Source organism: Mustela putorius, unplaced genomic scaffold (assembly GCF_011764305.1).
Source record: "Mustela putorius furo isolate JIRA1106 unplaced genomic scaffold, ASM1176430v1.1 tig00003854_pilon_pilon_pilon, whole genome shotgun sequence".
NCBI lineage: Eukaryota > Metazoa > Chordata > Mammalia > Carnivora > Mustelidae > Mustela > Mustela putorius.
The window spans coordinates 7160337-7686629 of NW_025422006.1; the positions used below are offsets into that span (position 1 = coordinate 7160337).

The 526293-nt window shown below is 44.9% G+C and overlaps 4 protein-coding genes, 3 long non-coding RNA genes, 1 other non-coding gene and 2 pseudogenes across 16 annotated transcripts; 6 read left to right on the top strand and 4 right to left on the bottom strand.

The window, feature by feature from the left end:
• Positions 1–29897: 29897 nt before the first annotated feature.
• On the top strand, positions 29898–34266 carry PABIR1 (PP2A Aalpha (PPP2R1A) and B55A (PPP2R2A) interacting phosphatase regulator 1). Its single transcript, XM_013044158.2, has one exon. It carries the CDS (start codon positions 30732–30734, stop codon positions 31593–31595), a length of 864 nt encoding a protein of 287 aa, XP_012899612.2. The 5' UTR covers positions 29898–30731; the 3' UTR covers positions 31596–34266.
• Positions 34267–85972: 51706 nt separating this feature from the next.
• PIP5K1B (phosphatidylinositol-4-phosphate 5-kinase type 1 beta) lies at positions 85973–243417 on the top strand. 2 transcript variants are annotated; one of them, XM_045065071.1, is made up of 13 exons: positions 85973–86118; positions 113484–113614; positions 126574–126691; positions 135815–135967; positions 140154–140453; positions 160001–160212; positions 161731–161814; positions 161940–161988; positions 164578–164662; positions 170472–170627; positions 175565–175709; positions 219821–219938; positions 223772–223884. In XM_045065071.1, exons 1-13 carry the CDS (start codon positions 86026–86028, stop codon positions 223775–223777), a joined length of 1650 nt encoding a protein of 549 aa, XP_044921006.1. In that variant the 5' UTR covers positions 85973–86025; the 3' UTR covers positions 223778–223884. The 2 variants fall into 2 exon arrangements, with proteins under 2 accessions (XP_044921006.1, XP_004769302.1); XM_004769245.3 differs by lacking the exon at positions 223772–223884 and adding an exon at positions 242687–243417 and having other exon boundaries at positions 85975–86118.
• Positions 136099–140114, top strand: LOC106007482 (annotated as a pseudogene).
• Positions 216517–314396, bottom strand: LOC123387524. Of its 2 annotated transcripts, XR_006601967.1 has the most exons (7): positions 311396–314396; positions 301338–301577; positions 230388–230483; positions 224291–224516; positions 223882–223959; positions 217952–219384; positions 216517–217421 (listed from the first exon to the last, which is right to left on the bottom strand). It is a non-coding gene; the product is annotated as an uncharacterized LOC123387524 (long non-coding RNA). The 2 variants fall into 2 exon arrangements; XR_006601968.1 differs by lacking the exons at positions 301338–301577; positions 311396–314396 and adding an exon at positions 281144–281300.
• Positions 263638–263740, bottom strand: LOC123387546. Its single transcript, XR_006601989.1, has one exon. It is a non-coding gene; the product is annotated as a U6 spliceosomal RNA (small nuclear RNA).
• Positions 300647–319166, top strand: FXN (frataxin). The gene is made up of 5 exons (XM_045065072.1): positions 300647–300869; positions 306540–306637; positions 309428–309548; positions 315852–315949; positions 318580–319166. Exons 1-5 carry the CDS (start codon positions 300702–300704, stop codon positions 318728–318730), a joined length of 636 nt encoding a protein of 211 aa, XP_044921007.1. The 5' UTR covers positions 300647–300701; the 3' UTR covers positions 318731–319166.
• A 42395-nt stretch (positions 319167–361561) lies between these two features.
• TJP2 (tight junction protein 2) lies at positions 361562–483107 on the top strand. 7 transcript variants are annotated; one of them, XM_045065069.1, is made up of 24 exons: positions 361581–361670; positions 387543–387663; positions 447560–447613; positions 450711–450835; positions 452199–452301; positions 453602–454235; positions 458160–458263; positions 459144–459297; positions 460580–460688; positions 460789–460922; positions 462422–462488; positions 463274–463424; positions 468608–468716; positions 469917–470127; positions 470822–471009; positions 471662–471757; positions 472273–472352; positions 472743–472953; positions 475252–475352; positions 476548–476760; positions 477944–478054; positions 479258–479587; positions 480676–480761; positions 482126–483107. In XM_045065069.1, the coding sequence occupies exons 3-24, from the start codon at positions 447569–447571 to the stop codon at positions 482289–482291; spliced, it is 3528 nt and encodes a 1175-aa protein (XP_044921004.1). In that variant the 5' UTR covers positions 361581–361670; positions 387543–387663; positions 447560–447568; the 3' UTR covers positions 482292–483107. The 7 variants fall into 7 exon arrangements, with proteins under 7 accessions (XP_044921005.1, XP_044921004.1, XP_044921002.1 ...); XM_045065067.1 differs by lacking the exon at positions 361581–361670 and adding an exon at positions 392992–393047; XM_045065070.1 differs by lacking the exon at positions 387543–387663 and having other exon boundaries at positions 361562–361670.
• On the bottom strand, positions 397583–398483 carry LOC101690518 (annotated as a pseudogene).
• On the top strand, positions 403016–404388 carry LOC123387526. The gene is made up of 3 exons (XR_006601970.1): positions 403016–403057; positions 404076–404113; positions 404356–404388. It is a non-coding gene; the product is annotated as an uncharacterized LOC123387526 (long non-coding RNA).
• Positions 435379–485540, bottom strand: LOC123387525. The gene is made up of 3 exons (XR_006601969.1): positions 485462–485540; positions 454904–455004; positions 435379–435478 (listed from the first exon to the last, which is right to left on the bottom strand). It is a non-coding gene; the product is annotated as an uncharacterized LOC123387525 (long non-coding RNA).
• Positions 485541–526293: the final 40753 nt, after the last annotated feature.

Here is a 526293-nt window from a genome sequence, read left to right on the forward strand (position 1 = left end):
TTATCCCAGCTGCCGTGGGAATTCTTCATGGGACTGGTTCGGGGATGATTATGAGCAGTGCAGTCCTGGGGAAGGAGCATGTGCACCACGTCAGGGCACTGCTCCTTACGTCAAACAGGCAATCTTTTTAATTCTGACTCTCCACGTATATCGTGGATGATTTGGGGCAAGTTGCTGAACGTCTCCAAGCCTCACCCTCCTCATGACCTTCGTGAGAATTAAATGAAATTACACATCAAAAGCATTTAGACTTGTGTCTAGAGCGTCGTAAATCCTCAGAAAAGGCTGGTGGTTAGATTTTCCAATTAGTATGTAGAAAAATTCTGAGGTTATATGTACATATTTATGGTAATTGTAATTGTCTTTTTCAGATACATGCAAACATTGCTCTGACGAGCTCTGCCTGCAGAAGGCGAGTCACACAGAGGGCCCGTGAGCCGGCCTCTTGCGAGCTGGGAGTACTCTGTGCAAACTTTCATAAACGCAGATTGAAGTAGAGGCGGTGTCTAATTTGGGTAATAAAAGTCCAGCTATTTAAAAAAAGTGATGAATTAGCTATTCTCGATGGTCCCATTGATTGACTTTTGTGGGTAATAGTATGGCTCTTCAACAGCCTGGTAGACGCTGAGCTGGGCTTTTATTGGATGATGGAGTAGAACGAGTTGCCCAGTGATGCTGAATGACTGCAGACGGTCCTCGGGAGTCAAAGACTTGATTGGGAAATGGTGGGAGCCAGGAACAGAACATCTCTGGGAGGCCCTGCTGCCCCGCCAGGAGAAAGCCCTGGAGCCCACGGAGGTGGCGATCTCACCACACTGTCACGGTGGCGAGTGCCATGGAATCACTCACTTGAAAATGGTTGGTTTGATGTTATGTGAATTTTACTTTCTTCTTTTCTCTAAAAATGAATTTCCAGGGGCACCTGGGGGTGCTGAATCAGTTGAGCATCCAACTCCTGATTTCTATGCAGGTCCTGATCTTGGGGTATGGGATTGAGCCCTGAGTGGGTCTTTGTGCCCAGTGCAGAGTCTGCTTGAGATTCTCTCTCCCTTTCCCTCTGCCTCCTCCCCACTCATATGCACACTGTCTCTCTAAATAACTAAATACATGAAATTATTAAAAATGAACATAAAATTTCTGACGGTGCCAGAGCTAAAACCCAGATCTCCCGTCTCCTTCTCTACTCTTCAAGACCATTACTGAAGAATAAGGCAGTCTTGGGGCACCTGGGTGGCTCAGTTGGTTGAGCATCTGACTCTTGGTTTCAGCTCAGGTCATGATCTCATGGGCTGTGGGATCAAGTCCTGCATCAGGCTCTGCGCTCAGCTGGGAGTCTGCTTGAGGATTCTTCCCCACTATCCCTCTAGTGCGTGCTCCCTTGCTCTGCTCTTTCTCAGAATGAATCAATGAATGAATGAATCCATAGGTCAGTCCATATGGAATAACTTCTCTCTAACTTTACAAGTGTATTAAGAGTTGAATGTGTCCGAGAGCCAACACTTGGTGCCTGGTGGCTTGTTAATAAAATTCAGTCCTTCTGTATTGGTTACATAGGCAGAAGCCAGAGCTGTATCCCCACAGTATCCATCATAGTATCTTGCCCATGGTAGCTGCCCAATAAATGGGGCTTGAATGGATTGTATGCTGTTTCCTGTGTTGCCATAACTTGAGGATGTAATAGGTCAGTGGAAGTGAATTTGAACTGCGCCATATTAGCGATCTTGAAGTTCACTGTGCTCTGAGTTGAGTGACCTGGGCCCAGAGAGTTGTGTCACTCATACAGGTAGTGGCAAGGCAGAGGTGTTGTGTCTTCCCTGCCCCACCCAGTTTTATCGGGACGCAGTTGACCTACAGCCGCCTGTAATTGTAAAGTAGGCAGCATCATTATTTAACTTATGTATATCATGCAGTGATGACAGCAAGAAGTTTCATTAGTATCTGTTGGATACAGCAAAAGAAAAAGAATTGGTGTTTTCCTTGTGATAAGAACCCTTAGTAAATACTGTCTTAACAACTTTCCAGGGTACCATATGCCTGTGTGAGCTACAGTCATCCCATGACACATTACCTCCCCAGTTCCTGTTTATCTGATCACTGAGAGTGTGTGCCTTCTGACCACCTGCATCCAGTTCTGCATCCCCCAAAGCCGACCTCTGGCAAAGACAAGTCTGGCCTCTTTTTCTATGATTTTGTTTGTTTGTTTCTTTCTTTCTAGATTCCACATATAAATGAGATCATATAGTATAGGACTTCTTTCACTTAGCATAATGCCTCAAAGTCCACCTTTGTTGTCTTAAATGGAAGAATTTTTTCCTTTTTATGGTAGAGTCGCACTCTGTGTGTGTGTGTACGTGGGTATGTATGTGGGTGTGTCTGGTGTGTGCATGTGTCGGTGTGTACATGTGTGTGTCTGTGTGTACATGTATGTGTGTGTCTCTGTGTGTACATGTGTCTGTGTGTACGTGTGTCTGTGTACATGTATGTTTCTGTGTCTCTGTGTGTACATGTGTGTCTGTACATGTATGTGTCTGTGTCTCCATATGTATCTGTGTGTACATGTATGCGTCTGTGTGTGTGTGTGTGTGTGTGTGTGTACACCACATCTTCTTTGTCCACTGATTCGCTGGTGGAAACTTAGGTTGTTTCCACACTTGGCTGTCGTAGATAATGTTGGGAACATGTGGGTGCAGCTGTCTCTTGGACGTACGGTGTTATCTCCTTCAGGTGTATTCCCAGAAGTGGAATTGCTGAATCTTGCTGTAGTGCTTTCTCATTTTTTGAAGAACCCCCATGCTGTTTTCCCCAGCGGCGCACCCATTTGCAATCCCACCCATAGTGCACAGGGTTCCCTCTGTTCCCGGGGTGCAGTTTTCTAACTTCATATTTTGTGAAAACATCTGTAGGTAGTTCATTCCCCCGTAGCCATTGGAATATGATTTGGTCTCCTTTTTGTTCTACTTTCTTTCCTCTCTCTCAAGAATCTGACAACCCGATTCTGTGGAAAATCCTGTTTCTAGAAATATAAGACCCATGTTCCATTCCTTCTCTTGCTACCACGTAACTAATGTGTGTTTCAGCCAGTTCTTCTCGGAGTTTCTGCTAGTGCACCTGTCAAGGGGGAGAAGTCGTGCTTCCCCGCTACCGGGGCCAGGGACTGGACTAGGTGTCCTTCTGCGGTTCCTTTTGATGCCACCTGCCCACTTAGTGATTAGCTGGTTGGTCGGGTTTGAGCTGAAGAAACATGTTGACGGGGGTGGGGGGCGGAACTGCAGGTTCTTTATATAAATCCTAATTTTATACCTCATACTGTTTTCTTGGCAGTAGTTGGAAAAGAATGTGGAAGGAAGGAATATGGCCATGGAAGAGGAGGGAAAGGGTGTTAACTGGAATTCGGAGAAGAATTCTACTGTCACTTTAAGTTCAGTATAACAGGAACGCCTGGGTGGCTCAGTCCGTTAAGCATCTGCCTTTGGCTCAGGTCATGATCCTGGGGTCCTGGGGTCGGGTCCCACATCGGGCTCCTTGCTCAGCAGGGAGCCTGCTTCTCCCTCTCTCTCTGCCTGCCTTTCTGCCTACTTGCGATCTCTCTCTCTGTGTCAAATAGATAAATAAAATCTTTTTTAAAAAAGGTCAGTATAACAAAGTATGATGGGTTGAGTCTAGAAAGTTTGAAAGGGCCATTGTAGGAAGCAGGATCTTCAGCATAAGGGAACATAAAAATGGGGACAGCAGCTGTGTCCAAAATAAACAAGGTAGGTTTTTGGTTTGTTTTATTTTGTTTCGGTGAAAACAAAGGGGAAAGAAAACAAATTTTAAAAAAACAGAAACTACCCAGGCAGAGCAGGCAGCGGGAGAAAGTGTGGGCACTAAAGACTCCCTAAAAATAAAATCCAGTGCCTGAGAGTGATGGCTAAGGTAATGCTACGAGAGGCTTCCGGTCTGCCGTTTCCGGTTCTTCTCTTCATGAAGTCTTCTCCCGGGAAAATCTCCTGTAATCTGCTTTGCCTAAAAATTACAAACTTAGTAGTAGAAAAGGAATACATCACTCATGCAGAAAATTTAGAACATGTGCATCATAAAAGAAGGTGAAATCTCTCCACCTCACAACTCATAATAATTTTAACAGTTTTCGTAGGGATCCTTTAGTGTTCCCTGTGTGCATTTACTTGCACATCTTCTTAAAGAATCATAAGGGACGTACTGCTTTACAATCTACTTCTTAAAAACAAGATGGGTGTGTGACTCCCAATCTCCGGGTCATGAGTTCAGCCCCCCCACTTTGGGTGTAGAGTTTACTTAAAAAATATCTATATTTATATTTATATAGAACATATAGCATAAAAATATACAATATGTATGATACATAATAAATAAAATATAAAATATATGAAATGTATAAAAATATATAAATATTTATAAAATGCATGTTTTTAAAAACTTGAGATGGCATGTACATATTTTCTGTCACTAGTTTTCTCTAACGTTTTTAATGATTGCATTTTAAAAAAGATTTTATTTATTGGACAGAGAGATCCCAAGTAGTCAGAAAGGCAGGCAGAGAGAGAGAGGGGGAAGCAGGCTCCCCTCCACGCTAAGCAGAGAGCCTCATGCGGGACTCGATCCCAGGACCCTGAGATCATGACCTGAGCTGAAGATAGAGGCTTAACCCACTGAGCCACCAAGGTGCCCCTAATGATTGCATTTTTAGTGGGCATAGCATAATGTGTATGGATTATTAGTGCTGGAAATGTGTTTTAATCATTAAGTGTAATAAATACTATAAATAAGCTTTAAACATCTCTAGTCATTTCCATGGGATAAATTCCTTAAAATGTGATTACGGGATCAGTGCGGGTTACAAAATGATAGTGGTTTTTTTTTTTTTAAGATTTTATTTATTTGACAGAGAGAGATCACAAGCAGGCAGAGAGGCAGGCAGAGAGAGAGAGAGGAGGAAGCAGGCTCCCTGCTGAGCAGAGAGCCCGATGCGGGCCTCGATCCCAGGACCCTGAGATCATGACCTGAGCCGAAGGCAGCAGCTTAACCCACTGAGCCACCCAGGCGCCCATGATAGTGTTTTTTAAATGCACATGGCCACATTTTTCTCTGGCAAACTAGTATCTATCTAGATTTAGACCGGCAGTGGGACTGACCAATTCCCTCCTTGTTTTAAAACACTTGTTGTATTCACTTTTTAAAAATCTTGGACACATTGATATTTAAAAGCACTGACTCCTGTTTTAATGTGCATATGTTTGACTTTAGGTACATTTGAATATTTTTGGCCATTTGTGTCATTTCTTCATAAATTGTCTCATGTCGCTTGCCTATTTCTAAAAGCAAAATTTTAAGTTAATGGATACCAACTCTTTTTTGGTTAAGGTTGTAAGACCCCTTTCTGCCGTACGTTGCAAGTATTTTCTTCAATTTGCCTGCCTTTTGGTTTTGTGTTTAGTAGATTTTCTCAAAGATTGACATTTTATGCTCTCAAATTGAATAACACTTTTCTGTAGAGGTTTGGCCTCTGTCATGCGTCGGTCTCTTGCACCCCATTATTACATAAATATTACTTTAATTTTCTTCTAGTGCTTTGGTGGCTTCATTCTTAAATTCTCCTGCATCTGAAATTTATTTTGGGGTCAGATGAGAGACGGGGATCCAACTTCATCTTTTCCAAAATGAATAGCCAGTTAACCAACCTGATTTAATCATTCATCTTTCTTGTGTTGATTTGAAATGTTGTGTGAATTACATGTGGAGTTCTAGACCGTCCTTCAACAGTTTGCTGCTAGGAACCGAATGCGTTTCAGTTCCCGTCGCTGTTCAGTTCCGCACACTTGGGTGACATATCTGGTCGTGTAGTCTCTAGTTATTCATCCTCTTCCCCCCAGATTTGTTGACTGTTTTTGGCAATTCTTCTAAAGGAAATTTAGAGTAATTTTATCAAGTCCTAGAGAAAATGTCCAAGGAGGTAGTAATGGTAACGGAACTACTTTTGGAATTTACTGGGGGGAGACTGTAATCTTCACGATTAGACTTTCACAGTACGTAGGATCGCACAAGATTTCGTTTCTTGGAGTCTCGTTTGTGTCCCACACTAATGTTTCATGGGTTTCCTTGGTTGGCTCTCTGTCCCTCTCTTTAAATGTATTCCTGTTCATTGGCTAACTTTTTTTTTTTTTTAAATGTGGATTTGGCCCCCATTATATTTCTAGGTGGTCATTTCCACAAATTAAGGACACTATTAATTGTTATGCTTTGGCTCTGATTTGGTTTTTTTTTTTTTTTTTGATGATTCCACTGGATTTGATGAAGTGGGCTGATTATTATATTTCCAAATAGTGTTCATTACATCTTCTATTTCCCATTATTTATAATTCTGTACTGCTTTGGCAGACACTTGTAGAAAAATATTCAAATAACTGAAGTGATCGGAAGCATCCTTATCCAGTTTCTGACTTCAAAGGGAATGTCACTAGTGTTTTGCCATCACACATGATTTGTGGTTTTCTTCCTACAGTACCTTGGCAAATCCAGTCTCTTTCTTCTCCAAATAAGGTATAGTTGATAATAAGTTATTGGTGTGTGGCCTTCTTGACGTCCAACAGTTCCACTCTGGAAACAGTAACTGTATTTGCCTGGAGTTCTGTGACTAAAAGGTGACGGATAAGTTTTATAAATAAATACCTTTTCTTTTAGGTCCTAGGTGATTTGTACTTGTACTCTATGCACCGCCGAACTCTTAAATATCTGTAAAAGAAAAAATTTGGAGGGGCGCCTGGGTGGCTTAGTGGGTTAAAGCCTCTGCCTTCGGCTCAGGTTATGATCCTGGGGTCCTGGAATGGAGCCCCGCTTCAGGCTCTCTGCTCAGCAGGGAGCCTGCTTCCTCCTCTCTCTCTCTGCCTCTCTGCCTACTTCTGATCTCTGCCTGTCAAATAAATAATTTTTTTTAAAAAAAGAAACAATTTGGAATATATCATACTCAAATTAGAAGGGTGGGTAGAAATTCATGTAATGTAAGGCCTTAACTTTTTTTATGCAGTATTATTAAGACCTTAGAAGCACAGTGTCATTCAGCTGGTTACGTTTTGCTCCTACTTCAAAGAACACATTTTAGTTTTTATTGTGTCTGTCTTTGGAGACTGCTTTCCTTTTTTTTTTTTTAATTAAATTTTATTTTATTTTTATATTTTTATTGTGTTATGTTAGTCGCCATAAAATACATCATTAGTTTTTGACGCAGTGTCCTAAAGAATCTGTATTTGGCTTTCATACTGCTCCTACTTTTTGGGTTAGTAGTGGCGCTTTTGAAGGCACATTTGTGAGTCTATTTCTGGGTGATGACATCATGAGCAGTTCACGGAACGTACCGTACGCTGCTGTCCAAGGGACATGCGAATGCAGAATGCTTTCACGTACCTTAGTAACAGGGGCCCTTTTTACTTGTTAACTCTCTACCCTCAACCACCACCAAGAAAAAGGGAAAATTAGCTTGTATAGGTAATTCACGTTTCTCCCTGCAAAACTTGGAAAATACTGCAGAGCGTAAGGAATCTAATCCTACTGCGAGAGAGAACCCATGTTGGCGTTTACCGTAGTTCTTCCTTCGTCTGTGTAATTGCCATCATCCTGTCAATACAGGCGCTTTCATCTCAACATTGTAATCGTGTGTGTTTCCTTGCTGTGGGGGGTTTAAACAGGAGAACAGGGCGGTTGGGCTGTGGAGATCTGGGGTGAGAGCTGATCCGTGCAGGCTTAGAGACGGCCAGGGTCGTGAGGACGAGTCCCGGGGGTTGACCTCCGCCCAGTCCACCACCGTCCTGAAACACTGACTGACCCAGGTGACCTCAGAGAGCCTGAAAAACAAAGCTGAGATTATCCCGCAGGACCTCTGGGAGGCTTAGGGTCCCGCAAACCAAACACTCCTTTGCCCTGAGCCGCGGTACAGATTTCACATTGACGTCTTCGATCAGGTGTGACACTCCTGGGGTGTTACCTGCATAGACTTGCTCCCATCCCGCACAAGAAGAGCGGAAGGAGGAAGGTGGCATAAATTGTCTGACTCCTAAGGCCAAATTCCAGGGATTTTTTTTTTTAAGGGCCTTTGGCTGCATGATATTTTACATAAATATTTTTGAAGAACCCTGTTTGACAGATCAGCATATCTCCTGCTGTGGTATAATATTAGTTCTAAAAACTTATAGCTGATCCATTACCAAAGCCAAAATAAAAAAAAGGGGGGGTTGGTGGGAGAGCTTGAAATAGAAATTTAATGCAAAGATTTGTGAATTGCTGGTATTCTCATTTTTGCCAGCATGACACATTTGTGGAAGAAATAGATTTTCTAAAAATGTGTAGTGGCTGCTCCGTGGTCTGTGGATTCATCGGTAGTTTACAGTTGTTCTGCAAGGTCGTCTGTAAATTAAGAGCCAACCAACAAACGGGAAGTTTTAGGAAGAGTGATTTTGTAACGTTGTTTTGTTCCAGTCCTCCTGGCATTCCAGTTGATTAAAAATAAAATTAGAAAACGAATTTTCTTTCATCTTGGACCTTTTTACAAAGTTTGGAGATTCTGATCATGTGTACGTACCGTCTTCTGCCACATGTTCCCTCTATAATTTCTTCTTGACATCAAGTAAATATCTTACATTTTTGCCTGTGTTTCCATTTTCTGGAATTTCAGGTTAAAATGCACATGGGTCCCAGTCTATTTCTTTAGAATAGCACTGTCGGCTAGAAATACAGTGAGAGGCGCTTGTTACTTTAAATTTTATAGTAGTTGCATTTCACCTAATATATCAAAATATTAGTTCAATAGTCACACGAAACCTTAGTGATACATTTTATATTTTTTCTTCACACTCAATCCTCTAAATCTAGATTTTCATTGAAAATACTGGGTCTTTATTTAGATTTCATAAGTTTGCAGTTGAAAAAGTAGACTCAGATTTCCAGGTTGTTCCAAACATACATAAAAGTTCCCCTGTAACAGAAGCGAGCCGGGTTTTAAAAAATGTTTAAAATGAAATAAAATTAAAAATTCACCTCCATTCTATATATATGTTTCAGGTGCCATTTTAGTTTTGTGCATAGCTTGTCATCCTAGTTATTAGTAGCCTAGGGGATTGGAGGAGAATTGGCTTGAGAAAGGACTCTTGTTGGCCCTGTGATAACTGGCCATGTGACCTAGAGTATAATACTGTTGGCCTGGAAGTCTTCATTTATAAATTAGTTATAGGGAATGGACCATATGTTCTTTGCTGAGGTCCCTTTGATGCATATAAAATATTATGAATCTTGGATGCAGGAAGCCTCAAAATGCCACACCAATTTGAATGTATTTCAGACCATTTCTGTAAAATAAATAATGGTTAAATGTTACAGTTCATGATACATAGAGGGTAGGAAAGGGAATAGTCACATCATGTATGACGGTCCATGGGAGCTCTTGGCTCTCCTTTGGGGGATTAGATGTTCACATGCTGTAGAAATTATAGAATTAATTTATCTCTTTTCTCCTGAAATGGCCTTTATTTGCTTCCTGTGGCTGATTACCAAATTCCCCTAGATTTAGTGGCTTGAAAGAACACAAATTTATCTTTATAGTTCCAGAGGTCAGAAGCCCAAATTTGATCTCAGGAGGTTCAAATGAATGTGTCAACAGGACTGCCTTTCTCTGTGGAGGCTCTGCTCGGAATCTGTTGTCTTGCCTATTTGAGATTTGGGAGGCGGGTAGCATTCCCTGGCTGAGGGCCTCTTGCCATCTTCAAAGCCAGCAAGGGCTCGTGGAGTCTTTCTCACATCCTGTCATTCAGAATGAGCTTTTCTGCCTCCCTCTTGCATTTGAAGGACCCTGTGATTACACGGGGCCCAGCAGAGAATCCTGTTTTAAGGTCAGCGGATGAAGAACCTTAATTTCACCTGCATCCTTAATCTCCTCCTCCCATGGTCGCAGGTTCTGGGGATTAGAACGTGACCATCTCAGGTTCTGGGGATTAGGACGTGACCATCTCGGGGGCCTGGGGGACTGTATTTCTGCATAGCACATTGCGGTTCTCTGATGTTTCATAGTTTTTGCTAGTGGTTTGGGAGCGAGTCCGTTTTGCTCTTCTTCTCCCTTTACCTTCTCCAAGACAGGGAGTTGTCAGTCAACAGAAGGCAGGAATCCAGGAATTCAGGCTCAGTAGTGACCTCGGATGACTGCTCTCCAGGGAAACCCACCTTAATCTCCCGCTATTGGTTAAAGCTGATTAGTTGTGGAAGGTTCTCTTACCTAGGACCATGTTCCCATCCATGGAATGACAGAGAGGCTGTGTCCCTGTGAAGAAAATAGGGATGTATTACCTGTTTATTTCCCCTTCTTTACCTGTCAACAAAGTACCATGAATGTTTGCCAGAGTTCTGTGTGTGTGTGTGTGTGTGTGTTTCTCTCTGCCGAGCAGGTGGTTGAAAGTTGGGAATGTCATTCTTCTGAATACAGAATCATAATATCCTTGAGAACATGCTCATTAAAATAGAAAAAAATATTGGACTATATTAATTTGCATTTCAGTCCACTCTTTTGGATAGATCTTTCTATCTGCCTCTCACTGTAATTATTCTGGCGAAAATGCTACGTGCATTTTCAGATTAATTATGCTGTTATCAAAGGCTCAGAGGAAGATCTCAATTCACCATTAACACTTGGAAAAAATGGACGAGAAGCTGATACAGAGAAGAGAAGGCGAGGTTTTTGAGTTTCCTAGTACTGGGTGACAAAACTAGCACTTATCTTCAGGTTGACAGCGTTATTTACCCTTTACCTTCTGGAACGTGGGTTAGTAGGGTGATAATCCCATTGGGACATCTCAGTGGTGAAGCCTCATTTCACATCTATTATATTTGTCTCCACCACCTGCTCAGAAATGTTGGTGCGTACATCCTCTGTGCCTTATTTTTTGGGAGGTAGGGGATTACTGTTCTTGAAGCTGCCACACTCTACCACTGCAGGAGTCACCATTTGTGCCACTCTGTTGTCTCTCTGAATGGCGCCCCCTGGAGTTGTGCGTTGAAAGACTCTGGGGCCTTATGTGATGACCTTGACATTGCCCATGAGAGAGCCCATAGCCTGTTGGGGAACAGCTTTACACGGAGACTCTTAGTTTTCCCATTACATGTATGTGGACACCTGTATGGGCCCCAGAAGAGAGAGAGAGCTGGTAACTTTTCCTAGAAAAGTTAGGGTGTCTGGAAAGGTTTCCCAGAGGAGGCCTGCCCCAGCTGAGTCTTGAAGAATAAAAATGAGGTGGTCCGACAAGAAAAAGCCAGATGGTGTCTGGGCAAATACTTCAGTATGACTGCAGTGTGAGATTCCTGTGGGAACATGATGAGGCCAAGCGCTGAACCTTCCTGTGCCTTTAGTTAGTTCATCATTTAGTAAAACAAAGAAGACGACATTAGCCACCTTTTGGGTTTGGGGGAGTTTTAAATGAAATACTGTAAGTAAAATGCTTACTAGGAAGGGGCTGCCGTGGGAGAAACACTTAACGAATGTCAGCTCTTACGGATGAAGATGATCACCGTCCTATCGCATGAGGTTAAAAAAGTAGGCAAAGTCTGCAGCGCTCAGGAATTTCAACACTGTAGTGCTGGCGTGGGGAAATTACTGAAGGTTTAAAAAAAAAACATGATTCACAGCTTTGTAGATTCATAAACTCAGTGTCATCATTCTGTAAGGCTAATTGGACGCTGGTGAATTGATTCATACCGCTCAGAATCCTCAGACGTGATCAAAAAGGCCACCTTCGCGGTGTACGTGCGGAATGGAAAACACTCGGCGTGCTGGGATAAGTGTGTCAATGAAGTGGTGTATTTTCTCCCCATGAGTTGGTAAACTTGCTTGAGCTCCTGTGTTAACACCAAATGGTCTGTAAGTGAGGCTGAGGGTCAGAACAGAGGCACACGAATGCTCCAAGGGCAGGTTTCTACAGATGAGGCCAGCTGCAGTGGATCTGCCTTGCTCATGAGCTATGGGTCCGTCAGACAGATGAGGATTCTCAGAGCATTCGGTTCAGGGTACCGTCTTCTCCGGGGATGCTGGAGACAATGATTGGCACCTCTTTCTCCTTTTGTGCCTACCCCCCCCCCCCCGTTTTTTGGACATACTCATCCCCCTACTTTTTTTTTTTTTCTTCTTTTTTTAGCCTTTGTTTCAGTTTACTTTAAGACATGTCCTGGTTTTCCAGTTTATCTTGAGTCTCTTAAAGGCTGGCTGCACTTGGATGAGATTTTGGGGTTTACTTAATCTCAACAATAAATAGTCTACATAGTGGTCATCTTTTCACTTTAAGCAGGAATCCAATGGTGGGTTATTTCTGGAACTGTGTGCTCACTCGAGCCCCTGATTCATGGAGGGTGAATCCGCAGTGCCGTTCGTGGTGCAGAATGGCCTTTCCATTTCTTTGTGTCATTGTCATTCCCTAATCCGCTGTCCTGGTTGTCTCTTCCACTAAACTGTGGGATCCGTTATATTTAGGGCCCTGAGATATAATGGAGGAGTTGGTAGGATAATGGTGGTGTCTTCAAGTGATAGTACTTGTGTCATAATAAACACTCTTTTATCAAAGTACTGTTGTAGGACTTTGGAATTTTCGGATCTTTTACTGAATGCTTGAGGAATATCAAAACACTTATTTTACTGGTTTTCCGTACTATCATTTAAAGCTATAGTGTTACTTGATATATTCTACCAAGCCTTGATGGGCAAGGTCAGGCCGATTAAGCAATCCTTCATCAACACAGAAAGCAATAATGTTAGGACAGCATGATTCTAGCTGCACCTGATGAAGTAAATCTCTTCTTGCCTCACCTTTATTATGAGATCCCTTCATCTTAAGTACCCACGCATCCAGAAACAGGGACCTTATGTTTCCAACTGTAATTATGTTGATTTCCTTAATGGTAGTCATTAAAAACATGGAAGCATTTTACACATGAGTGGGCATTTTTGAATAAAACCAGGGATTTTTCAAAAAGTGGAGAAAGCCCGTGTAAATTCGCTGCCTTATGGGAAATGTGTTCTGAATATTGTTCTTAAACACTGAAACAAAAATGCTTTGATGGAATGCTACAGTCGCTGCTCATTATCTTGAATTCACTTGCAGGTCATTTGTTTTTAACTGTTAAAAAAAAAAGTGAATGTTCTTGCTCCAAAGGAAATTTTTGCTCCAAAGGAAATCAGTCACAATTGTTCATAATGGGTGCTTATTTAAAACTGAAAGCTCTGAAAAAAACAAAAATGGAAGCTCTGAGAAAGACTGCACTCGACATTTTTAATGTTTCAGACATTACAGATGTTGACATTTTGATGAAACAGAACTTTCCTTCGAGTATTATTTTAGTGGTCTGTTCCGTGGAGCTGATAGGGATGAAAACCATATTATAATGAAATGTTTATTAAAATACATATACCGTACTGAGAAGTTGGGTGTGGCCTGTGCTACCCTGAATTCTGTGCTCTAGAAAGGCATGATATAATAATGTTTGGGTACATTTTTATGTTAATACGACATGGAAAAAAATGGGATAAACCAAAAGCAAAAATGGAATGGAAAATGCAAAAATGGAATAAACCAAAAGCAAAAATCCAGCAGTGGTACCAGAGCTGTTCGTATAAATGCAAGGCATGTTTTTCTTCTTATTTTTTTTAATTCTCCAGTGAAGTAGGACCTACGATTTTAAGAAATGAATACAATTAACTATGGCTGTTTTGCTTATAGATAGGTACGAGATCATGTAAAGCTATTTCTTAAGTTACCGCGAAGGGCCAAGAAAGCACATGAAAGAAAATGTCCAATGGGTTAATTTTTTTAAATGAAAAAAAAAATAGTGCTATATTTTGTTACCTAAGTCTGAGTTTGAGAAGAACGTTAATACCAAGATTAGAGTGGATTTGGGGAGAGCAAGCACTCCCGACTGCGTTGGGAATGTTGATTGATGTCCCTTTCTTCAAGGGTGGTGTGTTGGTTAGAAGCCTTGAAGTACGTATCTTCCCATCCAGCTTTTCCACCTCTGGGAATTTAGCCTAAGGAAATAATTGAACAATGGGGCAAGAAAAAAATAAATATGCACTGCTATTCATTGTAGCATTGTTTATAAAAGCAAAAATTGCAAACTTCTCCAATTTCTATCAGTAGATGATGAAAGTATGGTTCTTTTATCCATGGATTGCCTTAGAGTTCTATGGAATGATGCTGTGCAGGAAAAGACAGCATAAGATGATAAGTAAGTTACCAGCTAGAGTGTATAATATGGTCTCACTGTGGTTAAAGGAGAAAAGTGTTCATTAGACTTGGTGGGTGCATCAGACAAAATTAACCGAAGCTGTTGCTGGATAATGGATTGCAGGAAATCTTGACTCTGTTCTTGGTGCATTTTTTTTTTTCTTTGCTTATTTCTACGTAAGAAATAGACTTTTTTTTTTGTTAACAAGTAAAGCATTGTTTTAAAATATATCTTTGACTAGCACTTCTGTATGTATAATTGGATATGCATATAAAGATGTTAAATAACGTTCAACACAGTACTGTTAACAGCTTAAAAAGATTTAACCTGGGGTACCTGGATGGTTCAGTCAGTTAATCGTTTGCCACCGGCTGCAGTCATTATCCTGGGGTCCTGGGGTCCTGGGGTCCTGCCCCACATTGGGCTCGCTGCTCAGCGGGGAGTCTGCTTCTTCCCTTCCCTCTGCTCCTCTCTCTCTGCCCCCTCCCCTGCCCCTGTCTCTTGCTTGTGCGTGCTCTCTCTCTCTCTCTCTCTCAAGTAAATAAAATCTAAAATAATAATAATAATAAAAAAAATAGAATAAAAATACAAAAGACAAAAATTTAACCGATCTACCTATCCCCTATTATCAGGAGTTTAAGTAGGGAAGGCAGGGTATAGTGATGCTTTGTAGCCATTGAGGTTGAAGATGTAATCTGTACCTACGGATACAGAAAAGATAATCGTATCATACACCAAAGAAAAAGCAGGCTGATAGGCGTTGTGGGTATGTGGGAAGGTAGGTGTGTAGACAGATTAGTTTCGAGTGTTTTACAGGATAGTCTCATTAGTGATTATTTCTGGGTGATGGGATTATGGGTGACTTTCACCTTTTTCTGATCTTAATGTTTTCAAATTTGTACAATGAACAAATATGTCTTTGATTACTAGAAAAAGTAAAAATCCAGAAAATTGGAGACAGACAAGGAGAAATTATCAAAAAATACAGTGAGGTCCTGTGTCAGATTCAATGGAGATACACGAAGTGGGTGGTATTTCTAGGAAAATTTGCTTTATCAAAGTGGCTCCCAGCAGAGAGATCCTAAGTCAATAACCTTGTCAGAAATGAAAAACTCATCAAAAAGCGCTCTCTGAATTTGGAGCGCAAGCCCCAGATGTCCTCAGTGAATTCTTTGCACATTCAAGGCTGTTACTCACGAGGGTGAAATTACAACTTACTCAAAGGGCCTTTAACTGGGACGTTTGGTATAAACCAGAACTCTCTGATGTGGACCTGGAAAGATGTTCACATGACAATTTCAGCGTTTTCTAGCATATCACAAAAGTCAAACTTCCAAGGTGAAGGCACAAAAATGAGCTTTATACCAGGACTTCATGAAGGTAGTGTGTGTGCCTGTGTGCACTCATGTACATCGGTCTTGCTTATGAATGTTGATGTAAAACCCTCCAATAAAATACCACCAATAGAATTTGGCAGTGGATCAAATACCATGAGCAGGTGGGGTACATCCCAGGAATGTGACCTCAACTCCATATTAGATCGAAAAAGGAGAATCTTTGTGGTCATCTTTTTTTTTTTTTTTTAAAGATTTTATTTATTCATCAGAGAGAGAGAGGGAGAGAGAGCGAGCACAGGCAGACAGAGTGGCAGGCAGAGGCAGAGGGAGAAGCAGGCTCCCTGCGGAGCAAGGAGCCCGATGTGGGACTCGATCCCAGGACGCTGGGATCATGACCTGAGCCGAAGGCAGCTGCTTAACCAACTGAGCCACCCAGGCGTCCCTCTTTGTGGTCATCTTAATCAGTGCCAAAAATGCTTTGCTAGAATTCGACATCCGGTGATAAATGGATTGTGGCAGTGGCTGCGTGACTATACACATTTGTCAAAACCCCTTGAACTGTAGTCTTTCAAAGGGTGAATTTTATTTCACGTCAATTTTGCCAAACTTTTTAGAAGATTAAATAAAATCAGTCTGTGGTAACAACAGCAACAAAAGGAATACATATTCCTGATTAAAAAGAAAAAAATTGGGGGTACCTGGGTGGCTCAGTGGGTTAAGCCTCTGCCTTTGGCTCAGGTCACGATCTCAGGGTCGTGGGATCAAGCCCTACACTGGGGCTCTCTGCTTGGCAGGGAGCCTGTTTCTCCCTCTGACTCTGCCTGCCTCTCTGCCTACTTGTGATCTCTCTTTGTCAAATAAATAAAATCTTTAAAAAAAAATTAAGTTGGCATAAGTAGAATAAGTTAGAATTCGTTACTTTTATTGCTTTATTTTAAATCCACAGTCCTGTGCCAAACCAGCGCCATACTTTGTGAAACCCAAGAAGCATTCCCATTTAAATCAAATGCGTGGTAAGAATGCTCACTTTCGCTGAAATTATAAACCTGTCTAGAAAGTACCAGCCAGAAGATAAGAAAAAAAGTAGATCCATAAACACTGGAGTGGAAGTTTGAAGCCTGTTATTTGGCAGTATTTGAAGTGCATACCCGGGGAGGAGAAAATCACCAGAATGGTGATGAACAACAGGAGAAGTCAGTCGCTGTGTGGCCAGTTCTGACTGGTCCTGGCGGGGAGAGCAATGGGGGAAAAAAAGACGCCTACAGCAGGTGCCTGGGTGGCTCAGTGGGTTAAGGCCTCTGCCTTCGGCTCAGGTCATGGTCCCAGGGTCCTGGGATCGAGTCCCGAGTCAGGCTCTCTGCTCAGCGGGAGGCCTGCTTCCTCCTCTCTCTCTCTCTCTCTCCCCCTTTGCCTGCCCCTCCCCCTGCTTGAGATCTCCGTCTGTGAAATAAATAAAATCTTGAAAAAAAAAAAAAAGACACATACATCACCAACTAGGACAGGTATCACGGTATCGCCCACCATCATTCCTAGGCAGTGTCTCACACCTGGCCCCTGCCAAGCGTTCTTCTACATGACTTTTGTCCTCTCCTAGAGAGCATGTGGCCAGAGAAGGGTTGAGTATTAAAAAAAAAAAAAAAATGATAAAGGATGTTATGAGACGAGAAGAACAACAGTCTTGGGTCATAATGGCCAAGCCTGTGCCTGGCTTTATACCTTTTGATCGGTATTAGTGTTAGCGTTTAATTTTTTTTTAATCAATGTTAAGCAAAAGTGTTCTCTGCAATTTTTTAAAAAATTACACATCTATCCAGTGTGAAAGTGTACATGTTTAGAAATCTGGATTGTCGACCTTTTGAATAATGAGAGGCTCGAGCACCGATTACCACCCTTCTCTCCAAGAGCAGCATTGGTGGGAGCTGAGCATGGCTGCTTGTCCTATTTAGATGCCTGAGGGCTCTCTGGTCTGCTAAGTGCAATGCTGTTTATCTTGGTGATACCTCTCCGTCTGTCTGCCCTTAGAAGCATTCAGTTAGGTCTCCCAGTGTTGGTAATAAACTCAAGAGAGGTAACGGGGCCAGCTAGGTTCTTAGTGGTGAAGCAGTGTCTGTAGGAGTCGACGGGTCACTGTGTTAGGAAAAGTGATGCAAGAAGCAATTGAACAAATTGTAAAATATTTGCTTCATTAAATACACAGCTTGTTCATACCCAAGAACACATCCCTGATTTCCCCATCATAGTTTTAAAATTGAAAAAATGTTATTTTTTTAAAAATACCGGCTGGAGGGTTCATATTGGCGGGGAACTGGCCACGGGCCACCTCTTCTGCAACATTCTGCCTTGCGGGTTCTGGAATACGTGCGGAATCCCTTTGGGGCCAGGGTGACCTTTCTCTTCTTTGACACATCATTAAGGTGAATTGAGCCTTTAGATTTCATACATCCCTAAAGCAAATTAAATAGGGAAAATGGACCAGGCTTTCACCACCATTTACATATGCGGTGGGGCTTTTTCCAGCTTATATTCTGTTTCTGGTGGCCAGATCAGCTAAGTATTCTCAAAGCAACACCATTAATTGCCTTTTACCTCCATTTTTTTCTGACGTAAAGTGGAAGTTCTTGTGTTGTCAGTCATGGAGAGGGTGAAAAGTGTGGCTCTCTGAAACCGTAGCTCTTCTTTGTGAAGAAGAATATAATTTCCCCAGATCTGACTGATCTGAAGCTAAAGGTTATTTAATCGACTTTAAATAAATACTTATAACCTATTCTTGGCACCCTCAGCTCATCTCCTCATCCACTTGAGGGCTTTGCCTCTCAAGTTTGTTTTTTTTTTTTTAATACCATCTACATTTTTCTTAACCATCTTAACCATTTCTTAACCATTCTTAACAACTCTTTTCTCTGGAGAGGAAAAAAAAAAAGTTTCAGAAAGTCCCGTACTTAAGAACCTTCCCGTGACCCGCGGTTGGTGACATTTTATTGCTTGTTTTCCTCTCAGTCTACACGAAAGCACCAGGCACCCAGTCAGAACTTGAAAAACGTTCTCTCGATCTGATTCAGTGAAGTTTTCCAAAGCTTAGTCTGTGTGGTTGCCCCCCCTACACACACACACAACCCGCTTGTTAGCAGCTCCCCTGGGGCCCAGCTCCTCCCATCTGCCTCTTTTCTGCACTCCCTTTCTTCTCTCTACCTGTGTCCTCTTTCCAAGGTCACCAGGTGTCACCCAGACACGAGAAACTCCCCCACATCCTTAAATTCTTGAGCGTTTCTGCCACATGTGACAGGTGTCAGATGTCCCATGGGTACCAAGCAGCGCTCGTGGGGTGTGAACTCTTTATTTTTGCCTCTCCGTGTAAATTTATTCGATGGAGAAAGGTCTGCTCTTCGGAGTGTAAAACTCAGGAACTTTCTGCTCACTCTTAGGCAGTAAAATGTCCTCCTGTCGCTTTAAGTCACTGTCTTTAGTTGGCATGTCAGATGTTGGGTGCCTTGCCAGTAGAGGTCAGCTGCCCCCCTCGCTGGGTGAGGTCTGCTGCCTGCGGTGTGAGCTGGGCTCCTGACAGGGTGCGGTTCTCTCTTCCCCTGCCTTTGGCCATCTCACTGAGGTTCTGAGCTCTCTGGGTCAAAACAGGGAGAGGAAGGAATCCAGGTAATAGAAAAACAAAAATTCTCAAAGCTCTTCCTAATCCACGGGTCCTATTTTAAGATGGCTTCTCTGGCTTCTCATGCTCCAAGTTAAGCAAGTTAAACCAGACTCTCTTCATAGACAGTCTGTTCTTCCTCCCAGCTGGAAGCAATCTCCTCATCCTCAAAACTACTCTCACTTGAGTAAGTACTTCTGAGCAGGACAGGTGCTCTCTTCCTCCTCCCCCAGTAGTTTCCAACCTCTGGAGCGCCTTGGATTCACTTGGGGGGGGGGGGTGATTTTCTTTTTCTTTTTCTTTCTTTTTTTTTTTTTTTTTAATGAAAATTACACTACCCTGCCCCAGGCCCTATTGAAAAGGATTGTCTGGACTGGGACTCTGTTGCGTTTGTTTTCAAAATTCCACGGACGATTCTGATGCTCCCTGAAGGCTGAGAATGGAAGATCTAGCCTATATGATAGTTAATAACTTGCAGCTTCCCTCTTTCCTGGACCCTCACCTCCCCTGGGGTCTTGTTCATCTCTGTCATACTCTCTACGGAACCTTCATCATACCAGACTCAGAGGAAGTATTTTGTGGCACAAGGAAATGTGAAATCTCGGGGTTCTGGCCGAGAAGCTTCGTTAGCAATGTTGGTTCCGTCTTCAGATCGAACCGCAGACAGTTCTAGCGCTCAGTCAGTACTGGGTGAGTTGCTCGCTGCGTGGTTGGTGCCCAAGAAAGAGAAGTGAGACCACAGTCTAGTTAAGTAAGATGTCCTGGTTATGGCTCCAGGACCTCTTTTGAGAAGTCTCATTCGTGTCTGGCTGTGATCTAAGAGCTTCACGCATGCAATCTGGACATTCCCAAGAATCAGTTGACAGAGTGACTCTGATTCTTACTTTTTCAGTAAGAAAGCAGAAGCTCAAGGGGGTAAGTAACTTGATCCCTAAGGTCACACATTTGTAAGTTACAGTCACGATGTAAATGCAGGTTTTCTGACTTCAGAGCCCCCGTTCTTCAGAACTACGTTATAGCACTTTTGGCTCAAAGGGAGTAAAGCTTTAGAGAAATCTGGGGAGATATTAGGGTTAGCTGCCTCTGTCCTCTCTTCAGTGTGCCTTTCTCTCTGTAGTCTGCTTGTCTGTCCTGTGGCCCTGCTGGGAACATCAGTGGCAGAATTTGAGCAAGAGTTTGGGGGACTGTAAGTACCTTGACAAGATAGTTTCAGAAAATCCACTCTGGCGATGTTGATGCAAACTGGGTAAGATTGGAGCCATCCTAACTGACCAAGACTCACTAGTGTTAAGATGGTAGTCCTGGAGTGGGAGATGGGACCCTGTGCTTTAGTAACAAGGGTAGAAAGGCACCAGATGTTGAAGAAGTACTGGGATGAGAGAGACAGGAAGGAGAGGAGAGATCTAAATGATGTTGAGCTTTGACTTGGTTGTCTGGGAGGAGGTTGTGTCATTCATTCTCAGGTCTAGGGGATCTGGGGCAGGGAAAAGTGAGTTTGTTCACCGATAAGTCTGAAGGTCCTATAGAACCTCAAGTGGCAATGCCTCGTAGATGGCTGCAGATTCCAGGCTCAAGATGGGTCAGCTGTGTCAAGGAATAGAAATGTGAGTGATGTCAGCACATCAGGTGTAGTTAAAACCAGGGAAGTGGATGCCGTTGCTGAGAGGAGGAGTTGGAAGTGAGAGGGGAACCTATGGAGCAAATATCACAAGCAGTCTGTACAGATTTTTTAAAAAGTTTTTTTTTATTTATTTGACAAACAGAAATCACAAGTAGGCAGAGAGGCAGGCACAGAGAGAGGGGGAGGCAGGCTCCCGCTGAGCAGAGAGCCTGATGCAGGGCTTGATCCCCGGACCCTGAGATCATGACCTGCGCTGAAGGCAGAGGCTTTAACCTACTGAGCCACCCAGGCACCCCAGTCTGTACAGATTTAATAAAGCATCCTTCTTCTGTCCCAGTGCCTTTTTGAACTCAAAGAAATCATTGGTTCTCTTTGAACCTCAGTGGACTGGCTGGTCAAGTTTAGTGTGTGTCATTGCCCCCCCCCCACAAAGATTTATTTAGTTACTTGAGAGAGACAGAAGGTGCGGAGGGGCAGGGAGAGAGACAGAATCTCAAGCAGACTCCACATTCAGTGCAGAGCATGACTTGGGCTTGATCTCACAATCCTGAGATCAGGAGTTGAGCCAAAATTAAAGCTAGACCCACCCAGGTGCCTCTAATGTGGGTCATTACTAAAGCTTCCTTCTGATCATTCTGCGATTATAACCCTTTACATTGGGTGTCATGACTCTCTTGGGACAAAAGGGCATTGATTATCTGCCTGATTTCGTAACCTCACTGGTATCTGTAAGCTCATGTAGTTATATGGAACCCTCATCTGACCTTCAGATAAACGGAATTATTACCCTGTACATATCCGGTCCACTGACATTGGAAGATACCCTGGAGCACCATGAATGTGGCAGGTATGAGGAATCCAGTGTATTTCTTGAGGAGCAGTAGGTGAGATGATGAAGAGCTCACCTCTGGGCTCCAGGTCCTCTACCACTTACCTGTTTATGTCGCTGCAGGAAAATTAACTTCTCTAAAACCTCTGTAAGATGAGGATCATGAACTAGACTTGGTGCGGGGACTGAACAAGTTTATACACGCACAGTACTTACAAGTTTTGTAAGTATCTGGCACACATGTCTTAACATAAGTCTCTATTATCTGATGACAGAAATAATGAAAACTGGTGGAAAGCATCTTGATTGTAAAGGTAGAAGAAGTCTATCCTAGGCTTTTGGTTTTCAAGAGGAGAGGGAAAAAGAAAAATCTGTACTATTTCCTAATGAGTAGGAACTTTCTGAAGGCTAAATTCCATGAGTGGTAAAAATAGACTTCGTACTAACAAATGGAACTTTTCTTACATTTGGATTAGAAATTCAGTGTGGTGCATAAACAATGAATTCTGTTACACTGAAAAGAAATTAAAAAAAAAAAAAAGAAATTAGCCAGTGTAATCTGAGAGGAATTAAGGCACCCCCATTCTTAGTACATGTTCTTTTTTGTTGCATTTGCTTGTCCTATTTAGTTTGAGGGACAGCGGGTAAAAAGAGGAGAAAAAATAATGAACTGCCCTCTTGATTAGTATTAAACCTTGCTGTCTTCAAGTGTCAGAGAGGGTAAGGAACTCTTGGCTGTGCAGTGGCCACCCTCTGAAGCCCAAAAAAAAAAGGGTCCCTTAAGCATGTTTCTTACCAGTCTTTAGGTCCAGCTTCCAACTTCCTTGGAACATTTGTCCTGTTCCTCAAAACATTCCTCCGGGTGTCTGCTACCTGGAGGAAAAAACACATCTTACGGAATGGGGACCATTGAAGCTTCTTGAATGTTTCTCCAGTCTGTTCCCCTTTACTCTGCTTGTTTTGTCTGAAAGAGGCTATGTTCCACTTGTTTGTCAGGCATAGGCCAATATGTGTCCCTGGGCAGCTTATTAGATACCAGAGAAGGGCCGTAGCATGGCAGCAGTAATTCAAAACAGGGTTTAAAATGAATAAATAAGAATAAGCCTCTGGGATTAGTCCCAATTGAAAAGTTCAGCACGACCAGGGAGGGTAGCTCCTGTCTTTGGGGATTAACAAATGGCTTGCTGTTGGGAATAGCATTCACTGATCCAGCCACATTTTTACTTACCAATGGCCTTTCTACCCCTGTGTGGTCCATCTCTTCTCAGATTTCAGTAAAATTCTTAGAAAGGAAGTCTGTTCTTGTTTTTCTTTGTCAGGAACTGTGACCCACATGTGAACCTTTCATTCATACTTTTTTAAACCCCAAAACATGTTTGTCTCTAAAGAGTACTATGGTCTCAGGGAAGAAGATGAGAGAATTTTCTTCCACAGAATCAAACTAAAAGCAAGAAAACAAGGATGCCCTCTGGTGAGAGGGGTGGAAAAGTGGGGAAGATCATTTTCTGATCATGGCACTGAGGATTTTTTTTCTTTCTTTCTTTTTTTAAAGAGAGAGTGCAAATGGGAGAGGGAGAAGCAGGCTCCCCACTGAGCAGGGAGCCGGATGTGGGACTTGATCCCAGGACCCTGGGATTGTGACTTGAGCCAAAAGCAGATGCCTAACTGACTGAACCACCTAGGCATTCCAGCACAGAGGATCTTAATACAGAGAAACCTGTTTGTACAGGACATTCTAGTGTTTATAAGGCTTAGTATGACATCAGGCCATTTGATCCTCATAAAGAGGTTGTGTCCCCTCTTCATAAATGAGATAAGCCCACAGAGGTTGACAGGCTTGTCCTAGGTCACAGAGCAAGAAGTATGATGGTCTGACTCGGGTTCGATTCCACTTTTTTCTTTCTTTCTTTTTCTTTTTTCTTTTATTTTTTATTTTTTATTCTTTATTTTTTTTGCTATGGTCCTGCTGTGTACTCGTGTCTTGAGCCCTAATAGAGGCTTCTGAGACATCCAACTAGAAGGCCCACATATCAGTCCAACTAGATTTGTAGCCTTCACATGTTTTAAAGTTAACTTTATCCATTATCCATAAAGCCATGAGTTAGTGTTTCCTTCTTGCCAGGTGGATCAGTCCTGCTAGGGAAAGATGGCAAGCCAGCAGAGAGAAGCATGTAGCCACAAACGGGATATCAGTGATCACCTTGGTTTGTGGCCTACGAGAAGTTTGATGCCAAAGTGAAGGCACCACAAAGTCAACGTGGCTCCGTGCAAGTGGGCTGATGGCTTTCAGCGGTCATGAAAAATGAGCAGTGAGAGGGGTCACGAGTTCCAGAGTAAACTTCTCTGATTTTCTAATCCTTGCTGTTGCTTTGAAGTTTTAAGAGTTAGAAGAAGGATCCTTGAGGGTAAAAAACCTCAGAGAGGATCTATAATGTAGCGGGCTTGCAGCAGTTGGAGAGTGAATGGTTGGTAAGTTTATGATATCATCTTGTTTTTCTTTGATCAGGATAACTACATTAGTTCCTTGTGGCCAAAATCGTGTCCTTAGGCATAGTTCTCGTTCTTTCTGTACCTGGCAACAGCCCCCGCTGAGTTCCTTGACTCCATTTACTTTAACGGTTCGATCTCATGCATGATGCCGGGAGAACATTGTGGAGCCAACGCTGACTGAACACATACAAAGTTGAGAAAATCGAAGGTTATGAAATGGGCTTCCTTAACTCCTTCATGCCTTCTTAGAAATAACGGACTTGGAGGACGCTTTGGGAATAGGATCAAGGAGAGCTGGTGGTTCTGTTGGTGACCTGTAACCAGCCTCAGACAAGTATCTGGAGATTACATGAGGTAGCTGGAGTCTGTTGGTGTTTACGGCCCCAGTGAAATGTCACTTGAGGAGTGTGTGTGTGTGTGTGTGTGTGTGTGTGTGTGTGTGTGTGTATTTCTGTGTCCATTCTCTGGGCTGGCAAGGGCAGCTGGCTGTTCTTCGACTCATACTGTTGTATGTCAGATTTGGAAGATGACCATTCCAGTTTAGGCTCATGATTCGTGTTTAAACAAAACAACTGCCTTTCTATGAAATATTCTTTTTTTAAAAGATTTTATTTATTTACCTGACAGAGATTCCAAGTAGAGAGGCAGAGAGAGAGAGAGAGAAGGGGAAGCAGGCTCCCTGCTGAGCAGAGAACCCAATGTGGGGCTCAATCCCAGGACCCTGAGATCATGACCTCAGCCGAAGGCAGAGGCTTACCCACTGAGCCACTCAGGCGTCCCTCTATGAAATATTCTTACTCTCTTCTGTCTTCTATTTATATTTCAAGTTCCTGTTCTCTTTTTCTGTATCAATAACATTTTGAAGTCTAATTCCTTCTACAATGCGGTGTGTACTTTTCAAGTATTTAGTTGAATGAATTTTCACATGTGTGTTTTCCTGTGTAACCAGCCCCCAGATTAGGACATGGAACACTTCCTGTGCCCCTGCCATCAGTTGTCCCAATGGTAACAGGGATTTTGGCTTCTACTACCCTAGAGTGATTGAGGATGTTCTTGAACTTCATGAAAATGAAGTCACAGATGATCTAACTCTTGTGTTTGATTTCTTTCTTGCAACATTATCCTGTAACTCATTCATGTTGTTGAAAAAAAATTCCATAGTATTATTTACTGTTTATGGACATGTGGGTTGTTCCCAATTAGGGCCTATTACAGATAATAATGCAAGGAGCATTCTTGGACATGTCTTTAAGGACACAGAAGTAGGTGTTTGTCTTGGGTCTGTACCCAGGAGTGGAATTGCTGAACCAGAGAGCATACATATATTTTCTTCTGCTAGGTACCACCAGACGTTTTTCCTTAAGCAGTTGAACTAGTCAATGCTAAGTTCCCATACTATGAAAGTCCAGTTTTCTTCTTCCATATTTTTATTTTAGATCGGTGTTGCTGGTTGTGGTGGGATGTTGAGCTATTTGTCAGTCCATTAAGAGTGTAAATACACACACGTTTGTATTTCACATTCATATGGGTGGATTCAGAGGTGGGTGTTTGCCTTGCCATATGCTTGGAAGGTTTTTGTTTTTGTTTTGACAGGCAGAGATCACAAGTAGGCAGAGGCAGGTAGAGAGAGAGGAAGGGAAGCAGGCTCCCCACTGAGCAGAGAGCCCTATACGGGGCTCGATCCCAGGACCTTGGGATCATGACCTGAGCCAAAGGCAGAGGCTTTAACCCACTGAGCCACCCAGGCGCCTCTGCTTGGGACTTTAATAGTGAAAAACTGCCCCTAGGAATTAAAAGGGAACTATCTGTTAGCTTAATAAAATGTAATATTAATCACAATAAAGCTTAACTATTGAATAGAAATCTGCTTTTATGACTCAGGAGTGAGCACGAATATCAGCTGTCTAAGTGTGGTATTTAATTCCTGCCCAGAGTGAAGCCAGAAGGATGAATTGACTCAGGGACAATCTCCTGAATCCTGCCTCTGGCATTATTCATTTGCAACAGGCTGAATTGCGATTTATGGCTGCTGTTTTCTCTCATTTATCCTTTATTCCTCTGAGAGGAAGCAGTAACTTAAATACATTAAACACTGCTTAGAATCCTCAGCACTGAGCATTTTAATTCTATCAAGAGTGTATCCGCATATGATTGAAAAGGAGTGGAAACTTAGGGCTTTGGTTTCCTCGTTGACATAACGGTTAGGTCAGGTGATTGACAAGCGTGGTCTGGAGGGCACTTTAATAGTAATCTTGATACATCTTGATAAAAGACAAGGAATCGTCAAAGTGAAAAGTATGTAGAATCAGTGTAGAAAAGCCTGTTACAGCTGGATTTTCCAATGACAGTTTTCTTGTGTCTGGACGAAGCTGTGCTAGTCTGTTCAGTCATCGATTACTCATTTGCACGGTGGCACAGTTGCTTCCGGAGTCCTGTGGCCTGGGCCCTGGTCTGGACGCTAGACACACAGCAGGAAACAAAGCAAAGGCCTTGTTCTTGTGGCGCCGACCTTCTTGAGGATAAGAGGCAAGAAAACGATACATACGTATGGGTCATTTGGCGCTCTAGAGCAGAATAAAGACGGTGTAAGGGGCATGGGAATGAGTGTAGGCCTGGTGTTGGGAACTACTGTTGCTTTTTATAAGGGAAGGCTGGGGAAAGCCTCTCAGTCGGTGACATTTGCATAGAGACCTGACGGGATGGAGCACGTGGACGTCCACCGGAAGAAGAGTAAGCCAGGTAGAGGGGGGAGCATGCCTCGTGGGCCGAAGGGCAGGAAGGGGCCTCTTCCCAGTCGGAGGGAAGACAGAGAGAGGGGCAGTATCTGGAGGTGGGGTCAGAGGGACAGCAGGGACCCAGGTCAGATAGGGCTGTACAGACCGTGACAATGACATTGACTTTCTGAGTGGGAATCCGCTGAGAGGATTCAAGTCTTTCCTTCCAGGAATACCTTGAAGACTGGTTGGAGAACTGACCCACAGACAGAGGCAGAAACAGGGAAATGAGTGAAGATTGCTCATAGGTATTAGGCAAGAACCAAAGGGCGCGGATGTTTGATTTTGTGGACTTAGCACTATCTCTGTGTTTGATTAGTAAAGATAATAGTTGTACCTCTCCAGCCGTGGATGAACAGTGTTGGCACATTTGAGCCACATTAGTAATAATTCAATAATACGCAAATCAGCAATATGCTGTGACTATTAAAATTTCTGAATTTAATGCTTTTTTCTGTTTCTCTAATATTTCCTTCTGAAAGCTCTTCTTTCCTCTCTCCTCTTTTTACTTAATTGCCATTCTTTGAGCCACTCCTGTTTGAACTTGTCATTTGTGACGGCCCTCTCTCCATCCTCCGGAGACACAGGGAGTCAGGTACTGTCGATAGCTTCTTGTCTCTCAAATCCGTCTCCTTTTTCTGCCCTTCCCAACTTGAGCTTAGACCTTGCTTTCGTCTCCCAGTTAGCGATAGATTCTCCTCTAATCCGTGGGAAAGGCTGCAAAAATAATGCAGGTTTTGAAGTGAGACCTTGATTCAGATCAGTTCAGCTCTTTGTTCTCCCACGTCGTGGGTAGGGCCTTTTGCAAAATGTTAAGGGAGAGGGAGAGAGAGTCTTAAGCGCACAGGGCTCAGTCTCACAACTCAGATCATGACCTGGGCCCAAAGCAAGAGTTGGATGCTTCACCAACTGTGCCAGCAAGGCGCCCCTCACCTTTTGCGGTTTTTGAACCTCCGTTGTCCCCTTGCAGAATGAGCATAACAATAACTAATTTATAGGATTGTAGTGAGGACTCAGTAGGATGATGGAGTGTTTAAAGTACCTGGAAGGTCATAGTTGATTATGACCTTGATTATTTCCCCTTCTGTTCGCCCACTTTCACTCCATCCTTGAGCTGCCTGGCAGGTCCTAAAGTGTAGCTCTCCTGGTGTCATTCGTCTTGGCAGAAACCTTCCACTGTTTCCTGTTGCCTCACATGTTAAGTACAGGCCCTTTTGCCTGGTGTTCAGAGCCCAGATTTTCTCACTCCAACTTCCATTTCCAAGTTTTTCCCCATTACTTTTCTTCTCCAAGCACATCATGTATCAGCAAATACGCTATTGTATTATCATGCCATCACTTCTGTATGAAAATCTTGTCGCTCTGTAAAAATTCTGTGCATCGAATCGTGTCTCAAGTTCTGTTGCCTTCACAAAGCTAACACTCTGGACGTGGCTTCTCCCAGTTCTAAAACATCATTGCCCTTGGAAGAAGCAATATGGTACCCAGGTTCTGGACCCAGAAAGCCCAGATTCTGCTCTTTACTCTTATCCTGGTAACATTGCTTCATATCTGCATCTCCATTTCCTCTGCATGATGAGGACAGTACCTCCCTGATAGGGTTGTTGTGAGGACTTAAGTAAGGTTACTACATGTGAAGCACTTTGGATACTGTCTGACATTTGGAAAGCTTAAATCAGTTTCTATGTAATTACAGGCATTGAAAAATCAACATTATAGCATTAGGACCTGTATTTTACAGGGAATTCATATGAAAAGCTACTTTGAGGTACAGTGGAAAAAGAGGCATAGACTGGGAACCAAGAGACCTGAATTCTAATACAGGTCCCCACTACTAAACAAAGTGTGTGACATGTCACTTAGGCTCTCTGGACCTTACATTCTTCAGCTGCAAAAGGAGAAAGACGAACAAAAATCACGATGCTTTCTTTCAGTTCAGACAGCCACCTGGATATCTCATAGCCACCTACAACTCACCTTGCCCAACAGAACTCCTTTAATTTCCACTTTTTGAAATCCACTCCTCCCCCTCTCTCTGTAAATGATGATACCATCTACGTAGTGTTAAGAAACCTAGGGGTTGCCTTTGAATTGTCTGTTCCTTTCAATATCTGAATGGAATCCATCTGCCTATCCTCTTGGTTCTACTTCCAGAACATCTGATTCCATCCACTTCTCCCTGTCACTGCTGCTACAGCCCTCGCCCAGTCATCCGCCTCTACTGTAGCTGTGGGTTCTGGATCTGCCCCTTTGCTTACACTCTTGCCGGCTTTCAGCCTAATTCCCACCGAGCCAAAGCGATATTTAAAACCTAAACCAGATAATATCACTTTCCTGCTTTAAACTCCCTAGTGGCTGTTCATTGTACTTAGGATGAGATCCAAACTCTTCTGTGTCCTCACACCACTCTCCCCCTTATGCTTCAGCTGCCCTTTTTTCTTCTCATGCCAACTCACCAACCTCATGCCTGCCTAGGGCTTTCTTAGCAGGTGCTATTTTCTGTGCTTAGAATAGTCATCCCCCAGATGTCAACATGACTTGTTGCTTCTTGTGGTTAGATCTCAGCTCTGATGCCCCCTCCCTTGTATCAGTAGTGCTCTATCACACCATCCTGTTTTTTCCTAAGGTTTGCCACTATGTGAAAATAGCTTATTTATCTCTTTCCCTTCAGTAGAAATTAAATGCTCTCCTATTAGGGCCTCTTTCGTGGCAGTGCTTAGTACATAGGGAAAACAAAACAAAACAAAACAAAAAACCTTGACTGAATACATGAATAAACAGAAACCCATTTTAATGAGATATCAAAGTTTGTATTAATTACATGAGCTAAATATTGTCTTTATTTTTAAAGCGTGAAGCCCTATTGCTTCCCTCCCTTTATACTGAGGGAAGATGATTGAGCACATATGCTTGTCCTAGAAATAGGAATCTAAATAAAATAATAGCAATAGCGGGACAGGTTGGTTTTCCCCCTGATCTAAATCGTTCTCAGATTTACCGGTGTCTCCTCTCCCACACTAACCCCAAAGTGCAGGTTACCATCCCCTCTGGCCTAGGAGACTGCCTCCCCTCTGGTCTTTGCCCTGTAGGTTCTAATCTCCCACCCCTCTGTGCCCCGGACGGACGGCAGCCCGTGCTCGCTGCCGTGCTCGTGCACTCAGGCTTGCAACCCTTCGGAGTTTTCATTGTTCTCAGGATAAAGGCCAGAACAGCCCGGGACCTCACTCCGCGCGGCAGGCCCCTCTCCCTCCCTCACCTCCTGGTTCCCGCCTGCCCCCGCAGGGGTGGCCCTAGCTTCCCGCTTCCTGGACGGTTCACTCTCCTGCACCCATTTTGTCTCCCTCCTGATCTCAGCGGATGGTCCCTTCCTCAGGGAAGCCCTCCCTGGTTAGGCCAAGCTCTCCTCCCCTTCATACAGCCCCGTATCACCGTCGGCCTTTCAGGGTCACTTTTTACAAGTGCTTACTCCGCGGTAACCTTATTAACATGCCTGGCCGCGAGCTCGTAGCTCGGTAACTAATTGCGGAAGAATTGGACTGGGTAGCGGCCCAACCACTCCTTGCCCCTCCCCCTAGGGCTGCGGGGCGACTATTACGCATTAAGCAGGCGCCGCGGAGAGGGAGATCTCACCGCGCCTGCGCGAAGGGGCACGCATGCGCAGAAGGACGAGCCTGCTGACAGATTGGCGGCGGCGGCGGCGGCGGTGGCCCTGGCCCTGGACTGCGGGGAATGGGAGTCCTAGGTCTCTGAGCGCCGCCCCCGCCTCCCTGCCCCCGACATGGCTCAGGAGAAGATGGAGCTAGACCTGGAGTTGCCTCCGGGTACTGGCGGGAGCCCGGCGGAGGGCGGCGGCAGTGGCGCCGGCGGGGGCCTCAGGAGGTCTAACAGCGCCCCCCTGATCCACGGCCTCAGTGACACTTCGCCGGTGTTCCAGGCCGAGGCGCCGAGCACCAGGCGGAACAGCACAACGTTCCAGAACCGCCACGGCCTGCTCCTGCCGGCCTCCCCCGTCCGCATGCACAGCAGCCGCTTGCACCAGATCAAGCAGGAGGAAGGCATGGACTTGATCAACCGAGAGACCGTCCACGAGCGCGAGGTGCAGAACGCAATGCAGATAAGCCACTCCTGGGAGGAAAGTTTCAGCCTGAGTGACAACGACGTGGAGAAGTCCGCCTCCCCGAAGCGCATCGATTTCATTCCGGTGTCCCCAGCGCCGTCGCCCACCCGGGGGATCGGGAAGCAGTGTTTTTCACCCTCCTTGCAAAGTTTTGTGAGTAGCAACGGATTGCCTCCGAGCCCCATTCCCAGCCCAACGACTCGATTTACTACCCGGAGAAGCCAGAGTCCCATCAATTGCATTAGACCAAGTGTTCTTGGACCATTGAAAAGAAAATGTGAAATGGAAACTGAGTATCAGCCAAAGAGATTTTTCCAGGGCATCACCAACATGCTTTCTTCTGACGTTGCACAGCTGTCAGATCCTGGCGTGTGTGTATCGTCCGATACCCTCGACGGAAACAGCAGCAGTGCGGGATCGTCGTGTAACTCACCAGCGAAAGTCAGCACTACCACCGACTCTCCTGTGTCGCCTGCCCAAGCGGCCTCTCCATTTATTCCAGTAGATGAACTTTCATCTAAGTGATTCACCCACCCATCCTGAGACTCGGTTTTTTTGTTCGTTTGTTTTCTGTTTTGTTTTTGTTTTGCAACGGAGAGGAAAAAAAAAAAAATCAAGTCGGAGCAAGCACTGAACTTTGTCGATTAATTTGAGGCTATTTCCTATTTGACCCTCTTCCTTTTTTTTGGAATTTCCTGAAATGTTGTTACTCTATAGAACTTCTATGTCAGGTTCCTGCAGATGCCCTTGAATTCAGTGTAGTAATATTTTCAGACGTTTTCCAATAAGTGTGTTGAAGCATACGTCTTTATGCTGCTAATATGTTTAAATACATATGTTATCCCTTGATTTTTTAAAATAATTGAGAGCTCTATTTATTTATGGGATTATTAAGTTCTGATGCAAATATAAATGTTGAATTAATCAGCATAGTAAACTGATGTTTTAAAATTCCATATTTCATGCCCACACTAATTTTTAATGTTATTTTTCAGTGATTGCTAATTTCTATTTGACGAAGACCTTAGCTATTTACAGCGATTTTTTAAAAATATGTTAGTCATAACATATCGATCTAGTGGTTGTCTGTTTTATCCAGGAATCCTTGGATATTTAATTTTCTGGGTTCACAAGTGGCTGGGAGGGGGAAATGATAAAAGAACAAAATATGAAAGTTTGCAACAAATCTTTTTAAATTAACTGTATAAACTAAACACTGAAACGCATTTTCTAATGAAATTTTAATATTAATTCTAATAAGTTGTCCAAATAGAACTCCAGGAAAGTTTAAGAAAAACATTTTTTAAACCAGAAAGTGCATTCTCTTGGGTATAATCCTGAAGGAAAATGGGACAGTGCCTTGCAGTCTTGGCCCATTCTACATAGGCTGAGACCAGGTTCTTTGTACCACTGCAAACTTGAAAGTTTCTCAAATGCAGAAAATGTGGGAAGCCCTGTTGGACTTCATCAGAGCACCCCGGCAGATAAGTCTCTCAATCACTGATATGCTTTAAAATATCCAGTTGTGCCTCAGTGAAAAATCCTTGCCAACAAGGAGCCAAAGCAGCTTTTGGCTGCTTTTCTGCTCTGCCCATCTGTCACCTTCCTGGTTTTCCCTGGCTCAGGAAGGAAGCAGCTGTTTCCTTGCCAACAGGTCCTTCCTCTCCAGCTCCCATCAAACTAGGGCACCATCGGTTAGACAGAGGTATGGTGTGACTTGGATTTCTGACAGTGTGCAACAACAGAACGGTGGAATTGTTGCAGGAACCTGTGTAGTTAAAGCCAGAGCTGGAGTTGACTGCCTTGGGGATTGCTAATTGATGAAGGGTCAGTGACTTGCAAGAGAAAATCAGTGGAGAGTCACATAGGTAGATCATTATTTAACTTAGATTTTATTAAAGGTAGAATTGTAAAATGTTCTTTTCTTTGCCTTTTACAACTAAGACAAAATACAGAAATATTTAATATCAAATGTTTTTATATCATGCTTCCTATATCTTCCTTTGTTAGATAGATAGAATGGCAGACAAAAGGGGAAGGGGAGGAAGTAAAAGAGAGACCAAGATAAAAAAGCTCCAGCTTTCTAAGTTACTGCTTATAGAGATTTTAACAATTATGTGGAATTTTTACAACTGAGAATAAATGGAACTGGTCAGCTTTTGAAAGTTGCCTTAAGAATTCAATGAAATTATATCGAGGGTAAGATTGTGTCCGTAGGCTGAAAATTCTCTGTTCTGGGTAGTAGTTCACGTACTCCAGTCCTGACCTTGTTCCTCCAGTTCAAACCTGTATAGCCAGCTTCCTGGTGGGTACCTTGACCTGCTTCCGGAGGTGCTTTAACCTCAGCATCTCCAAAACAAAATTCAGTATCATTGAACCTGTTCTTGAATTACCTAAATTGATGTCCTCACTAGCTGATTTTCTAAACTGGAAACCATGGGAAGTGTCTTTGACTTTTCCCTTTACTCTATCACATCCAGTGTAATCGCTAAGTCCTGCCTCCTGAAGTGAATCTGAGACCTCTCCCCTTCTCTGTTCTTTGCCTCTGATTAAACTTGGGTTCCAGCCCAAGTGATCTCGCCCATTTTCCCACCTCCCTTCTGGCTCAGTCTTCACTCTGCCTCTAAAGTGATCTTCCTGAAATAGAAACTTGATTGGTTTTTCACCCTCCTGCTTGAAAACTTTATGTGCTTCCCCATTTCCCACAGCGTAGGGAATGCTTTCCGTAACCTGGCATATAATAAGGTCCTTCATTCATTCACTGGGCGTACTGTAAAACAGCTTTACAACTCTGCTCATCCTGTCTGAGCACACATCCTTCCTTCTTACTCTGCGAACACTAGACTCCTTGATCTTCTTGAAATACGCCGTGTACTTTCATGTGTTTGTGCCTTTGGATGGATTGTTCTTCCCCCAAAAATGCCATTCCTGTCCTTTTCAGCCAGGCAAATGCTTTGTTTCTTTTTTATTGCATGTTAATTTAACTATGAAAGAATGTATACCTGCTGATTATAAAAGTATTTAAACAATGCAGATATCTATATAGTAAAAACTAAAGTCTGCCTTTTACTATGTAAAATTCATCTGCCCTTCCCATTGGTAATTTCTGTTAATTCAGTATATATTGTACAAGTTATTTTGCTCCTCATTTCCGTGTATATATGTATATAAATTTGGGAAGCCAACATGTCCTTGACATCTCTCTTCCTTTTCTTTCCCGTATCTTCCCTAAGTCTTAGTGATTTTCTCTTCCGGAATCTACCCCCCCCCCCCAATTTTCATCTCTGTGGCCACCCTACCCCCAGGCTACCACTCATTTCCCTCAGAGACTTCCAAAGTAGCCTAATTCCCACTCATCCCTTTCACGCGCCCCTCTCACACGCTCTTGTCAGGTGTCCATTCATTCTCCATACAGCAACTAAAGTAATCCTTTTAAAATTACATGCCTGATCCTTCCATCGTCCAGCTTAAGGCTTCTTTGCTTCCCGTTATGTTTATGGTATACCAAAATGTACTAATTCTGGCCCAGGGAGCCTGGGGGGATCTGACACTTGCCCCTCCTTCCCCCTTGCTTTCTTACTGAATATATCATCTCTCCCATTTTAGGTCCTGTGGCCAGATCCTTTTCTCGGAAGGTATAGGGAAATCTTTATTTCTGTAAGCTTATTTTTCTGTATGGGTGGTAAATTTTAAATCAGATGAGGCTCTCAGAGTTTATATAGACCATTTACATTGTATTATTGTTTGTAACTTTAGTCATTACTTTCAAGGGCTTAACTCATGTGGGACCTATCCTTCAAAACCAGTCTTAGTACTGCTAAGCTATGAACTTGGTGCTGGAAGTCCCCAAGCACATCAACATTTAGCTAAAGTACAGCCTGTCATGTATAACAAATCGCTGTGGTCTATTTTCCTTTATTGTGTTCGTTAAAAACACAATGAAAACGGGAAAGAAAAAAAAAGATGGTCACCAAATCTATGGGTGCTGGATGTCAGAACCTTTGAGCATACTTAAAAGATTGATTGTAACCAAGAATAATCTGTATCGAGATGCCTTCCAGTGACTCAGATTTATCATGTTAGGTCAGCTGGTTGCACACCTACACCGAGAGACGGACCACTCTTAGATATTTGGCAGTAAGATGGAGAAAGTGTCAAGTTTTCTGAGGGAATCAAGACTAAGAAAAAATTTTTTTTCTTAAGACTGTGTATATAGAGCATGAGAAAAAGTCTGAAAATCCAAGAGAGAGGTGGGAAATGGGAATAACTTCCGAAACAACAAACCAAGGAAGGTGTTGTAACCTGTATTTCCTGGGTAGCATCTGCAAATAGAAGAAAGGGTCACCCTGAGAAAGGAGGTTTGGAGGCATTTTTTTTTTCCCCCTCTGAAAGCAGAAAGGAGAGGGGAAGAGGCTTGAACAAAGATACCAGTACATGTTGAATTGATTTGCTTTGGCAGGAGCTTGTGGTTGTGGAGGAAGGGATAAGAAAAGAGGAAAGGATTTGTATCCGATTGCTTCTATTTTCTAATTACCCAGTAGTCTAGGGTGTTTGAGGGTGGGTGGGAGTAGATTTAGAAGCTTGAGCAAAAGAAAGATTTAATGTTGCCTTTTGAAAATCTGTAAAGCAGTGACTCAGGATTGAGAGGAAGCTTGACTAGGCCCCGTTTGTGGAGTTGGATGGCAGATGCAAAAGAAGTAGATTGGATTGACCTAGGTTTAAGCATTGGTTAAGTAGACGTAGGTTGAGTCCAGTGTGTGAAGCAATTAAAGATTCTGCTGAAAGTGTAGCTGAGTTACTGACCAAGGCCTTGAGGGTGTTAAGAGAAGTCAGCAGTGGGTGATGGACGAAACGCCTTTACTCAAGGCCTTATGATCAGCCGTGACAAAGTATACAGAGAATTGGATCTCAGGCAGAACTCCTGCTTCAGTTTTGCCCATCTTTTTTGTGGCTTATTTCGTTTCATTAGAGAATTAATCTTTTTTTTTTTTTAAGATTTTATTTATTTATTTATTTGACAGAGATCACAAGTAGGCAGGCAGAGAGAGAGGAGGAAGCAGGCTCCCTGCTGAGCAGAGAGCCTGATGCAGGGCTCAATCCCAGGACTCTGAGATCATGATCTGAGCCAAAGGCAGAGGCTTTAACCCATGGAGCCACCCAGGCGCCCTTAGAGAATCAATCTTAAATCAGCAAGCTGTGAGTCCCACTTATGTGATAGAAAAAATTATATCAGATTGCTCACTGTAGCCAAGACAATTCTTTATGCCTTCCTTAACTTGCCATCCAAGTAAAAAATTTTCTTAAAAGTTGAAATGACCTTTCTGTAAAAAGAAATTGCATGTAAGGTACTTGCTATTGTCAGACACTCTTCTAGGTACTAAACAAATTTCTTTCATTTACTTTTTATCACTACCATCTGAGATAAATGCCATTTTTCTCATTTTGCAAATGAGACAGACAGAGGGGCTAAATAAATAGCTTGCTCAGGTTTCTGAAGTCAGGGGTAGGCAGCGGATCGTGGTGGTTAGGAACACGGGCTTCAAGCCGAGTGGTGGAGAGGATGAGATGGTCAGTAAAGTCCAGCCGTGCTGGGCAGTTTCCATAGAAGGGTCAGCCGTCCTCATCACCATGGCTGTGGTCCTGATAGTCATCTAGCAGGGACTGGTTAAGGAAGCTTCTGATCATCCCTGGCAGGCAAAAGCTCCTGTGTTCACACTCAGTGACAGTACGCTGTCCACCCTTCAGGGCAACCTGTCCTTTTATGAGGTCATTGTTTTCCATGTTGAAGAGTCTCTCTTGCAGACGACACGTTCCTTTGTAACTTTCGCAACTGAGGTCAAAGCTGTCTCTCTGGAAGATGCAGAACAAATCTTATCTCTCTCTCAGGTGATAGTTCTTCCTTCACAGATCGGATCCTCTGTAATTACCTTCTCTTGCTTCTGGATTTGAGAAATCGGGAGCAGTTTCTCAGTGTGTTCCCCTGTGAAATCGGGCTGCCATCCTTTACAGCCAGAATTTTCCCAAGATTGTGATCCCCTCAAGACTGTCTGCCTGCCCCAGTGAGAAAGCCAAAAATGGCCTGATAACATGAGCCATCACCAGTGACAATAATTAACAATAATTGGCACTAATATTTATTAAACACTAAATTGAGCCTCTAGATACTATTTCCAGTGCTTTGTATGAATGACTTCATATAATTCTCCTAACAGCCCTGTGGGGTAGGTGCTGTGATTTAACATGAGAAGACCAAGTGCGTTTTCTCAAGTCTCCATTACGTTTTGTTTCCTTTTGGATTTAGGTCTTTTTGTGTTTGTTTGTTTGTTTTCTTTTTCTCATTTGAGATAAAGTCTCTTTTCCAGCTTGTTCTTGCTGCCACTTACATGTTGAATCAAATAATATATTTATTTAGAACGGTGGTTTTAGACATTTTAGATACTACTTTCATATTTGATATTTGATATTAGAGGAAGCTCTTGGGAGGATTTTCTTTATTAATAGGTAAAATCAAATTGGTATAGAAAAAATTATGGTTTACATATTTTCAAACTGACTTGCTGTTTGATATAAGAAATCTAAAAGCACAAATTTTAGATTCTTTTCCTTTAAAAAAAAAACACATAAATTTGCCTTGTTATATTTGAGTTAAACAGTGTCCTTGGTTGTCTTCAGATTGTCCATTCCTAGGGAAACACAGGCAAGATCATTTTGACCCTTTCCCCCAACACACAAAAAAAGCCCTGTAAGTTTAAAATGTATCATTTTTCTTTTCCTTTTTTTAAAAATTGAAGTGTAATTACTGTACAGCGTTGTAGCAGTTTCAGGAGTACAATATAATGATTCACCAATTCTGTGCATTACTCAGTGCTCGTCAAATAAGTGCACTCATTAATTCCCCATCGCCTCGTTCACCCCTCCCCCCTCTGTATGTAAGAGCCTGTTACTTTGTTTCTTTGTGTGTTTTGTTCCTTAAATTCCACATAGGAGTGGAACCCTGCAGTATTTTTCTGTCTGGCTTGTTTCACTTAGTGTTACACCTCTACGTTCATCCTTCTCATTGCAGATGCTGTAGCTGTCGGTACCACGACTTTCTTTTCTGTTCTTCTACTGGTGGACACTTGGATTGTTTCTATTTATCTTGGTTTCTGTAAACAGTGCTGGAATAAACACAGGGGTACATATATCCTTTCAAGTTAGTGTTTTCGGTTTCTTTGGGTCAATACCCAGTGGTAGAATTCCTGGATTATAACTAATTTTAAGTTTGAGGAACCTCCATACTGTTTTCCACAGTGACTGCACCAGTTTGCATTCCCACCAGCCGTGCATGAGGGTTCATCTTTCTCCACCTCCTGGCCAACACTATTATCTTGTCTTTTTGATCCTAGCTGTTCTGACAGGTGTAAAGTGATACCTCATCATGGTTCTGTTTTCCAGTTTCCTGTTGATGAGTGATGTTGAACATCTTTTCATTTGTCGGTTGGCCATTTTTCTGCTTTGGAGAAATGTCTGTTCAGGTCCTCTGCCTATTTTTATTTATTTATTTATTTAAAATTTTTTTTTAAAGATTTTATTTCTTTATTTGACGGAGATCACAAGTAGGCAGAGAGGCAGGCAGAGAGAGAGGGGAAACAGGCTCCCTGCTGAGCAGAGAGCCGGATGTGGGGCTCAGTCCCAGGACCCTAAGATCATGACCTGAGCCGAAGGCAGACGGTATAACCCACTGAGCCACCCAGGTGCCCCATGTTCAGGTCCTCTGCCCATTTTTAAATCAGATTATATGTTATTTGGGTGTTGGATTATTTATATTTTATTTTATATATAATATATATATAAGTAAACATATATAATATAATAGATATAATTTAATATAATTATAATTTATAATATAACCAATATAATTTAATATAATATAATTTATTATATGTTTATATATAAATTTTATATGTATAAGTTGTATTAATATGTATAAATTTATATATAAATTTATATATAAACATAAAATAAATTATATATTAAATTATATAAAAATTATATATAATTATATGTAATTAAATTATAATTATAATAGTATATTTATATAATATATATGAATTATTTATTTTATATATTTTTGATATTAACCCCTTATCAGCTATATCATTTGCAAACCAAAAAAGACACCACAGGCAGTAAACTCTTCGACATCAACCGTGGAAACATTTTTCTCTAAAATTTGTCTCCTTAGGCAAGGGAAACTAAAGCAAACATAAACTCTCTGGACTATACCAAATGAAAAGCTTTTGCACCCCCAAAGAAAACCATCAACAAAATGACAACCTACCGAATGGGGAAAAATGTATCTTTTTTTTAGAGGCAAAAGATCAGCAGGATTTAAACAAGGATCCAAAACGTTTTATTGCCTAATAACAACCTTGCCTTCTTTTTCTACAAGAACTCTCCCCAGAGGGCAGAGATTTAAATGCGGAACAATTGAGCAATCTCTGAGAAACTATTATTTTTTTACCTTTACCTCTGAGAAAAATCACTTCACTGTTGAATGAAAGGACCCAAAAAGGAAAGCTTCCCTTTGAGTACATTTTCAAATTTGTGCTCAGACTTCAGGTTTCACAGTGTCATGTTCCTCCATTAGACATTTTGAAACAAAGCATCAAAAGGCACAATTTGTTCCAAAGGGTTAGTTATCATTTTAGAAGTTCAACAGATACTGAAAAATCACTTCAAAGAGAACTTGTAGCTCTATCGCTTGTGGAAATAATTTTATAACGTGGAGAGTTTAAACAGATAACATCCAGTACTCAAGTTCTATGTATGTATGGCACACACATGCCTGTGTTCACACACATGTTCACGCACGCAGTCACACACACGCCCGACCTACTTTATGAGCCTTGATCTGTGTGCTTGGAGCCGTATTTAGCTTCCTTCCCATTTCAGCTTTCCTCTCCTTTTCCCCCTTCTAATTCCAAGTGCTACCCTGAAACAGAAAAGGGTATAGTTCTGGGATCCCGCTGTGCCTGAAATCTGTTTCTCTTTTTTGAACTTCTGGAGTAAGTATTTAGGGAGACGTGAAATTCACTCATTGACAGACTCTTGGCCAGTAGGGCTGAAACTGGCAAACAGAGAACCTATTGCGCTTACTGTCCTACGAAAGCTTCGTTTTCTGTCGACGCCAGAGGTGGCTCTGGTTCTTTTCCAGTCACCTACAGTGGGTCTTCCAAGCCAAACCAACATCTAGGGCTTGGCTAGCAAGGCATGTTGTGAAAGAGGACAATTGAGAAAGATCTTTTGTGCCCTTGAAAAGCAGAGTGGTTGGTTGAGGTAACCATGCCTGTGATTCAGGGACTCCCTCCCCCCTTGCTTGAAGGAGAAAAATCAGTTTTACTGTTGGAGTAGCCAGGGGATTGCTGGAGCTCTGGATTGCCAAGGAGCCATTGATGTTGGGATCTTCTGAAAAGAAAACTCTGAGATGTTCCGAAGGGCATGGCAGTGGGCAGGTGATGGGTGGACTGGTTATTTCTTTTGGCATGGGAGCCCTCTCTCGGGCCCTCGTGAGCCCTTGTGGACTCAAGAGTGACATTGAGGTTGGTTTTCTTTGTGGAGCTTTTTTACTATCTGTGTTCCACTTCTTGTGGGATTTGGAGTTGAATCGGGATGTGCGTACGGCATCTTTCTTTCAATGTCCTCTTCTTAAGAGTCTTCTGAAAACACAGTAAAAGAGAATAATGATGATGATCCTTGTCACATTACCTTGGATCAGAAATTACAATTCTTGGAGCTCTTTATCATACCAATTTATACTAGGTTTCCAACTCTGAATCAAAATTCCGTACCTGTCTGTAGAGTTTTTCTCAGGGCCCCCTCTTAACCACGCTGCTTCCTACCAGATATTTCTAAAATACAAACCTGAAATGCGACATGAATAACTACCCTTCCACTTCAGGGTTAAATCAGATGATGCAGCATGAGTGAGAGAGGACCTCCCCGCCTTTGCGCATCCCCTGAATCCCAAGACTGAACCGCTTGGGGTTCCCCAGCACTGCCTGCTCCCATCTGCTGTCTGTGTTGCGGTCAGCTGTGTCCTCTGCTGAAAATGCTCTTCCCTCCTCTGGTCTCTACCCACCTTCTTTCATTAACTCCTTCAAAACTTAGTCCAAGGAGCGCCTGGGTGGCTCAGTGGGTTAAGCCTCTGCCTTTGGCTCAGGTCATGATCTCAGAGTCCTGGGATCCAGCCCTGCATCAGGCTCTCTGCTTAGGGGGGAGCCTGCTTCCACCTCCCTCTCTCTCTCTCTGCCTGCCTCTCTGCCTACTTGTAATCTCTGTCTGTCAAATAAATAAATTTAAAAATCTTAAAAAAAAAAAAAAAAACTTAGTCCAAGAGCTACTAACGTGTTCTGGAAAGCCTTTCCTGATGGCTCCTGCCTCTCTGGCCCTGGTCCGTTGATGGCTTTCTTCTGTCAAGTTCGTTAACAGGCCACCTTGTATTTGTATGGTTTCTTGTCTCTTCACCGTGTGCCTAAGCCTAGCCTCAGCCTTTCCCTTCCGTCGCTGCTACCTGTGCGGGGCACCTTGTAATTGCTGGAGCTGACCGTGAATGGATGATTCATAGATGGATAAATGGTTGAACAATTGGCTCAGGATATTTTTAAGAGGAAGGAATCCAGTCCCATGGCTGAGCTCCTTATAGTTCGTTGAGAGACTAGAAATTCACTTTTTGAGCCGTTTTGACTTGAGCATCTATGTGCTTCATTCCGGCTCGTCTCTTAGGGTATAACAGTGGATAAAACAAAGCCCTTGTAGAGCACACGTTCTGCATACATTCTAACAGGGTGCAGGGAGCGGTGTCCATAGACATAGGGAATAATTACACAGCACGGAGAGTGAGGAGTGGGAAGGAGCTCAGGGGTGGCTGGAGCAGAATTACTGAAGGGAAAGATAGTCGGAGTTGCGGAGAGAAGTGGGCAGGAGGAGGAGGGGTTGCTCACGTGCCATGGGAGGACGTTGGCTTTGACTATGAGAGACGGAGAGGCATTGCAGGACTTCGAGGATAGAAGTGGCCTGATTGTCATAAGTTTTAGAAGGAACACTCTTGGGGCACCTGGGTGGCTCCATTGGGTGAGCTTCTGCCTTCGGCTTAGGTCATGATCCAAGGGTCCTGGGATTGGGTCCCACATTGGCCTCCCTGCTCAGCGGCGAGCAAATAAATGAACAATGTCATGAATGGTTGAATGGGTGGTTGGGTGGATAGAAGGAACACTGTTGCAGTGTCGACAGTAGACTTTGAAGGGCCGGTGTAGAAGCAGCAAGGGGACCCGTCAGGAGGCTTTCCAGCAATCCAGGTAAGAGATGGTGGTGGTTTGGTTGCAGGGGGTGGCAGTGGAGGTGGGGAGATGTGGTTAAATTCTGTATATTGAAGGTAGAGCCAACAGTGTGAAGAGGGCCCTGAGAGAGAGAAAAGGATAATTCCAAGGTTTTGGGGTCCAAGCACCTGGCCCAGTGGAGCCGCCACCACCTGAGATGTGGAAGTCTAGCGTTGCAGTCAGATTTTTTTCATTTATTTTTTTTTATTTTTAATTTTTTTGGCCGAGGTTGTAGAGGTGGTGGGCATTCGTGCCTCTGTTTTTGGATGTTAGGTAAATGATCCTAATTAGGTATTCAAGTGCAGATGTCAGGGGAGCAGTTAGATTTGGGAGTCTGGAGTTCGGGAAAGGGGCTGGGCTGGAAATACACACTTGGGGAGTCATCTGTCAATGACTGTGGACCGTATGTAAAATCCAGAGAACACTCAAAATCACTAGGAGCCATGGGAACGTGCACCAAGAACAGGAGAGAGTAGGAAGTGAACGTCACATTAAGAGGTCAGGGAGAGGACACAGAGAAGGAGCAAGGCCGGAGGTAGGAAACAGAGAGAGTGTGTCCCAGACACTGTGTGAAAGGAGGTGGAGTGATCGGGTGTGTCCATTGTGGCGGATCTGACAAGCAAGAAGGGGACTGATCACTGAGCGCCAGTGTAGTAAGGGACGGGCCACCTTGGTGAGAGTCCTTGCTCTGGAGAGGTGGGCTGGAAACCCAGCCGGAGTAGTAGGAGTGGAATTGGAGTCCGCCACATGGCTGAAGAAAGACGGTGGGTTCTTTCAGATCCTTGAGGATAAAGCAGAGCCAAGGTCCTCCTCCCTCCCGGTCTTATTGGTAAATTGTTTAAGCACTTCCCAAGAAATGTCTCTGTCCATATATATGATTATGGTCTGGGGAAAAAAACAAGGCAAATAAAATGTTCTGTTCTGTTCTTTCTTTCTTTCTTTCTTTCTTCTTTGTTTTTTTTTTTTTTTTTTGCATTATTTTGAAGGGGAAAAGTCTATAAATAAATGTTTCTCCTCCAAACATGAGTAAATTACTAAAAGCTTACTGATTCACTTCCTTCATGAATTTGTCTGATTCATTTTATTCCCTTGCCATCTATTTCTGATGGCTTTTTTCCACTTATAAATTGAAATTTAGTTCCACACCCGTGACACAATTACTTCTGTACATTTGGCCCAGTTTCTTAACCCAGAGACATTTTCCTCTTCAGTGAGTGCTGTGGATTTTATTTTTTTAAGTAGTTCATTGTCCTCCTAGATTTTATTTAGGGACCAATTATTTTTTCATATTCCTTTTCAAAATTCTTGCCGAACAGTGGGAGAGGAGAGTGCCAGCAATAATAGGGAAGAAAGAATGCCTTCTTCCCGTTGAAATGCTCAGATTTCATTCTAATTATAAAATATTGTCAAGTTCCTGCTTGTGGGTTGGGCAGCCTGTCCCAGTCCTTTCCAGACAAGGACGCAGGGACATCCAAGCCAGATTTGTACCCAGGAGAGAACCTTGCCTGCTCTGGGATCTGCTCTCTCCTGATTCGGCATTTTTGTCTTTCAAGACTCGGATCTTGTCCTGCTCATTCCATGGAAACTCCTCCGCTGCTCCTGGCTCTAGGTAGTGTGGGTTTCCTCTGAATCACGGTACTGCCTACTGCCTATAGCCCTTCCTTTGTGGTTGGTGGTGTGTGTTTGGGGGCGGGGAAAGTTGGGGGTGTCGTAACCCTAATGGTTAAAAAGCCCAGCCTCCCGCAGACTGGTAGAACTGCATTCCAGATCTAGCCTTTCCACTTCCCAGCTTTGTGATTTTAGGCCAATGAGTTAATCTTGGCGTGTCTTGGTCTTTTCACCTGTTAAATGGGCATAGCTCCTACCTGGAAAGGAGTAAGGATTAGAGGGCACAAGGCGCGTCAGTGTATTTGCCAGGAAACTGGTAACTCGAGTCATTGGAAATCTGAAGAATGTATGTGATCTATGAAATTATCACCTGTCTTTATGGCACATTTCCGGGATGAGAGGGACACAGGCTTAGGTAGCCTTCCTAATAACAATTCTTAGCTATCGAAAACTCAGTGTTTATTACTGATGATAGCTGGCGTTTGGGAAACGGAGCAGGGGTGCTCATGGAAATTGATTCACATGTCATCATGTATTTCGTTGTTGCACATCAGTGAGTGCTTTAGGCTTTAGAAAACCTTTTAGACTGAAACTCTTACAACGCACTAAGGAAGTGATGTTACAGATTTCATGGTGTATGAAGTCAGTAGGTTTTCCTTTTAGTTTTCCTCATGAGGCTCATGAAAATTGCGGAGTTTCTCCCTCTTTTTGACGTTTCACAGCCCAGAATACAGAAATCTGCTTTAACGTTCACACAGCCTACAAAATCCATATAATTAGGAGAGGAGCTTAGAGGACTTTTAAGTAAGCTTTCTGAAGCCATGTATTTTAATAATATGAAGAAAGATGAAAGGGGGTCGCCAAATAGACACATGACGCACACACACTTTGTAGTGATAAAGCAAGATAGGTTCATTTTAGAAACTTTAGAAAACCCCAACAGGCAAAAAAAAAAAAAAAAAAAAAAAAAAACACTGAGGTGCAATGGCTTATACTCCCATATATTGTTCCAGGCTTTTTCTGTGATTGAATACGCATATATAATTTTCACCTGAAAATGGCATCATACTCTGTAGTCTGTTCTGTCACTGCTGTTTCTCGTGTAATATACAGTGAATGTTTTAAATATACTTCTGCATCATTTTACCCTCTGTGGCTGGACCATGCTCTAGTTAACCAACTATTTTTGGCTCTTTAGAATGTTTCCAGATTTTTCTCAATTACGGTATATTGATGTACATCTGAACAGCTTTTGAAATTTAAAGACCTCGGCGTTTGCTTGGACTTGCCAGTATAAAAGAGCCGACATGTTCATTTCCATGAAACTTTGTTCACTTTTAAAACATTCTTTTCCAAGTCGGTTTCAAGTGTTTTAGTTCATGGTCACCTTTGGAGTGCCTGTGGTGTGACTGGGGAAAAAAGACATGTAGTTCTCTGAAAATAATGTATATTTCAGAGTTTTGTTTTCTGTGAATCTGCAACAGCCTTTTCCTCATTGGATCCAAACTAGAGAGTCATGACAGTGCCATCAAAATGTTGCTGTGAGGTTTTTATCTCCTAAACTAGAGGGATCTGCAACCCAGTAGATGGGTTGTTACTCCGTCATTTCGATGGAAGAAAGGCTGAAATGGAAGGGACAGAGGGCGGATGAAGAAGGAGACCAGAGTTAGATAAGGATCTGCCCCCATAGACCCAAGGTCCCCACTGTTTCCACCTTTCAAAGCTCGGGCAACTTGAGATCCCAGTCTTCTGAGTTACTCACGATAGCACATCGTACCTCCAGCTCCCCCACTGAAACGTCTCCAAAATCTTGACTTTACAACTAGCAGAGTTCTGTTTCATGCACCTGGAGATAACAAAAATCCTTTATGATGTCATGTTTGTCAGTATTAGGGTTATAAAATAGGTTCGCCAAACTTGTAAGTCTTAGGAAAGGACTTATAGAGATGACTTGGGCGTTCATTTTGCAATGAATGTCTCACGATTACCTACAGTGTAGTTGATGCTGCGCTGGGGGCTGGTGTTACAGAGAGAGGTGAGTCCTTATGCTGCTCTTGGTAGGATCTGCACGGGAACAAATAAAAACCTGATGGTGCTTTGTAGTGCTTTCTTACCATGTATAATAGACATATTTCCAGGGTGGTACAGGAATCCAGAAGGGAATAACAAAGCTGTTTCTAAAGGAAGCAATTCCTCAGTGGGTGGATAAGTGAACAGGCGTAACAGGAGACAAGGGGAATGTGCAAAGGGTCGTGCAACTGCAGAAGACAGTGTAGATTCTAGGAATTTCCAGCAAATAAGAATTGCAATCCTCATTTAAAACAATTCTTGAGTGAATTTTTAACATTTCCTTTACCAGTTTAATATTTTCTTATTTTTCTGTATCTGGTTTTTTTTTTTTTTTTAAACCCTGGTTGTTAATTTCTCTTTTCTGTTCTGCAAAATTATTAAATCATTTGTTCCTAAAAAAGTTAATGAAATAGACATGGCTTAACCATGTGTTCTTCCATCTCAGTGACATACTTCTTTATCCTGCCTGGGATGGAATAGCTTAGATTTATGGCTGCAGATTCACAAAGAGATAGAAAGATAGACTAGACAAAGAATATGTAGTTTAAATTACTTGCTAAGTTTTTTTGTGCTCCTTGTAATATTCCAAAATATGATCAAGATCACTGTGCACATCTGTTGGTCTCAGTGTTGGAAAAGCCTTTGGGCTGCATATTATGAGATTTGAAACAAAGTGCATTCATAGTGGAAATGAACAAGAGGTTTAGACCAAATAGATATGTTGTAAGAAAGCCATTATGGTCTTATTTAAATATTTTCCACATTAAAGCAGGCTTGGAGGACTGCTGTCTTACTGCCATAATTTTTTTAACGAATGAGTTTACATCCATGATAAATTTTGTTTAATTCTCCTTAGAGTTCCCCATAAAGGATCTTTTGGAGTCCAGATTTGAATTAAACTTCCTCCAAGTGTAGTGAGTCCTTTATTAATTTTGAGCTTGTTTTATAAACAGGTTTTTTTTTTTTTTTAAGTTCAAGAAGCCTAAGTAACAAAAGTCTGGAGAGTGGTTAAGTGTGTTGAATTTCTAATATGGTTGTAATATTGTTCACTGGGTGAGTATCTCTTGCACGCCTGCTAAGAGCCAGACCTTGAACTTTCATTAATAGTTTTATCTCTAGGTTCTAATAGATACAGCAACTCCCTGGCTTCACGGAGTTTATATTATTGGGAGGAAAAATAGACACCCCACCCCCCAGAGAGAGACATATGCAGATAATGAAATCATTTCCAAGTACAATAAAGGTTGGGAAGGAACTGCACTGGTGGCTGAGAATTTCAGTGGCGTAGAGAAGCACCTGCTTGGGATAGGGGAGGCATTATAAGGCAAGGTAGGCAGCAACTCTTACAAGGTCTTACAGGCCAAGGCGAGGAGTTTGAATTTTCTTCCAAATGCAGTGAGAAAAGCATTAGAGGATTTTATACAAGAGACTGATCTGAATGGATTTTCTTGTATGATCCTTCTTGCCTTGCAGAGAAGGCAGGCAGGGAGACCAGAAGGAGGCTGTTGTATGAGTCTGGTGAAAGTGCTGGTATCGGGGCTGATGGACAGCACTGGGGATGGAGAGAAGAGGTGGTTCTTCTTTTTCTTTAAATATTTTTTTTATGTATTTTACACAGAGAGAAAGATCGCAAGCAGGCAGAGAAAGAGGGGAAGCAGGCTTCCCTCAGAGCAGGGAGCCTGATGCAGGACTCGATCCCAGAACACTGAGATCATGACCTGAGCCGAAGGCAGATGCTTAACCCACTGAGCCACCCAGGTGCCCAGGAGAGGTGGTTCTGAGAAACCAGCAGGACTTGGAGGTGGGCAGGGGGCAGGGAAGCAAGAGAGAAATCCAGGGTGACTCGTGTGAAAAAGGGGCGTTGAACGAGATGGGGATGTCAGAAGGGGCACGAGTGGAGTGTTTCAGTTCTGTTCCGAGCAAGTTACGTCTAACATGCTTTTAGGAAACCCAAAGGGAGCTGTCTGTTGGATATGTCCATCCAAAGCTAAGGAAGGGTCTGGGCTCTAGCTAAAATTATATTGGAGATGACCACACTGCCCATCAGTAGGTTGGCTTTAGTACATTTTAAAGAAGCATTTGGAGTATGACTGATACTACTGAAACTCTGTCTGTAGCACACATTCCCTGGTCATCCCCTGTGTATCCCCTATTCATCCTCTGTTCCTTGATGACTCCGTGTAGGGCACACGCCGGTTGTGAAAATGAATAAAGTCTAACCTTGGTGACTCTTCTATTATTCCTAATGCCTTTGCTGGGCACACAGGTCTTCCCTGCAGAACTTTCCAGATTCATGCTGGTATCCATAGATACGGCACCCTGACACGTAACTCGTCATTTCCGGGAAGTGCCATCTTGTGCTGCCCCCATGCCTTTGCAGATCCTGCTCCTTTGTCTTGGAACACATGCCAACTCTTTCACACCTTGCCGTCCACACACCATCTTTACAGAACAACTCTGTACTGTAGGTCCCCAGGCTCTGTGCCCCTTCCGTACACTCCTCTGAGCCCCGGTACCTATGCTGCATGAGCACAGATGACACTGTTTTGTGACATTCCCAGCGGAACCTGGGTCTCATTGGTAGTACTGCTCTTTTTTTTTTCCCCCCAAAGATTTTGTTTATTTATTTGACAGACAGAGATCACAAGTAGGCAGAGAGAGAGAGAGAGAGAGAGAGAGAAAGAGAAGCAGCCTCCCCGCCAAGCAGAGAGCCCGATGCAGGGCTCGATCCCAGGTCCCTGGGACCATGACCTGAGCCGAAGCAGAGGCTTTAACCCACTGAGCCATCCAGTGCCCTGGTAGTGCTGCTCTTGAACCCGACAAGGGCAATCTTCGCTGGGACACCCAACCTAGGTCTCGTACTTGGCTTCTCTCCAGCCCTTAACTGGCTGTGCCCCTTCTTCACAGGACAGCAAGTCAGGCAAGCTCAGGGGATGTGCCCAGGAGCAGCGCATGTGCTCCTTTCTCTACCATGCTCCAGGGATCGAGGACCCCACATTCTAGAATTCTCTGCGCTGGTGAGGCCGAGTCTGCTGTGAGGACCTCTTTCCCAGGTCCCTGCTGCTGTGAGGGAGCCCCGCCCCAGTCTCCACCCTGGGGTCTGAAGGGTGCGGAGCACCGTACACAGTGTTTTCCACCCGTGAGCTCTTAGGCCCTGAGAGGCGTGGGGCGGGGCTGCCGTGGAGAAGAGAAGGTGGCCGGCCAGGGGTCTGGTGAGCCCTTTCTGGCCCAGAACGACGAGGAGCCTGAGAGTTCTAAATCCAAAGCCCTGACTTTCCATGTCAGGTTCTGGGAGGACTTGAAAACAGTGGTGCTGGTTGGGGCGGAAGTACCTGTGGGCAGCCGGTGCCCAGTTGAGGCTGGTGAGTGAGGAGGACCCTCCCGGCATACTGGCTGTGGGCCCAGACCCTGAGCGTGTCAGGTTGGTCTGTCCTTAGGCTGCCTGTGTTTGACACTGAGCCCAGCCCCTCCCCCAGACCCTGGCACACGGGTCTGGCACATGCATCTGTGTGTTTCTGAAGGAGTGATCTAGTCCTCCGTGCCTTCTGTGGCCTCATGAGGAATCAGGGTAGCCTGAGCCTCCTGGAACCCACTGGGCACCACAGCTTCTGTGTACTGGTCGAACTGGCCTTCAAGACCCCTCCGGCTCAGCTGTCTGTGGGTGCAGCCCGTATCAAGAAGGGGATTCTGCACACACTACGTGGGGTTCTACACACACTCAGAGTGAACAAAAGCTGCTGTGCAGCCCATACCAGCTGGTGAAAGAGGTCTTTTTTTTTCTTTGCAGGGCTGAGTCTGCCCAGAGGAGATGTTCCCATTTTTGACAGAGAGGTGGGCTTTTGCTAGGTCAGAAGGGGTGCTTTTTTGTCATTTCCACAAAGGGCCTGTCCTAAGCTTCCCAGGGTCATGGCAGGGTAAAAAATGTGGCTCCTTCGGGCCCCAGCTTTTCATGACTTAAGTTCTCAAGATCCTGAAGCTGTAAGTGTTCCATGTCACAGAGTGTTTGAGTGATTGTCTCTGTGCCTGTGGCTCCTCTCCCCTCCCCCCACCCAGCCCCATACAGGAAACTGTGATCCAAGTCACAGGTGCTCGTGCCTGTCCCCAGCACTCGCAGGCCTGTCTCCATGCTGCTCCCACAGATAGAGGGGTCCCTGGGTAGGCTCAGCCATCCTTTTCTCCAGCTCCCTCTGCCTGCCTTCCAATAGGATGAATTAACATCGTGTTTGGGAGTGGGAAGGTGGGGTGGGGGGCAGAGTGCTTTCTGTGAGCCAAGTCATGACCCTGTCTGTGTGTTTTGATGACTCCCCCACCACCGCCACGTAGAGCTCTCCAAAGGGAAACAGCAGGCCCAGGCAGGAGGGAGCCCGGGATTCCAAAGATGCTTGGCTGTATTAACACTAGGGAACGGGCACATAGTTTTCCTGCGGGGTTGCTACTAATCACAACATTGCCCCATCCTTCCTGGATTTCTTTGGGTTGGGCTGGACATCGGGTTGAGCCTGTTCCTTGATCCTGAAAAAAGAGGGTATGTTTCGTTTTGAGACACCAGCACAGCGGTGAGCTCTGAGACATCCTGCCACGTGTGTGAGATTTGAGATCTCCTCAAACTGAAGATTTGGAATCCGCACCCCCCCCCCCCCCGCCCCGCCGCTACTTTCAAAATCATAGGAATTGAAATAGTTTAGTAATAAGATTGAGAGTCGCTCCTGTGAACTGAATGCCCCACCTGACAAGAAGTCTTTGCCAGAGTGGACAGAGGAACCAAAATCTTGAATGATGTCTTCCCTTAAATTACGGTTGCTTGGCACACCGCGGTCCCAGAGACGTACCCAGGTGAGGTTTGCAGACAAAGGGCACCTGCCGCCAGGAGATGCCCTGTCTCCGCTTGAAGTCTCCCCTGTTCAGAGCAGTTGCGACACCGGGGGGCGGGGGTGGTCTTCGTGTTTTGTCCTGTGACTGCTGCTGTATTGAATTCCGATGGGATGAATGATGTCTGCCCCACCACAGTGAAACGGGTGTTCCAGCCCCCTTCCGCCTCGCATGCATTTCTAGAAGCAGCAAGGTGGTGGAGAGCAAAGTCCGCCTGTGGGCATCCCAAAAAACAGCTTAGAGGAGGAGCTCCGAAGGGTGAACCCTGGGCCTCTCTGGGTGGGGGAGGCTGCTGGCCGCTTTTACGTTCTTTGTGTTTCTGTGTTTCATGGACCTCAGACAGCAAGAAAAGGGAGGAAGGAAAGAAGGAATAAGGAAAGATACCTCTGGGAGGTTTCTGGGATGCGAAATTGATCCCTGTCCTTGTTTTTTATCATCTCATGTCATCATTCTAAAAAAACTCAACATTGATTTAACATCCCAGTGGCCAAAGGGGAGGAAGAAGACATTTATGAAGCATCGACGTCATGGGTAAGGACGGATAATAAAACACCATGTCAGCCCTCCGGCTGCTTCTCTATGAAGCATAGTGGACAGACTCACGGACACATTCATCCAACTTCCAGGTTCGAGGTCTGTGTACGTGCCGCGCACCGTGCTGGGTTTTGTGATCTGCACGTAAAGACGAGGAGGTTGTTCCCCGGCAAAGCGTTGACCTTGTAGCGGAAGGAAAAGAAAATGAAGCTGATGATGGCAGTTTGGTCAGCAAGTGTCCCCATAGGGGCAGGCTCAGGTCGCCCTTGGGGCTCAGAGGAGAAGCAGTGAACTCTGATTTGGGAGGGCTAGGCGGGCTTGTGGAGGGAAGTGGAACCCGGGTTATATCTCGAGGCCAACGAGTGCCTGGCGGGTCAGGCACCACCGTCAATGCCACAGCAGGTGGCGGGCCACCAGAAGTCATCCCACGTGGCTGCAGCCCTTGTGGGGCGGCAGTGGGGAGGAAGGTGTTAGAGACCCAGTCAGGAGAGGTCCCAGGCCATCCTGAAGACTTTTGAGTTCTGCCCTGAAGCAGCAGGAAATCCACCGCTGCATTTTATTTTATTTTATAGATTTTATTTATTTATTTGACAGAGATCACGAGTAGGCAGAGAGGCAGGCAGAGAGAGAGGAGGAAGCAGGCTCCCTGCTGAGCAGAGAGCCCGATGCGGGACTCGACCCCAGGACCTTGGGATCATGACCTGAGCCAAAGGCAGAGGCTGTACCCCACTGAGCCACCCAGGCGCCCCCACTGCTGCATTTTAAAGAGGGAGCGTGGCTTAGGCAGGTTTGCATCACAGAAAGGTTCCTGTAGCCCCAGCAAGGCCGCTCACGAGGCTGAGGCCATGATCTGTGCAAGAAACCGTGATGTCCCAGTGAAGATGGTAGCAGGGAAGATGCCAGGAAAGGGTCCGAACCGAAGACGACCATTGAGGCGATTGGAGAGCTTGACGGATGGACTGGGGGGGGTATTGAGGAGGAGTGAGGAAGGCCCCTGGATTTGGGGCTTGGACCACCAGGTGGAAGACGGGAGCCTTCTCTGAAGGCGGTGGAATAGGAGGCCTGGAAGTTGGAGCTTATAGCATTGATAGAGCCTGTAAGATGCTGCAGGGACCCCGAAAGCCACCGAACACAAAGACCGATCTAGAGCTCCAGAAGGAGAGCTGAGACCCAGCACTGTTTGGAAGTCATCACAGGTGGGTTGCATTTGAAGCCGCTGGGCATGGAAGAAATGATTCAGAAGGCATGAGAAGAAGAAATTCAAAACACCACATGGAACATCAGTCATTAGGAGGGAGCCTGCCAAAGAGAGACGCAATCGGATGGGTAGGGGAACCTGGAAAAAAGAACCTGCTCATGCTCTCCCCCAGGTCTGCTGTCATGGACAAAAGGTCATAGAGCAAATGACAGGTGGCACAAAGGCCCACGCAGACTGTGTTTGCCTCTTTAACAGGTGTCCCAGGACATCACCGTCCACCAACCTCTCGTTTCCAGAATATCTGGGAATACAGGTTTCTCTTGTTTCTCGAACTGGGCACATTGCCTCCCCAAACAGGATCCAGGTTGTGTGAGTAAGGAACATCAGGAAAGGGGATTTGGGGCAAGCCCATGGTCGTGTTGGCCATGCCGGGGAGCCGAGGGAAGACGGTCCCTCAGTGAAGAAGGACTGGTCGTCTGTCACTTGCCCAGACACGTCCGAGCCCACGGTGTAGCTCAAGGGCTTTTCCCAGGTCAGCGCTTTGGGGAAGTACAGAAAGATCATGAAAGAAACCACAAGGGCAAAACCACGTGTGGCGTGGACGTGGGCAGGAGCGGGGATTGCTGTGCTTCTCGAAGTGACGGCGGGGAGCGTGCCCATGTCTCTGGAGGGTTTGACCTTGAGTGTAAGGGAAGTGAGACAAGGTTGCCCCCCGAGGGAGCCGCAGGGGCAGGACATGGAGGGTCTCAGGAGAGAACAGACCTGCTCTTGTTCCCAAGGTGAAGAGCCAGAGAGAGAGAGAGAGACAATCCAGGTAAAAGGCTAACTGGGGATGACGGGGGAGGTGCTCCAGGCAGGGGTGTGCTGGAAGGAATACAGACACCTTAGCTGTGCTCGGGACAGAAGGCTGGGAGTCGGTGTCGCAGATGGGGATGGCAGCCAGCGAAGGGACCATTCATCCCTCTGGGAGGCAGGAGATGAGCTGCAGAGATGACGGGGAGGGGCGGAAGGAGATAAATGAAGTCTTAAAATAGGTGGTATGTAGTCCCAGAGTGGTTAAGAGCCATGCGCGCTCCCATCCTGGCTCTGCACTCGCTTACTGCGTGAGCTTGGGTAAGTTACGTAACGTCTCTGTGCCTTGGTTTTCTCCTCTGTAAAAAAACGGGGAAACCTATGAGGTGTTGGGAGAATCGCATGTGTTAATTCCTGCAGTCCTTACAGGTGTGCCTGGCATAGGAGGTGCTCCACGGGTGAGGAGGGCGCTGCCCGGGAGGCACTGTGTGCTTCTAGAATGGAAGGAATCAGGAAGTCCTCAGAGACGGGAGACCCTTGACTGATACCCGGGTTCACGGAGAGGCCCTTTCAGGGCGAGCAAACCCTGTGGGCTCTGCAGGGGTGCGGTCTGCGGTCTCTTGAGACTTGAGAGTGCCACGTGAGGTGCAGGGAGCCGTGCACACGTACGCGTGTGTGTGTGTGTGTGTGTGTGTGTGTGTGTGTCTAGGCTCTCTCCGCCCCAAGGGAGGGAGACAGGCAGGCAGAACAGCGGCCTGAGCTGGGTGGGTGCCCAGACTCTGCAGGACCCTGAGTGGCCTGGGTCACCTCCGCGGCCACAGGAAGTTCGGAAGCAGAGCAGTGACGGGATCTTCTCCGTCTGCAGTGCCCGTCCCAGTGAGGGCAGCTGATGGCGATGACGGTGACCTTATACCTCTGGAGTATTATGCTCTGGGCCGGGGTCCCTGAAAGGGCTTTACAGATTGGTCCGTCCTCACCCCTGCCCGGGCAGAAAAGGCCCTATTGTTTCCCCATCGCTCAGATGAGGGAACTGAGGCCCACAGATGAAGTGACTCAGGGAGACCGCACAGCTGGTGAAGCCGGACAGTGTGACTCAGAGCCCGTTCCCGTGACCACCACGCTGTCACCATCTGTCCCAACAGCATGTGGCTCAGAGGAGAGGGTGACAGGTGGAGGGTGGGCCCATGACCTCAGCTAAGCCTGTGACAGACTACCGAGGGTACTTTTCTTTTCTTTCTTTCTCTCTCTCTTTTTTTTTTTTTGTTTCTGTCTTCTTCAGATTAGAAGTGAATAGTGGACGCATTAGGTAGATGGCTGGGGCCTTCCAGAACCCAGTGGCTAACTGGGGATTACGACAGGATTCACAGGGCGGGACGACCATCAGGCACTTGGACTCTGTCTGTCTGTCTCCCTGGAAACGCAGGGCCTTGTCTGTGTGTCTTTCTGCAGTCTGGTGAAATTGCGTGTTCTGAATTCCACTCATCCGTGACTTGGGCTGGCACCGTCCTAGGCCTGACCTGATGAGGCCAAGGCCAACACCGGCTTGATTGTGCAGCTGGGGTGGGGGTGGCGAGGGACACACCAGGGAGGAGCAGAGGGGCTGCTGCTCTTAGAAGTCGCACTAGTGGCGTGACCTTCCCTAGGAAGTGAAGCTTGAAACCTCAGTCGTGTCGGACGGCCCCCTGCCCTGCTCCCCCCCGACCCAGCCGGTAGCCGGGTTCTGGCGACGTTTTCCACGCCAGCACCACACGGGGCGCCTTCTGCTCAGTCTCTGGCTCCACTGGAATATTCTAGATCCCCATCACCGGGACCCCTGCAGCAGTGGCTGGATGCATGCCTTCAGTCTGGCCCTCCCTCCCCGCTGCTCTTGTCTCCTCTTCATAACACTCTTAAAAAGTCTTCATGGCCCCTTACTCAGAAGCCTTCAGCAGATACCCCCCAATTTGTGATAGTCATGGTTGGCTCCCAGGGCAGTTCAGCCCGGGGCTGCTTGCTGTCTCCACCTTGATTCCCCTCTGTTCGGTCAGTCTTCCTCCATCACCAGCAGTCCCCTTCCACACCCCTGCCTCGACCCCTTACCTGGACCTCTGTCCCCTCCCTGTCCTCTGAACACTGCCTATTACCCTCGATTCTCCGGCTAAGCGGTTGGTCCATTGAAAGCAGCTCTCAGCCCATTGTGTCTTCAGCACAACCGGGCACATAGCAAACACTTGGGAAATTTAATATCTACTGATTAATAGCCGATTTATGACCTCTTGGCCTTGGGTTTTTTTTCCCCTTTTTAATTCTTCATTGCATTTTTTAGAACATTCCAGATGAGCCCTCTGACTGTGATAATTGAATACTTGTTAGAAGCAAAGCCAAGGAAAAGGAATTAACTCCTAATCCTGTTAAAGACTTTCTCATTATGCTGTGGGCTTGTGTTTTGGCTTCTCTCTTAAGCGCCTTGACAACGGGGACCATCATATTCATTATGTGTTCCCCCAATGTGCCTTATGGACAGGATTTCCAGAACCGGTGTCAGAGTAGATGAGTATCGTTCCGGACAAGGAGCACGTCAGACGTTGGTCATCTCATTACTCATGTTTTCCCTGTCTCTCTCCATTTCTATCTGTGCCTCGTCGGAAGCTGCCCATATTACTTACTGCTGGTTGAGTTCATTAAGCCTGGAACTGCAGAATATTTTGGGACAGAATTTTTCTTCTACTGGGCGTCTTTCTGCCCTTACCATCTTTCCTGTGCTCAGCCACAGTCCCCCCTACGTACTTTTAGGTTATTTCAGCTTTCAGACTCTGCCCCCCAACACACAGAGCACTCAGCCCATACTCCCCCCACTGACCCCCCACTCCCCCCTGCTACACCCCCCACCCCCACACCCGCCCCCACTCCACGAGCACCTGGTTCAGAGGAAGTTCTCTGGGGGTAAGCCACCAGCTGTCCTTTGCACTTGGGGCACTCAGGAGATCTGTTACTTAGGCTTTCTCAGTAGATGAAATGGATCCAGAAACACTTTGCAAACCGCTACAGGAGCAAAATCAAATAGTTTTCCATTCTTTCCTTCTGAAGCCAAACATTTTCTACCCCTCTTAGCTGGCTTTACATTTGCATATGGTTTACACAGTTGTTACAATTGTAACAATTGAATTATTATTGTAACAATTGAATTATTCCTGGCATGTGGTCTTTGGGGGGGGGTGGTGAATAGTTGCGAAATAAAATGTGGACAGAAATCATGATCTGGTGGTAAATTAAAAAAAAAAGAAAAGAAAATTTACAAAGTGGTAAGAATACAGTATTGTGCAGTCGGCCTTGTACCAAATGTCCAGCCAAAAAAGTGGGGAAGAAGAAAGTTAAGCATTAGAGCGAGGCAAAAAGTCCAGCTGTGTGATCTCTTTAGTGATTGTCCCAGATGTCCCTGGGACAAGGCCAGAAAGCAACAGCGTCGGTCGGTCTTCACAGGTTCTTTCCCCATGTGCCAAACAGAAGCCCAGATGTTGTGATTCCTGACTCTCCCAACACAACCACCAAACACACCCACATGTCCCATGTCCTCAGGTATCGAACTCAAAGACAGGGGCAGGAGGGGGCTGTGCAGTACTGGAGTTTTCCTGAAATTCTGTGAATTGCGCTGGTCTGGGAACCACACGCCCCTCAAGGTGGCTTTCATGGGCTGCTTTCTTCTGTATCTGGGGTACCGGGAAGATGGTTTGGAAAGGCCTATGCATCCTTGTAGCACAACCTTTGTTGGAAACAAATTATGAGGGGTTCATTTTATGCTGAGCCTTCTGTCTTCTCTGTTCCTTCATTTTGTGAGATCTGTTCTCAATCCGAGATTGGGCGAATGTGTTTCCTGAGAGACTCCACGAGCCCCACAGTGTGTCTTGGTTGGCCTCCATTTTGATTCCTAGTGAGCCGGCGCCATCACTGGGAATAGGTTTCGGCTGTGGCTTGGTCATAGAAGCGTTAGACACACGAAACGAAACCTCGCTTAAATGATGTTCATCAAAAAGCATGGGGGGACTTCATGGTGAGTCCGGGAGCACCACGGTTCTGTTCGTCCAGCATTAGGCCCCACAGCTGTGCAACTCCCTGTGTCCAAACACAAGGGTGTGTGGGTGATCTCCCTGCCTTGCACACCCGTCTCACAGGCAGCCTGGCTGCATTTCTTCAACAGCTTCTGCAAATATTCTATAAAGAAATACATCTGGCCCTGGGATTTCCTAATATAACAAGTCCTTTCTGGTCTAAAAAATCTAGGCATTTCTACTGGGGAAACTGCATCAGGGATTTTCAGTTTGGCGCATTTTTGTTGCTTGTGGTTAGGCCTTGGAGAATTTTCCGTCCCATTCTGATTTGTGCTGCTTGGTTGTTACTCTTGTTACTCATTGCCAAAGCCACATTCCAGAATAGGAGGCCACTTAGTGCCCCGGAAGGATGACAATATTCTTAACTCCCCAACAGATCTATTTACAAGGCTGACATTTTCCTAAGAATGGCTTTTGAGGGTTTCATGAGTATATATACATTTGCACCGGTGTGTTTTTTATTCAGGCGAAGGATTGATCAGGGACTTATAAGCATTAGGTAGGATGAGCGATCTGGAAATCTGTTCGTAAACCTTGAAGTAATATCCTTACCTTTGGGCTGCTTCTGGGTAAATTCCTTTAAAAAAAGATGCAAATTCAGCATCTCATGCACACCCACGAAAGTATGTTCAGTATGCTCCTTCCTGCCGTTGGGTCTCTCTCTAAGCAAGCTCCCGTGCAACCTGGCATTTTTCCTCCCTCTCTGCTTCTCAACCTTGTGTCCCCTGAAAGCTAAGTCCATTTTTCCGTATTCTGCAGAAATGGAGTTTCCCAGGCTCCATAAAGGCTGACTCAGGCAGTTCCTCCTCCAAGAACCCAGAGGAGGACACATACCACGTTGCACTGTAGCTGTCCCTATGTCTGTGTCTCCTACGGATGTGACTTCTTTGAAGGTTATGATCTTTGTCTTCATGGCTCCAAGGCTAAGTTCACTGCCTGACATGTCACGTTCAGTGAATGAACGAACGAATTGAGTGGAATGAATGATAAAAGATTGCATGACTTAATTTGCTGGCAGATAACGGAAGTGAACTCAGAAGAACGTAATTTAAACCCAGAGGATGAACATCAGCGAGCAGGCATGACCAAGGCCCCAAATATTTTTTAATCGCTTTCCCTCTTGGGAAATGTTCTAGGCTGTGATACCGTACGTAGCCTGAATGGCAAGAAAGCATTTGAATGTGGCTATCTTGCGGGAGATCAATTCGCATAAGACAGGTTGAACTCGTAATGAGCAAATAATTAATGAGTCTCCTCATTCCAAGGAGGATCTGAGATGAGGCTCTGTCAAGAAATGGCAGTGGCACCAATTCATGGGTAGTATCTCATGGGGTCGGCAGAATTCATGGCAGAAGAGAAAAGATGGGTGCCCAAGGTCCCCGGGAGTGGACGGCAGACATGGGCATAAACCCTAAACCCTCTTCGGAGGCTGGTTTAGTGCTCTGCCCATTTGTCCTGGTGGCTTTGCTCCATTTGTGTTTAATGAAGTGTCTTTTTTTATGAGAAGACCAGTAAGGACTTGTGGGTAGTGCCCCTCACCTCTTGCTTCTCTCTGTTGGTTGGCTTATTTAGTTGGGTAACTGGGTGATTAGTTGTTTTGCCCCCCCCCATTTGGCCCTGCGTAGTGAGTAGACTCGCTCTGTGGCAGATTAAAAATATGGACTTCCGTATTTTTGGCCCTCGCTGGAAAATTGGAGGTTCATAGGGTCACTGCAGACTCCACTATGGGCTCCCAGGTGTCACAGATCTAAAACTTGTAGTAACTGTGGAGTTCTCAAAAGCTCCCCCTACCTAACCTTGTGAACTCAGAAACGCCCTCTAGGTTGAGACTCACTAATGGAGAACAGAGCTTACAGAAAATAATTGTGAAATAAATACCGCTGCATTTGCAAATGGAAAAGTGAAGTGCACGGGTCAGTAGACGGTCCTGTGATTGTCACATAGCGAGGAGAGAGAGCGTGCGGTTGTAGAGAGAACTGACTTGAAGTCACTCAGCTCCAGACCGCGTCTCAGCTCTGCCACCTCTTGACTTGAGAGCCCCATTTTCTGAGGTCACTGTCTCACCCCTACACTTAAGGAGCCACAGTGGATCCCGGCTCCTCTGTAAGCTCTTTGCAGATCCCCAGAGCCGTATAACTGGATCACGGGGCCACCATCCCCCATGGGATGCATTTCCAGGCTCCTTGCATCGGATGGTTTCCAGAGGGCTGGTCATGGGAGCCATAGACAGGGACTGGCAGGTACAGGGGGTAAGGGAGAATGCAAGGTGTCTTCCCCCCTCTCTCTGCCTTGTGGGGTGTCTCCATCAGTGACTCTGTCTTCTGCATGCCTCCAAACATACCTTCCCTTCTGTGGTTCCAGCTTCTGCCAGTCAACCTTCATCACGATGTTCTGGTCCCAACAGAGAACCTCCTGCATTTGAGGTTTGTTAACCCTCCTTTCTGGTGGGATGCCTCTAGCCTTTAAGGCAGTTAACGGCTTCCTGCTGATGTGAGTTTCTGCATTTCATTGCCATGTTTGCTTAGCTTTTCAGCTCACCTGTCACATGTGTAACTAAGTCCATGTATTACCTTCCTTTCTCTCTCTTTTTAGTTTATTTTAGAGTGAGAGAGGCAAAGAGAGTGCCAGCTGGAAGGGTAGAGGGAGAGAGAGAATCTCAAGCAGACTCTGATTATGAGATCATGACCTGAGCCGAAACCAAGAGTCGGATACTTAACTGACTGAGCCACCCAGCTGTGCCCAAGCTCCTACTCTCTAACATACCCAGAATGGTTTCCATTTTTGCCACTGGACCCTGACAACTCTTATGAAGTCATAGAACATCTTTATTGCCTTCACTAGTCAGGGTGGCTGAGATCAACCCAAGCCTCTGAAGCTGAAAATACTGATTCCCCAGACCCACCCCACGGAGGTAGTGATTTAGTTGTGGTGGTGTGTGGACCAAGAATCTGGATTTCCAGAAAGCTCCCTGGGTGGTTGTGCCACCTAGCACTGGGATAGGGACCAACAGAGCCAGGCAGAGGTGGAGGGGCTGGGAGTGGAGGGTCACTGGGTCACGCCCCCACGGAGGGCTTCTCTTCTACAGATCAGGCTCGCAGCAGGAGAGCCTGCCTTGGCAGAATTAGAAACGCCAACCTCCCATGGGTGTCACAGGACAGTCAACTATGTGTGTCCACAATTGGAGGATGCTAAGGGATTATTTGCAGTGTTAAATGAGATCACGTATGCGACCGCTTCTCACACATAGGTGTTGCTCAACAAATGATCATGTCTCTCCTTCCCTCAAATTAAGTGAAAGCACATAGGTGCAGAAGGCTGTGAAATTATGTAAATTATTCCTGAAGCTAAAAGAATCTAGATACTAGATATCAGAAAGGATAGATAAGAATTTAATAGTAAAAAAAAAAATCTCGTTGCTTGGTGTGTATCATGGTTATCTGAGCTGTTGTCTCAACATTCTAACCATAGGACACTGGAGGTTGGCTCTCTTGACTGTCAGAGATAATTTAAGAAAATAAGTTCTAACTGGGAGCCTGGATCAGATTGCATGTTAACACATTCCCTAAGGAGACCTGAGTCTTCTGATTATGCCCTTACTTGGCCACTGGAATTACTGCATACCAGGATCATACCAGAGACCATAACTTTGAGCGCTTTACTGTCCAGTTCTTATCAAAAGGTTGGTTATGAGAAATAATTTTCATGGAGGATTGCCTGAAGGGTATGCAGTCCATTCGTTCCTCATTTAGATAGCCTAAATATTATTTATGGTTTAAGTCAAGTCATTGGCCCTCGATGTAATGTCTTCTTGTCAGTTTCTCTTTACTTGGCCGGATTAGTGAAAAAAGATACATCTATCCTTACGAAATTTTTGCACTCTGTGTTAAAAGAGGGAACTCTCAATTTAAGAAAACAGTTCCATTTACAGTTACACCAAAAGCAATAAAATACATTGGCATAAACTTAACCAAAGAGGTGAAAGACCTGCATTCCAAAAACTATAAAACACTGATGAGAAAATATGAAGGTGGCACAGACACATGGAGACCTGTTCCATGCTCATGGCTTGGAGGAATCCATATTGTCAACGTGTCCGTACTATCCAAGCCGTCTGCAGATTTAATGCAATCCCTATCAAAATACCAGCAACATTTTTCACAGAATAGAACAAATCCTGAAGTTTGTGTGGAACCGCGTAAGACCCCAAACAGCCAAAGCAGTCTTCAGAAAGAAGAACGTAGCTGGAGGTGTCACAATCCCAGATTTCCAGATCGACTACAAAGCTGCAGTAATCAAAACGGTATGGCCCTGGCGGGCCATAGATCAATGGAACAGAGCAGAAAGCCTAGAAGTCAACCTTCACTTATGTGGTCAGTTGATTTACAACAGAGGAGACGAGAATATGCAAGGGGGAAAAGACAGTCTCTTCAACAAATGGTGTTGGGAAAACCGGACGGCCCCATGCAAAAAAATGAAACTGGACCGCTTCCTTACAGCGTATGCAAAAATACACCCAAAGTGGGTTAAAGACCTCAATGTGAGACCTGAAACCATAAAACCTCTACCAGGTAGTGATCCATAGAAACATTTTTCTGGACCTGTGTCTTGAGACAAGGGGAACAAAAGAAAAATTAAACCATTGGGAATACACCAAAATCAAAAGCTTTTGCACCTTTTGCAAGGGAGATCATCAACAATACAAAAAGGCAACCTACTGAATGGGAGAAGATATTTGCCAGAGATACATACAGTCAAAGGTTAATAGCCAAAATATATAAAGAACTTATACAGCTCAACACACATAGAACCCCAATATCCAATTTAATAATGGGCAGAGCATCTGAATAGACATTTTTCCAAAAGAGACGTACAGATGACCAACAGACACACGGAAAGATGCTTAACATCACTCTCTTGGTCAGAGAAATGCAAATCAAAAAACCACAATGAGGCATCACTTCACACCTGTCTGAATGGCTAGAATCCAAAATGCAAGAAATAACAAATGCTGGCAAAGATGTGGAGAAGATGTTCCATTGGTGGGAATGCTAGCTGGTTGCAGACCCTGTGGAAAACAGTACGGAGGTTTCTCAAAAAATTAAAAACAGAATTACCATATGATTCAGTCATCCTGCTATTGGATATTTACCCACAGAAAACAAAAACACTAATTTGAAAAGATATACGCACCCCATTGTCTGTTGGAGCACTGTTTACGATACAGAATCAACCCAAGTGTCCACTGGTAAATAGTGGATCAAGAAGATGTGGTGTATTTATACAATGGATTCTTACTCAGCCTTAAAGTGAGGAGATTCTTCCATCTGCAACAATATGGATGGGTCTAGAGGGTATCATACTAAGCAAAATATGTCAGAGAAAGATAAATGCCTAGTAATTCCAGTCATGGGTGGAATTTAAGAAACAAAACCAGTGGACACACGCATACACAAAGAAACAGACCCCCCCCCCAAATAGACTCCTAATACAGAAACCAAACTGGTGGCTCCCAGAGGGGAAGTGGATGGGGGGTGGGAGAAGTAGTTAAAGGGGTTAAGGGTCTACTTACCTTGATGAGGGAAGAAATATAATGAAGCGTTAAGTTATACTGAAAACCTGAAACTATTACAACAAACACGGTGTTAATTATGTTTCCATTAAAAAGAGAGAAAGAGGAAACTCTCATAGGTGTTTCTAGGCGAGGAAACCAGTACGTTACCAAAGCTGGGGTGTCAGACTAGCGTGAAACGACTCCCCTGTGAGCCAGGAGGCAGGAGCACAGCAGTGCTGTATCTATAGGAAACTGAAGGAAAAGGACCGAGCTAAGAAGCCAGTAACCAGCCAAGATCTATATGAGATCTAGTCATATAGAAGGCCCAAAGAAAAACCTATCTGGATATGGAGTGACTCAAAGTGGGCCATCAGGGTGTCACTGCTGAGGAAAGTAGGAAGTGTCCCAACCAAATGAAGTTGAGTCAGAAAGAGGTGTGTCCCGGTAGGGCAAGATGGAGAGCCAGAGAAACCAGGATGAGCTAGGAACCTTGTAATGATCGAATCTAAAGAAATGATGAGAATGTGACATGAACTGTAACTTCTCCCTGAGGACTCCTTCCAACAGAAGAGCCCTGTGAATTAAGGGGAGGTATTTCATAGTTAAAAGTGAAACAGTGAGAAAGTAAAAATATTTTAAAGTACCTCCTGTGGATGGGGAAGAGAGGAGAGGTCGTGGGCTGGTTTCTCTGGAAACAGGCCATGAAACAGAGTTTCGGGTGTAAGATACTTAGTAGAGGTCCACACCTGTGTTGAATTGAATTGTGTCCCGCAAAGAAAAAATATGTATGTTAAAGTCCTAACCCCTGGTACCTGCGAATGTGGCCTTGGACATGGAGCCTTTACCAATGTCACCAATTTCAGATGAGGTCACGAGGCTGGGCCCTCATGCAATGTGACTGACATCCTCATAAGGAGAGGAAGATGCTATGTGGAGACAGAGACACATGGGGAGAACACAGTCTGACGACCGGACCCATGCAGCCACAGCCATGGGACATGGAGGTTCAATGGTCACCGCCAGAAGCAGGGAAGGATTTTACCCAAAGAGGGAGCGTGGCCCTACTGGCAACCTTCACTTTGGACTTCCAGCTTCCAGAACTGTGAGAGAATTTCTGCCGTGTTGAAGCACACCGGTGGAGACATGTAGAGTCTGTGGAAGGAGAAGGGGAGGGAGCGCGGCTGGGCAAGCAGAGGGAGAAGTCAGGCTCCTGGGAAGGACTCAGGAAGCCTGTCCAGCTTGGCCGGGAGCTGCCTCATCATTCTGTCACGGGATGTGGGCTACCCCACAGAGGCCATCGCCCCGGGAAGGTGGCTCTCCACAGAGGCAGACTGACGGAGTTGAGAGGAAAGCATAGATTTTCTTAATGATTTAAAAATAGAATGATAACAAAGCAGATAGACATGGAATAAAATGTTTTTATTACTAGGAGGAAAAAAATGGTATTATGATTTGGTTCATCCAGCAAAGAAGAAATGGGTGAAAATAAATGTTACAGTAAATTGTAGTTACTAGTTAACAAACAAGATAGCAGCAAACCGAATGTAATTATAACACAGTAGGGGAGCCTGGGTGGCTCAGTTGGTTAAGCATCTGCCTTCAGCTCAGGTCATGATCAGGTCGTGGGATCGAGCCCCGCATCAGGTTCTCTGCTCGGCAGGGAGCCTGCTTCTCCCTTTCCCTCTGCCCCTCTTCTTGCTCCTGTGCTCGGTTTCTCTCTCTTTCTCAAATAAATACAATCTTTTAAAAAAATCATAACACAATAGATGTGAATTTGTTGGAATCCCCTTTCAAATGACAGTCTTAAATTGGCAAAAACAAAATGAAAACCTGATTTTAAGTTATTTGTAAGGAACACAGATAAAGCAAAATGACAACTAAAACAGTTAAATGGACAAGGATATGCATTATTTGCAAATACCAAGTATATGCAGATAAAAGGAAAACAGAGGGGCGCCTGGGTGGGTCCCTTGGTTAAGCATCTGCCTTTGGCTCAGGTCATGATCCCAGGGTCCTGGGACTGAGTCCCACATTGGGCTCCCAGCTCAGCAGGGAGCCTGCTTCTCCCTTTGCCAGTTGCTTTTCCTGCTTGTGCTCTTTCTCTTTTTCTCTCTGGCAAATAAATAAAATCTTAAAAAATGGAAAACAGAAGTGGTGTATGTCAACCACAATGGAACCCAAAAGTGAAATTATTAAATTACAAGTAAAGAAAAGATACTTCTAAAAACAAAGAATACATTTCACAAGGACACTGTTAGACATACGTTATACACTGGCCAGCATTGTTATGGAAATGTTAAGACAAAAAACCAGAAAGAAATGTAGGAGAATATGATAGAATTCTAGTCATATTATCATAAGCCAAGCAGGAATAAACACCCTTACCCACATGTCTTTGAAGTTCTAGTACTTGTATTTCTCTGGGAAAGAATCTTAGAATTTGAGCCAAACTTGGTAAGTACATTAACAGTTGAAGGACCGTTGTTACAGTCCTTTCTATTAAAAGGCTAAAGCGTCATTCCAGTGGTGTAGGAAACGTATCTGCTTATTATCCTATTTATCAGCCTTGGATGTCCACCATCTTTGAAACGTTTGCCAACCTGATGGGCAGATAATAGCATCTCAGTCATTTTAATTCCTGTTCCCTTACCGCTAATGGGGCTTATCCTTTTCACAGGCTTATTGATGATATATATTTCCAGTTCATGTCCTCTGCTTATTTTTATACTATGTGGTTTGTCTTGTTTCTTTAGAATCTTTTATAATCAATTTGTATCATCTTCTGTCGTTTGAGCTGCAAACTATTGTTCATTTTTTTGGCTCTATTTATGGCATCTTGTCATGTAGACATTTTTAATTTTTATAGGGTCAAATTTGCTCATTGTTCCTTTAGCGGTTATGGATTTACTGTCTTATTTAGTAGGACAGCCAGCCTGAAATTACATGTGTATTCCCCTGTATTTTCTTCTAATACCTTTCTGGCTCCATTTTTAGCATTAGGTCCTCTCTTTATTTCAGCTTCAACTGGCTGCATTGTATTATCCCTGTAGGCAGCTCTGATGGGTTTGGGGAGCGGGGGTAGAGAGGTGAATAAGTAATAACCAGGAATTTCTGTTTTAACAGGAACTTGGGAAGGAAAACCGTTTCAACAATGAATAGGTCCCCCATCATGACTGACTACAGATGACTTGCCATTTTATTTACAAAGGTAAGGAAACACAGTCTACATTTGTAATTATTCCAATTGACTCACTGTTGAGCTCTTGCCCCTTTTATTTTATATTTATTTACAAATAATCTAAATTCTAGTTCATGACCTTTAACTTTGACATTATCAAATTTAAAACAGATGACAAGCAAATAGAAACATAGGAAATTTTGTGAATGTCAGCTTGCCTCGGGGGGCAAACCAGAACCCAGGAGATGTGGTTTCTGCTGTTGAGTACTACGTGCGGTTCAGGTTTTGAACAGCATTAGTGTTTTCCTTATTGTCAAATGTAGAGCGTTCACTGCAGAATCCTTGGAGAACATGGCAAAATATAAAAACGAAAACCCAAGACATTTATAACCTCATCATCCGCAGATAATCACCCGTTGTTCTGTGAATTTCTTTTCCTCCTGCCTTGCATACACATAGAGAAATGTATATAATTGTATATAATCTTTCTAAAACATAGTTCTCTCAGCTCCTGTAGTTATACATGATGTACCTTGACTGGTACGGGGATACAGTGATTCTAAGAACAAACAGTAATTACCACGGTGTCCCTTTCAAATGGCCGTTTGCAGTTTACTAGAACATTCCCTGGCGTCTCGTTTGCCTCCCCTGCACAGCCGTCCCGGTGATAGGTCCACAGGACCCTAGTGAAACATCAGCCTAGGAAACACAATTCAGGCAACATTTCCTGGTGTCCCTTTATCATTATTAGCATTATTGTCTATTTTGTGCTGCTTCAAGGGAATTGTTTTTTAAAGAATGGTAGTTTGCCTGTTTCTCTCCTCCTTTTCCCTGCTGCCTATTCAGGGATGCCCTACGGAGTAAAGAAAACAAAAAAGAGAGAGAGAGAGAGAGACCATCTCATCCTAAGTCCTGCATTCCTGCCAGTGAGCCGCCCCCTCACTAAGGTGGTTTTTCCAAGCACGGTTCAGAGTTGCTGTTGAAGTTTTTTGGTTTTCGAAGCTTCCAAGTCTTAAAGTGAAAGCCTGACACGGCATTCATTAGGGAAATCTCCATTCTGTTGCATCTATGCCACAGTTGGTTAAAGAAAAGCCAACTCTTACTATCCTTGGTACCTACTACGTTGGAGACATAAGCATACCCTAGTAGAGAAATGGGCTAGAGCTTCATAGCTCTAGCTATGTATCTAGCTCTTGTATCTCTTCACAAGATACAAAGAACCAAAGAAACATGACAAAGATGTCTGTCCTTACCATGAATCATACAAACGCAAAATAAAATTGTATTTTTGCCCAGAGTGGGCCAAGTGTTTTCTGTGATTTTAAGTGAAAACACTTGTGGCTGATAGAGATCTAAAGTAGGTGTATTTTACCCAGTAGACATTATTATAAGATTCTCTGGCGGCTGTTTTAGACTTGCTGTTAGAAATGTAAGAACACAGAATATAGTTTTATTCATAAAAGAAAAGCAGGAAGCATCCTGTGTGCCCACTAATAAGTACCAAAATGTGATGCATTTTCATGATAGAATTATTTAGATGTTAGACATTTTTTCTAATTAATATTTAGTGATGCAGAAAAATGTTTATAACAAAGTGGAGAGGGCAAGTACAAGTTTGCATATAATGGCTGATCCCAGTTTTGTTAAAAAATAAAACACACATTTGAAAAAGATCAAATGGTAGAAGAGCCACGTATTAACAATTACTCTTTGTGGGTAGCTGGATTTGTTTTACTTAGGGAAGAAAAAATTTTTTTTAATTTAAACATTACTTTTAAATTTTAAAGTGACTGAAAAATAATGAACAGTCATACATTTATTAAAAAGGGAGGGAAGGGGCCGCCTGGGTGGCTCAGTGGCTTAAACCTCTACCTGTGGCTCAGGTCGTGATCTCAGGGTCCTGGGATGGAGCCCTGCATTGGGCTCTCTGCTCAGCGGGGAGCCTGCTTCCTCCTCTCTCTGTCTCTGCTGCCTCTCTGCCTACTTGTGATCTCTGTCTGTCAAATAAATAAATAAAATCTTAAAAAAAAAAAGGGGGGGTGGGGAGGGAGGAAGGAAAAAAGTAAGAGTAAGGAGAGTTCAGAGGAAATAGGGGCAGGGAAGTGCCATATAAGTTGTAGTTTAAAATAGGACCATCAGGCTAAGCATCAGATAGAAGTTGACCTTTGAGCCAAGACCTGAAGGAGATAAGCAGGTGTCTGGCTAGGGAGGATTGTTTAGGCAGTGGGAATAGCTCAGGCAGAATGCCTTAATTTAGCTGCATTCTGGTGTCTTTGAGAAACAGCAGAGTGTCTGAAGGACAGGCAAGGGGGTGAGCTCAGAGGTGCTGAGGCCAGAAGAGGAATAGGAAGAGGATTGGAAAATCATGCCGGGCCACGTCAACCACTGTAAGACTTTGGCTTTGACTTTGGGTGTCAAGGGAAACCACTGTGGGGTCTTAAGGGCAAAGTGGCATGATCTGATTAGGTTTAATGATAGACTACTCTAGCAGAGAGTAGATTATCAGAGGGCAAGCCCCGTTGGGAGGCCATGAAGGATATCTCACACATAACAAGATGGTGGCCCTGCCCAGGAACGCACAGCAGGAGTGGTGACAGGTGACTGGATTCTGGACATCTTTCAATGGCTGTGCTGACCTGTTGACTATGGTGTACGAGAAGGAAGACTTGGGGCACCTGGATGGCTCAGATGATTAAGCATCTGCCTTCAGTTCAGGTCATGATTTCCGGGTCCTGGGATCAAACTCCATGTTGAGCTCCCATCTTGGCAGGGAGTCTGCTTCTCCCTCTCCCTCTGCCTCTCCTCCTGCTTGTGCTCTCTCTCTCTCTCTGTCTCTCTCTAAAATGAATGAATAAAATCTTAAACAAACAAACAAAAAACAGAGAGAGATAGAGAAAGAAGACTCTGGTATTTGGGACCTGAGAAGCAAGATGTTGGAGATGCCATTAAGTGAGATGGGGAAGGTCCAAGAGTGAAGGAAGTTTGGAAAAGAACATCAGGAATAGGGTTTTAGAATTGCAAAATTTGAGGTGTCTGTTATGTTAGCTCTCCAAGTAAAGATACCAAGAAGACCATTGGTTATGCAAGTCTGGAGCTCAGAAGAGAGATCTGGGTGGTAATTGGGAATTCCAGAGAGGGTATGGATAGAGACGAGAACCAAGAAGTCAGTCTTAGACACTCCAACATTAGGAGGAACCATCTGAAGAGACTGTGAAGTGATCAAGGAGGTACAGGGAGGGTGTGGGTAAGAAACAAGGGACTATTGGGCTCTAGAAGCCACATGAAGGAAATCAGTCAGGGAAGGGGGAGTGATCATCTTTATCAATAATCTGATAGGTCAGGCACAATAGGGGTATAGAATTAGCCATTGGATTTGGCAACACGGAAGTCATTGGTGATTTCGAAGGGGTAGGTTTTCAGGGTAGCAGTGAGAGCAAACCGCCGATTAAAGAGCATTAAAGAGAGAATATGTGAAGTGGAATCAGGGCTTGAGAGGAATAAGGAAATGAGGGGGAAGTGGAATCAATAAAAGGTGGAAGAATTTTTTAAGGGGCAAGAAACGGTGGAACCCTGATGGGAATGAAGTAGAGTGAAAGATTGAAGCTGACACGAGAAAAGTGAGATCTGTAGGAGTGATGCCCTTAGACGAGTGACAGGCTCTGCGCAGTTCAGACAAGCTTTCATGCTTTAGGGTTAACTTCTGCTATGTTCGTTGCCAGTATTTCCACCTGTTGCTTGCCTTTTAATTTGTTCACAATCTAGTTTGACATCTAGAAGTTGAGAATTGTGAGTAGGCAAATCAATTACGTTTTTTATTTCTTTGATAACTTTTATGGTTATCCAGATCTTGGCCTATTCAGGGATCTGTTATCAGATAAATACCTATATATTCTTTTTTTAAAGATTTATTTAGTTTGCAGAGAGAAAGAGAGTGAACAGGGAGGGGGCAGAGGGAGAGGGAGAGAGAGCATCCTCAAGCAGACTCCACACCAAGCACAGAGCCCGACACAGGGCTCAAGCCCAGGACCCTGAAATCGTGGCCTAAGCTGAAATGAAGAGTCCGGTACTTAACCAACTGAGCCACCCAGGCACCCCATTTACCTAGATACTCTTAAAGTAATGGTGTAATTGGAGCTTTTGCAGAGGCACAGTCAGGTTTGGTTTTTCATACTGAACCTGTTATTACTAGACCCTTCAGATTTTATAATTCCACTAATACAGTATTCAAACCTCACCAAAATATAAGAAACTAGAAGATCAGTTATTTTTAAAATATATTAAGCAGATAAAGTGTGGGAAGCTATAGCAGGTAGAACCTGTCTGTACTATAATGGACAGATTATAACTCAGCTAGTTATATGGACACAAATGGAAATGTTAATTTAGCTAAGAGAATGCTTTGATGGGCAGGGAGTAATGGGTCTGGTGAGGTTTACATGTTCCATTCTTTAATTTTCTTCGATGGCTCTTAGTCCTGTCAAGCTCATGGCAGTCATTGAGTTCCAGTGCAGGGAAATGGCTGGCAAATTCTTTTTTTTTATTTTTAAAGATCACATGTGTTCACAGTGGGGGTGGGGCAGAGGGAGAGGGAGAGAATCTTAAGCAGACTCTGTGACCAGCTCCAAGCCCAGCGTGGGGCTTGTTCTCAGGAGCCCGAGGTTCATGACCTGAGCCAAGGTCAAGAGTCAGATGCTTAACTAGTGGAGCCACCCAGGCACACCAAAATGGCTAGCAAATTCTTAGATTTACACACACCATAACTATTAAAATCCCAAGATTTAAAATGTTTTTCTGCAACCCAAGTGTTCATCAGTAGCTGAATGGATAAGGTAGATGTGGTATACACGTAAGCACGCGCGCACGCACACACACACACACATACACACACACTCTTACTTGGCCGTAAGAAAGGATGAGATGTTGCCATTCGTGACACCACGGCTGGACCTAGAGGGCATTATGCAAAGTGAAATCAGTCAGTCAGAGAAAGACAAGCTCCGAATGACTTCCCCCTCGATGGAGAATAAAAAACAGATGAATAAAGAAAAGCAGAAGCCAACCCATGAATGCAGAGAAGAAGCTGCTGCTTGCCAGAGGGGAAGGGCTGGGGGTGTGGTGGGTAAAGTGGGTGAAGGGGAGCGGGAGACACGGGCTTCCGGTGACGGGGTAAGTCTCGGTGTAGAGGGCACAGCATGAGGAATAAAGTCAGCAGTGCTGGGACAGTGTTTGTTTGTTTGTTTAAGATTTTATTTATTTATTTGACAGAGAGAAATCACAAGTAGGCAGAAAGGCAGGCAGAGAGAGAGAGAGGAGGAAGCAGGCTCCCTGCTGAGCAGAGAGCCCAATGTGGGACTCGATCCCAGGACCCTGAGATCATGACCTTAGCTGAAGGCAGTGGCTTAACCCACTGAGCCACCCAGGCGCCCTGGGACAGTGTTCTTTGGTGACAGCTGGTAGCTGCACTGGCAGTGAACACAGCAGAACCTACAGACTTGTCAAATCACAGTGCTGCACCCCTAAAACTAATGTAACATTGTGTCGATGATACTTCAGTTAAAAAAATTCTCTTCTTAAAGAAGTTGAAACAAAATAACATGTGCTTCAAAGTCTTACAAGAAACTCGGAAGTTACCTGTCCTCGGTGTAATGAACGAGCTTTGTGCACCTTAAGATGATACCCTTGGGGCACCTGAGTGCTCAGTCAGTTGAGCCTCTAACTCTTGGTTTCCACTCAGGTCATGATCTCGGGGTTATGGGACTGAGCCTCACATGGGGCTCCACCAGAGCCTGCTTGAGAGTCTGCCTTTCCCTGTGCTCCTTTTGCTTGTGCTCTCTCGCTCTCTTTCTCAAAAACAAACAAACATAAAAACCTTAAAGACCCTTAAAGGTCATGGTTCCCTGATTATGTAGTTATCCTTGTTTGCAGTATATGTAACTGGCTTTAAAAATTCAGGTGAATTCATAGTCAAGTGCAAAAACCTTAGCATTAAGAGGGGAAAGGAACGTGTCTGAAAATCTGATACATCCCAACAGGAAAAAAATATTTGCTATAAAACACTGGAAGAAATCACAAAGGTAATCAATAGTGTCGAGTATGAAAAATGTAGAACTATGCTGTGTCATCTTTATGAAAGACAGCAGCGTGGAAAACATGAATAAGGTGGTTGCAGACTGATTAGTTACCTCGAGACATAAAAATCAGTAAGAAAAGCACTAGTAATAGTAACATAATAGGTAAAACTCAGTAACTAAAACACGAAGAGCCCTATAGATAAATGGAAATAGTAATAGAAAACTCAGAAGAAACAGGAGCTCAAAAAAGACATGCCGGCCATGTTAGTTACCGCCAGTAATTTTTAGAAGTGCACATTAGTACCAAGAGATACTTTCATTCACTTATGAAATTAGCAAAGATGATTAAAATAATACGGCTGAACATGAAATGAAATGAGCTCCCAGTCACTGATAATAGTATGAATGGGTATATTCTTGAGAAGAAAATTGTTTCTTGGAAAGAATATGTTTTTCTAATGACCTTATAATTCTAGAAATCTAAGAAAACGCTGACACTAGACAAAAAAAGCACAAAATAATAACTGTTGTATCATTTGTAGAAGCAAATCCCTTGTGCCACCTCCCCATCCTTTAATATTAGCATTATTTTTTAAAATTTAAATCAATTAGCCAACATAGTATACATCATTAGTTTCAGATGTAGTGTTCTGTACTAACATTAGCATTATTAACTGACTTATTAATACATAGTTGTGTTCACACAATGGTTTCTCTTGCAACTAGAAAAAAAATCAGTATTCTTAACAATGAGATGCTGATAATCAAGTGATAGAAGGCACATTATATCGATGTTCATTGACAACTACAGGGTTGAGATGGGATCCTAATACTTTTAGTAGAGTAGTGCATGGAACAAAAGGTGGAAATAAATTTGCCCAAATGTGAAGCGTGGAGTTACCCAAGGACAGTAGAATTGAGTACTTCTTTTGTTATGATTTATATTTTTTGGTACTTTCCAAATGCTAAAGGAAGCATCTTTAATTAGAAGAAAGTTCATTGTTGGGGCACCTGGATGGCTCAGTGGGTTAAAGCCTCTGCCTTCAGCTCAGGTCATGATCCCAGGGTCCTGGGATCGAGCCCCGCTTCGGGCTCTCTGCTCAGCAGAGAGCCTGCTTCCTCCTCTCTCTCTGCCTGCCTCTCCACGTACTTGTGATCTCTGCCTGTCAAATAAATAAATAAAATCTTTAAAGTTGGAAAAGAGAAGGAGGATTCTAAAAAAAAAAAAAAAGAAGAAAGTTCGTTGTTGATTTTTTTTTTAAAAGACTTTATAGGAAGAAACTTGTACCCATGATGTGGGCTGAGACTTCCATCCCGCCTTTATGAGAGCACATGGGAGCCAGTACAGTGTACAACCAAAATGACTTAGAGGTAAAGATTTCTTTCAGAAAGATTGAGGGACACAGATTTTTTTTTTTTTTTATTCTGAGAAATCTCTTCATTTCTTGGAAACAGCAGCAAAAGACAGAAAAACATAATGAACCAAGCTGGATTCTCCACTTAACAATATTCTTAGCCAGTGGTAGTGCAGGGTAGAGTTGGAAATTCACAGGGGTCCATTTTGCTCTTACAGATGTCGTCTGCTGCTGAAAATGGAGATGCCGCACCCGGAAAACAGAATGAAGAAAAAACTTATAAAAAAGTGAGTGACAGTTTTGTTTTCTTTCTTCCGCTCAGAGAGAGGGAACACTTTCATTGCCTGGAATGTTAATCTCTCCTAGGCCTTCTCTCCCTGTAAAGCGTTGCGTGTAAGTTACTGCCTTAGTTTCTTGTTGCTCTCCAAAACTACTATACTTTCCATGGTTCCGATGACACAGATGCAGCATCCTGTAGTCCCGAGGCTGACACGGGTCTTGGGCTGGGATCCGGGTGTCTACAGGGCTGCAGTCATTCCTGGAGGTTCTAGGAGACAGTCTGTTTCCTTGCCTTCTCCAGCTTCTCCAGACTGCCTGCATTGCCTATCTCAGGATTCCCTTCCAGTTCCAAAGCCTGCAGAGACCAGCTGAATATTTTACAGGCTGTATGGCTCTGATGCTTTGAAGGATGCCTGTGATAACCTGGAGCCCTTCTAGATAATCCAGAAGCATCCCTTAGTTTTTAAAATCAGCTGGTTAGCAACCTTGATTTCTTTGGCAGCTTGAACTCCGCCTCGCCATATAACATTTTGTGGCTTGTAATGATTACGACAGGGACATCTTTGCGGGGGTGGGGGGCATGTTTCTGCTTATTGTAGTTACTGTCCTATAAAAAATTGACAGGAGGGAGTTATTCGAAAACTCTTCTTATTCCTAAGAAGAAGGCCCTTATGTGGACAGTGTGTTCTGTCCGGTGTGTGAATCATTTTTTCTAAGATTTTATTTTTTGGAGAGAGCTCTCACGCAGGGGGAGGGGCATCAGCAGAGGGAGAAGCAGGCTCCGTACTGAGCGGGGAGTCCCGTGTGGGGCTTGATTCAAGACCCTGGGATCATGACCTGAACTGAAGGCAGATGCTTAATGAACTTAGCCACCCAGGCATACCCCCTTACAAGAATCTTCTCATAGACTTGCTACTTCCCTCCAAAATTTTACACATTTTTCCCTTTTTATTTTGGAAGAAAAAAAAAATGGATCGTGAAATTCTGTCCCATCCTTTTCTAAGCCTCTCACATTCTGTATCTTATTTATTTATTTGATAGAGAGAGAGATCACAAGGAGGCAGCGAGGCAGGCGGGGGGTGGGGGGAAGCAGGCTCCCCACTGAGCAGAGAGCCTGATGCAGGGCTTGATCCCAGGACCCTGGGACCATGACCTGAGCCAAAGGCAGAGGCTTTAACCCACTGAGCCACCCAGGTGCCCCTCAGATTCTGTATCTTAAGCCCATTTCACAAAAATCCCCTACCAGCCTTTCCCCAGGGTATCTCACCTTGTCGCTCTTTGACTTTGGTAACTTCCTCGCTCCTGGCAAGGAGGCGTATGTGCAGACGCATTACAGGGGCGTCTGCCTTCTCAGGCACCCCTGCTCCTGCTTTTAAATGGACTGTGCATTTTATTTCTAAAAGTCCTTGCCCTCCTTCCGTCTTGGGAGTAGGAGGTTTGTGTATCGAAGGGTGGTTCTCTATCTTAACTTTCCCGTTTGCATTTTACTCCTTCGTGGATAGCAAGACCTGTTGATCCAGTTTACGTCAAATTAACTACATTTTCTATTATGAGAGAGTCCTTAAATTAGTCACAGATAAAGAGAATTCTCACATTTAATGAATTTTGATTTAAGGGCACCAGGAGCATTCTTGTGGGTCAGACACAGTGGAGAAGTAGGGACTGAGTATTATCAGTGGTGGGCTTGTACCTGGTCAGACTAACGTTTCCAGCAAAAGGCGGTTTTGCTTCCTTCTCCTTGTCTCAACCAGCATGGTGCCCGAGTTGACCATGTGTAGCTTCATATTTTTGACCCATGACCTTCGTGAAGACGTGAGGTTTGTGCTGGGCCAATATGCAAATGACAGACAACCGGGAAGGTAACTAATAGACTAGCCGAGTGTCCTCAAGGCCACCTTGGATTTCATTAAGAATTGTCCCTTATGCAAATACTTGAAGTTGCCTTGCTTTCCCAGTCCAGGAGGCCTGACGAGGGATACACCTTTTTCATGAGAAGCTTTGATGACCCATTGGGTTTTTGCCTCTGACTGAAGGGAGTCCTTGTGGACGACCTCCTGACCTTGTGTACTGGACAGGGGAGGGGTATCAAAGGAGTTTATATGACCTTACAGTTGAGTGGGAGGGACAAGACATGAAAACAACTTTAGAACCCCGTAGTCTGTAATAAAGGGTTCAAAGGAGCAGAGATCACTGTGGGTTAAAGTTAACAAGGAGGCTTGGGCTTCCTCTGCCGAGCCCCAGTTTCTCTGGACCATGGCCAGCCGCACTCAGCATCACGAGGACCGGGATTTCCACACGTTTGTAGGGAACACTCAGGGCTCCCGGGACAGCGCGCTCCTCTGAGTCTTGATTATCTGCGCGTGATTGCGGAAGCTGGCTACTTTCTGTTCTTTCCGCTGACCGTTTCCCTAATCCACGATCCGTTCTCAATAGCCGAAGGAGAATCGCTAAAATCAGTGGGCGAGGCTCCTGTCTTGAGCTCACAGCCGAAATAAGAACTTCGACTTGACCTGCTTCCAGCAAGCCTGGTGCCCGTGAAGGCGGGCGCTGAGGGCCGCGTGGCTGTGTTTACAAAGTGTACTATTTCCGTCCTTAGCTCATTTATGGAGTGTCTCCCAACAGGGTTGTCAACGCAAGTGCCTGCAGAGGCCTCGCAGGGGACAGGAGGGGACGACCCCAGGGAAGGGGGTCAGCAGGAGAGTACGTCTTTCTTAAATGGGCCGGTGGCCCTCGGCGCCATCCAGTAGAGCCAAGCATGAGTGCTCGCCCAGACTGTCTAGTTTCTCAGTCTGAGAAACTAGAATGTGCACTCTGATGGGGCATCTCCCGAGGTTTAAAGGTTGGCAACTGGTTCAGACTTTTTCAGACGTACACTCTGTGTAAAGCAGCACACGGCCCGTCACGTCTGACCTTCCCACGAGGGCCAGTCTGCAGCCTCGCCACTGTTGGAGGAAAGGCGTGAGGTAGGAAGAGCGGAAGATGCCAAAGCAAGGCCCGTGGGACCTGGTCCCTGCCCTCTATGACCATAGGGGTGGTTTAAGGTAAAAAAGACCCACATGAAAAAATTACAGAATGACTCAAATTGGTATTAAGTGCCAAAGCAAGTGGCATTTCGCATAATCCGCTAGCAAGTGCTGACGAGCCCAAAGCTCATTACAGTCTTCTGGGGAAAAGGCCTTTTCTTGAACTCATTCATTAGCCAGAGGATTTTGCTGGGATACGAATTTTATGGATGCCTCGTTGCTTTCTGGCTCGGCGGAAAATCCCACTCCTTCGGGGACTGCGCATTGATTGGTTCTGGGGGTGGGGAATCCGATGACACAGGCACAGAGGCCAGACTGAGCGCGCTTTGTTGGAGGAAGTGGAGAGCCTGGTCTGGACAAAGCTAAGAGTTGGTGTTTAGGGGAAATACAGGAGATTTGGGGGGTGTGGGCTGGCTCTAAGGGACAGGCAGCCTTGAGGGCTAGTTTGAGGGGCGTGGGTTTTGTGCTCTCGGCCAGCGCTGTAGGTTAGAACTTTCTGCAGTGATGGACATGTCCTGACACCTGCCCTAATACATTAGGAACATGCCTGCCTGTGGCTCTTGAGCTTTGGAATCTGTGTCTGGTTTGTCTGAGGAATGAATTTTTAATTTTAGTTCAATTTCAAGATGGATAAGCACATGCGGCCAATGGCTGCCATGTTGGACAGGCAGTTCCAGGCCGTAAAGAACCACAACGTTGGTTGGGAGATTAGTGATGTGGAGAAATAATAGTACAAATCACAATGAAGGCTGACCCGAAAGTTTCCAGAGTAACTACGACTCTGGAAATATACGACTACTGATAGAGCTACACAAATTTGAGGAAGACCTTTTTAAAAAAAATTTTTTTATAAGGTGAGAAATTTCAAAGGTCCCAGAAGGCAGGCCATCACTTCACCTTAAGAATGTCCTAAACTCAGGGAAAATACTGATGCTGGAGAAGGGAGGTTTCTCTGTTTTGTATGTAAAGAAATTGCCCACCCCTCCCCCACTCTTCCAAAACAAAGAGATGTCAGAGTGATTCACTGACTTATCCCAGGTCACCTTGTGGTTCTCTGTCAGGGAGATGATTGAACTCTCTGGCCATGGGATGTCCCAGTTGTGGGACTTGTTCATTAGCATTGGTCATAGTTTCCCCATCGGCTGGGCATGGACTGACCCGCGCATTTGTTACTGCCGCCATTTGCATTTCTTCCTCTCTTAAAGTTCCACTCAAGGTGGGCATTCCAGGCCTCTTGCCCTCCCTCTTCCACTTCTCCTTCCATCCTGGGCCTGCCCACTGGAGCACCCCCACCCCGTGGAGATTCGGTTTGATGACCGCTTCACGCTGCCTTGGATAGAGAGGCTGCCTGCCATTGGCCCCAACACCCCAACCATCCGTCTCTCTACCTGATTTCCACATGACCAGCACACTTGATGGCAGCCCTCAGAATGGCAGACTAGGATCCAGTGTCTTTGACCAAGGTTCCCTAGTTTTTTCCTGAGTTCATTTAATTTTAGTGTCCCAGCCAGTTTCCCTATCAGTGGAAGTAGACAGTGATGGAGTAAGAGGGAATAATGCCAGCCCCCGACCACATTACAAGGAAAGATGACTTTTATGACTTTGTAAACACAAGTATGGTAATGACTCAGAGATACTTTGATCTAAGAAGAAGCATTTATTTAAATACAAACTCTTTTATGAAATATGTCTGGGAACACACACAAACACTGGTAACATTGGCTGCCTCCAGGGAGAATTGGGTGGTGCGAATCTTGAATTGGGAAACACTTGTCTGTATATACCTGTATTTATGTCTAATCTTGAACCATGTGAATGTCTCACCTATTCAAAAATTGAATAGGTAACATTTTAAGATAGGAGTGGGAGCTGACCTGTGTCCCCTCCCCTGACTGCTTGCGCTCTCCTTCAGTCTAGAGAGCTGTCACTTCCATAAAACAAGATCATTTCTTTGTGCCCTGGTAGAGCTCCATTCTGTAATCTAGAAGGTTTTCCTGTGCACTGAGCAGCAATTCTCATCTGTAGCAACCGCAGTGGTCTCTAGGAAGAGTGATTCTTTGGCTCTGCCTTGTTCTTCCTAGTCACCTTAATCTCAAACACCCTAACCCCGTGGTTTTCGACCAGTGCCACTTTTGCCCCCCAGGGAGCAACTGGTGATGTTGGAGACATTTCTGATTGTCACAGTTGGAGGTCTGGTGCTGCCAGCATCTAGGAGGTGGAGCCCAGCCATCCTGTAAGACACAGGACAGTGCCCGCAACAGAGAAAGACTGAAATGTTAGTAGCAGCAGGGCTGGAACATCTGGCCCAAACCAAACTAGCCTTTTTTTTTTTTTTTTTAATATATATATTTTTTAAAATTTTTATTTTTTATAAACATATAATATATTTTTATCCCCAGGGGTACAGGTCTGTGAATTGCCAGGTTTACACACTTCACAGCACTCACCATAGCACATACCCTCCCCAATGTCCATAACCCCACCCCCCTTCTCCCAATCCCCCTCCCCCCAGCAACCCTCAGTTTGTTGAGATTTTGTGAGATTAAGAGTCACTTATGGTTTCCAAACTATCCTTTTAAGAAGACGGGGGATGTGAGTCTCATTCTTCGAGATCTTGGTTGTATAACCTTAGGCATCCTCTCTAATTGATCTGAATCTCCATTTTTCTCATTGCTGACATGTCAAGAATACATACCCGGACTGCCTCCCTGTGCAGGAAGGATTGGATACATCCTGGAAAAAGTAGAATTACCAGCGTGTGTGTGAAATCACTCTCCTCCTTAGCAAAAGCGAGATCCCTTGGCCTCAGATTTCCAGTCAGATTACGTCTGTTAGTACTGAGCAAGGCAGGCACGTGTGACTGTCTCCCCCAGGGCTGGACTCATGAGGAACTGGGTCAGCTGGCATCCTGGTTGCTGGCTCATGAGGAGTTGGGTCGGTTGGCCTCCTGGTGCTGCCTCCAGCCTTGGCCCGAGCATGGGAGAGCAGAGCGTGGGTCCTGGGACAGGACTCTGTGGCCTTACGTATAGCAGGGGTTCAGAATAAGAGAAGGATGAGCTCTTGATGGTGGGATACCATTATGTTTTTTAAGTTCAGCAGCAAGCAGATGAGCTACATCATTTTCAGAGAAGGGGCATTTTTTCAGTTTGGAAAAACTGAAATTCCTTCAGGTTGGAAGCTTGTAGCATCATCTACCATTACTGTCCACCTGCCTGCACAAATCTTCCCTCCAAACCCTTAGCTTCTGTCTGCCGTGGCCTGTGATTCTGTGTTTTTCCTCACCAAGTCTGAAAGCAAGTGATTACCGATCTGCCTCCATGACTTCCAGCCCATACGTTTCAGGTCACTAAGCAGAAACAGGCGGCAGCTTCTAATAGGAGAAGACAAACCATCCTACCAAGGTGTTCCCTTACCAGGTTCATTTCTAAGTGACCTATTTTGACCTTCACATTGGAGGGAATGTCTATGTGGTAAGCCACCCAGGTTTGCTACATATCTGCATTCTGATTCACTGTGGCATTTCCATTTTTTTTGGTCCCTGTTTCCAGTAAACATTGAATTGGTGTCCCCAGAACACCCCAAAACACCCTGCTGCATAGCTTTCTTCAGGGCAACAGCGACTCCATTGTTGTGGTTGGTGTTCATGGCCGGTGGCTAGTCTGGGGTGTTCAGTGTTTCTGTAGCCCGCTGGGCCATCTGAGCTGGAGCTCCTGCTCTCGAGGTACAATGTAGCTTTGGATTTCAGATTAAAAGGCTTAATAGGGTGCCTGGGTGGCTCAGTGGGTTAAGCCGCTGCCTTCGGCTCAGGTCATGATCTCAGGGTCCTGGGATCGAGTCCCACATCGGGCTCTCTGCTCAGCAGGGGCCTGCTTCCTCCTCTCTCTCTGCCTGCCTCTCTGCCTACTTGTGATCTCTCTCTGTCAAATAAATAAATAAAATCTTTAAAAAAAAATAAAAATAAAAAATAAAAGGCTTAATATACCCAGGTGATCTCCATGCTTCCCTGCACAGCTTGGGGGTTCTGATCTGGCCAGCAGGTCTCTTGTCCCAAGGCCCATGGGTTGTCCTTTTTTTTTTTTTTTTTTTTTTAAGATTTTATTTGTAAGTAATCTCTACACCCAACAGTGGTCTCGAACTCACATCCCTGAGATCAAGAGTCACATGCTTTCCTACCTGAGCCAGCAGAGTGCCCCTCACTTTTGCATTTTAATTGCCACCACCAGCCCATTTCCCTTGCCTGGACACTTAACAGAGATTTTTGAAGGTGTCTCTTAGAACTTGCTTGAGAACACAGAAATGAGGCTTTCTAGAATTCTTGATTGTGGATCCCAAAAAGAAGACCAGGAACATCAGTTAGGTTCTGGTCTTCTGTCTAGTTCACAAGCACTAATAGGATGTATGCCATGAGCTTATTCATAATTTTTGCTGTTTTAAGAAGTTAGAATCATTGGTTGCTTGGAGAATCTTACATTTCGAATTCCATTGAGTTTATTCTAGCCAGAAACCTAATTCAGCAACGAAAGGCATAGTTATTATCAATCAGAAGCAATTTTAAAAGCTTTGTTAATAATAAGAGCAACATTTTTCAAGGGCTTAGCATATGCCAGACCTCTCTCTGAGCACTTAAGAATTATAACTCACTTCATCTTCTGACAACCTGTTGCTAATGTATAGATGAAAAACTGATGCACAGAGAAGTTCAGTGACCTGCTGTAGGCCCCCAAGTAAGTAGAAGTAGGCTGGAATGTGAACCCCGACTTTCTCTCTCCAGGATGTGTCAGACCCAAACCACTGCAGTGTTCTCCAAAGCTTGTTCTGCCTGTGACATTAAAATGGAACAGTTTAATGCGGGGGCTCGTGATACAGATGAAACCAGCCGCCTTTGGAATGGGTGGCTGCATCATTTTCAGATGTGTTTATCCTGATTCAGTGGTTCCAAAGCCCCCTTGCCTTGTCTGAAGTGTGTTTCTCCTCTGAATATAGAATCTGAGCTGTAGCCTCAAAAGAACTTTCTCTGGAAAGTACATATTAATTTTGAAATAAAAAAAAAACCAATCTGATCCCTGCCTGGGGCACTGTGTGGAAACAAAACAAAACGACAAAGTAATGATTCCAAAAAACCAGTCTTGAGCCCAGAACTCAAAGTTGTGATCCAGTTTGGAGAGGGCGATAGATTCGAAGTAGTCCTATCAGAAGAAGAACACGTTTCAGACCTGACTGTTGTGCAGATGGTCACAGGAGCGGCAATAACTCAGTAATAATCTGCTCAGTAGCACGAAAGATCTGTTCAAGAAGGCATTGGGTTGGAGGGTGAATCCTTGGAAAGTTATTTTCCTGGACGGGAGTCAAGTTTCCCCAGATGGTACACCTGTATTTTCTGGCAAGTTCGCTGTGTGCGGATCCTGTGTCTCTGGCTTCTATTAGACCTCAGAAGGCAGAGAAAACAGTGTAGCCCTCGGCAGAGACGCTGTCCCTGAGACATTCAGCCTGTCATTAAGGAGAGAGGCAGGAGAAGGTGGTTGTAGTCTCTGAGGACTGTAACATTAAGATTCTTGCTCCTTCTTTATCTTTTTCTGCCTAACCCACAATACGCACGTATATCCAGACACCCGGAGACACCAATCAGGTTCAGTGAAAAGGATCATTTTTAACTATTCACAAGGCCTAACTGTGCTTTTTTTTCCCCCTCAATGAAGAGAGCGTCACCTGTTCTTGTTTCTATGGGAATGCCTTTTACTCATCCAACATGCGCTGCTCTCTACGGCACATGCTCGATCGGGGAGAACTGGGTTGCTGAGCACCGCGCTGACGTACAGTCTGTCCGGGTGACGTCTGATTCCCCTGAGCTACTTTTTCATACTGTGACTTTGTTATTTTTTAAGGATGGTGGTTAGTGCCTGGGAGAGAAGACATACATCTGACAGTCTGTCCATGCATTCATTCATTTATGCAGCTGACAAATACTTACTCAGCTTGGCACCGTGCTGGACCTTGGGGGTAAGACAGAAGCCAACACAGACAGAGTCCCTGCCCTAATAATGCTTTCATTGTTGTGGCTGAGACAAGCCAGAAGACGTAAACATAATAAAATAATTACTAACGTTTGAAGTGCTATGAGATAAATCCACCCATATATGGTAAATGAATTATGGCAGGGGAAGCGAGGATACCCAGTGGGGAAGTGACAGCGTCTGCGGGGTCCGGTGCTGGGGGAACTGGACAGTGGCATGCGAAAGAATGAAACCAGACCACGGGCTTACACCATACACAGGAATTAACTTAAAATGAATTGCACACTTAAATTAAAGTAAGGCTGCAGGCCATAAAACCCCTCGAATAAAATACAGACAGTAAGCTTCTTGACATTGGTCCGGGTGATAATTTTTGGAACCTGACTCCAAAAGGAAGGGCAGCATAAGCAAAAATAAACAGATGGAACTATGCCAAACTAGAAGCTAGCTTCTGCGCAGTGGAGGAGACCATCAACGAAGTGAGAAGACTCTCTACTGAATGGAGGAAGGTATTTACTAGTATACAGCCAATAAGGGGTTAATATCAAAAATATGTATAAAGAACCCGTACAACTCAATAACAGTAAAACCGAACAGTTTGATTTCGGAATAGGCACAGGATCTGAATATTTTTCCGAAGAAGGAGTACGATGGCCAATGAGATGAAAAAATGTCTAGTGTCAGTCATTGTCAGGAAAACGCAGATCGGATCCACCCCTCACACCGGCTGGAACGGCTCTCACGGAAAAGAGAAGAAATCACTGTTGTTGGTGAGGATGTGGAGAAAAGGAAGCCCTCTTGCCCTTACATTCTTGGTGGGAATGTAAGTTGGTGCAGCCGCTGTGGAAAACAGTATGAAAATTATTTAAAAAATTGAAAAATAGAACTACCGTATGATCTAGCTCCTGGGTATTTACCTGAAGAAAGCAAAAATACTTATTCAAAAAAGTATAGGTACTCCCGTGTTCATTGCCGTGATATTTACAGTAGCCAAGATAATGGAAACAACCTAAGTGTCCATTGGTAGATGAATGGTTAAAAAAAGATGTGAGACAGACAGACACACACACACACACACACACAATGGAATACTACTCATCCATAAAAAAGAATGAAATCCTGCCATTTGTGACAACATGGATGGACCTCAAGGATATTATGCTAAGTGCAATAAGTCAGACAAAAACAAATAGTGTATGATTTCACTTATACATGGAATCTAAAAACAGACATAAAACAGACCTCATAGACTGGTGGTTGCCAAAGGGGAGAGGTGTAGGGAGTGGTCAAAGTGGGTGAAGGGGAATTGAGAAGACAGACTTGCAGTGATAAGTCACAGGGATGTAATGTACAGCGTGGTGATTATGACTATATTTTTTCTGCATGTACCATATATCTATTACTAACTACATTGTACTGCATACTTGAAAGTTGCTAAGAGTACATCTTGACAGTCACCATCAAGAGGAAAAATGTTTGGAAGTGTATGGTGACTGATGGTAGACATACTGTGGTCACTTTGCAATTATACACAAATAACAAGTCATTATGTCATCATCTGAAATGAATATAGCGTTGTATGTCAATTCTACTTCAAATTAAAAATGCTATGAAGAATGCATGCAAGGGCAGGGGTGCTCCCTTTTAGATAAAGTATTTCGGGGAGCCTTTTTAAGGAGGCGATGTGGAGCGGGGATCACAAGTGGTGAGAAGGAGCCGGCCAACAGAAGAGTAGACCTAAGAATGTTCTTAGCAGAGAAAACAGCATTTGCCAAGTCCTGAAAGCAGGAAGGAGCTTTGTGGTTCGAGGAATTGAAGGAGAGGCCAGTGTGATAGCGGGTCCTGGAGTAAGAGCAGTGGCTCTCCACGGAGCCCCATCCTATGTCCCAGGGAAAGTAAGACAGGGCTGTCACAGCTTAGGGGGGTGTAGGAGCGAGTGCTATTGGCCTGTAGTGGATTAGAGCCCAGGAATGCACAGGCCAGGCCCCTGCAACAGGCCAGGCCCCCACAACAAAGAACTCTCTAGCCCCCACGTGTTCCATGCTAAACCGAGAAGTCCTGAGTCAGAGAAACTGGTGGTGGCCTGAGCTACGAGGGGTATATGGGCCCGACCAGCTATGTTTGCGGCCAGGAGTGAAGGCCCGACCAGAATGTTGGGTGATCGCCAGAACCCCACTCCAGCGCCTGCGTGGATGTTGTGGCCATCTGTCAAGGTGGCGGAGAGGAGTGGTAGGAGGAGAGGTTTGGGAAGGAACATCAGGTCTTTCTGGTTCGGACAGGTCGGTTTGGAGATATTTGAGCCGTTGAAGGGGAGACTCTGGTGAGTAGTGAGGACGGCGGATTTGGAACTCAGGGGAGGGGGCAGGGTTCCACTCCTATCTGCTGAGCTGCAGGTTGCCATGGATTGGTGAGGCAGGTGGAGGAGAAGCCCCAGGACTGGAAAACAGTCACGTTTTGACACTACGTCCCAAGAGCCTCCCTCATGGAGTTCCATGCCTAAAATAAACAAAGCTGGCCAGTTCTTCCCCTTACAGTCTTCTACGAGCCTTCCGCTAGTACAGAGAAAGTCCGTACTCCACAGCACGACACGCGAGTCCATAAAGGGTATGTCCCCCATGGGCTTGTCTTGTCGCATCTCCTGCCATGCAGCTCACACCCAACCCCAGCCGCATGGAACGTGTCCATCCCTGTTCCTCTCTGCCCACACCGATCCCTCTAGAAGGTCCTCATTCCGGAAACCGCTCTGTCATTGCACTTCCCCACACTCCTGGGCACCGCGGGTGACACCTTCCCAGGCCCCCGCTCCTCACCCTGCCCTTGACCTCTGTTATATCATGGGTGACTTTGTTTTGTAATAATTGTTTGCAGCTATAACTTGCCCGCTGCACCTCGAGTAACTAGAGAGCAGGGGCCTTCCCCATCCACTTGACATCCGTAGGGTCCCACACCGGGCCTGGCACAAAACGTTCAAGAGATGTATCACTTTTTTCTTCTTAATTCTAAAATTGTCATAGACGTCCCAGAGAGAGATGTTCTTGAGCCCACCGTTGCAGATCTGCAGTTAGAGGTGAGGTGGTGCTGGAAGGAAGAGGGACCGGGGGACGGAGGGGAGGGCAAAAGGGGCCGGACTTTGTGCTTTGGCCCATCGGACCGGAGAGAGAACACTTAGAAAGAGCGCAGTTCAGTTCTTTTGGCTTTTTCTGTTTCACAGATGTAGCGATTATCTGTATTGTGGGTTACCGTGTGGCTCTTTGAAAGTTGGCTGTAAATTTTTTTGGCATCCTGAAGCCCCTTGGTCAGTAGTCTGCAGACTGCTTACAGTCAGCCACTCGGGAAAGAGCTTCAGCAGGAATTTTTATTTTATTTTGTTATTTTTTCAGTGTTCCAAGATTCATTGTTGTCTTTTTAATTAATTAATTTATTTTCAGCATAACAGTATTCATTATTTTTGCACCACACCCAGTGCTCCATGTAATCCGTGCCCTCTATAATACCCACCACCTGGTACCCCAACCTCCCACCCCCCTCCCCGCCCCTTCAAACCCCTCAGATTGTTTTTCAGAGTCCATAGTCTCTCATGGTTCACCTCCCCTTCCAATTTCCCCCAACTCCCTTCTCCTCTCTAACTCCCCTTGTCCTCCATGATATTTGTTATGCTCCACAAATAAGTGAAACCATATGATAATTGACTCTCTCTGCTTGACTTATTTCACTCAGCATCATCTCCTCCAGTCCCGTCCATGTTGCTACAAAAGTTGGGTTATTCATCCTTTCTGATGGAGGCATCATACTCCATAGTGTATATGGACCACATCTTCCTTATCCATTTGTCCGCTGAAGGGCATCTTGCTTCTTTCCACAGTTTGGCGACCGTTTATGCACCACACTCAGCAGGAATCTTAAAAGGCAGTCTCTTCCCGACTTCTATCACTTAAAGGCTTCTAGATGTTTCCCCAGTTAAAGGCTGCTCCTAGGTGAGTGCCAGTTACTGCCAGGGAGAAGCAGGATTTGGGAGCGGTTGGCAGCCCATTTCTCTAACACACTAGCATCCTGAACATCTTTTTCTGTGTACCAGGAAAGACACGGGACCGATGACTTTTCAGGTTTGCTGTTTCCCAGGGAATGGGAGGGAGGGGTGGCCTAGCCGTTTTCAGAGCAGCTACAGCCTCCACGAAATAGACCGAAGGCAGACAGTGGTGATGAGAGGCCGGTACTCACGCTCTTTCCCTCATCCCTCACTAAGGCTGGGCTGAGAAGGGGGAGCCTGGCCGGGGTGCTCAGCCTCCTGCAGGACAGGTCACGTCTGCGCATGGCCATCCCACAGTATGGATTTAATCGTAAATCTGACGATGGGTGAGAAGGGGCTCGGACGATGGTAGTCACCTGTGCACATATTAAGTCGGTACCATTGTTGCTAGATCCCTGGTCACCCCCGGTGGAACTTAAGCCCCATGAGAGCAACCAGAGGGAACTCAGTTCTTAGCAAAGGAACAGATTTTATTTCACCTTCTCTATAACGTGACATGGCTCACATTCGGAATTCCAAATGGCCCGGGGCCCTGTTCTCTGTGGACGTTGGGCATTGAGGTGGTGGTTCTTTTGAAAGAGCAGTGGAATTCTGTGGCAAAAGGAAACCTAACTTTTGTTCATTAAAGACACCTTTCATAAAGAAAAAGAAAGAAAAGGTGTCCTATGTCCAGAAAAGAAAACGGTTTTCTTTGCTTTCCATCATATTAAATAAAAATTAAAAGGCCTGTACTGTAGCTTTCCCGTCTCTCAGTGTCTGATTTAGTTTTAGGAAACTGATTTAGGCTTCAGCAGTCCCTTTCTCTTCATCTTTCTTTGCCTTGACGTGCTCTGGCTGCTCTTCCCAGGCCAGGGGAATTCTCCTGGGGGAAATGAAATGTTCTTTCCGAGGACATGGGGTGCAGCAGAGTGGGGCAAGCCCGTGTCACCAAAGACAGCAGGACGGGGAAGATGGGGGTAGGCAGGGCATGGCCAACTTGGTGTTGCCTGTGTCTTAAAGAAACTCATGGAAAAAAACCAAAGCAGTATGAACAGCAGCATAGTTATCCCCCAAGACTTTTTTTTATTTTTAACTTAATTATGATAAACTCAGAGACAAATCTCTTCCACCACTCTGTCCCCTAATGTTCGAGGGAACATTTCATTTGGATATAACTGTAACAGTGTAAATTTGGGGTGTCTTAAAGTGGTAAGTACAAAAGGGATTTTTGAAGACAGAATCAGAGGATGCCGTCTGTGATTCTGCTCAGAGGATTTGGTGAACAAAATCCTGTTTTCCAAGGAAGTATTCCCTGTAATACAAACATTAAGCTCCTATTTCCTTCTGGAACTTGGGGTATGCCAGGTTGACCTGCTTTGATGCTGATCTCCACACTTTGTCTTCTTACATTTATTGTTAAGCACGTTTTGTTAGCCTATTGGATCCTTCCATTGACACATAATACTGATGATTTTTTCATTTGGATTTTTTCAGATTATAGAAGCCCTGCGTACTTTTAGATGCATTTACCAGTGGGTGGAAAGAAGCTATCTAGTATGATAGAGATCTTGATTGACCTAGCCAGGGAATAGGGTGTCGTGCCAGGAGGCCGGTGGCTACACAGAGCAGTAGTAGATGTGACATATCAGTGGGGCAGCCCTTGGCGCTCACTGTCTCTTGGTGCACGAGGCCAAGTCTGGCTGAATCTGGGGTACTAGGCCACAACCTTGTACCCATAAGGGCTCGATCCTCATGAAGGGAGAATTTAAAGTGACAGTCTCCTCTTGAATAGGAAAGTTTTAACCATCCATGCCCTTCCTGCTCATGGACCCAAGCTCACCCTCCCCAAAGTCACCTGGACTGGAGATCACTGGGCACCCAGGGGCCCAGGTCAGCATCTTTGGCCCCAGAATGTCTGTTTGGTCACATGTTCTCACTCAGAGAAACCTGGGTACCTACACATGTTAGGCAACACAGCTATAGCCCTGAATACACGGGATTGGCCCGTGACCTCACACAATCATGTTGTACAGGGTCTGGACATTTTAGCACTGTTACTGAATTACTTTTCAAAAAGTTATCTCAGTTTCCACTGCCTTCAGCTGATTTAGGAAAGTGCCTGTTTTCCCAGGTTCGGACACTGAGCACTCTTCAATTTAAAAATCTCTGTTAGGGACGCCGGGGTGGCTCAGTTGGTTGCATGACTGCCTTTGGCTCAGGTCGTGATCCTGGAGTCCTGGGATCGAGCTCCCAGCTCCATGGGGAGTCTGCTTTTCCCTCTGAGCTTCTCCTTGCTCATGCTCTCTCTCACTGTCTCTCTCTCAAATAAATAAATAAAATCCTTTTTTTAATAAATAAATAAATAGATAGATAGATAAATAAATAAAATGAAAATCTCTGTTAGCTAGCTAGATGAAAGTGCCTTAATTTGCAGTGATTTTTATCTTGGTAAGTCTATTTTTTTTCCAAATAATTTTTATTCCTTAGGTACCTTTCTTTGGGAGTTAACTTCTATTTATAAGAGCTACTTGCATATTAAGGGGTCGCATTTTTATTGCAAATGTTTTTCTGGTTTTAAATTAGTTTTTAAATTTTGCTTACTCTTTGTTTGACTCCAGCTTTTATGAAATCAGATTTATAAATATTTCTCTAAAGACTTTTGTCTTCACCCTCATTTTTAAATTTTATGCTATGAATGGGGTCCCTGGGTGGCTCAGGCAGTTAAGCGTCTGCCTTCGGCTCAGGTCATGATCCCAGGGTCCTGGGATCAAGCCCTGCATCAGGCTCTCTGCTCAGTGGGGAGTCTGCTTCTCCCTCTCTCTCTGTGTGTGTCAAATAAAATATTTTTAAAAAATTGTAATCTTCGTAATATTAAGACTTCCCAAAGAATTCTTAATTTTCAGAACATTCCCAATGATATGTTCACATCGATTCCTCTAATTAAGTTTTGGGATTATAAGATCATTGCTTTTAAAAGGTTGCTGTTGTGACCTTTGTTGAAATTGGTTTAAATTAATGAATTTAGAGAGAAGTAGCATCCTTAAGTCTTAAGTCTTCCCTTCCCAAAGTTAAATATCTGTATTTTTATTGTCTTTTATGCTCCTCAGTAAATTATCTTCTTCTAAGACTCTGTACCTCCTTTTTGTTAAGTATATTCTTAAGTAATTTATGTGGCATTTTCTTTTGGTTCTTATTGTTGTGGGGTTTTGTTTTGTTTTGTTTTGTTTTCTCATACAAAAAGGATTTTTTTTCTCCATTACATTTTTTTAGCTGGGAATGTGTAAGTTCTTGATTTGTGTGTCTCATCTTTTAAACTGTCCCCCTAGGTCCGTGTTTGATTCTAGGGTATGATAAGTAGCAATCATATTGTCTCTAAATTGCAACTTTTCTCCTTCTAACCAATATTTTGTACTTAGTTCTCCTGCCTTATTTTGTTAGTGTGATCTTCCATTATAGTATCAAAGAATCTCCGTGGTAAAGGACAACCTTGGCTCGTTCATGATTTTAAAAGACAAATGGCTCTTGTGTCCCGGGCCTGCATTCCATGGCCCACGTGGTCATTAAAAGGTATTAAAGGTATTAAAATAAAAATTCCTTGGCCACAGACATCTGGAAGGTGTCATTCTCTTGTTCCCCAGAGTAAAATGCTGTCCTTTAGCTCAAGAACTGTTTTCCATACTCAGAAAGCTTCTTTCTAACTCTGGTTTTACCAGAAGTTTTAAAAAATCTTAATTGGGTCTTGGCTTCTGTGTATAATCGATTTAAGCAGAGCATGGAAAGGCAGTCTCACTGGAAACATAGTTAGCTTTTGAGATATTCCAAGTACTTGAAAGTAGTAAAACTTTGTTTCTATCAAATATTATTTAATTTGGATTTGGTGTCAGTCCAGATGGATGGCATAATTATAGTATTTGCTTATAATTGGAGGGGGGCAGCTTTTAGAATTTCTTCCTACAGGCCTGCCAGCCTTCCCCCCCCCCCCATACCAGAGTAATCTCTGTGGAAATTATCCCGGTTAATGCTTTTCACAAGCTGTTTTGGGGTAGGTAAGTATGACCTTTGCCTTAAACACAAATGAACAACAACAACAACAAAATGTGGCCCAAACCATTTCTGGATGGGTCCCAGCAGAACATCTTATTTACAAATAGATTCATCCCTTTGGGGCTAGTGGGGCAAAGAGTGAAAGGGTTGAGCTGCTTTGTATGGACAGGACTGAAAAGCATTTAGGTGTTGTTTTCAATGTACCTCACCAAGCTAAAAATCACGGTGTCAAAAGGGCTGTGTTCGTTTCTGGAAGCTCTGGGGTGGGGGATCCATTTCCTTGCCTGAGAGCCAGTTGCCACTCCTTGGCTCGTGGCCCGTTTCTCAAGCTCAAAGCCAGCAGGGGGCGGTTAGAGAACCCTCCCGTTTGCCTCTTTGTTCTCACGTGGAAGGACCCATGCCACTACCTTGGGCCTCTCCGCATAACCCGGGACCATCTCCCCATCTCAAATTCAGCTGGTTAGCAACCTTAATTGCACCTGCGACCTTGTCATAGTTGGCCTTCTAAGGCAACATACTCATTTAGGTTTCATAGGTTCTAGGGATTAGGGTATGAACATATTTGGAGACCATTGTTCTGTCCACTGTTTTTTTTTTTAAAGATTTTTTATTTATTTATCAGAGAGAGAGAGAGCAAGCGAGCACAGGCAGACAGAAAGGCAGAGGCAGAGGGAGAAGCAGGCTCCCTGCCGAGCAAGGAGCCCGATGTGGGACTCGATCCCAGGACGCTGGGATCCGACCTGAGCCGAAGGCAGCTGCTTAACCAACTGAGCCACCCAGGCATCCCATGTCCACTATGGTTTAATTTAACCAGTGTCCACCCCCGTGCACTTAGAGCACTTTGTCTATCCCTCTAGAGCATCCTGTCTGTCTGAGATGCTCAGACACTGATTGAACTCCTGAGGCGTGGAGACCGTCTCGTGGCTGGACTTCCTTCTCGTCCTTCTCCTCTCTTTCCCTCCCTGGTCTGTTTCACCCCTGCTTTGAATCCGTAAGCGTGACCATCACACCTCCAGGACCTGCATCTCCCTGTAATAAACCTACACAGAAAAGAGATTATTTTACAAGGTGGAAGCATGCAACCAGGCTTCAGGGGCTGTCCCATGTGCTGGGAAAGCAGGTACGGCTCATGCTTCTACTACAATATGAACCCAGTTTTTAAAATCCAGTTCTGAGCTCACTGCTGGAGATTCTGTCCTTTGGCTGGATTATTAGGCATCTCCCACAGGACCGTTGGCCGTGTTGTGTCTTTGGTGTTTACAGAAGCAGGTCATGTTCATGAAGCATGTCCAGGAGATGGAAATGATAGATGGAAAGTCTCTACATGGGGCAGAGAGTCGAGTGATCTCTAGGTTGGGATCAAGGGCTCAAAATAGGCCGGTGACTTCATACGCACCACAGGACCGGTAATTTTCCGGCACACAGTTTGGATAAACTTGAACGGATCTTTCCCATATTTCTTTGAAAATGGCACATGAGCGATTCTCAGGGATTTCGTCCTGGGCAGGAGATCGGAGTCAGATCCTCCCCTCCGAGGACAGGATCCCTCCTTTTTTCTTGAAAGTCGGTTAAGCGTTTTCGCAGCCGCTGTTGAATTGAGAACCGTCCCCATCACTCACGGTGGAAATAGCAGAAACGATTAATTTAGAAAAGAGAAGGATTGTGGGGTGGGTGGAAGTGACATTTGTCTACATTATATTCTTAGAAGCTTAGCCTGTGAGAGTTGGAAATGCCTCTGAGAAAACTGTTCATTAACATATAAGGAAATAGAAGCGCAAATACTTGCATCGGCGGCCAAGCGCGTGCTGAGCGCGACAAGTGGAGTTGGAGCCCCGCCTGCAGGGATCTGGGTCCTCAGCCCTTGTCTGTGCGCTGCACTCTTCTGTGGCGCCTTGGACAGCTGTGCAAGGTGGCCAGACCAAGCCACCTGCCCCCAGAGATGCCCTTTGTGTCAGTTTCCACTTGGGCATTTCTCAGGCGCAGGGGACTAAAGCACACAACTGTGTGGTCGGCCCCTGAGAACCAGAATGTCATCTGCTGTGTAGCCCCTGGGTTTGTGAGGATGTGGGCATGGCCACGTGGAAGGCAGAGAGCGTGGACAGGCGTGTGTGTACACACGCGACACCAGCTGCCTTTCTGAGGACCAGGATCAGGACGAGGGTGAACAGGGTACATCTTCCTGTCCTGGTTCTCCATCATCACTTTTTTTTTAATTGTTGTTTTTTCATTTTACTTATTTTAGAGAGAGAGAGAGAGACTCGGGGGGGGGGGTGTGGAACAGAGGGAGAGGGACAAGCGGAGTCCGTGCTCAGTGCGGAGCCTGATGCAGGGCTCGGTCTCAGGACCCTGAGATCGTGACCTGAGCCGAAATAAAGAGTCAGTCGCGTAACCGCCTGAGCCACCCAAACACCACTTGTTTTTTCATTTTTAAATCACTTCCGTACTAGTGTTTTGCACTTGTCTTGATGAAACAAAATGTGAGTGAAAACTGTGAAGTTTTAAGGCACAGTTCTTGATCAACCTAAAACACAGAGCATCCCAAGGACATGAATAGCATATCTGCAGCAACACACATTCACCGTACATAAGGGTGATTTATGTTGGTGCATATGATGAGGGTTTTGTACTTCGATGAAGTTGGGGTTTCCAACCAGGGCTAATGTGGCTCCCAGCCCCACCCTCTCAGCATTTAGGGAGCAGGCAGTATGGACATACTTGTGATTACCTATTTGGAAAAAGTGATGCTAGTGGTATTTGGTGGGTGGAGGCCATCGATGCTGCTAAACATCCTACAAGGCCCAGGACAGCCTCCCATGTACACAGCAAAGACTTATCCAGTCTCAGATGTCCGTGGTGGGGCACCTGGGGAGCCTTGGTGAAGCCATCCGACTTCGGCTCAGGTCATGATCTGAGGGTCCTGGGATCGACCCCCTCATGGGGCTCCATGCTCAGTGGGGAGCCTGCTTCTCCCTCTCCCTCTGCCCCTCCCACCCCACTTGTGCTCTCTTGGTTTTGTGTCAAATAAATAAATAAAATCCTTAAATAAATGAAATGTCAGTTGGTGCCAAGGTTGAGAAACCATGGCCTAAGGGAGTCTATGACTTATCTGTTACTTGGCTAGGGAGTTGATTAATTTAGAAACTGCTCAGCTTGTGGAGTAAACTTCTCAGAAGAGTATGTGGCCTGGGGACACTTCCGTAGTCCACTGGGCTAAGGGCATCAGTTGGCCCCACAGGTGCAGAATTGCCCCGTCTCTCAAGCTTCTGTTCTCAGTGATGGGAATTTAAAAAACCAGCTTCCCTCTACCTTTGGCATGTGTGGATTCTGTGGTTGAGGATTCGGGGGTTTTGTTTCTCTTTGGGGTCATGCTAGAGTTTGCATAACCAAACACAGAATTACAGGAGACGCTTATGAATGTCAAGACAAAGCTGGACCAAAACAGCCCCATTCAGGGAACCCAGTGGTGGGTGAGGAAGTGGGCCCCAGTGTGGCCATATCGTGGCAAAGGCCCTTATGGCCACAAATACTTGAAAATGAAGAGGGGCCAGGGTGGGAAGAGATGGCTAGGGGCTGCTAGATCCCTGCCAGTGTACTGCGTTCTACTCACAGAGTCAGCGTAGTGAGAATGATTAGCATTTCCTTGTTCCTTTTTCAATCTATAAAAGAAAATTTCCATATTGTTTGGGGTTTTTCCCTATTGTCAGGTGGTTAAATTCCAAACAAATTAAATCATGGGAGAGAGACAAAGGTATTTCCAATAAATGCATATGTTGTGGGCCTGACGGCAGATGGTTTCCCTCCCCTGAAAATAACACCCCCTTCTCCGAGGAAACCTGTAAGCCTGAGCAGCTGTGGGGCGGGGCACCAGGACTGCACCTGCCTGTCCGTCCGGTGGCCCTAGTCTGTGGTGGTTGATGGAAGAGACTGGACTGCTTTCACTCACTTCAGGTCACCGTGAGACAGTGCCCTCTGGGAAAGGCTATTCGTTTACCCAGACAGACTGGAGAAATTTCCCACAAGCCATACACTGTACCACGTACGTCTGTTTCACAAGCCAGGCTTTTTCTAATCAACCCTCCAGTGGCCTAAAGCCAAGTGCTATCGGATACCAGTGCTGGGACCACTAGGTATTTACCCTAAAGATACAAAGCGTGATCCAAGGGGTCACCTGCCCCCCGGTGTTCACAGCAGCAGTGACCACCGTAGCCAAACTGTGGAGAGAGCCAGGCTGTCCATTGACAGACGAATGGATGAAGAAGATATGGTCCATGTATACAATGGAATAGCCCTCAGCCATCAGAAGGAGTGAATACCCACCACTTACACTGATGTGGATGGAACTGGAGGGTACTATGCTGAGCGACATAAGTCAGACAAAGACAATTATCATAGAGTTTACTCATTTGGAATATAAAAACAGCACAGAGGATCATAGGGGAAGGGAGGGAAAACTAAAGGGGAAGAAATCAGAGAAGGAGAAACACCATGAAAGACTCGTAACTATAGGAAACAAACAGTTGCTGGAGGGAAGATGGGTCGGGGGACGGGGTAACTGGGTGACGGGCGTTAAGGAGGCACGTGATGTGATGAGCACGGGGTGTCATATGCAGCTGATGAATTACTAACCACTGCATCTGAAACTAATGTTGTACTATGTGTCGGCCGATCGAATTTAGGAGAAAACAAAACCAAAGATACTGGTGCTGGGAGAGAGGTGAAGTGGTGGTGCCCAGGGACAGACCCTGTCGTAGTAGTCCTGAAAGAACAGAGGCTAGAGGTGTGGATCGGAACAGAGGCAGAGAAAAGGCCTTTTTTGTACAGGGACTCATGGAACCATGGAACTTGTAAGAGAACACACTACAGACATCTCTAGAAATTTGCTTACAGGTACCCTGAAAGTTGGCTGCTGCAGGGCCTCTAGAGGGGTACCCATCAGCTCAGAGGTGATCCCTCCAAAGCCTCATAGAATCTCAGTGTTGGGATGGTCTGTACCCATCCACTGTCTTCTGCTCAGTCGTTCAGGCAATACCAAGTTAAGTACGGAGCAAGGCAGGCAGTTCGTTGGTAGACACGATGATGTCACCGGAGAGTGTGGGGTAAGGGCAGCAGGACCCACCCCAGTTTCCTCTAACTGTTATTAGGAAGGGGGAAGGAAGCACCCTTCCATTGAGCAATGGCCTGTGAGTCAGGCACTTCCACTTGTCCTGTCCGGGCTGGTCAGTTACCAGTGGGGGCCATCACGGGCGCATGCCGGGCTGGGCCACCGGAAGACTCGTGTGTTGGCGTCAAGTCTAGAGGTTGGAAGAAAGTGGCTAAGAATAGTCCCATCCTCTGACAGTCCGGAAAGGGGTTGGAGGCTGGTGGTGAGCTCTGATGGGAAGAATCCTCAACTAGGTACTTGTCAGTGGATATCTCTGACACCAGCGCTTTTGACCACAGATAACATCAGAATCAGCTTCATCGGGTTCTCCCAAAGTTCAAGAGAAACGGACGACGCAGACATAAGCAGGCCTCTGGTTGCTACCCAGCTGGCGTGTCTGGAAATTGCACGTGGGTGAATCAAAGGTTGCTTCCGCTTGCTTTCCTTGTGAGAAATGATGGTTCACATTTCTCCGTATCAGTCTTACTCTCAGAGTTGTAATCCAAAGCAGGCAAAACGCAGTTACTTTTGCGTGTGCTTTTTCATGGAGCCACTGTAACTGGGAAAAAAACAAAAACAAAAACAGTGATCATGTTGGAATGAAATAGGTTAAACTTCACCACGCAAGTGACTTCTGCTTGGTGACCATGTATACGGGAAGATAGCTTAGAAAGTCTGACTTAACAGAATTTTACACGTGGAAGAAATCTTGGCAATCATCTAGTCAAATGCCTTCATTTGGAGGAGAGGGGACGGAGACCCGGAGATGCCATGGAGCTTTCTCGAAGTAGCTTCCTCACAGCCCCTTGACAGCAGAAGGGACCCCAGACTTAGATTTTTCTGCCTCCTTCCTGATGCCAGATGTCTGTCTGTGTTTGCCAAATACCACGGCAGGCCTGAGGAAATCAGGGCAAGAGTCGTTGTCTTCGAATGTTTTTTCAGGTCCTTTTCTACCGTTCGTCAGAAAGCTGGTTGGTGGCAGAGCTAAGCGCTCCAGTTAAGTGTCTTTTCACCGGTGTCCGGCCAGGTCCCCTGTCCCGCAGCCCCAGCCTCCAGCACTAGTGGCGAGAGGAGGGAGGGAGCCCCAGGCCGTGAGATGGTGGGACAGTGAAGCTGGGAGAAGCTTGTCCGGGCTCCAGAGCTGCAGTGAATGCAGAAGCAGGCGAGGCCTCCGGCAGGGCCCCCCAGGGCTGCTGGGGGAGGTCCTGCCGGCACTGCCCCGCCCCCCGCAAACCCATCACTTCACCTCGGGGACCTGCAACTCCCTGGCCAGGGACTCTTCTGTCCCCATTTAGAGCTGGATGTCCAGCTGGGTTCTGAGAGTGCTTCTATCCCAAAGACCTAAGGAGCTTTCCTGGCAGAAGGGCCGATGCAGAGAAAGCACAGTGATCTGAAAGGCCATTGTGAAGAGGTGCAGGCAAGGGGAGAACAGCCGTCGGGTGTAGGGTGGGGGGGCCGCAGGCACGTGCGAGACTCCCGCGCACCTCACGTGGCTGGGGTTTCTGGGGTGGTTTTCCCGATACTCAGGGTTCTAAGGTGCAGGGTTTTAGAAACCACATTCCATGGTTCCGAGAGAGCGTGGAGAGAGGAAATCACCTCTTGAGGTCCTCCTGGGTGTTGAAGCACAGAGGCTATGTGGGCAAGGAGTGTTTAATCCAGACTTGAAAGTGAACATCGTATTTAAAATGATTCCCTAATTTCAATGCTTTAACCTGGTAATGGAGATTCTTGAAAAATACGTAAATAGCCTCTGATGCCTCAGTCCGTAGGATACTTTTAGTGTAGAGTCTTCCTGCGAAAAATAATATAGGATTTACCTTTCAGATGTATAATCTTTCCGAACTTTATTCTTCTGTAAAATGGAGGTAATGGTGTTAAGGTGAGAAATCAGTGCCACAGATAACTTGACCTGGCACATAATAAGCTCTTTAAACAGTTACCGCCGAATTTAAGGCAGTATTACAGAACTGTAGCTCACTGAAGAAATTACCGTATTAGAAGCGTTAAATACTAAAAACCAATCTTTCAGTATTAAGGAAAGACCTCAATTCCAAATTGTAAAACCCCTTCAGATAAATACTGGCATTCACATTTCAGATCTTTTTGTTTCAAATTCTCTTGATTTTCTATGGCTTTCCAGAAATAAGGGCGGAACTACTGAGCCAGTAGTAATAATACGGTTAATAACTACCGTGATGAGCATTTCATAGACGTTCATTGTGAAAAGAGGGATGGCTTCACTTGCCACTCGGAGGGGACAGCTTGAGGATAGGAATTTAGAGAGAGATTCCTCCCCCCACTTTTTTTAAATCCTTTTACCAGCATCCGTCACCACGTTCTAGCCTGCGAGACGCGTTTAGGGCCTGCATGGAGAAAAGCAGTTGAAGATTGGCAAACAACACGTCGCTAGCAAATGATGCTTTTCATTGTCTGTCTGGAGAAATCACTGTAGTTTTGGGTTGTAAAATGACTTCCGTTGTCCGCAGGGTTCTGTCACATGTATCCATCACAGCCTTCCCCTTTCTCCCTTCCATATCTTAGATCCCTGAGCTTTGCCTGTTACATAAATAGTATTTATTCCAATACAAATATATATGCATGTATGTATCTGTCTTTCATAGATGTTGTTGATTCCTCTGACACGTGTAGGATCTATGTTCTGTGTAGATTATGCTGTCATCTGTTATAGGATAGACGGGAGATGTGTGTACTTACAAAATTCCCCCTGGCCCATGTACAGAGTTTATCTTGAAAGTTAAACTACAAAGAAGAAAAACCAAAGTGAGGGACCCTCGAAGGGAGAAAGCAAGCTAGTTTTCTTTCTTTTAGGCCTGCTTCTGTATCATTAGTCATTTCCCACATTTTATCTATTTTTTTTTCAAAGATTAAAAAACTTCGCTATTTTAAAAAGTGAAGGGACTCTTACAAATCTTAACACACATGGGGAAAATAAATAAATAAATGCAGGGATCCCTGCCCCCGTAAGAAGTTTCATTTCTGGCTTTGTTTCTTCTTACGGGGGCAAATGGGTAGCAGTCAAGCCTTCCTGTGTTACGACGTCAAAGAATGCACGTCGGAATTAATTAACCGCAGAATAGTAACCAAGGGTTCTGCCCACACTGTCAGAGCCAGGCACTGGGTTATTTCTCCTCCTCAGCTAAATACAATCTTCTTTCGATAACTGCAGAGGCCGCCGGGTGGAGGGAAGAGGAACGTTTGGCGAGGTCTTGGGGTAGGTCATGAAAGAGAGATAAGATCTTATTTGCGGCCTGGGTTTGCGGAAGTACAGTGAGTTCTCCTACAAGCCTTTAGCTTCCTTGAAGGAGTTGTAAGTAGCCCTCCCCCCAATCCTTAAAATAGCAACAACAGCTGTGTGTGTGTGTGCGCACGCGTGCGCGTGCCTGTCTGTCTGTCCATCTGTCTTCTTACACAGCAAGAGCTTTGGGAGGACAGGAGGCCAGGGGCAGGGCTAGGGGTAGTGGCTTCTCAAATAGGTGGGAATAATGTAAGTCCAGCAAGGATGGCTAAGAGAGCGACAGCACTGAAGGGTGTCCTTTGGTGGGTCCTCTGGTGGGGAGGGCTTGGTTGCCTGTGCTGCACCTATTGTAGCTAAAGCCAGTAGACCAGCCTAAATGCTCATGCCTTTTGTAAAGATTCCAAAATGGCGACATTGTACTGAAACCCTTCCACTCTGGCCCCACCTAGGATGCCTCTCAGCTTACTGCCAAGCTACATGTTTCTGTGCACCTGACCTGGCGGGGTTCTCTAAAAGTATCTGCCGGGGACTCTCTAGGTGTGAGGCTTGGCCCTGACCCACTTCCACACCTTCCAAACCCATGGTTTGCCGGTCATTGGAGAACGCAAAGGAATAGAAGTTGGCTTGGTTTGGGCTGCGAATAGTCCCACGAAGCCAAGTGAATTCTGTGGTAGTTAGACCAGCCACAGAATTTAAGCGGGGCCTGTGCTAAATCAACTGGCAGAGTTGGCGTCTGTGTATTGCTGTGTCCAGTGATGACATTGGCTATGACAGTTGTGAACATGGACTTGCCTGTAAGGGCCAGCTTTGTCACTTCCTCACTGTGATGGCCCTTCTTTTCACTATATCTGTATCTTCAGGGTAAATACCCAGTAGTGCAATTGCAGGGTCATAGGGAAGCTCTATTTTTAATTTCTTAAGGAATCTCCACACTATTTTCCAAAGAGGCTGCACCAGCTTACATTCCCACCAACAGTGTAAGAGGGTTCCCCTTTCTCCACATCCTCTCCAACACATGTTGTTTACTGTCTTGTTAATTTTGACCATTCTAACTGGTGTCAGGTGGTATCTCAATGTGGTTTTGATTCGAATCTCCCTGATGGCTGATGATGATGGACATTTTTTCATGTGTCTGTCAGCCATTTGTATGTCTTCTTTGGAGAAGTGTCTTTTCATGTCTTCTGCCCATTTTTTGACATGATTATCTGTTTTTTTGGGTGTTGAGTTTGAGGAGTTCTTTATAGATCTTGGATATCAGCCCTTCGTAGTGTCATTTGCGAATATCTTCTCCCATTCCGTGGGTTGCCTCTTTGTTTTGTTGACTGTTTCCTTTGCTGTGCAGATCTTGATGAAGTCCCAAAAGTTCATTTTTGCTTTTGTTTCCCTGGCCTTTGGAGACAAGTCTTGAAAGAAGTTGCTGTGGCTGATGTCGAAGGGGTTACTGCTTATGTTCTCCTCTAGGATTTTGAATGTCTGTGCTGCCCAGAGCAATCTATACTTTCAATGCCATCCCAATCAAAATCTCTTTTTTTCTAAAGAGCAAAATGCAGAAAAGACATGTATTACCAAGCTATACATTGGAGGTGGCAGGTGGGGTGTGGTGGGAGGAGCTGACCCATCACATTTTGGGGCATCTGCTGACTTCTCTGTGCTCCTCCTCTTTCTGTCATCCTGGACCTGGTTTCTGAGCTCCTCCGCAGGTGCTCCCTGTCGTGGACCACCTTTGACCACAGGTAGAAGAAGCCATCTTCAGAGTTACCCTTCACCTTGTAGTTCTGTAATCTCCTCTCGCAGGACCCAGGCAGAGTGCCCACCACCTGCACACCCATATCCCGATGATCTGGGCAAGGTTTTTGGCCATGGTTGGCCCCTCGGCCTCGGGGTCGCAGGCTCCCTGTTTTACTTTCTGTAGTTGTTATTTGACTTGTTCTCAATGGGCATGGGTTACAGTTTCTTTTTAATTCAGCAGTGCTATGTAGACATTTCTCTTTCACTTTGAGACCTTTTGGAGTCTGTATCACTTTTCAGGTAAAGAATATTTGCTCCTGAGTTCACAGGCACTGGGAACGCAAGTTCAATGATGGACCAAAGCAAGAACTGTGGTAACTGTAGCTTCCAGTATGGCGAAGTGTGTTTCACACACGCGTAGCAATAGAGGGTGATTGACTTGCTCTGCGAAGTCATCAGGGGTCCCGGTTTCTGTCTTGTTTTGCTGTCGTCCTCAACCTTCAGCTTCTAGATGGGATCCAGGAGGGCTCCTTCATCTCCAGCCATCACATCCCCAGCCTCTTAACCCCATGACCTGGGAGCTGGACCCATCATTTCCTCGCATAGCACAGGGACCTTAAATTGGTCACGTGACTATACTTAGCTGCAAGAGAAGCAGGCAAAGTACCCAGCTAAAGTGTCTATTAATGTGTCATAGGGTTTCTTAACATCAGGCACTGTTGATGTTTGGGGATGGATGATTCTTTGTTGATGGGGCTTTGCTGTGCATTGTAGGATATTAGCAGCATCCCTGGCTTCTGTCCAAAAGATGTCAGTGGCCCTCCCCAGTTATAACCGCCAAAGTTGTCTCTGGACAATGACAGATGTCCTGTAAAGGACAAAATCAACCCTCATTGAGAATAGCTGCTCAGTAAGAAGGGCAGATAGGTACTGCAGACAATTAATGTCACCCTCCATTAGCTCTGTGTTGTTTCCCCCAAAGCAGGGCTGGGCACCGATGTAGCATTTCACCTTTAAAATCAACAGCTCCCTCACAGGAATCAGAATCCTCTAAGACCGGGTGGAACTTGGTTTCTGTTGGTTCCAGGCAGGTGAGAAATGAATCCCTTTTTATTTCTAGCTTTTGAGTCAAAACCTGTATTTGTATCAAATAAATATATCTTTAAAAATTCGTTTATTTATTTATTTTAGAGAGAGCACAAAAGCAGGGGAGGCGCAGAGGAAGAGAAAAAGCGGTTTCCCTGCTGAGCACGGAGCCTAACACGGGGCTCGATCTCACGACCCTCAGGTCACCATCTCAGCTGAAATCGGGCGCTGGCTGCTTAACCAACTGAGCCACCCAGGCACCCCAATAATATTTTTATTCGAATTTACAAACAAATGAAACTTTCTTCCATAGTATGTATATATGTTAAGGTCATGCTCCTGGGTCACACTGACGATGAATATCTCAGTGTCCACTGTAATGTTTTGGAAGGATTACTTCGGCAGCATTCATAATGCTATTCTCTGCTAAATCAGAAATTTCATCTGCAGTTGGTGGCGTATCTCTTTAAGGGCAATTAAGTGCTTGTAATTTACCACTGCTGAATACCTTAAGAGTACACTATTTTTCTGTTGATGAGAAGTGTTTGCTTAATATGCTTTTCCATTCCAACAAGAGAATGCTTCACTGCCAACCATATAAATAAGGTAGAGATCATTTGAAAGAAACCATGGAACATGAAACACCTTGCCTTTTCCATCACATTTCGAGAATCAAACCTTCCTCCCACCCCATGGATACACAAGGATTCTGTTAAAAGGCTGCTTAGTAATAATAGAAAATTAAATACAAAATGAATCTGCCTTGGGCATCTGACAAGGTTGCTTAGTGCCCACTATGTCAAAATGACCTTGTTAAGAGGTCATTTTACCACCTGGAAGGTCTGTGTAGGCACAGGGGAGGACGTGATTATTCTTAGTCAATATCTCCAGTGTTCTTATTCTCAAAAATGTAGAAGGCTGCAGAAATTATATCAGAAAAGTGGTTTCCAACAGGAAAAGTAACAGAATACCGCAAAAGTCATTTATAAAACCACACCTACTGGGAGAAGGGAGTCACCGTGTCTAGCTGCCATGTAAACAGAGACTGCACGGAGAGAACAGTGGTTAGAAGGTGCACTGTGAGGGGAGCCTGGGTGGCTTCGTGGGTTTAGGCCTCTGTCTTCAGCTCAGATCATGATCCTGGGGTCCTGGGATGGAGCCCCACATCGGGCTCTCTGCTTAGCGGGGAGCCCGCTTCCTCCTCTCTCTCTCTCTCTGCCTGCCTCTCCGCCTACTTGTGATCTCTTTCAAATAAATAAAATCTTTAAAACAAAAAAAAAAAGGAGAAGAAGGTGCACTGTGAAACAGAGGACCTTTGATTCTGGGAGTCCCTAGAAGGGTCCTAGACCTGCCCTAAATTTCCTCCTAGGTCAGGGGAAGATCTAGCCCCAGAATAAATTTAGAGAGACAATGGGAGACAAAAATAAAGTTGATTTTGATTACGTTTCATGAGAGTGTAGCAGTTACATAGGTTTCTAGCAGTGAGACCTTGACCTGAACAAAATGAGATTTAAAGAATGAGCAGATCCCAACCATGAATGTATGTGTGTATATATGTAGATATTTAAAATCATCCCTTTAAATGTATTTATAAACACAGTAACAGTATCTTGATTGAAGGACATTTCTTTTCCTACATGTAACAGAAAACTTAGAAAATTCAAGAAAAATAAGGCTTAAAAGTACAAATCACCTAGCATTCCACCACCCAGAAATAATCATACTGTTCGATATATTTCCTTCCTGTCCTGTTTTCCTCTGGGGACGCATATGCAGTCATTGTCAAATTTCATTCTATGTATTTTGTACCTTGCCTTTTTAAGCTAACATTTTATTTTTCAAAGTTAAAAGCACCTTTTAAAAATATGGTTTAGAGGATGACATAATCTGACTGGAGTTTATCGATTAATTGTGTCAAGCGTTCAAGATCCGGACTTGGACTTACTTAGGAATCAGTGATACGAGAGACAAAAGAACAGAGACTTTAACCCACAGTTTTTGATGTCCCAGCAAGTTGTAACATTCCTATCAGCCACTTGGTTGGGATTTTTGTCACTCCTTCAAATTCTCTTTTCTCGGTTTCTCTAACGCCATGTTTTCCTGATTTTCTTCCCACGTCTGCGGTCACTCCTACGTCACCACCAGAGGTTCTGCTTCCTGTCTAGTCCCTAAATGTTTCACCAGGCTCAGGATCCTTCTAGAACTCATCTGGCTCCTTGGTTTTCAATAACCTTTATATGCCAGAAACACTCAGATTCCAATTTTCAGCCCAAACCTCTATTCTAAGCTCCGGACTTGTATCTTAACATCTCTGACTGGAGTCTTGTTGGCATCCCGGATGGAAGCCTTGAGCTTCCCCAAGAAAAATGTTCCATCTCAGCCTCCTCACGTCAGCCGAGCAACCTCTGTCCTCTCTGCTCTTGTAGAGAAACACCACGACTTGGCAGTACTTTGCTCACCCTGGTTTCTGGCTCCTGAGAAGTCCTAACTCCTCCTAACACCTCTCCCATTCATCTTGTCTATCTTTTCATCTCCGTGAACCAGGATAATAGTCCCCCAACTCCTTTCCCTCCGCTGGGCAGCTGGAACGATCCTTTTCAAATTAGGATGCTGTTTCCTTATCAAAACAGAGAAACCTTTAGCATGGCCTGTAGGTCCCAGATCTGGAGCCTCTAGTTCTGGCACCTTCCCTGCGGCCCACTGCGGTGTACGCCGATGGTCTGCTTTCGAGTCCCTGAATCCGTTCCCCGGACCTCCTCACGGGAGTCTCAGTCCCTTGAGGGCCAGGACTCTGGCCAGGCTACTCATGTGTCCCCCACATGTAGGAGAGCACCTGGCCCACGCGGGGCCCCCAGCCAGCCTGCGGACTGGACGTTCTCACCTTTCGGGTCTCTGCCCGTGTCCCGTTGCTTGGGGATAGGAAATTCTCAGACCTTTGTCAAGTGGAGGAACAGCATCTGACTGAATGGAGTTCTGAGGGAGCTTCTGTCTTTGCCTGTGGCATCTGCAGAGAAAATGCCAGAGTCAGGCTTGAAGTAACAGAGAATGATCTGCAGAATAACGGGGCCCTCACAGTCGGCTCCACCCTGATCCCTAGACCATGTACGTGGGTCGCTTACATGGAAATGGGACTTGGCGCGTACCATCCAGTTACCGATCTTTGGAGAGGGGAGACTCCCCTGGACTCCCTTTGCTGCTATGGCCGTAGGAAACGGACAGAAAGGGGATGGAGAGAGGGTTTGAGTGATCTGGAGGTGAGAGGTGGCCCCACTGCGTCTCAGAAGGCTTTGCGTTGCCCACCTACAGACTTCCCCATGTCTGTAGTCCAGGACCCGTGTCATGCTATCTGTCTTTCTTTTCCCTTAGTTATATCACCGGCACAAAGAAGAGTCTTAGGCCTCTGTCGTTGAGTATAGGTTCAGAGACAGCACTGGGGTGGGGGCGGGGTGGTACCCTGGACTTAGGGTCGGGGACAAGAATTGTTGGACAGGAATTGCCTCTTCTCACGATGAAGGGGTGTTATGGAACGGGGTGTTTATGGCTTAATGTAAGGCACCTTGTCGGTGAACATCTCTAATTCAGAATTAGACTCTAGATCTGTGTGTGGTTTTGGAAAAACAGACATTCTGAAAAAAAGAGAGTGTGTTGGACCCCTTCCTTGGGAAAAATGCACACAAGTAGAAAATGTCTTATGTGTTTGTTAGGGGTTCACAGACCTGGAAGGTCAGCTTGGTCAGAGGAGAGAGAGAGAGAGAGAGAGTGTGTGTGTGTGTGTGTCAGTGTTGGGGGTGGGGGTGGGGGTGGGAATCTCTTTTTATATCAGGATGCAGGAGGTCCGTGGAGGTCAGGAGGGAATATGCTATCAGACTGCTTCCGGGTCAAGCTAAAGGATTTGGACTCAACCCTGCAGTGAGGACACCAGGAACCCCATTAAGGATTTCAGGCAAGGTGGTGACACCATGAGATCTGTCCTTCGGATAAAAATCACTGTGGCCTCATCTCTGTTGGCTCTAATCCCATAATTAGTTCATCAGAATGCCTTGGAGGGAAAAATGCTGCGGACATGAAATGTTTTCATACTTCCTCTTCAAGCCGGTGACATCAGGTGGCCCATTAAGTGATCAGGTTTCTTAGACAATGTGCTGAAGAAAGCTATATCCTGTAGCCAGTGTCATTTCCTTTAAATCTTACTGTTGTCGCAATCGCTACTCCCCTGACTGTAGTTTTCCGTAGATGTTCACTTGTGCTGTTCCTGTCATCGTGATGCGCTCCTGGTGCCTGCACTTCCAGCTTCGGTCAGATCCGTCTCCAGCGGAGAAACTCAGGCACACGCAGCCATGTGCGGGGAGTGCTGACCCAGGGGCCTCGGAGGACACAGGGTCATTCCTGGCTCTTCCACACACCTGCCGAGACGTTTAGGTGCAGTGAATCTCCCCGAACTGCCGTGTCTTCATCTGTGAAACGAGCTTTATTTTTCTTAATGATTTTATTTATTTATTCCAGAGAGCGACAGGACAGGTGTGGGGGAGGAGCAGAGAGAGAGGGACAAGCAGATTCCCATCCTAGTGCGGAGCCCGACATGGGACTTGATCTCAGGACCCTGAGATTGTGAAATGAGCCAAAACCAAGAGTCGGATGCTTAGCCCACTGAGCCGCCAGGTGCCCCCATATAAAATGGGCTTTAGGGGCACCTGGGGGGCTCAGTGGGTTAAAGCCTCTGCCTTCAGCTCAGGTCATGATCCCAGGGTCCTGGGATCGAGCCCCACATCGGGCTTTCTGCTCAGCAGGAAGCTGCTTCCCCCTCTCTGCCCGTCTCTCTGCCCGTCTCTCTGCCTGCTTGTGATCTCTGTCTGTCAAATAAATAAAATCTTTTTTAAAAAATGGGCTTTATAAATAAACCCTCCCTACCTGCCTAACAATATTTGATGGCATAACAATTTGATCCTGCCTGTGAGGATCAAACACGATGATTAAGAGATAGTGCGTTGGAAAATAGAACCTATTACACAAACGCCAGCTCACGTTCATTTTTCCTCTTTGTATTACCCTTATCCGTGCTCTGGTTTGGGTTAGGAAAGAGGGGCTATGAAACTAGGTGTCGGCGGTTTGCTTTTTTGTGATGTTCTCTGGTTCTTTCTGAGAGGTTTTCCTAGTTTCCAGGCAACGTGTTGCTGCCATTTAGCCCATGCAAAGTCCTGGAATAAAAATAGCCTGTTTCACTGTGTTCTGAAATCTAGAACTGTATGTTTTGAAGGAGTCAGAGGTCCCCGTTGGAGCTGGAAGGGAAAGACGGTCACGTCCCAGTGCTTTTAGAACGTGCGCAAAGTCTTACTGAGAAGACAGGAGAGGCTGGGTGTCTGTGAAGCCGTCCACCTGTTACTAGTTCACTGGTCTCTTGGTGGCTGTCCCCACAGAAGGAAGAAGGGCTGTGGCTCAGACTGGGCAGGGAAAGAGCTCCTGCCAGCACTGTACACAGAAGGTCCTTCCTCAGCATTGCACTTTATTCATCCGCTAACCAGAGACACTCCAGCTAGCATTTTTGTTTCATAACTTGCCCAAGCGTGGCTGTGTCAGAAAACACGCCAACACCGCCTGTCACCATGCCTCATGTCCCCTGGGAGCACCTCATTAACAAGTGACATTAACCAGCCTTTATACTGGTTTACCAAGCAGTTTACAGCTTTGCCTCGGCTTCCTCTTGGCTGTGTAGGACTAGAAGCAAAATAAACTTGTTTTATCCCTATTCTATCAAAAGGAATGGCTCCCACCGAGCTACTTCCTTTGCTGAGGTCAGACAGCTAGACTTGAAAGGGAACTTCTGACTTGGATTCTAGGCTCATTTGGGGAAAAAAAAAAAAAAAAAAAAGCAGTTGCGGAAGCCACATGGGCTTCCTAGCGAGGATACACCACCCGCTAGCAATGTGACTGGGGCGAGTCACTTAACCTTGTTGTGCCCTAAATCCCCACCTGGAAGATGGATGTGATTGTTGGTACTTCTCTGGGTCCTTGAAAGGATTATAGGAGTTCAGAGATTTTGATGTCTTAGGCCACGGTGTAGTTAGTGGCTTCCAGGTGTGAGTCCTAATCCCACATCTTCTCTAGCTGTGTGACCTACTATAGGTTACTAAACCTTCCTGAGTCAGTAAAATAGAGATGGTTATAATACCTGCTTATAGGGTCCTTGTGAGAATAAAAGAGTTCAAGTAACCAAAAGCACTTAGAACAGTGTCTGCCACTCAGTTGAATACACTGTAAGTACATGCCGTGGGTACTGTAGCTTGTGAATGTGATGGTCGTCTATCTAGTGTGTGGCACAAAGAGTTGATCCAAAAAATATTAGCTTATTTTACAACTTGTAGTTTCTCCCATCTGAGCTCTTGAATTTTAAGGAGTCCGAAGGGAAGGCAATAGGATCACAAGTCTGTTTTGGGATTCAACATAAACGGACATCAACGGGGCCCTTTCCAAAATCTTATTCCTTCAGTAACTCAAAATTTAATCTTATGCCATAAGAGGAAGAGTTTTCCAGTGCTCCTTAGAGCAAGGGCAAATTCTTGAGCTTCACCCCAGATCTCTAGAATCAGAAGAGCCTGGAAATGTAACCCATCCGTCTGTTCTAGGTTTTGAATTTGGTTTGCAATGCCCACTGACTTTTTTTTTTTTCAAGACCATTTGTTTTAGAGTAGTTGTAGGTGAACAGAAACATTGAGAAGGTACAGAGGTTTTCTTTGTGCTCCCTGACCACCCCCAACATGCATAGCCTCCCCATTGTCACCATCCCCCACCACAGTGGGGCATTTGCTATGGTTGATGAACTTGCATTGACGCATCGTAGTTACCCAAAGTCCATGGTTTCCTTTATGGTTCACTTCTGATGCTGGGTGTTCTGTGGGGCTAGACCCATATATAATGACATGTAGCCATTGTTACAGTGTCATACAGAGTATTTTCCCTGTCCTGAAAACCCTCTGTGCTCTCTGTTTCTTTCCCCAACCCCTGGCAACCCTTCCCCCAACCCCTGGCAACTGGGGCTCTTTTTGGTTTCTGTGGTTTTGCCTTCCGTCTGTTGTAACAAGTATCCCAGAGATTCTCATGTTTTCTCAAGTTCGAAAATACCAGATGTAGACTCCTGCTGCTTTGGCCACCTTCTCTTGTTGGGGGTCGGGGAGGAGGGTAACGGACAGAGAATTGGGTACTCCATCTGTAGGACAGGTGTTCTAGCCCAGGGAGGGCTAGATGACTGAGTTAAGTAGAAACATAGGGATAAATCCTACCTGATCTTGGTGGATAATCTTTTTAATGTGCTGTTGGAGCCTATTAGCTAGGATCTTGTTGAGAATCTTGGCATCCGTGTTCATCATTTGGTCTGAAATTCTCCTTTTTGATGGGGTATTTGCCTGGTTTGGGGATCAGGGTGGCTTCATAGAAAGAGACTGGAAGTTTCCCTTCTGTTTATGTTTTTGAAATGGTTTCAAGAGAATAGGTATTATTTCTTCTTTGAAAGTTTGGTAGAATTCCCCAGGGAATCCGTCAGGTCCTGGGCTCTTGTTTTTTAGGAGGTATTTGATCACTCCTTCAATTCATTGCTAGATAATGGTCTATTCAGGTTGTCAGTTCCTTCCTGTTTCCGTCTTGGAAGTTTCCAGGAATGCATCCATTTCTTCTAGGTTACTTATTGGCATGTAACTGTTGGTAATAATTTCTGATGATTGTTTCTATTTCCTTGGTGTTAGTCGTGATTTCTCCCCTTTCATTCATAATTTTATTAATTTGGGTTCTCTCTCTTTTCTTTTGGATTAGTTTGGCCAATGGTTTATCGATCTTACTGATTCCGTCCAAGAACCAGCTTCTAGTTTTGTTGATGTGTTCTACTGTATCTCTAGTTTCTATCCCATCAGTCTCTGCTCTAATCTTGATTATTTACCTTCTTGTGCATGGGGTTGGCTTAATTTGTTGTTGATTTTTGCAGTTCTTTATGTTATAAAGAGCTGATGTATTTGGGATTTTTAAATTTTTTTTTTTTTAGTGAGACTTGGATGGCTATGTAATTCCCCCTTAGGACTGTCTTTGCCATATCACATAGGTTTTAGACTGATGTGTCTTCATTCTCATTGGTCTCTATGAATTGTTTAAGTTCTTCTTTGATTTCCTGGTTGATCCAAACAGCTAGGTGGTCATAGCTTCCAAGTATTTGAATTCCTTCCAAACTTTTTCTTGTGGTTGAGCTCCAGTTTCAAAGCATTGTGATCTGAGAATATGCAGGGAATAATCTCAATCTTTTGGTATCGTTTGAGCCCTGACTTGTGACCCAGGATATGGTCTATTCTGGAGAAAGTTCCATGTACGCTTGAGAAGAATGAGTATTCTGTTGTTTTAGGGTAGAATGTTCTGTATTTATCAGTGGGATCCCTCTGGACCAATGTGTCATTCAATGCTCTTGTTTCTTTATTGATTTTCTGCTTAGATGATCTGTCTGTTACTGAGAGTGGCATGTTAAGATCCCCTATAATTAATGTATTCATATCAATATGACTTTATTTTGATTGATATTTGGCTTATGTATTGGCTGCTCCCATATGGGGACATAAATATTTACAATTGTTAGATCTTCTTGGTGGATAGACCCTTTAAGAATGATGTAGTGTCCTTCTGTATCTCTGACTACAGTCTTTAGTTTAAAATCTAGTTTATCTAATATGAGAATTGCTACCCCAGCTTTTTTTTTGAGGCCTGTGGCATGAAGGATGCTTCTCCATCCCTTCGCTTTCAGTCTGGATGTATCTTTAGGTTCCAAATGTGTCTCTTGTAGACAGCATATGGACGGGTCCTGTCATTTTGTCCAATCTGCAACCCTGTGCCATTTTATGGGAGCATTTAGGCCATTCACATTGAGAGTGATTATTGAAAGATACATTTTTATTGACATCATGTTGCCTGTGAAGTCCTTGTTTCTATAGATTGTCTCTGTAAATTTCTGTTCTATGTCATTCTTGGGTTCTTTCTTCTTTTATAGAGCTCCCCTTAATATTCTTGTAGTGCCAGCTTGGTGGTGACATACTCTTTTAAACCTATCTGGTCTTGGAAGCTCTTTATCTCTCCTTCCATTTTGAATGTCAGCCTTGCTAGATGAAGTATTCTTGGACTCTGAGAAACAAAGTGAGGGTTTTGGAGAGGAGGGAGGTGGGGACTAGGTGATCCTGGTGGTGAATTGCATGGAGCCATGTATTGCATGGTGGTGTACTCCATGTATTGCATGGAGCCCTGGGTGTGGTGTGTAAATAATGAATCTTGGAACACTGAAAAAACAAATTTAAATTTAAAAAAAATACAGATAGTTCCAGAGAACAGTCGAGGGGGGTGGGCGATGGCAGGGACCAAGCACTTTGAAAGCACATGACTCTGTTGATAGGTCTGGAACAGAACACTTCAGAGGGTTGGGTCCTCTGGAAAGGGCTGATGTCGTATCTTGTGCCATACTTCTCTGAGTGATGGCTAGAGGAAGGAAGGCGTTTTGAATTTTTATGTGAGGTTAAAATGAAGAAAATCCATTTCAGCCTTCAGAAGTCAGAGCTCTTGGTACAAAAGGTCACCAATGCCAATTGGAGGCATTGCAGAGCTAAGAGGGAGAATTAAAATAGCAAACTTTTTGTTTTTGAAGCACTAGTTGCACTAGAGGCTTGAGTTCTAAGTCTTTTGCCATCCTGCTGCCCTGGGATCTTAAGTAAAGAGCATGTGGGAAAGGAAAAACAAGCCATTTTTCTTCCTCCTGTTGGGTTGAGGGTGGGGAGTTATCCTCAGAGGAGGGGCGATGTGATCGCAGTGAGGTGAGCAAGCCGCCAAGTGATGACTCCTTGGGGAGAGGGTTGTTTCCAGTTGTGTAGTGCAAGAGGCTGGTCAGTACTGATGGATGTTGGCCTCGAGTTTGATCCTTGCTCCCCACATTTCCTTGATTATGGAGATAATCCATTCTTAAAGGCTTCAAAATTGTCTCTATGCATGAGGCTCTCAGACCTTCTCAACCAGTTGGGATACTGTTCCATGATCATAGAGGAGATGCAGAACCAAGCTAATGTTGTACAACCTTTCCACCCACCTCCCAGATTGGTGACCTCTCCTACAGCACTGTCATCCTCGGTCACCCAAAGCTGAACCCCAAACAAACCACCTCTAGCCCCGGGCTGGGTCCTCAGTCATCATTTGTTGACTTTGCCTGAAATGGCCACACTTTCACAATCATGCTGAAGAATGCCTTCTCATTTGCCTAAATGGAGTCATTCTGCTATTTCTCCTATTATGTTGGTTAAAACTGTGCGCACACACAAACGTACGTATATGTATATATGCACATATAGGTACACACAGTATTCCCCAATTTAATATTATGTGAATTTAATTATGGAATGATGCTGGGAAAGTGGTACATTGGAAATACTGGCATTCCAGTGCTCCATGTTTGATCACGGATCAGTGTAGAAGTTTTGCTGATGGATCTGTGACAACACCAGTAAGCCATTCACAGACTCAGACTACTCTTTGTTCTCTCATTTGTTATAAAGATACAATACTCTTCCTGACTCAGCGGTGTGTTATAGAACTTCAGATTTTTTTTTAAAAAATGTGACTGTAGCATATCTATTTTGGCAGAAATTATAATGCTATGGATTGAAAGTGCCCTAACAAATGTCTAAGTACTTACTAAAAGGGAGGTGGGGATTTAGGACTGTAATCTGACCTTAGAAATATCTGTAGGAAACATTACCATAAAAATAATTTGGTATCAAGAAGGGTTCTTGGGGCGCCTGGGTGGCTCAGTGGGTTGGGCCTCTGCCTTCAGCTCGGGTCATGATCTCTGGGTCCTGGGATCGAGCCCCGCATTGGGTTCTCTGCTCAGCAGGGAGCCTGCTTCCCTCCTCTCTCTGCCTGCCTCTCTGCCTACTTGTGATCTCTGTCAAATAAATAACTAAAATCTTAAAAAAAAAAAAAAAGGGTCCTTAATGTTTGCAGTTAATTAGGCTAAGCATCAAAAGAAGCATCCTATCTTTCCAAACCCAGCTTCCACGTTGCTTAGGGACAAGAAAGAACATCTGACCTCACTCTCCTGGTATTGCTGCTTGTGACCCTGAATGAGACCTCGACCGTGGAGGTTAACCCTGACCTTTGTTTTCTTTGCAGACTGCATCATCTGCTATCAAAGGTGCTATTCAGCTGGGAATAGGATACACAGTGGGGAATCTCACTTCCAAGCCCGATAGAGATGTCCTCATGCAAGACTTTTACGTAGTGGAAAGCGTCTTCCTGCCCAGGTAAGAACATTTCCATTTGCTAAAGAGCCTGCCGAGCGGCATCTCCTGGTTGAAGGCTTTCATACCTTCACATGCATATGTGTCCACGCTGGACCTTTAGTGGACCCAGAAGCAGTGCCAGTCGTGGCTACTTTCTTTGGCCTCAGGTGGCTTGCATTTTTTTTTTTTTTTACGTGGAGCTGGGCGGTAGGTTCTGTCCTATGGGCCACTTGTAATTAGTCACGGTAATGCCTGGAAAATGGTGTGAAGACAGACTTTGAGATTCGGCAGGAAAGAGTGTGGTGCTCACGGAGCAGCGTCTGCATGGGTTCAGACAAAGAGGGCGTCGTGGAAGCAGCAGCTGGTGCCAGGTGGATGCTCCCCCCAGTTTCAAAGACGGGCTGGGGGCCCACAGTTGGGCCTCATATCTGAGCTCAGTCATTAGCTCTTCCCTTGTGATGACTTTGACTTAGTTTCCCTCCGGAGAACTTTGGAGACTTCTGCCATTTTGACACCATATTTGGAAAACACCCAGTTAACCACGCGTGTTGCCTCCAGTTTTATTGTGTTTGGGGGTGGGGAGATCAACACAGTAAATAAATGTGAGGCAGATGGTAGTGGTGGCTGAACGCGGCGTGAATGCCCGCATCCCACAGAGCTGTACGCTTACCCACGGCTTAAATGGTAGCCCTATGTTGCGTAGCCTTTACCAAAATAAAGTTTTAAAGCCTGGCACCAGCTCAGTAGAGGAAGACAGGTAATCATGATTGAATTGGAAAGGTCACCGCTGCTGACGGGATTTTTCAAAGAGAACGGTCTAGCCAGTAAAAATGCAGATACTTGATTTGGGGGCTTAAGGCATTTATTTTGTCTTTGGAGCAAGGAGGTTTGACTTGTAAGGCACGTTTATACTTTAAGTATTTCTCTCTCAAATAAGTCTGCTTTCGTTATCACTTATTACTGGGCTTGGGTGAGAATGGCTGGGGCGACCCTCGGGCCCTCGGGGTCTACATTATGTTATATTTTTAAAAGTCTTCAGGGAAATGATACTTGTGTGTATCTCCAGGTGTCAGCTGTCTGGAAATCAAACCAGTAGGTCATGAACTGAAACAGCCTAGTTTTGGTTTAAATGCTGTGGGATGAAATACAGAACTATCAGAACTTTTGAAGTTCATTTCCCTTGGGTCCTTAGCAGCCCCCGGAACTAATTTCCAGACAGAAGATGGACAACCCAAGGCCTGAAATAGAGGCCTGTTTGCTCACGACACTGTTGATCTTTCTGGATTTGGAAATTGTCCTGAGTGGTTTTTACTATTTTTTATTATTTTTTTACAAGATTGTATTGATTTATTTGAGCGGGAGAGAGAGAGAGAGCACGCACAGGGGGAGGGGCAGCAGCAGAGGGAGAAGCAGACTCCCGAGCATGGAGCCCAACACAGGACTTGAACCCAGGACCCTGGGATCATGACCTGAGCCAAAGGCAGATGCTTCACCGCCTGAGCCACCCAGGCGCCCCTGTGTGTTTGTTTATAACAGTCTGTTTAGCATTCCCAGAAAGTATGCATTAACTACATTTTTTCTCTAGAAAGTCAGAATGTCATGAGTTTATCTGAATCTTTTGGTATGATCTGTGGTTAATAATTGCTATAAAAGTGCTTGTGATCTGTTCCGGCCTCTACCTAGACATTTCAACCAGAGGTTTTTTACATTGGCTACGAAGAACAAGAGAAACGGAGGTCTTTTGTGGGAGGGGGGCTGGCAGTGAGCTCAGGGTGCAGAGAGCAGTTACAGCTGCAGATGGGTGGAGAAGAAGGGAAAGTGCTCCATCCCCCGTGGTGTCCGATCCACAGAGGCAACTGTGGAAGGGCCCTGGGGAAAACATGGCTCGAGCAGGTGGTCCCCAGACCTGCAGCTTAGGCTCACCTGAACTTGTTAGAAATGCGTATTATTGGGCTCCACCCCAGATCAGCTGAATCAGGAACTTTGGGGGTGGGACCGAGAAAATCCTTCCAGAAGGTTCTACGCGCAGAACTGAGAACCACTGAGCTAACATGGTACTTCCCGTGTTACAGTGATAACCTTTCCAGTAGCTCCCAGATTTCGTTCTTGGAGTTACTACGTGATTTTTGCAACTAGTAAAACTCCAAATGATTTTTAAACTAATACCTAAAATTTCAAAATCCTATCTATTTAGTAACTAAATGATAGAGGACACTCTAGGAGATACTTTCCGATAAGGAACACATACATAGGTCCTCAGAGGCATGGAAGGCACTTTCTCGGGGCCATGAATTCTTTTATTCGTGGATGATTTATTATAAGCATACTGCATTTTCTGATGAAGACAGATGAGGTTGTTTTTCACCTTTTTCTCCAGGAGTAGGAAAGCCAACATTGTCCATACCTAGAATTTATGTCTTTTTTTTTTTTTTAAAGATTTTATTTATTTATTTGAAGGAGCGCACAAGCAGGGGAGGGGCCAAGGGAGAGAGAGAAGCAGACTTCCCACAGAGCAGGGAGCCCAACATGGGGCTTGATCCCAGGACCCCAAGATCATGATGCAAGCTGAAGGCAGGTGCTTAACTGACAGGGCCATCCAGGCGCCCCCAGGATTTGTGTCTTTGACCTTCACTCTCTGTGCCAGGATAGCAGCACCAAACCTTGCCTGGCGACCACGTCACAGCTGGTTGACCCTCTTTAGAAGAACCCACTGTCACATTTGAAGTATATCATTTCAGGATCCTTCCCATGCCCCCCGGCCGTGCCAGCCATAGCTCCTTGTTACTCTCGCAATCAAAATGCCCCACAAAGTGATGAGCAAATCCAATCCCTTGACCCTGGCTATGGCTTCATGGATATAGATGCCTGTGAAAATTAACAGACTGTACTTTATCGTATCTCTGTGATGCCTCAATAAAGTTGCCAGAAAAAGTTCCCTCCCTGCCTGCCCATAGTTCTCTCCACCTGCCTGGAGACAAGAGTTGGTGCGGGGGAGGGTGCTGGGCAGGACTGTCCCCGGTTAAGAGCAGCTGAGCGTTCTGAAGTGTCTGATGACTCTGAAATGCAAGGAATCTATCTGGGTCATAGAGGAAACTAATTGCTTAGGGCGCCGTGAGATGTTCTAATTCACTACTCATGAAGCTGCAGGATCTGTTTCCCTTAGCAACAGAGCAAACGGTGATATTTATTTAGTTAGTTATTTAGTTATTTTAAAGGGGGGCTTGGCGTTATTTTTAGACATTATGCATTTGTCCTCCAGATGATTTCGCTTTGTAGATGGAGAAGATCTGGACTTGAGATTCGAGGGATGATATAAAATCCCTTGGGCGCCTGGGTGGCTCATTGGGTTAAGCCGCTGCCTTCAGCTCGTATCTTGGTCTCAGGGTCCTGGGATCGAGTCCTGCATGGGCCTCTCTGCTCTGCAGGGAGCCTACTTCCTCCTCTCTCTCTCTCTCTGCCTCTCTGCCTACTTGTGATCTCTGCCTGTCAAATACATAAATAAAATCTTAAAAAAAAAATCCCTTTCAACGATCTGGTTCCGTGATCTTCCAGAATCAAAGTAGATGAGTAGGAGGGTGGTCACCGGATCTTCATCTTTTGACTCCAGACTCCAGAAACTCAAAGTTGTGGATCCATTTCCATGTGTAGATGAGATGAGGAAGCAAGAGGATGTTCTGTGATGTTCTGCCTTGTGAACATGAGCCTGGGGTGGAAAAAGGCAAAATTTATGAGGGCCAGCTATGAACCACCCATAGTTTTGATATAATATTTATGTAACATATAGTATTAAATTATTGGGTTTTTTTTTTCACATTTACCAAAAGAAAAAAAAAAAAAAACGCTTTACGTAGGAAGTAGGTACGGCCCTCCGACCGTAAATACCTTGACCCAAGGCTGTGCAGCCGATGAATGGCGAAGGCAGGATCCGGATTCGGAGATGGCTGGCTCCTGAGTTTGGGGTTTTCCTCACACTGTGGCAGTAAATAAAGCACAGTTGCAGGATTTCTGCTGTTTTGAATCCGAAAAAGGATCCAGCTTTTGCCTCAGAATTACCAGCCTAAAGCTGTCTCTCCAGCCCCTTGACAAGGAGCATGAGTTCTTCCCTCTGGCCCCTCCAGGAGGCCCCACCACAGCCTTCCCTGTGTGGGAAAATGTGGCTTGGAAGCAGGCAGTAGAAGGTTATATACCTTTCCATATTCGAGAATAATCATCTCCCTGAAGCATGTGTCCCGCATCCTAATCTCTTCGCTTACAAAATGGAGTTCAGTTTGCTGTCGGGACCGTCACAGAGTGCAGATGGCCCGTAGGTTTGATGTCTGACTCTTGGGGATTTATGTGAATGGCCGGAGGTATGATAGGCTCACTGGTTGGAGAGTTAGCCAGGGCTTCTGTGAGGGTGAGACAGTTTTCTAGATGGCAAACAAACATATTGGTCAGCAGTTCGCAGGAACATCATCGGATTTCAGGGCTGGATGGTACAGTTTTGATAGATGAGCCAAGTGTCCCTGCGATTCAAGTAATGTTGACATAAACTCATCCAAGAACCCATCCGTTACCCCGTGGGTCAGCGTACTACAGCCCACGGGACAAACCTGCCTTCCTGCCCCTTTTTGCTAATAAAGTTTCATCGGAACCCAGCCCTGTCCACTCGTTTACATATTGTCTGTGACCCCTTTCCCACCATAACCTGGAGGTCTGAATGGTTGCACCAGGGCCTCTAAAAAGACTGCAACCCCAGCTGGGACACGCATTCTGTACCACATCCTACGGACACGTGGACGACACACCAGGCCCCCAGAGGAGTCCTCCCCGCTTTAAAGAGGGAACGTGGCCTTTCCTGGATAAGCCAAAGAGTGTGATGTCCCTTCGGGTCAAACTCTTCAAATATTTGTTCAGCATTTATGTAGTGGGGATAGGGAGAAAAAGGATTTCCTCTTAACAGGAGGTACGTACCCCTCCTTTTGTTCAAAATAAAAGGTTTCTTGCAGGTACTGAATATTACGTAACATTTTAACTTCATTGAAATCGTTTTGCAAACCAGTTTCCTTGGACGGGACCCACTGGTCGGGAGCTTTAGCATTTAAATAGCCAGTGATATCACGTGTTCCTGGAAATGAGAGCCCCCCCCCCCATGCATTATTTGGCTTTGAACTTGAAGCTGCTCTCAGCTACTGTTTTTGTTTTTGTTTTTTTAATTTATTTTCAGCGTAACAGTATTCATTGTTTTTGCACCACACCAGTGCTCCATGCAATCCATGCCCTCTCCAATACCCACCACCTGGTTCCCCCAACCTCCCACCCCTTCGAAACCCTCAGATTGTTTTGCAGAGTCCATAGTCTCTCATGGTTCAGCTACTGATTTTTAAGGACTGGGCTGTCGTCAGCTCGCTGGCCACAAAAGACCGTGTGGCCTCGCACGAGGCAGCACAGGCCTCTCTCTGCGGGAAGTGCTCGCGGGAGGGGGACACCAGCAAGGACTCTGGCCTTGGCTTTGTTTTGCTTTGTTCTCGCACTGAAGAGCACTGTCCAGTTCATGAGAGAAGGGACCGATTGCTGTTTCACTGGTTATATCCAGAGTCCTAAGGGACTCCCCTTGGCTGAATCGGCAGAGGAAATGAACGACACCAAAGTCGGCTTCTCCGGACCCTGACTCACAAAGGTCCGGTTGGAAGAGTCGGTGCCAGCATTTACTGGTTCCTGGACCCTGGAGGCCCGTGTCCAAGCGGACTGCTGCGCCAGCCCCGCTCGTCTCTCCAGTTCCATCCGTGCCCGTCACTCGGCCCGCTGCTGGCGCTCATGCTCGCTGAGATGACGGATTTCATGCTTCGGCTTGGCTGGACGAGGGGACACCTCGTGGCTGGGAAAACATTATTTCTGAGGGTGTGTGTGATGACTTCTCCAGAGGAAATTTGTGTTTGGATCAGGAAAGGACCCATGATCACCTCACCAGTCTGTTGAGGGCCTGTGTGGAACCCAAAGGTAGAGGAAGGGCAAGTTCGCTCCCCTCCTGGGTGGGGCAGGCCTCTTCTCCTGCCCTCAGACTTCAGCTCTCCTGGCTCTGGGGCCTTCGGCTCGGACCAGGGCTTACACCATGGCTGCCCTGGTTCTCAGACCTTCAAGTCTGAGCTGGAACTACATGACCAGCTGTCTGGCGTCTCCAGCTTACAGAGGGCAGACCACGGGACCTCTCCCCATCAATAATCCCATGACCATATCTGTCACCCAGGAGTTGTGGACCCCGGTCCTTTGGCCAACGGGCCCCAAACCCACTACTGACAGTTGTAGTTTGCAGTCATGAATTCACCAAATAGAAAATGCGGAAAAATATCAAAGCTCTGGCTCTTAGCTTCCAGACTGGACCCCTTAGGTGCCCTAGAGGTGCTGAAATAATCTCTCCCTCCTGCTTCACACCAGATCTCTCCTCCTGGTGCCCCCAAAAGTAGCACTGGGTGATCAGGCTGTGAAACCACAAAGCGAAGGTGTTCACAGTGCACACAAATGAGAATGAGAACGTTCTCGTGGCCGATCCAGCTTCTGTAAGTACAGCTCTGCCCACCTGACCCTGCAGGGGGAAGTCCTCCTGGAGAAGAGCTGGGGTATGCGGCCAGGGGTTCCCTGGTATGTATAACCGAATCCTGGAAAGGGAGACGAGCCTAGGAACATCAAGTTCAAGTTGAGGCATACCTGTTCACTTCGGACTTTTCCACTGTGTGGTGTGAATCTAATCTGATCTGGTTTGTTCCTGACCAGCTTAGGCCATTACCTCCCCTCCCTGGACTTGGACTTTTTTATCTGCTAAGAGGAAAATGCCAGGTGGTGGCTAACGCTCCCTGCAAGCTTCTGCAGTGTGTAATTCTAAGCATCCATCATCATTAGGAAACACATAGTTTTAAATTTAAGAGGAGCAGTGGCTTTGGCCTTAATTGTGGAACTGTCCTCAGAAGAGGTTTCACCCCTTCTGGGCCTGCGACTGGTCCATATCAAGCTGCTTTTTTGGTTGAAACGAAGGAGAAAAGGACAAGATAAAGTATGCTCTTTTTTTTTTTTTTAAGATTTTTATTTATTTATTTGCCACAGAGAAAGAGAGAGAGACAGAGATCACAAGTAGGCAGAAAGGCAGAGAGAGGGGGAAGCAGGCTTTCTGCTGAGCAGAGAGCCTGATGCAGGGCTTGATCCCAGGACCCTGAGATCGTGACCTGAGCCAAAGGCAGAGGCTCAACCCACTAAGCCACCAGGCGCCCTAAAGTCCGCTCTTTATCCACAGTTTTCCCATCCTTCCATGGAGTTAACGAACCCTTTCTTTTTTAATTTGACAAGTTTAGTACTTTGATTTGGCTTCATTGTTTTGGTTCTTACTTCATGGAGTAAAGTCCGAAATCCCACATCAGCCTCCAAATTTTTATTGCTGAGATTTGATCAGCTCATGGGATCCGAACATCTAGAACCACAGCTCAAAACCTCACAGCTGGAATTTCCACAACCTCGATTTTATGTCAAGGCGGGAAAACTTTTTTTTTCCCCCGAAATGCCCTGAAGGAACATAATATAAATCTTAAACTGTGAAGAGGTCATTTTTGCTGAGTGAGTGTAGATGCTGGGCACGGTCTCTATATGGACACCCCCCCGCCCCCGGCTCTGGCGAGGACAGCCAGCGGGAGGTGGGACTCGTCCCTGACCACTGGACTCGTGTTCATGCCGCTGGGTTTCCCACGTGTCGACCCTCAGCTCTTTGCGTGAAGGCAGACCCCACGCTCTCTTTAGGAATCCTGATTCTTTGTTTTAGGGAAGGGTTTATCCTCACACTGCTTTTCAAAGGAGCACTGTGAAAAGTCCCTTTCATTTCGTCCTCGGGCCTTTTAACCCAGTGTCCCACTCCGGCGATCGCTGTGGCTAGGGGTCTGCTAGTCCCTGAAGGACTTTTTAGGCACATCCATGCATCGCCCACATTTTTTTTTCTTTTTGTATATAAATGGTGGATGCCACACACAGTATTCGGCCTGCTGCTGCTTTCACTGAATTTATCCTAAAGCTCTTCCCTGTCACTGTGTAATAAATCTCAAATTAAATAGCTGCGTAGTAGTCCAGGGTGTGGCTGAACGGCATCAATCTGACCTACGTCTTCAGAGAGAGACGAAGCTAGTTGGCTTCCAACCGTCTGTCCTTACGAACCAGGCTGGAATGAATAACCATGGATGTGTGTGGTTTTCTACCTATGCTGGTGTGCATGTGGGAAAAATTACAGGCATGCATTTGCTGGGCCATACAGTTCTATATGTTCGCGATTTTGATAGAAGTTGTGAAAATGGCCCCCATTTAAAAAAAAAATAGCAGCTTACTCTCCACCCATAATGTTTCAGGGTGCCAGTTTTTTTTAACTTTATCGAAATTTTGGATTTTGCCCCTCTCCTATGTATTATAGCCTTAGTGACACTTAATTTTCATTTATTTTATTATAAATATATAAGTATTTGATTATAAATTTAATATATACACATCAATCATATATATTTATAGAAATAAAATTATTTTATTATGAATTTATATATTATATAATATATATAAATATATTTATATTATGTTAAATATGATATATAGTATAATATATAATAAATATATATTTATATATTTTATATATTATAATTTATATATTTATTATAATTTTATATATTATATATTATTTATATAATATAAATTTATATATTATATAAATTTATTATAATATTGCAAATTACATATAAAACATATACATTGTATATTTATATTAATATATAGATATTTATATATTATAAATATATTGCATATATTTTATTATTATATTGTAAATGTACAAATATATATTATTTTATTATTTTGTTATAAAGTTTGAACATCTTTGTATATGTTTTGCTTATTTATACCTCCATTTCTGTGAAGTACGTAGTCATGTCTTTGGCTTTTTTTTTTAATTAACTTTCTGGTCTTTGAGTTTGCTGTTTATAGGAGCTCATTATATTGGGAGATCAGCCCTTTGTCTGCGGGACTAGTTGTGGATATTTCCCATTTTGTCATTTCTTTGATTGCCTTTTTTTTTTTTTTAAACTCCCCTGTCAACTCATTCTTCGTGTGAAGCGTTCAGGTCTGGGTTGTTTGCCGTCATCACACAGCCTCGATCCTCCAGACGTGTTCAGGGTCCCCACATGCAGGGCGCACAGCCGCTCATGTTCCTGATCACGCTGGCATTGCCTTTCCGGAGGCTCCATGTGGTGTTCAGGGAGCACAGCTTGTATGTGGCAGAGACAGGAGTTAGACCCAGACCTCCCTGGATTAGAGCATCACCACCACTGCCTGGCTATTCAGTCTAATTTAAGAGAATGCAAACTGGTCTTCTATTAATCAAAGGGAAGTGAAACTCATAAGATGAAAACTACTAGGAAAGAAGCAAACGAAGAGTGGTACTATCTTAGGACCTACTGCTCGGGAATGTTCCCCTCCATCCGTGCAAACAGCGGTTCAAGATGGTGTAATGTCAACAAATAATTATTAGTTAATATATGTTAACGATGCCATGAAGAAGTTATTATGTGTGTGATGCCCGTGTTGAGTATAATGTCCTCCGCCTTTCCGTGTTCTCTGTGTATGCAAATATAAGTAGTTAGCTGTCCCCTACAGGCAAGCTGCCTCACAGTTGACTGTCACTGTTGACCCAATCTCTGTATCCCTTGGTGGCCCAAAACAAGCTAGATTTTTTTTTTTTCATTTTTACTGATTTGGCAGATTTTTCCACCAGCTGTCGGAGTGGATACCTACAGAAGTAAATGTTCCCTTTCTCAGCCCAGAGGTGCTCTGGGTGTATGTGGGGGGCGGGGCACGTGCCATCTGCTCTCCAGGGTGAGCCCACACTATCCTTTTTAAAGCGCAACTGCATGAACCACAGTCGTCAGGGAGATTGCGAATCCAGGAGAAACTTGCAGTGGATGGTGGTTTTAGGGAGAGGTGAGCAGCCCAAGAAGCTCAGAATAACCACAAATAAAAGTAATAATAAATATTCTCTCCTCAGGGAAAGAATCTTGGGTCTCCAACTGCGTAAGAATAAGCTGTTTAAAGAAAAACTCCAGGGGCACCTGGGTGGTTTAGTCAGTTAAGCCTCTGCCTTCTGCTCAGGTCATGATCCTGGAGTCCCAGGAGGGAGTCCTGCATCGGGCTCCCTGCCCAGCGAGGAGTCTGCTTCTCCCTCTGCCCCTCCCCCATCATGTTCTCTCTCTCTCTCTCTCTCTCTCCCTCAGATAAATAAATAAAATCTTTAAAAAAAAAAAAAAAAAAAGGAAAGAAAAAGAAAAACTCCAAGGGCACATGGATGGTGCATTTGGTTAAGTGTCTGACTCTTGGTTTTGACTCTGGTCATGACCCCAGGGTCAGGCGATTGAGCCCCATGTAAGGCTCTGCACTTAGTGGGGAGTCTGCTTGAGATTCTCTCCCTCCCTCTGCCTCTACCTCCCCCGCCATGCTCTCTCTCTCTCTCTCTCTCTCAAATTAACAAATGTTTTTTAAAATCTCTTTTCTTAAATAAAAAGAGAAAGAAAAACTCCAAGGAAGTAAGACTATTGGGGTTTTATTCTCTGGATGTTGACGGTAATGCAATGAGCTCTAATGGAACTAGACTGTGACTGAGTGAGGTAGAAAGGGGAGAAGAGAGTGGAAGAAATAAGAAGTCGGCAACGCTCTTGGCCCACCGAAACCACCCCCCCACCCCTTCAGGACCCAAGGCATCATGCTTGCCTTTGCTAGCTTGCATGGGTAGGGAAGGATGTCAGAGGCCACTCTGAGGCTCTGATTTTACCCCTTATTTCTGCATAGCCCGCACATTCAAATGACTTGATGTCGCGTGAGTTCCAGAACTATTCCTCTTGACAATCCCAGAGGACCTGAGTTATGTGTCCCCTTATAAATCTCAAGAATGAGGAAATGTTCACATGTAATGCCCGGGGAACACACATGAATTGTGAGTGTTCACTGAACTGGCCTAGGGCAATGGGGACTGTTCAGGTGAGGCGGTGAGCTGGGGCCATTCCACACACCGAGCTGGCACAGAGGGGCTGCTCCTGTCCTAGACAGTCCTGGGTCCTGTGCCCTAAAGGGCAAGCCTCACCTCTGAAAATAAGACACATTGTCTGCGGTTGGTCCCTGACAACACAAGCCAACTGCTGGCTCTTGGAGTCCCCAGAAGAAGCAGGCGTCCGTGACCCTGCAGGAGGACGATCTGACTTCAGTGGCTACGTCAAACAGATAATCTCCTAAATAGTTCTTAAGCATGATTTTTTTATTATGGTGATTTTTAAAAAATTAATTCATTTTAATTTCTGGTGTAATCAACATACAGTGTTATATTGGTTTCAAGTGTGCCATATAGCGATTCAGTAATTCTATACATCACTCAATGCTCATGATGCCAAGGGTACTTTTTGTCCCCATAACCGCTGTCCCCATCTCCCCCGCCACCTCTCCCCTGGTACATCTGTGTGTTCTCTATAGTAAAGAGCCTGTCGCTTAGTTTGTCTGTCTTTATTTTGTTTCTTAAATTCCACATATAAGTGAAATCATACAATACGTGCCTTTGACTTACATCACTTAGCATTACTTTCTCTAGGTCTGTTCGTGTTACAAATGGCAAAATACCGTTGTTTTTGTTTTTTTTTTTAAGATTTTATTCATTTATTTGACAGAGATCACAGGTAGGCAGGCAGAGAAAGAGGAGGAAGCAGGCTCCCTGTTGAGCAGAGAGCCCGATGCGGGGCTCAATCCCAGGACCCTGAGATCATGACCTGAGTGGAAGGCAGAGGCTTTAACCCACGGAGCCACCAGGCGCCCCAATACCGTTCTTTTTGAGGCTGAGTCATATTCCATTGTCTGTGGAGACCAGTGATTGTTTACCCTACCTCTTGACTTTTGAACGTAAGAATGAGGTTTACTGTTGTAGCATTATCTTGAAAACTCATACTTTCACTCAGAAAATACTTATCAATGATGTGCCAGGTACTGATAAAAAATTTGACTGCCCTGAAGTGGATTCCAAGTGTTTGTTGCATGCTGAAAGCCTTTTCATTTGCACGGTGTTATTTGTATCCACAAAAATCAGACCAGGACAAAGCAGCCTAGAGCCTTGATGCCCCACTTAGAAAAGAGATCTTGAACCCCTCTATAAAACTGTGTTCCTCACTGCCAGGTTTTTACTTCTCACAATGAAAACTTTTAGTACGGGTAGATGAGGCGGCTTGTCGGATGTCACAAGAAATGTATTACAGTTGTAGTCAAAAGAATAAAATGAATGATAAACCTCAACATTCAGGCTAGTAGATCCCTCCAAGGAGAAAGAGTGTTTTACGATCAATAAAAAATACAGGAGGCAATTCAACTATATAGATATTTTATTTTGTAAGCAGCATTTTGGCTTCATGAGAATTCACTGGTTTATTTCTTCATACCTTTTATATATCATAAATATTGCACAGGAATTTTCGGAGGTGAACTCAGAAGGCGGGGGGAGATAATGATGTATCTGGGAATGGAAATATGGTTTTAAAAATCTCTAAAATATTTAAGGTCTCTTTTCCTATAAATATGGATGTAAGAAAGAGCTCAGATTCAGGATTCATCTCTTTCCAGTGGGACGGTTTTGTCAGTGACATATTTTTAAAAGTATTTCCCTTATTCCTAAACTGTGTATCCAATATTCATGGCCCCCCCCAAAAAAAAGCTAAGGACACACTGTGATTGGTAGGGGTCACCTGCTTGGCATGGTCCCTACTGAATTAGCATCTGATTTTACCTGATGGCTGTTGCCCTCTGTGACATGAGCTCAGAGGAGTCCACAATCGGGGCATGTTTTTTTGGCAGGGAAATTGGCCCGGGACCAATCGAGCTAGTATTTGAAGTCAAAATTGCCTTTGCTAATGCTCTTTCTCTCTCTCTCTTGCTTTTTTTTTTTTCTTTTTCTTTAACTACAGTGAAGGGAGCAATCTGACCCCAGCTCATCATTACCCAGACTTCAGGTTTAAGACATATGCTCCACTAGCGTTCCGATATTTCAGAGAACTTTTTGGTATCAAGCCTGATGATTACTTGGTAAGAACCTGTTATTTTCCTTCCTCTCCAGGAATGTGTGATATAAACATTTGTCTCGTAGCAACAGTGACAAGGGGCTTGTGTCTCTTGTTTTAATAAAGCTCGGGAGCGTAGTCAAAGGTCCAGGTTTCAAAACGACGATAAATTTAGCTTCAGGAAATGTGATTGGCCTCTGCCGCCTTCACTAATAGCTACAAAATCTGCTTTAGTCCTAGATATTGAAATAATTGTAGGATTGGTTGCTACTTCAGATGATTATTCTAACAGATATATTATAATGAGCTCTAAATACTCCTGTGAATTTTGCTGATTGGATTCTATTTGAAAGCCTTCCTGTTTTAATTGCCATATTTATACAAGTTGTCGCAAACCTGCCTTGGCCCACAACCATTTTCACCTTGACCTACAACTTGAATGCCATTTCAGAGATGCTAAGTAGTTTTGTTCTCAACATCTCTTGATGCAAACTCTTTTTAAATGTGTCTTTCTCTGGTACAGGACATATTCTGCCCCTAGGCTTGTCTTTTCTCTGCATCATATTTCTGGCACGCAGCAGGTACGGAACACGGCAGCCTTTTTGGGAGGTGGTCTGATGTGATCTCAGATTGCTACCTTTATTCCTGTTCAAGGAGCCAGGAACTTCCTTTTTGTTTCAAGGGGAAAATGGTTTATTTCGTAATTTGATCACTGTTAACACCCTGGGGCTCTTCAAAATTGGTTTTCAAGAAGCCGTAGGAAGAGTGCCATCAAATATTTATCGTTCACCCCATTCTGAATGATCTTAATAAGACTTGAGCCAGATCCTGGAATAAAGCTTTGCTGGGAAAGTATGGCAGCATTTATCCCTTGGAACAAAGAGTATTTAAACTGCATTTTATAATTTGGGTAAGATGTACGTGATAAAATTCACAACTGATTCTGTTCTGTGCTGATGAAAACCTATGCATCTGCGACCCTCTCCTTTTTTTTTTTTTTTTCCAAGTTTTTTTTAACTCCAGTTAGTTAACATGCAGTGTTGAATGAGTTGCGGGTGTGCAACATAGTGAATCACCAGTGTTCATCACAACAGGTGCACTCCTTGACGCCATCACCTATTTCTCCCATCCCCCAACCCCCCCCCACTCTGGTATGACCCCCTTCTTTAGTTGGGCTCTAAGAAACTCCTGTGACTTCCGCCCCATGAGATGATACTTGCTCCTTGAGGCACAGTAAAAAGGCTTCAGAGCAGTGGGGAGTAGAAAGTCCCTGGCCATCCTCCTGCTCTTAACTGTGTTCCTCCAAGTAAGCAGCTTTCCATCTTGCCATGCCCCACTCACTGAGGTATCTGCTGTCCCCACCCAGCACCTCCAACCTGCCCTCACCAGCTACTCCGGGACACAAAGCCACACATCTGAGGGGTGGGAAGTGGCGTGGGTGTGTGTAGATATGTTCTAGAAAAGATGTCTTCGGTTCCTGACCATTCTATAATTATTGAGCGTCACTGTCATTCAGGAAACACGTTTGGGAAGCTCAGTGGGGTCTTGATACCGTCTTACTGAAAACAAGATTGTGCTCTGATCTCTTGCCACGCATTGGAAGTCGGTGGGTGCTCCTTCTGAATTTCCTTGAGCTTCCGCTAGCCAAGGAGATGCCATACACTTGTGCTTCAGAGCACAGATCCAGTCAGTGTGATGACCGTCTGTCCATCTGCCCTCCTCCCTGGCCCCTCCTGCGGTCACTGAGCTGCAGGCTGGGAAGCCCACTCTTGTACTCATTCTGTCTCACAAAATCGCTTTCTTGGAGGAAGGCCTTTTCCTGATCAACGACGCACAGGGCTTCCACGGCTTCCCAACGAGCCTTTAGACTGGCAGAGTTACTTACGTCATGAGGTTAGAGACTGCGCAGAGGAGCACAGAGCAAGATAGCTTCTCAGAGCCGAAGTCTTTCTTCACGTAGCTGGCAAAAGGTGATTTAATCAGTCAGTACTTTGAGCACTTACTGTGATAAAAATGCTTGGCTACGAATTACGGGGAGATTCAAAAATGATAAGTCATGATACTCAGAGAACTTAAAATCCAGCTGAAATGATGATTTGCTTATGTGGGAGAATCACGAACTTTACTGAGCAGTAACTAGACAGTCAGTACCCAAGGTTGTCGGAGGAGGGGGCAGGGAGCCTATGTCTGTTGTACCAAGGATGAGGAGGGCTTCTTCTGGGTGTGAAGTGGTTTAACTGTGATGTAGAAATTTAGAAGGGATTTGAGTAGGTGGAAAAGAAGGGAAGCATAATCAGGGGAGGGGAGGTGGGACCAGAGACCCAAATGCTTATGTGTTTAGAAGCACTTTGGGTGGACCAAGATGGCGGGGAGAGGAAGGTTTGGATCAGGAAGTTGGAAAGACGGGGCCAGATCATGCAAATAAACAGTTTGTTTGTTTGTTTGTTTGTTTTTTTAATTATAGGAAGCTGGTGAAATTTAAAGAGAGACTACATACTCGATGATGTTGAGGAATTGGGTTTTCGGTGGGATGATGGTATTCTGGTTCTGTTTTCAAAGAGGAGCATTTGGCTTTTTGAGACACGCGCTGAAGTTTCTGTGGGTCGATCATGTGACGTCTGGGGTTTGCTTGGAAAGAATCTGAGGGAAGCAGGCAGAGGGGTGATTGGCTTGTAGCGGAGACAAGACTGGCCGGGAGTTGATCATTGTGGAAGCTGGAGGGATGGTAGAGAGATGTTAATTACGCAGGTCTCTTATTTTTATGTAGGTTTGAAGTTTTCCATAATGAAGACTTGGAGGGTGGGGGAGAAAAAGACAGGAACAGGCAGGTCAGAGTGCTTTTGTCTGATTCCGTTTTTCCACCTCTCTGTAACCAGACCCATCTCTGGGATCTGCAAAAAAACAGTCAAAGGTCTTGTAGCTGAACATGGCTGCCTGGACCCCAGTGGTTACGGCCGGCTATCTGCGGGCACTGAGACTCCCACTGGGGACACCCCAGCCCAGAACTAGAAGTTCACCTCCAAACCCTTCAACTGAAAAACCCCAGCCTGTGATTCAAAGTGTGGTAGATGAAGAAAGGGCTTTGAACCTGGCGTGATACGCTTGCCAGAATTAGGTATAACCTCAGACTTCTTAGCACAACCATTCATTGTAGATGAACGGTCTAAAGCTGGGCTCGGAGAGGTCCCCAAGGTTACCCACTCTGGTGGGCACACAGTCTGGACCCGAAAAAGCATCCCCCAGCCCTCTCCCCGCATGCTTGTCCATTGACCCGCTGGCCCCCTGGGCCACAGAGTCTCAGACCTCTCCTTCAATGTGATCTCACCCTCACACTCCCTCAGCCACCAGACTGTGAGGTGTCCGTTCTGAAACATCTGGCCAGAGGAGTCAGCACCTCCAACAAAGCATTCTTTGGAAGAGTTAAGTCCAGATGAAGTAAAGGAGAATCAAATAAGACCACCATGAAAAAACTGTGTGAAGGAAAAAAAATAAAAAAGTATCATCCTGAGCACAGAGTCCATCCTGGCATCTATCAGACGGGCTCATCAAACCCGTATCTGTGAAGATCTACTGACCTAAAAGGGGGAAGAGATGGTAGCGTTCTACAATAATGGTAACTCTCCAGAAAGGTCGACTCTTGAATCCCCATGACATGCTTTGCTTTGTGCTCTTGCATCTGGATTTGAGCCTGAATTATTCTGTTTTGTTCTCAGTCCCGTGAAGGTTCACACGTGCATGCCAATTGCATGTTTCATGTTGGAACATGCATCATGTGGATCATGAGAGCGCACACCCGAGTGCTGGTGTGTGCCCTGCACGGGGACACACCTCTTTGCTTACTTGTTCCAAAATAAATGCCTCCCAAGAGAAGGTCAAGGGCCCCCAGAGCACGTTTTTCCCCCGCATCTCTGCTTGGACAACAAGCCCTTGGTTTGATTTCCTGCTCCCCCAGGTGCCCCAGTGTTCCAGAATTCGGCATGATTTACATGATGTCCTTCCAGACTCACGGGCACCAGTGGAGAGCAGGGGGGTGAATATTTCACACTATCGGGGGAAGAAAATGGCAGGAAGAATGATCTCCACCACGCTGAGCCGGTTTACATTGTTAACTTGCCTTGGCGGGGCCCAGCAGGGTTGTACTTTGTGGCCTTTCCAGTGGGGATCTTCGGGAGGCCCTGCAGGAAATCGAAGGAAGAGAATGGATGCATTGGAACAGCTCGCACAAAAGAAAGGGCCCGCGGGAAAGTGCAGAAGACACGGGCGTCCACGTGGGCCTTGTGGATCGAGGCTAATTAAAATGTTCCCGTCCTGCCTCTTTATTTGCTCTTTAGTGGCACCGTTGCCCAGAAGGTCGGTCACCAGGTTCTAGGATGAGAACTGCAGAATTGCAGGTGACAAGACTGGGAGTCATGGCTTCCTGATGCCAGTCGTTGCACACTGATGCTCCATTGTTGTGACCCCCACCAGAGTCCAGACAGTTTCTTTTTGCGTGCATATTACTGTGTAAATTACCTAATAGAGGACTGTTCAACAAGTAACCAACGAACTACTTCCCCTATAATGTCACTGCTTATAGAAGAATTTGAGACTTTAATTGGAAACAGATGTTCGGGTCTGAATCCGGTTTTCTCTAGACAGCTCCTCCTGAATCACTTCCTAATTTCCCTATTTGCAGCCTCTCGTTTCTGCGTTCTGTGTTATCGCTGCCCTTCCACAGCATCGACTCCTATCCGTAAGAAGGTTGTGTGCCAGGACCTCCAAGCCCGTAAACCAGAGAATCAGAATTCCTAAAGAGTGTGCGGGGTCTGCGCTCACTCTTTCTAAGAGCTTTGGGTCCACACCTTTGTTTGCCGGCGTCTCAGATTCGTGATTGCGCAAAAGATGCGTCTTGGTTCTCGACTCACTAGGAGTGTCGTGCTGTATCTGTGGGTAGCCCTCTGGTCGTCGGAGTTGGGCCTGAGGCATGGCCAGCTCTTGCTCACCTGAAAGGGGTCTGCCCTCCTCCCCCATGCACGGTCACGCAGCAAGAACTAGGAACAGGGATAACCCCGTGGTCACTCTTTGCCAGCGGCTTTAAAAGCTTCCAGCTGCTCTCCTGGAGATCTTGTTAGTGTCGTTTTAGAGATGAGGTTCCTTGGACTCTGGGTGACAGGGCTTGATTTAAAAAAAAAAAAAAAAAAAAGGTGCTTCCTGGGGTGCCTGGGTGGTATGGTGGGTCCAGGGTCAGACGCTTGATTTCGGCTCAGGTCATGATGTCAGGGTCCTGAGATCAAGCCCCACGCCGGGCTCTGCACTCAGCATAGAGTCTGCCTGAGATTCTCTCTCTCTCTCCCTCTGTCCCTCTTTCTCTCTTTATCTCTCTAAAATAAATAAGTATTTTTTTTTAAAGGGGTCGGGAAGTGATTTCAAGTCCCAGGCCTGTCCAACTGATGAGCTTTCCACACAGGTCCCGCACTCACAACAGGGAAAACACCCTCTGTTTCCCCGGGGGCGTTCATGGCATTCTGTATGTGGTCTTGGGGCTATTTTTGTTTTCCTTCCTCATCTCTAAGTCACCCATCATGGCAGAGGCTCTCACTCTGCTCGGCGTGGAAGCATCAGGAAGCCAGCCTAGAGGAAAGAGAAGTTGGAAAACGGAAGTTGCCGTGACTTTCAGAAAGGCCAAACACACTCGCTGCTTTCTTTCCTTAGAGAATTTTGTCTCCCTTATTCTTGTGACTTCCAAAGCAAGCTAATTGGAAGTCAGCATCTAGAAACTGCCTTTTCATTGTTGTTCTCCTGGTTTCTCCCTTCTCCGTCTTGCTCCCCCGACCTCCTACTCCCCGACTTTCAGATTTCTCTGTGATGGGGACTTCGCTCTTCAGAAGCCCAGCTGAAAAAGCATTGGGGCATGTTCTAGATGTTTCCATCTTTGGGACCCAATTCTTTCCATCCACGGGGGCTGGTCTGGTCTCACATGCTGGGTCCTGACCTTTTCCTCTGCTCTCCGTGTTTCTCTGGTCAGTAGTGGGAATTGTTAGTTGATAAACACTGAGCCCCATGGCCCCAAATTTGACTTCCCTGCAGGATTTTTGGCATTTGGTTGGATTGATAGCCCTTCACTTGTTGGTGGCGTATGGCGTTCAGCCACAGTTCGACAAAAATTTATTTAGTGCCTGCTGTGTGCGTCGTACGTATCCCTGCCTGAGAGCCGCGTGGTTTGTGCTGGCCCGGAGCTCTGCAGTCTGCTGGGGGCATGGAATAAGAAATGGGCATTTGAGGTATTTTGTGGTAACTTCCATGATGAGAACATCCAGTGCCAGGAAGAAGATGATCTAGACTCATGGGACCAAGAAGAGTTTTCTGGAATAAGTGCCATCCATCAGATGCTGAAAGCCTGAGTCACATAAGGGCTTCCTCACTGAGCCCCAGGCCTCTTTTGTCCCCTGACAGTGGCTTCTCAGCGCAGCAGACAGAGTGGTCCTCTGCTCCAAACCTTCCTCTGGCTTTCAGCTCCCTTAGAGAAAAAGTCAGCATCTGTGCAGTGACCTGTGCCACGCTCTGTGGTCTGGCCCATGTGCTCGTTGCTCTCCTGACTCCCTCGGCTCTGGCCACAGGTCTCCTGGCTATGCCTTGAACTCCCCAGGTCTCGGGACCTTTGTAACTGCCCTCCCCTCTCCTGGACACATCCTTCCCCCAGACGGCCACGGGCCTCTGCTCCAATGCCCCCTTCTCAGGGAAGCTTCCAGTGGCCAGCACTACTCGAAATTCATGGTAAACCACCCTCAGTCCCTGCTGGCATGCCCCATCTTCTCCATAGCACTTACCATGTCCTGATACATAATTTCTTACTTGTTTCCTACCTGCTTTCTCCTGCTGGGATCCAAGCTTCCTGAATGCCTGGGACATTACAGCTGCCCAGGACCCGTTTTCTCAATGCTAAATGAATTCATGAATGAGGAGTAGTCAGCCAGGTGAGGGTAGAAGAGTGGTGAGTCTTGGTAGAGGAAGATGTAGAATCCCAGTCGTTGAGAGTCTTTGGCGTATTTGAGGCAAGGGGACGTGGCTGTGACTAGAGCTAGATTTTAAAGAGGGAAGTGATAAAGGAGAAAGCTGGAGAGCAGGGCTGGGCCACACATGGCCTTGACAACTGTGGTGGGAAATCTGGGTGTTATCTTCTAGCCAGATGGTAGAAACCACTGGAAGACAGGAAGACCCAGGAGGATGAGATCCGATTGGCATTTTAGAAACATCTCTGGCTTCCTGGTAGAAAACGCACAAGAGAAGTCAAGAGTGGATCCTCGAGGCCAGGTTGAGTCTCCCACAGTAATGAAGGCACGATGTGAAACTACTGGACTTAGGGTATGAGCACAAGAGAGGGCATGAAGGGGACAGATAAAATCAATCGTCTGGGTATGAAAGGTGAGGAAATGGGAAGCATCAAGGATGATGCCCAAGTTTCCAGTTGGGGAACAGAATGAGGAAGAGAGAGAATATAGAGATTGGAGGCGGGGGCGTGATCTAGAATCACCATGTGTGGTTGGGCAAGTTGTGCTCTGCCCAAGAATACGTGGCTAAGCTAAAGGAGTAGAGACAGGAATCCAGCCCTTCTAATCCAGAGCCTTGTGTCTGACCCAGGGCTACATCTGCCAGAAGAAAAAGGAGCCTTAGAAAGTGTTCTGGCCTAGAGCTACCGCTGTTAAGAGTCCTCTCCTTATTGAAACTGTGCATGGATGACATCTTTTGGGAAAGTAAATCGTGAAAAGAGAATAGGTGTTGGTGTTCGTGTGACAAAAGCACAGTATGAGTCATACCTTCAGTTGTTAAGTGACAGACACTTGCCGGAAACAGCGCTGTAGACCACAGCATTGTTTGCATTATTTCATTGGACAAATGTGATGACTGATGATTCTCTCAGTGACACTGCCGGTGGGGGGGTGGTTTCAGAAGGCATTTCTGTTTCTCATAGAATCAATAGGATAAATGGATCAATTAAAGTTTTAGAAACCTTGAAGAGGGGCTCAGTGGGTTGGGCCGCTGCCTTCAGCTCGGGTCGTGATCTCAGGGTCCTGGGATGGAGTCCCACAGAGAGTCTCTCTTCTCAGCAGGGAGCCTGCTTCCTCCTCTCTCTCTCTCTGTCTGTCTGCCTCTCTGCCTACTTGTGATCTCTCTCTATCAAATAAAAATAAATAAAATCTTTAAAAAAAAAAAAGAAAAGAAAAGAAACCTCAAAGAGCCCTCTTAGTGGAACCTTCTTTGAAAGCTCATGGCAGAGAACTTCCTACTTCAGAATGGTCTAGATGTGCAATCCTGTGATTTTCCTCCTTGGAGTCTTCACGTACAGTGAATGTGTTTTTTAAATTTTTTATTTAAAATTCAATTTAATTAGTATATAGTGTACTATTAGTTTCAGAGGTAGAACTTGGGGATTCATCAGTGGCATGTAAACACCCAGTGCTCATTCGCTCACGTGCCCTTTTTTTTTTTTTTAAAGATTTATTTATTTATTTGACAGACAGAAATCACAAGGAGGCAGAGAGGCAGTCAGAGAGAGAGGAGGAAGCAGGCTCCCTGCTGAGCAGAGAGCCCGATGCGGGACTCGATCCCAGGACCCTGGGATCATGACCTGAGACGAAGGCAGAGGCTTTAACCCACTGAGCCACCCAGGCGTCCCTCACGTGCCCTTTTTAATGCCCATCACCCAGTTACCCCTTCCCCTTCTCCCCGCCTAGTTTATTTCCTTGCGTTAAGAGTCTCTTACGGTTTGCCTGCCTCTCTGTTTTCATCTTATTTTTCCTTCCCTTCCCCTATGTTCTTTTGTTTTGTTTCTTAAATTCCGCCTAAAAGCAACATCATATCATTGTTTTTCTCTGCTTGACTTACTTCACTTAGCATAATACCCTCTACTTCCATCCATCTCCACGTTGCAATGGCAAGATTTCCCTTCTTTTTGATGGTTGTGTAATGTTCCATTGTATATATATATACCACATCTTCTTTATCCATTCATCTGTTGATGGACGTCTGGACTTGTTCCCTAGTTTGGCTCTGGTGGGCATTGCTGCTATCAACATTGGAGTGCACATGCGCCTTCAAACCATGATGTCTGTATCCTCTGGAGAAATACCTAGTCGTGCATTTTTAATTATTTATTTATTTACCCCTGCAGTATTCCATCTGCAGTGAACCTCTAATAGAGCTGTCCAACCCCGGAGCCAGTGGATCCTTGTTTTTTGTGACCAGTGATGATGAATTTATCATCAAAACCGTTCAGCATAAAGAAGCTGAATTCCTTCAGAAGCTACTGCCAGGCTATTACATGGTAAGTAACTGTCCATAATTAAAACTCCTACATGAGATGTAATTACTTTCCACAAGGTTTTTTTTTTTTTTTTTTTTTTTTTTTTTTTTTTTTTTTTTTTTTTTTAGGAAAGCATACTTTCCCTATGCTTTTTTATAGTAACCCTCTGGCATGTTTCTTTCTCTTGGGTGAGCTTTGTTTTGCATTTGGATTCTACCGTGACTGTTGTTGAATAGATTTTACCAAGTAGAACTGTTAGCAGAGGTTAGTTGACTCACACAGTTCTGGGTTCAAATCCCAGCTTAGCCATTAGTGAATGGTATGACCACAAGGAAGCCATAGAACCTCTGAGCTGTAGTCTCCTCCATCTTTCAAAGCTGTGAAATGCCTGTCTTGGAAGCTTGTTGTGATAGAGAAAGATTACAGGGTGTGAGATAAAGGAGGCAGTGCCTTGCCAAGTTCTGGGCTCCCAGTCCAGAGGCATAATGTGAATGCTTAGCATTCATTGAGCGCTAAGCTATATGTGAAACACAGCTGTAAAAATATTATTCAATTCCCAAATCTGCTGGAGATGAATCACACATATAAATACAGGGATCAGAAATCGAAATGAAATCTCAGTGGACAGGATGGATGGGATTTATGATCCTGAACAAAACTGGGAAAATTTTTTAGAGCCTATTGTCTACTTTATATGAGAGAGCACAGAAGATCTAGAAAAGCAAGAAAAATGCAACCAACTCTCATTCTTTGCCCAAGGTACATATTACTAATATTCAGTGTATGTCCTTCCTGATGTATTCTGTTCATATGCACATTTTTTGTGAATAATGTGAAAGTGGGATCAAATGGTCATTGCACTTTACTAACCTGCTAAGTAAGTAGATCTTAAGCATGTAGATTGCTACACTTAGGGGAACTAGTCTCTTGTTCTAGAACTGCATTGTCCAATAGGGCATTCATTAGTCATATGCAGCTATTAACTTGAAATTAGTTGAAGTTAAATGAAATGGTAAGATCAAGCTGGACAAGTGGTTTATCCCAATCATGTAAGCTAGTATAACAAATAGTGTAATTCATCCAGTTAACAAGAAAAAATGTGAACATCTTGTGGTAATCCAAATAAATGTTGCGTAGAAACCAAGGCGTTCAAAATTCAACAGCTTCTCCTGCTTAAAATTCTTTAAACTGGCAGGGAAGTTTTAACATAAATTAATTGACACACACATTATGCATTTATCAGTTCCCAGGAGTTACATAGTACCTCATGGAGAAGAACAAGAGCCGTTTCATTGGAAATAATGGGAAAAGATAAGGATGCCCTCCATCATTGGTCCTTTCTGCTACATTTGCAAGAATCTCTAGCAATAACTTTTTGAGTACAAAAAGAAACAGAAAAGTGTAAATACTCTTCTCTTGTAAATAATACAATTAAAAATGAGCAAAACTTCAAGAAAATTAGCCAGCAGTTTCTAGAGGGAACGAGAGCCCAGCAGATTTGCAGGATGTAAGATATATCTATGCAATCCATTGTATTCCATTATGTAGATCATCTAGAATAAGTAGAATAGAAGGGAGAAAAATGAGATCCTGTTTATGAGGACAATAACTTACAACGAACGTTATTAGAATAAAAATACAAGTGAATGAAGGCAGACTACCATTCTGGTCAGGAAAGCAAGTAATAGTTAGCACTATAATGTCTGAGCAATAACCCCAACAGAATTTTTGTAATAGGAACTCTAAAATACTTGAGTCTGTAAAAATAAAGATATAAGAACAATATGAAAGAAATTACAAGTTGTTATTGAAGGGCATAAAACAAAGTTATGACATAATGAGACACAATTCGTTCCTGAACTCAGTGTTGTAAGGATTTCAGTTCTCCAAATCATGTTCTAAACCCAGTCTGATTCCAACCAAGAATGCCAGTAGGGCTGCATCTCTGAGAAAACACCAAGTGTCATGGGACACCAATGTTGTGGGTGGGCTTGGGGGTCCCAGGGGCCATGCAAAGACACAGTGGCTTCTCTGTGGGCCAAAGACAAGGAGCGGATCCCTGTCACCAAGCTGGGCCTCCTGGTCAATGACGTGAAGATCAAGTCCTGGAGGAGATATGTTTCTTCTCAAGGAATCTGAGATGGTTGACTTTTCCTGGGGACACCCATCAAGGATAAGGTTCTGAAGACTATGCAGGTGCAAAAGCAGATCTGTGCTGGCCATTGGACCAAGTTCAAGGCATTTGTTGCCATCGGAGATGACAATGGACATGGCGGTCTGGGGGTTAAATGTTCCAAAGAGGTCGCCACTGCCATCCATGGGGCCATGATCCCTAACAAGCTTTCCATCGACCTGTGTGGTGAGGTGACTCGGGGAACAAGATTGGCAAGCTCCATGCTGTCCCATGCATGGTGACCGGCCACTGTGGCTCTGTGCTAGGGTGCCTCACTCCTGCCGCCAGGGGTTGTTGGCACTGCCTCAGCTCCTGTACCCAAGAAGCTACTGATACTGGCCAGTACAGACAACAGGTCCCCTTCAGCCAAGGACTGCACTGCCACCCTGGGCAAGTTCGCCAAGGCCACTTTTGATGTCATAACCAAGTCTTAGAGCTAGCTCACCCTGACTCTGGAAACAGACTACGTTCACCAAGTTTCCCCATCGGGGATTCCCTGACCATCTTGTAACAACCCACACCAGAATCTCCGTGCAGAGGACCCAGGCTCCCGCTGTGGCCACCACATGCTTTATAAAGGAAATAAAGTGAACTAAGTCTGTGTTTTAAAAAAGTGCCAGTAGGATTTTGACCTGAATTAGTTCATTTGAAATGAAAACAAAAACAAAAAGGGAAAACAAGTATCATTTTAAGAGCACTTAAAAAAAAAAACAAACAGTGGAAGGGAGGAGTTGTAAGACTAGACAAAACATTTTTGATGAAGAATTAAGATAGTGAACCTGCCATAACATACACCAAAAACCCACAAACTTTTTCTATTATTAAAGGTATTAATATATTAAAGAAATAATACAGTGCTAGACAAATACATCAGTGAATTGAGATAATTCCATATTTCAGATCTTTCCACACACAGAATCATTCTAATGGAGTAAAAATCAAATATAATGACCAAACTATTAAAATTTTGGAAGAAAAGAGAAGAAATTTAGGACCTTAGGATATAAAAAGCTTCGCTAAACAGGAAGCAAAAAGAAAGCACAAGAAAGAAGTACGTAAATGTGACTATACGTAAGTGTAATTATATCAAGGGCAAATCATCAGTATCACAAACAAACAAAAAAAAAAAAACACCAGACACAAAATTAACGTAAGCACATAGACTATTTCTAGAATGATAAAAAGTGAGGACAGTAATTAAAAGTGGGAACTGGTACAGAATCAGGGGATAGTAGAGAAACTTGCATGATGTGAAGTGCTTTCCAGCATACTGTTCTTAATTTGTCACCTACTTTTAAAGTGAAACAAAAATAGGCTTGTATTTTTTTATTAGTACAGTAAAAAAGATAACATACTGGGAGAAAATATTTACCCCATAGAGAGTAGGAAAATGATAAGTATCCAGAGTGTATCAAGAACTCTAAGAATAACAAAAACTTACAGAAGAACAGGCAAAGGATATTAACACAGAATTGTCTTTAAAATGGCTAAAAATACATACACATGTTACATTTCTCTAATAGTCAGTGGTATTCCAGTTTTTTTTTTAAGTTTCCTTTTTTTTTTAAAACCAGTCATGTGTACAGAGATTTTAAGCTTGATGCTACTCATCATGGATGAAGGGTGAAGGGAAATACATTATCTTACAAAGTGTGATTGTAAGTTGGTCTACCCATCTTGGAATATACTTTTAAATTTAAAATGCTCATCTTTAGACCCCAGCCATTAATTTTCTTTTTAGCTCCCATAGATCATAGTCACACATGTTCTTTGCCTGTTTTTAGTTGAATCTCAGGACTCTCTGTCCATTTTCAGTTCAACTACTTTTAATGCTATGGGTTGAGAATGATTAAGGTATTGTTCCAATGAGCCAACGCAAGTATCTGATCAGAGATGGGGTTATTTTAGTAATGACCATGAATAAAGAGACTCACTTCATTTTTAATTCTCCTATTAGATGAAAACACACATTTAACAGTATTCTTTTGTGTAAATAAAATTTACATGTTTTTTTTCTCCTTTTTCTCTTTTTAGAACTTAAACCAGAATCCAAGGACTCTTTTGCCAAAATTTTATGGACTGTATTGCATGCAGTCAGGAGGCATCAATATCAGGATTGTGGTGATGAACAACGTCTTACCGCGCTCCATGAGAATGCACTTCACATATGACCTGAAGGGCTCCACTTATAAGCGAAGAGCTTCCCGAAAGGAGAGAGAGAAATCCAACCCCACATTTAAGGACTTAGATTTTCTGCAAGACATGCACGAAGGGTTATATTTTGATACAGAAACATACAATGCGCTCATGAAAACACTTCAGAGGGACTGCCGGGTAAGGACATGTCATCACCGTGGTAGCCTTTGGACAGGCGTCTGTGGTCTTGTAGCCTTGGTAAGGAATGTCCAGAGCAGACATGGGGCAATCTCGTCATTCACAGTCCTGGTGCCCATCCATGCTTCCTTGATGTTGAAGGAATTGGTGGATGATAAGGGAATTGTCTGGAGTATCTGTGTATTTTACTTTAAAAAAAAGCTTAGTCTGCTTTCTTTGGTAAAATGAAACTTGTTTTTTAATCTGTTCATCCACTCCTGTGGTTAAGCTGGAGGGAAAGAAAATTAGGTGTAGTGTAATGATTAGCCAGAAAAGCCGTATCCAAATCTTAACACAAGTAAGAGTCCACCGGGAGAGAAGTTTAGAGAGTTGATACGGCAATCTCTGGATCGAGGCAGAAGCATGAGGCAAGGGATACATATGCCGAGATTATTTTGGGCAATCAGGAATGAGTCTCGACAGAGCAAAGACTGTAATATGCAGACTTAGCCAGAGTGATTGTCAGAAAGGAGGAGGAATTTGGAGTCCCCCGGCCTGCAATTCTTAGGAACCACATAATAAGACCCAGAACCTGGGAAAGATGTTTCCGACATGGTGAATTTACAGAGAGTAGGTAAATGTTCCCTTGGAGAAAAAGAGGAAAATGGAGCTCTCCTGAAGAATGATGCTCATTTGGTGAACAAATTCTCAGAAATAGCATTTTGTGGCCCAGGTGCCCTTGGGAGAACCATCTAGGTTCTCAGCCAAGTTGGACATGGTGGAGGCAGGCAGACATTGGGCTCCGACCTGGCCAGGGTGGGTAGGACTCACAGCACCTGATTCCTGGGCCATATGAGCTGTGCCTTCCAGACTGTGGCTTTCTAGACCTTGTGTGGGCCTGGACAGATGACCTGCATTGGTCAGAACAGAGATGGGGGACAAATCCTTGCTGAGAGAAACACAGCCCTACTATTTGTGGGTCTTTTCTTTCTGTATGTTACTATGTGCGGGAGAATGCACTGAGGTGTCTCATTGGCATGGGTTGTTGCATTGATAGAGATGTTACTCCCCAGAAACATTTTTTTAAGATTTATTCATCAGAGAGAGCACAAGCAGAGGGAGCTGCAGGCAGAGGGAGAAGCAGCCCCCCCGCCCCCCGAGCAGAGAGCTTGATGCGGGACTCGATTCTAGGACCCTGGGATCATTACCAGAGCCGAAGGCAGAGGCTTAATTGACTGAGCCCCCCCCCCCCGCCCCAGGCATCTGCACAGCTCCTATTCTTAATGCTTGGTGAGCTAGGCTAGCCTACGATCTTTTTTTCAGCATACATGTCATTTAATTTTCTCAGCATCCATTTGAAGCCCGTACTGTTCACCTTCCCATTTTAATTGGTGGATAATTAGGCTCTTAAAGAGGTTAAGAAACCTGCCCAGCATTACTTAGCAAGTGAGTGGCAGAGCCCACACCTGTTTGGGTACAAAGTATGTGCTCTTCACAGTTAAAATGTAAAGATTCACTGTCAGGATTTATTATTATTATTATTATTATTATTATTAGCTTTTTAGAAGTCAGGGGAGGAACAGTAGGAACTGAGCAAACAACAACAAAAAAAATATCCAACTGTGCTATTGAGATATCTGGGTGGATATGAATGATTCATGTTTTTCTTTGAAAAAGAAAACAAAACAAAACGCTCACATTTTAGCAGAAACCTTTTCCTGTGCTTTTTCTGCCCTTACAGGATGTGGGTGAAAAGTGACTCTGAATTCCCCAGAGTTTAGTACAATCCCCTTCGCTTTTAGATTTGCTTTCTCTTTGTGCGTGTGTGTGCTTCTGGCCTCTTTAATATGGAAAGCCATTTTTTTTTTCTGTCTTTTAAAAACACAGAGTCCTGTGCCAGAAAGAAAAAAAAGGGGGGAAATATGTAGAAAAGCCATAGCTCCTGATCCGTCTGTTTATTTGTGTTTCCTGAGCCCAGCACTGATAGAACGAGATCAGACTTGACTCTCCATCAGGAGAGAGACCCTAGAGATCTGCCTTTTTATTTTTTATTTTTCAGAAGACTTGTTGTTTTGTGGAAGGTCAGCGTGGAGGTCCTAACCCCAGTGCCCTCTTCCTGGCTACATTGGCTCTTGGCCTAAATGCAGACCGTGGAACTTCTTTAACTTACGCACAACCTTTGTCTTCAGAAAGGCTCTTCTCAGGGTGGGGTGAGGGCAGGTACTTGCCTCACTGTGGGGGACCCACCGAGACCCTTCCACCATCCGCCTTGACTGCGACCAAGGCCTTTGTGACCTGCGGTCAGCAGCTGGTTCTCTGAGCAGAGCTGCTGTGAGGAGTTCGGGCCCATTTCCAGAGCAGTGGGTCTTCATATTCCATAGTCATGGGTCTCTTGGCAAAACTGACAGAAACTGGTGAACTGTCTCCCCAGAAAAGTGCTTATCCATTCCACAACTCCTGAATCCCCTGGAGCCGGGACCCCCGCCCCCCCACCCCCCACCCCCCACCCAAACCTCGTCCCAAGCTCAGAGTCGCCATCCTGGAGCTGGGCAGCGATCTGCCATCCCTCTTCAGGTTATCCCTCCGAAGAGCCACCACCCTGGATGCTGGAACGGGTTGGTTGTATGGTTGGCGTTGCTGAGGGCGTCTCTCGGCCTCACATCTCCCTCACTCTTCAGGACTGAGCTTCAGTGTAGGCCGGGGTGCTGCGGAGATGCAGGGAAGGTGGGGGGGTCGCCCCAAGGCTAGCTCCAGTGCTATCTGTGGTTCACGGCCCTTGGTCTCCATGAAGTGCTACCGCCAAACCCCCAGCGGGCGGGGGACTAAGCCTTACCCCATCGGCAGCCCAGCCACAGGAAGGTGTACCGGGCCCATCCTAAGATACGTCCTTTCATTCACTTGTCGGACATGCGCCGCAGGCCCACTATGTGCCAACATGAGGCAAAGGACCACCATGTCTGATCGTTGTCATACAGCGTATTAGGTACAGTGATAATATTCTCAGGCTATGGGCGGATCAGAGTAGGTGACATCATGGCTTCGGTTTGGGGAAGAGTTGTCCAGGCAGGCAAAGCAGGTAGAGATGTGTTTCGGAGGAGAGAACAATGGAAGCTAGACATGAAGGAGCAGGACATGGCCCGAGAGCTGGAAGTCTTGGGCATCGCTGCCATTAATGGTAAGGGAGAGCATATGAGGCAGGAGAGAAGAGCCTTCGGGAGCCAAAGCATGTCAAAAGGCGCTTTCTGGCCGTGCCAGGGTCCCCTTAAAAGCTTAGAAGTGGCAGATCCAAGAATCGCAGACCTTCGGACCCCAGCTCATCTGTTGCTCCAAGCAGTTATGATAAACCTCCCGACCTCTTGGCTGGCCTCTCGCTTCCTGCCCGTTCACTGGTCTCATTTTCTTGGCTTGACATCACAGGCCCCAGGATCCCATTCCCGTTGCGTGCGCACTGGCCAGAAGACACCTGCAAGGCTCACTGACCCGGCTTCACCGATGTCCGTTGTGTCCTGCTCCCCACAGTCTCCTTCCGTCGGTGTTGGTCCCAGTCCGAGCTGCTGCTGGACCCTTGTGTCCCAAATGGCCTGATCTGCCTCCCCGCACAGAGAGCTGTTTTCTGCCAGGATCCTTGGAGCAGCCCCGCTCGGCTTTCCCGGGCTTCCCCGGCCCGAGCTTGGGCCCTGTGTTGGTCCATCCCTGGCCACCTCGTCCACAGAGCGCCCAGCCGCTTGGCACTCTCCTAGAAAGCGAAATGCGGTCTATCTTTCAAACCTGCTGAGCTTCCTCCCGTACGATTCGAGCAGAGGCTCTTTGCAGAAGCCGGGATCCAGATCCTGGGCTCTCCGCAGTCTCCACGTTATTGGCAGCATCTGGGGGAAGTGGGTCTGTAGATCCCCGGGTCCCCTTTCTGGAAGCATTTCTGCTGCCCCGGCCTCACCCTCCGCCTGCCGTGGATGGCCGTCTACACCCGCAAGTGAGCTTGGCCCAGGGTGGGCGTGGGGACGGGCGCCCTCCAGGACATCCTAGCTCACTTGTTGCTCTCAAAAACAGGAAGTAGGGTTTATTCAAACCACCCCCATGTGACGAACAAGCTGAGAGGCATTGCTTTGTACTCAGTAAGTCGCCGTGCCCCGTCCAGTCTGCCTCCTAAGTAACTCTTGGAGCTGCCCCCGTCACTGCCTATACACAGCCGCTGCCTTTACTGAGACCTTGGTGATTCGTTCCTGGGGCTTTTCTTTGCAGGAGCATCTTTACTGATTTTTAAGGTCATTGCCTTGCAGCGTGTCCTCAAGCCTGCCTCAGTTACTGCTCAGAAGACGCCGGTCCCTTAAGGTCCTCTAAGTGAGGCTCCCCATTGCCCATGAACCAAAGCCCCACTCTACCTAGCTTGGGACACCGAGATCCCTCTTGCTCTGGTCCCGGTACCTTCTCCAGATGCTCCTTCCACTTCCTTTTTGGCCTCCTCTTGCCTCTGTCCGAAGCACCTTTCTCTCCAGCCATTCCCATCTCCCGGACCCACTCTGTGAAGGTTTGGGCCTCCCTGCCTGTGTCCCTCTGCAGGGCTCTCCTTCCCCACACCCTCCCACGCTCCTCTCGGGACTCCCCCCACCCCTGCCCCGGGGGGTCACTTCCTCGGAGACCACCATGCTGTGGCTCCCCAGCGCCCTGGAGTGACCTCTTTTGTGGGATTTCGCTCACTCTTTGATTCATTCACATGCAGGTCCTTGAGCTCGAGCATCAAACCTTCATCTCTCACTGTGTCTACGTCGTCTGATGCTTAGCACATGGTTCTTGAACTACGTTTTTGAGCCTAGGAGTAAGCGCGATAAACTGTTGGGTGACAGACGTGCTTGGGTCACATCTCCAAGAAAATCTATCTTTGGTGACTTGTGTGTATGGAGGCGATTTCTGAGTTCTGCCCATTTTGGAGGAGGTACCCGCTTTCCCCTGCTGTGCCTGCCAGGTTGGCACTGAGAATGTAGTGAGGCAGATGATCTCCATTTTTAATCATTTGGGATTATTTTGAAAAACAGAACTGATTGTGCCTGTCTTAGGCCATTTGTGTAACAAAAGTGGATTTATCTTTCAGCTGTTTTCCCATAGAAGCAACTCTCTCACTCTTTCTTTCTAAAAAATAAATAAATCCTTAAAAAAAAAAAAAGAGATGACTTGCCCAAAAAGGCATAGATAAATTCACTGTCCTTCAAATTACGTTTTACACTCTAATCCCACGGAATGTTTGACGTGCTCCAGCATCTCAGGTCATGAGTCACCCCAGTGGAACATCTCGTATGACCTGAGTCTAGTATCAGAATCGGGAGATTGACATTGGTACTGTGCACTGACCTTGATTTTACCAGTTTGACGTACACTCATCGTGTGACTGCTTGGGCATATGTGCAGGTGATTTTATGCAATTCTGTGCATATACAAGTAGACTGGACCACCACAGTCAAGTATGGAACAGTTCTTCATGTTACCCCCCTATACATAACCAGAGCCACCTCTCTCCCTCCCGACCCCTCCCCAAACCCTTGCGACCTCCAGTCTGTTTCCTCTCTCTCTCTCTCATTTTGTCATATCAAGAATGCCATATAAATGAAGTCTTTGAGGCTTTGTTCCAAGATTGACTTTTTTCACTCTGCAGAAGGCACACACAGTCCATCCAAGTTACCATGTGTATCACGCCTGCCCCTTTTCCATTTCATGGTGTGGACATACCACCGTCGAGCCATTCACCTGCTGGAGAACATGTGAGCTTCCCTAGTGCTGGACTGTTCATACAAAGCTGCTGTCAACATTTGCACGCAGGTTTTTACATAAGCGTAGTGCATTTCTCTGGTAGAAATGCCGAGTGTACTCGCTGTGTCTCCTGGGAAGCACACGTACAGTGTTGTAGGGTTCTGCCTGCCGAACTCTTCCCTGGAGCCATTGCGCTGTTTTCCATGCCCGTTGGCAGTCTTGAGCGATCGGATTTCTCTTCATTCTCACTGGCATTTGCTGTTGTTGGTACTTTTTGTTTTAGCTCTTGGGACAGATGTGCATTGAAGTCTCTTGTTTAAAACTTACTTGAGTAGATACTCCAGCAAAGCAAAAGACACATTCAATAGGAAAGGATTTAGGTGGGAACAGTAGGATATTGGTGACCAATGAAACAGATAAGCTTCCAGTTAGGTGTAATGGCTGATTGCGTCTGTGGGACTTAATGCAATCCTTAGGGGTTCCTGAGAAGGCGAGGCCAAAGGTACAGGACTTCGCCACATGTGTTTCTAGTAATAAGCCTTTCTAGGGGACTTGAGTGCTCATTGGACTTTGTCTAAATCTACATTACAGCCTTTGCTGTAATTTCTGTTTCTGATTTGTTTTGTAATTACTTGGGTACGTGTTTAATGTTTGTTTACTAAGATCTGGTCCCCAGGAGAACAGAAACTATACAAGTTCATTTTCCTACCCCTGAAATCACTTCAAAGCATCGTGATTGGCTCAGTGTTAGTCCTTTGGGGAAGCCCTAGGGAGATGAGTTTATTTAGGTGATGCCTAGTGGCCCTGTTGAAGCCTGCAGCACAGCTGTTCGTCGGTCCTGGAAGGGGACTGATGTGCCTCTGGGCTTTTGCTGGTGGCTCCAGCTCAGCTGTGGTGCAGGCGGGGAGTGGCAGGTGGTTCTGCTGGTAGTTAGGGAAGGCGAGATGGTCAGCTCGAGAGAGTTCGAGGGAGCCTTCAGAAGTCCGGTTACTCTTCTGTGTTGTTGTTCTTAACCTTCTACCTGCCCGGGGATACCTCAGTGTGAGCCAGACATGTAATTCTCCACACTCTGCAAAACCAGCTTTTCCTGTTTGGGGTGGAGGCAGGCAGGGTTCCCTCTTAAACAGCACCTGGGGATACCAAAGTGGCTTAGCATGTAGAACGCATCGTACATAATATATAATCCTAAAATAGATGTACACAGTACTTAACACGTGATTTCCTGGACAGTAAAGACGTATTTCCAAGGCTCATCAGATCTGCAGGTGGGTTCAGGTGACATTTACTGTGGGCTCGCTCTGAACCAGAGCCGCCCTTGACATTGTAGTTGGGCTCTCATCGATCCTCACACCGGCCCTGTGACGTGGTGTGATGTCCTCTCCAAGATGAAGACATGGAGACTCGGGGCAGGTGACACTTCCCAGGGCCCCAGAGCTCATGTGATGGGTCACGACTTACACCCAGGGGTCTCTGACTCAGACGCAGGCCCCCCCCTCCCAGGGTGTGCCCTCTAAGGCGTCTGTAGGTGCAAAAAGGGAACATCTCCCAGAATGAAAACATTAAGTACCAGCACGGATTCAAGCAGGCTGGGCTGGAAGCGTCCGGGGACTGGTTTTCCCGCTCTGACAAGGAGCTGGTGGAGACGTAGCTGTAGGGGAGTCTCTGTCAAATTAGAGAGTTCTGTCGACAGGACGAGGAGGTTGTGGAATCTTGCAACCTTCTTCACCAATGGAAGGAGAGAGGAAAATCATGCCAAGGGACTGAGGAACACAAAATAAAGTTAGTAACCCAAATATTGAATGTTAAATGTTTATTGGAAAGTATAAACAAGCCCATTAACACTCACCAGCCGGGACCAACATGCGCGTGTGTGAAATCCTATCAACTTAAAAGCAAAACTTCTTTCCAGGAAGTGTGATGGGCCCGGTGGAGTTCAGTGGTTTTCAGAGATGCTTTTTCACATGTTGTGCAGAGGGAGATTGGGCTCTCGATGTGCTCTTGGCTCCCGTGTGAGCAGCTTTCAAGAATTTTCATCGGCCACAGAAATGACAGGATTATCAAGTCAGTATTTGTTTTAACCCTCGCTCCAAACCAAATGGAGTGCTATGAAAATTTCTATGGAAGGAATGGCAGTGGGAAGCTGAAAATAACTTCGTTGGCCCCAAGTAACTCCTCTTCCTTTTCCTCCTAAAAGATCACCTAAAATTAGACAACTCAGATCTTCCCGGAGGGGTGGTGGTGGTCCTGTGTCTAAGCAGCTTTCATTTGAAGTAACAACGCAAAGAAATAGAAATATACAATAATTGGGGCACTTGGGTGGTTCAGTGGGTTAAAGCCTCTGCCTTCGGCTCAGGTCAGGATCCTGGAGTCCCAGGATCTAGTCCTGTATCAGGCTCCCTGCCTGGTGGGGAGTCTACGTCTCTTTCTGCCCCTCGCTCCTCTGATGCTCTTTCTCTCTTATTCTCTCTCTCAAATAAACAAAATCTTAAAAAAAAAATTTATTTATTAAAAAAAGAAATATACAATAATTGAACTTAATGGAAATTGAAGTCCTTGGGTTTATGAAGTAGAACAATGCTGTGTCTGATGCATTTAGGGCTTTCTGCGTTGGTGTGTAAAGAACCAGCCGATCTGTGATTCTGTAGTTGAACAGAAATCTAGAGGTAAGATCTGTGTAGGTTCACAAGTGGAAGGACTTACACAATATCCCACGGGAGACAGGAGAAGGAAGGAAATGTCCTCAAGGGCTCTCTCCCCTCCTCACTGGGAGTCCTGGGAAACCAGAGAAGGGAGCTGTAGCAGCAAGGGGACGTGGCTTCGGGCGGGTATGACGGTGGCAACTCTGCCTTTGAAGGCGGGTCTGGTAAGGCTTTGAGGTTGGCCAGTGTGGATCCGGTTGTGGATGCCAGCACCCATCTGTCACATAGATGACCTTGTGACATAGAGCAGGGCTGTCAACACCCAAACCAAAGGAGACAAAAAGCAGCAAACCCCAGTAGCTTAGAAAATGGAGTTGAGGCTCCATAGTTTAGGAGAAACTTCTGGAATCTGGTGACTGACTAAGTTGCAGAGATCGAAGGAGTCTTAGAGAGCTTCCTGGGTCTGGGAAATGATCCAAAGTTTAAGAAACAGTTCAGAACGGTCTTGTGGCATGTTACCCCTAACTTGGGCTGTGTACCTGTCAAGCAAGATCTTGTCTTCCTCCCAGACGCTTTCAACTCTGGCAACTGGGAACACTTCTCATGGGGAAAATCGGTTTGATTTGAACAGGGCTTTATTTTATTCTTTTGACATCCAGGGCTGAGTCCCCACGCTGCTGCAGGAAGGAACCCCGAGTGACTGCCTTGTGAAAGGCAAGGTACTTCTCGGGCCACATACTAGTTCTAGGTCTTCCCAAAAGATCAGCACATACTGGCTTTGGATCCAGCAAATAGCTCTTCATCGCCGTCAGTATCAGTCAACACTTATTATCAGGTCCTTCCCCTGCAAGCGAATGTTCCTTTGATGTCGCCACTGTTCTTCCTTCAAAGACATTTTGAAATGCGGGCTTTGATCGGGCAAGTATAACTCTTCTGTCCTCACCTTCTGTCCTTGCTTTCAGCAAGTCATTTTGAATGGTTGGTTAGTGTAAGGCTCTGTGCAAAGTCTGTGGGAGGTACAAAAAAAAAAAAAGAATAGACTACGATCCTTACCTTTAAGAAGCTTGGAGTTTACAGTCACATCTAAACCATCAAGCTCTTATTCATGGCGGACAGACACTCTCCCATTTTTCTTTCTCTGTCCATTAGAGGGAGCAGAGAGGGCGAAGGAGGTGCGATTTCTTCTTTACCCAGAGAGGGGGAAGACAAATGGCTGAATTTCCCCTCATTTATTGGAGTGGATGTGGAAACATGTGCCAAGCGTGGCCTGCAAGTCTCAACAAACAGCTTGCCAGCCCCCAGATAATCTCTAATCGGAAGGACTTGGCCCTTGTAATACATAACATTTAAACGTGTTTACAAAATAATATATTAAGACATGTTTATTTATAGAAACCAAGTATAAAGAAACAACCCAAAACTCACCCAATATGGAAGTTACATATTACGTAACTTCTAAATGATATATAGTAATATGTAACTTAATATGTACATAATATGTAACTTCTATATGATATATACATGTATATGTATGTATACATATACATCTATAGTCACATGTAATCTTTGAAAATGGTAGATGGCCTCTAGAGTCTAAGGTATGCTTTGATGACTGCAAACTTTTCAAGTGAGCACAAAAACAGGTCAATGCAGCACAGCCCCAAATTCTAAATCACCGCATTAGACACAGTGAAAAACACATGATTGCCATAACCAGGCTAAGAACTGAATATTTATTTCTGTCTGCGTTACCAGCCAAAACTGTGTGGCTTGTCACAGCCTGTTTTTTTTCTCTTTATTATATTAGCAAGGAACACTCCGAGCATTATTGAGGAAATTAAATTAAATTTAAAAGGCAATATTCAGCTCTAACTGACTTGTACCTGCAGTAATTCAGGAGCCGTATACACTCCAAGGAGCCTGCTCTGGGTGGAAAGGCAGACCCTTGGATATATTTGACCCTACACCGATGTGTCCAGGGACATCCACCTGCATCAAAGCCTCAGGACTGGGTTGGCTTGTAGTGTGGAGTTAACACAAATGCTTTTGCCTATCATTTTCTTCTTTATTTAAGGACTAGACTGTAGGCCAGCTGGAAAAATTACTCAGCGACTTTGAGACATCTCCCTGTCGGCTCCACATTTGGTTGGTTTGGTTATCCGTCCGCTGTTCTGTGATCAGGGGAGACGAGGGTCAAAGATAGCAAGTTTCCTGCTTTAACCATTTTAGCTAAGATCCCAAGTACTTCATTTTCATCTTTACCTCTGCCATCTCTAGTCTGCCCTCAGCAGAGATAGTAGGAAGTTACCTCTAAACAGAATGCAAATGCATTTCATTGAAGCTCCTCAGTATATTAAACTTTATTTTTAAGAAGTTCAAGTATATGCAGAAGTGGACAGAACAGTGTGAAGGACCCCAGTGTGCCCTGTACCCAGCTTTGTGGATTTTCAGCTCAGGGCCAAACGTGTGTCTTCCCACAGCCCCCTCCCCCCACTGAATCTGAAGCACATTCTGGGCATCACATTATTTTTCTCAAACGTGAAGAATCCCTGAAAACTAAAGCCTCCTTTTAAAAAAAAAAATCACAATTGTATTATCATGCCTTTACAACATTAATTCTTCCCAGTCAGTGTTCAAATTTCTAACTGTTTCAGAAATAGTTAGTTTCAATTAGTGTTGAAACAAGGGCTACATGTCAAGCACCACCCCTCCCCCGACTCGGTCACGCATTTGTTCTTTGTGAGGATATTTGGTGAAGAAATTGGTTTGTTTTTCCAACAGTCCAGCTGTTGCTGATGATGTCCCCACAGTTTCTTTTAACATGTGCATCTCTCCCCTGTTTTTCCTTTAGATCGGTTGTTGGATCCACAGGCTTAGTCAAACTTGGGTTTGACTTTGTTTTTGGAGTTGTTTCCTCTCACCAGGAGGCATGTAGTGTCAGGATGTCTTTCTTTCCATGATGTTAGCAGATGTTGATGACCACTGACTAGACCTGTAAAATGGTGCTGTTCTGGTTCTGTCATAGGGTAGCCACAATGCTCCAGGGGCTTCCAAACAAGAGACTGCCTAGCACATAGTAAGTGTTCGAGAAAATATTTACTGAATGGACTAATTTCCATCAGAACCCCTGTGACATGAGAAGTAATTAGAAGAAACCTTGGTTGCCTAAGATCTGATTACTGAAGCATCTCTTTTCCTCCTGGAATCCCAGGCCTTCTCCATTTTGCATCAAGTATCATGTCCACATTACTTGACCACCTTCTGTCTTTATCTTGGCCATACTTACTATCTTTGGGTACTGGGTGCCAAATTTTAAATGTGGCTGTTTTTCAGAAGGTCTTTGGGACTCATCCAGTGATGATCCTTTCTCAGCCTCCTATCTGCTTAACTCCACATCCCTTACAGATTGGAAATGCGGAGAGACAGAGGGCAAGAAAAGTAAGCAGGCCCTGAGCTGTGTTTTAGAACAGAGAGCCAACGCTGAGCACTCTTGATTGGTGTAATAGTCCTTGAAGGTGATCCCACTTGTGACACCCTCTCTTTGCAAAAGTGTCCTAAAAAGTGACATTCTTCCTAGACTCTAAGATCAGCCTAGTTTATAGCAAAATAAGCTAGCCTCATATCTGCCTTTTAGTTGTATGCCTACTAATCAGTAAATATAAAGTCTCTGTAACAGCCTTAACATGGTGTTTACAAATACCCCTAGTGTGGGTAGGTTTGAAAACGCTATTAGCTTTATTCTTCTGACAATACAGAGGATGTAATCACAGTCAATACTTTCAATGCTAAAGGTTTTTCACAAGCCATGTGATCTTGAAATGCAGTTATCAAGTTCTTATATTTGAGATGGAAGATGTAGGGCTCTGTGTTCTTTGCTGCTGAATATTTTGGTTTTCATTTGCTTGCCCACATGGACAGCAGTATAAAAAAATAGACATTTCTGCTCTGATCAGAGTACACAGCAGGGAACAAAGCAAAACAAGCCTTTGGTGAGCAGAACAGTCTGGTGCGTATGGTAGGAAAAATACAGATACAACCCAAGTTTTATCCCATGGAGGGATCTGATAATGTGCTTCAGTTTTCAGAGGGGGGATGTGTTCTCAACATTTTATGGAGATCATGAGTCTAGTTTTCATGAAGCTAGGAGATGAGACAGGCTTTGAAAAACCAGCAAGAGTTGAAAAGAATAGGAAGGACCTTCCAGAAGAAACAGAATGAATGACACCTTTGGGGCACATTTATGGGTAACTAAGTGATTCTAGCTTGACCAGCCTGGAAGAGGTCCCTAGACAGATGTTAAATAACAGGCAGATGTTGGCTGGGGCCACAGTAGCAAGAACCTTCAGTGTCACGTGAGCCATGGTGAGAGGCTGAAGGCTTTGACCTAGGGGTGTGACACAACCTGGTCAAGCGAGGGCATCTGAAATAGATGGGAAGGTGGGAGAAAGAGAAGTTGAAATCAAGGCATTAGCACAAAGGAATGTTCCATTCGTAGAAGCTGCTGGATTGGGCAGCTTAGTGGAAGGAATAGGCGTCAGGACGTCTGAAATCCATAGACTGATATGGAGTAAGAGAGAGAAATGAGGGAAAGGAACTGCTTTGGGGGAAAAATAAGATTTAAGGGGTATAGCTAGACAGTTGCATAGAAGTTTAGGAATGTCCCGAAGTCCATTGGAAATACACAGGCCAAGAGCTTAGGAAAGAGTTTGACCTAAAGAAAAGATTTTGGGAATTGTCCGTAGAGAGATAATAGCTAGAATCTATGCGCTAAGAGATGCTCAGAATTTTTTTCCACTTCTCCCTCAAACTCCCCTGCTGCCATCCATATTCAAGTTAACATCTTTTTTGGGAATTTTTTTATTTGAGTGTAGTTGACACATAATGTTAAATTAGTTTCAGGTGTACAGCCTAGCAATGAGACAAGTTTAAACATCATGCTGTGCTCACGATTTCCCTGATGATAAGTGATGTTGAGCATTTTTTCTTGTTGTCTGTTGGCCATCTGAATGTCTTCTTTGAAAAAATGGTCTATTCGGTCCTCTGGCCATTTTTTAGTGAGGATGTTGTTTTTTGGTGTTACGTTGTGTAAGTTCATATATTTTGGATATTAACCCCTTAGTGGATCTGTCATTTGCAAACATCTTCTTCCATTCAGTAGGTTGCTTTTTGTTTTGTGGATGGTTTCCCTCACTCGGCCAAAGGTTTTTGTTTTGATACAGTCCGAATAGTTGAATCTTGTCTTTGTTTCCTTTGCCTCAAGAGACATACCTAGAAAAGTGTTGCTATGGCTGATGTCAGAGTGATGACTGCCTATGCTGTTTTTAGGATTTGTATGGTTTCCACTCTCACTTTCAGGTCTTTAACCCATACTGGATTTGTTTTTGCAGAGGGTTTGGAAAGTCGTCTAGTTTCATTCTTTTGCATGCATGTAGCTGTCCAGTTCTCCCAGCACCATTTATTGACAGAGTGACCATCTTTTCCCCCATTTGAAAATTCTTGCTGCTTTTGTCATAGACGAGTCGGCTATATAGGTATGGGCTTATTTCCGGCCCCTGTTGTAGTCCACTGATCTGTCTTCGTGCCAGTCCCATTGTGTTTGGATTACCATACCTTTGTAGTGGATCTGGAATTATGATTCCTCCAGCTTTGTTCTTCTCTTTCAAGATGGCTTTGGCTATCCAGGAACAAACCAGAACAAATAATACTAAAATGTGTATGGAATGTCAAATACCGTCTCTTATCTGGACTGTTGAAATACTCCTCATTCAAAAATAGGTAGCCCTTGTGTGGGTTGTCTCCACAGCAGCCTGATTTCCTCCTTCCAGGCCTTATTCCAGTCTGTAATTGGGTAATTTTGAGGATGGTATTGCCAATTTTACTTACCCCTGAAGTTCTAGCAACTTCCTTGGTGCCTGGGACCGACTAGAGGCTCAATTTCAGCAGAATGTCACTGCTGTAAAGTAGAGAGAGAAAAGTGTTAAGAGAACGAAGATGTTCACTAAAGGAAAGGCAGGCAAAGACAAACAGGAAGGCAGGGAACAAAGGCTGAGGGCGAGTGGGGACTCAAGGGGCGATGGCCAGCAGGGATGAGCCTACAGGAGGCAGAATAACAGTGACAGTAGTCGTTCCCATTGGGTTCTCTGTATATCCTGGTTACTGTATATCTCTGTATATCCTGTATGTCCTAAGACTGGACGTGGATGAACTCGGTCTGAAGTAACCCTCTAAGGTCAGAGTTCCCATTGTCTCTCTTTTACAGATGAGGGAACACGGCGCAGAACAGCTCCGTACCTTGCACAGGGACACATGGGGAAGCCATGAGTGAAACCAGACTGCCTGGCTCCCAGAACCCAGAGCCTCACCCACCGCCCAGCTGCTCCTGCTCCTTCTAGAAGGGGACAGGAACAGTGTGCAGCGAGTGTGGGCACAGAAGGTGGAAACGGAGCAGGAGGAGCAGGCAGTCTTGCTGACCTTTAGCCATGGAGACAGGACCACAGTGACAACATCACATTTCCCACATTGGTTCATAAATTCTATAGAAATTCTATGAGAAGAGTCTTCCCAACATAGTGCCCAGGGATAAGAACCCGAAGAAGATGCTTTCTTTGGGAATAGAGAGTTTTGATCATGTCTTCAGGATTTTTGTACCAGATGCTCCAACACTGAATTTTTTTTTTTTTTTTACTATCTTCCAGTATTGTTATTGTCTTAAAATAGTCCTTGAGAGAGAAGGAGGAGAAATCTGGCTTTGACAATAAATACCGTTTTGCACAGCAAACACACAGCTACAAAACCCACCAGCCACAGCCAGGTCAGGCAGACATTCTAGAAAAAGAGTGTTTTCGCCCCTGAGTGACAGACTTGACTGATGGGTGTCTGTCATGTCACAGAATGTTGCACACTCCCGAGGCTCACACGTGCTAAGATTTTGGCAGATATATTTGATTCCTTTAATTAAGGAACGGGGAAGATATGCATAACAACTATTTTGTTCCTAATTGATGCAGATCTGCAGGGCACGTGACTAAAATCTGTTCCCAGAATTTTTTTTTTTTTTTTCATTACGGAAGTTTTGGAATTTGACTTAAAATATATGCCTATATATTTCTCTTCTTCTTCCTTTTTTTTTCTTTTTTTTTTTTTTTTTTTTGGTAGGTGATGACTTTACCTAACCCCAAATCTAACTATCATGGTCACTTCCCACACAGTGGGAATAGAATTTATCTTTTTTTTGTGGTGGGGGGGGGGGTGGTTGTCCCACAAAGAGAACTTTTCTTTGCAGCGAAAAAAGAGATCACAGGGAATGACTTCCAAAGCCCTGACTGCCCAGGTAACCGTGGGTGGGTGTCTCTTATTTGGGGTTAGGATGAGTATTTAGACAGGGAAGCCTTGTTACCAGCTGTAGACATGGACAGAAGGTCATTCAGACGCCTTAAGCTAACGCGCCTATACGTGCATTAGAAGTTCTATAAATGCGGCTTGTGCTTCCCTGCTTGGGTGGAGATTTGGGCATTATCATGAGGGAAAGGTAGATGTTGGTCTTTCCAGAGGTAACTCCATGGTCCTTCTGTGCAGACTCCCCTTTTTTAAGCTTTTCACTCTGAAAGCAGGAGCCTGGCTTCCTAGATACAATGCAGTACCCTTCAGGGTCTCTGACGATCCAGCTTGAGAACACAGAGAAAATGATTCGCTTTTAAAAAGTTAAGTGTAGCTTTTTCATAGTGAATTCTCTCTGGAGGCTTGTTATTGTTGTTGTTTTAAATAAGCCAGGACAAATATTTGGCGACTTTAAAGCATCAGGAAATCAGGAAAACATCAGGAATTAAAACTGGACCCCGGCCTGACTTTGGATCACTTATAAAAGACACCCGTTCCGTTTGGCCTGTCCTTAGGCGGGAGAAGAGCCTCTGAGTACAAACCAGACGATTCAGGTTGAATCTTGCATTGGGAATTTAAGGGAAAATACTTGATAAAGAGGCTTTTTAACAAGCAGAACTGCCTTGCCGATACTCTGCGGAGGAGAGAGAAAGAATTGGGACGTTATCACAAGGACCTTTCCATTTCCCCACACCTCGCTGTAAGCGTGCTGGTTGCCTGGCAGGGATGCCCACAGCACGGTCCCAGGGTCCGATTAGAATTTGATTTTGGAGCCTGGGTACTGCTGTGCGGGGACACTTAGCAGTGGGGCGTCTGGGCCGTGCAGAGCATGAGGCTGTGAATTTTGCTCACTGACGACGGGACTGTTGGCCCAGATGGCGGGGCCGTGGAGTTAGAGCCCTTGGACCAGAACTGCGGTGCGGCCACCTGTCCATTTCCCATCAGACACTCAACCCAGAACTTTTAAAGGGGCCCAAAGGGCGCTGGTAAGCTGGCCAAAAATGCAGTCGTATTTTTTGGGCTTTTTGTGCATTTTGTAGTCAGAAGTGTCACTTCAAGGGTGTTTACATCAAGACAAGTTCTGTAGCCTCTCACACCAGTGTGAGCCATGAGTCTCCGTGACTTATAGTCAGGATGAGGGTACCTAACAGCTAATTGGGTATTTTCCCTGTACCAAGAATTTTTCCAGGCACTTTCTCTGCATTTCCATGTTGAATTTTCACAAGCACCTTCTGCTGTGTGTAATAATAATGTCGGCCTTCCGCAGAGGAGGAAACTGGCGTAGGGAGGCGATGTGACCTGCCTAGGTCAGAGTCCGTGCCCTTTATCTTTTAGGTCCTTTACCCCAAAGCCTCTCTAGGAAGGGACACGCGAGCTCTGGTACCTGGGAGTCAGAAACCTGGTGTCTGCAGGTGGTGATCCCCGGGCAGGACTATGACGCCGTCTGAGGGGGCGCTGTTTCCAAGACACCCTTTCAGTATGGTTGACAGTTACAAAAGCTAAGGTCCTTCTACTTTTTTTTTTTTTTTAAGATTATATTTATTTATTTGAGAGAGAGAGAGACAGTGAGAGAGAACATGAGAGGGGAGAAGGTCAGAGGGAAAAGCAGACTCCCCGTGGAGCTGGGAGCCCGATGCGGGACTCGATCCTGAGACTCTGGCATCATGATCTGAGCCGATGGCAGTTGCTTAACCAACTGAGCCACCCAGGCACCCAGGTCCTTCTACTCTTGCTTTTGTCTGAAGAAAGTGTCCAATATCTGTTAGTGTTTCTTCGTAAGAGGTTGGGTCCTTGGCACCCGTGATACAAAGCTGGCTTGCTTTCTTATCGGACTTCCTCATGGAGGCATGAGGAAGGTGCTGATGGGTCTCCCTGGCGACCCAGCCAATGGGTTGGCTGCCGAATCATCGGGGCAGTGGTGAGGAACTCTTCCTGCCACCCTTCCCTCTTCCTTCATCCTTGACTCCACTTCTTCTTAGCTTAGGGAAGCTGGGTCCACATGACTATCGGGTCACTCTCTTGGGTTAGAAAGTTCCATGGCGTAAACCTCTTAAATAGTAAGACTCTACACTCAGCTCTTGCCTGCCTCCTTTCTCGAAGTACTTAGTTGAGTAAACTGAGCGATGAATCATTGATACTCTGAATAATTGATACTCATGGGCAGCCCCCTTTCGTTTTTCCTCGTCGATGCGTGAGACCCAGGGATAACCATATTTCTGGAAGGCCAGCTATGTCATAGTTCACAGACCCCCCTTATAGAGGCCACAGGTGTATAAATCCTCGGGTCCAACCCCTGATTGCTATATCTCTATCATAAATGTCTGATCAAAGAGCAATCGGGCTCCCCTGAAACTAATAACATACTATGTGTTAACTAAATTGAATTTAAATTTTTAAAAAAATTTTTTAAATATATAAATAAGCATTTGGGCTAAAGAGTAATGAGGAAAGCCTATGGCATTCTGGGTCTTCAGTCTCTGGTTAAAGAGTTATCATACACTCTGCCCCTCAAAGACATTCCCTAACTGGGCTATAGCGACAGATTATCCTGCTGATTCAGAGACAACTGTTCTGTCACGCAGGCTTGTCTTCATTTCTGGGCTGGTTTTGATTTCCTGAGCAGCTTTGTGTGAGAAACGCCAGGCGTTTAGAAGTCTCAGCCCCCTAGGAGAAGTTGTTTATCATAGAGGAAAACACCCCATTTTCATGCTCTCCTGAATACTCTTCCTCCCTGGAAGAAGCCTCCTGAGTGTCAAAGCCCCGCCCACCCCGGGAACGCATGCGCATTCCCTCTTCCCTTGACCTTATTTCCCGCCATTTTCCTGTCAGAGCGTCTCTCCCTCCTCTGTCTGGCTGCCTTCAGCTACTCTTCGTTCCTTCTCTTCCCCACTGTTTGCTGAGCGGGTAACTAAGCATGAAGTCCTGTTGTTTATTGAGATCATAATTTTTTAAAAAACACTTCTGCTGGGAACCGAATGGCCACTTGGAAACGCCAACTTTCCCAAGGAGACCAGCAAGGTTAAGATGTAGAGAACGGAATTCAGACAGAAACACATTCGGGCCGAGTCCGAGGAGGATACAAGCATGTAGAGACCCTTAGTTGGGGGTATCTGTGCTCTGGTGTTTAAGAGTGTGGCCACTGGGGAACGCCTGGGTGGCTCAGTGGGTTAAGCCGCTGCCTTCAGCTCAGGTCATGATCCCAGGGTTCTGGGATCGAGTCCCGCTTCGGGCTCCTTGCTTGATAGGGAGCCTGCTTCTGCCTGCCCCTCTGCCTGCTTGTGTGTACTCTCTTTCTCTCTCTGGCAAATAAAATCTTAAAAAAAAAAAAAAAGTGTGTGGCCACTGGAGGTGACTGCCAGGGTTCACATCCCCACAGTGCCACTTCTAAGCTGCGTCATACCGAACGAATTACCTTGTCTCCCTCTGGCTCATTTTATTCCTCTGTAAAATAGAGACAGACGTCGTACCTCGTCCGAAGAGTTGTGAGGGTTGGATCTGAGTGAACCTCCTTAGAACCTGGCATGTGGGAAGTGCTCAATAAATGTTACGAGGGAAGCGTTCACCGACGGTTAGAAAAAGCTGTGCTTGCTTTAGGTTTGCATAAAAAATATCCTCTTGGAGCCGTTGTGATAATCCCTACTAAACTTGACCTAATAATAACCTCAAATATTTTTATTTTGGTTTTCCTCCATCTGCCATGCCCTGGAAGGGACGCGGGAGCTGTGCATCTGCATCTCTAGAACTCTCTGATTCTCTGCCGCTGAGACTTACCCCCTTCTGTTGACCGGCCGCCTGGTTCTTTTTCTTCCGCAGGTGCTGGAGAGCTTCAAAATCATGGACTATAGCCTTTTGCTGGGAATCCACATCTTGGACCATTCCCTCAAAGAGAAGGAAGAGGAGAACTCACAGAATGTGCCTGATGCTAAGCGGTCCGGGATGCAGAAGGTCCTCTATTCCACGGCGATGGAATCCATCCAGGGTCCGGGCAAACCTGGAGATGGGATCATCGCAGAGAACCCGGACACGTAAGTGCACCCGCCCTCCTGCGCACCCTCCGGGTCGTGGCGGCCCATGGCAGTGGGGAATGACACACAATCATGTGCCCTCCGTGAGGGCTTTTTGAGAACGGATTCATACCTGGTGCTAAAATGGGTCAAGCAGCCTTCATTTCTGCTCCTCTCCGGGTAACTAGATGCCTGGCGGTGCTTCCGGCGATTACCATTCTTTCCCCCATGTGCTTGCTTTTTTCCAATGGCTCCATTTCGGAACAATGGCCCAAAGTGTTTCTGGCTACCCCCACTGGCTCCATATTCAAAACATTCCCCCACACAAGGGAGAACATGCTTTGAATTTGAATCAACGCGTATTTAAGCAGACACGGGGTCGGGATTGCATTCGTCATTCAGAGCTCCTCGTCTGCAGGAGAGGACTCTCTTCTGCCGGATCCTCTACCCCCTGGCAGATGTGGTCTCTTGCCTTAGCCAGATGTGCTGGTAACTGCAGGATCCATTTGCATATATAAAGTCCACACTGACGAACAGAAACAATTGCAACCGAGGAAAATTACTGCCGCGGCTGATTGTCACGTGCATTGACCAGCTGTACAAGAGAGAGAACGGAAGGCGCCGCTTTCCTTGGCCGTTAGCGAGCTGCCTTTTAGGAGTCTCCAACAATGATTAAATCACGGACATATTTCACTTTTTCTTTTTTTTTTGGTAAAGATTTTATTTATTTATTTGACAGACAGAGATCACAAGTAGGCAGAGAGGCAGGCAGAGAGAGAAGAGGAAGAGAGCCCAATGCAGGGCTTGATCTCAGGACGCTGAGACCATGACCTGAGCTGAAGTCAGAGGCTTTAATCCACTGAGCCACCCAGGCGCCCCCATATTTCACTTTTATAAAGGAATACATATCAAACTTTTAAAAAATCCTCACTTCTCCATCTATCTAAATGCCCAATAGTCAATTAAACAAGGGATTCTGTATCAGCATAAAAAACTACAGAGCCATAAAAAAACACATTATCATTGAATACAAGCAAATGTCTAATCACTTAGCGATTGAAGAATTCAAGTTATAAAGCATGTTAAATTGTTGCTTTTGTGGACTAATAAACACCTAAAAACACGCATTTACACTAGACGGGTTTACCAAATGCTAATAGTGGTCCTTGGCCTCCTAGGAATGGGTTCTTTTAAATATGTTACACTTCACAGCAAATAGGTAAAAGCATTGCATTTTTAAAGGGGAGTATTTAAAAAATACTTTAAAAATTCGTTCCCGTAGTTTTAAAATAGGAATGATTTTTTGTTTGGATTCTTCCCGTCCAGCTGTCCTGAGTCAACAGCTACATTTTCATTCTCCTGTGTGGGAAGTTCAGCATTCTGGATTCCCAGGGAGACCTTACCCAAGGCAAAAAAAAAAAAAGACTGGGAGTCCAGAATTCTTAAAGTTGTCCATTTTTATTTAGTCTGTTTATTAGAAGTGATTTTTAACTTCCCATTATATGTCATAAACTATTTTCTCTCTTGCTCTATCAACAGAATGGGAGGCATTCCAGCTAAAAGCCATAAGGGAGAAAAACTACTTTTATTTATGGGCATTATTGATATTCTGCAATCATATAGGTAAGAGATTTGGGGAAGTAGCCTTTCCTTATTTCAAAATAAATCAACAAAAGGTATTCTGAAAATCCACTGCATGGGAATGATTTTACATTCTCATTTGTATGTTTCTGTGTCTTTATGTTTAGGTTAATGAAGAAGCTAGAACATTCCTGGAAAGCTCTGGTCTATGATGGGGTATGTGATTATCATGTTCCTTGATATCTATATATTTTTCTGATTTCTCAGACTTTAGGGGGTGTCTAGGAAGTCGCGTCAGCAGAGAAAATGATGTCTTATTTTTGCGTGAAATCTGGACACACTTATGAAAGGAGAGGATGCTGGGAAGAAGGGGAGACTCTTTGCCTGGGCCCCGGAAGCTCAGGAGGGCAGTTACAATGAGGTTCTCACAAGACTGAGCTGTGGCGTGGTCTGAACCTGACTTTGGTGGACCACAGCCCGGGATTTGAACCTGCCAGGCACGTTGCTTGTGATTTGGCCTCTCTTGGCCTGGTTTCCCATCTCTCCAAGAGACATGGTAATAGTACCTAGTACTTGCCTCATTGGACTGATATAAGGATAAAATAAAATGATGCCCTTTAGTTTTCAACACAAGACATACGAAGTTACAGTTGGATATAGGACTAAGACTGGCTGGCATGAGGATATCTGTTGAACTCAGAATTGTATAACCAAAGAAAACAATCAACTATCCACCAACAGCCTCCCTCCCGAACCCCCTCTCTCTCTCAACCCACATAACACACATGCATGTTCCTCTCTGGGTATTAGATTTGAACTTTTTGCTGCTGACAGAACGTTACTAGCCTCAGTCTCCCTCAGTTAATAACCTAAAGTGACACTTCCAAAGAAGGTATCAGTCCAAGATTTGTTCACACCTTTTTTTTAAAAAAAGATGTTAGCAGATGCTTTCCTTTGAGAGAAGATAAATTATGGATATCACTCTTCTCCTTTATTGGAAAGAACACTTTCCACTGCCTCAGTTCCGTGGAAAACTGGTAATAACCTTCCAGCGTGAAAGGTCTGCGTTTGTCTACAGGCTGAGGAACGGGCTTCCTCAGAACGCACTTGTAACAGGGTCACAGGTTTGTTTCTAAGAATTAAATGTCAGCTTATTATTCAGATCAAAGATTCCTTCTATTTAAAAGCCAAGATGGTAGGTTCATTTTTTTCTCTTCCTAAGCTGACTAAAGTAGAGACTGAATAACATCTTCGCCATGGAAGGGAAATAGTAAACACACTTCTCCTTCTGTTCTCTGAGACAATGTTAATTCCCTGTCACCAGGCTAAGATTTCTGATGGGAATGACCTAGTTCTCCACTGGTCAGATGCTGCTGAGAGGCCCCTACCTTTGTCTAGTTAAAACACATCTTCCATTCTGCTGGGTTGGGTTTGGTTTTTTCTTAAGAGTATCTCTGTATTGAACATGTATTTGTGGAATTGTGAAATCAGTAAATAAGACTCATTTTTGTTTGCAAATGTGCCTCTTACCTAAGCAATGCTTCTTCGCACCAAAGAGAAACACAGTCCAGTCTCTCTTGGAAGGCAAGGTCCGAGTCTCAATGGTCTTGCACCATAAGATATTTCTAAGTTACTGTGCCTGTTGTATGTGTCCATTTCACACAGGAGCTGCGTGTCAGACCAGCTAGAAATGCCCACCTCTAACCATCCCTAACGGGCTAGAGGACCAGTAGGCCTTGGTCAAAGAAGCTTTCTCTGTACTGTGTCCTTCATAACACGCTGTTTACAGAATGACCTTATGCCTCCTATAATGCCCTGTTTCACAGATTTAAAAAAAAAAAAAAATAGAGGCACCGAGGCCCTGCCTTCTTCCTGGATCACACAGCTGTATTAAGGCTGGAACTAACATCAGAACCAGGTCTCCAGACCTCTGGTCCAATGTGGGTTTTTTCTTCCAAACCCAGAGCAGCTGCTTTATACCATCTAAATTTAAATTTTCAGAACTTCTCCTATTAGAATCCACAAACGTAGAATGAAAACGGCACATTTACTCTTTCTAGAAACGTGCATCTCGGTTAGCAGATACGTGATTACTGAATAAACATGTAGAATTAGCTTCTTCATCCATCTGCTTTCCTGGATTTATAATAAAATGCCCCTCCAGTCCTGAAGACTCCTGCCAAGCACGAGAGAATTGAGTTAACAATTCAATTCAGTTCAATTCTACCTAATTAGTAGATAATTCAGCATAGCGGAGGTCATCAGTCAGTCTTGTCCCCGAGGAGTCTTCCCAGTGTCCGTGTACCTGATTACTACGAGACAAAACCACACTATTTTCTTTTTAACCTCCATGTCACTCTTACATTAGAGTTGTTTTGCATATGTCCCCAATTTTTGTCCCTGACCGAAAACAGTATTATCCTTTATTTTAGATGAAACACTGGTTGCCTGTATGTTTAAAAAAAATAATCCAAAAGCTTCACAGGGCACACAGTGGAGTGAGAATCAGCTGTTTCGTTTTATAAAGCCGCGTCCTTTGGCTGGCTCCCCCGTGCCCCGCTCCGCACTCTCTTTCCTCAGGAATATCTGGAAACTTTGCCCACAGGGCCTTTACGCCCGTTTCCCCAGTCTCCCTCCTGGGCACCATGGGTCGCACAGATGACACATACCGCTCATTTCCGGCTGCCAGCGTCCATGCCTCCTGGCTCAGGACATTGGGCCGGCTGAGAACCGATTGCGTAGATGTTTCTTCTGGCTTGCAGTGATCTGAGAGGTAAACCTGTGCCCCCTGCTTTGTCCTTCCAGGATACCGTTTCCGTTCATCGACCAAGCTTTTACGCTGACAGGTTTCTGAAGTTTATGAATTCCAGAGTTTTCAAGAAAATTCAAGGTAAGATTCTTAGGAATCTTTTTTTTTTTTTTTTAACTTTTAGCTTACTGACTTTACTCTGGGCAATCTTTGTAAGATTTTTATTAGAAGGGTTTGGACTCTTCATCCCCAAAAGCTATGGTGACTTAGTAATTATGATGAAGTGTTCCATTAGGTATTTACTGATGCCATAATCATTAGAGTCCTAGGTTGTGGTAGAAAAAATAGAAACTGCCTACATGTCAAACCTTATCTTATATTGGGTATATATATTATGGTGCAATTAAATTGAATAATATTTAAAATAAAAATCATATTAAAGGTCCATTTAGGGGACACCTGGGTGGCTCATTCAGTTGAGTGTCCAGCTGTTGATTTTGGCTCAGGTCATGATCTTAGGATCAAGGTTGGGCCCCATGACCGGCTCTGCGCCCAGCGAAGAGTCTGCTTGGTATTCTCTCCCTCTCCCTTTTCCTCCCCCTCTGCTCCTCCTCCCACTCACATGCACATACCCGCATGCTCTCCTCAAATAACTGAAAACTTTTTCTTAAAGATTTTATCTATTCATTTGTTAGAGAAAGCAGCAGGCGGAGGGAGAAGCAGGCTCCGTGCTGAACAAGGAGCCCGATGTGGGACTCAATCCCAGGACCCCGGGGTCATGTCCTGAGCTGAAGGCAGCTGCGTAACTGACTGTGCAACCCAGGCATCCCATTTAGTTCTTACAGATACAGATATGTATAGATACACACACACACAGAGTTATTGGTTTGCATACAAAAATGCACAACAAATTCTTTTTTTTTTTTACATTTTTTTTATTGGAGAGATTGAGAGAACGAGTGGGGGAGGGGCAGAGGGAGAAGCAGACACCCCCACGGAGCAGAGAGTTCGACATGACACTGTATCCCAGGACGCCGGGATCATAACCTGAACCAAAAGCAGACACTCTTAGTGACTGAGCCACCCAAGCACCCTGCACAACAAATTCTAATGGGATATATAAAAGCGTGATATATCACATTAACAAGTAAAAGAAAGAAACCATATGATCACCTTAATAGATGCAAGAAAAGCATTGGACAAAGTACAACATTCATTCCTGTTTAAAAAAACAAAAACAAACAAAAAAAAAACCTCCACAAACTAGGCTTAGAAGGAACATACCTCAACACAATAAAGGACATACATGAAAAATCCACAATTAACACTATACCCAATGGTGAAAGACTAAGAGATTTTCTTCTAGGATCAGGAACAAGACAAGGATGTCCACTCTGCAGCTGTGGAAGTTGTGACCACAGCAATCAAACAAGAAAAAGAAATAAGGCCATCCAGATTGGCAAAGAAGTCAGATTTTCACTATTTGCAGATGACATTACACTACATATGTAGAAAACCCCAAAGACTCCACCAAAAAACTACCAGAACTGATTGATGAATTCATTAAAGTCACAGGATACAAAGTTAATATACAGCAATCCATTGCATTTCAACACAATAATAATGAGGTACCAGAAAGAGAAATTAAGAAAACCATCCCATTTATACTTGCACCAAATATAATAAAATGCCTCAGCATAAACTTAACCAAGGAGGTGAAATAGTTGTACTCTGAAAACTATAAAACACTGAAAGAAATTGAGGATGACACAAATAAATGTTAAGATATTCCATGGGCATGCATTGGAAGACCCAGTGTTTTTAAAACATTCATACTACCCAAAAGAATCTACAGATTTAACGGCATCCCTTTCAAAATACCAAGAATATTTTTCACGGAACTAGAACAGGTCATCCTAAAACTTGTATGGAACCACCAAAGACCCCGAACAGCCAAAGTGATCTTGAAAAACAAGAGCAAAGTTGAAAGTATCACAATCGAAGATTTCAAGATATACTACAAAGCTGTAGTCATCAGAACAGAACAGAAATAGACACATAAATCAATAGTATAGGACTGAGACTGGAAGGAAGCCCAAACCCACGTGGTCAGTTAATCTATGACAAAGAAGGGAACAGTACACAGTAGGGGAAAGAACGTCTCTTCAACAAATGGTGCTTGGAAGACTGGATGGCAACACACTAAAGAATGAAACTGGATCACGTTCTTAACACTATACACAAAAATAAACTCAAAATGGATTAAAAACTTAAATGTGAGACCTGAAATCCTAAAACTTCTCAAAGAAAACATAGGTAGTAATCTCTTGGCTATCACCCTAAGCAAAATATTAATGAATGTTTCTGCTCAGGCAACAGAAACCAAAGCAAAAATAAACTTGTGGGATTGGGAGGGAGACAAACCATAAGTGACTCTTAATCTCACAAAACAAACTGAGGGTTGCTGGGGGGAGGGGGTTTAGGAGAAGGGGGTGGGATTATGGACATTGGGGAGGGTATGTGCTTTGGTGAGTGCTGTGAAGTGTGTAAACCTGGTGATTCACAGACTTGTACCCCTGGGGATAAAAATATATGTTTATAAAAAATAAAAAATTAAAAAATAAAAATAATAAACTTGTGGGACTACACCAAAATAAAAAGCTTTAGCACAGTGAAGGAAACCTACTAAATGGAAGGAGATACTTGCAAATGATACATCTGATAAGGAATTAGTACCTAAAATATATAAAGAACTTATACAACTCAACACACACAAAAAAATGTGATCAAAAAATGGGCAGAGGACTTGAATAGACTTTTTTTTTCCAAAGAAGGCATACAGACGGCCAGCAGACACATGAAAAGATGCTCAATATCACTAATCATCAGGAAAATGCAGATCAAACCACAGTGAGATATCAACTCACTCCAGTCAGAATGGCTAGTATCAAAAAGACAAGAAATAGCAAGTGTTGGCGAGGATGTGGATAAAAGGCAGCCCTCATGCATGGTTGGTGGGAATGCAAAATGGTGTAGCCACTGTGGAAAACAGTTCCTCAAAACACTGAATGTAGAAATACTGATTAGTAATTCCACTACTGGGTGTTTACCCAAAGAAAATGAAAACCCTAATTCAGAAGGGTACATGCACCTCTGTGTTGACTACAGCTTTATTTCCAATAGCCAAGACATAGAAGGAGCCCAGTGTCCATCTACAGATGAATGGATAAAAAAGATGCCGTGTCTATATACGGTGGAATATTACTCAGCCGTTAAGAATGGCGTCTTGCCGGGGCGCCTGGGTGGCTCAGTGGATTAAGCCGCTGCCTTCGGCTCGGGTCACCATCTCAGTGTCCTGGGATGGAGCCCCGCATCGGGCTCTCTGCTCAGCAGGGAGCCTGCTTCCCCCTCTGTCTCTGCCTGCTTCTCTGCCTACTTGTGATCTCTCTCTCTGTCAAATAAAATAAAATCTTTTAAAAAAAAAAAAAAAAAAAGAATGGCGTCTTGCCATCTGCAACAGCATGACTGGACCTACAGGGTATTATGCTAATTAAATAGGACTAAGATCCATATTACCATATAATCTCACTTCTGTGTGGCATTTTAAAAAAGCAAATGGACAAACTGCTGCTTGCCAGAGGGGATGTGGGTGGGGGATGGGCGATATGGATAATGGGGATTAAGAGGTACACACTTTGAGTTATAAAATAATCATGGAGCTGAAAAGTACAGCATAGGGAATTTAGTCAATATTATATATGCTGGCTAACTGAACATAATAAAAAAATAAAAAGTAATCCTAGTAATAATACTATGTAGTGATAGATGGTGATCACACTTCTCATGGTGAGCACAGAGCAATGTATAGAATTGTCTATAATCAATATGTTGTGCACCTGAACCTAATACAACATTGTATGTCAATTACACTCCAATAATAATTTTTTTAATTTTAAAAGCTAAAAAAAATACAACTTTAAGATGCTTTATCAACTGTAATTCTATTAAAGCCCTTAATGCTTATAGGCATACGTTCTTTGTAGATGGAAACTTCCCCTTCTCACGTCTACCCCCAAGAAAATAGTACCTACTCTTCAAGTTTCTTCTTTCAAATTACTTTTTTAAGTCTTATTAGTCTTTCATTCCACCGCAAAATTGAGTCATACTCGCATTGTAATAATGTCTGCAAGTTGTATAATTTTTTCTAGAAATATTAGTCATCATAATGTTGAGACATCACTGAAATTCCCTACCCAGATAATGTGTGTCAAGCAGTAAAACTTAGCTTCTTGAACGGAATATAATAGTATGTTAATTTGTTAAAAAAACAACTGCTGTAAGATTTTTAGGACAATAATGCATTCAGTCAGCCAGTTTTGAGCACCTGTAATGTACCTAGCATTATACTACACAATAATATAGGAAGATTTTTTTTAATTAATTAGTTCCTCCCTCAGTAATTTTTGGGTCAGGGATTAGAACATGTAACAGATTTATAATCTAATGAAGCAATTGCCCTTCCCTCAAAAAACAAAACAGAACAAAACAAAAAAACTCACTCTGGTTTTATCTTTTCTCCCCCTCACATCAGCCAGGAAATAGAATCCTCTACAGAGAGGAAATAAACACCAGTTTAGACAACTTCAGGCAGAAGAAAGGCACCTGGGGTTTCATGCTTTCTAGCTGTGTGACCTTGAGCAGGTCGCAACTTTCCCAGTCTCAGTTGTCAGACCTATAAAAGGGCCCACCTCCCTTGGACAACCACATGGGGTTTTGAGATTTGGTGTGTCAATGTCGCCCTCCAAACCCTAAAGCCTTCTCCAGGAGTTATTGTGATGATGATCATATTGTTATGGTTCTTAAACTGCTCATAGGACATATAAACCTTCCCTTCTCTTAAAGTGGAGAGATTGCCCACTATTCTTTCCCCATCGGTGTGACCCAAAGTCCTGTCCAGTTATGTTCTTAGAGGCTGTCTATGGGTAAGCCCCAGATAAGCGCCATAATTTAAGTCCTGGAGAGCTCCCAAGGCCAGACACAATTCTCTAATGGATCAGCTGTCAGGTCCCCAGTCTGTGCAGCCCTCCAAAGGCAGAGGAGAGGCTTTGCCTGTTCAGGGAAAGCATAAACCAGCCTCAACTTTCCTCCCTCCCCTCCAATGGAATTCTCTAACGGTGTTAAGCCAAGAATTATTGCAGTGAAGACGGCATGGAAATGGAGATGGTCTGTCTGCGGCCTCAGCCGCTCCCACGGACGTATCAGAGGTGAAGGGACACCCTTCCGCGAGCAGGATGGTTGGTGATGTCCATGTGCCTCGGTTCAGGTTCCCAACACACTCCTGAAGCTGGAGAATGCTGTTTGCACAAAGGTCGGGAGTGAACGATAACATCTGACGCAGCCATGACCTAGAAAAGACCCAGAGAACAGGAAACTTCAGTGGAAAGTCACTTAAAAGCAAAAAGCAACCAGAAGTAACTGGGCTAAATTAGGCTTCATGAGTATAAGATTAAACATTGGCATGTTTGGAAATTCCCAGTCCCCAAGTTAATAAAACCAGGGTCATGAGAATTCAACTCCGTTTACCATCTATGTTTACCAACCCACCCAACCGCCTCCCAGCGCTAGAAAAACATTGCTTGGAGGCAGAAGAAGTATCCTTTAATGACATAACGTTTTAAGTCTCACCTCTGGTAAGACTTGACCTCAGAATCTGGAGACAATTTCCAGTTCGCATGTATTCAAGGAGCTTTTCATGGAAGTCGAGTCCTTGTGGACAAGTAAAATTGCCAAAACCCAAACAGTTTCGTCTCCCTCTCATGTCTGTAAAAGTCTCTTGCACTCGGCTCAAATCATGAGTCATATGTGAATGAGGAAAATCTTAATTTAATAAAAAAAATTAATGTGGTTTTACCGTAAATATCGTTGTCTCTCCTTTTTCCTCCCTGTCTAGCCTTGAAGGCCTCGCCTTCTAAAAAACGTTGCAACTCCATCGCCGCCCTGAAGGCCACCTCGCAAGAGATCGTGTCCTCAGTTAGCCAGGAGTGGAAGGACGGGAAGCGAGACTTGCTGACCGAGGGGCAGAGTTTCAGCAGCCTTGACGAAGAAGGTAAAGACGTGTCACTTAACAAAAAAAAAAGGAAAGGAAAAAAAGTCCTTCTGATCTTGTTTCTGTAGGTGATAAAGATTCATGATAGAGCAATTAGAATATACCTGCCCAAAGAAGCAAGGTGGGGGCATGCCTCGCTGGCTCCGTCTTTGGAGCTGGGTCTTGATCTCAGGGTCGTGAGTTCAAACCCCACATTGGAACTTATTTTAAAAAAGAAAGAAAGAAAAAGAAAGAAAGAAATAAAAGACAAAGAAAGTCTATTAACTCATTTTCAAAAGGATATTTACGGTATGACATAGTTACTACAAATTTTTCAAACACCTGAATAAAATAATATGTGGTTGACAGTAAAGAGGAAGGAAAAGTTGGAAGATATACTGAGGCATTTAGAATTAAAAGATCCATAATCCGCTCTTGGGAGGTCACACATCTGAACATGTTTGTGTTTTTACTATTGGACCTTGTTCTGTGTGCACGTACAGTGTGTGTGTGTGTGTCTCTGTGTGTGCATGTTTCAAACACACATATGCATTGTATACATATGTATACACACATCCTTACAGATACGTGTGTACACAATGTAACAATGAATTATCCATTCATTTAGGTCTTTAATGAATTTAATAAAGGCTTTGTGACTTTCCTCTTGCTTGTCTCATACACCTCCCTTTTATTAGCTTTATTCTTAAATGCATATAGAGATAGTCATAGACATGTATTTTCGGTCTTTTCAAATAGCATCTTTCTAAGATTTGGGTTTTCTGGCTCTTTCTTGCTACTGTGTAGCCCTCCCTTCTCTTTCTTTCCGTCCTCACCTGCCAGCTCGGTCTCCCAGAATAATGATGAATGCAACTGGTGATTGTGGGCAGCCTTGCCTTGTCCTGATTTTAAAGGGAATGTCTCTCCGGTTTCACTGTTGAGAAAGAACTTGGCTGTATTTGATACCCCTAATCGGGTCAAGGAAGGACTTTTTTATTCCTGGTTTGCTGAAAGTTTTTTTATCAGGAGTGAGTGTTGAATTTTATCACATACTTTTTCTTGTTTGTTGACTTGATCATGAGGGTTTTTTTCTCTTCTAATTCTAGAAGAGGAAGTGACATTTTAGGCTTTCCTTTCCCCCGGAGTGGTCAGGATACAGTTTTCTTCTACAGCACCGCTCCACCGCTGTCGTGTGGGGTTTCCTTCTTTCTCATCTTCCTAGAAAACAGCTCAGACCCACATTTGGTGCTTTCGGCAAAGGAGTTCATGAATCGCCTTTGCTCCACTCTACACCGGCCATTTCTGGTTCGGAGATGCCCTTTCCCTGAGACTCCCCCTGTGCCCGCCTCTCCCCTACCACATGGCCCGGGCTTCTTAGAACACACGTAAAACTGCGAGGTGTCTGCGGTCTGGGAGATAGGATTAACTGATTTTTAAACTGTGCTAGTTAAACGTTCAACTAGTACACACCGGATGGCATCTGAAGTTAGAGCGGTGAGTCCAGGTGTTAATGTGCGGGGAGAAGAGGATATAATACATACACTGCCTACCACCCAGAAAGTCTGGAGACCTGGGAAGTAGGGCACAGGTTGTGGGTTTTGTTTTTGTTTTTGTTTTGTGCAGGAGACTTACTGCACCCATTGCTTCATTTTTAAAGAGACTTCACCCAAAAAGCCACCGAAGGTTGAAGAAAAACCTACTGAGCATATTCTTTGAAAATTTTAACATACTATTACGAAAATGAATTGATCTGAATAATGCCATCTGTGTACAAAGTTTGCTACCGTGTTCGGCCTTTTTATAATGCCCCGTGCTTGGGGGCTCCCCTTTAACAGTGCACCAAGTCATCGCCAGATTCCTCTCGAGTTTTTAATCCTCTCGTCTGTGCCGCTGTCCGTTTTCCAGTTGTCTTCATTTTCTCTGGCCATGTAGCAAATTACCCAGAACATCTGCAGCTTAGTAGGACCTCTGTTTATTAGCCCACCATGTGTAAATCAGAATTCTGGCCAGGCTCGCCTTGGTTCTCTGGACATAGCTTATCAGGGTCTCAGAAAAGGTGTCAACTGGGCTTCTCTTAGGTGCTGGAGAAAATCCTCCTCCAAGGTCATCACCTGGTTGGCGGAATTCACTTCCTCATGGTTGTAGGGCGGAGGTCCCTATGCCTTCCTGTCTGATAGCCGTGGGCCCACTCCAGCCCCCCCACCTCCGAGACCTTCCACATTCCTTGCCAGGCAGCCCCCTCTATCTTCAGACCAGGACTTTCTTACAAGTCAATCTTTCTCTCACTTCGGATCTCTGACCTGCAGACAGAGATTTAAAAGGCTCAGGTGATTAGGCCAGGCCCACCTAGAGAGTATTCTCTTTGACTAACTTGAAATTAACATATGAGTAACCTTAATTACATCTGCAGAATTCCTTTTGCCCTGTACCATCCTGTACTATCCTAGTATATTGCCCAGTTCCACCCACACTCAAAGGGAGATGATACAAGTGTTCAGGTCACCTGGGATCAGCCTAGAATTCTGTCTACCATGCTAGTTTTTTTAAAAAGTTGAAGGATACAAGAGCTTGAGGAAACAGCTCTCTGCTTCAGAGAGCTGGTCCTTAAACGTTGGGGCTCAGCTCCCCGGTGTCTGGACCAAGGCCCTGGACAGATTGTCTCTCTCTGAACTGTACCACTCATGTAGTCTCTGGCTCATGAAGTCAAGACCACAGTCTGCGTGAGCCTCTCTGGTCCAGCTCCATCTGCCCTAAGTTGAGTAGCAATTCATTGGTGGGAGGTCATTTTCCAGAATGCACTCTTCACTACTCTTGAGCATGTCCGTATTATCCTCTGTATTTAGTAAGAAGGTGGGACCAAGTATATTAAAGATCGCTAGCCAGCTGGCGTGTTACATGGAAGCCTTTCTCATTTTTGCATGTAGAGCACTTTGGTTACTTGTGTTGCTGTACCGTTACCATCTGCTAATTCATCGTGGAAATTCTTTATGTTGAGCTGACCTGGAGGCAGAGCCGCACCATGTCCCAAAGTGCGTCCAGTCTCCTGGTCCAGAGCAGCCCTTCTGACTTACACCCTCTCCCTCCATCTACAGCTCTTCAAACCCCAAATCCAAAACCTCACACTCATGCAGTAGCACCTATTAGGGCCATTTTCCCATTCATACACTTCCTAAAAATGCGTAATTTTGAGCCTGTAAAGGAGGACCAGGAGCACCTCAAAATTATGTTTTATTTATTATCCTCTTTGTTTAGTCTAGGGGAAGGATCAAACAGAAGCCAGTCCAGCATGGTGACTTTAGTTCACAAAAGTCTGTTGTATATTTGAAAGTTGCTAAAAGAATAGATCCTAAAAGTTCTCACTGCAGGAAAAAAGATGTTGTATCTACACACGGAGGGTCACTAGATTGTGATGATCATCTCACAATAAATATGTGTATCGAATGGTCACGTTGCACACCTAGAATCGATACAGTGTTCTATGTCAATCGTGTCTTCATAAAAATTTTTAAAAATAAAATATCTCCCTAGGTTTAAAAAAAAAAAAAATCAGTGCAAGCCCCGCTGCAAAAGCTGAAGGACAGGACTCAGGAGTAACTCTTAGGTCCGTAGCGTTCTGTCACTGGGGACGTGCATGTGTATTTTTTAAGCAGCTCTTCTCTTGGTGACTGGATCTGTCATTAAGATACTGTCTCTGACAAGCTGGGCAGTAAGGGATACGAATTTGTCCAAAGTTTAGGTGAGGATCATTAAAAATGATCTCCCAATATGAAAAAGGACTCCACACAGATGCAGGGAGAGTGGGCGTGGGTCACTGCTCAGCCTTGAACATTTTCCTTTCCCGCATAAGTACTTTTATAGGCATCTACTGTTTGTTTGGTTTTTAAGATTTCATTTATTTATTGGGCAGAGAGAGAGCACAAGCAGGGGGAGCAGCATTCAGAGAGAGAGAGAGAAGCAGTACCCCCCTCAGAGCAGGGAGCCCGATGCGGGGCTCCATCCTGGACCCTGGGATCATGACCTGAGCCGAAGGCAGTCGCTTAACTGACCGAGCCACCCAGGTGTCCCAGGCCCTGGGATCATGACCTGAGCCGAAGGCAGTCGCTTAACTGACCGAGCCACCCAGGTGTCCCAGGCACCTACCTTTTAAAAAGAAAATAGGGAGTTTTCTCATTTTTAGAAAGGCAACCTTGGCTCTTGAAATATGAGGCCGAGAGGAGCCAAGGATGAATATGGACACAAAGGGGATTAAGACATAGCTGGCTTGGTTCAGTTGGTTAAGCATCTGCCTTTTGCTTAGGTCATGACCGCGGGGTCCTGGGATCGAGCCCCACATGGGGTGTCTTGCTCAAGAGGGAGCCTGCTTCTCCCTCTCCCTCTGCCCCTGCCCCCACCGTGAGAGAGCTTGTGTGCTCTCTCTCTCTCTCTCTCACTCTCGCTTCCTCTCAAATAAATAAAATCTTTTTAAAAGAGAGAGAGAGCTGGCTGTTCGTCTGGGCAGCCTTTGTTTCCTGGCTCTTAGAAAGTTTGAGTACTTGGATCTAAATTGAGAATGACAGACACGCGCATATCCTAGGGAGGGAAAGCAGGTTCCCTGTGTGTTTCTCCATTTGCCAATCATGCTGTTAATCTCTGTCGAATTATCCCCTTAAGCTCCTTCCAGCTTTTTATGTCATCTTTTGAAACAGTAAATCGCTTTATTAGGTTTTTAAAAGCACATTCATAATGTCATTTCCATAAAGCCATTTTGTAAATTAATGCCATTTCCTTTCTGGATAACCTGTTGGCAAGAAGCTATTTTATATGTCTTCGGCAGCACAGACGAGCGAAGTGAATTCGTAATTTAATTTGCAACCTGATACGTAAAATGAACACTTTGGAGTTGATTTAAATTATTACAGGTATTAAGGCAACATTTATTACGGAGATTCATGAGTGTGTGTTGTGTGTCTGTTTTCCAGCCCTGGGATCCCGACACAGGCCGGACCTTGTGCCTAGTACCCCGTCACTGTTTGAAGCTGCTTCCTTGGCAACCACTATTTCATCGTCTTCCTTATATGTCGATGAACATTGTCCACACGACAGGACTGCGCTCTATTCAAACAGGTGAGCCTTAGCACGATCAGATTACCATTCCGGTTATTACCACATCAGCATCACATTGAGATGATGTGAATTGAGAACATGCTGTCCCTGGCGCCCAGAACGTGACTGTCACGTGCCCCGTAAGTAAGAGAAAGAGAGAACATGCTTGATTTGTTGTGTGGCAAGAAGCACATCTGAGGGGGAAACCTTGCTTATTTTTCCCCACTATTAGTCATTATGTCCTATTGAAACTATATACTTGGTTCTAGGGAAGAAGACCGATCTTTCATAATTTTTCTTGTAATAATTTCTTATGAATGGATTTTTGAAGCAAGTACTCTTGGATAGTATTGCTGGTAGTTGCAAAGATATTCACATATTCTTAAAAAAAAAAAAAAAGATATTTGCATATTCTCTTTTTGTGTGAGTGACATTAGTAATGGTGATAGGGAGAAGGATGGCCGCCTCCAAAGTCGTGCCTGTCCTAAACCCTAGAACCTTTGATATGTCACCTTATATAGTAAAAGGGACTTTTGTGAATGTGATTAAATTAAAGATCCGGAGATGGGAAAAGTCTTGAATTATTCAGGTTGTCCCAGTGAAATCACAGGGTCTTTGTGAAAATAGATATATATGGTTTTATTAACCCTGCAGTGGCAGACAGCTTCATGCTTATGTTTCTTTATAGATCACTGAGTCCTGCAAAATTCAAAACTCACTAGGAAGCTACGAGCGTTTACAGTGAATGTGTCCTTCCTAAAAATCCTTAGGTGCGCACCAGTCTGTCCTCAAGCAGTCAAGTCTGATTATGAACAGGGTCTTGGTCAGAGGGAGACAGGAAGATTAGAGTCAGAGCAAGAGGAGCGACCCAGAAGGGAGGGCAGAGAGAGACATTGGAAGGTGGAGCGCAGCTGGCTTTGAAGGTGGGGGACAGGGCCATGAGCCTGGGAATGTAGGTAGCCTCTAGAAGCCAGAAAAGGCAAGGAAACAGAGGAAGACAGCTCTTCCAATACCTTGAATTTAAGGATTTGTGACCACCGAGGCCTCAAGAGAAGTTGTGTCATTTTAAACTGCTAAGTGTGTGGTCATTTCTTAGAGCAGCGATGGACGGCTAACCCAGTCCCTCTCAAACCTGTAACAATGGAAAGGTTAGGTGTTGGGTGGCCTGTTGCGATTTCTTAAATAGAGAGTGGATTCGTTATTAGATACGTTCGCTTTTTGAACCAAAACATTGTCAGACATTGATTCTAACAATAGAAGATGATATGGTTACCAAGAGATCACAGTGTTGTGTGTGGGCTTAGCTGTTGGATTTCCTCTCTTTCCGTATATGCAATTTTGTAACGAGCTCCAGTCCCCAGGCAGGGACTACTATGCATGTTCTTGATGATTATCCGTTAAATGGGAACTAGCTCTCATTAAAAATCTAAGCTCCTGAGAATCAAGGTCCCGTTTGTGCAGGTAAACTGCTTCTTACACGGTACATCCTCCATCCCATGCGTCCTTCCAGAAAGAGGACTCAGGACAGTAGACTCACTAGTAACACAGGTGTGTTTGTAGATTCCAGCGTGGTCTCTGGGCAAGTTCAGGTTTGGTCATTGGAGCTTCTCCAGAAATTGCTTCCCATTGCTGTTCCCTTCCCTCGCCACTAGCTACAGGTTGCGGGGTGGGTAGCGGTTGAGGCAGCCCGCCTCGGTCCAGAGAAGTGAAAAGAAAGACAAGGTGAGTCATCTGACTTAGCAGGGCTTCCGTCTAGATAGCTCTGCTGGAAGGGCCAACAAATAAGGCTCCATTATAAATTATTCAACTCCCGGGAACTGTAGAAGAAATTTGGTTCGCTTCCTCGGGTTAAAAGAATTGAAAGCGATCTATACCTTACACTACCGTGGACCTTGATCGTTCCGATTTGTTACATCAGTTGGTCAAGCAACAGCTTTCCTATCTCTGTGGCAGAGCTGAGCACTTTGGTTTTGCTCTCAAATATAAATAGCGGCTTAAAAAATGGCTGGAAAGTCATAAGAAGCTCCTTGCAAGGTCAAAAACAATTCTGTGTGAAGCCATGGTGATTTCTGATGGTTTGCTACTATTCTCATTATCAGGGGCATGTAATTGGGTATGCTTGTTATTAAATTATTTACTAGAATTTTCAGGACAAGAATAAAAGGGTTTTTTGCTTGGTTTTTGGTTTTGGTTTGGGGTTTTTTTTTTTTTTTCGTGCAAGTGGTTGTGGGTCAGTATTCAGACTCTTGGCAAAAAAGTATTTAATTCTTGGGGATTCATAAGGTTCTCCTTCCTGACTAGTGTGGGAATGATCTCTGCGCACTCCTGGGCTGTGGTTTAATTCTTGGTACCTTTCTTTATGATGATACTGGTTATCGTATGTATATGGATGAGAAAAACATTAGTGTTGTCTGTTGTATTTTTTCTTTTCTTTTTTCCAAGTGACTTGAGATCAATCTTCTTTGGCATTGTATCTCCAAGTTGCAACTTGAAGATTTTATTTATTTTGCACGCACGCACGCACGTACATGCAAGAGAGAGAGAGTGCGCGCACACGCACATGAGTGGGAGAGAGAGGCAGAGGGAGAAGCAGACTCCCCGCTGAGCAGGGAGCCCAATGTGGGACTTGATCCCGGGACCCGGAGATCTTGACCTGAGCTGGAAGCAGATGCTTAACCAACTGAGCCACCCAGGCGCCTTTCCAAGTTGTAATCTGATTTCTCCTATTTAGCTGCCAGTCTGGGTTCAACTGCAAGAACGAGAAACCACGCCGTCTTAGGCAGAGAGGGCCTTGATAGAAGGAATCAGGTGCTTACAAAGTCTGTGAAACGGCTCTGAGGTGGACATCAGGAAATCACTCCCGGGTAACACCACCGAACTAGCCCACCAACAGCCCTATAGCCTTGGCCGAAATCAAGCAGGGGCTCTGACAATGGAACCCAAGCCACTGACAAGCATTTTGGTGTCCCCAGAATGTTTTTCAAATGAGCCATCATTGAAACAGGCAGACTGTCTCACTAAAATACCCAGGCCCTTTGGAAAAATCACTAGCTTGGGCCGCACTTGGCCCTGTGGCCTCTCAGCACTCACCAGCTGGAGCGGAGACGCAGGGACCCTCCAGGTCACCACCTTCTGCTTTGTTCATAGGTGACAGTAACATTGCCCGCCTGCTCCCCTGAGCATTTCTGATTTTAGCCTGGAGAAGAAGAGAGGCCAACGGCGTGCCTCCCATCTTAACCACTGCCTTAGGGGGATGCTAAGGAGAAGGTGCGAAAAAGGCACAGGGGCGCTGGAGAGAAGTTGCTAGCGTGTGAACTCCTGGGAATCCGTATCCTCACCCACCCCTGCCACGCGCGACCCTAATTACTCAACGGGGAAGCCTTACCGACAAACCGAAAAGAAATTGTCATGCTTTCTAGCACTTTTTTCCTTTAGAGCCCTCCTAGACCTATGTGGGGTCTCTTGAAACGATAAACAAACATGATTTTAAGTCTCTTCTGGCCTACTAAATTTTGAAACCTAATCCAAACAGCCTGGAAAGAAAATGAGTTGAATATTGATGTTATAATTCACATGTTGGGGTTTTGTCTCTCTGCGTCATTTTTCTGTGAAGGCAGGGTGGCCTGTTTTTCCCATTTCGACACTAAGCCCTACGTCACTGCCCTTCAGTAAGCCGTGAATACTTCCACTAGCCGTCGTCATTCTGTCCGTCTTTCTGAAATCCCTGACTCTGACAGGTGTCGATCAGTGCCGGGATGTCTCTGCATCTAAATTATATATTTTGGGGCAAGGGGGCTCGGGGCTGTCTCTTTGAATTATTCCCCTTTTTACGGGATTATTCTTTGTCACTGCAAAAACTCTGATAGAAATCTGTTCTTTTTTTTTTTTTAAGTGTGCTCTAAAGATGGAGTAGGATGCAAAGAAAGATTAGTATTTTTAAGGTATACATTGACCCTGGTGATCATGAGTATGTGTTTTCACGTTCCCCCGTACAGTTCAGTATCAGAACATGTAGCTCACAGCAGTTGGAGGCAGAGTGTGGTGGCTACGTCCTTTCTGGTCAAAGGGTGGGTTGTAAAGTCTGATTTTTTGATCCTTGAATTCTCCTTTTCTAGCAGGAGCTCTGTTCTTTCAGAGGAGGTATAAACTGAGCACTAAGAAACGCAGAGGCAAAAAAACCTTTTCTAGCAGGAGCTCTGTTCTTTCAGAGGGGGTATAAACTGAGCACTAAGAAACGCAGAGGCAAAAACACACTTTACCTCAAAACTGAGAACAGTCTAGTGGGGATGTTTACTACCACTATGAATATGAATCCTTTTCATGATTCCCTGCACTGCTGGGAGCAAAGCTGTTGCTTGGATCACGTCAAAGTATCGAAAACCCGCCTGTGTCCCAACACACAGAAAGCCTCTGCCTGGAGCCTGCCTTGACCTTCATGGCCACTCTGGCCGGCCTCATGTTTTACTAGTGTTTCCAATAGTGGGCTCCCCCAGGAGCCATGTGGGGTATTAGAAGAAGGGCAGTTGTGTCAGAAGAAATGCCTGCCCCTGGTCATTTGCACGTAGAGGACAGCTGGGAAGGCCCCCCAAGTGATGAGTCTAGCTCATGGATCGTAGAGGCGGAGCCCTGGGATCTGGCTACAGTTCATGCACTTTTCTTCCTGCTCTTAGAGTCTCTTAAACCCAGGAGAGGGATGGAAGCAAGGTGGAAGGACCTGTTGTCTTACAGACCTGTCCAAGAGACAAGGAGAGAGAAACACAGAGATGTGTGCATCCTGTGACATGCTGCCCCAAGGTCCCACCGTGTGCCAGTAGGAGGTGACTGGAACGCGGGTCTCTGGGGCCTCCGCCTCACGTCTGTCTCCCGTATCCCCCTTCCGCTAACAGCCTCCTGTCCTTTCGCTCTTGTCCTTGCCGTGTGTGCTGTGCATGGACGGTTCATGCGCCCGGTTTTCCTAACATGAATTCTGCCTCCATAACTGAGTGACCTTTTTGCTGCCTAATAGCTAGGGTATTTCTGTTAGACAAAGCGCTGGGCTTCTTTGAATGCCTGCTCTTGACATTTGTTCTAGAAGTCATTGGCTAAGTTTGCTTATTAAGAACATCATGGCTGGGCGCCTGGGTGGCTCAGTCAGTTAAGCCTCTGCCTTCAGCTCAGGTCATGATCCCAGGGTCCTGCGTGAGGCTCCTTGCTGAGCAGGAGCCTGCTTCTCCCTTAACCTCTGCTTGACACTCCCCTTGCTTGTGCTCTGTCTCTCTGTGTGTGTCAAATAAATAAATAAAATCTTTTTAAAATAAAAAATAAATTTTAAAAAAGCACATCATGGCAGGGCGCCTGGGTGGCTCGGTCAGATGAGCATCCAACTCTTGGTTTCCGCTCAGGTCGTGATCTCAGGGTGGAGGGATCAAGCCCCACGTCGGACTCTGTGCTCTGCATGGAATCTGCTTGAGAGTATCTCTCCCCTTCACCCTCTGTGCCTCCCCCCCCCCAAATAAATAAGTAAATATATCTTTTTTAAAAAAAGAATATCATGATATGCCTGGGTGGCTCAGTCGGTTAAGCCTCTGCCTTTGGCTCAGGTCGTGATCCCAGTGTCCTAGGATCGAGTTCCGCCTTGGGCTCCCTGCTCAGCGGGGAGCCTGCTTCCTCCTCTGCCTCTGCTACTCCCCCTGCTTGTGTTCCCTCTCTCTCTGACAAGTAAATAAAATCTTCAAAAAAAAATCATAACCTTGGGAACTTCTCCGCCATAGCAGTAATCGTACTTCAAATCATCAGTACTAATCTGATAATGATACTAATTATAATAATAGCTCATTCTTGGACCTTACTCAGGTCCGTGTTCAGCTCTTTCCATGTGTCAAAGTGACTTAAAGCTCCCAGCAGCCCTGGAAGGTCATCACATTTCCTATCTCCAGTTCACAGACCAGACATGCGCACAACATGGGGTCACTTGAAGGTCAGGTGGCTGCCCCGTGGAGCTGTGGTTTCCGCACACAGCATGGTACAGAGCGTGAGGCACCGGCCCCCCTCACCCGTGTTGCCCCACCTCAGACCAGTTGCCCTTGAAATGATGTTTCCCACATGAGGTCCACTCTTCCTCGTCTGTTTTCCCTTTTCTTTTTCCATGTGATTTTAAGTGTGGATTTTCGCTCCTCAAGACGTTGGAGCCCAAGCGTTCAAACCCTAGAAATAGGACATACTAACTTAAATCCCCAAGTGACCTGAAAAAAACTCTTCCCTCGAGTTTTTATTTCCAGCCCTTCCAGTACACTCCACGTGCTTACATGGTCACAGAGGAGAGACTTCTGTTAGATACGTGTCTGCTTGATTTAGAAAATCCCGTATCTTGGGGCACCTGGGTGGCTCAGTCGGTTAAGCTTCTACCTTTGGCTCAGGTCATGATCCAAAGATTCTGGGATCGAGCCCTGCATCAGGCTCCCTGCTCGGCGGGAAGCCTGCTTCTCCCTCTCCCTCTGCCCCTGCTCGTGTTCCCTCTCTGGCTGTGTCTCTCTGTAAATAAAATCTTAAAAAAAAAAAAAAAAGAAAGAAAGAAAAAATCCCGTATCTTCTGTTGACGAGGTAAGGTGCAGAAAGGACATTTGTTACTTACAAGATGAGGGGACAAGAAGGTGGGCTGCCGGATCTTTCTAGTAATTCTGGTCCTTGAACCCTGACCTGAAGGGAGGGACAGCATGTGGCCTATAGCATCGCCTTTGCACATGGCAGCTGCCTGCTGGTCCCGGATATCCTCCCGAGCCCTCCTGTGGGTGCTGGGTATGGAATCTGACCTCTGCACACCCCTTGTGGTTTTATGGCTCTTAGTCTGGTGACTCTTCCCTTGCAGACAGACCGTCACCGCCGCCGTTCATCACCTCCTCTAGCCAGGCCTTTCTCTTGCACACCCATCATTACGGATCACCAGTTAGGGCATCAGCGCCCCCAGAACACCCTGTTAGCTCTGTAACATTGGGCAAGTTACTCTACCTTCATGTGCCTCAGTGTCCCCACTTGGGAAGTGCAGATTGTTACACGGCTGCCCCAGACTGTTGTTACAAAGACTGGTTGAAATAGTAACTGGAAAGCACTTCCATTGCCTCACCGGAACCCATTCCGCACCATCAAAGTATTTGTTAAAGTTAAATAATCCAGTGATTCCATACTCAACCCCTTCCCGGAAGTTCCACCATCAGGGACAGGATGTAACCGTTTTGGTCAAAGGGCCACCCTGGAGTACTTTATGGAGTCAGCGTGCAGTCAGGGAAGTGGCAAACACTTGGGATTTCAGACAGAATTTAGTACAGAGAATTGGTTACCGAGAGTAGCTGGACACGTGAAAAGGCAACATTCTGGAAACCCAGGTAAATAACTACAGGCAGTGGCTCGGAGTAGGTGCCCTGCCCCCGGACAGAACCCGGACTCATGCAGGAGCCCCCCTCCCCCCGCCAGGGACCGGTGGCCACCTGAAGGGTAAGGATGTCAGAAGAGGATAGTGGCTGGGCGCCAGCTGTCCCCAGAGACGCTCCGCTCGGAAGGGAGAGAGGAAAAATGAGAGAGAAGTGGACCAAAAGCTTCTCTCTTCCCACACCCTCATCTCCAGCCAGAGGAGCCCGAGGACTGTAGTGCACCAGCTCTCGACCCCAGCATGACAAGGCAGAGTGGAAACGAGTTGGGAGTGACATGCCCAGGACACGGGGAAAGAAGGAGTCTGTCTGACCGTGGAGCCCCTCGCCCTGGCCCCGCACTGGAGAGGATGCTGGTCCTCAATACTAGAAGTGTCTCTGCTGATCGCTGGCACGTGGGACAGAGAAAAAGGGTCTTCAGCTCAAGAATACCACAACGAGGTTCGTCAGCCTGGGGCATCAGGTGACACCCCCTCTGACCGCAGCAGGTACATTTTGCAGGCAGAGTATCTGTCGCCCACGTCCTAGCAAAACATTTATATTTTCTTGCCAATAATACCCCCCCCACACACACACACACACCTCATCAACTGAATACGGCAATCTGGAGCACACAGTCATGAGGGACAGTGGGTGTGGTGTCGCTTTCTTTTTCCTTACAACGAAGAAAAGGATATAGTCCACTTTTCCTCCTTGTCCGGAAACTAGGTCACCCAGCGAATGAGGGCACGTGTTTTAGGGAAGAAGAATAACTCTCCTCAGGTTCCTGAAGCAAAACCCTGCCTTGTTACCCAGCCTCCCATGGGAAGATCTCATTTGGGGAATTAGGACCGTTTGAGGCCTGCCAGGATGACAAGCGAACCGAAGATCCCTTCCAGTTGTGACTGAGGCACCTGCAGAGAAAATTGGAGATTGATGGAAGCTTCCTAATATGTCTGTTGGTGGAGCTTCCCCTCCCCAACCCCAGCAAAAGAGAAAAAAAAAAAAAAGGATTTACGTCACATAGTCTGCACCTGGGTTTTACTAGGTGCCTTTTTTTTCTCTTTCAACAAATTGTAGAATTGCTTCTGAAGTGATTAGCATCTCAAATGATCCTTCTTGTATTTTGGCATGGGCAGGAAATTGAAGCGAATTTTTCAAATATCTGACATTTTATGAGGAATAATTTAGGATTCGACATTAATTCAGAGAACGCTCACGTTTCTTTCCTCCATCTTTTATTCATTTCTTCATACATTCAGCAAATACTCCTTGAGCCCCAAACACACCTGACACGGTGCTTGGGGCAGACGTGATTCCTCTCCTTCTGGAGAGCAGCGTCTAAAGGGGGAGTGTGCCCGGCACCTGGGGGGCTCAGTTCGTTGACATCTGACTCTTGCTTTCAGCACAGGTCATGAGCTCAGGGTCGTGGGATCGAGCCCTGTGTCCAACTCCACGCTCAGCATGGAGCCTTGCTCTCTCTATTTTTCCTCCCAACCAATAATCAAATAAATAAAAACCTGAAAGGGAGGGAGAATGTGCTGTTACAAATTGTGCGCTGTTACACATTATTATTTAGTTTAGGGGTTTTTTTGTTTTTTTTTTTTTTTTGGTTTTTTGGTTTTTTACTGAGGTATAATTCACATGCAACATTATTTTAGCTTCAAGTGTACAACCTAATGATTTGATAATTATGCCTGTTGCAACCCGGTCATGGCAGTAAGTCTAGGTACCATCTGTCACTGTACAAAGTTACCAAAAAATTGTTTCTCTTGTGATGCACACTTGTAAGATTTACTCTGTTGGCAGCTTGCCCGGCTGCCCTACAATATTATTGCCATGCCGTGAACGCTGCTGTAACATCACATCCCCGCCCCGGCCCGTGACTTACTTTCTAACTCAAGTTTGTGGCTCTAGACTGCATCACCCATTTCGGCCACTCAGCCCTGCTCTTCCTGGAAACCACCACTGTGTTCTCTGTATCTCTGAGTTTTCTGTTTGTTTGTTTCTGTTTGGATTCCAAATGTAAAGGAGATCATCAGGCGTTCGTCTTTCTGGCCTACATCACTTCCACATGATCCCCGTCCCTGTTGTTATAAATGGCAGGATTTCACTCTTTTTTTCTTGATGGCTCAGTAATCCATTTCTTGATAAATTGGTATGTGGTAATATTTCTAGGTACCTTTTGTGCTTAAAGATTTTTTTAATGCATCCAATTTATGGATAAGTCCTGTTGGGGGGGGAGGTGGCAGAATGTTGGCCAACCTGTGAATATCCTAACTTATCAATTAGAATTGATTTTCTGTCTCTTGATTTTTAGGCCAAAAGACTGTATCTCTTTTTCTCTTGACTTAGGCCACTCATGCCTTCTCTCTGAGAGAATGATTAGCCAGTGACAGAGGTGGCTCTGTGGCCTTCCCAGTCTCATACCCTCCTTCATGAAACCTCCAGAGGGATACCTGTGTGGGTGTGACCAGTCCCTGCATCCAGGCTTCAGCGTGCTAGTCAAGAAATTCTTAGGCACACCCGAATTTAAGGGAAAAAGAAGTTCTTTGGAGATACCTCTTTCCCTCTCAATCTTCCCAAAGGAGTAAAGCAGTTGCTTTGCTTTGTGGTTCAGCTGAAACACAGACGGGCTCATTCAAGGAACTGAAAGAACATCACAGGAAATTCCTAAAATGGAAAACCATAGCAGGAATGGGTGGGTGTTCAGATTACAGTGAAACAGGACCTCGGTTCCTTGCTCCCACCTCCAGCCTACCTGGACATAGCCCAAGCACAGCTTCCCTAATCTCAATGCTGTGTCGGATGAGTAACACGCCTGGGGCATTCTCTAGCCTTTGCACACCTGCAGCCCAGCTCACCCCTCCAACCTTAGACCAAAACACATTTCTGCTCAGCAGCTCTTCTCGACCTCTCTGAGTCTACAGTGATCCTTGACTCCGTGGCCAAGCAGAGTCATTCTCTCTACGATCCCATAGGTTTCATGACTGTCTCTCTGCTGGAAGGTCATTTTGGTCCTTGCTGGAAGTTCCCCTCTCCATCCATTTGTTTTGTCCCCAAGGGTGATTAAGCCAGCCTTTTGCACATTGGCCTGTTGCCCTAGATAACCGCTGCCCAGGTGGCCCCAGAGAGGACCTCACGCAGGCTGGTCCACACCTCTGAGCCACCTTCAGCGGCTGTGGCCTTTGAGGTGCCCCCTTTGGCTTACCCCCTGGATTCCCATTTGTCTTCTCAGCTGTCTTATCTGGCTCTCTTATCCCATGAGGAGTATATGTCTCCTGGGGCATGAGATCCGTGATGAATGAACTTCTGCCAGGGGCCTGCCATTCCTCCTACCCCTGCGGGTCCTCTGGGGCCAGGATCTGCCAGAGTGCCGAGTTTAATTTCTTCTCTGATGTACTTCAAATATACACAAAGAGCAGCAAATATAACTTCTCCCAAGGCAAGATGAAAGTGGGTCCTTTGTTTCACTCCCTGTGATCTGTGGAATTATCCTCACCGTCGCCAGCCCGGTCTCCCTGTAATTTAGAGGACTTGCTTGTCTTTGAGGGAAGAATTCCCCCGTGGAAGTCCACAGCCTGAAACCGGCTGCCGAGCCCTCCCTGACGTCAGAGAAACTAACAGACTCCGCCCCCCCGAAAGTGCACTGAAGGCGGCTCCCCAGCCAGCCGCCTGCTCTTAGCTCATTGCAGTCGTGGGTGTCGGGGGGATTAGGTAAGTGTAATGAGGGAATAAGGAGGCAGTGATAAAATCTCCCGTCAGAATAATATTAACCTCAAGTGTAATTATCGAAGAGCCCACGTTCACAGATAAAGTAATAAAGATGAAAGGTAGAATGATGTAAAGGAGCTCATTATTTTTCTGGCCAGCCGGGTCAGAAATTAGCGTGTGGAAGGTCACAAAGGTACTTCAGAAGGGCCGGGCTCGTTTTCTCAACAAAGGCTTTGGCAGAGATGAACTTGTCATCCTGAGAGCCCCTGGGAGGGTCCGCGTGCTAGCGAGGCGCCGTCTTCTCCTCCGTGCTTCCGCGTCACGGTGGAAAAATACTTCTGTGTATTCAAGTTCTTCATCTGAGAAGGCTTGGTTTATCTTTCGTTTATATGCGAGCGCCTCTGGGTCGGTGCCCTGCTCGTCACTGCCGTGACTGTTGATTTCCTTTGTCGTCCATCCCTGAGCTGTGACAGGAGAGAAGGCAGGTGCGCCAAGGCCAAGCCGGCGTGTGCCTCTTCCCTGCCCACTCCCGCAGCTTTCCGGTCTCAGCAGCAGCTCTCGCCCTGGAAGAGGTCGGGGAACCGCAGGGTCCTTTCAGCATCGCGTCCTGCAGCCCTTTTGTTTTTCATTGTTTTGTACCAAAGTGATAGGCTCCAAGTTTAACAAATAGTTGTATAAAGTTTGGGGAAAAGAGCAGGTCCTGGTACACCTCCCTGTACACTTCCTCACCCCCAGACCCAACCCCCTTCAGCTCTTGGAGCGGATTCCTTTGGCACTTAATGCCCTAGCTCTGCATACTGTGCTAAAAGGACCATTTCTTGATCTTTCTGGTTTAGGCACGAGCTTCCCACCGTGGCAGGTGGAGATTTCCCTGTGTTTTCCCCACCCCGCCCCCGCAGCACCCGCGCAGTCTTCCCACCCCATCCCCCACGCCCATCTCCAGTGTTGTTCCATCAGGCTTGTGCCTCCATCTGTATTCAGTGTTTTAGTATGACCGTGAGAAAGCTAGGTTTGCTTCCCTTCTCTGCACAACTCTTTGTTTTCTTTGTAATAGTACCGCCGCCTCCTTTTGTTTGCATAGCTTGCCATGTATCTGTCCTTAATGAAAGCCCAGACTCCCTACCAGTTGTCTCCACTGCTTTTCCAACTGTTGAGATGCATCCGGTTCTGCTAATTTCCTTGTCTCACAGAAGTTTCCCCCAAAAAGCCTTCTTACCTTCTCTGGCCTGGGCCGCTTGCCCTGAGGCACACCCGTTACAGTGGAGTCTGTCTTTCTGCCATTTTAGGGATCCTAATCAGATCCCCTGTTTGCCATATCATATATATTTTTGGGGAGTGGGGAGGGCTGGCCACCTCATTTGGGGGAAGCACTTCCCCCAGGATCTTTCTAAGAAAAGGATTTATGGGATGCAGAATATTCAAGTCCTCCCATGGCTAAGCAAGTCTTTATTCTAACCCCGACACTTGATTGCTAGGTTAGCAGACCTAGAACTCCATATGGTAAATTTCTCTTCAAAATTGTACAGGCTTTGCTCTATTATCTTCTGGTTTCCAGTTACTGTTGAGAAATCGGGGGCACTTGTGATTCCTGGTCTTCTGCGTCTGGCCTGTGGTTTTCACTAAGAGCTTATCATCTCTTCAGTTTTGTCTCCACATTTTACGATCATATGCCTCGGGGTAGATCTGTTTTCGGCCGCCGTCTTGAACGCCCAGGGACTTTTCAGTCTGCACACTCATGCTTCTGAGTTTGGGGAAATTTTCTAAACGTTTGAAACTTCCTCCCCGTCTATTTTCTTCTTTTTGAAGCTCCTTTCATGCATATGGGATCTCCTGGATTTATCCTCCACTTCTCTTCACTTTTCTTTCTTCATTTCTACCTGTTTGTCTTTCTGTCCTACCGTCTGCGAATGTCCCTTCGCTTTTGTGCTCATGGTTCCACTGAGTTTCTCATCTGCGATACCGTGTTCTCTGAGAATTCTTCTTTATTCACTGGAATTGCCCTTTTGTAACAGTCTTTCTTTATTTCACACTCAGAATTTCTTTTCTCAGTGTGGCCATCAGAATTATGGGGGCTTGGGGGGGTGGCTGCTCTGCTTTCTGTCTATTCTCCCCTTTTGGTCTCAGGTTGCGTACGGGATGCCCTTTTCTGTTTGTTCTGGTCTCCATCCTTCATGTTGGAGGTCTTCCTCCAACTCCCAGGAATCCCTGCTGGTGGCTCAAGCACGAGTTGTAATGCGAGAGAAGGCACAGTTACCCGGAAACTTAAACAGGTGCATTGACCAAGCTTTATCCCCTGGATGGTCTCTCTGAGAGCGGGACCGATGTTAGTCTCTGCCGGTCTTTGCTCTGGAGCTGGTCAGCTTCCCCAGTGGAAGATCCTTCCGGTTCCTTGCCAGGTAGGGTTTTTATGGGAGTGGGGGGGACAGCCTGGTTGTTCGCCTGCGGGACCTGGAGCAGAAAAGAGGACCGGATGTCTCAGACTCGAATAGGCACACATTCCCATCCTTGCTCTCTTTTCCCTCCGCAGCTGTGGGTCGAGAGAGCTTCTGCTCTAGGGCCTCACCAGAGGAGGGATAAAGCCTTCTGGACTTCTGCCAGAATGGGTTAGAGCATCTCCTGGCTCTGTGTCTCAGCGTCCTCGTGCTGACTTCGCAATCAGTGCCTTGGGTTTTTCTCTCCCTGTCACTGGATGTTAGCCTCCCCCCACCCATTTTAAAGGGTGAGGTTGGTCTTTTAACCCTTTGTTAGTTTTAGAGGGTTTGCAGGTGACCATAACGGTCAGAGGGGATTTATGCCAGTGGCCTCTGCTTCTTTGTCTGGAAATTGGGATCAGCCCGCAGACTCGCCGAGGGAGTGACTTAAGAGCTGGACGGGAACTAGGACCCCCGCCTCCGGGCTCCTTGTTGAGAATGGGCACCTTTCAGAATGGGCACCGTCATCAGTCCTGGCTTCCGCCGTCGTGAGTGTGTTCCTGGTTGGGTGCGAATGAGTTGAAGATGCTATTTTGTTGTTCGTAGTTGTGCATTGCCTGGTGGGTCATCGCGAGACTGTACCCTGGAAGGCATCAGGGTCCTTCCAAGGCCCTCGGCTCTGCAGGCAAGCCCTCCCCCACCTCCATCAGGGAAGGGCGAGTGGAAATGCTGACAAGACAGTAGGGGCTGGACTAAGTTCCCTTGCATTTTTTTTTTTTAAGATTTTATTTATTTGACAGGCAGAGATCACATGTAGACAGATGGGGGGGAGCAGGCTCCCCGCTGAGCAGAGAGCCTGATACAGGGCTTGATCCCAGGACCGAGCCAAAGGCAGAGGCTTTAACCCTCTGAGCCCCCCGGGTGCCCCGGTTACCTTGCATTTTTAACTTCTGTGCCTCTTCACCCTTCCATAAGCACATGGGGACAAATGGGGTTGGAGTCAAATGCCCAAGACTGCACGGGTGTTTGTCCCGTCTGCCGTGATGGATGCCAGGTCCCGCATCAGGGACCCTCCAGACATACCTGTAGGTCTCCACAGTGTCTCCTGGGTGCTCGGCAGCAACTCCAGTCCCACTGAGAGCTGTCACTGCCCTGTCCTCCCTCAGTCTGTCCCAGAGCTCTGTGGCACGTGAGGGACAGCTCCCTTACTTTTTCGAAGGGCTCCAGAGCAATGCTCCTTGGACTTGATGTTTTAGAGACTTTCAGTGAAACAGCTCTTCCTAATTTTTTACTTAAGTTCCTCTTGCCTGCCCGCCCCTCTCCTCCCCTGCCTTCCCCCTCTCCCCCTGCCCTTCCCTTGCTCTGTCTCCGTTTCCCTGTCTCTCTCTCCCTCTCACCCTGGTAATCACACCTGAGTCCCTGAAATTTGCTTTCCACACCTAAGTAAGCATTCTCTCCGGCACATCCTCGTCCGCTTTCGTAGACTTGTCTAATCCCTCAGCAAACACACGCCCCTGGGCCCGCCCCCAGCCCCCCAGGCCCGTCTAGACCCTGCAGATGGACACGACTTCGTCTCCACCGTCGGGCTGGGACCCTCACCCCATCCGTCCCTAGTCTCTCAATATCCCCGTATCCGCAAACATATCCCGAGGGCCTTCCGTTGCGGGACACTCTGTAAGATGCTCGGGAGGGTGGAAAAGGTGGGAAATCTCTGCTCTTGAGAAACTTTAATATTTGGGATTTTTTTTTTAAGATTGTAGTTATTTATTTGTCAGAGAAAGAGAACTCAGCAGGGGGAGCGGCAGACGGAGGGAGAGGGAGAAGCGGGGAGCTCCGCTTCGCTGCGCAGGGAGCCCAGCGCGGGGCTCCATCCCAGGACCCCAGGATCACCACCTGGGCTGCCGAAGGCTGATGCTCAACCGACAGAGCCACCCGCTGCCCCACACTGTAATCCTTGCATACACAGGCAGGCGCGCTGAGCTGGGAGAAGTGCCGGCAGAGACGCCTCGCCTGGCGCCGGCTCTGAAGCCCGCAGCGCAGGACGATCGCTAAAGACAAAAGCTGCACGTCCCTCAGTCCTGCCCATTTCTTAGGTATACGAAGGGCTCGGAAAATGTGTTTTCATTTTCCAAATGCACCCTTGGAGGTGCTGAAGCGTACTTGAGCTAAGAAGGGTGCCCCGAAAAGGGAACTGCTGTTGTATTAAAAAGTCTCTTTCTAAGAAAGTGTGTGTTGACCCCAAGCTTCTAGCCCTGTTTGTAACCGTCATGACCTCTGACGTTCAGGGGCAGACGGGTGGTTCAGCTCCCCGTGTCCCGCTCTGGGACAGAGTTTGTCCATTTGTTCTCAGATGTGACTCGATCCCATGGGCCATCCTAGGGTTGAGACAGGTTTAAAATTCATTTCCTTAGTGTATATGGATCACATCTTCCTTATCCATTTGTCCGTTGGAGGACATCTTGGTTCTTTCCATAGTTTGGTGACCATGGCCATTGCTGCTATGAACATTGGGGTACAGATGGCCCTTCTGTTCACTACATCTGTATCTTTGGGGGAAATACCCAGTAGTGCAATTGCAGGGTCATAGGGAAGCTCTATTTTTAATTTCTTGAGGAATCTCCACACCGTTCTCCAAAGAGGCTGCACCAACTTGCATTCCCACCAACAGTGTAAGAGGGTTCCCCTTTCTCCACATCCTCTCCAACACATGTTGTTTCCTGTCTTGTTAATTTTGGCCATTCTAACTGGTGTAAGGTGATATCTCAGTGTGGTTTTAATTTGAATCTCCCTGAGGGCTAGTGATGATGAACATTTTTTCATGTGTCTGATAGCCATTTTATGTCTTCATTGGAGAAGTGTCTGTTCATATCTTCTGCCCATTTTTTGATATGATTGTCTGTTTTGTGTGTGTTGAGTTTGAGGAGTTCTTTATAGATCCTGGATACCAACCTTTTGTCTGTACTGTCATTTGCAAATATCTTCTCCCATTCCGTGGGTTGCCTCTTACCAGGTGGTGGGTATTGGAAAGGGCACGGATTGCATGGAGCACTGGGTGTGGTGCAAAAACAATGAATACTGTTACGCTGGAAATAAATTTTAAAATTTTTTTTAAAAATTCATTTTGTCTCAGGGACGTAAAAACAGTTGTCAGGACACAGTGGGCTCTCACAGGAAGCCCTCGCTGGGTGATGACTGGAGAGACAGGGAACTGGACGTTTTTTGCGGACGAGCTCACAGCTCGCAGATGGAGGCAGAGACGGGAAGGTTCAGGCACCTGAGCGCAGGCCTTGAGGTGAGACAGTGACGTGGATCCTGGGGAAGAAGGACAGCAGATGTGTGTAGAGCACTGACCTGGTAATGTTTAGGAAGTCTTTCACTCTATCATTATGGAAGACTTCTTTGGAAGACTAAGGAGTTATAGGGTATTTATTCATTAATGCACAATTTTTACATCTTTTGTTTCTGATAACAATCCAGAGAGTGCGTATGGAATGTCTGCTGTATACTGCACAGTCTGCCACGCACTGTGTGGATACGATTTTATCCGGTGCACCTGTCAGCCCCGTCAGGCGGATACCGGTGGGGTTAGTAAAAGGGACTTACTTAGAAACATACATGACAAGAACAGCAAAAAGTCAATTATTAGGGCACCTGGCTGGTTCGGTCGGTAGGGCGGGCGATTCCTGATCTCAGGGTTGTGAGTTCGAACCCCATGTTGGGTGCAGAGATTGCTTAAAAATAAAATAAAAAATAAATATAAAAAAGTCACTTCTTACCAAGGCCATTGTGTACCCAAATCAAAAACAGAATAACTTGGCCCCTAAAATGAACTTCTAAATGCTATGAAATTTTTCCTCTAAAATCTACAACTCTTCAACCATTATGAATACACTCGCAAGTGCATGCTTTGACAGTATTCCTACTTTTGGATCTTATGAAGTGTGACCTTAGTTAATTAGGAAGTGGCCCCAGGCACCTGGGTGGCTCAGTGGGTTAATACCTCTGTCTTCAGCTCAGGTCATGATCTCAGGGTCCTGGGATCGAGCCCCCCCATCGGGCTCACTTTCCTTCTGTTCTGCCCTCCTCCACTTTTTGTTTTTGCTTGTCATGTTTGTTGCCTTATGGTTACAGAGTGGCTGCCACAGCTCAAACATCATGTCCTTACTCTGGGGACCTGGGGAGGAATTCCCCAGTTGTGACCCAGCAGCATTCTCCTAATGCTCGTGGCCAGAAGGGGACCACATGATCACCTCTACCACCCCCACCTGGAGACTACTGATCTCTCCCCACTTCCTAAACTCAAAATTTGGGATTTTGTTAGCAAAGACAAGGAGCAACGGCAGTTTTGCGGGCAACAGTGGGTACAGCCACTGCCAAACACAGCCTGTAAAAAAAAAAGCCAAGATTTGTGGGTTGTCGGTTTGGGGTTTTTTTTTTTTATGAAACAGATATATTGCTTCTTGAGTAATTAGACTGTTTCACTAAAATACCACCCACAGGATCATTTACCCCCAAAACTAAAAGCCACCTCTGTGGAAGTAAGCTTGAAACAGAGCATCCTAGACAAGAGAAAGTTTTGTATGAATCATAGATGAGTTTTCTCAATAGTCATTTTTATTCTGAGACAGCCGAGCAGTACTTAGGAGCTGGTAGCTTTGAGTTCTAGAACTAGGTATGATTTTTTGCCTTTATTTTTCCTGTTCAGTAGTAGTTGACCGTTCAGTAGTAATTTTTCCATTATGGATTACATATGCATTAATACTTTTAATTATTCTTTAAATCTAATGACTCTTTGGAATGTCTTGTGAGACCTCAAGACTTGGACCACAGAACTCATTTTGTTTCATTTCTTAAATGCTGAAATGAAAGTCTGTGTGATACCAAGGTGTCCCACCACAAATTTTTAAAGATTACCTTTTCTTTGTTCAACTAAACATTTCAATATAATTCAACCTTGGGCCAAATTCTGTTTGTTAATAACCGTGATCCCTGGGGCACCTGGGCTCAGTGGGTTAAAGCCTCTACCTTCAGTCATGATCCCAGGGTCCTGGGATCGAGCCCCCCCATCGGGCTCTCTGCCCAGCGAGGAACCTGCTTCCTCCTCTCTCTCTCTCTCTCTCCTTGCCTCTCTGCCTACTTGTAATCTCTGTCAGTCAAATAATAAATGAATAAATAAAATCTCTAATAACTGTGATGACTAAGATTAGCACGGTCTCTAAAACCTGATGATTCCGTTTCTTGACCTAAAATGCCACCCTTCTTTTACTCTTAAAAAGAACCTTTATCTCACCACATTGAAAAAGAAGCATATTTGATTTAGATTATTATGCATAATCACTTGACCTTTCCAAAATATCAGAGCCATCCGGGACTGGCTACATAATTTGCAGGATTCCATACAAAATTAAAAAGTGGGGCCCCTTGCTCAAAAATGAATAACAGTGTCAAGAGAGCAATAGCATTGAAACACGCAAGGTGGCCCCTGAGGTCATGTGCCCATGAAGCTAGCCTGGCCACCATTTCCAAAGAGGTCTTTTTGCTGTTTCTTCCAGTAATAGTTTGGTTTAGCTATTTGGGGTCTCCACTTCCCCTCCTAAGAGCTCTTGACTGCGATAGTAGCCAGGACTTTTTTCTACCGTCTTTACCGGAAACTCCGTAATCCACGTACAGTCCACGTAACACAGCTGTTAGACTTCAGACCATAGTTCCTTAAACCGAGTGCTGCCCACGGTGGGGACGCAGTGTTTGGGGATGGCAGTTCTCAGGTGCTTTCTTCCTGCTGTGAGCCTAGCAGGTACCACCCCCACCTGGAGACTAATGATCTTGGGTCCCATTTTTCCAGCCAAATTAAATTAAAACTTGAGATCTGATCCCCAAGGGAAAAAAGCCCTTAAAGAAAAGTCCCTCCCCCGTTTCTCAGCTCCCCACAGTCGGTAGAGCGTCTCCTTTCTCCCATCCCCTGTTTTTCAGTTCAGTGTGTCTGAGCACCTGCTTTTCATATCAGGAGGAAATGAAATCACTAGCAGTTTTCTTTCCCACTGCCAGTCTTTAAACTTCCTTCTCCGGGGCACCTGGGTGGTTCAGTCCATGAAGCATCACATCTGCCTTCCGCTCAGGTCATGATGCTGAGGTCTTGGGATCGAGCCCTGCACTGGGCTCCCTGCTCAGCATGGAGCCTGGTTCTCCCTCTCTCTCTGTCCCTCCCCACAACTTGTGGTCTCGTTCTCTCTCTCTCTCTCAAATAAATAAAATATGAACATAAAAAAAATAAAAGCAACTGATAAACAATTAATTAATTGGTTAAGTTTAAAAACCACCACTTGCTTCCCTTGTGCTGGTAAGTCGTCATTCTTAGAGATGCCGTTAGAGCGAGGCTTGTCTGAGGCTTCCCCGAGGTATGAGGAACTGTGAACCTGATCAGTGCTTAGGAAGGTATGTGGTCCCCCCCTCCCCAGAGGCACTTTCCATGGACATGTGGACACCGAAATGTCTCTTAAGGGTTTCCAGGAAGATGGTCCAATGCCCTGGAGAGGGGACCTTCAGAAATGTGGGGAGCTAATGCTTACTCAGCGCTCGCAAGCACCGGGTCTGCACCATCACAGTACAGGGGCGTGTCCCGTGCGCTGAGCCCTGAGTGCGCCCACGCCCCTGCAGAGGGCACGAGGGGTGCTGCAGCAGGTGCCTCCACGATGTGCCATAGAATCAGCAGGATCCCACCCGGAGCTGCTCTTGACTCCCGCGCCGTCCAGGGAGCTGATGGAGCAATGCGGGGAGACCAGGTGGGGGCTCCTCTTCCCAAGGGGGTCAGTGGAAACCCATCCATGCCTACAACAAAAACACCAGCCACCACGCCAGGAAGTTACAGAGAGATGATAGTTCTGTAGAAGGGGGACTTCGACGGCGAGATTAATAAAGGAACAGGCCACTTCACGGGAGCGGAGTGACCCCCTGCAGGAAGGACCATCAGGCACAGAACAGCACCGCGGGGCCTTTGAGCTAGAACGCCTCGAAGCTTCCTTGGGACCCTGCCATTCTGGGTTTGTCGTAAAGTGCCTCCCGCGAGAGTAGCGCTTGATGACAAGAAGTACACAGCCTCCTGGGAAGAGAAAGAAACCTCTCCCACGGGGAGAACCCCTCTCCTCCTTCATCGGGAACGGGGCAAAACCAAACCAGCAGGTGCGGCGGCCTCCAGGAGACGCGAGCCTTCCCACCGCTCTCACACTGTGCTTCCTCCGAGGAAACAGGAAGACTGTGTAGCCCAAATGTCCAGTCCTGGCAGGGGAGCTGGCTTCGAGGCTCTCAAAGAATCCCACTGGGCCGGCCACCAGTGACACGAGGTCACCTCCCAGGCCTCCGTCTCCTCAGCTGTGACAAAAGAATAATGACGTCTACCTCACAAGAGTCCTGTGAGGACAAGACAGGAACATGTCCAATATCGTGACTATCGACTCGATGCCTGAAATGTAACCTATATGCAAATACCCATTTTTTAATAAGATAGCCCTTCAGACGTTTTTGGAGAGTACTACAAAAAGTCACCATGTGCACCTAGCGGGATCGGAGGGCACCTAGAACACTCCTGAGTCCCCAGGGATGAACAGCTCCATATTCTGTCCACATGAGCCTTGGACCTCCCGTTGGTAAGCTGGTTCCAACCAGGGACTGGTTCCAACCAGTGACTCTGAAGCTGTGATTTCATTTCCAGGGTGTCCCTGGAAAGTCTAATGTTCTAACAGAATTTACTTCACCATTGATCGCCACCTCTGATGGACAGTCTAGTTTTGAAAGACATAGGCATCAGCCTGAGTTAATATCAATCATGGACTAGGAATGGTTGGAAGAAACTAACGCATTTCTGAATCCCTAGCACATAGCAAACGTACAAAGTCTGTCCGCTAAAAGAATGATGTGGTAAATGAGGTTACTCTTAAACCTTTCGATGAACTCTAAAATGATACCGGAGGGATATGTTTACTAAGGATTAAAAGATCCAATGTGGTTTCTCAGTAGTTCCATACATAATCCATCCAAATTAAAAAATATATGGATATCTATCCTTCTTCATTAAAAAGAAAGAGGAATTCGTGTTCAAAAAAGCACAACAATGGGGCGATGTCAGAGGACAGGAGCCACCTAAAAGAACTCCCAATGGCCAAAATGGGGACAGTTTGAGCAATAACATAACATAGTATGAAATGATAACCCAAAGAATAAATAGGAGTCCATACTGATATTAACATATGGTTGAATGAATGGGGGAAAAGAGACATCGCCAATGCAAAAGAATTCCAAGTAATTTATGTAGCTCCTCTGCCCTCAAAGAAGTAAAGCTTGCCTCCCCATGCCTCAAGCGTGGGCTGCCCTTGTCGCTTGTATGCGAAAAGAACAGCATGGACAGAGAGGTAGGAATGACCTGACAGCGTAGAGACTTGGTAAACACCCTCTTGGCCAGGCAACCAAGGTGCGCACCATCAGCGTAAGTAATGGTAACCGTGTATACCCTTGATGGGGCACTGGTACTTTACCTCTTGTGATCTTCCTCCCCAAAACCTATAAATCCTGTCTAACCATGAGAATCACTCAGGGGCTTCTGAGCGGCTCAGTCAGTTAAACATCTGCCTTGGGCTCAAGTCATGACCTCAGGGTCCTAGGATCGAGATCGAGCACCATGTTGGGCTCCCTGTTCAGCAGGGAGGCTGCTTCTCCCGCTCCCTTTGCCCCTCTCCCTGCTCGTGGACTCTCTCTCTCAAATAAATGCACAAATAAATAATTTTTTAAATGTTTAGAAGAAGAAACATCGCTCAAACCCAAATCATGGGGCATTCAATCAAATACCTATGAAGTACTCCTCAAAAGTGTCAAAGTCTTGTAAACAAGGGAAGTCTGAGAAGCCATCACGGTCTGCAGGAACTCGAGCAGATAGGATGACTCCACGTAATGTGATGTCCTCATTCCTGATGGGACCCTGAGACAGAAAAAGAACGTTCCAGAAAACTTAAAAAATCCCAAAATACTATGGAGTTTAGTCTTTTAAAAAAAAAAAAAAAGGATTTTGTGCTTTTTCCCTCCAAGGGACATCACCAAGCGTTACACCACAATCATGTGTTGTAGCACTTCGTTATAATGTGATTGTGAGGGATTATGTCTGAAAACGATCTCTTGAAGCGTTTCTTGAAATAAGTCGTACTTCTGATACCAGTGTACACTCAAGGACAGTTCGGTAATCTGTTTAATAGTATGGGTCTTTTTTGCAACTAGGCTTAACTGGGATTAATGTATTATGCAGATTGTATTTTAACCTTCCACGGAATCTCAGTCCATACGGGGCTAAATGGGGGTAATGCCAGCTCTCACCGCTCAGACTTCCAGTCTCCAGAATTGGGGCTTGGACCAGAGAAGCTTTTCATGCCTATATAAGGGGTAAGGAGGAGTTTCCCGCTTGTATTTAGCAGTCCATATCGGACAGACAAACACCTATCATTTTATGTCCCACATGTAGAAAACCAGGCTGTGTATCTTTTGAAGGCAGGGTCCATGCCAGACCATGCTCCAGACCCTGCTGTCTTGGGAAATTTTACTCATGGGCCGCTCACTTGGCAACACTGGTCATCAGCACTTCCGTGCTCTTTTTGCATCCACACCAGCCTTTTCGACCCTCAAGGAGATGAAAGTCAAAGCCGGAAGGCAAATGTTATCTCTGAAATTGGTTCTGTGTACACTACTGATTTTTATATCTTAATAAACAATCAGCCCCTCTCTTCCTGAGAACATAGTACATTTCCTCTGAATTCGTAAACTGTTTGATTAGGTTTCATGTGCATGGCTTAGCCCTGGGTAGACACGTGCAGGTGGGTCCGACTCTAGGATGAATCAGTACAGTGTAGAAATAAGCCAGTTCCCTGCACATTATAGGTGGTCCTTTTCCGGACACCCCTTCCTCAGTCATCTCTCCAAAGGGATGATCCTCTTGAGTTTTCCAGCAGCTTCCTTCCTTTAGGGGATAATAATAGGTACAGTGCATTGCGGTAGAAAAATAAAACTCCGTGTGGCTGTGTCCTCCATTCCTGTGGAACGTGGAACAATTCTGTAGAAATAATTGGTATCAGATCGGGTTTTTTGCTTGCAAGCAAGAGAAACTGGCATTGCGGGGGCCGTCCCTGGGAGAACAGCAGTCAGTTCGCATCATCTAGCGGGAAGGCTACATTGCTAAGCCAAGGAACGAATACAAAACACAGCAGCTCAGGGCATTCGCTCATTGGGCAGAATTGACAGAACTGCTCCCGGTCACCCTCGACCCTTGTGCCACTGCGTGGGGCATCTGCCACGCCCTTGCTGTCCCCAAGCTTGCTTCTATGAGCTCTCAGACTCTGACAGCTCCGCATCCGGCTGCAGCCGGTATTATTACCGAGCTCCTCCCCATTTCGTCCATCACTCTTCGTACTCCCCAGGTCCCTCCCCTTGGCAGAGTCCAGCGAGCACAGGTGGAGTCCAGAGCTCACCCTCGTGGGCTGACGTGCTATGGGTGCCTGCCCGGCAGCACCCCGGGCAGCGAGCAAAGCCCAGTTCCCCGAGCACTGAGTGGGCTGCTCCTACCAACAGAGGAGAGAAGTGCTGGGTAGGCACGAAGAGACGATATTTACTATCACTGGTGTGAGCAAGGGAATGAGAAGACTCAGCTCTGACTTCGATGCTGGCGAAAGCCTCTCATATAAAAATAAATATTCCCTCAGATGTGCTCTCATAGCCTTTTCCTCATCTGTAAATTGGGAATAATAATCCCATCTCATTGAACGATGTTTTCTTGTTGTTTTTCGCGGAAGCGCACTCAGGGCTCTGTGCAACCCCTAACCCCTGCCTCCTTTCCAAATGTCACCACCGTCCTGATTTCTGACACTGGATGTTCGTTTTGCCTGGCTTTGAACATTATGTAAACTGACTCATACAATATATACTCTTCTGTGTCTAGCTTCTCTGTTCAGTATCCTGTTTGGGTTTCATACATGTTGTTTGGTATGGCTGGGTTTATTCTCACTGCTGAGTAGGAACCATTCTGTGGTATCCCAATATTTGTTCATCCATGTTTTGGGTTTTTTGTGGGGTTTTTTGGGATGACGGACGTGTGAGTTGTTTCTGCATCAGGGCTACTATTTAAAGCTTCTGAGGACGTTCTCATGTATGACTTTGCATGTCATGTGACTACATTTCTATGGGGTACATACCTGGAAGCCAAATGACTAGCTCATCAGGTAGGTATGTGATCCTGTGGTTTTCTGTTTGCACCGCCTCCAGCAATATATGAGTTCTGGTGTGTCACATCCTAGGCAGGGCTGGGCGTTATCATAGAATTGTTTGATGTTTAAATCTGGATCCCGTTAAGTGTTGTTGAGAGCTGCTTAATAATTAATTGTATCTCCACGTGGTTGTGAAATAGACGTGACATCTACAGTGATTTTGCATGCTTTTCCAACAGATGGCATTTTGGTACTTTGCTGTTAAAGTTTTTATCTTAGCATGCAAATCTTTACCAGTTGGACAACGTGTTGGACAGTCCTTCCTGCATTGAATTCTTCTTTTGTGTTTAGCTTTGCTTGGTGGGGCACCTGGTGGCTCGGTCCCTTTGGCTCGGGTCCTGATCCTGGGGTCCTGGGATCAAGCCCGGCATCGGGCTCCCTGCTCAGTGGGAAGCCTGCTTCTCCCTCTGCCTCTTCTCCTCCCCCTACTTGTGCTCACACATTCTCTCTCCCTCTCTCTCTCTCATGAATAGATAAGATCTTTTTAAAAAATAAATAAGTAAAGTTTGCTTGGTGAAGTGTCCCTACGGCCACTTCCGAATGGCCACATCCTCTACCAGCTCCCAGGTGTGTTCACGAGATGCACTAGAGGTGAGAGCCCCAGGCTGCATGTCCCTCCGAGCTGTCCCCTGCTCTCTTCCCCATTCAGAACTCAGACCACCCTCGGTCTTCCCGGGGTCAGGCCTGGCGACGGCGGACAGTGTTAACAAAGTTTATGCATTTGCCAGCCTGCCAAACCTGGGTCTCGCCGCTTCTCAGGATCTCGTTTGCTTCCTGGCTGAAGCAGTGGGTTGTTAAAGTCAGAAATGAGGGGCATCTGCCTTTGGCTCACGTCAGGATCCTAGGGTCCTGGGATCGAGTCCCGTATCCGGATCCCTGCTCGGCAGGGAGCCTGCTTCTCCCTCTGCCTCCCCCTCCCCCTGCTTATGCTCTCCCTCTCTCTCTCTGCGGCAAATAGATAAATAAAATCTTTTAAAAATAGAATAAAAATAAATAAGACAGTATGTAAAGTGCCCAGCTTGCTGCCTCCGTGAGGGACAGGTAATACTATTACTTGGGGTGGTGGTTATTGCTATTGTCCGATCTTAGGCACAGCATGCTTCGGACTGTGAAATTGTTTAATTGAACAGTGTTTAAAAAAAAAAAAAAAAAAACCACAGACTCCGAATTTTAAAATAAGACTTAGCCATTTATAAGCATTGCATTGCCCAAAGGTGGAGGAAAAGCAGTTGGTAGCCCAGAGGCTGGGACCAACACACTGTCCTTCCCTAACACATCAGCGTCGTGGAGTCTCTGAACTCGGCGGGCACCTCCTCCACCTCTGCTCTGCCCCCTTCTGGGAATCGCTTTATGATCTCCCAGAAAAGAGCCTTGTTCTCTCGAGTGAACAAACTTCAATAAGGAAACTGACAGTACACACTGGCGAGAAGGTCAGATACCCATTTGGAAACCAGAGGAATCGCAGCGTTTGTTCAGAAGAACATAGAGACGTGCAACCTTGGAAACCTGTAAGAGGGTCCTCGCGGTTGTTCGAGAATAACATTCAGGATGTATTTGTCGAGTTTTTGATTCCTCATGGGACACAGAATTCTCCTAATGCTGGAGCTTGATATCCTCCTTAGTAAAAAACTGTCCATGCAGGTACCAGGGTAGCTTGGTCAGTTAGGCGTCCAGCTCTTGATTTTGGCTCAGGTTGTGATCTCAGAGTCGTGAGATCGAACCCCGTGTCCGGCTCCGCACAGAGCATGGAGCCTGCTTGGGATTCTCTCCCGTCCTCTTCCTCTGCCTCCTCTCCCTGTCCACACACTGTGTGTCTCTGTGTCTCTAAAAAAATTAAAAATCAATCAATTAAAAACTGGCCATTATTTATCCCAACCCCTTTGCTCTATAAATTGGGAAACTAAGATGTGCAGAGGTGACTTTATTTCCTCTGCATCTCTGACATGTGGATGGATAGCCGCAGAGTCAAGGTCAGACTCCAAGTCCGTCCGCTGTGGACCCAGTGACCTTTCGGTTGATCTTTTCGTAGATATTTTAAGAGGTGATGTTGACTTTCTAAAATCACGGACTGGTGAAATTTAAAATTGTTTAAAGGATCATTTGTTCTTCCGTAAGTTGTTTTTCATTGAAACCCGGGGCCATCTAGAATTATAGCTGGGTGAATTACAGGTTGTCGAGCCCAGGCTCTATGCCAGGTCTGTTCACGTGCTTACTCATTGTGTGCCCGTAGCATGACTGGCCTCAGCCTTAATGATCTCGGTGGGTGTTTGATTTTCCCTGGCAATTAATAGGAAATTGTCCTCCCCAAGCAGTATTGCACAGAGTGGATTGTCTGAGATCATCTTTCCCACAACAGGAGGAAGCGCTTTGGTAAGACAAAGTAGCTTGTTAATACCAAGACAGATGAACTTGTATTCATCCAAATGTTGTGGATTTTCTTTCCTTAATATATATTATCTTCCATGCGTGAAAGTTATAGGCTGCTTCTTGGTTTTCAGTTTTGGGAGTTGAAGACAATGGGTTCTAACTCTTCAAAGTCAAAATATCCATGTAATGGGATATCACCATGTAATTTTAATGTGCCCGGATTTAAGAAATTACACGTGGACATCGGAATTTGAGTGCCTTGTGCTGTTACTCCAGAGTCCCTCTGGGCTCTGTGGCTCACGGAAGTAAGTAACATTTTGCCAGAAGCAAGAGTGAGTCCAATGGATGTGGCCACTCCAGGAGGTCGTACAAAGAATTGCTCCTAATGTTTTCTTCTTCCCGTTGTGAGGTGGCGCTCCGCTCGGACTGTGAAAGTCCATTGGTCAAATTTTGCGAGGCAGGTGTCAACCCAGCCATTACTGGAAATTAAATGACAAAAGATGACTACAGGAGTTACAGTTTTCTGAAGGTGGGCCTCAGTGGTCACGCTTCTTAGTTACTTTACTTCCTATGTGTTATTTGCTCATGAGGGAGCTTGGATACATGGTTTCCATCAGGTGGAAATCCTGTCTGATGGCGTGGGGCTGTGCCATCCTATCCAGCTTCAATGACATCACACTGGCCGCTTGAAGTTGGGGCACTCCCTCCACAGCGGGTGTCAGGCACTGTAAGTCAGAGTGAGAAGGACAGTTTTGTTGATGGTCTGGTTTTTTTTTTAACTTAAAAGCCTGCAGTAGGCAGTGCCATCGCATTGTAGATAGCACAAAAGATGGAGGGAGTAGCCTACCAGTGTTCGAAGACCATTTCCCATTCAGGACAGTTGCAGCTCCTGTCCTTAATAAATGAGTGAAGGGGCGCCTGGGTGGCTCAGTGGGTTAAGCCGCTGCCTTCTGCTCAGGTCATGATCTCAGGGTCCTGGGATCGAGTCCCGCATCGGGCTCTCTGCTCAGCAGGGAGCCTGCTTCCCCCTCTCTCTCTGCCTCTCTGCCTACTTGTGATCTCTCTCTGTCAAATAAATAAAATCTTTAAAAAAAAAAAAAAGAAAAAAGAAAAAACCAAATGAGTGAAACCCAGACACATCTTTATTTCGTTTCTGTCTTATTCATGTAAAGGAAAATACGAACCAGTCTAACGGGGCTGTGCATCATCGTTCACAAGCGTGGGTTGGCTATGGATGCCAGAGTTAAACAAAAATCAACAAAAGCATCCTGTGACAATCCCTTATATGGACGTTACTGCACGTCATTTGTAAATTGTGTGCTACACTTTCTTTGTTAGTGAAATGTATGGTATATATCTATTTGTATGCATGCTTATTTCTATGCATATGATGTTTTTCCCAGAATGCTGGTTGTTGCACACTTCTCAGTGTGCCACTGCTTTTGGCACACCGAAGTCCCTAAACTGTTTCTTCATTATCCTCTACAATGATAAGACTAGTAATAGCTAGAATGTATTAAATACAAGTGACAGCTTGGTCAGAGTCACTTTACTGAAGTCTCACAGATGCCCTTCTATAACCAGAGACAGGGAGACCGTGATGAGGTAAGTTGAGGTACCTCCAGTTTTAGTGGAAAAGAGGACATTGATAGGTACCTTTCAAGGGCAGGGAGCACGGCAGACACTTGCACGTGACTCCTTCATGGCAACTTATGGTAAATACGGGAAGTTACGTTGGCCACTTCATGTGGGTAGTTACTGGAGTCCCAGCTGAGTAACAGTGGTTCGTTAGCAGGGGACTCCCTGAGGAAGGAACTAGAGTTTTCCAGTTCCTTCTCCTAATCAACTCCGAGGCACTAGAACAGATGCATCGAAGTGACTTTTAGGTTGAGAGCATTTTCATGCGTCACCAGTGAGAAGTTCCATGTAAACAGGATTTAGACATCCATATGAGAGATGGGCATTATCCAAAATAAGTTGTTTTTTTGTTTGTTTGTTTTTAAGATTTTATTTATTTATTTGAAAGGGAGAGAGACAGAGCAAGGACAGCAGGGGGCAAGGCAGAGGGAGAAGCAGGCTCCCCACTGAAATGGGAGCCCGATGCCAGGCTCGATCCCAGAACCTGGAGATCATGACCTGAGCCAAAGGCAGATGCTTAACCATCCGAGCCTCACAGGAGCCCCTGAAATAAGTTGAGTTTAAATCTGACTTCAAAAATGGGCCATTGAGGCCTCTCAGAGTCGCTGGACTACGTGGGGAAGGGTATCATTTCTGTGGCAGCTTGTAAACGTATTTGTTTTTACATACGGCGGGCCACATTCGCATGTAATAAAAAGGCAGGTGTGCGAATGGTGTAAAATAATGGCTAGCATGTTTTGTGGGTTCTGCAAAGTGCTGGATCACTTCTTGGTTGGCTTATGCGTGTGTTTCTGGAAGGTGGAATTTATCGTGTGATATGCGGGGTGCGTGGCTGCACATCTGACCCCAGTATTCAGGGCTCCAAACACCAGGCAGGTGCAGCCCACAGAGCCACCCTGCCAGCCCCTCTGGGCGTGGAGCACAGCCCACACTGAACCCCGAAGGCACAGTCAGGGCCTTCGATAGGGACCAGCATCCTCGCCCGTGTCCGTGCCCACGCTCCCCGAGCCGATCGTTCTTGTCCTTGGCCATTCACAGAAGCACCTCACCCCCTTTTCTGGGCTGCACATCAATCCTTATCTTCTTTCTGAGCCAGTATTTCTTTCTCCCTTGTTTTGAGATTTTAGTATTTCTTTATCACGGCCTAATGTGCTAATTCTGAATTGCCCAGGACAGGTTCCTGCAAAGTACTTTGTTCAAAAACGTTACCTAGGAAAGAGGACACATGCAACTCTGCGAAGTTTTATCTGCTAAATAGGTGGGGAAATTATTGTCCTTCTTCCTGGTCTTTGCACGCGTGATTACCGACTGCTCCCCTAGAACTCTTTTGCACTTTGAATCTGTATTTAATAAAAATTAATAAAATTAATTAATTAATTAATTAAAATTGTGCTTATGATATGTGTACATAGTGAAATGATTACTTTGATCAAGGTAGCTAACTTACCCATTACTTTGTTTGATTGAGACCAGGAGTTGGGTTCTCCTTTACTACATGTTAGCTTGTATGTTTCCTTGACTAGAGATGGGCTCTGGAAGGAAGGGACTGTTTTGTGTCTCTCTCCTTTTGTTTGTTTGGGGTTGGTTGGTTGGTTTGTTTTTTACTGGTTGGTTTGGTTTGGGGGAGGTTTTTTTTTTTTTAAGGTTTACTCTCTTAGTAACTTCCAGATCTGCAATGTTAACAATATAATGTATTGTTAACAAGAGTCACCAAACATTACATCCTCAGAACTTATCTTATGACTATAAGGTTGTATTACCGTGTGTGTGTGTGTGTGTGTGTGTGTGTGTGTGTGTGTGTAGTGAGAGAACCTGAAAGTCACTCTCAGCCCGTGGCCAGGACACCATAGGGTAGTGTCCACGGAGTTCATCATGGTGTATCTTCCATCTCTAGACTTACTCATCCCACGTAACTGCAACTTTGTATCTTTGCCCAACGTGCCTCCCCGCCCCTAGTAACCACCTGCTGTTTCTCTGCATCTGACTTTTCAAGACCCCGCATAGAAGTGAGATCCTGCAGTGTTTCTCTCTCAGTGTCTGTTAGCCAGTATTTCATAAGGTGTGTGTTGGAGCCACCTACTTCAGAAACGATTCTTTAAAATGTCACTTCCTGGGCCTGTTGGTGATCCTAATGCAGAGTAAAGTTTGAGAATCCCTACTTAAGCATGTAAAATGACCTTGTTTTCAAAGCATCTTGTTTCTTCCTTAAACTATGGGATAGGTCTTGGGGCGAAAGGGTCCCTGCCTGAGATTAAAGTGAGCTGTGACTGGAAAACCAGAATAAGTCCCAGTCGTTCTCCGAGTCGCCGGTGCTGTGTCCCCGATCGTCCCAGCCAGGCACCGCCAGCTGTTTGCCCACTGGGGAGCTTTTCAGTCTCACTCCCCCTACACTGCTTATGTATTTAATGACTCGGGACAGGGTGCAGACCTGGCCAGCAGAGGCAGGTAGTTTACGGCACATTTTCCAGTTATTCAGATCACAGTTTATAATTAGTTTGGCTTTGGCCTCCCCATGTATAAGAGATGTCTTGTCATTCAGAACCTCTTTGAAGCCACCAGCCACACTGAAAATCAATTCTGCTTACAGTTTTCTGATAGCCCTGAACAGCCATAATTACATGTGCAAAAAGCAAAGCTGCCTTGTAATCTGTTCTCATAGAATTTTTTTTCCAGCACCTTCCACAGACGTGGTAGTAATTTGGGTGTTGACTAAATGCTGCTGAGGGCAGGTCTCTTCAGCCCTCAGCATTTTTAGCACAGCAGTTCAAGGAGGACCCAAGTCAAGTCTGAAAGCTAAGACACACGTGTTTTCTAATGATTTCTGGAAAAGAAGAAAGCCTCAATGAATGTTTGGGGGATTTTTACTGAAGAAGGGCCTTGCCTTTTTCAAGTGAGAAATTGCAACGTTCAACAGAGAACAGGAAAGGTCCTTTTCTCAGGTGCCCAGAAGACTCATTTCCTGAAGGTTCCGGTACTGGTGCGAGGGGCTGAGGGAAGGGAGAGACCGCGCCAGCGAGCCGGCCTGCTTCCGGGCAGGGTTTCCTCTCCGCATTGATGGCCCCTGCGTGGCTTTGCTAGGATCATCAGAACTAAGTCCCACATAGAACTGTATCGTCTCGTGCTTCCGGAGGCCAGAAGCCCGCTGTGTCTGTAGTGTCACCTCCTTCCCAAGCCTGTGAGGGAGAATCTGTCCCACCTTGTCACCTGGTGGTTTGAGGTGTTTGGCATTCCTTGGCTTAGACAAGCATCACCCTGGTCTATGCTGTTCCCTCTGTGTGCCCACCTGGCCACGGGCTACGCTGGATTGGAGCCCGCCCTCCTCTAGTCTGAACACAGCCTCATTATATCTGCGGTGACCATTTGCCTAAATAAGGTCACATTCCGAGGTACGGGATGTGGGGCTTGTACTTCACAGACAAGTTTTAGGGGACACGATTCAACCTGTTAACAGCATCGCTGAATAATAATGCTTTGCTTTCCTGGATTTTTTTTTTGGGGGGGGTCCAATCCTATAGTAAGGAAGCATGAGGAGGTGGCAGAAGTGCCGCCAACCTCCATCTGTAGGACTTATGTCACCAAGGTGCCATATGTGGTGCTGAGGTTGGGAACGAATTCTCTCTTGGCCATTTTCTCTGACTGGTCCCGTGAGCTGACACAGCAAAAGGCATTTCCATTTCAGCATTTCTGATATGCTCCTCTGATCTCAAACTTCAGCTTTCTGGGGAAGTTGAGAGAGGGCCAGCTGGGCCAGGGAATCTAAGCTTTGGGAAGCTAGAAGAACTGCGACAGATTCAAAGCCCTGATGTTTACGGGGAGGAGGTGGAGCCCAGGGAGGTTAGATGCCTCACCTAACTCCTTAGCCCGTGTGTCCCCACAGCGCACATGGCTTCTAAGTGCTGAGTTGGTACCAAAGCTTAGCTACCCTGCCTCTTGTTCTGGCTCACTCTTCCACACACCATACTGCTTCTCCCTGCCATGGAGGTCATGAGTCCCCGGGGATTTAAGAGACCCCCCCCCAAATTCCTGTTGCCTTTGTGATGCCTTACTAGCTGGAGGGAACAGTCATCTCGCGTTCAGCACACGCCACTTAGCCAGGGATGTTCTGTGAGCTGCTCGTATTAGAATTCGTCTTGCCCCCCTAAGCCTTATTACCTCAGGGACCTACTTAAATATATTATCTGTCAACTGCATGGATAAGCACTCTGGGAAGAGAATGAATTCTGACACTAAGGTCTGCCAGATATGGACAGAAAACATGTTTTCCAAGAGAGCCTAAGAGATTTGGTGTTGTAAAGTCCCAGAGAAGTTACTTTGTCAAGATTTTTTTGGTTTTATGTTTTACAGTAATGATATATGTACTTATTCACCTCTTTTTAGCTTTCATCGTGTATTTCTCCCACTTTTTTCTTTTTTTATTTTTTTTATTATGTTGTTAGTCACCATACAGTACATCATTAGTTTTTCATGCAGTCTCCCATGATTCATTGTCTGTGTATAGCACCCAGGCTCCGTGCAGCCCGTGCGCTCCTTAATACCCATCATAGGGCCAACCCATCCCCCCCCCGACCCCTCGACACCCTCCCTTCTAATACCCTCAGTTTATTTCCGAGTCCACGGTCTCTCCTGGTTCGTCTCCCCCTCTCTGATTCCCTCCCCCTTCATTTTTCCCTTCCTTCTCCTAATGTCCTCCATGTTATTTCTTACGCTCCGCAAGTAAGTGAAACCATATGATCATGGACTCTCTCTGCTTGACTTATTTCACTCAGCATCATCTCTTCCAGTCCCCGTCCATGCTGATAGAAAAGTTGGGTATCCATCCTTTCTGATGGAGGCTTAATACTCCATCATATATATGGACCACATCTTATTTATCCATTAGTCTGTTGAAGGGCATCTTGGCTCCTTCCACAGTTTGCCTATTGTGGCCATTGCTGCTATGAGCATTGGGGTACAGATAGCCCTTTTTTTCACTACATCTGTGTCTTTGGCACAAATTCCCAGTAGTGCAATTGCAGGGTCATAGGGAAGCTCTATTTTTAATTTTTGGAGAAATCTCCACACGGTTTCCCAAAGTGGCTGCACCAACTTGCATTCCCACCAACAGTGTAAGAGGGTTCCCCTTTCTCCACATCCTCTCCAACACACATTGTTTCCTGTCTTATTGATTTTGGCCATTCTGACTGGTGTGAGGTGGTATCTCAATGTGGTTTTGATTTGAATCTCCCTGATGGTTCATGATGATGAACGTGTTTTAATGTGTTTGTTCACCGTCTCCTACTTTTTTCAGAGACTCTAGGTCAATGACCCAGCAGGGCATGAATGATTCCCAGACTTAGCTTTGTGTTTGAGCGCAGTACCCACAGCAGGCCAGGCACTCGGGATACATCTGGAGGAACGATTTATAGTTCAGTTAGTAAAAAAGCAGATGCCGTTGATGCGGAATGTTCATTATTGACCTATGTATATGCTAACACTCACAGGTCTCAAGTGTGTGGTTCCACGAATTTTGACAGACGTGTACACACAAGTAACAGTCACCCAGACCAGGATAAGAACATTCCCATCACATCAGAAATTTCTTTCTGCCCCTTCATGGTCAGGACCCCCAAGGTCATGGAGACATTCTCCTTCGTTTTCTTCCGGAAGCTGAACAGTCTTGGCCTTCTCATGTGGTCTGTGATCCGTCTCAAAATAATTTCTGTGCCTGGAGTAAGCCGTGTTCTGCGGCTGTTCTTTAATGTCTTTATATGCCCACCTAAGCCGAACAAGACTGAGGTCTGGTAATAGATTGGCCATTTAGAAAGGGATCCATAGATGTCTGTTGTCTCATGGTTGAAGCATGGTTGCACGACTGTCTTAGACACCTGGCAGAGCGCTCCTTCTCTGCTGTGGTTGGCGCTCTGGAGGCGGTGTGGGGAGGGCATGGCTCCAGCTGTCCACCTGGGCCACATCCAGGGGCCACCACGTATTACCTGGGGTTCAAGGAGTTAGCCTTAGTACCCACGTTACAAATAAATAGGACGAGCCCCAACCTCACAGGGTTACAGTTCCCGACTAAATGAAGTACGAGCGCGTGTGGTAGTCAGACATCACTGTCAATGCCACCGGGAAGCCTGTGCGTGGGAGAGTGCTGGAAAGAAAAATAAATCTCCTAGAGGTGCCTGGTGGGAAAGGCCCCTGAGCTTGGAGGAGGGTTCCTTTTCAGAAGAGATTTCTCCCAACAGAGAAAGAGAGACACACACACACACACTCTCACACACACACACACACTCTCTCTCTCTCACACACTGCCACCCTGGATTCTCAGAGCACCCCCCCCCCCCGCCGGCTTCCTGTTCCCACCACGCCTGCACCCAGCAGCACGGGAGTTGGCCTTGGTCTTCACTGGCCGGTCCCAGTGCTGCTGTGTGTGCCGTGTCTGCCGTGGGCATCGTGCCCCGGTCGTTCACATGTGTAGGGAGAGGGGCAAGTCCCCGCCAGCGGAGACCGCAGGCAGCCAGCTGTGCATAGAGTCCCAGAGGAGGGACTGCCACTCTGCCTGCCTCCGGGAGGAACAGGCAGCCTCCTCGTCTAAAAATAGCAGGAGGGGAGAGCGCAGGAGAGTGGACAGCTACAGCTGTGGTCCTGTGGTCCTGGCTGCAAAGGAGCCCAGACCGAGCCCAAGCAGCAGATCCTGCCACAGAGAGCCCGCAGGCCGGCAGGGCAGGTTAGGAAGGTGTCTGGTGCTGCAGTCAGGAGGCAGTGACCGTGACCTAGGCCTTCCCACTTCTCAGGGCCGCCCTGGGGCATTTCGCACACTTGCCTGTCCACTCAGCCAAGGAGCTCACCAGGAGAACGAGAGGCTCTGTCCTGGCCCCGGCGTGAGATTTGCTGCGTGTGGACACTCTCGGGACTGCAAGTAGGAACCCCAGTGCCCAGGCTTCAGAATTCCACACCCTGTAGCCGCCTCAGCCCCCACCTACCCACCCACCGCCCCACCGCGGCCAGAGTGCGCTGTCTTGAGAGAGGCACGTGCTGTGGGCTTGCCCATCACCTCGGAGGTGTCTGATCCAGGCAGGAATGAGCGCACCGCCCCACCCTCCAACCCCTGGGAAGCCTGGGTCTCTGGGGCTGGACAAGGATTTGCAGCCTTTGAAAGAGATGAGGCTATGCTTGGTTTTCTGCACTCGTAGAGTTTTCCTGTCCACTCTTCTTGTCAGTGAACATTCTGGTAACTAAAGTGAAAATGGCAGAAAAGGAATTTTTTGCAGAACGTTGGGAGAAACCAGTCTGTGCAAGCAGCCACTGTCCAAGCCCCATTCCCACCCAGAGACAAGAGCCCCAGAGGGAACAGCCCTGGTGCTGCTCCTGTCATTTGCCCGGGACAGCGTGTCTGTGGTCATTCGCTCTCATCTGCATCACCTGCCTTGGCTCTCCCAGTGGCCCTCGGAGATGAGCAGGGCAGGGCCTGTCATTCCTATTTCTGCATGAAGAAGCAGGAGCTCATGGTCAGGACTTGCCCAGACTCGTAACGAATCATTGGAGGGCAGAGCGGTCTCTAAGCCTCCGTCCTGTCCACGCTCTCTGTGTTTAATCCTGATGGAAGTTCATATCTAAAGGGCAAAAGCCCCCCAGCGTGGAACAGCCTATCACATGGGGAATTTAAGCAAAACTTTAAAAAACAGAGAGAGAGAGAGAGAGAGAAGAAAGATTCCATTTAATCCTGTTGGGAACATTTTTCTCTGTATGGCCCAGCAGCCATGGCTTTGAATCCAGAGAGGGGACTAGAACGCTCCCCCCCGGGTGGCCGGGCATTTCCAGTCTTTACATAGTCATCATAATACAAATCCCCTGTATCACTTTTCTCATTTTAGAATCAGTCCATGGACAAGGCAGGAAAAATGTGGTTATCACTACAAGACAGAATATAAATATTAACAGCCGTGACAAAGCAGAGATAAAAGAAAGTTTGTTTTTTTTTTTAAGTGGGTCTAATACCAAGTGAGAGGAACGCAGGGACAGAGACGAAACGATACAGGAAATGTAAGATATCCGGTATATGGCTGGTGGAATAGAAAAGGTCAAGTGTATTATTCGTTACAAACTAAATGAAATATAAATAGCAAACGCTGGAAGAAAGTACAGTGTGGGGGAGGGTCATGTCCTCCTGATGGAACCAGTAAATGATGCTCTAGGTGGAGAATATCTTTTATTCCCTAATTCCTCTGAAGATCTGGAAGGAAGCATCAGAAATGCTAAGGAGAGAGCCCTCCCTAGAGAAGCTGCCCCCTGGGGTGGGGGGGGGGGCAGGACAGGGGTCGTTGCTTTTCATCGTTACCGTGGGATAGATTTTTATTACTTGGATAGAAAAACCTCAAGGCAGTGAGAGGATAGTTTTGTTTTAAGATTTTATTTATTTATTTGACAGACAGAGATCACAAGTAGGCAGAGAGGAAGCCAGGTGGGAGAGGAGAAAGCAGGCTTTCTCTCGGCGAGCACAGAGCCCGATGCGGGGCTCGATCCCAGGACCCTGAGATCATGACCTGAGCCGAAGGCAGAGGCCCCAACCCACTGAGCCACCCAGGCGCCCCAGGAAGCCAGACACTCAAACCTAGTCATGTAATGTTGCTTCTAGAAATGGATCTTCCCAAGCTGCGAGGAGGAGGAGTGGCCGGCCCTCGGACACGGTGGCTGGGTTTGGAGGGCACTGGGCCCAAGAGGGATGCTCTCACTTACAGTGACCCCGATAAGGGAATCCGGAAAAAAATCAAATTAGAAATGGGTTCCAGATAGGCCTCTGCCCAGGAAACAGTACAGTAACGGGACTGAGTATATCCCCCCCAGAGCCCCCCTACATCAGAACAGAAGAGAAACAAACATGGAATTGATCAGTGGCGCCAACATTTAAGTGAAAATCCTTTTTAGAACCAATCTAAACTTGACTGCTTGAGGCATCTTCAAGGAGGGAGGTCTTTGCTGCAGATGCATTCCGTGGGTTGGATGGTTTCTTCTTTCATTATGTCCGTATTCGTTTAATATTTACATTTCATTAATTTTAAGTAGCAAGGGACACTCACATATACATTCAAGTAAATAATAAAAAGGTTTTTAATCACAAATACTTTGTTTTATGTGAGGCACTTCTTGATTAGGAAAGGTACAGCTTTCGGACGCCTGGGTGGCTCAGTCAGTTAAGGGGCTGCCTTCAGCAGGTCATGACCCCAGAGTCCTGGGATCGAGTCCCACATCGGGCTCCTTGCTCAGAGGCGAGCCTGCTTCTCCGTTTGTCTGCTGCTCCCCCTGCTTGTGCTCTCTCTCTCTGACAAAATTAAAAAAAAAAAAAAAAGGAAAGATAAAGCTATGACCTTCAGCGGTGTGTATAACCTTTACTAGTCCCTTTGCTAAGAATGTAACAGAATGTAAAAGTGAATTATTCTTATCGGTTCCAGCCGAAGCCCCAAACAAACCTGCAGGACTTGCAAGGCAAGTGGCTGAAAAGCAGTTGCGCTACAGGCAGCTCTGCCCACTCCCAGCCTTTCCAGGGGGTTGGGGAAGCGGAGACCTGACTGCGCAGGCAGCGTGTGACCCGGAGAGAGAGCAGCCGGGGAGCGGGGCGCACTGCGGCGGGGCGCCTAGGAGAGCAGGCCAGTGCCCCCTGAAGTAGAAGGGGACATACCTGTGCCCCCTGGTGTCAGACTCGTGCCTGAGATCCTTAAAACTGTAGCAGCAGAGCAAGGGGAGTTTGCAGTTTACAGATGCCCCGTGTCACTCGCTCGCTCGTGGCTCTCCTCCGCGCTCTGAGTGTTTCTCTCGTCATCTGCCCCGCGCTGTGTAAGGTCTTTGCTCCATCCTAGCACCTAGACCGCAGGCACATGAGTGGGGGTCGTGATGTGCATCCACTAATGTCTCCAGCCACTCTGCAGGTTTGATACTATCCTCACTTTCTGTGTGGGAACCCGGAGCTCCGGGCAGGGTGAGGACAGTCTCCAGTAGCGCCGCAACCCAGAAGAGCCAGAGCTCAAGCCCGCCCCTGGGAGCCTCTAGCCGCCCGGGCACTTGTTTTCCTAAAACACGTTCTCTTGCAGGGAAGGGACCGGCCATCTCTGTGCTCTGGTCTCACTCACGGTATTGTCAGATGAGCGAACGGGTTCTGTAGCTCTCCCTCTGTGCCAAGACGTGTTCGTGTCAGGTATCCAGAATACACTGAATGCGAGTCAGGATCCGTGCCTGAGGACTGGCACAGGGCTATAGTCCTAGATATTACTGAGTTCTTTCATAGGTCATTTCTTTTAATTATAATGTTAGAAGCTTAAATAATGATTGTTCAATACTGTTCTTTTAATTTTTTTTTATTTTTTATTAACATATAATGTATTATTAGCCCCAGGGGTACAGGTCTGTGAATCGCCAGGTTTACACACTTCACAGCACTCCCCAATACTATTCTCTTTTTATTGTGGTAAAATTCATATTAACAGGGGTACCTGGGTGGCTCAGTTGGTAAAGCCTCTGCCTTTGGCTCAGGTCCTGATCCCAGGGTCCTGGGATCGAGCCCCGCATCCGGCTCTCTGCTCAGTGGGGAGTCTTCCCCTCCCCCCTGCTCTTGCTTGCTCTCTCTTAAAACAAAACAAAATTCCCACTTTCACCGTTCGTAAGTGTACAGTTTGATAGTGTCATGTGCACTCACATTATTGTGCAAGTGAGCTCCGGGGGCTCCAGAACGCTTCATCTCACAGAACTGAAACTCTGCCCCCATCCCCCACCCTCTGCCCCTGGCAACCTCCATTCATTCCCGTGTCTGCCTCTGTGAATTTGATGGAAGTAGAATTACACAGAATTTGTCCTTTAAGGTCTGGCTGATTCCACGTAGCACAAAGTCCTCCAGAGTCTGTCGTTAACGTGTGGCGGAACTGGCTTGCTTTCCAAGGCTGAATCGTGCTGCGTGGAACTGGCTTCCTTTCTAAGGCTGAATAGTGCTGCGTTGTGCGCGTCAGTTCTGTGTATCTGCTCATCCGTCAGTGGGGATCCCGGCTGCTTCCCTCCCTTGGCCACCGGGAGTGAGGCTGTGGATGTGGGTGTGTCCCTCTGCTAAGGCGGCCCTAAGGAAGTGCCAGAGACGAAGCCACTTGAACAACAGCAACGTGTTATCTCCCTGTTCTGGGGCCACGAGTCCAAGATCAAGGGGGAGGCAGGGTTGGTTTCTCCTGAGGCCTCCCTCCTTGGCTGTCTTCTCCCCGGTCTTCACCCCATCTTTGTTCATGTCTTTGTCCAAAACCCTTAAAGTATTGTATTTGTTTATGAGGGGGAGCAGGGGGGAGCAACAGAGGGAGTAGGAGAAGCAGACTCCACATTGAGCACAGAGCCCAGTGTGGGGCTCGATCTCAGCACCCCGAGATCATGACCTGAGCTGAAATAGAGTCGGATGCATGACCAAATGAACCACGCAGGCATTCCCCGCTCCCATTCTTTTTTTTTTTTTTTCAATTTATTTACTTTCAGAAAAACAGTATTCATTATTTTTTCACCACACCCAGTGCTCCATGCAATCTGTGCCCTCTATAATACCCACCACCTGGTACCCCAACCTCCCACACTCCCGCCACTTCAAACCCCTCAGATTGTTTTTCAGAGTCCATAGTCTCTCATAATTCACCTCCCCATCCAATTTCCCCAAACTCCCTTCTCCTCTCCATCTCCCCATGTCCTCCATGCTATTTGTTATGCCCCACAAATAAGTGAAACCATATGATAATTGACTCTCTCTGCTTGACTTATTTCACTCAGCATAATCTCTTCCAGTCCCGTCCATGTTGCTACAAAAGTTGGGTATTCATCCTTTCTGATGGAGGCATCATACTCCATAGTGTATATGGACCACATCTTCCTTATCCATTTGTCCGTTGAAGGACATCTTGGTTCTTTCCATAGTTTGGCGACTGTGGCCATTGCTGCTATGAACATTGGGGTCCACATGGCCCTTCTTTTCACAACATCTGTATCTTTGGGGTAAATACCCAGGAGTGCAATTGCTGGGTCATAGGGAAGCTCTATTTTTAATTTCTTGAGGAATCTCCACACTGTTCTCCAAAGAGGCTGCACCATTCTTTTAAGGGCACCAGTCATACTGGATTGGAGCCTCTCCCAATGATCTCATTTCACCTTAATTACCTCTTTAAAGGCCTTGTTTCCAGATGGAGTACTGGGCATTAGGGCTTTAAGATATGAATGGGGCTTCAGGGGCGGGGGAGACAAACAGTTTGGGTAAACAAATAGCTCGGACTGTTTTTCTTCTTTGGGGGTATATACCCAGAAATGGGGTTGCTGGATCACAAGGTGATTCTATTTTTAACTTTTTAAGGAAGAAAAGTAATACTTATTTGTAAAGCATATTCTGCCTAGTTTCCCCCAAACCGTTCTGGCCATCTTTACTCTCCTCACACCGAGATCTCGGCAGCCACATCCAGCACGGTCTACTGCCTTCGTTTTTGCTGGATCCAGGGATTATTTCCGAGTTCCTAGGCCCCTCTGCCTTTGCTGCCTTGGTTTCTACAATGGCAGATTTCTCAAATGTCCGCTAGCTGGCCCTAGAAAGGGTGCTTGATTGGAAAACAGGATTCAGATCCTAAACTCTACTCAATGGCTGTGTGACCTTAGGCAAGTCCCTGCGCTTCCCTGCCTGGTCTTCAGATCCCTCATCTGTGAAGCAGACGTGTTGGGGGGACAAATCCAAGGAGGGGTGCGGGGACAGGGAGAGATGATTTAAACAGAAAAGGCCAGAGAGCGGAGGGTGCCCTGGAGGGAGGCCCCATACCTGTGCCACACCAGCTGGTCCTGTGACACCGTAGACGGTTCCCCGGGCTTCCACGCACCTGCACACATGGTCTGTTCACCCCGCAGAGTGGGAGCTCAGAGCCCAATTCTGAGTGTTGCCAGGTCGACTGGAATGTTTTTTCTCTATTAAGAAAAACATTTTTTGAACGACTGGAATCTACTCAAAACAGCTCTACAATGCGACCTAAACTATTCTCTCCATTTCTGATATTTCTGGTACTGTGCGCGGAGAATAGTTTTAAAACCATGGCCCTTAGGTGCTTCATGAAATATTTTTACTTAAGATATTTCACAGTCTCTAAAACTGAAAAGGAGACACTTCTGTGGCTTTAGTCTACTCACCAAGTTGTATATTGCTAAAAACTAATTTTAGAACATTTTCAGTAGCCCAGAAAGAAACTCCACACCCAGGAGCAGTAACTCCCTAGTCCTCCCCCGCTCACCCCCACCCCTGGCCACCATGTGCCTTCCGTTGCTCTAAATTGGCCTCTTCTCTACATTTCACATCAGTGAAATCACATAATATGTGGTCTTGATGACCAGCTTCTTTCATGGAGCACAAACATTTTCCAAGATTGAGCCATGTTGTTGGCCATATCAGTACCTCATTATTTCTTATTGCCAAATCATATTGCATTGCAGGAGTTACTTACCCGTTCACCAGCTAGTGGACAGTTGGGTTATTAACACTACGGGACTATTCTGAAGAATGTGACTGGGAACATTCGTGGGCAAGCTTCAGTGCGGGCACGTCTTCATTTTTCTTGGATCTACACCTAGGAGTAGAATTGCTGGGGTTCGTAGTTTTAAGGATCCACCAGACTGTTTCCGAAAGCTGCTGCCCCCTTCCCCAGTCTTCCTCAGGTCCTCTCCAGCTCCTCCTCTCCCCTGTCTTTAGGACAGCAGCTCGGGGGGTGAGAAGGGGAAGCTCCCCAGAGTTCTTATTTGAGTTCCCCTTCGGATGAATGATGTTTAGCATCTTTTCATACACTTACTGGCATTTGTAGTTCTTCTTTGCAGGACTCTCCAGATCCTTTACTCATTTTTTAATTGGGTGATTTGTCCTTTTATTGTTCTAAGAGTTCTTTACAGAACCTGGATATAAGTCATTGTCATCCCCCAAATAATGCTCAGACTATGCTGTTGAGATAGGAAAGTATTTTCATGTGAAAAACAATACAAGTAAAGTTTGATTTTGATCAAATTTGACCATAGAATGCTGAGGAAGTCCAGTGTATGTCTTCTGTAATCACAGTGTATTTTAGCTAAAATAATTGGTAAATCCCAAAGAATACCCTCATACCCTCATTTTTTTTCTAAATCATGCTAGCTTACTCATGGTTACCCAAAATAGAAGATAAATATTAGACTGAAAAATATGTACATAATGGATTTACTTCTAGGGGAGTGACTTGGGATCACAACAGGACGGCAGGAAGAGGACTTTTAGCTATATTTTACACCACATGTAGTATGAAAAAATTAAGAATTTTTTAAGCAAAATCACTTCCAGGAATGTCTGACTGGCTCAACAGAGTGGGCAACTCTTGATCTTGGGATCGTGAGTTCAAGCCCCACTTTGGGCATATAGCTTAAAGAAAAAGAAAAATCACTTCCAAAATATTCTTGGTTATACCTCAATCTTGAAAACTGAGTTCTGAACTTCATCGAATAAATGATATATTCATAAAATAACCCAGCAGAATTTAGGGATTTTTTACTTAGATAAAAATAAAATATGAGCAAAAAAAAAAAAAAAAAAAAAAACCCCAGGAATAAAAATCAGAAGTCATCCCACACTTATCTATTTTCTGACCACCTTATTTCTAGCTTTGCTGTTTAAGTAGATAAGTAATTCCTCTTTGGCAGGTGACATTGTAGTTGTTGAGAAGCAAAAGCCAATTAAAGCCCGTCACTGCCTCATTACTTTTGATCCAGAAAACGACTTGAGCCATGGTCATCGGCACACAGTGTTCTCAGAGAAGCATCCCTTGAAAGCTGATGGTTTAATAACCCAAGAAATCTGTAAAGGGATTCTGATGCACATTTAAGTTGGACAGCTGCTATAGAATTGGACGTTTTGTGCCTGAAAGGAAAAGAGAAGAGTACAGAGAGAGAAACCAGTACTGATCGTGCACAAGGTTATCTTTGTAAACCAGCAAAACATGCGTACTCTAAGTGGCAAACCCAAGCAGCAGGAACCCACTGCTGAAAGAGCTGACCGGTGGGCCTCTGGGTGACAGCCCTCCACCCTCACGAGGCCGGGGACCCACAGATCCCTTCTCAGAAGTATAAGTAAGTGTCCCATGCAGGGAAGCAGACAGGGCGATACACAGCTAGTATAACCGTATTCCTTAAACCATCTCCAGGTAGGACCGTATTGCCTCTGAACTCTCAAAATCGTTTTTTAATCCCAAAAAGCTTTCCTGAACTCCACGTCTTTATCCACAACTTGGAGGTTTCCATGGATCTTGGGCTGGGGCTGGAGGCCACGCACTCATTTCTCTTCTTTGTCTTTCCAGTAAAGGGTTACCTTCCAGTTCAACATTTACCTTGGAAGAGGGGACCATCTACTTGACTTCTGAGCCGAACGCTCTGGAAGCGCAAGACGATAATGCCTCCGTGCTGGATGTCTATTTAGTAAGTAATTTTAGTTTCTTCCCCCTTCCTTCTGGTTTACGGATGGGCCCGGGGCCACAGTTTACGCAAGACTGGGTTCTGTGAGGCCAGGCAGGCTGGGGTTTTAAAAGAAACCATGACCCTCCATCACTAGCACCATGGGGGAGATTTCCACAAGCCATGCTTTCACACAGTTCATGCAGAACATTCCACAAGAGAGTATGTAGGCTAAGAAGCTAAATCCCTCTAGGTAAGAAGAGAACAGATCCCCGAATTGTGAGGTGAAATGGGGCTTCTCCATGGTAATGTCTTCTGTGACTCCAGTGTATCTGCTGTGTGCGTGAATCTTCTGGAATTCTGTGTTACTTCCTTGGTATATTGGTAGCTTAAGAGGCCCAGAACGGGGCTGTGGCAAGAACCAGAGGTCAGCACCAAAGAATCTTGGCCGTCTCCCTCGGTTGTCACCAACCGGGGGCATGACCTGGGCAGGCACCTCTCTGTGTGTCCCTGTTTGCCAAAGGAGGGAAATAATGCCAAGCTTATGGGGCCACTTGGAGGATCAGGAATGATCGTGTCCGTGAACGCCCTTGACCGCCTGCCCAGTTGTCCCCGGTGACTTAAGTCAATTATTAGATGAGGTCTAGAAGTATGTGTGGTGGACGGACTAAGCTGTGAGAGAGAAGAAGGGGTGTTTCCCTAAAAACTCCGTCCCACGCACATTCTCCGCATCTCTGCATACCCGCACCAAAACTCACAAGAGATACCAAATGTGGATTTCAGGTTTTCTACTCTTTTAAGTTGTGCCGAGCCTAAGTGTGCAAACTCCGTGTCAGGAACCCCACTGGGTATGTCTCCTGACCACGCACCACCACTCCCTTCTATGCCCCAGCCCAGCCCTCTGTTCCCTCAAGCATACTCTACAGGACCTTGGTCACCAAAAATGCTGCTCGTTATCACAGAGCCCTCCAGCACCTTCTCACCTCTCCTGGAGTAAGCTCCAATGTCCTCAAGGCCCTGCATGGTCTGATCTACACTGCCACTGTTTTCTGCCCTCCTTTCCCTGCCTCTGTCTTCCTTAACCATACTGTTCCAACCACAGTGACCTTGGTATTCCTCCCATAACCAACTGTGCCTCTGCCTCAGGACCTTTGCATGTGCCTTTACTGTCTGAAAATACACCTTCTTAGCTGTCCCAAGCTTGCTCCGTTACGTCCTTCAGTCTCAGCCCAAACATCTCAGATTGGCTTTCCTTGACCCCTTATAGAGAATAGAAGCCCTCTCCCCACAACCATCCTTGTGAAAGGACTTTTTTTAAATAACCTCTGAATATCCTGGTTGTAGCACCAACAGAATTTTTTTTTCCCACTGGACAACCTCCTCCCCACAGTGCCCCCACTTTTTAAAATAAGTTATGGTGCACTTTAAAATCCGTACAGAAGAGTTGGTTCCTCTGTACAACCAAGAAGGCAGGGAATTAAATAGGAAAAAACTTACAGTAATTTTTTGGTCCCACGGCAAATTTAAAAAACTAAATGAAATCTGATCTTCATGAGCTAAGAGTTCATGCTCCTTGTGTCTTTAAAAAAACAGATTGGCACCAACCAGGAGCATGTGACCCTCCCCAGAGGAACAGAAGATCACAGGGTAGTTAAATGGCCCTACTGATCCCAGTTACCCTATGGATTACCCCTGCTCCTTTGCTGGAAAGCTTGTCGTTAGTCATTTTGATTGCTCCTCCTTGGTATTCTCCATTTCATTTGTAAGAAAACTGCTCCTGTCCTTTTACCGGTGTCTCATTTTATGGTGCTTCTGTGCCTTTCTTGGACACGGAGAAGCCAGACTTTTCATAAAAAGTTCATGCTTCCTCCAGAAGAGCTGGGAAGAGCCCCAGTACTGACTGGCAGAGAATTGAAAGCACTTTGAGCAGCAGTTAGGAATGACGGAAGCAGGGAGTTGAGAACTGAAGGAGGCAGCGGTGGTGGTCCTCTGCCCGGCCTTCCCAGCACGGGGCTGCTCACGGTTCACAGGCATGGGAAGCCAGGGGAGTCCCACAGCAGCGCAGACAAGGCAACAGAAATTCTCACCAGGCTTGGGGAGAAAAGCTGATCGAGCCTAATCTTATTTTGTAGCTACTTACGATAAGCTATTTAGCATTTTTCCATGTTTCCTGCAAGCTGAGCAGTGTCCTAAATACTTTGTCTTAAGCCATTTAATCCCCCACAACCCGCTACGAAGCCGCCGGAGCTCCATTTTACAGAAAGGAAAGGGACACGCGTGCGATTATCCACTTGCCCCAGACCAGGCAACAAGTAACCGGTCAGAGATCAGAGCTGGGGTTCCAACCCTCCGAACCTCGCCCCAAGCCCGCTCTTAATGACCGAGCTGCGCTGCCTGCATTAGGGATCACACTGCCTTTGCCAGACAGAAATTAGACTCAGAAGTTCAAGGCTTGGCCCAAATCACACACGGTAACATGCAGTTAAGACAGAAGAGGACACAGAGTCAGATGGGGGTGAAGAGACCTGTGTGGTGGTGTATGTGTCAATTTCGAAGGTGAAAATTCAAGAATGTTGTAAGGGGAACAGTTTGGTGCTGCTGGAGAGCACGGGGTCTTGAACAGTAACGAGGGACTACTGAGCGCCTCCCCTGTGCCTCCAGCCACTATCCCCGGGTTTGCTTTCTGGACACAAGTGGCTCCAGAACGGTGGTCTCCGTTCACACGGATAAGGACATGGAGGCTCCCTTCGGCCAGTTCTCACAGCTGGCAAAGGGCAGGGTGGAAACTGGACTCCCACTCCTGGTGCTCTTCTCCCGAAACCCAGCCCCGTGAGCACCTGTCCCTATGGCTTGGGCACTGGTTGTGTGTCCGGGTCTCCCGGCCATGTGGTTGGAATCCTGTTCCTTGTAAAGCGACACATGGACCCGATGAGGGAAGGGGCCAGGAGAGTTACGTTGGCAACAGTGTGTGTAAGCTTCTGGCTGTCAGTGCTCTAGCACCAATGTTCTCACACCTTTAATACCAGCACATCTTCCAAAGTATTGAGGATCCCACCCAAGCGTTTTTGTGTATGTGGGTTCCATCCGTCAGTACTTTTTTTTTATGAGAATATTTAATATGTACTCAATTTATGTAATCATCCATTCAGAATAACTAAATGTTAAGTAAATTTCTGTCAAAATCACTATTTTCCGGACAAAAACAAATTAAGAAAAGTGGCATTATTTAAGGTCTTTAAAATCTGTAGCATCAGGCTTAATGGAAGGGGTTGCGTCCTCACGTCTGTTTCAATGTTAGTGTGTCGCCGCAGGGCACATCCTGTACACACACTGTATGCGCATGAGGGGCCGTGGGAATGAAAAGACAGATGACGTCTCCCTGTCAGTAATGGAGACCTCGTGGATCCCCGGGAGTCTAGTGTTTTCACGTAGCCCCATCCCTGCTGCAGAACCCAGCGCGCCATAAATTAATTCCGCAGAAGCAAGCACCTGGGTTCTGGGGCTCTCTCTGCCTCTCATTTATCCCTGATCTTGAATTGATCTCCCCTTCAGGGCCTCCACTTTCTCATCCATAAAATGGATCCTTCAGTCGCTCTATGACCCCCTCCAGCTCTGGCCTGCTGTGGCTTCCTCTAAATGCTGTGGACTTCCACTAAGAGGAGGTTTCACCAGAGCAGCTACAGCTCTCTTCCCAGATTTTGCTGTGTCATCCCCTCTTCCTCTATCCTAAACCCGCACAGTATTTAAACATAAATTTTTTGGCAAGACATCTAGAAAGTTCTGCACCATGAACTTCTAATTCCAGGGTGTGTTTTCACGCTAGAGGTTTTTATTTTCTATTTTGCATGCTCTTCCAGTTCTGAGAGGGTGGAGCTCATTGCGGTCCCCTCACTATTGCCATGTGCCTCTCTACTGTGAAGGAGCGAACGGAAAAGATAAGCAGGAGAAAGGAAAACCTTGGTCTCACCTTCCGCTGGACCTAGAAAGAATCCTCTTCATCAAAGGCGTCCTTTCTTGAAGGGCAGTTGGAGGCTTCTGTGGGGACCTTATGGTTAGAATTGTAAGAGACATAGTTTTGTTTCTCTTGTACTGTTTTCTTCGCCTTTAAGATACAATGTTTCTCTTCTAGTAGATATCCCCAATTCCCCAGTGCTGTTATTTGTATACTGATATAGAATACTGCCTACACCATTTAAACCAGCTAATGTTTGCACAGCAGGTAACATGCGACATTTCCCTTGAAGGGTCCACCCACGTGATACATGCATTAATGCAACATTTCCCTTGAAGGGTCCACCCACGTGATACATGCATTAATGAGGTTGGCTATCCTGCTTCCTGCTGTGATTTGACGTGAAATTGAAATCATAGTTTACCTTAAAAGGCAGCTGATTGTTCCGTCACTCTTAGAAAGCACTGGGTTCAGGTTCCGTGTTCCTAGTTGTCATCCTGCCTGCTTGAAAGGCCATTCTGGAGTGTCTGGGTGGCTCCGTCAGTTAAATATCTGCCTTCTGTTCAGGTCACGATCATGGGATCAAGTCCTGCACCAGGCTTCTTGCTCAGTGGGGAGCCTGCTTCTCCCCCTGCCTGCGTGAGCATTCTCTGTCAAATAAACCAACAAAATCTTTAAAAAGGTGAAAAGGCCATTCCCCTTCCCTCTAGAAAGTTCCAGACTGATTCATTTGCCAATACTCAAATCGAGGAGGTGGGGGAGGGGTGTGTTTCTGAAGATGATTTTATCCAGTGACCAAAGATGCGTTCTTCTGTTGAATTTGAGTTGATGGCACAAATTAGGGTATTTGAAGGAATTGAGCAGAGATGACCAGGCTGTGCAGGGCAATCATGCAGTGCTCGTAAGAGCTCGATTCGACTTTGCGAACAGTCTCGGGCATTCTAAGGCTGACGCTGTCGTTGGTACTCGAGTTCCTAGGGCAGCTTCTCTGCCTGAGGTAGAATGCAATTTTGTATCAAGGGAAAGAGGGACCCCCAACAAAACCCAGCTGAGAATTGTTACGGGGATGACTGGCAGGGAGCCGATGGGTAAGTGGGGGATAGCGTGATCGCATTTGTCGTAACACAGAAGTTGGAAAGGCGGCTGCCGCTAAACAATGACTTTCTTTTTGTCTCAAGGTTATATACGCTTTTCTTTTTTACACTTTCCCTATTAACATCCTCTCACTGATAGGTACTTTCATCCTGATAGGTGTCTCTGCAAGACGGCTGTTTGAAGTACCAAAATAGCTGTGGGCCAAGGAGAAGAAACAGTTAAGCCATTTCTTAGCCAGGCCTGCACTGGAGATTAAGGCTCTCCTGTGCAGCTGGTGGACAGCTTGATTATTTAATGTGTGTTGAGGGTGGCTAATAAGACTCTTTGATCACGGGATGAAGGGTGGCAGAGAAGTGAAAATGATTGAATTAACAGCTTATCGTAGCATTATGTTGGAGAAAAAGAAGAAAAACACTTTAAATTAGGTCACAGGGGTCTTAGAAAACCCACTGGAACTTTCTGGCAGAAGAAGCTGCCTTTGTGGATCGGGCTCCACTGGCATGGAGCTTAAAGACTTCTACGGAGAGTATCGGGGCCTTTAATCCCTCCTGTCTGAGCCAGATTGGATGCTGCGAGGGGTGTTGATTTGAAACGGGCAGTTCTGTTGCTTCTCAGCAGAGAGCTAGAATCCCCATCTGCCAGAGGGTTTGTGATAGATTTTAGTGAGAGCCAAGGAGGAGAGTCAAACCACTGCCTTGGGCTTGTAAGGCGTTCAACCAGAATGCGGTTTCCTTCCGCCCTAGTGGTGGCCCCAATGGTAAGAAATGGAGAGATTTCAGGAAGAGCAAAATAGGACCCTTTATCTCCAGAGGTGCTTGGCCCTCTTAAGCCACTGACCGGATATTATGTTTAAGATGTGTGAGTGAGTCTGGCCCCGTGGTACCCACAAGTGATTCCCGCACTAACACAGGCTTTCAGAGTACGAGGCAAGCCATCCGTCCGCGATCGGAGGTCACCCCAGGATCAATTTTAAATCCAACAGTGTTAAGCCACTGTTTAAGGATTAGCTAAGGGAATCGGAGTTAGTGATGGAGGGACAGCTGGCTAGGCTAGGGTACATTTTTTGTTGTTGGCTCCTAGCTTTACAATGACTCCTGGCCTCAGAGGCCAGCTTGATGGCTGCCTTCTTCAAGGTCAGCTCTGTATGTGAGCTTGACTCAGGCTCCTGCCGATTGGGGGGGGGGGGGCTCCTGGCACTGACTTCCCTCCACATCCCCAACTCCCTCCGGAATCTCCCTCTGGCTCCTGTCTTGGCTCTCAGTTTCCGTATTCTTCCTTGTCATCAGGAGCCAATGTTTACTGGTCTCCTGAGCCTTCCAACTCTTGGGAAAAAAACATTTGAGAAACAACAGTCTCTCGTGGTATGACCTTGGAGGCCCCCAGGCACTGAGCCTGCAGGAAACAAATCGCAGACTCAATATGAACCACGTTAGGAACACGTGGGAAGTCTAGGGAGAGCAAGCTTGAGTCCTACCCAGGGCCTTAGTGAATAGGGGGTCCTCGCCCCTACTGTTCGCTCCTGCGGGATCTGAGAAGGAACAGGAAAACCGGTCGAAGGGAGAAGGTGGTAAATATTATACACTTCATTTAAAAACAAAACAAGCCTGAGTGGGGTGAACGGGAGGACTCAGGAGGGGAGATCTGAGGGCTTGGCTTCCCCTGCTTTTGTGGCTACCTGTGCTAGTTTCCTAGGGCTGCCCAGACACCAAGTCCCTGGATCCAGGCGGCTTCACCAGAACCACAGTGTCGTGGTGGTGGAGGCCGGAGGTCCGGATGCAGGTGTCTGCAAGGCCAGGCTCCATCCATCTGAAGGCGCTCGGGAGCCATCCTTCCTGGCTGCTTCCAGCCTTCGGTGACTCCGTGCAGTCCTTGGCATTCTGCGCCGTGCGGCCCTAATCTCTGCCTGTGTCTGCACATGGCGCTCGCCTCGGTGCCTTTGCGTGTTCTCCCTTCTTGTGCAACGTCAGGCAGAACTGCCACACGCACACCCTCACAGGAACGGGGATTTTGTCCCTGTTCCTGCTTGTGGCGGCCCCTACTGCCACCTACTGGCAGAAAGGCGCCTCTGCCCGCGGGCCAGAGGCGGTAGCGGAAGTCCTTGAATTGAAACTGTATTTAAAAAAAAAAAAAAAAGAGCAAATGTGTGTCTGAAAGCTTCCTGCCCGTGGCCTTTCTCACAGACTCAGTGCTGCACGGGCCCTGAGGGGGTCAGAGGTGGCACCCTGGGACAGGCCCAGCACCCACCACCTTTCCAGCTGGACTGGAGGCTACTGGTAACACGTGCAAAAACACCAGTGCCCTCCTCCGCTGCCCCTTAGGGGTTTAAAGAGGCCCCTTGGCAGTCTGGGGACTCAGCAGAGAAAAGGCTCTTTTTACGGGTTGAGCAGAACCTCCACCAATACAAGGTGGACAAATCCTTCACTTTGAATCTGACAGCTCGTCCCCTACAGCCTCTCAAGGCCTGGGGCGTTGTGTACTTTGAAAGAACCCCCAAGAAGGAATAGGATTAAGAATTTTAAAAATCCGTGGGGCACCTGGGTGGCTCACTGGGTTAAGCCTCTGCCTTCACCTCAGGTCATGACCTCAGCGTCCTGGGATTGAGCCCCATGTTGGGCTCTCTGCTTTCCCCTCTCTTTCTCTGCCAGCCTCTCTGCCTCCTTGTGATCTCTGTCAAATACATAAGTAAAATCTTTTTTAAAAAAATTTTTTTAATCTGAGATTTTAACTTAGAAAACGAAAATACTTTCTAAATCCCAGTAATGGCTGCTGCATTGCTTTCCTAGGGCTGTGGTAATAAAGGACCACCACCGAGGTGGCTTAGACAACAGAAGTGTATTGTCACACAGCTCTGGAGGCCAGAAGCCAGAGAGCGAGGTGTTGGCAGGGTCGGTTCCTTCTGAGGGCCATGGGGGAAGGAGGCCTCCCCGGCGCCTCGCCTTGGCTTGGAGAGAACCGTCTTCACGCTGTGTCCTCACATGGGCTTCTCTCTGTGTGTCCAGATTTCCCCTTTGGGTAAAGACGTCCATTGTATTGGATAAGGGCTCACCCTCGTGACCTTATTTCAACCTAATTATCTCTGTGAACATCCTACCTCCAAAGAGGGTCACATTGTGAGGTAATGGCAATTGGGACTTCAATGTAGCAATTTCGGAGAACTCTTGACTCAACCCCTAACGGCTACGGTGTCTTTTTGTAAAGAAAAGTGGTACCAGTAGAAGTGCTGAGACAGAAAGGCTTGATGGGGGTATAGCTTCTAGTTCCTACCCTCTGGACCAAGGCCAGAGCCCTGAGCTTTTTCTACTTTCCTCCTACCTGGCTGAAAGAGGATCCAGTGGTCTCATCCGGAGGCAGTGCTGCTTTTCGAATGAAACCAAGGTTATGCTCACTCCCCCAGCATTTTCCAACTGGGGCATAAGCAGGGGTCAGAGTGAATTCTGTTGTGGCCCCAAGGTTATTGGGCATATCAGGTGACAAGATAACCACTTGGATTTACAAGTAACAGAAGTCACTCGAGTGCCGGAAAGTTCGCTGTAGAACTGTCAGCCCATATACATCATTGATGCCCTCAGACTTCTCTTGGGCTTTTGGAAAACACATTAATCAGGCAGAGAGCTGTGTTAAAATATCACTGCAACATTAATAGTTCAAAAAAAAATGAAGGACCATAATCTTCAATTCATTCCCATGAGACATCTACAGTGAGTGCCAACGTTTTTCATGAGTCTCTTCTCATCGGTGTAGGCGCGCGTCTTTTCATTCCAGGTTTTACCAGTTCAAGGTTTGCGGCAATTCTGCGCAGAGCAAGTCTTTCGGTGCCATTTTCCCAACAGCATTTGCTCAGTTTGTGTCTGTGTGTGACAGTCTGGTAATTTTTACAACATTTCCAACTTTTTCATTATCACCTTCATTTTAGTGATCCCTAATGGTTTGGGGAGCCACAAACCACACCCACATCCGATAACCAACTCAACATGTGTGTTCTGACTGCCCCGGCTCCTCCTCAGACCTTCCTGTTCCCTGGCACACCACAATATGCAGTTAGGCCAGTTCCTAACCCTGCAGTGGCCTCTAAATGTTCAAGAGAAAGGAAGAGTCTCATGTCTCTTTAAATCAAAAGCTAGACATGATTAAGCTTGGTGAGGAAAGCATGTTGGAAATAAAGAAGGACCAGAAGCTAGGCCTCTTGCACCCAACAGTTAGCCAAGACGGGACTGCGAAAGAAAGGCTCTTGAAGGAAATTGAAAGCCCTATTCCAGTGAATATATAAAGGGTGAGAAGGTGAAACGGCCCTATTGCTCATAGGAAGAAAGTTCTAGTGGCCTGGAAAGAAGACCAAACCTCCTGTAACAAAGCCAAAGCCTATTTCAGAGCGAGGCCCTAACTCTCTACAATTCTGTGAAGGGTGAGACGTTAGGAAGGTGAAGAGGAAAAGTCTGAAGCTAGCAGGGGTTGGTTCGTGAGTTTTACGGAAGGAAGCTGTGTCCGCGGCATGAAAGTGCCAGGCAAAGCAGCGCACGCTGACATGGGGGGCGGCAGTGATCCAGAAGATTGAGCTGAGATGGTTCCCGAAGGGGGCTACCCGGACCAACAGATAAAACAGTCTTATATCAGAAGAAGGCACCAGCTAGGACGTATGTAGCTGGAGAACTCAAAGCCTGTCCTCAAGATTCAAAGGACAGTCTGACCCTCTTGTTAGAGGCTACTGTGACTTTACGTTGAAGCTGGTGCTCACTTAGCGTTCTGAGAATCTCAGGGCCCTTAAGAATGAGGCCAGTCCTACTCCTCCAGTGCTCTGTAGAGGGAACCAACAGCACATCTGCGTCCAGCATGGTTTACTGAGTACTTCAAGTCCACTGTTGAGACCTACTGCTCAGAAAACAGTATTCTCTTCAAATATTACAGCTCACGGACAATGCACCCAGGCACCCAACAGCTCTGATGGCGATGGACAGTGAAATGAATGTTTTCATGCCTGTTAAAAAACACCCATTCCGGAGCCCATAGATCAAGGAGCCATTTTTGACGTTCAAGTCTTAAGAAATACATTCCCTACGGCTATAGCTGCCATACGTCGTGGCAGCTGATGGATCTCAGCAGAGTACCTTGAAAATGTTCTGGAAAGGATTTACCGTCCTCGGTGTCATAAAGAACATTCATGACTTATGGGAAGAGGTTCAAGTATCGACATGAAAAGAAGCTTGGAAGAAGCGGATTCCGATCCTAACAGACGTCGTGGAGAGGCTCAGACTCAGCGGAGGACGGAATGCGGGTGTGGAAGACCAGAAGTGCGGCCCGAAGGTGGGGCCCGATGGCTGCGGTCTCATGGTATGACCCGAACAGATGGGCTGTTTCTCGGGATGGAACCTATTCCTGGCGAAGCTGCTGTGGGGATGGTTGAAATGACAGCAAAGAATTTAAACTCTTACCTAAACCTCTGGCAGAGCAGCAGCAGGCGGGGTGAGGACCGACGACGATTCTGCAAGTTCTGCCGTGGGTAAGATGCTGCCCGACAGCGTCGCAGCCTATGGAGAAATGATTCTTGAAAGCAAGAGTCCATCGATGCAACAAGCTTCGTTGCTCTTATTTTAAGAAATTGCTGCAGCCTCCCCAGCCTTCAGCAGCCGACACACCCTGGTCAGTCAGTAGCCCGCGACATCAAGGCAAGAACGCTCGCCAGTGAAGAGATCACAGTTTGCAAAAAGCTCAGGTGATGGTTAGCCCTTCCTTAGCAATGACAGATTTTTTTTTTAAAAGATTTCATGCAAGTTGGTGCAGCCACTTTGGAGAACAGCGTGGAGATTCCTTAAGAAATTAAAAATAGAGCTTCCCTATGACCCTGCCATTGCACTACTGGGTATTTACCCCAAAGATACAGATGTAGTGAAAAGAAGGGCCATCTGTATCCCAGTGTTCATAGCAGCAATGGCCACGGTAGCCAAACTGTGGAAAGAACCAAGTTGCCCTTCAATGGACGAATGGATAAGGAAGATGTGGTCCAAATACACTATGGAGTATGATGCCTCCATCAGAAAGGACGAATACCCAACTTTTGTAGCAACATGGGCGGGACTCGAAGAGATTATGCTGAGTGAAATAAGTCAAGTAGAGAGAGTCCATGATCATATGGTTTCACTTATTTGCGGAGCATAACAAATAACGTGGAGGACAAGGGGAGATGGAGAGAAGAAGGGAGTTGGGGGAAATTGGAAGGGGAGGTGAACCATGAGAGACTATGGACTCTGAAAAACAATCTGAGGGTTTTGAAGGGGTGGGGGGTGGGGTGGGAGGTTGGGGGAGCCACGTGGTGGGTATTAAGGAGGGCACAGATTGCATGGAGCACTGGGTGTGGTGCAAAAACAATGAACACTGCTATGCTGAACAGATGTAAAATAAATAAATTAATTAATAATAATAATAAAAGAAAAGATTTTATTCACTTGAGAGAGAGAGAGAGCACAAGCAGGCAGAGGGAGGGAGAGAAGCAGGCTCCCCCCGAGCAGAGAGCCTAATGTGGGACTCAATCCCAGGACCCTGAGACCATGACCTCAGCTGAAGGCAGACGCTCAACCAAATGAGCCACCCAGGTATCCCGAGGACAGATTTTTTAATTAAGGTATGTGCATTCTTCTTTAGACATAGTCCTGTTGCACACTAGCAGACTGCAGTGTAAACGGAACTTTATATGCACTGCAACACCAAAAGATTCATTTGCCTTTCTGTTCCAGTATTCACTTCATTGTGGCGATCTGGAATCTAACCGGCAGCATCTCCCGAGTACGCCTGTCCTCTGTGTGCTGGTTGGTATGGAACTCTGGGAGGCCACTGAACCACGGGCACAAGGCCCAGGACTCCCTGTGCTGCCAGCAGCTGAGATTTCAGCACATGTTCTGCCAGACTGGGCACAACATGGTGGTTCTCATCCAGAATGGGTATGTCCTTCAAGGACATTCCAAATTTCACGTTCTGCCTCACGGGTTCTTGGTCCAATGCCTACAGTCCCTGGCTCTCAGAAAAGTGTTTTCACCTCTGATTCCAAAGCCTAAATTTTTTTTTTTTTTTAAGTGTCAAGGTAGGCAGCATGGCCCCTAGCTTCTCTAAGTTTCCTTCCATCTATGAGATGCATTGGCGGTGTGTGACTGGACCCGTTCACGTGCCACGTCCACATTTCTGTAGCACGAGCCCGAGCCATCATTTCACCTCCAAGGAAACAGTGAGCTTCTGTATTCCTGCAGTTCCGGGACTAAGAGAAATCCCCAGTCCCATCTGTCTTCTAGTGATTGTGCCTTGGGGAGTAACCCCCAACATGGGGTGGGAGTAAAACGCAATTGTAGAGCCTCAACTAAAAGAAGAAAAAAGACTCAAAACTTCCCAGAGGCCACTGGGGGCTGTTTTGTGTTTGAAGTTGAGGGAGTTCTGAGAAGTTCATCTGGAGAACCCAGATTGAGAGGTGGAGGGGACTCCAGAGCCAAGGCAATGAGGTTGGGATGAGGCGTTGTGAAGCCGCTGCGGGCCTGTCTGTGCTCATGCTGTGTATCTGGGCTGCAGTGAGCGCAGTGAGGCAGGACTGGGTGCTGTGCCCTCCTGGCTGGAGAGGGAACGTCAGCCAGAAGAGTAAGAACAGATACAAGAAAAGCCACAGGGCAGAGCTGAGATAAACAGAATTCAAAATTGCTAATGGAAATGGGGGCTTGGTGCAGAAAAAGGGAAGAGAGGATTATTCCCTATGTTAGCCTGGAAAGAAACAACCAAAAATCAGTGCTTTCCTCACGTGTATAGTAGATGAGAATTTCAGTCTGAGGGGCGCCTGGGTGGCTCTCTTTGGTGTCTGCCTTTGGCTCAGGTCATGATCTCAGGGTCCTGGGATGGAGCCCGGCATCGGGTTACCCGCTCAGGGGGAGTCTGCTTCTCCCTCTCCCTCTCCCTCTGTGCGCTCTCAAGCTCTCTCTCAAATAAATAAAATCTTTTTTTAAAAAAGCATTTCATTCCGAAACCAAAATGAGGATGCCGTTGGGCCCCATACAGGAAAACCACAGAGTAATTGGCCTATACCTAAAGTAGGTCCAGTTAAAAACGAACATCACCCCAAATTGGACAGTTACATGTAGAAGAATGAAACTCAACCATTCTCTTACACCATACACAAAGATAAACTCAGAATGGATAAAAGACCTCAATGTGAGGCAGGAATCTATCAAAATCCTAGAGAAGAACATAGGCAGTAACCTCTTCATGGGCCACGGCAACTTCTTTCAAGATAGGTCTCCAAAGGCAAAGGAAACAAAAGCAAAAATGAACTTTTGGGACTTCATCAAGATCAAAAGAGCTTCTGCACAGCAAAGGAAACAGTCAAGAAAACAAAGAGGCAACCACAGAATGGGAGAAGATATTTGCAAATGACACTACAGACAAAGGGCTGATATCCAAGATCTATAAAGAACTCTTCAAACTCACACACACAAAACAGATAATCACGTCAAAAAATGGGCAGAAGACATGAACAGACACTTCTCTAAAGACGACATACAAATAGCTAACAGACACATGAAAGAATGTTCATCATCACTAGCCATCGGGGAGATTGAAATCAAAACCACATTGAGATACAACCTCACACCAGTTAGAATGGCCAAAATCAACAAGACGGTAAAACAACAAGTGCTGGAGAGGATGTGGAGAAAGGGGAACCCTCTTACACTGTTGGTGGGAGTGCAAGTTGGTGCAGCCACTTTGGAAAACAGTGTGGAGATTCCTTAAGAAATTAAAAATAGAGCTTCCCTATGACCTTGCAATTGCATTACTGGGAATTTGTGCCAAAGACACAGATGTAGTGAAAAGAAGGGCCATCTGTACCCCAATGTTCATAGCAGAAATGGCCACATCACCAAACAGTGGAAAGAACCAAGATGCCCTCCAACAGACAAATGGATAAAAAAGATGTGGTCCATATACCTATGGAGTATTATGCCTCCATCAGAAAGGATGAATACCCAACTTTTGTATTAACATGGATGGGACTGGAGATTATGCTGAATGACATAAGTCAAGCAGAGAGAGTCAATTATCATATGGTTTCACTTACTTGTGGAGCATAAGAAATAACATGGAGGACATGGGGAGATGGAGAGAAGAAAGTTGGGGAGATGGAGAGAAGAAAGTTGGGGAAATCAGAGGGGGAGATGAACCATGAGAGACTGTGGACTCTGAGAAACAAACTGAGGGTTTGTGGGGGAGGGGTTGTGTGAGCCTGGTGGTGGGTATTGAGGAGGGCACATATTGCATGGAGCACTGGGTGTGGTACATAAACAATGAATTTTGGAACACTGAAAAGAAATAAAAATTAAATGAAAAAAAAAAAAAAGGATAGCACCCCAAGGGCGGATGGGACATGGAGACCTCATGGACCAATTAGTGCTGTTCATATTGGCCAGTCTGACAGTTGTGAAGCTCCGCCGGGCCACCACATTCCAGCTCCTACAAAATTTGATGGACTAATGTGGTTTTTTAAATGTGGGTTTAGCCTCTTAACAAAATGGAAGTAAGTACATACCTATCAATAATTACTTTGGAGCATTTAAAGGATTTACACTTAATCAAAAAACATGCGACACCAGAATGCATAAAAAATCAAGACCTATCTCTATTCTGCCTAAAAGACACTCACTTCAGACCTTAAGACACAGACTAAAAGTGAAGGGATGGAAAAAAATCATGTTGCACGCAGAGGCAAGCGGGGGGGGAAGCCTGGATAGCAATACTTAAACAAAAACTAGACTTTAAAAGAAAGACTGTAGGCACTCCTGAGTGGCTCAGTCAGTTAACCTTTGGACTCCTAATTTCAGCTCAGGTCATGGTCTTGGGGTCCTGGAATCGAGCTGCCCCAGGTCAGGCTCCCTGCTCAGCGGGAAGTCTGCTTCTCCATCTCCCTTTGCCCCTCCCACTGCTTGCTCTCTCTCAAATAAATAAGTAAAATCTTAAAATACACACACACACCTTAGACCAGATGAACTAAATAGGTATGGAACATTCCGTGCAAAACCAACTGAATACACATTCTCCTCAAATGTATGTAAAATGCCCGTGGAACATTCTCCAGGACAGATCCCATGTTAGGTCACAAAACAAGTCTGAGTCAATTTAAAAAGATGAAATCCTATCCTGCATCTTCTCCAACCACAGTGGAATGAAACTAGTTATCAATCAAAAGGAAGAAAATCAGACAAAACACAAACACTTGGAGGCTAAACACCATGCTATTCAACAGCCAGTGAGTCAACAAAGATATGAACAAGGAAATCAAAAAAATTCATGGAGACAAAAAAAAAAAAAAAGAAAAAAAAACTAAAACTAAAAACAACAGTCCAAAATCTTTGGGATACAAAGCATTGCTAAGAAGAAAATGTGTACTGTTACAGACCTTTCTTAAGATAAAGTATCTCAAAAATAACAAACAAAAACCTAACCTTACACTTAAAGGAACTAGAAAAAAGGAATAAACCAAGAAACCAACCCTGGAGGTTGTAGCCACAGCAGTCAGAGAAGAAATAAATAAAACCGTCACTATTTGCCTATGATACTATACATAGAAAACCCTAAAGACCCCACCAAAAAAACTATTAGAGTAAGTGACGTCAGTGAAGTTACGGAATACAAGATACACAGAAATCAGTTGAGTTTCTAGACACTAATAACAAAATAGCACAAAGAGAAGGTAAGAAAAGAACTCCATTTACAATCGCACCACATTTAATAAAATACCTAGGAATAACTTTAAGGAGGCAAAAGGCCTGTACTCTGCAAACTATGTAACATTGGTAAGAGAAATTGAAGATGACACAAATGAAAAGAGAGTCCACGCTCATGGACTGGAAGAATTAAATATTGTTAAAGTGTTCGTACTGTCCAAAGCAACGTACAAGTTCAGTTCAATCCCTATCAAAACACCAAAGGCATTTTTCACACCACTAGGACAAGTAATACTAAAATTTGTAATGGAAGCACCAAAGACCCTAAAACACCCAAAACAATCTTAAGGAAGTATCACAATTCCAGATTTGAGGATCTATTGCAAAGCTATCGGAATGAAAACAGGATAGTATTGTCACAGAAACAGACACACAGATCAATGGAAGAGAGTCCATAAACAAAGCCACACACTGATGGTCCATTCATCTATGACAGAGAAAACAAGAATATACAGTGGGGGAAAGACAGTATCTCTGATCAGTGGTGCTGGGAAAACTGGACAGCTATGGCCAAAGAATGAACCTAGATCACTTTCTCACACCATACCCAAAAAATAAACTCTAAGTGGATTAAAACCCAAAATGCGAGATGTAAAACCATTAAATCCCTAAAAGAAAGCAAAGGCAGTCATTTCTTTGACATTGGCTATAAAAAGATTTCTCTAGGCAGGGTCTCCTCAGTCAAGGGGGAAGAAAAGCTAAAACTAACTACTGGGACGGAACCAAAATGAAAGGCTTCTGCGCAGCAAACCATCAACAGAATGAAAAAGGCACCCACTGAACAAGGTAAGATGGTTGCCATCAATACATCCCATAAGGGGATACTATCCAAAATATTTAAAGAATTTATACAATTCTGTACACTCACACGCACAGTCTTATTTTAAAATAAGAAAGTCTGAGGCACCTGAGTGGCTCAGTTGGTTAAGCATCTGCCTTTGGCTCAAGTCATGATCCTAGGGTCCTGGCATTAACCCCCAGGTCAGACTTCTGCTCCGCAGGGAGTCTGCTGCTTCCTCTCCTTCTGCTCCCCAATACCGCCCCCCCACCGCTGTTGCTCAGTCAAACAAATAAATAAAATCTTTTTTAAGAATAAGAAAATCTGGAGGTGCCTGGGTGGCTCAGTTAGTAAAGCCTCTGCCTTCAACTCAGGTCATGATCTCAGGGTCCTGGGATCCGGCCCCGCATCAGGCTCCCTGCTTAGCGGGGAGTCTGCTTCTCCCTCTCCTGAAGCTCGCTCTCATGCACTCCAACTCTCTAATATAAATAAAATATTTTAAAAAGTTGAAATAAAGTCTGAATAGACATTTTTCCAAAGAAGGCATACCAATGCCTACAGACACATGAAAAGATGTCTAGCATCAGTCATGATCAAAGAGATGCTAATCAAAACCACAGCAAGGTATCACTTCACACTCGTCAGAATGGCTAGAATCAAAAAGTCAAGAAGTGTTGGCAAGGACATGGAGAAAAAGGACCCTCGTGCACTGCTGGAGGGAATGCCAACGGTTACAGCCACTGTGGAAAACACTATGGAGGTTTCTCACCAAGTTAATAATAGCAATACCATATGATCCAGTAATTCCACTGTCGGGTATGTACCCAAGGAAAACAAAAACATGAATTCTAAAAGATACATGCACCCCTGTATTTATTGCATCATTATTTATAAGAGCCAAGATAGGGAAGCAGCCCATGGATGATGAATGGATAAAGAAGATGAGATATAGGGGCGTCTGGGTGTCTCAGTGGGTTAAAGCCTCTGCCTTCGGCTCAGGTCATGATCCCATGATCAAGCCCCGCATCGGGCTCTCTGCTCAGCGGGGAGGCTGCTTCTCCCCCTGCACTGCCTGCTTCTCAGCCTACTTGTGATCTCTGTCAAATTAAAAAAAAAAAAAAATCTTTTCAAAATAAAAATAAAGAAGATGGGATATATATACACCATGGATTATTACTCATTTAAAAATATACATATGGTGTGCCCGGCTAGCTCAGTCGGTAGAGCATGAGACTCTTAAAAATATATATATGACCTCTTGCCCTTTGCCACAACATGGATGGAGCTGAAGAGTATTATGCTAAATGAAGTCAGAGACAAATATATGGTTTCACTTGTATATACAATCTGAAAAACAAAAAGCAGAAATAGACTCAAATACAGAGAGCAGACTGATGGTTGCCAGCGGGCAGGATGGCGGGGTCGGCGGGGTGGGGGGGGGGGGACTCGGCAGAATGAGCGAAGGGGAGCAGGAAACAGACTTCCAGGTACGAATGAGCAGGGCACAGGTGCAGAAGGTGCAGCGCAGAGAGTACGGTACCAGCGTTGCATGGGGACAGATGGGAGCAGAGCGTAACAGACACGAGTCCAATCACTAGGTTTGAGACCTGAAACTAATCTAACATTGTGGGTCAACTGTCCTTCTTTAAAAAAAAAAAAAAAAATCAAAATTTCAAAAAATAAACAGCTTAAGGGTGTGGGTGTGTGCGTTTCTCAGGCAAAAAAGTTGACAGGAAAAAGAAAATGTAAGGCTCGGAAACAAGCTTAGAAAGGGGACCTCAGAAATGCAGGGTCTCGTCTATAATGCCCTCTGCACATGGCTCTGGGAAGCCCACGTTGGAGGCTCCCCTTGTAGGGTCCCCCCGGGCTCTTAGGCCTCCCCCCACAGTGCAGTCCAGCCTCAGAAAGGACTTCTTGGTTAGTTAGGAAACAGACTGCTTGTGATTTGCTATTTTCCTTTCTTTCTCTGTGTTCATGCTTTACATAATTTTAATTACGAAAAAGCTTTGCAATCTTTGACCCCATGTGTGCATTACTGGGTAGTTTCCACCGTAAACTTAAGTCCTTGGGTTTAAGTGGAAACAAAAATACATTTCCATCTCACCCACTCCCAGACATAAACACCCATGCGTGGAATAAGTAACATTGTGGGATTAGGCCACAGAAACACAGATCTTGGCTCATGATGGAGTTCTGTCCCAATAAACCCATCCTAACTGGAAAATATCCTAAGTGGAAAGTGTGTTTAAGACACTTAGTCTGCCGAACATCATGGCTTCTCCTCGCCTGCCTGGAAGGACTCAGGACACTGACCACAGCCTACAGTTGAGCGAGATCATCTAACATCAAGTTTATTTTTTTTTAAAGATTTGATTTATTTATTTGCCAGAGATCATAAGTACGCAGAGAGGCAGGCGGGGGGGGTGGGCGGTGGGGCTGGGGGTGAGCAGGATCCCCATTGAGCAGAGAGCCTGATGCGGGGCTCGATCCCAGGATCCTGATATCATGACCTGAGCCAAAGACAGAGGCTTTAACCCACTGAGCCACCCAGGCGCCCCCATGTTTATTTTATAATGAAGTGTAATTCACTGGACAGCTTATTGGAAGTGAAAAGCCGAGTGTTCCCTGGGGTAGAGGAGGGTCTTAGGTGTACTGTGATTGCGTCGCTGAGCAGAAGGCGGCTCGCTGCCATCCTGAGAGAGGCTCCTACCACGTGTCGCTAGCCCAGGGAAAGATCCCAACTCAGAATTCCAATCAGAGCTTCTGCGGAATGCATACCTCCTTCACACCATCAGAGTCGAAAAACACTAAGTCAACTCTCCCACACTGGGGTCTGTCTGTCCCTGAATACTCTTGTCACACCTGTACCTTCAGGTCTCAGCATTTAAAACATCCCGTGTCCTCCCCAAGCACCGCACGCTCTGGGCAGAAACCCTGGCATCACTGCGGGCAGAGGGCGGCGCGCTCAGATGGGGACAGCGCCGGTGACGGCCTGTCATCCCTTGTCGGAGACCAGGCTGAGATCCCTTGTCAAAGCTCCGGGTCCCGTTTCTGTTTCTACAGCCCCAAGGCGAGGTCCCCTCAAAAGTTTTGGGCACTGATACCGTGAGCAGCCCTTCTTCATGCTGGGGACCTGGGGGGACGTGGCATGGGTACCCCATTCTAGTGCTTTGCAGTGTCCTGATGGGAGAGTCAGCGACTGCTTGGATCTCTCCAGTGATGCTTTGTACAAGGCTGGAAGGTTCTAATCTGAAAGAAAATTACAGCACGTCTTCTGCTAAGTACAGGATAACAGGACTGCTTTCTGCAGGCTTCTCACCGCGGCTAAGCAGGAAGATGCTGTGCTTTCGGATTCCACACAGACTTAAAGACCTGTCAGACCACCTCATTTTATGATGCTTCTAAATTAGCACAAAACCGACACGTTCCTGTAGCCCACCATGTCATCCTAGGGTGACGTTATAACACGGACAGAGAGCTGGCAGTTCCTCCCACACACAGACATTCGTGTGCCCTGGAGGTGACGGTGGGTGTTTGTGCAAGTTTACAGAAACTTCGACAACACCCTCAGTTTAAAACAAAACAAAACAAAACAAAAACCTTATGAAGTGTGAATAGAAAGGCTTTTTTATGACCAGAGCTGGATAGGACTCTCTATTTTTAGTAATAAGGAGAGTCTATTTTATTATACAGCCTCATTTGTTTTTACTAAATTATCCATTTAACCCATTTTGAAAAATACACAAATATAATTGTTTTCAGATAGTAATATATATATAGGTAGTCTCTACAATATTCTGGGTTATCTGGGGATATCAGTTTATCAGCAGTAATTGATAAAGTCCTGTGGTTAAAACAGGGTTAAAACAGAACTCTGGGGGGCACCTGGGTGGCTCAGTGGTTAACGTCTCTGCCTTCGGCTCAGGTCATGATCCCAGGGTCCTGGGATCGAGTCCCGCATCGGGCTCTCTGCTCAGCAGGGAGCCTGCCTCCTCCTCCTCCTCTCTCTTTCTGCCTGCCTCTCTGCCTACTTGTGGTCTGTCAAATAAATAAAAATCTTTAAAAAAAAAAAAAAAAAAACAGAACTCTGGGATTTGCTGCCACAGTGATAGCTCTGAGTTGCCTCTTCTAGACCAAAATACCCATGTTTCTGGCCCTTTTCATGGGGTCTTGCATTTGAAGCCTTTCCCTTAGGTGTGTCATCTCAGGCATGGGTCTCACTGGGTCATGGCCTTCTCCAAGTCTAACATTAGAACCCAGACACAGACCTCCAACTGTGACTGAGAGAACAAGAACAGATCACCCTTCGGTGTTTGGTTTTTGTTTAGAAGAGAGCAGGATTCAGGGGGGAGCAGGTGCAGTTGGTTAAGCCTCCAGCTCTTGGTTTCAGCCCAGGTCACGATCTCAGGGTCATGGGATGGAGCCGTGCATGGGTCTGTGCACACGGCACAGTCTGCTTGGGTCTCCCTCTCACTTGGGCCCCCCCTCCATGATCGCGTGTTCTCTAAAATACAATCTTTAGAAAATAAAAATTTTAAAAGACAGGACTTATAAAGCAGATCAGTAGGACCATATCATTTTATGTGGATTTTTTTATGTCCCTGATTGATACGCGCCCCACCGAGTTACCAGCCTGAGCGTGATCAAGTCCGCATCACAGCATCTGTCCGGAGAACGCGGGCGGCGGCTGCTTTGCCTGCTGCTTCCGCTCACGGCACCAAACACAAGCTATTTCTGAAAGGATTTGAGTGACGGTTTGAGCGAGCTGGACACGTAAGCAGGCAAACCTTCCTGACTTAGATTAGTAAGAAACAAAGTAGAAACTAATAAAAATTACAACTCTCATTAACATTAAATTACGTGACCAAATACTCATTTTAAAACAGACTCTTTGACATGGTCTCTTAATAGTTAGTATAGTCATTTCAAACTTCGTATTCATTTTTTCAGCCTCCAAATGAATGTGTTGGCCCCACAGCCTCTGTGATTCTAGCTCCAACCTTCTCAATAGCTACTGTGAGGATACAGCACAGGCTTGGCACGAAATGATGTAGTTTATGTATATGGGGTGTGTGTGTGTGTGTGTGTGTGTGTGTGTGTACACGTCTGCACTCACATAGATACACACACTATATTTCCCCAAAGTTTATCCCTTACAACTACCCTATAAAGTGGGCTTCATGACTCCCATTGTACAGATAAAACAAGGTATGAAGAAGGCTCAGTAATACACCTAATGTCCTGGGGCTGTAATAATGAGGAAATCAATGAACTTAGCCCACTGTGTCTGTCTCTAAACACTGAACATGGTACTGCCTCCCCCAATGTAGCTTGGTTTCACTGTCACAGGTTGAATTAGCAGTCTCTGACCTTAAATGGTTACCATTTGGGGTTAAATATTTGCCAGACAGGGGCACCTGGCTGGCTCAGTCAGAAAAGCATGCAACTCTTGATTCCTGGGGTCATGAATTCGAGCCCCACATTGGATCTAGAGATTATAAATAAATAAACAAAAAAAAATTTGCCGTGAACACCTGCAGTGAGTGTCCAACTCTTAGGTTCATCTCAGGATCCTGGGATCGAGCCTTGCATCTGGCTCCGAGTTCTGCGTGGAGTTTGCTGGGGATTCTGTCACCTTCTCCCTTTCCCTCTGGTGCTCTTGCACTCCCTCCTGCTCTAAAATAAATCTTTAAAAAAAAAATTGCTGGACATATTTTTACTCCCCTGTTGCAAAATAGTGTTTCAGCCTCCAAATGAATGCGCTGGGCCCACAGCCTCTGTGATTCCAGCTCCAACCTTCTCAATAGCTACTGTGAGGATACAAGCTATCATAGTCCAAGACTATGTTCTGGTTCTGACGGGCTTCACGCCTGCTAGACCACAGCGCATGCCCATGTGCACTTGGAGGTCAGGAGTGCACCTTAGCTGGCACTGTTTCCTTCTGAGCCCTAGCACAGTGCAGTGATGTAGGGGGAACTCAATACATCTTGGTGTAATTACAAGTTCTGGGTCCACCAGAGAAGCCAATGCCATGCTAATCATCACAGAAGATCACCGACCCTAATGCACGTTTCCCAGGTACAAGACATCAGGAGAAAGAATGAATTCATGTTCCCATTCATGAGGAGCAGTTATCAGTCAATGCCCAAACTTAGTCTTACAACTGCTTTCTTTCTTCCTCTTTTTTTTACCCCCCTCCCCCCAGTAAGTGAAAATGGTGACCGTGAGATGTGAACACAATTGTGGATGAGAAGTTTCCCTACTCCGGAATTACCCAGAGGAACTTGGCGACCCCCACTGCACACGGAGTAATAATCAACCGGATTTAGGAATTTGCAAGGTGTCAGGGGAGCCTTGGTCCGTAGGCTGACCAGCAGATGTGATGTGAAAAATACCACACTATTCTATCATTTGCTGTTGCTTGCTCAACTGTGGAGAACTGCATGAGCTCAATTTCAGCTGCTTTCATTGCCAATCACCATTTGGGACTTGGAAGTGCTATTTTCCTATGGACACTTGCATTTTTTCGTTTTGCATGCATCCAATGATTATACATAAGCAACACATGTAATCTGCTTATTTTTTAAAAATCCATCCATGCAAAATGGTAAATAAAGTCTAAATTCTGCTCTTTTTTGCAAATTATAATCATAGCCCATGTCTTTCAAAGTTTAACTTGGTTTCATATAAAGATCAGTGTAATAGGTCTGCATATACTTTATAGAAAACTAGCTTCTATAAAGATTTTTTCACTGTTTACTAGTGAAATGAGAAAAGCAAAGCTATTTATAAAAGGCCTTATGTCGTGTACATACATTGTCTTTGAAATATTTGTGATTTAGTTTATTGCTTGTAAAAGAGAAATTATATAATTTATTTAGTAAATACTATTGTAAACTATAGTTTTATTGAGAGAAATAAAATATTTTGTTCTCAGTTGTGGTAGTACATTAATTCCAGTGGTTTATGGTCTTTATATTTCTTGTATTAATTAACAAGATAACCTTGATACTCCTCCATTTTTAAGATGTTCAGGGATCCTACGTAAACTGACTCATGATAGATGGAGAGAAAATTCTCTGGGTCCTGAGAAGACACAATAACAGATTGTACTCAACTTGCTCTTGAGACTTTCCCCAATATCCTGGTGTATTCGTCAGTTCTCACTGTTACACTGTGGTAACAAACAATCCCCAGATCTCTGGATAGGTGTCAAGAGCAGATCCTATCTAGGACACGCACTTTATTGGGGGTGGGCGGGGAACCAGTAGTGAAACTGGCAATGGGAACTCTTAAAACTACCACTTTTGGTGTGGCTTACAGAACTTCTGCTCACATGGCACAAGCCACAGCAAATGACAGTGACAGGATAGATGTCAGGAGTAGCAACTTCTCACCAAGGAACTGACTCAGCAGAAAGAGGCAGTGAATATTTTAAGCAATTATTGCTTAAATCTACACAATTTCATTAGTGTCTCAAACAGCAAAGGCTTAAAAGGCTGCCTAATCACATAATCAGGAAAAAAAAGTCATTAGAAAGTAATATGACTATGACTGCAGAAAGACATTCCTGATGATTAAGATGCTCAAGTTCAAGCAAGCCGAGTCTTAAAAGCAAACATGGTATTAACTTTCATAAATGTGACCCAGAACCGTGGTTACTCAGTGTAAGTAGCAATTTTGCATACAGAGTTGGTACTGGCAATCTATCCTGGGTTGGGACTTCAACTGGGAGTTCTAATGAAATAGACTACTGAGGATTCTTTGCTTTTCTTTCCTTAGTATTCCTAGGTGCTAGCAGATACTTTGACCACAGGGGTTTACCTAGTGGGGATCCCACTTTTCCCCTCTCCAATTTTAAATCTACCCATTTATCTAACCTACAGACTCTTTCATGTGCCCTCTCCTGGTGGGGTTGATGCTTCTCCATCAATGCCCAGAAAGTAACTTATTCTGATTTCTATTATCATGGATTAGTTTTCCCAGTTCTAGTACTTCATATAAATAGAATCCTATAGTACATACTCTTTATCTGACTTTTTGTTGTTATTTTTCAATGTTATGTAAGACTTGTTGTGTATAGTAGAAGCTCATTCTTTTTAAAAAAAAAAAAAGAAGAAGCTGCTCATTCTTTTTCACTGTTGAGTAGTATTCCATTATATGAATATTCTACAGTTTTCTGCTCTACTGCTGATTGGCATTTGGGGAGATTCCAGTTTAAGACTATAATGAATGAGACCCTCCATACCTCTTCCTTCACACAGCTCCAAGATAAAGACAATTTGACTTCTAGCATCTATACCAGATATGGAAGAATTTTCCAAGAGAAATATCACTATCAGGATATAGATTACCAATCCTCTAATTTCTCTAGGATAGTCTGAGTTTATGCCCAACTCTCAGGCAAAAAAGTACATTCTTTTAGGGCACCTGGGTGGCTCAGTGGGTTAAGCTGCTGCCTTCGGCTCAGGTCATGATCTCAGGGTCCTGGGATCGAGGCCCGCATTGGGCTCTCTGCTCGGCGGGGAGCCTGCTTCCCTTCCTCTCTCTCTGCCTGCCTCTCTGCCTACTTGTAATCTCTGTCTGTCAAATAAAATAAATAAAATCTTTAAAAAAAAAAAGTACATTCTTTTATATTTAAAACTGTTGTCGGGGCACCTGGGTGGCTCAGTGGGTTGAGCCTCTGCCTTCAGCTCAGGTCATGATCTCAAGGTCCTGGGATCGAGTCCCACATTGGGCTCTCTGCTCGGCGGGGAGCCTGCTTCCTCCTCTCTCTCTCTCTCTCTCTCTCTCTCTCTCTCTGCTTGCCTCTCTGCCTACTTGTGATCTCATTCTGTCAAATAAATAAAATCTTTAAATAAAAAAAAAACTGTTGTCTTATGGACCACTAAAATATAGTTACTTTACCAAGGGAGAAAGTTTAAAGATAGTAACATTGGAGACTCCCCAGTAATTGACTCAGCCATGGCACCGTACCGGGAATTTGAGCTGCAAGCCTTCCCTCTCCACCAGTACTCATTGCATTTAGTCCCCACTCTTAATGAGCAGCCAACCAAGGATCACATAAACATCTCAGGAAATTCTATGAAATACACCAGCAGGAAATGGGTCCTGGGGGAAACAGGGACTATAGAAAGCAAACTTTGGGGTGTCTGGGCTGACTCAATTAGTGGAGCATGTGACTTGATCTCAGGGCTGTGGGTTCAGGTCCCATGTTGGGTGTAGAGATTACATGAAAATAGAATCTTAAAGAAACAAACCAAACTTCGAAAGAAAAATTAGCATTACATCTTTACAGAAATCAAATTATATGGCATCTGTGAAATAAGATCAGATACTACAAGAATGAACGTTTAGAAAGCATAAAAGAAAATGAAAGTAAAAGTGTGTTGGCAGAAGTTAGAAACTAATAAAGTGATTGGAAGATAAGGTTGAGGAAATACCTAAATGATTTTAAAAAGGAAAAAAGGAATAAAAATAAAATGGAACACAGTTCCACTAGATCATATAACCAATGGACTTCCTACAAAGAGAAAACAGCATGGATTAAAGAAACCTTCAAACAAATAACATAAGAAAATAGCCCACAACTAAAAAAACAGCATTTCCAGATTAAAGGGGCCTCCAAGTGTCCAGAAAAATCGACAAAAATGAACCTGACCATGCACTTTCAAGCCACCAGGAATGATCACAAAATTCCATAGGCTTTCAGAAATTAAAGTTAACTTGACATGAAGCTCAAGAGTCAGAATTCAATCAAAGTTCTCAACAGCACCACTGGAAGCCAAAAACTAATGAAGCCTTCAAATTCTGAGAAATGTTTTTTTCTAATTTCTAAATCTATACCCTTTGTATTACTTGGGATTTTCCAGAGAAATAGGAGAGACATAGACATAACTAATATATTTAAGAAATTGGCTTACATAATTGAAGGAAAAGGCCAATTTGAAATTCAAATGGCAGGTTAGCGGACTGAATGCTAAGGCATAAGTTGATAGAGTTGTGAGGCAGAATTTCTTCTTCTTTTTTTTTTTTAAGATTTTATTTATTTATTTGACAGAGCTCTCTCACAAGTAGGCAGAGAGGCAGGCAGAGAGAGGGGGAAACAGGCTCCCTTCTGAGCAGAGAGCCCAATGTGGGGCTCGATCCCAGGACCCTGAGACCATGACATGAGCCAAAGACAGAGACTTGACCAACTGAGCCACCCAGGTGCCCCCAGAATTTCTTCTTCTCTAGAACACATTAGTTTTTCTTCAAAGGCCATCACTTGACCGGATGAAGCTTACCCGTACTATCAAGGGAAATCTTAAAGTCAACTAAGTATGGACCCTTAACCACATCCACAAATTAATTTTCAGCAATACCTACATCAGTGTTAATTAAATAACTGGGTACTCTGCCCTAGGCAAGTTGATTTTTAAAAGTAATGACTGCACCCTAAAAATATACTTACATGTAAAAGTCGAATAATCTGTACAAAAATAACTTCTATCTGCCCTTTATCCAGAAGCTCCAAAAAGATGTGTTTTGCCAAAATGAGAGCATAAACCAAGAAAGAGAAAGCCATGAAAAAGAAAGAGGATCCAGAAAATGAGAGATGCAACCCAAGACAGAAGTGAAAAGTATCCCCAGGTTGAGGTTAAGGGAAATCCCAAGATGATGATAATGGAGGAAATCTAAAAACTACTCAAGATTAGAGGTCAGAGGCTCTAGGCACAAGTTCTCTAAGAAGGTGAAAATACCCAAGAGATTTAGAACATGAGAGCATAGTATTTTCACTCTCCATATCCTGGAACTGATCCGAGAGTCGGGGGTGGAGAGAGGAGGACATTAGAAAAACTGGTGAAATCTGAATAAAGTTTGGAATTTAATTAACAGCATTGTATGAAGGTTAACCTCTTAATTTGGACAAATGAACCACAGTTGTATTGGATGTCTATATTCAGAGAAACTGGGTCAAGGGTATACAGAAACCTTGTTCTACCTTTGCAAATTTTCTGTAAATCTAAACTTATGCCACTCAAAAAAGTACATTAAAACTGTGACTTAAGGGACGCCTGGGTGGCTCAGTTGGTTAAGCAGCTGCCTTCGGCTCGGGTCGTGATCCCAGCGTCCTGGGATCGAGTCCCACATCGGGCTCCTTGCTCAGTGGGGAGCCTGCTTCTCCCTCTGCCTCTGCCTGCCATTCTGTCTGCCTGTGCTCGCTCTCTCCCCCTCTCTCTTTGATAAATAAATAAAATCTTAAAAAAAAAAAACAAAACTGTGACTTAAAAAAAAAAAACTAAAAAAGAAATAGAAGATTTAAATAGACATTTCAAAGCAAATAAGTAGATGGCAAATAATCACAAGACAGCATCATCAATCATTAGGAAAAGGCAAATTAATGTTGCAGGGACACTCTATTACACATATATTAAAATAGCTAAATTTTTCTTAAATGACAATGACAAGTTCTGGTGAGACTGTGAAGTAATGCTAACTCTCGTATTTGGCTGGTAGGAATGCAAAATGGTATAGCCACTCTGGAAAAAAAAAAATTTGGTTTTTTATGAAGTTAAACAAACCTTGGTAGCTTCTAGAAGATGATAGCAGAGTAGGACCATAGGCTCACCTTGTCCTACAAATACAACTAGATAACTATCATTTCATCCTAAATACACCAGAAATCTATCTAAAGACTGGCAAAACAAACTCCACAAGATAGAGGCCGCATCAAAGAAGAAAGGAAGTACGGAAATATGGCTTGGGAAAGAAAGAGATCATGGCTGCTGTGGTAGGAGGAAGCTGTGGTCGCAGAGAAGGGTGAGAGACAGACCAGCACACAAGGAAAATGAATCCCCATAGCAATAAGCCTGGAAAGTGAGAGGGCCAGAGTTTGAGTTCTTGTAACCAAACGGGTTTAAGATTGGAGTGTAAAGGTCAGTGGGGGGGGCGCCTGGGTGGCTCAGTGGGTTAAGCCGCTGCCTTCGGCTCAGGTCATGATCTCTGGGTCCTGGGATCAAGTCCCGCATCGGGCGCTCTGCTCGGCGGGAAGCCTGCTTCCTCCTCCTCTCTCTCTCTGCCTGTCTCTCTGCCTACTTGTGATCTCTCTCTGTCAAATAAATAAATAAAATCTTTAAAAAAAATAAAAATAAAGGTCAGTGGGCTTAGCTGAGATATGGTCCATGCTGTATGTCCATGGGTTGATGGCTTGCCTTCTCTTCAAGGACAGTACAGTTCTTGAAACAGTGATCTGAAGAACACCAGGGGCACATAGCACAGAGGCTAGTCACTCATCTCAGAGAATGAACTGGCCAGTGCCATTTCACTCCCCTGTCCCTCGGCATCAGCATAAGACCACCAGCAGGAACCAACACAGCACCGACACTCATTACCTAACTTGATTACACCAAGCCCTGCCCCCTGTGCTCCAGTGGAACCACCCATGCTAGTCACACTTGCCTCAATCCCAGCATGGAGGGGACCCCCCCTCCCTCAGAAGAGGAGCCCCAAACCTCCACTCACTGGACATCTCTTGATCAGAGACTTCTGCAAGGCCTTGCTTCCAGCAACAGTAGTGGTAGGTCTCATTTTACAAAAAGAGCACACCTTGTTAAAATGTGCCACATTCAGGTCAGGGGAAAAAACACTGCCCACAACAGGCAAAAAGAACCTCTGCAGATGACTGGCCTGAAGGATAAAGCAGCTGGGACACAAGAGCAGAGCTGAGGCAGCATACATTAGAGACATTCCTGGAAGCACCCGGATAACAGGGCCCTGAGGAACAGGGGACAGACACTATGTAGCAAAGCACTAGAGGATCTCTTCTTCATAAGGCCATCACCCTCAAGAACAGGAGATGTAGATGACTTTCCAAACACACAGAAACAGAAAAAATGAAATTACAGAAAAATTTGCCTCAAATGAAAGAACAGGACGATGGCAGAGCCAGAGATCTAGGCAAAATAGATATAAGTCACATGCCTGATGGAGAATTTAAAGCAGTGATCATAACGATACTCACTAGACTTGAAAGAGAGTAGAAGATAACAGTGAGACCATTAACACAGAGATAAGGAATAATGAAGCAGAGATAAAGGGTTCAATTAACTAAATGAGAAACACATGATGGAATAAAACAGCAGACTGGAAGAAGCAGAGGAACAAATTAATATCCTACTAGGAGACAGACTAATAGAAAGTAATCAAGCTGAATAGAAGAGAGAAAAAAGAATTATGCAAAACAAAAATATACATAGGGAACTCTGACTCCATCAAACATAGTAATGTTTGTATCATAGGAATACCAGAAAAATAAGAGAGGGAAAAGGTAGTGGGAAATTTGAGGAGGTAGTACTTGAAAACTTCTCTAATATAGGAAGAAAACAGATATTCAGATCCAGGAGGCACAGAGAACACCCTCCCAATAATATGTACAAAAGCAAGTCCACACCAAGACACATTATAATGAAAATGGCAAAATATAGTGATAAAGAAAAAAATTTTTAAAGCAGCCAGACAAAAGTCAACCATTACCTATAAGGGAAACCCCAAAAGGCTATCTGATGATTTTTCAGCAGAAACTTTCCAAGACAGAAGGGACTGGCATGATATATTCAAAGTGTTCAATGGGAAAAATCTGCAGCCAAGAATACTCTATATAGTAAGGCTATCATTCAGAATACGAGAGATAAAGAGCTTCCCAAACAAAAACTAAAGGAGTTCATGACCACTAAACCAGCCCAGCAAGAAATATTAAAGGGGATTCCTTGAGTGGAAAGGCCAAATTGATAGTATGCAAAGAAGAAACACAAAAGCAATAAAAGTATTTCCATTAAAAAAAAAATAGTCAAGGAACTCAAAAAATAAAAGGTTCTAAAATATGGCACCATTTACCTAAAATGTCGGGAGGAGAGGAATAAAGAATGGGCTCAAACTTAAGCAACCATCAACTTAGTACAGACTACTGAATGCAGAAGATGTTATATACAAATTTAATGATAATCACAAGGAACAAAGGGAAATAAATCCAAATATGTCACTTAAGAAGATCAGCAAACCATGAAAAAGAGAAAATAAAGGATGAGAGTTAATCTTCCATAACAATTGCAAAACAATAAAATGGCAATAAATACACATTTACCAATAATTACTTTGACTGGAAGGGACTAATGCTCCAGTCAGAAGGGGGAGAAATCAGAGAGAGAGATGAACCATGAGAGACTATGGACCCCAGGAAACAAATTGAGCATTTGAGGGGAGGGAGGTGTGGTAAAGGGGTAGCAGAGTGGCAGGTATTAAGAAGGGCATGTGTTGTGATGAGCACTGGGTGTTCTGCATAAATGATGAATTGTTGAACACCACATCAAAGACTAATGATGCACTATACAGTGGCTAACTGAACATAATAGGGAAAAAAATGATCCAATCAAGACATAGGGTGACAAAATGGACTAAAAAACAAGACCCAAGAACTCCCAGTGGCTCAATCAGTAGAGCGTGCAACTCTTGATCTGGGGGCTGAGTTTGAGCCCCATGCTGAGTGTAGAGAGTATTTTTTTTTTAATTAAGGAAAAGCAAAAACAAACAAACAACAACAAAAAACAACAACAACAACAAGACCCATCTATTTATACACTGCCTTGAAGAAACTCTTTTTGGACCTAAAGACACCTACAGATTGAAAGTGAGGAGAATGGAGAGACATTTATCATACTAATGGATGGTGAAGGAAAACTAGACTAGCAGTACTTATATCAGACAAAATAGACTTTAAAGCAAACTAAAAAGAGACAAGGACACTATATAATCATAAAGGGGACAATCCAACAGGAATATATAATAACTGTTAAGTATCTATGCACCTAACACAGGAGCACCTAAATACACAAAAGAGTTAATAACCAACATCAAGAAACTAAATATAATAATACAGTATAAATAGAGGACGTTAAAACCCCCCACTTATATGAATGGACAGATCATCTAACCAGAAAATCAACAAGGAAACAGACTTGAATGATATACTGGACCAGAAGGATCTAATAGCCATATTCAGAATAGTCCATTGTAAAACACACCTCAAACACCTCAAGTACACGTTGAACATTCTCCAGAGTTGATCACATATTAGGCCAGAAAACACACCTCAACAAATTTAAAAAGATCTAAGTCAGGGTGCCTGGGTGGCATAGTCGGTTAAGCTACCCACTCCTAGTTTTGTCTCAGGTTGTGATCTCAGGCTCAGGAAATTGAGTCCCACCTTGGGCTCCATGCTCCCCCATGGAGTCTGCTTGGGACTCTCTCCCTCTCCCCCTCACCGCCACCACACTCACTTTTAATATAAATAAATAAATAAATAAATAAATAAATCCTTAAAAAAAAAAAAAAAGGTTCTAAGCCATACCATCTGGCTTTTCTGACCACAATGCTATAAAAAAGAAGTCAACCATAAGAAAAAAATTGTAAAAGGCCACAAATATATGGAGGTTAAAGAACCTGCTACTAAACAATGAGTGGGTCAACCAGGAAATAAAAGAAATAAAGAGAGTACATGGAAACAAATGAAAATGAAAACAGGGGCACCTGGGTGGCTCAGTTTTAAGCCTCTGCCGTCAGATCAGGTCATGATCCCGGGGTTCTGGGATCAAGCCCTGCATAAGCCCACCTGCTTCTCCCTCTCCCACTGCCTCTGTTCCCTTTCTCGCTGTGTCTCTCTGTCAAAAAAAAAAATAAAATAAAATATTAAAAAAAAAAAAGAAAATGAAAACACAGTAGTTCAAAACTTGTGAGATGCAGCAAAAGCAGTTCTAAGAGGGAGCTATATAGCAATATAGGCCTACCTCAAGAAGCAAGAAAAATTTCAATCTAACACCTAAAGAAGCTAGAAAAGGACAATAAACAAAACCTAAAAGCACAAGAAGGAAGTGTATAAATGTATAGAAACTAAAACAAACAAACAAAAACCAATAGGACAGATCCATGAAATCAGGAGCTCTTTGGAAAAAAAATTAAAAATCAGTAAAATTAATAAACCCCTAGACAGACTTATCAAGAAAAAATAGAAAGGATCCAAATAAAAATCACAAATAAAGGAAAAATAACAATCAACACCACAGAAATACAAATAATTATAAGAGAATATAATGAAAAAATTGTATACCAACAAATGGACAACCTAGAAGAAATGGGTACGTTCCTACAAACGTATCAACTACTAAAATTCAAACAGGAAGAAATAGAAAACTTGAACAGACTGATTACCAGCAATGACATTGAATCAATAATTAAAAAACCCCCAAGAAACAAAAGTCCAGGACCATATGGCTTCACAGGTGAATTCTACCAAACATTTAAAGAAGATTTAATAACTATCCTTCTCAAAGTATTCCAAAAAAATAGAAAAGGAAGGAAAACTTCCAAATTTATTCCATGAAGCCAGCATTATCCTGATAATCCAGATATCCTGATATCCAGATAAAGACACCACAAACACAAAAAAAGAAGAAGTACAGGCCAGTATCTCTGATGAACATAGATACTAAAATACTAGCAAACAATACAATAATACATTTAAAAAATCATTCACCACAATCAAATGGGATTTATTCCTGGGTGGTAAGAGTGGTTCCATATTCCCAAATCAGCCAATGTGATATGGCATATCGCAAGAGAAAGGATAAAAGCCATATGATTCTTTCAATTGATGCAGAAAAAGTATTTGACAAAATACAACATCCGTTCATGATAAAAACACTCAACAAGGGACGCCTGGGTGGCTCAGTTGGTTAAGCGGCTGCCTTCAGCTCAGGTCATGATCCCAGCATCCTGGGATCGAGTCCTGGGATCGAGTCCCACACCCGGCTCCTTGCTCGGCGGGGAGCCTGCTTCTTCCTCTGCCTCTGCCTGCCATTCTGTCTGCATGTGCTCGCTCTCTCTCAATCTCTCTCTGGCAAATAAATAAAATCTTAAAAAAAAAAAAAAAGCCACTCAACAAGGTAGGTTTAGAGGGAACAAACCTCAGTGTAATAAAGGTCATTCATATATGAAAAACCCACACCGGGGCGTCTGGGTGGCTCAGTTGGTTGGACGACTGCCTTCGGCTCAGGTCATGATCCTGGAGTCCCAGGATCGAGTCCCTCATCGGGCTCCCAGCTCTTTGGGGAGTCTGCTTCTCCCTCTGATCTTCTCCTCGCTCATGTTCTCTCTCACTGTCTCTCTCTCAAATAAATAAATAAATAAAATCTTTAAAAAAAAAAAAGAAAAACCCACACCAAATCATGTTTAGTGGAGAAAAACTGAGAGCCTTTCCCAAGTCAGAAACAAAAGAAGGAAGTCCACTCCCATCACTTTTATTCAACATAGTGTTGAAAGTCCTAGTCACAGCAATTAGACAACAGAAAGAAACAAAAGGCATCCAAATGGTAAGAAAGAAGTCAAACTTTCACTATTTGCGGGTGACATGATACTGTAGAAAACCCTAAAGACGCTACCCAAAAAACTGCTAGAACTGATAAGTGAATTTAGTAAAGTCAAAGGGTATAATATCAGTGTACAGAATTCTGCTGCATTTCTACACACCTATAATGAAGCAGCAGAGAGATAAGTTAAGAAAGCAATCCCATTTACAGTTGCACCAAAAATGATAAAATACCTAGGAATAAACATAATCGTGAAAGACCTATACTCTGAAAACTATACAACACTGATCAAAGGAATTCAAGGTGATGCAAAGAAAGGGAGAGATATTCCATGCTCCTAGGCTAGAAGAATATTATAAAAATGTCTACACTACCCAAAGCAATATACACATTTAATGTAATCCCTCTCAAAATACCACAAATTTTTTTCACAGAACTAGGACAAATTATCTTAATATATATATGGAACCATAGAAGACCACAGATAATCCAGAGCGATCTTAAAAAAGAAAAGCAAATCTGGAGGCATCATAATGCCAGGTTCCAACTTATGTTGTAAAACTGTATTAATCAAAATAGTATGGTACTGGTACAAAAACAGACACATCAATCAATGGAACAGAATGGAAAATGCAGAAATAAACCCACAATTATATGGTCGATTAATCTTTGACAAAGCAGGAAAGAATGTCCAATTGGAAAAGGACAGTCTCTTCAACCAATGTTGTTGGGAAAACTGGACAGCAACAGGCAAAAGAATGAAACTGGACCACTTTCTTATACCATATACAAAAATAAATTCAAAATGGAATAAAGATCTAAATGTGAGAATGGAAACCATAAAAACCCTAGAGGAGAGCACTGGCAGTAATTTCTCTGACATCTAGATAGTTCCACTGAGGCAAGAGAAACAAAAGCAAAAATCAACTATTGGGACTATATCAAAATAAAAGCTTCTGCAGAGCAAAGGAACCAGTCAACGAAACTAAAAGGCAACCTACAGAATGGGAGAAGATACTTGCAAATGACATATTTAACAAAGGATTAGTATCCAAAATACATCAAGAACTTATACAACACCCAAAGCACAAACAATCCAATTTTAAAAATGGGCAGAAGACATGAACAGACATTTCTCCAAAGAAGGCATCCAGATGGCCAACACACACACGAAAAGATGCTCATCACCACTTCTTAGGGAAATGCAAATCAAAACCACAACGAGTAGGGGCTCCGTCAGTAAAGTGTCCAGCTCTTGATTATGGCTCAGGGTCCTGAGATCGAGCCCAGCATGGAGCCTGCATAGATCCTCTCCCTCCCTCTGCTCCTCTCCCTACTCTCTCTCCCACTCAAAACAAACAAACCAACAAACAAACAAAATAACAAACCTATGAGATATCACCTCACACCTGTCAAAATAGCTGAAAAAAATAATAAACAGCAGGTGTTGGCAAAGATGTAGAACAAGGGGAACTCTGTTGCACTGTTGGTGGGAATGAAAACTTGATGCAGCTGCTCAGGAAAACAGTATGGAGGTTCCTCAAAAAATTAAAAAATAGAACCACCTATAACCCACCAATCACACTACTGGGTATTAATCTAAACACAAAAACACCAATTCAAAGGGCTACATACACCCCTAGTTTATAGCAGCATTGTTTATAATAGCCAAAATATGAAAGCAGCCCAAATGTCTAGTGACTGATAAAGATGTGTACACACACACACACACACACACACACACACACACACACATATTATTCAGCCATTAAAAAAAAAAGAAATCTTGCCATTTGCAATGACATGGCTGGAGCTAGAGAGCACAGTGCTACATGAAATCAGTCAGAGAAAAAAATAATACCATCCTTATGATTTCACTCATGTGTAGAATTTAAGAAACAAAATAAGCAAAAGGGAAAAAAGTGCAGAGAGAGACAAACCCAGAAACTCTTCACTATAGAGAACAAACTGATGGTTACTCAAGGGGAGATGCATGGCTGATTAAACAGGTGATGGGGGTTAAGGAGTGCCCATGTTCTGGTAAGCACTGGGTCATTAAAGTAAAGATGTAAAAATCTTACTTTATCATGAGACCTGGAAATTCGACTCTTGGTATTTACCTCAGAAAACTGAAATTTTATGTCCCCATAAAATAAACAAAGTCTCTTATCAGTGGTGCTGGGAAAACTGGAGAGCTCCACATAAAAGAATTAAATCACTTTCCTACACCATACACAAAAATAAACTCAAAATCGATCAAAGACCTAAAAGTGAGACCTGAAACCATAAAACTCCTAAATGAAAACAGAGGCAGACATTGGCCTCAGCAACATTTTTCTAGATAGGACTCCTAGGCAAGGACAACAGAAGTGAACATACTAGTAGGAGACTACACCAAAATAAAAAGCTTTTGTATAGTAAAGGAAGCCATCTTCAAAACATAAAAGTGACCTACTGAACCAGAGAAGATATTTGCAAATGATACATCTGATAAGGGGTTAGTATCCAAAATATATAAAGAACTTATACAACACCAAAAAAAAATCCATTTAAAAATGGGCAGAAGATCTGAATAGGTATTTTTCCCAGTAGTCATTTTTCCAAGGACCTACATACAGGTGGCCAACAGACACATGAGAAGATGCTCGACATCACTGATCATCATGAAAATGCAGATCAAAACCACTATAAGCTATCACTTCACGGTTGTCAGAATAGTTAGAAGCAAAACAAGAAGTAACAAGTGCTGGTGAGGATTTGGAGAAAAAGGAGCCTGTATGCACTACAAGAATGTAAATTGGTGTGTTCACTGTTGGAAAAACACTATAAAAGTTTGTCAAAAAATTAAAAATAGGATACCATATGACCCAGTAATTCCACTCCTGAATATTTACCCAAAGAGAATGAAAACACTAATTTGAAAAGCTACACACACCACGTTGACTACAGCATTATTTATAATCGTCAAAATATGGAAGCAACTTAAGTGCTGCTCCCCTGATTGTGCCTTCTCTGACAAATAAAATCTTTATATGTATATAAAAACTTTATATAAAGTTTTTATATACATATAAAGATTTTATGTGTGCTTATATATATACATTTATACATATATAATACATATATAAATTTATACATAGATAATACATACATAAATGTATGTGTATAAAGGAATATTACTCAGCCATAAGAAAAAAATGAGATCTTGCCATTTGCAACAACATGGATGGATGGATAGGGTATTATGCTAAGTTAAGTAAGTCAGTAAGTGACTTCACTTATGCTAAGTGAATTCAGACAAAGACAAATGATTTCACTTAAATGTAAAATGCAAAAAGAACCACCATCCAACATACAGAAAGAAGTAGACCAGAAAAACCGAGAACTGGTGGTTGTTAGAGGGAAAAGGATGGAGGGATGAGAAACTTGGGTAAAAGAGTAAGAGGTAGGGATGCCTGGGTGGCTCAGTTGGTTGGGCGACTGCCTTCAGCTCGGGTCATGATCCTGGAGTCCTGGGATCGAGTCCTGCATCGGGCTCTCTGCTCGGCGGGGAGTCGGCTTCTCCCTCTGACCCTCCTACTTCTCAGGCTCTCTCTCTCTCATTCTCTCTCTCTCAAATAAATAAATAAAATCTTTAAAAAAAAAAAAAAGAGTAAGGTACAAGCTTGCAGTTATGGAATGCCCAAGCCACAGGATGAAAGTTGCAGAATATAGATTCTTCTCAAATGCACACGGAACAGTCACCAGGAGAGATCCCACGGTAGGACACACAACGGGTTTCAGCCAGTTTAAGAAGCCCCCAAATTACACCAACTATCTTTTCCAGCCACAATGGTATGAAACTAAAAATCAACAAGGGGAAAGCTGGATAATCTACAAATAAATGTGAAAACTAAAAACACACACTTGCATAACCAGTAAGTCTAAGAAGAAATAAAAAGGAAAAATTTTTTTAAATCGCAAAACAGATGGAAATGGGAACACAACATATCAAAACCTAGGGGATGATGTAAAAGCAGAGAATTTTATAGCAATGAATGCATCTATTAAGAAATCAGAAAGATCTTGGAGAGTCATGTCACCAAGATTGGTGAAAAGGTCATCCATGACTCCTCTCCCCCTCACAAGAACTCACAACTATTCATAAACAAGACACCCCTGAGATGTCAAGCCGAAGCACACTCAAAAACCTAGAAAGATTGGGGTGCCTGGGTGGCTCAGTGGGTTAAGCCTCTGCCTTTGGCTCAGGTCATGATCTCAGGGTCCTGGGATCAAGCCCCGCATTGGGCTCTCTGCTCAGCAGGAAGCCTGCTTCTTCCTATCTCTCTGCCTGCCTCTCTGCCTACTTGTGATCTTTCTCTCTCTCTCTGTCAAATAAATTAATAAAATCTTTTAAAAAATTCTTATTAAAAAAAAAGAAAAGAAAAAAAAGAAACCTAGAAAGACCACAGAAGAGGAGTAGGGGGCTACATGCCGACCATACTGGCCCTCCCCCAGGCCAGTTCGGCAGCACGCCATGAGAGGTCCCCTAAGCCTACAGTCCCTCCAGTGGGGAAAGAAAGCTCAGGGTAAATTTACAGCTCCCCCAGAATTATGGGTCACTTCTTCAGAGCCCCAACTCCAGTATCACTCCACAAAATTTTGCAGGGGTATGTGCAGAGCTTGACCACTGGCAAACTGATTGTGATGGAGAAAGAGGCAGAAGCTTCCAACAGCCAGCAGCTGGACCATGGCAGACTGAACTCCTGCCTGTGGCACTCCAACAGTCCCAACCAGGAGTCTGGCTCATCCGCAGAACCAAGGTGGTAATGTAGGCCATTTAAAGGTCTCAGCAGGATGCAAGTCCGCCCGACATGGAGCTTTGCCAGGCCTCGAGACTGGTCTGTCCCTGACCATTCAGGAAAGCCGAGTCAAGGCCTGGTCCATTGCTCAGTGTAGCTCCCAGGCCCACTGGACCGAAATGGCCCACAAGAACGCCCAAAAGCTGCGCAGCCCAAGAAGGCTGAAGCATGGGATGTGTCAGGCAGAAATGACAGTCGCCAGAGTACACTGATCATTCTACGCAGCCACGGAACGTGGGGCCCAGGTCGGCTTAGTCAAAACCACAAACCAAGAGCCTCATCACCTTGAAGCTCTTTGCCCCACTTTTCTCAGAAAGGGAAACTAATTCATGACCCTGCCCCCTGCAGAATGCGACCTTCGGCTCGCCTGATCAGAGATCCTGACCAGAGCACATGGGAAGCTGTGTAGCCCACTCAACAACCTGCTCACAGTGACTCCTGAACAGACAACACAGCCGATGGCTTTCCCTGTCTGCAGGACAAAACCCGTGCCCTTGTACGGCTCTGGAATTCAGTGCAGAGTCTCGCCTTACTCGGGTCTCCAACCAATGAACCGCGCAGACCGTGAGCCCCTTCCTGCTCCCTGATGGGAAAGGGAAGCTAATTCATAGCCCCACCTGCTACTGACTACCATAACTAGTCCCAACAAGTAGTAAACGTGACCTGAGAACCCAAGCAACTGCAGGGTCCATCGTACAGCCTTGCTTGGGAAAGGAGCAAAGCTAGCAGCCCTACGCAACAGTTGTCAGCTGCTGGCACCCCTCTTAGAGCTCAGGCAGTGGTCTTGCCCAAACACAGGGGAGAAGCGGTTAAAATGAAAAGTTTAAGAATTCTATTATAGCTATTACCAGTTTAAAATAGTTTTAAGATGTTCTAGGTAAGCTTCACTGTAACTATAAGGGAAAAGCCTCTAATACTTAACATTAAAAAAAAAAATGATAAAAAGCCAAAGGAAACAGATTTTAAAAGATAATAAAATCTTACCAAAAAAAAAAAAAAAAAAAAGACAGCAGGTTAAGAAATAGGAAGAATGAATCTACACAACAGCCAGAAAACAAAATGGTAACAGTGAGTCCTTATCAATAATCACTTTACTTTACATGTATAATTACTTTAATTATTACTTTACATGTAATCAATAATTAATTTACATGTAATAACTTAAATTCTCCAAAAGACGTGGAATGGCTTTATCCTTTAACACTTTAATTCTTATGTGTCAGGGTGGGTAACTTGATTTCATCATGTTTAGGGCTCTCTGTACTTCCTGGACCTGGGTATCTGTTTCCTGCACCACACTGGGGAAATTTTCAGCTCTTAACCCTTGAGTTTTCTGCCCCTTCTCTTTTTCTTCTCCTTCCAGTACTTTGATGAAGGAAATTGAAGTTGACACAAACAAATGAGAATATATATCATTCTCCTGTAGTAGAAGAATCAATATTGTTTAAATGTCCGTATTACCCCAAGCAGTCTGCAGATTCAATGCAATCCCTATCAAAATACAAATGGCATTTTTCACGGGACCAGAATAAATAATTCTAATCCCCCAAAGACACTGAGTACCCAAAATAACCTTGAGCAAGTAGAACAAAGTTGAAGGTGTCACAATCCCAGATTTCAAGATACACTACAATGCTATAGTAATCAAAATAGTATGGTACAGCCACACAAAAAAGGACATATAGATTAATGAGCAGGATAAGGGTCTATTCATCTATGACAAAGGAGGTAAGTGTACACAATGGAGAAAAGTGAGTCTCTTAAATCAAGGCTCGGAAAACCAGGTAGCTACATGCAAAACGATGAACCTGGACCACTTTCTTATCGCATACACACAAACTCGGGATGAACTGAAGACCTAAATGTAACACCTGAAGTCAGAACATTCCTAAAAGAAAGCAGGCAGTAATCTTTTGTACCTAAGCCTTAGCAACATTTTTCTGACTCTGTCTTCTGTCTACGGCCATACAACCCTGAACGCGCCCGATCTTGTCTGAATCTGTCTTCTCAGGCAACGGAAACAAAAGCAACAGTAAACAATTGGAATTACATCAAGCTAAAAAACCTTTTGCACAGGAAAGAAAAAACCATAACAAAAAGGCAACCTACTGAGTGGGAGAAGATATTTACAAATAAAGTATCCAATAAGGGGTTATTATCAAAACTATTACAACACTCCTACAACACACCAATATAAAAATGAAATTTTTTAGGGCGCCTGGGTGGCTCAGTGGGTTAAGCCGCTGCCTTCGGCTCAGGTCATGATCTCAGGGCCCTGGGATCGAGTCCCACATCGGGCTCTTTGCTCAGCAGGGAGCCTGCTTCCTCCTCTCTCTCTCTCTGCCTGCCTCTCCGCCTACTTGTGATCTCTCTCTGTCAAATAAATAAATAAAATCTTTTAAAAAAATGAAATTTTTTAATGGGCAAAGGATCTAAACAGACATTTGTCCAAAGAAGACACACTGATGGCCAACTGACACACGAAAAGATGCTCAGAGTCACTAATCATTAGGGAAATGCAAATCAAAACCACAGTGTGCTATTGCCTCCCACCTGTGCAGATGGCTAGCGTGACAGAAAACAATCAGTAAGTGTCAGTGGCCACATAAGGAAATGGGAGCCTTCTTACATTGTTGGTGCGAATGCAAACTGGTGCAGCCACTAAGCAAAACAGCATAGAGTTTTCTCAAAAATTTAAACATAGAAATATAAAGGGTGCCTGAGGGGCCTGAGTTGGTAGAGTCTGCCTCTGGCTCTGTTCATGCACGATCCTGAGGTCCTGGGATCAAGGCCTTCGTAGGACTCTCTGCTCAGAAGGAAGCCTGCTTCTCCCTCTGCTTCTGCCCTCCCCTGCCAGCTCATGTTCTCGCTCAAATAAATAAAATCAAGGAAAGAAGGAAGGAAGGGAAGAAAGAAAGAGGAAAAGAAAAGGAGAGAGAGGGAGTGAAGGAAAAAAAAAAAAACTATGATCCAGCAATTCCACTAATGGGTATGTACCCAAAGAAAACAAAAACGCTAATTTAAAAAGATATACACATCCCTATGCTTATTGAAGCAATATTTTTTTATATTTTTCTTTCATTCCTCTCCTTTATTTTTCTGCTTTGAAAGAGATTTCGAGGGAGGGATATGTGTACCCTTGTATCAAGTCTTTAAAAGATACACAACAGGGCGCCTGGGTGGCTCAGTGGGTTAAACCCTCTGCCTTCGGCTCAGGCCCTGGGATCGAGCCCCGCATCGGGCTCTCTGCTCAGCAGGGAACCTGCTTCCTCCTCTCTCTCTCTCTGCCTGCTTCTCTGCCTATTTGTGATCTCTGTCAAATGAATAAATAAAATCTTTTTTTAAAATAAAAAAAAAAAAAAAAAAAAAGAAGATACACAACAGGGCACCTGGGTGGATCAGTCATCAAGTGTCTGCCTTTGGCTCAGGTCATGATCCCAGGGTCCTGGGATGAAGCCCCACATCGGGCTCCCTGCTCAGTGGGGAGTCTGTTTCTCCCTCTCCCACGGCACCTTCTTGTGTTCCCTCTCTCGCTGTACCTCTGTCAGATAAACACAATCTTTTTTTAAAAATTAAAAAAATATATACACAACTGGTTAGAATGATAGACATTAAAATGGCTTCTGAGTAAAGCAGATTGCCCTTCAAGATGTTGGTGGATCTCATCCAGTCAGCTGAAAGCCCAAACAGCAAGACAAGGCTGATCCACCACCCCACCCCCCTGCCCCAAGGAAGAGGAAACTTCTCCTCCCTGAGTTGTATTTGAATTTTTTTTGGCCTTTGGACTTCAACTGAAACAGCTCTTCTTGGGTCTCAAGCCGGCTGGTTTTCAGATGAGAACTACAACAATCAACTCTCCTGGTTTCCAGTTTGCCTACAGCGCCTCTTGGGACTTACTACCCTCTATTATTGTGTGAGCCAAGTCTTTTCACGCTGATAGGGGAGCAGACAAGTCCTAATCCATATATCCTAATCTATAAATTTATAAGCTCAACCTATATATGGATACCCATCCTACAGAGCTAGACCAATATCCATCCTATTGCTTCTCTTTCTCTAGAGAACCCTAATACTTGCTGATAAATATCAGCTGCATGGAAAGAATAGCTTGCCTTCTGAATGCTGAAGGGAAAAGATCCTCCCATTTTATTTTTTTTTTTTAAAGATTTTTATTTATTTATTTGACAGAGAGAGAGAGAGAGATCACAAGCAGACAGAGAGGCAGGCAGAGAGAGAGAGGGGGAAGCAGGCTCCCTGCTGAGCAGAGAGCCCGATGCGGGGCTCGATCCCAGGACCCTGAGATCATGACCTGAGCCGAAGGCAGCAGCTTAACCCACTGAGCCACCCAGGTGCCCAAGATCCTCCCATTTTACACTTACATTTTGCCCTGCTCACACCTCACTTTTACACTAATATTTTCTTACACTAATATTTTAATACACTTTCTTACACTAATATTTTCTTACACTAATATTTCCTTACACTAATAATCCCAGTTTCTTTTTTAAAATTTATTTATTAAAATTCAATTACTCAACATGCAGCATATCACTAGTTTCAGAAGTAGAGGTCAATGATTCATCAACTGCACTCAACACCCAGTGCTCTTCACATCACGTGCCCTCAGTGCCCATCACCCAGTCATCCCATCCCCCCTCCCCTCCCCTCCAGCAATCCTCAGTGCGTTTCCTATAGTTGAGAGTCTCATGGTTTGTCTCCCTCTCTGATATTATTTTACTTTAGTTTCCCCTCCCTTCCCCTATGATCCTGTTTTGTTTCTTAATTTCCACATGTAAGTGAAGTCATAGGGTAATTGCCTTTTTCTGACCTATTTGGGTTAGTCTAGTTCCATCCACTTCGTTGCCAATGTAAGATTTCTTTTTCTGATGGCTGGGTAATATTCCATCGTATATATAAAAATTATGGAATGCTTCACAAATGTGGATGTCACCCCTGCGCAGGGGCTATGCTCATCTTCTGTGTATCATTCCGGCTGTAGTATATGTGCTGCCAAAGCGGTATTTTAAATCAATGAATGAATGCAGGGGTCCCTGGCTGGCTCAGTCAGTACAGCATGCAACTCTGTCTTGGGACTGAGTTCAGGCCCTATTTTGGGCAAAGAGCCTACTTTAAAAAAAAAAAAAAGAAGAAAGAAAAAGATGAATGCACACACAGAAAACGTGGTAATAATACAATGACACATTATTCAACCACAAAAAAAAAAAAAAACAATGAAAGTTGTCATTTGCGACAATATGGACGGATCTAGTGGGTATTATGCTAAGTGAAATAAGCCAGAGGAAAACATCTTGTGATTTCACCTGTAGGTGGAATCTAAAACAAAACAAGCAAAAAAAAAAAAAAAAAAAACACTGGACAAATACCAAAAAACAAAACAAGACAAAAACAAAAACAAAAAACAGGCGATAACTTGAGGCAAGAATGTGGAGGATGAATCCAATAGGTAAAGGGTATGAACTTCATGTTCTAAAGTAAGACACAGAGATGAAAATTACAGCATAATATGGTCACTAATATTGTAATTGAAATACTTTTACTTGGTGATCTATGATAACTACACCTGTGGTGGTAAGCACTGTTTAATATACGCAACTGTTGAATCCCTGTGTTGTGTGCCTGAAACTATGCCAACTAAAATTTTTTTAAAAGCAGTTCAGAAAGAGACATTTATAGCCATAAACACCAGCATAAAGAAACAAAGATCTCAAACCACCTAACTTTATATCTTAAGGACTTAGAAAAAAACTAACCCCACAGTTGAAGAAAGAAGTAATGCAGATTAGAGCAGAAATAAGTCAAATACAGAAAAAAAAAATAGAAAAAATTAACAACTACAAGTTGGTCCTTTGAAGGGATAAAATTACACTTTTAGCTAGACTAACCAAGGAAAAAAGGAAACCACAATGAACAAAACAAAATCATAAAGAAAAATGAGACCTCATAATTGTTAATACAGGAGTATAAATTATTATAATAAACTACTATGAACAACTATATACCAAAATGGAAAATCTGTAAGAAATAGAGAAAACCCTAGAATATATAACATACCAAAAAGGAATCCAGAAGAAATAGAAAAGCTAAACAAACAAAACACTAGTAAGGAGAGTCAACCATTAATCAAAAATCTCCCAAAGATTTTTGGCTAACTGAATTTAAATGAAAAAAATAAATTTTAGGGTTACAAACACTGGGGAGGGTATGTGCTATGATGAGTGCTGTGAAATGTGTAAGCCTGATGATCCACAGATCTGTATCCCTGAGCAAATAATACATTATATGTTAATGAAAATAGTTTAAAAAATAATAATAATAAAATACATTTTTAAAAAATCTTCCAAAGAAGTACCCAGGACCAGATGGATTCGCTAGTGAATTTTACCAATCATTTACAGGAATAATGCCAAAACTCCTCCAATTCTTCCCCCAAAAAAATTAGAAAGAAGGGAACACTTCCAAACTTTTTTTTTATTAAAGATTTTATTTATTTATTTGACAGACAGAGATCACAAGTAGACAGAGAAGCAGGCAGAGAGAGAGTGAGGAGGAAGCAGGCTCCCTGCTGAGCAGAGAGCCCAATTTAGGGCTCGATCCCGGGACCCTGGGATCATGACCTGAGCCAAAGGCAGAGGCTTTAACCCGCTGAGCCATCCAGGTACCCCCAACTTTTTTTTTTTTAAGATCAGCATCACTCTGGCACCAAAGCCATATAAGCACAATACCAGAAAAGTAAACTACAGGTCAATATCCCTGATTGAAAAGAGATATGAAGGGGCGCCTGGGTTTCTCAGTCATTAAGGCAACCCACAAGCAGGAAGGGTATCATAGGCCCAGAGGTCCTCCCCAAGGAAAGAGGGATTCAAGCCCATCTCCCACTGTGAGGACCCACATGGGGGACGTAAACCCCCCATAACATCTAGCTTTGAAAATCAGCAGAGCTTACGTCTGGGAGAGCTGAAAAGCTATAGGAAAGCGGGCCCACGCTCCTAAAGGGACAGCACACAGTGCAGAGGCAGCAGTTCCCAAAGCATCTGGGCCATCCATGTAGGAAATGTATTGACTAATTTGGGGCATGTGTTGGAGGGGCAGGAATCTACAGGAACTTTCTCTGGATGTGGAAGTGCTGCCAGGGGTCATCTTTCTTGCCCGCCTTTAGCCAAGCTGGCTTGACACTGGTGTCAAAGTTCTAACACTCTCCATCTACCTTTCTAGCACCCTTGCTCTGCCCGGGTGTTTCCTGCCCCACCCAATGCACCTACCCATGAAGGCGCCCCCTCCAAAGCAGTCCGCACTCTGGCATACATGGTGGGAAGCCTCAGCCAGACTGGCAACCCTCCAATGTGACTCCTTCCCTGGGGACAGGCCTGCCACCTAATGCCCACAACAGTCATGAATGGGCGTCTTGGACAGCTGCACCCAGGGCGAACTGCACTCCCCAGTACGCTCACAGCAGACACAGCCCGGTCTCAAAAGGAGGGTGTACGCACCACCCACAGAGGACAGCCCTGCAGTGCCTGTTCAAGTGACCCGAGGGGTTGTGATGTGGACCCCACAGCACACTTTCTCCATAAGGTCACTATCTTCAAGACCAGACGACAGAGCTACCTGAGTAAAATGTAGAGTGGAAAGTAACACATAGTCATACAAAATAGACAGTGCAATGTGTTCCAAACGAAAGCATAAGACAAACCCAGAAAAAGAACTATTCAAAATGGTGATAAGAAATACACCTGATAAAAATTTCAAGGTAATGATCATTAAAATATTCACCAAACTTGGAGAAAAGTGAATGAACTGAGTTCCACAAAAAGAAAGTATTTTTAAAATTAACAAGGGTGGGGTGCCTGGGTGGCTCAGTGGATTAAAACCTCTGCCTTCGGCTCAGGTCATGATCCCAGGGTTTTGGGATTGAGCCCCACATCGGGCTCTCTGCTCCGCAGGGAGCCTGCTTCCTCCTCTCTCTCTGCCTGCCTCTCTGCCTACTTGTGATCTGTCAAATAAATAAATAAAATCTTTTAAAAAAATAAATAAAATTAACAGGGGTGCCTGGCTGGCTCAGTCCATAGAGCATACAACTCTGGATCTCAGAGTTCAAAGTTCAAGTCCCACATTGGGTACAGAAATTACTTAAACATTTTAAAATCTTAAATAAATAAAAGTCTAAAATTAGAGAATATAAAAATCATTAGTAAGACCAATCAACTCCACTTACTTTAGTAAGAATTACATAATGTATAGAATTATCAAATTGTTATGTAGTGCAGCTAAAACTAATTTAACACTGAATAACAACTATACTCCTCCCGCCCCCACCAAAATTTTTAAAGTAGGCTTCACACCCAGCGTGGAGGTCAACATGGGGCTTCAACTCACAACCCTGAAATTGAGACCTGAGCCGAGATCAAGAGTCAGACACTTGACTGACTGAGCCACTGAGGTGCCCCCCCCAAAAAATTTTTTTAAGAACAAAAGCTGAAGAATACAGTAATTGAAATGAAAAATACACTAAATTATATCAATGGCAGATTAGAAGGTACAAAAGAACAGATTGGGGGTATGGAAGGTAATAGTGGAAATCATCTAAACTGAATAGCAAAAAGAAAGAAAAACATTTTAAAGGGGGGAAGGTTAAAGGACCTCTGGGACAATATCAAAAATACTAACATTTGCATTTTGGGGTTCCCAGAAGGAGAAGAGAGAACAAAGGGGCAGAAAATTTACTTAAAGAAATAATGGCTGAAAACTTTTCTAACAGAAACAGACATCGAGATGGAGAAATCACAGGGAGCCCCAAAGATAAATCCAAAGAGGTCCACACCAAGACACAAAATAATTAAAGCAGGGGTGCCTGGGTGGCTTAGTCATTAAGCACCTGCCTTTGGCTCAGGTCATGATCCCAGGGTCCTGGGATCGAGCCCCACATTGGGCGCCCTGCTCAGTGGGAAGCCTGCTTCTCCCTCTCCCGCTGTCCCTGCTTGTGATCCTTCTCTCACTGTGTCTCTCTCTGTCAAATAAATAAAATCATTAAAAATAAAATAAAATAATCAAAGCAGCAAACATGTAAGATATAGAATCTTAAAAGCATATATATATATATATATATATATATGCTGCCAAATAAATAAAATGTGGAAGACAAGAATAAAAATATAGTGCTTCAAAACAGACAATCATATTAAAAAATGGGCAGAAGATATGAACAGACACTTCTCCAATGAAGACAAAAAATGGCTATCAGACACATGAAAAAACATTCATCATCACTAGCCATCAGGGAGATTCAAATTAAAACCACATTGAGATACCACCTTACACCAGTTAGAATGGCCAAAATTAGCAAGATAGGAAACATGTGTTGGAGAGGATGTGGAGAAAGGGGAACCCTCTTACACTGCTGGCGGGAATGCAAGTTGGTGCACCACTTTGGAGAACAGTGTGGAGATTCCTCAAGAAATTAAAAATAGAGCTTCCCTATGACCCTGCCATTGCACTACTGGGTATTCACCCCCACCCCAAATATACAGATGTAGTGAAAAGAAGGGCCAACTGTAGCCCAATGTTTATAGCAGCAATGGCCACGGTAGCCAAACTGTGGAAAAAACCAAGATGCCCTTCAACGGACAAATGGATAAGGAAGATGTGGTCCATATACACTATGGAGTATTATGCCTCCATCAGAAAGGGTGAATACCCAACTTTTGTAGCAACATGTAGCAACAGGAGATTATGCTGAGTGAAATAAGTCAAGCAGAGAGAGTCAATTATCATATGGTTTCACTTATTTGTGGAGCATAACAAATAGCATGGAGGACAAGGGGAGTAGGAGAGGAGAAGGGAGTTGAGGGAGATTGGAAGGGGAGGTGAACCATGAGAGACTATGGGCTCTGAAAAACAATCTGAGGGTTTTGAAGGGGCAGGGAGTGGGAGGTTCGGGGAGCCAGGTGGTGGGTATTGGAGAGGGAACGGATTGCATGGAGCACTGGGTGTGGTGCAAAAATAATGAATACTGTTAAGCTGAAAAGAAGTTAAAAAAAAGAACTAGGCAAAAATATATATATATTTATATATATTTATATTTATATATATTCATAGATTATTAATATAATATGTATTAATAATGTATTGTATTATTAATATATTATATAATTTGATATGATTTAATTTGTATATAATAAAACATATGGTATATATAATTTATATATATATATTTTTATATATTATATATACACATATATTTTTTATATATATACACACTATATATATATATACACACACACATTTTTAAAAGTTTATTTAAGTAATGTTTATATCCAGTGTGGTGTCTTGAACTCATGACGCTGAGATCCAAAGTCAGATGCTCTTCAGACTGAGCCAGGCAGGCACCCCTAAAAGCACTATATATAGGGGCGCCTGGGTGGCTCAGTGGGTTAAGCTGCTGCCTTTGGCTCAGGTCATGATCTCAGGGTCCTGGGATCGAGCCCCGCATCGGGCTCTCTGCTCAGCAGGGAGCCTGCTTCCTCCTCTCATTCTCTCTCTGCCTGCCTCTCTGCCTACTTAAGGTCTCTGTCAAATAAATAAATAAAATTGTAAAAAATAAAAATAAAATAGACTATGATATACCTAGTCTGTTTTTTATGACAATAGTAACCACAAATCAAAAAATAAAGACAAAGGAATCCAAGTGAAACACTCAAGAAGAAAGACATCAGGAGCGCCTGGCTGGCTCAGTCGACAGAGCATGCAACTCTCAGTCCTGGGGCTGTGAATTCGAGCACAGAGCTTACTTAAAAAAGAAGAAAGACATCAAATCACAAGGGAAGAGAACAAGAAAGGAACAGAGAAGAACAACAAAACTACCAGAAAACAATGAACAGAATGGCAATATGTATGTATATACCTATCAATATTACTTTAAATGTGAATGGACTAAATATTCCAATCAGAGGTAGTAGAGTGACTAAAGGGATAAAAAACGAGGGCCACCTATACGCTATCTGCAAGACCTGCTCTTCAGACCTAAATGCTCATAGTGACTCAAAGTGAAGGGACAGGAAGGTATTCCATGCAAATGGAAATGAAGAAAAACTTCAGTAGCAGAACTTTCATCAGACCAAGTAAACTTAAAAACAAAATTGTAACAAGAGACCCAAAAAAGTGCATTTCATAGTTTGCACCCACTTCAGCTTCAGCTGTCCTGCCGGGGCTCCCTCCATGCAGAGAGGCCTAGGTCCCGCCGGCTTGCACAAACTTCAGGTGTTTGACCAGGGCATCCTCTGCATGGAGAGCCTTAGGACCACCCCAGTCCACACCCACTTCAGCTCTGCCATCCCACCAGGGCAGCCCCAGCAGCTGCCAGCCAGCCAAAGTCACCAGGCACAGTCTACACAGGGGAGGACCATACACAAGACCATTCAAGTTAAGGAGAAGGAGGGGCGCCTGGGTGGCTCAGCTGGTTAAGCCTCTGCCTTCAGCTCAGGTCATGATCCCAGTGTTCTGGGTTCTAGCCCCAGGTTGGGCTCCCTGCTCAGCGGGGAACCTGCTTCTCCCTCCCTCTTTGCCTCCTGTCTCCTACTTGTACACACACACACTCTCTCCCTCAAATAGAGAAATAAAATCCTTCAAAAATAAATAAATAAATAACAAGTTTAGGAGAAGGAGCAGTTCCACCTAACTCCTAGAAACAAATACAGAAAGTCAAGCAAAATGGGGAGATAGAGCGGTATGCTCCAAAATAAAGAACAAGACAAAAACCTCAGAAAAAGAACTAAATGGAACAGAAATAAGCAATATGCCTAATGAAGTCTTTTTTATTTTATTTTATTTTATTTTATTTGACAGAGAGATAGAACACAAGCAAGGGGAGTAGCCAAGGCAGAGGGAGAAGCAGACTCCCCACTGAGCAGAGAGCCTGACATGGGGCTCCATCCCAGGACCCTAGGAACATGACCTGAGCCAAAGACAGATGTGTAACCAACTGAGCCACCCAGGGGCCCCTAGTCAAGATTTTGAAGTATGATCATTACGATATTCATCGGACTGGAGAAAAGAGTTGAAGAACTCAGTGAGAACTTCAAAAAAGGTAGAAACTGTAAGAAAGAACCAATCGGAGTTGAAGAATACAGTAACTAAAATGAAAAATACACTAAAGGAAATCACTAGATTAGCAGATGCAGAAGAACAGACCAACGTCTGGAGCACAGTCTGGAAAGCACCCAAGGTGAACAGCAAGAAGAAAAAAGAATTTTAAAAAGTCAGAATAGGCTGAGGGATCTGCTGGACACCAATAAGCAGATGAACCTCTCATTACAGAAGTCCCAGAAGGACAAGAGGGAGCAAAAGGGGCAGAAAACTTATTGGAAGAAATAATTACTGACAACTTCCCTAACCCTTAGAAGGAAACAGACATCCAATATCAGGAATCACAAAGAATTCCAAACAAGAGGAATCTAAGGAGGTCCACACCAAAGCACATAAAAATTAAAATGTCAAAGTTGATGCTAAGTCAGATAGAAAAAACAAATGCTGTATGATTTCAGTTATAATGTAGAATTTAAAACACAAAAAAAGGAGTAAACAAAAAGCAAAACCAGACCCATAAATACAGAGAGCAAATTGATGGTTGCCAGAGAGGAAGAGGTATGGGGGGGATGAGCACAATGGGTACAGAAGATTGGGAGAGACAGGCTCCCCATTATGAGATGATAAAGTCCAGGGGATAAAGGGTACAGCATAGGGAATAAAGTCAGCGATCTGGTGATAGCATTGTATGGTGACAGACGGGAGCCACACTTGTGGTAGGCACGCACAGCATAACATATGGAAGTGCTGAGTCACCATGCTATACGGTTGAAACTAATAGGATACTGTATCAACGTACTTCCATTAAAAAAAGAGCATTACACAACGATAAAGGGATCAATCCAACAAGAGAATTTCATGATTTTCAATACCTATGTAGCCAACATAGCAGCACTGAAATATATAAAGCAAATGTTAATAGACATAAAGGGAGAAAATAACAGTAACACAAGAAGAGAAGGGAACACTCCGCTTACATTATCCGGAATGGATAGATCATTCCGACAGAAAACCAATAAAGAAACAGTGGCTTCAAATAACCCAGGAGACTAGAGGGACTTAACAGATATACACAGAACATTTCATCTAAAGGAAGCACAATACACATTCAAGCACACGGAGAACGATCTCGAGAATAAATCACCTGGGGCCATAAAACAAGTCTCAATAAGTTCAAGATTGAAATCTCATCAAGCATCTCTTCATGGAGGTTAAACAATGGGTCACTGAACAATATAGGATGTCAACGAAGAAATCACGGAGGAAATTAAAAAAATACTTCGATATGAATGAAAATGGAAATGACATTTCAAAATCTTTGGGACACAACAAAAACAGTTCTAAGAGGAAAATGTTGGGGTCAAGAGCGGTTGGCACCAAAATGTGCCACGTTCGCATACTGATTATTTTAAATAAAATTACTTAAGAAACAACCCATATGAAGACACTCAGACACTCCTCAGTCCACCCTGAGGCAAGAAACTAAAAAGCAGTTCACAGAATTCAACATCCACTCTTAATTAAGAATTCGTGTGTAGGGGTACTTAGGTGGCTCAGGTCACAATCCCAGAGTTCTGGGATTGAGTCCCACATCTGGCTCCCCCTTTTTTAAAATTAAATTAAAATTTTAATTAAAAAATTAAAATAAAAAATCTTTTTTAAAAATTAAAATAAAATCAGAAATTAAAGAAGTTACAATCGCACTACAGAAACACAAAGGATTCTAAGAAACTACTACAAAAAATTACATGCCAACAAACTGGACAACCTGGAAACTGCTAAATTCCTAGAAACATATGCTCTTCCAAGACTGAAACAGGAGGAAAAAGAAAATCTGAACAGACCAATTACCAGTAAGGAAATTCAATCAGCAATCAAAAAACTCCTAAACAAAGTCCAAAATCAGATGGCTTCTCAGGTGAATTCTACCAAATATTTAGAGAATCGTTCATATCTAGTCTTCTCAAACTCTTTCAAAAAATTGAGAAAGGAACTCTTCCAAATTCAATCTACAAAGCCAGCATGACACCAATGTCAAAACGAGACACATTATAAAAGAGGAAATTACACCTCAATATCCCTAATGAACAGATACAAAAATTCTCAATGATACTAGCAATTTTTCAGCGAAAGGATCATTCACAGCAAACAAATGGGATTTATTCCAGAGATGCAAGAATTGTTCACTATCTGCATACTGATCAGTATGACACATTACATTAACAAAATGAAGGATAAAAATCATACAGTCAGAGTCTGGGTGGCTCAGTGGGTTTTTAAAGCCTCTGCCCTTGGCTCAGGTCATGATCCCAGGGTCCTGGGGATCAAACCGCGCTTCCAGCTGTCTGCTCAGCAGGGAGCTGCTTCCTCCTCTCTCTCTGCCTGCCTCTCTGCCTACTTGTGATCTCTGTCAAATAAATAAATTTTTTAAATCTTTAAAATAAATCACACGGTCATCTTGATAAATGCAGGAAAAATGTTTTGACAAATTAAACATCCATCATAATAAAAGCTCTCAACAAAGTGAGTATAAACACACCTCAATATAATGAGGATCTTATAGGACTAATCCCAGTTAAACGTACTCAACACTAAAAGGTTGAGCTTTCCCTCTACAGTCAGGAGCAAGATGAGAAAGTGCACTCTCGCCAATTTTGTTTAACATAGTACTGGAAATCCAACCCACAGCTATCAGACAAGAAATAAAGAAATTTATTAAATCAATAAAGAAGTAGTGTATCTACCACTATTTGCAGATGATACAGTATTATATTTAGAAAACCCTAAAGACTCTACCAAGAAACTACTAGAACTGATAAATTCGGTATATTTGCAGGGCACAAAATTAACTTACAGGAATCTGCTGCATTTCTATACAATAACAGCAAGAGAAATTGAGAAAACAATCCTATTTATAATTGCATCAAATAGAATAAAGTACCCAAGAATAAATTTAACCAAGGAGGTGAAAGGCTTTACTCCGAAACTGGAAGACATTGATGAGAGAAGTGAAGAGGACATGAAATGGGCAGATAAGCCATGCTCGTGGATTGAGCACGCCCATACTACACAAAGCAACCTAAAGAGTCAAAGAAATCTTATCAAAATATCAATAGCATTTTTCACAGAACAAGAACAAATAATACTAACATCTGTTTGGAACCCCATGAGACCCCCTAATGGCCAAAGCTATCCTGAAAATGAAGAGCAGGGCTAGAGGCATCACATTCCCCAATTGCAAGCTATACCACCATGCTATTATCCTCAAAACAAAACTGGTACAAAAACTAAACCCATAGATTAATCCAACAGCATAGAGAGCCCAGAAACACCCTTATATGGCCAACTAATCTACAACAGAGGAGGAAAAACAGGCAATGAGAAAAAATGGTTTCTTCAACAAATGATGCTGGGAAAACTGGACAGCTCATCCAAAAGAGTAAAACTGGACCATTTTCTCACGCCATACACAAAAATAAACTCAAAATGGGGTGCCTGGGTGGCTCCGTCGGTTAAGTGTCTGCCTTCGGCTCAGGTCATGATCTCGGGGTCCTGGGATCGAGTTCCGCGCTGGCTTCCTGCTCAGGGGGGTCTGCTTCTCCCTCTCCCTGTGCCCCTCCCCTGTGCCTGTGCTCTCCCTCTCTGACAAATAAATAAAATCTAAAAACAAACAAACAAACAAAAAAAAAACCACAAAATAAAAAACTACCTCCAAAAAAAGAAGAAAAGAAATCAAGGACACAAGCATATGGAAATTACACCTTACTCATGGATGGGAAAAAAAAAAAAAAAAGGTTAAAATATCCAACCTATGAAAGTCACCCATAATGCAATGCACCCCTATCAAGACTCCGATGAAACTTTTTAAAAGTAGAAAACACAGTCCTACAATTCGGTGGGATTACAAAAGACCCCAAATAGCCAAAGCAATACTGAGAAAGAAGAACAAAGCTGGAGAAGAACAAATCCTGAGAAAGAAAAACAAAGAACAAAATCATACTTCCTGATTCCAGACGGTCTGGAACAGATGTAAAAACAGACACAGAGACCAATGGAACAGAATCAAGAGTCCAGAAATAAATTCATGCATATATGGTCAACTAATATTTGACAAGGGAGCCCAAGATGGAGAAACTGTATACTAACATGTAGAAGAATAAAATTAACTTTAATCTTGGGGCACCTGGATGGCTCAGTCATTAAGTGTCTGCCTTTAGCTCCGGTCATGATGCCAGAGTCCTGGGATCAAGTCCTGCATCGGGCTCCTGAAGCAGGAAGCCTACTTCTCCCTCTCCTACTACCCCTGCTTGTGTTCCCTCTCCGGCTGTGTCTCTGTCAAATAAATAAATAAATAAAATCTAAAATAAACAAACTAATTTTTATCTTAATCAAGAAAAGTCAACTCAAATACTGTAAAACTCCCAAAATAAAACACAAGGACAAAGCTCCTCAACATTGGTCTTGGCAATGATTTTTTTAGACTGAACACCAATAGCACAAATACCAAAAAAAATCAACAAATAGGGCTACATCAAACTTGACTGATTCAGCACAGCAAAAGAAACAATTAGCAAAATGAAAAGACAACCTACAGAAAGAGAGAAAGTATTTGCAAAACATGTATCAGATATGGGGTTATTTATCCAAAAAAGGTAAAAAATGCACAAATCAATGACAAATAATTCAACTTAAAAATGGGCAGAGAAATTAAATGGAGATTTTTTTTCAAAGAAGCCATCTAAATGGCCAATGGACACAAGAAAAGATGCTTAACATCCCTCATTATAAGGGAAACACAAACACAAACCACAAGGAACTATAAGCTCACACATGTTAGAATGGTTATCATCAAAAAGACAAAAAAGCAGGTGCTGGCGAGTATGGGGAGAAAAGGGAAAGCTTGTACACTGTCGGTGGGAATGTAAATTGGTTCAGTTTCTTTGGAAAAATAGTACAAAGTTTCCTCCAAAAAAATTAAAAATACAACCGCCGTATGATCCAGCAAACCCACTTCTAGATATATGGGCAAACAAAATGAAAACAGGGTATCAAAAAGATATACGCACTGTCATGTTTACTGGAGCGTTGTTCACAATAGCCACATAGGGGAACAACCTAACCCATTGATCTGTTGATAGACTGTTAATGAGATGCGCCATATATATGCAGTGGAATATTACACAGTCAGGAGAATGAACAAAATCCTGACATGTGCAACATGGAGGCCCACTGAGCACATCATACCAGACAAAGAAATACTCTACTACTTATATGCGGAGTCTTTAAAAAAATCAAACTTAAAAAAGAAGAAGAAGAAGGACACCTGGGTGGCTTAGTGGGTTAAGTGTCTGCCTTTAGCTCAGGTCATGATCCCAGGGTCCTGGGGTCACGTCCTGCATCAGCCTCTTTGCTCAGCGGGGAGCCTGCTTTCCCCTCTGCCTGCCACTCCCTCTGTTTGTGCTCTGACAAATAAATAAAATCTTTAAAAAATAAATAAGATGGTATTTGCAGGGAATGGGGGATAAGACTAATAGTGTTTAAGGTTACAAACTTATAATGAGTAGTAAAATAGCTATGCTATATATGCTATATATATATATGCTATATTAAACAATATTGTACCATAAATATGTGATGTGATAAATATAACAATAACCATATAGATGTATCAAAATAACAGGACAAAAAGCACACCTTAAACTTATTCAATGTTAAATGGAATGGCCGCAAATTTGGGGGCGCCTGAGTGGCTCAGTCATTAAGCATCTGCCTTTGGCTCAGGTCATGATCCCAGGGTCCTGGGATTGAGCCCTGCATCAGGCTCCCTGCTCGGCGGGAAGCCTGCTTTCCCTCTCCCAATCCCCCTGCTGTGTTCCTGCTCTTGCTGTCCTTCTCGGTCAAATAAATAAATAAAATCTTTTTTAAAAAATAAAATAAAATAAATAAATGTCAAATTTTCCATTGAAAAGAAGAAAAATACTGGTACAGTGGCATAGTAAAGACTCAGGACATTTCATAGAACTGATTAGATCAATAATCATTATTTTGCACCTTAACAAAATGCATTATATGCAATTTCAAAAGATAACCTGAAATACATCAGTTTTACATAAAAATGTGATCGGAGTAAAACACAGTTCTTCTAACCATAGGTGAAGGCGGGGAGGAAAGGGGACATCTGTGCAGTGGTGGCGGAAACGTCAACTGGTGCAGCCACAATGAAGAAGAGAAAGGAGGGTCTTCAAAAAATCAGAAATGGGGGGTGCCTGGGTGGCTCAGGTCATGATCTCAGGGTCCTGGGATTGAGCCCCACATCGGGTTCTCTGCTCAGCAGGGAGCCTGCTTCCCCCTCTCTCTCTGCCTGCCTCTCTGCCTACTTGTGATCTGTCTATCGAATAAATAAAATCTTTAAAAAAAAAAATCAGAAATGGTCCAACCTATGACTCAGCAAGTCTATTTTGGAGTATTTACCCAAAGGAAATAAAACCACTATTTCAAAAACTTAGCTGTACTTCCACATTCATTGCCGCATTCTTTACAGTACATAAGACATGGAAACAACCTATCCGTTGATGGACGCTGAATAAAGCAAATGTGATATATATGTACCCTCCCCCCCACACACACAAGTATTATTCAGCCATGGAAAGGAAATCCTACCATTTGCAACAACATTGACGAAACTCAAGAGAGCATTATGTTAAGTCAAAGAAGTCAGACATAGACAAACACTGTGTGGGATCACCTCTACATGGTCTAAAAACAATCTAATTCACAGATACAGAGAACAGATTGGTGGTTACCAAAGGCTGGGAAGGGGTTCCAGTTAGAAGATAAATACCGCAGTGACCACGGTTAGCAAGACCCTTTTGGGGGTTTGGAAGACACTACGAGAGCATCTTAAAACATCTTAACATCTTAGAACATCTTAAAAGTTCTAATCACAAGAAAATAAACACGAACTCTTTGAGGGGACGGATGTTACTAAATAGTGGTAATCATTTCTCAATATCTACCTGTATCAAATAATTATCCCATATGCCTCAAACACATTCTGTGTCAACTATATCTCAATTTTTACGAACATAAAAAACATGTGTTTCCCTTCTTCTGCTTACTTTGGGTTTAATGTGCTCTCCTTTTCCATTCTCAAGGTGGAAACTAAGGCCACGGATTCTACGTCTTCCTTCTCTTCAAATACAGGCATGCAGGGCAGTAAGTGTCCTCCTAAGTATGATTTTTGTGGCAACCACAAATTTTGGTAGGTTAGGCTTTCATTTTCTTTCTGTTCGAGATATTTTCTGAGTTCCCTTAGGATTTCTTCTTTGATCCACGGGCCAGTTAAAAGTGTTGTATGAAGGGGCACCTGGGTGGCTCAGTGGGTTAAAGCCTCTGCCTTCGGCTCAGGTCATGATCTCAGGGTCCTGGGATCGAGCCCCACATGGTGCTCTCTGCTCAGCAGGGAGCCTGCTTCCCTTCCTCTCTGCCTGCCTCTCTGCCTCCATGTGATCTCTGTCTCTCTCTCTGTCAAATAAATAAATAAAATCTTTAAAAAAAATAAAAGTGTTGTATGAAGTTTGCAAATTTTTGATAACTAAGAATTTTCCTGTTCTTGGACAAAATTAGATCAGTGCTGACAGGAATTGGATTTACTACAAAATCCCTACAAGGGGATTTACTACAAAAGGGGCACGAGGAAACTTCTGTGGCGATGCAAATACTCTTTGTGATGTTCGTTATGCACCTGTATACACTTTTCAAATTTCATCAAATGGAACACTTAAAAGATAAATAATGTTCCTGTTCTTAAGTTCTCTTTTAATTCCACTATGATCAGAGAATATACTTTTTATGACAAATCCCTTTAAATTTATTGTTTTATGGCCCCGAATATAATCTACCTCGGTAGACGTTCCACACGCTCTCAAAAAGAATGTGTTTCTGTTGGGTAGAATGTTCTATGAATGTCAGCTAGGGTAGTTGTTTATAAGTCTTGTGCAGGTCTTCTATATTCTTAATGATTTTCTATTTGTTCTATCAGTTATTTTAAAACATACCATAGGGCTGTACGGGAAGGCAGAGGGTGTGAAGGATGGGCCCATCCTCACTCCCCAAGGCCACCACATCATACAGAGTTCCAAACTGCCCTTACCAGCGGATGCCCCACAACAAACGGTTCCATATCACAAACGCCTAGCCACAGCCGTGCACATTTCTCCTCGCACTTTCTCTTCATCTTGTCCTTTGAGTCTGACAGTTCCGCAAGTCCACAGCTTTGTTCACCCGCCCTGGCTCTGTCCCTTTTAGCTATCACACGCGAACACGACACCCATTCCCCCAGCCACAGAGACTGGAGCCGAACCAAACGGCGAGGAATTCTGGATTGCCTGACTCCAGGCAGGTGTCTCCTGTAAATGTAAATTGGTCCTTCATCAAAAGTTGATGAAGCAATTATGTACCATGTGCAAGGCCTAGTTGTGTCCTCCATAGAATGATCTTAGATTATTTCCACTTTTGTCACAGGAAATCAGCTGAAATTCTACCCACTTCTGACTTAGCTCTAGATTATTCAATGGAACAGATACATGAAGAGCAGTCAATGCTCGATTACCCTTAAAATGTACGCCCCATGCCTTCAGAGTAGGACAGTTCAAAGCGGTCATGTGTCATTCCATGAATTCATGTGACAAGTCACTAAACTTCAATTAGAAAAACACGGGCTCTAGACCAAGCACAGGTTGCACACCAGGAACATCTCCAGAAGAGGTCAGAACATCAGTATTTCACAGTCCCAGAACCAGCACAGAATAACCACGCTCTACCTCCATTTTTTATTCTGTTTTTTTTCTTCTTCTGGCCAAGCAGGGGAGTCCTTAGCATGACCAAGGGCAGGGAGATCCCTTTGCATCCGCATAAGCCCTTTCTTCTGATTGGAAAAGATGAGAACGTCAGGAAACTGTGTGTCCACCACGTCCTGCTGGGAGCTTGGCTACGGAGCCCAACGGGCAGGTGAGAGCCAGCCCTGTTTCCTGTGTACCCCCGAGAAGGCCACCAAGAGGATCCCTCTGCCTGAAAATGCACTGGCAGTCACAGCAGTTCATTCCCGTTTTGACCACTTGAATAGCTGTTCCCAATGGCTAACAGTACAAGAAGGCTTGTGTCATTCAATTCTAACTTCATCTCTATCTGCAAGATACTTTATGCAAACAATGGAAAGAACTTCCCCAGAAGTCAAACAAGAACTGCAAATGTCTATCTCCGCAGGAGTTATTTATGTAACATTGCACCCTGTGGTCCCGAAAGAGAGGCTTATCGTAACTGGATTTTTGACAAGCCCCCCCTTCCAGTTTATTTTCCTCCTAGTAGCAGGGCAGTGTAGAACAGCTTTGAACACCGGGTTTCCATGTCCGATGTAAAAGCAACAAGGTTATCTATAAATTATGGACTTAAACACTGGCATGGCCTCTTATATGAAAGATGAAAAAATTCTATGACGGGAGGAAGTTTAGAAGGTAGAGAGTTTATGGACAGTCACTTATAAAGTACTACATTTTGGGGGGCCACTTGGGCGACTCAGTCAGGCAAGCATCTGACTCTAGATTTCGGCTCAGGTCATGATCTCAGGGTCTTGAGACTGAGCCCTGTGCCAAGCTCTGTGCTGAGCGGGGAGTCTGCTTGGGATTCTCTCTCCCTCTGCCCCTCTTCCTGCACCGCCACCCCAACCCCCACAGCCATGTGCTCACCCTCCAAAAAAAATAATAATAAGTACTACGGTTCTTAGAAATCTTAGGGGTCACCCATCCATTGGTACCCATGATTTTGTTACATTTATAAAAATGGGGTTTTTTGTTACATTTGTAAAACATTTTTTGTTACATTTATAAAAACACGACAGTCAGCATGGTGATGTGAGGATACAGCAAATCAACACTCCTAGAAATAGCCCCATTTGGTCACCTGGAAGTATTTCTTCTGATAAATAAGAAAATGTTAACAGTGGTTCCCTCTAGGGAAGAGCTCTAGAATTGCAGGGAAATGTGGACTGGAGGAAGGGAAATCTTTACTTTTCATTTTACAAACTTCTGCACTGCTTAAATGAGTGTTGACCATGAGTTACTTCACTTACGAAAATAAAAACGAGGTACGACTATGAGTTTTGAAATGGGAAAACCTGTCAATTCCATGAAGGCAGTAGGTCATAGTAATATGCAAAGGAACAGTTACATTCATGTATATATACATATTTTACACACATATTTACATAGATATCAAAAAGCAGAAAAAACGACCTGTAAAAATCGACCATAACTTGGTAGAACTTACCTCTGAGGACGAGAGCAGGATGGAGAGTTCTTCTCTAGTCTTCCTTCTTTGGCTTTTCACAAGTGCATTTACTTATGTGTAACTTGTATAATGTTTAAAACAATAAAATGGGGGCACCTGGGTGGCTCAGTGGGTTGGGCCTCTGCCTTCAGCTCAGGTCGTAATCTCGGGGTCTTGGGATTGAGCCCCGCATCAGGCTCTCTGCTCAGCGGGGAGCCTGCTTCCCCTTCTCTCTCTGCCTGCCTCTCTGCCTACTTGTGATCTCTGTCAAATAAATAAATAAAATATTATTTAAAAAAATAAAATGGGGAGAATTTTTGTAAAATCTTTCCTCCCTGTTTTGCAAGCTGTCTGCTTCCTCCTGCTAACAGCACTCTGCAGGACTGATCCTAACTCATCTGATTCCGACAGGCTTTCCAATCACCGGATCCAACCCCCTGAGTCAAGTCAGGGGTAGGCCCGTGACCCAAGACAGGCCAATCAGTTTCTCTCTCTCAGAAGTTTGAATTTAGAGCAGAAACACGTGGGGGCTGGAGGCATCTGCAAGTGAGTCAGCCGAGGACAGCATCTTCAAAGGCTGCCCACGTGCCTCTGGGGGCTGGTAATCAAGTTTCTTTGGCACCTGTCCTTCGCACTGTTTTCTCAAGTCTTCCTTTATGTGTCCTTCCAGTAAATTCCTTAAAAAAAGAGAGAGAGAGAGAGAGAGAAAAGAAAAGCACATGGAGGTAGACAGTAACAAATTCATTGAAATCATGAATTCAGGATGGATCACAGTAAGTCCATGTTTCCTATAGGGCATTCAGGAGAAAATGTCTAATAGACTGTTGGCAAGCTGTATTTGGAACTCAGCAGAGAAGAAGAATTGATGGCACAGAGTTAAGAGGTGGGAGCATAGCCCGAGCATGGGATCTAAGAAGACAACAGTCAAGGATAGGACTGTGGGAAACACCACCGTTTGAGGAAGGGGAAGGCGTGTGAGACACTGCCACCGGCCCACCGTGGTTGAATCTGGGGAGCTGTGCCGTATCCGGTCCTTCCCAGACCTTGAAGGGAATTCCTCATGCCTACCTACCGACCGGCATTGTTTGCACGGTTCACAGTGACGGCACGCACACGACGCCTAGTCCTTGTAACACAGAGACAATGGAGCTAGGTACCCAGTGAGAAGCTGTACCCAGGACAAGACGCTAGATCCAGACCTGTGAGCGATGAAGGATGCTTTTGCAACCACTTAAGGTGAAACAACCTATGAGTTTCTCAGGGACCTCTTCTGCCATATCCATAAGGGTCCACACTTCGTGACAAAGAGTGGGGGGTCCTCAAGAGAACGAGAACAGAAGAGCCCCTCCTGTTTGTCTTCAGAGGTCCCGTCCGGGCACTGGATCGCTGGTGATGCAGCGCACCTGTCAGTGACCGCTAGAAAAGGCTGCAGGTGGCACAGGGCCTTCCCCCATCCTCTGCCGAACTATGCTGTAAACATCAGAGGTCACATGCGAGGAAGCCCACAAACACGTCAAACCCCGAGGCTCTCAGCCTCAGCCTTAACTGTACATCGGAATCAGCTGGGACAGTAGAAAAACTTGATGACTCATCGTGCCACCCCCATTCTGATTTAATTGGCCTGAGGCGAGGGGGGGGGGGGGAGAAAGCGTGGCTCAGTCAGTGAAAGGGCTGCATTTAGCTCAGGTCATCATCCCAGGGCCTTGGAATGGAGCCCCTGCTCAGCAGGGAGCCTGCTTCTCCCTCTCCCTCTGAACTTCCCCCACCGCTCCTGCTCTCTCATGCCCTTGCTCTCTCAAACAAATAAAATCTTTTTAAAAAGAAAAAACAACTCCTCAGGTGATGGTAATGTGCAGCCATGGTTAAGAACCCCTGAATAAGCCTATAAACATCGAGCTTCATCTGTGTTACAATGGCCTGTACAGTATATTTAAATTTAAAATTTAGGGGATGCCTGGGTGGCTCGGCTGGTAAAGCGTCTGCCTTTGGCTTGGGTCATGATTTCAGGGTCCTGGGAGGGAGCCCTACCTGGGGCTCCTTGCTCAGCAGGGAGCCTGCTTCCCCCTCTGCCACTGCCCCGCCTCGTGCCCCCCCCATAAATAAATAAAATATTTTTTTAAAGAAAATTAAATTTAAAATGTTTTTCTAAAAATTAAAAATTAGTCAGTTGCATGTACCGCAACCATCCAGATTTCAGTGTTCTGTGGGAAGATCGGTCCACAGTCGGCCTGCGCTCCCACCGGACTCTGTTCAGCTGCTCTGGGTTGCAGCCACACCTCATTCCCAGCATTTTCTCGGCGCTCCCCAGTCCTCCCGCCCTCCCCGCGGTCACCAGGGCACAGGGCCAACAAGCCGTGCTGCTTATCGTCCAGCTTGTGCTGTGGGTCTTCTTGTATCAGTGTCAGCAGAGGCCAAACAGTCCTTATCCCCAGGACTCCAGCAGAAGCCGAGGGGAAAGGCGGCTCAGGAGGCCCAGGAGGCGTTCCCAAGGGCCTCCGCCCGCCCGTTCTGGCACCCGCCAGCCCCCCTCTGTTTTCCCAACAGGAGCGCCCCGAGACACTGCACAGCCTGTATGCCAAAGGGCTAAGTGAGAGGTCCCAGCTCCAAGGACCTGAATCATTAGACAGCTCTTCAAAACAAAAGAAAGCTACATTAAAAAGGCAAGAAAAATAGGATTCACTATGACTCCAGAGAGGGAATTCTAGAAGTAAGGAAGTGCAGGACGTTTGGGGACGTTTGTATCCATTACAAGGGAGACCGATTAACAGGGAGCTGTCCTGTGGGGTCCAGAAGTGCCCCCGGAGCCAGGAGAGCAGGACAGGAAGGGAGAGATTCGAACTGTGGGTGTGGAGGGCGGCGTTGCTCCACAGGCAGGTGGGGGCCAATATAGCCACGTTTCTATTTGAGAATCTCCCTTTCAAGCCTGCCCAGCACGGGTACTCTCCTCATCTGACTCTGGCTCTGTGCAGACTGTCCTCTCAGGCCGCTCTTCTCTTTCCTTCTTGCCCTCTTCTGTCTGACCAGCTCCTCAGGGCTCAGGCCTCAAGGACTCAGGCCCTCATCAAACCCTCTGGGAGGGCTGAGACACTGCCATGTGCTCCTACAAAACCCTATAAGTACCCTATTACAGCACTTATGTGGCTTTTTAAAAAAGATTTTATTTATTTATCTGACACAAAGAGAGAGGCAGTGAGAGAGAGAATACGACCAGGGGGAGTGGGAGAGGGGGAAGCAGGCTTCCCGCCAAACAGAGAGCCCAATGCAGGGCTCGATCTCAGGACCCTGGGATCATGACCCGAGCCGAAGGCAGACACTTAACCACAGAGCCACAGAGCCACCCTGCACTTATGTGGCTTTTGTAGATACTTTTATCTTACCCCTCTCCTCCCCAAAGTCAACTCAAAATGGATTAAAGACTTAAATGTTAAGACCTAAAACTAAAACTCCAAGAAAGAGGAGGAAAGCTTTATGACATTTGTCTCGACAATGTTTTCTTGAATATGACACCAAAAAGCATTAGCAACAACAGCAAAATTAGTTAAGTGTGACTACATCAAACTAAAAAGCTTCCACACAGCAAAGAAAACCATCAACGGAGTGAAAAGGCAACACCCCCGGAAGGGGAGAAGATGTTGGCAAACCATATATGTCTGCTAAGGGGTTAATTCCTGAACTATATAAGAGACTCCTAGAACTCACTAGCAGAAAAAAGGAAAAACAAAAACAAAACCAACAGGATGCCTGGCTGGCTCAACGGGAAGAGCCTGTGACTGGAACTCTGGGTTGTGAGTTTGAGCCCCACACTGGGTATAGAGATTACTTAAAAATAAAATCTTGGGGGGCGCCTGAGTGGCTCAGTGGGTTAAGCCGCTGCCTTCGGCTCGGGTCATGATCTCAGGGTCCTGGGATCGAGTCCCGCATCGGGCTCTCTGCTCAGCGGGGAGCCTGCTTCCTCCCCCCTCTCTCTCTCTGCCTGCCTCTCTGCCTACTTGTGATCGCTCTCTGTAAAATAAATAAAAATCTTAAAAAATAATAAATAAATAAAATCTTGGGGAAAAAAAAGTAACCCAATTAAGAAACAGACAAAGGATGGGAATAGGAATTTCTCCAAAGAAGATATACAGATGGCTAACAGATAAATGAAAAGATGCTCGATATCACTAATCAGAAAAATGCCAATCAAAACCACATTAAGCAAAATATAGAGAAAAGGGAGCCCTTCTTGAACTGTTGGTGATACTATAAACTGATGCGGTCTCTATGAAAAACAGCATAGAGATTCCTCAAAAAATTAAAAACGGAATTTTGGGGAATTACATGACCCAGTCAGTCCACTTCTGGATACATATCAAAACAAAACAACGACAATAAAAAAAACCTGAGAGGTGCCTGGCAGTTGGTAGAGCATGTGACTCTTATTCTTGGGGTTATGGATTCAAGCCCCATGTTGGGTGTAAATATTACTTTAAATAAATAAAATCTTTTTTTAAAAAAACTTGAAATTTGGATCTTGAAGAGATATCTGTACTTCACAACAGCCAAGATATGGAAACAGCCTAAGCCTCCATCGATGGATAAGTGGAAAGAAAATGTAGTATATACGAACAATGGAATTCTATTCAGCTTTTAGAAAGAAAGAAATCCGGCCATATGGGACAACATGGATGCATTATGCTAAGCGAAACAAAACCAGCCTCAGTGCAAGATCCCACTTATGTGAGGTATCTAAAATACTCAAACTCATGGAAATAAGGAATAGAATGGTTGCCAGGAGCTAGGGGAGCGAGGAAGAGGGAGCTGCTGTGCCATAGGCATATGGTGTCAATTACGCAGGAGTAAAAGTTCTAGAAACCTGCTGCACGACGTGGTGCCTGTAGGTGACGACACTGTACTACTGTGCACTTAACATTTGTCAAGAGGCTAGATCCCACGTTGAATGTTCTCACCACAAAAAAACATTCTCTCTTCTGCATGAGCTGCATGAAAATGTGTTCGTTTTCAATCTTGGTCATCACTGTATCATCAGCAAGCACAGCACAATGAATAATGATGGACAGATGGACAGATGGACGGACAGATGGACAGATGGTTACAGGGATACATGAGGCAAACACTGAACTGAAAGAGAGAACCTGAGTGTCATAGAAGAACTGCAGATTCTCATCAGAGAGTGGGATCCTGTAGTTAAAGAGATCTGAGGAAGACCCGTTTAAGATGACGGTAAAGTCCAGGGTTTCCCACCTGGTATCACTTGGGATCCCACCTGAAAGCGAAAACCTAGCTCAAGCAATTCATAGAGGAAATTTAATCTGGGGGCTCACATCAAAGGGAAGCTAAAAGAGCTAGGGAGAAATGGGACAAGCTCAAGATTGGGAAATGCAGGAAGCTTGTGTGGCCACAAGTACAGCTGGAGGAACCAAGGGAGAAAGCGTGCTGCCGGGGCCCAGGAGCCCAGGCTGAAGCCAGGGTGGCCTGCACCGCAGGAGGTGAAGTCGCAGAGGGAGCCCAGTCACTATGAGAAGCGCTGCTTGCAGGGAGGTGAGGAGGCACATTCTAATCTCCTACCAAGTGCCTCTCCTTGGCTGAACTTCCTACAACGCTAAGTGACCGGGCAGTTTGGGAAATGTGCTTTGCAGGCATCAGCTCTCCCATCAGATGGAGAAAAAGAGGTAGGAATGCAGAATGGTTCTGACAGCAAATAAACAACCCGGCGTGGGAACAGCTTGCTGAAGCTGTGTGAGAAGGTCAGCAGAAAGAAGATTCTGGAACTATGCAACTGGGGCATGTGGTTGAGAGACAGACCCTCCTCTGAACCCTGGAACCACCATCTGACACTGAAAGAGAGGGAGGACCGTGGCCTGGGGCCAAAGAGCTCCATGAATGTCAACACTTAGGAATGACTTGGGGAACAAGAGAGAACTGGAGGAAGGGAGAGGCTATTAGTGTGAGGTCCAAAGCCTGGTGTGGAAAGAGCAGACAAAAGGTAGAAGAGCATGACTGTGGGAAGACTCAAGTGGGAGTCCCAGCTCAGGCACTTTCTAGCTAGAGGATTTGGGCAAATGAGTTATGGGCAAATGAGCCTTGCTGTGGAAAATGGAATCAGCATTGGTACCCCCAATATGGCAGTTAGAGGAGGATTAAATGAGATAGCATCCACAAAGCACTTAGCCCACTGCCTAGAAAGGACAGTTGCAGTGGAGGGCACCATCCACCCACATCCTCTACAGCACGGAAGAGAAGGCTTTCTCCAAGGTTCTGGCTCAGAGTCTCTTGTGACGTTATAGTCTGTTGGCAAGCTTCGTTTCCTCACTGGCTTTTTGTTTTATTTTTAAGCTTGTATTTATTTGTTTGTCAGAGAGAGAGAGAGCACAAGCAGAGGAGGGCAACAGAGCAGAGAGAGGGAGAAGCAGAGTCCCCACTGAGCAAGGAGCCCGATGCGGGACTCCGTTCCAGGACCCTGAGATCATGACCTGAGCCGAAGGCAGACGTTTAACTGACTGAGCACCCCGCCAGGTGTCCCTCTCACTGGCTTTTGATGGGTACCTCAGTTCCTATCCACGGGGGCCTCTCCACAGGCTGCCCGAGGGTCCACAGAGCATGGTAACCAGCGTCCCCCCAAGTGAGTGCTCTGAGAGCCCAAGAAGGAAGCTGGTCTCCTAAGACGGAAGGTCAGATGTGACATACCGTCACTTCTGCCACCTTCTACTGGTCACGCAGACCAAGCCTGGGATGGAGTGGGAAGAGACTAGGCGAGGGTGCGGATACCAAGGGTAGGGGCCACGTGGGACTGGCTGCCACATGCCCCTCCCTGTTCCTCACTCTGGTCTTTCCTGTACCACCTCTCACCAACTAACATTGCTTCACTCACTTTTTTGGTTGCCCCTCCGCCTCCCCACCACCGAACGTAAGAAGGAGAGGACTTCTGCCCGTTGAGTTCACGGTTGTCTCATCAGCACCTAGAGCAGTACCTGGCACCCAGTAGGGCTTCAGGAAATATTTGTTAAATGGGAGGAAAATGAGCCACTCAGTTGCACTACGTCTACAAGAAACTCTCCAGAGTTCCCACAAAGAGCCTGGCTCATAAGCACCGCTGCTAGTCTTTAAACGTTCTTGCATTTCCTGGTCTCCGAGGACACGGGGCACCATGTTTATCCGCCATTTTGTTTATGAGGGAACTGAAATCCAGGGAGAGGAAGGGTCTTGTTGCTCAGGGTCCGCAGAGGTGGCGGGTGCGGCTGGAGCGGGTCGCCCTGCCCCTGCCCCAAGCCTCCCCACTACCCCTGCCCAGGGTCTCCCTGCTGCACGGTGCAGCCCTGGGCACTACCCACAAGTCACAGTCCACACAGACGAGCTCACTAACTAAATTCAGCTCACTAATTTCCACGGAGTTCATGGAGCTTCGTGGAAGTAATAACTCACAGCAGTTCTCATGGCTCTCACGCAGGCAAGCCGGGCACTGCTGGGAGCTGTGGAGGCTGCCCGGAAAGTACCAGCAAATCTCTGATGCGATTCTTTGTTGGGGGTTGAGGGGGTGGCAGTTTCCTTTCACTCTTTCCCTGGCAAGTCCAGGCCAGAGCCTCAAGGCCAGGCCGCGGCTCAGTTGCTATTTCACAAGCAGGGAATGAGGAGCAGTCGACCCCACCTTGGGCTGAACCAGCTCTGTGCTGAACCGCCTCCCCCCACCACAACCTCCCCGTCAAAAATAAATTTGACGGGGAGGCTCAGTTGGTTGAAGGATCGACTCTTGGTTTCAGCTCAGGTCATGACGTCAGGGTTGTGAGATCCAGCCCGGGTCCAGCTCTGCAAGGAGCACGGAGACCCCTTAAGATTCTCTCCCTCTCCCTCTGCCCCTCCTCCCTGCTCACGCACACACTCTCTCTCTCTCTCATAAATAAATAAATAAATAACCACATATGTAGCAGCTTTTAAAAAAAAATGGAAAAAAATTTAAATTAAAAAAAAAAATGGAAACCCCAGTATAACCCCTTCTGGGAGTCCCAGGACCTAAGGCAGGGCTCGGCCACCCATGGAGGGATCTGGGTTAGTTTCCCAATTAATCGCGCCTTCAAGGAGAGGGGTTGGGACCATAAAAGCTCCTTTCCCCTCCACTCCTACTTCAGAAAATAGCTTCCCAGTACACATATACATTAAATTCAGTTCATGAACAAGCTTGCCTCTGAAGAACAGAGGTAGAAGGATAGCAACAAAGATGCCCATTACTCTCACCTGGAAGTCCTGACCCTATATACATTCTCAGGCTCTCTTGGTTGCCCAAGGCTAAGAGAGAGCAAGGAGAGCCCCCTGTCCTGCAGAAAGCTGCAGAGCAGGCGACAACTCCATTAGGCGGAAGGAAAGGAGATGGCATACCCTGATGGCCAAGGATGAAGAAAGTGTAGCCCCTTCCTGTTCCCCTAACTCTTATCAAGACCCTCCACTCCTCTGTCCTGCCCCAGTGCTGATGGGAGGTGCCCAGTTCAGCTGCAGGGACCCGACTTCTTGGTGATCCTACAGGCCCCTCAGGCATAGACCAATGCCAGCCCAAGTGTCCCAGCGGTGCTTTCTGCCCTTGGGGGCCACAGGCATAGGAACATGCCTTTTTTTTTTTTCTTTCTAAGATTTCATTTATTTATTTGAGAGAAAGAGAGCATGAACAGGGTTGGGGAGGGGCAGGGGGGAAAGAGGAAGCAGATTCCCGCTGAGCAGTGAGCTCAACACAGGACTTGCTCCCAGGACCCCTGAGCCAAAGGCAGATGCTTAACCGAATGAGCCATGCACGTGCCCCATGAACATGCTACTTAAAGCCGCATGGCCAAGCGTGAGGCCAAGTGTGTGGCTGGAGTTTGCTAATGTCCATGCCTGGCACATACGCTTTCACTTAATCCTTGCACAAACCTCCGTGGTAGAGGTGTGTTCACTAGGTTTTATAGAAGAAACAAACTCAGAAAGGTTAACAACTAGACCAAGGACTCGCAGCCAGGGGCAGAGCAGGGATCTGAACACTGTTAACATTTTATCTAACACACACAAGTAAGGCAAAAGTAAGGCTTTGGGTCTTTAATTCAAAGGAACACTGGCACAGTGGTTCTCAATGGGGGATAGATAGTCTTGCCTCCCTCTATTTGGCAATGTCTGGAAAGTTCCGTCACAACTGGATGGGGAAGCAGATACTACTGCCATCTAGTGGGTAGAGGCCAGGGGTGCCGCGGATCCCGAATGCACAGTACAGCCCTCACAGCAAAGAACTGTCAGCAGCGCTGCCGTTGAGGAACCCTGCTCTAAGACAGTTGTTAGGGCCGATTTAATGTTAAAACCTCTTTAACTATTAGGGCCTGCTTAGCCAGAGCGACTCCATTTTGCCTAGGTAACCCTATTGTTGTTTACATCTATGGACTTCATTCTGGGAATAAACGCCCCAGCCCCAGTAGTTCCTGGTATCAGTTCCCGGTATCGATTCCGGGAGTAAACGCCTTAACAATAGAAGCCACGTACCTTGGGTCTGCGGTTATGCCCTATAAAACCAGCCTGTGAGATCAGGATGGGGTTTCTCTCTTCCGAGGCGGCCCTGGCCGGTCAGTCTAACGTCTAATGCTTGGCCTAGAATAAAGCTTTGCATAACTTTCACTTTGTCTCAGTCTCGTTCCTTTGATAACGGACCCCAACACAGTGACCACATTTGTCTTATTATTTGCTATTAAATTCAATCTCAAAAATGCAACCTTGTAGAAAACTGGTAAGGTGCAAATGGTTCTTGTCTAGGAAAGGAACCCAGAGGCTGGAGTTGTACGCAACAAAAAGACACTCAGTGTGTGCCTAACTCCAGGTCAGTCTTTCACCCTCTTTAAGCCAGCTGTGCCTTCCTGCTGGTTCCCTAACTCTCTAAGGTGACCATAAAAAATAGCCACACAGGGGCTCCTTGAAAAGTTCTTCTCCAAAGAGAGCCGCATTCTGAAGTACTTGAGGTTAGAACGGCATCATATGAATTTTGGAAGAGGACAATTCCATCCATCACCCTTCTCCAATTATTTAATCTTTAACACGTGCTCAGCACATATATTGTAAGAGGATTATGTTTAATTACATTAATGACTTTGCCTTGCAATAGATCTCAGTCCACAATATCCACATGTTCCTACCGCATCAGGCTGCTTCCTTAAGGCTGTTGGTGTATTAAAGCTAATTCAACAAGAATGACTTTCTAAAGTGATACTTCAGATATGTGACACGCTTCCCTCCTCTTGTTCTCTCAACCAGTCTCCACTAACCGTTGTTTGTACAGTGACAGGTCTCCGCCAGAGCCTTTCTTCCTCCACCAGCTCAGGGATCAAACCCAATCATACTCGGCCCCAAAGGGCCCTTCAGGGAGCCTTTCTTAGCATATAAATCCAAACCTCCTTTTTTTCTTGCTACTGAAAGTCTCAATAATCAGCGCATTGTTTAAATAATTTACAGGTTTCCTATTTATTGTCAGAAACATTTTGGAATGATTGATCAATTCATTTGTTGGCTAGTTTATGAACTTAATCTCTTTTAAGCTCCAAAGTCCTGTATTGGATGGCATGCCAGAGCCTGGATTCAGATCCTGGTCCCATAACCAGCCTCCCGGGACAGACTGCTATTTCTCACCCCTCATTAGAGAAAAACGTGCCCTTGGCAACTGTAGAGAGGAACATCCTGGGAAATGTCTCTTATCCATCAACCGAAGCAAATAGAACGGACTTGCTTTTCCCCAGATCGAAGTGTTAGAAGCTGAAGCCCAAGGCCAGGCAAGGATGGGTGAGAAGTTGGAGACTTAAGTTTTTAGCATCTACTGGGGAGTGGCCTAGCACTGGTGTCCTCGCTCCCCGGCAAACCTTCCCACCGGCTCGGTCGCCTAATACGCCCTCGCCCCGGGGCCTGACCAATCAGCTTGCCCCATCCCCTTAGCAACAGCGTCTGCTCCAAGGGGCGGGCCTATGAGCCCGGCAGAGCCAATCAGAGCCGCTCCTGGGACTGAGGCTCCCGAAAGAAGGGAAACCGCGGGTCTTTGAGCCTCTCCAGCCTTAGAGAACCGCTCCAGCAGCCAGGAGGCCTGGGTTCCCCCGCACTCCTCCACCTCCTCGAATTCTGACGCGCTCTCAAGACTCCAGAGCTGCAGATGTTGTGCCATAACAGGCAAACCTCCAAACATGCACCGTTCAAGGAGATCTGCCAAGTGTCTTTAGAGACCCGCTGGAACAGGATGAAATTAAGCTGAGGACTGCCCCCTCCCCTCCCAAGTCAGGCTAGGCCACTCTCATTCCACCTCTGCTCCACACTCAGCCAGAGCACTTTAAAAGGGGGGGGGGGGGAGGTGTAGGGGGCACCTGGGTGGCTCAGTCTGGCTTTGGCTCAGGTCAAGATCCCAGGGTCCTGGGATCGAGCCCCACGTTGGGCTCCCTGCTCGGTGGAGAGCCTGCTTCTCCCTCTTCCTCTGCCGCTCCCTCTGCTTGTGCTCTCTCGTCCGCTCTATCCCAAAGAAATAAAATCTTAAAAAAAACAAAACTCAGCCAGAGCATTCCAGCTCCGGCATGACACAGAATCTAAGAAAACATATCCAGTCCAGGGGCGCCTGGGTGGCTCAGTGGGTTAAAGCCTCTGCCTTCGGCTCAGGTCATGATCCCAGGATTCTGGGATGGAGCCCGGTGTTGGGCTCTCTGCTCAGCAGGGAGCCTGCTTCCTCCTTTCTCTCTCTCTCTCTCTGCCTGCCTCTCTGCCTACTTGTGATTTCTCTCTCTGTGTCAAATAAATAAAATCTTAAAAAAAAAAAAAAAAATATATATATATATATATATATATATATATCCAGTCCACTGGAGATCTTAGAATGTAAGTTCTAAGAAAGCAAGTTTTATTTAATTATTCATGGCCGTATCTCCAGCATTAGAACCCGTGTTCACTCAAGAGATACTTGATGGCAGAAACTCTGACGGCCCAAGAGTTTCAATGACTAGCCCTAGCCCAAGGTTGCCTCCGGCGGGTCAGAGTCGAGCCTACGACTCAGTGACAGAGAAAGGGAAGAGTAACTGTTGAGATCTCACCATGAGCCAAGTACCATTACCAAAAAGTTTGCGCACCACTTCATTTCATTCAGGCCACATTCACGCCCCTACAATCTCCATTCTGCAGGTAAGGCCACAGGGAAGGTTATTCATCCATTCTTCATCCGGCCAGTTACTGGGCCCTTCCTCACCCAGCACCATGCCCAGCACTGGGACACCGTGGCCAACAGAACACACAGAGCCCATGGTCTAGCAAGGCAGGCGTTCAGTTACAGGATTTCTTCCTTCCCTCTTTCCTACCAGGACTGCAGAGGGCGCAGCAGGCTCCCCACTGAGCAAGGAGCAAGGAGCCCAAAGAGCAGGACTCGGACCTAGAGATCTGAGCCGAAGTCACCCACTTAACGGACTGAGCCACCCAGTGGTCCCGCCACTGAAGCTTCTAAGTCTAGGGATCTTTACGGGCTTGTTACCCGGCTGCTCTAATCTGGTTAACCCTCCCTGGGACTGACATCCCATCAGGTTGGGAAAGGGTGGTGGGGTCCCTCCAGGGTGGCGTAAAATCCTTTGAAGGGTGGTTTCCTCTCAGGGCTGGGGGCCTTGTCCCTGTATGCTTGCCTTCCACTGGCCCCTCATCACTATGGAGGAATCAATGGACGGAAGCGCAGGAAGGAATCGGGATGGAGGGAGAAGTGAGTCTCCTTTGGGCGCAGTGGGCAGACGTGGGCTCTCTCTAGGGAGGGCACATGCGGACCGAGGCCCGCAGATGAGAAGAGCCCCCTGTGATCAGCTAGACAAAGCGTGTTTCAGGAAAAACAGCAAGAGCAAAGGCCAAACACCCTGCAGGGCACAGCAAGGTGAAGAAGTAGGAGTGTGACCGAAAGTCTGGGGAACGGGGAACGTGGAGAGGGTACAGGATGCGTGTGAAGGGGTAAGCAGAGGTGAGATCTCTTTCTCCAAGAAATATATATCTATATATAATTATATATTAGTAAGAAAGGATCATGTTTTGAAGCAGCAGGTCCCAGTCACTTTGTACATAGAATTTTCTTACACTCAATAAATCTGGTCAGAGGAAAAAAAAAAAAAATAATAATTATATATTGATTATATAGTTAGCGCTAATTAGTAATTATATGCCAGTTTTATAACACTATGTTTATATAACTATATAATTAATCATATTGTGATTATATAATCACATATAATTTATATTTCTACTACATAATGTAATATATTACCTAATGCATCTATATTTATAATACAAATTAAAAATTTATATAGAATATATGAATACACATAAAATCGATATATAAATTCTACATACTATATATTTAGATATATACAATATAAATAAAATGTAATAGATATACATGATACAGTTTTTTTTTAAGATTTTATTTATTTATTTGACACAGAGAGAGATCACAAGTAGGCAGAGAGAGAGGGAGAAGCAGGCTTCCCGCTAAGCAGAGATCCCGATGTGGGGCTCGATCCCAGGATCCTGAGATCACGACCTGAGCTGACAGCAGAAGCCTAACCCACTGAGCCACCCAGGTGCCCTATATGATAAAGTTTTAAATTAATGAATATATAACTTTTTTCTTGGGGAGAAGGATCATTATATGTTATATATATGAGATGATTAAGTTATACCTTTTTTTTATTTTTTAAAGACTTTATTTATTTATTTGACACAGAGAGAAATCACAGGTAGGCAGAGAGGCAGGCAGAGAGAAAGGGGGAAGCAGATGCTCTGCAGAGCAGAGAGCCCGATGTGGGGCTTGATCCCAGGACCCTGAGATATGATCTGAGCCAAAGGCAGAGGCTTAACCCACTGAGCCACCCAGACACCCCTAAGTTATACTTTGAGAAGACGAGAGCCATGGATTTAAAAAAGAATGATTTGGGGGCACCTGGGTGGCTCAGTCAGTTAAGCCTCTGCCTTCACCTCAGGTCATAATCTCAGGGTCCTGGGATGGAGCCCCACGCTGGGTTCCTTGCTCAGTGGGAAGTCTGCTTCTTCCGTTCCCTCTGCCCTGCCACCTCTCTTTCACTCTCTCATTTGCAAATAAATAAAATCTTAAAAACAAAATAAAAATTAAAAAAATAAAAAAGATCGATATCAGGGATGCCTGGCTTGTTCAGTTGGTGGACCATGCCACTCTTGATCTCCGGGTTGTGGGTTCAAGCCCCACACTGGGTGCACAGAGCACTTAAAAAAATATATTTAAGGGGCGCCTGGGTAGTTCAGTGGGTTAAGCCTTTGGCTCATGTCATGATCTCAGGTCCTGGGATGGAGCCTCATGTCAGACTCTGCTCCGTGGGGAGTCTGTTTCTCCCTCTGCCTCTGCCTGTCACTCCTCCTGCATGTGCTCACTCTCTTTCTGACAAATAAGTAAAATCTTTTTTTTTTTAAAGATTTTATTTATTTATTTGACAGACAGAGATCACAAGCAGGCAGAGAGGCAGGCAGAGAGAGAGGAGGAAGCAGGCTCCCCGCTGAGCAGAGAGCCCGATGTGGGACTCGATCCCAGGACCCTGAGATCATGACCTGAGCCGAAGGCAGCGGCTTAACCCACTGAGCCACCCAGGCGCCCCAATAAGTAAAATCTTTTTTAAAAAATCTTTTAAAAAGACTGATTTGGGGAGGTAGGTGGGGGGATGGGGTAACTGGATGATGGGCATTAAGGGGGGGCATGTGCTGTGATAAGCACCGGGTGTAATAGCAACTAATGAATCATGGAACATTACATCAAAAACTAATGATGTATTACACATTGGCTAATAGAATTAAAAAAAAAACAAAAAAAGGATTGATTTTGCCTTGTATCCTTCTGAGACCAGCTTAGTCATAGACAAAATAAATACACCTACTGAATTGCCTGATATATTTAAATATATATATTTTTTAATTTCTTGAATCTTTTAAATATATATATTTTTTAATTTCTTGAATCTTAGGCGTACCTGGGTGCCTCAGTCGGCTAAGTGTCCAACTCTTGATATCAGCTCAGGTCATGATATCAGGTCCTAAGATCAAGCCCCACTGGTCTAGGATTCTCTCCTTCTGACCCTCAGTGCTCACCACAGCCCCCTAACCTGTGCATGCTCTAAATAAATAAATTAAATTTCTCAAATTTTTATAAAATATACGTCATTTTTGCCAAACACTAAATCACTGATTTGGAAAAAGAAATCATACTCCCAGATAACTTTGCTGAACAGTCCAAGAACCCTGGACAGCCAATTTCTAGACCTCTCTGGATGTGAAAGAGAAATAAACTTCTCAATTTTTGAAAAGATCTTATTTATTTATCTAACAAACAGAGATCACAAATAGGCAGAGAGGCAAGCAGGGGGTTGCGGGGGAGCAATCTCCTCGCTGAGCAGAGAGCCCGACACGGGGCTTGATCCCAGGACCCCAAGACCACAACCTGAGCAGAAGGCAGAGGCTTTAACCTACTGAGCCACCCAGGCGCCCCTAAACTTCTCAATTTTTAAAATGTTAATTTCTTGTTCTCTGCTTTACTCCGCAAAACCTAATTCTAATTGGTACCCTCAGATTAGCTGGAGAGTAGGGTCCAGTGGAAAGAGCACTTATCTTGATGGTGGTAAAAAGGAACTGATGGGTTACATTCACATTTTAGGTTTAGATTTTTAGCTTTAGAAGGATTATCCTGTCAGGGAAATGCAAAACAAAACCACCATGAGATATACCTCATACCAGTCAGTATGGCTAATATCAAAAAGACAAGGAAACAAGTGTTGGTGAGAATGTGGAAAAAAGGCAGGCCTCATGCACTGTTAGTGGGAATGTACATTTTCTATGAAAAACAATATGGAGATTCCTCAAAAAATTATAAGTATGGAGCACCCGGGTGGTTCAGTTAGGTGAGAGTCAGACTCTTGGTTTTAGCTCAGGTCATGATCTCAGGATTGTGGGATCAAGCCCTTCATTGGGTTTCACGCTCGACGGGGAGTCTGTTTGGGATTCTCTCTCCTTCTCTCTCTCCCTCTGCCCCCACCCCTGCTAAAATAAATACATACATTTTTTTAAAAGGGAAAGATTAAAAGTACTGTATGATCTAGTAATCCCCCTTCTGGGTATTTACCTGAAGAAAATGAAAACACTAATTCAAAAAGATATATGCAGCCCCACATTCATTAGAATATTATTTACAAGAGCCAAGATACAGAAGCAACCTGAGTATCCAGTAGAAGATGAATAAAGAAGATGTGGCATATATATAAAACGAAATGTTACTCAGCGATTACAAAACATGAAATCCTGCCATTTGCAACAACACGATGAAACCAGATGACAGTACGCTAAAGTGAAATCACTCGGACAGAGGAAGACAAATATCATATGATTTTACTTCTGTGTGGAATCTAAAAAAACAAAACAGAGAAACAAGCAAAAAAAAAAACCAGACTCATAAATACCCAGAACAAACTGGTGGTTGTCAGAGGGCAGGCAGATAGGGGATGAGCAAAACAGGCGAAGAGGATTAAGAGGTACAAACTTCCACTTGTAAAATAAATAGGTCATGGGGACGAAAAGTACAGCATAAGGAATATGGTCAGTACTATTGTAATAACATTGTACGATGACAGATGGCCACCACACGTCTCCCAGTGAGGACAGTGTAATGTACAGAAATGTCAAATCACTATACTGTACACCTGAAGAATAATATATATATTAATATAATTATTATATATGATAATATAATAATAACCTTAATATAAGAGTGTAGGTCAACTATACTTCAGTTAAAAATAAATTTTTTTAAGATTTTATTTATTTATTTGTTTGTTTGAGAGAGCATGCGCGAGAGCATGATGGGGGAGAATGAGAGGGAGAAGCAGACTCCCCACTGACCAGGAGCCCAATGTGGGACTCGATCCTGCAACTCAAGGATCATGACCTGAGCCAAAGGCAGTCACTTAACCAACTGAGCCACCCAGGCACCCTAAATAATTTTTTTTAAATTCCATTGAGAGAGATACAGACAGGGATAGAGGCAGAGGGAGAGGGAGAACCAACTCCCTGCCAAGCTGGGGGCTTGACATGAGGTTCGATCCCAGGACCTGGAGATCATGACCTTAGCCGAAGGCAGACACTTAACCTTATCTGAGCCACCCAGGCGCCTTGAAATAATTTTTTTTTTAAATAAAACCTGTTTTTCTAGTAAGGATCATCTTTTAAAAAAGATAATCCTGTTGACCTTGGCTTGATTCACAATTTTACCCCAAGACATACCTCACTATAGTGGTTCTCACACTTCCGGGTGCATCCGATTTCCCCAGAGGGCTTGTTAGACCACAAATTCCTGGGCCCTACCCCAGAGTTTTTGATCCAGTAGGTCTGCATAGGGCCTAAGAATGTGCCTTTCTAACAAGTTCCCAGGAGCTGCTAAAGCTGCTGGTCCAAACATCTCAGGAATCACTGCCCTCGAGTAAGTCCTAAAAATGACCTCTAAGAGCGGAGAATGTGAGTTCTAGAACTCTCTCCCACCCCCAAGTGGGCAGGCACTGCTACACACCACCTCCCAGCACCTGCCCTTGGGCTGAAGCTCCATGGAAAGGGGAAAAGGGGAAATAGCACTGGGTCCTATAAGGTGCACCCCTCTACCTGGCCCTCTGGCAGCTATCAGTTTGTTCTCTGTCTTTACAGGTCTGATTCGGATTTTTGTTTGTTTCTTTGTTTAGATTCCACATATGAGTGAAATCATACAGTATCCGTCTTTCTCAGTGCAACTGAGAAGCAGATTCCGGGGAGGCCTTCCTGTGGTCAGCTCTGCTACTCTGAGCCCGCCTCCTTGGCTGAAAAGATACCAATTTTGCAGGGAATAGGCCAGGGCCTTCTCTATGCCAGAGCACGCTAAGCATGCTAGTTAATCATAGTGCAACCCCCCAAGTATATAATGCACTTCCGAGGGTGTGAGACAGGCCTCACTATTAGTGTGGCAGGACCTGGGGCTGTGGCGGGCAACCAAAACATTTTCCTTTGCCTCTAGTGAGGGCTTCTCGGCCCTGGCACCACTACCATTTTGTACTGGGTAATTCTGTGTTGTAGGGGGCCATCCTGTCTATAGCACATTATCTAACACACCCCTGGGCTCTACTCACTGGATGCCAATAGCACACACGCCCCCCTACCCCCACTTTGTTTTAACCTTCCAGTGTATCCCCAGATAATTTACAGGGGGAAACAGCTTCTCCAGGCTGGGTATTTATATAACAGGTGCTCAATAAATGACATAGGGTTAAGTGAAGGCAAGAAAATGTCTCTCATACAAAAGAACGCCGCGGATTACCCCTCTGACAGCCAATCAGATCCCACCTCCTCTACCCTATTTTTTCAAGGCCCTGTGCAAATGCCACTTCCTCCATGAAGACTTCCTTGATTGTCCTCACCCCTAGTCGTATATACCCTCCCACTCAGTAGTGATATCCAATAGTTTCTGTTCTTCTTTGACACTTGTCATTTAGTGTCCCACACATTTATACTTGCGTCCTATCTCTACTATTCACCAAGGACTAAGGTGGCTTTGGAAAAACTTGAGCGCAAACAATCTCCTCTGTCCACTAACACCTCCATAAAAATTATATTCTCTGGTATGCACAGGTAGTATTTTCTCAAGCCTATATAAAATAGGAATAGTTCACAATTTGCATTCCTCTGCAAAACACAACGTAAGTAAAATGGTCTTTTACCTATAGCGTATTAACAAGCTCATAATTGGGGCGCCCAGGTGGCTCAGTGGGCTGAGCATGGGCCTTTGGCTCAGGTCGTGATCCCCGGCTCTTGGGATTCCCTGAACACGGGCTCCCTGCTCAGTGGGGAGCCTGCTTCTCCCTCTCCCTCTGCCCCCGGCTTGTGTTCTCTCACTATCTCAAAACAGCTTAATACCATACACTTAGCAGGCAGGTTCTAAAAAAACACTTTGCCTAGATTAACTCATTTAATCCTTAAAACAACCCTGGAGTAAAAACAAACAAACAACAACAACAAAAAAAAAAAAAAAAAACAACAACAAAAAAGCCACCTCCATTTTATAGATGAGGCACAGAGAAGTGAGTTGACTTGCCCCCTGGTCACACAGCTGGGAAGTACAGAGTTCGGATGTAAACCAGGCAATCCCTCTCCCGCCTGCCCGCTCCTAAGGGCTGTAACCTCCTGCAGCCAAGCCGCACACCTGCGGGCCGTCGGGTTCCCAGCAAGCCCGCAGCCGCAGCTGGCAAATCCCTCCCAGACACAGTTCTGCAGCCGTGGGGCATCACGCATTCACACGTGGCCCAAGGCGCAGGCCCTGGGCTTCGCACCGAGCGCGCACCCCATTTGTGTCAAATACGGAGAGGGCGGAACGCTGGGAAGTTCTCCCTGAGGTCTAACCTCGGGTCATTTCCGACAGTGAACGGAAGAGGGGACCGGAGCGCGGAGCCGAACCGCGGCGCCTGCCCCTCGTGGCCACCAGGTGTCGCCGCGGCGTCCCCGGAGCGAGAGGGCGGAGCGGCCGCAGCCTGGGAGCAGCATGTGGACGTTCGGGCGCCGCGCGGCCGCCGGCCTCCTGCCCCGCTCGGCGCCCCCGGGCTCGGCCCCGGCCCGCGCCGGGACCCAGGGGCCGACGAGGAACGCCCCGCTCTACGGCCGCCGGGGGTTGCGCGTCGGGACCGGAGCGACCCGCGTACCCAGCCACGCCGTGAGTACCCGCGCCGCGCAGCCGTCCGGGCCGCACGCCGGCAGGGAGAGGCCGCGCACGCTGGGGACGCTGCGGGCACGCGCGTCCACTCCGCTCCGGCGGGGCCGCGCACCGGGGCCGCGCTCCGCCGGTGGCCTGCCCGGCGGCGGAGCGCGCTGCTCTCTGCCCGGCGCGCGGCCGCGCACTGGGCCTTCTGTTTCTCCGGGGTCACGTCTGCACCGGCCTGTGCTTTCCGGTGAAAAGGGCAGTGCATTGTAACTGCGGGGGGGGGGGGCGACGCAGCGCAGGGGAAGTGGCCGGGGACGCGATCTCGGGGATCCGTGGAGGTCGCCGAGCTCTCCACTTCCCTTTGCCCGAACTTCAATTTAAGGGATACTAGATACTGTCCTAGATACATATGTGTGTGTAGGGCACAGATGTTAGTGTGGCGCGTAAATATACGTAAGTACAATAAAACAGCACACATACCAACATAATGGTATAGGATAGTATTATGTAGAATCCTAGAGCGATGATTCCGCGCGTGGGCTTTTAGGAACGAAACGCTTACTTCGAGCGCGGTGGAAACGTCGAGGCTCGGAGCACAGTAGCTAGAGCAGCAAAGCTTTTGGCGGCTTTTTGGAGAATGACCGGGCCTGGCCTCCAAGTTCAGCAGAGCTGTGTGACCTCGGGGATCTGGAACCTCTCCGAGGCGGGGCTTCCTTTTCCCTAAAGACATGAAAGGGAAACATGCCCATTTTGCGGAGCTGTTGGGAGGATCACGCAGGATTAACGTAATACAAAGTCTTCAGCCCTAGAAGTTAATTCCCTTTTCTCCCCTGGGGGCTGCAAAGCATCTGACCCAGTCACTCCAAGACCTGAAAAGAGAAAGCCCAAAGAATGGGGGTAGGGTTGAGGAAGACTCACAGCGGGGGAGGACGCGATGTTTAATCAGGGTCCCTCCCAAATATTTTATTTATTTGAGAAAGAGAGCACAAGCACGTAGGGGCAGAGGGAGAAGCAGACTCCCCACTGAGCAGGGAGCCCCATGCGGGGCTCGATCCCAGGACCCTGGGATGATGACCTGAACTGAAGGCAGACCTAAACCGGGTCTGGAAGGTGGCAAGAGACCAGGGAGGATAATTCCCGACGAAGAAATAGACCTGGGCGGAGAAGACGGGTGGATACCGGATGCTGAGTGGTTGGCACGCTGCGTGGACCGCGCATGGTGGAGGAGGCAGGCGAAACCCAACCCAGATTGTCCTTGGAGCGCTGACATGGGGACTTTAGACTTGACCGCTCTGTTATTTGGCGGTGTTCGAAGGAAAGTTAGGATTGGTGGCCAACATTCAAACTTGGGCCCTTGATACTGGGTCCCTTGGCTTCTTGGGAAATACCGGCAGTTATGGCCGTCCTGTTATTAGGATGCCCAAGTGCAGAACAGAGACATTAACTACCCCTGTTCTTCTGTGCTGCTCCCACCTGGAGCTGCCCGGGCTTGAACTCCCACCCCTGCTGGTGCCGGGCCGTGGGTTGCCAGCAGTTTGTAACTTAGGACAGTGACAAGATAGGGCATGGTCTTTGGGATGGTACCTGTGGCTGTTACGGGCTGCTGATTCAGAAGCATGCCCAACGGAGAGCTGTCATCAGGAGGTGGGCACGCACACACACTGGAATCAGGGGTCATAGGAGGCTGGGAGGTAGTTAACCTGAGTCCGCCCTTTGGGCCTCCTCTACCATAGTAAATTAATCGGGTTTGTTGAACTTTGTAATACAGGGCCCTCAACCATCTCCAGTACTTGCGGAGCTGGGTGGATGACAGGGGCAACTGGGACCACCATGTTTAATTTTCTCAAGGTCTTATCTGTCCTCCGGTTGACCCCCCCCCAATGTCCCTGTACTCCAGAACCCATCAAAACCTGAGTTCCTTATGGGGGCGTCATCCCCATCCCTATGTTCTTTATCCCCTATTCCTACTCCTACTTCTCCGGCACCATCCAAAAGAAACAGAATGGGAGCTGCCTGTGTCACTCTAAACTGCCTAGCAGCTACATTGAAAAAGTCAAAAGAAATAGGTGAAATTAATTTCAACACCACAGAGGGGTGCCTGGCTGACTCAACTGGTAGAGCATGAGACACACGATCTGGGTCATGAGTTCAAACCCATGCCGGGCCTAGGGCTTCGTTTAAAAATTTTTTTTCAACAATACATTTATGTAATCTAGTTTTTCCAAATATTATCATCTTAACATGTAATCGATACTGAAAAATCATGGAGCTAACGGTCTTTTTTTGTACTCATTCATCCAAATCTAGTGTGTATTTCACATCAGCACACGTAAGCTCAGATGTTAAACTGAACTTGTTGTGGGAATGGTTGATTTATATTTTATAAAATTTGTGACTGAAAAAACAAATTCATGGGACACGTGGGTGGCTCAGTCGGTGAAGCGTCTGCCTTCAGCTCAGGTCGTGATCTCAGGGTCCTGGGATCGAGCCCCGCGTTGGGCTCTCTGCTCAGTGGGGAGTCTGCTTCCTCCTCTCTCTCTCTGCCTGCCTCTCTGCCTGCTTGTCATCTCTCTCTGTCAAATAAATAAATCTAAAAAACAAAACAAAACTGTACCATTTAAAGATTAATAACACACTGCCACATTCTCACCACCAGATTAAGAGACTGATTACCTGTCCCCCGGAAGGCTCTGGGGCTCTCCCGGTGACCACCGGGCCTCACTGAGGGGAATCTGCTTTCCTGAATTCTGTCAGGCATCCCCTTCTTTTCCTAGAGTGTCACCCTCTATGTATGTCTCCCTAAAGCACGTGCTATTGATAGAAAACATTCTGCTGCGTCTATTTTACCATGACTTGTGTCTCATGTTCAGTATTGTTTTTGAGGCTCATTGACACTGACACACTCAGTTGTCATTTATGCGTTTTCCCGGCTGGGTAGTATCCCCTTGGGTGACCACATCATGCTCTGTCCATTCTCCTGGTGACATCCGGGTGACCGCCATGATGCTGCCGTCACAATGGTGTTCTGTAGGCCTTGCGGTGCATGGACAGAGGTTCTTTGTGGCCGAGTTCCTAAGAACAGCATTGCTAGGTGAGGGGCCAGCAAATATTCAACTCATTTGATGGCAGGAATGGTTGCACCAGTTCATTCCCCCCAGTGGTGGGTGAGACTTGACTCACCTTTCCAGCATTTCCAGCTTTGTGCTAGCCAGCCAGGCCAGGCCTCCCCTTCTGCCTGTCCATACTCTTGTTGACGTGCTCCAAAACCAAAATTGACCAGACACCCTCTGGCCCTGTGTTTGGGGTATTGGTGTCTTCCTGTGGAAGGCTCATCACTGGTCTGTGTGGCGGGTACCATGACCCCTGCCTTCAGGGGCTCAGAAAGGGTACGCAGGTACCCAGGGAACGTTAGCCCGGGGAGAATGGGTAAGAGCCAGCAAGGAGTCTTTGGCAACGGTTCCTTTGATGATTAAAAATGGCCGCATGTAGACTTCTACTTCTGGCTGTAACTTGCAGCAGAACAAACCTTCCACCAAGAATAGCCATTCAAGATACAAGAGTCAAAACCAAAACTGAAACAGAAAAAAGGCTGTGCGAAGGTGTCGGACTACGACAGCTAGGATTTGAGAGGCCAGGATCCTGGAGAGGAGGGAAACTCTGAGCCTCTAGTTCTCGAACTTCCCTTCCATGTCCAAAACCCTGTATGACTCCCAGGTGTGTGATTCTTTTCTTTATGGCCTGGACCCTGGGGCCAGACAGTGTGGGTTCAGATCCTGCGTCCTCCACTTTGCATCTGTGTATCTGAGTGATTTGCTCCGTTTCTTCGTCCATAAAATACAAATACAGTCTCTCCTTGCATTTCATGGATCCTGGACTCAGGAATTCACCTATTCAGTAAAATTTATCTGTAACCCCAGAATCAATACCCAAAGTAGATTTGATGCTTACTCTCAGACACACACACAGAGCAGCAAACACTGAGGAGTCACCCCATGCTTGTGTGTTGCCACTGAGGTCAAACAAGGTGACACTCTGCCTTCTCTCGGCCCCCACGGGGTCAACAAGTGTTCTTTCCACCACCTATTCTGTGGCACACTATTTGCATTTTTGTGTTTCCGGTTGGTGATTTCGCTATTTAACATGGCCCCGGAGCATAGTGCCTACGTGCTGTCTAGTGGTCTGAGCACAGGAAGGCTGTGATGGGCCTTACCGACAAAACACATATGCTAGATCAGCCTTGTTCAGGCCTCAGTTACGGCACTGGTGGCCCCGAGCTCAGTTTCATGAATCAACAATGGATATTAACAAGGTGTCTTTAAACCGAGACGCCTGTAAACGAGGTTATGTACGGATCCCCGGGTCACACGGGACCCGAAGCCTGCAGGAACCTACGCCTGTATTTTCCCATAGGAGCATTTCACTGACCTCCTGTTCATGGTGACTTTATAGAGCAAACTGTCGAGAAGAACCACTATAATAACAGTACTTGCTTCACAGGCTTGTAATGAGGACTGACCACATCCATTTCTATCAAGACTATCAATACCCAGTAGTAGGGAACGCTCTAGAATGTGCAGTAGCAATTACTGGTTATCAAGCTGGGTCTCTGCTTCTCCTTTGGAGCCAGCCTTTTAAAATCTCACACTCTGGGCTCTGCACCCCTGTTCCCCCTCTTCTGCTCACTTCTTAGCCCCATGCCCTCGGCCTTCTCCTTTCTGAGCTTGCCAAGGGCACTGGTAGGTCAAGAGAACAATGGCCCTAGAGCCCTGCGCCAGAGTGACCTTTAGAGAAGGTGAATCTTAACTGCCAACCCCTTCCAGCCCTTGGGTGCCTTCCCAGGGTGAAGTCCAGCTGAGTGCCTTCACAAGGCCCTGGGGCCACCTCTCCAGCCTCTCCCCTGCCATCTCCACTTTTCTCTCCTTTTACAGGTGCTGTCCCCTCCCTCACTGGGGCAGGTCCTTCAGCCAGGGTCCCCTCGGTGTTTGTCGCTGTCCTCTGGTTATGTCATCTGTCTCTCCAGCTGGTCAGTGGGGCTGGCAGCCCCAGAGACGAGCACCTAGACCCTCTTCCAGTTATGTGCTGGAAGAAATCGACAGGTCACATCATCTCCCGCAGATCATGTTAACAAGACCTGTCCATGTGCAGTCCAGTCCCCTCTTTTGGACCACAGCAGACATCGGCCGCTTGCCTGCACTCGTCAAAATCCAGGAGCCTTGCAGGTGCTTCCATGCGCCTGGCCTGTGCTAACCACCGCATACCTCGAATAGCCTGGAGCAGTGCTGCCCACAGAGCTTCCCATGATGGTGACAATGTTCTGTGTGCCACTGGCCACGTGAGGCCACAGGACACTTGAAACGTGGCCTTCCAGAACATGGGAGTCCTGGAAGTGGTACTTGTCCCTTATTCAAATTTTAGTGGGAAGTGACGGGAAATGACAATAAATTTAAATGTAAATTAGCTGCCTGTGGCTCAGGGCTATTATATTGGACCGCACAGCCTTAGAGCGAGCCTGAGAGAACACAAGGTAACGCATGAAAATGAGGCAGAAACATTCCAGAAACACTCCTGGAAAAATTGAACGTGGTTTATTCTCAAATGCAGGAGTAGTGATATTTAAGCCACACGTTCGGGGACTGTAATGCACAGAAAAACAGTAACGTGCTTCTTCACTTTGGCTTTTAGAGTCTGAGCCTCCACCGCCTTGATCAGATGGTGAATGTCAAAAAGCAGAGTGTCTGCTGGGTGACTGTGAGAGCAGTGGGAACGGTGGGCGACCCTGGGTAAGCTCAAGCCCCTTCCGTGTCAGAGAGCCCTTCCCCCCACCCCCCTCCTGCTCTCTCTCAGTACACAGCTCTGCATACCTGCTCATACTTCTATTAGCTTTTTAAATTTTTTTCCATTTCTCTTACTGGTTTAAAAAAAAAAAAAAAGGAGCCCATCCCATCCAAAACCTGTTTTCTCCCTTAGCAGTAGCACTCACAAGCATCTTTCCATTTCGCCAACCATCTACCGTATTAGTTTATGTATGTATGTATGTATTTATTTATTTATTAGATTTTATTTATTTATTGAGAGAGAAACAGTGAAAGAGAGCATGAGTGAGGAGAAGGTCAGAGGGAGAAGCAGACTCCCTGTGGAGCTGGGAGCCCGATGCGGGACTCGATCTCGGGACTCCGGGATCATGACCTGAGCCGAAGGCAGTCGTCCAACCAACTGAGCCACCCAGGCGTCCCTATGTATTTAGTTTTAAGTAGGCTCCACGCCCAGCTGGGCTTGAACTCACGGCCCTGAGACAGAGCCCTGCGCTGAGATCAAGAGTCAGATGTGTAACGGACTGAGCCACCCGCGGTCCCCTCTACCGCACTGTTTTAAATGAAATGATACTAAGCTTTATGGACGTATCCTAGTTCATTCCACCCATCCCCCACTGCAGGACATGAGGTGGTTTCCAGAGTTCTGTTGTTACTGTCGTTGATGACTCAGCAGTTGGGGTCCGCCAGGCCTCTGTGACGGGGAGACCCACTGCTGTAATGGCTCGAGCCAGCAGCTGTCGGCGCCCCTGTGTCCCCAGGGTCCAGGGTGGGCGTGCCGCCTTCCCATCCCTATGTCCCTGACACGGTGGGAGCCAGGTCACCCCGCCCAGGTTCCATTCCACAGAAAGGTGCAAGAGCACGGAAGTCTGGGAAGTGGCACTTGTCCCTCCCTCCGATTTGGTGGGGGAGGCTTGGTCACACGACCCCAACTGACTGCAAGGGATGCTAGGAGACCTAGCCTGGTGGGTGTCCTGGAAGGAAGCCGTGTGTTCCATGCACAGCTCCCCGGCATTGCTACAGTCGGCTCCTGCCACCACTGGTGTCTGTGTAGACCCTCCGTACACACACACACACACACACACACACACACAAATTACATGAGCCCCTAACCCCAGGGCTGCCATCCCAGGCCCATATGGTCTCTCATCCACCTCAAAGGCCAAGATTTCTAGGAGACATGCAGTCCTCTCTTGAGGTCTAGGAGTAGCTCTTCTGACCTACACACACACACACACACACACCACCACCACCACCACCCCCTCCCCACTACCACCCCCTCCCCCTCACCCCATGGAGAGGGTTTGCTTCACTTCTGGGCCAGCTCTTGCTATTATCTGTCTCTTTCATTTTAACCATTCTGGTGGTATCTCGTTGTGAATTTTTTACGGTGTATTTTCCTGAAGATTAATAAAGTTATACCCCTTGTTATGTGTTCACTGGCCATTTGGATATCTTTTTAAAAATGATATCTGGGGCGCCTGGGTGGCTCAGTGGGTTAAGTCGCTGCCTTCGGCTCGGGTCATGATCTCGGGGTCCTGGGATCGAGTCCCGCATCGGGCTCTCTGCTCAGCGGGGAGCCTGCTTCCTCCTCTCTCTCTCTGCCTGCTTCTCTGCCTGCTTGTGATCTCTCTCTGTCAAATAAATAAATAAAATCTTTAAAAAAAAAAATGATATCTGTTCGGGACACCTGGGTGGCTCAGGTGGTTAAGCGGCTCCCTGCGGCTCAGGTCATGATCCCAGGATCGAGTCCCACATCGGGCTCCTTGCTTGGCAGGGAGCCTGCTTCTCCCTCTGCCTCTGCCTGCCACTTTGTCTGCCTGTGCTCGCTCTCTCTCTAATAAGTTAAAAAAAAAATCTTAAAAAAAATGATATCTGTTCAAGCATTTTACCCATTTTTTCTATAGCGTTTTCTTTTTCTTATTGACTTGTACTTTTTTATTTTTGTTTTTGTTTTTTATAGTTCTTTATATATTCTGGAAGTAAGCCCATTTTCAGATACATGTAATATAAATATTTTCTCCCACTTTGTTGGGCAAACCCCAACATAATTTTAATCATAATACAAGCAATTTTAATAAGCATAATGTCCAGCTGAAGGGGTGAGGTTGAATAAATAATATGAAATAAAATACCATGAAAATATATATATATGCTAATATAGAACAATTTCCAGGATATATTAAAACCTGTAAGGTGCTTCAATTTCCATAGTAAAAAGAATTTAAAATTCTGGACAGATGCAGAAGAAACTGTTATTCGTAGTTGACTCTGCCAGTCGGGGCTGCTTATTTGGGAAGAAAGGTTTCCTTCTTTATAAAGTCTTTCTTTTTAAGATTTTTTATTCATTTATTTTTTTGACAGAAAGAGAGACTGGGCATAAGCAGGGAGAGTGCGAGAAGCAGGCTCCCCACTGAGCAGGGAGGCAAGACCCGAGCTGAAGGCAGAGGCTCAACTGACTGAGCCCCCCAGGCGCCCCTATATAAACTCTTTCATGCTGATTAATTTTTTTTGTCTGTACATGAATTTCCCATGAATTTTTCTAATTTGAATAAAAAGTTGATGTTTCAGGGCACCTGGTTGGCTCAGTCTGTGGCACATGTGACTCTTGATCTCCCAGTCGTGAGTTCAAGCCCCACATTGGCCATATTTACTAAAAATAAACCAAATAAGGAAATAAGTAGATATGTAGGTTTGACATTAATAAAATGGAGCAGTTTGGTATAAATGTGTTTGGGGGGTTTTGGTGTTTCCCTGCAGCTCTCTGGATGAGACCACCTATGAAAGACTGGCTGAGAAGACACTAGACTCCTTAGCAGAGTTCTTTGAAGACCTCGCAGACAAACCCTACACGTTCGAAGACTATGATGTCTCGTTTGGGGTACCTTTTTGCTTATTTTCTTACATTTTCTGTTTCCTCCTAAGAATTCTAGCTCACTACGACAGAGAATTCCCCTCCAGTGGAGTTAAGCATCCAACCGCACGTGGTTCCGGGGTGCGGGGCAAGGGGGAGACCCAAAGACTGGCCTTGGTGTTCCAGCCCTGCCCCGCCAGGCTTGTGACCTTGGGCAAGTCACGACCTCTGTGAGCCCCGTTTCTGCTTAAAAGTACAGGTTCTCAAGCTCCACTCAGGACGCGTGAGGTAAGCCGGGGGGGACCCAGGCCTGTGTTTGTCTGGCAGGATGACTGTCCTGCAGGCAGAACCGAACCACTGGTCCTTAAGCAGAGTGTGTTCCGAGCACTCGGACAGCGGCCCCAGCTCTGGGAGATTCTGACCTGCCTGTCAGGGTCTACTCCCAGGAAGCATATTTTTGGAAAAGCTCACCTGAGATTCTATTGTGCACCCTGGGTTCCATCCCTAGAGATTTTTCTTTAGTTGGTCTGGGAGTATCCCTGGCCGGCCAGGGGAGTTTTTTTTTAAGTTTTTATAATCACTCCTCAGATGATCCTCAGTGCCGCTAGGGGGAGCCACAGAGCCCTGAAGCCCGGGGAGTGCTGCTCTACCTCGACTGGCCACCTGGTGGCAGACTTGAGTCCCCCCCTTGCCTTATTTTATTTATTTATTTGTTTGTTTGTTTAACAGAGAGCTCACAAGTAGGCAGAGAGGCAGGCAGCGAGAGAGGAGGAAGCAGGCTCCCTGCTGAGCAGAGAGCCCAATGCGGGGCTCGATCCCAGGACCCCGGGATCATGACCCAAGCCGAGGGCAGGCACTCAACCCACTGAGCCACCCAGGCGGCCCCTCCTTGCCTTTAGAATGCTGTTTCCCCCTTAGGAAGCAGCTCCTTTTTTGCCAGAAAAATCCCCTACGGAGATTAATCCTCTTGACGGCAATTAATTAATAGTCAGAAATGCTATGAAGGAGAATTGTTAGGACAACCAGCTGTCAGGCTAATGTGATAGAAATGGTGTTGGGTATTACTGTGGACGGAAGGGACCCCATCAGACGGAGCAGGTAGCAGAGCCTGGAAGATTTCAAGCCTGGTTGTAAGGACAGTGAGGGACGTGGAGGTCAAAATGAAGGCAATAGGGGAAAAAAAATGAAGGCGATGGGACAAGAGAGGGCTGGCTCCCTTCCAGGTGGGTTCCATGACTGCTGGGAGCATCACTGGGGCAGGGCATTGAAGTGCTTCTGCAGACAGCCTCAGAAGGCAAGCTGCTGGTGAGCCCATACGGACTGTGGGATGATGGAGCTGGGAGAGTCACAGGTCTCCTCTCCCCCAGTCTCCCTACCAGGGGCTGACGAGACTTACAGGGAAACCAAGTCTCAGGCTAAACTCGGCCATACGTGCAAACATTCATTAACATGCCACAAATACAGCCACACCACTCGTTCTTGTAGGATTAGTGAGAATACGTAGTGACTCAAGTATTTTTGCATGAGTGTTTCATTAGAAGCAAGTGTGCCGGTGTCCTCACAGCTGGATTCTGTTTACCACCCCATGCCCCCATCTCCCCCACCCCCAGGGGAATCCAGCAGCAAATGCTCCTGCTCAGGGGCGCCTGGGTGGCTCAGTCGGTTGAGTGGCTGATTTGGTTTCGGCTCAGGTCATGATCTCAGGGTCCTGGGATCGAGCCCCGCATCAGGCTTGCACTCAGGAAGGAGTCTGCTTGAGATCTTCTCTCTCCCTTTCCCTCTGCCCCTCCCCGCTGTGCTCGCTCTTTCTCTAATAAATAAATCTTCAAAAGAAAAAAAAAGTTCCTGCTCCATGGTGGGTCACAGGATCTTACCTGAATGCTACCCGCAGTGTCTCTCTGAAGAGTGACCCAGCTGCTGGGTTTCCAGATCCCGTAAGCCATTCCTGCAAAGGGAAGAGGCACCTGTGTTTTTCCAGCCAGCCCATGTACCTTAAGTTACCATTCTTCTCACCAGGGGAAAGTGATTTCTAACAAATCATTTACTAGTTAGGAAACACCCCAATATAGATGTAGAAACTAAAGGCCAGTAGCTGACTCTGTTGTTAGGGCTTCTTACAAAGCACTCTGCAAAGCTGTCTACCCTGGGGGGTGATTTCCCGAGTAGAGTCCCTCAGGTGCTAGCTGACTCAGACATTTCACAAATCAATCTACTGAAACTACATAATAGGCAACAGAACACCTGTAACACCAGGGGTGCAGTCTGTCGTCCAGGTGGGCACTGCCTCCTCTGGGAAGCCCTCCCAGATGTTCCAGGCAGATACCACGCTTCCTTCCTCGCCCGGCACTCTGCGGTGAGTCTGTAGAGCACCGATCACGCCGCGTACTGTCTACACACCAGCTCCCACAGCCACACTGAGTTCCTGGGCAGCCCAGACACTGTTTGCTCTTGGTATCCCAGTGCCTGAAACATTGCCGGCTACGTGATAGGGACTTAATAAATGTTGGTCCAGTATACAAATGAAATGGGGCCCACGTACGTTTCCAGAACACACTCTCACTGATGCCGCTCAGCACCACAGACGTCCGAACTGCTTGCTCTCAGCCAAGCAGACGAACGGAAACAGTGTTCCAGGGAGACTCAAGAATGCGTGTGCTCAGTTTGCTCCCTGGGGAGTGGGTGACGTGAGTGGCTCCCCGGCTGTTGTGTCTTCCTGTCAGTGGAATGCGTCACCTGGGGGGTCAGGGTCCGGGTCCAGGCCTCACCCACACTGGCCCTGCCATGGGAGGAGGGGCTGCCCACCAGGGCAGACAGCACCTGCCGTCACTCAGCACCCATGGAGTCAGCTGTACCGTGCGCTCCGAGGGGTTCTTGCCAAGCCTCCTTTGTTTTCTCCACCCCTGCTCCCTGCCCTTGGAGCTCTGGACTCTTTGACATTTTAATGAGAATCTGTTTGCGGTCCTGTTCTTTACTCACTAGTGCTCGCTTCGGCAGCACATATACTGTTCTTTACTCACTAAGCTGTCCGCGTGTCACTGCCCTACTGTAGAAGTTCCTTGAACTTCCCTGGACCTTCTCCCAAGAAAACCTTCCCCGCACGCCTGTGAGTCCAGTTTCAGTTGAGGTCGGGCAGTCTGCAGAGGCCCGAAGCCGGGCTCCGGGTCCCGGGTTACAGACACCTGCTCAGACGCAGCACCGTCTTGGACACGGAGAAAAACCTTTTATTAGCCTGTCGTCCTGGATTTGTATTTTCTCCTTCTTCGCTTCTGTTGAGTGGCAGGTTCTTCAGCTGGGAAGCGGGTGACATCCCTCTACGTCTCCGAATTCCCATTTGGATTAAATTATAAAAGGGCTTCACATTCATTATTCTTATTCCTTCAGAGGGCTGGCTGGTTTGGGAATGTGGGAAGCCACGTATCCCCAAAATCTCCTGACTCAACGTGCCATCGCGTAGGGGTCAGTCTCTGTAGAATGAGCTGTGATGACACAAGTTGTGCGGGGTGGGGGGGGGTGCTGATACTGACTTGGGGGGACTGAGCCTCTGCCAGCGGTGGACGGGGGCTGTTCTGACCGGCGAGCACCTCTGGCCCCAGCTGTTGAAGAGTTTGACTCCCCCCTGCCCCTGCTTTTAAGGCTGCCCACACTCCTAGAACAGCCTCCGACTGGCCCTTAAGGAATAATCCCAATGAACAGAAAGCCATCTTCATCTGGGTACTTGCAGACGGTTCCGAGAGCATTAGGAACTCCTGGTGAACCAGTAAGGCCTCTCTTTTCCTTCCGTTTTTTCCTCCTCCTGCCGGATTCCTCTGGAAACAGCCTCTGGCTCCATGGGAAAAAATAATCACGCACAACCGACAGGAGGCGGGTTGGCTAAGGGTTGAGACTTCCTGCCTTCTGTGAACTTGCCCTCGACTTCGCACGTGTTACCACCAGCCCTGGTCACCGCTGGCTCGGTTCATTCCTCCACGGGTGTATTTTCGTGTCCACCCAGGATCTCGCGCTAAGAGCGGATTTACTGGACACTGGAGGTTCTGGGATGGAAAGCCAGAGCTGCCCGCCAGGCGCTTCGAGTCGTGGAGGGGAGGGCACAGGTGTCCCGCAAACAGGCAGCTCAGATGCAGGGAGGAAGGCATGGGGGTCACGGGGTGGGGGGCAGGGGCTCCTGAGCAGGGGTCTCAGTCTTGTGCAGGGAGGAGCACTGCAGGGTCGGTGCCAGGGGGAGGAGACAGCTTGAGGTCTTCACATCGGTGCCAGGGGGAGGAGACAGCTTGAGGTCTTCACATATAGAAGAAATCTCATGGCTGCTTTTTAAATATGCTCTTTGTGAATGCCTGGCCCGTTCCCTGGAATAATTCCGGAAGATCCTGAGTTGGAAAGATTGGATTTGGCTTTCAGGGACTGGACTGATTTGGTGTCCTGCCCTAGGGTGTGACCATGATCAGGAGCGAACACCACCCTTGACCACCGTGTCCCGTGCCCCTCCATCCTTGCCTGGGTCTCTGAAGGAGACCGCACAGATGTCGTCCTGAGGATGGTGGCAGGGTTGATGAGACTCGGACCCCCTACCCTCCGCCCTCCCCACAGTGCCTGCACCTCCCCGTGCGTGGGGGGCCAGGCCCAGTGGGGCACTGAGGGACCGTAAGTAGGTCAAACAGGAAGCCATTCTGTCTCGATCCCCTGAGCCTGTTATCTCATGGAAAAAGCAGCTTTGGAAGTTTGTAAGGGAGCCGGTGGGGGGGAAGGGCTGCTGATGGCTGGGGGTTTCTCTTTGGGGTGGAAATAGCTGAGAATTAGTGTTGTTTGCACACTTTATGAATACACTTTGTGAAATATTGAAATTATTAAACTGTGCAGTTTTAAGATACTTTTCTTTTTTTTAAGAGAGGGGAGGGAAAAGTTTTTTTAAATTTAGAAAAAGAGGGGGAGGGCAGAGGGAAGGAAGCAGAGAGAGAATTGTAAGCAGGCTGCTTGCCCAGCACAGAGCCCGAGGACGCGGGGATCTCACGACCCTGAGATCACGACCCGAGCTGAAATCAAAAGTTGGATGCTTAGCCAACCGAGCCCTCCAGGTGCCTCAGGACAATTTTTAGTAAATGAAAGGTGGTTGTCCAGGGGCGCCTGGGTGGTTCAGTGGGTTAAGCATCTGCCCTGGGCTCAGGTCATGATCCCAGGGTCCTGGGATAGAGCCCTGCGTCGTCGTCGTCGTCGTCGTCGTCGTCGGGCTCTCTGCTCAGCAGGAAGCCTGCTTCCCCCTCTCCCTCTGCCCCCCAACCTTGTGCTTTCTCTCTCAAATAGATAAAATTTTTTAAAAAGGTACAACCCAATAGAGCCTTCCCTTGCCTGCCAGTTACATTATTGTGTCTTATTGCCACGGCTGGCTACCTTTTCAATAGCTCTTTGTGTTTGCAAACCAAACACAGAGTCTTCTCAGAAGCCTTCAGGGCCTCTTGATTGGACAGGGGCTCTAGAAGCCCAGAGAAAGGCAGTGGTGTGTCTCCGCGGGTAGTGCCTGGGGTGGGAACCGTGAGGGGCTGCCTCCCCGCACCCCAGCTCCAGTAAAGGGACTGAGCTGCGCAACTGCTGTAATATCCTGCTCCTTCTAAAGAAACCTCAGACTCCTCCAAAGGGCTCCTTTGTTGAAACAGTGTTTTCAAATTTAAATGAGCATTTATTAAGCAAGGATGGACCAACCAGTCTTTTAAAGAATTCAGGGCTCTTTCGGAGAAAATAAAGCCCTGGAGGGCAGCTTGTGAGATGCGTGGGAAGGGTCTGAAAATAAAAGCTCTGTCTTCCTTCCACCAGCGGAGCTAGGAGCTAGCTCTGTGGCTCTTCTCTAAGACCAGCAAAGCTCATGGTTTGAACATTCCTTCTTTTTTAACTCTTTTCCTTGTTTTGGTGATGAGCGTGTCCTGTCCGATGTTTGGGCTGACGTGGGACTCCGGCAGAGTCGGGGTCTGCATTTAACATTCTCTCGTGTGTTCTGGCTGGGCTTTGAGGGAACTGAGGCAGCCCACGGGCTCCCGTTTGCGGGCTGTCACTCCTCAGACAAGCCGCTGCTGTCTCCTCACCTCCCGAGGGGAAAAATGAGAAGTTTCGCCTCGCCAGGCCCGAGGGGAATGAGGGAAGCCCCACGGGGTCTAAGTAGTATTGTGATTCATCACAGTCGGACTCAGAGCAGTGCGCTTTCTGTGCGACCTGCCGTGTCTGACACAAAACACATTTCTTCGAGGTGTGTGTTTCGTCTAAGTGTCGAGATGCGCAGCCACTGGACAGAGTGATTCACTTTGTCTTGTTCTCTTTCCCGCATGCTCTCGCCGCCTGATCCGCCAGAGTGGTGTCCTGACAGTCAAACTGGGTGGAGATCTGGGAACCTACGTGATCAACAAGCAGACCCCAAACAAGCAGATCTGGTTATCCTCACCCTCCAGGTACGTCCCGGAAGTCCACATCTGTCCTTGCTCGGGGCTCGTGAGATGTGGCATCGTGGACCCTTTAAAAGGAGCATCACCTCCCAAATGGGTGTGTGTCCGAGAGCCTCACCCCGTCCTCAAAGCACAGTTAACCCAGCGTCAGTAACCGGCCTACCAGTAGTCCGGCCGCTGGAAGCACATCCTGAGGCCTGAAGCAAAAAGTGTGTAACTTTGCAGAGCCTGGCCGGGACGGTTTCTCTTTGTGAAGCCATTGCCCTGCCTTTTAAAAAACCGCTTTTGGGGTGCCTGGGTGGCTAGGTGGGTTGGATCCCCTGCCTTCGGCTCCGGTCGTTATCCCGGGGTCCTGGGATCAAGCCCTGAATCGGGCTCTCTGCTCAGCGGGGAGCCTGCTTCCCCCTCTCTCTGCCTCTCTGCCTACTTGCGATCTCTATCTGTCAAATAAACAAATAAAATCTTTTAAAAAAAGAAAAAAGCCACTCTTGACACTGCAGCCTCAGAATGAGTTGCGCAGCGTCTTCAGAGCAGGTTCAAGTTTGGCCTCTGGTTTGTTTCGAGCAGCTCGCTTGGGGCCAGTTGGATTCCCTCTGCCCAGCTTAGCTGCGTGCCCTGTGGAGCCGGGAGAGCCTCGGAGGCTGCGACTCCAGGGCGTCGAGTCCCTCCTGCCGTTCTCACTGCTCTGCGTCTCCTGGAATAAAGGCATGCGTTGGAGGCCGCCTGCGCTGTGTCTCAAGGCCTGAGAATGTGCAGAGACAGAGGGGCCTCACCCGCCTGCATCCGTCTGGGTGGCTGTCGGGGAGACGCTCACTAAAAGCTCTCAGACCAGCCTCCCTGGGTCACTCAGGAGCACTTCCAAAGACAACAGACTGAGTATGCATTGGGAAAGGCCAGATGGAACCAGCACGCAATTCTTGCAAAACCCAGTGATATCTACATTTTTTTTAAAATGAAATTATAGGGGCACCTAGGTGGCTCAGTCAGTTAATCTTCCAACTCTGGATTTGGGCTCAGGTCCTGATCTCCATAGTGATAAGCCTCAAGGCCTCTCAGCGGGGGGAGTCTGGGAGTCTCTCTCCGTCTGCCCCTCCCCTGGCTCTCTTTTTCTCTCTCAAATGAATAAATTTTCCAAAAAAAAAAAAATTCATACTCTTCTGCCCCAATGTTCACATCATTTTTAGGCAGTTACTATTGTACTGTTTATCATGCCATGGTGTGAAATTATGCCTCCTGTGTTTTGCCCCAACCTCTTCTAGGAGGTATGTTATAATTCAACAAACAATTCCAGAAATCACCCACTTCTAGCAAGACCCTTACAGATTGCATTGCCTTTTTAGACCCAATTAACTTGAACTTGGGCGTTTCATCCTGTATGGGCCAAAGCTGTTCTCTTTGGCCTCAAACAGTTGTCCCAACCCTGGCCAGAGCCCTGCGTGAGGACTGCACTTTCCTGTCCTTCAGCTCTGGAGGAAGCACAGGAGAAGCTGGGTGGATCAGCTCAAACCTGAACCTGGGTTCAAACCCAGCCATCACCTTTCATGGGACTGTATTTCTTTTCTTTTTTAAGATTTAATTTGGGGCGCCGGGGTGGCTCAGAGGGTTAAAGCCTCTGCCTTCCGCTCAGGTCATGATCCCAGGGTCCTGCGATCGAGTCCCGCATCGGGCTCTCTGCTCGGCGGGGAGCCTGCTTCCCCCTCTCTCTCTGCCTGCCTCTCTGCCTACTTGTGATCTCTGTCTCTGTCAAATAAATAAATAAAATCTTTAAAAAAAATTTAAAAAAAAAGATTTAATTAATTTATTTGTTAGAGAGAGAGAGCACAAGCGAGGAAAGTGGCAGGCAGAGGGAGAAGCAAACTTCCCACAAAGCAGGGAGCACTATGTGGGGCTTGATCCCAGGACCCTGGGATCATGACCTGAGCCGAAGGCAGATGCCCAACCAAGCCAGCCACACATCGCAAGAAAAAGTATATTGAAAAAAAAAATAGCATAGGGGCGCCTGGGTGGCTCAGTGGGTTAAGCCGCTGCCTTCAGCTCAGGTCATGATCTCAGGGTCCTGGGATCGAGTCCCGCATCGGGCTCTCTGCTCAGCAGGGAGACTGCTTCCTTCTCTCTCTGTGCCTGCCTCTTTGCCTGCTTGTCATCTCTCTCTCTCAAATAAATAAATAAAATCTTAAAAAAAAAAACAATAGCATAGGTGATTGCCGGAAGCTGGGTGGGGGGGGCAGGGCATGACTGCTTAATGGGCACAGAGTTCCCTTTTGGGGTGATGAAGTGTTTTGTAGGGAGAGGTAGTGGTTGCGCATGTTACAAAGGTACTAAAGTAATAATAATAATAATACAGGTAAGGGACAGATCGCTTGAGTGGTATCCGAACGTGACTTATGAACCCTCATGGAGAGGGTTCCGACGTTCCCAGGCCTTGAGAATCGTTCTGTCGAGGTGTTGCAGGGGATGAAGTGGGGACTTCCTCTTCCACAGCAAGACGCTGAGGCCGGCAGTCAGGGGGACGCCCTGTTGAACTGACTTTGGGAGCTTCCTTGTGGTCAGTTTCTTGGGGGCAGCGTCTGTGGGGTCAGCATTTCTGTGCAGGAGCAGTCCTCATGGACTTGCCGTGTGTCGATGTTGTCTTGCAGCGGCCCCAAGCGCTACGACTGGACGGGGAGGAACTGGGTGTACGCCCACGACGGCGTGTCCCTGCACGAGCTGCTGGCCGCGGAGCTGACCGAAGCCTTCCGGACCCAACTGGACTTATCCTCTCTGGCCTATTCCGGAAAAGGTGCTTGATGCCCCGTCCAGTCCCGGGGACAGTAACAGGTCTGAAGCCAAGACTCCAGCTGCGTCCCGCTGCTGGGGGTCTGGTTGGTTCCATTCCCGCTTTGGAGGACAGTGGCGTGTTGTGTACGGGCTCGGTGAAAAGAACGTGTTGCCTCCCACACTCCCCTAAGTTCGGACTTTTAATTTCCGTACTGTTTTTGGATTTATTGTCTGATGTCCTCCCTTGCAGGATATATTCCTTTCTTTTATAGTGTCCCTATACTCGTACATTTATATAGAACCTCACAGCAAGAAAAATAAGGAGAAATTCAGGAGGAGAAATGACTTGATTTCACTCTTCGTTCTTTGAAGGACTTAATTGCCTAAAACCCCACAAAGAGCGGCGGGCGGACCTCCCTTTTCTGTCCCCAGATGAAGACGCATTAAAGGGTCATCTATAAATGGTGCCACACCTCCTGAAAATGTCAATGTTCCTACGCCCTGTAGTACGAAAGTGTCAGTAACGTTCAGGAATTCTCAAACCAAAGACCATTCTCTCTCCCCGCTGGGGTCTCTGCCGGGGTGTGGCCTATACGGGAGACCCAGGGAGACGTGATGGTGTTTCTTCCAAAGAGACATACTAGGGACATACGCACACATTCCATCTCAGGGTGCGTGTGTTTGTGTATTTTTTTTAAGTTATTTTTTATGGATACAGCTGCTGCAGCACAGGTCTGAGAATGCAAAAACTCTCCCAAAGACAAGAAGGGAAGAAGGGCCATTATCATAAGCCCGTGGATGGAGGGTAATAGCCTAGGTCACCGGGTGAGGTCATGCTTAGCAAATCGTGAAGGACCCCAGAAATGCAAAGATGTTCGTGTTCATGAAAAGAGCCCTAGTCCTTCACTTGGCTCAGTGCAACCTTTTCTTACGAAAGAAAGATTTCTCAGTGACAGGTCTATGCAGATGTGCGGGATCTCGGTTCTCTGTCTCTGGGCAAGTTTCACAAACTCCGGGACCTGTTTCCCCACGTGTTAAATGAGCGGCTGGAACTGAGAGAACATAGGGGATTCTCAGTCCAGACCTTCAGTGGTCCTGTCAGGCCAGCTTAACGGGTGAGGGGAGGGCAATGAACAAGTTTCTTAAGTTAGAGCATGAATATATGGTTCTAGGTATCGTTCCTTGAATTTCAGTTGAATTAATGTTCAAATAGTACCCATCGTCCGTGTCTTTACTGTGCTGACTTGTGCTCTGGGCTGAATGTCTGTGTCCCTCCCCCAAATTCCTGTGGTGAATCCTTACCCCCAGTGTGATGGAGTTACGGCTTCCGGAAGGTACGGCTTCCGGAAGGGGGTTGGGTCGTGAGGACAGAGCCTCATGACTGGAATGAGTCCCCTTATGAGAGAGACCCCAGAGAGCTCCTCGCCCCTCACCTCTCCTCACCCCTCCTACCATGTGAGGACACAGTGAGAAGTCGGCCGTCTGTGAACCAGGAAGTAGAACTTCACCAGACCCCCCCCCCCCGCCCCGTGTGTGGGGCCTTGACCTTGGGCTTCCCAGCCCCCAGAACTATGGGAAATAAATTCTGGTTGTTTATAAGATGCCCAGTCTATGGCATTCTGTTCTGGCATTCCAAACGGACTAAGACAGCCTTCCACACCAGAGGACCTCATCTTATTTTATTTTATTTTTATTTTGGGGTATTTTTTAGTTTTTTGGAGATTTTATTTATTTATTTGACAGAGAAAGACATAACGAGAGAGGGAACACAAGCAGGGGGAGCAGGAGAGGGAGAAGCAGGCTCCCCACCAAGCAAGGAGCCCCGTGCAGGGCTCGATCCCAGGACCCTGGGAACATGACCTGAGCCGAAGGTGGATGCTTAACAACTGAGCCACCCAGGTGCCCCATTTTATTTTACTTTTTAAGATTTTTTATTTATTTGTGAGAGAGAGAGAGCATGAGTGGGGGAAAGGGAGTCGGCAGAGGCAGCTGACAGGGAGAGTGAGACCCTCCGGCCGGCCCCCGGAGGCTCCATCCCAGGACACCGGGATCATGACCTGAGCGGAAGGCAGACACTTAACTGAGCCACCCAGGTGCCCCCATAGGACTTCATTTTAATCTCTACTGACCTGCACCTTACACGTGAAGAAACCAAGGCTCAGGAACATTAAAACCCCCAGAGTAGTGCTCCTGTTCTGTTGTGTTCTTACTAAAGAAAGATTTGTTAGTGACAAGTCTGTGCAAATGTGAGGCAAAGGCTTTTGCAATGGGTGATCAAAAACCACATTCCATTATGGAAAAAACAAGTTCTTAGCAATAGAACAAGGTAAACAAACACTGAATGGTTACATAAAATGTTGCCTTTCTTTAAAAAAAAAAAAAATTCCTTTCCTTATTTTTTTCCTTATTTTTTAGTGTGGGTAGAAATTTTGTAAGTGTGGTAGGTCAGTACCAGTGAGAAAATAAAATCGTGTGTGTGCACATGTGCACACGCATGTGTGTGTGTCCGCGCATCCGTCTCTTCTGATCAAAGTTTCTCTGTCTGGCTTACTTGGAACTCAGTTAAGTGATGCACTCACCTATCTGGGACGTAACATAAAAAAGACTTAATCAGGCTGCTGCAACAGGAGAATGTAAATTAGGTGATCTGTGTTCTTCTTGCTTCCTTCATGGTCTAGATTTTCAGGCCTATTTACTTTTACTTTACGTACAATGCTAACTGGTTTAATTACTTTCTTTCTAAGGCCCTGGGAGATTCCCATTTGAAGTAGTGAAAGAACTAGGATCACAGAACAGTCACCCAGGGAGTAATAAACATCATTCTCTGGGGGCGCCTGGGTGGCTTAGTCGTTAAGCCTCTGCCTTCAGCTCAGGTCATGATCTCAGGGTCCTGGGATCAAGTCCCGCGTCGGGCTCTCTGCTCAGCAGGGAGCCTTCTTCCCTCTCTCTCTCTGCCTGCCTCTCCATCTACTTGTGATTTCTCTCTGTCAAATAAAAAAAAAAAAAAAAAATCTAAAAAAAAAAGAAAATGTAACTCTTATCTTTCTCTGAGGATACAGAGAACCACTCAGGTGTGTAAGAGAACCTGAGTTCGTTTTTTTTTTTTTTTTAATCAGAATTTTTAAGATGTAAAAAGAAAACTCTGGCTACGGACTTATTTGTTGACACTAGCCTCACTTTTCTTCCCTGTGAAATGGTGACATCAAAGCTCTGGCACCTGGGCCCACATGCAAACCACTCAGTACATGACAAATATGATCACATGCACAACACGATTTCATATTTCACATTTGGGCGTTTCCCCCAAACTATTACTTATGACATCCTCCACTCAGCCACAAACATAGTCCAAATGATCGTCTTGGTTATTTTGGTGACCGATTCTGACTTCCGGAAACAAGTTCCCTTGCCCCTACAGTGCTTATGTTTTATTCCATCTTCAGCACAGTTCTAAAAATAATTTGGCCAACCTTAAGTTTGATAGTTTGTATTAACTAATAAGTTTACAATATGTTTCCTAGGCTATACCTGCCCCCATATTCTAATAAACCCCACTGCTACTTCTAGAGAAAGACCCATGTTCATAACAGTGAAAAATCTGTACGGATTGGCTATGCGAGGCTGCCAAGAAAAGCGGCGTCACACCTACAAGGTATACCCTTAGATTAAAGTAATTTTAGGTCGTGTCCAGTTGAATTCTTGGCACGGATTTATCTTCTGTAAATGAAAACAGTCACATACCAGAAGGGGAGGGAGGGGCACTGGTAGGAATCACATAAATTTTTCCTGCTGCTCAAACTATGACTTCTAGACTGTCTTTATGTGTCCAGCTATTGTTAGACATTATATCACGTTACTGTTAGACATCTTACAACAATAAGAAATGCTTTCAAATCCTCAGTTTGACTTAATTAGCCATAATGTCCTAAAGATCCCAATTAATGGCCTCTTGGGAATATATAAAACTGAGCCCACTTATATTCAATGTCTCCTTCAGAAAAAGAATCTGAGTTCACACGGTCCATCTTTTCTGGATGTATTAAGACATAGAATATTTTAACTCTCAAGGAACTAGATAGAGAAGGAATATAAATATAGCTCAACATAATAAAGGCCACATATGGCAAGGCTAACATCAGACTCAGAACAGAAACATAGAGGTCTTCGTCTAAGATCAGACACAAGACAAGGATGCCCACACTCAACATTTTTATTCAACGTGATATTAGATGTCCTAGCCAAAGCAAGTAAGCAAGAAAAAGAAAGAAAGGCATCCAAAGGGGAAAGGAAGAAGTAAAGCTGTCACTATTTGCAAATGACAGGACTATACAGAAAACCTTAAAGATTCCAGCAAAAACCTATTACAGCTAATAGTTTCAGAAAAGCTGCAGAATACAAAATCAATATGCAAACATGAATTGCATTTTCATAAACCAACAATGAACTATCAGAAAGACAAATCAAGAAAAGTACCATTTGAGGCACCTGGGTGGCTCAGTGGGTTAAAATCTTTGACTTCGGGGCGCCTGGGTGGCTCAGTGGGTTAAGCCGCTGCCTTTGGCTCGGGTCATGATCTCAGGGTCCTGGGATCGAGTCCCGCATCGGGCTCTCTGCTCAGCAGGGAGCCTGCTTCCTCCTCTCTCTCTCTCTGCCTGCCTCTCTGCCTACTTGTGATCTCTCTCTGTCAAATAAATAAATAAAATCTTAAAACAAAACAAAACAAAAACCTTTGACTTCAACTCAGGTCTTGATCCCAAGGTCCAGGGATCAAGCCCCGCATGGGCTCCCTGCTCAATGGACAGCCTGCTTCCCCACTCTCTGATCACCCCCCACCCTGCTCATGCTCTCTCTCAAACTGAATAAACAAAAAAATTTTTTAAGGAATAAATTTAAATCTGTACACTGAAAACCAGAAGAAATTGATTTAAAAAATTAAAGAAGCTATAAATAAATGGAAAACTATTCTGTGTGCATGGATTAGAAGAATAAATATTGTTAAAATGTCCCAACTACACAAAGTGATCTCCAGATTCAGTGAGATCCCTATCAAAATTCCAATGGCGTTTTTCACAGAAGTAGAACAAATAATCCTAAGCTTTTTAATGGAGCCACATAAGACCCTGAATAGCCAAAGAAATTGTAAGAAAGGAGAACAAACCAGGAGGTATCACATTTGATAATTTCAAACTACACTGTAAAGTTATAGTAATCAAAACGGCATAGTATTGGCATAAAACAAACACCTAGATCAATGGCATGGAATTGAGAGCTCAGAAATAAACTCACACATATGTCGCCAATTAATTCCAGCAAAGGAGCTAAGAACATACAATAGGAAAAGGATATCTCTTAGTAAGTATTGAGAAAACTATACAGTCACATGCAAAAGAGTGAAACTGGACTCTATTTACACGGAAACCAAAAATCAACCCAAAATGGATTAAAAGCTTGAACCTAAGACCTGAAACCGTAAAACTCTCAGGAAAAAAAAAAAAACACACACACACAGGGGTTACCTCCTTGACATCAGTTTTGGCAATGACTTTTTGGATTTGGCAACAAAAGCAAAAAAAACAAGTAGGACCGCATCAAAATAAAAAACTTTCGCACAGCATAGGAAACCATCAACAAACTGGAAAGGAAACTTACCGAATAGAAAGAAATATTTGCAAACTACATATCCGATAAGGCAATAATAACCAAAACACAAAAGGAACTCCTAAAACTCAATACCAAAAATAGAAATAACCCAACTAAAACTGGGCAAAGGCCCTCAACAGAACATTTTTCCAAAGAAGACATAGGAATGATCCAGAAGTACAAACAAGGTGTTCACCATCACTTACCATGGGGAAAATGCAAATCTAAACCTGGATGAGATCTGACCGCACACAGGTAGAGCAGCTATTATCAAAAAGACAAGCGATATGGAGTGTCTGGGAGAATCTGGAGAACTTTTGTGCGCTGCTGGTGGGGATGTAAATTAGTGCCACCATAGGGAGGCTCCTTGAGAAATGAAAAATAGAACTACCATATGATGCAGCAATCCCACTTATGGGTGTATGTCCACAGGAAACAAATCCATTGTCTCAGAGGGACATCTGCATCCCACACTCACTGCAACATTCCTGCTGATGCCGAGTTACAGAAACCGCCTAAGCGTCTGCCGATGGATGAACGGACAAAGAAAATGTGATGTATATGCACGTGTGTGTATGTGCGTGTACATGTGTGTATGTACATGTACAGATAATCACACACATACGCACAAGGAAATACTATTTAGCCTTAAAAAAGAACAAGAGAATTCTGTCTTTGACAACAACAAGGTTGAACCTGAAGGGCATCGTGCTGAGTGACAGGAACCAGAGGACAACAAACACTGCACAGTACTTATACCTGAAATCTGTAAATCAACCAATCAATTTTTTTTTTAAGTCAAATTCATAGCAACAGTAGAAAAGTAGCTGCCAGGGGGTGCCTGGGTGGCTCGGTGGAAGCCTCTGCCTTCGGCTCTGGTCATGATCCCAGGGTGTTGGGATCGAGTCCACATCAGGCTCTCTGCTCAGCAGGGAGCCTGCTTCCTCCTCTCTCTCTCTCCCTACCTGCGATCTTCTCTCTCTGTCAAATAAATAAATAAAATCCTAAAAAAAAAAAGAAAGAAAGAAAAGAAAAGTAGCTGCCAGGGTTTGGGCATTGGAGGCAATGAAGGGCAGGTTGGTAAAAGGCTTCAAACTTTCAGTGACAAAAAAAGAGACTGTTTCTATTCTTATAGAGATAATAAACCAGAACTAGAGAGTTTAAGCCAATAAACCAGAATAGATGTACTGAGCTGTTTACTGAAAACTTATTTAAACTCTTGAATAAAGCACCTGTACCTGATGTGGAAAACAAAAGCAGAAAGAAAATTATTGGATTTCTTTAGAAAGAACTGGAGAACAGCCTATTAACGAGTCCTTGAAACAGGCAGAGTGACATTCCTCTAGAAACTTAGGATGTTGATACTTTGCTAAGGGCAAAAAGCAATCTTAGCCCAACATCCATGACCCTGTAAGTCGACTTTAACACGTAAAAATTCCTTAGGAAACTTCCTTTAGCTCTACCCCCCAGAATATATATTGGCAATTATCCCCCTAAGCATATGGCTCACAGATACAATCTGAAGGGTCTCATGACTCGGGTTTTTGACCCCTTTCAAACATCCAGCCCTTCAAGGTCCTGGAAACTGCTGCCTCCAAATTCCTTAGAGACTTACACTATCCCTAACCCCCGTCCCTGTGTATAAGGGTATAATCAGCCACCCCTCACAAACCCAGGGCAGCTCCTTCTGCACAGGGGCCCTGTCCCTGTCCCCATTCGTTAATAAAACTACCTTTTCGGGGCACCTGGGTGGCTCAGTGGGTTAAGCCTCTGCCTTTGGCTCAGGTCATGATCCTGGGGTCCTGGGATCAAGTCCCGCATCGGGCTCTCTGCTCCACGGAGAGCCTGCTTCTTGCTTTCTTTCTCTTGTGATCTCTCTCCGTCAAATAAATAAACAAGTAAAATCTTTTAAAAAATAAAAAATAAATAAACAAAACTACCTTTTTGCACCAAAGACATCTCAAGAAATTCTGTCTTGGCCCTAGGCTTTGAACCCTAACATCTTTTCCTACATCATACCCAGCAGGAAAATTGGATCCCAAAGACTTTCCTCTACTCTGAAAAGTCGAGCCCTTAGAAAAAATAAAATTAAAAAAAAAACAAAAAAAAAAGTCGAGCCCTTGAGGCTCAGACCATGTATAAATAAATACTAGTGCAAGACAGACCCCAGCTTGTTAGTTCTGTTTCTGTGATTTGCAGGAGAATCGGTAGTGCCACATCTTGACCTCAAAGTTTTTAGCTCTTGTTTCTGCCATGTCAAGTGGGAAAGGTGACTAAATTACTGGGAAAAAGAAGACAGTGCCATTCCCTAGTTACTTTTATTTCCTATTCCTCCCTTCAGTGGTAACTGAAATTTTTCCAAAAGAAAGCAGCTTAAATAAAACCATGAGAGAAAGAAAACTTTAAAAATCTCCAAGCTCAGGGATGCCTGGGTGGCTCCATCAGTGAAGTGTCTGCCTTGGGCTCAGATCATTATCCCAGAATCCTGGGATCAAGTCCCTCATTGTTCTCTTGCTCTGCAGGGAGCCTGCTTCTTCGCCCCCCCTACCCCCACCCTCGCGCCCCCACCTGCCACTCTCTCCCTCTCTCCCATGCTCTCATCCTCTCTCTGACAAATAAATAAATAAGATCTTTTTTTAAAAATAAAAAAATCCCCAAGCTCAAAAGTAATACAAACAGATGAATTTAGAATCAGAGTTGCTGCATAATGCTGTCCAGGCTGTGCACTGCACAAATCTAGGCATCGCTATTCACAGGTGCCACCTAGAGCTATGCAAACTCTTGAAAGCAAATCCACCTGATTGCGCTGGAATTCACCTCACCACCCCATAAACAAGTCTCCTCAAATGTTTCACCAAACATTCCTTAAATCTGCCCCCTTCTACCCGATGAGGGAGCAGAAGGCAAGCTGAAAACAAAGCACAAGGTGACGCCCCAAAACCTCCCCACCCCCTGGGAGGGATAAGTGACATTCCTTCAGGATACTTCTAACTATCTTAATGCTTTGCTAGAGAGAAAAACAACTTTAGTCTGATAATAGCAAGGCCTCCGGTATCCTAAGGGCCTTCTTTGGCATATGAAAGCCCTTTTGGACACCTCCCCTCTTCCTAGCCTCCCCCCAACCCCACAGAATAGAATCAACCATTCTTCACAACCCCAGTGCCCCTTCCCTTTCTGCCCCTGGGTCCTATCCCCATGCTTTCATAAAATCCCTTTTTTTGCATCAAAGATGTCTCAAGAATTTCCTTCTTGGCCACCAGCTCCGACCTCACTAACGTCCCAGAACCACACTGTACCCACACACAGTCAGGTCCTCAGAAGTCTCCCCGCTTCCACCTCCCTCCCTTTCTCAGCCCATCTTCCATCCTGTAGCCAGAGTGAGCTTTCAAGAGTGTAAATAGGATCCCTTACCCTTGGAAAACCTCAGCAGAACCAGGAGTGAAACTGACCTCCTCTGACCTCACCCTGCACTGACATTCCAGCATAATCATGCTCTTTCCCCTCTCACTCTCAACACTTGCTACGACAGTTCCAAATCCCCAAGTCCCCAAAGGTGCTGTTTCTCCTGGCTCTGAAGGCTTGGCCAGCTTTGAACCCAAGTGGGTCCTTATTCCCCATTTTTTCTGCTTAGGGCATTTGTTTCTCCTGAAAAATGTTCTTGGTTCAGCCTCGCTGACCCCTCCTCCACTGGGCCCCTTAACCTGAACCCCCTTATCCCACAGTCTCAACACACGTATTTCTCCTTCCCAGCACTGACAGCAATGGCAATTAAGTCATCTGGAGCAGGTCACCTCTGCTGGATCATACACTCATGGGGACACAACTGTGTCTCTCCTCATTTACCACTCTAGCCCCAGCCCGGAGCACAACTCCTTTTGCACACGAAAAGAGCTCCACAAATGTCAAACTGTTATGCCCCAATAATGGGTCCGGGATTAAAGGAGCGAGACTGATATAAAGCGAAGGTCAAGCAAAGCTTTATTTCGCGCCAAGCATCAAGAATCTAACCGAACGCTCAGGGACGCACCTCTTACAAGAGAGGGCGACCCTTCTCTGTTTCACAGACCAGCTTTTAAGGGCAAAGGCCGTGCGGTGGGGCCTGGCCATGCACAGGTGACCAATGAGATTGTAACACACACAGGAAACTCCACAGTGATGCAGGTGACCAACTGAGTTACAATTTACCCTAGTAGACATTTGATTTAGCCTATCACACCTTGGTTAGGATTGGCGCCCAAAAAGCTCCCAAAGGGCGGGGCCCATACTCCTTGGTAACCAGGGAGACAGCCTGCATCCCCCCCCCCCCCCCCGCCCCGCCACTGATCGGATGTCTCCACCTGGCCGGACCCACCCTCCTATCTGGGCTTTGTTACCTGGAGCTGGTTTCCGGGATTTATTTTTAAGTGAATCCCCTGGGGGAAGGGGAACCGGGACAGTTTAACTTGAATGAAAGCCTCTTGCTAAATTGGTCCTTGCAAAACGAATGTGTCGTGATCACGGATTTACTGGTGTAGTCCAGATTAATTCCAATAACGGTAGTTCTAAGAGTGTTAACAAGAAATGTAACTTTTAGAGAAAAGTGGTTGGCAGGGGAGGGTGTCAGTGAAGGGTGTCGGGAGGGGGGAAATCCTTTTCCTTGACCTATCTTAGATTGCCGAGTTGGGGTCCTATAAATCAGACCGACACTCTCTATCTCAGAGTTGTAAATCTGAGCCCTATGTTGAGTGTAGAGGTTACTTAAGAATAAAATCCTAAAAAAAAGAGACTGGCAAAAGACAGATTAACAAGAAAAAAAACAAACAGAAGTTGACGAACACCCCCGTTATGCATGAACACAAGGTAAGACCAAAGGACCAGTCGCCCAAAGCGGTGGCTGGAATTTGGGCTTCGATTACCATCGGTACAACAAAAAGGCAAAAGGTTTCTGGCCTTCCGGGTAGGATAGGCAAGTCTTGGAAGGTGATGAGAAGGATCAAAAACAGACTTTTTTAGTGAAGTTTGTAATGCAAATGTAAGCTACTGCCCTCTTGCTGAGAAGAGTTGTTAAACCCTTTTCCTGGTCCGGCTTTTAGCCCAAAACAACCCATACACCAAAGAGGCCTATTTTGGGGGTGGCATATTCTAGGCACACTGCAGGGGCCAAGGGTAGGCCAAACCAAGATGGGCCACGTAGGGATAAAAATTATTTTGAGTTAAAAAGCATGGAAACCCAGGGGATTCGGGAAAAGCTCTTTACCTCCCCTGCTCGACTACCTAACGAGAATTAAGACGGAGGAGCCGCTCCAGACAGAGCCATGGGCACGGATAATACATGATTCTGTGCCCTAGGGAAGGAGAACAGAGAAGAACCTAGCAAGACCGTTTGATCCAAGTCCTGTAAGCCCCATTGTTTCTGACCGGCCCAGCAAACATTGGTTTACTGAACACTCCCTCTCTTTCATCTTCCTGTGATTCCTGGTCCCTCCAGGTCCCAGACCCCTACCCGCTTCTCCTCCGTTCAGAAGGACGTGTACGCCTCATCGCGCGGTCTTTGGAGTCTCCACGTCTGTGTGCAGTCTCTGTACGTACCTAGGAAATTTGATTTTCTCCTGCTAACGTGTCTCATGTCTCTCCTTCTTAGTTTAACTAGGACTCCTGAACGGGACAGGAATTCCCTTTTTTTTAAAGATTTTATTTATTTATTTGTGAGAGAGAGAGCGAGCGCACAAGCAGGCAGAGTGGCAGGCAAAGGCAGAGAGAGAAGCAGGCTCCCCGCCAAGCAAGGAGCTGGATGCGGGACTCGATCCTAGGATCTAGGATCATGACCTGAGCTGAAGGCAGCGGCTTAACCCACTGAGCCACTCAGGCGTCCCAGGACGGGAATTCTTAATCCCTGACTACACACAAACAAAAGTTCTTTGGAGTCCTCTACACATTCTTTTTTTTTTTTTAAGACTATTTTTAGAGCAGTTTTAGGTTCATAGCAAAACTGAGCAGCAAGTACAGTGGTGGGATACCTGGGTGGCTCAGTCGTTAAGCATCTGCCCTTGGCTGGGGTCATGATCCTGGAGTCCTGGGATCGAGTCCTCCTTGTCCACCTGGGGAGCCCGGTTCTCCCCCTGCCTGCTGCTCCCCTGCTTATACTCTCTTGGCATGTAAATAAATAAAAATCATTTTTAAAAATCGACAAACATTAAAAAAGGAAAAAAAAAAAAAAGGAAGTACAGAGGTTTCTGGGGCACCTGGGTGACTCCCTTGGTTAAGCCTCTGCCTTCAGCTCATGATCCCAAGTCCGGGGATAGAGCCCCCTCCCTCTGCTCCTCCCCCTGCTTGTGCTTTCTCTCCCTCTCCCTGTCAAAGAAAGAAATAAATTCTTTTAAAAGAAAGAAAATACAGAGGTTTCCCATAGGCCCCATGCCCCACCCCCAGCAGAGGGACAGGCTCCCCCATTATCAACATTCGCCCCTGGGGTGGTTGGTTTATTTCGACCGATGGACGCACACTGACAGGTCTAACCACCCACGCGGTACACTAGAGTTCAGTCTTGCTGCTGCACATTCTGTGGATCGGGACAAAAGCGTGACGCATCTCAGTGAAGGAGGTAAGGACATCACAAAATACACCATCGTGGCCTAATGACTCTTTTGGGGCCGAAGGCCCTTGAAAAACAGAAAAGGCAGAGAGGGACCTTCTCGGACCTCCCCTTATCGGCCTCCTTTTGTAGTCAGAAGAAACTCCCGTGTCACAAATCCCCTCGCGGGGAGTTTCATAGCTCGGGGAGGTTCGACTCTTATCTCAAGAGAGGAGACCAGAAGTCGACGCCACGCCCCGGACGGTCTTGGTCACACACTCCCCTGCGTCCCACGGATTCTTCCTAAGGGCCCATCTCTCTTTTCTAAAAATTATTTACTCCCCTCTAAGGGACCTACACCACCCGTCTTCTTCCCCTAGAAGATCTTATATAAACTCAAATCTCGCTATGTTTTTATTTTATTTTTTTTTAAAGATTTCATTTATTTATTTGACAGACAGAGACCCCAAGTAGGCAGAGAGGCAGGCAGAGAAAGAGAGAGGAAGAAGCAGGCTTCCCTGCAGAGCAGAGAGCCCGATGCGGGGCTCGATCGCAGGACCCCGGGATCATGACCTGCGCCGAAGGCAGAGGCCTTAACCCACTGAGCCACCCAGGCGCCCCTCGCTGTGTTTTTAGATATTCACTTTTGTTTTGTGATACCCTCCCAGACATGACAGCAAAAATTAATAAGTTTATATACATTTTCTCCTGTTAACCCACCCACTGTCAGCTTATTTCATAAACCCAGCTGTTACACCAGAGGGGAAGCCTTCCTCCCCCTACAGTATTATTGTGAAGAGAAAACCACAGGCTCAGAATGGCATCACTGGGGCCAAGTCACCAAACCACGGTTATATCTGATCTAACTGCAATTTCAGCCTTTCCCAGGATTGCACTCTTAACTGGTCAGTCCAGAATTTTGGGCTCAGCATCAGGGAGGCAATCATCGACCATGAGGGCCCTTCCCCAGGGGAAGATGAGGTCACCTACATGTCACCTACACCCCCCCACTCCCGACTTCTCCCTGGAGGGAAAGTGACCTTGCCTGGAACAATCCTTTTCTTTTTTTGCCTCACTCTCCTGCCTATAAAAACCTTCCAAGGTGTACAACTCCTGGGGAGCACCTGTCTCCTTGCCAGATGGGGTGCTGCCTGAGGTTTAATGAAGCCAATTAGGTCTTTAAATGTTCTCACTTGAACTCTTGTTTTTTAACAGTATCAGACAGAGTATTTTCACTGCCCTAGAAGGCCCCCGGGGCTCTGCACCAAAAGGGGTAAAGGGGTCCTGAATTTTTTTTTTTTTTTTTAGTTTAAGCTTCGGACCACTGCCCCTCCCTGTTCTAGAGGTGAACCCACAATCCCACCCTGGTTTTCTGAATTTCTAGGATTACCATAAGACTCCCATTCTAGAGCAGCTGACGCACCCCCTATGCTGACATTGAAGACCCTCCCCCATTTGGCATTCCTGCTTTATCTTCTCCTTTTAAGGGCCCTTTCGTCCTTTGACCCAATATTGCGCATCACTTGCAATAATAAAGATCATGTGCAGATCTTCTAGATCCTGCTAATAGGCCCTTGAAACCTAAAGGGACCCTGCTGTACGGCACAAGGGATGGAACAGGAGACAGAGAAGACCCTTCTCACGATCTGCCCTCCATAAGAGGTTGAGCTCTCTGGAAGATAATGGGGACTTTATGAGGACCTGACTTCTTTATCCTGGGCCCAGTGCGTGCTCAACTCTGGGAGGAGGAAGTGGGGAGCAGGAAAATGAGCCCTACCTCCTGCTCTGGGTTGGCAATGTCTGGATGGGGAGGGAGCTCTACCCAGCTATCTCCTTGCTTCCAGTCGGGACTTCACGCTTTTTCTAAAGCTCCTAGTTCTTAAAGCAAGTGCAGCTCTAGTGAGTGGGGTCTAGAAAAAAACTAACGAGGGCTACCTGGGTGGCTCAGCCAATTAGGTTAAGCTCCCATCTCTTGGTTTGGGCTCAGATGGTGATATCAGGGTTCTGGAATGGAGCCCCGGAACTGGGCTCTGCACAGGAGTCTGCTTGTCCCTCTCCCTCCCCTTCTGTTCTTACCCCCCACTCAAGCTCAAGTTCTATGTCAAAAGTAAATAAATAAAATCCTAAAAAAAGAAAGAAGGAGAGAAAAACAAAACTAACAAGGGAAAAGTTAAAAGACTACAAGATGCTATCAAAACATCATGGTGGGGGCGCCTGGGTGGCTCAGTGGATTAAGCCGCTGCCTTCGGCTCAGGTCATGATCTCAGGATCCTGGGATCGAGTCCCACATCGGGCTCTCTGCTCAGCGGGGAGCCTGCTTCCCTCTCTCTCTCCCTCTGGCTGCCTCTCTGTCTACTTGTGATTTCTCTCTGTCAAATAAATAAATCTTAAAAAAAAAAAAAAACAACATCATGGTGAACACTCTTCAGACACTCATCGGAATACAACTGGCCTCCGCCTCCACAGCTGATCTGATCCTTGTCCTTGTGGTTTGTGACCACTGTGTGACTCAGGAGACAAATTCCAGCTTTGGTCTGCTTGGTTTTCCCTTTCTTGGGATCTTTCACTGATGTTTAAGAACACTTTGTCAAGTCCACCCCAGGGCCAACGGAAACCATATCCATCATACAAAAAAAAGGTAAAATCATCCAAAAAAACTCACAAACCGGGCAGACTCTAGGGACAGAGCAGAAACTGGCATCTTTGACGAACTCCAGCTTCCCGAAGGGATTCCCACAGATAGCAGGAGGGAAATCGTGGGCCACAGAGATGCTGAAGGGGCTTATTTGGAAAATCAGAGCTCCCACTGATGGAGGGATCCAGGCAGGGCAAGGAAGGGAGGGAAGAAGTTGGAACTTTAGCGGCATTACGAATATCCCCTTTCTCTCCCCCACCCCCTCTTTTTTTTTTTAGATTTTTATTTATTTATTTGACAGAGACACAGCTAGAGAAGGAACACAGGGGAGGGAGCCGGAGAGGGAGAAGCAGGTTCCCTGCAGAGCAGGAAGCCCGATGCAGGGCTCGATCTCAGGATCTCAGGACCCTGAGATCATGACCAGAGGCAGAGGCTTAATGACTGAGCCACCCAGGCGCCCCTCCCCCATCCCCTCTTTGCCCGCCCCCCCACGACCAAGTAAAAGGAGTCCCCAGGGCAGCTTGAAAGGAAGCAGAGATTCCCAGGGGCTCTGGGAAGTGAGGTCAGGGTTGGGAAGGCAGGACATTCCCAGTGGAACACATTCAAGACTGCTTTGGGGCTGCAACCCTATAAATACATTCCTGTCTAAGATCTGATATTGTGGGCTTAGAAGACGGGCCATTAAAAAAATAAACAGTACTAATAATATTAATAATCAAGAGTGTCAGGAGTGTTGAAATTTTTCTGGAGCCCTTTCCTGAGTTGCCTAATGCCCAGAGAAGGAAAATAACAGTGTTTAGTCATAAATTACAGGATCAGTGCACATAGCTATCAAGATGATGAGCCAGGGCTTGTAAATTGGTTTTGTTTGGGTCTAATTAGATGTTCATCGTGTGTGTGTGTGTGTGTGTGTGTGCGCGCGCCTGCAAGCCATTTCATCACTTTTTTTTTTTTTTTTTTTTTTTTTTTGGCCTCTGGCTCTTTCTGATTTAAAAAAAACACTTCAAAGAGGTAGGACATGACATACCTGATCGGTATTTATGTTTAAAAAATTGGCTTACTAAACGTGCTGCGACGGGGAAACTGTTAAGCACAGTGTTTTTGCCTTTATTCAATGACTGATTCATTCAACTGACTTTTATTGATTGCCTAGCCAGGAGCTAGGACCTAAGATGAACAAACACTTTCCCTCTTCTTGAAAAGAAAAGTTAACACAAAATGCGTTGGGAAGAGTTCTGATCACTGAAAATTATAACTAGAGACGGCCTCATATTCACACAGACAGATATAAATAAGATACTTTTTAAATTCTAAAAGGTAGTACAATGGATCCTTGAACAACTCGGCTTTGAACTGTCGGGGTCTACTTATATGGGGATTTTTTTACAGCACAACACTGTAAATAAATGTATTTTCTGTTCCTTATGATTTTCTTTTTTTTAAAGATTTTATTTATTTATCAGAGAGAAGAGGGAGAGAGAGCGAGCACAGGCAGACAGAATGGCAGGCAGAGGCAGAGGGAGAAGCAGGCTCCCTGCTGAGCAAGGAGCCCGATGCGGGACTCGATCCCAGGACGCTGGGATCATGACCTGAGCCGAAGGCAGCTGCTTAACCAACTGAGCCACCCAGGAGTCCCTCCTTATGATTTTCTTAATGACATTTTCTTCTCTCTCCCTTTATTGTGCTAATACAGCACATCACATATTCAACATACAAGATAGTATGACTCCACAGCTGATGTTATTGCTACCCCCCAGTATGCCTTTTAAATAGACACTCTGGGTCTAAATCAGTGATTTTCCATTGTTGTAACAAATGTGACTTATTGTAAGGCTTCAGAGCCAGGTGTATAAATCCACAGTGAGCATCTGTACTTTAGTGATGGAGTGCTTAGAAAATTTAAGACCTGAAAAGTTGTCGTGTCTAGCATTTCCCACACTCCTACCCTTCAACTCTATGGTTCTCTAATCCATGTATCCCTTTGGGAACAACTTCGACTGAGATAGATAGAAAGGTAGAGAGATAATAAAACCACTGATTTAGAAGAGAACATAAAGTTAACATTTGGGGAGAGGACATCTTTCCTGAAACTTTTTAAGTCATTTTTCAATGTGCTTCATAATCACCATACTAGTTATATAACAAAGGTTTACCTTTTCTAACCAAAAAGATCATTTTCTAGGTCCCCCTCCCTGCCAGTATCCGTAAATCTGATGGAGATACCGGAATGGCTTTAGGGAACCTAAGCTGGGTTCATTGCAAATAAAATGGAGCAGTTCCAGGCAATGACACCCAGACCTTGGTGTGCTGGCAAATATGGGACAAGCTGTTTTCTGCGGGGCCAATGCTCTCATTGGAGGAGTTTTGCCAGTATCCATGGTGTAACTACACCTTCCGTGGCTGATAACGTAACCCAATTTGCTCCAGGTTGCCTAGAACTTTCCAGCTTTTGTTTTTTTTAAGATTTTATTTATTTATTTGACACATAGAGAGATCACAAGTAGGCAGAGAGGCAGGCAGAGGGGGAGGGGGAAGCTGGCTCCCTTCTGAGCAGAGAGCCCGATGAGGGACTCGATCCCATGACCCTGAGATCATGACCTGAGCTGAAGGCAGAGGCTTAACCCACTGAGCCACCCAGGCGCCCCAAACTTTCCAGCTTTTAACTGAAAATCCTGAGTTCCAAGACCTCTTACTTCATGGGAAACAGGATGGTGGGGTCACCTGAATGGCTGGTTTCAAGTTCCCCACATGACGTCCCTGAACGTGGAGTCAGGCCGAGACAGACACACGGTGCAGGCCTGCGTTCCACTGACGGCGGTTAGCACGGCCACGTTGTTCTCATCAGCTCTCCATCGACCTCCACCCTTGATGATTTCCTGGAGCGATCTTAACAAAGGGTGGCACCCTGGGTGGCTTAAGACATGAAATTTATCATCTTCCGGTTCTAGAGGCCAGTAATCCCAAACCACAGTGTGGGCAAAGCTATGCTCTTTTGAGAGCTAGGGGAGAATCGATTCCATGTTTTTCTCTTAGCTTCTAATGTCATTTCTTGGCTTTCAGCTGCATAACTATAATCACTACCTCCACTGTCATATGGCTTTTTTTTTTTTAAAGATTTATCTGTTTATTTTATCAAGAGAGAATGGGCTACGGGATGGGCAGAGGGAAGGGGGGAAGAGAATCGCAAGCAGACTCCCCACTGAGTGCAGAGCCTGACATGGGCTCGAGTCCACAACCCCAGCCAAGATCAAGACCAGAGCTGAAATGCCCATAGTAGTCAAACCACGGAAAGAGCACAGATGTCCATCAACAGATGAATGGATAAAGAAGATGGGGTGTATATACACAATGGAATACTATGCAGCCATCTGCAATTTTGCCATTTGCCACGATGTGGATGGAACTAGAGGGCATTATGCTGAGCAAAATAAGTCATTCAGAGAAAGAATTACGATATGATCTCTCTGATATGAGGAATTTGAGAGACAGGGTCAGGGGGTTGTGTAGGAAAAATGAAACAAGATGGGACCAGGGAGGGGGACAAACCATAAGAGACTCTTAATCTCAGTAAACAAGCTGAGGGTTGCTGGAGGAGAGGGGAGTGGGAGGGATCGGGTGTCTGGATGATGGACACTGGGGAGGGCATGTGCTACGGTGAGTGCTGTGAAGTGTGTAAGACTGATGATTCACAGACCTGTACCCCTGAAACAAAAAGAACATTATATGTTAATAAAAAATAAAAATTAAAAAAAAAATAAAATAAGTTTGGTGGGGGGGAGACTGGAGCTAACATCAAGAGTCAGATCCTGACGTGCCTGGGTGGCTCAGTTGGTTAAGCATCTGCTTTGCCTCGGGTCATGATCCCAGCGTCTGCTCAGTGGGGAGCCTGCTTCTCCCCCTGCCCTTACCCCTGCCTGTGAGCTTGCACGCACTCTCTCTCTCAACTAAATAAAATCTTTTTTTTTTAAAATATTTTATTTATTTATTTGACAGAGATCACAAGTAGGCAGAGTGGCAGGCAGAGAGAGAGGAGGAAGCAGACTCCCTACAGAGCAGAGAGCCTGATGTGGGGCTCGATCCCAGGACCCTGGGATCATGACCTGAGCCGAAGGCAGAGGCTTTAACTCATTGAGCCACCCAGGCGCCCCTCAAATAAATAAAATCTTTAAAAAAAAAAGTAAGATGCTTAACCCACTGAGCCACCCAGGTGTCCCTGGCATTCTTCCCTCTCTGTCTCTTTGTCTTTGCTTGGCACCTTCTTAGAAGCACCCTAGGCTTACTGGATTAGGTGCCCACTCTACTTCTTCATATAATCTCATTTTAATGTAACTAATTACTTCTGCAACAACCCTATTTCCAAATAAGTTCACTTTCTGAGGTATTAGGGGTTAAGACTGCAACACATACTTTTTCACAGAACAACATACCTTCAACCCGTATCAACCCCCCTCACCAATATCACAACAATGTTAATTACCAGGTCTTAACTCAATGTTTTAGAAATATAGGATTCTAAAACTTAAATCTATTTAAAATGTTTTGATATATACATATCTATATGTAATTGAATAAATAAATAGAATATTGCCAATTATAGAATCCTCTGACTTAATTTTTTTTTTTTTAAAGTAAACCCTACTCCCAATATGGGGCTCAAACTCACAACCCTGAAATCAAGAGTTGTATGCTCTACTGACTGAGCCACCCAGGTACCCCTCCCCTGATTCAATTTAAAAATGCTTTAGTCGGGGGGCACCTGGGTGGCTCAGTGTGTTAAGCTGCTGCCTTAGGCTCAGGTCATGATCTCAGGGTCCTGGGATCGAGTCCCACATTGGGCTCTCTGCTCGGTGGGGAGCCTGCTTCTCTTTCTCTCTCTCTCTCTCTCTCTCTCTCTCTGCCAGCCTCTCTACCTACCTGTGATCTCTCTCTCTCTGTCAAATAAATAAATAAATAATCTTAAAAAAAAAAAAAAAGCTTTAGTGGGGAGCACCTGGCTGGTTCAGTCGGTAGAGCATGTGACTCTTGATCTCGGGGGTTGTAAGTCTGAACCCCACATTGGGTGTAGAGATTACTTAAAAATAAAAACTTTAGGGACGCCTGGGTGGCTCAGTTGGTTAAGCAGCTGCCTTCGGCTCAGGTCATGATCCCAGCGTCCTGGGATCGAGTCCCACATCGGGCTCCTTGCTCAGCAGGGAGCCTGCTTCTCCCTCTGCCTCTGCCTGCCATTCTGTCTGCCTGTGCTCGCTCTCTCCCCCCCCCCTCTGATAAATAAATAAAAAATCTTTAAAAAAAAAATAAAAATAAAAACTTTACAAAAATAAAAGTGAAAGTGCTTTGCTAGGGGAGCCTGGGTGGCTCAGCGGGTTAAAGCCTCTGCCTTCGGCTCAGGTCATGATCCCAGGGTCCTGGAATCGAGCCCCGCATCAGGCTCTCTGCTCAGCAGGGAGCCTGCTTCCTCCTCTCTCTCTCTACCTGCCTCTCTGCCTACTTGTAATCTCTGTCTGTCAAATAAATAAATAAAATCTTTTAAAAAAGTGCTTTGCTTATTTCTCAGTGATGAGATTTGGGGTAAAATTTCATTTTCTATATTTAAACTTTCCTATCCTGCTTGTTTCTTCCGCCCATCTGTTTCTTCTTTCCCATCTCTCATTTTTACATTTTGACAATTAATGATGGACCTATATTTTCAGAAAAATGAAGAGAATCAGGTTATTCCGTCTGCACTGGGAAGATGATCGCTGGGAGCCAAGTGGATGGGACACAGGGAGACACGTGCGAAATAAGGAAGCATATGGTCAGAGAAGTCACAGCGAGGCCAGGCCCGGGAAGGGGAAAGTACTCTCTGAAAGGGAACTTAGCGAGTCTTTACTCTAGCATCTCTCCAAGGGCATCCCACAAATTCTATGGGAATAAAAATAATCTGTGGCCAAGAAAATGGGGCGACACGCAGCATTGCTCTCCCTCTGGAAAAGTCACAGTGCACACATCTGAGGAGTCCTGCAGTACAGAAACCTGTTTAGCCCAGAATTTTCCAGACATCTGGAGTCAGAAACCTTTTTGGGAAAACCCTCCTTATTAGAGCTAGGGTTTTACTCTAGTCTAGCTTTCCCATTTTAAGATAAGAAAATTGAGGTTTAGAGAGGAAATCTGAGGTCATATAACAGACATAGGCAGAACTGAGACAAAAACCTAGGCCACAGGACACCTGGGTGGCTCAGTGGGTTAAAGCCTCTGCCTTCGACTCAGGTCCTGATCCCAGGGTCCTGGGATCGAGCCCCACATCCGGCTCTCTGCTCAGCAGGGAGCCTGCTTCCCCCTCTCTCTCTGCCTGCCTCTCTGCTTACTTGTGATCTCTCTCTCTCTGTGAAATAAATAAAACATCTTTAAACAAACAAACAAACAAACAAAAAAACCTAGGCCTCTTGGCCTCCTGGTCATTGATTTGTTCCCGTACTCACTGTTCCCTGCATTTCCGCTTGCTGGGGTCGGTAAAGCTTTCTCCGGAGTCCCCGGGAAGAGAAAGAGGAGTAGGACATCCCCACAGGATATAGGAGAAAAGGAGTCAAGCCACAGTTGGAGCAACAGAAGTATATTTGTTTGGGACAGTTGTTGGGTTTTGGGTTTGTTTGGTTTTTGTTTTGTTTTGGCTTGATAATTCTCAAATAACTTTTTTTTTTTTAAAGTCTTTTTAAAAAGTCCTGGCTCGATCCCAGGACTCTGAGATCATGACCTGAGCCAAAGGCAGAGGCTTTAACCCACTGAGCCACCCAGGCACCCCCTCAAATAACTTTTTAAAAAATGTTTATTCTCTTAGTTGCTCCTTCATGATCCAGAAATCAGCCAAGGGTTGTGCAGTCTGCACACTGAGCTGAGTCTCCTTTTTCTGTCCGTCGAATCTCCCACCGGCCTCGGCAGGACTCTCAATGACCAGACATCTGTGGTGACGTGGACCAGACAATGGGGCTTCCTGTGGGTAAGCACCGATTCCTGCCTCCACACTGACGCAAAGACAAATACCAACAAAGCTCTGCCTCCCTCAGTTCCAGGACTCACTTATCAAAAGCCTTCTTTTTCCGGTGATGACACACAGAAAACATCTGCCCTGCCAACTCCCTCAGAAATTCCACCAAACCTAAGGGCTCACAGGGTAAACACAGATAGGGCCACCTCTTCTCTCTGCGGATGCTGATGGACAGCTGCCATGAAGTCACATGTGGCACCATCATGTTCTGGTACATGACACAGACACCAGCACCCACACCTACAGCTAAGAAACAACAGGAGAGGGGCACCTGGGTGGCTCAGTGGGTTAAATCCTCTGCCTTTGGCTCAGGTCATGATCCCAGGAGTCCTGGGATCAAGCCCCGATTCAGGCTCTAGGCTCGGCAGGGAGCCTGCTTCCACTCTCTCTCTGCCTGCCTCTCTGCCTACTTGTGATCTCTGTCTGTTGAATAAATAAATAAACTCTTTTTTTTAAAAAAAGTGTTAATATGAAGACCAAACTTGAAAGAAAGAAAGAAAGAAAGAAAGAAAGAAAGAAAGAAAGGAACAACAGGAGAGTATAACGTCCTGGAGGTGCACAGAACAAGAAGTCAATTCTGGGGGCGCCTGGGTGGCTCAGTGGGTTAAAGCCTCTGCCTTTGACTCAGGTCATGATCTCAGGGTCCTGAGATGGAGCCCCGCATCAGGCTCTCTGCTCAGCAGGGAGCCTGCTTCCTCCTCTCTCTCTCTCTCTCTGCCTGCCTCTCTGCCTACTTGTGATCTCTGTCTGTGTCAAATAAATAAATAAATAAATAAATAAATAAAATCTTAAAAAAAAAAAAAAGAGGTCAATTCTGACAAACTTGCTCTGAGCACCTGTTGTGTACACGGTCACACTCCTCTCATGCATTATAGCCTCGTCGGCAAGAAAGGCAGGGGTATAATGTCTTCGATCCAAAACCCAAAACAGTGTTCAAAGAGAGGCTTAAAATAAAATACCATATGAGTTCAAGACAATTGGCAATTGCTTTTGATTTAGGGGAAGACTGGAGAGGAAGGCCTTGAAGGATGAACCAACCACGGCAGGTGGAGAGGGGAGGAGGCACTCCATGGCTAGGGGTCAGCTGGGGGGGCAAGTGGGGCCATTTATGATTGGGGAGAGGTTTGAGCAGAGGTGGGCAGGGAAGAATGTGAATCCAGATAAAGCAGGTAGACTGGAGTCTGGGGAGCACTGAGTGAAGAGGGGACAGACAGACAGGGGCTAGGTCGCAGAGGCCATGAACCTGTAGATAAGACATTGCAGTGTGCTTCTGTGGTCCTGCTCCATGCCGTGCTTGGGGGCAAGAACAGACCTGGTTATAAACTACATGGCTTTATCAGTTACTGTACTAGAACTGTTACTTCAAAAACAGAAGATGTCATGCCATCTATTACATTTGGACCTTCTCCCATGGTTAGTAAAAGGCACAGCTCGTGTGGGGAATTTTGTTGTTGTTATTATTCATAGCATAATATGCTTATGACCTAATATTTGTATGAAGTCTTTTATGAGACTTTGGCAGGCAGAAAAGTTAGGACGGTATTTCTCAGAGTTGATCTGTGTAACATTCTATAGTTAGCACTTACTTGTTCTTTTTCTCCTTTTAAAGAATAGTGTTTTTCTTCTAAACATGGGGAATTTGGGGGTATGGGAATGGTAAGATCAGGACTGTTGTTTTTTTTTCTTTTTCCTCATCGCCTAATTCACCGACCCCCCGATTTTTTTTTTTAAGATTTTATTTATTTATTTGACAGAGAGATTACAAGTAGGCAGAGAGGCAGGCAGAGAGAGAGAGGAGGAAGCAGGCTCCCTGCTGAGCAGAGAGCCCGATGCGGGACTCGATCCCAGGACCCTGAGATCATGACCTGAGCCGAAGGCAGCGGCTTAACCCACTGAACCACCCAGGCGCCCCCCATGTTAACCATTTTTAAGCCTACAGTTCAGTCCATTAAGTACATTCACATTGTTGTACAACCACCACCATCATGCGTCTCCAGAACTAGTTTAGGTGGAGCTCTTTTCAATAGAATAGTTGAAGTCTTCTCTAACATGGCAGCATTGTAAGCAAGAGTGAAGAGTGAGAACAGATTTGGGGCTCAGGGAGCATGTTCCTCTCTCTGGAAACAGCTAAGACTATTGCAGTAGGCCAGGCAAGAGTTGGTACAATAAGATTTGGTGTAGCTGAAACCCCACACCCAAGAGCATAAAGGAAAGCAGACGTGGGAGTCACTTTTCTCCCAGAAGTAATTTATTTAGTGGAGAGGCCAATGCAGATCCATGAAGAGAGACAATCCATTGCTAAGTACAAGCTCTTTAATCACAGAGGATTTTCATATCTGTATTAAAGAGCAATGCAAATGAGTGAATGCAATTTTATGAAGCTGTGAAGTCTACTGAGTTTCCTTTTTGAGTTATAGGACTTTCTTTCAGACTCCTCATGAGTGAAGAGTCATGAGTTTGCTTTGGAATGTACTTTCTCTTTATGAAACTGAAAAAAGGAAGCCTCATTTAAAATGAAGATGGCTATTCTTCTGAAGTGTTTTCAAAAATCGAAATGGAAGGAAAACTTCCAAACTCTCTGAGGCCAGTGTTGCCTTGATCCTAAAACCAGACAAAGACCTCATCAAAAAGGAGAATTACAGATCAGTATCTCTGATGAATATAGATGGAAAAATTCACACCAAAATACTAACCCATAGGATCCAACAGTACATTAAAAGGATTACTGGGGCACCGGGGTGGCTCAGTGGGTTAAAGCCTCTGCCTTCGGCTCCGGTCATGATCCCAAGGTCCTGGGATCGAGCCCCACATCGGGCTGTCTGCTCAGCAGGGAGCCTGCTTCCTCCTCTCTCTCTCTGCCTGCCTCTCAGCCTACTTGTGATCTCTATCTGTCAAATAAATAAATAAAATCTTTAAAAATAAATAAATAAATAAAATAAAAGGATTACTCACCTCAAGCAAGTGGGATTTATTCCTGGGCTGCTAGGTTGGTTCAGCATCTGCAAATCAACCAATGTGATACACTATGCAAATGAAAGAAGGGACAAGAACCATATGATCTCCGAATAGATGCAGAAAAAAGCATTTGACAAAGTACAGCATTCTTTCTTGATTAAAAGCCTTCACAGTGTAAGGATAGAGGGTACATACTTCAATATCACAAAAGTCATCTATGAAAGACTCAAAACAAATATCATTCTCAACTGGAAGAAACTGAGCTCTTTTGCCCTAAGGTCAGGAACACAGCACGGATGTCCACTATCACCACTGCCGCTGTTCAACAGAGTACTAGAAGTCCTAGCCTCAGTAATCAGACAACGAAAAGAAATAAAACGCATCTGTATAGGCCAAGAAGAAGTCAAACTCTCACTCTTAGCAGATGACATGATACTTTATGTGGAAAACCCAAAAGACTCCACCCCAGAACTGCTAGAACTCATATGGGAATTTAGTAATGTGGCAGAATATGAAACCAACACACAAAAGTCAGTTGAATTTCTGCTCACCAACAATGAGACAGAGGAAAGAGAACTTAAGGAGTTGATCCCATTTACAATTGCACCAAAACCATAAGATACCTCGGAATAAACCTAACCAAAAAGGTAAAGGATCTGTACTCAGAAAACTGTAAAGTACTTGTGCAAGAAATTGAGGAAGACACAAAGAAATGGAAAAACGTTCTGTGCTCATGGATTGGAAGAAGAAATATTGTGAAAATGCCTATGCTACCTAGAGCAATCTACACATTCAATGCAATCCCTATCAAAATACCATCAACTTTTTTCACAGAACTATAACAAATAATCCTAAAATCTGTACAGAGCTAGAAAAGCCGCCAAATAGCCAAAGGAATGTTGAAAAAGAACACCGAAACTGGTGGCTTCACAATTCTGGCCTTTAAGCTCTATTACAAAGCTGTACTCATTGAGACAGTATGGTGCTGGCACAAAAAACAGACACACAGATCAATGGAACAGAATAGAGAGCCCAGAAATGGACGCTCAACTCTATAGTCCACTAATCTTCAACAAAGCAAGAAAGAATACCCAATGAAAAAAGACAGTCTCTTCAATAAATGGTGTTGGGAAAATTGGACAGCCACATGCAGAAGAAGGAAACTGGACCATTTCCTTATACCATTCAAAAAAAAAAATAGACTCAAAATGGATGAAAGACCTAAATGTGAGACAGGAATCCATCAAAATCCTAGAGGAGAACACAGGCAGTAACTTATTCCACCTTGGGCACAATAACTTCTTGGTAGACCTCTCTCCAAAAGCAAGGGAAACAAAGGCAAAAATGAACTATTGGGACTTGATCAACATAAAAAGCTTTTGCACAGCAAAGGAAACAGTCAACAAAACCAAAATACAATGAATAGAGTAGGAGAAGATATTTGCAAATGACACGTCAGATAAAGGGCTAGTATCTAAAATCTATTAGGAACTTATCAGACTCAACACTCAAAGAACAAATAATCTAATCAAGAAATGGGCAGAAGACATGAACAGATGTTTTCCCAAAGAAGACATCCAAATGGCCAACAGATACGTGAAAAAGTGCTCCACATCACTCTGCATCAGGGAAATACAGATCAAGACCTCCATGAGGGACGCCTGGGTGGCTCAGTTGGTTAAGCAGCTGCCTTCGGCTCAGGTCATGATCCCGGCGTCCTGGGATCGAGTCCCACATCGGGCTCCTTGCTCTGCGGGGAGCCTGCTTCTCCCTCTGACTCTACCTTCCACTCTGTCTGCCTGTGCTCGCTCTCACTCTCTCTCTCTCTTACAAATAAATAAATAAAATCTTAAAAAAAAAAAAAAAAACCTCCATGAGATCCCACCTCACACCAGTCAGAATGGCTAAAATTAACAAGTCAGGAAATGACAAATGTCAGCAAGAATGCGGAGAAAGGGGAACCCTCTTACACTGTTGGTGGGAATGCAAGCTGGTGCAGCTACTCTGGAAAACAGCATGGAGGTTCCTCAAAAAGTTGAAAATAGAGCTACCCTACAACCCAGCAATTGCACTGCTGGGTATTTACTCCAAAGATGCAAATGTAGTGCTACGAAGGGGCACCTACATCCCAATGTTCATAGCGGGAATGTCCACAATAGCCAAACTGGATGTTTGTTGACAGATGAATGAATAAAGTAGATGTGGTATATATACATATATGTGGTATATGGAATATTATGTAGCCATCAAAAAATGAAATCTTGGGGCGCCTGGGTGGCTCAGTGGGTAAAAGCCTCTGCCTTCGGCTCAGGTCATGATCCCAGGATCCTGGGATTGAGCCCCGCGTCGGGCTCTCTGCTCAGAGGAGAGCCTGCTTCCTCCTCTCTCTCTCTCTCTCTCTCTGCCTGCTTCTCTGCCTACTTGTGATCTCTGTCTGTCAAATAAATATATAAATAAAATCTTTAAAAAAAATGAAATCTTGCCATTTGCAATGACATGGATGGAACTAGAGTAACATAAATCCATCAGAGAAAGATAATTATCATATGATCTCACTGATATGTGGAATTTAAATAACAAGTCAGAGGATCATATGGGAAGAGAGGAAAAAGGAAACAAGATGAAATCTGAGAGGGAGGGAGACAAACCATAAGAGACTTTTTAAAAAATATTTTATTTATTTATTTGACACAGCGAGAGAGAGAGTGTGCACAAACAGGGGGAGCAGCAGGCAGAGGAAGAGGGAGAAGCAGGCTCCCCGCTGAGTAGGGAGCCTGATGTGGGGCTCAATTCCAGTACCCTGGGGGGATCATGACCTGAGCCAAAGGCAGACACATAACCAGTAGAGCCACTCAGGCATCCCTCTATAAGAGACGCTTAATCATAGGAATCAAACTGAGGGTTGCTGGAGAGGAGGAGAGGGGAGGAATAGGGTAACTGGGTGATGGACATTGGGGAGGGTATTACATAAGACTGATGAATCACAGACCTGTACCCCTGAGATAAACAATATATTATATGTTAATTAATTGAATTTAAATTTTAAAAAAAATTTTAAACCTTTTACATATTAAAAAATAAAATAAAATGAAGTTGGGAGGCCAGCAGGAAGAGCTCTCACTGCTCATTGCTTTCATCCTGCTGCTCATCGTTAAGTGCAGACCCAACCAGAAGAGAGGGACCTTGCATTCCCAAGAGAATTTATTACTGCAGCAGGAGAAAGGAAGAACTTCTCCTTGCCCAACGAGAAGTTCAGCCAATATGAAAATACCACAACTCAGCCACTGAGAAAACATCACCACCCTGATTTCTCACTTTCTTCCAAAAGACTTTCATCTAAAGTAGCCCTTCTCAGGGTGCCTGGGGGGCTCGGTCAGTTAAGTGTCTGCCTTTGGCTCAGGACATGATCCTGGGGTCCTGCATCAGGCTCCCTGCTCAGTAGAGAGTCTGCTTCTCCCTCTCCCTCTGCTCTTCACCTCCCAACAATCTCTCACTCTCTCTCTCTCAAATATCATAAAATCTCTCCAAAAAAATAAATAAATAAAAAATAAAGTAAACCCTCTCAACTTAACAATTCTCTGTATAAAGTAACTTTCCTCTCCTTTGATCTCCAGACTTGCCTATGGTTCACCATAGCTTGCATGTCCCAAATTGCAATTCCTTTGCTGTTCCTAAATAAACCCATATTTCACCAGAAATAACTCTAGACGTTAATCCATTAATCCTATCCAATAATTTTGTTATCCAGGAAACCTTCATGTGTTCTGCATGCTGAGCTGAATCCTGTTCAGTGAAAGATCCAGCTGGGGAGGAAAATAATTTTCCCTTTACCCTTCTAAGTTCTTGTCTGAGACCGCCCCCACCTCCCTGCTGCCCCGTCATAAAAGACAGATTAATGGGAGAAAAATAAACAGAAGTTTAGCAACATATGTACCTACTGTATACATGGGAGAGACGCAGGAAAACTGAGTAACTCTCTGAAATGGTCCAAGCCATCAATAATCTCCAGTGATACACAAAAGATGTTGGGGAAAAGGCAGGGGAGGGGGGATATCGCCAGGAAAACCACAGTAAACAAGGAGATTTATTTTTTTTTAAAGATTTTATTTATTTATTTGAGAGAGACAGACAGAGAGAGCATGAGCGAGGAGAAGGTCAGAGGGAGAAGCAGACTCCCCATGCAGCTGCGAGCCCGATGCGGGACTCGATCCCGGGACTCCGGGATCATGACCTGAGCCAAAGGCAGTCGTCCAACCAACTGAGCCACCCAGGCGTCCCAAACAAGGAGATTTAAATGTGCAGATTTAGGGGCCTTTGGGTGGCTCAGTGGGTTAAAGCCTCTGCCTTCAGCTCAGGTCATGATCTCAGTCTGAGATTGAGCCCCAAATCAGGCTCTCTGCTCAGTGGGGAGCCTGCTTCCTTTCCTCTTTCTCTGCCTACTTGTCATCTCTGTCAAATAAATAAATAAAATCTAAAAAAAAAAAACTGTGCAGATTTAAATCTTTGTTTTCTTCATTGATAAGAATTTCTAGAGCTTTAAAGCTCTAGAATCTCTTCTCTTCTCTTGGCACAGGGAGGAAGACAAATGTAAATTGCTCTTACAAAACCAAGTAACTTGGGGCGCCTGCGTGGCTCAGTGGGTTAAGCCGCTGCCTTCGGCTCAGGTCATGATCTCGGGGTCCTGGGATCGAGCCCCACATCGGGCTCTCTGCTCAGCAGGGAGCCTGCTTCCCTCTCTCTCTCTCTGCCTGCCTCTCCGTCTACTTGTGATTTCTCTCTGTCAAATAAATAAATAAAATCTTTAAAAAAAAAAAAAAAAAAACAAGTAACTTCTACTTGGTTTTCAGGGCTTCTCTCCTGACTGCTGTTTTCAAAAAATGATGATTCTAAAATAATCCTTATGCCAAAGAGATGTAAGGGCCTATTTAGCCAGAGCGATTCCATCTGGTTAAACAGTGATTTTGTTGTTTATGCAGTAAAACTTAAACGGACCCTGTGCCCCCACCCCCACCCCGCCCACTCAGGGAACTTACTTAAAAGCAAGTCCAGGAAACCAGTCCCAGGTAACAAAGCCCAAATACAAGGGCAGGTCAGGCCAGGTGGAGACATCCAATCAGTGGGGTGCGCATACTGTCTCCCTAGCTACCAAGGAGTGTGGGTCCCGCCTTTTGGGCCCCAATTCTGACCAAGGTGATGGGCTAGCTCAAATATTTACTAAGGTAAATTGTAATTCAATTGGCCACCCGTGTGTGACCTCGCATGACTGTGCAGCTTTCACTGTGTGTTACAATCTCATTGGCCACCGGTGTATGGCCAGGCCCAACCCCACTTGCCTTTGCTCTATAAGAGTTAGTCTGTAAGGCTGGGAGGGGTCGCCTCTTTGTAAGAGACTGCCCTGACTGGTCAGTTTGATTCTCGATGCTTGGCGCAAAATAGATTTGCTTGACCTTCGCTTTGTATCAGTCTCGCTCCTTTGATCACGGATCTATCATTGGGGGACCTTTCAGAGACATATTTGGATGTGGCAAACTCTGCTTTCCTTCAATCTAAACTATTATTTCTGACTTATCTGGATATTTGAGATTAACTTGCTATGATATACTATGCAGAAGTCACAAAACCAAACCCTACCCCACAGCCACATAAAGGAACTTAGAGGATACATTTAAAAAACTGAACATAGGGGCGCCTGGGTGGCTCAGTGGGTTAAAGCCTCTGCCTTTGGCTCAGGTCATGGTCTCAGGGTCCTGGGATCGAGTCCCGCATCGGGCTCTCTGCTCAGCGGGGAGCCTGCTTCCTCCTCTCTCTCTGCCTGCCTCTCTGCCTACTTGTGATCTGTCAAATATATAAATAAAAATTTAAAAATAAAATAAAAAACTGAACATAGGGACACCTGAGTGGCTCAGTGGGTTAAGCCACTGCTTTCGGCTCGGGTCATGATTCCAGGGTCCTGGAATGAAGTCCCACATCGGGGGTCCTTGCTTGGCAGGGAGCCTGCTTCTCTCTCTGCCTCTGTCTGCCACTCTGCCTGCTTGTGCTCTAGCTCTCTCTCTCTCTGACAAATGAATAAATTAAAAAAAACAAAACAAAACAAAAAAAACTGAGCTTATTCTCCTTTGAGTTGTTCTTCTAATTTGCTTTCCCTGGAAATTTGCAGAGACATGAGCCTATTTGCTCTCTAGGTGGATGCTTGTTTTCTCATTAATATGAAAAACAGTACGAGGAAATAGAGTTGTTCTTCCTGTAAGGAGGGGCAATCCTTGTAAATATTGGCAGAGCCAGGGCAAATTTGTAAGGTAAGAACTTTGAGGTGTGTATAATGAGTTTGCAAAATTTTCTACACGGCACACAATAGTTAGGGTTGGATAATGTACGTTTGGGGAGGGAAAACAGAGACTGTACAGTTAATAGAGGAACAAGTGCACTGTACCTGCTGAAAACTCATCAATAACGACTCACCTCCTGGAGGTTTATTTTCCCCATCTATGATCCTTTACCTGAAACACCTGGGCCCTATGTTTTGGAATTCAGTTGGGAAAATGGAGTGTTCTTCGGGAATATGGAGTGTATACTGCGTAGCACTGCATAATACGTCTAGGGACATGCCCCATAATTAAACCCATGGATATAACCACAGGGAAATGTATGATTACCTATACCAAGTAGAATAAATAAGGACCATAAATAGACTTACATCCAATTCAGGCCAGATTTTATTGCCAAATTTGTTTAGCACCAAACTCTTGGTTTCAGAGACAAAACTCTAAAATTTCAGAATTTTGGCTAAGGGATTGTGGGCCTGTTGGCCTTTCTCTGTGTGATTCCAAAAAGCCATCACCTGAACCCATCTCGTGAGTGGCTACACGGTGATGAACCAAGAATCTGGACCTCGGGAGGAATGAATTGCTCAACATCACATCCTTCCACACCAAGTGGATACACCTGTACTAGGTGGTCCTGTGCTGGAGAGGGGTCGGTATTTAGTGCGTATCAGCGGGACCTGAAAAAAACACAAGTAAGAACTACAGTGTCCTTGCTGGGTGCTTATATCTGGCTCAGCAGAAGGCAGAAACTCTATGAATCATATCCATGCAGGCAGGTGCAGGCAAAGAAAACCGATATCTCCCAAGTGGATTTGAAAGGATCTTATTACCCTGCATCCTAAGAGGGTTGTTGCTTGTTGCCTTGGGAACCATACGTAAGGATAATTAACTCAGCTCCTCATTTTAGTGACTCCTCAGCTCCTGATACAATTTCTCACAGACATGGCTGTCTAACAGCTGCCAGACTCACATGTGGGACATATTTCTCCTGGACGGTTGACGTGGTACTTCTGGCTGTTCCATCCCTGACAGAGACCGTGGACCATGCTCTCCAGACAGGCCACACGCTGGACTACCTCTGGTTTCTGTCTCCTGGGTTTCACACTGGCAAGCGTGAGGCAAAGCAAGTTGGATAATGTGGTTCCTAGGATGGCTTGGGAGCCAGGTGAGTAACTTTTGTCTTGTCCTCACTGGGGGTATTCGGTACAGAAGGAGCATCCAGAACTTTCTGGATAGGAGCATTTATTTAGACCAAGTGAAGAAATGAATATTTTATTTTGATTTATTACTTTATAGGGAGTCATACTTTGATGAGGAGACAATTTAATGTTTCAGCTCAACATGTATTATTTATTGAGTACATATTATGGGTATCTGTGCCAGATATAAGCTCTGTCTACAGAGTCGAGATCCTAGCCTACAGTATGTGGAGGGGATATATATGTAGCTAGGAATAGCCATAGGAACCTACTTTGACTAACGTCAGAAAAGGTTATAGGGAATCTTGTCGGCAGCCTCAGCTAGCGTGGGCTTTTGCCTACACGATGCCCTAGACGCCTGGAGGTGAGGGACTCATCTCGGACCTATGAGGGTCAAAACCACAGGCAAACTTGGCAGAGCAGAAAGACTGGAAAACCCCTGTTTTCATCTCAGAGCTGCTGTACCAAAATGAGACTGCCGGCCTCCAGGTATCTGTGATGTAAAAAACAAAACAAAACCAACAGAAAAACAGAGGTCTATCTTGTTTGGACACTGTGGTCAAGATCTGTTCTCTGTAGCGGATCATAATTCTCATATACTATCTTACAGTTTCTCTCTCTCTCTCTCTCTCTCTCCATATATATATATATATATATGTAATTTCTAACAATAATCTCTGAGGCAGATACTATTTTCCTCACTTTTAAAAGGGAAAACAGGGGGCGCCTGGCTGGCTCAGTTGGTTCAGCGTCTGACTTCTGCTCAGGTCATGATCTCGGGGTCCTGGGATCGAGTTCCGCATCTGGCTCTCTGCTTGGCAGGGAGCCTGCTTCCTCCCCTCTCTCTGCCCGTTTCTCTGTCTACTTGTGATCTCTCTCTGTCAAATGAGTAAAATCTTGGGGCACCTGGGTGGCTCAGTGGGTAAAAGCCTCTGCTTTCGGCTCATGTTATGATCCCAGGGTCCTGGGATCGAGTCCCACATCGGGCCCTCTGCTCAGCAGGGAGCCTGCTTCATCCTCTCTCTCTGCCTGCCTCTCTGCTCCTTGTGATTTCTGTCTGTCAAATAAATAAATCTTAAAAAAAAAAAAAAAAGAGTAAAATCTTTAAAAAGAAAAAAAATCTTAAAAAAAATGTTGCTACATATTCTTCATAGTTAACATATATATGCCTATATAATGTACCTTCTCGAGGCTATGTTTTAATTTATTTAATTTTTCCTAATTATTAGATATTTTCATTGTTTTCTAGTTTTTGCTCTTATGACTAATGCGTTGATGAAACGTTCTGTGCATATAGTCTTCTCTGCATTTGCACTATGGTCTGAAAATAGGAGCCTGGCGTAAAATTGCCGGGTCAAATCACTCGAACATTTTGATGAGCCTTGGTGCATTTTATGGAAATGCATTTTGAAAGGGTGGGAGCAGTCTACCATGGCAAACAACGTAGTAGCAGTTTCTTCCCACCTGCACCTGCCCTGGTTTGTGTTGTGTTTTTAAATTGTTGGTATTGATTTCAGTGGAAGAATTAATTAGCAATCAGTTAGCATGCTTACAGAACCTCACTTCAGTGTCACAGGCCTAGTGTGTCAAATAAGCACGCATTAAAATGTGAGTCCCTTATTTTGGTTATGTCCCTAATACTCCCGTTATTTCTCAGGTGCAATTCAATTGTATCTCAGCCTTTAATTTCTATGATTGGCTATATATGTAAATGCCAGTTATTATCATTTTGTTTACATCTTTTGTTTTTGTTTAGAGTTTTGAGCATCACAATAAAAAAACATGATTTTTACATTAGACCCTATAAGTCATCATATCCTTGTTTCTACAAAGTTCTTCAAGGATTTATCTCTACCTATCTACATATGTTTCTATCTCTGTGAATTTCTCCCTGGAAATTCACAGGCAATCCCAGCTCCAGGGAAACAATACTTTTCATGTAAATTTAAAATTAATATTCACCAGAGACTTAACTAAAATTACAGAGATCTTTGGACTGCTAACAAGCGATGAACAGAAAGTATTATTTCTTTCTTTCTTTTTTTTTCTTTTTTTAAGATTTTATTTATTTTATTTGACAGAAATCACAAGGAGCAGAGAGGCAGGCAGAGAGAGAGGAGGAAGCAGACTCCCTGCTGAGCAGAGAGCCCGATGCGGGGCTTGATCCCAGGACCCTGGGATCATAACATGAGCCGAAGGCAGAGGCTTTAACCGTTCACTGAGCCACCCAGGCGCCCCGAAACTATTATTTCTTTCTTTTTTTTTTTTTAAGATTTTTATTTATTTATTTGACAGAGATCACAAGTAGACAGAGAGGCAGGCAGAGAGAGAGAGGGAAGCAGGCTCCCTGCTGAGCAGAGAGCCCGATGTGGGACTCGATCCCAGGACCCTGAGATCATGACTCGAGCCGAAGGCAGCGGCCTAACCCACTGAGCCACCCAGGCGCCCGAAAGTATTATTTCGTTATGAGCTGTCTGTCCAAGTCCATCGGGGAGGGCCATAAAGCAGCCGTGTACCAGTTACTTAAACTGCTATTTTCTTAGAAAAACTTCCTAAAGCTTTGGCTGCAGAAACTATCCAGAGGTAACCCCTGCCTCTAAACAGAGTTTAGGAAGGACTCAAAGTACACACTAAAGCAGAGCGGACCACCAAGTGTGCGAAGGGCTCGAGGCAGCTGCCGCAGGGACCGCTGAACTTGAAGAAGGGGCGGTCTTTCTTCTCAGTCCTCCACAGGCCGCTGCATGTGCCGTGTTTACCTGCCCCATTCCTGCCTCTGCTTGGGGAGAAGCGGGACGGCTGCCTGCCTTGCCCCATGGAGGAGGGGGCTGAGGTTTCTCCAGGCCCAGGAGCAGCCCTGTTGTTGGGCCAGACAGGTGTGACTGGGGTTAAAGCCAGGGTAAGGAGGGCAGAAAGCGCACTCGGCAGCCACGTGATCCGCGCACCTGCGGCCTGGGTGTTTCCGAGAGCTGCAGCGGCGCCCTTTCACTCTGCAGGACGACCCAGGCCCCGTGCCCGGTATCTCTAAGTCCCCATCAAGACAGACAACCTCCCTCCTGTTAGGATCACTGCAAGTGTCAGCTAGAAGATACCGGACAGATCGTCCAGTTCATCCCATGCATTTATTTTACTTTGCTTTTTAAAAATTTATTTGAGAAACAGAGAGAGAGAACATTAAGTGGATGTGGGCAGAGGGAGAGGGAGAAGCAGACCCCCCTACCCCCTGCTGAGCAGGGAGCCACCTCAGGGGCGGGGCTTAATCCCAGGACCTCCGGATCAGGACCTGAGCCAAAGGCAGATGCTTAACCAACTGAGCCACCCAGGTGCCCCTTAATTTTACTTGGCTTTTCATTAAATTCAAAACAGCATCCCCCAAAAGCAGAACTGTCTTCACTACCATTTTCCAGTTCCCCTAAATCAGAGACTGTCCCACTCACCTTCTTAGTTAGCTAATTGCCAAGATGCTGAGCATTTTTCTAACCATTTTTCTGTTCCTTTGCATGTATAGATATGTACACACGTCTGTACATATGTATATACTTGTACACACATATGTGTATTAACTGCACAACGAGGCCCGGACCATATGTATTGCTCTGTACCTTGCTTTCGTCCTTACCAATGCGTCGTGGACAACTTTGCATATTGGGTCATGCAGACTATTTTTTAAAGATTTTATTTATTTCTTTGACAGAAAAAGACAGAATATACAAGCAGGGGGAGTGTTAGACAGAGGGAGAGGGAAAAAGCAGGCTCCCTGCTGAGCAGGGAGTCCAACTCAGGGCTCCATCTCAGGGTCCTGGGATGATCCTGACCTGAGCTGAAGGCAGACTTTCAACCCATTGAGCCCCCCAGGTGTCCCCAGGCTACTTGTTTTTACCTGATAGAAAGCATTCCTCAGCATCAGCCAGTAGATATACCTTAAAAAAGATGTGATTTCCGGGCGCCTGGGTGGCTCAGTTGGTTAAGTGGCTGTGTTCGGCTTGGGTCCCGATCTCAGGGTTGTAGGATCAAGCCCTGAGTCGGACTCCCTGCTCCGCAGGGGGTCTGCTTCTCCTTCTGCCTCTGCTCTCTCCCTGCTGGTGCTCTTTCTCTATTACTCTGTTAAATAAGTAAAATCTTAAAATAAAAAAAGAAATGTGACTCCCAAATCGATCAGTTTATTTGATCCCTCACTCTCCCCACATTTTTATATAGGAAAAATTTCAAATGTACAAAATAACGGAAAGACGAGTACAGTGAACACCGACCAGAATACTCTGCACTAGATCCGATGACTGTGACTGCTTTGTTGGCTGTCATTTCAATACCTGACAGAGTTGTGTGGTTGTAAAGGAGAGGCCTAGGGAAAGCAGCAGAATTCATCAAGGCCCAAGGTGTTAAGAGTTAGGAAGGAAGATCCAAAGAGCCAGAGAAAGTAAAATTCACCGAACAGATTAACCTGGGAGGAAGATGTCGATTTCTATGAAGAGAAGGAAGAATGAGTCATCTAGGAATGTGGACGCATTCCTGGGGTGCCTGGGTGGCTCAGTCAGTTGAGCATCTGCCTTCAGCTCAGGTCGTGACCCTAGGGTCTTGGGATCAAGTCCTGCCTGGGGCTCCTTGCTCAGCGGGGAGCCTGCTTCTCCCTCCTCCCTTCCCCCACCTCTACTCTTCCCATTTCTCTTAAATAAATAAAATCTTAAAAAAATAAAAAATAATAAAAGGCTACCTATTTTTGAAATTATGGAGTGATTGGTGGGAATATAGAGACATTCATTGAGCTGTACTTTTTTTTTTTTTAAGATTTTATTTATTGATTTGACAGAGAGAGATCGCAGGCAGGCAGAGAGAGAGAGGAGGAAGCAGGCTCCCTGCCTAGTAGAGAGCCTGATGCGGGACTCGATCCCAGGACCCTGAGATTATGACCTGAGCCGAAGGCAGAGGCTTAACCCACTGAGCCACCCAGGCAGCCCAGGAATCAGCATTCTTGAGTATATTTCTTTCATTACTTGTTGGGGTGGGATAGGTATCTAGAAATGGAGTTCCTGGGTCAAAGGGTGAAAACTCTGAAGTTAAATGCAAAACTGGGGAGGAGGTGTAAATAAATAAAATCTTAAAAATAGAAAATAAAGAATTTATTTTAAGTAAACTCTACAGCACATAAGGGACTTGAACTCACATGTTTTCCACTGAATAAGCTGGCAGGGAATCCCCTTTTCTTTGTATTTTATCTATATAGGGGGATGGATGTTAGCTGATCCTACTCTGGCCATCATTTCACAGGAGATGTAAATCAAGTGATCCTGCTGTGCATTTTAAATTTATACAGTGATATAGGTCAATTATTTCATAATAAGACTGGACAGAAATACCAAACATACATAGGCAGCAAACAGCAAAGTCAAGATGAGAAACAAAGCTCTTTCTGGGCTCCATGGTGCACCTGTTGCCAGTAATGAAAACACCTGTCTTACTTACCAAGGCAACTGCCCCACTTCAGTCTGTGATTTGACCTCTTCCCCATCACCCTGCCTTGCCCAGCCTGCAGGTGAAGCACAGGATCTAGTTCAGAGCCTCGGGATGCAGAACACAGAACTCCCTGTCCAGAGAGGCAGAATAGGGCTTTGTCTCCCAGAAAGGCAAGATGGTTTCTGTGGGACTGCCTTGGGGCCAGTACGGGGAGGAAACCTCTACTGAGCTCCAAGTCAGAACCCAGAGCTCTTACCCTGTTTTTCATGGTACTGCCCCTGGCGCCCATGGAGGCATCTCTTTTCGCTTCTCTGAGCAGATTTTGAAATGTGTAGTCTTCAGAGTGGAAATGTTTATTAGTTACTGAAAATGATGTTTTGTTGATTACAAGAAAGCACAAAGGAATCCATACAGCGTGTACCCGGAATGAAAAGAGTGGGTGGGAGAAACCGAGATAATCTGTTACCAGCTGTGCCAGCCAGAGTCCCTTTCTTTCTACCTGAACACATTCAAAGATTATCCCAAATCCAAGTCTTTGAAATGTTCATTTCAATTCCGGTGTGTGTGTGTGTGTGTGTGTGTGTGTGTGTGATATGCCAAACACATGGAGTAGCACCATCAACCCCATACACTAGATTAAATCAGTGGCATGTGATTAAAACATTTTAAAACTTAGGGAATACTAAGTTTTTCCCAAATACCTCTTCATTTTTTTAGGGGTTATTCTGAATCAGGGCCCAAACAAGAAATACACATTGTTAATCTCATCGCTATCACTTAAATCTTTTCATCTGTAGGTTTCTTCCCCTTTTTGTCTTTAATGCCTTGCTGGTTCTTGTTGAGGGAAAGGGATCATTTGGCTTCTTGTATTTCCCAGATTCTGGATTTTGTTGATTGTACCTCATAGTAGTGTTTAACATATTCCTCTCTTCTAGTAATTCCTTTTTTTAAAAGATCTTATTTATTTATTTGACAGAGATCACAAGTAGGCAGAAAGGCAGGCAAAGAGAGAGAGAGGAGTTAGCAGGCTCCCCACAGAGCAGAGAGCCCCATGGGGGCTCGATGCCAGGACCCTGGGATCATGACTCGAGCCGAAGGCAGAGGCTTTAACCCACTGAGCCACCCAGGTGCCCCCCGTTTTTTTTTTTTTTTTAAGATTTTATTTACTTATTTGACAGACAGAGATCATAGGCAGAGAGGCAGGCGGGGCCGGAGGGGTGATGGTGGTGGCGTGGGGGTGGGGAACAGAAAAAAAAAAAAAACCACACCCAATTACCTTTGCAGATGCAATAGAACTAATTCATTATTTTGAAAGCTGTTCAATTTTAAGAGAAGGAATTACACATTTCACCTGCCTTTTCTGGACTGTGTCAAACACGTGTGTACTACTTCAGATGCTCTTTGTCTTGTCTGTGTCTTACTCCAACCACTGCTGTAGCAACAAGGTCTAGGTCGGCTCTATCCAGCTTCATGCAGGAACAACTGCATGTCTTGGTAAGACAGCTGTTTTCTTTTCTTTTCTTTCTTTCTTTTTTTTTTTTTAAAGGTTTTATTTATTTATTTGACAGAGAGAAACCACAAGCAGGCAGACAGGCAGGCAGAGAGAGAGAGAAGGGGGAAGCAGGCTCCCTGCTGAGCAGAGAGCCCGATGCGGGACTCGATCCCAGGACCCTGAGATCATGACCTGAGCCGAAGGCAGTGGCTTAACCCACTGAGCCACCCAGGCACCCCAAGACAGCTGTTTTCATTACTGAGAATATGCTCCTCTCCTCCCTCCTACCCCAGTTCTCTGTGAGCACCAGCGTGGGGATATCCTGAAGTCAATGTTTTGTTGTCTGAGCTTTTACCAGCGAGGGGTAGGAGCTGATATGTGAATTTTACTTTTTTCCCCCCACAAGATGAACTATCCTGAGATCCATATATATTGCTTCTCAGATATCAAGTCACATTGATCAAGCAATCAGGTGCCTAAACCAGTAGCCTGCTGGGTGAGTCTCCCTTCAGTTGGCTTTCTCTGCTTCTCCCATCCCTAGCTTTTTTCTACAGGATCACTTCCCCCAATAATGTCCATGACTCAAGACTCTGCTTCCTGGGAATCCAGGCTAAGACATGTACCAACTGTGTGTCAGGATGACTAAATAGTTGACAAAGAAATTATTCTAGCCAACAAATAAGGATTGACAAAATTTGAATATCGGCATTTTCCAAAACACTAATAAAATATTGGATCAAGGCAATAGTCATCGATGGCCATGAACATCACAGAAAAGATCACTGGACATTATGTGCCATCTGATGGAAATATACACTACCACAAATGGCACATTCTTGCCAAAAAGGGCAAACCTGACTCTGACCAACTTTCTAGATCCAACTACCAGTGTATAAGCATTACTAGAGGGACATCTGGTTGGCTCAATGGGTTAAAGCCCCTGCCTTCGGTTCAGGTCCTGATCTCAGGGTCCTGGGATCGAGTCTTGCATCAGGCTCTCCGCTCAGTGGGAGCCTGCTTCCCCACCTCTGTTTTTCTATCATCATGACTTATGGATATATACATGTACGATATGTTTCAATTCATTGCAGTTATTTTTCCTCTTTTTTAAAAAGATTTTATTTATCTATCTGACAGAGAGAGAGCACAGGGAGGAGTGGCAGGCAGAAGGAGAAGCAGGCTCCCCGCTAAGCCAAGAGCCTGATGTGGGACTCAGTCCCAGGGCCCTGGGATCATGATCTGAGCAAAGGCAGACGCTTAACCAACTGAGCCACCCAGGAGTTATTTTTCTTCTCAAAGCTTAAAATTTATCCCACTTTGGCCGGTGGATGGTGGATGCTTCCACAGATTGGCTCCAGATTCCGTTTGATGTCAATCTGAGTGTTTCTGATAGCTTCCATGGTTCCTCAATTGACAAGATATTCCAGGCTTATTTTGGGTATTTCTTGCCTCTGACAGAAAACCAACCACTTTTCCAAGTAGATCTATTTCCTTTTAAAGAAATATTATATTTAGAGATCACAGTCTGAAATCCTAGAGTGCTTACTCCTACCAGGCTGGTCAGTGTTTGGTGGACATTTTGAGTAGCTAGATCTTGGATTTTTTTTATTTTTATTTTTTTTAATTAGAGAGAGAGCGAGCAGGAGGGGAGGGGCAGAGGGAGAGCAAGAGACATAATCTTAAGCAGGTTCCATGGAGCCTAACATGGGGCTGGATCTCATGACCCTGAGATCATGCTGAGCCTAAATCAAGCGCTGGACACTTAACTGACTGAATCACGCAGGTGACCCTGGAAATACATTTTTTAAGAAAAGTATACCCTAAAGGGTGCCTGTGTGGCTCAGTTGGTTAAGCATCTATCTGTCTTTAGCTTAGGGCATGATCCCAGGGTCCTGGGACGGTGTCTCACATTGGGCTCCTGGCTTAGCTGGAAGTCTGCTTCTGCTTCTGCTTCTTCCTCTCCCTCTGCTGCCCCTCCTTCTTGTGCTCTCTCTCTGTGTCAAATAAAATCTTTAAAAAATATATTGCTTATCGGCTTTGATATTATATTTATTTTTTATACTAAAAAATCTTGATTCTTAAGGCCATTAACATAATTACTTCTTACTACTCTTACTATTGTTATCATTACTGAAAAGCAGTTTTGGGTTTTTTTTTTTAACTTTTAAAAAACATTTCCCATCCTTAGGGTATATACCTAAGGGATGTGTTGTTAAATAATTGTTTTAAATTCACCTGACCTAATTCCCCCCTACGTGGAAAACTGCTGTTTTTTTAAAAAAGGGTACTATCCTTTAGGCTCAATCTACTCACTTTTGCAAAACTTGCTAATAGGTACCCTCAGAAGTCTAGACTAAATGAACTTGAGCTTAATCAGAAGCATGGTCATTCATTTCAGTACTTCTGGCAGAGGTCTGGGTGAGACGGAGGGCAGGAGGGTTTGGCAGTCATATGCAAAGGTGTATTCAATGAACTTACCTAGGAGTTTTTCCTTTGCGTGTGTGGTAAAACACATGTACCGTAAAATTAACCATTTTAACCATTTTTAAGCATGCAATTCAGTGGCGTTAAGTGCATTCACATGTGCAACCAACAGCACGATCTCTCTCCAGAACCTCTTCATCAGACCAAATTGAAACTCTGCATCCATTAAACAGTAAGTCCCTATTACCGTCCCAGCATTTTCAACGTGACTAAGTGCGAGGAGCACCTGCTGGCCCGTTGCAGGCTGGGGCCGCCTTCCCGGCTGAGCAGGGGTTGCCGCGGTGACTAAGCAGGCTCTCGCGTTTGCGCTCCCGCCCTCACCTATTGTCCCAGCGGGAGGAACCGGTATTTCCGGATTGGGGCCTCCGACCCTGTGATCCTGGCTAAGGGTGAAGTTCACGGGGGAGGGGAACGGAAGCTGATCATAAAAGTTAACTTTCCACCGACGTGAACAACCTGCCTCTCCCCCCACGCCCAAGCACAAACAAAGACCCCAGCGCCACCGAGCACGTACAACAGTGGCCCCAACCATCCTTTCCGTGCTCCTGTGAAGGGTCGTGTAGCTAACCCCCTCCTAGCCCACACCCCTGGAGGGGATCAGAAAGCCGACGCGAGAACGAATAAAGCAGCACATCGAATCCCTTTTGCCCCTGGGCGGAAAGAAAGCACAGTGGCAGTTTGGCAGGGAAGGGGAGGGGAAGGGGAATGGATGCCCGGGCTGGGGGCCAGGTGGTCCCTGCGACCACTGCTGGGTGGCCCGTGCGAGCCCCCCACCCCCAAGTCGTTGCGAACACCCCGAAGTACAGCTGCAGTAAGCCTCGTCTCTTGGCCAGACTGGCGCACCTGGCACCCTCGGGGTCTCCGGGAAGCGGGTGACGGCCGCAGCCCACCCTCCTCCCCTCCGCGCCGCCGCTCTCTGGCTCTCCGCCGCCCACTCCCCCTGCCCCCACCCTAGATATATATATTTTTTTCCTCCCAAACCTCCAAACAGGAAATAGCTCGAGTCCACAATAATACACAGGAGCAGCGACCGCGGCCAGTCGTGCCCGCCCATTCCCTGGGCAGCGTCCCGCACTCCGGCCCGGGCCAGGCGCCACCAGCGACGAGCGCCGGCGGCGCAGGGGACACCCGCCCTGCAGCCGGCGTCGCGTCGGAGCGCGCCCCTGGGACCCGCCCTCGTCCTGCGCACGACCCCGGCGACTGCGGCCGCCCCCAGCCCGCAGGCGAGTACCCTCCCCCCTCCCCTCCCCTCCCCTCCCCGGCCCCCGAGCGCCCGCCCCGCGGCCGCCAGGGCCCCGGCGTCGCGGGGATGCCGCCACCCGTCGCGCCTCTGCGAGCGAGGGACTTGGCGGGGTCTGGCGGTGCACTGGCGCCCTGGGTCGGCGTGCGAGCGGAGCTGAGGGGCAGCGACAGTACATGCGAGTTGATGCCCGCCCCCCCATCTCCCTGTGGATTCGGGGTGTACTTTATTGGGCACGATTTTTTCCTTTCTGGGATGCTTAGCGGACTTCTGGCTCTGGGTCCTCCCGGGGGACGACGGCGCATCATAGGGTTTCTCTTGGGGGATCGTCCGGAAGTGGGTTTTAGCCGGCACCTGGGGCAGCTCCAGGTGCCCCGCGGCCACCGTCTCTTTCCTACCTGGACTGACGCCTTCTCCCCCAAGGAACAGGGACCGTTTCACTTTCTGTTGAGCTTCTCTTGAACCAGGATAGAAGGGCCTCTGGTTTCTGTTGGCGCAGCCAGCTTTAAGGGGGCAGGAGCTGGTGCCGTGGGGCCGAGGGCGGCGCGGGTTAGTTGCGAGCAGTTGGGGATCGCCTGCGGAGTCTCGGGCGGGTCTCAGCCACGGGGCCTGCACACCCCACACCGCCGGGAGCCCGGGACTGCACACTCCCGGACGTGCCCGCGGGCCCGAGCTGCCCGCCGAGCCGCGATCTGTGTCCCCAGCGCCCGAGAGCCTTCCAGGGTCTCCCCCTTCCCTTTAACATGCGGGGCGCTGTCGGTGCTCAAGGCTGCGGGGTTCTATAGGGAACTAAGTCAGCACCGAGTTGGGGATCTTTATGTTGGATAAAGGCCACTGAATTCCAGGCATTCTTCGAGCTCGAGAAGGGCATTCTCGGCTGTTTTGAAGTCTGGGCGAGGGCTGTCTGCGAAACTGCCTCTCTGACAACTCTCCTCGTCGTCTGCGGCGGCTTCCTAGTCCCGGGGGTGGGTGGGGACACTTGGGAAGCCCCCTGCGCGCCAAGGCTTTCTGGGTGTTTCTCAACGCATTTTTACGAACGGTGGTTGGCAGGTAACTTCCCTTCCGAACCAGTTCACCTGAAAGGTGTGGTCAGCCCTCCTCATTTCCTGGCGGGGGCCCGTGGTTCTGGACCGGGCTCTGGGGCCTTGCGGGTTCAACTGAGGCTGTGAGCATCGGCGCCTTCACCTGGGGGCCTGCGACAGTGGATCCGCACCTGCTGGGTTGTGAGCCCCTGGGGGACGTTTGCACACTAACGTGTGAAAAGCACCGGCCTCGGGTATCTTGGGGCGAAGTGTTCTGTCCACTGTGAAGGAGTGATTTACAACACGCTCCCGCACATTTTCGTCAAGTCCTACATCAGAACCTTCATTTTGCCAAAGCAGGACAAACACCCTTAAGCAGCCTGGGTCACAGCCCCTCCCCCTCAGGGTCAGGCTCCTCAGCGAGATCTGGACATGGGCCTGTGAATTTTTTTTGTTTCTGGGTACTTTTATTCTTTGACTGTTGTTATTTTTTAAGCTATTTAAATTCGGCTAATTACCATATAATGTATTGTTGGTTTCAGAGGCACGGATCTGTGATTACAGAGCACCCACACCTGGTGCTCATTACATCCCATGCCCTCCCTACTGTCCGTCCCCCGGGTACACCATTCTCCCGCCCCCTTCTCTGTTATTACTATGATAAAATATACATATCATGAAATTCAGCATTTTAACCCTTTTACGTGTACGATTCGGTAACATTACGTACACTGACAGTGCAACCATCCCAACTCTTCGTTTCCAGAACTTTTTCATGGTTCGGAACAAAAACTCTACCCATTAAACAATAGCCCATTCTCCCCTCTCTCCAGCCGCGCACATTCTGTATATTTTAAATGATATTTTTTGTAGGGTGGAGAAAGGTTGGATCGGAATGTAAAGTAAAAAGGAAGATCAGATTCACAGAGTTTGTATAAACATGTAGAGATTCCTGGGTCACTGTTCTGTGGACACGGCACCGGAGCGCCAGGTTTTTGGAGTGCATGTGCTTTCTTTTAATAGAGACAGTCAGAAAGCCATGAGGGTTTCCTTTTTGTTTTGGCTCCAAAAGAATGGAGCTACCCAGGGCTCAGACTATATGCACATTCATAACTAGATGCCCGATGACATTTATCTCTATGCTTCCTTTAACTGGCTTTATTTTAAGATTTTATTTATTTATTTGATAGAGATGACAAGCAGGCAGAGAGAGAGAGGAGGAAGCAGGCTCCCTGATGAGCAGAGAGCCCGATGCGGGGCTCCATCCCAGGACCCTGAGATCATGACCTGAGCTGAAGGCAGTGGCTTAACGCACTGAGCCACCCAGGCACCCCTAACTGGCTTTATTTTAGGTAGCCTGTTTATATATATATATTTTTTTTCCACAGTGACTCAGACACATTTTTGAAAGTAGTTGGAATAAACCTTAAGGAAAAAGTTGTTGCTTGGTATATAAAGGAGGAGGTCACAGCAAGACTTCAGAAAGCAGATTTGAAATAATTTTCCCAAATATCCCAAACTACGTATTTTGTTTCTGCTTTCATCCTGAATGAGTGAAAATGTTGTGAAAATGTTCTTATAATTGAAGGAAAGCCTGGGAATAATGAAAGTCATTTGCCTGCATCTGCTTAAAATTGCCCAGCTTGTGACGTGAGGACATGCATTTCAGTGCGAACACAAGTGTGAATTGACAAACTAATAAGAGCGGTTTCATCCATGAGCTAAGAGCCTCATTGTTACGGATCAAGGATATGGGTTCAGGGTGCCTGGCTGGCTCTGCAGGGAGAGCGTGCCACTCCTGGGGTTTGTGAGTTGGGGTACCCCCATGTTGGGTGTAGAAATAACTTAAAAATAAAATCTTTAAAAATTAGTTTAAAAATCTCTAAAAAAAAAAAAAGAATGTGATTTCGAATATGTAAGTGATCAAGGATATTGGGAAGATTTACTGACTAGCTGATGAGTGGGAGATCCTTCAGCTTCTTCCCAACATTCTTTTTTCTTTTACTAAGACACTTGACTTTTCCTGTGTTAAGACTTTTATCGGAAAGAAGCTATCGACTTGTAGACAGGAACTTACAGCTTCCTTTGCCTGAAAAAAATCCCTTTGAAATGATGAATAAAAGATCATTTAAATGGGCAAGGTTAGACAAAAATTCTCCCTCTTGAGGATATTCTTGTACTCACAGAAATTCAGATTGTTGTTCCCTCGTAATTGTAGGAAGACTGAAGAGAAAAGGTTTCCTTTCTTCCGCTGAGTTCTCTTCTGAAATAGCAATATGGTTCAGAGTTTTATTTGGTGAACAAATGCTGGGTGTTTTTTTTTTTTTTTTTTAAAGATTTTATTTATTTGACAGACAAAGATCACAAGTAGGCAGAGAGGCAGGCAGAGAGAGAGGAGGAAGCAGGCTCCCCGCTGAGCAGAGAGCCCGATGCGGGGCTTGATCCCACGCTCCTGGGATCATGACCTGAGCCAAAGGCAGAGGCTTTAACCCTCTGAGCCACCCAGGTGCCCCTGGTTTTTTGTTTTGTTTTGTTTTGTTTTGTTTTAAAGATTTTATTTATTTATTTGACAGAAAGAGAGAGACCACAAGTAGGCAGAGAGGCAGGCGGGGGTGGGGTGGGAAACAGGCTCCCTGCTGAGCGGAGAGTCTGATTCGGGGCTTGATCCCAGGACCCTGTGATCATGACTCGAGCTGAAGGCAGAGGCTTAACCCACTGAGCCACTCAGGCCACCCACAAATGCTGTTTTGTAGTCCATACATGAGGAAAAAATTCCTCAGAATGTGTTCAAACGTGAATGGTTTTTTCAGTGATGCCAGGGGAATCATTTAGGGCGGTTAGTAAAAATGGATGACGTCATCCCTCTTAAGATCTGAAGTTCATTATCCTGAATGTTTGAAAGAACCCACTGGTCTCCATAGGAGAGATCAAGGCATTGGACTATTGGACTTAGAGTCCATGCCTACTGCAAATTAGGTACTTTCAGATACATTCTCATTAAATCTTTATAATGACTTTGAGAGAGGTAGTTCTTTTCCCCCATTTTACAGATGAGAAAACTGAAGCCACTTGTGGTGTTCCTACTCTAGACCATGTAGAATTGTTCTTCCATGTAGAATCGTCCCTGCCTACAAACTCCCCTTCACCTCCAAGAAGCTATGTATTCATTAATATCTTTTGGAATATCAGGTACTACAATACACTAGGTCCTTAGGCAAATAAAAAGATGAGCCAAAACGGAAATAAATTCCCAAAGAGCAAATGATTTAAAATCGAAGGATTCTTTCCACGGTACCACAAGACCTGTGATGAGTGAGGAGTTAGATAATCCTTGACTAGACTGTAGCATTATTGTGGCTCGGCGAGATGTGGGCATTCTCCTTACTGAACTCAGTCAGCCTTGCCATCTCTGCAGACTGGCCAGTCAGTGTCTGTGTGGCATCCTGAGAGGAGTCCTAAAGGAAGGGCACAGGGTCTAGGTGCAGGACTGACATCTGCCCGGAACAGCTCAGAGACTCTGAGTTAGGGGCAATTATCTCCCTTTAAGATTACAGTAAGAAGGGGTGTTTCGGTGGCTCTGTGGGTTAAAGCCTCTGCCTTCCGCCAGCTTGGTCATGATCCCAGGGTTCTGGGATCAAGCCCCGCCTCCGGCTTTTTGCAGGGCAGGGAGCCTGTTTCCTCCTCTCTCTCTCTGCGTGCCTCTCTACTTGTGATCTCTGTCTGTCAAATAAATAAATAAAATCTTTAAAAAAAAAAGATTACAGTAAAGACTGCAATGAACCTTATTTGTAAAAGTGCTTGTAAATTTTAAAAAGATAGTAGAAATTGATCTCTTATTTTCATTTGGGAGAAATTTATAATGCAAAAAAGAAAGAAGAAGCTACCTATTTGAGGTACCTAATACTTTTTAGGTAACTGAATCTATAATTCTCTTCTTGCTTTAGGCCATTAAAAAATAACCTTATTGGGACCTCTGCATGGCTCAGTCGGTTAAGCATCTGACTCTTGATTTTGGCTCAGGGCATGGTCTCAAGGGTTGTGAGGTCGAGCCCCTTGTCCAGCTCTGCACTGATTAAGATTCTCTTTCTCCTTCTCCATCTGCCCCTTCACAGAAAAATACTATTAATACATTGTTTTTATATACAATATATTGTCTGTATTTTATTGGGGTCATCTTCCTGTACCCCATGCAGGCTACTGATAGATATTTTGCATGAGGTAGTTCATTCTGTTTTTTCTTTCCCAAGCTGCCCGGCAGTGTTGTGCACCATCCTAACATAGAGAATTACCTTCACACTCTACAGTCACAAGTCCGTCATGGATTTTAAAAATACCTGTTGCATTTTGGAAGGCCCGCCATATCGAACTTGGGTTGTGCTGTTTTGTTCCTGCCTTATTGGTAAAGGTAGGCGGTGTTGTGAGAAATAGGAAGTTAGGCTGGATTTGGAAACGTTGGAGAATTGTTGGAGACAGCCACAGGAGAAGCAGGTGGAGTGTGGAGGGCGGTGGTTCCCAAGCACTGGCTGCGTCTGGATCCCCCGGATGGCTTGTCCAAACACAGATCCGCAGCCCGCTCCCTGTTTTTAGCTTCCGACTTGGTAGGTCGGGGTGGGGCTTGAGGATCTGCCTGTCTAAGGAGTTTTCCAGCAGCGCTGATGCTGCTGGGCTGGGGCTGGTGTGTGGAGAACCAATGGTTGGGAGGCATTTGGAAATGTCAGATTGGAGCGAGAGTGGGGGAAGGGACAGAGCTGGAGGGCAGCGGGGGGCCCTGGGCAGACAGGAGCTTGGTGGAGCCAGGGAAGGGGGTAGCATCCGAGGGAGGCAGACCCAGGTGCCAGGAGCTGAAATGTGGGGATATGGTGGGCGGGGGTGGCTGGAGGAAGAGAAGAAGCCTCTGGGATAGGGAAAGCAGGGGCAGAAGGCTCTGAGGAGACCAAAGCCAGCTGGGACCCACAAACTCCATGTAAACTGGGGAGTAAGGGCCTGTCTGGGGCGTTGGTTGCAGAGGAGGGAGGCACAGGGCTGTCATGGTAGTGGGTGCTGTAGCTGTAGGCCTGGCCTTCCCACCCCTTCCAGGAAGCCCAGCGTTACCGGGCGGTGGGATGTGCTGCTTGGGGACCACAGGGTCAAGTGCGAACTTTCCTCATCAGACCAGGGGCCCCTTTAGTCCCTCCGGCCACAGTCCTGGAGTCAAGACTGACCCCTCTCCCTGTTCTTGCCTGTCACCACCAGCCACACTCCGCCTAGAACCAAGCAAGGTGAGCCTTGTCAGCCTGGAGCAAGAGCCCTTTATGCAGGTAGTGGCCTCGAATTTTCCTTCTCTTCCTTTCATGTATTTGCCGCTCAGCCTAATAGCTTTAGGATCTGTGCCACTATGGGCCCAGTCTCCTTAGCGTGACTGGGTATAAGCCGATTCAGAGCGTGGGTGCTGACGTCTGGGTTATGAAGGTCAGCTTGGCTACAGAAGACAAAGCCAAGGACAGTGGCTGCCCAGTGCTCTGGCTCTTCCGAAGCTGAGCTGTGCTCCACTCTTCCTGCTGGTTTCGTGCCGTCCAGACAAACATGCCCTCATTTTATTTTTACATTTAATTTTAAAGGAATCTTCATTGTATCTGAGGATGCAGAGCATCTCTTGGGTTTTGGAAGAAAGCCAAACACTGCCCAGAGTGTTCTAGGTTATCATTTGGGAGAACCTGTCCTTAGTAGAGGAGAGGGTTCACGGTCAGTGGCTGTGAACTAGCTGCTCGGCTCTGCCTGGCACTTGCTGGTCGGCCAGGGGCTGAGTTAGCCCCATCTATTCGGACTTGTCTGTCTGTCCCCAATCCCACTCAGCCAGTTGCACACCTTTGCATTCCAGCCCGGCCCCTGTGGCCTCTCCTCCTTTCGCAGACAGGACTGGACAGGAACATTTCACAATGCTGCTCCTGTGCAGAGACAATGTCTTGGCATCCCAAGGACCACCCCCAGTTTCAGTGGTGGGTAAGAGGACTCAGAGGACTTAGCACAGAGTGATCGCGGTGATGATTACAGTCAGGGATCCAACGGGAAATCAGCAAAGGGAGAAGGCGCCCAGAGCCGAGTCTGGGACTTGCTCCATCGGCATTCTCTGCAGAGCAGGTACCAGAAGTTCAGGTTCCCCAAAGGAAAGCTGGTGTTAGGATGAATTACACTGTTTGTGCAAACAGTTTAGGGAGTGAGGCACTCTCATGGGCCCTGGGAATGGTGGGAACCTTCACCAAGTCCAGGTTTCCAGACTCCAGCCGAGGGCCAACCTTCTAAGCATCCTTTCAAAGGGTGTTGAGAGTTTGTGCACTGATGGGATGAGGGTGGAGGGGAGGGAGGTAGCAGAAGCCCCCGTGCTTGGGGAGGGGTCTGCCCATGCGGCGTGAGTCCAGTCCAGCACCGCAGGGAGCTTTTCTCTGTCTGACCAAAGTGAGAGGGGGCAACCACTTGTGGTTTGCACACAGATCTTGGTTTAAGAATGATTTCTAGGATTCCTTCATCAAAGGGACGAAGAAGGGCAGTAGTGCACATTAGGAAAGAGTTCAAGGGGCGCCTGGGTGGCTCCGTGGTTTGGGCTGCTGCCTTCGGCTCGGGTCATGATCTCAGGGTCCTGGGATCGAGCCCCGCATCGGGCTCTCTGCTCCACAGGAAGCCTGCTTCCCTCTCTCTCTCTCTCTCTCTCTCTCTGCCTGCCTCTCTGCCTACTTGTGATCTCTGTCTGTCAAATAAATAAATAAAATCTTAAAAAAAAAAAGAAAAGAAAAGAGTTCAAAGCCCTGTTCATTCATTCATTTCATTATTACTTAAAAAAAAAAAAAAAAAAAAACATCTCGGGGGTCCTGGGTGGCTCAGTCAGTTAAGCATCCGGACTCCCATTTCGGCTGGGGTTGTGGTCTCACAGTCCCGAGATCTAGCTCTGCCTGGACTCCACACTCAGCGGGGAGTCTGCTTGGGATTCTTTCTCTCCCTCTCCCTCTGTTCCTCCCAGCCCGACTCTCTCTCTCTCTAATAAATAGAATCTTTAAAAAAAAAGTAGCCTCTACCTCCGGTGTGGGGCTTGAACTCACGACTTTGAGATCAGGAGTCACTCCCCCCATGCACTCAGGTATCCTTTTTTTTTTTTTTTTTTAAAGATTTTGTTTATTTATTTGACAGAGAGATACACAGCGAGAGAAGAAACACAAGCAGGAGGAGTGGGAGAGGGAGAAGAAGCAGGCTTTCCCACTGAGCAGGGAGCCCGATGTCAGCTTGATCCCAGGACCCTGGAATCATGACCTGAGCCAAAGGCAGAGGTTTTAACCCACTGAGTCACCCAGGTGCCCCTCTGGTATATTCTTAACACACACTGTTAATGCCTGTACTCTACCAGGCAATGTGCCAGGTCCTAGAGACATAGCAGTGAGCACAGCAGAGTCTCTGCCCTCATGAGACCCACCTTCTAGAGGGAGACAAGTAAGTGGCAATTACATTTCATTATGATGGCAACATACCAAAGGCCCAAGGCACCTACCCAGGCTTAGTGGGTGTAGGAAAGCATGAATTTTACAATCAGGCCAGCCTAGGTAGGAATCACACCTCTACAACTTATTGCCAGTGTGGCCGTGGGCAAACTGCTTAGTCACGTGGTGCCTGACTGTCTCCATCTGAAAACAGGGAGACGTTATAACCACTTCTTAAGCTGGTTGTGAAAATCGAACAAGGTAAATGCATGTAGAACTCTTATCTCAGTGCCTGGATCAGTGGACATGTTCGCTACATTGATGGTTTAGTGGCGTCTAGGCAGGGGAGAGGCTCTGTGTACACTCTGCACCTGCCTCCCTCCGGCCCTGGACTCAGCAGTGCTCGCTCTGCTTACTGGTCTGGGAACGCTCTTCCCAGCGTTGTGCTTTTCTGGCCCTTGGGGTTACTTTCCTGTCTGCCCGAGATGCTTCAGATCTTTTTGTCAGCCTAAGTAGATATCTGCATTTTATTAAGACCTAACCGGAGTACCTTACCTGTGAAGGTTTTTCCAAGCCAGGATGCTCAGACAGCATTGTCCCCTCTCTTTGTCACCCTAAAGTCACTCATGTCCCTATTACAGCATACAGTTGTCCCTCCCTCCATTAGACTGGGTGATTCTTGAGGTCAGGGAGCCTGGGTTTTGTCTGTATGTCCATCGTCAATCAGTGTTAGACAGGGAGTGGCTCAGTGGTTGTCCAGGGAGTGAATGAATGAGTGAGTGTTGGGTTCGACTAGAAAACTCAGTAGGAAATGGACAGCGTCAACAAGATAGGCCTCTGCCCTCAGAGCAGAGCTTACAGTCTGGTCGGGGAGGCGATGGTAAACAAGTAAATACAAATATGTAATTAGAGACCGAGGAGTGACACGGGACAGCAGTCTGGCCCAGCTGTAGGCACATGGGCAGCTGGAACAGGGAGACAGACGCGGTCCGAATGCTGATGCCCTGAGCTGTGTGCCCTCGCCCTGGACGATGCTGGAGGCTGGACGGACTGGTCAGGCAGGGGCCACACCAGGAGAGCCAGGAGTCCTCCAGATGGGAATAGATAGGCAGATCAAAGGCTAGTGGCGCCACAGCTGCCAAAGGGCAGGACCGAGAGGAGATCTCAGTGGACACTTGGGGAGTCGAAGTGGTCCACGCCAGAGCACTGAGAATGGGTTTAGGAACCCAGAGCTGATTGGGGGGTGGCACCCATGGAGCCGAAAGACCTGTCTGAGCGGGGTCTAAGACCTTAGTCCATTCAGGCTTCCGGAACAGGAGGCCATCGACTGGGGCACTTCCACAGACATTTATTTTTCACGGTTCCGGAGGCTGGGAGAGAGAAGGGTCCCAGCAGAGTGGGGTTCTTGGTGCGGGTCCTCTTCCTGGCTTGCAGAAGGCCACCTTCTCACTGTGTGCTCCCATGGTTTTTCCGGGGTGTATGAACATGGACAGAGACCATGATCTCACTCCTCCTCTTCCTAGGATGACATTATCCTGCTTCATGACCTCATCTAAATCGAATTTACCTCCCAAACACCCCACCTCCACGCACCATCACCCGGGGGATTAGGGCTTCAATTTCAGAATTTTAGAGAGACATAGTCCATTAAACCTGGACCAGTAAGTATTTGCTGAGTAGAGAGCAGTAGCACTTCCTATGGTCCAGGCCCTAAGAGCTTTGCGTGTGTTCATAAAATTTCATTCTCCCCCAATCCTTACAAGTGGGTGCTATTATCATCCCTTTGAGGGGGATCCCCTTGAGGCTCAGAGAATTTAAAAGACTTGCCGAGGCCACTCAGCTAATTAAGTGCAAAGCTGGGATTCAAACACATGCAGTCTGGTTCTTGAGGGCAGGGTCTTAACCATTATGCCTTGCTGCCACCCCCTTTTTTTTTTCTTTTTTGAAAGATTTTATGTATTTACTTGAAAGAGAGACAGCGAGAGAGGAAACACAGCGGGGGTCAGGGGGAGTGGGAGAGGGGAGAAGCAGGCTTCCCGCTGAGCAGGGAGCCCCAATGTGTGGCTTGATCCCATGACCCGAGCCAAAGGCGGACGCTTAATGACTGAGCCACCCAGGTGCCCCACCTTGCTCCCTCTTAATAAGGAAGTAAAACCCAGTATTACTGGGTATCTGTCATACGCTGGTTCCTGAGCAAGAAGTATTAGAGATACAAAAATGAATAGGACATTGTACCTACCTTCCGGGCCATTACAGAACACTCAGGGAGACAGACCTGTAAAAACATAATTTTTTGAAGCCAGTTAAAAATGTGTTGAGCCCAACAAGAAACTGTCTCTTACTTTTCCTATGGTACATAGAACCACTGGTGGAGAGAAGTGTTCTCCTATTTCAAATGTTTCCAATGACTGGTGCTCACAAAAAAATCTATTGTTTAGGAAATAGTGGGCTGAGTCATCAAATTAAAATCTGCTTTTTATTGTTAGTAGCGTGTACAGTGTAATGAGAATAATTACATGATGGCAACAGGTACTCTCAGCTTTGTAATACCATCACAATACAATTTGGGAAAAAGCAGAACCAGTTACGTAAAAGAAACTTTTTTAAACAAAAATTTAGGATAGTTTCAAAATATTTTTTTTTAAAGATTTTTATTTATTTATTTGACAGAGAGAGATCACAAGTAGGCAGAGAGCCTGATGTGGGGCTCGATCCTAGGACCCTGAGATCATGACCTGAGCTGAAGGCAGAGGTTTAACCCACTGAGCCACCCAGGTGCCCAGTTTCAAAATATTTTATAGGAAGGTTTGCTTTTTAAATTTTTTTATTTTAGTTTTTAAAAGATTTTATTTATTTATTTGACAGAAAGAGAGAGCAAGAGAGGGATCACAAGCAGGGTGAGTGGGAAAGGGAGAAGCAGGCTTCCCGCCATGTGGGGCTCCATCCCAGGGCCCTGGGATCACAACCTGAGCCGAAGGCAGAGGCTTTAACCCACTGAGCCACCCAGACGCCCCTATAGGAAGGTTTTATTTATTTATTTTTTTGAAAATTTTTATTTATCCATTTGATAGAGAGAGATCACAAGTAGGCAGAGAGGCAGGCAGAGGGGCCGGGGGGAGCAGGCTCCCTGCTGAGCAAAGAGCCTGATGCGGGGCTTGATTCCAGGACCCTGGGTTCATGACCCAAGCTGAAGGCAGACACTTGACCACTGAGCCACCCAGGCGCCCCATAGGAAGGTTTTAAATGAGAAGCCGATCCTGAGTAAGTGGTCGCCGGCAGGTACAGCAGACCCTTGCACTGACTTCCCACAGGGGCCGAGTGCTGTCTGCCGGCCTCTGTCTTTCTCCGTTGGGCACGTGTGATGCAGTTTTGAGCTCCCGTTTTAAGGGATTCAGCTTCTGCTACCAGAGGTCGGCTCATTCTCACAGTATCAGACATTGGTGCATCTTGAACATGGAAGATTTTTTTTCCTAGGTGGTTTGTTATGAAGCCTGGGCAGGACCAAATCGCAGGCTGGACATGGCCAGGCCACCAGGTACTTCTGGGCTTTTGTCTTTTAACATCACAGGGCAAAACCTGAGCGGAGTTTTACAGTTTTTTCACTTTAGGCAGTGTTATGAGTTGAATCGCATCCCCCACTGCCCCCGAAATTCACATGTTGGAGTCCTAATGCCTCGTCCTTAAGAATGTGACCTTATTTGGAGATAGGGTCTTTACAGAGGTAATCCAGTTAAAATGAGGTCGTTAGGGTGGGCCCTAACCCAATATGACTGGTGTCCTTATAAGAGGAGGACGCTTGGACACAGACGTTCACAGTGTAAAGTCACCGGGAGAAGACAGCCTTCCACAAGCCAAGGACAGAAGCCTGCGTCGTGGTCCTAGAATGAACCAACCTGTCCACACCTTGGTCTCAGCCTCCAGAACCATGAGCTGAATAAATTGTAAGATTTCTGTTGGTTAAGCGCCCTAGTCTGTGAACTTTGTCAGAGCAGCCCTCGAACACTCACTCAGGCAGCCTAAGAAATTCTCCCTGAAACCAGGTGAACCGTTTAAACAGCAGCTGTCACAGCACACTCCACCTTCTCCCCCTCATATCCCGGCACAGCGAGCCTGGGGGTCACATAATCAGGTCGTGCTGCCTTCAGCTCCCCTGTGTCCTCTGGGTTCACCAGGACTGTAGCTTCAGGGCTGGACGAGGCTCCTCCATGCGGCCCCGCTCTGAGGCTGTGTGTCCAGCACAGCCAGAGCCGTGGTCACTGAGCAGGGATCCGCCTGGAACCGGACCCGTATCTGACAGCCAGGTGGGCCGCTCCTGCCGAGCGCTGGGGCCGGTCCCCGTCAATGTGGAAGTCAACCCTTCTCGAACGCCAGGACTCCTCCTTTCCTGTAATTAATCTCTTACATGGCCCAGAGGACCCACCCTATCCTCTGCATAAGCTTAAACACATAATGTAAACTCTGTGTTTCCAGTTTTGAAAGATTGAAGCAGAAAGTACTTGCGAGTGCAGAAGGAGGGGTAACCTAGCCCTGTCTGAGGGCAGGCGTGGTGGGGAGAGGAAAAGAAGATAACGCACACTTACGTGGTATGTGCTATGGGCCGTGTGTTACATGTGCTGAATGCTTCACACGGGATAACTGATTTCATTTTTCAAACAATCCTATGAGGTCAGTGCTATTATTAACCCCCTTTGCAGGGATGCCTGGGTGGCTCAGTTGGTTAAGCAGCTGCCTTCGGCTCAGATCATGATCCCAGCATCCTGGGATCGAGTCCCGCATCGGGCTCCTTGCTCAGCAGGGAGCCTGCTTCTCCCTCTGCCTCTGCCTGCCATTCTGTCTGCCTGTGCTCGCTCTCTTCCCCCAACTCTCTGATAAATAAATAAAATCTTAAAAAAAAAAAAACAAACAAAACCCTTTGCAGATGAAAAAGCTGAGGCAAAGGGAGATTCAGTGACTTGACCAAGATCACAGAGCTAGTTAGATGGGGAGCTGGACTTCAGTCCTGGGCAGTGTGGCGCCCCAGTTCATGCTGGGGGCGGAGGGCTGTGTTAGCAGGGGGTGGTGGGATTGTGTGAACCTCACTTCCCAGCTGCGGGCAGCTGACCGCTGTGTCTCAGCGTTCCGAGCTTTTCCAGCCAAGTTCCAGAGACTCTGCCCCTTTCCTGAAGTTGCAGAGCAGATACCCTAACCCAACTAATGGCAAGCCTTTCTTGACTCAAGCCAGCTCCTGTCAGCGTTCCAAATTCTGTGCCTCCTCGCTCATCTGTGCCCAAGCAAGAGAATCTCTAGAATCCTACAACTCTAGGTTCAGAGTAGAAACGTAACACGAACACAGTTTCTTCCAAAAGCAACTGGGAACAGACTTCCTGCACATAAGGAGTGGAAAGTTTTTTATTTCTTGGGAATGAGGAATCCACAGATTACTACGTATGCACATTTTTGGGGAAGAGTAGTTAATTAAGTGATTCTAATGTTGACTATTACTTATTCCATAGCAGAGGTTAAAAATCTGGGGACTGTTATAAGGTAGAGCCTCTGTAGTTGGTGGGTACCACGTGAGTGGGCCACCAAGTCCCTGTGTTCTCTTTTTCAGGGTTTCTATCACTCACTCCAGCCCCTGGGTTCCTGTTCCTTTCAGCCTGACTTTTTTTTCAGTCTCTGATTTTTCCCTACACCACTCGGTCTTGGGCTTTTCTGGTTCTTTAACTGCGTGTTGAAGGAAGTTGTGGCTGCATGGGAGGGTCAAAAGTTTGTAAGTGCACCCGTGCTTGACTGTAGAGAAGTGAGGATTAGGAAGGTTTCTTTCTTTCTTTCTTTCTAAGATTTTTATTTATCCATTTGACAGATCACAAGTAGGCAGAGAGGCAGGCAGAGAGAGAGGAGGAAGCAAGCAGAGAGCCCTATGCGGGGCTCGATTCCAGGACCCTGGGATCATGAACGGAGCTGAAGGCAGAGGCTTTAACCCACTGAGCCACCCAGGGGCCCCTAGGAAGGTTTCTTGAAGAGGTCTTGGGAGTGGAAGAAGGACAGATGGCGGAGGTGGACGGAGGGACGAGACGAGAGGTGCTGGATGCATCTACATCACCCCCAGGCATTACTAAAACCATCGCTGTTTTGGTCTTACTCCAGTTTGACAGATGATGAAACAGGTTCAGAAGGGTCATGTGGTCATGTAACTTGTTGGGATCACTAGGTGTTGAACAGCAGAGGTGGGACTCAGATCCAGTCTTGCCACGTACGCACAGCTCTCTTGGCCCGTGTCGTGGGGCTGGTGTGAGTGGGCACCAGGGGACCGGGTGAGCGTGGCGTCCGGGTCACACGCCAGGCAAACCAGGAGGAGGATGCAGGAAACAGGAAAGGGCAGGAGGCAGCCGTGGCTGCGGGTGGGCCAGGGGGCGATTGCAGACACGGACTGGGCTGGGTGGAAGGAGAGGATTAGAACAATGGATTTGGTGGCATCCCGTTGAAGGTAATGGTTTAAATAAACCCCAGAGAGAGTGCATTCTGGCGACTGTGAAGAGAGCAGGCCGGTTTGGGCAGAGGCAGGCGAATCTAAGAGAGCCCCAGCTAGTGTTCGCGAACTCTGGTGATGCTGCTATGTCATGGAGCCTGTTTTTCTTACAGTGTTCTCATAGATCACCTGAGTAGCAAACATGTAAAATATATTATATATGACGGTATTAAGGGGACAGAAAATATATGCATGAAGTCATATGATTTATTTGCAGTAAAGCTTTAAAAAAGAAATCGTGGTTTCCCTCACTCTTCTACTTTTAGTTAGAGCTTTTTCCGGCTCCCTGAAAAGCAGACCACACCCTGTAAAACAGCCCGTTTGGGACATTAGTTCATTTCCACTTGTATACTTCTAAAGCACAGGAACGGTTAAAATACCCAGGGAAGAAGAATGTCCCCTGTTTTCTTCCAGAAGAAATAAAGTAGAAATAATCAGATCAAGGGAATACACCCGTCTGATCTGTGAATTTTTATGTTCAACTTTAATCATTCAGGCTAAAGTGCCCTTGAGTATCCTAACTTAAAAGCTTTTTTGGATCGTGTAGACTTAAAGTCATTTTTTTAAATAGATAAGTGATTTTTAATCAGATGGTTGTAGTTGTAAAGAATTTCTAGAATTCTAAGGGAATTAACTAAATAAATACATATTTCTGAAGAGTTTCCGGAGTTACAGAGAAAATGCCATATAAGTACATATTTGGATGGGGGTATTTTGGCTAGATTTTTGTTTTCTGTGTTATTGTCCTTAAGTACTCTTATGAAGGCGTTCGCACATAGATGACAATTATTTTTTAAAGGTTTTATTTATTTATCTGACAGAGAGAGGGTAAGCACAAGCCGGATAAGTGGCAGGCAGAGGAAAAGGGAGAAGGCTCAATGAGGGGCTAGAAACCAGGACCCTGGAACTATGATCTGAGCTGAAGGCAGGCGCTTAATGACCGAGCCACCCAGGCACGCCAGAGAGGAAAGTTTAGACTTTGTTCTCTCTAATGGGGCACCCCAAGATGACAATTTTTTAAAAGGGCTAAATAGGGGCACCTGGGTGGCTCAGTGGGTTAAAGCCTCTGCCTTCAGCTCAGGACCCTGGGATTGAGCCCCACATCAGGCTCTCTGCTCAGCAGGGAGCCTGCTTCCTCCTCTCTCTCTCTGCCTACTTGTGATCTGTCAAATAAATAAATAAATTTGTTTTTTTAAAAAGGGCTAAATAAATAAATTATAAAACAGGAAAATCTCGGGGCGCCTGGGTGGCTCAGTGGGTTAAGCCGCTGCCTTCGGCTCAGGTGATGATCTCAGAGTCCTGGGATCAAGTCCCACGTCGGGCTCTCTGCTCAGCAGGGAGCCTGCTTCCCCATCTCTCTCTCTCTGCCAGCCTCTCTACCTACCTGTGATCTCTCTCTGTCAAATAAATAAAATCTTAAAAAAAAAAATTTGTTTAAAAAAAAAAACAGGAAAATCTCATTTATAGAAGAAAAGCAGATTCTTTCTAATTATTTGCTAAGGCAGAATTCTCTTCCTCATGAAAGACCCAATTTTGGTTTTGTATAAGGTCATCATAGATAAGAATCACTTCATAAGATGTATGTGAAGTGCATAAAAAATTCCTACAGAAAACGAAACTTTAAAACATGCCATTTATAAAGTATCATGTCACTTTCACCCAAGTAAAGCAGCTGCCAGTGGGTAGCGAGTTTAACTTGATTTTTTTGTGTTGTTGCTAGCTCAGGCTTCGTTTCTTATTGGAGAAGGCTGTATAGTAATTTTTATCACGCATCATTAGAAATACAATTTGTTAGAACAAAGACTGTTGTGTGTAAGTATAATTACATCTTCCTGTATGATTAAATGAGGGCTGTATTGTAGCTTTTTTCAGCGGTGGCAGCTGTAGCAAAACCAAGTTCAGCCTATAAAAGAATTCCTGTGACTAACTGGTACTAATTGTTTACAGAACAACCAGTGGGAGTAATATTCATGAATACTATGGAAATGAAATATTCCCAGACCAAGTGGTTTATCCCTTGTTTTCACCACTCTGTTGTGGTCGGATTTCATTAATTGTATAATCAGGCAAGTGAAGCGGAGTTCTTAGTTTATTGTTGGTATCGAAACATAACCCTGCATTTGTCTGGTCAGGCCTCTCAACTTCTAAATGGGAAACTGTGGCTTAAGGAGGGATTGAAGGGTTATTTAAGTCACTGACTCACCCTCTTCACTTTTTTTTTTTTTTTAAGATTTTATTTATCTATTTGACAGACAGAGATCACAAGTAGGCAGAGAGAGAGGAGGAAGCAGGCTCCCCGTCCAGCAGAGACCCTGATGTAGGGCTCAATCCCAGGACGCTGAGACCATGACCTGAGCCAAAGGCAGAGGCTTTAACCCACTGACCCACTCAGGCACCCCAACTATTCACTTTTTAAAACACAACCTATGACAGTAATTTATAACTAGCATATTTTTTAACTTCTTAAAAAATTTTATTATTATTTTATTTATTTGTTTTTTAGATTTTATTTAAACTCAATTAATATATAGTGTATTATAAGTTTCAGGGGTAGAATGTAATGATTCATCAGTTGCATGTAACACCCAGTGCTTATTACATCCAGTGCTCTCTTTACTGCCCATCACCGGGTTCCCCCATCCCCTGGCCCACCTCCCCTCCAGTAACCCTCAGTTTTATAACTGGCGTATCTTAGTGTGATTTATAATATATTAGTTCTCACATTAAATATTATGACTGTTTCAAAGTCACTCAAGCTAAATTTTTAACGGATGAGAGAAAATAGGAAATAGATGGTTTAATTTTTTTTTCCATACCCCGAGGACTTTGGGTGTGTACACCCTCCTTTGGAGACCACTGATTTAGGTCATTCAGGTTAAAAAAAAAAAAAAGACAAAGAAACTTGCTATTGAGGAAAGAGAATCTATAGAGGAAGAGTTCAAGGTTTGGGAGGGTGGGGAAGACTTTGGGACACTTACGCACTGCGGACATCTAGGTTAATCAGGATTAACCCATAATGCCTCCCTCCCGTTTTACTTCTCTTTTATGTCTGAGTCTGTTTAGACAAGGAACAGCACAAGTCCTCTAGAATATTCAGTGGTAAAAAATAAGGCTTGAAGAGATTGGTCAGGGATAGATAGATAAGTCAGGACTTCTTCAGAGGGACAGAAATGCAACTAAAATGAAATTTCACAGAAGTCAATTTATTAACTTAGATAAAAAAGTGTAAGTGGGATCTCCCGGGATGACCAGGACCTTCGGCACAGCTGGATTCAGAAGCTCAGATGAAATCATCACATTGCTGTTGGTACAGTTCTTCCTAACAGCCAGTGACGAGCCCTCGCACGTGGCAGGGAACATGCGTGCCCACAGTCCTGGCGTCCTGTCTCCCCTGGTTTGTAGCTCCGACAGGAAGGGGGCATTTTGCTGAATGTCCTATTTTCACCCCGGGAAGATGGGCTCATGTGTACCACGACTCCTTCGCTGGGCCACTGTGATGGACAGCCCGCCGTTAGCCCACGGAAAGAGGGCAAGAAAGTTCTTCCAAGCTGAGAGGAGACATTCACAACATTGAGGAGGGGCCTGAGTCTGACCCTCTCCAGACAGTATATTTTTAACGCTGTGGGAGCTTGCCTATATAGGATTCTAGAGGTATTTACAAAGATATTAAAAAAACAAAAACAAAAACAAACAGGGGCACCTGGGTGTCTCAGTGGGTTAAGGCTCTGCCTTCGGCTCAGGTCATGATCCCAGAGTCCTGGGATCGGGCCCCGCATCGGGTTCTCTGCTCTGCGGGGAGCCTGCTTCTGTCCGCCCCCAGCCCACTTCTGATCTCTGTCTGTCAAATAAATAAACAAAATCTTTTTAAAAAACAACAACACCAAACAGAATTGTTTCTCTATTAATTAGTTAATTAATTAATTTTTGCTCTCAGCTCAAGCAAGGAGTTTATAGCACTTAGAAATGCCTTGCTAGAAAACAGACAACTGGTACTCCTTACTTGTCAAAGCACAGCTTTTTGGGTAGAGGTATTTGTAGAAGGAGCAGATCAGTTTCTGATTTTTGTCCACCCAGAGGCAGGCAGGCGCTTTGGACCAATTATTTCCAGACCTTGAGATAAATCACCTCCTGTGCCATCAGTACTCGAAGGATTAGCAGCGTCACAGATTTATGTGTGGATTAATTGGGGAGTGTACGTTAGATTGCTGTGTTTAGAACCATGGTTGTCCTGCCAGTCATTTTCATTAGTGCTTCATTCAAAATTCTTTAGCCTTATATAATACTGACGTTGCAGGGAAATCCGAATGAGCCTTTCCTTTTTTTTATTTATTTGTGGCTTGGCCTCACGCTCGCCACCCCCCTCACCCCACCCTGCAGAGTTTAATAGCTCAAGCTAGGGGTACACAGAGCATCTAAAAACGCAGGGGCTTGGGGCAGTGCAAAGATTGCTTCGTGTGCTTCCGCTGATGAGTGCCCGAAATGTACATGACCTTGTACTGAGAGAGACAAGATGAGGTACAAGAAATACACGGCTCTTTTGGAAGCCGCGGTTGGGATCACCCCACTGAACAAGAGGGAGCTTCTTCCCGAGAGCAGAAGACATGCGAACCTCTGGCAGTGCCCCGGGTAAGCAGAGGAGGGCAGGAGATGCTGCGCGTGTGCTGGGGTGGGGGTGGGGGGTTTCGGCAGAGGGAAGGGTCATCCTTGTCCTAAGGGTAGTAGATGGTGAGTTCTTCACTGAGAACTTGTTTCTTCCTGGCACATAGGGCCTCGCCAGACTGAATGAAAATACTTAATAAAATTCATGGTAATAATAACTAAGAAAAACCCTAGTCTAGGCGTGCCTGGGTGGCTCAGTGGGTTAAAGCCTCTGCCTTCGGCTCAGGTCATGATCTCAGGGTCCTGGGATTGAGCCCCGCACCGGGTTCTCTGCTCAGCAGGGAGCCTGCTTCCCCCTTCTCTCTCTGCCGGCCTCTCTGCCTACTTGTGAGCTCTCTCTGTCAAATAAATAAATAAAATCTTTTAAAAAAGAAAGAAAGAAAAACCCTAGTCTAGCAGCCAAGAAGATGAGGTAATGGGTGTTTTTAGACTCAGATATTTTAATTTTCTGATTTTGACTTTGTTTTTTTACATAGTCTATACACATAGCAGTTCTTAAAGATGAAGTAAATATGCCTTGTTTTTTCCTACAATGCAAGTGTTTTTCTGACTAAAGTGTACATGTGGAATGTTTTAGGTAAATACTTTTTACTTTACATCTCTTTCTAATGTCCCACTGGTTTACCATGGTGAAGAAGAGTTTAGATGTTTTTTTCTGAATGGTTAGAGGCCTCAATCCCTGCTTTCTTGTCTAAAGTCCCTTCTTTTGCATCTTTTACACACTGAAGAGAAGTTTAATTTAAGGTATCTATATGGCAGATAGTATTTTTAGGGACTAAATTGAATTTTTATTTTTAAAATGTTTTTAAAGATTTATTTATTTGAGAGAGAGCACATGTGAGCGTTGGGGGTAGGGGTGGAGCAGAGGGAGAGAGAGAATCTCAAGCAGACTTCCTACGGAGAAGGAACCGGACATGGGGCTAGATCCCATGACCCTGAGATCATGACCTGAGTCAAAAGGAAGAGTTGAACGCTTGACCTACTGAGCCACCCAGGCGCCCCTGAATTGAATTTTTAAACTGAAGGAACCACACGTTGGCACTCACTCAGGGATCCACTTGAGGCATCTGTGTAGCTAATATTTCTTTTTAAGATTATTTATTTATTTACTTGTCAGAAAGAGAGAGAGAGAGAGAGAGCAGCATAAGTGGGGGGGGGCAGCAGGCAGAGGGGGAAGCAGGCTCCCCGCTGAGCAAGGAGCCCCATGTGGGACTCGATCCCAGGACCCTGGGATCATGATCTGAACCGAAGGGAGACACTGAACCAACTGAGCCACCCAGGCACCCCAGATATTTCTCTTTAAAAAGTAGAAGGTCACTAGCTTATTTTATTTAAAGATTTATTTATTTATTTTAGAGAGAGAGAGAGAGCGTGCATGCATGAACTAGAGGGGTAGAAGGAGAAGGAGAGAATCCCAATTAGTCTCCATGCCTAGCTAGGAGCTCGACTTGGGGCTCTATCTCAGGACACTGAGATCCTGACCTGAGCTGTAATCAACATTCGGATGCTTAACTGACCGAGCCACCCAGCTGCCCCCAGTCACTAGCTTATTTTTAACATATAAACAATATACATCCATTCGACAAGATTTAGAAAGTGCAAGAAAATAAGGGGGAAAATCATTCGTAATCCCATCTTTCTAAGAGAGTTCGTATAATCATTTACAACAGAACTTTTCAACGGAGGGAGAGGGTGGGGTTTGCCCCCCAGGGGACATGGGGCAACGTCTGTGCAGGATTTTGGCTGCTACAACCTGGGGAGTTGCTACTGCTTTCTAGCAGGTGGAAGTCAGGGATGCTGTCCAACATCCTAAAGTGGGTAGGACAGTCCCCCCTTCCCTGCAAGAAAGCCCAAAATGTCAATAGTGCTGCCGTTCAGACATTTGATAGCGGCAGATTTTCTTCCTATCTCTAAAAGGTACTTTTTATTATTAGCAATACATGAGCTATTTCTTGAAGAAATTTTAGGGATCCTTTAGAACGGAATCCTGAGGCTTCATCCTCGTCACTAAGGAAAGGAAGTGTATATAGGCACCAAGAGGGCGAGGGGTATGTAGTGACCTGGGGAGAGTCCAAGTTTAGTGAGGGCTAATGTTTAGTGAGGGCCATGGGAGACGTGTCGTAATGGCCAAATTGTGATCCTTTAGTTTTAATTTTTTAAACATTTAAAAAAATTTTAATTCAATTAATTAACATTTAATGTATTACTGGTTTCCGAGGTACAGGTCCATGCTTCTTCAATCTTATATAATGGCTATTGCTCATTATGTAACATCAAATTGTGATTCTTTTTTTGTTTTTCTAAGATTATTTGTTTATTTATTTGACAGAGAGAGAGATCACAAGTAGGCAGAGAGGCAGGCAGAGAGAGAGGGGAAAGCAGGCTCCCTGCTGAGCAGAGAGTCCGATGCGGGGCTTGATCCCAAGATCCTGCCATCATGACCTGAGCCGAAGGCAGAGGCTTAACCCACTGAGCCACCCAGGTGCCCCTAAATTGTGATATTTTTAAGTTGCTCCTGGAGATGGGGCATACTGTAGCCTGGACTTCTGTCCCAGACTGACAGGAGTGTAGAGCTGGGAGGGCCTTTTGTCGGGGGCAGCAGACAGGTTTCCCGTGGCATGGCAAAGCCAGTCGGTGTGTGGGCTGCTGGGCCGTCAAGTAGGGAGGACCCCCGGGTCAAGTCTGGGCTTAGCAGAAAAGAAATACTGTGAGTGAGGAGGGACATACTGATACAGAAAATGGGAGATTGTAACACGAGGTCTGTGTCTTCATCACTCTCTGATTCTGATTTGGTCTTTGATTTTTACAAGTGTGAAACCGAGACTCATTTGAGTCACCACGATCGAGGGCTTGGCCCTCAGACAGCAACTGAATGTTCTTGGTTTCTGGCTCGGGATCAGTCCTTAAAGGATTCTCCCAAAACAGACCCACATGATTCAGATGTGTAAATGGATTGCCACATTATTCATTTCTTTTTGGAGATAAGCTTTTCCAGCCATTGGAATGAGTAAGCACCCTAAGTAAAACCATCTCCGCTTCTCGTTTCCCCAAGTCCAGCCAAACAGAAGTCAAACCATTCACTCCAAAGTGATTCTTACTAAAGGAAGCTGAATGTTGTCTCTCTCCCGCATTCTCTCTCTCTCTTTTTAAGAGAGCATTCCCTGAGGCCTGATGAAATAGCACTATGTCACAGGACGACGAGCTCTGTAATACTTTGAGTTCTTTAAATACACAGGGACTAAACATTGTTTTGCTGGTTCTCATTCTTTGGTTTACTGACTCCCTTTTCACCTAACACAGTCTTCCTTTGAACATGGGAATATCCTTCACTAAGCTTTTAGTAAAATCTCCTTTCTGGGTAACCTAGCAGGGGTTATCGCCTACTGATTAATTTCACTAATCAGTTCCAAATCTTTCAGGGTCACTTCTTTGTCTTATTTCTCACATTTTATTTTTTTAAAAGATTTTATTTATTTATGTCACAGACAGATAACAAGTAGGTAGAGAGGCAGGCAGAGAGAGAAGGGGAAGCAGCCTCCCTGCTCAGCACAGAGCCTGATGCGGGGCTCAATCCCAGGACCCTGGGATCATGACCTGAGCCGAAGGCAGAGGCTTTAACCCACTGAGCCACCCAGGTGCCCCTATTTCTCACATTTTAATGTACATACGAATCACTGTTAAGATGTAGGTTATAGTTCTGTGATTATGGTGGGGCCTGGGAGTCTGCATTTTAATAAGCGTCCAGGTTCTGCTGTCAACCCAGTGATGACCAGTGCATGGTCTGGGTGATGCTGATGGCTCAGCCCGTGACCCACACTTTGAGGAGTAAGCCTCTTAAGAAATGCTTCCTATGAGAGGACACCTGCTTTTCTCTTGACCTCAAACTTTTTTTTTAAAGTTTATTTATTCAAGTAATCTCTACACCCCACGTGGGGCTCGAACCTAAAACACTGAGACCCAAGAGTCGCACCATCCTCTGCCTGAGCCCGTCAGGCGGCCTGACTTTTTAAACTTCTCTGATCTTCCTGAGGGCTTGCCGTCCCAATACTGGCCCCCTCCCTGCTGGCCTTAGAGATGACAGTGGTAAGAAGGCCGGTGGCTGGCCCCACTGCTGTGGAGGGAAATCTGCCACGAGCCTTCTGACCCGGGATCCCGATGGGGCTGGTTGACTAAGGCTGATATTTTTTCCAGGAATTTAGGTCCTTTCATTCTTTTAAAGAAATATTGCAGTTGCTGCAACGTGTAATACTGTGTAGTATTCAAGAGCAGCTGCTTTTGCGTTTTAAAACATAATTGGAAGTCAGGTCATGATTCACTTTTCAAAACCTCAAGGAATTCATTGGCCGCCAACGCCCTCCTCCTTTGAGTACTTGGTCTTGCAGTCTGCAGACCGCGCTGTGCTTGGGCTTCTCCTCTGTAAACTCTAGTCACGTGACAGGCCCCACCCACCAGCTACCCACTGTGGGCTGCATGTTGCAAGTTCACGGTGGCACAGTTTGCATGGCTTCTGCAGGTGCATGTTTACCCCAGTACCTGGCACCTGGGGGTGCTCTGCAAAGATTTGCCCGTGCTTAACTTGGTGTCAGTAGAGCCACAGATAAAGAAAAAAAAATGTTTAAAAAAATTGACATTCCCAAACACAAAAATACTGACCCACTTGTGGATTTTGCTTTTAAAATTTTGTCCAGTTTCTCATGTTACCTGACATTAATTTCACATATCTGTCAATACTCTTGAAAACTAAGAATATAATTTAGTTCTTTCTCAAGCTATTTCTAAGTTTTAAAGTAGCCCTGGTCAATATTGGTGTATTTTAGAAATGGTTAGGGTTAGGGTTAGGGTTAGATCTCAAAAATTTGGGAATCTTATCAAAGAAAGTTAAAAGCAAGATGTTTTGAACATGCAGGAAACGGATTTAATTAAAAAACAATCTGATTCTATACAAGAAACAAGCACTTTTTGGAGCTGATACCTGTAGAAGAATTTCATGTTAAAGCCAAAAGCGTAACCAAGCCCATCTTGATTTGCTGGCCATTTATTTATCTTTGGAAGTAATAACAGAAACCATGCATGGGCCGGGCTCTAATCCTGTTGCTCGCTTTGTGGGATGTCCAGATGGGCTTGCTTTAGCCACTGCCTACATTTCCTGCTGATCCTTGGAGGAGAAGGGAAATGTGTCCCTTGCCTGTATAAATAAAATCGACACTATCCTTTATTGCTATTTCATTGTGTGGGGACTGTTTTGCATAGATAACCACAATCTCACTTTGTCTGCAAACAGAAGAGTATGTGCAGAACTGGTGAGAAGCCACATTCTTCCTCCCACTGGACACGACTGCCCTGTGTGAAGCTGCGGGGGCCCAGACCTCGCCCGGGAGTGAGCTTGCCTCCTTGTGCGCTTTAAAAGGCATACGCAGGATTAATAAAAATGTGCAGAAGGGATGTTCGTTGGATTTCCTTGAAATTAGGGGTAAAACAAACAAACAAACAAAAAAATGCCACCTTTCAAAGTGTGGGCAATCCGCAAATGTAAAAGTAGAGACGAGCCAGTATTATAAATGCTGTGAAAAATGAATTCCCTTTTAGTTTCAAATGTTTTTCCTATTGTATAGTTTAAAAATAAAAAGAAATTATTTATTTATTTGACAGAGAGAGACAGCGAGAGAGGGAAGGCAGGGAGCGTGGGAGAGGGAGAAGCAGGCTTCCCGCTGAGCAAGGAGCCCGACGTGGGGCTCGATCCCATCATGACCTAGCTGAAGGCAGACGTCCAACTGACTGAGCCACCCAGGTGCCCCTATTATATACTTTTTAAAAAAGATTTATCTACTTATTTGAGAGAGTGAGCCAGTGAGCAGGTGCCCCTGCATGAGGTGGGGAGGGGCAGAGGGAGGGGAGAGAGAGACTCTCCAGCAGACTCCAAGTGGAGTGCAAAGCCCGACGTGGGGCTCCATCCCAGGACCCTGAGATCACGACCTGAGCCAAAATCAAGAGTCGGAGGCTTAACCGACTGAGCCACCCAGGCGCCCCAAAGTTTCTTTCTTGAAGTACTGAGAATGCTCCAAAATGGATCTTGGAGACAGTTGCACCAATACCGTAACTGTAACTGTGTTCGAAGCCATGTTGTAAGTGGCTGAATGGTGGTGTGTGAAGTTCAGTGCCTTTCCCCAGATCTTACCGCGCTGGGAGGGACCATGTTGGGTTTGTAACCACACTGTCTTTTTCAGGGTGCGGAGTACAGCATTATTATCATCTCCCTGTGAGTGGGATTGGCGCCCCAGCGGTGCCACCTGGCACAAGTTCTGTACGAAGCCCAGACGAGGGCCGGCGGACAGCGTGCTTTACCAGGTGCCTGCTTTTTTGGTTGCTGGCTTTCCTCCGTCTAAAGTTTGATGTAAATTATTTTACACCCTAGAAGTAGTCAAGGCCACCATTTTCAATGTTGCGGATAGAGAAATTGTTCAATATCAGAGAAAGTTGAATTGTCATGTCGTATTTACCCAGGAACAGAAACGTCATACCTGCATTTATGGTCTGAATTGATAGGTAAACTCTTGCCACAGTTGGGTGAGAGCTAAATAAAGTCCTTCCTGGCTAGAGCATACAAATCCAACTCTCGTGGTTCAGAATAAATGCCTGACAAGTTATTTTTTTTTTTTTTAAAGATTTTATTTATTTATTTGACAGAGAGAAATCACAAGTAGGCAGAGAGGCAGGCAGAGAGAGAGAGGAGGAAGCAGGCTCCCCGCTGAGCAGAGAGCCTGATGCGGGACTCGATCCCAGGACCCTGAGATCATGACCTGAGCCGAAGGCAGCAGCTTAACCCACTGAGCCACCCAGGCGCCCCTGACAAGTTATTTTGGTGTCTGGGGTTATAGGTCTTTCTGGTAAGTCATGTTTTTTCTGTTATTTTTGAGGTAGCAGAATTATGTAACAACGGTAGGCACTTTGCTGAAAATATTAAAGACATGGGTTGCCCTGGCTTCTAAAGATTTAATTATGTACAAGCTTTTAGTAAAAGAATGAAGAGCGAGTATTATCTATTTACTGATTCAATTTTAAGTAGGAATTAAATGAGATTTACAAAGCATTACATTTTATTTTGACAGATGCTGGGTTGTATTTTTTCTTGGTTACACTTTAACCCCTGATTATAGGCCAGTCCGTGGTCCACAGAATGGGGTTGGAATTTTTTTCATGGGCTTGTTTCATAATTCCTGTCTGTTTAAGCTTAAAACCCCTGCCTGGGTGGCTCCTAGCTATGTGTCAGAGCTTGAGTTTAACCGAGTGTGAACGGCACACGCCAGGGTAGCAGATAGCAAATCTCAGTGTGCCTGCGCGTGCCTTAACGTTTCTGAGTGCAGATCCATTATCTGTGAAAGATGAGCATCAATATGATGGTAAAGGAGCTAACGTACGGCAGGAGCGAGGCACACACCAGGGTCTTTCTCGGAGTCTACATGTCCAAATGGGGACAACTTGCATGGGGAAGCCCTTGGTTTCCACTGAACTGACAGGGCTTGTGGTGGGTTTTGTTTGCTGAGATGTTCACTGTGGAGCTCTTAAAGTTTCCAAACGTAAGAAAACAGATTCTCTCTCTTTTTTTTTTAAGATTTTATTATTTATTTGACAGACAGAGGTCACAAGTAGACAGAGAGGCAGGCAGAAAGAGAGAGGAAGGGAAGCTGGCTTCGCTGCGGAGCAGAGAGGGGCTCGATCCCGGGACTCTGGGATCATGACCTGAGCTGAAGGCAGAGGCTTTAACCCACTGAGCCACCCAGGCGCCCCAAGAAAACAGATTCTTATGAAGACTCCTGCAGTTTTCCTGAAACTAGACTTCTGGGTCGTATCTATTGATTTAGTCGAATGAGTTGGAGGAGCAGGGTAGGGCGTGGCAAAGGTGGATGGTGCTGGCACTGAGTGTAGGAGGGCAGGTTCTCTGTGACTCCAGCAAGCCCCTCCTAATACACGCTTCCCTGGTTCTGATGCCCTGTACTAGTGACCACAGGTCCTTTGACGTCTTGCTCCAAAGCTCTTTCCTGTGTAAAAACTTAAGCTTGGCTCCAAAGCTCTTTCCTGTGTAAAAACTTAAGCTTGGCTTTCTGGGATGACTTAGCCTCAGGTGAGCTTGGGTGGCAAGGATTTTTCCAAGAGCATCTCACATTACCTTAGTTTCCGATCCAGCAAACCTCTCCCCCCCCCCCACTTCCTTCCTTCCTTAGAGCAGGGGAGGGAGAGCCTGTGGGCTGGGCTGGGCCAGAGGGAGAGAGGGAGTCGTAAGCTCTCTCTCCCGTTAGGCTCCATGCCCGGTGCGGAGCCTAGCATGGGGTGCACTTTCACAACTCTGAGATCATGACCTGAGCCAAAACCAAGAGCTGGACGCTTAACCAACAGAGCCATGCAGATGTCCTGAGTATGCATTTCTGACAAGTTCCCGGCCAGGCCATACTGGGTTTCTCTGCCTGATCTAGTTCTACCTTCCAGTTCCTGAAGTATTTTGCTTCTTGTTCTAAGTCTTGGGAAAGTATCTCTCCTTGTCACATTTGTTATGCTGAGCTAAAGCCATCAGAAGAGACGAATTAAAGTTTAACATACTATAAAGACTCTTTCAAAGCGTGTGACAGAGTTAATTGTTTTAGTTAATTAGATGTAAGATCTGAAGTTGACTTTTTGAATATCAGTAATTATATTTCAAATATCAGTATCAAATAGTAAGAATAATTATGATCACATAATTATGTATATTATGAAAATCAATACTTTAAAAAAATATCAATATAATTATGATTAAGTTGGGGGTGATTATGTCTAGGGTGTTTTGTCTAATCTAACTATACAATCAGATTACCTACAAACAAACCAAAATTTGGCTGCACTGACAACTGCTATCACCAACCACTCTGTTGATAAAACCATGACAAAGTACCAAAAACTAGGGCTCAAGGATGACACCCCTTCCAAGCAGAAGTTAGTTGCAAATTCTTTTTCTCAGTCTTAACAGGCTAATAGGAAGGAATCATAAAATGAGCTGCGTCTAGGTTCCCCCACACGACTACAGCACCGGGGGCCAAAATCAGGCAGGACGCACGGCGGCATGGTTGCCGATTAGAAGTAAGACAAAACTCCTAGCTGGGGAAGAGCCCTTACCCAAGTAAATTTCCTCAGGCCATGCACTGACTAGCCCATAGGGTACTTGCCACCGTGACTGGACCCCTCCGTGGCTGGAAGAGGTAGAGGAGAAAGTGTTATACAGAAGGGCAGGTGGCGGTGAGGAAAAGTGATAATAAGTACAGAGAATCCTTCTAAGAAATCTGGCTGTGAAAAGTAAGAGATAGATAGGGCTCTGGGCTGGAAAACGCCCAGTCATCTTCTAATCCCCAGGTTCTGGATTCCTTTAAACATGCAGGAGTATGATTAAATTTCGGCTTCGGGATTACTCATCCGTGTGCTGTACTTAACAATGTCCAGACATCTCACATTTCCAGAGATAGGCCAGATGGCCACCACTTCGTCTTGTTGATTTCACGAGTAAACCACGTGCTCTAATTTTTGTTTGGAAAACATGTCAGACTATAGCTAAAGCATTCAAAAGTAAGAATAAACCCGCCTTATTTTTATTTTTCTTTCACTGAAGTGGTATACCAATTTCCCATGATGAAAGCTTGCTCCAGTTGCTAAAATAACAAAGTCTTTATAGATAAGTATTTGGAGCAGGACTCTTTCCTTTTAAATACTTCGGAAAATATGGAATTACTGTCTGGATTCTGACAAAACTCTTTGTCTGAATCTTTATTGATAAACAGTTAAGGTGTTTCAATCCCTGAATGCTGAAATAATTCCAAGTGATTCTACTCACAGTGCAAGTTTAAGGGTTAACACATTGTTTGCAAATGTTTCGGCTGTTTGAGCAGGACATTAAGAATAGGATAGCGGGGGTGCCCGGGTGGCTCAGTGGGTTAAGCCGCTGCCTTTGGCTCAGGTCATGATCTCAGGGTCCTGGGATCGAGTCCCGCATCGGGCTCTCTGTTCGGCAGGGAACCTGCTTCCCTCTCCCTCTCTCTCTCTGCCTGCCTCTCTGCCTACTTGTGATCTCTCTCTATCAAATAAATAAATAAAATCTTTAAAAAAAAAAAAAAAAGAATAGGATAGCGGGGGCGCCTGGGGGGCTCAGTGGGTTGAGCGTCTGCCTGCGGCTTAGGTCATGATCTAAGGGTCCTGGGATCCAGCCCTATATCTCCCTGCTCCAGGCCTGCTTCTCCCTCTCCCTCTCCTTGCCACTACCCCTGCTTGTGCTCTCTCTCTGTCTGTCAAATTAAAAAAAAAAAAAAAAAAAATCTTAAAAAAAAAATAGCTATACTCAGATAAATTCTGTATGTATAAGTATTTCAAATTTTAACAACAAAAACAGCACATCATTTTGAAAAAAGACCCTTTCTTTCATGAATTTTAAATGTTTCATGTACTCAACTTCCCACAGTCAAGCAGGTAAGATAGAAAATGGAAGAATATCTTACCCAGAAACTTAAGAACCAGAAACTCCCAGGCTAGCAGCTTGGCGCCCTGGTCTCCAGGCCCCTGGGTTCCCAGGGAGCCTTGCAGAAACACGGCAGAAACAAACGCTAGAAGCCAGTAAAGCATCGGGTGACAGAGCACAGCTGTGCCTTCAGACAGGCCTGCGTTTCAGCAAGCCCCTGTTCTGCTACTTTTTACGTTGAACCTATGACCACTAGTTAGCTGTTTCGGACCTACCCACTGGGCAGGAGGGATGTGGGCAGCTTACCTAAACTCTCTGAGCCTCCGTTTTTTTATCTGTAGAATGGTGTTCTGGGTTGTATCGTGTCCCCTATAACATTCATATGTTGAAGTCCTGCCTCTCATTACCTCAGAATGTGACCTTATCTGGAGACAGGGTCGTCAAGTTAAAGTGAGGTCCTCAGGGTGGGCCCTAATCCAGTACAAGGGTATCTTTATAAAACGGGGGCTGTTTGGACACAAAGACAGACACACCCCGAGGCAAGACAGGTGTCTCCAAGTCAAGGAGAGATGCCCAGAACAGAGCGTTCCCTCACATCCCTAAGAAGGAAACTAGTCTGCTTCCAGCCTGATTTCAGCCTTCCAGCCTCCAGGGCCGAGACAGTAACTTCCCATTGTTGAAGCCAGCTGTTTTGAGGGCCTTCGTTCTGCAGCTCTGGGAAACCAATATGCTCTGGGAATATAATTAGATCTGCACCTCATAGGGTGGCTCTGAGACAATGCAGATAAAACATTCATCACCGTACCAACTACGGTGTAGTGAGCACTCCAAGAAACTGAAGGCTTTCATCATCACCACTACAGCTTGAGGCCTCACTTGATATCAGAATTACAGTGGGATTCTCACCACACACCATAGGCTCAGCACCTCCAAGCCCTGTGCTGTAGAGGCTCTGTTCCCCAAGTTCCTTTCCCCACGTTGTCCATGTGGCCAATGACTTTTCATCCTCACGTTACCTCTCAAGTATCATCTTCCCCAGGAGACTCCCCCCTCTCACCCTACAACGTAGTCACTGCCTCAGACCTTCTGTTCCCATCCACACAAGGGTGGATACAAGCCTCTTCCAGAGCAGTCCAGTTACTGATTCCAAGTTAGACTCCCAAGTCCCCCAGGGATGATGTATTCCTCTAAATTTCCCTCAGGTGGTGCTGGGTGAGATGCGCATTAAATGTTTGAGGAAACAATCGCTTCACCACAGGTAAGGAAATGGGCCGCATATACCATCTATGAACAAGCTCATGCTCTAAACCAGCTCTTTCTAGATTGACGGTTCTTGAAAGTGTGGTCTGGAAACCAAGTATGGGCTGGCTGGGAACTTGTTAGAAATGCATACACCCGGGCCTCACCCCACACTGACTGAAGCAGAAACTCCGGGGGTGACCCCGGAATCTGCTTTAACAAGCCCTCCCAGGAGTTTCTGATACCCTAAAGTGGGAGCACTACTGCTGTGGGTCTGTGCAGTTCAACAGGGGGAGGTTTGCTGTTGGTGGGAGCTCCCTACATAAGCTTTTTAAAAAAAATTCTATTTATTTATTTGCCAGAGAGAGAGAGAGAGAGAAAGTGTGCGCAAAGCTGGGGTAGTAGCAGGCAAAGCAGGCAGAGGGAGAAGCAGGCTCCCTGCTGAGCAAGGAGCCTGATGAGGGACTGGATCCCAGGACCGGGGTCATGAACTTAGAGGAAGGCAGAGGCTTCATCCACTGAGCCACCCATATAAGTATGCTTATAGACTGGGGAGCTTCTGGGGAGACAGAGGCAGAGGGGCTCCCAGGTGTGCAGAAGTAAAAGTTGTAAGTTTTCCCCTTCAGCTGGCCTTGCTAAGCCCGTGTTATGGGATGAGTCCATGATAACTCTGAGCGGCCAGACCCAGAGGTAAGGAGTGTCACCGATAGCATGGTCGGTTTAGGGCTGTTGTAACTGCCAATCTAGAGAGAACATGAACCAGGGTTTATTATAGAGTATTCATATTTTCTTAAATGGGAAATCTTTCTTTTTTCAAGATTTTATTTACTTATTTGTCAGAGAGAGAGAGAGAGCTCGTAAGCACAAGCAGGGGGAGCGGTAGGCAGAGGGAGAAGCAGGCTTCCCTGTTGAGCAGAGAGCCCGATGTGGGCCTCTATCCTAGGACCTTGGGATCATGACCTGAGCTGAATGCAGATTCTTAACCATCTGAGCCACCCAGGGGACCTGGGAAATCTTTTTAACAATATTAATGATAAGTTATAAAATATTTTGTATTATTCTTATACTTTGTATCTAAATAAATATAATTATAAATTAGATATTAAATTTACTAGTGTTTTATTAAATATTACTACTATGTAAAATTTATTTTATGTCCTTCCACTTCCCCCTTTTTTAAAAGATCTTATTTATTTGAGAGAGAAAGAGCACAAGCAGGAGGAGGGGCAGAGTGAGAGGGAAAAGCAGACTCCCCACTGAGTAGGGAGCCCGATGTAGGGCTCCATCCCTGGACCCTGAGATCAGGACCTGAGCAGAAGTCAGATGCTTAACTGACTAAGTCATCCAGGTACCCCCTTCCATCCCTTTCTAAATAACACTGATGAGGGAGCATCATCTCTGCCTGCCCACGGGCCCTGTCCCCGTGCTTTAATAAACCACCATTTTGCACCAATGACGTCTTAAGAATTCTTTCTTTAGTCGTCGGCTCCGAACCTCCTCACCCCACCGAACCTGACTTAGGTTCTGGGACTTCATCAACACTGTCATTTGTTTAAATCTTTGCATCTATATTTTAACACACAAATGGTCCATTCACTCTGCTTAACCCATCTTACAGGTTACTAACTTACTATCTGCATCCTACATGTCTTATAAACTCTGCTAGGGTTTTACTTCCTCATTATCTATGTGAAATGAATCTTAGGCATTTCATCCACCCGTCCTCTATACCTCTGTACCAGTTTTGTCCTCTATACCAGTCTTTTTTTTTTTTTTTAAGATTTTATTTATTTGAGAGAGAGAGAGCACAGGCAGGGAGGAGAGGGACAAGCAGGCTCCCCTCCGAGCAGGGAAACTGATGCGGGGCTGGATCCCAGGACTGTGAGATCATAACCGGAGCCCAAGGTAGCCAGCCGTTCAACCAACTAAGCCATCCAGGTGCTACTCTATACCAGTTTTGTAATTTTAATTAATTAATTAATTATTTGACAGATAGATCACAAGTAGGCAGAGAGGCAGGCAGAGAGAGGAAGGGAAGCAAGCTCTCTGCTGAGCAGAGAGCCCGATGCGGGGCTCGATCCCAAGACCCTGGGACCATGACCTGAGCTGAAGGCAGAGGGTTTAACCCACTGAGCCACCCAGGCGCCCTATACCAGTTTTTAAAAAAAGAACTTTAAACAGGAGTATTTATTCAGCAAATTATAGTATATTCATACAAATGAAATATTATGCAGTTAGAAACATGATGACATAGATCTGTATTGCCATGAAAAGAGTGAAGCAATATTCGTATGTAGAAATAAAGGTAACAGAAGTGCATGCCTAGTATGGCCCCAGGTGTGCAAAGTGGTACATGATCCCCACATGCTTGTCTGCAGAGAGGCCCCTGGAAGGACACTCATCTCGTTTCTAATCATTTGCTCTGGATGGTCGTTCTATTCTGTTAATTTTTCTTCTTTTTGAGAGAGAGAGAGTATGTTGATGAAGTTCTAGAACCTAGGTGAGGTTTGGTGGGCTGAGGTCCAGAGCCGATGACCAAGAAAGAATTCTTGAGGCATCTTTGGTGCAAAATGGTGGCTTATTAAAGCACGGGGACAGGACCGGTGGGCAGAAAGAGCTGCTGCCCTGGGTTGTGAGGGATGGCAGGTTAAGTACCCTGACCCTGTGGTTAGCAGAAGGTGAGGGAAAGGGAGGTTTCAACGGAGTTTTCTTATGCTAAAGAGGGCACGTACAAGATGCCTCCAGGCTCTATCAATGCTGTCTTTTAGCAAGCCATTAACATCCAGATAGTTGGGAGATTCTTGTCTTGTAGGATTGTGATCTCTGTGGTCTGAGGAATGCTACACGTATTACCGAGGGGAGCGGGTGGAGAGGGGGTGCAGGGTGCCAGCTTTTGCTTTGTCCTCAGCCAGCCTCCTACTGCCTCATCAATGTGACAGTGCACACGTGTGCACAAGCCAGGAGAGGGAGAGAGAGAATCTTTTTTTTTTTTTTAAGATTTTATTTATTTAACAGACAGAGATCACAAGTAGGCAGAGAGGCAGGCAGAGAGAGGAGGAAGCAGGCTCCCCGCCGAGCAGAGAGCCTGGACCCTGGGATCATGACCTGAGCCGAAGGCGCGGAGGCTTTAACCCACTGAGCCACCCAGGCGCCCCGGGAGAGAGAGAATCTTAAGCACTCTCCACACTCTGGCAGAGCTCCAGCTCAGGACCCTGAGATCATGACCTGCGCCCAAGTCAGGAGCCTGATGCTTGACTGACTGAGTCCCCAGGCGCCTCGTGTTTTGCTAATGTTTTATGATCTCCTCTATGGTTTGGATAAATAAACAAGTATCATGTATATAAAAATAACTGAAATACGAATGATATGTGTATCTGCAAATGCATATATATGTAAATAACTACAACAAAGAGAATGATGGGACCAGATCCTTTCTTTTGTAAGCGAAAGACAGCATTTTGCAAATGGAGAGAATTATTTTCTGACCTTTTAAATGTTTCACCTGCCTTCAAAATGGTAATCTTCTTGTCTTGTGTCAGAGCATTAAAGCAATGTCCCTAGGGGCACCTGGGTGGCTTAGTCCCTTAAGCGGCTGCCTTCAGCTCAGGTCAGGATCCCAGCATCCTGAGATCTAGCCTGCACAGGGAGCCTGCTTCTCCCTCTCCTCTGCTGCTCCTCCTGCTTGTGCTCTCTTGCTCACTCTCTCCTTTTCCCTCTCAAATAAATAAATAAAATCTGAAAGAAAGAGAGAGAGGGAAAGACAGAATGGGAAAGAAGGAAGGAAGGAAAGAAGAAAACCTCCCTGATAATGAACTTCACTTGGTGAGGGGCGGTGCTCTGTTCCCATGCCCCTTCTCAGACCCTCCAAATCAGCATGCCCGGGAGAGACCTGGGAGTCCTCCGGTAATGAGGAATTGAGCAGAAGTCCCACCGGAACATAAATGTCGTGCACCGCATCTTCAGCTTGGGTTGCGCGGCTCCTGGAAGTGCCTTTCCCAGGCCCGGAGTCCTTTGTTTCCAAGGCCTGCGCTAATTTATGACTGCCCTGGAAAACTATCTGCTTGCCGTGTTTTTCTAAGGCCCCTTTCAGGTCTGAGAATTCTCTGAAAATCTAGGAGACTCTCCAACAACTTTAATCTGTGCTGATCAGGGATACCGAATTCTTCAAACTGGAGGGTTCTGGTGATAATGTCTAAAAGCAATACCCGTGTCGCCAGAGGCCCCTCTGGTTCCCCGGGGGACCTGTGTCTCCTGCGACAGTCCCTTGGGCCTCTCTCACCTCAGGTTCCCTTCCTTGTCTAATGAGATGAGGGCCTTTTTACGCAGTCCAATTCTTAACCTAATAAAGTGTTTTTTCTTAAAGTACTTGTTTAGGGAAGGGGTGTGTGGAATGCCATTAGGTACCAGATTACATGTGTATCAAGGATTGTCACGAACTAGCTCATGGCTGGAGTCAGATGCATTGTGGCATTTACCTTTTTTCCTTTTTTTCTGGGCGGGAGGTGGGGAGAACTTTTTATTACTTTTGTGTACAGAAAATCCAACAGCATACACTCAGCCCAGTTTGGTGACCAGTTCTTTAGCCTTTGTCTTTTCCAACTTGGCGATGTGAGCTACCGACTTTGGACCCGGGATGTTGCCTCCCCAGGGATGACAGATGTCATTGTATCCATCATTGTCATCTGCCCTGATGGCTTCCACTGGCTCAGTCGGAGCTCCTCTGTCTTTCCAGTTAACCTGTGTGAAGGCAACAGTAGTGCAGGTCTTCCTGCCGGCCCTCGCCTGGCCTTCCCCAACTCTGTCCCCATGTCAGGACACAGGGCGGGTGGGAAGACAGCCAGCTCAGTGGGGTCCGCCGCAGGTACAGTCACTGCTGGCTGAGCTGTCTTGTTTTCCACCAAGGTGGGGACAGTATTAACCCCAGCTCAAAGGACAGGCAGCCTCTTAGTGGGGACCATCCCTTGGCTGGCAGCTTTCTGCTCCACCTGGGCCAACAGTCTCTGCTGCTTCTGTCCCCTTGTCTCTGGTCAGCATCTGTGGGCCGGTTTCAGCAGCTGAGTAGCTGTGTGGCGGTCCCCAGCCTGGGCGAACTGGTTCATGGCAGGAGGCACTTGGAGATGTTTACAGAGACTCGCCCTTTGCCTGCTGCAGCCAGGTGTGGTGGGGTGAGATGTCCCGTCTGATGCCAAAAGTCTTGGGCCTTTTCTCAAACAGGGGAGTGAGCACCATCTTGGCCTCCTGCTTCTTCACGACAGAGATCACTTTCTTCCCCTTAGCCTTCTTTCCTTTTGGCATCTTGGAGGAGAGAGCTGGGATGTTTACCTTTTTGCACAGGAAGAGTTTCCCAAACATGATTCCCCAGCACCTGGTTCAGCAAAATCCCTCCTGAGTTCTGTTAAAAGGAGCCATAAAGAAGACAGCAGTAGCCGCACCAAAACCCACTCAGCCCTGGTTGTCCCGCTGTGGTGGAGGCAGTGCACACGGCCTGGGGAGGATGGTTGTCCATCTAGCAGACCTGTGTCTGGAGTCTCCTCCGCTTTCCACTGGAAGGGACCTCAGGCGGTAGCTGTGTTCCCCTCGCCAAAGCAGAGTTTCTGCATCGGTAAAGCACGGCGGTGATACCAAATACACCACATACAGAGGCAGGTGCTCTGAGGACTTACATGAAGTGAGTTAAAATTGTTTTTGGAAGATGATGTGTTCAATCCATTTTTGTTTATCAGGGTTTCTGTGTTTTGTTTTTTTTTTTTAGGTTTTATTTATTTTTTATTTTTTTAATTTTTAAAATATTTTATTTATTTATTTGGCAGAGAGAGACACAGTGAGAGAGGGAACACAAGCAGAGGAGGCAGGAGAAGGAGATACAGGCTTCCCCCTGAGCAGGGAGCCTGATGTGGGGCTCAATCCCAGGACCCTGGGATCATGACTTGAGCCGAAGGCAGAGGCTCAACCCACTAAACACACCCAGGCACCCCTGCTGATCCTGTTTTTAACGGAGGATTAACAAGTGGATCTGTCCCTGGAAAGAGTGTGGATTTTGTATACTTTGCAGTATAAACAGAAGTTCAGTAAACCCCAGGGCACCCTGCCAGGAGGGGAGGTTCCTCCAGGGTGGGGAGCACTCTCCCTGGCAGGACCTGTCTAGACCCAACTGTGCCTTGAAAGGATCTTCAAGGATCCTTCTAGGATCTTCAGGCCCAGAGCTGCATGGTGCCCTGTCTCGACCCTGTCCAGCAGGCTGAGTATACCTTGACCTTGCCTGCCAGCCTGAGCACACTCAGACCATCCCTGTGTCGTGGGAGCCTGCACAGGAGCCTGGCATCACGTGGTCCGCCAGTTCTATCCGCAGCCCCAGGCCAGGGCCTCCTGAGACACGTTGCCCCCCAGCCCGCAGCTGACTCTGAGGGGCACAGCCAATTCTTCGGTCAGTTTTGCAGCCAGCTCAACCCATCATGCCCAGAAACATTGCCAGGAGGGAGGAAACATCAGAAGGGAGACTGCGGTTTGGGATTTGTGCCAATGGCAGAAAGAGGAGAGCGTGAATTGAAAGCCACCATCCACTGAGAACTGAGAGTTTTCTCCCCCTAAAGTCTGGTGCTTTGATCACTTTGGCACTCACTCCTTTTCATCTTTTCATTGTAGTAACAACAACATCCCCGCCAATGTCTTGCCAATTTAGTAATAATAATAATAAAGGTAAAAAGGGTGAGCCGTGGCTACGGGGGTCCTTTGCTGTCTGGGGCTGTGGTTCCTCTGGAGGCTTCCCTTAGCCCAGCCACACCACCCCCGCCTTTTCACACCCCTGCCTCCCTCGCTGAAACGTCCCCTTCACGGTGAACAAAGCACTCAGTTGGACCCCGTGTCCCCGCTTTAACTTAAATTTGACCCTCTCCTGAGGACATCTCTTTCTGTTGCGTCCTCTAGGGATGCTGCCTTCTTTAGAGAGAAAGAGAAACCTGAGCAGAAGCTGGCTCTGTGGTCCAGGCGGAGAAGCTCAAACAAAGGCTCGAGCGCAGAAGTGCGCTTGGCAGGGTCTGGAGAGCAACCTAGAATGGCCAGTGTGACTCCGGGATGAGAGCCTGGGAGAGAGCAGGACGAGCTGCGTTTGGAGCCTACAGCCTGTTCAGTTCGACTTGGAGGCTGTCTTAGGCAGCATGTGCTCTGTAACAAAATGCCATAGACGGGGTGGGGTTTTTTTCTCACAGTTCTGGGGACTACAAGTCCAAGATCAAGGTGCTGACAGATTTGGTTCTTGGTGGGGGTCCTCCTCCATGTGTGCTCACATGGTCTTTCCTAGGACCAGGAGCCTGGAGAGAGAGCTCTCTCTTCCTCTTACAAGACCACAGATCTCATGATGAGGGGCCTACTCTCATGGCCTGATCTAAACCGATATCACCACCTCCAGATATCACCACATTGGACGTTAGGGCTTCAACTCCTTTGGGGGGCTGGGAGGGACACAAACATTCGGCCATAGCGCAGGCAATAACAGGAAGTCTGGATCGGCGACATTTGGAGGGTTTAAAGGATAGACCTAGGAGATCTGATTTGCCTCATGAAAAGATCATTCTGGCTGTTGGGGAAGATTGGGAGAGGCAAGGTTAAATACAGGGAGATAACAAAGAGGCAAGTCCTGGAGGAAGAGAAAGTTTCTAATATTAAAACATAATTTTTTTAAAAAAAGATTATTTATTTGAGAGAGAGAGAGTATGAGCTCGTGAGAGCTCATGAGAGCACATGATTGCGGAGGGGAGCAGAGGGAGAGGGAGAGAGAGAATCTCAAGCAGTCTCCCCTGCTCAGCATGGGGCCCAACTCAGGGCTCAGATGCTCAACTCTGTTATCGTGACTGAGCCGAAATCAAGAATCAGATGCTTTTACAAAAAAAAAAAAAAAAAAAAAAGAATCAGATGCTTGGGTGCCTGGGTGGCTCAGTGGGTTAAAGCCTCTCCTTCAGCTCGGGTCTAATGGTCCTGGGATCCAGCCCCGCATTGGGCTCTCTGCTCGGCAGGAAACCTGCTTCCCCCTCTCTCTCTGCCTGCCTCTCTGCCTACTTGTAATCTCTCTCTGTCAAATAAAAAAATAAAATCTTACAAAAAAAAAAAAAAAAAGAATCAGATGCTTAACTGAGTCACCCAGGCACCTCAAACATGTAATTTTTTTATCCATTAAAATATTAATCTCTTGGGGCATCTGGGTGGCTCAGTGGATTAAAGCCTCTGCCTTTGGCTCAGGTCATGATCTCAGGGTCCTGGGATCGAGCCCCACACCGGCTCTCTGCTCAGCAGGGTACTGCCCCCCCCGCCCTGCGCCTACCTGTGATTTCTGTGTCAAATAAATAAATAAAATCTTTAAAAAATATATTAATCTCTTGGGGAGCTTGGGTGGCTCAGTCATTAAGCGTCTGCCTTTGGCTTAGGTCATGATCCCAGGGTCCTGGGACGGAGACCCTGCACTGGGCTCTCTGCTCAGCCGGAAGCCTGCTTCTCTCTCTCCCACTCCCCCTGCTTGTGTTCCCTCTCTCACTGTGTCTCTCTCTGCCAGATAAATAAATAAAATCTTTAACAACAACAAAGAAATATTAATCTCTTAATGTTTTAGAAATGTCTCTGGAAACTCACCGCTAAAGATTGGCTTAGGTTAGTCTTTACTCTTTAGATGATCTTTTGGAGATGAATATGTTGAAGAAATATCCTGTATTTTTGTTCTATTCAATTTTCTTTTTTTTCCCTGTCAAACAGAATTTTATTTACTATTTTTAAATTAAAATAGCACTGTAGTAAGTTCTCATTTTTGTTTAAATTATTCTGGTCTCTGGGGGTAGTTTTATAGCTAGCCATTTATCTATATCTGCATATATCTGGAATTCACCTAATGTTGAAGCTGGTTATTAGGATTTTAGATGATTTTTACATTTCTTTGTGCTTTTTTTTTTTTTTAAAGATTTTATTTATTTATCAGAGAGAGAGAAGGGAAGAGAGCGAGCACAGGCAGACAGAATGGCAGGCAGAGGCAGAGGGAGAAGCAGGCTCCCCGCTGAGCAAGGAGCGCGATGTGGGACTCGATCCTAGGATGCTGGGATCATGACCTGAGCCGAAGGCAGCTGCTTAACCAACTGAGCCACCCAGGCGTCCCTCTTTGTGCTTTTTTGAACTACTTTGAATGCTTTATAATGAGCATCTTTTTTTTTTTTTTCCCACCAAAAACTCACTGGTATAAAAAATGAACAACTGAAAATAGTTTTCTTGACCATGGAACAATATAAAGAGTGTTCCACCCAGTTTCCTGAACAGAAAAATGGCTGTGTGAATATTAGCATTGCCCTTTGAGACACTAACATGTGGATAAATGAACATTTTGGAAAGTGGCAAAAGGGAGACAGCTTTCTGCTCTTCCTACATAATATTAAGATATGGGAACAATCCTGAAGACAGGGACTCTGCAAAGTGCTTATCAGTGAACTAGAAACATAGTGTTTCCAAAGGTAAAGCAAGAATCTTGAGTTGCCCAAAAGGTTGAGGTGAACCTTTCTTGTGGATTATCATGCACTCATCTTTTCATTGGTGGGATTCTAAGTGCTGGAGGCTACCTTGAAAATAATTTGCTCTCTCTGCAATGTGTACAAATCTATGACTATTACACTTGAAGTGGACTTTGTTCCATATTATCACATTTATATAAGCTCATCGTAGATCTAGATGAGGACAATCTCAATCCTAACTCTGTTTTTCTGTGGGGTTTGGCGGTCATGAGAGAATATGTGGTACTAGGCGTGGTTCCATACCAGGTGCTTTCACTAGAAACTTAGGAGTTGGGATACCTAGGGTAGCTAGTCACCCTTATCCTCTCCTGCACCCCCCCCCCCAAAGAGAAGACTTTAACAAACTTTGAAAGTGAACAAGAGTGGTATTAAATAAGAAAAAGTGAAGGCATGAAGTGCAGAGCAGAACTTTCCATGCCTTTCTCCTGGATGTTACTTTAGGGCCGGTGGCAGGTGCTGATGGAAGGAGTCTTCTCAGTGAACATGCACGGTGAGTGGGATGGCTGTTTGTGGACTGAGGAGGGTGGGGGAGACCAGCAGAGAAGAGGCCCCTGGAGGGGAGGGGAGGGCAGGCCAGGCATTTCTCCTGACAGGTGCCCCTCCCTGCGGCAGAGTGTTAACCACGGGCCTCTGCACATTAGTCATAGCGTACTTGGGCAACTCTCCCGTGCTCTCATCATTTGTTTACTTGGTTATGTCTTTATCACACTGTGAGCCAGGCCCCCAGTATATAGCATCTTTGTCTTCTCCGTATGTGCCCCAGGGTACGTGCGAGGTGTTCAGGAAATGTTTGTTGCGGAAAAGTGCCTCCAAGATTGCAGTCAGCCTTTCTGTGTAGAGGCCGACTAAACTGCTCAGTTACCCTGTCAGCTTTTCTATGTCGGATCCCTTTATTCCCACTTAATGACACTTCATAACTGTGCTACAAATAGATGTGTATATATACACATATACGTGTGTGTCTCTATGTCTGTGTGTGTGTGTGTGTGTATCCAAATCTTAACATTCTTCAGGAAATTTGATGAAAACTGTTTAGTTAATCACATTGATTTGAGGTCTTCTGACGAACTTGTTATAAAGATCTTGTACATTGTAATGCATACTGAAAAGTATTGAAAAACTGTCCCTTACACAAACAGCATGGTACCAACAATATACAGTTGGAAAAGAGAAAGACGCAGTCCTATCCTGTCATCAGATCATGTTCCCATCTGGTTTCCAATTCATTTATATGGTTTTCGTAGTTTCTTCGTTGTCATCGTAGGGTAGATAAGATTGTGTTCTTTTTCATTGGTTTTTATATCATTATTCTCCTTGTTGCCAGACAGACTTGTAATTTTAAACGATAGCCTGCTATACCAATTCGGTCGATCTGCTGTAATTCAGGAGCCCTCTCTTGTTGGACATTGATGGTTTCCATCCTTTGTTATCATGACTTAGTGTCCAGTGAAGTGCCTCACCTCCCAGTCAGCCACGGGAGTCTGACATCCAGTCTCATCTTCCCACAGAAACAGCTCCGGCCACGACGAGACTGGTTCTCTTCTTGGTGAGCATCTTCTGTTCTTACTTTAACTGACCTCCTCATTGGTGCCTGCTCTTGGCTAGTCTCCCCTGCTTGAAATTCACTCTTCCTTTGACTTTGTGGATACTGCTCTAGAGAGGTTTTTCTTCCCTTTTCCTCTTTGGGCTCTGCTCAGGGGATTTGAGCTTACCCCCTAATATTGGCATTTCCAGAGATGGATTCTATCTTTTTTTTTTTTTAAAGATTTTTATTTATTTATTTGACAGAGAGAGAGATCACAAGCAGGCAGAGAGGCAGGCAGAGAGAGAGGAAGGAAAGCAGGCTCCCCGTTGACCAGAGAGCCCGATGTGGTGCTCGATCCCAGGACCCCGGGATCATGACCTGAGACGAAGGCAGAGGCTTAACCCACTGAGCCACCCAGGTGCCCTGGATCCTATCTGGTTTTTTTGCCTGTCATAATAAAGGTTATTATGAAAACAGGCTGCATGGGTCCTATCTTTAATCCTCTGCTGCTTCCATCTACGTAGTGTCTCTAGGGAATCTCACTTCCCCCCCCCCCCGACTTCAGCTTTCTTGATACAAGAACAATTCTCAGATCTCTTCCTCCACCCCAGAGCTCTCTACCCAAGGCATCAGTGACTAGTGCCGAGCACTCCACCTGCATGACCCACAGCCTTTGAAACTCAGTCAGTCCTTAACTAAACTCACCATCTTTCCTCAGGCCTCTCCCAAGATCTGCTCCCACTCCTGCATTCTCCGCTATAGATACCATCATCTACTTAGTTAAGCCAGAAACCCGAAGAGTCACCTTAGACTCACTTCCCTCTTCCTTACATCGTTTGTTATCAGGCAGTCAACCAACCTGCTGATTACACTCCCTTAGTTTCTGAGAAGTGGCTCCTTTTGGTCTAACACTGCTCGATAGCCATGTCATCTCTCACCTGCCTTCCCACAGAAAAATGCATTTTTTTGCTGGTCTTTTCATGCTTACTGACACCCCTCACCCCACTCCCACCAGCCACATTCATTTTCCTCCAGAAGCTGACAGAGTGATCTTTATAAAATGCCAGTCTAATCCCACTTCTACGGTGTTCACTGGACAATACAGCCACTGCCTGCCTGGGCAACCTCACTTCCTGGCCCTGAAGAGCAAGTCTGTGTCCCTTCGTTCCTTGTTTCTCCATTTGTATTTATTACCCTCACCCGGAAAGCTTTCCCCCTCCTTTCTGTCTCAAAAACTCATTCCTGTAACCAACCCCACGTCTGGAAAGCCTTCTCTGAACCCCATCTGGGTGAAGAACCCCTCCCCAAAGTCCCCTGAGTTTTCCAGAAACCCCAGCACTTACAGTTTTTTATTACTGAGTGTCTGCTGTAATGGACTGAGATGCCCAGAGTGGGAGCCTAAGTCTTTTATCAGGGGGTTTGGCTTGATAGAAGCGGTTCAGTGATCGTTTGATAGCATTTCTTTGGAGAAACAAATTCTGGGAGTGGGGTTGAAATATGCAACCCACATGTGAAAGATATGTACTGTTAATTCCTTCTCCACAAAGTTTATTTATAACTGCCACCAGCAATGCTAATGTACTAACTGAACCATGTTTTTCAACAACTATTTATTGTTAATCTGTGGCAGGCACTGTGGCTGAAGAAGAATATTTCCAGTATAAGACTATTTTAGCATTTGGAGCAGTGTAGTCCAATAGAGCTTTGTGCAGTGGTAGAAACACTCTATGTCTGTGCTGTCCAGGATGGTAGCCATTAGCTGCAGGTAGCTGCTGAGCACTAGAAATGTGACTAATGTGACTAAGATACTGAAATTGTCATTTCCTTTAATTTTAGTTAATTTAAAATGAAATGTATTAAATACCTACACGTGGGAAGTGGTTATCATACTGGACAGTGCATCTCTAGAGAGAAAAAGGAAATCATTCAGCAGATGTTAGTGCTACATTCTGGATTCCTTTCTTCCTCTTTAAATGCTAATGAAAGCTCACATCACTAAGGTGTGACCAGTTCACAAAGGCTAGCACTGTTATTGTTTGGCGGCACTACCTAATTTGGGAAACATTTTTTAAATCGGTGCTTAGGTCAGGAGAGTAACACCTGACAGCAGGAATACTACCCAAACATCTAGGTCTGGAGGCTTGAAGCGATGTGGGAAATGTTACTCACAGGGCTTTTCATCCAGAGGCATACACTTAGCTACCCCAAAGGAGTCCAGAAGCCTAACACTTTCAGAGCGGCATCTGTTGGACTTGTTTTTCCACATAAACTGCCAAGCTTGTTTTGATTAGGCAGGAAGTGAAGCAATTTTGCAGGGAGAGAGCCCAGCATCTGCATCTCGTCAGCGGGTTAGACCAGACCTTTTACCTCTTACCTTCTACTTGTGAGCCTAGGCGGAGTTTTGCTTTAAGGGAAAGCAATTTTAAGGGAAGAGCGGGGAGGTTCTCTTAGATTTCAAACCCTAAATTATTTATATTATATACATATAATATAAATATATATATATATTTTTTTTAAAGATTTTATTTATTTGACAGAGAGAGAGAACACAGGCGGGTGTGGGGGCGGGAGAGGGAGAAGCAGGCTTCCCCGGGGCAGGGAGCCAGATCTCAGGACCCTGGGATCATGACCTGAGCAGAAGACAGACGCTTAACATCTGAGCCACCCAGGCGCCCCCCAAATTATATTTTTAATCAGTGTACTTGTTTTGAGTCTCCGAATAATTTACATGCCCCTACAGTGAGGAAACTTTTACTTCTCTTATGCAGTTCTTTGTACATAGACCTCTAAAAGGAGTAAACGTACTGAGTCGAATTAAGTAGTAAATCCCACTGGATAAACACTTGTGACCTACAGTTGCCTTTTAAGCTGACGATGAGAGGTGTTCGTCTTTTTATTGGAGTTATTGGAAATGTGTCAAAGAGATAACCTCCAGTATTTCTTCCTCGAAGTCATGTTTTATTTAACACGAACATCCCAACACCCTCGGAATTCGGGTCATCAGGTGCTGAGCTGAGAAATGTGGGGTACAGTGCCGCGTACGTGCTGGCTGGCTGGGCAGGCCTCTAGGCAGGGCAGAAAACTTTGGGGTTTCCCCTCTTCTTCCTCTCGGAAGAGAGCTAAAGAGGCGCCGCAAATCTCTCCAAAAAGTGTTCCTACCGGATGCGCAAGCGACCTCAAAGGCAGAGCCTCGGGACAGGCCGGCCGCAAGCTGCCTGCCGCTGGCCCAGCGCTTCCCCGCGCGCCCCCGGAGCCGGAGCCCGACCCGCCGGCCTAGTGCGCGCCGCGGAGCGAACCATCGCGCCGCCTGGGGCGGGGGACAGGGCGTGGGGGCCGCGGGTCGCTCGCACCTCGGGGTCCCCCTGCCGCCGCCGCCGCCGGCCCCTCCCGCTCCTGCCGGAAGTCGCCTGTGGAGCGGCCGGTCGCGGGGGCGCCGGGGATTGGCCCTGCGAGCCCTCCCCGCACCCCCCGGCCGCGCGGGGGTGGTAGCGGCCCGTTTGAGAGTTTCCCGGGTCCGGCGGCCGGCGCAGAGGCGCGGCGCGGCGCTGCGGCGGGGGGCGGGCGGCGGGAGGAGGGACAAAGGGTGCGCCCCGGGGACCGGTCGTCCCGCAGCCGGGGCTTGGGGTCCGAGGACGGATCGTCTGCGCGGACGACGCGGAGGAGCGGAGCCCAGGCGGGACTTGCGCCCGAGATGCCGGTGCGAGGAGATCGCGGCTTCCCACCGCGGCGGGAGCTGTCAGGTTGGCTCCGTGTAAGTGCCCTCTCGAGTCCGCCGGGCTGGGAGAAAGGTCTCGGGGGGCGAGCGTGGGAGCGCGTGGTGGGCTTCCTGGCGCGCGCTAGGTAGCTGCTGCGCTCCCACCTGAAGGTGAGGCCGAGGGCGGGGGCAGATTTCAGCCCCGCGGGTGGCGGCTCATGGCCTCCGAGGCTCCGGGAGCCTTTTCTGTCCTCTCTGAAGTCGCTCGGGTTTCCGATTAAGCCTCCAGGAGGGTAGGGGAAACTCGTGAACTCCGTCCGGGATCGCTGCCACCTTGAAGGCATCTCGTCCTGCCTGTTGTGGAGCTGCTGCGTGCCTTTGTGTTTTCCTTCTGTTGGAAACCACAGACTCTGCTTGATGCAAAGTTACAGGCATGTGTGTGTGAGACAACTTTGACAACTCTTTGGAGACCGGGAGCCTCATTTCCCCCTTTTAATCAGCTGTCTCTAATGCAAGTAGAAGTTGTTTTCGGTAGGGACTGGAGATGGGGTTTTGGAGGGAGCCACAAAAAGGCAGTGAGGAATGCCTTCTCCTCTAGTATGATCTTACCTGTCACCATTCCCTTGCTTTTATGTCTTCATTTGTCAAGTTTCCGCTTTTACACAGTAGTTTAAGTTATAAATAACCAGGGTTTGACTGCAGGGTTGGTTTTCACATTCTTGCAATGTGGCGGAACTTGGGAGTGGATACTCCAGGGCTTAGTAAGGGACTAAGCCTCCCACCTCTGTTTTAGCTTCGGTTCTCAGCAGCGCTGCTTCCCTGGCGGCTGTCTGGTCTGACTAATAATGGACGTGGTTTCCCTGTGGTTCCCAGCCGAGACTCAGCCGGTCATAGAAACTGCCCTGTGGGGGCACCTGGGTGGCTCAGTGGGTTAAGCCTCTGGTTTCGGCTCAGGTCATGATCTTGGGGTCCTGGGATCGAGCCCCGCATCGGGCTCTCTGCTCAGCGGGGAGCCTGCTTCCCCCTCTCTCTGCCTGCCTTTGTGCCTATTTGTGATCTCTCTCTCTGTCAAATAAATAAAATTAAAAAAAAAAAAAAAGAAAAGAAACTGCCCTGTGACTCCGCATGCCCTCCCTGAGCTTGGGGAATCCTAGCAGAGGGGAAAGAGGGCCTTCACTTCACATCTTCTGGTGGTCTGTGCTGGGTGTGCGGACAGTCATTTGGGAGGAACCAGCCCTGCGTTGTCAGAATCATTCCTGGGAGGGACAATGTGTGTGTGTGTGTGTGTGTGTGTGTGTGTGAGGTGTGTGGGGGGGGGACATCACCCACACCTGAGGAGGAGATGCTTTAAGTGAGTAGGAGTAGTTGCAGTTTAGCATTTAATATCCTGCTCGGGCAGTAGGGGTGTTTAAGAGCGTGCCTCTGTTACACTGTCTTGTAGGGAAAGTGTGCGCGTAATTAAGAATGATGAGTTCCAGTTAGAAATAAGAATGGGATGCTAAGGCTTCTGCTCACCCCGGAGATGAGAGAAGGGGTGCTTCACTCAGGCAGCAGTGGCTTTTGAGGTGTTTCTTGAACTTTTTCAGAGCTGCTCCCAGAGACTGATGGAGGGGGGTTTCTTTCCTTGCAATGGCTGCTGCCGCTTCTCACAACCACACAGCTCATAACCAGCCCCTGCCTACCTGGGCCGGTCTCTGTGAGGGGTACAATATGAGCAAGACTCGGTGTCTGCCTTCAGGAGTGTGTCCGAGCTGAACATTTCAGACTGTTGAGACTGTGGACTCCGCTGGGATACGTGTGGCTGGGGGCGTGGTGGGGGTGTGGCAACCCAGGCCAACTGTGCAGTACAGAATCACGGGCGAGATGGGACTCCCTTACACATGCTCCCTTTAGGGATTCTTTCTGGGAAGAAAGGGTTGCATTCGAACAGGTACCTCACAGCGCAAGCCAGTAAAGAAGATGGGCGAATGACACACTCACCTCATAGGGTTGAGTGAGGATTGCATGAAATGTTGTTAGGGTGTTGGGCATGTGTGGGTGACGGGTCCTAAGAACCAAGGCAGGTGCTGAAAGCTCCAAGTGCTGGGTCCTGGGAGGAAGGATCTAGAAGTACAGGTAGGAGGTACCATGTAGGTGTCTAGGCCGGAGCTGAGGTAAACAAAAAGAGTTGCTCACACTCTTGAAAGGCCTTGAATGCCAGTAAGAGAACTTGGTGGGGGGTTACTTGGGGGGGAGCTGAGTCCTAAAATCCCAAATGTATTAGTGACTTGACTTCCCTGCAAAGAAGTGAACCAGTTTCCCAGTAAACACTTCACCCCGCCCTAAACAGGGAATATTACCACTTTTGAGGCACATGCCTAAGACCGATGAATTCTAACCTCATCTGCCTGGGGAATTCCATTTGCAAGGACTTCTGCCTACATTTGTTTAACTTTTGATCTAATTCTTTGTACACTGACGAAAGGTTACAGCCAGCCATTTATCTTTTGCAGAAGTGCCTGGGAATGCAAGGGGGATGTAAAAATCCCTGCAGTGGAGTTTAGAAAGGGTTCTCTTCTGAAGTTACTCTTTTTAAGAGACAGGTGAGTTCTTGAAACTAGGCGGGGCCGCTTGAGTCTTGTGGACAGTATTACATTCCATAGTTGACAAAGTCATGCAGATTTGGGCGGGGAGTTGGTGGCGGTGGGGGTGGCGGGGGTGGGGTTAAGAGGAAGCGTTAGTAATCACCGCTGAAACTTTCAACATAACTCTTACCAAGAATATGAGCCATCAGGGAATTCCTTGCCTAATCCCTAAAACAAATCCCATTAAGGAGTTGTGGCTACAGATTAATTTATCTAGGTTGAAAGCTGGCTTCCTATGAAATGCCTCATTGATTAGAGTCTGAGCAGTAATGGGGGCCAACAATTGTTGGCGGGATGGCCTTGGACTAGCCAGCCTTGGTGCTGAAAGGCATTTTCCATTGACGATGATTTGGGGTATAAGAGGGTGTGACTGATGCGCATGTACGTGGGGAATCCAGTTGAGGGACAGAATGATTATCTCAGATGTTTTACTGAGCTAGTTTCTTGCTCCTAAATCCAAGGATTGCGGTCAAAAACATAGACTCAGAGGTCAGATTCAACACCTGTTTAGGGGTTAAAAACTCCAGAGTTTTTGTGAACTTTTTGAGGTTAAGAAAGAAATCTTACCTTAAACTATTTATGGCCTAGTTCACCCCAAAGGAATTTTTACGATGACTCTTGTTAGCAGAAGCTGATATCGCTACGAAATTTATGAGGGTCTAACGTGGTACTACCATTAAAATTTTTTTTAAAATACCATGTAACAGCAGTGGAAAGAAATTTTCAGGTACTCAGTCCTAACATGAAGTACTGTCAGTCGCTAGTTGCAGGTTTGAAGGGTACCTGGGAAATACATAACAGCTGGCTAACCTGGTACACCACGTACACCACCGACAGCATTCCATACAAGGCAGAGCTTGGAGTTGCTAAGCGTCTGCTTTCACTTTTTCAACTTGATTAGGAAATGCACCTAACTTGGCCTCTCGCTTCTAGAGCCCAGGCAGGCCAGCGAGGTGATGGTTTCATTCTATTTTTAAAGGGTCTAAAACCTCTGTCATCTGGCCATCCTCCACACCAGTTTCATCAGCCTTGATAACCTGTGAGCTCAGAAAAGAGACTAAAGACTCTCCTATTGAAAAAAATACCTGATATGCTGATTAACCATTTTTCTGCCCACCCCACTTTTTTTTTTTTTTGCTGTTCCTTAAACCGTGTTTTCTAAAGTGTGCTACAAAGACAGACTTAAAGGTGGCACATTGTTTTTCAGTTATTTTGCATGAATATTGTGCTCCAGGGATAAATATAAAGATGGCTACTGAATTCACTTATTTCGTGGATAGGTTGTTTAGAATGAGGCATGATTAGTATTAAGTAAAAGAAAGAGTCTGATGTAAGAGAAATAAATTTTGGGGTTGAATCATAGGAGAATAAGGCAAAAACTGTGAACACGGCCCTTGAAATCGGCGCCTTGGTAGTACTTTTAAAATGTGAGTGTGATGTTTAGTTATGGAGAGCTGCGTATACCTCGACCACACCTTCAGGAATGCCAGACAAAATCTGCTGGTGTGACACCTGTGATGGGGTGGACTGAAAATGGAGTCGGTGCTTCCGCACTGTGGGGGACATCACTGTGCTCTGGAGCACAGCTTGCTTTCCTAATCTAGCACTGCTGGAGAAGGCAGAGAACCCAAAGAGCCTCACATGTAAATGCACCTTATTTTTTATTATTTTTTAAAGGTTTAATTTTTTAAGTTATGTCTACACCCAACGTGGCCTTAAACTCACAACCCCGAGATCAAGAGTCATGCGCTCTAGCGACTAAGCCAGGAAGGCACCCCAAAATGCATTTAATTTTTTAAAAATGTAGCTTATGTTGGTCTGTAAAGTAGGCTTTAGCTAGGATTGTAGTAGGAATGGGAAGTCTTGAGGTTTAAAAAAAAAAAATAACCCTGCGGTGACCTAGAAATAGAATAATTGGAAGTTCACAGTCATGGCAGGTAAATAAAACCAAAATAGAAAATACTTTGTTTCAGTCACCAAAATCCTTAATCGTGTGTGTGCGTGCACGCACGCACACACGTGCACACCTTTTACATGAAATCCTAAACCTTCAATTAGTAACTTGTACTTTAGTCATTTTAAGTCCACGCAGATATTTGTTTAGTGCTTCTGCCGGATGGTTACAGTTAAATCAGGTCTTTAACCTTAAAAACATAATGCAGTGTTTATCAATAATTTATACATCTTGTAATTTTTTTTCTTTTTTTTTTTTTTTAAGTAAGCTCTCTCCCACAATGTGGGACTTGAGCTCAGGACCCCAAGATCAGTAGTTACATGCCTACCCACTGAGCCAACCGGGTGCCTCCACACCTTGTATATTTTAGACCACAGCAATATGCATTTTTGTAATAACATTTATTTTAACTTTCAGCCTAATATTTAGCCCAATTAAATATTCATGGCTTATAGTTTCTGTTTCTGTTTGTCTTCTCTCAACATTTCATTTGTGTGGGAGAGATTTGGTGGGGGCAGCACAATTGCTAGGAGTGAATAAAGTATTTATTTTAGGAAGGTGTACTGACAAAAAAAGTTCAAATTACACCATTAATCATGGCAAAGGTGGCATGTCCCATCCTTGAATGCACGTGTTTTTTACATCTACATAAAGATGGACTTCAGAATTAATTAATAGGGCAATTATTATTTTCTATTGTAAAATGTAATCAGCCATATGAATATATACATTATGTTCACAAGAAAAAATGGCATCATTGGAAAATTTAATTACAGTAGGCCTCATCTGATAGATACTGTGTGTAAGTAGGAGACTAAATATATAGTTATATATTTATAGCTAGGGACAAGCTAGAGGCATTTGGAGGGGGTTATATGTAATACATTGTAAGACAATTATTGGGATAGTTAGTCTTCCTGGTAGGTAATGTTATTAGGCTGTAATTAACAGATAATGATTAAAGTCCAGTTATATCTTTGCCATTGTATTAAGAAAAACTTTAGTAGAGATGAAAGAACACTGCAGATACTCTACATTTTGTCATTGGAGTTGAAAGGGGACGGGGGGAATAATGCTTTTGAATCATCAGTAGGAATAAGTGAATTTTTCTCAGACTTGTAGCTTCTAAGACCTTCGTTCCTCTCAGGAGGAAATAATGGTCCAAATGTGGCTTTGTTGGGAACCATTTTTTGAGAGCCATTTATGTCACAGCAGTAGAGGCAGTGTTCCTAGTTCTTGGTTGCAGGGTTTCTTTTGTGCCTTAACGTAGTAGAGCACCCCTGAGGCCCTGAGTCCGTGTTGGGAAGGGGGGTGGTGTATGCTGTAAGAGGAACCAGCTCATTTTCAGTCTACAGAGGGCCATTTGCAAATACGTCTGGCAAAAGCAGAATGAAATTATTTGAGGGAATTAGTTAGCAAAACTGATCGTTTCTGTTTCTGAAAAGAATGACTCCTTTAGAAGGAATGTCCCTGTGAGCTCATTTTTAGAAACCTGGTTCCTCCCTTAACCTTCTTCACTCAGCTGAATCAGTTTCCTTCTTGCCCTTGATTGGTTGGTGCGCACATGCCAGTATTTACTAGAGCCCTTATCATGTCTGCTCCGTGCCAGTCACTTCCGGTCTGCCCCGAGCCCCTCCTTGGTCTGAGTCATGAGGGTAACCCCAGAAGCTGACCTGGCACCAAACATATCCATTGAGTGTACCACATTGAACCGACTGGATCTGGGGAAGGCTGCTGTTGAATACAAAGAATTGGAGACCCACTGGGAAGTCAGAAGAGTGGATTCCTGACATTTACATAGTGGATGGACAGTTGTGAGTAAGGCAAAAACCGGTAGAGTTCTGTACTGGCATTTTCTGTAGTGCGTAAGCTGTGGCAGCTAGCTGGGTGGGGGCAGCTCAGGCTCGTGAATGGAAGTTTCTGTGTAGGGAAATGAGGAGTTGTATTTGAAGTCTTCTCTGGTGTTTAACGTTCTAAGCGGTTGGGTATAAATCTGGTATAAAGTACTTGCTTGTCTGAAAGTACTTCCTCGCTCCTTAAAACACTTGCATTTGTTTTCTGTTTGTTTCTTTAAAGAAGGGGTCCAGCAGATTTTCTCTGATAGATATTTTTCTGAAGAACAGGGAATTGGGTGCCTGGGTGGCTCAGTGGGTTAAGCCCCTGCCTTTGGCTTGGGTCATGATCTCAGGGTCCTGGGATTGAGTCCCACATCGGGCTCTGCTCAGCAGGGAGAAATTAAAAAAAAAAAAAAATAAATAAAAAAATTAATAAAATAAAGAACAGAGAAACCAGAAGTGGCAGTAGTTGTTCAGCTCCTCAGCTTCCTGGGAAGATCTGTCACTCAGTCACAGCTTAAATAATGTACCACCTAAGCGTGTGCCGTGTGCTCTGCGGCCACGCCAGGACCTGCGGTCATCCTGCGTGACTTTGTTCTTCCTCTCCGCTCTTCCCAGGAAGAGCTGCTTACTGGGAGTCTCCCGCACCCCCTTCTCCTCCTGTGGCCTTCTCCGAGGCCCCGCTGCCTGGAGCAGGAAGCAAGGCAAGGCAGGCCCAGAGTCTGGAGCCTGGTCTCCGCAGATGGGCTCAAGACAGAGCCTCCTGCTTATGGCCACAGGCCCTCATCATTCACCGACACAGAATCACTGTCGCTCGAGCTTCAGCATCACGTCAGGCACTTCTGAGTTTCTCAGCATAACTTGAGGCAGAACACTTTGCCTACCTTGGCTGGTCTGTCTAGTGTCTGCATGACTTTTAAGAGGGGAGAGAGATTTGTGGCATCTTAGACACTCATTGAGATTTTCCAGAAATGGAGCTGAAAACACTGGTGCTTTTCCTTCTGGTGTTATCGTTGGGAGTCTCAAAACAGGCAGGCGACACGCTAAAATGAAGAGAAGAGGCAGTGGGCTCATCTTGAATACCGGTGGCCTTCTTTCTAGCAGATCAAATCTGAATTTTAATCAGAGGTGTGGGAGCAGTATTTACGTGTTGTATACTGCTTAAGTGTAGTGCTTGCATGTGTCTTTCCCCAAGTCAGGAAGAGGCACGAGAGGGGGACTCAATTTACCAACGAATGGGGTTAAAAAATGTGTGGGACATCGGGCTCTCTGCTCGGCAGGGAGCCTGCTTCCCTCTCTCTCTCTCTCTGCCTGCCTCTCCATCTACTTGTGATTTCTCTCTGTCAAATAAAAAAAAAAAAGATAAAAATTAAAAAGTGGCAGTGGGTTTCGGGGGTCAAGTTTATTAAAAAAAAAAAATGTGTGGGAAACTGAGAAAAATTTTCCCATAGAAACAGTGGTATCCAGGGTCTGTCCTTGCAAGCTTGATTACTCATAATGAAGCCTTTTTAATCTTGTTGTTTTTCTGGTGTTTTATTGAAGTATAGCTTGCAGTAAAAATGCACAGAGTCTCAAGTGGACAGCTTGATAAATTTGTTTTCGTTGTGGTACACATCACCTAGGAGCCACCATTTTAACCATTTTAAAGTGTACAGTTCTGTGGCATTGAGTGTACCCGCAGTACCGTGCGGACACCACGATCTGGTTCAGAGCTGATGAATGGAGCCACTTGTGTCATTGCCACCTAGACCAAAACACAGGACTTCCCATCACTCTAGAAGCTTCTCTCTTGCCACTTTTTCTGACTGTTATCACCCCACCCCCAAAGGAGCCTCTTTTCTGACTTCTCTCACCATGGGATAGTTTTGGTTGACTTTCAGAGGATCTGTATTAATGAAGTCAGTATTTTGTGTTTGGCTTCTTTTGCTCAACGCAACTGAGAGTCATCCGTATTATGTGTGGTTCAGCAGTTCTTGTTCGCTGCTGAGTAGTTGTCCTTTTACATGAGTTCCCCACAGTTTGTTGACCCATTCTTCTCTTGATGGATATTTAGGTTGTTGTCTGTTTGTGTTTTCCTATGATGACTAAAGCTGCTGGGGAAATCACCTACACTTTGCTTTGTGGACTCAATTCCTGGGTGTAGAATTGCTGGGTCGTGTGTTGGGGACATGTTTAACTTTCATTGTGTCACTCTGAAGTCAGGCACATGTGAGTATGGATTCCTTTGTCCTGCCACTTGCTTGCTCTACCTCAGGTAGTTTACTTTTCCCATGTTCAGTTTTTCTCAGCTGTAAAATGGGCACTCTGTGCCTGATCAGTCAGGGTTCAGTGAAGAAAAGAGACATCATTTTAGGACTTTCAAGGAGAAAGGAACTTAATGGAGAGCATTAATGCTGACAAAACAAGAGGCTAGAGGGACAGAAACCAAGAACCCACCACCGGCTTTCATATTTGCCCCCGGCAAGTTAGAAAGCTGCTGTGGTCCAGAGCCGGGACCTTGGAAACACGCTTCCAACTGCTCAGCCTCTGCCGAGCAGAGGCAGCTGAAATAGTAGGGAACTTAGTGACACCTGCAAAGCTCAGGTCTGGCAAATCCGCTTTGCCTGAGACTGCTGCTATAGGAAAAAAGAAAACAAAAGGCATCTGCTTTCCTTCCTCCTTCTAGATCTTAATCAAGTGCACCCTGTTGGCCAGGGGGCCGGGGGTTTCTGGCCTCTGGGAGTAAGGGAAGATGAGTGCCACCCACCAAGAAATGGGATAGATGCCTCCTGGCGTTGCACTGGCAGCCTAAGTAAGTGGCAGTGGTTATAACTTACTAGTATCATCATTATTACAGAAAAACATGATGCCAAAGCAGTCCTAAGACCACTCTCTGTAACGCACATTCAAATCTTGAACTTCATTACAGTGACCTGCCGGAGGATGGCGGCTGCTGGAAGACCTGCCGCGTAATTGTTTCTCTGCAGGGCCTCAGCTTCTTTAGCTACTAATCTCTGATTCTAGGTACTTTTCTATATGAGTAAGCTTGAGAAGTTATAATTTGCAAGCCTACCAATTAATGCAGAAACTGAAAGGTGACTTAATTCTAAGAACAGCTTCTTTGATATATACTTTATAAAAATTAATGAGTGTGGCTTTTTTTTTTTTTTGAAGTCATTCTGATTTGTTAGTTTTTAATAAAGTAAAAGGTGATATATAAATCTTGTTGACAGGTGGACTACAAAGCATGTTCCCTTTTTCTGTCTTTATTTTTCGACAAATGAAATGGAAGGAGATTGGAAGGAGATTAGATTTTTATCCTGTTCGGTGCCTAGAATCTCATACTCACAGCACACGCTAGTCCACTGAACCATTTGGCAATAGTGACTGTCCTATTTCTAGCTAGTATTATGAAATTTGAGCTACACTGCATTGCTCTTGAGACATTTAAACATCTTGAATCAATTGAATCAATTTTTAACTTTCCAGGGACCTTACTATTATTGCTTTGAAGCGGGCTGGCCAGATGATTTATTGATTAACATTTTATTTTAGGCTTTTATCTCTAGTGCTACTTCTGAAGGCTCCTTGCAGAAAAATTTGAAGCGACAGGAACGCAAATATTCTGAGTGCCAAGATAAGTATGACCAGGAACTTCATTTCAGGCACTGGTGTAGCAGTTAGAGTGAGCTGGCTCTTTTGCAAAGTTTGCTTAAATTTGATTGTGCGAGAAATACATTGACAGAATCCCATTTTATCTCTTTTTAACCAGATTTACCCAGTCGGCCAGGGCTAACAATAGATGTCCAAACAGTTTACAGTGGTTAATACAATGGACAAAGGGTTTCACTGTTTGGAGACTGGAAAAGAGAGCTGATGGGGAGCTTCTTAAGGGCACTGACCTAATTCATTCCTTCAAGAAAAATGATTTAAATATACATGTATTCTGATTCCAGTGTCTATATATTTCAGCCAGTAGTACTGCAGCCTCGGGAAGGGCTGTGTGTGTTTTGTAAAAGTACAGCCTTTATTTTTATTTGACAATGGCCTTTAGAATTTTTTTTTTTTTTAAACCAAGTTCTGGCATGAATTGCTGCTCCACAAAGGTTAGGGAATTAAGAAAAGCAGCTGAAGTCACACGTCACCCTCCTTAGTCCTGAAACCTCCTCACATTCAGGAATTTTCGTCATGCACTTTTTTAGAGATAAATTTCTTTGTGAGCCTTTCTTCTGTAAAATGTGGAAAAACAGAACTGGGTTAAAAATAACATTAGTTCAGGCATTGCTAAATTTCTGAGTATTGTGTTTGTGATTTACTTTGTCCAGAAAACATAAATTGCCAGTGCCTTTGCTGTTTACTACCATGAAATATTTGTAGTCAGTATGTACTTCCTCAGAGAATATCTCTCACCTATTAATAGAACAGGAGCAAAGAAGAATGGGAAAAAATCTCACTGGGCTTAGTAGTAAGTTTCAAGTAACAATTGCATTGTTGTTCTAAGTGCTGGGTGTGATTGGATGATCAGATACATAAATGTTGACCTGACTGGATTAGATCTCAGCTGTGAAGGGTCCTGAAAAAAACTGTTGTAACCTATCACTTCGAACAGTTACCAGACTTGTTCTTTTGGCTTTATATTTGGGATAATAATTTATGCAGTGGAGTATCCTAGAAACTGGGGTGCTGTCTTGTCTGTCTCTTTCACCTGTTTCAATTTGATATATTGGCTCTGTTTGTGTAGAACACTACATGGATATTCCGTTATCTTCATAAGAAGTAACATAAGGGGGCGCCTGGGTGGCTCAGTGGTTAAAGCCTCTGCCTTCAGCTTAGGTCATGATCTCAGGGTCCTGAGATCCAGCCCCACATCGGGCTCTCTGCTCAGCAGGGAGCCTGCTTCCTCCTCTCTCTCTGCCTGCCTCTCTGCCTGCTTCTCTGCCTGCTTGTGATCTCTGTCAAGTAAATAAATAAAATCTTTAAAAAGAAAAAGTAACATAAGCTTTTTGATTGGGATGAGTTTAATCTAAACGAATGCTTGGAAATGAGGAACTGCAAAATAAAAGTCCTCAAGTAGATCTAAGCTAAATTTCAGTGCATGTGTTTATCTTTTCAGAAATGCAGGGTGTTTTCATGGAAACCTGTGTTCTGCTGAGTGTTGAGAGGGTATCAGTATCAATGTTGGGGGCTGACTGAGTTCTTGGGTGCAGGTCTAGGTCAGCTAGACCTTTGCTTTCCTAGCCCAGACACAGCACAGGTGCTCCGGCCGTGCAGGAAGGGGAGAGGAAGACAGTAGTGCAGTTAAGTCTCAGAACAACTGATACGGGATCTGCGTGAGTGTGCACTGTCTCCCTTTTCTTACTGTGTTCCCAGCCCAGCAAAAAAGCACTTTGCACGGGGCTTGGAGACTGTTGAAAACAGCAACATTCCATCATTGGAGCAACAAATCTAAAATATGTATTCGTAGAGCTTGTCGAGCAGTTCTGAGGCCGTGTCCTTGATTTCTACCACTATGGGTGTGCTGGGGGCAGGCTCTCTCTGCTCCGTTCCTGAGTGTGCAAGAGAAGTCCTGACGTTTGTGAGAAAATGCCTAATCGTGAGGGTGCCCAGGACCCCAAGCAAGATGCCCTGCGTTTTGCTCTGTACGACTGAACTTCTCCTGACTTTGCTGTAGTGAAGCGAGGGAAGGAACCATGACTGACAGTGTTCGAGCCTTGGTGCAGATCTCACTGACGAAGCCTGCCTAGTTGGGGAGTGGGTGTTAAAACCTGATTTGATAGGTAGGGAAACGGTTTCAGAAACGTTAAGTGATTTGCCCCACGTCACACAGTTCGTGTGGTAGGCAGGGCATGTGGGCCGAGGCCCGCGTGACTAACTCAAAACCGGTAGGTTTCTTCCAGCTTCACCTGCTTCTGCTTTTCAGAACCAGACAGGCAGAGACATAATGGGAGAAGCTAAAGGCCCTCTGTTGATTTTTAGGTGTTTAAACATTATTATTGAAAGTGTATAGAAGTTTTTCTCTCCAGGGAATCATCATTAGTAAAAATGATATATCTAATTTTTTTTTTTAAGAGAGAGCCCACGAGTGCTTGGGAGTGGGGGAGGGTCCGAAGGAGAGGGATAATCTCAAGCTGATTTGAGATTATCATACCAGCTGTAGAGCCCAGTGCAGGGCTCAGTGTGGTGCTTGATCCCTCAACCTGAGCTGAAACCACGAGTCGAACGCTTTAACTGAGCCATCCAGGCGCCCCACAATAAAATATCAGTGTTTTTAAGAGATGTTTTCATTTTTCAATGACTTGTTTGTGTTCATTACTGTATGGGATCTCAAAGACTCTAAAATGAGTAAGCACAGCCTTATAGGGAAGTAGATTATATAAACAACTAGCTAAAACCACAATTTATTATAGAAATATTAGGAATATGTCTTGTCTGTGAGTCTTTCTTCAAGTTCACAGCCAGTAGTTAGAAAGGACTATTATCCCATCAACCTCCCCCCAAAAAACAAACCCCACCAATTGTTAATGTCAAGAAAAACTTCTTTCTTCACAAAGCACATGCGTTGTGGAATTAGGACATCTGAGACTTGCTGTGTGTGGGAATTTGGCTGTTAAGGGTCAGAATTCCATCACGAGTTGCCTGAGGATCAAAGTGCATCTTTTAAAACATCACATACCTCCAAGAAGTTTAGGCTAGCAGATACACTCTCGTTTGAAGTGTAACAGTAAGCTTTCTTTTAATATGGGGCCAAGACCATTTGCAGGATGTAGTGAAAATTTTGATTGAGGATCAAGATAGAGTGGTCATTTTGGAGTTAGAGCATTTTGGTGGTGGAGCAGACTTTATGCAGTGCCATGCGTTCACCTTTGGACAGGCTGAGGTAAGAGGATATTGAAAACCAGAGCAAACAGCACAAGGGGTAGAAAGAGCTGGGAAGGCTCCAAATACAGATATTTTTTTCTGATTTTCCCCTGGAATCTACTAAGGGTGCCTTTCTCTTCTTCACCATCTCACCACGTAGCTGTCTCCCTCAGGACCCAGAACTGATGAGTTAGATGAGCATCCATGAACAGTGCGTTAAAGCTGATACTATTTGAAATGTTAATTCTTGATCCTACACTCTGTCAGCTACAGTAATGCTAGCTATGTAATTCTGACCAGATTCTAAGTCGGACTTCAGGCCGGACAATGAATGGGAACTTGCAGTGGGTACACCCTCTCTTGAAAAAAAATTTTTAAAAATTTTTTTGTTTTAAGATTTTATTTAGTTATGAGAAGGAGGGAGAGCGAGCACAAGCAAGGGGTGGGGGTAGCAGGCAGAGGGAGAAACAGGTTTCCTGCTGCGCAAGGAGCCCAATCCCAGGACCTGAGCTGAAGGCAGACGCTTAACTGACTGAGCCACCCAAGTGTCCCTTTGCTTTGTGGGTGCCACATCCTGGTTATCTCTTTTTGAGGGTGCACAGAGAGCATTCCAGCTTGAGATCAGGAACTGAGGTTTGTACTTCTTGTTGTCTAACATACAGTTCTTTCTTGTGTCTTGCTCAGTGTGGATAATACTAACACATGTAGTTAATGATCTACTTTGAGGATTATCTGAAGCGAGATTTTGATCTTACGCCAGCTTCCCCTGTGGTATGTGATTGGAAATTTTGAACAAGTTCAGAATTTAGCTTAGGTAAATTATAACCAGATAAGTTCTTTTGCTACCAAAACCAAGTATAGTTTACTTTGACTTGACCTTTCAGATTATGTACCCACTCAGAACTAGCACCTTTTTAATTAAAAAAAGAAAAGTAGGGGCGCCTGGGTGGCTCAGTGGGTTGAGCCGCTGCCTTCGGTTCAGGTCATGATCTCAGGGTCCTGGGATGGAGTCCGGAGTCATGAGCTCTCTGCTCAGCAGGGGGCCTGCTTCACTGTCTCTGCCTGCTGCTCTGCCTACTTGTGATCTCTCTCTCTCTGTCAAATAAATAAAATCTTAAAAAAAAAAAAAAAGAAAAGTAAAGAAATAAGCAAACAGAACGGGATTATCCTTCAATAGTGACTGGATGCTAAGGGCAGCCCGAAGATGTATTGAAGATTACAGTGAAAGCCAAGGTGAAGGAAAGCAAGAATCAGGAAGTATGTGTCCCTCCCTCTGTACCGGTGTGAGGGCCTTGCAGGTGAAGATCGTGTCTTGGTGAACAGACACCTGCACGTCAGTAGGCCATTACTGAATTTTGCATGAGTTTAGACTAGGGGTTGGCAAACTATAGTCAGCTGCCTGTTTGGTTGGATGTTTTTTTGTTTTTACTTTCCCCCTCTTACGAGCAAAGAATTGTCCTTTCCTTTTTAAATGGGTACATTTTAAATTGCTTATGTAAGTATTTATGTAATATCCTCTACTTCCAAAGCTTAAAAAATATACTGTGTGGCCCTTTAAGAAAACATTTGCTGGGCAAGGAGGCTTGGGTTTCTAGCCCATTCTGCTGTCTGGAAATAAGTATGTCAGAATGCCGACTTGTGAAAGAGTCTCGCTTCATAAGGACACTGTTGTCTGACATCCTTCTTGGCAGTGGGAAAGTGAAAGAGAGAAGGGGTTGGGCTACTTAGCTTCCTGGTTTTAGTCCAGGAAGGTGACGGATAACAGGAGCCAGTTCACAAGTTTTGAGTGTAGACTTCCTCCGAGTTAAGCAGTAACATAAACACAAGAAACTGTGGAGAAAATATACTTCTTTAGGATGTAGAAAAAGGCCACGAAACTGAAATGTCCCTCTACAATGAAACATTTCTGTCTGGGCTTTGGATGTTCCGATTTCCCTGGATTCCAGCCTTGGGACAGTACCATTTATTGTGTTTCTACTTGTTGACTCTTTCAGTTCCAAGCCATCTGTTCTTTCCTGTCAGGGAAACCTTCAAAATTATAATAAAAGGCCATCATGGGCTAAAAGTCTTGAAGAAATGTAATACAGAAAAGGAGTTAATGATGTTCCCCCAGCTTAGGAGATTTGGAAAGGCTTTGGACTGCTACCAATGGCTGACACCTCAGCTCTTAAGCATTTACTTTCATTGTTCTCCGAACTATTCCAGGCCTTCCTACATCCTAAAAACAAGCATCCCTTGAGGGTGGGGACTGTGTCCTATGTTGTTCGGTCTTTGTTTTCAGAGCCTGGTACACAGACACTTAAATGTTGAATGCAATCTATTTTTTAAATCTTATTAAATTTATACCATACTGCCCTTTTTAAGGGTGGGGCTTACTTAGTATAGGAAACACCCCTCTTGTGTGGTACTTCAGAGTTTATAAAAGCTCACACATAAAATTCCCCTTTTTCTTGCCCACTTCTCAGTAATAAGACCGCAGCCAAGACTTTGGAACCTGGCTTGGAAATTATGGTTCATTTCGGTCTTTCCTCACTGTAGAAGGGGGATCTTGACCAGAGCTTAAATGCTTGGGTGGACCTCTTGGCTTCAGCTGCCCTGAGGAGCCATTACTGCACCTGAGGAGCCATTACTGCACGTAGAATCAGTGCCAGGCTCCTCTGTCCTCCTCTTTCCCAACTTCTGTGGCCAGTAGTCTACTGGGGCTGTCCACCTAGGCTTACCTTTCTTTTCTTTCTTTCTTTTTTTTTTTTTTTTAAAGATTTTATTTATTTATTTGACAGAGAGAGAGAGGAGGAAGCAGGCTCCCCACTGAGCAGAGAGCCCGATGCGGGACTCGATCCCAGGACCCTGAGATCATGACCTGAGCCGAAGGCAGTGGCTTAACCCACTGAGCCACCCAGGCGCCCTAGGCTTACCTTTCTTCTCTGGCTCTCAGTAAAATAAGAAATTTAGATTCAAATGTATAAAAATACAAACCTACCTCTCATTGACCTGCCTCAGAGTTTGACTTACTCACAGAGGAGACCAACATCCTTCCTGAGTCCCAGGCTTGCCCACCTGCCTCTGTGCCCCAGATGTGGTGTCTCTTCCTCAGGAAGCTGCATACCCTACTTCCACAGTCACTAGAGAAGGAAAGCCTTCCTTGATCTGCCGAAGACACCAGTCCTTTCTGTTCTAGACCTGTGTGTGCTTGCCCTTCCTAGCACTTTCCAGCTCGACTTCTGCAGCTGCTGACTGACTCCTTGATTTACGTTGACCTTCGCTAGTCTTTGAGCTCCCTGAAGGCAGGGCTGTGTTTGTTACCCTCATTGTTTAATCTCAAGTGCTCAGTACAAATCCTGCTCTGAAAGAGGCGCTTGATAAATAATGTGTCGCGTAGGTCTGTCTTCTGGAAATTATGTTCCTCTGTATTACTTACGTCCAGTGATTAACAGTTAGAAAGTGCTATCTTCTGCTTTCCAGATGGCTTGAATTCCTTGGACTATTCTACAGCACCCGGAGCTAGGTTAGCAACTTTGTAGGGTGTTATAGAATGTTAATGAATGACAAATAAAAGTGTTATTTCTACTTTTAGCCCCCCCACTTGCAAACTTATCTTGCCTCTTATAAAAGCTATAGTGGCAGGATTTTATTGCCAATTTCCTCTAAATGGCATTTATTTTGAAATTTTAAATTTGAAGGGAAACTCTTCTTTTTATTTCTGCATCATTGCACCACCTAGTGGATTTTGTCTTTACTACGCAGTGGACTTTTCTAATTTCCTGGCCGTCACCAGTTCCACAAAAGGGAAATCTTGGGTACCTTTTTATGCTTTAAGATTGCATACAGTTTCTACCAGTAGTTTCTCTTACTAGGCAGAGTGAGGTTTTTCTGAGAGGAGCTCAACATTGCTGATTTCAGAATTTAAAGAAATGTTGACCCATACGTGAAATTTCCCGTGTCACCAGTAAAGGAATGGCGTGGAGTGGGGGAGGGGGTAACTACCCAGTATAGTATGGACTCAGTTTAGCTCAGCTTATGTAATAATGACACCAGATTAGACCAAAGAATGAGATCTTTTTCTAAGTTTAGAAACAAAACTGTTTCAAACATCTTAACTTTTTATTTATTTAATAGATTTTGTTATGAGAAGAAAGCAGTAGGAGAAGCCCACTATTTTTGTATAACTCGATTCAGTTTCATCTGTGTTTTATTATTAAGTCAAAGTCATTAGTAAGGCTTGCTGATTTGCATTTTCAGTATTTTTAATAGCTTGGCTTGGTCTCCCACTTTGCCTTGGTGTGGGAGGTGGATGCAGGAAACCTCACCTTTCCCCTTCCTGTCTCTGGTTTTTGCTGCCCCCTCCCCTTAATGGAGTGTGTTCTAGTACAACCGAGAGTTGTTTTTCTCTCTTGATTCCATGAGATGCAGTGGATACACACTGTGCTAAATGTACCATTGAAGCACACTTTCAGTTATCAAGTTTGATATTTTAAATGTATAATAAATACATATGCTGTTCAAACCGTAAATTGTAAGCTTTTAAGTCTTATTCATAGATTAATGGTTTAATATAAAATTATTATGTCTCATATTGAGAATTGGCTAAATTAGTGTTTTCAAAGTATCAAAAATGTGTCTTGTAAAGAAAGGAGGTTTATTTAAATAAATCTACATTAAAGGCAAAAAAAGGGGGGGCACCTGGGTGGCTCAGTGGATTAAGCATCTGCCTTTGGCTCAGGTCATGATCCCCGGGTACTGGAAACAAGCCCCACACTGGGCTCTCTGCTCAGTGGGGAATCTGCTTCTCCCTCTCCTTCTGTTTGTGCTCTCTCTCTCTCCTCCCTCTGACAAATAAATCTTAAAAAAAAAAAAAATTATGGGTCAGTTTATAAGAAGATGCTTGGAAATGTTAGTGGTGTTCAATTCAGAAATATTACAAAATATGGAGAGGTCTCCAGGCATTGCAGTTTTGTCACAGTATTAGTTAAAGTAGCCAAAAAAATATAGAAACATTAAATGACTGCTAGGGATGTGGTTAACAAATTATATGCTAAATGTGGCTATTTATAATTTTAAGTTAAACATTTAGTTTCTTTTTTTTTTTAAGATTTTATTTATTTATTTGACAGAGGGAGATCACAAGTAGGCAGAGAGGCAGGCAGAGAGAGAGAGGAGGAAGAAGACTCCCTGCTGAGCAGAGAGCCTGCTGGGATCACGACCCAAACCAAAGGCAGAGGCTTTAACCCACTGAGCCACCCAGGAGCCCCAAACATTTAGTTTGAAGCTATTTAGTTGCAATAGCTTCATTTCTTTTTTTTTTTTTTTAAAGATTTTATTTATTTGACAGACAAAGATCACAAGTAGGCAGAGAGGCAGGCAGAGAGAGAGGGAGAGGAGGAAGCAAGCTCCCCGCCGAGCAGAGAGCCCGATGTGGGGCTCGATCCCAGGACCCTGAGATCATGACCTGAGCCGAAGGCAGAGGCTTTAACCCACTGAGCCACCCAGGTGCCCCAGTAGCTGCATTTCAAATGCTCACCATGGCTCCATAGAATACAGGTACAGAACATTATCATTACAGCTCAGAGTTCTGTTGGAGATACTGTTAGACCAGTGCTTCTCTAACTTCTGTGTGCACTTTAATCACATGGGGGCTCTTGGTAAAATACATACTCTTTTCAACAGGTCTCGGGTAAAAATACAGGTCCAAGTTAGGTTTTTAGGATTCAGCATTTTTTTTTTTTTTTTTTTAAGAATTTGTTTGTGAGAGAGAGAGAGCAAGAAAGAGCATGAGGTGGCAGGTGGGGGAGAGGTTAAAAAAAAAAGCTCCTCTCAGCAGGGAGCCCAATGTGGGGCTTGATCTCAGGACCCCAGGATCAGGACCTGAGCAGATGCTTAACTGGCGGAGCCACCCATGCACTCCAGGATTCAGCATTTCTTTCTTTCTTTCTTTCTTTCTTTCTTTCTTTCTTTCTTTTTTTTAAAGATTTTATTTTTATTTATTGGACAGACAGAGATCACAAGTACGCAGAGAGGCAGGCAGAGAGAGAGGAGGAAGCAGGCTTCCTGCTGAGAGAGAGCCCGATGCGGGACTCGATCCCAGGACTCAGGGATGATGACCTGAGCGGAAGGCAGAGGCTTTAACCCACTGAGCCACCCAGATGCCCCAGGATTCAGCATTTCTAATAAGCTCCCAAGTGTTGGCAGTACAGTATCTAAACATGAGGTCTTTGAAATTCCTGCATTTATTTCCTGATTCTGATAGAAGAGACTTTCTTTGAGACTTCAGACTCTGTAAGGCTAATTGGCTTTCTGGGGATTAACTAGGGATATTGATCTGTGGTGGAAGCATTGTTGTCACCCTTTTCTGTGTGACCCATCCCTGTGATGGTGCCTTGGGTCTGGGAGGGAAAGGTTATTCTGTGTTTCATTAGGGCCAACCCTGCTAGCAGGATTTAGCTGAGCACTCTAATAACTGGTTTTCTAACCTGTCTTTTGACAAAGCAGTTTATAATTTTCTTTATCTTGGTACCTGTCATGGGGTGGTGGTTTGTATATGTGTTTGTTTTTTTTTTTTAAAGTGAAGCTGTGTTTTAATATTGTATGGGCTTAGTTGGATTCAAAATCATAGAGTAGACAGGGCTATGTCCCTGTTGTCAAATTAGCACCTTCCTTTTTGGCTTATTAATGGTTCCTGTGTAATTACAAATAAGAATGGTCTGTTTAAATTACAGTTATACTTCATAGCTCAGTGTATCAGCACTATGAACATAGAGGTCTGAAATGTAATTATCTGATCTGCTGATCCCAACCCCCCCATATATTGTTATTAAAGTTGGACTCATGCAGATTTGGACTCAGACTGTGATCAGCCACCTACTAGCCGTGGAACTGTGTGAAAATTCCTTATATTTATATACATATATATATATATACACATTTTTTTTCTTTTAGTATATATTTTTTAGAGCAGTGTAAATAAAATTCACAGCCAGACTGAGGGGGAGGTACAGAGATTTCCCATCTGTCCCCTAGACCTACCAGGGTAAAGCCTTCCATCATTGGTATTCCCTACCAGAGCGGCACGTGAGTTACAGTTGATGAACCTACACTGACACATCACTATCACCTGAAGTCCACAGTCCACAGCTCACTTTTGGTGTTGGACCTTCCGTGGATTTGGACAAATGTATAATGACATGCATCTATCATTATGGCATCGTAAGAGTATTTTTACTGCCCTAAAAAATCGTCTGTGCTCTGCCTGTGTTCTTTCTTTCCCTCTAACCCTGGCAACTACTGATCATTTTGTTTTCATAGTTTTCCTTTTCCAGAAGGCTGTATGTTTGAATCAAACAAGATACCGCCTGGTCAGGCTGGCTTTTTTCACTTAGTAAGATGCATTCAGTTTCTTCCATGTCTCTTCATGGCTTGATAGCTTCTTTCTTTTCAGTGCTCAGTAATATCCCATTGTTGAGACGCGTTGCATGTTTAGTCATCCACTCACCTACCGAAGGACATGCTGACTACTTCCAAGTTTTGGCAGTTCTCAATAAAGGTGCTATAAACATCTGTTTTGTTTGGACATAAGTTTATAATTCCTTTGGGTAAATACCAAGGAGCACAAGTGCTGGATTGTGTGATGAGTATGTTTGGTTTTTTTGTTGTTTATTTTTTTAAAAGATTTTATTTTTAAAGGTTTTTTTTTTTTTTTAAGAGATTTTATTTATTTATTTGACAGAGATCACAAATAGGCAGAGAGGCAGGCAGAGGGAGAGGAGAAAGCAGGCTCCCTGTAGAGCAGAGAGCCCAATGCGGGGCTCGATCCCAGGATCCTGGGATCATGACCTGAGCGGAAGGCAGAGGCTTAACCCACTGAGCCACCCAGGCGCCCCAAAGATTTTATTTTTAAATAATCTCTCCACCCAGCACGGGGTTTGAACTCAAAATCCCGAGATCAAGAGTCACGTGCTGCACCGACTGAGTCGGCCAGGCGCCGCCCGAGAGTATGTTTGGTTTTTAAGGAAGCCACTGCCCTGTCTTCCCAGAGTGGTCGCCCCGTTTCCGCATTCTGGCCAGCTCCTGCTGCTCCACATCCTCATCTGATGTGGTGTTGTCATTGTTCCAGATTTTGGCCCTTCTACTATGTAGAGTGGTTTCTCCTTGTTTTAATTTGCGTACCCCTGAGGACACAGTATGTTAAACATCTTTCATATACTTAGTTGTCATCTGTGGGTCTTTGGCCTGTTTTGTAATCAGGTAGTTTTATTACTGTTGAGTTTTCAGAGGTTTTTGTATGCATTTGTCTGATAATTGTTCTTTATCGGACATCTTTGCAAGTATTTTCTCCTAGTTTTTGGTTAGTCTTTTCATTGTCATTCACAGAGCAGAAGTTTATAGTTTTAGTGAAGTCCAGCTTGTCAATTCTTTGTTTCATGGCTCATCAGACCTGATATTTGCATAAATAAAAAAGGGAGGAGTTGGGTTTTTGGAAGGGTTAATTGTTAAGTTAACAGTCATTGAACACTTGATACAATGTCTGGCGCTTTTTAATTTTCAGTCAGTGATGATGTGTTTTGGGTTCCCTGGTTTACGCACGTGTTCACAGAGGTGCAGCTCTAGGGAATTACACCTGGCTGGCTACTGAAAGAGCCAGAAATGAAGTCAGCCCCGGTTCCCTTCCTGCACCCTCTCCCTCCCAAGTCACCAGGGTTTTGCGGTGACTCCGAAGAGCTGCTGAGCCAGGTTGACTGGACCCAGACCAGCTACTTGGAAATGAGTGTCAGGCTTGTCAGAGCGACTGGATCCACTGCTGGTCTAGCGCCAAGCCAACAACCGTGGCCGCCTTCCTTTTTTTTTTTCCGGGTTTAAGGCCAGGAACTGATCACAGTAGTTTCTGAAAGGCTCTATCAGTGCACAGGGAAAAAGGCAGTGTTTATCAGTGGAAAGGATTCAGGCATTGCAGCCACACTGACCTGGGTTAGAATCTGTTCTCTGCCACATTTTACTTGTATGAACTTCAGCAAGTGACTTTACTTCTCTGACTTAAGTCATCTTTTCTGTAAGAGGAATCTAATAATTATGATATTGGTAATAGCTAAAAATGATGGAGCATTTACTCTGTGTCAGGCACTACCCCGAGATCTCCATGTGCAAGGTCTGCTTAAATTCTCGTAACAAGCCTAGAAAGGTTTACAGTTGGGGAAACTGAAGCAAAGACAAGTTAATGTAATTTGCTTGAGTTAAGTGGTTAGTAGAGACCACAATATCCACTTTCTGATTATGGAATCCTTGATGCATTCCTTAAAAAAAAAAATGCTTTTTTTGAGATATAATTCACATACCATACAATAAGAGTGTACAATTCAGTAGTTTCTAATATATTCACAGACTTGTGCAACCACCACCATATCAATTTTAGAACATCTTTATCACTGCAAAAAGTAATTCCCATACCTATTAGTTAAATCACCCCCATTTCTCCCTGAATAACTACTCCTAGGCAGCCACTGATCTGCTTTGGTCTCTGGATTTGCCTCTTCTGGACATTTATGTAAATGGAATCCTTACAGTATTTGTCTATTTGCATCTCTCTGGCTTCATATATATATATATATATATATTTTTTTTTTTTTTAAGATTTTATTTATTTATTTATTTATTTATTTTGACAGAGAGAGAGATCAGAGAGAGAGGCAGGCAGAGAGAGAGGGGGGAAGCAGGCTCCCCGCCGAGCAAAGAGCCCGATGTGGGGCTCGATCTCAGGATCCTGAGATCATGACCCGAACTGAAGGCAGAGGCTTAACTCACTGAGCCACCCAGGTGCCCCTGGCTTCTTATATTGTCTACAAGATTCATCTATGGCACAGCGTGTGTTGGTACCTCAGTCCTCATGGCCAGACACTAGTCCATTGTGTGGATAGACCACGTTTGGCTCACCCGTTTATCGACTGATAGTCATCTGGATTGTTCCCACTTTTTTGCTATTATAAATAATGCTGCTGTGAACATTTGTGTACAGTTTTTGCGTGGACATACACTTCCAGTTCTCTCGGTGTCCATGATAATGTTCTTAACTACTAGACTGTACTCTTCCAGGAGACAGAAAACAGGCCGTCCTTACTTGGGAGTGATCTGGTTACATTGTTGCTGCAGTGCCTTTGGTGGGTTCCTTTACTGAGGGCGCTAATTCAGTGATGAGCACTGAGCCAGGCTTTTCCAAATGCTGCTTCATTTAGTCCTTACATTTATAACAGGGTAGACATTGTGTGTCCTGTTTTACAGATGGGGCCACTGAGCCTCACCAAGTGAACTGCTTAAGGTCACAGAGCTTGTAGAGCATGTAGAGAGCGGAGCCCGGACCAGGTGTGTGGGATGGCCTGCAGAGCTCTTACTTGAACACCATATGGCCATACCCAGAGGTATATTTGTGAAGACCCTGCCTCCCACTTTGAGGTTTGTTGGCCTGGATTTAACAGACTGCTTTCCACAGGAGTGTGCTTCATTTCACCCTGTGAAGTAGACAGTGATACTCATTTCTTATTTGTATCAAATGGCAGCAGAATTCCCCATGCTCCCAAGGTCATGGGTGGGTTGGAGGGTCAGAGTCTTGGTTGGAGGTGTCTTCTTGGAGACTAGGTTCATTGCTCTTTGCATTTCAGCAGAGCTGCTTTCTAAACAACAGTGGGGTCCCCAGGCAGACCGTCATACCATTGTTGTCTCCCAATTCTTTCTTTCTTTTAAGGCAGACTGAAGTTTTCCCTTAGGTAAATAAAGGGTGATGGGTTTGAAAAAAAAACAAAACAAAACAAACCCAACAAAAAAGACCTCAGTAAACCCTGGTACCTTTCAGCAGTGGGCCTGGAATCTAATCATATGAATTCTGAGGAGCTGTCAGGAATCCCTCTTATAACTTGTGTTATGTTATTTTTTCTTAACTGTAAACATTCTAAGGTGTGTGCTGTGAGCACTTACTCTCTGGAGCTGTGAAGGGAGGGTAAAGAGCAGGGGACTGCCTTGTTCATCCCATCGGAAAGTGAAATACTTCTGGAATAAATGATGGACAATTTTTATTGGCAAACCAAAAATTGCTTGAAGAGTTAATTCATTGCTGACTAGTTTACTATTATAAAGAAGGGTTTACTTGGAGAGACCACAGCCAACTGCCCCAAAGTCAAGGACTTGGTTTATAATTTAAAAAATGAATCATTTTAGGGAAACAGACTGGAGCTCATTTTCTGCCTTTCTTGGGAAATAGTGGTTCCTGCCTACTTCTTTGATAGGCGTCTTGAAATTGTGCCCAGCGATTGGAATTTTTACTAAATCCTTTACCACCATTAAAATAAGACCGATTTCGTGAGACAAGAGAGGGGTATGGTCTTTGTAACTGCCATTACCTCATCAGTCACCTGGCTCCAGCCCCACACGGCCTTTTTCCTTCCTTGAACATAACCAGATTCTTTCTCACCTTGGGGCCTTTGCCCTTCTGTTCCCTCTCCTTGGAGAACGGTTCCGAGTTTTTTAGGATTAGTGCTTTCTAGTTTCATAGCCTGTGGCACTTACTGCTCTTGCGATTATAATGTATGTTTATTTGTTTATTATCTTTCCCATTAAAATCCTTCCTGTGAGGGAAGGACTTGGCTTGTCTCCCACTAACGCAGACAGCGAGCCTTTATCTTCATCTGCCGTGGCAGTAAGCAGCACTGAGCTGTCCTTACTGTGGACTGTCCTACTTACTGTCCTGCTGTGACTCCCCTGCACAGTGACTTTGGGTAATTTTGTCTTTCAGTCCACAGGCTGCTGTTCAGTAAATGTTTGTCAAGTATATGAATGTGGAGGTTAGAAATCTTGGGGAAGGTAAATTGTTAAACTTGAGGTCTTCTCATTGAGGCAGGTGTTCTACCACAGAATGTCCTTTGGATGCCCGTGGTAGAACAACTTCTAGGGAAAGGCCCAGTGGTTCCGAAAGCCACTCTCCACACCACTTTTTCTTTCTCAGAGTCTTTGCTCTGTGCTGTTGTTGGCATCCTGCACGACCCTACCCCCACCCCCACCCCATTCATTCTTCACACATTATCTCAGTGTCACTTGCTTAAGGGGAACCTCCCCCCCAACCCCCATCAGGTACTGACTCTTGCTGGGCTTCCTGAGGGCGGTGACATATCTCTAAAGGCCATGTTTTTTATTTATCCATCCATCCATCCATTTAATAATCTCTGTGCCCAACATGGGGCTCGATCTCACAATCCCAAGATTAAAAGTGACATGCTCTTCCAGCTGAGCCAGCCAGGTCCCCCAGTGCTGTATCTGTATCGTTTCATCCTCAGAGTCTAGTAGGCGGCCCTTGGTAAATATTTGCTGATTGAGTGAGTGAAGAATTAGTGATAGTGTATTTGCATACCCATGTTCCACAGCAGCACTGTTCACCATAGCCAAGAGGTGAGAGTACCCAAATGTCCATCCGTGGATGACTAGGTCAACAGAATGCTGGATACACACACAGTGGAATATTATTTAGGCTTAAAAGGGAAGGAAATTCTGTTGCATGCTACAAGAATGTACACGGAGCACATTATACTAAGTGAAGTACGTCCCACACAAAAGACAAACACTGCGAGACTCCACTTACATGCAATATCTAGTAGCCAGATTCATAGGAACAGAAAGTATAATGGTGGTTACCAGGGCTGGGAGGAGGGGGCAGTGGGGAGTGGTTTAATGGTATAGAGTTTCTGTCCTGCAAGATGAGTCGTGGAGACTGGATGCCCAGCACTGTGAAGTACTTAACACTACTGAACTGTACACTTAGAAATGATTAAGATGGCAGTTCTGCTATGCATTTTTTAAAAAGCACAATTAAAAGAATTAGGACAGAAACTCTGACTTCTGGAAATCACTGTACAAGAATCTGGGATTCTTAAGTGGTAGGATGCCTGTGACTTCTGGGCAGTATGCATAAATTAGGGAAAGAATATTTATTTCCTCATCAGGGAAGTTTAAGTATGTTCAGAAGGACTGTCAGAGGCAAGGAGGGAGCTGCTGGCACCTTCCCTCGTCGATTCCGTTCTCGTGCTCCTCTGCTCCGAGGGCCCAATGAGCCAGTGAGGCCCGGGATGAGCCTGGGCGGTGTGTTGGGAGCCTGCCTCCCCCCGAACAGCTCTGCTGAGTATGCATCGTTGTATTTCCTGCCTTTGTCAGTGTAAGATTTGAAGCAAACTTTTTCTCATGTCCTACTCTATTTTGCTGTCCTAATGCTTGTGAAAAGCTTAAAGGAAAGGCATGAACATTATTTTGAGTGCTGTTCAGCATGCGCCCTTTGTAGAGGTTATTTCATTTCAGACTGATGGTGGCCCTCTGAGGTGCAGACGGTATTATCCCATTTTTAAAAAAGGAGACACATTATCCAAGGCCACAGCTAAGTGACAGAACAGAGACTGCTCTGCAGGTCTGCCTTTACACCTTCCATTTCTGCCTCTGCTTCATGTTGTTTTCTGTGTGGTCTCCGTCTCATGGTCCATATTTATCAGTCGGTTCGGAGGGTGCACTGTTCTCATTGAACAGACTGCTTGCTGTGACCCCCTGTGTAACATGCACAGTAGTAGCAAGAATGACAGCTGGATCCCCAAGACCATGCTTCCGAAATCCCAAACCCAACTTGAAACCCCGGGCATCCCATGAAGTCTTTTCGAGATGTCCAAAACCCTAAAATGTACTTTTTACTCTCCGCCACCCCCCACCTTCGGTAAAAACAGAAGAAACGGGTGGTGCGGCTCCTTGTTACTCTTTTATCTGCTAATTTTACAGAGAGGTTAGGGAGAAGAGAAGACTCTGCTGAGGGAGCAGTCTGTCCCCCAGTTGGCTCCAAGTTTCCTCACGCCTCCAGACCTCTTATCTCCAAGGATGTGAAACATCTTCTCTTCAGACCTCTAATTTCTGTGTAATATCAGCGGTTCCATTACCTGAAACATTACCTGTTCATTTCCAGCCAGCGTACATGTTTTGTGTGTGTGTGCAGGGGAGGGTCTGTATAAATAAACACTTCTCTAAATGTTCATTTCCAGAGTTTTGCTCCAAAATGTCCTATGTGTTTAGTAACTTCTACTTTGATACTGAGTCACTCTCTGTGTCTAACAAGAATATTTGCTCCGATTCTCTCGTTCCCTTGCACGGGAGAGAGGGCGGGAAAGAAAGCTGTTCAAGTGGTGTAAATCCCCACTGCTTTCTTTTTTTCCCTCACAAGTGATGCTTTTCAAAGCGTTCCGGTGTCCCTGCTGTATGGATGTGTCACTGTGCGAGATGACAACAGGATTTGCTGGGAATGTGGGCCACTATTGTACCCGCCTTACGTAACTCCGGGGAGTGATGGCAATGGGTGAGCAGTCTGGGCTGTAGGCAGTGGCCTGGCCGGTGCGTCCCCAGAGGCCATGAAGACGGCTCAGGTCCTCCAGAGGATGTGGATCCAGGCTGTTAAAAAGTTGGGGAGATTGAAAAGCCATGTGAGTCCCTCTGCAAGCTCTCCCCCCTTTTCTTTCCCAGCTTTTCTTCGTGGGAAGTGGTTGGGGAGCAAAGGCTTTCTCACAGTGACTCCTTTCTCTTCGGATTTATTTGCGCTTCTGGCAGCTTTCAGTAACAAATTGTGACATACGGCGTGTAGTCAGTGGTGGGTTTTAAAAATACTTGGCTTATTTTTAGCAGACGTGTGAAACTGATAGCCTCTTACGGGATTTACGAATCAAAGGCTGCTGTTTTCCATGTGTTGGGAGTCTGCGAGCACTGTGTTGCTTCCCGGGAATGACTTAATTACAAATTACACTGCCTCGTAGAAGATGTTTGTGTTTGGGAATTTCTTGTTTTGGGGTAAAACTTTTTGCTTCCTTGTTCTACAGAAATCCTTATTCTTAAGCTAGGTTCTGAAATTATAGGAAACAGTTTCTCACATGTTCTTTTTTCCTCTTAGACTCTGAACAGTAAGTGCCACTGTAATATATGAGTGTTTATCTTTATGGCTTGCGGTTTTTATCAGGTCGCTTCTTCTGGGCTGAGTTTGAATAATCTTTAGCGTTAAATCTGGCTTCCATATCTGGGAAACAGCACTTTGTGGACAGAAAGCCTAAAACTTGCCTGTTGGGGGAGTAGAGGCAGTGAAGACTTCTAGTTATCTGCCCTCTAGTTGGTTTTTAACATGTTTATGTAAAATGTAGGATTTTACCTGTTTGGCCAAGATATTTCAGAGGGAAAAAACAACTTGAGGATATTTTTTAAAAGACATATCAAATTGAATTATTTGTTCCTTTCTCTTCATTCTTCATGTAAATACTGTGTGTTAAACACAGTTTTTTATTTATTGTAGAAAATTAGCTCCCTTTAACTTTCCGCATTGTCTAGGAATGACTTGTTATAGTATCAGAGGAGTTACAATTAATATAGTTTACATGAAAAGTGGAAGTGGGGAGGGGCTGGGAGCAGGTACACTGAAGAAGATGCTTCTGGTGTGTGGGATGTTGACTGGGGTGGGAAGGAGACCCGGGAGTTGTGCCCCCACTGCTCCCACCGAGCTAAATGATCTCTCCCTCACGGGCCTTTCGTGCATTTTTCAAATTATTACCACCACCCTGTCTTTCCCGTTTCCAGTTGAGTGATCACACTTTGTTCTGCCCTTTTACTTTGTAGAGTCTGGGCTTAAAAAACATTTGGTATAAGGTCCCTGTCTAGGAATCAGGTGCACCTTGAAATTCACTCATATGCCCCCCCCACCCCAGTTTTGAACTTATAAAATGTTTGGTGCACGTAACGAATTATGTAATAATACCTGTGACCTTGAGCCTATCATACACGCCCATCCACGGAGCCTCATGAGGTGGATACAAAATCCTTTCTCTCTCTGCCTCTTCCCCAGCTCCCTTCATCCTGAAGTTTGTGGTTTTCATTCCCTTGCTTTTTTTTCTTCGTAGTTTTACTGCACGCATACACACAGACATCCCTAAACAAAACATCCCTACTGAAAAAATTAGTTTCCTTGCTCTTTCTATATTGTGGTTAAAAAAAATACCCACAGAAAATAAAACTTAGCATCTTAACTGTTCTCTGTTTTATTGAATTTTTTTTATTTTTAAATATTTACTTGAGAGAGAGAGAGCACGGGCAGGGTGAGGGGCGGGGGGAGAAGCAGGCTCTCTGTTGAGCCAGAAGCCCCATATGGGGCTCAGTGCTGGGACTCTGGTATTATGACCTGAGCCAAAGGCAGATGCTTAACCGAGTGAGCCACCCAGGTGCCCCAGCATCTTAACTATTCTTGAGTGTGTAGTGTGTAGTGCAGTGTTGAACATGTTCACATTGTGAAACACTGTTTGCTTTCTGAACGATACAAAAATGGCATCAGGCTCTGCACATTCTTCTAGGATGTTCTTCACTCAACATTCTGTTTGAGTTGCATCTGTGTTGTGATATGTGGGGCTCTAATTTGTTTTCATTATAGTGTAATATTGCATTTTAATAATATATTATGATTTATTTGTCTTTTCTGCTCTTGATAGATATTTGGGTCGCTTGCAGGTTTTGGCTGTTGAGAATGTTGCTGCTGTGAATACTCTGTGTGTGTATCCTTGTCACTTAATTCATACCTTCCTCTCAGGTGTTTCCCCAGGAGAGAAATCACAGAGTATGTGTGTCTTTGGCTCTGATACCTGTGAGCTCTTCCTGGGGCCCTGTATGTAAAGCTCCTTAGAGCTAAGCAACAGCCCACTGGCTTTCACGCAGAGGGAGTCTGAATATTGATAGCAGTTCTGGGATCTGTGCGCAGCCCAGCGCAGGTTGGGTGGGGCCCAAGCCCAGTGGCCCAGTTTGCAAGGCAGGAGCTGAAGCCCTCAGCTAAGCTGCTACACTGGCTGGCAGCCTGTCCCTCGGGGATATACCAGAGATGATGTTCTGAGGAATGTGTGACTGTGTGGGGTGCTCTTTGTTTTCTAAAAGGTTATTTATATAGATAAGCAGGGAAGACACTCAGTGATTTTCTGTTTGGGCACACTGTGGTTGGTAAACACTCCATGGGCTCTGGTGGTGGTGTGTTTTTTTTTTTTTAATTTGCCAGTGTATCAGAAGGGGCACAAATCACATGCTTGGTACATAGTGGGTGCTTAATAAATATTTTTGAATGAATGAATGAATGACTAAGTGAGTGAGTAAATTAAGGGTTTGCTCTGAGACCTTCATAAAAAGTCGTGGTTCTGTGGGCTAATGTACACAGTTACGGGATATTTTAATAGTTTTCAAAAGAGCTATTAAGATGTATTTTTACTTCAGTTTCCTAATCTTTAAAAAATAAGATTTTAGATTCACCACTTATTGTAACAGAATATACATTCTTTTAATATTATGTTTAAGTACTTAATGGTTTATGTCACAGCCCACTAACCTTAGGTAAAGAAGAAGCCATTTATAAACTGATCATTTTATACAAGCTGGTGAGCTCTTTGGGCACCTGGCAAAGTGGGATTGATGAAAAGTTTAATTCAGTCCTTTTGGGGTGGTAGGAATAGGGGTTTAATTCTCTTTCTCATCAATCTAGTTGAAATTACTCCTGTGGGCAAGGGTGCCTTGGTGGCTCCACTAAGCATCTGCCTCTGGCTGAGATCATGATCTCAGGAAGAGACCAACCTGGGCTCCCTGCTGAGCAGGGGGTCTGCTGCTCCCTCTGCCTCTGCCCCCTCCCCCAACTTTGGTTCTAACTCCCTCTGTTCTCTCTCATTCTCCCAAATAAATAAATTAAAAATCTTAAAAAAAAATTACTCCTATGGGCAATATAGGAATACATAGATAATATAATCTCATTATGGAGGAATAGTGAATTTCAAAAGCCAGGTTCATTCTACTTGGGAAATGTTTAAAAAATAAAGTTTTGTTTAATTTGGCTAAATGATAACAAATTTTAAATCCAAAACTTTAAAAAGAGAATTTGCTGTTTTTATTTTAAAAATAAAAAATATTCTTGGGACGCCTGAGTGGCTCAGTGCGTTAAGTGTCTGTCTGCCTTTGACTCAGGTCACAATCCCAGGGTCCTGGGATCAAATCCCAAAATAGGCTCCTTGCTCAGTGGGGCGTCTACTTCTTCCTCTACCTGCAGCTCCATCTGCTTGTGCTTTCTCTCCTTCTCTTTCTCAAATAAATAAAAATCTTTAAAAAAAAGTATTCTAAAAGTAATGTGCTATATAAAAATATTCTCTGCCATACCATAACTCCTGGGGAAATTTAACATTTTTTGGTATTGTTCCTACCTCTTTCCTATCTGCTTATACAAGGTTTATACCAATTTATTTTCCACGCCTTCCACCAAGAGCAGACAGACCTAAAAACACAAAACCAACTAGCTCTTTCTCTCTTTAATTGAAAACAGAGTATTCATGACAAAGAGTTCAAAAAAATTGGTGGAAGTTAAATATTTTCAGTGCCTCTGCATTTCATTGTGTTGATTCACTTAACCCAAATATCACTCCCTTTTTGGATGTTGTGCTCCCTCCTGCTCCATAGCATTGCCCAGTCCTAGGGGTGATTGTCATGGTATTGGTTAGTTCTTTCCTGATGATTTTTAGGTAAGTCTTTTGGAGAGGGTGCTCTTATGATGTCCTTTCTTTCTTTCTTTCTTTCTTTTTTTTTTTTCTTAAGATTATATCTATTTATTGGACAGACAGAGATCACAAGTAGGCAGAGAGGCAGGCAAAGAGGGGGCGGGGAAGCAGGCTCCCCACTGAGCAGAGAGCCTGATGAGGGGCTTGATCCCAGCACCCCGAGATCATGACCCGAGCGGAAAGCAGAGACTTAACCCACTGAGCCACCTAGGCGCCTCTCTATGATGTTTTTTCTTAACATGTAGGGATATAGCTATATTCAAAGAAGAGATGGCAGATTAATTCACTTTGTTGAGATTTGCTAGCTTAAAGGTAGCATCAGGCGCTGAGAAGATGGATTTGGGGAGCATGCCTGCTAGTTCATTTCTAGTTGGTAGGTGACTGATTAAGGCCACAGTGAAATCTGAAGGTGTCGGGGAGTTAAAGAGGTGTTCTGTGGAAATAGAAAGAGATGATCAGTTTTGATCAACTGGGTTTCTGCTTCCTATTTCCTTTTAAGGAAACTTTTTTTTTTTTTTTTAAATAGAAAACTTTAATCTCAGAAAACACGTGTTATACTGGCACATGTTAGACAGAGACCAGAGCATTCCAGAGGGACAGTGATGAAGCACTCCTAGAATCCCAGATCACAAAGGCCGAGTTCCCAGCCTCATCACTTCAGGAGTGCTGTCCCAGAAGCAGGGTGCCACCAACTGTAATAGAAAATTTCCTTTAGGGGGCCTCAGTTGGTTAAGTGTCTTCAGCTTAGGATCCTGGGGTCCTGGGATCCAGCTGCCTTGGGCTCCCTGCTCAGCGGGGAGTCTGCTTCTTCTGCCCTTTATCCTGCTTGTGCTCTCACTCTTGCTCTCTTTCAAATAAATAAAATCTTTTTTTTTTTTAAGATTTTATTTATTCTATTTGACAGACAGAGATTACAAGTAGGCAGAGAAGCAGGCGGAGAGAGAGAGGAGGAAGCAGGCTCCCAGCCGAGCAGAGAGCCCGATGTGGGACTCGATCCCAGGACCCTGAGATCATGACCTGAGCCGAAGGCAGCGGCTTAACCCACTGAGCCACCCAGGCGCCCCAAATAAATAAAATCTTTAAAAAAAAAAAAAGAGGAAAAGAAAATTTCCTTTAGGAAAACTTGCTAGTAGAAATCTGTGTCTTGTAAGGATGCGGAGAAAGGGGAACCCTCCTACACTGTTGGTGGGAATGCGAGCTGGTGCAGCCACTCTGGAAAACAGCACGGAGGTTCCTCAAAAAGTTGAAAGTAGAGCTACCCTATGACCCAGCAATCACACTACTGGGTATTTACCCTAAAGATACAAACGTAGTGATCCGAAGGGGCACGTGCACTCAAATGTTTATAGCAGCAATGTCCACAATAGCCAAACAGAGGAATGGATAAAGAAGATGTGGGGTTGTGTGTGTGTGTGTGTGTGTGTGTGTGTTTAATGGAATACTATGCAGCCATCAAAAGAAATGAAATCTTGCCTTTTGTGACGACATGGATGGAACTAGAGGGTATTATGCTGAGCAAAATAAGTCAATAAATAAGAGGGTATTATGCTGAGCAAAATAAGTCAATCAGAGAAAGACAATTATCATATGATCTCCCTGATATGAGGAAGTTGAGAGGCAACATGGGGGGTTTGGGGGTAGGAAAGGAATAAATGAAACAAGATGGGATTGGGAGGGAGACAAACCATAAGAGACTCTTAATCTCACAAAACAAACTGAGGGTGGCTGGGCGGAGGGGGTTTGGGAGGGGGTTAGGGTTATGGACATTGGGGAGGGTATATGCTTGGTGAGTGCTGTGAAGTGTGTAAACTTGGCAATTCACAGACCTGTACTGCTGGGGCTAATAATACATTATATGTTAATAAAAAAAATTATAAAAAAAAGAAATCGTGTCTTAATTGTATTAACAGCTGTTGATGGACAGTGTATCCACTTCTTGGTTTATGAGAAGGAAATCTTTCTGAGTGCCTCCTCTGCACTAACCACTGTACTAGGAGTGAGTGAGATATAAAAATCTTATCTGAAAATCCACTTTCATTTTCTTCTAGTTGACAGTGGTCTTGGTGAACAAACTTAAATAATTGGGGGAGATTTACATAATTTAGATAATGATCTTTTTTTTTTTTTTAAAGATTTTATTTATTTATTTTACAGAGAGAAATCACAAGTAGATGGAGAGGCAGGCAGAGAGAGAGAGAGAGGGAAGCAGGCTCCCTGCTGAGCAGAGAGCCCGATGCGGGGCTTGATCCCAGGACCCTGAGATCATGACCTGAGCCGAAGGCAGCGGCTTAACCCACTGAGCCACCCAGGCGTCCCTAGATAATGATCTTTTTTGAATGTTTGCCTGTTTCACTGTGTTGATGTGCCTTCACTTAATCTAAACATCACCCCTTTTGGGATGCTGCTCCCACCCACCCCACCCCTGTCCCATAGCAGGGGTCCCGTGGCATATATTCTAGTTCTCTCCTGTTCCTCAGACAATTTGTATTTTCTTTTTAACCCTAGAGGTGATTTTTTTAATTCTAGTTTTTAATCTAAGAGTTCTGATCTCTTGGAGCCAGATGGTATTAGCCATGGAAATGTCCTAAAAGTGAATGCATAGTGAGAGGGTGAGCTGAAGGAGATTACTTCTCTCACTTTGAGTCATCAGTTATAGCTACTCAAGAGTAGGCTGGTTTACCTTCTGTACAAACAAAATTGCTTTTTTCTGACTCCCCTTTGCTAAAGGGAACACATGATGGGCTCCCACAGATCAGTTGATAGAATTGCCTTTTATGTTATGCTGTGTTCTCCCCATTTCAGAGAGTTTCCTAACCAGGGAAAAAGAAGCACTGCATCTGGACATTTTCAGTTCTTTTCTCTCTCTCATATTAATATCAGTGCAGGAATGGCAGATTTTATTGAGAAAAAAATTTAATATGAAACTAGTTTTTCTTAAATTATTTTCATTTGTATATTAGTAAGGCCTTTTATTTATATAATTATATTTCTTTGTGTCCTTATGTTTTAGAAATTCTTTTTTTTTTTTTTAAAGATTTTATTTATTTATTTGACAGAGATCAGAAGCAGGCAGAGCAGCAGGCAGAGAGAGGAGGAAGCACCCTCCCTGCTGAGCCCAGAGTCCAATGCGGGCCTCGATCCCAGGACCCTGGGATCATGACCTGAGCTGAAGGCAGAGGCTTTAACCCACTGAGCCACCCAGGCACCCCTAGAAATTCTTTATTAAAAAACATAGCTGGGGATACGTAGGTGGCTTAGTAAGTTAAGCGTCTGACTCTTTTTTTTTTTTTTTAAGATATTATTTATTTATTTGACAGAGAGAAATCACAAGTAGATGGAGAGGCAGGCAGAGAGAGAGAGAGGGAAGCAGGCTCCCTGCTGAGCAGAGAGCCCGATGCGGGACTCGATCCCAGGACCCTGAGATCATGACCTGAGCCGAAGGCAGCGGCTTAACCCACTGAGCCACCCAGGCGCCCTTTACATTTTTTTCTGCTTTGAAATTATCATGTATTGGGACGCCTGGGTGGCTCAGTGGGTTAAGCAGCTGCCTTCGGCTCAGGTCATGATCCCAGCGTCCTGGGATCGAGTCCCACATTGGGCTCCTTGCTCGGCAGGGAGCCTGCTTCTCCCTCTGCCTCTGCCTGCCATTCTGTCTGCCTGTGCTCGCTCTCTTTCCCTCTCTCTGACAAATAAATAAAATCTTAAAAAAAAAAGAAACTATCATGTATTTAAAAGTGTTTTTCTCCCCATCTCTCCCATCTCCCTGCCTGTGATGTGTTGGGCTTCTTGAACCTGAAAAATCTTCAGTTCTGGAAGAGCCATTATCAGCTTTGCGCAGTGGCAGTATCGTAGCCAATGAGCCAATGAGGCGCGATTATTGCTAATTGGAAGAGCCATTATCTCTTTGAGTTTTGTATTTCCCCCGTACCCTTTACCATCTCCTTCAGGAAATCTGACTCGACACATTGTAAGACTTCCTTGATCTTAACTTTTCTTTAGGAGATCATACTTTTTAAATGCTTTTGGCTGTGTAGTTTCTTCATACCTGGCTTCCATTTACGGCCTTCAGCTGTGTGGCACGTGGTTCACTCCATTCTTTATCCCATTTCAGTTACATATTTTTATTTCTAAAGTTTTGTTTACTTTTTACCCCCCAGATGTGCTTGATCATTTTTGATGTTTTTCTTTCAGTACACTTCCAGTTTCCCCTTTTAATTTCTTTTTAAACAATTTTTAAGCAATTTTATTTTAAAATTTAAATTCACTTAATTAACATATAATGTATTATTAGTTTCAGAGTGGGGGTTAGTGATTCATCAGTCTTATGTAATACACAGTGTTTATTGTATCTCATGCCCTTCTTAATGGCCATCATCCAGTTACCTCTTTCCCACACTCCCCTCCCCTTATAACCTGCATTTTTTTCCTATGGTTAAGAGTCTCTTATGGTTTATTTCCCTCTCTGATTTTGTCTTATTTTTTTCTTCCCTTCCCCTATATTCATCTGTTCTGTTTCTTAAATTTCATATATCAGTGAGATCACAGGATAACTGTCTTTCTCTGATTGACTTACTTCCTTAAGCATAATACCCTCCAGTTCATCCACATCGGTGCAAAAGGCAATTTTTCATTTTTTTGATGACTGAGTAATATTCCTGTGTGTGTGTGTGTGTGTGTGTGTGTTTGTATACACCACCTCTTCTTTATACATTCATCTTTCGATGGACATCTCTGTTCTTTCTACAGTTTGGCTATTGTGGACATTGCTGCTATAAACATTAGGGTGCAGATGCCCTTTTGGATCACAACATTTAAATCTTTGGAATAAATATCCAGTAATGCAATGCTGGGTCACAGAGTAGCTCTATTTTCAACTTTCTGAGGAACCGCCATCCTGTTTTCCAGAGTGGCTGCACCAGCTTGCATTCCTGAGAAAGAGGGTTCTCCTTTCTCCATATCCTCGCTGACATTTGTCATTTCCTGACTTGTTAATTTTAGCCATTCTGACTGGTGTGAGGTCATATGTCATTGTGGTTTTGATTTGTTTTTCCCTGATGCTGAGTGATGTTGAACATTTTTTCATGTGTCTGTTGGCCATTTGTACATCTTTTGGAGAAATGTCTTCTGCCCGTTTCTTGGTTGGATTATTTGTTCTTTGGGTATTGAGTTTGAGAAGTTCTTTATAGGCTTTTGGATACTAGCCCTTTATCTGATAAGACATGTGTAAAGATCTTCTCCCATTCTGTTCGTTGTCTTTTGGTTTTGTGGACTGTTTTCCTTTGCTGTGCAGAAGCTTTTTGTCTTGATGAAGTCCCAAAAGTTCATTTTTTGCCTTTGTTTCCTTTGCCTTTGGAGATGTGTCTAGCAAGAAGTTTCTGTAGCCGAGGTCTCAGAGATTGCTGCTGGTGTTCTCCTCTGGGATTCTGATGGATTCCTATCTTGCATTTAGGTTTTTTCATCCATTTTGAGTCTATTTTTGTGTATGGTGTAAGGAAGTGGTCCGGTTTCATTCTTCTGCATGTGGCTGTCCAGTTTTCCCAACACCATTTGTTGAGGAGACTTTTTTCTATTGGGTATTCTTTCCTGCTTTGTCAATGGTTAGTTGATCATAGAGTTGAGGGTGCACTTCTGGGTTCTCTATTCTGTTTCATTGATTTATGTATCTAAACAATTTTTTTTTTAAAAGATTTTATTTAATTGAGAGAGAGAGAGAGGCAGACTTCCTGCAGAGCAGAGAGCCCAATGCAGGGCTGAATCCCAGGACCCCAAGATCATGACCTGAGCCAAAGGCAGATACTTAACTGACTAAGCCACCGAGACACCCTGTCTCCTTTTAATTTCTTATGATAACTTCATACTGTACCTACATCTCTTGAGTCTGTGACTGATCTTTCCAATATTTACAGTCTTTGACTCTGCAGTTTTCTTTTTCTTTCAGCTGTCACTCACGGTAACTTGTTATGTGTGTATGCATTCAAACTGTGAACTCATGGTTCTCAGATACTTCCCTGGGGGATTCTCTGAAACCTGTGCTTTAGTATGTTCCTTGGAGAGAATTTGCATTTGCCTCTGTGTACCTGTGTGGCATTATCATGCAAAACCACTTTGAGTGTGTTCTGAGGAGGTGTGGCCCCATTTGTATTAAGAATTGTAGTCCTGGGGCACCTGGGTGGCTCAGTGGGTTAAGCCTCTGCCTTTGGCTTAGGTCATGATCCCAGGGTCCTGGGATCGAGCCCCACATCGGGCTCTCTGCTCTGCAGGGAGCCTGCTTCCTCCTCTTTCTCTGCCTGCCTCTCTGCCTACTTGTGATCTCTGTCAGATAAATAAAGAAAAAATCTTTTAAAAAAAAAAAAGAATTGTAGTCCTGGTATGCCTGAGTGGCTCAGTCGGTTAAGTAGCTGCCTTTGCATTGGGTCATGATCTCAGCATCCTGGCATCAAGTCCCACAGTGGGTTCCTTGCTCCGCAGGGAGCCTGCTTCTTCCTCTGCCTCTGCCTGCCTGTACTTTCTATCTCTCTGACAAATAAATAAAATCTTAAAAAAAAAAAAAGAGTTGTAGTCCTAAACTTGTTTGAGTACAGGTGTGTTGATAGGAATTCTCTAGGGAGATATTTTTAGTTATTTCCACTCTGCTCAGAGTCAAGGATGAGCAAGGCATGGGTCCCTGCCATCTCCATGAGCCTAATGATATTTTTTCCCCTATGCATCCAGTCCGATCTAATCTCCGCCCTGTTTGGGTCCTACATTTTATCTCTCTTTCTGGCCTCCTGTTTAAATGCCTGTTTCAGTGCTGGTTTTTCTCTCTGGCTTTGAGCTTTCTTGGTATTTCTACTTTAAGGATTTCTCTTCAAAGTCAGCCTGCATTTAAAGGGTTATTATTAGTATTTTTCAACTGATAGCTACCATTTTCAGGCTTTCATGGACATCTGTTTTGGAATATTGTCAGAAACTCAAGCCTCCATCAACTTATGCAGGCATTTTCCTCTTTTCACATCTGGCAGTATTGATGGATAAGAGGATACCCAGTTGGGCACTCTTTGAGGAGGCTAAGGATTCCTTTAGACATAAAAATGTGCAAAATTTGCCCAAGAGATCACCCTTGACAGGAAGGGAGGGAACAGTGGTTAAAAAAAATAATAATAATAAAATAAAATAAAATAAAAATAACTGTTCGACTCTTGGTTTTGACTCAGATCATGATCTCAGGATTGTAAGATCCAGCTTGGGCTCTGCACTCCATTGAGTCAGCTTCAGATTCTCTCTCCCTCTCCCTTGGCTCATCCCTCCCCACCTCCTGTATATGTGCTCGCTCTCAAATAAGTAAATAAATAAATCTTTTAAAAAATATATATGTTTGAAACTCTAGATTTCAGGGCGCCTGGGTAGTGTAGTGGGTTAAATGTCCAATTGCTGATTTCATCTCAGATCGTGATCTCAGGGTCACGAGATGGAGCCCCGAATTGGGCTTTGAACTCAGCAGAGTCTCCTTGGGATTCTGTCTTCCTCTCCTTCTCTCCCCTTCCCTCTGCCTGTCTCCCTGCCTCTGTATGCTGGCTCTCTCCCTCAAGTAAATAAATATGTCTTTAAAAAAAAAAAAAAAGAAAAGAAACTCTAGATTTTTTTTTTTTTTTTGAGGGATTTTATAATGGTTGTTTTGGAGTGGTGATAGTAAAAAAGCTCAACACTTAATATTTATATATCTCTTATTATGTATTTCACTAATTTTCCAGTATTATTAAGACTGCCATTGGACTGAAGGAGTGTGAAAAATAGGTAATACGGTGTTCCTAAAAGCTACCACGTCTTTTTGGTTTGTGGAATGTAGGAACTGGACTTTATATTGAGACAGTCTCATTTCTAGCTTTATTTCTAGCATTGAAATGTTTGTGGTTTTAATCAAATTGGTCTTACTGTTTTAAAACAGGCTCCAGGCATGGAAGAACTGATATGGGAACAGTACACGGTGACCCTACAAAAGGTGAGTGCTGTGCAATACATGGCTACAGTCGTGTCCTTGAGTTCGCAGGTCATGGATCTTACTCATTTTTGCCCAAGTATAGTTTTTGCCCCTTATGGTGGATGATGCATTGTAGCTGGCAGTAATTACTACATTATCAAAAAGATTTGCACGTTACAATTTTTTGGTTAAGGTCTGTGTACTAGAAAATCATAGAGGTTGTTTAGTGCATTCACTTATCTCCAGACAAAACAGGTTATGGAAAAAAGAGAGAAAAGGAGCAGAGAAATGGAAATAACCTGTACTGCTTAAGGATGTTGAGGTAGCTTCTACAACTTTTATAGCTTTTTTTTAAAAGATTTTTATTCATTTATTTGACAGAGAGTGCACCCAGGCAGGGGGGGACAGCAGGCAGAGGGAGAGGGAGAAGATCCCCGCTGAGCGGAGAGCCCAAAGCAGGGCACCGTCCCAGGACCCTGGGATCATGACCTGAGCTGGAGGCAAACGCTTCACTGAATGAGCCACCCAGGCGCCCCAATTTTTTTTTTTAAGTTATTCATTTGAGGGGTGTTGGGGAGAGCACACACATAAGTAGGGGCTGGAGCAGGGAGAGGGAGAGGGAGAAGCGGATTCCACTAAGCAGGGAGCCTGACACAGTTCCATCCCAGGACTCCAGGATCATGACCTGAGCTGAAGGCAGGTGCTGAACCATCTGAGCCACCCAGGTGCTCCAGGTACCCCAACTTTTATCATTATAATTGTAACACATGAAGTCCAAACTGAATTTTGGAACATTGGTTTAGCAGTCAGGAGACATGGGTTGTCTATTCCTTGCCCAATTCATGATCATATTAAGAGGTGCTGACTTAATCAGATTTAAAAAAAAATCCTCCCCTCTTGCCCATGGGATTGAAAGTAGTAGTATCAGAAATAAATGTATTTCGGGGTGCCGGGGTGGCTCAGTGGGTTGAAGCCTCTGCTTTCAGCTCAGGTCATGATCTCAGGGTCCTGGGACCGAGCCCCGCATCGGGCTCTCTGCTCAGCAGGGAACCTGCTTTCCTTCCTCTCTCTCTGCCTGCCTCTCTGCCTACTTGTGATCTCTGTCAAATAAATTAAAAAAAAATTAAAATAAAATGAAATAAATGTATTTCACTTAATTATGAGTTATTTCACAGCTACTGTTCCTCTTGAGTAAATGAGGTCATACAAACAGTTTTTGTACATGGAGTCTAGCACATAGTAGTTGCTTAATAAGTGTTGGCTCTGTTCCTTTTTATTCTTCTGACAGCAGTCTGAGGTAGGCACGATAGGTGTTAGTCCTACTCGAAACAAGCACAGCCACCCAGAGTTGGTGTGGGATCTGTGTGCACCTGGGCTGACCTGACCAGTCCTGAGGTCTTCCTCCGTCAGCTGCCCTGGTCAGCATCCCTGTGACTTTTGTGGACTCTGCTGGGATCTTAGTACTCCTCTGAATCCCTCCAGGCTCTGGACTGTAAGTCCCTAGAGGGGCTGTAAGTTCCTCAGAGGGAGAGTTTTCCTTAGAACCGTGAACTTTTCAAACCCTGACTTTGGTGAAAAGTTAATTCCTGTATACATGAATTAAATTAATCCTGGTAGGAAAAAACCCAGATCAGTGCTTAGGTGCCCAGACTTTCAGAGCAGTGACATAATACCATTTCTCCTGGTTTCCCCCCTTGAGTTTTACTTTTTAACCTTAGTCCTCTTCTGACTCTTCTCTGCACCCTGCCACCAGCATTTCACATGCCCCTTTCAGGGGCGAAGGTGAGAAACATTTTAGGACTAGTATAGGGATGGAGCTACCTCTGTATAAAACAGCTACCCAGGTGATGGTGCTGCCCCATCTGAAGACACGTAATTAAGGGACAGTCGGCTAGCCTGTTTGGTATTGCTAATTGTTTGTCTCTAGTTGGCACAGTGGGTCCCATGTGGGAAATCTTCCATGGCGGGGTAGGGGCGGGAAGACATAACTTTGTTTTATTCTCTGAGTACATGTCTATATAAGCAACCTTGATTTATAATTAAAATAACATCTAGCCATTTCATCTAGATGAAACCTAGGGAGCTTAGCTTTATTAAAGGTTTTATTTTTAAGTAATCCCTGCACCCAACCTGGAGTTCGAACTCACAGCCCCAAGTTTAAGAGTCACATGTTCCACTGACTGAGCCAGCCAAGTACCCAGGGAGCTTAGCTTTTTTAAACAGTGAAATGGGTTAGGGTTATGTATTAAGTGGGTTCTCTGCTCTGCATTTCTAGACCAATCATGATGTAATTCATCTAGACTTTCTGTCTTACTTTCATGCAGGAAGGAGTTTAATGCTTTGCTCTCTCAGAAGGCCTTAAAACCAAGTTTATCTTCAGAATTTACTTTATCTTTAAAATCCGTTTACTTTTTTGGTCATCCTATGTTAAAATGAAACCACAGTTCACCTAACTTGAAAGTTCAAGGTATACTTTAAAAATGGGGTTTTAGCACAGGTACACTTGTGACCGATGCTGTCCCAGCTCAGGCCGGGATATGAGAACAGTGTGACTGGTGATTTGAAAGGCACATCCTGGTGTGGACAGAAGATGTTATTTCCCATCCCCTGCCAGCTTCTACTGATAACTCCAGTCTGTACTATCCATCTTTTACGGCTTTTCGCAAGACTATTTCTTTTATTTTTTTCTTTTATTTTTTTATTTTTTTAAAGATTTTTATTTATTTATTTGACAGAGAGAGATCACAAGTAGGCAGAGACGCAGGCAGAGAGAGAGAGAGGAGGAAGCAGGCTCCCTGCTGAGCAGAGAGCCCGATGCGGGACTCGATCCCAGGACCCTGAGATCATGACCTGAGCCGAAGGCAGTGGCTTAACCCACTCAGCCACCCAGGCGCCCAAGACTGTTTCTTTTAGATGAGGAATTTCCGTTTATAAGCCTGTCAGCCGACCATGATGCTGCTTTATTTCGTTTCTCATTTGTTTCTGTAAGCCTCTGTTCCTGAGCTGCCTCTGGTTATTGGTCTGACCTTTCTTTTATTGAGTGCTTATAATAAATCCTAAAAGCCACTTATGGCAGAGGGATTTTTAAAAAAATTTTTCTTTTAACTCCAATGAACAGGATTCCAAAAGAGGATTTGGAATTGCAGTGTCTGGAGGCAGAGACAACCCCCACTTTGAAAATGGAGAAACGTCAATCGTCATTTCAGACGTGCTCCCCGGCGGGCCCGCTGATGGGCTGCTTCAGTGAGTGTCCTTGTGTCCCAGCCACAGCCGCTGCCGGCCCCGATGGTTGGGTCTAGACAGGGTGCTTGGCTGGAGGCGGCGTGGGGGGGACGGGGTGGTGGCAGCGTGCACTTAAAAAAAAAAAGGAGTTTTTACATAAATTGAAAAGTTTTAGGAGAGCGGGGCAGGGGAATGGGATAATGGGGTGATGGACATTAAGGAGGGCATGTGATATAGTAAGCACAGGGTATGATATAAGACTGGTGAACTGCTGAACTCTCTACCTCTGAAACTAATAATACACTACATGCTAATTAACTGAATTTATATTTTAAAAATCATTAAAAGAAAAAAGAAAAGTCTTTAAGCAAGAATTGATACTGGGACACTCCATGTTTTAACAATCCCTGAACCTTTGGAAATATCCACACTTTGGAGGGAGGAGAGCAGTCATTTACACACGGAAATGGTTATAACGGACCCAGCTGTCATTCCTAGGCTTAGGAGTCATTTCTGAATCTGAAGTACAAAATCAGCATGCTTTCCCTCCTACCCTCATCACTTTGTATTTATTTCACCTTATCATTCATTCAGAATTCAGTGAGGATACTTTGGCCTAATGATGATCTGATTTGTAAGAGGAATGTGGAAATTGGGAAGATTTAGTACATGAAAACACAGATTTTCCAATTTCCAGCCTTCTGGTCTGAACAGATGACACCATTTTAAAAGATGCATATCTGAATTCCCTCCAGATAATTTCTCAGGGCAGAAGCTTAAATTAATAATATGACTGCCTTGGCTAGAGAGCTCAGAAGTTTAGGTTCTGTTGGCATTCCACGTCTGTATGGTCATATCTAAGTCAGCAGTCTTTCATGCAGAGAGCAGTGTAGAATTAAAAAATAATTTTTGGGATGAGGTAAGAAGTTTTGAATGACCTCAAAATTTCTTTGATAATCAGAGGCAAACTCCTGATCTCTTCCCCTCCCCTGAAAAACACAGGTGGATATCAGCCTGCTTTGGTGGCTACTGGTAGACTTCCTGAAGCCCACCGTGCACCTTCGGCGGGGGAGGGCCTGGTGCAGAAGTTCCTTTTGTGCCTAGACCTTGCCACTGCTTGAGTGCCTCCTGGAGGAGCCCTTTGGTGGGGGGGTCATCCCCTGTTGGTTTCCAGTAGACAGTGTCAAAAGTGGGCTGAGCCGCTCATGAGTTCCCTCCTGGGAAGGGCTCACACTGAGTTGACTGACTGAGCCTCAGGAATAATCAGGCACTGAGTCCTTTAAGCGTTTGGGGTCAATTTGCTGCTTCTGTGTGTTCCTAAATAAGTGATTTACAGTGAATAGATGGGAGTTTTTCAGGTCTTGTTTTTATTTTTTGTTTGCAGAGAAAATGACAGGGTGGTCATGGTTAATGGCACCCCCATGGAGGACGTGCTCCATTCATTTGCTGTTCAGCAGCTGAGAAAGAGTGGGAAGATCGCTGCCATTGTAAGCCCTGGTTGTTTTCAGCTTGCCCTAATAGCGTCTGGTTTTTATGCTCAGAGGAAAATTACCACTTGCTTGTAAGGGCTTGACAGAATTACATAATTTAGGGACTGCTAATTTCTTGCTTCCTCTACTTTGGGGTGACGTTATGGATGCCTTTTCCTCATCCTTTTCCTAACTTTCAGTGATTCTCTTATCTCAGGAACCAGATTAGACAATCCTAAGAGAACTAACTAGACTGAGCGAGAACATTTGTAAGACAGCGTTTATATAGAAAATATATTCCAGCTCAAAAACCCATTTGTAAAGGCCCAAACAAGAACTGTCATGTCTTAATGAACTAGACTGTCCTAGGAGATAACTGGCAGTCTGTAGCATTCATTCGTTTGCTCACTCATTCATTCAGCAAACACTGGATGAGAATCAGCTTTGAGCCAGATGCCTCCTGAGCCTGAGCAAGGGGTGCTTACTCCAGCCAGGCAAATGGACACTTACAGCGAAAATTGAAATACAGTATGTTTAAAGGCAGTGCTGGGGGGAGGTACCGGGTATGCGGTTATTTTTCTTTTCCCCCAATGATACATTATGGAATTTTCAAACAGAAGTTCACAGATTAGTGTAATAAACAGTATATCTTTTACAGTATTAATATTCTACCATCTTCACTCAATTTTTCTATGTATACAAATGCATATTTTTAGTGAACCATTTGAAAGAAAGTTACAGACATGACAGTGTCAATCCTACACACTTCAGTGCACATCTCCTAAATAAGAACATTCTTCTACATCACTAGAACACTCTATCATCCTATCTAAGGAAATTAACAGTGACTTTAAAGTATCATCTAATATCCAGTCCACATCCCAAGACATGTTTGATAAGATTTTTATTCCCCATCCAGAATCCAATCAGAGCTCATCACTGCACTGGGTCCTTATCTTTTCAGTGCCTTTTAATCTAGAAGGGTCCTTACCTCCCCCCCTCCCCCATGACATTGACTTCTGGATGAATCTAGGCAGTTTTATCTAGAATGTCTCGATTTCTGGAGGTTTTTAACTTAGGGATTTACAGTTCCTTGATGCTATTGAGTATAGAAGCAGATTTTTGGAGGCACTGTGTTTAGTTATACTCATTGTCTTATTCTCAACCCTGTGAGGTATTTTTCCCCCCAAGGAACCAGAGGCTTAGTGAGTCGAGAGGGACAGAGAGTTACTAAAAGGAGAACCAGACTGGGCTCTTAGCCACTGCATTCTCTGTATTTAATTGTCCTTGTCCTGCATCCCCGCTGTTTGGGTGACAGGTGGTCAAGAGGCCCCGGAAGGTCCAGCTGGCCCCGCCCCAGGGCAGCCCACCCATCGATGAAGATGACCGTGCTTTTGAGGTGATGGACGAGTTTGATGGCAGAAGTGCCCGCAGCGGGTACAGCGAGAGGAGCCGGCGCAGCAGCCACGGAGGGCGCAGCCGCAGCTGGGAGGACAGCCCGGAGAGGGGGTGTCCCCACGAGCGGGCGCGGAGCCGGGAGCGCGAGCGCAGCCGTGGCCGGAGCCTGGAGCGGGGTTTGGACGACGACGACTACCGGCGGGCCCGAGAGCGCAGCCGTGGCCGGAGCCTGGAGCGGGGTTTGGACCACGATGACTACGGGCGGGCGCGAGAGCGCAGCCTCGGCCGGGGCACTGACCGGGCCTATGACCACTATGACCAGGCCTACGACCGGGGCTATGACCGTGGCTATGACCGCACCTACAGCCCAGAGGCAGAGTATGGCCGCAGGGCCCAGCCCGATGCCCGGTACTCGGCGCCCCGGAGCCGCAGCCGCGAGCACTTGCATTCCCGCAGCCCCAGCCCTGAGCTGAGGGGGCGGCCGGACCACGCAGGCCAGTCCGACTCGGACAGGCCCATCGGGGTCCTTCTGATGAAAAGCAAAGCAAACGAAGGTAGGCGTGCTCGAGGAGGAAAAGCACCGTTACAACAGCTAACTCTTACGTGGCACTTCCTGTGTGCCACGCACTGACCCAGATGCTTTGCACCGATTGGTTCATTTCTTCCTTATGACCGCCTCATGTGGGAGTTTCTTACATCTTCATTACATAGACAGGGAAAGTGAGGCACAGAAACCTTCATTAACTTGCACAAAGCTATCAGTAATGGCAGAGCCAGGCTGCTGAAATGAACCTTTAACTCCTAGGCCGGGGTTCTCAAAGCAGCTTAAGCACCGCCTTGTAGTAAATGCAGATTCTCGGGCCCCACAGAACCAGAAACCCTGGGGAGAGCCCTTGGAGTCTGTGTTAGCTAAGCTCTCCTGGTGAGCCTGGTGTGTTTTAAGTGGTGAAACCATGGGAGTAGATAGGACTCTAGCTGATCTTGAGTTTTGGCCTATGCTGTCCTCACCGGAACCCTGTGTGGAGGTAGGAGACTTCCTTCCTACCTGTTGTGTACAGTGGGGAGGACCACAGGGCAGAGAGGTTTTGGCATGCCCACAGATGAGGTGGGCCGTAGCCCAGGCTGCTTGTCCCACGATGCATTGCTGGGAGCACCTGCATACCTTTCATTTCATCCAAAATTCAATAAAGCCCCATGTGGCAGCTAGAGAAGCCAGTGGTACCTGTAGTTTAGGTGACGATCTAAATTCCAAGATGGGAAGTGACTTGCTTGGATCTTGAAGCCAGTAGATGTGTGGCAGAGGCAGAACTTGAATCCCATCTCCTGGAAGCAGATGATCGGAAACATGAAGGTGAATGAACAGGGCTTTAGGACCAGTGCAGAGGTATTCCTTACATCACTGCTTGGTTCTGACTTTTTAAATTACTTGGAACCTATCTCTTATCTCCTTCTGTTCCCTAATTCTTCCAAGACGAAAAGAAGAGCACCCCAGAATGCAGAGGGAACTTCTTGCCCTTTAGGTTGGGAACTTGGATTTCAAATGGCTTGTCTGAGGAAACAAAGGGAAAGGGTTTATTTTTTTACTTCTAGTGGAACACAAGGTCGAATGATAGAACTAGATGCCCATCACAATACGTGAATAACACAGGGACGTGAGTAACGGGGTACGTAGAGACCAGTCCCAGAAGACAAAGGAGAAATAGAGATTGCACTATCAGTAAGTAATGTGCATCTTAGGAGGTTTAAGGATTCTATAGAATCTTTATAACCACTGGTAATGACATACTAATTCATCAGCTCCCAGGAACTATACAGTAGAAATAGCTCTGCTCCCAGACTGAAGGGTGGACTGTATAGAAATTTTGGGAATGACTTGGCACGAGACCTCCTTCAGAGAGCCCTGATGCACATTCTATAGGACTTGTACCCCAGGCTTTTGAGTTAACCCAAGACAATGCTTTTCAAACTTTCCTCTTCCCCTTTCTCCTCCTCGCCTCTCCCCTTCTTTCTCTTTTCCTCTCCTTCCGCCATAGAAAGACCCACATTTTGCAACAGTCATGGATGTACCTCCCTATCAAAAACTGGAACAAGCTTTTCATGGAACAGAACTTATTCTGTGTGATGTGTTCTGAGAGTTTCCATTACATTAAATTTTTAAAATGCTGTTCATGACTTATTGAATTGATTTTAAGACTCACTAATGAGTTGTAAACCACAATTTGAAAAGATCTTTACTGTTGTAGGAGATTGCCCAAGTCATGCCTGGTCTTAGTAATACTATCAAGGATAAAAGGGGCTTACATACCTTTGTTGAGATAAAATTTTACTCCTCCTGGATCATTTTATTATTTAATAAAAATAAAATTATTATTTTATTATTATTATTTATTATTTTTTTTAAGGTTTTTGGCCACTGTTTGCTAGGATTGCACAGTAATTTAGCTATCACCGGCTAGGGCTGCACAAAAATTAATCTTTAAAGAAATCTAGCAGTAGGCAAGACTTATTTTGACTAAGAAAAATATGATCCGTTTATATAGCCTGCTGCTACATTTCATGGGCACCAGACAGCTTTGCTGGTAAATGTCTTAGAAACTGCTCAAGTTTTTTTTTTTCTCCATTTAAGAGATGCCCTCAAAATACACCAGTTAACAACCTATTTGCAACTCTACAGTAAGACTGCAGCTTTTAAGGATAGAGGAATTGTTGAGTTTCCTTCTGACTCTTGGTTTTGGCTCAGGTCATGATTTCTCAGTCCTGGGATGGAGCCCTGTGTTGGGCTCTGTGCTTAGCGCAGAGTCTGCTTCAGATTTTCTTTCCTTCTCCTTCCTGCTCACTCACTCTCTCAAATAAATAAATAAATAAAAATAGAATCTTTAAATTATATTATTGTGGCTGCTGGGTGGCTCAGTCAGTGAGGCATCTGCCTTCAGCTCAGGTCATGATTTCAGGGTCCTGGGATTGAGCCCCACATCAGGATCCTTGCTCAGTGGGGTGTCTGCTATTCCCTCTGCCTCCCACTGCTTGTGCTCATTCTCTCCCTCCCTCAAAGAAAATAAAAAAAAAAATAGTTGTATCATTATATTGTAAACCTGAAGCTAATATAACATTGCATGTTAATTATAGTTGAATAAAAAAATGTGTCTTTAAATTTACTTCATAACTTTTCTAAATGGTAGAGAGTTACTTTGTTTTGGAATTAAAAGATTTTGAGTCCAGAACAATAATAATAAAATTTGAATGTGCGTCTTTTAAAACCTGCTAGGTTGTGGTACCTTCCTAAAATAACCCAACATTTATCCTAAAGTTAGGTATTTTTACAAGTTTCATAAGTAAAATTAGAAGAGTCTGAATAGTATTTAAAATACTTTAAAATACGCATACTTAAAATAGAGTGTGTTTTCTTTTAAGAGCAATTCAGATTTCATAAACCCCCAGAATACGCTAGTTTTAGTTAAAAACTTTATTGCTTTGCTTGGTTTAATGACTCTTTCCCTTTGCACAATGAAATTTTTTCAGTGCAAACCCCACACGTCTCATGCTTACACATGAAGGGAATACTATTGGCAGTGTCTTCCTGTAGGCAACAGGGCTGTCAGCAGAACATGTTTACTGAAATGTACTGAATTATTTTTTTTTGTTGTTCCCAATTTAATGTTAAGTGTTAATTTTAGAGCAGATACTCATAGCCTTTACCTAGTTTTTCCATTTGCTAACATTTTGCCACATTTGTTTTCTTTCTCCTTTTTTCCCCTTTCTTCTTCTCCTTTCCCACACTACTACTGTCTCTCCGTGGTTTTTTTGGAACTGCTTGAAAGTAAGTTGCAAGGATGGCCCTTTACTGCTAAATATTTCAACAGGTATCTCCAGAGGATACATTCTCCTACATAACTCTAATGCCATTACTGGTTCTTCTTCTTCTTCTTTTTTTTTTTTTTTAAGATTTTATTTATTTATTTGACAGTCAGAGATCACAAGTAGGCAGTGAGGCAGGCAGAGAGAAAGGAAGGGAAGCAGATTCCCTGCTGAGCAGAGACTGATGTGGGGCTCAGTCCCAGGACCCTGGAATGATGACCTGAGCTGAAGGCAGCGGCTTAGCCCACTGAGCCAACCAGGTGCCCCCCATTACCGGTTTAAGAAAATTAACATTAATATCCCTTTTAATATACTGTAGTACGGCTCATTTTGAAGTTGCTTCAAAATACGTAACTGCCACCCCCGCTTCCCCGTCCCATTCTGGATCGAGGATCTAGTAAAAGTTCATGCATCACATTTGGTTTTTATATTGTTTTAACTCTAGAACAATCCCTCTGTCTCTTATTTTTTATGACACTAATTTTTTCAGTGAGTCCAGGCTAGTTGTCCTACAGGATGTCCCACAGGCAAAAATCAGTTTTTCATAAATATTTTTAAATTGACCTAAAAACCAGACTAAATATTCTGAACAAGTGGATGAAATATGTATGTTTGTCCCCTAGAATACGGTCTTCGGCTCGGGAGTCAGATCTTCATAAAGGAAATGACCAGAACTGGTCTGGCAACTAAGGACGGCAACCTGCATGAAGGAGACATAATTCTCAAGGTGGGAGTACGAGGGGAGAAGACAACTGAATTCATGTTTGGCTCTCTAGTCCAAATTTCACATCTGAGTGCTGACATAGTGAAACTTGGTTGAGATGGGAGAAAGTAAGACAAAAGCGGAGAGGGGCCAGTAAGGGGAGATTTTTATCACAAAAAGCAGACATGGAGATTTTTAATACTGTAGTGTCAGTTAAAAAAAAAAAAACAACAAAACTCAATGAATTCCTTCTTCTTCCCCATTTATTTAAAGTTTAAGCTCCTATTCCCTAAACTAAGGAAAGATGAGGGGAGAGCTGATAGTATTGATTGCTGAATGTTTGTTTTTTTTTTTTTTTTTTAAAGATTTTATTTATTTATTTGACAGAGAGAAATTACAAGTACACTGAGAGACAGGCAGAGAGAGAGAGAAGGAAGCAGGCTCCCTGCTGAGCAGAGAGCCCGATGCGGGACTCGATCCCAGGACCCCGAGATCATGACCTGAGCCGAAGGCAGCGGCTTAACCCACTGAGCCACCCAGGCGCCCCAATTGCTGAATGTTTAATATAAGTTTCTATAAACCTCTCTAGTCAGGAAACACGTTCCAGTAGTAAACCAATCCACTGTCTTGAGCTTGTCTTATTTACTCTGCTAAATAAATTAGCACAGTAACTTCAGTACACCACAGTTCTCTTATGCCTGTATTTGGGATCCAGCTGTACAGGGTCATATTTAATTTGAAGGATACTTCATTTTTATTTAGTCAGTCATCCTAAAGCCCATGTCTGTTTGAGTAACTAAGCAGAAGACTTTACACTTTTAGAAGGGGAAAATAAAAACTGCCTGTTTCACTGTGCTGTGTGTAGTTGTATTGCATGTAACATGATTGTTATTCATGAACACAGATAAATGGAACCGTAACTGAGAACATGTCTTTAACGGACGCTCGAAAACTGATAGAGAAGTCAAGAGGAAAACTTCAGCTGGTGGTGTTGAGAGACAGCAAGCAAACGCTCATCAACATCCCATCGTTAAATGACAGTGACTCAGAAATAGAAGGTAAAGAAGGGGGAGGCAGTGAGCTTAGCTGGAAGCAAGGAAGACTGTTGCTTTTCCAACTCAGTTTAGCATAGCCATCCAGCTGGAAGCTAAATTTCCAACAAAAGCTTCTCTTTTAAACTTTAATTCCAGTAAATGGTGGCTGATTTCTTGTTAAAGTGTCTGTTGAGATTAGTTTCCCAATAAGACATTTGGATGCACTCATGAACTTCCCAGTGGACTCTGATTTAGGCCACTGAAAATGAAACTTATTAGTAAAAAATGTATGTATGAGTGGTTCAAAGACCTAACCACACCCATTTGTAAATTGTTCATTCTTGCACTTTCTTGTAGATTTTTAAAAAGTAGATATGAATATTTCCAACAAAGAGAGGGTCATATGGAAGAGCTAAAACTAGGTAGACATTATAGTAAAGAATTGATCAGAATGGCTGAATATTATGGTATTCATTGATTAGCAGTCTGTATCACCTCATCTGTCTTAGGAGGCAGTATTCATTTCTTGAATATGAATTATACATGGGGTAACATTTTAACTATGTATAAATTACCAATAAAAATAAGTAGGCATAAAAAAAATAACTAGGATGATACTTCCTAACTAATTATCTGGTACTACCTTCATGCAGTAGAGTTTAGAAAATAGTAAGTTCTCAAGTTTGAAGACAGCTGTGTTGATTTTTTAAAGAATTACTTAATAAAATCTGAAGGCTTAGTTTAGTTTCCATTATATCAAAAGTCTAATCATTTGGTTACTGCTGTGGATGCAGTGCAGGAAGACAGCATGAGAAATAATCCCAGCATGCTAGGTGCTTATAGTTACTTCCTTGCTATTCCAAGCTTTAGCCCACCAGCTCCATGACCATCCAGGAGCTTGCTAGAAGCACAGAATCGCAGGTCCTGCCCCAGAACAGCTACATTCGAATTCAGATCCCAGGTGACTGACATGCACATTCAAGTTTGAGAAACACTGTTCTGTGTGGTTAAAAATGAGTGTATACATATATGGTCCAGTAATAGATTTTGATTTCCCAGTAGCAGCTTTGAAGGAAAGTGTAATGAAAGAGGAACATAAAATTCTGAATTTGGCTTCCTCTTTATTAATTAATGCCTTTCCCTTTAGAGACTTAGATTTTCTTCAAGGGAAGACTGCTAGACTAATGGCACAGTTTCTGCCTGCCTCTTTTCCATTTCCCATGTTGCCTTACCCAGAGAATAGTATCATTTCTGGTACAGTTCTTAAATATTTTAGTAAGAAGTCTTTTCTTATTTTTGAAACCAGATATCTCAGAAATAGAGTCAAACCGATCATTTTCTCCAGAGGAGAGACGGCAGCAGTATTCTGATTATGACTATCATTCCTCAAATGAAAAGCTGAAGGAAAGGCCAAAGTAAGATGATGTATATTTTCCCTCACACGCGACCTCATGAGTGTACACATATGCATATCTGAAGTGACATTATGAGACATTAACGTGATGTGTGCTTAAGTTCAAGAGAGGACATGCAGAACAGATGGTCCAGGATGGGCGCCACACCCACTCCCTTCAAGGCCATGGGGGATACTGCAGCTGCGGTTGGCACAGAGAACAGCAAGGAACCCAGATACCAAGAGGAACCACCAGGTGAAGGTCCTTTTAAACGTGTTCAAAGTGTATGCTTGGTAATTCCAGAGGATGGCCAGAAGGAGAGACAGACTTTAAAAAATCATTCTTATACATGGAAGAGTAGTAAAAAACATTTTTAATAGTAAAAAAACAAAGAATAACAGCCCTTTCCATATTCTAACGGATTGGCCACATTTTGTTGTATTTAATTAGTTATGGTCCTTGTGTCATCCCTGATCTCAACCCAGACTGCTCTGCTCTTAATACTCTTGACAGCACATGTGTGCGTTTCTTCCCCTGCTCAGCTACCAATTCTCAGATTCTCCAGACACCAAGTGGTTGTCTGTTCAAGTCAGTTCTGGCACTGACTGCCCAGAACTAGTGCACAGCCTGCAGGTGAGCGACTCAGTCCAGTAAGATGCTTCCATTTCAGACACCACTCCCGTTCCAGGAGCCCCCCATACTTCTGTCGAGCTGGATCTGAACGGAGGGCTCCCACTGCCCTTCCTCACTCAGGTGTGATAACTTGGTAGGCTGGCTCAGAGAACTCAGGAAAGCCGTTTACTTACTATTACCAGTTCTTATAAAGGATACAACTGAAGAACAGCCAAATGGAAGCAAGGTATAAGGCAAGGGGCGCAGGGCTGCCGAGTCCTCTCCAGGTGTACCACCGTTCCCGGTGTTGCGATGTGTTCACCAATCCTGAAGCATTCCAGTCTCCACGGTTGATGGATTTTTATGGAGTCTCTGTCATGTGCATGATCAGTCACTGCCTCAGTCTCCAACCCCCGTCCCCTCCCAGATGGTGGGGAGGTAGGCTGAAAGTTTCAAGCTTCTAATCGTGGCTTGCTCTTTCCGGTGACCGGCCCCCCCGACCAAGGCTGTCTGGGAGTTATCTCTTTAGAACAAACGATGCTCTGCCACCCAGGAAATTCCAAGGGATGCGGCAGTTCTTTGTCAGGAATTGGAGGCAAAGAGGGATGCTTCTGGCACCCCTACCACTCTGGAAATTACAGGGATTTTAGGAACTGTGTATTGGGAACTGGGGCAGAGACCAAATATATCTATTTCTAGTCCTGTCACAGTCACATTTTGTCTTATTTGATTAGTTGAAGTCCTTTTTGTCTCTGCCTCTGGTATCCACCCTAGCCCCTAGCCCTGCCCCCCATCACCCTAAAATTACCGTCATGATTTTACATGCTTAAATATGTATTGATGGAAAAGATTTATATGGTTTTTAAGTGACAAAAATACTTTCTTCTTTCGCATGTGATTGTGCATTTTGGAAGGTTCATTTGTTACCCCACTTATTTTGAGAAACCATTGGCACTTTCTAATGCCTCAACATTAAACTTGACTTTAAAGACTTTTTTGTTGTTTTATGTAATGACTTATACATAACATAAAGTACAGACTTGAATTTTGTGGATTTTATGATCTTTATAGAAACAGACTCACTTCCGTTAATCGAGGTTGATAATGATAGACTTTTTTTTTTTTTTTTTTTTTATCCACAGCACCTCAACCAAAAGCAGCCCCAAGAACTTTTCTTCGTCCTAGTCCTGAAGATGAAGCAATCTATGGGTATGTATTTCAGTCTCTTTCTTTTTTGCTTTCTCCTTCCACATACCTCAATCTCCTGAACTGAAATCCAGAAGAATGGTACTTTTTGATGATTTTGCATACAATGAGCCACCTTTAACCAAACTCTACTGCTGGTGTTTATGAGAAAGAAGTAACTTGTAGGAAAGTAAAATGTGGAATTTGGGGAACTTTGTGAAGTTCACTTTGAATGCTTTTCTACTTTTCTGGCTACTTTTCTACAAGGTGATTCTGCGTAGTTGACTTTACCAGATCCGTAACTCAAATAGGTGCAGTGCTGTTTCACTACAGGGCCTCTGTAGGGGCTGCGGTGCCCTGATGATCCTGGCCTGTGGAGGGAGGGGAGAAATGACCCAGTGCTGTATTTGGGATAAGGAGAGCCCCTTGTTTAGTGGTGGTCAAGAGCAGCAGCTCCTGGAGTAGGATGTGGCCTTGATGAACCCAGGCTGTGGCAGCAGCAGGCTTTTTTTTTTTTTTTTTAAAGAATCCTGGACTGGCAGTCAGATGGCCTAACCTTGCCTTTTATTTGCTTTCTAATGTTGAATGAGTTTATTTAAACATCTGTATTTCTACTTACTAACCAGTTAAGTAGGCCTATTGATACTCCTCTCACAGTCCCAAAAAGATAAAATGATAAAAATGAGAGCTTTTTAACATGTAAATCTTTCTACAGATAGAAGAAACTAACTCTTTCACTGCTAATGTTGGTTCTCCCTTTACAAAGACAAATCTCCCATCTTTCTTTTCTAAAACTGAACTCACTACAGTCCCAACACCAAAATGGTGAGGTTTAAGAAGGGAGACAGCGTGGGTCTCCGGTTGGCTGGTGGCAATGACGTTGGGATATTTGTGGCTGGCATTCAAGAGGGTACCTCGGCAGAGCAAGAAGGCCTTCAAGAAGGGGACCAGATTCTGAAGGTAGGAAAGATCATCCCTGTTCTAGACATTACTGGGAAAGAGTGGGGTTTTCTGGGGCCGTATTATTTTTTTTTTTTAATTAAAAAAATGACTTTATTTATTTATTTGACAGAGATCGCAAGTAGGCAGAGAGGCAGGCAGAGAGAGGGGGAAGCAGGCTCCCTGCTGAGCAGAGAGCCCGACTCGAGGCTCAATCCCAGGACCCTGAGATCCTGACCTGAGCCAAAGGCAGAGGCTTATTAACCCACTGAGCCACCCAGGTGCCCCTTCTGGGGCCTGATGAAAGGGAAGGGGAAGTAGTCTAGCTTGTGAAAATAGACCAGTTGCAGGCTGATGCCAAGTGTAAGGTCTGTTTCCCTCGAACTGTCTTCTCAGTCCTGGAACTCAAAACTCATCCCTATGTCTGTGGGAATTTACAGTGTTCAAGACCCTTGCAAAGAAATTTTTTTAAAAATTTTATTTATTTGACAGAGACACAGAGGCAGAGGAATACAAACAGGGAATGTGGGAGAGGGGGAAGAAGCAGGCTTCCCGCTGAGCAGGGAGCCTGATGGGGGCCTCGATCTCAGGACCCTGGGATCATGACGCAAGCAGAAGGCAGATGCTCAACTGAGCCACTCAGGTACCCCCTTGCAAAGATTTTTATTAGTTTGCTTAACAAAATGAGATTCTATCTTAAGGCCTGGGAGGAGGATCTCTGTGACAAAAGATCTTGCTTAAGTTTGGTTTTTGTTGATTCCCTGTCTGGTTGTCACTCTTCAGGCCATGTGCTGTACTTGAACAAAGGTGGATTTTGGCTTAGATCTTTAGACTTGAATCCAGTCCCAGCCTCTCATTAGTTCTGTGACCCTTATTCAACCCCAAGACTCCTGTTTAATGGGGATGAGAATACCTGCCTTGTAGGGGCTCTGGAAGATTAGAATGGGTAATAGCAGTTTCTGGCATGAAGTAGGAAAGTCAAAGTCTGTTCTTTTCGCCATTGGAAAATAACAGGTTGCTGCCACTCAGTATGTTGTTTACATCTAAAATTGAACAGGAACAGTTAATCAAATATTGATCCTTTTAAGGTTACTATATGTATGTTTATATAATCCATCGGTTTTAAAAAATAGTAAACAGGGGCATCTGGGTGGCTCAGTCAGTTAAGTGTCTGCCTTTGGCTCAGCTCATGAGCTTGGGGTCCTGGGGTCAAGCCCCTTGTCAGGCTCCTGCACAGCAGGGACCTCATTCTCCCTCTCCCGCTGCCCTTCTGTCCTCCTTGTCCTCTCTCTCTTGCTCTATTTCAAATGATTAACATCTTAAAAAAAAAAAAAAAAACACCAAAAAACTCAGCTGTGACATTTCATGAGATACATATATTGTCCATTGACTTATGTATAAATATCAAGAATGCCAAGTATCGGGGCACCTGGGTGGCTCAGTGGGTTAAAGCCTCTGCCTTCAGCTCAGGTCATGATCCCAGGGTCCTGGGATCGAGCCCCACATCAGGCTCTCTGCTCAGTAGGGAGCCTGCTTCCCTGTCTCTCTCTTTCTCTCTCTCTGCCTGCCTCTCTGTCTACTCGTGATCTCTGTCAAATAAATAAACAAAATCTTAAAAAAAAAAAAAAAAAGAATGTCAAGTATCTTGTGACTATATAAAATACACACAGTTCCTAGGGAATTGTCTTTACTGGAATTTCTGCTTCTGTAAACTTGCATTTCTTATGAGTTATTAGGGGTCTGATATAAGCATCTCAGTTCAAAGGAGAGGGGAAGAAAAGAGCCCCACAGTTTCTCAGGAAGCAGGCAGCAGAGCACAGAAGTAGGTGTTCCTCTTCCTTCTTGGCTCTTGGCCTCATTGCAGTAGTTCAGATTTCATTTCTGGAGCAGATGAAGGGCAAACCTTGATCATGAGCTTTGCTGAAGCTTTCCACTGACATTCTAGACCCTCTTTGGCTCTGGTCATGGTCCTAGAAGACTAAGTATATCTGAGTGAACCTCGTGGTACCACATGATCCCAGGAAATACCACTTACCAAGTGTTCCTGATAAGAATCCCATCAGAGTGCCAACTCATACCAATTTACTCTTGAGCTGATGCCAAAGAAGAAAAAGCATTATTTCCTGACTAGTGTGGGGTATATGAAGTCAGGAATTTGGAAGCCTTTGCTCATGAAGGTTCAAGAATAAAATTTTTTTATGTCCTGGGGGAAGAGAGATTTTTGAATTTTCATGAAAAAAGTAGTGAATTCACCTTTGGGCTTGACAAAACTCTGTTAGTTGTTAAAGACTGGGAGAGTCATTTCCATGGGTACAATTCACGGTATGCAATGTTTATACTTAAGAAAGTGTCTTGTTTCCTGTTATTACCCTGGTGAAAGATAAGGAAAAAAAATATGGGAACTGGCTTTTTTTTCCCCCTCCCCAGTAATCCCATTTGAAAGTCAGACAGTAGACGGTTCAGGTTCTTGGGTGTGAATAAATTTTCTGTTAAAGGAGCCCTCAGTTCTATAAAGGGGTAAAAAAGATCGAGTTCGCCTACTGGGGCAGAGAAGCTGCTGTACAGTCAAAAGCTATTGCTGATACTGAGTCCTTTACAGGATCACAGCAGACAAGGCGGGCCCTCCCCCCCCACCTTAGACAACTAAACAGATAATGAAAGAGGATATTTCTTGGAGAGGACTGTACAACCTAACCTTCCAGTATCAAAGTGCTGTCCTGACTTTTTTTTTTTTTTTTTAAAGATTTTATTTATTTATTTATGTGAGACAGAGAGAGAGCAAGGGGTGGGGAGGGGTAGAGTGAGGGAGAGGGAGAAGCAGTTCCCTGCTGAGCAGGGAGCCTGATGTGGAGCTCTATCCCAGGACCCTGAGATCAGGACCTGAGCTGAAGGCAGACGCTTAACTGACTGAGCTACTCAGGTGCTGCTATCCTGATCTTTTTAGCTGTAACTTGTTTCGATGTTCCTTTTCATGGCCAAATTGGATGTATGTGGTGAACTCTGTGCATTTACTAATCACTTTTTTCTGTTGAGGGTTTTTTTAAGGGCAGCTTTTCCTTTGGAAAGGTGGCAGCTTGACAAGCAGAGGGATCGCACTCAGGTGCTGTGGCAGGATATACGCCCGACCAGTAACAGGGGTTTGTGTGTTTTCATGCTTGGCCTGATTGTCTCTTTGCATATTATTTACCTGGTATGGTTCTTATTTTTCTTTCAGAAACTTTTGTGGGGTGAAAAAGAGAAACTCCTAAGTTTTTAAATGTAGTTACTACATATGACTTAATTTTGACCATTGTATTATTGGCTTGATGGAAGGTCCATCCCACATGGCCATAGGATGGACAGAGAGGGACCCTCACCATCTTCCCTCAAGCCTTATGGCCTTGTCTTACTTAAATAAAAGCACATACAGGGCATATGAAGACATGTGGCCATGCACAGATACAGGTATAGATAGATAAATGGCACAGGAAAGGATTAGATTCTGAAGTGTGATGATCCCTAACTGGGGGAATAGAGAGATGGGGATGACATACACCTGAAATGCTAAATATTGTTTCAAAGGAAAAGCTAATGAGACGGCTTTAACAAGTTAGTTTATTTCAAAAGCATCAACTAAGTGTCAGCCTAATGCCTGTTTTTACTTAATCACAAGTTCCAACCTTAAATTAGGCTCAGTTATTGACATTTTTCAGTGATAAAGGGTTCTATAGTCCTCAATGACTGAAAAAAACATTCATAGGAATTTTTTGTCTTCTTTTTATTTTTATATTATTAAAATATTAGGTACTTTAAAATAATTTTTATATTTATGTGTAATTGCTTTAAAATGGTTTTAAAGGTACTGAACAAAGATTCCAAAATGTCTTTTTTCTTTCTGCCACATTTCAGTTTTACTTGCTTTCTAATATCCTTCAAAAGCTGTTTACCGCATTCCCTCTTTGGTCAGTGGGGGATAAATGTTGCAGCTTCTTGTCAGAAATAAGTGTGTGCCAGAAGCTTAAATATATAAACCTATGTATTAGGCTAATGCTTTCCCCTTATAAGGGGAAAATGCTCTTCAATTTCATAAACGTGTTAAAAACCTAGGTGAGAGAAGCTATAGGAGAGAGGTAGAATTGGATTTTTATTTTCAGGCTTTTCTTTGAATCAATTTAAAGTGTTAACACCTTAAGCTGGGCCAGCATGTCTGTTTGCCGTAAGACTTCACCACTCCCTATAGCATTATAGATAAATCTCATAATTGTATATTACCTCCCTGACCACCTCTGTGGGAAACTCAAGAAGAGATAGACACAAGCATAACAAGAAATTTTAATATGATTCAGTGACAGATCCTTGATGGAATGACATATTTCTAAGGGACAGTTATGACAAGAAGGTGTGGCAATACGTGCACAGCCCAGGCCCATAGCAGGTACTGGGAGGGCTTGAGTTGGGTCACTAAAGACTTTTTTATATCTGGGTTTTGCTTTGGGCAGGCCCAGATAAAAACTAACAGATGCCAGGCGCCTGGGTGGCTCAGTGGGTTAAGCCTCTGCCTTCGGCTCAGGTCATGATCCCAGGATTCTGGGATCGAGCCCCGCATTGGGCTCTCTGCTCAGCAGGGAGCCTCCTTCCCCCTCTCTCTCTGCCTGCCTCTCTGCCTACTTGTGATCTCTCTCTGTCAAATAAATAAAATCCTTTAAAAAACAAAAAACAAAAAAGCCCTAACAGATGCAGTGCATGGATGGCTCAGTTGGTTAAGCAGCTGCCTTCAGCTCAGGTCATGATCCTAGAGTCCCAGTTGAGTCCAGCGTCAGGGTCCCAGTCTGCTTCTCCCTCTGACCCTCCCCACTTCATGCTGTCTCTCTTTCATTCTTTCTCAAATAAATAAAATCTTAAAAAAAAAAAAAGAATATTAAAAAACTTGTGTGGTGGGGCACCTGGGTGGCTCAGTGGGTTAAGCCTCTGCCTTTACCTCAGGTCATGATCCTGGGGTCCTCGGATCGAGCACCGCATTGGGCTCTCTGCTCGGCAGGGAGCCTGTTTCCCTTCGTCTCTCTCTGCCTTCCTCTCGGCCTACTTGTGATCTCTGTCAAATAAATAAATAAAAATCTTAAAAAAAAAAAAAACCAAAAAACCTTATGTGGCATCTTTTTAAGAACTTTTCTTTTCTCTTTTTGTTGTTTGTTTTGTTTTGTTTTTCTGTTTGACCTTCCTATCAGGTGAACACGCAGGATTTCAGAGGGCTAGTTCGGGAAGATGCCGTTCTCTACCTGCTGGAAATCCCCAAGGGTGAAATGGTAACCATTTTAGCTCAGAGCCGTGCTGATGGTGAGCAAATCTGGTCATTAGTTTAATTTGGGGAGTTAAGGGAAGGATGAGAGCAGTATCTTGGGAACAGAATAGGTAAATTTGGGTGTTAAAAATCTGAAGTATTTCTTCACAATCAGTTTCTGGGTTACAGTTTTGTGGAGAAAATTTGGGTACCACTTAATGTTCTATAGAAGTGCTTTCTGTGCACCAATTGAAATAATTTTACCAGTTGTGTTAATTTGGAATAAAACTGCTTTTCTGGATAGTTATCTACCCTTAATTATTATCTGGAGTTTTACTGACTTTTCCAGGTGAAAGAGTCAATGGGCCATGTCTTTGGGTCAGCTTCCACATTAACGCTTACCAATCTGACAGGTTGCTGCCCCCTTGCAAGCCTCACTGTTCTCATCTGTAAATTGTGGAGGTTGACAGCCTCTTCCCAGTCAGCTTCGGAGGCTGACTGGCAAGTGTATTAGGGTTCTCTAGAGAGAAAGAATCCATAGGGGGTGTATGTGTGTATAAATAGAGGTTTATTATAAGGAATTGTTTATTATAAGGAATTGTCTCATGTAATTATGGATTGGCAAGTCCCAAGGACTGCAGGGTGAGTTGGCAGGTTAGAGACCCAGGAGAACTGATGATTTGGTTCTAGTCCAAGACTGGAGGCCTGACAACTGGAAAAGCTGGTAGTGCAGTTACAGTCTGAAGGCTGGCAAGCTCACAACCCAGAAAGACCTGGTGTGTCCATCTGAGTGTGAAGGCAAGAAGAAAGCTGATGTTCTAGTTCTAATGCAGGAAGACTTCTTTTTTTCTTACTTGGAGAAGGGTTCCCCTTTCTGTTCTTTCAAGCTTTCATCTGATTGGATGAGGCCTGCCACATGAGGAAGCACAATCTGTTTTATTCAGTCTACCCGTTTCAATGTTAATCTCATTCGATAATACCCTCAGTTATACACACAGAATAATGTTTGACCAAAATCTGGGCACCTGGTGGCCCAGTCAAGTTGACACACAAAATTAACCATCACAGCAACTCATGAAATTAGTTTTTTGTCATCCTTCCTATTTGAGCCCTGATTCCCACAGGGCCTGTCCACTGAGTTTACTAAATGAAGAGAAGTGAAAAGAGGGATCAGAAATAGAAGCAGCTGGTAACTCTTCAAGAAAAGACCTCTGGCTAAGCAGATTGCAACATACAAGAATGCTTTTGTTTTTCAGTGTATAGAGACATCCTGGCTTGTGGCAGAGGGGATTCCTTTTTTATAAGAAGCCACTTTGAATGTGAGAAGGAAACCCCACAGAGCCTGGCCTTCACCAGGGGGGAGGTCTTCCGAGTCGTAGATACGCTGTACGATGGCAAGCTGGGCCACTGGCTGGCTGTGAGGATCGGAAACGAATTGGAGAAAGGCTTAATCCCCAACAAAAGCAGGTATCTGAGATCCCGTACTCCCACACACCTCTCTTAAGTCCCCCCCCCCCCCCAAATCAATTACAGTCCCTTCCCTGCTCAGAGAGGAAGCCCCACATGACTTCATCATTTGTTTTCGTGTCCTCTCCCATCACCTACTTCTGGTTCATGAGAAGTGGCCTGGGACTGGGAGATAGCCACCAGCTGGTTTTCTGTATTTAGTTCGCATCACGTAGTTGGTTGTTGCGCCTGGTTGGTGTTTAAACAGTCCTATGGCGTGTCTGAGCAGATGCCAGAGTGGCTGGAGCGCATCAGCACAGCTCTACGACAAGCTGCCCTTGTCCACTGTCTGGCCCTCATGCTGGGGGAGAGGCTTATGCACTCCAGTTAACATTTATTGGTTGGCTGGGGGAAGTAAAATTTTGGCAGGGATTTTGGTTATGTTTACTATATACCAGCCTACCAAAATGAGCCAAGTTAATTGTGTTTGTTACTGAGCTATTTCTGGTAGATTTGATGTGCACCCAGCCTTTCTCTGCTTCCACTGGATGAAGAGAGTCCACACTTTGCCCACTCTGTGAAACTTCTTCCACTGTGAAGCTGCATCTTCTTTAATCCAAGTTCATAAACCTCACTGACTGGTTTTGGTTCATTTTAACTTCAATTGTGCCTTTTCTGGCTTTAGAGATTCACTACCTTTGGTTTTTTCTCTCAGAGCTGAACAAATGGCCAGTGTTCAGAATGCCCAGAGAGACAATGCTGGGGACAGAGCAGATTTCTGGAGAATGCGTGGCCAGAGATCTGGTGTGAAGAAAAACTTAAGGAAGAGCCGTGAAGATCTAACAGCTGTTGTGTCGGTTAGCACCAAGTTCCCGGCTTATGAGAGGGTTTTGCTGCGAGAAGGTAAGGAAGCCAAGTGGGGTCAGGAAATGATCTGACTGGGCTCTGCGCCTGTCTTCTTCATTTTCAGACCACAGTAGGCAGGTTCAAACTTCCCATACTACTTAAGCCAAAGCCAGGCTGTTGTTGCAGTCATACTCATACATGCGATAATAACTTTCAGAAAAGTGACTTGTATAAACTCCTACATGCAGGTGTATTTCCATGTCTTCAGTTATTTCATTTAATACTACCATTCAGGGGGCGCCTGGGTGGCTCAGTGGGTTAAAGCCTCTGCCTTCGGCTCGGGTCGTGATCCCGGGGTCCTGAGATCGAGCCCCACATCGGGCTCTCTGCTCCGCAGGGAGCCCGCTTCCTCCTCTCTCTCTCTCTGCCTGCCTCTCTGCCTGCTTGTGATCTCTGTCAAATAAATAAATAAAATCTTAAAAAAAAAATACTACCATTCAGAAGTTTATATATATTATCTGTAGCAAAGTTTATTTTTTTTATTTCTTTTGGTTTCTTTTCTGAAGAAAAAGAACAGGGCTGAAATGGGGGAGGAAGAACACAATTTCTTTCATTTAGTCATGTTATCATTGGCCTATAAAATACTTCTGCTTCGTACCTCCAGTAGCCGAGGAGATGTGTTTCTATGGCCTTTCTTGTCTCATTTCAGCTGGTTTCAAGAGACCTGTGGTCTTATTTGGCCCCATAGCAGATATAGCACTGGAAAAGCTGGCAAATGAGTTACCGGACCTGTTCCAAACTGCTAGTAAGTCTGTTGATGATTTTTTTCTCTCCCAATTTTTATTTTGAAAAATACGAATATATAAGAAAAGTGAAAAGTGTGGTATGAATACCCACATACCCTTCACATGAAGGCACTGTCACCTGTCAAAAAGTTTGCCTTATACCTCCCCTGCCATTTTTTACCGATGTAAATCTCCTCAGTACAAGGACATTCTTCTATATAACCACACTACATCACATAACAAATTTAACAAAGATATGGTAATACTGCTTAGTATATAGTCTGTTTATATAGTCTGTTTCTGTCTTTCTAGAATCCTCCTTTCTTCTACTTTATTTCGAAACCCCTGTCTCACCTGTCAGACTGCCACCTTCCTTGTGATTAGGTTTCAGTTAGAGAGGTAGTGTATGTCCTTCTCATGGTCTCTCTTCAGGGCCTCCTGATGTCGGATATCCTGTCATTGCTGATGCTGGGTTGGAGTCTTTGGTCCTGATTCTAAAAATATTAATTAGCTCTTTGTTCTTTGCTTTTTGCAGAAACAGAACCAAAAGATGCAGGTTCTGAGAAATCCAGTGGGGTAGTGCGGTTAAATACTGTGCGGCAAATTATTGAACAGGTAAGGAAGTTCATCCAAAAGCCACGTTGTTGGAAAGAATTGAGTCATAGTTTGCCGCAGTCCTTTTTGGAATAGAATCTGTATTTTAATAATATTAAGTGTTAATGATAAAAAAGTGAATATAAACATAACCTGTTGGCAACCAGTCGATGTGGAAACCAGTGGATGTTCAGTGGCAGTGATGTATGGTTTTTTCAGAGTTGTCAACATAATACCAAATAACCTATTCATTCATTTTCTCAGAGGTGGGCATAATATGGAGGAAAACGTTTCCTGCTTTTTGATTTAAACTGACAAGTTTTACCTGATGTAGCCTTTACTTGAGACAAACTCTTTGCTGCCCTGTGACTTTACATACTTGTTGACATAACTTTGCCCCATTTCTAACAGGATAAGCATGCACTATTGGACGTGACTCCTAAAGCCGTGGACCTGTTGAATTACACTCAGTGGTTCCCGATTGTGATTTTTTTCAACCCAGACTCTAGACAAGGTGTCAAAACCATGAGACAGAGGTTGAATCCAACATCCAACAAAAGTTCTCGGAAGTTATATGATCAAGCCAACAAGCTTAAAAAAACTTGTGCACATCTCTTCACAGGTAAGTGAAATTTAAAATGTGGTCTCTTGGCTCCACAGTGGGAAATAGAGAATTGAAGAATGGAAGAAATAAGAAAATAATCTGAACAAAGAAGAGTAATCTGAAATCCTATTCATGACTCCTTGAAAAGAAACTATCCTAAAATGATATTATACTCAATGGCATTTGTAGATTTAGTTTTGATTGAAAATGATCATAGAGATCCATGACATGCAAAAATTGGTCACTTTGATGGGTTCAGATTCTTGTGTGGAACTACAGGCCAGTGACTGAGCCCCCAGTGCACCATCTAGCACCCACATCTCTATCTAGATTCTGTCATTGTTCTCTGCTTACCATGCATGTAGGCACTAACAGAGTGGTAAGAATTTGGTTTCATTATTTAAAAAGATCCCCAAAATAGAAGCTTGAACACTCTGTATGATTAAGGATTTATTACTCCCATTTTTAGGATAATAAATGATACTGTGATTATGTTTAAAAATAAAGAGTTCTCTATCTTATAGAAATGTATACTAAGTAAAATATTCATGGATGGTCCTAATATATATTTATGGATGACCTAATAGGATGCCTAGTATTTGCTTATATAATCTTTGGTGAGGAGAGTGGTTGGGGATGTCGATAAGACTGGCCAAGAGTTGATAGTTTTTGAGGGTGGGTAATGTAGACAAGTTCATGTTCTCTCTACTTTGTATATGTTTAAAATTTCACATAATAGAATTTCTTAAGTTCCTGAAATGAAGACCCCCTGCTAGCTAGTATTCCTCATAAAAGTAAAATAATTTAAGAATGTAGCATGTTTAGTAACTGAATATGTGCAGTAGCTATATATGTGACTGATTCTGTAAATGTGGTATAATTCAGGGTTTAAAAGGGTTAAATCAGGGGTGCCTGGGTGGCTTAGTAGGTTAAGGCCTCTGCCTTAGGCTCAGGTCATGATCCCAGGGTCCTGGGATCAAGCCCCGCATCTTGTCTGCTCAGCAGGGAGCCTGCTTCCTCCTCTCTCTCTGCCTGCTTCTCTGCCTACTTGTGATCTCCATCTGTCAAATAAATAAATAAAATCTTAAAAAAAAAAAAGGGTTAAATCAAGTCATGCAGTTCTGTGGGAGCAGCATGAGGGGATTGTATGGGTAGAACATCCTTAGGGTAATGATAGCTCTTTGAGTTGAGTGCTGCTCACCATCTACCTATCTGACACTGGGGAGGGAGGGAGTAGATGAAATATGTCCACATTGGATTCTTGTTTTATTGTCACTGGCTTTTCTTGTTAAAGACATGCACTTAAAAAACAAAACAAAACAAAACAAAAAACCACGCACTATTTACCACTGGGATGACATGGTGAAACTGACAGGTAATTTCTCCAAATGTACAGGAAAGAGTGGTCTATAATAAACTGGGTTTTTGCAATGTGGAGTCTTAAGAGTCAATTTCTCTTCTGTAGAATGGGGACAATAGTGATACCTACTTTGTAAAGTTTGGGTAAACGAGAAATGAGCTCATCCATGTAAGGTGTTTGGAAAAGTGCTTGCTTTATGCATAGTAGTTATATAAGGTATATTTCATTCTGAATAGAAAATATATATTCCTTTTGGAGTTTAGTCTAAATATATATTCTAAAATATTTAAGCCTATCAAAATTACATACACTTAAATGTTACCTTTAGTATTTTTTTGAAGATATCAACAGTAAATTTGTGTATGTTTTTCTTATTTATAACATACACGCCTAGGTAACAATCTTTAAAATACAGTACTTTTGTATTTGTTCTAGATGTGTTTTCTTTGCACAGTTGTTAAAAACATACCTTTTGGGGCACCTGGGTGGCTTAGCTGGTTAAGCGACTGCCTTTGCTCAGGTCATGATCCTGGAGTCCTGGGATCAAGTCCCCCAGGAGGCTCCCAGCTCTGCAAGGAGTCTGCTTCTCCCTCTGACCTTCTCCCCTCTCATGGTCTCTCTCACTCTCTCTCTCAAATAAATAAATAAAATCTTAAAAAAAAACCCAACCATATCTTTTAAGGTAGCTTTTCTGAAAAACAGATATTCGAAATGAAAGTAACTCATTTTTAGCTTTATAACATTCATCTGTAATGCAAACTCCCAACAGCTAGACCAGTAGTGGCTTTAATTACATTCAACTAAAGGGATTTATTGTTCAGATATGTGTCTACTTTCTCTTGCATTTGCCAAAGTTTTAATTCAAATATGACAAATGGGTAAAATTATGTGAAGTAGCATTTTTAATAAACATTGCTCTGGAAATTGATGCAAACCTTTTGTTTACATTTCTGAAGCTACTATCAACCTAAATTCAGCCAATGATAGCTGGTTTGGCAGCTTGAAGGACACAATTCAGCATCAGCAAGGAGAAGCAGTTTGGGTCTCTGAAGGAAAGGTATGTGGCATAGATACTCCACTATGAGGGGAGAGTCCATGTTCTCAATCTTTTCTCAGGAGGGTAGTGAATGTAGAACACCATGGCCATTTGAAGTGATTCCAGTGTATTTGCTAATCAAGTTTGGAATTTTATAAATTCTCTAAGACTTTTCAAAGAAAAGTAGAATGCGATGTATGTGACCCTACATTCACTTCCCTTTTACTTTTAACGTAGTAACTAGTGTTGTATTCCAAGCACACTAATCAGAGCTTACAAGATCTTGTGCTGAGCTCCACAGCTTACTAAGGATATGGGAAAGTCAGCATGGAAGGGAGAGGTGAGGATGAGGGTCATGGAGAAGGTATTTAAAAATTGATTTAAAAAAAGGAAAAGTTGGAATCATTTGCTTAGAAGACTGGAAGAGAATGTGTCCTCGGAATGTGGAATTCGAGTAGGTTGGTAAGAGAATGCTCAGAACCTTGTGTTGGCTTCTAAAACTGGCGAGCTTCTCCTTCATGCAGGTAGTTTACCCACAGTTCTGCTGAAGGGAGGAAGCAAAGAAATTATACCAATCTCCTGTGGTTCTAAGGCTTTGGTGCTAGTATTCTGTAGTCCAGCTGAATTGAACTAGTTGGTGAGATGTCAGAGGATGATTCTGTTGCGAAAGTGACTCAGTTACCAATTAGATTGTTGAGTCCTTGTCTTGCCCTTTGGAAACTGTATATTTAGTTAAGGCGTCTAGCATCTTCTGAGTGCTTACAGCCTGCTAGGTTCTGTGCTAACTCCCTTTATGAGAACAGGTTGAATAGGACATAGCTTCCTCCCTCAAAGATTTGAGAATCTTACGGAGGAACGGAGAGGTGTGTAGCACCAGGCAGTGTACATTTATTATAAGAGACAAGCATTAGCAGAAAAAGCTGGAAAGGAGCCCAGATTCTTGAGGAGAAGCGTAACAATTTGAGGAAGCATGGCTCAGTAGTGGGAGATAGGATGGTGGTAAGGTAGATAGGGTGGAGGTTCCTAATTTGAATCCCTGCACAAAAAATTAACATAGTAATCTCAAGCCAAGTGATTTAAGGCAAATAAAGATGACTTCCCTTTCTACAACATGTCAAAGTTTCAGTCACTTGGCTGTGCCCTTGGGAATTTTCTTGAGTCCCCACTCCCAGGAGCCATGACGACCCCACTGACCCTCCGAAACAAATTCCTCTAGATGGAAGGGATGGATGATGACCCTGAAGACCGCATGTCCTACTTAACTGCCATGGGTGCAGACTATCTGAGTTGCGACAGCCGCCTCATCAGTGACTTTGAGGACACCGACGGTGAAGGAGGCGCCTACACTGACAATGAGCTGGATGAGCCAGCTGAGGAGCCACCGGTGTCTTCCATCACCCGCTCCTCGGAGCCGGTGCAGCATGAGGAGGTGAGGTGAGGCAGGCCGCAGGCTGTGAGGCCACGAGCAGGAAAAGGAGGTTCTCCTGTTTCACTTGAATTCTTCTGGATAACTGTTTATTTAGGGTGCTGTGGAAGGTATTCCTAAGAGTTGGAACAGAGGACTTCTAGGGGGTTTCTGATTCCAAGTCGATGCCTGTACGATAGCATTTGTGGTCCATGGGAAAGCCGGACAGGAACTAAGTGCTGGGAGAGGTCGAGTGCTAAGCACTCTCACACTGATGTTCTCGAGCATGACGGATACACTAAACAGCTCTATGTGCCAGCTGTCTAAATTACAAGGGGGAACATTATTTTTAAATATAATTTTGTGGTATTTACTTGTAACCTTTGATTAGGTCTCTTTGTACTTTTAGGTATTCTTGCTTTTTCTTATCCATCCTACCTTTAACCTTTCTAATCTTGCCAAAACTCCTGAGTATTTCCCCATCAGTTTCCTTCTTTTTTGTACTTCAATTTGTTAATTGAGTTTAAGATCAGATATACATCTGATCATGTGTACTGTGCATCCACCGGTGAATAGACAGCTTCTGTGATCTTAGAGATCGTGTCAACAGGCACTAAGTTAGGACCAGTTATTAGCTCCACCTCAGAGAGCATTGGGATAATGTAGAGGACGTTATTCATCTATTTGAATAGTTGTTCTTGTGGACTTCTGTTTAACAAGTCAGCTCATTTGGGTGAATAGTTTTATTCTTTATGAAATAAAAGTACCAAAAAAATAAGTTGGGGGACGGGTAAAACCCACCAAGGCCAAAAATTTAGTATATACCAGTGGACAGGTTTCAAAGAATAAATTAACTTGCTAATGTCTAAAGGTGTTGATGAGCTAATGCTTAAAAATATTAACAGCTTTAAGTGATAAAAGAGATTTAGACTTTAGGAGAACTTTGGGGGGGATTATTTTAAAGGAAGAGACTACTACAATGGATGATAGTTAAAAAAATATATATAAAGCATTTGCTAATGGGAATATGCTAGTACCTATCTGCCTTTTCAGTAAAGCAGCACTGGGTCAGTATCCCGATATGTGCAAGTTATGAACCTCAACTTCGGAACACCTTGCAACTTGGCAGAACTCTAGCAAAGCAGATGAGCGTTCTCTTCTCTTTGCTGGGATCTTCTTGTTGTGAATGAACCTTTATGTCTTGTAGAGCATAAGGAAACCCAGCCCAGAGCCACGAGCTCAGATGAGGAGGGCTGCTAGCAGAGATCAACTTAGGGACAGTAGCCCACCCCCAGCATTCAAGCCAGAGCCGCCTAAGGTACGTGGCTGGGAAGTCCACGATGGGGAGGAAGAATAAACAGATACCCGGACAGCTTCCTGCATAGCCAGGAAGAGCACAAATGAGATGGTGTTTTGTTTTTGGCTCTTTTGTTACTAAGATGTGTCTTTTGGTTTGTGGGGTGAACCCCAAAAGTAGAGAAGAGTAAAAAGAAGGAAGGGCAGTTTTAGGAGAACATAAGGTTTTAAAACTGTTGGTATTTTATTTATTTATTTATACGCTTATTCATTCATTCATTATTTTGTTTTTTACTTCAAAAGAATAAAAGTTGGACAAATTCTGAATGTCTGGAAGCACTGATCTCAGAATCTGTTTTTCTTTTTCAGTTAAAGTTTTCTGCTCACAATCTGATTTAGATATAAATATAGATATAGAAAATCCCTGATTGATGATTTATTTACTAAAGAAAACAATCACCACCACTGTTTATGATCCCTCTCGTTATCAGGACAGCTTAATTTATTTTTAAATTATATCATTACTCAGAATCAATAAGAATTGACATGGTATATGTCATATGATTTTTTTTACCCCCTTTCTGAATCAATTCTATATAAATAAAGGCTTTCTCTAATAACCCAATAAAATTTCTCCATTTAACTCAATACTTTAGATAGGAAGAAAGTAGTCAGTGATATAAGCTGTCAGAAACAGTGGCCTCATAAGATAAATCACTGAAAATGTACAAACAGGATTGAAGTATGAAGGAAAAGTGGCCATGAGCATTATATGCTGCCCTTCCTGCTCCAGTCTCATTCGTGGCTGGACAGAGACCTTCCGTCTGGGGTAGGGCATGCACCCTTAGTATATGAACTCGGGGTCCCACTCTTCAATCCTAAACCCCATGACTTGTTCTGAGGTCTTTTTCAAGATACTGATCTTAATCTCCTCTAGTACAAAAGTAGGTCTGATCTGCCTCTACACTCACAGGCCTCCCAGCCCCTCTCCAATACCCTCTGGTTTCCTAGTGCTCTTAATATTTTTTTTCTAGGAAGCAGGATAGGGCTCAGGATGCCCAGCCAGTGGCTGTTTGTCCTGCAGTATTTGATTTCTTGTCGGAATGGTATTTGTTGACTACCTCTGGAAACTGATCAGGAAATGGGAGTGTGTATTAAATCACTAATACAGATTTGAACATAAACTGAAAGCCAAAGGTAAAAATTTGTTCATTGTTCTCTGCAGGCCAAAATCCAGAACAGAGAAGAATCCTTTGACTTCTCCAGATCCCATGAATATAAGTCAAACCCCTCAGCCATTGCTGGTAATGAAGTTTCCGGAGCATCTACCAAAGGCTGTCCCCCTCCTGTTGCAGCAAAACCTGCCTTGGGAAGGTCTATATTGAAGCCCTCCACTCCTGTCCCTCCCCCAGAGAGTGAAGAGGTGGGAGAGGGCAGTGAGGAACAAGAAGGCACTCCCAAGTCTGTCCTGGGCAAAGTAAAAATATTTGAGAAGATGGATCACAAGGCAAGATTACAGAGAATGCAAGAGCTCCAAGAAGCACAGAATGCAAGGGTAATTATTTTTAAACCAGTAGATTATCTTAGTATGTCAGCAGTAAAAATGTTAAATTTCATTTCATATAATGATTTGCAGTCCTTTTTTTTTTCACTGGTACAGACATGAAAAGCATGTTCACATGCCTGATACCACAGGCACATCCTATGTTTATGTTATTTCCAGATTGCCAGCTATCACTGTGTCCCTTTTTCTTCTCATCAAGAAGGCCTAACAGTATAGGTGAAAAAGATTCTTTTCATACCTCAGAACTTTCTGTCAGGTTTAGGAATGGGGAAGTATGAAAGAGAATCAGGGCCTCTCTGAAGTTAGTTCTCATGAAAACATTTGTTGTATTCGTTTGGTAAATGAATTTTAATTTGCTCCCAGATTTGCCATAGAAACCAAGCAAAGCTTGATGTTAAATGAAAGGCCCATAGATTGTACTTTCTGATACTGTTTGAATTTTTGTACTGTATGCACATCTAACCTTCCAAAAGACAAAGAAGAGTAGAAGTCAAGACTCATGGAACATATTCTGCCCAGTGTATATGGGAGGTTTTTTTCCATTTAAGTCTGTTACAGCAACAGTGCAGTGCTTCTGAGCATTTTTCTTTTGTTTTGGTTGTTTTGGTGGTAAAATACATAAAACATTTATCATTTTAACCATTTTTTCCCATTTTAACTATTTTTTTAAGCGTTCATGGCATTGGGTATATTTACAGTGTTCTGCCATCATCACCACCATCCATCTCCAGAACTTGTTCATCTCTCCTCACTGAAACTCCCCATTATCCCCTTCCTCTGTCCTGGTAATCACTGTACTTTCTGTCTTCATGCATTTGACAACTTAGGAGCCATTTAAATGGAGTCACATGGTATTTGTCTTTGTTGTAGCATGTGGCAGAATTTCATTGCTTTTAAACATTTTTCTTATTTGATATGTAATACTAGGCCATCACATACAACCATAAAAACTAGAGAGTTGCTTTTATTTTTTCTCCTCTACTTAAAATGGGATTGGAAAAGGGAACCAGCAAGAAACCAGCGAGCCACCCAGCAATCATTCATTCTTCCCTTTTTGTCCCCCCCCTTAATTACCACAGATTGAAATTGCTCAGAAACATCCTGATATCTATGCAGTTCCAATCAAAACACACAAGCCAGACCCTGGCCTTTCCCAGCACACAAGGTAAGGGCTGCTCAGCAGTATTAAGTCTAGAAAGGGGGCTGGTCTAAGATTTGGACTCCTAAGAAAGAATTTCTTCACCTACATCTCAGTGTAACAGGAAGACTTTTTTTTTCCTGCCCAACTATTTCCCTTACTTATGCAGTCAAAAAAAAGTTTAAAGATTTATTTATTTTAGAGGGAGTGAGAGCACAAGCAGGAGGGGCCAGAGGGAAAGGGAGACAGAATTTCAAGCAAACTCCTCACTGAGCGCACTCAATCCCAGGACCCTGAGCGGAAACCAAGAGTCGGACACAACTGTGCCACTCAGATACCTCGTCATTCAATCAAACTTAATTATGAACATTAAAGAGTCAAAATTTTGTAGTAATTTTGCTTTTGTGCTACAACTGACAAAGTGTAGTCACTGACATTTCAAATTAGTCCCCTTTGTCACACCGAAGCACAGATAATGTTACAGTGTATTGAGACAGCACATGAGAAAAATTCCTGGGTTTAGACACTAATTGTTTTGTCACTAATATATTTGGATTCTTAGTCAAGCTCCTTAATTCCTTTGCAACATGCAGCAAAGTCAGGCCACTTGTGCTGAACTGAGGTCTTTTTTTTTTTTTTTTAAGATTTTATTTATTTGACAGAGATTACAAGTAGGCAGAGAGAGAGGAAGGGAAGCAGTCTCCCTGCTGAGCAGAGAGCCTGATGCAGGGCTCTATCCTAAGACCCTGGGATCATGACCTGAGCCGAAGGCAGAGGCTTTAATCCACTGAGCCATCCAGGCACCCCTGAACTGAGGTCTTAAGGGAAGGTGACAGTCAGTTGACCAGTGTTGGTAAGCTGCTTTATATTTAAAATGCTACATAAGCATCAGGAATTATGGCAGTGTTTTTATACTGGATAGTTCCTGCTTCCAAGGATAGAAAAAAAAAAAAGTCACATTTTCTTGTGGCCAATCTGACTGGAAGTTAGAGTCTAGTTTTATAGCAATAGAAAACTAGAGGCAAATTTCTCAATGACTGAACCATGGCCAACCAGGTGGCCCCTAGTTGACTGAAACTAGAAGAGAAATCACTCTGCTGGGTGAACTTGTAGCCAAAGACACAGGGATGGGAAGACACCATCGGTCCAGTAGGGGAATTCTTAGGTCAGGGAGCACTTCCTCACTCACTGCCCCAGTCGGCACTGGCCTCAACCTGTTACTCCCACATGATGAACCTGAAGCAGGGCCAAAAGTGGCCCTGGTCTATCAGCAAAGTGTGGCATGTGTCTCAGAGGTTTGTGATCAGTCCGGGTACATGGCTGCATTTCCACAGGGCAGTTGGAATCCCTGGATGAGCTGTGGGATGCATTTAACACTCTCACTTTGTTAGTTCCAGGCCACCTGAGCCCCAGAAGGGTCCTTCCAGACTCTATCAGGATCCCAGAGGAAGTTACGGCAGTGATGCCGAAGAGGAGGAATACCGCCAGCAGCTCTCAGAACACTCAAAGCGCGGCTATTACGGCCAGCCTTCCCGGTACCGGGACACAGAATTATAGAGGACGGCGAATTGACTCTTCTGTCTCTCTGCTGCCACGACCTCAGAGCAGCGGCCCCACTGAGTCACAGGATGGTTCTTTCTAGTATAACTACACTGTGGAGATGTGGGACCTCAACTCCCATTTCCTCAAGGGGAGCCCATGGGGCAGCCAGTGCAGATTAAGAACTGAAGACTCTGTTTGTGGAACTGGGTCTTGGGAGTTTATGGCTTTTTGCTCAGAATTAAGAAAAACACTACAGTCTGATACTGTTACCTTTCTCAGTGGACCAAAATCTGTATTAATTCTGTTTGCAGATTTTTAACATGTATATTAAGAAGTGATAACTATTTTCCCTCATTAATATCTGCCTTCGAGTACTGTTTCAATGAGACGGAATGTGGAAAAGAAATTAAAATACTGTTGGACTAAATTCAAAGAAGTATTTTATTACAATTCTAAGTGCCTTTGATGAGAAGTGTCTTAAATTTTCTTCCTTTGAAGCTGTATGCAAAGCCATAATGGACTAAAAACATTTTGACTGAAGTTTTATATCAGCTTAATAGCTATGGTTTTCTCTGCACTGTGTCATCTTTTTAAGGCATTTGTCTTTGTAATATTTTCCATAAAATCTGACTGTATATATAGTAGCTATACTTGGTAGTTCAGCTACCAGTGCTCAGTAGCTTGAAGACCAAGAAATTGGTATAGAAATTTTTTGTTTCTTTAAAACCATGTGCTCCACAAAAGCAGATACTTGGAAAAACTGTATTTCTAAAAGTGCATGTATTGACAAGTTTTATAATTTAATAAAAAGGAGGATATTGCAATCAATAATTTGCTTTGTGGGAGATTACTCCACTAGTTTCTACTTCTAAAAGCAACTTTTATTTCAGTTAGTGCTCATGAAATGAGAACACACTCATTGCTGAAGATGAAAATGGAGACCCATGTGGAAAAGAAAATGAAACTTCCCCATCATCTCATCCTTCAGACAATTTTAGTGCATTTCCTTGGAGCACATATTTGTGGATGTCTATATGTTTATAATTTGGATGTCTGTATGTGCAAATACTGTATTTGCAGTTTTCCTTTTTTTTTTTTTTTTAAGGATTTTATTCATGAGAGAGAGGGTGAGCATGGGGCGGGGGAGGGGAGTGCCAGAGAGACAAGCAGACTCCCTGCTGAGCGTGGAGCACCATGTGGGCTGATTCCCACAACCCAGAGATCCCGACCTGAGCCAAAATCAAAAGTCAGATGCTTAACCAACTGACCCACTGAGGCAACTGTTTTCTAACTTTTCTATTTAACATTTATCATGAACGTTTCTCACAGACAGTTAAAACTCAGGTATGCATCATTGCTAGTAACTGCAGAATAGTACCATCCTGTGACTTCATAACTAGACGATTCCGCTGTCTTTGGTAGTTTGGATTGTTTTCAGTTTTTTGTCTCTTTTACATGAAATGTACCTCTGTGTGTAATCCATTTCTGTACATCAATGATCAGCATTTTAATCCTTTTCTGCAGGTAGTTGCTCAGAAGTAGAATTACTGAACAAAAGCATAAGGAACATTTTTAAAGCTCTTAATGTTTACTGCCAGATTGCTTCCTAGAAAAGTTGCATCACTTTATACTCCCACATTCACTCTCTAAAGGTTGAAATATGTTTAGAAGTTAAACAAGATAGCCTAGGAATTTAGACTTGTATGAATTAAAAGTACACTGAATTTAGGAAAGGAGAAGAGTCTTGGTTTCCATTAAGAGTCTTTTATAATGTGAATTTATACAAAGGTGTTTAGCTTTAAGTTGTTATAAATTCAGCTTTTTCAAAACAGTTGTATTGGTAATATGTCGATGGTGTCTTTATCAATCTTGGTGCTATAATTTATAAACCATTTAGTGCAGTACGATGAATTTCTGCGCAGTCCTGAAGACACTGACTGCAATCTGTGTATTTGGTAAATAAAAGTCCCCTTTTATGGATGGAAAAAGATATACTGGTTATAAGATGAGTTGGTTTGCCTGTGTCCTTGAACTACCTGAATGAGCTTTTCTGCAAAGCCAGGGAAGGGAAAGGGGGCTTTTCATCGGGAGCTGGGCTGTCATCTGGCTCTAGCATTTGTTTTGTGGTACATTAAGTGGTGCAGACCAGTAGGACCTCTGTTCCCCATAAGGTCCCACAGTATGTCTGATGGACCGCTAGTGCCTACCCCACCCATTTTTCATTAATACTCTATTCTGGAAAGGAATTAAGGCTGTCTGTGATATATATGGATTGTAATTAAGGAAAAGACGGGCCCTAGACAAATGAGGGAAGAGGGGAGAAGATTGTCAGAGTAGGAAAGACAAAGGCACAGATGAAGGCAGTGTTCACTATACACACTGTCGGGGCTCCTCTGCTTTCCAAAGGCCCATGTACAAGATGCCCAAGATGACCGCTACCTGACTGAACTCCAAATGCCCCTAAGGACGTGGGGGAATCGTTCTGGAATTCTCCCCCTACATCCACTCTGTTCTGCGGGGTTTCACACTGTGTCACGCACCCACGGCCCCTTGTTTGCAAAGAGGACTTTGGAGGTCTGTTTCTTTCCTTCTCTTTTCCTAAAGATTTATTTTATTTAAGATTTAATTAATTTATTTGACAGAGACACAGCGAGCGAGGAAGCAAAAGCAGGGGGAGAGAGGGAGAGGGAGGAGCAGGCTTCCTGGTGAGCAGGGAGCCCGATGGGCTGGATCCTAGGGCCCTGGGATCGCAACCTGAGCTGCAGGCATTAACCAACCGAACCACGAGGCGCCCCTAAAGATTTTTTAAGTAATGTCTACACCCAACCTGGAGCTTGAACTCACAGCCCCGAGTTCAACGTCGTACGCTCCACCCACTGAGCCAGCCGGGCTCCCGCCAGACGTGTTTCTTACGTGTTCTTTCACGGAAGCCAGGAGCACAATTCCACGGGCCCTTACGTCAAAATTCTGGAGAAAGACCCCCCCTGGAGCCTGGTGTAATCCAGACGTCAACTCGAAAGTACCCAGGGCCGATGCCTCCCAAATAGCAACACGAGAGGCATAAAGTCCCAAGAAACTCCCTGTTACTCAGACGGGGCGGGGAGGAGGCGGCGTTTAGACACGGGGGAGGTCACGCAGCACAACGCAGCCCTCACGCGACTTGCAGAAGGGAAGCCGGCTCTTACCCGATCCACGCGGCCTCCTCAGCAAGGGCGCGGCCCCGGGGCCTCCACGCCTGGCCCGAGCCTCTGGCGTCCTCCGCGCGGGGGTCCTGCCTCACAAGCGGCGCGCTCCGTCTCTGCCAGTCAGAGCAGTGCCTCCCAGCCCCATCGGTCCCGAACGTCTCGTTCTGTCCACCTCGTTTTTGCTTCAGGGACATTAGAAATGGAGCGGGGTGGGGGGTGGGGGGAAGGCGCTCCGGGGAAGTCTGACTTCGGGTGGCAGCGCCGGCAGCACCGGGTCTTGAGTATAAACTGCGCAGGAAGTACAAGGTAACTCCTCCATGGGAGGCCGGAGCTTAATCCCACCAAGAAATGCTGCCGCACGGTGTAAAACCGTTGCCTCATAGTTTTCCCACTCAGGCGGCGGGAGAGCCCGGCCACCTGCTGGCCAGCTGGCCTCGGATTTGTGAGGGCTGCTCTGTGCGCGTGCGCGCGTATGTGTACGCATGCGCCCTGCGTGCGTCGGCGCATGCGCCCATGTGCGTGTGCACGTGTGCCCATTGCATGTCCTCGCCCCTCACTCATAAACAAAGGACTTCGTGCAAGAGAGTGACGGCTGAGAAGCTGGAGCGCCCTGCGGAGCAAGGTACCTGGGCCCAGAAAGCCCCACAGCATGTGTCAGGATGATGCATGAGCTGTGGATGAGAGATGTTTTCTGTGTAGCGCCGGGCTGGGAGAGACATTAGAAGAACCAGGGCATTGTCCTTAGGCAGAATAGGGAGGGGAAAGCCTACGCACCCGTATCAGCCAGGGTTCTCCAGAGTAACAGAACCAACGGGATGGAACAGCTGGGTGGCTCAGTTGGTTAAGTGTCTGCCTTCTGCTCGGGTCATCATTCCAGGGCCCTGGGATCAAGACCCCTGTCGGGCTCCCTGTTCAGCAGAGAGCCTGCTCCTCACTCTCCCTCTGCCTGCTGCTCCATTGGTGCTCTCTCTCTCCCTCTGTCAAATAAATAATTAAAATATAAACAGACAAAACAAACAAAGAACCACCAACAGGATGTGTGTCTATGTATTTTTATTTATTTGAAGGAATTGGCTCATAGGATGAGTACCTCCAAAATCTGTAGAGCAGGCAGAGGTAGATAGAGACCTCCTGCAGGGGCAGCCCTCACAGGTTATAAGCTCATGTTCTAGAATCAAAGCAGTTTTACATCAATCCCCAGTTTTGTCAGTTATTAGCACAGAACCTTGGGCAAGTTACTCAACTGTTTAAGTCTGGTTCTTTTCATGTATAAAAGGACAGGAAACGGCAACACTATGTCATACTTTGTGTGTGCGTGTGCACACCCTACCCCTACATAGGATGGTGTGCACAAAACGTTTGCAGTAGTAGTTGGCACAAAATAAATGCTCAATAAAAGTAGCTAGTAGCGTTATCGCCGACAGTGGTTTCACCATACCAATTTAGAAACATGAGTGCTGTCTTTGATTTTCTTACTCTTCCTCCAAATGATGACCTACTTTATTCTACTTAAGAACTATTTTTAATTTGTCCCTTTGTCCCTTTCCCCACAGCCACTACCCTAGTTCAGATGGTTGTAAACTTTCTAATCCTCTCTCCAGCTAAACAGAATCATCTTTCTAAAATGGATCTGAGAATGTTTCCTGTTGCTTAAAAAAAGTGATGACTTCCCTTCTCTATCACAAAGTTTAATTCTTTTATTTTTTATTGAGATATAGACATATAACATTGTGTAGCCTTAAGGTGTGCAACACGTTGACTTGATACATTTATCCATTGCATTATGATTACCACCTCAGTGTCAGCTAATACCTCTATCATATTATACAAGTATAGTTTTTTGTTTGTGTGTGTGTGGTGAGAACAAGTAAAACCTAGTCTCTTAGCAATAAAGTTCAGTTCTTTATCAAAGCCTTCAAGGTTTTCTACTGTCTGTTCCTGCGGTAGACTGCATCATTGTTTCTAATTCTTCATGCCCTCTCTTCAGCCATGTCCTTTGCTGTATGCCTTTACAGTTCCTTCCACTAAAGGGTTGGAATGCTTTCCCCACCCCTGGGCTTTGGATTGACCATGTGTTTTTCTCTCTTGCACCTCTACTATCTTATGAGAGGGAACTGCTCAGGCTAGCAGCTGTTCTCTGAGCAGGGTGAGAGAGATGTGGAGCAGAAACATTCTAGCTGAGTCCAGCCTATATCGGCAGATGCATAAAAAATAATAAACAAGTGTTGTCTTAAACCACTGAGTTTTGGGGTGGTTTGTTATGCAATAGTAAACTCCCAAATCCTTTTTCAGGTAACTTTCTCCTGCAAAACCCATGTTCCAAATTCATAGGAGGACTTTTTCCCAAGTGTGATACTGTGATGTGTTAAAAATACATAGTTCAGGGGCACCTGGGTGGCTCAGTCGTTGAGCATCTGCCTTCAGCTTGGTTCATGATCCCAGAGTCCTGGGATTGAGCCCCACATTGGGCTTTCTGCTCAGCAGGAAGCCTGTTTCTCCCTCTTCTACTCCCTAACTTGTATTTCCTCTCTCGCTGCTTCTCTCTCTATCAAAAAAAAAAAAAAAATACATAGTTCAGATAACCTAAATATATTTCTCACTTTGGTCTTTGTCCATAGGTCCTGGTTCACAGCTTCCTAAACCCTTGGAACTTCGTAAGTGTTAAGAGTGGTAAAGACATCTTTTATTGTATTAACAAGGTGACTTTTGGTCCCCACCCATGGATGTGGGCTGGTTGCCTGGAGAACAAACCATGTGATTAGAGCTTGGAAACATCAGGGCCCACCCCCCAAAGCTGAACCAGCTATTGAACAATGACTTAGTCAATCATGACCATGCATTGGAACCTCCATAAAAACCCAAGGGAGCTGGGTTGAGAGAGCTTCCTGATCGGTGAGCATGTGGAGATGCAGGGACAGTGGCACCCAGCAGGGGGCATGAACGTTCCTCAAAATGACCCCCTCCCTTGCCCTATGTGTCTGTCTGTTGATTTGTGTATCCTGTATCATATTCTTTAATAAGCAGGTAACGTAAGTTAAGTGTTTCCCTGAGTGCTGTGAGCTGTTCTAACACATTAAAGGACCCCCAGGAGGGGATGGTTGGAACCTGTAGTCTGTAGCTGGTAGATCAGAAGCACAAGTAACAGCCTGGGGCTTGTGACTGGCATCTGAAATGAGTGGAGTGACTGAGTCCTTAACCTGTGGAATCTGATGCTAACTCTGGGTCCACAGGGTCACAACTAAGTTGAATTCTGTGACACCCAAGTGGTAGTTGAGAATTGCTTGGTGTTGTGTATGGGGAACTTCTCCAAATCTGCATCCCACGGAATTGGGTCAGGGAGCCATAAAAAAGTTGATGTCAGGGGCGCCTGGGTGGCTCAGTGGATTAAGCCGCTGCCTTCGGCTCAGGTCATGATCTCAGTGTCCTGGGATCGAGCCCCGCATCGGGCTCTCTGCTCAGCGGGGAGCCTGCTTCCCTTTCTCTCTCTGCCTAGCTCTCTGCCTACTTGTGATCTCTCTTTGTCAAATAAATAAATAAAATCTTAAAAAAAAAATAAAAGTTGATGTCAGTTGACCAATACAGTTCTTGAATTCTCTGCTGTTCCTTCAGCTGAGAATACCCTTTGATTTTCTTTATCTTTCAAAACCCTACTCATCCTTCTAAGTCCAGCTAATAGGTCACATTTTGTTTTGTTTTCTTTCTTTCTTTCTTTCTTTTTAAGATTTTATTTATTTATTTGATAGACAGAGATCACAAGTAGTCAGAGAGGCAGGCAGAGAGAGAGGGGGAAGCAGGCTCCCCGATGAACAGAGAGCCCAATGCAGGGCTCGGTCCCAGGACCCTGGGATCATGACCTGAGCTGAAGGCAGAGGCTTAACTCACTGAGCCACCCAGGCACCCCTAGGTCACATTTTCTGTCAGGCCTTCTGATACCTCTGTTGCCTCTGATAACACCAATTCCTTCGATAATCTCCCACAGCTCTTTATCTATATTCTCTGATACTCTAGTTATCCAAGTACACCTGTGCTTCTCACTCATCTCTAAGCTTCTTCAAGGGGAGTATGTGTGGGACTTACTCATCATTGTATCCTCTTCAGTGCCCTGCATAAATTCCAGAAATGCTTGTTGGAAAAATAGAATGAATAAATGAGGGAGGAGTGAATTCAAATGTAATCTCTGTCTTCCACGAAAGCTTATTAGTGACCTAATGATTTGCTGACATTGGGCCCAGTTTAAACTTCCATTCAGATACCGCGGATTTAAACTGGAGAACATTAGTAAAACAAGTCAAGAAAAATGGCTAAGAATTAGTTTTTCTAGGGAAAGACAAACTCAAAGTGTAGTTTTCAAAAGAATGAAATTGTCATTCTCGTGCAAATATAAAATGAACCCACAGCAAAGATTTTATCCAGTACATTATTTAATGAAGGAACCAGTAAGGTGTTCATACTGTTTTAAAGAGCATTTGAGGAGCTAGGTACATGTAAGCAATTAATTAGGAATATTACAATAGGAATTCTGACTTACATCCAAAACTGCTTAATAGCCCATGGAACAGTAAATGATTACTTTTTTAGATACGTTTTTCACCACACAGAAATTATTTGTACCTCTATCAGATAAAAACTTACACAGTAACATGTCATTTCCCTAAGTTTGGGAACTTTGGTAAATAGTTTTAGCACTACTTAGTCACCATGTGAATTAGGCTTAATAGTCAATCAGTTATTTTGTAGATCATTAAAAAGATTAATTCCTGAAATTTGGATTATAGCAGGAATTTTGGCAAGCTATGTCAATTAAAAATATTTGTTGAGTGTGTCTGTGTGCAGCTAAACAAAAGCACTATGTTCTGAATATGAGCCATTCTCTGACTTTCAGGCGTATACACAGCAAATTATTGGTGTAGGAATTTCCTTAATAGATAGTCAGATTGGTTCTCTGCAACAGCCCTGCATAGTGAGAATGGCAGGTATGGCTCTGCCCATTTTATAAGTATTCCATAACTTCATCTTGTAACTTGCTCAGAAGCCTTCAACTATTAAATCACACATACAGTCTGGATTCAAAACAAGGTTTTCTGTTTCTCAACCCAGTCCTCCTGTTTCCCCATCTAGAGGCCCCTTTCATAGGATGTCTTGAAATAGTTTGTGGATCCTGTTGTTTGGTTTTTAGTTTACAATTTTTAAAAAGATTTTATTTATTCGTTTATTAGAAAGAATGAGAAGGAGAGAAAGGGAGAGAGAATCTGATGCAGACTCCACACCGAGCGCAGAGCCCCATGTGGGACTCAATCCCATGACTTCGACATCATGAGCCGAAATAAAAAATCTGACACTTAACTGACTGAGCCACCCAGGTGCCCTTCAATTTACAATTAAAAAAAAGAAAAGTCCTTTAGAGCTGGACTTTCAAATTGCCAGAATCCACAGAACTGACCGAGTTCACCAGCTTGTTTGGCCTACACAAGGTAATGAAATTTTCTTAAATTTAAACATCAGCAGATTTTACACTCAAGTCCAGATTTGGGGCATTTCTTTACAAAATGGTAGATCTGGTAGTTGGAGGCTCACATCTGTGTGTGACCGCAGGCCAGGGATGGGTGTCTGCTGCCCCTGATGGACAGCACCCGCACAACCTCCCTTACTCACCTGGCCTTCCTTATGGCTGAGCGCACTGAGTTTGCAACCCTAGCTCACCTGGTCCCTGCACCCCCTCTCCCCGCCCGTCCCCAGGCAGTGTGCACCATCCACACAGCTGCAAGGGAAGCCAGCCTTCAGCAGATTGCAAAGGGAACCCCGCAGCTCCCTCGGATGGTTTGTCACTTACTTGACAAGATAGGCCAGAAGTTTCACGTGGCCCTCAAGAGAACTCATTGAGTGCACCTCTTCAAGCCCTGTTCTCTGTGGCAACCACTGCTGGAATGGGAACAAGAAAAAGAGATCTGGGGAAGAGTGAAAGATACATTTGTGTCACTTAGATCTTGAAGTTCTGCTGGAAAAGGACCAAATGGGATTTCTGAGGGATGGCGGGCCACCTCTGTTAGTAAGATGACTGCACAGCTTTTATTTGTGGACCTGGTCTGGGGAAATGCGTTCTGAGAAATTCTCTAAAGGAACAGAACATTGTCTAGGACACTGCAGGAGATGAGTTAATCGTTAGAGGCCCAGGTGCTGAACTTGTTCCTGGGCCTATTTTCTTCTTCAGGCCTAAATTAATTAATGTTTCATAAATTAGCATTATTTATCCAGTCATAGATATGCATGTGGCAGAGAGGAGAGGAAGCGAACTCTACACTCTTCTGCTTTGGACTGACTGGGCTGAAAGGGGGTCGCACAGAAGGAGAGTAGAACTCATTCTTGGGATGGGGAGGGGAGACCGTACCTTCTCTCTCCCCATCACTTTGTTGTTTGCTGCACGGATTATTGTGCTAAGAGAGGAAAAGGGTCCTAGGAGAGGGAGCCCGAGAGCCCGGGGTAGAGCCAGTCACCCCTGTCCTCAGTTCAGAGATCTGGCTGCAGTTACTGACTGGTCCTGAGGCTCAGTCTCCTCTACGAAAATGGGATAGTTCCGCTCCCAAAGTGTGATTATGAGAAACGAAGAATCGGTGTACGTGACTGGAACTCGGAAGGTACTACCCAAATATGAGCCAAACACCTACAACTGATACATGTTGGCTTCGTTTCCTTTCCTTTCCTTCCCTTGTGTGTGTTAAAGATTTTGTTTATTTATTTGACACAGAGAGAGAGAGAGAGTGAGGGGGCAGGGAGAAGCAGACTCCCCACTGAACAGGGAGCCCCATGTGGGGTTCGATCCCAGGACCTGGAGATCATGACCTGAGCCAAAATCAGACGCTTGACCCTCTGAAACACCCAGGCACACTCCCCTCCATTAACCATTTTAAAGTGTACAATTCAGGGGCCCTTGGCACATTTGCGGTGTTGGGCAAACATCACCTCTATCTAGTTCTAGGACATTTTCATCGCCCCACACGGAAACCGTGTTTCTATTACTCAGTTACTCTCCATGCACCCCTTCCCTAGTCCTTGGCCACCTCTAGTCTATTCTCTTTACAGAGTTGCCTATTCTGGATGTTTGTAAATACGCCTATCTGACGTATCTACAATACGGGACCTTTTGTGTCTGGCTTCTTTCACATAGCATAATAACTTGGAGTCTCAAAAACCATTATTTTGATTATCACTACCCTTTGAACTTGTCTGACTAACATTCCAGAATTATTAGGATCCTTTTTGAAAGTGACCATAAGAGATTAAACCCCCAAACCAATAATGGTTCAAACACCTTCTAGGGTAAATAGAGCTTCCCTCTCTGCATGTTTGGGTGCCAGATATTTTGGGGTAAGTAGGAGACAATGCTGCAGGTCACTGCAGGTCTCTCTAAAAAGAGAGAGAGAAAGAAAGAAAGGAGGGAAGAAAGAAAGAGAGGGAGGAAGGAAAGAGGGAAGGAAGAAAGAGAAAAACATGAACAACATGAGGTAGGTTCCCAGTGAACTCTGTGTTGTGAGAAACTAGTGAGTAAATCCATATAAAGAGCTTAGACGGTCTTTGAAACTTGGTACTCAACAGGAGGTAGCTGTTGTTATTACTGGTATCATTGCGCCTTGTTCGATATTTTCTGATTATTCATTATAGTAGTAATAGTATCTGTAGTGGTAGTAAGAAGGGTAGATGAGTAGATGGGTGCGTGGGTGGACGGATATAGCTACTTTGGAGGTTCGGCCAGTTACTGCGTAGATTGAATCCAATTGTGCATTCTTGAAATGGAGAGACGGGTTCAGGAACTACTGGGGCCACCATGAGATGGACCGGAAGCCCCCTGATTATCTGACCTCCATACACTAAGGCGGGCAATAGTGGTATTTTGGGTCACAAGAATATAGAATCAATTCAAATCAGTAATTCAATTTAAACAAGTGATCAGTAATCCTCCAAAAGTCTGATTATTTCTTCTTTATCCAATCTATAATCACCTGATAAATAGCCTCAGGTCCCTTGGAGGAAGGCGAGGAGGTTTAAAATTCTAGTGGAGTCATAAGTTCTGACCTCAATGGGGGCCTGTCTCCCCCTCATTCAAGGGGTTCTGAGTGTATAAACTGCTCACAACTGAACTGAGGGACTGTGTCTTTCCATTATGATTATTCACATCTCTTTACCAAAATGAAAGCTTTTGGCTTATACAAAACCAATTGGATTTTTGAAGGCTAGCCGTCTGTATGTTCTGAGGACACTATGACCAACTAGCCCAGGCCAAAGACCTCTGCAGATCAGACTGATGATTCCGTATTCCTCTGCTGCCCATCACTAGAGCCGAGCCTACCACGTCTTTCAGAACCAAATGCAGCCACTTGGCCTCTACTACCTTGGGATCCCATCACTTCCCTCTCTGAGAAGCCCACCCACAAGGGAAGAACCAGAAATTGCAGCTAAACTTTCTAACTTCTGTGAATGTTTGAAGGCTCAGAACTATGTGTCTGGATATTGATATCATACAAAAGTGTAGGTTACTACCTTCAATCTGTTCTTTTAAAAACATTCTTCCAGGGCCACCTGGGTGGCTCAGTCTTTAAACCTCTGCCTTCGGCTCAGGTCATGATCCCAGGGTCCTGGGATCAAGCCCCATACCAGAGCTTCTCCCTCGCCCTCTGCCCCTGCTCCGGGCTCATGTGCTCTTTCTCAATCTCTCTCAATAAATAAACAAAATCTTAAAAAAAAAAAAATTAAAAGGGAGTGTGATGAGAGTGATGGGTGAGAGGGCTACTTTAGGTTAAGTAGGTCAGGAAAAGCCTGACTGAGAGGTAAATTGCAAGGACATTGGACAGCATTGTTATATAGGTCTGTATTTCTTGACATGAAGAGATATTACAAACCATGTTTTTCCATAAAGCCCTCAGTGTGGGAGGGGGTTGGAAGGGGCTGTATGCCAGAAAGACGTGGGAAGGAACCAGTACTGAATAGAATACTTCCCCCGCTGCAAGGAACTGCAAACTTGACTCAAAGCTGATTGAACAGTAAAGTGAGTTATCCGCTCCTGTAGCTCAACAGGCAGGCTTTCCCGGGACCCAGTAATGTTCTGGAGGACCTGGTTTCTTTCTGTCTCTCTCTCTCCTGCTTTCCATGGAGTTGTTTCTTCTCTCAGGATCCCAAGAGAGCTGCCAACAGTTCCTGGGTTACATGTCTCCTCATTAAAGCCCAATAGGACCTAGAGAGCCTCTTTGTTTCAGTGCAGCGAAAAAAGACATGAACTTCACTCTCATTGGACTGGCCTGGGTCACGTGACCTCCCTGAACCAAATTCCTTGGCCAGGGGGTTGGGCTTTAACAGTTAGCTGACATCAAAGCAATCCTTTAACCACCAGACTGAGAACTAGGGACAAAGAATATGTCCCAGAAAAAGTTTGGGGAAAAGTTTCCTAGAGGAAGGGGGAAAAGTTCTGGGTGGCAAATACCAGCCATGAAAATGTGTCACTGAGCTTTAGATAATGGAATTCCCAGTGATTTTTTTTACTTTCTTTTCTTTCTTTTTTTTTTTTTTTTAAAGATTTTATTTATTTGACAGACAGAGATCACAAGTAGGCAGGGAGGCAGGCAGAGGGGAAGGGGGAGAAGCAGGCTCCCTGCTGAGCAGAGAGCCCAACACGGAGCTCTATCCCAGCACCCTGAGATCATGACCCGAGCCGAAGGCAGAGGCTTAACCTACTAAGCCACCCAGGCGCCCCTTAATTTCTTTTCTGAAATTTTTACAGTGAGAAGACATTAATTTTTGCAACTACAGGACAACAAAACTATCCCTTTGTTTTTTAATCTGGCAGAATCAATAAAAGACAATAAATGAATTAAGACTTTTTGGGGGGGGCTAGTATGCAATTAGCTCTCTACTTTGAATTTGCTTCTCCTTCCCTAAAGCATTGTTTGTTCGTTTATTTGTTTTTATTTATTTTTATTTTTTTAATTTTATTTATTCCTTTGACAGAGACAGATCAGAAGTAGGCAGAGAGGAAGGCAGAGAGAGGAGGAAGCAGGCTCCCTGCCGAGCAGAGAGCCCAATGCAATGCGGGACTCGATCCCAGGACCCTGAGATCATGACCTGAGCTGAAGGCAGAGGCTTTAACCCACTGAGCCACCCAGGCGCCCCTGTTTGTTCGTTTTTTAATCATATTCAATTTGTCAACATATAATACAGCATTAGTTTTTGATTAAACCATTGTTTTTGCAACAAACCAGCTATTCCAACTTTTTTCTTGGGTAAAAAGGAAGGAGGTGTTGGAGGCCGGCTCTTGGATCCTCAGTGTTCAGAATGTCCCTCCTACCCTCTGTTTCACTTAACAATTTAGCAATGCCTGCTGGCTAGCTCTTCCCAGCTTCCAACGAGCTATTCTGGGCCCCTGTAATTACTCAGCCAGTTGAGAGTTCTCTTTGGCGACAGCTGAGATACTGAAAACTAAGAATAGGAACCTGACTGATGAAGGACGGTGACAGCGATGAGGCCAGGAGGAAATCTGCTCCCTGCCAGGGCTTCTGTAATAGACCTAAAACTCAGTTTTGTTCTTCGCTCCCTAGCTGGCCTCTGGTCTGTGGTTTTGCTGTCCATGCATTTCCTGAAATCTTGTCAGCTGCATAATCGCCCAAATAATATGGCCTGGAGAGGCTTATTAAGGTCCCAGAGAACGTTCCTTCTCAGCCGGGCTTCCAGCCGGGAGCCCTAGGTCTGTGTTTGCCAGACAATTCTCCATTGTACACTTGGAGACTTTTTCTCCCAGAGGCTTTTGATTGGAGGCCATAAGGATGTATGTGTGTGTGTGTGTATTTATTATTATTATTATTATTATTTGCATTTTTTAAGAGCTTCTGAAAGAAGGCAATGAAACTCTAAGACTTCTTTGCACAGTTCACGCTTTTGTAAAGCGACAGAATTCTGCAGCTGGAGGCTGGGCTTTCCCTTCGCCCAGCTCTAGACTTGAGCAGTTTAAGTGAAGATTAAAATGAATGTTTGGGGCCTCCATGGAGGCCTTGGAGGCTGATGGCTGGGCTCTTCTGAGCGCTCACTCGCACATAGGTCTAGCTGGCTGGTGCTGGCTGTTGTGTGGAGTTTCAGCTCTTGTTTGCTTCTGCCTTCCCATGGGGGTTCTCGGAGAGTTGGTGCAGACTTCCTCACAGCACGGTGGCTGAGTTCTGAAGGCACGCGCTCCAGAAGAAGGAGCCAGGAGAAACGATACCTCCTCTGACCTTGCCTCACGAGTCAGCAATCGTTATTTCTACCACAGTCTACTCACTGAAGCAGCCATCAGTCCCAGTCAGGTTCAGAGAGAGACTAAATAGAATCTGCCTTTGGATGAAGGGAGGCCAGGTTCTGGAAGAATGGGAGACTGGAAATTTTGCTGTGATGGCTTTGGGAAAACATAATCGGCCACTGTCACGCATTGGTCTCTAAGTGGGAATACCAAGGTACTTCCAAGACTCTGGATAATCATACTTTTTTTTTTTTTTTTTTTTTTTAATTTAGGAAGAGAGGGTGAGGAGGGGCAGAGGGAGAGGGAGAGAGAATCTTAAGCAGACTGCCCGCCCAGCCCAGAGCCCGACATGGGCCTCGACCTCATGACCCAAGACCATGACCCAAGTTGAAATCGAGAGTCAGATGCTTAACCGACTGAGCCACCCAGGTGCCCCTGGATAATTACACTTAAAAATAGAGAGCGGCGATGGTGTTGGGAAAGAGCATGGCTGGCCCCAGAGCACCAAAGGTAGATGTTTGGTCTGGTTTCCCTGAGCAATCTCTGAGAGAAAGTCTAAGGAAAAAGGAAGGCTGTAGGAAGGAGCCAAGGTCAAAATCGGTTACCTGGTTGTTCGAAATACCCTGCCCCACTATGGAGATCTTCAGTTTAAACAGTTGACTCTTCTGACAGACTGGAAGGACAGAGCTCTGTGAAGCCAGAGACCAAGTCTGCTCTGCTCTGACGGGTGTCCAAAGTGCCTCACATATCCCGGCCCAGCGACGGGTGGGCAAGGGGGCCGTGGGTAGGGCTGGGTTATTGGCAAAGATCTGAGACTGGAGACTGGTTCTGAGCTTGACCAGTTGGGTTCCATTCGGCATGTCCTGGGTGAGGGCTGTGCCGTCAGCTCATTGGCATCCCAAGGTACCCCAGGGTGGCCAGCTTCTGAGGCGCTCTGTGAAGAGGACCCTCGAGCCTTGTGTGTGCTTTTTGACCCACTTCTCTCTTCATGTCACCTCCAAAGTAAGGAGCCTGCAAGTTGCAGGTGACACGATTAGGAATTCAGTCCCCGCTGAGAGGGAACAGGATTGCATGCATCAGTTCACATATCCTGAGTGGATTCATTGAGTGATTATTAGGCCCCGGATGTTGGCTCTGGGTATGATTGGGTCTTAGTGACTCCAGAGCCTGTACCATACTCTAGAGAGTGACAGGCAAATGCTAACCAAAGGACAGGAGGATGAAAGGGAGGAGCAGGGTCGGGGAGACACGGCCTGAAGGGGAGAGGGGGTTATTTGTCTTTTTATTGCAGAGTTATATGGTCAATATACAAGTCCCTTATCAATACAAGATTTGCACACAGTTTCTCCCATTCAGGGAGTATCTTTTCACTTTCTTATTGGTATCTTTTTTTTTTTTTTTAAGGATTTTATTTATTTAGTTGCCAGAGACAGAGGGAGAGAGAGCGAGCGAGCACAGGCACATAGAAAGGCAGGCAGAGAGGCAGAGGGAGAAGCAGGCCCCCTGCCGAGCAAGGAGCCCAATGTGGGACTCGATCCCAGGACCCTGAGATCATGACCTGAGCTGAAGGCAGCCGCTTAACCAACTGAGCCACCCAGGTGTCCCTTATTGGTATATTTTGAAGCACATTTTTTTTTTATTATTATTATTTTTTTAATTTATTTAGTCAGAGAGAGAGAGCGAGAGCGAGCACAGGCAGACAGAGTGGCAGGCAGAGTCAGAGGGAGAAGCAGGCTCCCCGTGGAGCAAGGAGCCCGATGCGGGACTCGATCCCAGGACGCCGGGATCATGACCTGAGCCGAAGGCAGCTGCCCAACCAACTGAGCCACCCAGGCGTTCCTTGAAGCACATTTTAAACTGTCATAATTTCAGTTTATCTATTTTTTCTTTGATTGTTTGTATTTTTGGTGCCCTGATTTGTTTTGCATGTATTTTTGAGTTCCAAGATTTTGTTTTTGGTGGTTGCTCTAAGAATTGTGATATGTATCTTTAACTTGAAGCAATCTACTTCCAACTGATACTGATTTAATTCTGCTAAGATATAGCAACTCTGTTTAAATATAGTTCCATCTCTCCTCTTTGTGTTATCATTGTTATGTATATCACATCCTTATTTGTTATAAAATATAGCTATTTTTTTGTTTGATGTGATGGCAAATTTAAATTCATGTCGATGATAACATGAAGGGTTAGGAGATGGGTACAGAATTACTTTGTGAAAATTGTGGTGACATTTTTTTTCAAGTCCTAGAATAGCATAGAAATATGGAGTAACTTTCAATATTTGTGGAAAAGAGTTGAATGGCATTGACAGTAGTATTTTTTTTTTAAGATTTTATTTATTTGACAGACAGAGATCACAAATAGGCAGAGAGGCAGGCAGAGAGAAGGGGGAAGCAGGCTCCCTGCTGAGCAGAGAGCCCGATTCAGGGCTCGATCCCAGGACCCTGGGATCATGACCTGAGCTGAAGGCAGAGGCTTTAACCCACTGAGCCACCCAGGCACCCTGGCATTGACAGTAGTATTAAGAGTACCGAAATGCAAATCAGTGTACAAAGCCGCAGAGGGAGACAGAAAGGGAAAATATAGAAAACTTTATCAACTCATCAGTCTAGAATAGAGGAAATATAAGAAAAGTATGCTAAAAGGGAAAATACATATTATAATGGTAAAAGCAAGTAAAAATGAATCAACAAGGACAAAAAGTATTAATGTATTTTAAAATGACCAATTGGGGCACCTGGGTGGCTCAGTCAGTTCAGTGTCTGCCTTCGGCTCAGGTCATCATCTCAGGGTCCTGGGATTGAGCCCTGCTTTGGGCTCCCTGTTCAGTGGGGAATCTGCTTCTCCCTCTCCCTCTGCCCCCTTTGTCACCCCCACCCCCAATTCATGCTCGCTCTCTCTCTTTCTCTCTCATATATAAAATCTTTTAAAAAATAATATTACCTATTAAAGATAGAGGTAATGGGTTGGGTTTTCAAAGTGTAACTATACTTACAACAGATATATCTGTAATACCACCACTAGAAAAGTTGAAAATAGATGAATGGAAAAAGATCTAGCAAGCAAATACTAACTGAAAAGAAAGCTTCTCATGGGGGCACCTGGGTGGCTCAGGCATTAAGTGTCTGCCTTTGGTTCAGGTCATGATTCCAGAGTCCTGGAATCAAGCTGAGAGTTGGGCTCCCTGTTCGGCGGGAAGCCTGTTTTTCCCTGTCCTGCTTCCCCTGCTTGTGTTCCTTTTCTCGCTATCTCTCTCTCTCTGGCAAATAAATAAAATAAAATCTTAAAAAAAAAAAGCTTTTTATGACAAAAAATTAAAAAAAACGCATTAATAAGGTAATAAGTAATAAGTAATAATAAGTAATAAGGAAGACCATTCAACAACTTAAGTATAAAATATGAAACTGATAGAATTTTAAGAAAACATGAACAAATCCACAAACTAGTGTTCCTTACAAGTACAAAGGAATGGTTTCCTAAGATTGGCTCTATGACCATGTTCTAATCAATGAAATAGAATAAATATCATGTGGCAAGTTTTGGGAAAGTCTCTAGAAGGATACGTGAGCTGCTCTTTGCTCCCTCTTCATTGCTTCCTCCAGTCAGCTGGCTGGAATATGGATGTGATGTCTGGATCTGAAGCTGCTATGTTATACCATGAAGCAGGAGTCATGTACCCAGGGTAGCAGAACAGCAAAATAAAGCAAACCCATAGGCCTGAAACTTTGTAATACTATCTACCAATCCTGTGAAGTCTGCCACTGGAATTCTTTTATATCTCAGAGAAACTAATTGACAGCTTTTTGAGCCAATGGTATTTTGGATTTTCTGTCAGGCATCAAGAGCATTAAAGAGGTAGCTCTTTTTGGGGTGCTTGGGTGGCTCACTGGGTTAAAGCCTCTGCCTTCGGCTCAGGTCATGATCCCGGGGTCCTGATCGCAGCGTCCTGGGATCGAGCCCCACATGGGGCTCTCTGCTCAGCAGGGAGCCTGCTTCCTCCTCCTCTCTCTCTCTCTGTCAGCCTCTCTGCCTACTTGTGATCTCTGTCTGTCAAATAAATAAATAAAATCCTAAAAAAAAAAAAAAAAAAAAGAGGAGGTCGCTCTTTTTAAAGGAGTGCTCAACTATTTGTTAGAGGGTGTTTTTAGTCGAGCTGCTGCTACCCCTTCTTAGTTTGTGATCGGCAGTTGTTTTACCTGCATTTCAGCTACAAAATATAACACCGTGTCATCTAATTTTTCTCAGGTCCTATACAACACAGATCTGCAAAGAAATATCTATCTAATCAAGGTCAAGTCTTCAACAATGAAAATTTGTTTCACCGATAATCAATCTTCTCTCCAACTGATCTTTCCAGATACACAATAGATACATAGTAACTTCTCATTTTCATGCTGAATTATAGTATAATCTTTCTGAAGATCACACATGCACCTAACAGTGCAGACTATCCAGATGAGCAGCGATGATAACGTAAACAGCCACGACCAGGCTCCGGTTCGTAAAGCACAAATACGTCCTCACTAATGCCTGGTGAAGAGTAACACACAACGCCGTGGATTCTTAGACCTACTCACGCTGATTTCAAGGGCAATAAAATCTTAGTGTCAATATCATTTACTAAGTTTTGATATCTAATAAGGAGAATCCTTCCCTCTTGGTGGTGGTTGTTTTAAGCCACTCAGCTTTGGGGGCGATTATTTATTTATTTATTTTATAAAAAATATTTTATTTATTTATTTGACAGACAGAGATCACAAGTAGGCATAGAGGCAGGCAGAGAAAGAGGGGGAGGCAGGCTCCCTGCTGAGCAGAGAGCCTGATGTGGGACCCTGGGATCATGACTTTAGTTGAAGGCAAAGGCTTTAACCCACTGAGCCATCCAGGTGCCCGTGGGGGTGATTTATTATGCAACAAAATCTTAGTGATATTTTCATTTATAAAGTTAGTCATGAAATGCATCTGTTTCTAAAGTTATACTGATTCCTCATTAAATAAAAAGTTAGATATCTGTGTTTATGATAAAAGGAGAAATGACATCTTAGCCATTGCGTTTATTTAAATGTCAACCTGTTCTTTCTGTAAATAACCATGTAGGTGGGGAAAGCTGAAAGTCACCTAGATTTAGGCCGGGGAGGAAAGACAAGTAAGCTCAGAAAAACCACAGGTCACATTGTGGCTAAGAATTCAGACTGATATTTATGAGCAATTGTAGCAAAGATTCAGTCATTTAAAAATATGTGCTTTTAGGGGTGAGTAATAAACCTTTCCAGAATCGAAAGGGTTTTTCCTGTTGTCAGCCCCTTTCCAGTCCCTGTTCGCTCTTCCAGAGGAATAAAGTGTCAGAATACCGTTTGAACAACCTAATACTTAACATTTTTAAAATTAACATATAATGTATTATTTGCCCCAGGGGTACAGGTCTGTGAATCATCAGTCTTAGACAATTCCCGGCACTTACCATAGCACATGCCCTCCCCAATGCCCATCCCCCAACCACCCCATTCCCCCACCCCCTCTCCTCCTGCAACCCTCGTTTTGTTTGCTGAGATTAAGAATCTCTTATAGTTTGTCTCCCTCTCTGGTTTCATCTTGTTTCATTTTCTCCCCCTTCCCCTATGATCGCCTGTCTTGTTTCTCAAATTAATACCTACATTTTTAAAAGGCATACCATTTTGTTATTGATAGTCATTGAAGGTGGGTGATAGGCATGTAGGAGTTCATTGTTCAATTTTCTCTAGTTTGTAGTATTTTTGAAAGTTTTTAATGATGAAACATTTCTTTAAAAGGCTGCCACTTTGAACACTTCCAAACAACAATGAATATTCACTGTGTATTTACCCATTTGGGTGTTTAGTAATTAAGCACTCACAATGTACATTACTTCCCAAGAAATATCTAGAGCATTTCTTCTCTACGTAGACTCGGAGACATTTATAAATGTAATAATATGGTGTCTGGGATTTGTTCTAAAGGACTCCAGTGGTGAAGGGAGTAGACAGTATGGATGCAACAGGATTGGCCGTGGATCAGGAGTGGTTGAAGCTAGGTGAGAGGTACGCGGGGCTCCTTATGCTGTCCTCTCTACCTATGCGCAAGTTAGAAATTTTCTGCAATAAGAACTTCTTAAAAAAAGAGGTATCTATGGCCCAGCAATTCCTCTGCTAGGTATAAACTCCCAAAGAATGGAAAGCAGAAAGTGGACCAGATATTTGTACACCCACGGTCATAGGAGCATTACTTGGAAGAGTCAAAAGGAAGAAGCAACCCGAACACCCATGGATGGACGAATGGAGAAACAGAAGGTATCCCATGCATACAATGGGGTATTTGAACCTCAAAGACATCATGTAAGCGAACCACGTGACTCACGCATGACAAATTGTATGATTCTACTTACACGACGTACTTAGAATAGTCAAATTCGTACAGATGGAAAATAGAATTTGTGGTTGCCAGGGGCTTGGAGTGGGGGAGGGAGAATGGGGAGCTGGTGTTGAAAGGGTATAGAGTTTCAGTTTGGGCAGATGAGAAAACGCTCTGGAGACGGATGGTAGGGGTGGTTGCCCAGTGGTGGGAATGTACTTGGTGCCCCTGAACAGCACATTTACACGGGGTCAAAATGGTACATGTTATATGCGGGGTTTACTGCAATAAAAAGACAGCTAGAAAAGACATGTCTGGGGATGTCTGGGCGGCTCAGGCGGTTAAGTGTCTGCCTTTGGCTCAGGTCATGGTCCCAGGGTCCTGGGATGAGCCTCGCATTGGGCTCTTAGGTCAGCGGGGAGCCTGCTTCTCCTCCTGCTTGTGTGCTCTCTCTCTCTCTCTCTCTGACAAATAAATAAAAAAAACTTAAAAAAAAAAGATGTCTGATTTTTTTTTTAAAGATTATTTATTTATTTATTTGACAGAGATCACAAGTAGGCAGAGAGGCAGGCAGAGAGAGAGAGGAGGAAGCAGGCTCCCTGCTGAGCAGAGAGCCCAATGCAGGACTCGATCCCAGGACCCTGAGATCATGACCTGAGCCGAAGGCAGAGGCTTTAACCACTGAGCCACCCAGGCGCCCGATATGTCTGATTTTTAAAAAATGATCCTAGGGAGAGAGAAGTAGAGCGAGAAAAACCGAAGCTGTATGTGAACATGATAAGCACGGCTTGATCCCTAAAAACTCTGATAATCCTTCGTGTGCTTCACAGACCCATCACTTCCTGATGCAGACAGATCCTCTGGTTCACTCTCCCACTCTGGCCCTCCTCCCCCGAAGCCCCCAGGCTTCCCAGTCAGCACTGATATGCCTCCTAGAGCCAGTCACGGCCAAAGCTGGGGTAGGAAGTGCTTCTCTGCCATGCCTCTTGGCCGTCCATCCTTCCTTTGCCTGTTGAGACTTCCCTGTCTCCAAGCCTGCCCTCCCAGATGGCGTCTTCCTGGGCTGCTGTGCTCCTAACCGGATCCAACCACTTGGCAACTCTCCACATCGTTCTGAGGAGAAGCCTGAGGAGGAGGTGGAAGGTGGGTCATTCGCTGTGGCCAGAGGAAGGGGGCAGTGGGAAGGATAGAGAAGAGTGACAAGAGGGACCTGCTCCTACTTGTCACGCTTTACACACATGACTTCAGACCTCTGGGTTCTTTCGTGCAGCTGTGTTGCTTTCCACCACTGCCCGTGTTTGTTGGCGCTCCCAAGAACTATCTAGAAGTCTGTTTTGTCTTGGGAACCACCCTCCCCGACGAATGCTCTTGCGGAGCTCATTAGAAGCTCTTTATGGCACATTATTCGGAAGAAGTCCAATAGTGAGAAGAAATCCATCAAAAGTTAAAAAAATACCACATTCATTTAAAGACTTATTCTACATACACTTCAATAAGGAAAATGATGGTGTGTAGACACAGCCCTTTAAAGGCAGACAAGGTAAGATTACAAAAGAAGTGTTATAAAAGTATTTTAAAACAAATGATTTCTGTCAATTACCTGTCTGATGTATTTTCACTAATTTATACCTTATCTCTCTCCCACAGAGTATTTTTTATTTTTTTATTTTTAATATTTTATTTTTTAAAAGATATTGTTTATTTATTTGAGAGAGAGACCCAGAGATAGTGACACAAGTGGGGAGGAGAGGGAGAAGCAGGCCCCCCGCTGAGCAAGGAGCCCTGATGCGGGCCTCGATCCCAGGACCCTGAGATCATGACCTGAGCCGAAGGCAGAGGGTTTAACCCACTGAGCCACCCAGGCGCCCCCCATGGTGTGTTTCAAGTGGCTGGTAGAGACATGTAGAATTAAACAGGATGGAAAAATAATAATGAAAAGACAATGTCATCGGAAAAGTCTGGGAGGAAAGAAGTTAGTTTCAGGGAAGACTCAAGTGTACGAAACTCATGTCCTAGGATCCTGTGCTCTTCCCTGGTGGTGCGACACAGGCTGGACTCTGAGCCAGTCAGTATCGGAAACAAAGTGGGCAGGGCCGTCAATGACATGATGCATACGATCGTTAAAGCCAAAAATAAACCTTTGCTATTCAGGAGAAGAAGAGCTGTTCCTGGGACTTCCTGTATTACTACTCTCAGGAGGTCCTGTGTGTCGTCAGAGACAGTGTCCTCGTGGTCATCCCAACCACTCAAATAGGAGCAGTTTCAAGGGGCTCTTTCTGGATGTGTGGTTCGATGTGACAAAGGCTGACCACAGAAGTCCTTTGGGAGTCTCCCGGGGTGGTCGGAAGAGTGCACTGCAAATAGCGTGACACTCTGTGACTCTCCTTTCCCATAGCAACGCCGTTAGCAAGGACTGGACAACAGAGAGACTCGTCTGTCTCAGGGACTTGTCTTGGAAACTGGAATCTGCTCTTGCTCTGGACCCTTTCCCTGCGTGTGGAAAGCCTTAAATTCAGCTTTTGTGACCCTCTGGGGTGAACCCTCCTGAACCCACAGTCTTATCGCTATAGTTGTCCTGAGGTGGGCTGCTCACGCATAGCTCTGATCTGCTATTGACTAGATGCTACCACACCGCCGGGAGAATGTCTAGCCTCTGTATCTCTCGACTTGACAGAAAGTTTTGTGCCAAGGTCAAATCAGCTTCCTCTGCTAGGATCTAAATTGCTTTGCTATCTTCCCAACAGCAGAAGGGATGAAAGAAAAGAATTCTGATCTGGAAGGAGAATGGATGTGTTTTTGTCGAGTGACAAGCTGCAGCAACTTTTTCTCTTACTATCTTCAATTTAAACAGAGATGTTTCCATGTAAAATCCAGAACAAAAAGCAATAGTTGGTCTTCAGTTTGGGTTTACTCAGGGTTTCATAGACCAGGAGTCGTTAACAAAAGCTCAACACAGGGCCAGACTCGAGCATTTTGTTCCGTGCTGCACACTGGCTGTTTCTGCGGGCCTGACCTTGTGCGGCCCATGTGGGCTCCGAGTGGCGGGGGAGAATGACCAGATGCCATCCGTTACCAGGAGGCTCTAGAAGCAAGAGGCTCTCTGGGTGCCAGGCACAATGTAGGTGGAAAAGCTTCTCAAAAGGATCCTGATCCTGGGTCTGGAAGAGCTGGACCCAGACCGGAGCCATCGATAGGCATCGACTTGTCTTTGGGACTTCCAAGAGTTGAAGGCAGGGTCTCAAAGGGGAGCTTTGCCTCCCCTCCAGCAGGCATGGGGTCTAACAAAAGAATACACGACTGGATACTGGCAAATGCAGTGGGCTTACAGAGAGTCCCTGGCGAGGAGGTTGGGAGCCATGCTATGGCTCTCCTCTCAGCCCCTTACCCAAAGCACTTGAATCTGGGGACCCGCCCTTCATTCCTGGGGAGGAAAGGAGGGGTGTGATCAGGAGGGAGTTGTGCAGACATGTGTTTTGACATATGTACACACTATGAAATGATCGCTATCAGGCTAATCAGTACAGCCATCGCTTTACATACTATTTTCTTTTTTTCCACTTTTGTCCCCTGTCCCCATTTCTCCCCCCCCCACTTTTTTTTGAAAGAGAGTGTGTGTGTGTGTGTGTGTGTGTACGCATGCGTAAGTAGAGGGCGGGGGGGGGGGCAAAAGGAGAGGGAGAGAGAGAATCTTAAGCAGGCTCCACAACCAGTGTCAGTCTCACAACACTGAGATCATGACCTCAGCCCACATCAAGGGTCATATCCTTAACCGATTGAGCCACCAGGCACTGTGCCTTCCCCTCCCCCTGCCCTTTTTTCTTTTTGGTGGTCAGAACACTTAAGATCTATCCTCTTAGCAAATTCCAAGTATACAATAGGGTATTACTGACAACAGTCACATTGTGGTACGTTAGATCTCTAGAACTGAATTATCTTGCATAACTGACACTTTGTACCCCACTGACCAACATTTCCCCATTTTCCACTCCCACTAGCCCTTGGAAATCACCATGTTACTCCTTGCCTCTATGGGTTTGACTATTTTATGAGACTGACGCGCTGCCTACTGCGCTAAGGAGGCAGGTAGGTTTGACTATTTTAGATTCCACATTAAGTGAGATCATGCAGTGTTTATCTCTTTGTATCTGGTTTATTTCACTTCGCCTCCAGATTCATTCATGGTTAATGTCTTCCGAGTTCAACCATGTTGTGGCCAACAAGAGGATTTCCTTCTCTTTTCAGACTGGATAATATTGAATTTTTAAAATATATATATATAATGCCCATATTATATATCACTATGCTTGTTGTATACATAGATTGATATAATGTATATACATCATATATATATATATATATGTATATATAAAATGTGTGTGTGTGTGTGTGTGTGTGTGTGTAGTGTGTGAGTCCATTCCCCTGTCAATGAACACTTAGGGTTGTGTCCATATCTTAGCTATTGTGAATGATGTTTCAGTGAACCTGGGAATACAGGTACTTGATTTCATTTCTTTCAGATACAGTCTCAGAAATGAGATTGCTGGATTATAAGGTCATTCTGTTCGAATACTTTGAGGGAGCTCCACACTGTTTTCTGGGATGGTTATCCTGATTTGCATTCCCACCAGCGGTGCAGAAAGGCTCCTTTTTCTCCACATCCTCACTGACACATTCTTTTTGTACTGCTGTCAATTCTCTCTTCAGATCTGTTGATATTTGCTTTATACATTTAGGTGCTCTAATGTTGGATGCATGTATATTTATAATTGCTGTAGTTTTGTGTTGAGTTGACCCTTTTAAAATTATATAACTTCTTTGTTTTGATTTAAAGTCTACACAAATGTAGCCATCTCTGCTTTTTTTTTTTTTTAAAGATTTTATTTATTCACTTGACAGAGAGAGATCACAAGTAGGCAGAGAGGCAGGCAGAGAGAGAGAGAGGAGGAAGCAGGCTCCCTGCTGAGCAGAGAGCCCGATGCAGGACTCGATCCCAGGACCCCGAGATCATGACCCAAGCCAAAGGCAGCGGCTTAATCCACTGAGCCACCCAGGCGCCCTTTTTTTTTTTTTTTTTTTGATTGCCATTTGCATTGCATATATTTTCCATCTCTTCACTTTCAGCCTAGATTTGTCCTTAAAGTGTCTTATAGATAGCATATCACTGGATCTTTTAAAAAATCTGTTTATCCATTCTATGCCTTTTGATAGAGGAGTGTAATCCATTTACTTTTAGAGTAATTATCAATAGATGGAACTTACTATTGTCATTTTGTTAGATATTTTCTATCTATTTCCAGTTGTTTTGTCCCTATTTCTTTTTTACTGTCTTCCTTTGCTATTTGATGATATTTTATTTTGGTAGTGATTTGCTTTGACTTCTTCTTCTTCTGTTTGGTATCTGCTATACATTTTCTTTGTGGTTATCCTTCAACTTGCATAAAATATCTTGTAATTAAAAGCATCTATTTAAAGTTGATAACAACTTAATGTCAACCCCTTAAAAAAAACCACCATTAAATTTTCGTTTTTCTAGGCAATGAAGGCTTGGACCTCCGGGCCTGTCGTCTTGCTAATATCACCTTTTGGACATATGACTTTTATCTTCCAAGATGTCTGAACACTTTCTTTCGAACCCATCCATTCTCCTGTTGAAAACCATATCCTGGTAATTTATACTGTGGCCATTTTATCTGGTCCTCTTCCCATTGCTTTCTATTCCATTCCCTGAGCCTGGCACTCCTTAAGGTTAAAAAATAGAAAGGAGCTTCCTTAACTTGGAACCCATATGCATTGGATTACATGACCTGAACCTGAATTAAAGAACAGATAGAACATTCTCTGAGGTTGTATGTACGTGCCCTTGCCTGGCTGACTGATGGGCCACTTTTTCTCTCTCAGATCAGCAGTAGAAACCTGGATTCTTCTGGGGTCGAAGATGGGGAGGCAGAGAACTATATGGGGCCAGCTGTCCTGCTTGTGGATTGTCCCTCCTCCCAGAATAGGGTGATGCTGTTTAGGTTCCCAGGGCTGGAGTTGCTGAATAAGGAGATGGAGCTTGAAAAATCTTGGTAGGTCAGAACAGAACCACCCACCTGAGGAAGGAGAGGCAGCCTCAGCCCCGGAGCTTTGGGTGAGGTGATTACTTATACTTTCAGAGCACTTTTCTCCATTTCCTTTTCCCAAGGGTAGGAAAAAAGCTACTCACTATTAGGCCTGGTCTCAGGCAAGTAATCTATAAATGAAATCTAGGGACATACAGACAAGGTAATTGCCTGCTCTGTTCCATGATGCAAAGATTATTCTGGACATTTTTTTTTTCCATGCTATTTCCACTCAGTGAGATCAGTTTTTTTCCTACCTCATGGATTCATGCCTTCCCTTTTCATTAATCCAGGTGTTTCCTTAACTCTAATCTTATGCATATCAGCCATCATTAGGTTTGCCAAAACTTTGTGTTTTGAGATCATTGAGTTCATATGCCCTTATAAGAAATAATACAGAGATCCTATACTCCCTTCACTCAGGCTCTCCCAATGGCGACATCTTGCATAACTAGAGTACAGTATCACAACCAGGAAATTGAATTGATACAATTGATCCCCCTTATTGAGATTTCACCAGTTTTACAGGAACTTGTGTGTGTTTTATTCTATGTAGTTTTATCACATGTATAGATTCTGGGGATCACCCCCACTGTTCCACTTCTACAAGGATCTCTTGTTGCCCTTCCGTAACCATAGCCCTACACCCTGGCAACTGTTAACCTCCTTTCCACTTGTATTATTACAATGATCTTGAAATGAACACAGTCGATCATTCTGAGGTTGGCTTGTTTCTCCCAGGATAATTCCCTGGAGAGTTGTCCAAGTGGTTGCCTGTATCAATATCTCATTCTGTTCATTTCTGTAGGAGAAGTGTCTCCGAGTGCAGTTACCAGGTTGCCTGGTAGTTGCATGTTTAGTTTTTCTACCAGTTACCAAACTATTTTCCAGAGTGGCCGTGCCATTTTACATTTCCACCAGTCATGTATGACTGACCCGGTTAATTACATCCTTGCTAGCAAGTTGTTGTTGTCACTTTTCTTAGTCATTCTGAGAGTTGGGTCATGGGTTTAATTGTCATCTCGCTGATGGCGAGTATAGATCTTCTTCAATGGAATGGCACTTTGTGTCTTTTGTTCATTCTCTGATTGGATTGTTTGTCTTTTTATTGCTGAGTTTCTCGTGTATTCTAGATTCTTTCTATCCCATCAGATAAATGGTCTGCAATTCTTTTTTTTTGTCTGCAGCTTGTCTTCTTATCCTAACTGACCTTTTGCAGAGCAAAAGTTTTTAATTTTGATGAGTTCCAACTTTCAAATGTTTCTTTTATAAATTGTGTGATTGGTGTCAAAACTAATAATTCTTTGCCTAATCCTAGATCCTTAAGATTTTCTATTTTTTCAAAAAGATTTATGATTTTAATATTACATTTACCTCTGTGATCTGTTTCGAATTAATTTCTGTGTAAGGTGGGATGTTTAGGTCAAGGTTCATTTTTTATCTTTATTTGTTTGTTTATTTTGGCCCATGGATATCCAGTTACTCTAGCACTATTTGTTGAAAAAAAATCCTTACTTTTATTTACTTTTCATTTGCAGATGACAGACAGACAGATCTTATCGACATAATGGGGCCTGAGCTGTGGCAGGTGTAGGAATACTGGGGGAAACACGATGTTGGGTAAGAGGGAAGGATTGCTCAAGGAGGAATTAACTCAGTCACGTGCTGTTAGAAAGAAAGGAAAATAGAGGGTCATTCTGTGGGTACAGTGGGGAGAAAGACTACCGCGGGAAGGATGGGGAAGAAATGGACTCTCATTTTTGCTGGTAGGTAAAGCACCAATGCCCAGCTGTTGTGTACTTGTCTGGAGTGAGGAGTAGGGTGAGGGATAACACAGGTGGCATCCAGGCATCCAGGTGGGCGTCTGCGAGGGTCGTGGGCAGCCGATGATCAGAACTCAGGGAAGACAGCATTTCCTTCCAGGTAGCCTCTCTGGTGACAGTGATGACAACAACTCTTGCCCGGTGCCCTAGCCTCTCCAGGCCATGACCAAACTTGGTTATCTCCCAGGAGAGGAAAGCCAGGGCTGCCTCTAACACACTTCTTGCTGCGTCTGCCCCCTTAGGCCCCCTTGTGATGTTGGAATGTAACTACTTAACGACTCAAGAGCCTCCCACAGAAGACGGGAAGGCTTTGCATTCCAACTCTCCTTAGTTCTCAGCCACGTGACTGTCTGCAAAAAGTTTCTGTTATTTTTGGGAGTGGAAAAACCAAACTTGGTACGGCTTCTTTGGAGAAGCAAGGTGATTGCTCTTCAGCTCGTTTTCAGAAAATAGACACTGGCTGATTCTCTTCAACGGGCGTTTAGAATTCCACAAGGATGAGGCTGGAGGGGAAGAACTATTCTGACACAGTTAATTCTGCATCTGCTCTTCGTTAGTGGTTGTAGTGGGGTCTGGAGCAGACTTGAATCAAACATTTTAGCATTTATAGGGAAAAAGCAAACAACAGGATGGGTGATATATACATTTTGGAGTTTTTTGTTTTAAAAAAGGAAAGGAAGCACCACCTGGCTAACTGATTAGGTCTGGGATTGTTCCAGGGCAAGTTATTAACATAAAAGAGAGGAGGACTAGACGATCTGGATGGTGATGTCTTATTTTCTGTCTTCTTTAAATGCCATATTGGCTGGCTCCCAACATACATTCAATCCATGTGCTTCTTTCACAGCTTTTCTCAGTGACCCTCACCTATACTGTACTGGTTTGAATGGTGCGACCCCTCCCCCCAATACAGGTTCATTTCATAACCCCCAGAACGTGTGGGTGTGACCTTATTTGGAAAGGGCGTTTGCAGATGTAATTGGGTTAAGGACGCTGAGATGAGATCATCTTGGATTTTCTGGGTGGACCATAAATCCAGTGACAGGTATCCTTGGAAGAGAAGAGAAACACCCAGAAAAGATGACTTAAAGATGAAAGTTGAGGCTGGAGTGATGCAGCCACGGCTAAGGAGCACCTGGAGCCACCAGAACCTGCAAGAAGCTTCCAGGTCTCTACCAACAGCTCACCAACATTTCCAAGATGTCAGTAGTGAATACAAGTCTAGACTTTATTTTTGTACTGAGGAGGAAAGTCTGTTGCTAAGGGGGGCACTCCAATATGACACTTGGGAGACTGTTTTTCCTAACACGTTTCTTAAGCTATTTCTCATGCGTTTTAAAAAAGATTTTATTTGTTTATTTCAGAAAGGGAGAGAGAGAGAAAAAAGAACACACAGAGAGAAAGTGAGGGGGAGAAGCAGACTCCCACTGTGCAGAGAGCCTAATGTGGGACTCGATCCCAGAACCCTAAGATCAAGACCCAAGCTGAAGGCAGGTGCTACCAACTGAGCCACCCAGGTACTCCTCTTATGCATTTACTCATTCTAATTACCTTCTGCCTTTTAGAGGAAAGAACAGCACTTGTTTTCCTGAAATCTTAAGATCCTAGTGTTGGAGAAGATTTAATTTAGAACCTGCAAATCCTATGGGTGTTAAACATAAACTCTAAGGAGAAGCTTTTAGAACATCTTTATTGGGATATAATTTACATTCCATATAGTTTACCCATTTAAAGTACAGAGTTCAGTGGTTTTAGTATATTCAGTGTTGTGCAACCATGACCAAAATGTAATTTCACAACATTCTCAGTATTCCAAAGAGAAATTTCATACCCATTACCTACCCTACCCTTTTCTAACCCCTCGCTACATCCGCATTCCTCCAGGGCTAGACAACTATTAACCTACTTTCTGTCTCTATAGATTTTCTTATTCTGGAAATTTTGTGTGAATGGAATCATATAACAATATCCTGGCTTCTTTTACCTAGTGTATTTTCAAGGCTCATCTACATTAAAACATGTAATAGTACATCTCTCCTTTTTATGACTGAATAGTATTCCATTATATGGATGGAACACATTTTTGTTTAGATATTCATCCGCTAATGGACATTTGGGTTGATTCCCTCTTTAGGATTTTATGAATAATGTGTCTATGAGTCTCAGTCTTACAAGTTTTTGTGTGGACATGGGTTTTTATTTTTTGTATACATAATTAGAATTGAAATATGCTGAATAATATGTTTAACATTTTGAAGAACATTCAGACTGTTTTCCAATGTGGCTATATCACTTTATTTCATTTCATTTTACTTTATTTTTGATTTTTTCTTCACATTATTGAGGTATGATTGGCAAATAAAGATTGTCTATATTTATATTGTACCATATGTTTTTTTAAAGGTGTAAAACCTGGTGATTTTTAATGTGCGCATTTCATTCTGAAATGATTACCACAATCAAGTTAATTCACAGACCTGTCACATCACGTAATTACAATTTGTGTGTGTGTGTGTGTGTGTGTGTGTGTGTGATGAGGATACTTAAGATCTACTCTCTTAGGGGCACCTGGGTGGCTCAGTGGATTAAACCTCTGCCTTTGGCTCAGGTCATGATCCCGGGATCCTGGGATGGAGCCCTGCATCGGGCTCTGTGCTCAGCCGGGAGCCTGCTTCCCCCTCCCTCTCTGCCTGCTTGTGATCTCTGTCTGTCAAATAAATAAAATCTAAAAAAAAAAAAATCTATTCTCTTAGCCAATTTCAAGTATACAATATGTGATTATTAATTATAATCACCATGCTGTATGTTGGATCTCCAGAATTCTTTCTTTTTTTTTTTTTTAAAGATTTTATTTATTTGACAGACAGAGATCACAAGTAGGCAGAGAGGCAGGCAGAGAGAGAGGAGGAAGCAGGCTCCCTGCTGAGCAGAGAGCCCGATGCGGGACTTGATCCCAGGACCCTGAGATCATGACCTGAGCCGAAGGCAGCGGCTTAACCCACTGAGCCACCCAGGCGCCCCAGAATTATTTCTTTTATAACTGAAAATTTGTATACTATGATCAATAATTTCCCCACTTCCCCTCCCCCACCTCTTGAGAACCAACTTCTACTCTCTGATTCTATGAATTTGACATTTTTAGATTCTTCATATAAGTGAGATCATGCAGTATTTGTCTTTCTGTATCGAGCTAATTCCAGTTAGCATAATGTCCTCCATATTCAACCATGTTGTTGCAAATGGCAGGATTTCCTTTTTTTTTTTTTAAGAAGAAGGGGAGAGGGTAGTGGGGGCAGCAGGAGAGGGAGAGAGAATCCTTTGGATATACATCCAGAAGTGGGATTGCTTGATCATATGGTAGTTCTATTTTCTCTTTTTTGAGGAACCTCCATAATGTTTTTCATAATACCAATTTATATTCCCACCAACATGTTCAAGGATTCCCTTTTCTCTACACTTTTGACAACACTTACCTTTTGTATTTTTGATAACAGCCATCCTATTAGGTGTGAGGTCATATCTCTTATGGTTTTGATTTGCATTTCTCTGATGATAAGTGATGACAAGCACATTTCATATACCCTTTGGCCATTTGCATATCTTCTTCTGAAAAATACTTAACTCCTTTGCCTATTTTAAAATCAGGTAATTTGGGAGTCAGGGGAAAAAAAACAAAATCAGGCAATTTATTTGCTGTTGAGTTGTATGGGTGTCTTATGTGTTTTGGATATTAGCTCTTTGTCAGATATTTGGTTTGCCAATATTTGCAGGCATGTGGTTGGTTCCCTTTACTCTGTTGTTTTCCTTGCTGTGCAGAACTTTTTAATTTGATGTAATCGCACTTGTCTAGTTTTGCTTTTGTTGCATGTGCTTTTGGTGTCCTAGCACAAAAAGTCATTGTCCAGAACAACATCAAGGAGATTTTCCCTGAGTAGTTGTTTTTTTTTTAAAATATTTATTTATTTGAGAGGCAGAGAGAGATAATGAAAGAGAGAGAGCATGAGAGAAGAGAAGTCAGTGGGAGAAGCAGACTTCTGCTGAGCAGAGAGCCCGATGTGGGACTCGATCCCGGGACTCCAGGATCATGACCTGAGCCGAAGGCAGTCGCTTAACCAACTGAGCCACCCAGGCGCCCCCCTGAGTAGTTTTATGGCTTCAGGTTTTCTATGCAAGTCTTTCATCCATTTTGAGTTAATTTTTGGTTATGGTATAAAATAAGTACCCAATTTCTATTTTTTGCACATGGATATCCAGTTTTCCCATTTTCTACTTGTCTCAATATGCTTTTTGACCTCCCTTTTGATTTATTCTTTTATCATTTAGTTGTTCAGGAGTGTGTTATATAATTTCTACATATTTGTGAATTTCCCTGCTGTTATTGATTTCTAGTTTCACATTGTTGTGGTTAGAAAAGATATTTAATATGATTTCAGGCTTTTAAATTTTGTTAAGATTTGTTTTATCCTTCAACAAATGGTCCATCTTGGAGAATGTTCCATGGGCTGCACCATTTTATACTCCCACCAGCCATGAGCAAGGGTTCTAATTTCTTCACATTCTCTCCAACACTTGTTTTGTCTTTTTTATTCTGGTCATCCTGATGGGTGTGAAGTGGGTGTGAAGTGGTATCTCATTGTTTTTTTTTCTCCTAATGATTAATGAGGTCGAGCATTTTTTCAGCCATTTATATATCCTCTTTGGAGAAATGTCTATTCTGATTCTCTGCCCACTTTTAGGTTGGGTTAGTTGTCTTTTTATTACTGAGTTGTAAGAGGTGTTTAGCATACACATCCTTTATCAGACATATTATTTGCAAAATTTTTCTCTCATTCTATGGATTGTCTTTTTATTTTCCTCATGGTATCCTTTGAAGCACAAAAGTTTCAAATTTTGGTGAAGTCCAATTCATCTATTTTTTCTTTCTTTGTTTTTGCTTTTAGTGTCATAGCTTAAAAACCATCGCCTAACCCAATGTCACAAAGATTTACTTGCATCTTTTCTTCTAGGGATTTTATAGTCTTTGCTCTTACATTTATGTTTGTGAGCTAATTTTTGTGTGTTCTAGGCTTACTATTCCCTAAATGACAAATAACCTAAATACAAGTTTTCTTATTGCAGAGTTTTCCAAGTTGTTAATAATGAATAATGGTGATATTAACTATGACACAATCCTTCATCTGCAAGCTGGGGTGTTCCAAATATAAAGCTCTTAGCCAAATTTATCAAAGTACAGTGGCAACATGGAAAGGTTTGTGTTGCTGGAGGCAGAAATCCAAATCAGAGTGGTCAGAAAAGGAGATTTTTGTTGTAAAGATATTGAGGTGTCTCATGTAATTGAAGAAAGAGTTGAATCGTCTGACAGCACAAAGTGTGAAGAGGAGCTGGGCCTGAGGAATAGCTAGAACTGGGACTTGAATGCCACCGGGACATCTTCTTTCTCTGGGTCTTACTTCTTTATCTCTCTGCCCATTAAGTTCACTCTCCAATCAGGCTGGGCTTCTCCATGTAGCCCTAGACAAGACTATAGGCTGCTCGCAAAACCGTAGACTCCAGGCTTTCACCACCAGAAAGACTCTTATTCCCAGCCCCGCTGAGCAATTCTAGGCAATGTTTCTGATTGGCCAACTAGGGTCACGTGCCCCTCTGGAATATTAATGAAGATTTTGGTTACATTGAGAATGGGTTTTACTTGCAGAAAAGAGTCCTTAAAAGTTCACTTTTGGTTGAAACAAGTAGCTTTCAATTTATTATGGCTCTAGTTTTCATAGAACTTTTAATTATATTCATAAACCTAGCTGTTATTTTTTTTTATTTTTAAAGATTTTATTTATTTATTTGACAGAGAGACATTACAAGTAGGCAGAGAGGCAGGCAGAGAGAGAGAGGAGGAAGCAGGCTCCCCACTGAGCAGAGAGCCTGATGCGGGACTTGATCCCAGGACCCCGAGATCATGACCCAAGCCAAAGGCAGTGGCCTAACCCACTGAACCACCCAGGCACCCAAACCTAGCTGTTCTTAACAAACACTTCTTAAGGGTTATTTAAATATTCTTTGATCTGTTTAAAAATTCTGTTAATTAAACTGCTTCAATATTTCAAACATCATTATCAATTTAATACACTTAATTTTCTTCTTAAGTATTTTAATTGCTTAGCCCAACAAATAAATCTTCCTGAAGACTTAAACTCCTATAAATGCAATACATTGACCTTATAAATAAAGGAAACCTATATTTCTCTTAGGTGTCCAAATATTGTGCATGAACTTGGTAGGATTTCAATAGAACATCTTAAGTCTAGTTACTCAATTGTGTATTTTACTTTATTTTTTATATTATTTTTAAAGATTTATTTATTATTTGAGAGAGAGCAAGCTTGTTGGAGGGAGCAGGGATGGCATTGGAGAATGGCAGAAACAGAGGGAGAGAGAATCCCAAGCAGTCTCCCCACTGAGTGGGGAGACCAATACTAGGATTGATCTTATGACCCTAAGATTATGAACTGAGCTGAAATCAAGTCAGTTGCTTAACTGATTGAGCCACCCAGGCACTCCTCAATTGTATATATATATATTTTTAAGATTTTTATTTATTTATTTGACAGAAAGAAATAACAAGTAGGCAGGGAGAGAGATTGGAGGAAGCAGGCTCCCCGCTGAGCAGAGAGCCCGATGCAGGGCTTGATCCCAGGACCCTGGGAGCATGACCTGAGCCGAAGGCAGCCGCTTATCCAACTGAGCCACCCACCCAGGCGTCCCTCAATTGTATATTTTAAACTAGAGTTACGAAGCTGTCACCTTAGAGACCAAATTCTCTTCAATATTACAAATGTACAGGATATCAAATATTTATAGTCTTTCTAAACACTAAAGTATTAACCCCATAGTTTTGATCTCAACATTTTTAATACTTAAATTTTAAAACTTCCCAGAATTAAAAACTGGTACTAAGGAATACTAGAATTCCAGAGAGCGTGTGTAGACCACTAGCTAGATTTATTTTATCTAAACACTCGAGTCTCTACCTGTTCACAAAATCTGCAAGGACCCCACTTGGTCACTTGATTGGATTTGCATTTGTCTGATTTTACTAAACAGAATGTCTTTTTTCCATCCAACTTTGAAACTGATGGTAGCCTTTGCTGTTTAAGTATTTTTTTTATTGAACTTGAAAGATATTTGACTTTGATGTATTATTTTATTCTTTTATGTTCCAGATATATAGGGTTGTCGTATGTTGTTCAGGTACAAGTCATATATTTGAAATTATAATTATCCTTTCAAACAGAGGTCATTACTTAGCTAGAAAGCCTAGAACATTTCAGGTGGAGAACATACACACTTTTAAGTTATTCCTAAAACATGTTTTTGGTGACTTTGATGACTTGGGGTAGATAAAACATTATGAAATTACACCATTTATTTTATTCTTGAAAAATTTTTATTTATTTGTTTATTTTGAGAGAGAATGAGCAAGAGTGGGGGAAGGGGCAGAGGGAGAGGGAAAGAAAACCTCAAGCAGACTCCATGCTGAGTGCAGAGCCCAGGACCCTGAGATCATGACCTGAACCAAAATCAACAGCTGGATACGCAACTGACTGAGCCACCCAGGTGCCCCTGCTGTTTATTTTATTAAGAGATTTTAAAAGTCAGGAATGGATTTTTTTTTAACAGTTTTTATGAGATGTAGTTTATACACCATATAATTTATCCATTTATCATTACTATTATTTTTTTAAAAGTTTTATTTATTTATTTATTCATGAGAGACAGAGAGAAAGAGAGAGAGAGGGCGCAAAAGAGAGAAAGAGGCAGAGGGAGAAGCAGACTCCCCACTGAGCAGGAAGCCGGATGTGGGTCTTGATCCCAGGACCTGGGATCATGACCTGTGCCGAGGGCAGAAGCTTTATACTGACTGAGCCACCCAGGTGCCCCTAATTTATACACTTAATAAAAGTGTATCATTCCATAGTTTTTAGCATATTCACAGATATGTGCAATTATCACCACAGTCAATTTTAGAATATTTTCATCACCTCAAAAAGAAACTTTATATGCTTTAGCTATCCTTCCATTCCCCCCAGCCCTAAGCGATCAGTAGTCAACTTTTTGCCTCTATCAATTTGTCTCTTATGGACATTTTGGATAAATAGAGTCATATAACATGTGATTTCTTGTGACTGCCTTTTTTCACTTAGAGAAAGAGATGCTGAATTTGGTCAAATGTCTTTTTAGGAAATATTACAAAGGATAGCCTACTTTTTAACTTGAACATTTCATATGGATCTGTCCGACTTGCAGTTACAATAATGAAGTCATTCTACTGAAATGGACCAGGTGATTATGGCCCAGAGGGGAAGAACTGAAAGGACCCCCCTCATGTTCAGGGACCTGCTCTAGACCCAATCTCCAGGCAAGGGGTGAAGTCAGGCAAGAAAACAGTAGCCCATCTGGGACCTCATGGTTGGGATGGGCAAGGAGCCGTCCTTAGAAATGGGGGTGGACAGACAGAATTGCAGATGTCGAAGGAAAAATTCTTCCTCTACCATTTAAGGTTTTACAGCTGGACAAAGAATTAAATTTTACCTAAGATAGATTGGCAAGAGAAAAGAAATAGCTTAATTGCATGCACACAGAGGACCCAAAATGAAATTGAGGCCTAAAGAAATGATGAAGGTGGGTAATTTTTATGCTTTTCAGACAAAGAGGTTATAAATCTGTGAAGAATGGACGGAACAGGGGCATCTGGGTGGCTTAGTCATTGAGTGGCTGCCATGGGCTGAGGTCATGATTCCACGACTCTGGGATCCATCCCAGAATCGGGCTCCCTGCTCGATGGGGAGCCTGCTTCTCCCTCTCCCACTCCCCCTGCTTGTGTTCCCTCTCTTGCTGTGTCAAATAAGCAAATGAAAATTCTTAAAAAGAAAAAGAATTGACAGAACAAAGGAAACTTAACCTTTGGAGCTTAAATTAGTACTAAATTCTAAACAGTTTGGACGGGGGTAGTAAATTAGTAAGTAACAAGAGTTGTTTATAAACCCTCTGGGTTCTAAATTTCCTATCTCTGGTGATAAGGATGTCTCTTTACCTCCTGGTAAGGGAGGCGACTTTCATGTCGGAGATTTCTTTCTTGTTTTCAGAGGGACAGAGGAAGGTCTGAAAGTCCTTCTTGCTTAGACTGTCTATTAAATTAAGTTTCATTTAAAATAATCAAATGCAAAGTGGCCCATCTTGGAGCGGCCTGCCCTTGACCCCTACGTGTTTAATCCAACCATTCCAGAACCCTCTGCCACACTCACCGGAATCCTGAGTAACGTTATGCACATGCTATGGCTGTGGTATACTGGGAAGAAACCGGGTTAGAAGTCAGAAGGCTTGTAGTCTGACTTTCGGGAAGTCATTCTCTATCTCTGAACCTCAAGCTTTTCATCTCTTGGGGAGGAAGAATTAACTGCCTGCATGGCCGTTGGTGTATGATACGAGGTATGAGAGGGAAAGATTTACACACATGGGAGACATCTGATCTGTGTTCCCCTCTCTGAGCTGCTGCACAGCCCCCCGCTTTCCTTTTTTTTTTTTTTTTTTTTTTAAAGATTTTATTTATATTTTTGACAGACAGAGATCACAAGTAGGCAGAGAGGCAGGCAGAGAGAGCGGAGGAAGCAGGCTCCCTGCCGGGCAGAGAGCCCGATGTGGGGCTCGATCCCAGGACCTGGGATCATGACCTGCACCAAAGGCAGAGGCTTTAACCCACTGAGCCACCCAGGTGCCCCAGCCCCCCGCTTTCTGAAGCTGTTTTGGATTCATCTCTGGTTAAGTGTACTTGGCGTTTCTCAATGTCCACCCCATTAGGGTCTCTGTTTATAAGGTCCATGGCTGTTGGCCTCTAGGGTCCTCAGAGGTTTTCGCCAGACTGCGTCCATCCACACTTCTGAGAACATTGGAGACCATGCACCACTGCTCCCCATTCCTGTCCCCATCAGTGCCTTAGGTTTCCATTCACCCACCCAATCCCAGCCAAGGTATTTTGGTTGTTAGATACGTGAGTCTCCTCAGCACTCTGTCATGGTCAAGTGCACCCTAGTCATACCTCCGGCTGAAGGGGGACATAGTTCCTGCTCTCTGCGGCTAACTTCAGAGGCTGACAGATCACATAGCTACATTGAGTGGGATACCTGATAGTCAGAGTAGCCTGACACCAGGGCTTCAGGGCCCTGGGTTCTCTTTCAGCTTCATTTACTTACACACATACACACACACACACACACACACACACACACAGTCACTCACTCACTCACATTTCTTTGTCCTTTCCCACTGAGATGATTTGTAATCAGGATATTAGTCTTCAAAAGAGACCAAGGCACTATATAAGAAGAGAGCATGAAGAATTATATGTTAGAACCAGAAAGAACCGTGTACATCCTCTAGTCCCAACCCTGCTGTGCCTACCCCACACCCCACCGGAAGGCTGAAGCCCGTTGATGTGATGTGACTTTTCTGAGATCATACAGCAAGTGAGAGAAAAAGCAAACACCATTTATCCATTCATTCAATAAAAGTTTATTGATTCCTATTTACCAGGCACTGTTCTAGGAGATGAAAACATAGGTTTATTCAGCACAAAGTCCCTGCCTTTGTGGAGCTTACATTTGGCCATGCACACACACACACACACAAACCACAGCATAATGTCAGATGGTGATAAGAGCTAGGAAGAGGTCCAACTATAGGGCTAGAGAATGAAGAAGGACAGGCAGTATCACATTTGATAAGGTCAGCAATTGTTTCTCTAAGAAGTGTATGAAATGAGGGGGAAAGACATATCTGAAGGAAGAGCATTCCAGAAAGAGGGAACATCAGGTGCAAAGGCCCTGATGTAGTAGGAGGCCACTGTGATCAAGACATCTGGATTCCCCATCCAGAGCTCCTTCATCAAACCACATTGCCTCTAAAGTCATCAGGGGTGTCTCAAGGCTCTTTGTGTCACACGGTGCCCAGGTCTGAGGGTGACTATAAGAACCTAGAAGTCACCATGCTGTCTAGGTTGGAACAGAACTTGCGCCCTTCACAGATACAGCAGGGACCCAGAACCTCAATGTAGCGTAACACAAACAGCTTTGACCTGGAGATCAGGGGACCTGAGGGACAATCTTTGTTCCCCTACTGAATGTCCGATCATTGGTCAAACCCTCTTGAAAGATCGGATTGTTGTTTTTTAAAGTTGTAATTAAAAGTTAATTTTTAATTTATAAAATGAGTAAGTTCCCAATATTTTTCATGTACTCTTTTTTGCTGTGGTTATTATAACTCAATACCAAAATGTACACACATCTAAGCGCACAGCTTGATGAAGTGGTGAATGTAGGTTGTACCAAGTATCTTATTTTTCCTTTCATTTGTGACCCACTTTCTCAAGTTCAAGTCCAGAGTGCCATGAAAAGGTTCAGTGATTATAGCATGCTTCTTTATTCTTGAGAGTCAGAAGACACTAGGCGCTCCTGTGACCAGGGTAATGGCTCTCAAGAGGATGGTTTGAAGGTTTTGCTGCAGGAAGGACTGATGGTAAACCAAAGTGACAGACAGATGGGATATGCCAAGATTTGGTATAGCTGCATGGAAGCTATTTGTTTTTGTTTGTCTAACACATTCCATTCTCCTTTCTTCATTTCCTATGCAGACCCTACCTCTTAAACACAGAGTAGGAATGTGAGTCAGCATGACCAGTTGTAGTACTCTGTTGCCCTGGCTTCAGGGATTGTCTGAAGAATGGACAAATGAGCCACACTGTGCTAATCGTGATCCTTTTTTCTTTTCTTTAAAAAAAAAAAGATATTTATTTATTTATTTAAGAAGAGAGTGTGAAAGAGAGAGAGCGCGAGCAAACAGGGGGAAGGAGAATAGTGGGTAATACGTACTTCTTTCCATTCAGGCTGATCTATATTGGGCTGTTGAGTTTTGAGAGAAAGATTCTGAACAAATACACAGCCAACTCTTTCCTAACAAACCTACTGCTTTGGAGATGGTCTGGGTGGACTTCGTTTTGACAGCTGCTGAGGGGGGAACCCAAGGCTGCTCTTCATTTGATAGAATGAATTGTATGTTCTCATCAGGAGTTGCTCCTAGGGCTCAAGAGGAACAAGAACTTCCAGTGTTTCAGAAAGATCTTATCTTGGCCATGCCACAAAAATATGAGTGTCTCCCACAGGTGGAGTCTAGACAGCAATCAAGACAAGAAATCAGATGATCACAATATGGTGTGGCAACAACTATGATGGGAAGTAGAAGGTGACATGAAGCCCAAAGCAGGCTCACCTCACCTGTCTCTGGGGCATTCATGGGAATGTTGAGGATGACCTTCTGAAGCAAAGGAGCTCCAACCTATAATCTTGGGATGGGTAGAAGTGTCTCAGGGGAATGTGTGTGTATATAAGTGAGGACAAGCTGTTGGCACACAACAGTGTTCTTGGTAGAGGGAACAGCACATTTGAAAGCCCGAATGTACAAATGAGTTTGGCCCCAAGGACTGACATGTCAGGACGCCAGTTTATTAAATCAGGACAAGGTGCACAGTAAGAACGCATAGAACTTTCGAACACACTGAACTCACATCTGCTGCCAAGGGTAGCTGTTGTTTCCTGGCTCAGAAGAGCTGGAAGAGAGGTTCCGTATGCTAACACTTCATGGAGAGAAACTTTATTTCCCGCTATCCTTATGGACTGTTGAAACTGCGGCAAATAGGGACAGTGAGTGCGAAAGGCACAAGTTGAATAATTCTCTTCCTTTCTCCTCTTTTCTGGCCCAGTTAAGCCAAGGATCAACTCGACATACTCTTTGAGGGTTAGAAATAATGTGTGTAAAGCCCGGTCATGGCAGACCGTCCAGCAAAGTGGTGCTCCTCTTCTAGCTCCCTAAGCTCTCAGTTTCCTCTGGTCTCATTTCCTGCCCCAGGAATGACCTTCTGCTGGATGGCTGACAGCAGTCCTTCTTGGGGAGTACTCTCTTCTTGGGGATACCCCACCTCTTTCTCCTGGGTGACTCTGTGGTCTGCAGTAGGTCAATGGCTAAGACATGTCAAATCTAGTGACTTTGTACCTTTCCCACAGTTAGGGCTCGTTAGTGCGGCAACACCCAGTGTAGGGGGGCACACACAGCTTTGTCTACATGGGCTGCACTAAGCCCAGGCCAAGTCTGTCTTATTGACTCTCCTACAGTTTGTCAGGCATTAAAGCCCATCCTCTGACGCAATCTTTGGGAGACCGAGATGCTCTCGTCCATGAATGTTTGCGGGAAAGGAGAAAATGCACGCGGCCGCACATGCGCACACAGTCATGAAGGTACACTATTCTCACACAGCCCAGGGGAGCTTTTACTAAATATATCTGCATGGGCCTCCCCCTCCACGGCAGATCTCACCAATCAGTATCTCTGCACCTGGGGCTTCGAAATGGCATATATTTTTAAAGTCCCTCTGGTGAGTCTGAGAAGCCCCCAGACCAAGAGCGACTTCATGGAGGGGGCTGTGCAGTGGGGCTGCCACCAGGCAAAGGCAGCTTCTGGAGCCCATTATTACACAGCTCTTCCCTAAACATCTTTGTTTCCAAGTGGTGTAGGCTTCACATCTGCATAACCAAAAGGCCTGTTCAAGAGATTTCCCCAGAACAGAGGAGTTGTCTCTACTCAAAGATGAATTGTAGTTTTGACTTCTACTGAAACTTGAATTTGCAGAAATCTCTATGACGAGGTCTCTCTCTCTCTCTAACACACACACACACACACACACACACACTACTCCCCCCCCCCACTCTTCCGAGGCACATTTTATTACATATGTATGTGTAGCTTGTCGCCCTTACAAGTTTATAAGCTGTAATCTTTAGGGCAGTTGACTTGGATTGCCTTTTGTGAAAAGGATTTGCACTGGAGGGAGTTTTCAGCGTTTCATTTCAACAATGAGGAAAGTAGGGCTGCAGCTCGTCAGTTTAACAAACAAGTCTGTCTTGAGGCCAGTGGCATTAGAAATCTGCACCGCCGTTTCAGAAAAATGGAGTGCCCAGTCTGCCCAGCTCTGCTCAGCGCTTTCTTTCTTCTAGTCTCACTCTCTTAATTTAAAAAAAGAAAGAAAGGGAAAAAAAAAGGTCTGCAGCCGTTTCTCTGCAAAGGGAAAGGTAAAAGTGAAGCTGCTTCTCAATTTCCTTGACACAATCCTCACGCAACACTGTACCTCATGCAAAGCTAGGAGACCGTGGCATGCAAGGCCTTAAAGTTTAAAATGAATCTCCACTTTTGTCCTGGGTATTGGCGGCCTGCGAGTTTAACCATTCCACACCCCAACTCATCTGCGTTTCTTGGCCCCCGCTCTCTCGATGGTCCGCTGAGAAATCCTGGTCCTAGAATGTTTGAACTTCAAAATCGCAGACCTCACTCAGGGCCTCCCGCGGATCATACGGCTCGGCCTGGAGCTGATGAAGCATCGTGAACTTGCACTCGACAGATCAAGTAACGGGGAGCTAGAGAAGCTTGGAACTGGCTCGAGATCACAGAGCGGAGGAGGGGCTGGAACCCAGGAAGTCTGGCTTCTAATATGGTGCCCTTTGCCTTAGACTGCGGTGGTCTATATCCTTCCTGGGCAAACGAGTCAGCTGTGCAACCCATGCCTGGCTGGGGACCCGCAGAGCACCCCTCCCCCAGAGCCTATTCACGTCTCAGTTTGTTTTCAAACCGAATCCCCTACCTTCTCCTTCCTACTAGTCCCCTCTCACAGACAAATCCCCATGTAAAGATTCCGGAGTCCGAATAGTACTATCCACCATTCCTGTTTAGCATTGGTTAAAATGCAGGTTCCCAGGCCTCTTATCCAGAGCATGGGGTTGCATGGATGTTTCAGGAAGCCCATGGGCTTGCAGTTTGACATGCTCCCCGAGACGGTTCTGCTGTCCGTGGACCACACTTTGTGAAGCTGCCCCACATATGAAATGAGGTCTTCTAGAGCCCTCCATGTCTTGCTCTGAGAAGCTCTTCTCTTTGTCAAATGCACAGTGCAGGAGCTGGAGGAAGGTTTTCAGGAACATTCTCTGAAGGGTTTCTGCAGCAGCTCCGCCTCCAGCAGGGAGTAGACACCTGCACTTAGCTGACAGCTGGGGGGCTGGTGAGGAGTGGGGGGAGCCGGGCAGTTTGTGGAAGGGAGTCTGGTGAAGCCTGAGGGAGAGAGCTTTAAATTCCCCAGCACGGAAGGCTTGGAGTGGAAAATGGGAGTGAAAATGAGGTATGGGGAAGGGAAGAGTGGGTGGA

Bases quoted from the DNA above. Each gene is read 5' to 3' on its own strand.
- PABIR1 (XM_013044158.2), top strand. From the start codon at position 30,732: ATGGCTCAGGAGAAGATGGAGCTAGACCTGGAGTTGCCTCCGGGTACT.
- PIP5K1B (XM_045065071.1), top strand. From the start codon at position 86,026: ATGTATCACTTTTTTCTTCTTAATTCTAAAATTGTCATAGACGTCCCA. The intron at 140,454-160,000 runs GTAAGGACATGT...TTTCTTCCGCAG, and splicing joins CACTTCAGAGGGACTGCCGG to GTGCTGGAGAGCTTCAAAAT. The intron at 160,213-161,730 runs GTAAGTGCACCC...CTCTATCAACAG, and splicing joins ATCGCAGAGAACCCGGACAC to AATGGGAGGCATTCCAGCTA.
- FXN (XM_045065072.1), top strand. From the start codon at position 300,702: ATGTGGACGTTCGGGCGCCGCGCGGCCGCCGGCCTCCTGCCCCGCTCG. The intron at 306,638-309,427 runs GTAAGCTCAAGC...GTTTCCCTGCAG, and splicing joins GGAACGGTGGGCGACCCTGG to CTCTCTGGATGAGACCACCT. The intron at 315,950-318,579 runs GTACGTCCCGGA...GTTGTCTTGCAG, and splicing joins TGGTTATCCTCACCCTCCAG to CGGCCCCAAGCGCTACGACT.
- TJP2 (XM_045065064.1), top strand. From the start codon at position 435,439: ATGAAGACGGCTCAGGTCCTCCAGAGGATGTGGATCCAGGCTGTTAAA. The intron at 459,298-460,579 runs GTAAAGAAGGGG...TTTTGAAACCAG, and splicing joins CAGTGACTCAGAAATAGAAG to ATATCTCAGAAATAGAGTCA. The intron at 472,954-475,251 runs GTAAGTGAAATT...ACATTTCTGAAG, and splicing joins TTGTGCACATCTCTTCACAG to CTACTATCAACCTAAATTCA.